At 36.4% G+C, this 576,716-nt stretch overlaps 3 protein-coding genes, 1 non-coding gene and 1 pseudogene across 9 annotated transcripts; 1 reads left to right on the top strand and 4 right to left on the bottom strand.

The window, feature by feature from the left end:
* Positions 1-96,058: 96,058 nt before the first annotated feature.
* POLR1F (RNA polymerase I subunit F) lies at positions 96,059-117,124 on the bottom strand. Its single transcript, XM_068550526.1, has 4 exons — positions 116,667-117,124; positions 111,945-112,086; positions 99,478-99,686; positions 96,059-98,183 (listed from the first exon to the last, which is right to left on the bottom strand). Exons 1-4 carry the CDS (start codon positions 116,918-116,920, stop codon positions 97,790-97,792), a joined length of 999 nt encoding a protein of 332 aa, XP_068406627.1. The 5' UTR covers positions 116,921-117,124; the 3' UTR covers positions 96,059-97,789.
* A 12,785-nt stretch (positions 117,125-129,909) lies between these two features.
* Positions 129,910-395,613, bottom strand: TMEM196 (transmembrane protein 196). Of its 6 annotated transcripts, none has more exons than XM_068550529.1 (8): positions 395,566-395,613; positions 355,689-355,802; positions 244,120-244,191; positions 232,088-232,172; positions 138,442-138,498; positions 134,161-134,415; positions 132,934-133,007; positions 130,031-130,108 (listed from the first exon to the last, which is right to left on the bottom strand). In XM_068550529.1, the coding sequence occupies exons 3-8, from the start codon at positions 244,143-244,145 to the stop codon at positions 130,102-130,104; spliced, it is 504 nt and encodes a 167-aa protein (XP_068406630.1). In that variant the 5' UTR covers positions 244,146-244,191; positions 355,689-355,802; positions 395,566-395,613; the 3' UTR covers positions 130,031-130,101. The 6 variants fall into 6 exon arrangements, with proteins under 6 accessions (XP_068406629.1, XP_068406630.1, XP_068406631.1 ...); XM_068550530.1 differs by lacking the exon at positions 395,566-395,613 and adding an exon at positions 356,194-356,223; XM_068550532.1 differs by lacking the exon at positions 395,566-395,613 and having other exon boundaries at positions 134,161-134,355; positions 355,689-355,893.
* Positions 196,870-197,643, top strand: LOC137768438 (ADP-ribosylation factor-like protein 6-interacting protein 1 pseudogene; annotated as a pseudogene).
* Positions 395,614-470,023: 74,410 nt separating the features above from the next.
* Positions 470,024-489,709, bottom strand: MACC1 (MET transcriptional regulator MACC1). The gene is given in 5 exon segments (XM_068550348.1): positions 470,024-470,236; positions 482,908-483,096; positions 486,093-487,692; positions 487,694-488,123; positions 489,595-489,709. Coding segments are annotated over 5 exon segments (2,547 nt in total).
* An 18,372-nt stretch (positions 489,710-508,081) lies between these two features.
* TRNAR-UCU (transfer RNA arginine (anticodon UCU)) lies at positions 508,082-508,154 on the bottom strand. Its single transcript has one exon. It is a non-coding gene; the product is annotated as a tRNA-Arg (tRNA).
* Between the last annotated feature and the right edge of the window lie 68,562 nt (positions 508,155-576,716).

The following is a 576,716-nucleotide window of genomic DNA, read 5'->3' as shown; positions in this document are numbered from 1 at the left end:
AACACCTCTTCTCTGATTCAGGGGTGTGCTGGAGCCAGCTGGTAAGAACCAGTTGTATGCATCTCTTCCCAGTTCTATATTCAGTGATATCACGCTGGTATCTTGAAATTGATCATGGTGGGAGTATTTACACCATGGAAATCGGCAAACTCCACAAACTGGTGATTGCCTCTTCCCCCTGCCCCCTAGAGAGCAGGACGTTTAACTTTACTAGCACACCACTGATTATCACAATGGTTTTGCTTGCTTGGTTTTTTTGTTTGTTTGTTTGTTTGTTTTTTCCCTGACTCTGTCACCAGGGTCAGAGCTGCTAAAAGATTGAGTTTGGATTTTATTCATCTTTGTATCCTATAGTGCCTTATGTATAGTAAGCAAAGAATGCTTTCTGAATTAATGAGAAACTGAATGAGTGTTGTGTCCATGGAAAAATAAAAACCTTTTCTGTAATCATTTCTGAATCCAAGGAATAATAACTTAAGTTGGTGGCCTGAAACTAATGTAAATCAGAGATGTTTGCTTAAAGTAACCATATTTCAGATCCTCAGTAAAAAATGAAGAATGAGAAAAAAGTGAGTAATATAAAGAGATTGACTAATAAGATAATAGAATTTTCCAGCTGAAGGCATTCCTAAAAATTATAAATTCCAGAATGCTGGTGGCATCCTGGAATAAGTCTTCCAGCCTTTTGATTCATGTCCCAGCCTATTTGTGCTACACTGGAAGCCAACAATTAGACCACATTTGTCAAAGGGGACCTCCATCTCCTGTGCCTATATTTTCTCCTTTCCTATGTTGACCTCCTCCACCTAATCTCTCCTTCCTTTCTTGAATTTTGGCTGGGGAAGAGGACTGTTGTAATATAAAAACTAGGAAACTAGATCCTATTGGTAGAAAACGGAAGATGAGTGGAGAAAGGAAGTAAGGAAAATATGTCTTGGTCAGAATTAAACATGGCAGGAATATAATAACCTAAGTTGACATTCTGGGACCTTATAACTTCAAAAATCTCACTTTTTCTGAGCAGTGTGATTTGACCAGTGAGGACTTGGTACAAAAATAACACACACATACCAAGATGCCTCCTATATTTCTCAGGGTGCTAGCTTCCTTTAGTTTATCTCTATGGCTTCTAATTATGAAAAATGAATATTTTTCAAAGGACAGAATGATTCCCTACATATCCTAGTCAACCCCTTTCTGGGACTTCTGGGACCCAGGTGACTCTTGAGTTCTCTGACTGTGAATGTAAGCTTAATTTAATCTAATTTCTTCTTCCTATTTCTCTCAAATTAAACTAAGAAAACATTTCATAGGTGTAATATAGTGCATGCACTTTAAAGTAGACAAAGCAAGGCATATGATATATACCCTAAGTCAGAAAAGTCTCAGTTATCTTTGGTCACAGAGGAGAACCTAAAGGGAAGAGGCTGTATTTCTACAAAGTAAAGATTCTTGCAGAGGCAATGGAAGAAATGAAACTGGAAATCATTGTTTCTCTGCCTAAACTCAGTATCTGAATCTTTCAAGAATGTTTCTCAATGGCTTTAATATATAGTTCTTTCTCACCCTATTTTGACAGCATTTGAAGTTCTTGTTTTGTGAAAATAATACATCTATCAAATATATATATATTTTGATGGCACACAGTTTGTTCCCCAGAAAGGCAGTCTCTCGTTCTCCCCACCAGAGATGCAAAAAATCAGTTGGTCTGTGGTGAGTAATCATTTTTCATTGCCCCATTGCATTCAGAATAATAATGCTGAATAGATAGACTATCTTTTTGTTTGCATGACTTACTCAACATTACAGAAAGCAGCTGGAATATGAATTGTTCGGGGTTAAACTACATTGCTTTCCAGTTTTAAATACTGAATCTTTTTCGCAGTCCCAATACCCATAAGTGCTACTAAAACTATTTCACACGTGCAGTCCCCAGATCTTCAGGCAGTTCAATAGTCCATGCTGTCTCAAAGCAAAAGACAGACAGTCCAAGTGATGGTGTTGCCAAAGCAAGAGGGTTGTATTTGGCTCCTGACTTGAAGGACAATCTAGCTACTGTGAAAATCCTGGGAATTTGACTTCTGTTATAATTGGATCAGATCTTTCCAGCAGCTCCTTCAAGGGGATATTAGTTTCATATGGAACCTGCAGTTCTTCCAATTTGAGCCTTTGATCGTACAAATAAATGTTGAAATGCTGATGCTGTCATGCTAATAGAATTGGTGACTGGATTTGTATTCAGCTGTGTGAAAGACACAAGGAAGTGGGCCATTCACTTAGGAGGCGCGGTGCTGGTCTAAAGATGATGAAAAGATTGTCTAAGTTTAAGATTTCCAGGAGAGAGAGATTGGTTCAAGATGGCGGAGTAGAAGGACATGCGCTCACTCCCTCTTGTGAGAGCACTGGAATCACCACTAACTGCTGAGCAGTCATTGACAGGAAGACACTGGAACTCACCAAAAAAAGATACCCCACATCCAAAGACAAAGGAGAAGCCGCAGTGAGATGGTAGGAGGGGCACAATCACAATAAAATCAAATCCCATAACCACTGGGTGGGTGACTCACAAACTGGAAAACAATTGTACCACAGAAGTCCACCCACTTGAGTGAAGGTCCTGAGCCCCACATCAGGCTTCCCAACCTGGGGTCTGGCAACAGGAGGAGTCATTCCCAGGGAATCAGACTTTGAAGGCTAGCGGGATTTGATTGCAGGACTTCGACAGGTCTAGAGGAAACAGAGACTCCACTCTTGGAGGGCACACACAAAGTAGTGTGTGCACCAGGATCCAGGGGGAAGTGACCCCATAGGAGACTGAATCAGACCTACCTGCTAGTGCTGGAGGGTCTCCTGCAGAGGCGGGAGGTGGCTGTGGCTCACCGTGGGGACAAGGACACAGGCAGCAGAAGTTCTGGGAAGCACTCCTTGGTGTGAGCCCTCCTGGAGTCCTCCATTAGCCCCACCAAAGGGCCTGTAGGATCCACTGCTGGCTTGCCTCAGGCCAAACAACCAACAGGGAGGGAACTCAGCCCCACCCATCAGCAGACAAGCGGATTAAAGTTTTACTGAGCTCTGCCCACCAGAGCAACACCCAGCTCTACCCACCACCAGTCCCTCCCATCAGGAAGCTTGCACAAGCCTCTTAGATAGCCTCATCCACCAGAGGGCAGACAGCAGAAGCAAGAACTACAATCCTGCAGCCTGTGGAACAAAAACCACACTCACAGAAAGACAGACAAGATGAAAAGGCAGAGGGCTATGTACCAGATGAAGGAACAAGATAAAACCCCAGAAAAACAACTAAATGAAGTGGAGATAGGCAACCTTCCAGAAAAAGAATTCAGAATAATGATAGTGAAGAAGATCCAGGAGCTCGGAAAAAGAATGGAGGCAAAGATCGAGAAGATGCAAGAACTGTTTAAAGAAGACCTAGAAGAATTAAAGAACAAACAAACAGAGATGAACAATACAATAACTGAAATGAAAAATACCCTAGAAGGAATCAATAGCAGAATAACTGAGGCAGAAGAACGGATAAGTGACCTGGAAGACAGAATGGTGGAATTCACTGCCACAGAACAGAATACAGAAAAAAGAATGAAAAGAAATGAAGACAGCCTAAGAGACCTCTGGGACAACATTAAACGCACCAACATTTGCATTATAGGGGTCCCAGAAGGAGAAGAGAGAAAGAAAGGACCCGAGAAAATATTTGAAGAGATTATAGTTGAAAACTTCCCTAACATGGGAAAGGAAATAGCCACCCAAGTCCAGGAAGTGCAGAGAGTCCCAAGCAGGATAAACCCAAGGAGAAACACGCTGAGACACATAGTAATCAAACTGACAAAAGTTAAAGACAAAGAAAAATTATTAAAAGCAACAAGTTAATGTTTTTCACCAGATTTGGGGGTCATTCCTTTTTTCACATAGTTTTTTATTCCCCTTTCTCTCTCAGCCTCTCTTCCTGTAAACCAATTACATATGTTTTAGAAAGACTGATATTGTCCCACAGATCTCTGAAGCATTACTCATTTTTTAAACGTTTTTCTGTCCTATTGCATTGAATAATGTCTGTTAGTCTACTTTCAGATTCACTGATTCTTCCTTCTGATAGTTCAGATCTATTGAGCCCATTGAATGAATTTTCCATTAATTTATTGTACTTTTCAGCTCTAAATTTTCCATTGGGCTGTTTTTAATACTTTCCATTTCTTAATGAAGATTCTCTATTTGTTGACTCATTGTTCCTTTAATACTTTGGATATATGTTCTTAATTCTATGAACATATTTATAATTCCTTTTTTGAAGTTTTTTTGTCTACTAAATCCAACATTGTGCCCACTCAAAGTCAACTTCTATTGATGGCTTTTTATTTTTTCTCCAAGTGTGAGTCACACCATACTGTTATTTACATGTCTGGTAATTTTGCTTGCAAATTGACATGATAAATAATATGTGGTAGTTACTGGATTCTGTTTTATTTTTCTGATGGTTATTGGGCTTTTATAAATAATAAATAGATTTCATTTTTAAGTACTGTTTTGGATTTACAGAAAAATTGAGTGGATAGTACAGAGAATTCCATACACCCAACCCCAATTCCTCAAAACAATCCCCACTCACAGTTTCCCTGATTATCAATATCTTGCATTAGTGTGGTCCATTGGTTATAATTAAGAGCAAATACTGACATATTATTATTAGCTAAAGTCCATAGTTTACTTTAAGATCTCTCTTCGTATTGTTAAGTTCTGTGGAGTTTGACAAATTCATAATAACGTATATTTGCCATTAGAGTTTTATACAGGTTAATTTAACCACTCTAAAAATCGCTTGTGCTTTACCTGTTCATCCCTATCCTCCCTCCCTGTGGACTGTTGACTGCCACTGATTTAAAAAAATCTGTAAAACTGGTCATGTTTTTTAAAAAAGACAGTAAAAACTGTCTATATAACTTAGTCTTTTCCAAAATATCATTTAATTGAAATCATACAGTATGTGGCATTTTTAGATTGGCTTCTTTCACTCAGCAGTATGCATTTGAAATTACTATGTATCTTTTCATTGCTTGATAGCTCACTTCTTTTTATTGCTAAGTAATATTCTATTTATGAATGCACTACAGTCTGTTTACCCATTCACCTATAGTAGAACATCTTGGTTGCTTTCAGTTTTGGGTAACTATGAATAAAATTGCTATAAACATTCATGTACAGGTGTTTGTGTGGACATAAATTTTCAACTCAACTGGCTAAATATGTAAGAGCACAATTGTTGGATCATATGGAAAGACTATGTTTAGCTTTGTAAGAAACTGCCAAAGTGTCTTCCAAAGTAGTTGTACCATTTTGCATTCCCACCAGCAATGAATGAGTGCTCCTGTTGCTCAGCGTCCTCACTAGCATTTGGTATTATAAGTGTTTTGGATTTTTACCATCCCAATAGATGTGTAGTAGTATCTCATTGTTATTTAAATTTGTAGGTTTTTAATGACATGTGCTGTGGAACATCTTTTCTTGCACTTATATGCCTTCTTTGCTGAAATGTCTTTGATATTTTGCCCACTTTTAACTGGGTTGGTTGTTTATATATTGTTGGGTTTTAAGAGTTCTTTATATTTTGGACACAAGTCCTGTATCTAACATATATTTTGCAAATGATTTCTCTCAGTCTGTGACTCGTCTCTTCACTTAACAGCGAGCAAAAGTTTTTAACTTTAAGAAAATCAAGTTATAAAAATTTTCTTCCATAGATTGTGCTTTTTGTGTTCTATCTAAAACTCATCACGAAACCCATGGTCACCTAGATTTTTGTCTTGTCTTATCTTCCAGAGGTTTTATACTTTGCATTTTATATTTCAGTTTAAGATCCATTTGAGTCAATTTTTTCAAAACATGTATGTTTCTAGATTTTTTTGTATGGATGTCCAACGGTTCCAGCACCATTTGTTGAAAAGACTATCTTTTCTTGGAATTGCCTTTGCTCCTTTGTCAAAGATGAGCTGACTATATTTGTATGTGTCTATTTCTGTGCTTTCTACCCTTCCCATTGATCTATTTGTCTAGTCTTTCCTAAATATGACATTGTCTTGTCTTCTGTAGCTTTATAATAGTATTGATTGATTGATTGGTATTTTTATTGAACTATAGTTGATTTACAATATTGTGTTAGTTTCAGGTGTACAGCAAAGTGATTCAGTTATATATATACACACACACACACACACACATACATACATACACACACACACACAGTATGTATATATGTATATGTATGTATGTATCTTTTTAGATTCTTTTCCCTTATAGGTTATTACAAAATACTGAGCGCAGTCCCCTGTGCTATACACTATATGGTTATCTTTTGGTTATCTTTTGGTTATCTTTTGGTTATCTTTTATCTTTATCCCCTGTGCTATACACTATATGGTTATCTTTTTTTTTTTTTTTTTCACACACACACACTGTATTTTATTTTTACAAGAGATAAATAGACTGACACCAAGCATTGTACATGGATGACCACAACAAAAGCAACAATGATTGCAATTACCAAATGTGAAACACACTCATACTATGTCATAATATTGACATTCAGTCCAGTAATCCTCCACTGTAACAGCTCCTTTACTTTGCAGTGAAAATTGATTTGTATATTCTTTGCCTCTGAGTCCTTGTGGGATTTTTTTTTTTTTAATTCAGACAGAAAGTCACAAAAATTATACGCATCCTCATCAGTTCACTCAGTCCCATGTAATTAATTTTTTTTTATCTTGATCTTCTGTTAGCACTTTTATGAGTTCATCAGTTTTTCATTAGAGTTCTGAAGATGCTTATTCATTCATTTCAGCAGTACAGTCAGTTACCTGAAACCTGTACTTGTCAGAGTCTTTTCCTTGAATTTCTTGAAGATGAAACCCTTCTATAGGAACATATTTGCAAAAGCCTCAGAGTACACCCAGAACTGTCTGTAAATGACAAAAGACTTAAAAATGACCACAGTTAAAGATTTGATGAAAGTTCATAATAATGCAGTTGACAAGAAAATTAGTTATTTCTGAGATATATACATTTTAAAGTAATAACTAGGATTATGACTTACAACATTATACCAGAACATATAAGATTTTTAGAAATTTCATGTGATGTATGAAACATTTATATTAACATATTTCCATACAAATAACCCAATGAAAGTTTAGTATTAGTTGTTTTGTTTGTTTTTTTATACTGCAGGTTCTTATTAGTCATCAATTTTATACACATCAGTGTATACATGTCAATCCCAATCGCCCAATTCAGCACACCACCATCCCCACCCCACTGCAGTTTTCCCCCCCTTGGTGTCCATATGTCCGTTCTCTACATCTGTGTCTCAACTTCTGCCCTGCAAACTGGCTCATCTGTACCATTTTTCAAGGTTCCACATACATGCATTAATATACAATATTTGTTTTTCTCTTTCTGACGTACTTCACTCTGTATGACAGTCTCTAGATCCATCCACGTCTCAACAAATGACTCAATTTCGTTCCTTTTTATGGCTGAGTAATATTCCATTGTATATATGTACCACATCTTCTTTATCCATTCGTCTGTTGATGGGCATTTAGGTTGCTTTCATGACCTGGCTATTGTAAATAGTGCTGCAATGAACATTCAGGTGCATGTGTCTTTTTGAATTACGGTTTTCTCTCGGTATATGCCCAGTAGTGGGATTGCTGGGTCATATGGTAATTCTATTTGTAGTTTTTTAAGGAACCGCCATACTGTTCTCCATAGTGGCTGTATCTATTTACATTCCCACCAACAGTACAAGAGGGTTCCCTTTTCTCCACACCCTCTCCAGCATTTGTTGTTTGTAGATTTTCTGATGATGCCCATTCTAACTGGTGTGAGGTGATACCTCATTGTAGTTTTGATTTGCATTTCTCTAATAATTAGTGATGTTGAGCAGCTTTTCATGTGCTTCGTGGCCGTCTGTATGTCTCCTTTGGAGAAATGTCTATTTAGGTCTTCTGCCCATTTTTGGATTGAGCTGTTTGTTTCTTTAATATTGAGCTGAATGAGCTGTTTATATATTTTGGAGGTTAATCCTTTGTCTGTTGATTCGTTTGCAAATATTTTCTCCCATTCTGAGGGTTGTCTTTTCATCTTGTTTATGGTTTCCTTTGCTGTGCAAAAGCTTTGAAGTTTCATTAGGTCCCATTTGTTTATTTTTGTTTTTATTTCCATTACTCTAGGAGGTGGATCCAAAAAGATCTTGCTGTGATTTATGTCAAAGAGTGTTCTTCCTATGTTTTCCTCTAAGAGTTTTATAGTGTCCGGTCTTACATTTAGGTCTCTAATCCATTTTGAGTTTATTTTTGTGTATGGTGTTAGGGAGTATTCTAATTTCATTCTTTTACATGTAGCTGTCCAGTTTTCCCAGCACCACTTATTGAAGAGACTGTCTTTTCTCCATTGTATATCTTTGCCTCCTTTGTCATAGATTAGTTGACCATAGGTGCGTGGGTTTATCTCTGGGCTTTCTATCTTGTTCCATTGATCTGTGTTTCTGTTTTTGTGCCAGTACCATATTGTCTTAATTACTGTAGCTTTGTAGTATAGTCTGAAGTCAGGGAGTCTGATTCCTCCAGCTCCATTTTTTTCCCTCAAGACTGCTTTGGCTATTCAGGGTCTTTTGTGTCTCCATACAAATTTTAAGATGATTTGTTCTAGCTCCGTAAAAAATGCCATTGGTAATTTGATAGGGATTGCATTGAATCTGTAGATTGCTTTGGGTAGTATAGTCATTTTCACAATGTTGATTCTTCCAATCCAAGAACATGGTATATCTCTCCATCTGTTGGTATCATCTTTAATTTCTTTCATCAGTGTCTTATAGTCTTCTGCATACAGGTCTTTTGTCTCCCTAGGTAGGTTTATTCCTAGGTATTTTATTCTTTTTGTTCCAATGGTAAATGGGAGTGTTTCCATAGTTTCTCTTTCAGATTTTTCATCATTAGTGTATAGGAATGCAACAGATTTCTGTGCAATAATTTTGTATCCTGCAACTTTACCATATTCATTATTTAGCTCTAGCAGTTTTCTGGTGTGGTTATCTATTTTATGTACAGTAGTGTGTTTATGTTAATCCCAAACTCCTAATTTATCTCTCCCTACTTTCCTATTTGGTAACCATAAGTTTGTTTTCTGTCTGTGGGTCTATTTCTGTTTTGTATATAAATTCATTTGTATCATTTTTTTAGATTCCACATATAAGCGGTATTATATGAAATTTGTCTTTGTCTGGCTTACTTAGGATGATAATCTCTAGGTCCATCCATGTTGCTGCAAATGGCATATTTCATTCTTTTTATGGCTGAGTAATATTCCATTGTATATATGTGCCACATCTTCTTTATCCATCCCTCTGTTGGTGGACATTTAGGTTGCTTCCATGTCTTGGCCGTTGTAAATAGTGCTGCAGTGAACATGGGGGTTTATGTATCTTTTTGAATATGGTTTTCTCTGGATATATGCCCAGGGGTGGGATTGCAGGATCATATGGTAGCTCTGTTTTGGGTTTTTTATATAATAGTTCTTGAAGTGGGTAGTGTCAGTCCTCTGACTTTGTTCTGCAATATTGCGTTAGCTATTCTGGGTCTGTTGCCTTTCCATATAAACTTTAAAATGAGTTTGTTGATAACCACAAAGTAACTGGTTGGGATTTTGATTGGGATTGCATTGAATCTATAGGTCAATCTGGGAAGAATTGGCGTCTTAACAGTGAGTCTATTCATAAATACATTAAGTCCCCTATGTACGAACCTTCAAGTTGTGAACTCTCAAAGATGCGAACATGCGTTCACATGTTGAATCACCTAAGTTAGTTCATGTGTCTGGCGTGCATTGTCACGTGTGTGCATTCTCTACAAGTGGTTGTGCTTTTGTGTACTTTACTGTACAGTACTGTATAGAGTACAGTAGTGCAGTATCTTTATTTCAAGCCCCGAATATCTGGAAGCAAATGTAAAAGCAGCAGTGATGTAGCTGGTACTACTATACCTTTCAAGGTTCTGTACTCTAAGATTTAAAATGTTTTCTTTATTTTTTGTGTTTGTTTTTTATGTATTATTTGTGTGAAAACTATTATACACCTATTACAGTATAGTACTGTGTAGCCAATTGTGTTAGTTGGGTACGTAGGCTAACTTTGTTGGACTTACGAACAAACTGGACTTACGAACGCGCTCTCGGAATGGAACTCGTTCATATGTAGGGGACTCACTGTATAGAATATTTCTCCATTTATTTAGATTTTCTTTGATTTTTTTCATCAGGTTTTCTAGTTTTTCTCATATAGATCCTGTATATAAGTTTTTAGATACATACATAAGTTCTTTTGGTGCTAATGTAAATGGAATTGTGTTTTTATTTCAAAGTCTAGTTGTTCATTGCCCATACTAGGGGAGCGCAGTTTTGTTTATTAACCTTTTATCCCTGCTCTTGAATGAGTCCACCAGTTTTTCCAGTAAAACTGATGATTTTTGTTGTCAACCTTGAACTGAATCAACCATCACTCATCACTCAAAGCTGCAAATATTACCACTCGAGCTGGAGTATTGGAGTGGGGTGAGATTGGAAGCATACCCAGGCAAAAGGCCAGATAATTGCCATTGGTTTTCCCCAGTGTAGTAGCAGTTTTTCAAGAGTATACACATCTCATTTTGTTGTATGTCTTTGGTCACTTTGAAATATCCTGAGATACTTGAAATAATTTTTTTTCTTTTGCTATTTTATCCAATTTTATACTTGCTTTCTGTGATGGAGAATGCTTGATCTCCACACACAGATATTATTGAAAGTCCACAACCTGAATTTAATTATTTAAACCCAAATATCCCCCTTCCTTAAATATGCTTGATGCCCAAGAATGGTGTTGGTTGACTGCTTCCAATATAAAGAACCAGTCTAATACCTCCATATTAAGCAAAAATATTTAAAGAAAATATGTTTCTTATCATACTTATACTCCATGATATTTCTTGTGTGAACAGAGGAGAACTCACGGCATTACGGACTTGGAACCAGATAAGATGTCGGGAAATTTGACACAAACCTAATCTATTCCATAGAATTACCAATTATATGATGGTAATCTTTTCCTTGATTTAATGAATTAGTACTAATGATCCTAGGAGACAAGTGAACTAGTATCTAGATCTTCATAATCTGCTTCTGGTAAAGTTTTAATGATTTTGGGATATGTGTCTTTATCCAAACGTACCCATCATGCTTTCTATCTAGTCCTGAGGAAGTTACAAGACCTGTTTGCACTCTGTCTGATGAATATAACTCATTAGATTTAGCTGTGTCAGTTAGGTAACCGACTTAGGGAAAGGCCTCATACAATGAAATGTTGAAGCCTGATTCTTCAACAAAATATAAAGCCTAATTCTTTCTGCCAAACAAACCCTGAAACTAGGAAAGCCTAATTTCCCATAGCATTTTCTTGGAAGCAGAGGATAAGGAGTTCTGATTAAATCCACATTTGATACAGCTGTCTAGAAGTAACATGTAAATCCTACAGAGCTGCCAAGGCAACGCATGCTGTCCTCATACATTTCTTTTTTTTTTTTTCCTTTATGATATACTTTATTTTTCTCACACATTTCAATTAATCACTAAATTAAGTTTACATATGAGAATGAAAGGACTAAATAATATTAGCAAAGAACCATTCACAAATTCAGAAATTATGTTCTATTTATACTTGATGACAATTTATTTCTGTAGGAAGTTCCTATTAAGTCCACTCATCACAACGAGTAAATGAAAATGAGCTTGAACTTTGCAAGTATATTTGATTTTACAGTTGCCTTCCATAATAATATCTAGGATCACCAATTTAGACACAGATATTACCAGAAACTTTATAAATATGCTTATTTGTATGCACATTTGTCAAAGCTAATCTTTGGTAATAGGCTCACATGCATTAATGATTATCAAATGAGTGTGTTGTTGATATTTTGGTTCTCCTCACTTCCCTGTTATAGCTCATCATTATAGACCCTCATTGGAAAATTTCCTCAGCTCACTGCCTTTTTCTCCCTCTGTCACACTTGACTATTCACAATCCAGTCCTAGATGAGCCCAAACATCCATATTCTGCTTTACTGAATGTGCATAGCTGGACAGTAATGGAAATGATCACACATGGGCAAGTTGGTATCACTTATCGATGCACAACCACAACCTCAAATGGGTACACAATCACAATGTTTTAGAGCAAGCCCACTCTCTTACTATCCTACCATGTATATATAGCACCTTTCCTTTAATTCTCCATCTCCTGTGTTTCTCATATATAACTGGTATCTTTTCCCCATATTGATGATCTTTCCTCAAAAATCATGTCCACTGAGAGCATCCTCATCTTACTTGAGGGAACTCCTTCTTACCAGTTTAACAGGCTAAACGATTTGGGGTCAATCTTGGCTCCCCTCATTCTTTCACACTCCACCTTTGCTCCATCAGCAAGTCCTCTTTATATTCAAGAGTTTCAGAATCTAATCACTTCTCACCTCTTCCACTGCTGCCAGTGTGATCTGACCTACAATCTTGATTATTGCAATACCCTCCTAACACGTCACCAACCTTTGCTGAATTGTCTTGGTTCTAATTGCCATCACTTAAAATAATGCCTGCCACTTATAGTTACTTAATAAATATTTGATAAATTAGGAAAGTTTGATTGAATGAATGAATTAGCATTCAAACGTAGTTTAAAATTCTTACTAAAAATAAACTCACTCTTTTCAACAAATGGTGTTAGGACTTAGTATTGTTAAGATGACAGTATTACCCAAAGCGATCTATGGATTCAATGCAGTCTGTGTCAAAATCCCAATGACATTTTTGGCAAAAATAGAAAACCCCATCCTAAAATTCCTATGGAATCTCAAGGGACCCCCAAATAATCAAAACAATTTTGTTCTGAAAAAGAATAAAGTTGGAAAAGTAAACTCAAAATAAAAATAACTCATAAGCCCTCTTATTCCATACCCTCTTCCAGTTAATGTTCTGTTTTCTACCAGTACTACTTTCCCCAATTCTTGTACCCACCAAATGCGCTTTTTTTAAATCACAAAAGTGTTGCCTACCCCTATAGTGTCTACCTTCTCACTTGACACTTGTCCATCATCTTCCTCTGGATTCTGCATTCATATCCCCCACTACTCCATGTTCAAATTCTAAGAGACACAACCTTAACTTAAATGATCTCTTGGTGGGATTTCACAATCTTATTTTCTTTGTCAACAGGTCTCCATATTTTCCTCATACCACTCTGTGTTCTCATTACTTTTCTACTTTTCAAGTTATTTCTTGAACCAGACTTTAAGTGTCAGAGATCCTGTAGACTCAGGACCAGGCCCCTTGTTTTCTCTTTCTATACTCTCTCATCCTTCCATCCAATACACCAACCCCTGTTCCTCATGGCAGACTCCTCATCCCTCAAGTATTTATGTAAATGTCATTCAAAGAGGGCTTCTCCTGATGACCCTAATTCTCCCTCTTCTCCTTCCATTTTCTGATTATTCTGCTTATCTTCCTATAAGTTATATTATTCATTTCACCATTCTTAAACTTCTTTCAAATCACACTTGGAATCAGTTTTGACGATTAAATCACACATTTGTATAATCTCTTAAATTTTCTCATAAAAATTTATTGAAAATTGCTATGGTATGGTAGAACACAGTCATTATTTAGGAACTTCCTTCTGGAAGCTTGGACAATATTCTTTTTCCCTTTGGCGTATGGTGAGTAAGTTGCCAATGACAGAGGAAAAGAAATGTTATTTTTTAAAGTGTATGTTTTTATTATTTCCCACTTGTTCCCCAAATTATATCTTACCAAGGAATTTTAAAATATTTATTCATAGAAATCTCAACCAACTTAAGTATAAACATATATTGTAGTTACCAACCACTATTATTTTATTTTTATGCCACAAATTTAATACAACATACATAGTAACTCATTGTTCTACATTTTTATGGAAAGTGCATGACAGGCTTGCCTTCTCTTATGCATTTCCCAATTAATTCCACACAGCACCAGCATGAGACCTTTAGAGCCACAGAACAGAGAAAAATAATCTGCCTCCAAAAGTCCTGTGGGATTCCCAGCTGCATTGGTAGTTTATGCCCAGTTTGAACAGAAAATGGCTGAGCCATAGTTAACACTGTAAGTTTGGTTCCAATAACATTTCGTCTATGTGAATTACAGAGATTAAAGGAGCGACCGGGGTGATTTGAGGAACTGTCACTCTATCCCCATTTTCTTTTAAATCAGATAAATTCTGTGATGAAATCGTGCAAAATATAAAAGGGAAAGAAGTGTAAAAAATTAATAAACAGAAACTTCAATTAAATAGAGTTGGGAGACCAGAAAGTGGGACTCTCATGCCGTGCCACGATAGCAGAGCCCAGTAGGAAAAAGAGACTCATCTTTTTTCCTGGCAAGGACTCAGCCAATGAAAAGCCATGGACTCTATGTTTACTATAGCCCTCCCAACTTCCTTTTTCCCTCTATAAAAGCATTCTCCTTCCCTTGCTGTAGGGGGACTTGCACGTGACTCACCTTGTGTTGCAAGACCCCAAAGTGCAATTCTCTTCTGATATCTAGTAAACCCGTCTTTGCTGAAGCAATATCTGGCAGTCTACTTATTTAAGGTCAACAGAAGCATAAATGAAAGTCACTAATTGTAAAAGATAGATAACACCTAAAACAGGAAGGAAAGACAAGTTTATCACAGAAAATAGTTTGGCAGGGTACCTATCATAGAATATGGTATATCCATATACTTGTAATTCAACACTACCTTTCTGCAGTATATTTAGTCATCAGGGTATGGAATACTCCAATGCATTATCAGATTGTAAACTGAGTGATCAGAATAATAGCTAAAATCATTTCTATTGGGTAATGTGGCAGGCTTCAAATATATTGAGTGTTAAAAAATGTTGTAATTAAATGCTTTATAAAAAACCCCTCTGAACTAAATTCATTAAAACAGAAGAAGCATGAGCTTGCAGACAGCCAGATTAAAATGTTGTAATAGCTACTCAGAGTATTATTAATTTTCTCAACTTCTTTGGTCTTCATTTTTGTATTGAAAAATGAGAAAAACAAGTTTAGCTCATAGAAATACTGTGAAAAACAAACTATATGACCTGTAAAACACTTGATTCAAGCAGCAATTTTAAAAAGACATTTTCCTAATTGAAATACATTGCTTTTAAGGTCTGTCATATACCTCAATTTCTGGATTATTCAATTATATTAACATTTCTCCCCACTGTCTGAAACATTAAGACAATGATGTGTGTGAAATTGCCCCTCAATTTTGGTAAATGTTAGCAATTAAGGTGATTGATGGTGTTTCAGTGCTCCATTATTCCTATCTCCTCAGTTCCCTGGAAGATGTTTTGGAATCCTTATAAAAGCCCCAGTGATCTGATAATTCCTTTAATTGTTTTCAAAGATATATTAAGTCCTCTGACTTCCTTAATTGACACTTTCTAATTGCTGTGCAGAGCTTGAGGTAAACTGAGGAGGAAAGAAATTGTAAAGGGGATACATACTGATTTAACCTTTTGAGTTAAAAAATAAGTGCTCTTTAGTTTGTAAAACACCAGTTCTGTAGCCACCATTATGAACAACAATAATGGGTATTTGAGCAGCATTTTTTTAAGTGTATAGTGATTGAGACTGGTGCTTTTAAAGTTCAGTGTGCCTGTAAACATCTGGGAGCTCGTTACAATGCAGATTCCAATTCAGTAGGTCTGGACTGGGAGCTGAGAATCCGTATTTCTAAGCTCCTGGGTCATGCCCATCCTGTGGGGCCTCAAACTACTACTACTCAATCCTTGAGTAGCAAGGATTTTGAAGCCTTTGCTTGTGTAAAGAAATTTGAGCAAAAAAGGAAATCATCCAGTTGAACTTCACTTACTGTTTAGAAATGGTTTGGGCTATGCAAGGAAATCTTCTCCAAGACACTTTTATATTTTCAGAAGGCAAAGCAAAGACTGAGTAAATACATATGGAATAAACTCATCCAGTATGTTGGAAATAGTGTGGGGTTTGGTGCCAGAGGTCTGGCTTTGAATTCATTTGGGCCACTCACTAATTGTGTAATCCTGGGCAAAACTACCTAAATAACCTTGATCCTCAGTTTGCTTATTCATAAAATAAGTTCAGTAACAACTACTTGTGAGATCGTTATAAGCACTAAATGAGAAAACATGTCATCAGCATGATGAGAAGTGAAAGTATTTTTTTCTCTTCTTCAGCATACATAGTTGTATTTTTATATGCTGTCTATACCTTGTACTGTATGTTACACTTTACACTAGCAGTATTTACAGTATGAATTTGTCAGGTTTTTTTCTATTTTAAATAAGTATTCAAAATGTTAATCATTTCATTGCGATTACTAAATATCAGTCATATTTAATGGTGAGTCTTTGACAGGAATCAAAAGATTTAATTATATAATTATTCCCATACCAATTAGTATCTAAGTTATCTTTACGTAACAATGACTGAAACACACTATCAAAAAAATTGTGAACTGTCTATTTCAGTTTTCTACATGTACACAAAGTCAGAGACCTGAATTCAAGCCTTAGCTTTGACAATAATTTATGTTTCCTTGGGAAAGACACTTAATTTCTGTGGACCTTGGCTTCCTACCCTGGAAAATCAGATTGGATTACAACTAAAATCTCTTCCATCTCAAAATTTCTAATCCCCACCCTATTAGGGCTCTTGCACCTCATTGGCTGAAAGTTTAACCACATGTATGCATATACCATGGCAGAATAGTGAGACTAGTCTTTGAACAGTCAAGTGTGAAATCAGCTGTGTAAATTCAACACTCACCACATGAGTATGTTCACACTCAGTTCACGTTTGATGTTGATAAAACCACTCATATAAATCTAAAATAATTATGATTGAACATTTGCTGGCTACTCTTCCACGTTTTATTTAAAAAATTAAGTCATTTAATCTTCATGATAATCCTATGAAAGTAAGTACTATTGGTATCTTCACTTTACAGTTGAGGAAAGAAAGGCACAGAGAGGTTAACATGCCTGTGGTCACTTAGGGTTTTGACCCCATGACTTGGCTCTGGAGGTCACATTCTTAACCACTATGATAAGCAAGTAGTTTCAGCATAAACATAAATGTTTCCTAACTCATAATTTATTTAGTCTGTGAGGTGGGAGCCCTGAATTGACTTTCTGTTAGTTGATTTATGTACATACGAGGCTCCCATAAAATCGTTCTTTGAACCGTGTTAAAGATTGCCCCCACAAGCACTTTGACCAGAACCTATTATTTTGTTTGAGTGTCCTTTGTAGACACACATTTAAGGACAGATTTTTTGATACCTGCTTTGCCCCACCACCCCTTACCCTCACTGTACCACCCTTCCCTCCGAAGAGAAAAACTTGCTTAAGGGACCCAAGAAATGAAAATCATCAGGAAGTCACTCATTCTCTTTTTGTTAGCACATTTGCAACTCTAAGGAGAAGGATTTTCTTCTTGATAGTATTGCAACACGTTACGCAACTTCTAGGGAAAATAGTTCACTGCGTTTCATTGGTTAACAAGTCGAGTAAACATAAATTCAAGTCCAGGTTAAGTAGTTATGCTTTTTGAAGATTTTATGTCTGTTGTAGTCTGCTCAGTGTCACCAAGTTTCCACAGCAATATAGCTGCTAACATGCCTTCTGAGAGAACTTGCATCAGGCACACTGGAGCAGATTTATGTCATCAACCCCGACAAGGTATTAATCATTCCCTGAGGTCACTTTCAACTATCAGAGTAAGTCCATTTGAAAAAATTGCCAAAACTGCCTTCAAACCAGGTCTCATGGTTAGCTTTCAGTGGTGGAAAAACAGAAGTTGAAAATTCACAAAACAAGTTTCTTGGCAGAGAAGACATGAAGACTGTGATTCAGAATGGGGGTGTTGCCATTCCTTAGCACACTTACAAAATGTCTGTGTTATGAAAACCAGGACACATTTGGGGGAAAGTAAACAGATTTATCAGCCTGGTTACAATTTTATGAGGTACAATGTTGAAAAGTTTCCACTGTCTGTGTGAAATCCTGACAAGATAATTTAGACATGGTGGGACTTATGTGTCCCTTCTGTCAGATGCTAGAAAAAACATTACGAGCCAGGTACACTTTTCTCATTTGAGACTGGGCCAGGTTCTAAAGATCTGTTTATATTTTCAAGATTTTATCTTTGTGGAAGTCAAACAACTAGCTTAAGTACCTGTTTGGGAGCTGGTTATTACCTCACTAAGTATCTGTAGTCAAATTGAGGAGAATGAGTACTAATATTTAGTCAGGAGTGTTCCATTGTCAAGTGCCTCAGACTTAGCTGGCAGAGGAATTGCATCTCCATGGGAAAGCTCAGAGACCTGAACTATATCTGAATCTGTGCTTAAAAGTATAGGGAGAAGAGGTAGATATTAAAAGGTCATCTAAGATATATAAAGATTACAATGAGTCTATGGCAAATAGACTCTCGTAAAGTCTTTTATTTGAGGTTTCTATTTGTGTGTGCATGTGGGTGGATGTTATATGTACATAATTTAATTAAAGAAATAGATACAGAACTTTTGAAAGGAAGGACCAACTGAAAGCATCTTTTCTGTCCTCCCAAACTATTCTTTCCAACGACTTTCTTCCCCACTCCCAAGTGAGATCTTTCAGCTTGAGTATTTTCTATGCACAACTGATTCGAAAACCCACATGTGAGAGGGAGAATGCTGGCATCCTTGGTGAAGATATTTACTTGCAATACTTCTTGGTTTCTATCTACATTTAAGATGGTTGAGGATGCAATTCAGCTATTTCAAGCAATTGTGTTTATGATGTTTCTCCTTTTCCACGCACGTGTAGTCATTTGAACAATAGGCTTTTTTCCCCCTACTCTAAAAATCTTTAAGGGTGGTTTATTCCACACTTCCTTGAAACACTTAAAGTCTGATCCAAATTCACCCCTATATTAAGAAGATTTCAGCCCAACTTTTTGAGATTTACCCAATTTATAAGGATAGTGTGATAGATCTCAAAAAAAAAAAAAAAAAAAGCAGGTTCAGGAAGTAAAAGAAGGAGTTCAGTGCTTTCAGGAACTGCAATTCTTTTTGAGTAGCAACAAATATTGACTAGATATTTTACAGTGAAGAGTGACTTTATGAATAATTTTCCAAGGCTGCTTGGGAGATCAAATGTCTTCTTCCTACTCCCCAACCAACCCCTTACCCATAGAACTTTTGTTCAAGAGTCCAGTGTATCATCTCACACTCTTTAGAAATGAGTATGCTTTATTCGTCCATTTTCTCCCATGCATATCAAAATCCAACTTAAGACTTTAATCAAAAAATATATAAATATATTTTTGTTGCACTTAGTCCAAATTAGGTACTGTACCCAGCAAAGGTTGGGTCAAATGGAAAATGATGTTATCTATTAAGTATAGACTTGGGCTTGGTTACTCCAACAGTGTTATTCCATGGGATTACACGGGGTAGCGAGAGAGTTCCAGATAGGAAGATAACTCAGCTTTAAGCAGCTATTTACTACTGACTCACTTTGTGTATATGAGCCCCTCAGAGAGGAAATTATAAAGGCTGAAAATTCACATACATAATGATGAACTTCAACCTATAAAAAGTAAGATATGAATCCCATACCCTCCCACCTTCCCACCTGTCCTTTCTGATTTCAATGTTGCTTCAATGGAGAAGCTGTCTAGTGGGCTATATAAGTGACTATCTCATACTATCTTAAATATTCTCTACAACTACCTTTATATCAGGGTAGAAGGGAAACATTTGGGATGGAACAACACAGCATAGTTTGAAGATATTTAACTCCTTAGACTTAGACTATGTGTGGTTCCAAACAGTAATTTGGCTCTCACTGACTGCTACAGACCAAATGCTTTCATGCCTCCAAGATTCATATGTTAAATTCAGATACCTAATGTGATGGTATTTGGCGGTGGGGTCTCTGGGAGGTGATTAGATCATGAGGGCAGAGCCCTCATGAATGAGATTAGTGCCCTTAAAAAAAGAGGCCTCAGAGAGCTCTCTTACCCTCTTTCACCACGTGAGGTTACAGAGAGAAGGCAGCCGTCTGTAAACCAGGAAGCCGGCCCTCACCAGACACCAAATCTGCCAGTGCTTTGATCTCAGACTTTCTAGCCTCCAGAAGTGTGAGAAATAAATTTTTCTTGTTTATGAGCCATCCAGTCTATGGTGTTCTTTTATAACAGCCCAAACGAACTAACACACTGGCCCAAGGCCTACTTTCATAATGTGAAGTGTTGGGTGGTAGCTGTCTTTGATGTTTGAAGAAGATGACATACTTCTTCATAATTGTGTGTGTGTGTGTTTTAGTTGAGAGTCTTCCAAATATAATCATGTAATAGCTACCATTTGATTTTCACTTGGTCTTTTTGGTTATAGATATGAGAGACAGAGTAATAAAAATCCACAGAAAATTAAACAATTTCATTTTTAGAGCAAATAATGTACTTTTTCAAATCGAGGATAGCATGAAAAAGCGTCACTGATTTACTAACACCTTTTCAAAAAAAAACTCACTACGAAGGTACACATCAGTTAATAAAATAAAAAAACTAATTGTAGAAATGTGAAAACAAGTGTGGCTTATAATTATGGAAATATGATAGTTTTTCTCTTTCTCTTTAATATCAAATTACTTTACTAGCCCTGTTATTAAATTACACTGATTCATAAATATTTGAATGCCACCATTTATACTATAACAATACTTTATTATTCTGGGTGGTCAGTCATACAGAAACTTAGAGAATAGAGTTCTAAAATGGAAAATCACTGTACTTTCCCTCTATCCAAACTTGTTCTTGGAACAATCTTGCCTTGAGAACTATAATAATGCTAAGGTTCATGAACCTTCTCTCCATCTCCTCAGAAACGTAACCAGATCAGCAATCAGCATTTCCCCATCTTTCATGGAATAAAAGGCGGGGATGTGGTCAGTTTTTCTGAGACATGTTGCCAAAATTTTAAGGTTATATCAACAGCAGAGTGGATATAAGAATGAACCATCCTTTCTATTAAAATGGGAGGAAAAGAGACCCAATTTCATTTTTTTCATTTAGAGATTTGCTTTGAACATTTTTCTCTGTATTCTGTAGTGACCTGAAGTTGCTTCCACCACCACACCCAGTCCCACAAGGGTTTTAATTGGCGTGCCTGATAATATTGTTTTAAATATAGCAGGGAAGGCCTCCCAGCACTAACTGTTTCTATAGAGCGTTACTGAACTCTTGGGGAATTTTTCCTCCAAAAAAAGCATGGAATTCCTCTCTGAAATATTTATTTCTCTAGGGCTGTAAATGGAAAGTGTCTGGAATAAAAAAGAGAATGAGAAGGAGACAGTGAGAGAGCCTGGGGAGGGGGAACAGAGAAGGAGGGGAGAGAGAGAGAGATTCTTGGTAAATAATTCTTCGCTTATAATTGCTTTTAATGACTCTAATTACCTGGAAAAGGAAAGGAAAGCGATTTTGACAGTTTTGAAATTTGCCACTTAAATTTCACACTTGCCTTGTGAAATTTCCACGCGCCCATGGGAAGCAAATCCTTTTTGGATTTTTGCACATTTGCATTCTGCTGAGAATATATTTGACTTTTGCCAAATGAGATTTGGAAGATGCTAACAAAAATCTTCCATGGTATGAATGAAAAGTCTACTGGTCGTTTCCTCTGTCTTTGGAAATACACTTCTTCTCAAATTACCCAATAGTAAAGAGGTAAATGACTAATTTATTTGCTGTTTGTTGCCTACAAAACAAACATCATTGAACCTAAAATCATCTTTTTTCTTGAACTTTTACATTGCATCTAAACTCCAGGCTGCAGTAATAGACAACTCACTATTTGTGGTTATGCCAAGATTTTTTTTCTGATAATAATTTCCCAGTAGTCCCTCAAACTCTAAGTTGTCTGTAATATTTGGGCCATGTCAGGATGAGATGTCCTCTGCCCTGTCATCTAGAAGGATGGCATACTACTTCCAAGTCTACCCTTATTAAAAGAAGCTAATCCACGCTTCTTTTAATTCCCTTGTTGTATGTAAAACTTCACTGTTGGATACCTTTAGGGACTATATAACCATGTTTGATTTCCTTCTTACCATAGTCTACAAATGATCCCTTTGACCCACATTCTTTCTTATGCATCCTACAGAGATAATCACCAAAGAGTGGGTGTTGGCTGACAGATACCGATGTCACCAAGACCAATTAAAATGAAGAGCCAGAGTCAAAATCCTGATTCCTTTCCCGCCATCACTTCCAAAGTAGCCTTTTTCATGCATCCAGGTAATGCTTGGGCTCTCAATCCAAGATTAAAAACATCTGCGAGAGGAATTGTCAGACAGTCTTGGAAGACTTAGTCGAATTCACAGGAACTCCATCTGGGACTGGTGATACTTACTTCTTTCATATCTTTAATTGCTTCTAGCACCTCCATAGATCAAAGTTCTCTCCATAATACTTTCTTTCCATCATGGCATATTTACCCATTTTATATCAAAATATATAATCTTTACCATCTGGTTTCATAGAGGAATATAAATCTTTATCAAAGTAGATTAACATTAAGTAACCTTTTTTTTTGGCTCTGTATGCCTGTATTTCTTTCTTAAGTGCAAATTTAAGAAAATCATCCTCTCTTCTATGGTAGATTTTAAATTTAGAAACAAGATTCCTGGGCTTTTCTAACTGTGGAGTATTTTTACATGTTGCCTGGGCTTGAATTTAGAAGTTCAAAAGAAATCAGTTATCATTCATCTTCTGTACTAGAATGATGTTTATTGCTCTTACAACATATATCACACAATCTTGATTATAGTTCTGCACATTTGCAAATATATGTCGTGTCACAGAACTACAAACATATAAAGACATAATTAGGTTTAAACAATTTTTAGTACTTGGCCCAGTTCATAGCAGATACTTAAATTATTATATTAATATCACAACAAATTATTATGTGATTATGTACTCAATAAGTATTATGTTTAAATGTTAAAAGGAAGATTTTTGTGTTAAAATGAAAATTGTGTATCAGCTAAATGTGGCAGAGCCTTAAGTAAAAGAAGGCCAAAATTACTGCATATATATACAGAAATATTAGGTAATAATATGATTTGCACAAATGAATGTATCACTCTAGTGGTTATAACTCGTAAGCTCCTATTTTCATACTATATTCCTATGACATTTTATATTTTCCTACTATTGCACATCCAGTGTACTCTTTTCTCTCAAACACAGTGCAGTAACTTATTGCTTCTATTCACCCCACTTTTTCTATCATGAACACAATTTGGGTCTTTAATATAGACAGTTCATTACTTATAAGAGGTAAAAGAATATGTTAAACCTTAAAATGTTTGTGTTGTAAATGTCTTTTCTATAGACAGATATTAGGGTTTTTAATCTCAAGTTTCTGATCGGCTGTCAGTGAGTCTCTCTTGGAAGCATAGACAGAATTCTCATTTATTATCCTTAATAAAATAAATTCACATTCTCTCTAATTTCGAACACTGAAAAGCAGACATGGACTGAAGAGACACTTTTAACTGAGGAGACCCTCCTGCAAAAAAATGTTTTGGAATTTGGTAGACTTAGTCTTTGCCTCCATTTTGGATAGTTACCAATTCTCTAATCCTGGTGTTAAGGATAACACCTCAGTAGTGTTCCTCTTATTCCAAGGCGAAGACCTCTTCCAAGGAGCATACCAAAAATTCTAAATATACCTCATCTTCTTCTATTATGACATATGCCATTGGGAACTATGAAAAACGAGCTACTTTTAAGGCACAGCTTTGAAAAGACAGCATTTCTTACAATGGCATATATCCTGTTAAACTTCAAACAGTGAAGTATTTTAGGAGCAAATGTCAAGGCAAGTGTTGGAAAAATTTGTAGGAGAAAGGAGAAGAAATATCTAACCATTAGGTCATGTGAATACACCAATTTTTATTGAAATTATAGCTCTAGAAACTTCAGAACTTTGCTATAATGTCATACTTACATTGATAAAGCGAAACATTTATGTTTGGACATTTAAATTTACAAATGCATAGTTGTCTAAAAATACAAAATGATTTTTAAATATTTAATATGGTATTCTTTCATTGCCTGAATTAATTGTGGCTGTACAAAGTACCTAGTAAAGGAGAAAAAACCTTGAAGTAGGAATCCAAAGACTTATGTTTTAATCCAATATCTAATGCTAACTAGAAATTATGATCATAGGCAATATATTTAATTTCTCTGGGCCTCATATATAAAATTAGAGCATTGGACTATATGATTTTTAAGGTTCCTTTAAACACTAAAATTCTGTGATCCAAGGCAGAAAACATTTAGATAATAGTCTTTTTACTCAAACCAAGCCCCACATAAAACTCTATAGTGTCACCCTAAACTTCAACCTGTACAAGCTGAGTGGGGAGCCTAGAATTTGCCTTCGTGATGTTCTAATGAGGCACCCCAACACCCCCACTGTGGTGATGTCAGGGAAAGCCAAGTAGGGAGCGGGGACTTTTATCCCTGCTGGCCAATAATAAGCCTCATTCTAAGCCTCCAGATTAGTGGAGACTGACTAGGGAGACTGGATTTCGTCTCCCTCCCAGAAGTAGTAAAGCATCCCTTCCCCTCCCTCGGGTGGAATCAGAGGATCCCTAGTGAAAAGTCAAGACTTTCAAAATAGCTAAGCCACCACCGCGCGCCCACCCCCCCACCAGTAATAATGAGGAGCTTCCCTCCTTGTGTCAGTGGAGGATAAGTGGGTAATGTAAGCTTCTACCACAACCTAACAATAATGATATAGTGCTTCCCCCTTCCCCTGCCAGAACAGTTTGAGAGAAAGCTAGCTAAGGCAGAAGTTTAAGATACAGGGTCTCAGAACATAAAACAAAAATGTCCTGGTTGCAACAGAAAGTCACTTATACTGAGAACCAGGAAGATCTCCTACTCAGTGAAAAGAGACAATCACCAAGATGACCTAGATGTTAGAATTATCTGACAAATATCTTAAAAGAGTCATCATAAAAATACTTCAGTGAGCAAATAAAAATGTACGTGAAAAAAATAAAAAATTAGTAAGTCTCAGCAAAGAGATGGATGATATAAAGAAGAACCAAATGGAAATTTTAGAACTGAAAAATACAGTAGCCAAAATTAAAGGCCCTAGGATGAGCTCAATGGTAGAATGGAGTGGACAAAGAAACAAATAGCTGCAATTGAAATTATTCAATCTGAGATTAAATAAACTAAACATAAATGAACAGAGCCTCAGGGACCAGGGAGATTATAACGAAAGAGCTAATATTCATGTCATTGGAGTCCTAGAAGGAGAGAAGGAAGGTAGGTCTGAAAAAATACTCAAAGAAATAATGGCTGAAAACTTCCCAAATTTGGCAAGAGACATAAACCTACTGAATTAGGACACTGAATGAGCCCCAAAGAAATCAATGCCAAAGCACATCAAAATTAAACTGAAAATTAAAGACAAATCTTGAAGACAGTCATAGAGATACAACATCTCATGTGTAGGAGAAAAATAATTAGAATGACAAGATTTCTTATCAGAATCCATGGAGACTTGAAGGAAGTGGCACAGTATTTTTCAGGTGCTATAGGAAAAGAATTGTCAGCTCAATCCTACAGCTAGTGAATCTGTGTTTCAGAAGTGAAGGAGACATGAAGAGGAAGGAAAACGAAAAGAATTTGTCCCAGGGGACCTACCCTAAAAGAATGGCTAAAGGAATTCTCTGAACAGAAAGGAAACTATATAAGAAGGAACCTTATTATATCAGGAAGGAAGGACATAATAAGCAAAAATATCAGTAAATACAGTAGGCCTATATTCTTCTCTTGAGTTTTCAAAATTATGTTTGATGGTTAAAGCAAAAATTATAAAACTGTTGCAGTTCTAAATATATGTAAAGAAAATATTTAAGATAATTATAAGTGGTAAGGGTAGTGAGAAGTAAAGGGAACTAATGTTTCTATCCTTCACTTGAGCTGGTAAAATGAGAACATCAGTAAACTGTGATGTTATATATACCTACCTATGTATATACCAGGGAATCTATACAAAGAGGCATATTCAAAATGCTATAGATAGATCAAAAGAGAATTATAAAATATGTTCAGGTAACCCACAGGAGGGCATGAAAAGAAAACAGAGAAATAAAAAACAGAAGGAGCAAAAAAAAACCCCCAAAAACGGCAAACTAAAGCCCTAACATATCAATAATAACACAAAATGTAAATAGTCTAAGTATGCCAGTTAAACAATGGAGATTGACATATTCGATTAAAAATATGACCCAACTATATGCTGATAACAATAAAATCACTTCGAATATAATGAGATAAGCAGGTAGCAAATAAAAGGATAGGAAAAGATATATCATGGAAATACTAAAAAAAAGAAAAGTAGGAGTGGCTATACTAATATCAGTACACTTCAGAGCAAAGAAATTTCCAGAGACAGAGAGGGATATTATATAATTATAAAAGGAACAATCCACAAAGACATAGCAATCTTAAATATGTATGTACTAGACAACAGAGTTGGAAAATATGGTAGGAATAACTCACAAAGCTGAAAGGAGAAAAAGACAAATCCAAAGTTATAGGACTTTCCAGTGAATTCTTAGACTTGACACAAAGAGCACAATTCATAAAAGGAAACACTGATAAATTGGACTTCATCAAAATTAAAAATATTTCTTCTGCGAAAGACCTTGTTTGAAACGTGAAAAGACAAGCTACAGGCTGTAAGTCCAAGATCAAGGAGCCAGCATGGTCATTTTCTGGTGAAGGCTTTATTCCTGGCTTGCAGACAGCTACCTTCTCACTGTGTCCTCACACACACACACACACACACACACACACACACACACACACACACACACACACACACACACACGCAAGCGCGAGAGAAAGAGGGGGGGAGAGGGAGAGAGGGATCTTCGTCTTCTTGTAAGGGCACTAATCCCATCATGTTGACTCCACCCTCATGGCCTCATAACCTCATCTAATCCCAATTACCTCCCAAGGGCCCCATCTCCAAATACCCTCACATTGGGGGTTAGGACTCCAACATGTGAATCTTGAGGGGGACACAACATTAAGTCCATAACAAAGGAAGAATATGAAAAATCCTAAAATTAGAAAATATGTAACTGAATACTTACTCATATAATTTTTATATCAACCTCCAGGATCTGTAAGAAGACCTACTGTTTTAGAGTTCAGTTGGAATTGGAAGGTTTAAAAGAATCACTGTAAGCCCTCTGGTCTTTTCCATGATAATCGACAACGTTGGTTGATTATGTTTGTATGGATGAATTTGTCTGTTCATGGATAATGTTAGGTCTCCTAGAATAAATGTCCTCTATGTAAATAGACCTGAAATTCATACCTTTCAAAACTGTCTCTTGGTTTATATTATTCTACATTGCACTTTTTGTATGATATTGAAACATGCTGATCCCTTTGCAGATCTGCAGTTGTAGCCACATATTAGATGAGTTTCCAATGAAGCTGTCTAGTGAGCTGGGCTCTAGATAAATAAATACAAAGAAAAAAATACTAGATAAGGTATTGAGAAAGAATACATTCACATTGATGTGTATGGAAATATGATTGCTATTTTTAGGGTTAATTCTCTTCTACTTTTTTTTTTCTTTTAGGAAAGAAACTTAAGAAAATAACTGGCATGGTGCCAGTTTCACATTGGATACAGATGGGAATTCCCAAGTAATGTGCTATAACTGCAAAAACTACAGACAATCCATCTCTAAAATTTTAAAGGGAATATTTAACCTATTTAAAGAATTTGGGGTTTGAAATAATTCCATAGTGAACTAAGTTTACAGTGAGCAGTCAGAAATAGTTCTGGTCAATGAAGCTGTAGGCATTGAGAAGAGGGGTAAGAAGAAAAAAATCGTGAGGAAATGAAGAATTTTTGTGGTAAATGAAAAAGAAGAAGTTGTAGTAAACATTTCAGAATTATGGGAGATGGGAGAATGCCTAGAGATCAGTATAAATATTGACAGAGTTTAAAATTAGTGAGGAATAGTTGATAAATGTGTTCTTTACTGCACTATCTGCTATTTTACAGGTATGTGTATATTTTATGTGACATGTCTATCTCCTAATATCACATTTGGGGTTAGGATTTAACATGAATTTTGGAGGGACACAGACATTCAGTCTATAGAACAGATACATAGAAAGAAAGAAATATGCATACACATGTATGGCCTTTTTTCTCACACAAAAGGTAGGGTATAATAAAAAAATTTTGGCCCTTGCTTTTTTTCATCTAATGCATATATCCTTGAAATCCCTCAATATCAGTTAATAGAGATATTCACTCCTTTTATAGCTTGATAGTCCTCCATTGTATGAAAGTACCCTAGTTTATTCAACCACTCTCATATGTGTGGGCATTTAGGTCATTTCCACTATTTTGATTTTACAAATAATGCTGCAGTGAATACCCTTGAGCATACATTTTTGTACTTTGAGGAATGTATGTTTAGGTTAGATTACTAAAATTGGGGTTGGTGGACAAAAATTTAATATGAGCATCTTTTCATGTTTAAGGGTCATTTGCACATCATACCCTGTAAATTGTCTATTCAGGTTCTCTGCACATTTTTCTAATGGATTTTGGTCTTTGTATCTTTTGATTTTTTAAGAGTTCTTTACCATTGATAGTGGTTCTACACACTGGTATATTGTAAAAAATGCCCAAGCAGCATTATATTGAAAATTAAGAACTGAAATTTGCAGGTGATTTCCTTCTTTTAAAAAAGAAAAGCAAATATAAGGTCATCCCTGTGATAATCATAATACTCTCTATTAATTGCTTTCCAATCTAGCATGTTGTGAAGAGGTGAAAAAAACAGGAGCTTACCAGCCATCAGAGAATTGCACCTAATCCTAGGTAAGCATACTGGCTTTGACTATCATCTTTCTTGTATGATGAGAAGCAAACATACAATTGACCAGTTAGGTTCAAAATAATCCATATGGAATTTTAAAATATGTCCATCCGTCATTTGGTGTATAAACTCCTTGTCAAAACGGTCCGACAATTGGTCCAGAACACTGCCACCGCAGAAACTTTCTATGGTACCTCATTATGGAACAGCTTGTCTTCCTTTACTTCCATATCATTCCTCAGAGCTTCTCTCTCTCATTTTCCCACTTTGTGGAATATATATACCTTGGGAATCTTTATTACTGTCAGCCTATTATTCTACCTCATAATTATCTTGATCCTTCTGTCCTTCCTTCCTTCCTTCTTTCCTTCCTTCCTTCCTTCCTTCCTTCCTTCCTTCCTTCCTTCCTTCCTTCCTCCCTCCCTCCCTCCCTCCCTCCCTCCCTCCCTTCCTTCCTTCCTTCCTTCCTTGCTTCTCCACAATATGTTATGGACCCGTGTCCTAGACTCAAGTTTGTTCCATATAAAGCCTTACCCCATCATAACTTCCTCACTTCAAAGATGTTTCAGCATAGGTAGGTAGACCCCATGTTGCAGCTTGAAGAATTAACAGAGGTCTGTAGAACTTGATAATAAGGTGCTACTGATTCTGTTTGACTCTGCTACGTATCTACATTCTTTGTCACCACATGTCAGAGGTTCAAGGTTAAAACCTGAATTTTTATGGAAATAAGGGTGTGTGTTTGCATGTGTTTTTCTTTTCATTTTGGAATTGGCTGGTACATGATTTACCGGTGAGAACTTTTTTTTTTTCACTATGAAAACGCTTTAATGGTGGTGTCTGTACAGCATGTGATGTCAAGACAAGAAGAAGAGCAAATACACACACAGTGAGACAAGGCTATTAGAGAACAGGTTGAAAACACCAACTTAGATAAAATAGAAATCAACCCAGCAGGGCCATATATCACAAGTTTGTAAACTGTGTTCACACTTCAGCAATTTATTACCCTTGCCTAAGTACTATTACACTATTCTGAAACCATTTAATCACTGCTGCTCCTATTTTCCCTTTTGCTACTATTCAGTTTCATCCCCATTCTGATTTATAATTAAATAAGTTTCTTCTTGACATGCATAATTACTCAACTCTGCAACCTGAGGCAGAATTTCTTTCAAAGGAATCAGATTTATCTCACCTAATGAGTCATTAAGTTTTATTTCTATTGCCAAGTGCACATTATCTTTTATTTGATATGATATACTGAATCCAGAAAGTTCCTTGAATGCCAAAATACCGTTTCCCTCTCTCCACACTCTTTCTCCAGGGATTTACACATTTCTGTTTTACTCACCTCAGCCCTGATCCACACGCCTGCTATTTCCATCCCAGACATCTCTGCGAGCTGCCAATCATACTGCACTTGGCCAGAAGGCTTGGGGCTTTTGAGTCTGTACAGCGAAATATCTAGAGACTGGGTTCACTCTACGCAACACTTTTGAATTTTGATTTTTGGCTTTATTTTTCATACAGACTTCCAGAAATTAAAAGTGGCTTTACCGTATCCCCATGCCACTTGACTCCATCCACTTATTTATATTTTGCATTTTTCCAGCTACAGTTCAGCAGCCACCTAAGAGGAGATAGCAGAGACCCTTGAGGGTGCATTGAGTTTCACAACGAATGCATGCTACCTGACTGCTGGCCAGGGGCCTTATTTACTAATAATTTTACAATTTTGTGTTTTCTTCCAAGCCACCTCAGCAAGAATTTGCTTTTGAATTTCAGTGGTGAGGGATGATAGAATGATGACGGGTTGGCATGATGCAGCTTGTACCAGTTGAATAGGAAGAAGCTTAAAGACTTTGGAGAAAATATCTAGGAATAGCTAGAGATCATAAGCATTGAAAACTCTGAGTAGTTCAGTTGAGTGACTGTAAACCACTACAGGTAGCCTGTTTGCTTTTCACAAGTGACATCGTTCTTATGTCTTCTCAAAATGTGACATGAAAAGTCTTTGGAATTAGCAAATTACTATGTTTAATTACCTCACATTTGATGATGCTTATTGTTAGGATATACAAATACCAGACAAAAGGGTTAAAATATCATTTTATCATAGACAATTTGTTGCTTGTGCCTCATGAAGTTTTTTAAAAAAATCATTTCATTTCATGAATCCATCCCCCTAATATGGAAGATTGATTATTAATTATTAATAAAACTATGTTGTCTTGCACCGAGAGGGTAGTTTTACTGCCATTCTTAATATCAGGTGTTTAAATCATCACAGATACCAAATGGGGACAGCCTTGTAACATCCTCCCCATACAAGCTGAGAAATCAGAATTACAGCACACTAACTCCCAGTGGCACAAATTTGACACAGTTTTTTTCATCTTCACGTGGACTGAAATACATCTGCATTTTTCTCTGTGAACACAGGAAGGTAAGGCTGCCGGCCATTTCGTGATGACACCCATGGGGCTTCTGAGTCTTGATGGAGTTGTCATAGTGGCCTAGTATTTGGCTCTCAGCTTTCTGTGTCCAAGATTTCAATATATCATTTCTATAGTGAGGTCTTGGGAAATTTGTGAGTTTGATTATATATGTATCTGAAATGCATTTATAAAGCAAATTTCAGATATATGTATTTATTTTAGAACACATCTTTGCAGTAATCAAAAGGTTCATTTCTATTATACAAGATACCCCACTCCCAATATCAAAGTACCTAGAAATGAAATTAGCAAGCAGAGATTGTGTGAGATCCTACAGAAGGACTGGAGTGGGATTGAAGGCTTCTTCACTAAGCCCTTTGAACACTGTTGCTCTACTGATTGCTTCTTTCTGAGGACCAGAATATGTTACTTGAATCTTTTATATGTTATCAACTTCTGTTACATCCTCTCTTGTTCTCTCTCTTTTTTTTCTCTCTTCCTTTCAAAAATTGTTCTGATTAACCACTAGTACATTTTTTTCTGGCAAGCTCTCTTTGTCTCATATTCCATTATAACTGCCTTTCATTTTCATTGCAGTAGCACCTTTCAATTCATCTTAACATACTTTCATACTATGTTACAATTCACGAGCACATAAATTTTTCTTAAAATTTCCCAGCAGAGTTACTATTCCCCATTTTAAAAAGGATTTGTCCTATCACTAAGCCATTTGCAAATACTTTTTTTTTTTTTGCCTTGAATAATTTTGGAGAAGGAATCCCATCCATCCATGGTGTACACGGTCTATATAGTTTCCCTCATAATTGGGGGGGGGGGGAATCCATTTATCTTTTAGACTTTAAGCCTTATGCATCCCCTAAACATATTTCCCCAAATGACAACAGTCATTGAAATCAGAAGTGCCATCTGCAGTGAAACTACATGGGAAAATAAACTAGCTTTGGCTCCCTTGGCCATAACCAACGATTACATCAAAGAAGGAATAGATTAGAGGGGCAATGGTGTGTACAGTTCAAAAATCGGGTTTTCTTGTCAGAGGTTAGGATTTGAACCACAGCCCCACTGTTACTTCAGCTGTAGAACCATTGGCCAGTTCCCTCTCTTGGCTTTGGTCTTCTTATCTATAAAATGTGGAAAATAAAACCCTCTCTCCCTCCTACTCTCTCCATCTCACACCAACACTGGGGTTGTTTTAGGGCTTCAGTGAGAAAACACATATGAAATACTGCGCACAGTGACTGACAGGAATGGGTCGTCAATAAACGTGGGCCAACATGCTAACATCTGAAACAGGGTAAGGATGCTGGGATGGATTGTCTGCTGCCAACTCAGCATCATAATCACACCCTTCTAAGGTCTGGGAAATTACATTCCCCAGACTCCCCTTCCCGATTTCATTCTGGGTAGAATTTCCCTTTGAGAGGAAGTTGCATGAGGTTTGGACAGCAGAAGAGAAGTTAAAGCTATTATTTTCTGGATGTGGTGACAGCCAGACTTTAGGTAAGCATGAAGAGTCATAGCAGCTTTTCAAGCAAGCATGTGAGAACCACCAACATCATTGCTGCAGATGGTAGAGGTCTTCAAAAACTTCCCTAACTTTCCAGCTTCAGTGTCCTTGGTTTTCCATGGCAACTCTCTGATCTTCCCTCCCCAGCTCTCCAACATCTGTGTAAAGCCTAATTTCTAAATGAAATTTAGAGACTATTTTGGGGACACAGTGGCTTAGTTTTCCTGACTGATACCAGGCTGATAGAGCTGGCTGTGGTCATGTTCAGAGAGCTGCTTGAGAGTGGAACTCACCTGGAACAGGGCAGCTGCTCCTATCCCCCTTTGGGAGGGCTTATTTGTAGATTATTTGAGTAATATTATTCTCCCCGACTAGACTGTGGCACCAGTGCAGTGCTGGGCACATTGCAGGAGCTCAGTAGATATTCACTGAAAACCAGCATGTGTGGCTGCTTCTGTTTGCCCCATCACTCATTACCCTTCTTCTCAGATGTGTTCTTTCTTCCTTTCCCACCACTGTGTGGTTGAACAAGAGCCACAATTGTCTTAGACCTTACTCTTCTGATCACATTTCATTGTTCCCGGTGTCATCTGGCTAATCAAAATCTTTCTAATGAGTTTTTAAAACGAAAGAAAATAGAAGAGCCTCTTGCTGTATTATAATAGCCCGGAAGCTAGCTGTAGCCATTGTTTCAACAGAGTGGAGGAAATCTGTCTGAAAGAATGAGATGAACATTGTGGAAATAGTAGGCCTGTGAGACGGTGAGAGAATCCTGCTGCAGTAGTCCCCAGTGAGTGGCATATTCCTCACCCTTACACTTTGGTTGTGAAGGACAGTACATTCACTTTTCTTGCCTAATCAAGTTTGAGTTTAGTTTCTGTCATTACACCAAAAGAGTACTGTCTGATATGTTTGCTTGTATCCCAATAGATTATCATGCCCCCATTCCTGCCTTCACCATTGGTTGTGCCCTTACCATCCACTTTCAGGAGGAGAGAACTGATAGAGGCAAAAGTTAAAGAGTTGAGTTAGAAAAGAAAATATGGGCACCTATACAGGGAAGGCAGGAAGAGTGCTCCTGAGTGGTCTTCAAAGGCTTAGATGTGAGAGAGCAAAATTAATATTAATTTTTAAAAAGTTTTTAAATGAATGCATCCTTTTCTGGGTAAAAGAACCAAGGTGTAGTGTTAGGACAACCATTCAATTTCCCAATGTGTTGGTTACCTTATCCTCATGATCTATTCTAACTTATAACTTGTTATATCTCAATTTATCTACCTTCTAGTCATTCTGCTTCATTAATCTGTACTCTACATAAAAGCAGAGATTGTATTTTATCCATCTTCACATGCACAAGATCTAATATATAGCTTACCCCACAGTAGGTGATTAATAATTTTATGTTGAATGAATGAAATGTGTTCACACAAAGTATATATATAACAAAGCAATATCTCTGTTTTGACATACTTTTTAAAAAAGCATCAAATGGCACAGTCATTTAAAGAAATATTGGAGACATTATAGTTTAAAGAAATAAGGAATTTAGACAGTTTCTTGACATTTTGATTATATGAGGGAAATATATATTTATGCATATATGTATGATATGTGTGTGTGTGTGTGTGTGTGTGTGTGTGTGTGTGTGTGTGTGTATGAGGTAATTCTTTGGTATCTCTTCCCTGTTTCCCTCCCTCCCTTTCTTCTTTCTGAGTACCAGGTCATATGCTAGTCTGGAGATAGTAAGATGTACAAGCTCTCAGTTCTTAAGACTGTTGATAAAATCTAGTGGTAGAGATAGACGCACTGACATCTATATATCTGTCTATCATGCTTAGAGTTATTAGAGATAAATATTATTTTATTACCAGATTACCAGTAAAAGATCCAATGAACTTATTTACAAAACAGAAATAGACTCACAGACATAAAAAACAAACTTATGGTTACCAGAGGGGGTAGAGGGGGGTGGACGGAGATAAATTAGGAATTTAGGATTAACATATACACACTACTGTGTATAAAATAGATAAACAACAAGGACTTACTGTATAGCACAGGGAACTATATTCAATGTCTTGTAATAACCTATAATGGAAAAGAATCTGAAAAAGAACATAGGTATGTATATATTTGTATACATACATATATATAACTGAATCACTTTGCTGTACACCTAAAGCTAATACAATATTGTCAAATAACCATACTTCAATTAAAAATGGTTAAAAATAAAAAATAAAGTTTTGCCTATTACATTAAAAAAAAAAAGATCGAGTAACAATAGTGAGTTTGTGTCTTATAGTAAAAATTGTCCAAGTTTTCAGTCCTCAAAATATTGAAAGATGGCTATAAAAATTTAACAACTTAAAAGTGGAGCAAATATATTGAAATGAGTACTCAGAGTGACTGCTTTGCGATAAGAGTAATAGTGATAAATAATAATGTCTAATATTTATAGTGCTTACCAAGTGCCACGAGCTCTGCTAATTACATGTGATGACTATACTAGTCTATACCTACAACAGTCATATGAGGTAGATATAAATTATTACGTATTTTGAAGGTGAAGAAAATTATGCTTAAAGGTGTTAAGTAGTTTCCCAAGGTCCTGTAGCTAATGTGGTGCAGCCAGCATTCAAACCCAAAGGTATCTATCTGCAGAGCCAGCATTCTTCCATAAAATAGAGAAGCAGTGTTCAAAAACCACACTTGACAAAGAGGAAAATCATACAGTTATCACTGATGGAAACATGGATGGAAAAATCATACTGTTAACCATAGAGTGTGGACCATAAGGGTCTCCCAGAAGCCTAGGGATGGGAACTATGCATTTAGGAGAGTTGCAAATGAAGTTTAAATATATTAGATATGATCTTAGCAGGTAAAGGCAAAGATTCACAGTGTCAGAGGTGGAAAAAAGGCTTCAATAAATATTTAGCTGAAATACAGAATAAATATGCTACTATAGAATGGATGATAATCTTCAACAGGTCTCATCTGAGAGCTTCCAAAGTTTAAATAGGAGAATATTCTTTTTTCCGCTTTGAAATGGGTACTCTACAAATGTCTAAGACTCTGGGACAATAAATTTAGAAATATACAGTTTAGCAACAAAGTTGCTCCATTTAAGCTATAAGGACTGAGAGTCTGGAAGATACAGTTTATTGAGGAAGATTGGAGTTTTCCTATCAAAGAAAGTGATGCTGGAAAGGACAAAATACAAGTAGATGTTTATTTCATGTAGCATTTGAAATACATGTCTTAATTTTGTCCAGAATATTTAGCTGGAGTGTTGAGTCTACAGGTACTCCTTGGGACCTTGCCTCTACTATTTTTTTCTTTCTACCTTGGGCTTTATGTGTGCTTTGTCACTACTGGCTTTAACCTCAGTCTTTTATATAGGAGATCAGTTGTTATGATGGGAGGAGTACCAGATTAAGAATCCTGAATTCCAGGCAAGACTAAATATTCTTTGATTTGGCTACAGTTCGTGAAACCTCAATTGAATTTGTTCTAAATCAAAGGAGATAGGACTCCAAGAACCCATTCAGTTCTAAAATTCTGTTACTCTTTGCTGGTCCTCATCCCTTAAATTGTAAAATCCCTTTCCTAAGGCACTCGTCTCCCAAATCATCCTGAGTTGGTGCTTCCTTTTCCTATACACACTGGCATTTGAACTCATGGTCTCTGCCAAATAGGTTTGATCATGGTTAGAATATTTTTTTATTTGAACATTAATATGTCAACTCGGCTCTGAATTATTTTTTAAGTGCTGTGAACATTGTATACTGTGACAGATACATATTAAAGGCTCAATACATAATTATTTAATTGATTAGAAACTGCGAAACCACTTCACTGTCTCTCATAATGAAAAATGAAAGTAATCTACCTCTAAGAATTGTTTTATCCTTAGAAATTAGTTAGTACAGTTTTATTTTACAGAGGAGTAAATTGAAATAAGGGAAAGTTTAAATTCTTGTCTAGGTCATACCTCATGTTTTCTGATTTTAAATCTATATTTCTTTGATATGTATCATGTCACTGTTTTCTAAAATTGTATGTTTGAAATTAACAGTCGAGCAAGTCTGATTTTTCTTCTAAGTGCCCATCCAATTTATTCATCTGTCATGTGTTTTGTACCTACTAAGTATCAGGCTCCATGCTTGGCAAAGGCAATAGAAAAAAAAAACAAAACAAGAATCCAGTGATGGCTTATGAGGTGGTGGTGGAGTGTATGAATGAACAAAATGGCACTAACGATATAATGGGAGAAGTAGAATGATGAGCCAAGATACAGTGTGGGCAATACAATGTAGGGGACCTGATTCAGATCCAATGGACAGGAAAGGTTTCTCTGGAGGTAGTGATAGCTAAGCAGAATCTGAAAGAGTAATAGAAATCAGCCATGCACAGAATGAAGGAATGACCATTTTAGGCAAGTGAAACTTCATACGCAAAAGCAAAGAGATGAAAATGACTCATACCTTTGGACGGTAGCAAATGGTCAGCTTGGCCAGGACCAGGGGCAATAAGAAGACTCTACATAAGAATTTTTCTTTTGTAAAATAATTAAATAGACTTACGCTTCAAAGGGACCTGCAATTAATCACAAAGTGAAAATGGTTTAAAGAAAAAAATAAAAGGAGGTGTGACAGTAATAAAAGGCCTGAAAGAACAGGATCAATCCCAGAAGGAAGGAAAATGAGGCAGAGAAGCATGAAAATAGCTTGACCTTTGGTTGCTGGGAAGCAGAAGAAGGTCTCTCTGTGGTCCCCTCAGCACAAATCAAGTCAGCGAAGGTGAAAGTCACCTGAAGAAACAGACGTAAGTCACTGTGTACATTTATTTTCGCTACCACAATCCAGAAGGAGGACCAAATCAAGTCAGAATCCCAGAATCTGTGGCTTTGCCTGCATGAGTGATAGCACGTTTTCAATGGGCCAAGTCCAGCACTGTATTTATTCAGCATTGAGATGTAATGAGAGAGCAGAAAATTGGTCCACTTCCAGAATTATGAAATAAAACATTTGGTCACAAAATTAACCAAATGAACAAATGTCTTTTGAGGTTTGTTGTGGTAGCTGTATTTTGTATCAAGCCTACTTTGGGATATATAACATTTTCATCTTATACTACATCAACTTGCCTCAGCCAATGAACATCATTGATGTCAGAATATATATGATATGGTATATTATGAAATCCCCAGTCTTCTTTCCCTGAAACCCAACAGAAATTGATACAGATCACTATTAAGGAGATTTGCTCTCAACACTGGCCATCTCACCAGGGAGATAAGTCTCTGATTTTTTTTTTTAATTCCCCAAAGCCAGTACTGACACACACACTGAAGTTCTGTTCACTTAAATTCTGTCAGTCTCCTTTGTCAGCTGAGGTTGAAATTGGCTACCCAACTAGACGTAATTAGGTTATATTCGCTTAGCTCTGGATTTTGTGCTGTTCAATAAATGCCTGATAAAATGGGATGGGCCCACCTACTCTATCAAAAGCTCCCAATTGGGAAGGAATACAATAAGTTATTTTCAGTATTCTTCGTATTCCATTGTGAATTACAAAGCATAATTCTAAAACACAATTTTGAATAAGAGCTAGCAATTACCACTTTGTAATAAGAGCTAAATATTACCATTTTGTAATAGCAATAGTAACTTCTTGTTTTAGTATAGTAGAAATATCACTGTGTTTAGGATCAGAAGACCTGTTTTTGTTTTTTTTTTTCCCCTAGATCAGGAACTAACTCTACCTTTTATATTGAATAAGTCAAACCTCCCTGTTTTTCAGATTCTTCCAGTGTAACACAAGGTGTATGGACTACGTGGCTTCTATGATTCTTTCCTTTGATTTGCTGAATGTCGAAAGCAAATTTAGTTTATTCCAGGCTTTATTTAAAGAGAAATCTAGAGACAAAATGTATCTTACCATGAAGTCACAACATCAAATCATTTTTGAATAGGCCTCATAATTGCTGTAATAATGATAGCCACACCTATCGTGATATAGCATTTATCAAATGTCTACATGCTGGGCTTCCCTGGTGGCGCCGTGGTTGAGAGTCTGCCTGCCAATGCAGGGGACACGGGTTCGAGCCCTGGTCTGGGAAGAAGATCCCACATGCCGCGGAGCAACTGGGCCCGTGAGCCACAATTACTGAGCCTGCGCGTCTGGAGCCTGTGCTCCGCAACAAGAGAGGCCGCGATGGTGAGAGGCCCTCGCACCGCGATGAAGAGTGGCCCCCGCTTGCCGCAACTAGAGAAAGCCCTCGCACAGAAACGAAGACCCAACACAGCCATAAATAAATAAGATTTTTAAAAAAATGTCTACATGCTCACGTCACCATGCTAGACACTAAAATAAATCAAATAAACTAAACAGATGCAGTTCTGGCTGGACTCCTAGGAGCACCGTAGATAAAAAGAGAAAATGATTTCCCACATGCAACAGCTCCCGCAAAGGAACTATTCTTCAGGCTTTTCCTTCAACGTGATTCATGATGTGTACTATTCTGTTCACTTTCAAGTTACAGAAGAATAACCAAGAACAGAACTGACAAATTAAGTCAGTCAGTGCCACCTGCAGTTGGAACGTTGACAATCCTTCCATTTTCTACAGGAAAACTTACTGAAAACTGTTCAGAAGAAAATCAATGAAGCCATCAAATATTGGGTACCTGTTAGATATAGTTTTCAGAAGGAGGGGGTGGGGAGTATAGGATGAAAATCAGTATCTTAGTGCATTTATACCCTGGCTAAGAAGACAGATGTATGATTTCAAATTAAAATTGATTCCAGAAATTAGTCATCTTTGTCTTATAACAGTTGCGGCTTATACTCATAGAGATATCAGTGAACACAAGACCTAATGATTGACATAAACAGAAAATTGTCTACAACTTGAGCAGAGAAGGACTGCTATGATCGTTCTGAAACTCATCTGTGCCTTGAATGAGGCAGGAACATGGGATATCTTTCCATTTATTGTGTCTTCAAATTCTTTCATCAGTGTCTTATAGTTTTTAGTGTACAGAACTTTCACCTCTTTAGTTAAATTTATTTCCAAGTGTTTTATTATTTTTCATGCTTTTATAAATGGGATTTTTTTTAACATCTTTATTAGAGTATAATTGCTTTACAATGGTGTGTTAGTTTCTGATTTATAACAAAATGAATCAGTTATACATATATCCCCATATCTCTTCTCTCTTGCGTCTTCCTCCCACCCTCCCCATCCCACCCCTCTAGGTGGTCACAAAGTACTGAGCTGATCTCCCTGTGCTATGTGGCTGCTTCCCACTAGCTATCTGTTTTACATTTGGTAGTGTATATATGTCCATGCCACTCTCTCACTTTGTCCCAGCTTACCCTTCCCCTCCCCATATCCTCAAGTCCTTTCTCTAGTAGGTCTGTGTCTTTATTCCCGTCTTGCCCCTAGGTTCTTCATGACCATTTCTTTTTTCTTAGATTCCATATATATGTGTTAGCAAACGGTATTTATTTTTCTCTTTCTGACTTACTTCACTCTGTATGACAGACTCTGGGTCCATCCACCTCACTACAAATAACTCAGTTTCATTTCTTTATATGGCTGAATAATATTCCATTGTATATATGGGCCAATCTTCTTTATCCATTCATCTGTCGATGGACACTTAGGTTGCTTCCATGTCCTGGCTATTGTATATAGAGCTGCAATGAACATTGTGGTACATGACTCTTTTTGAATTATGGTTTTCTCAGGATATACGCCCAGTAGTGGGATTGCTGGGTCGTATGGTAGTTCTATTTTTAGTTTGTTAAGGAACCTCCATACTGTTCTCCATAGTGGCTGTATCAATTTACATTCCCACTAACAGTGCAAGAGTGTTCCCTTTTCTCCACACCCTCTCCAGCATTTATTGTTTGTAGATTTTTAGATGATGGCCATTCTGACCGGTGTGAGATGATATCTCATTGTAGTTTTGATTTGCATTTCTCTAATGATTAATGATGTTGAACATTCTTTCATGTGTTTGTTGGCAATCTGTATATCTTCTTTGGAGAAATGTCTATTTAGGTCTTCTGCCCATTTTGGGATTGGGTTGTTTGTTTTTTTGATATTGAGCTGCATGAGCTGCTTGTAAATTTTGGAGATTGATCCTTTGTCAGTTGTTACATTTGCAAATATTTTCTCCAATTCTGGAGGTTGTCTTTTTGTCTTGTTTATGGTTTCCTTTGCTGTGCAAAAGCTTTTAAGTTTCATTAGGTCCCACTTGTTTATTTGTGTTCTTATTTCCATTTCTCTGGGAGCTGGGTCAAAAAGAATCTTGCTGTGATGTATGTCATAGAGTGTTCTGCCTATGTTTTCCTCTAAGAGTTTGATAGTGTCTGGCCTTACATTTAGGTCTTTAATCCATTTTGAGTTTATTTTTGTGCATGGTGTCAGGGAGTGTTCTAATTTCATACTTTTACATGTATCTGTCCAATTTTCCCAGCACCACTTATTGAAGAGGCTGTCTTTTCTCCACTGTATATTCTTGCCTCCTTTATCAAAGATAAGGTGACCATATGTGCGTGGGTTTATCTCTGGGCTTTCTATCCTGTTCCATTGGTCTATATTTCTGTTTTTGTGCCAGTACCATACTGTCTTGATTACTGTAGCTTTGTAGTATAGTCTGAAGTCAGGGAGCCTGATTCCTCCAGCTCCGTTTTTCTTTCTCAACATTGCTTTGGCTATTCGGGGTCTTTTGTGTTTCCAAACAAATTGTAAGATTTTTTGTTCTAGTTCTGTGAAAAACGCCAGTGGTAGTTTGATAGGGATTGCATTGAATCTGTAGATTGCTTTGGGTAGTAGAGTCGTTTTCACAATGTTGATTCTTCCAATCCAAGAACATGGTATATCTCTCCATCTATTTGTACCATCTTTAATTTCTTTCATCAGTGTCTTATAATTTTCTGCATACAGGTCTTTTGTCTCCTTAGGTAGGTTTATTCCTAGATATTTTATTCTCTTTGTTGCAATGGTAAATGGGAGTGCTTTCTTAATTTCACTTGCAGATTTTTCATCATTAGTGTATAGGAATGCAAAAGATTTCTGTGCATTCATTTTCTATCCTGCTACTTTACCAAGTTCATTGATTAGCTCTAGTAGTTTTCTGGTAGCACTTTTAGGATTCTCTATGTATAGTATCATGTCATCTGCAAACAGTGACAGCTTTACTTCTTCTTTTCCGATTTGGATTCCTTTTATTTCTTTTTCTTCTCTGATTGCTGTGGCTAAAACTTCCAAAACTATGTTGAATAATAGTGGTGAGAGTGGGCAACCTTGTCTTGTTCCTGTTCTTAGTGGAAATGGTTTCAGTTTTTCACCACTGAGGATGATGTTGGCTGTGGGTTTGTCATATATGGCCTTTATTATGTTGAGGTAAGTTCCCTCTATGCCTACTTTCTGGAGGGTTTTTTATCATAAATGGGTGTTGAATTTTGTCAAAAGCTTCCGCTGCATCTATTGAGATGATCATATGGCTTTTCTCCTGCAATTTGTTAATATGGTGTATCACATTGATTGATTTGCATATATTGAAGAATCCTTGCATTCCTGGGATAAACCCCACTTGATCATGGTGTTTGATCCTTTTAATGTGCTGTTGGATTCTGTTTGCCATTATTTTGTTGAGGACTTTTGCATCTGTGTTCATCAGTGATGTTGACCTGTAGTTTTCTTTCTCTGTGACATCTTTGTCTGGTTTTGGTATCAGGGTGATGGTGGCCTCTTAGAATGAGTTTGGGAGTGTTCCTCCCTCTGCTATATTTTGGAAGAGTTTGAGAAGGATACGTGTTAGCTCTTCTCTAAATGTTTGATAGAATTTGCCTGTGAAGCCATCTGGTCCTGGGCTTTTGTTTGTTGGAAGATTTTAAATCCCAGTTTCAATTTCGGTGTTTGTGATTGGTCTGTTCATATTTTCTATTTCTTCCTGGTTCGGTCTTGGCAGGTTGTGCATTTCTAAGAATTTGTCCATTTCTTCCAGGTTGTCCCTTTTATTGGCATATAGTTGCTTGTGGTAATCTCATGATCCTTTGTATTTCTTCAGTGTCAGTTTTTACTTCTCCTTTTTCATTTCTAATTCTATTGATCTGAGTCTGCTCCCTTTTTTTCTTCATGAGTCTGGCTAATGGTTTATGAATTTTATCTTCTCAAAGAACCAGCTTTTAGTTTTATTGATCTTGCTATCTTACCTTCATTTCTTTTTCATTTATTTCTGATCTGATCTTTATGATTTCTTTCCTTCTCCTAACTTTGGGGTTTTTTTTGTTCTTCTTTCTCTAATTGCTTTAGGTGTAAGGTTAGGTTGTTTATTTGATATGTTTCTTGCTTCTTAAGGTAAGATTGTATTGCTATAAACTTCCCTCTTAGAACTGCTTTTGCTGCATCCCATAGGTTTTGGGTCGTCATGTTTTCATTGTCATTTGTTTCTAGGTATTTTTTTATTTCCTCTGTGATTTCTTCAGTGATCTGTTGGTTATTAAGTAGTGTATTGTTTAGCCTCCATGTGTTTATATTTTTTACAGATTTTTTCCTGTAATTGATATCTAGTCTCATAGCATTGTGGTCGGAAAGATACTTGATAACGATTTCAGTTTTCTTAAATTTACCAAGATATGATCTATCCTGGAGAATGTTCCATGAGCACTTGAGAAGAAAGTGTATTCTGTTGTTTTTGGATGGAATGTCCTATAAATATCAATTAAGTCCATCTTGTTTAATGTATCATTTAAAGCTTGTGTTTCCTTATTTATTTTCATTTTGGATGATCTGTCCATTGGTGAAAGTGGGGTGTTAAAGTCCCCTACTATGATTGTATTACTGTCGATTTCCCCTTTTATGGCTGTTAGTATTTACCTTATGTACTGAGGTGCTCCTCTGTTGGGTGCATAAATACTTAGAATTGTTATATCTTCTTCTTTAATCGATCCCTTGATCATTATGTAGTGTCCTTCTTTGTGTCTTATAATACTCTTTGTTTTAAAGTCTATTTTGTCTGATATGGGAATTACTACTCCAGCTTTCTTTTGATTTCCATTTGCATGGAGTATCTTTTTCCATCCCCTCACTTTCAGTCTGTATGTGTCCCTAGGTCTGAAGTGGGTCTCTTGTAGACAGCATATATACGGGTCTTGTTTTTGTATCCGTTCAGCCTATGTCTTTTGGTGGGAGCATTTAATCCATTTACATTTAAGGTAATTTTCGATATGTATGTTCTTATTACCATTTTATTAATTGTTTTGGGTTTGTTATTGTAGGTCATTTCCTTCTCTTGTGTTTCCTGCCTAGAGAAGTTCCTTTAGCATTTGTTGTAAAGCTGGTTTGGTGGTGCTGAATTCTTTTAGCTTTTGCTTGTCTGTAAAGGTTTTAATTTCTCTGTCAAATCTGAATGAGATCCTTGCTGGGTAGAGTAATCTTGGTTGTAGGTTTTTCCCCTTCATCACTTTAAATATGTCCTGCCACTGCCTTCTGGCTTGGAGAGTTTCTGCTGAAAGATCAGCTGTTAACCTTATGGGGATTCCCTTGTGTGTTATTTGTTGTTTTTCCCTTGCTGCTTTTAACATTTTTTCCTTGTTTTTAATTTTTGATAGTTTGATTAATATGTGTCTTGACGCGTTTCTCCTTGGATTTATCCTGTATGGGACTCTCTGTGCTTCCTGGACTTGATTAACTATTTCCTTTCCCATTATCAGGGAAGTTTTCAACTATAATCTCTTCAGATATTTTCTCGATTGCTTTGTTTTTCTCTTCTTCTCCTCAGACCCCTATAATTCGAATGTTGGTGTATTTAATGTTTACCCAGAGGTCTCTGAGACTGTCCTCAATTCTTCTCAATTTTTTTTCTTTATTCTGCTCTGCAGTAGTTATTTCCACTATTTTATCTTCCAGGTCACTTATCCATTCTTCTGCCTCAGTTATTATGGTATTGATCCCTCCTAGAGAATTTTTAATTTCATTTATTGTGTTGTTCATCACTGTTTGTTTGCTCTTTAGTTCTTCTAGGTCCTTGTTAAACGTTTCTTGTATTCTCTCCATTCTATTTCCTAGATTTTGGATCCTCTTTATTATCATTATTCTGAATTCTTTTTCAGTTATACTGCCTATTTCCTCTTCATTTGTTAGTTCTGGTGGGTTTTTACCTTGCTCCTTCATCTGCTGTGTGTTTCTCTGTCTTCTCATTTTGCTTAACTTACTGTGTTTGCGGTCTCCTTTTCGCAGGCTGCAGGTTCGTAGTTCCCATTCTTTTTGGTGTCTGCCCCCAGTGGCTCAGGTTGGTTCAGTGGGTTGTGTAGGCTTCCTGGTGGAGGGGACTAGTGCCTGTGTTCTGGTGAATGAGGCTGGATCTTTTCTTTCTGGTGGGCAGGTCCACGCCCAGTGGTGTGTTTTGGGGTGTCTGTGGCCTTATTATGATCTTAGGCATCCTCTCTGCTAATGGGTGTGTTTGTGTTCATGTCTTGTTAGTTGTTTGGCATAGGGTGTCCAGCACTGTAGGTTGCTGGTCATTGAGCCGAGCTGGGTCTTGGCATTGAGATGGTGATCTCTGGGAGATTTTCGCCGTTTGGTATTACGTGGAGCTGGGAGGTCTCTTGTGGACCAATGTCCTGAACTCGGCTCTCCCACCTCAGAGGCAAAGCCCTGACGCCTGGCTGGAGCACCAAGAGCCTGTCATCCACATGGCTCAGAATAAAAGGGAGAAAAAAAAGGAAAGAAAGAAAGAAGAAGATAAAATAAAGTTATTAAAATAAAAAATAACTATTAAAAAGATTTTTTAAAGTATTAAAAATAAGAGAGCAACCAAACCAAAAAACAAATCCACCAATGATAACAAGTGCTTAAAAACTATCCTAAAACAAACAAGCAAACAAACAAAAACGGACAGACAGAACCCTAGGACAAATGGTAAAAGCGAAGCTATATAGACAAAATCACACACAGAAGCATACACATACACAGTCAGAAAAAAAGGAAAAGGAAAAAATATATATATATCATTGCTCCCAAAGTCCACCACCTCAATTTTGGGATGATTCGTTGTCTCTTCAGGTATTCCACAGATGCAGGGTACATCAAGTTGATTGTGGAGATTTAATCTGCTGATCCTGAGGCTGTTGGGAGAAATTTCCCTTTCTCTTCTTTGTTCGCACAGCTCCTGGGGTTCAGGTTTGGATTTGGCCCCGCCTCTGTGTGTAGGTCGCCTGAGGGCGTCTGTTCCCTGCCCAGACAGGACAGGGTTAAAGGAGCAGCTGCTTCGGGGGCTCTGGCTCACTCAGGCCGGGGGGAGGGAGGGGTACAGAGTTTGGGGCGAGCCTGCAGCGGCAGAGGCAGGCGTGATGTTGCATCAGCCTGAGGTGCGCCGTGCGTTCCCCCGGGGAAGTTGTCCCTGGATCACGGGACCCTGGCAGTGGCGGGCTGCACAGGCTCCCGGGAGGGGAGGTGTGGATAGTGACCTGTGCTTGCACACAGGTTTCTTGGTGGCTGCAGCAGCAGCCTTAGTGTCTCATGCCCATCTCTGGGGTCCACGCTGACAGCTGCGGCTTGTACCCGTCTCTGGAGCTCCTTTAAGCAGCGCTCTTAATCCCCTCTCCTCGTGCACCAGGAAACAAAGAGGCAAGAAAAAGTCTCTTGCCTCTTGGGCAGCTCCAGACTTTTTCCCGGACTCCCTCCCGGCTCGCTGTGGCGCACTCGCCCCCTTCAGGCTGTGTTCACGCCGCCAACCCCAGTCCTCTCCCTGCAATCCCACCGAAGCCCGAGCCTCAGCTCCCAGCCCCCACCCGCCCCGGCGGGTGAGCAGACAAGCCTCTCTGGCTGGTGAGTGCTGGTCGGCACCAATCCTCTGTGCGGGGATCTTTCCGCTTTGCCCTCCGCACCCCTGTGGCTGCGCTCTCCTCCGTAGCCCCGAAGCTTCCCCTTCCGCCACCCGCAGTCTCCTCCCGCGAAGGGGCTTCCTAGTGTGTGGAAACCTTTCCTCCTTCACAGCTCCCTCCCACTGGTGCAGGTCCCGTCCCTATTCTTTTGTCTCTGTTTTTTCTTTTTTCTTTTGCCCTACCCAGGTACGTGGGGAGTTTCTTGCCTTTTGGGAGGTCTGAGGTCTTCTGTCAGTGTTCAGTAAGTGTTCTGTAGGAGTTGTTCCACATGTAGATGTATTTCTGATGTATTTGTGGGGAGTAAGGTGATCTCCACGTATTACTCTTTCGCCATGTTGAAGCTCCTCTGAGATTGTTTTCTTAATTTCCTTTACAGATAGTTCTGGTAGTATTACTGGTAGTATTAATAATACTGGTAGTATTAACATATAGAAATGCAACTGAGTTTTGTATATTGATTTTGTATCCTGCAACATAAATGAATTTGTTTATTAGCTCTAATAGTCTTTGGTGAAGCATTTAGAATTTTCTGTGTACAATATCATATATCATATGCAAACAGAGACAGTTTTACTTTTTCCTTTCTGATTTGGATGTCTTTTATTTATTTTCTTGCCTAATTGCTCTAGCAGGAACTGTCAGTACTATCTTGAATAAAAGTGGTGAGAGTGGTCACTGTTGTCCTGTAACTGATCATAGAGGAAAAGCTTTCAGAATTTAACCATTGAGTATGATGTTAGCTGTGGGCTTGTCACAGATGGCCTTTATTATGCCATATGCGGCATAATATATGGTAAATTTCTTCTATACCCAGTTTGTTGAGAGTTTTTATTATCAAAGGATGTTGAATTTTGTCCGATGCTTTTTCTGTACCTATTTAGGTGATCATATGGTTTTTATGCTTCATTTTATTAATGTTGTATATTACATTTATTGATTTGATTTATGTTGAACCATTCTCTAAGCCCCAAAATAAATGCCACTTGATTGTTATATATGATCCTTTTAATTTGATGTAGAATTTTGTTTGCTAATATTTTGTTGAGGATTTTTGCATCTATGTTCATCAAGAATATTCACCTACAGTTTTCTTTTCTCATAGTGTCCTTGTCTGGCTTTGGTGTCAGAGTAATGCTACTCTCATAAAGTGAGTTTGGAAGTGTTCCCTCCACTTCGATTTTTTGGAATAGTTCAAGAAAGATTGGTATTAATTACTATTTAAATGTTTTATAAAATATGTTAGTAAAGCCATCTGGTTCTGGAATTTTCTTTGTTAGGAGATTTTTTTATTACTGATTAGATCTCTTAATAATAATTGGTCTGTTCCGATTTTCTATTTCTTCATTATTCAGCCTTGGTTGATTGTATATTCCTAGGAATTTATCCCTTTCTCCTACGTCATCAAATTTGTTGGAGTATTGTTATTCTTAGTAGCCTATTATGATCTCTTTGTACTGATATCAGCTGTAATGTTTCCTTTTCATTTATAATTTTGTTTGAGTACTCTTTTTTTCTTGTTTAGTATAGCTAAAGGTGTGTCAATTTTGCTTATCTTTTCCAAAAAAAAAAAACCATACTAGTTTCATTAATATTTTCCTGTTTTCTTTTTAGTCTCTAGTTCATTTATTTCAGCTCCAATCTTTATTATGTCCTCCCTTCTGCTAATTTTGGGTTTAGTTTGTTCTTTTCCTAATTCCTTAAGGTGTAAAGTTAGGTTGTCGAGATCTTTCTTTTTTCTTACACAGGTATTAATTGCTATAAACTCCCCTTTTAAAACTGCTTTTGCTGCATCCCATAGGGTTTGGTATGTTGTGTCTTTATTTTTGTTTGTCTTGAGATACTTTCTGATTTCCCTTTTGATATCTTCTTTGACTCACTGGTTGTTTAGTAGTGTGTTTGATTTCCACATATTTGTGATTTTTTCAGTTTTCCTCCTGTTACGGATTTCCAGTTTCATATCATTGTGATCAGAAAACATGCTTAGTATGATTTCAGTCTTCTGAAACTTGTTAAGACTTGCTTTGTGGCCTAAGAAGAATGTGTATTCTGCTGTGGTTGGACAGCATGTTCTATATGTGTCTGTTACATCCATTTAGTCTACGTTGTTATTCACGTTTGACGTTCCTTATTAGTTTTCTGTCTGACTGTTCAAGTGTTGAGAAAACTGGATATCCATATGCAAAAGAATGAAACTGGACCCTTGTCTGACACTAAATACACAGAAAAAACCTCAAACTAGATCAAGGACTTAAATATAAAACCTAAAACCATAAAACTGCTAGAAAAAAACAGGGAAAGATCTTCTTGATATTGGCCTTGGTAATAATTTCTTAGATATGAGACTAAAAGCACAGGAAACAAAAGCAAAAATAGAAAAGTTGGATGGTATCAAACTAAAAAGCTTCCCTTTACAGCAAAGGAAACAAAGAAGGAAATGAAAAGGAAACCTATGGAATGGGAGAAAATAATTGCAAATCATATATCTGGTGAGGTAAGTATTCAAAATATATAATGAACTCATACAAGTGAATAGCAAAAGAAAAAAAAACTTAAAAATGGACAAACGACCTGAATAGACATTTTTCCAAAGAAGACATACAAATGGTCAGCATATATATGAAAAGGTGCTCAATGTCACTAATCAACAAGGAAATGTAAATCAAAACCACAATGTGAAATTACCTCAAATCAGTTACAATGGCTGTTACGTGCCCCCCCAACCCCCGCTAAAAAAGATAGATGCTGGTGAGGATGTAGAGAAAAGTGAATCCTTGAACACTGTTGGTGGGCATGTAAATTGCTGCAGCCACTGTGGAAAACACTATGGAGGTTCCTCAAAAAATTAAAAGTAGAACTACCATAAGATCTAGCAATCCTTCTTCTAGGTGTATGTCCAAACGAATTGAAATCAGGATCTCAAAGCGATACCTGTACTCCCATGTTTATTGCAACATTATTCATAGCAGCCAAGACATGAAAGCAACATAAATGTCCATCAACAAAAGAATGGACAAAGAAAATGCAATATATACTTATAATGAAATATTATTCAACCTTAAAAAAGGAAGGAAATTCTGCCATTTGTGACAACATGGGTGAACCTTGAGGACACTATGCCAAGTGAAATAAGCCAGACACAGAAAGACAAACACTACATGATACCACTCATATGAGAAATCTAAAATAGTCAAACTCATAGAAGCAGAATTGAATGATGGATGCCAGGGGCTGGGGAGAGGGGGAAACAGGGAGCTAGTAGTCAAAGGGTACAAGGTTTCAGTTATGCAAAATGCATAAGTCCTAGAGTTCTACTGTACAGCATATTGCCTGTATTATATACTTAAAATTTTGCCAAGCAGGTATATCTTATATTAAGTGTTCTTATCACAGAAAATCTACATAGTGTATTATTCTGTAGGGTTAATGTATAAAAACAGAGACTAGATCAGTAATTGTGAAGAACTGGGTTGTGGAGAGGGCTATCTACCAAGGGCACAAGTGAATATTTAGGGTGGGAGGAGGGAACTGTTTTATATCTTGATTGTGGTGGTAGTTAACCTTACTGCATACATTTGTCAAAATTCATAGAATTGTACACCAAAAGGAGTGAATTTTACTGTATATGAATTACATCTCAATAAACCTGATTTAAATATATATACGGAAATGATGAGGGACTCAAAATGGTTTACTAGGAAAAAAAAATATATCAAACACAAAGAAGACAGTATTGGAGGAGATGAGAAACAAAGGAGATGTAAGACATATAGAAAAAAAATAGTAAAATGGCAGAAGTTAGCCTTTCATTATCAATAGTTATGTTAAATGTAAATCAATAAAACTTACCAGTTCAAGGACGGAGATTTCCAGAATGGAAAACAAAAGAAAAACAAAACATGATCCAGTGATATGCTACTTGCAATAGACTCAGGATAGATCCAAAGACACAAATAGGTTGGTGAAAGGATGGAAAAAAATATTCCATGGAAATAGTTACCAAAAGAGTACCTAGTATAGCTATACTAACATCAGACAAAATCGATTTAAAGTCAAAAATTGTTACAATTTATACATTGTTACAAATTATACATTACTAAAAGGGTTAATTTATCAGAAAGATATACAATTATAAACAAAAATACACACCAACAGAACCCCAAAATATATTAAGCAAGCATGAACAGAACTGAATAAAAAATAGGCAGTTCAGCAATTATAGTTGGAGACTCCAATAATCCAATCTCAATAATGGGTGGAACATTTACTAAGAAAATCAATAAAGAAATAGAGGGTTTGGACAATACTAAAAAACAACTAGACCTAACAGTCATATATGACCTAAGAGTCATATGCATGTATGACCTAAAATATGCATACATGACCTAATAGTCATATGCAAAACACTGCAGACAACAAAAGCAGAGTAGAGTACACATGGAACTTTCTCCACTTTAGAAGGTATGTTAGGCCATAAAACAATTCTTTATATATTTTAAATGCTTGAAATCATATTAAGCGTGTTTCCAACTACAATGAAATGAAGCTGGAAATCAGTAACAGAAGGAAAACTAAAAATTGCAAAGACATGGAAATTAAACAACACACTCTTAAACAATCAGTAAGACAAAGAAGAAATCATTAGGGAAATTAGAAAATACTTAGATATGAATGAAAATGAAAACTCAAATTACCAAACATGGGATGCAGCAAAAACAGTGCTCAAAGGGAAATTTGTGGCTATAAATGCCTAAAAGAAGAAGAAAGATTTAAATGCTGTTGAAATGGACAAATTTCTAGAAACACACAATTCACCAATACCAACTCGAGAAGAAATAGAAAATCTCAACATACCTATAACAAGTAAAGATATTGAATCAGTAAGTAAAAACCTTCCAACAAAGAAAAGTTCATAATAGATGACTTCACCAATGAATTCTACCAAACATTTAGAGAAAAATTAACATCTATACTACTCAAACTCCTCCAAAAATTTGAAAAGAAACACTTCCTAACACATTCTATGAAGCCAGCGTTACACTGATAACTAAAGCCAGACAAAGACACTACAAAACAAACAAAAAAACTGACAAGCAAAAAAGATCAATACCCTTTGTTAAAATAAATGCAAAAATCCTCACCAGAATACTGGCAAACCAAATCCAACAGCACATTAAAATGTTTGTACACCATGATCAAGTGAGATTTATCCCAGGAGTGAAATAATGGTTCAACATTAAAAAAAATCAATCAGTGAACTATACGACATTTATAGAACAAAGGAACAATAACAACAAAATGATCATCTCAATAGATACAGAAAAAACATTTGACAAAATCCAACAACTACTTTTCATGGCAGAAACACTCAGCAAACTAGGAATAGAAAGGAAATTCTGCAACATAATAAAGGGCATTTATGGTAGAACTCACAGCAAGCATCACACTCAATGGTGAATGACTAAAAACTTTCCCTCTTAGATCAGGAATAAGACAAGGATGCCTTCTTTCACCAGTGCTATTCATTATTGTATTGAAAGTCCTAGGAAGAGTAATTAGGTAAGAAAAAGAAATATAAAGTATCCAAATGGAAGGGAAGAAATAAAACTATTTTTATTTGCAAATGACAAGACTCAATATATAGAACATCCCAAAGAATCAAACAAACAAACAAAGCAAAACTCTACTGGAGCTAATAAATTCAGTGAAGTTGCAAGTTACAAAATGAACATGCAAAAATCAGTTATGTTTCTTAGACCAGCAATAAACAACATGAAATGAAATAAAACAATTCCATTTACAATAGCATCCAAAATAATAGAGCACCTGGGAATAAATTTAACCAAGGAGGTGAAAGACTTGCATACTGAAAACTATAAAATATTGCTGAAAGAAAGAAGACCTAAATAAATGCAAAGACATTCCATGTTCGTGGATTGGAAGGCTTAATATTGTTAAGATGGCAATATTTCTCAAAGTGATCTACAGATTCAATGCAATCCCTATAAAAATTCCTCTTGCCTTTTTTACAGAAATGTATACAAGCTGATACAAAAATTCACATTAAATTTCACGAGGTCCCAAAAAGCCAAACAACATTGAAAGAATGTTGAAGGATTCACATTTCCTGATCTCAAAACTTAGTACAAAGTTAGAGTATTTAAAAGAGTGTGGTACTGGCATAAGGATACAAACAAAAATGGAATAAAATTGAGAGCCCAGAAATAAGCCCAACATCAATGGACAGTTGATGTTGACTAGGGTGCCAAGATCATTCAATGGGGAAAGAATAGTATTTTAACATATGTGCTGGGACAACTGGGTAATCATATACAAAAGAATTAAGTTGGATTCCTACCTCACATACTGCAAAAATTAACTCAATGAATCAACAACCTAAATATAAGAGCTAAAACTATAAAAGTATTAGAAGAAAAAATAGGGGTAATTCTTGATGCTCTCATAATTGGCAATGGATTCTTAGATTTGACACTAAAAGTGCAAGGAACAACAACAACCAAGTAGATTTATTGGACTTCATAAACATTAAAAACCTTTGTGCATTAAAGGATATTAATCAGGAAAGTGAAAAGACAACCTACAGGATGGGAGAAAATATTTGCAAATTATGTATCTGCTAAGGTTTTAATATCCAGAATATATAAAGAACCCCTAAAACTTCACAACATAAAGACAGTCTAATCAATAGATGAACAAATGACTTAAATAGACATTTATCCAGTGAAGATATACAAATGGCCACTAGCATATGAAAGAGATTTTCAGCATCACTAGAAATTAGGAAAATGCAAATCAAAGCCACAGTGATACCACTTCACAACTACTAAGATGGCTATAATTTTTTAAAGATAAGTATTGACAAGGATGTAGAGAGATTGGGACCATCCTACATTGCTGGGGGAAGTGAAAAATGCTACACAGAACATTTTGGCAGTTCCTCAAAAAGCCAAATACAGCATTACACATGACCCAGTAATTCCATTTTTAGGTTTATACCTAAAAGAATTGAAAACAAGGGCTTAGATTCTTGTATGCTAATTTCCATTGCAACATTGTTTCCAGTAGCTAAAAGGTAGAAACAATTCAAGTGTATGTCAATGGATGTAATAAATAAAGGTGGTATATAAATACAATGGAATATTATTCAGCCATAAAAAGAGTGATATTTTTTTTTTCTGATACATGCTGCAATATGCATGAACCTTGAAAACATTATGCTAAGTAAAAGAAGCCAGACACAAAAGGTCACATACTGTACGATGCATATGAAATATGCATAATAGGCAAATCCATAGACATAGAAAGTAGATCAGTGATTTTTAAGGGACAGTGGGAGCAGAGAATGGGGAGTGATTACTTAATAGGTACAGGGTGTTCTGTGATAAAATTTTTGAAACTGAGAGAGATGGTAGTTGCACAACATTGTAAATGCATTAAGTGCCACTGAATTTAAAATGGGTAATTTATGTTACATGAATTACAACTCTATAACAGTAAATCTGTTGGACTAAACATAAAAATGTTTGGTTTCTTACCACTCTGCAATTATAAAAAGAAAAACAACTCGTCAGTTCTGAAATAACTGCTTTTAATATCGTCTTTCTCTTTGCAAATTTGAATTTGTCTTCCATTACTGTCTTAATCTTGGCCCCATATACATGCTGAGGATGAGGTGGGGAGCTAAGGAAAGTGTTTTTCTTTTTTATTTGCTTTATCCAATGCTCAAAAGTTGAAATATTTGAAAAGTATGGGTATGTCTCAGTGGGGGGTTCTGAAGTATTTCACAAGTGTTAAGTGTAAGTCACAAGCAGCGCTCATCATTTCAAGTTGTCTCCTGGAGGTCTGAGATGTGAGCCGCTGAATATTATTTAAGCATGCTTTCTTCATTTTCACGCACAAGTGTCATTTGTGTTTGTATTGTATCTATGTTGCCGCCCAGTCATAGCTCCTGCTATTAGTCGATTGAGTAAGAAACAAGGGGGATCAGGAAGAGAGATGTCCTAGAGATGTAATTTCATGACTGCCAAATCCATAAAGATTGCCTGAGTAGCCTATGTGCTTCCATTAGAGCCTTTGTGCTTGCTCTGAGTTAAAAGCAGCATTGAGTAATTGAAAGGAGACTACTTTGACTGTACCTCAGCTAGGAATTATTTAATGTCAATAAATTAACTTTGTTTTAGAAAGTTAAGACTCTAGCATAATGATTCTAAAGCAATTTAATAGGACAGCCATACTTTCAAAATAGTACAGTGTAATTCAGTAAATATTTTCAACACAAACTGTACATTATCACAATTAATACATAAATACAAAATATAAATTAATCAATCTTCACAAGAGTACACTATGCCATGACTCCTGCCTTTGAAGAAAAACATACAAAATTACATTAAAATTTAAATGTAAATACCATTGAAAATTAAATACCATTTCAAGACCCTATGTCATAAAATCTACACAGAATTAGATTGCTTTCTTCTGTTGGGGGCCATTGAATGTTTAATATTTCTTCATAATTATACCCGAGTAGTAAATCAAATGAGTCTGATAGTGTTCAAAATTCCGGAACCCCAATTTTGTCACCATTCACTAAAACCTTATTTCACAGTTTACATAACAGAATGAATCTAGTTAGGAATGCATGGTGTAACAAAGGTCCTATATTTAAAGCAATACTCCACCCTGTGGTAGAGTATGAAAAATGCATAGACAGTGTTTCAACAGCAAAGAAATGATTATAAATTCACTGACTCTGAAATAAGCCTTTTCTTTTTTCCCTTGGCTTTTTCTCTTTGAGAAAATGCCAGAAGATGTATAGGTATTTTTTAAAATGATCTCTCAAAAAATGTCACTCAAAAGCAGAATTTCCATTTAACTTTGAGAAAACAGACCTTAGAGAAGAAAACACTTAAGTGATATTATTGACTAATTTTAATACGCATATGTTGATAAAAAATACATTTAAATTTAAAATAGAAGTGCTAGGTTAGTTTTCTCTAATGGTGAAACAAGGCAGAGGATTTTTAAAATCTTAGAAGAGTCAAAATTAAAAACTAAAATTAATACCTGTATATATTCTATTCATTTATAACATAAATGATTTTATAAATCATGGTTACACCATAAGGAAACGCATACTCAATAACAAAAGCATTGTTTATGGTGAAAAGAAACCCAGTGTTTAAAGAACACTGCAAGAAAAAAAATTAACTTGAAATCTTTAAAGTCAATACAGTTTTTAATTTAAAATCTGATTGTAATCATTTTGACATTTAGCAGTAGAAGTATTTTGAGATTTTTAAGGGTGTATTTTTTTCAATATGGCAATTTCTTTGTTGTTTTTGCTTTTTAAGGAAGAAAATCTCTAAAGTATGTAAATACTTATTGCAAGAGCAAAGTTTTCTTTGATAATAGACCAAAGAACATATGTTAAGAGAGCCAAGTTCTCTTGGAAAAAAAAAAATGTAGGCAGCAGAAGTAATTGATGTTTCAAATAGTTGCCATTAATTGTGGCCAACCGTCGCCAACCAATGGACCGAGTCCTTTTCCTATAACATCCCTGCAAGACAAATCTTATATTCTCCATTTGAGAAATGAGGAAACAGAAGTTGAGTTAAGTAATCTATCCAAAGATTTGGACCTAATTCTGCCAGCGTTCAAGCCCTTACACTGCCCCAAATAGCCTTTCTGTTGCATGGCAAGGGCAAAGTGTTCATTTATGAAACAAAGAAAATTTCACAAATTATGTGAGGAAGGCTAACTTTTTTTTACAAACAAATGAAAAATAGAATTAAATTTATATAATATAAATGGTTATGAATATATTGCTATTGTCAAAGAAGTTTTAAAAAAACTTGGGCTATATTCATACGTATATAATGATATGTTAGAGGATGAATGAGTCTAACCTGAATGTATGTATAAGTTAACAATGCAAGAGTTAGAAGACAGATTTCACCTTTGGTCAGGATAAATTAGCCTTTTATTAAAATGTAAGGTCTGTTTTTAAGTATCATGATGACAACCAAGGGGAACAAATTGTGGGAGATCCAATAGGACTTATTCATGGACTGAAAATACTTTGTTATTACATCCTGAGTTAACTGACAGGTGCTTCTTGAAAGCACTTACTAGGTAAAGATGAAGGGTGGAGACATAACATTAGAAATGATAATATTAAGGAAGAGGCTAATAACATTTTTATCAAAACTGTGAAACATATCTAAAGTATTATATAGAGTAAAGAATATCTCCTTTGGGGAAAGCATCAGGATTCTTTGATTTCCCCAAAGTGGTTTCTTTTAGGAAAACCTAAAGAAAAGTGCTTTGGAGATGTTGTAAACAGTTTGTAAAAAGCCATCCAAATTTATGTGCCATCTCTGCTTTAAAGGAGCTTTTCCTGATAGAAAGAATCCTCTTATAAATGAGGAAGGTTACAGTCAGCAATCTTGGGGTCTTCTTGGTTCTCCCTCAAAGAGCTGGTGTCCTAACCCCTCTTATAATTAACAATGCATTTGTGTAGAATATAGTAGGAGTGGCATTTTATTAGGAAAATCATCCATACCCACAAGCCCCTTGGATTAATAGCATAAAAGTCAACCTTTAAAATTCAAAATGAAAGAAAATGTAAATGTCATTTTGTTAAGAGTTCAAATTAAACATAAGGAAAGAAATATTGATTGTTTTGAAAGTCTGTTAAAAAAATTTTTTTTTAACTCAAGAGTGACAGTTCTCCTAAATCTGGATAAATTTAATACTAGATTGTACTATTTAAGAAGTGATTTCAGGGCTTGGACCCGTAAAATTAGGTGGTAGATTTTAACCACATTTCTTTGAGTGCACAGTGGTGCAGAAGAGGGTCACAAGAATTGGGAGAAGTTACCAAATTTTATATATTGTATACACAAACAAACAATATGTTAGTTAATTAATTCTGTCACTGATAGAGAATTTGGATGTGTTAAAACACTGTGTATTTTCCTTATTTAAAATAGTGCATGCAAAAAGAGAAAGAGAATAAAACTTACAAGAATGATATATTGAATATTTTCCAACCATAGAATTTTTATGATCCTAATATTTTTAAATTAAATACCGGTAAATTGACTTTTTTGATGCACAGTTTTTAATTTTAATACATTCAGAGATTTGCATAAGTAATTCCACTATCAGAATACAGAACCATTCTGTAACCACCCCTCCCCCCAAATTTTTTCTTGCTGTCTATTTGTAGTCAAACTGTCTCCTCATGGCTCAGCCCTGGCAACCACTGATCTGTTTTTGTCTCTATTGTTTTACCTTTTCCAGAGTGTCATAAAAATGAAATCACACAGTATGTAACTGTTGAGACTGCCTTTTTTCACTGAGCACACCTTTGTCAACTGCCTTTGACATTCATCCATATTGTTGCACATTCTAATGATTCATTTCTTTTTATGCCCGAGTAGTATTCCATTGTATGAATGTACTGCATTTTGTTTGATTCACTTATTCATTGAGGTACCTCTGGACTATTCAGTCTCTGGTGATTATGGTAGAGCTGCTATACTTATTTTTTACCTAAGTTTTAATATCTCTAGGATAACTAACTAGGAATGGGATTACTGAGTCATATTGTAAGTACATTTTTAAGTTTATAGGAAACTGACACCCTGTTTTCCAGAGTAGCTGCATGCTTTTCATTTCCACCAGCAATATATGAGGTATTTAGTCGTCTACATTCTTCAGAGCATTTGGTATTGTCTGTTTAATTTTGTATTGTTTGTTTGTTTTAGCTGTTTAATAGGTGTGTTCTGGTAGCTCATTGTGCTTTTAATTGGCATTTCTCTAGTACTAATATAATATTGAGTGTCTTTTCATGTGCTCATTTGCCATTCCTGTGTCTCCTTTGACAAAATGTCTGTTCAAAGCTTTTGCCCCTCCCCTGCCCTCTTAATTAAAATTTTGATTTTTTGCTATTGAGTTTGAGAGTTCCTTCTATATTTGGGATATAAGTCTTTCCGTGGATATGTGATTTAAAAATACAATCAATCCTCATTATTTGCACATTTGCCTTCTTGATAAAACTTAATTTGTAACTCCCAAATCAATACAAGCCATCTTCCTATGGTCATTTACAGACATGCACAATGGTGAAAAATTTGAATTGCCTGACATGCACATTCTGAAATGAGGTCAAACAATGTCAGCTCTCATACTATAAAAATTGTCCTTTTCTCAGTCTATTAAGTGACACATTTTTTCATTTTTGCCTATTTTTTGGTAATTTCACTGTTTAAAACGGCCCCCAAGCATAGTGCTGAAGTGCCCAGAAATAGATGCACACCTATAGAGTCAACTAATTTTTGGCAAATGTGCAAAGCAATCCAAAAGGGAAAAGGTAAATTTTTTCAACAAATGGTGCTGAAAAAATTGAATGTCCATAAGCAAAAAATATATACCTAGATTATACCGTACACAAAACTAACTCAAAATGGATCATTGACAGAAAGATAAAACACAAAAGTATAAAACCTATAGAAAAAAAAACACAGAAGAAAACATTTGAGCTTCAATTTGGTGATGAGATTTTAGATGTATTACCAAAAGCATGATCGTGAAAAAGAAAAAATTGGACTTTATTAAAGCTAAAAATTTCTGCTCTGTGATAAGCACTTAAGACAATGAAAATGTAAGCCACAAATTGGGAGAAAATATTTGCAAAACACATATGTAATTGATGACAAATTGAAATTATAATGGAGTAACCGTAGTTCAACAGTGATAAGTCATGTTGACAGTATGTACCCTTGACATGATGATGAGAATGGCACTTTACTTTTTAGTCTTCTTAGAAAAACCCATGAGCCCTGGGCCAACTGTGAAAAAATCCCAATCCCAAGGGTAATTCCATAAACTTGTAGCCAGTACTCAAAACTGTCAAGGTCATCAAAAATAAGGAAAGTGAAAAACTCACAACCAAGAGGAGCATAAATGGACATGATCACTATCCTGAATGGAATCCTGGAACAGAAAAAGGATGTTACATAAAAACTAAGAAAATCTGAAGAAAGTATGGACTTTAGTTAACAATAATGTATGAATATTGGTTCATTAATTGTGACAAATATACCATAAGGTGTTACTAATAGAAACTGGCTGTGGGTATATTTCTCTTCCTTGCATTGTTATTGCACTGACTTGGACTTCCAGTACTGTATTGATTAGGAGTGGTCTGAGTAGACATCTTTTCTTTTTTTCCCAAGATTTGGAGAGAAGCATTCTGTCTTTCATCGTTATATAAGATGTTATCTATGGATATTTTGTAGGTTCCATTTATCAGGAAAAGGAAACTCCCTCTTGCTAGTTAGCTGAGCGATTTTTTTTGTTTTTAATCGTGAATGGATGTTGAATTTTTGTCAAATGATTTTCTGCATCAACGGATAGGATCGTGTGGCTTTTCTTAGTTAATACGATGAATTACATTGTTTACTTTTTGAATATTTAAATCACCTTACATTCCTGGTATTAACCCCACTTGATCATGGATTAAGACTTTTTATATATTGCTTGAGTCAATTTATATTTTGTTGAGGATTTTGTATCTATTTTCATGAGAAACGTTGATCCGTAGTTTCACTTTCTTGTACTTTCTCTAGTTTTGGTGTTAAAGTTAGCTTCATAAGATAAATTGGAACGTGTTGCCTCCTATTTTCTGGAAGAAACTGTGTAAAATAAAACAGTATTATTTCTTCTTTAAATGTTTGGTAGCATTTGTTAGATTCAAGCAGAAAGTCCCTACATGCCTTCCGTGGGCTGTAATTTCAACGTCAGTTCAGTTTCAAAGAGCTACCCAATAGCCAGTATGAGACCAGGGTGGTTGTCTAAACGCATAGTTCAGTTCTCCAATGCTTCTGTATGCTGTTTAGGGTTGGACCCACGCATTAGTAGTTCGAGGGTAAGTGAAAGAGCTAATACAAAACTTTAGGGTATTGCTTTCTTGATCTCCCTTCTCTCTGTATGCTCCCAACCGTTTCTGACTCTCAGAGCCCCCCACCCCCTTTTCTGGTCCGCTTTATAAAAAGCTGTGGCTTTAATTTCCCTACAGTGCCATGCATTCCTGAAAGTGTTTCTGCCTCCAGAGCTAAGTGGTGAGAGGGTATAGAGAAAAAATAAAGCAATGGGCATTCTCCCCATGCTGTTGAGACCACACTTCCTCTGGTCAAGGGAAAAAATTCCTCTCCCTTTGAGTTTTAGGCCCTCATCCAGTCATTGATGCTATTGCTGCCACTAGTACCACAGGCTTGCTTAGAAGTCAGAGCCAGAGGGAATTTGTTAAAAAAGGATTTACTTTACTATCTCACAGGGCCCCCTTTTCCTACTCTTTGGATGGACTAGAAATAGACATTTTCTCCTGGAACTCTTTCTATCAGCATCTAGTGCACAGTTCTTGGTTTCAGTGAAGATCAGGAGTGATCAGGGGAAAAGAAATGAGAAACTCACTACCGGTTCCATGATACATTACTTTCTGCTTTCCTTCCTCAATCCACCAACTGCCATTACTCTCCAAAGTCCTCAGATAGTTGCTCTATGCATTTTTTCCAAGGTGTTTAATTGAATTCAGACAGGGTGAATATTGCTTATTCAATCTTGACAGTAACCAGAACCACCTCTAAAATTTTTTTAATAAAATTATTTTTTAACGTGGCAGCTTTTGGTTAAGATATATTCCTGAACATCTAGAATGTGCTTCAAGAGCTGGGCTTTTTTTTTTTTTTTCTAATAATTCTAAGGAGAGGAAAGAATGAAACAGACAAAGTAGAAGTGATCATTTCTCAGCAAAATTACATTAAACTTCCACATGTATTAAGGACTTAGTAATGAAACATTAATAGTCTACGGCCATACCACCCTTAACCCCCCCATCTTGTCTGAAACATTAATAAACAAAGCCATGATAAGTTCATTCAGCTATTATTTGTAGGTGGAGAGACTCATCCAAACAAAATAATATCAAAAAATGAAGAAATGAATAACTGATTTGTCTTTCAGTTCTCCAAGTGACACCAGGAGAGGAAGGTAGAGCACTCTCATCAAATATATTATCATTTGTCTTTATTGACTTTCTTCCTTTATAAATATTTATTTTAATTTTTAATTTTTTAAAAGATTTTATTTTCCTAGAGAAGTTTTAGGTTCACAGCAAAATTTAGGGGAAGGTACAGAGATTTCCCGTATATTGCCCCCCCCCACATGCATAGTCTCCCCCATTATCTACATCTCCTACTAAAATGGTACATTTGTTAAAACTGATGAACGTACATTGACACATCATCATTACCCAGAGTCCATAGCTTACCTTAGAGTTCACTTTTGGTATTGTACATTCTGTGGTTTTGGACAAATGTATAATAACATGTATCCATCATCATAGTATCATACAAAGTATTTTCACTGCCCTAAAAATTCTTTCTGCTCTGCCTAGTCATCTCTCCTCCTCTGCTCCCATCTAAAACCCTGTCAACCACTGATCTTATTACTGTCTCCATAGTTTTTCCTTTTTCAAAATGTCATATAGCTGGAATCACAAAAAATGTGGACTTTTCATATTGGATTCTTTAACTTAGTAATATGCATTTAAGGTTCCTCTGTGTCTTTTCATGGTTTAATAGCTCATTTCTTTTTAGTACTGAATAATAAAGACATCTTGGTTTCCTCCATGTTTTGACAGTTATGAATAAAGCTACTATAAATATCCATGTGCAGGCTTTTGTGTGGGTATAACTTTCAGCTCCTTTGGGTAAGTACCATGGGGCATGAGTGCTATACCATATTGTAAGAGCATGTTTAGTTTAATAAGAAATCTTCTTTTCTAGTTTGTTCATTCCATGCTTTAAATTTCCCCTTAAGAATGCCTTTTACTGTATCACACAAATTTTGCTAAGTTGTGTTTTTGTTTTCATTTAGTTCAAAGTATTTTAAAATTTCTCTTGATATTTCTTCTTTGACCCATGTGTTATTTAGAAGGGTGTTGTTTAATCTCTGCATATTTGGGGATCTTCCAGTTATCTTTTCTGTTATTGATTTCTAGTTTAATTCCATTGTGGTCTGAGAGCAGACATTGTATGATTTGCATTCTTTTAAATTTGTTAACGTGTGTTTTATGGCCCAGAATGTGGTCTATCTTGGTGAATATTCTATGTGAGCCTGAGAAAAATGGGTATTTTGCTGTTGTTGTATGAAGTAGTCTATGGATGCCCGTTACATCCAGTTGATTAAAGGCATTGTTGAGTTCAACAATTACTAATTTTCTGCCTGCTGGTTTGTCCATTTCAAATAGAGGCACGTTGAAGTCCCCAACTACGATAGTGGAGTCATCTATTTCTCTTTGGAGTTCTGTCAGTTTTTGCCTCATGTATTTTGATGCTCTGTTGTTAGGCACATACACATTAAGTTATATCTTTTTGGAGGATTCACCCCTTTATCATAATATAATTCCCTTCTTTATTTATGATAAATTTACTAGCTTTGAAGTCAGCTCTGTCTGAAATTAATTTAGCAAATTCTACTTTTTTTGGTTAGTGTTAATAGCATGGTATATTTTTCTCCATCCATCTACTTTTAATTGTTATGTGTCTTTATATTTAAGTGGGTTTGTTATAAACAACATATAGTTAGGTCTTGTTTTTGATACATCCTAACAATCTCTGTCTTTTAATTGGTACTTTTTTAAAAATATTTATTTATTTATTTTTGGCTGTGTTGGGTCTTTGTTGCTGCACGCGGGCTTTCTCTAGTTGCGGTGAGCAGGGGCTACTCTTTGTTGTGGTGCACGGGTTTCTCATCACAGTGGCTCCTCTTGTTGCAGAGCACGGGCTCTAGGCGTGCGGGCTTCAGTAGTTGTGGCACGTGGGCTTAGTTGCTCCGCAGCATGTGGGATCTTCCTGGACCAGGGCTCGAACCTGTGTCCCCTGCATTGGCAGGTGGATTCTTAACCACTGTGCCACCAGGGAAGCCCCTTAATTGGTACTTTTAAACCATTGGCACTCAAAGTGATTGGTGATGTAGTTGGATTAATATCAACAATATTTGTTACTGTTTTCTGTTTATTGTCCTTGTTCTTTGTTCATATTTTTGTCTTCTACTCTTTTTATGCCTTTTGGGCCTGTAACTGAACATTTATATGATTTCATTTTCTCTTCTTTCTTAGATATCAGATAAACTTCTTTTTTCCCTTTCTTTTAGTGGCTACTCCAGAGTTACTCCAGCTACTCCAGTATACACTTACAACTAATTGAAGTCCATTTTCAAATAACACTGGACAGTCATATGGATAGGTGAGTACCTTATAATAACAAAATAATTCTAATTTCTACTTCCTATCTCTTGTATCAATGTTTTCATTCATTTTACTTGTATATAAGCATATGTGTGTATCTATATATATAAAATAATAGCAACAATGTATTTGATTAGGCATTCTTATGTATTATATATTATATGTAATACTTAAACATATATATGCTTATATTATATATAAATATAAATATATAAAATGCAATAAGGATACCTAATCAAATACATTGTTGCTATTATTATTTTGAACAAACTTATCTGTTAGATCAAATAAGTAAAATTAAAGTTCCATTTTACTTTCCCTTATTCCTTCTTCAGTGCTCTTCATTTATTCATGGATAGCTGAGTATCTGATATATATTATTTTCCTTTTCTCTGAAGAACTTCTTTTCACATTTCTTGTAAGGCAGGTCTACTGACAATAAATTTTCCAAATTTTTGCCTGAGAAAGTCATTATGTCTCCTTTACTTTTGAAAGATAATTCAACAGGGTACAGGTTCTAGGTTGGTGGGATTTGTCTCTCAACACTTCAAATATTTAACTCCATTCTCTTCTTACTTGCATGGTTTCTGAGGAGAAATTGAATGCAATTCTTATATTTGTTCCTCTATAGATAAGGTGTTTTTTTCCTCTGAATTCTTTCAGGATTCTTTCTTTTTTTTGATTTTCTGTAATTTTACAATGATAGGCATAGGTGTTGTTTTTTGGCACTTACCCTGCTTTGTGTTCTCTGGCCTTCCTGGATCTGTGGGTTGGTGTCTGGTATTAATTTGGGCAAATTATCAGTCATTATTGTTTCAAATATTTCTTTTCTTCCTTTCTTTTCTTCTTCTTCTGGTATTACCATTATGTGTATGGTACACTTTTGGTAGCTGTCCCACAAGTCCTTAGATACCGTGTTCTTTATTTTCAGTCTTTGTTCCGTTTGCTTTTCAGTTTTGGAAGTTTCTATTGTGAGATCCTCAAGTTCAGAGATTCTTTTTGCTTCCGTGCCTAGTCTCTAATAAGCCCATCAAAAGGCATTCTTCATTTTTGTTACAGTGTTTTTCATCTCCAGCACTTTTTTTTTTTTTTTTTTTTGGTTCTTTGGATTTCTGTCTCTCTGCTCACATTGCCCATAGGTTCTTGCATGCTATCTGCCTTATCCATTGAAACTCTTAGCATATTCATATAGTTGTTTTAAATCCCAATCAGATAATTCTAACATCCCTGCTATGTCTGGTTCTGATGCTTGCTCTGTCTCTCTAAATTGTATTTTGCCTTTTAGTATGCCTTGTAACTTTTTCTTGATAGCTAAACATGATGTATCAGGTGAAAAGAACTAAGTCAGTAGGCCTTTAGTTATGTGCTGATATGGGGGGAGGGGAACTATTATATAGTTTCATGATTAGGTCTCAGTTTTGGTCAGTCTATGCCTCTGTGAACTTTACAAGTTTCTCTCTCTCTCTGTCTCTCCCTCCCCACCCCACCCCGCCTTACATGGGACAGGATGGCTAGAATGGGCTGGAGTTGGGTATTTCCCTTTTCACACATGGAAGTCTACAGCTGACTACTGTTGGTTATTTTCCTTTTCCTGAGTCAGTTGGGCTCTGATTATACCCCAGCAGTTTAATTAGTTTCCCCTGAGGTCAGGCCTTGGTAAGAAGAACAAAGGTGCTCTGGCCTGTTTCAAAATGGCTCCTGCTTCCTTCCCCGTCAGAAGCGTAAGGAGATTTTTCTCCAATATTTTCTATGGGAACGTGGTCAAGCTCCTGAAGGTAAGTCTTACAATTTTATGGGGCACCCCTCCCCATGACTGGGTCCCCCTGGAGTTTTTAACTTTCAGACTTGTACACACTAAACTTCCAGTAATTTGTCAATTACAGTTTAGGTTTTCTTACTCTGGCACTAGTTCCCCTTCCCACTCTGGTAGTTTGCATTTGTGAGTTTAAGCTCTAGGAAGCTCTGTATTCCACTGTCTGTCTCTCCAGTCTTGGGGGCAACAGTTTGCCTGGTGTTCTACCCTCCCTTATGAATCCAAGAAAAGTCAGTGATTTCTCAGTGTTTTCAGCTTTTTAATTATTGTTAGCATGGAGTGGTGACTTCCAAGCTCCTCATATGTGGAACCAGAAACTGGAAGTCCTCCATGTGTTTATTGATTTTTAAGATTCTTTTGATTATTTAAGTTTCTCATAATTTTGGTACATTTATGAGAAGGAGAAAGTTAATGGGAGGGTAATATGAAAAAAATAATTATATTGTAGATTTAATAACTGGAGGGGATTTCAAGGGATAATCTGCTGTAGCAATAATTATTTCCAATATACAAAGATTCAAGTGAGGAGAAATGAAGGAAAATATTGGGAGGGGTGAAGAAGATGTTGATATGATAAAAGAGAGTATCAGTGGAAGGATATGAGAAAGAGGAGTTAAGAGACAAGAACAATGAGAAAGGTGTTATTATTTTATTCTGGGAACTGTGAAATTGGAGTGTTTATATATATTTTCTACCTAAGCAAAAAACTAAAGCAAAAATAACGGGATGCATTCTCTCAAGTGCAAATATGAGAAACTAAAGATCTTGATTAATGTTCTCTCATCTTCACTTACTGATATTGTTGGGAGGGCTCAAGATATACTTCTCTTTCCTTGGGCTCATTCTGTTCACAGAAAACCTGAGCTTATTAGGATTTGTTTCCTGGTTACCATCAAGAAAAATTAAATGATGTTTATTAAGTTTATTTCAGATCTTAAAAATGATAAAAATGCAATAGACTTTACATGAATAAAATCACTTCTGAAAGATGAGTATCAGTCTAGTTAAATTTATCATTATCTTTTTACCTAATGTTTCATTTAAGCTTCTTGTGCAAATTTATACTATTATAATCAATTTACTTCTGCCTTAATTTTTTCATGTTCAAGTTATTTTAGTGATTATTTTGCCATCACTTAACTGTAATTAATTACTATTTTTGAGTTATTATCTTAATCTTGTATAAATCTCTCTCATCCTTAATTACCTCTGTTCTTCTCAAAATAACGTTCAGTTTGTTAGCTGTGTCCAAATCTTTGATATGTAGCATATCATAATATGTATGGCTTTTTTTTGGACCCCATCCTGAGGAAGCATTTTTTTTTATTGAAGTATAGTTGATTTACAATGTTTTAGGTGTGTGCTATTGTTTAGCAAAGTGATTCATTTATATATGTGTGTATGTGTATGTATATATATATATATATATATATATACACATATTTCTCATATATATATATAAAAGAATATATATATTCTTTTTCAGATTATTTTCCATTATAGGTTATTACAACACATTGCATATAGTTCCGTGTGCTATAAAGTATAGTGTTTACCTCTTTTATATATATTAGTATTTATCTCTTAATCCCAAATTCCTAATTTACCGCCCCCCCCCCCCCCTTTCCCCTTTGGTAACTGGAAGTTTGTTTTCTATGTCTGTGAGTCTAGTTCTATTTTGTATATAAGTTCATTTGTATCATTTTTTTAAGATTCCACATAGAGTTGATATTATATATTTGTCTTTGCCTGGCTTACTTAGTATGATAATCTCTAGGTCCATCATGTGTGCAAGTGGCATTATTTCATTCTTTTTTATGGTTGAGTAATATTCCATTGTGTATATGTACCACATCTTCTTTATCCATCCCTCTGTCAGTGGATATTTAGGTTGCTTCCATGTCTTTTTATTTTTTTACCACCTTTATTAGAGTATAATTGCTTTACAATGCTGTGTTAGTTTCTGCTTTATAACAAAGTGAATCAGCTATACGTATACATATCCCGATATCTCCTCCCTCTTGTGTCTCCCTCCCACCCTCCCTATCCCACCCCTCTAGGTGGTCACAAAGCACCGAGATGATCTCCCTGTGCTATGCGGCTGCTTCCCACTAGCTATCTATTTTACATTTGGTAGTATATATAAGTCCATGCCACTCTCTCACTTCGTCCCAGCTTACCCTTCCCCCTCCCCGTGTCCTCAGTTCCATTCTCTACGTCTGCGTCTTTATTCCTGTCCTGCCCCTAGGTTCTTCAGAACCTTTTTTTTTTTTTTTTTTTACATTCCATATATATGTGTTAGCATATGGTATTTATTTTTCTCTTTTTGACTTACTTCACTCTGTATGACAGCCTCTAGGTCCATCCACCTCACTACAAATAACTCAATTTCGTTTCCTTTTATGGCTGAGTAATATTCCATTGTATATACGTGCCACATCTTCTTTATCCATTCATCTGTCGATGGACATTTAGGTTGCTTCCATGTCCTGGCTATTGTAAATATTGCTGCAGTGAACATTGTGGTACATGACTCTTCTTGAATTATGGTTTCTTCAGGGTATACGCCCAGTAGTGGGATTGCTGGGTCATATGGTAGTTCTATTTTTAGTTTTTTAAGGAACCTCCATACTGTTCTCCATAGTGGCTGTATCAATTTACATTCCCACCAACAGTGCAAGAGGGTTCCCTTTTCTCCACACCCTCTCCAGCATTTATTGTTTGTAGATTTTTAGATGATGGCCATTCTGACCAGTGTGAGGTGATACCTCATTGTAGTTTTGACTTGCATTTCTCTAATGATTAGTGATGTTGAGCATTCTTTCATGTGTTTGTTTGCAATCTGTATATCTTCTTTGGAGAAATGTCTATTTAGGACTTCTGCCCATTTTTGGATCGGGTTATTTGTTTTTTTGATATTGAGCTGCATGAGCTGCTTGTAAATTTTGGAGATTGATCCTTTGTCAGTTGCTACATTTGCAAATATTTTCTCCCATTCTGAGGGTTGTCTTTTTGTCTTTTTTATGGTTTCCTTTGCTGTGCAAAAGTTTTTAAGCTTCATTAGGTCCCATTTGTTTATTTTTGTTTTTATTTCCCTTTCTCTAGGAGGTGGGTCCACTAGGATCTTTTGTGAATTTTGTCATAGAGTGTTTTATGTGATTTATGTCATAGAGTGTTCTGCCTATGTTTTCCTCTAAGAGTTTTAGAGTGTCTGGCCTTACATTTAGGTCTTTAATCCATTTTGAGTTTATTTTTGTGTATAGTGTTAGGGAGTGTTCTAATTTCATTCTTTTACATGTAGCTGTCCAGTTTTCCTAGCACCACTTTGGCTGTCTTTTCTCCATTGTATATTCTTGCCTCCTTTATCAAAAATAAAGTGACCATATGTGTGTGGGTTTATCTCTGGGCTTTCTATCCTATTCCACTGATCTATATTTCTGTTTTTGTGCCAGTACCATACTGTCTTGATTACTGTAGCTTTGTAGTATAGTCTGATGTCCGGAAGCCTGATTCCTCCAGCTCCGTTTTTCTTTCTCATGATTGCTTTGCCTCTTCGGGGCTTTTTGCATTCCATACAAATTGTGAAATTTTTTGTTCTAGTTCTGTGAAAAATGCCATTGGTAGTTTGATAGGGATTGCATTGAATCTGTAGATTGCTTTGGGTAGTATAGTCATTTTCACAGTGTTGATTCTTCCAGTCCAAGAACATGGTATATCTCTCCATCTGTTTGTATCATCTTTAATTTCTTTCATCAGTGTCTTATAGTTTTCTGCCTACAGGTCTTTTGTCTCCCTAGATAGGTTTATTCCTAGGTACTTTATTCTTTTTGTTGCAGTGGTAAATGGGAGTGTTTCCTTAATTTCTCTTTCAGATTTTTCATTATTAGTGTACAGGAATGCAAGAGATTTCTGTGCATTAATTTTGTATCCTGCTACTTTACCAAATTTATTGATTAGCTCTAGTAGTTTTCTGGTAACATCTTTAGGATTCTCTATGTATAGTATCATGTCATCTGCAAGCAGTGACAGCTTTACTTCTTCTTTTCGGATTTGGATTCCTTTTATTTCTTTTTCTTCTCTGATTGCTGTGGCTAAAACTTCCAAATCTATATTGAATAATAGTGGTGAGAGTGGACAACTTTGTCTTGCTCCTGATCTTAGAGGAAATGGTTTCAGTTTTTCACCATTGAGAACGATGTTGGCTGTGGGTTTGTCATATATGGCGTTTATTATGTTGAAGTAAGTTCCCTCTATGCCTACTGTCTGGAGGGTTTTTATCATAAATGGGTGTTGAATTGCTTCCATGTCTTGGCTGTTGTAAATAGTGGTGCTTTGAACATTGGGGTGCATGTATATTTTCAAAATAGAGTTTTTGTCTTTTCCAGATATATGCCCAGGAGTGGGATTGCTGCATCATATGGTGACTGTTTCTAATTTTTTAAAGAATCTGCATACTGTTCTCCACAGTGGCTGCACCAATTTACATTCCCACCAACAGTGTAGGAGGGTTCTCTTTTCTCTTCACCCTCTCTAACATTTGTTATTTTAAATGATGTCCATTTTGACCAGTGTGAGGTGATACCTCATTGTAGTTTTGACTTGCATTTCTCTAATAATTAGCAGTGTTGAGCATCTTTTCACAGGCTTGTTGGCCATCTGTATGTCTTCTTTGGAGAAATGTCTATTTAGGTGTTCTGCCCATTTTTTGATTGGGTTGTTTGTTATTTTGATATTGAGTTGTGTAAGCTATTTGTGTCTTTTGGAAATTAAGCCTTTGTTGATCACATGGTTTGCAAATATCTTCTTTCATTCCGTAGGTTGTCTTTTCATTTTGTTTACGGTTTTCTTAGCTATGCAAAAGCTTTTCAGTTTAGTTAGATCCATTTGTTTATTTTTGTTTTTATTTCTATTACTCTAGGAGATGGATCCAAAAAGATATTGCTGCAATTTATGTCAGAGTGTTCTGCCTATGTTTTCCTCTTGGAGTTTTATAGTCTCTTTTCTTAAAGTTAGGTCTTTAATCCATTTTGAGTTTATTTTTGTATATGGTGTTAGAGAATTTATATTTTCATTCTTTTATATGTAGCTGCCCAGTTTTCCCAGCACAACTTATTGAAGAAACTGTCTTTTTCCATTGTATATCTTGCCTGCTTTGTTGTAGATTAATTGACCATAAGTGCATGGGTTTATTTCTGGGCTTTCTGCCCTGTTCCATTGATCAATGTGTCTGTTTTTGTGCCAGTGCCATACTGTTTTGATGACTCTAGCTTTGTAGTATAGTCTGAAGTCAGGGAGCTTGATTCCTCCAGCTCCATTCTTCTTTCTCAAGATTGTTTTGACTCTTTGGGGTTTTTTGTGTTTCCATACAAATTTTAAAAATATTTGTTCTAGTTCTGTGAAAAATGCCATTGGTAATTCTATAGGGATTGCATTGGATCTGTAGATTGCCTTGGGTAATACAGTCATGTTAACAATATTGACTCTTCCAATCCAAGAACATGGTATATCTTTCCATCTATTTGTGTCATCTTTAATTTCTTTCATCAGCATCTTACAGTTTTTGGTATACAAAAAGTTTTGCCTCCTTAGGCAGGTTTATTCCTAGGTACTTTATTCCTATAGATGTGATGGTTAATGGATTGTTTCCTTACATTTTCTTTCTGATATTTTGTTGTTAGTGTATGGAAATGCAACCAATTTCTGTATATTAATTTTGAATCCTGCAACTTTACCAAATTCATTGATTAGCTCTAGTAGTTTTCTGATGGCATATTTAGGATTTTCTATGTATAGTATTGTGTCATCTGCAAACAGTGACTGTTTAACTTCTTCCTTTGTAACTTGGATTTCTTTTATTTCTTTTTCTTTCTGATTGCTGTGGTTAGGACTTCCAAAACTATGCTGAATAAAACTGGTGAGAGTGGGCATCCTTGTCTTGTTCCTGATCTTAGAGGGAATGCTTTCAGCTTTTCACCATTGAGTATGATGTTAACTGTGGGTTTGTCTTATATGGCCTTTATTATGTTGGGTTATGTTCCCTCTGTTCCCAGTTTCTGGAGCTTTTTTACCATGAATGGATGTTGAATGTTATCAAAAGCTTTTTTACATCTATTGAGATGATCAAACGGTTTTTATTCTTCAGTTTGTTAATATGGTGTATCACATTGATTGATTTGTGGATCTTGAAAAATTCTTGCATCCCTGGGATAAATTCTACTTGATCATGGTGTATGATCCTTTTTAATATATTGTTGGATTTGGTTTGCTAGTATTTTGTTAAGGATTTTTGCATCTATGTTCATCAGTGATATTAGCCTATACTTTTGTTTTTTGTGATATCTTTGTCTGGTTTTGGCATCAGGTGTACATGCTGGTGGCTTCTTAGGATGACATTAGAAGTGTTCCTTCCTCTGCAATCTTTTGGAATAGTTTCAGAAGGATGGGTGTTAAGTTTTCTCTAAATGTTTGATAGAATTCACCTCTGAAGCCATCTGGTCCTGGGCTTTAGTTTGTTGGGATTTAAGATCCTTTTCATATTGACTTTTAAGGTTGGACATAGTTTATAATGGAAAAAAACAGTCATAGAAATATACAGTATGGCCCACTGGCTCCATCCAACTGTAACTTCATCCCCACAACCTGTCATTCTGTGATCCAGGCAGAACCTGTGGATCTGGAGGGCAGACTCTTCCATGCCATTTTATATACAGCACTTGAACATTCCCAGATTTTTCTATCTGCAGGGAAGCCTGGAGCTAGTCCCCTGCGTATTCCAGGGGCACTGCAATTGCCAAAATGTGGGTCAAAATGTCTTCCCCTCCCATGTTCATCTTATCATAGATTTGCAACCTGAGCAACAAAAATTTAGGACTGAAATTTAATAATGTTACAGGTAGTAAAAAGTGAGGGTAAATAGGACTGTAAACATTGTTTCATCTTACAAAGTAACTCATTTATCCTGCACTTCGGAAAACATAGTATTTCTGCAATATCATTTACTAATCCAGTAGTTGATTGATGTTTAAGAACATTGTTAATTCCCCCCCCCCCCCACCAACAAGCACATGTTTTATCTGTCTTTTTGGTTTTGTTCTCTAAAAGACTAACCTAAATCTTGCTGTTGGGTGAAGAGTTTCTCAAGTTCTTCAAGAAATTTATTAAATGTTTTATAAAAGTAATATTATGACTTTCGAATTTACCCCATACATCCTGCCCATTTTGTGAGAAAGGTGGCATAATTAGCTTTCTAAAGGTGGGTCGCCACCATAAGAGAATGTTAACTGATCTGCATTATTTGGCCATCGTAGTGAACAAAGTCTGAATTATAGTCACACAAACCAGAACATGGACCATTCCTTTTCAAAAGATTTTCTTTAGTTTAGAAGTACTTGGTAAGTGAAGAAACAATGTGGATACCACCAGTTAATCACATTTGTAGCCCTCTTTGTACTTAACATAAACCTGCAAATAGTAAGCTTTTAATACACTATTTTTAAAGTTTAAAAAATAAAATGTAGTACAAAGCTTCTTCTCTCATCAATGTTCTCCATAAACTTTGCTCTCTCTGTTATCATAGAATGGGAGGAAAGTGGAAAAAGGAGGTAGTTAGACGGCAAGTTCTTATATTTTCAAATTACTGAAGAAATGAAACCCATGCACATCCAGATGAGGGTAGTTACAAGTCTAGGTATTTCCCCTAAATAGTGAATGTACTACACACTCACAAGTGTAACTTTGCAGTGCCCAAATGTAGCAAGGTAGTCATTAAACTCAACTTTATTCAAATGAGGAAGGGGAAGAGAGATGCCTTACTTATTTCAGTTATGGATATCTATCAGAAATCTGAGGAGAAATCTGGAGGAGGTGTTTGTCCAGGTGCAAGCATTGAAGCAAAGGGTCCCAGGTCCCAGCCTGTCTCATTGGCCCCCGAGGGATTCTATACCCCTTATCCTTAAGGGGTAAGGAGCCGAAGGTTTCTTCTTCTGAAACTTCTTCCTGCTGGACAGGGGCCGCAGACTCTAGCCTACCCTAGAGGTATAGAAGCCCCTCACTGACTCTTCCAAGGACCCGTAGGGACCTGGGCCATCCTCCACTGGAATGGCCTGCATTCCTTGAACCATCCTGAGCCTTACTTCACACTGTTGGGGCATAGAAGACACACACTTGACCAGAGGGTTAAACAAACAAGGGCTAAAGCAGAAGAACAACAATAGCCATTAAAGGGCCTAGAAAGGGAAGGAACCAGGTTAACTTCGGAAGGGCTTCCTTAACTGTTGACCAGACAGGGGAGGTGATGTCGCCCCTGCCAAGAAGCCATTCTGCTTGGGTGTATATTTTTGTTAGTCTCAGGGTTAAAGTTTAACATGTTTCTCTATTTTTAGAACGGAAGGTCTGGACCTGTTGGTCCCAGGTCTCCTTTTTGGGCAGAAAAGTCCTCGTCACAGATTTACAACAGCAGGGAAAACAATGGAGCACTAGACGAAATGTAACATAAATCAGTATGACGGAAAAGATAAGGACTAGAAGAAAGAGAAATCTTCCTGCCAGAAAGTTTTTATACCTTTTGGGAATCCAAGAGAATAAACTAGAGAAGCAGTTTTCAATTTCCCCGCCCATATTGAATAACAAGGATTGGTGGTTAATTGTCTGCTGAAACCAGGTGGCTTGTGGTCGAATTTTCTCCATGTTGGTTTCTCCCTGGGAAGAGGTTTGATGTCTGTGCAACAAGAGGCACTGGTAATTGCACACAGCTCTCCCTATTTTGTCAGTAGATGATCAAGGGCCAGTCAGTTGTCAAGTAGCACCTTGGCCAGGGAATCTAGACTTGCTTTGATTTTTCAGCTGCTCCTATGAGGTGTAAAATCTCAGCCCCATATTTTACAGGGGAATTTTTTTGCATTTAAAAGTCCTCTTTCTTTCCAAACAGCTGTGTCGGCATGTAAAACAAGGAGAGAATATTTTGAGTCTGTGTACATATTTATAATTTTTCCTGCCCTTAAGGTTAAACTGGGGAGACCCAGAGCAAGGAGCTCTGGTGAAGGCCTGTTTGACATTATTAAAAGCCTTTTCTTGTTTCCCAGTCCAAAGTAATGGTTCTATATCTGGGCTTCATATAGAGGCTTAGCCATTAGTCTGAATCCTGGAAACTAAATTCTGCAAAATCCTGCCATGCCTAAGAAGGTACAAAGATGTTTCTTTGTCTTTGGGGCACTTAGCCCTAAAATAGCTTGTTTTCTATCCAGAGATAACTGTCTACTTCCAGATTTTACAGTATATCCCAAATATTTAACTTCTTGTTTTGAGATTTATGCCTTTTTCTGGGAGACCCTGTAGCCCTGGGCCCCAAGGAAATTAAGGACTTCAATGGTATGCTGATCTGAGGCCTCCATGGTGGGGCTACATATTAATATATCATCTACATACTGTAGAATAGCCCCTTATTTTAGGTGTATTTCCCTTAGTTCTTTTCCTAGGGCCTGGGCGAACAAGTATGGGCTTTCCCAAAACCCCTGAGGTGACACTGTCCAGGTATATTGTTGCATTTGGCTCAAGTGGGGGCTAGTCCAGTTGAAGGCAAACAGATCCTGTGATGAGGGATGAACTGGGATGCAAAAGAAGGCATCCTCGAGGTCAAGCACAGAAAACAATTTGGCATCACCAGGCACCTGAACTAATATATTATAAGGATTGGCCACAAGGAGAGGTATAGGGACCCCTGCATCATTTACTGCTCTAGGGCCTTTTACCATTCAATATTCCCCATTTGGCTTAACAACTGGCAGAATTAGGGGTATTGCACAGAGACTGACAGGTCACTAAGAGGCCATGTTTTAAGCATTTATCTATGAGGGGTTGCAAATCCTTTTTTGCTTCCAACTTTATGGGGTACTATCTCTTGTTAGGGCAAGTGGCTTCTGGCTTAAGGCTAATTTTTACAGGTCGGGCATTTATAGCCTTCCCAGGGATTCCTTTGTCCCAATTGCAGGGTTAACTGCGTGTAGAATACGGCTGGGAATGAGCCCTTGTTCTTCCAGCTGATTTGTCTTAGAGTCAAGAAAAGGGGTTGCTCAGGGCCTTCTAATGGTAATATGGCTTCAAGGGAGCCCAGAAGGTCTCTCCCCACTAGTGGGTGGGACACTCAGGCACAACTAAAGAGGCACGTGAGATCAAACGCTGTTCAGATAGGCAAGTGAGAGGCCCAGTGAAGTAATGGGTGTGAAGCTTTCTGTCGACACCAGTCACTGTACAGCTTTTGGAGGAAGGAGGCCCAGCGTGAAAGACCAGGACTGAGTTAGTGGCTCCCGTATCAGTTAAAAACTTGATTTTCTTACCTGCCACGTCAGGGACCACCTGGAGCTCCTTGATGGAGACAGGCATCTCGTGGTGGGGAGCTGCCAGAAGCCCCGGGCCGCCTCAGTCATCTAGCATGGCCATCTCAGGAGCGGGAGTCCCCCTTCCCCTTTGGGACTGGGGAGAGTTCTACTTACAATGATCTGTTTGTTTGCAGACTGGGCATGGACCGGGGGGCTCTTTCTGGCACTTTCGGCCCAGTGGCTGGTTGACTTACATTTGAAGCATTCCGCCTTGTTGGTTTTACCTCCAGTAGATGGTGCAGCTTCTTTGGCTCCCTTGGGTTGTCCTGAGGTTGCAAGGCCTGGCTGACAGCAATGACCATCAGTTTTGCATGAGCCCTGGCCTGCCCGCTTTCATTTTGGGTTCTCTCTTCCTCCTCAGCTTGATCTCGATTATTAAATACCCCAAAGGCCACCTCCAGGAGTTGGGTGGGGCACAGGGATTTGTGGGCCTAATTGTAACTTTTGGAGTTTCTGCCTGATATCAGCGTGGACTGCCTGATAGAATGTTGTCCCAGCAGGGGTTGACCCTCATGGCGAGAGGGATCAATGTTAGTAAATTCTCTCAAAGCCTCCACAAGCCATCCCTGAAAGAGGGCTGGGTTTTCTTTTTCTTCTTGGGTCTCTCCTTTAACCTTTTCATAGTTAACTGGCTTTCTGTTACACTTTCTCATCCTTTCTAATACATATTTGATCATGTGGTTCCTGGCTTCTGTTCCCTCCTGGGAATTATAATTCCAAGGAGCCTCTGGTCTGGGACTGTCTCCACCCATAACAGAACATTGGGTTTCATCCCTGGCAAGCTGGTCGCCATGCCCCTGGGTTGCTGCCCAAGTCCTCTGTCTTTCTCAGGGGTACAGCATGTAGATAGGACTATTTGGACATCCTTCCAAGTTAAATCAAAGGCCAGAGTTAGGGCCTGAAACCCTTCAGCAAACTTACTAGGGTCTTCAGAAAATCGGCCCAATCTCTGTTTGCATTGGGCTAAACCAGTTAAAGAGAAGGGCACGTGTACTCTAATTGTCCCTTCACTGTTTGCCACTTCCCTCAGAGGGCATATTTTCCCTGATCCTGGGTGATAGGAAGTTCACTATGAGTTACCCTAGAGGGACTAGTCTTTCCCTTCTGGGGCAACAGAGGATATAAAGGGACATGGGAGGCAGAGTTTGGTATCTGTCAGAGTCATCTGGAGAAATAGGTGCCTCCAGGGAAGTAGGTGGCTCTGGAGAGGTTGGTGGCTCCAGAGAAGCAGGGGAGGCTTGGTTTCCCTGCTGAGAGTTAGGGAAGGTTAAAAGGGGGTCATCTAAAATGTCGGGAGTGTTTTCTGATTCCCCAGGCTTTTTGATTACAGGCGCTGCATAAAGCAGGATTTTGGTAAAGGACTGTGAAGGCTTGAATACCGGGAACCTCAGTCCCTTTTCCCATCCTGCGACTGTAAAGATCCAATTGCAAGATGGTATTTAATTTAGAGACCCATTTTCAGGCCATTTTTCTCTATTCTCCAACTTATATAAAGGCCAGGAGGTGTTACAGTAGAGTTTAAGTTTTTCCTTTTTCAGCCCCTCTATTTTTAAAATTTTCCGGTATTTAAGGATACACTCCAGAGGTGTTTCTTTTGGCTTAGAAGGGGATCCTCCCATGTTGAGAAACCTGCAACCGAGAAAGAGCGCTCCTAGAAATGAAGTTCGGCCTTCCGGAGACGTTTGCCAGGAGGCTTTTGTCGGAAGGGGGTCGGAGTGTCCTCTGAATTCCCTTCTTACCTAATGGGATTTTGAGCATCCTCTACTTTCCCATCACCTAACCAGACGACTGTGATCGACCCAGTCCTTTGTGCAAGGGGTCCCCAGGTGGGACCCCTTTGTGCCAGTGCGTTGGCAGGACTCTCCTTGAGGGGGATCTGTTGTCTATAAAGCTTATGTCCTATAATAAGTTTCCCTATACTGGGGTGTATTCCTCAAGATTGAGCATCTTTAAAGCCTAGGATGTGGGCTGCTTGGAAGTGACCAGCCCAATAGGTAGTCTGGAACAATATATAAGCTGCCAAGGCCTGGCGTGAAGGGGGTCCTAGAAGTGCAGAAAGGAACTCCTGGAGGAATTGGAGTTGGGCACAAAGGAAAATGCCACGGCTTCAGGACCTGAGGGCCTAGAGGTGGGAGTATTTCCACAGGGGATTTTTGGACATAGAGTGAGGTGAGAGACTAGACAGTAGAAGAACCCAAACCCTTTCCCCCCATCTGTTTGGCGGCTATGATAAAACTGGGGAGAGCCTAATGATTCCACCTGACACAGGCAACAGCAAGTCTGGACAACGTTTCCCATGTAACTTAACATGCCAAATGAACCCAATTAGTTTAGGATCTCTCTTCGGGACGCTCCAGGGGCCCTCTGAAGCATCTCAAAGTTAGCTGGAGGTCAAAAGAATTTTAATCAGAATTTGATATTTGGGAAGTCTGTCAAAAATTTCAAAAAGTTTTAAAACACCTGATCAGATAGGATAATAGGTTGCTGTGAAACAATACTTATTCCTCAAGCTAAAGTGAAAAAAAGATTTCAAAAGTAAACACAGATCACTTAAAGGCCCAGAAACTCACACAATCTGTTATCAAAAGCAGCATGCCAGGAAAACTTTGTTTTCTCTTATGAGAGAGGGAAATCAAATCCAGTCTTTCATCAGCCTACTATTGATAAAATCCACTTACCTAATTAAATTTAATCTGACCTTAGAAAGTCCTGACCACATACAAAAACTCTTTTCCCAGTGTTCCTTTTCCACAGACCTTCTGCAACTTTCTGTAGCCATATTATTTTGCCCCAGTTTCTTTTCACATTCAGAAACAACCAGCTTTAGGGCAAAATTTCCCTTTTTCCTTTAACAAAATATATTTCCATTTCTCACACCTTTCCTGAAAACACACATCCTACTTCCCTTATGCAACCATGAACTATCTTTTACATTAGTATTCTCTGATTGGAATATACTGTAGCCTCTAGAAACATGTGTCTTCCCAAAGCACAATTTGTTTCCTTAACGTGGAGCAAGACATGTGTCTGATAAACCCAAACATCTTTAGTTTCCCTCTCATAAGAAGACAAAAGTAAGTACACTTACTGTCCTGTTTAGCAATTAATGTTCCCATATTTTATCTTGTTTGAAATGGCCTAGATACTCAGTGGATTCCTATCATTTGACTTAATTTAGTTTCAAGTCACCAAAATCTGGAGAGAGTATTTTAGATGGCCATTTCCAAAACATAATTATTCCTATAGAGTTTACCAAAAAGCTTTTATCTCAGTTATATTTACTTAAAAATTTAAACATATCAGGTGTTTTTCCCTGTTGACAGGTTTTATAACAGAAACAATATGCATTTATTGACTTCCAGTAACCCTAGGTATAATAAAAGTATTATACTTAATGTTGATGACTGTAAAGACAGGTCTGTATTAATTAAACCCACAAGCTCAAGTTAGCTCTAATACCAGATATTAATTCAATATTGAGTATTTCCCAGATCACATGAACCTGAAATGTATTCTGGCAAATTTTCTTTTATATTTCTGAGAATGTATATAAGTGCTCAGTTTCCTTTAAGCAAATTAAATACAGCTCATTTACAAGTTAATTTTTACTGAAGACAGACAGAACTAGAGATCTCATAGTTTTCCCACTTGAATTTAAAAAGGCCTCTTTTTTTTCCTCAGTCTGGGGAACTACAGATGGATCAAGTAGTTTCTGAGAGCACAGGCAGAATAGTTACATTGCAAAGGTGAAGAGGGCAGTGTAAGCTCCTCTTTTTTTTTTTTTTTTTTCCTTTAGAATCCCAGTAAGTAACCCAAGGCTGGAATCTCAGGCAATGTGGGCTGTGTTTGTATATTTCAAGTCTTAAGCATCCACCGTCCCCACAGTTTCGGCAGAGACTTGCAGGAGCAGTTGGACAGACAAAACTACATAAAACAAAGATTAGCCGTGACAAAAACTTAAAGACACGAACAAGAAGTTTTCAGGATAAAGGGGACGGGAGTACAGGTATAAGGACTGAGGGAGGGGGAGAGGGAGGAGGGACAGAAAAGCCTGAAAAAGAGAGAGACAGCAGGAAAATAAAGGTGAGAATACTGGGACGATAGGACTTCCAGCCACTACATGATATGAGGTGTGAACCTCTATCACTCGCATACATCTTCCATCAGGGAGAGCCCGCGGGACCAAGATCTGCGCGGTGTGAGGTGAGCCTCTCCCATCTCTGCCTGTCACCTGTCAAGGTGAGCCGTTGCTGGCCAGAGGGAGCAGGTCTCACAAGCTGAGAGGAGTGATGCTGTAGCTGCCCGACATCCACTCTCTTGGAAGGAGAGGACAGAAGTAGGAGAGGACAGAGAGAGGAGAAGCAGAGGGATTGCAGGAGAGGGAAAGGGACAAAGGGGAGGGGGAAAGCGTTGCCTGAATGAGGGTACTGAAGCCCTCAGTGGCCAGGAAGGCAGACTTACCAAACGTGGTGACGCTGAAACAGAGGTTCAGGTGGCCACTTGTCCCCCACAGGGAAGCTGCGTTCGGTGGTCCTGGAGGTGCCCAGATCCTCTCCTGAGAAGGGGACAACTGCCCCATGTTGGGTGCCATAAATCTGCTACCAACCAGGGTTCTTGGCCTTCCTTAATCAATAGAAATTGATAAGAGGCCAGACAAGAAGTTCAGGCAAAGCTTTACTGGGGCCCCTGCTGCAGCGGGGGTGGGCGCAAAAATAAGCAAGCAGGGAAATAAGCAATAGGTTCCCTTGCTGGCTCCCTGGGGGGCGGGGGAGGGTGCAAGCTGGTTCCGTATATGGGGTGAGGCTAGGGGTGTGTCCAGGGGGTGGGCTGGAGGGGTGACTTAGGTGGTCTGCCCACCCTTTTGATGGTGTTGTGTGTAGAGGGTGTGCGCAGCACCCTGCTTTTGCTCCCAGCACCCTGTTTTTTGCTCTTGGCTCTTCAGAAGTGGCAGTGGGTTTTTTTTTTTTTTTTGGTCTTTTTTTTATCTTGTCCATAATTTGCCGCAGCTGCACATGCATGTAGCTATTTTTAGTCCCTTATAGTTTCTTTGTATTTTGTTGCTTGATGAGACATTTGTCCAGGTGCAAGCACTGCAGCAAAGGGTCCCAGGTCCCAGCCTGTCTCACTATCATACTTAATATTTTAAAGGCCTGGTTAAACAATGCAACAAGCTTACTTAATTAACTTAAATTCAGTCCTTACAATAAGCAGACCCTAACAATAGTAAAGGCTCTTTGGTTGCAAGAAACAGAACCCCCTCAAAAGAGTTCAAATTAAAAGGATGTTTATCATAAAGAGAATATTCTCATGGAAAGCCAACAGCAGGAAATATAGCCAGGCCTTATGTGAAGTAGAAATTTGGCTGGCAGCCAGTCTCTTAAACTCTATCCTTTTGGGGACATACTATCTTCTTCTCACAGAAACCCAGCTCTCTTTGCAGGGTCCTAATTTTTGCTTGTCAGTAATTTTAGCTTGCACCAGAATCTAGCTGGTTATTTTCCTGACCTTATCTCTACTCTCCATGAATTTACAACTCCAATCTCCATATAATATGTTGATTCAGTCTCTGTTTCTCTATCCAAAGTTCTTCAGAAAGAGAACATGATTATTTCAGCTTGGATCACTGTTCATCCATTGTTAATGAAATTAACAAGGCTAGAAAAACTAGCTGTATGATTCAAAGGCTGCCCTTATTGGGACTATGGGCTAGACTTGATGGGGTTAAAGAGGGTGTACGTGGGAAGAGAGGAACTTCATTTCCGGTTATACCTGAAAGTGTATTTCTCGCAACACTTACTTGTGATGACAATATTAAATTACATACTTACTTCTTTAGGCTATTAAGTCATATGGGTACATTGCAATACTCTCTATCAGACAAGGTATTTTTACATATTTTTAGGTATTATATATGTCCAAACATATGAAGAAAGCATACCTGAATCAATAATTTAAACTTAGTGAAAGATAAAATAGCCAAAATTTGACATCTGGAAGCTACTACATCATTTGTTACACAGGAGTAAGGCTATTTGATCTAATTAAGATAAACAAATTGAAAACCCATGAATATATTTTTTTGTAATTTGAAATCAAAACATGTAAGATATATTTCATGTAACAACAGTTAAAATATTTTTTTCCAATTATAGGTCTTTAGTTATCTTTGATATAATGGATATTAGAATAATTATTAAGCAAACACCATTAATTCCTTCAAAGTAGTTTCTTTAAACTATTGGCCAAGGTAAAATGATGTCATAAATACAAAGACTTAAAATGAAAAATTATCTTTCTCTGAACTCATCACATCTCATTCTCTGCCTTGTTCACTTTGTGATAACCACACAGGCATCCTCGATTTGGAAATCTTTCAGAAATCTGAAACTCAAGACACTCATCCCATCTTTGGGCCTCTTCACTGACTATGCCCTAACTCTGAATTCTCTGCCTCCAGAATCCATCTCCATCAGTATTTGCTCTAATTTCACCGTGTAATGAGGCCTGTATTCACTATGCTATTTAAAATTGTCATTGTAATCCTCACCACACTGACATGTCTTTCTGCCTTATTTTTCTCCATAGTATTTATCATTATCTGAAATACTACCTATTTACCTGTCAATGGAGGACAACTAAAATATGTCCTCCATAGACAGGTAATTTTGTCTGCTTTGTTCTCTGATATAATTCCAGTGCCTACATCAGAGTCTGTCACATAGTAGGCATACACTAAATATTGGTTGCATGAATGAATGGCTCAGAGGAAAAAAACAAAAAAGCAAATATGATCTGAATATAACAAAGCAAATGGCCTTTTATGGTGAGAGTCTATTCACATTCAGCCTCATCAAATAACTTGGGGCCCCCAGAGACTACTAAGTCTAGGCCTTAAGGTACAACATCATGTGGTAAATAGGATATGCAGACTGAAATTAACAGAAAATAAAAATGTTAGTTTAAAAAATATATATTTACATGATAAGTTAAATGTAAAACTTCAATTTTATTGGGATTATAAATATACTTCTAAGAAAAATTGACAGAAACTCCTCTGTTGTGATTTGTAGAACCATACTGATCTCTGTTGGAGATTAGAGCTGTCACTTTTATGATTTGAACTTTTTTGGTCTATAAACTCTATTTGGAAAAAATTCGAAGTCTATTTTGGAATGTAGGTGGAGGAGTCTTACTTATTGCTCCAGTCTTCTTTCTTCTCTTTAAATCATAAGTGATGTTCTTATAGCCAGTGGAATAGATTGAGAAAGAAATATATGCATAGAAAATACATTTTAAAAATTTGTCTTGCTACATTTAAAAAAAAAAAAGGAGTCCAAAAATAAAGTTGGTCATAGTCTTTCTTTCTTGTCTTTCCTTTTTTTTTTTTTTTTTTTTTTTTTGAGCTTTAGTCATATCTAGTCCAAGTCTGCCTCTGAAGTGTTCTTTGGACATTTTGGCGACCAAGGAGAAGTTTTCACCATTTGCTTTTTAAATGTGTTGGCAGTACAGGTTTTCCATATTTTGAAATAAATCAAACTCGTAGAGACAGTTAACAAAGGAACACAGATCTAGGCTGTTGTGCACATAGTATTTCTCTCTCCCTGTCACATGCGGATTCGTAAAATATACAGTCTCCAACATTTGGCTGGATGAAAACAATACCTCTCTTGGCTTTTCTTTAATCTGCTGATACACACACAAAGGCACTTTGGCAGCCTTCTTATATGTTTTCATTTTTTTTCCTTGCACAGAGCAATAAACAGTGTGCCAGCATCGCAAACCACAGCCTCCAGGGCAATGAAGGCAGATTCAAACAGTTGAATGGGAAGATGAACAAACTGTTCTGCCCCAGAACTGGCTCTAACTAATGAGTGATTTTAAAAATAAATAGCTTCTTTCCCATTTTAAAATTTTTATTATTTTTGAAAGGAGGAAATGGATGAGCCGTGTATTTCATATAATAAAATACAAACTTCCAGTACTATAGCTTAATAAATTTATAAATGCCTCTCTTAATCCTCCCACCACTTATGACCCCTTGTGATGACACAGGCATATTACCTCTGGGTTATAAAAACAGCATACGTCTTCTCAAAGCTGTATGTTCCCAACTTGACTGATTCAGTTAGCAAGAGCCTGAGCCTGCAATTTTCTGGTAGACTCAGATGCTAATAATATATGGATTAGAATGATTCTCCATGACTCTATAATGTTGCTACTTCTATCTCATGTCTTTTTCACTGAAAAGAAGATGCAACTCTGTTAAGAACTTCATGGGGAAAGAAAAAATACAAAAAGAAAATTTCACCATTTCAAAATGCTTATTAAGATGAATATGTTTATTGGATGCCATGTGGGGTAGTCACCCTTTGGAGTATCTGCCAGATAATAATGATCCCCCTTTTGGGAGGGCTTGTTCTTAAAAGCCCTCATAAATCCCTACAAATTCTCACAAGTCTGGGAGCCAGGCAACCGTGTTAGTACTACCAGGAGTAGTAGGAGATCATCCCCAAAGTGGGCCAGATTCTTTCTTCTAAGAATTTGCCATTGGGACTGACAGCCAAGGAATCACTCTCCATATGGTTGGGACTGAAAAATGTAGGGAATGCCTACGAAAGATCAAGAGAAACTCTTGGTACTTTCCAGTAACTTCATCTAATCTTTCTTGAAGTCTTGCGGCATTCTTATCTTGGAATTTCAGTGGCACCCCTGAATTATTATAGCAGCTCTTGTTCATTCCCACTTTTCTTTAAGCTTATGTAAATTCTAGTAGTTTTCATTTGCTTGGGAAAAAAATAATTCTAAATTATAATATAGGATTATGGGGAGAGCAGTCAACATATTGTTTGTGAAATTCTTGTTTGCTCCAACAGAGCCTGTCAAGGTGGAAAATGCTAATTTAATGGGACAAGACAACGTGGCTCTAAAAAACAAAGCAAAACAAAAAAGTTGTTATTATTATGGGCATATAGCTCAAGAGAGTAAAGCCTGAAATATATAATATTAAAGTAGACTTAATAAGTGCTCTTCTTTCCTGAGGGTGGATTACTCAGACCCTTTTCTGCATTCAAAGTGGAATAGAACAAAGATTCTGCTCAGTGGATCTCCTGAACTAAAGTACACTTGGTTCCATGGCTGTCCACTGTATTTCCATAATAATCCAGCCTTAAAGTGGCTAGAGATTACAAAGAGAGAAATTAGAGTGTAATTTTTTCATTCATTCAACAAATATGTATTGGATTCCTACCAGGTGACCAGCAAAATACTAGTGCTCAGAATTCAGAGGCAATCTGGAACAACCATGTTTTTGCTCTCTTGGAGGGAGATAGGTAACGTTCTCTCATGGAAAAGGAGAGGGAGAGAAAGGAGAGGGAGGGGACTTCCTGGTTTATAGACGACATAAATCCAAGAAGACAGTTCTGGCTTCAGATTGACTGGTTGTAGGAACTGAAAGAACATTATCACTTCTCTCCATCTCTCTGGCTCTGTGTTTTCCTGATTCTCAATAGGCTTATTTCACATGACAGTCAAAATAGTCACCATCTCCTTTAGATCCTACTAACAGCTAGTGATCTAGTTAGGTCTTCCAAGAAAAAGACACCTAAACATGATTAAATATGCAAGGATTTTGTTAGGAAAAATGCCTGCGAGAGAAAATGAGGAGGGAACTGGGGAAGACAGGGTAAGCTGTCAGACTACAATGTAACTCTGAGCCAAAAGGAAAGAGAGAGGGACGCATGGTTAGGCAGAAGGGTTCTAGGTTGCTGTGTAATCTAAAGGGGGTTCAGGGAAGGGCCACCGGGTTGTTTTCAAGTCAAAGTTGGTTGTAGGAGAAGTCAATGTCTGCAAGGAATGAGTCTGCCTTCATATTCACGTCACAAGCTACCTTTAGCTGAGAGCAGCAGTAGAGAGCACAGCCTTGATGTATGTGTGATGGATTTGGATTTCACAGTGAAGCAGTGAGGGCACGTAGCTAATTAAGCTCCCTGTTTAGGAGGTCTGTGAGGTATATTGCCATGGAGGTTGAATGATCCCGGAGCTAAGAACACAAACTTCTCTCCTACAGGATCAAAATTAGTACTCCCAAATCTCCCCTGCTGTTTGCATAATCACATCATTATTTCAGAGCCCGTGATTCATGGGATGGGGTCAGCTGGGGCCCCAGCAGTACTGGGTCCCATGATTTCACAACCCTCTCTGAATCCATGTCGAGGTGAGGTGGTTTCTAAAAAAGGATGTAAGAAAAATTAGCATATATCCACTAGTATGTGTGAGTGCATGTATGTATAAATGTGTGTGTAATGCACCAAGATGTTAGCATTTTGACATGCATTAGTTTTAAAATAAGAAAAAAATACATTAAGAGTAAGCACCTGATGTTTTCTAAAGATAAATCCATTAAATAAAAAGAATCAGTGATTAGTTTCATATTAAAATTGAAACCGTGGATTCTATTATTGAGTATATAACATATATTTGCCTAAATTGTATCAATCTATAATGATATATAGTATATATTAAATTAGAAGATAATAATTGACCTTATCTTTTGGGATGAGCTGGTAGCAGAAGACAGTTTTCCACAAGTCTCTTGCATTTCTGCACATCTTGGGAACAAGTGGCACTCACAGCTTTTGCTCCAGACTAGCTTTTCAAGGATGTTTAAATAGCTAAAGCCTTAGAAAATAAAAACAGTGTCTCCCTCAACAGCAGAGGCCAGGTTTGTTTATCGTCCAGTGTAATAAAGATAACGTCTCCCACTGCAGCAAAAGTTGGGCAGGTTTGCTTGCAACCCTTAGAAATGACTAGTCACTAAGCATAGCATTTCTTAGCTGTGACACAAGCTTTCTTCACATACAGCATCCAAATAGGGCCCTCAGCACTGTCCCCAGGGGACTTGCTGGGCAAGGGGAACTGACACAAAGAAGAAGCTCATGCTTTTTTAAAAAATTTTATTCTTTTTATTGAAGTATAGTTGATTTACAATGTTGTGTCAATTTCCGCTGTACAGCAAAGTGATTCAGTTATACATATATACATATTCCTTTTTTATATATTCTTTTCTATTATGGTTTATCATAGGATACTGAATATAGTTCTCTGTGCTGTACAGTAGGACCTTGTCATTTATCCATTCCATATATAATATCATGCTTCTTGATGTGCCATGAGTAATAAAATCCCTGTGTCTCTGACCTAGGAGTCTGATGTCTTATGTCAGCATCCATGAAACTGTGGCAGACTAACTTGTTAGCTTGCAAATAGGTTAAAATCTCAGACTCTTTATAGTTCTTAACAGATGCAAGTAAGTAAATGAGATTTCAAGTACATAATAAACTATTTACAAAGACAGCATTATCAGTGTCATTCAGGACTTTATAACTGAAAGGAACCTATAGATCATCTAGCTCCCAATTCAGTGTTCTCATTTTACAGGTAAAAGACCACACCCTAGGGAAGTAAGTGAAATTGTTCAAAGTAACAAATAGATAAGAATCAGGAACTGCTTCAGGGTCAAGTTTGCTTTACTCAACCCTCATGAGGTTAAATCACTGTCATTTAATATGCAAAGGTTATTTAAAAGCAATGAATAAAAAGTGGGTATGAATATCTTAGAACATGAGGTATTGAAATATTTTTATATAATCATTCATTTTGGAGGATTAGTATTCTTTCAGGCTTCCTTGCACATATGCATGAATACTCACACAAAATATGTTTTTAGATATAAGAATCTTCCTTAACTGGTGATCTGGCCTACAGACAACCAAATCTGAAAGACATTAGACTGTAACAAAGTATGGTGGGATGTAGGATTAACAGGAACTTCTTTCATGTATTAGACACATTGTGTTTAAATTTCTTTCCTTTCCTGCTCATAATCTCATAAATTTGTAGATCATTATATTTACTAATATATTCTAATTTTAAATTCTAAATTATGGTCCTTTTTAATGGATGTATTACCTTGTATCTCTGTTTACTAAGGCAAGCACTGGCATTTCATTTGTTCCGGTTTCTCGAGTCAACAAGTACCAGAGCGTTTTCTAATTATGTCCAGTAAATGTGGAACTAATTACTTATAACTGCTGAGACAGCAGCTTATTTGCTATTGAAATCCTGGTTGCACATATATATTTTTTCTGATTTTGCTTCTATTCTTAATTACTGCATTTTATAATTTACTAAATTTTTGCCTTACAAAAACTTTCAAATAAGTTCAGGGCAAGTTACCAAATTAACATAAGTAGGAACAAGTTTATCAGTCTAATGTCTGAGGAAAGGCAACTGGCCTTTAAGATGATCCAGTGTACTAAATATTTATTTGAAAGAAGAAGACAAAACAATACCAAGAAGTTATTTACTGTTGCCAAGGCAAAGGTCTGAGAGAGAAAACAGTTTAGACCAACTATCTGAGCTTTTTTTTTTTTTTTTTTAGTGTTTGTTATTTTTATTTTATTTAAAAACATCTTAGAGATGAAATTCACATAACTAAATTCATCACTTAAAAAATAATAGTTAAGTTTTTCTGTATGTTCAGATTTTGTGTAACCATGACCTAGTCTAGAACATTTCTATCACCCCAAAAAGAAATTTTGCACCCGTTTGCTGTCAGTCCCAATTCTCTCCTCTTCCCACTCCCTGGCAACCGCTAAGTTGCTTTCTGTCTCTATGGATTTGCCTATTGGGAACATTTTGTGTAAATGGAATCATACAACATACAGTCTTTGGTGTCTGGCTTCTTTCTCTTAGCATGTTTTTAAGGTTCATCAAGGTTGTAGCATGAATCAGTACATCATTCCTTTCCATGGCTGAGTAATATTTCATTGTATGCATACACAACTCAACAGTCGATAGACGTTTGGGTGGTCTCCACTTTTTGGCTATTGTGAATATTGCTATTAGCATTCATGTACATTTTTTGTATGGACATATGTTTTCACTTTTCTTGGGCATATATTCAATATCTAAGAGTGGAATGGCTGGGACTTATGGTAACTATGTTTAACTTTTTGAGGAACTGTGGCTATACCATTTTACATTCCCATCAGTAAAATTTCTCCACATTCTGACCAACACTTACTTTTGCTAAAAATATTTTTAACTGAAGTATAGTTGATTTACAATGTTGGGTTAGCTTCTGGTGTACAGCAAAGTGATTCAGATATATATTCAGATAGATATATTCTTTTACATATTCTTTCCCATTATAGTTTATTATAAGATATTGAATATAGTTCCCTGTGCTATACAGAAGGACCTTGTTGTTTATTTAATATAGTAGGTTGTATCTGCTAATCCCAAACTCCTAATTTATCCCTCCCCTCCTTCCCCTTTGGTAACCATAAGTTTGTTTTCTATGTCTATAAGTCTGTTTCTGCTTTGTAAATAATTTCATTTTTATCATATTTTAGATTCCACATATAAGTGATATCTTATGATATGTGTTTTCCTCTGTCTGACTTACTTCACTTATGATAATCTCTAAGTCCTTCCATGTTGCTGCAAATGGCATTATTGCATTCTTTTTATTGCTGAGTAGTATTCCATTATGTATATGTACCACATCTTCTTTATCCATTCATGTATTGATGGACACTTAGGTTGCTTCCATGCCTTGGCTATTGTAAATAGTGCTTCAGTGAACACTGGGGTGCATGTATCTTTTTGAATTATGGTTTTCTCCAGATATATGCCCAAGAATGGGATTGCTGGATCGTATGGTAGTTCTATTTTTAGTTTTTTAAGGAACCTCGATACTGTTCTCCATAGTGGCTGTATCAATTTACATTCCCGCCAACAGTGTAGGAGGGTTCTCTTCTCTCCACATCCACTCCAGCATTTATTATTTGTAGACTTTTTAACAATGGCCATTCTGACCTATGTGAGGTGATACTTCACTGTGATTTTCATTTGCATTTCTCTAATAGTGATGTTGAGCATCTTTTCATGGGCCTGTTGGTCATCTGTATGTCTTCTTTGGAGAAATGTCTTTTAGGTCTTCTGCCCATTTTTTGACTGGGTTGTTTGTTTGTTTTAGTGATTAAGTTTATTTATTTTCAGCTGCATTGGGTCTTTGTTGCTGCTCGCGGGCTTTCTCTAGTTACAGCGTGTGGGCTTCTCATTGCAGTGGCTTCTCTTGTTGCAGAGCACAGGCTCTAGGCACTCAGGCTTCGGTAGTTGCAACACATGGGCTCAGCAGTTACGGCACATGGGCCCTAGAGCATGTGGGCTTAAGTAGTTGTGGCATGTGTGCTCAGTAGTTGTGGCACACGGGCTTAGTTGCTCCGAGGCATGTAGGATCTTCCTGGACCAGGATCGAACCTGTGTCCCCTGCATTGGCAGGCAGATTCTTAACCACTGTGCCACTGGGGAAGTCCCTGTTTGGGTTTTTTTTTATGTTGAGCTGTATGAGCTCTTTGTATAGATTGGAAATTAGTCCCTTGTCGGTCACATCATTTGCAAATATTTCCTCCCAGTCCGCCAGTTGTCTTTTCATTTTCTTTACGTTTTCCTTTGCTGTGCAAAAGCTTATAAGTTTGATTAGGTCCCATTTGTTTATTTTTGCTTTTATTTCTGTTGCCTTGGGATACTGACCTAAGAAAACATTGCTACAATTTATGTCAGAGAATGTTTTGCCAATGTTGTAATCTAGTGTCAAGTCTTATATTTGAGTCTTTAAACCATTTTGACTTTATTTTTGTGTAGGAGTGAGGGAGTATTTTAACTTCATTGATTGACATACAGCTGTCCAGCTTTCCCCAACACCACTTGCTGAAGAGACAGTCTTTTCTCCATTATATATTCTTGCCCCCTTTGTCTTAGATTAGGTGACCATAGGTGTGTGATTTTATTTCTGTGCTCTCTAATCTTCCCATTGATCCATATATGTTTCTGTGCCAGTATCCTGCTGTTTTGATTACTGTAGCTTTGTAGTATGTGTGAAGTTTGGAGGGTTATGCGTCCAGCTTGGTTCTTTTTCCTCAGGATTGCTTTGGCAATTCTGGGTCTTTTATGGGTCCATACAAATTTTAGGATTATTTGTTCTAGTTTTGTGAAAAATGTCATGGGTAATTTGATAAGGATCGCATTAAGTCTGTAGATTGGTTTGGGTAGCGTGGCCGTTTTAACAACATTAATTCTTCCAATCCAAGAGCATGAGATATCTTGCCGTTTGTTTAAATGACCTAAAATTTCCTTTATCAGTGTTTTATAGTTCTCAGCATATATGTCTTTCACCTCCTTGGTCAGGTTTGTTCTAAAGTTTTTTATTTTCTTGATGCAATTTTAAGAGGGATTTAAAAAAATTTTTTCCCCTTTCTGACATTTCATCATTAGTGTAAAAAAAATGCAACAGATATCTGTATGTTATTCTTGTATCCTGCTACTTTGCTGAATTTATCAGTTCTAGTAGTTTTTGTGTAGAGTCTTTAGAATTTTCTACAGTGTATCATTTCATCTGCATATAATGACAATTCTACCTCTTGCCTTCCTATTTGGATCCCTTTCATTTCTTTTCCTTGTCTGACTGCTGTAGCTAGGACTGCCAATACTATGCTGAAAAGTGGTGAGACTGGGCATCCTTGTCCTGTTCCAGATTTTAGTGGGATGGCTTTCAGCTTTTCACTGTTGTGCATTACGCTGGCTGTGGGTTTGTCATAAATAGGTTTTATGATGTTGAGATATGTTCCCTCTCTACCCACTTTGATGAGTTTTTATCACCAATGGATGTTGAATTTTATCGAACGCTTTTCTTGCATCTATTGATATGATCACATGGTTTTTGTCTTTTCTTTTCTTGATGTTCTTTTCTTTTGTATCACATTGATTGTGTATGTTGAACCATCCTTATGACCCTGGGATGAATACAACTTGACTGTGGTTTATGATGTTTTTTATGTGTTGTTGGATTTAGTCCGCTAATATATTGTTGAAGAATTTTACATCTATACTCATCAAAGATATTGGTCTTTAATTTTCTTTTCTGGTAATGGCTTTGTCTGGTTTTGGTATCAGGGTGATGGTGTCTTCCTAGAATGATTTTGGGAATGTTCCTTCCTCTTTAATCTTTTGGAAGAGTTTGAGAAGGATCAGTGTAAGTTCTTCTTTGAATGTTTGGTAGATTTCCCCAGTGAAGCCATCCAGTCCTAGACTTTTGTTTGTTGGGAGGTTTTATTTGCTTGTTTGCTTTGTTTTTTAAATTACAGATTCTACTTCACGTATCAGTTTGTTCAAATTATCTATTTCTTCTTGATTCAGTTTTTTGTGGGTTGAATGTTTCTAGAAACTTGTCCATTTCTTCCAGTTATCCAATTTTGTTAGCATATAATTTTATATAATATTCATAGTATTCTCTTGTAATTTTTTTTTTGTATTTCTGCAGTATCGGTGGTTATTTCTCCTCTTTCATTTCTTATTTTGTTTATTTGGGTCCTCTCTCTTTTCTTCCTGGTGAACCTAACCAGAGGTTTGATTTTGTTTACCCTTTCAAAAAACCAGCTCGTGGTTTTATTGACTTTTTCTATTGTTTTTTAAAAAAATACTTACTTCCTCTCTAATCTTTATTTCCTTCCTTTTGCTAACTTTAGGTTTTGTTTGCTCTTCTTTTTCTAATTCTTTTAGGTGGTAGGTTAGGTTGTTTATTTGAAATGTTTCTATTTTTTTGAGGAAGGCTTGTCTTACTATGAACAGCCCTCGTAGGCCTGCTTTCTACTGCATCCCATAGATTTTGTATGGTTGTGTTTCCATTGTCATTTGTCTCAAAGTATTTTTAAAATTTCCTCTTTGATTTCATTGTTGACCCATTGGTTTATTTAGTAGCATGTTGTTTAGTCTCCATATAATCATTTTTTCTCATTTCTCTTTCTGTAGTTGATTTCTAGTTTCATGCCATTGTGGTTAGAAGAGATGCTTGAAATAGTTTCTATCGTCTTAAATTTGTTGAGGCTTGTTTTCTTTCCTAGTATGTGGTCTATCCTAGAGAAGGTTCCATGTGCACTTGAAAAGAATGTACATTCTAGTTTTTATGGATATAATGTACTGAAAATATCAAGTCTGACTGTTCTGTCATTTAGGATCTCTGTTGCCTTATTTTCTGTCTGGACGATCTATTGATGCCAGTGGGGTATTAAAGTCTTCTACTATTGTATTCCCATCAATTTCTCTCTTTATGCCTGTTAGTATTTGTTTTATGTTATTTAGGTGCTCTTATAAATGCTAACAAGTGTAATATTCTCTTCTTGTATTGATCATTTTATCATTATATAGTGTCCTTTATCTTTCTTTGTAGCCTTTGTTTTATAGTCTATTTTGTCTGATATGATTATTGCTACCACTGCTTTCATTTCCATTTGCATGAAATATCTTTTTCCATCCCCTCACTTTCAGTTTGTGTGTGTCCTTCGCCCTAATGTGGGTCTCTTGTAGGCAGCATATTGTATGCTCTTGTTTTATCATCTAATCTGCCACTCTGTCTTTTGCTTGGAGCATTTACTCTATTGACATTTAAGGTAGCTATTTATAGACATGTATTTATTGCCGTTTTAAACCTAGTTTTCCAGTTGATTTTGTATTTCTTCTTTCTTCCTTTTTGTTTTTCCTTTTGTGGTTTGATGGTTTTCTTTTTTTATATTATGCCTGAGTTCTCTCGTTTTTGGTTTTTGTGAACCTATTGTATGTTTTTGATTTGTGGTTACCCAGCTTTTCAAGTATGTTAACCCATTACTACTATATCTACTTGCTTTAGACTTGTAATCATATAGGATCAAACACATTCTAAAAAAGAAAACTACATTTTCTTACTCCCCTTCCCCATATTTTATGATTTTTCTGTCCTCTTTTACATTTTCATGTTTATCCTTTTGCTGTTCATTGTATTTTCACTTTCACAAATTTTCTTGATGTTTAAAAAAATCTATGTACTGTCTTATTTAAGTAATTTACAATTGTGATTTCTTTCCTGTAGATTTTTGCTTCTTTTCTATTTAGAGAAGACCTTTCAATATTTCTTTCAGGATAAGTTTAGTGTTGCTTTACTTTTTAAAATTTACTTGTCTGAGAAATTCTCTCTCCTATTCTAAATTATAATCTTGCTGGGTAGAGTATCCTAGGTTGCAGGTTTTTCCTTTTCAGGACTTTGAATATATCTTGAGACTCGCTTCTGACCTGCAATGTTTCTTTAGAGAAACTAGCTGATAGCCTTAAGGTGGTTCCCTTTTAACTAGCTCTGTTTCTCTTGCTGCCTTTAGAATCCTCTCTTTAACTTTTGCCATTTTAATTATATGTCTTGGTGTAGGTCTGTTTGGGTTCATCTTGTTTGAAACCCTCTGTGCTTCCTGTACCTGGATATCTCTTTAATTTTGAGATGTTTTCAGCCGTAATTTCTTCAAATACATTTTCCATTCCTGTTTCTCTTCCTTCTCCTTCTGGCATCCCAATTATGTGTAGATTGGAAGACTTCATATTATCCCATAGGCCTCATATATTGCTTTCATTTTTTTTCATTTGTCTGCTGTTCTGATTTCCATTATTGTATCTTTCAGATCACATATTAATTCTTCTGCATTATCTAGTTTGCTATTCATTGCCTTTAGCTCAGCTTTCATCTTGGCAAATGAGTTTTCTAATTTTAATGGGCTCCTCTTTATAGTTTCTAGTTCTAGTGCATTTCTATTGATAGCCTTTAATTTCTTCAGTATTTTTATTACCTCCTTTTTAAATTCAGGATCTGGTAGACTGGAGAGGTCTGTTTATTATTTCTCTCCGGGGCTTTCTCTTGTTCTTTTATTGGGAGTGGCTCCTCTGCTTCTTCATTTTACTTATATTTCTCTGTGAATTTAGGAGAAACTTATCTACTGTGAAGGGCTGTTTTTATGTGGGAGCATCCCTGTGTAGCCTGTGTAAGTCTAATAATTTTGGAGGGCTGTTTTCAGTATGGATGCCTGCCACATTCTTCCTCAGTATGTGCTGGCCATTATCCCCTTGATAGAGGGTGTGATTGGTGGTGTGGTGACCAGAGCCCTGAAAACATTTCAAACTTCTGATTAATGATTAATAGGAACTGAAGAGAGGATAAGGGGTCTAGTCTAGGCTAGAGGATTTTAATGAGCAAATTCCAAGATAAAAAGGAAAAACCTACATTAGTGTAGCACGTGAGAAGTGTTTTGAAGGCTATATGGAAGATACCATCATCAGAGGTTTCTGTATCAGATGAAAACAACTGTCATTGTTACTTTATTCTAGGCAAGGCAAATGACCAGATCTGCCTTTTCAAAGCTACTGACATTGTGAAAAACCATGAATAAATCTAGTTTCAAGTTCAGCATACGTTTTTCTTCAAAGATGCAAATTATTTTAAAATACAACATTAACAGAAGCAGCAACTGAAGCAAAATACAATAAATATGCAGGAATTTACTTTGCTAAGCCACAAAGTATTTTTCCATGAATAGCATTAATTTAACAGCTTCCTTGGTATTTACCAGAAGGGATTTAGAATTGTTTCACTAAACATTAATTTTTCACATTAAGTCAGACATGATTATTTAAATTTAAAAATTTAAAGGAAGTATTTATAAGACATTTTCTGGGTATGGTACTACATTAAACTCTTGAGAATATGGTATAGCTTGTTTTAAATCTTTTTCAACTCATCCTTCCTTTAAACCAGTGCTGTCCGAAACAAAGGTAAGGTGGGCCCCTCAGATGCAATTTTTAGTCTTTAAAAAAAAAATGAAAAAAGCTGATTTAATTGTAACATTTTATTTACCCCAGTGTACCAAAATATTATAATCTCACCAATATACAAAATTGAGATATTTTACATTCTTTCTTTGTACATCTTCAAAATCTGATGTGTATTTTATACTGATACCTCATCTCTATTTGGACTAGCTACATTTTGAGGGCTAAATACCCACATGAACCTAATGATAAGGAAAGACACTGGCCTGCACATTTCCAGTCTGGCACATGTGCTTTTAGACAAACACTGTGAATGACTGCCACTCTCCAAATTCTATATTCTATCAATCATTACAGATTTGGATCTACTACTATGGGAACCCATACATTAACAAACATTAAACAATGTAAGACCAGTACTATGTCTCATACTAGATAAATGGCAATGACAGTGGCTGCCATGGATCACAACTAACAGTGAGTAGACAATCTTCTTTTTCTTTGTAGCACTTACCACAATTAGTAATTTTCTGTATTTTCTTACTTATATTGTGTATGTGCATCTGTTTTTCCTATGACATTCCATGAGGGAAGGAATTATTTCTACCTTGTTTGCCATTATACCCCTGGACCTTAGTAGAATGTGTTTTACACACAGATCATCAAACACCTGTTAAATTACGACCTTGCATTGATTATCAGGCTGAACCAGCTTGTCATTTCATTCTTCATTGTTTTCCAATAGTTAAGACATATTCCACATTTTCTCAGTGAAAGCAGTGAATGGCTGTTTTTCTCTTCCTAATAATTTCTAGTAGCTTAACTCAAATATTAAAAGTAGGGAAATTCCTCACTAGTCAGAATCACATTTTTCCTGTCTTCAGCAGACTCTCCTCCTCTCCCACACACAACAAAAGCAGAATGGTTGGGGCACAAATGAACAAGTGTCAGAAAACAGCCTCTCCCTCAACCTCTTAGACTGAGAGAAAAAGGAAAACAACATGCATGCACCTAGAAGAAGAGATAGTGAATATTGTTTCCTACCACACAGTCAGTAGTGGCAAGGTTCTTAAGAGCTCTGGAAACTTCAGAAACTCCTTTGGCAAACCATTCTAAGTTAAACAAACAGTAGAAATACTGTAGTAGCCATGATAAAAGAAATCCTAAAACTGGTAATTTAAACAAAGCAAAATAGCATGTCATGTAACATCATGACGAAATGTGAAACCTGTAACAACAACAACAAAAAAAACCAAAAACCAAGCTCAAAACTCATTCTGTGTGAAATAACATTGGATTTTAAAAGTCCTTTTGTGGACTGTAGAAATCATTTTATTTAGAATGTATACACTGGAAGAATGAAGGAGTTGAGATTGAGGGCAGCTCTTACCTTTCTATTCTGTATACAGTAAAATGGCACTTTAATAATACTGGCATTTCCCAAATTATCAGTTTTGTAATTTTAGCACCAAAAACTCAACTCCTAATCAAATGTTCCCTGTTTTGCAAAGTATTGGAATACAAAACATTTCATAGTCACCTGTTTTGCGTAAATCAATTTTTAAAAAACCAAATTGTATTTAAAAATGCACTAAAGAAAATTACTTTTCCCTTTTCTTTTTAGGTGCATGTTCCAAAAGTGGTGGTGTAAATTCAGCCTCCTCGCTGTGCTTTCTTTTCTTTTTTTTCTTTTTATGGTCACTTTGGTAACCACTAGAGTCACTGCCTTGGAAAACAGGGTCCTGGTGCTTTTTCTTCTTCTTCTTCTTTGGCTCTTCCTCCCAGAGGCCACTCACATTGTTATTAATCTGTAGATCTGTCTCTTCCTTCATGGTAACATCTGCAAAATCTGCTAGCTCTGTGGTACCACCTTCCACTTCATATGACTCTGGGTCTTTCTTCTTTTTCTTTTTCTTCTTTCGAGGTTTTTCAGTAGCTTCTTCCGTGCCAGTTTCTGTTACTTCTTCAGAAACTGCAGAGCACTTGGTTTGTAAACTATAAATTAACAATTTAAAAAATTTACAGAACATTAAGCAAAAATGAAAGAACAAAATAAGATCAAGAATATTCCCCACATGCTAAGGTTTTTCTAAATAATGACAGTAGTACAAGATAACATACCCAGGACACAAATTTCAAATATTCTATCCTATTATCTCCCAGCACATTGACATGTCTTGGAAATGTTAAATTTTTTGTTTCCCAAGTACTTTTCCCAGACTGTTTGTTTGTTTCACACATAAAAATGACAAACTTTTGTCAAAAACATGGCTTCTGAATTTTGGCTTGGTTCAGAAAACCAAACTGAACACTAAACATCACCATACCCAGCCTTATCAGCCAAACCAGTGACATGTGATAGGAAAAAAAGAAAAAAACTTCTTGCATCTATCAAAGTATTGGAGTTCCCCATCTACTACCTCAATCCTTGTTTCAAGTAATAGTTCATTGTTCTTCTTAACCTATGCTGAAGCAGTATGACTTCAAAGTTGTGAATGTTTTATAAAAACAAGGATCAATGAAGTAGCCCTCTCTCTATAGAACTGCTGTCCCATACAGTAGCACTAGCCACCTATAACTATTTAAATTTAAGAAATTTCAATAAGATAACTTAAAAAATTCACTTCCTCAAGAGTGAGGCTTGAGCAACAAGCTATATTGCACAAATATAGCCCATTTCTATCATCACAGAAAGTTCTTTTGGACAGCTGCTGTAGAACTTCTTTAACCCATACTCTTGTTACTTAGCAAGGCCTTATCAAGGCAGAATCTAGAAAAAGTTGCTAACACAGGATGCCAAGAGTTTTTTTTTCCCCCCCCTGCCATTAACTTGGCTCCCATGAACCCAGGCTCAGGATCAAAGTAATTCTTACAAGAATTCCAAACAAGAAAAATACAGAAATTAAATCATCTACCTGGTATAGTGACAATAATAAAATAAATTATTTCTGTTTCAACTGTGTAAAAACAAAAGGGTAATAGTTATGCAATATGATTAAGCTTCTAGTAGTCTCAAGTTCAGGGATCAACTTTTAAAAAGATTACCAACAAACCAGACAATAAAAAATTGAATTAATAAAATACAGACCAGTTAGAATGCAGAGCTTTAGAATATTCAATGCACTGTCACAGCACTTATGATTCATATTTACATTGACTTTATGGTTTGGAAGTACAAATATTCCAGTAAAAAAATTAACTTTTTAAAAGCAGGACTTATGTTCCCTAAATTCAGAATTAATAGAAACGATTAAGTATCAAAATGATAATAATGTGATTAGGAACTGACCTAGTGATATTTAGTTTTCCCCGAATGCAGAATACTCCAGCAGCATCTGAGTCTAAACGAAATACTTCAAATTCTAGTTCATCACCCACGTTTATCTCCAGAGTCTGCCACTGCTCGGCTGGCATCTGCTCAGGCTTAGGAATGGAGGCATTGAAGCACCCGTGTACTAAACAGCCAATGTGGCTGGAAGACACTTTATTAACTGTACCCTGAGAAGAAGGAAAAAAGAATATTACATCAAGAAGAGAGCCAAAGAGTTAAAAGGTGAAACAAACTTTACAATCTTCAAAGTGATCTTCAAATAGAAAATATCAAAATAATGGTATAATTCAATATCGAAAAAGTTGATCCTCATTTAAAACTTACCACGTTACACTAAAATACCACTTTAGGAACACTGTAGAGTTTTTAGAAAGCTCACCTTGAGCATGGCTATTTTAACTAAACCATAACATTACTAGAAGCTTTAAAACTAAATAACAATACTATATGATTTTAAGGTTAAAATGAAAATTTCCAAGAAACTTCGTTTTCTATTCCCCTAGGAATCAACATATATAATATGAATGAAAACCTGAAGCATTTTTTTAAAAATCACATATTTTGAATTATAAAACTATAAGAAATATTAACACATATACAGTGTTGTTCAATGGCAGTACCTCCTTCCACATGTGACAGAATGAAACTTACTTGTCTCCTTATAAGGAGTCTGGAGTCCAGAAATGGTACCTTCTGGATGGTCTGAAGAATCTGTGCTACATCTATACATTAGAATATTATTCAGCAATAAAAAGCAGTAAGCTATCAAGCGAAGAAAAAGACATGGAGGAACCTTAAACACATATCTGTACGTGAAAGAAGCCAATCTGAAAAGGTTACATACTCTGTGATTCCACTATATGACATTCTGGAAAAGGCAAAACTATGGAGACAGTTAAAAAAAAAAAAAGTAGTTGCCATGGTTTCCAAGGGAGGGAGGGAGCAATGAATAGGTAGAGCACAGAGGATTTTTAGAGGAGTGACCAATTATTCCATAGAATACTGTAATGTTGGATACATGTCATTATACCTTTGTCAAAACTCATAGAATGTACAATACAAAGAGTGAACTCTACTGTAAACTACTGACTTTAATAATGTATTGATATTGGCTCAACAGTTGTTAACAAATGTACCACATCTGTATGTATGTCAATAATAACTGAAGTAGTATGTTTATGTGAGTTTTTTTGGGGGGGGAGGGGTGTGGAGGAGGTGATGTATATATGAGAATGCTATACTTCCCATTCAATTTTTCTAAAACTGTTACAAAAGACAAAGTTTTCAATTAAAAAATACTCAATGAGCAAAGGAAAGTCTTTTCAGTGTATGGGTTGAGAACACTGAATATGGGCAAGAGAATGGAGCTCAAGGACCTAGGAAGTACTACACACAAAAAACCAAGATTGATCACAGACCTACACAGAAAAGCTAAAACTATAAAAATTCTAGAATCTTATAGAAGAATATTCTTGCAACTGAGGGGTAGCCAAGTTTCTTAGATAGGATCTAGAAAGTATGATAAATTAGACTGCATCAAAATTAAAAGCTTCTGCTCATCAAATGATACCATTAAAAGTTAATAAATAAGACACAGACTGGGAAAGAATACTCACAATACAGTTACCTGAAAAGGATTTGTATCAAAACCATGAAAAGAACAATACAAAAACCCCAGTTACGAAGGGGTAAAGTACTTGAACAGGCCCCTGTTACCGAAACACATGAAAAAGAGCTCATGAGGGAAATACAAATTAAAACCGTAAGGAAAAACTACCGTATGCCCACCAGTAACATCAAAAGACAACACCAATTGTTGGCAAGAATGCAGAGCAACTGGAAGTACTGAAGGGGAAATTAGTTCTCCATAAAGTTACACACGTTTACCCTGTGACCTAGCAATACTGCTTCAAGTTTCTACTTAGGAGAAATGAAAATACATGTTCACAATAGCTCTGTTCATAACAGGTCCAGACTGGAACCAACCCAAACGTCCATCAATGAGGATGGATAATCAAATTGATAATCAAAGTACATATATACTCATATAACTGAATACCATGGACGATTAGAAGACAGAATCCACCAATATACCCAATAGCATGGATATTACTCAAAAACATGACCAGAAGAAGCCAGACTGTGAGTGTATAACGAAAAATTCCACTAATTAGGAATTACGGAACAAGTGAAACTAATTTATGATAATGAAATCAGAATAGTGTTTGTATCTAGGATAAAGGGGGTTGACCAGGAAAGGGCATGAGAGTCACTTCTAAGGAGAGAGAATGGTATATGCACTTGTCAAAATTCACTGAGCTGCACAGGATGATCTATTGCACTTTACTGTATGTAAGTTAAACCTGATACATTATATTGTATGTAAACTATATCTCATATTATTAAATGGAAAAAAAATGGTCAAATGTATTTGAGGACTGGATCTTATTGTAGGGGATAGAGTAGAAGGGATAATGAAACTCCATTTCACTTTCTGTACAATTTGAATGTTATTTCCATACACATATTTACATTTATGATAATTTACAAAAAGCAGATGACAGTTTAATTTGGGAATTTTAAAGTACAAATCTACCACCAACTTTAGTAGTATGGAGGTTATAGGATCCCAGTTTGGAGGGCGAGGGTACTATTTCTAGCAGTTCAAATGACATTGAAAAACATTTTTAAATTAGAAAGGCCTTGCAATTTTGTTATAGTGAAATCTGACCTACATTTTAATTAACAGTATCAAGGGCTAGTTAATAGTTCTCATGGACTAAACAATTCCTATAGACATTTATTTTAGTTAAAGGAAAAAATACATATATATATACAAGTACATATGAACACAGAGAACTGCTGGTGGGAAAGGATCAAGTGATGTGGATAAATGTATACATTTCAGTAGATTTCACATCAATTTCTGCATTTTTCACCTTCTCTTAAAAAAAAAAAAACAAAAAAAAAAACAACTGAAAGACCTTCCCCACAGGCCCTTCATTTCCACAGCACAGTATGGATGCCCTGACCCCTATCATTCATTTCCATTACCTGCCTGGTCCCACAGCTATTGGGATTTGCAACTCCAGTTTTATATATTGCTATACCATCTGAATCCTATATAAACAAACTATACTTGTATATATTTGAGAAGTTATAAAATCATAAAAAAATTTTTTTAACCCTTTAAAATCACTCTGATGGTATACAGAGAATAAACTGGATGGGGCATATACTCTGTACATGCATGCCAGTTTTAGTAGCATGGAGTTTACAAACTTGCCTAGACTGCCACTGAACAGAAAAAAGAAAAAAGAATGAAAAGAAATGAGGACATTGTTTAAGACACCTCTAGGACAATATCAAGTGCAGTAAGATTCACATGATAGGAGACACAGAAGGTTAAGAGAGAAAGGGCCTGAGAAAATATTTGAAGAGATAATAGCTGAAAACTTCCCTAACCTGGGAAAGGAAAGAGGCACTCAAGTCCAGGAAGTGCAGAGTCCCATACAGGATGAACTCAAAGAACATGCCAAGACACACTGAAAAGCAACAGATAACCTACAAGGTAACTCCCATAAGGCTACCAGCTAATATTTCAGCAGAAACTCCACAAGCCAGAAGGGAGTAGCAAGATATATATATTTAAAGTGATGAAAGAGAAAAACCTACAACCAAGAATTAATACTCTACCCAGCAAGGGTCTCATAAGATTTGATGGAGAAGTTAAAACCTTCACAGATAAGCAACAGCTAAAAGAATTAAGCACCACAACATGAGCTTTACAACAAATGTTAAAAGAACTTCTCCAGGCAAAAAAGAAAATGCCACAACTAGAAACAAGGAAATTACCAAATGCAAAAACTCACCAGTAAAAGCAAACATAGTAAAGGTAGGAAATCACCCACATGCAAAGCTAGTAGGGAGGGGAAAACACTAAAGTGGTAAAAATCACCTACATCCACAGTAAGCAATTAAGGGAAACACAAAACAATTAGATGTAAAATATGGTATCAAAAATAGTAATCATGAGGGGAGAAGAGTACAAATTCAGGGCATTTAAAATGCATTTGAGATTAAGAGATTAACACCTTAAAAGCAATCACATATATATATATATGTGTTTTATATATATATATCTATATATCTATATATATAGATACAGATATAGATATAGATATATATATATATATATATATAGACTGCTCTACAAAAACCTCATGGTAACCACAAACCAAAAATCTATAATAGATATACACACACGAAAAACAAAAGGAGTCCAAACATAACACTAAAGATAATCACCCATTCACAAGAGAATAAAATTTAAAAAGGGGAAAAAAATAAGACCTACAAAAACAAGTCTAAAACAATTTTAAAAAACGGCAATAACAACATACATATTGGTAATTACCTTAAATGTAAATGGACTAAATGCTCCAACCAAAGTTCACAGACTGGCTGGAGGGGATCAGGATGGCAGAGGAGTATGACATGGAGTTCACCTTCTCCCACAAAAATATTAAAAATACATCTACTAGTGGAACGATTCACATAGAACATCTACTAAACGCCAAAAGAAGACCTCAGACTTCCGATCACAAGAAAACCTCCCCATAGCCGGGTAGGATAAAAGGAAAATGAAAAAGAATGAATCGCAATGGGTCCTGCACCCCAAAGAAGGAGCTGTGAAGGAGGAAAGGTTCCCACACCCTGGGAAGTCTCCTCACCAACAGGGAGATAAGAATGTATGGAGGGGTAGCTTCATAGCCTAAGAGGAGAGCGCAGCAACTGGTGTGCGGAAGGCAAAACAGAGAATAACATGCACGGAAGATCGGCACTGCCACACTGCATTCCCCAGCCTGAGACACTCCTCTGTTGGTGTGGGTGGGGGGTGGGTGCTGAAGCTCAGGCTTCAGAGCTCAGACCCAGGGAAAGGACTAGGACCACCACGAGTTTCTTTCCCCTGTGAGTGCTCCCAGACAACAGGACACCGCTACAGGAGCTCCAGCGGTGTGCTGAGTCACTGCCACCATGGCAGGCTCCTAAGGCTGACATGGACCGCCGCTAAAAGACCCGCAAGCAGGCGCCAGGCCCTGCCCTGTCCCAGTCCCAGGAGTGCGCAGATAGCACCAGCCCATACGAGACTCATGAACAGGCATCAAGCACAGCCCCCACTGTCCCAGGAAGGTGTGGAGAGTAGTCGCCCATAGAACACCCATGAGCAGGTGCTAGGCCCTGCCCCTGCTGTCCCAGGAGGGCGTGAGAACAGCCATCCATACGAGACCCACGAGCAGACAACACGCGCTGCCCCCGGTGTCCCAGGAGTGGAGAGCAGCCACCCACACAAGACCTTTCACCAGGTGCCATGTGCTGCCCCTACTGTCCGGGGAGCATGTAAGGAAGGCTGCACCTACGCACCCCATATCAAGGGGATAATGGCAAGCACACACTGAGGAAAGAGACAGCAAGCATCCAAACTAAAAGCAGCTTCTCAATTCCAGAAAACACGGCAGAGTAGAAGGACTTGAGCTAACCTCCTCTTGCAGAAACACCAAAATCACAACTAACTGCCGAACAATCATCGATAAAGAAGACTGGAACCCACCAAAAGAGATATTTTATATTCAAAGGCAAAGAAGAAAACAAAGTGAGACGGTAGGAGGGGCGTTTTCGTGACATAATCAAATCCCATACCCACCAGATGGGCAACCCACAAACTGGAAAATTAATTATATTGCAGAGGTTCTCCCACAAGAGTGAGCCCCATGTCAGGCTCCCCAGCCAGAGGGTCTGGCATCAGGAGAAGGAATCCCTAAAAGCACTTGGCTTTGAAAGCCAGTGGGGCTTGAGTGTAGGAGCGCCACAGGACTGGGGGAAACAGACTCCACTCATGGAGGGCGCACACAAGGCTTCACATACACTGGGACCCAGCATAATGCAGTAACTCCATAGGAGCTGGGGCCGTACTACCTATGGGTCTTGGAGGATTTCTGGTGGGGGTCAGCTGTGGCTCATGGCGGGGGCAAGAACACTGGTGGCAGAGGCCCCAGAGAATACTGATCAGTGTGAGCTCTCCTAAAGGTTGCCATTTTGGCATCAAGACCTGGCCCTACCCAACAGCCTGCAGGCTCCAGTGATGAAAAGCCTCAGGCCAAACAACCAGCAGGATAGGAAAACAGCCCCACCCATCAGCAGACAGGGTACTTAAAGCCACACTGAGCTCACAGCCACCTATAAACACACCCCTTGACATGGCCCTGCCCACCAGAGGGACAAGACCCAGCTCCACCCACCAGTGGGCAAGCACCAGTACCTTCCACCAAGAAGCCCGCACAAGCCTCAGGACCAGCGTCACCAACAGGAGGGCAGACACCAGAAGCAAGAGGAGCTATGATCCTCCAGCCAGCGGAAACGAGACCACAAACATAGAAAGTTACACGAAATGAGATGGCAAAGAAATACGTTCCAGATGAAGGAACAAGATAAAAACCTACAAGAACAACTAAATGAAGTGGAGATAGACAACTTACCTGAAAAAGAATTTAAAGTAATGATAGTAAAGATAATCTAAGATCTTGAGGGAAAAAATGGCAGCACAGACCAAGAAGTTGCATGAGGTGTTTTTAAAGAACAAACAGATGAACAATACAATAACTGGAATGAAAGATACAGTAGAAGAATCAATAGCAGAATAACTGAAGCAGAAGAACAAATAAGTTAGCTCAAAGACAGAATGGTGGAAATCACTGCCATGGAACAGACTAAAGAAAAAAGAATGAAAAGAAATGAGGACAGTCTCAGAGACCTCTGAGGCAACATTAAATGCACCACCATTTGCATTATATGGGTCCCAGAAGGAGAAGAGAGAGAAAGGGCCTGAGAAAATATGTGAAGAGATTATAGCCAAAAACTTCTCTAACGTGAGAAAGGAAACACTCAAGTCCAGGAAGCACAGAGTCCCATACAAGATAAACCCAAGGAGGAACACACCAAGACACATATTAACCAGACTGACAAAAATTAAAGACAAAGAAAAAATATTAAAACAAGGGAAAAGCAACAAATAACATATAAGGGAACCCCCATAAGTTTATCAGCTGATTTTTCAACAGAAACTCTGCAGACCAGAAGGGAGAGGTGCAATACATTTAAACTAATGACAGGGAAAAATTTAGAACAAGGAATACTCTACCCAGCAAGGCTCTTGTTCACATTTGACAGAGAAATCAAGTATTACAGACAAGCAAAAACTAAGAGATTTCAGCACCACCAAACCAGCATTATAACAAATCCTGAAGGAACTTCTCTAGGTGGAAAAGAAAAGGCCACAACTAGAATCAAGAAAATTACGAATGGGGAAGGTCACCAGTAAAGGCAAACATAAAGTAAAAGCAGGAAATCGTCCACACACAAACCAGCAATCATGAGAAGAGGAAAGTACAAATGCAGGATATTGGAAATTAAAAGATCAGCAACTTCAAACAGTCTTGTACATACATAGACTTCTATATCAAAACCTCATGGGAACCACAAACTAATAATCTATAATAGATACACAAAAAAAGCAATCCAAACACATCATTAAAGATAGACATCAAATCACCGGAGTAGAGAACAAAAGAGGAAGGGAAGAAAAAAGACCTTAAAAAACAAATCCAAAACAATTAACAAAATGGCAATAAAAACATTCGTATCGATAATTCCCTTAAATGTAAATAAACGCTCCTGACAAAAGACATAGACTTGCTCAATGGATACAAAAACAAGACCCGTATATATGCTGTCTACAAGAGATCTACTTCACATCTAGGGACACATACAGACTGAACGTGAGGGGATGGAGAAAGGTATTCCACGCAAATGGAAATCAAAAGAAAGCTGGAGTAGCAATACTTACGTCAAACAAAATAGACTTTAAAATAAAGAATGTTACAAGAGACAAAGAAAGAAACTACATAATGATCAAAGGAACAATCAAAGAAGAAGATATAACAATTGTAAATATATATGCACCCAACATAGGAGCACCTCAGTATATAAGGCAAATGCTAACAGACATAAAAAGAGAAACCAACATTAACACAGTAACAGTGGGGGACTTTAACACCCTACTTTCATCAATGGGCAGATCATCCAGACAGAAAATCAATACAGAAACACAGGCCTTAAATGACACAAAGATGGACTTAATTGCTATTTTTAGAACATTCCATCTGAAAGCACCAAAATACACTTTCTTCTCAAGTGCACATGGAACATTCTCCAGGATAGATCACATCTGGGGCCACAATACATACCTCAGTCAATTTAAGAAAACTGAAATCATATCAAGTATCTTTTCTGACCACAACGCTATGCGATTAAAAGTCAACCACAGGAAATAAACTGTAAAAAAACACAAACATGTGGAAGCTAAACAATATATTACTAAACCAATGGGACACTGAGGAAATCAAAGAGGAAATCAAAAAACACCTAGAGACAAATGACAATGAAAACACGATGGTCCAAAACCTTTGGGACGCAGCAAAAGCAGTTCTAAGAGGGAAGTTTACAGCAATACAATCTTACCTGAGGAAACAAGAACAATCCCAAATAAACAACCTAACCTTACACCTAAAACAATGAAAGAAAGAAGAACAAACAAAACAATGAAAGAAAGAAAAACAAACAAAAAAGTCAGTAGAAGGAAAGAAATCAAAAGATCAGAGCAGAAATAAATGAAATAAACAAAAAAAAACAATTGAAAAGATCAATGCAACTAAAAGTTATTTCTTTGAAAAGATAAAGAAAATTGATAAAAGTTTAGCCAGACTCATCAAGAAAAAAAAGGAGAGGACTCAAATCAATAAAGTTAGAAATGAAAGAGAAGTTGCAACTGACACCACAGAAATACAAAGGATAATAAAAGACTACAACAAAACAACTATATACCAATAAAATGGACAACCTAGAAGAAATGGAGAAATTCTTAGAAAGATACAACTGAACCAGGAAGAAAAGAAAATATGAACAGACTAATCAGAAGTACTGAAATTGAAACAGTGATTTAAAAACTTCCCCCAAACAAAAGTCCAGGACCAGATGGCTTCACAGGTGAATTCTATCAAACATTTAGAGAACAGTTAACACCCATCCTTCTGAAACTATTCTAAAACATTGCAGAGGAAGGAACACTCCCAAGCTCATTCTATAAGGCCACCATCACCCTGATACCAAAGCCAGACAAAGATACCAAAAAAGAAAAATTACAGGCCAATATCACTGATGAACATAGATGCAAAAATACTCAACAAAATACTAGCAAACAAAATCCAAAAATACATTAAAATGATCATACACCATGATCAAGTGGGATTTATCCCAGGGATGCAAGGATTCTTCAAAATACGCAAATCAATCAATGTGACATAACACATCAACAAAGTGAAGAGTAAAAATCATATGATCATCTCAATAGAAGCAGAAAAAGCTTTTGATAAAATTTAACATCTATTTACAGTAAAAATGCTCCAGAAAGGGGGCACAGAGGGAACATACGTCAACATAGTAAAGGCCATGTATGACAAACCAACAGCTAATATCAAGCTCAGTGGTGAAAAGCTGAAAGTATTCCCTCTAAGTTCAGGAACAAGGGAAAGCTGAGCACTTTCAGCACTTTTATTCAACATAGTTTTGGAAGTCTTATCACAGCAATCATAGAAGAAAAAGAAATAAAAGGAATCCAAATTGGAAAGGAAGAAGTAAAACCGTCACTGTTTGCGGATCATGATACTATACATAGAAAATCCTAAAGATGCCACCAAAAACCAAGTAGAGCTCATCAATGAATTTGGTAAAGTTGCAGGATTCAAAATTAATACAGTTAGTCACCTACATTTGAACGAGTTCCATTCTGAGAGCACATTTATAAGTCCAATTTGTTTGTAAGTCCAACAAAGTTAGCCTAGGTACCCAACTAACACAATCGGCTGTACACTACTGTACTGTAATAGGTATATAATACTTTTCACCCAAATAATACATAAAAAACAAACACAAAAAAATAAAACATTTTTAATCTTACAGTACAATACCTTAAAAAGTACAGTAGTACAGTACAACAGCTGGCATACCAGGGCTGGCATCAAGTGAAGAGGCAAGAAGAGTTACTGACTGGAGGAGGGAGAGGAGGTGGGAGATGGTAGAGCTGACGGATCGTCAGCAAGAGGAGACAGGAGGCAAGCTGTGATTTCACTCATGCCTGACGTTGATGGAATGCATGTTTCCAACTTTGAAAGTTCGCAACTTGAAGGTTCATGTGTAGGGGACTTACTGTATATAGAAATCGGTTGTATTTCTATACGCTAAAAACAAACTATCAGAGAGATTACGGAAACAATCCCATTAACCATCATGTCAAAAATAATTAAACACCTGCAAATAAACCTACCAAAGGGGGCAAAAGACCTGTACTCCAAAAACTGAAAAGAAATTGAAGACAACATAAACAGATGGAAAGATATACAGTGTTCTTGGATTGGAAAAATCAGTATTGTTAAAATAACCATACTACCCAAGGCAATCTACAGATTCAATGCAATCGCTATCAAATTACCGATGGCAGTTTCAGAGAACTAAAACAAATAATTTTAAAATTTGTATGGAAACACAAAAAACCCCAAATAGCCAAAACAATCTTGAGAAAGAATAAGGGAGCTGGAGTTAATTAAGCTCCCAGACTTCAGACTATACTACAAAGCTACAGTCATCAAAACAGCATGGTACCGGCACAAAAACGGACACATAGATGAGTGGAACAGGATAGAAAGCCCAGAAGTAAACTCATGCACGTAATGGTCAATTAATCTATGACAAAGGAGACAAGAATATTTAATGGAGAAAAGACAATCTCTTCAATAAGCGGTGCTGGGAAAACTGGACAGCTACATGTAAAAGAATGAAATTAGAACATTTTCTAACGCCACATACAAAAATAAACTAAAAATGGATTAAAAATCTAAATGTAAGACCAGATACTCTAAAACTCCTGGAGTAAAACATAGGCAGAACACTCTTTGACATAAATCACAGCAATATTTTTTTGAATCCATCTCCTAGAGTAATGGAAATAAAAGCAAAAATAAACAAATGGGATCTAATTAAACTTAAAAGGTTTTGCACAGCAAAGGAAACCGTAAACAAAATGAAAAGACAACCTATGGACCGGGAGAAAATATTTGCAAACAATGTGACTGACAAGGGATTAATTTCCAATATATACAAAGAACTCATAGAGCTCAGCATCAAAAAAACCAAACAACCCAATCAAAAAATGGGCAGAAGACCTAAACAGACATTTCCCCAAAGAAGACATACAGATGAAAAGATGCTCAACATCACTAATTACTAGAGAAATGCACATCAGAACCACAATGAGGTATCACCTCACCTTTCAGAACAGCCATCATCAAAAAGTCTACAAACAATAAATACTGGAGAGGGCGTGGAGAAAATGGAACCCTCCTACACTGTTGGTGGGAATGTAAACTGATGCAGCCACTATGGAGAACAGTATGGAGGTTCCTTAAAAAATTAAAAATAGAGTCACCATATTGTCCAGCATTTGCACTCCTGGGCATATATCCAGAAAAGACAAAAACTAATTCTAAAAGATACATGCTTCCAATGTTCACAGCTGCACTATTTACAATAGCCAAGACATGGAAGCAACCTAAGTTTCCATGGACAGAAGAATGGATAAAGAAGATGTGGTACACACACACACATGCACACACACTGGAGTATTACTCAGCCATAAAAAGGATGAAATAATGCCATTTGCAGCAACATGGATGGACCTAGAGATTATCATACTAAGTGAAGTAAGTCAGAGAAGGACAAGTATCATATGATACCACTTATACGTGGAATTTTAAAAAATGATACAAATAAACTTATTTACAGAACAGAAATAGATTCACAAACATAAAGGACAAACTTATGGTTACCAAAGGGGAAGGGGAAGGAGGATAAATTAGGAGGCTGGGTTAACAGATACACACTATTATATATAAAATAAACAACAAGAACCTACTGTATAGCACAGGGAACTTATTCAATGTCTTGTAATAACCTATAATGGAAAAGAGTCCGAAGAAGAACATATGTATGTATATATATCACTTGAATCACTTTGCTGTACACTTCAAACTAACAGAACACTGTAAATCAACTATACTTCAATAAAAATAAAAATTAAAAAAACTTACCTAGATTAAACTGATGGAAAATAATTTTTGTTTCCTTAAAAATGATTTTTAGTTACCTACAAAAGCAATCCTTGTGAATTCCAAGGTGTACAGTCTCTTAAAATTTTCCTAATTACATAACTAAATAACTATACAAAGAAAGATAGAAAAAAAAAAAAAGATACATACCCTAAGTTTTTGCCCTGGTTCAGGGCAGAAAATAACAAAATCTGCTTCAATGTTAAGATGAATGTGTCCTTGATCATCATAAATATCTCCTAATTCACCCACTACTTTGATGTTATCATAAGCAATGGGTACACCTAAAAGGCTGTAAAAAAAAAAAAAAAGAAGAAAAGAAAAACGATATTTGTTTATCCCCTTTTAATTGATTAGATATTCTGAGTCCAAAGAGCATACATCTCCTAATATAATCACCCATGGCAAAAGCACAATAGTATATGATTAGTCTGCAACAACTTTAGAAGTTCAATTTCGCCAAAGGGTTCCAAAATAATGGCTAAGTTAAAAATAGTTATTCAAGATAGGTAGCCAGAAACAAAATGTCCAATTATGCAAGAGCAATAAGTTGACACTTCTTCCCTATTTGCTATTCATTTGAATTCTAGTCATGCTAGAATGAGAGAAAAAAACAGGACTTAGCTAGAAAAATGTCTATTTCTGTGAATATTACTGAATCAAGGCAATTTTGGTGTTATCAACCATTACCGAATTTCTGTACTAGATGGCATATAGCAAGAGAAGTATTAGGGTCAAAGCTGAAGCTCCTGAATATTAAAGCCAATGACTTAATGGAGAAAAATCCCCAAACTGCAACTGTTGCTAGTGTAAGAAAATGTTAACAAATACAACTATTTCATTTTTTGAGAACTGATTCTGACACTTTAAACTGTATGTTGATTAAACATACAGGATTAGGGGACAACTACTATTTCCAAATGTCATTTCCAAGTTCTTAAAAAATTACAACGACTAAGGAGGCTGAGCTGGTGGCTTCACTGCCACAGCCACTGCCTACATGTTTCTGAAAACTTTCCTGACTCCCCCAGGCAAGGCTGAAGTCATGCTGCCTCTTACTCCTATAGGACTCTGAGCACTGTTCTTATTTCCCTCACCTCTTTGTTTACATGTTTGGATTCCAGACGGGAGTCTAAGGCCTTTGAGAGCAGAGAACGTTTTTGGTGAACTCAAACTTCTAGAATGGTTCACAGAGAATAAAAGTAAGAATTTATACCCAGTAGCAGTTGTTTAAAACAGCCAGGAGTCACTGGAACGGAACTTAATTAAATACCACATTAGGAAATCCATAAACTCAGATACTTACTCCAGAAAGCACCCTTTTGAATTACTAATTTCTGCATGTGGCTTTCCTAAGCAGGGACTATACCATCACAAAGAGAATATTAGGGGCCCAGAAAACAGAAAGGAGGGGTTAAAAAAAAAAGTAACCGCCACATGAGGAAGAAAAACAAAATTAACACTTTGTTTCCCCTAATCAACAATTAAAGAGTTTCAAGTGGGGAAAACTGTTGTCCCCTAAGGGGCATTTGGGAGTTTGTGGTACTAATCATAGTTGTCACACTGCAAAGGCCAGGGATGGGAACCCTTCTGCCATGTACAAAACAGTCCTACACAATGAAAACTGTCCCTAGCTCTACATGATTTAAATGAGCGGACAAACCTCATTTTATAAACATTTATAAATAGTCGGTCATAGTACCTAACTATATACATATATGCGTGTGTGTGTGTATGAACATAAAATCTTTGCATGGTTTCAATATAAATTAAAATTTCCAGGAATATAACTAATATATAAATTCAAGAGTAGATTGTTTTGCATGGAACTTTACTGAGAATGTACACATTATTTCAGAATAGCATTTTACCACTATAGACACTGTATGTTATGTGAGTTGTCAACTCAAGATCCCTGCACCAATCTACATTTGCAACTGATACATTCACAATGATTCAAGGTATAGGTTAAGGAGGCTTTATTCTTTCCAGGTAGTCATGCTTGAGCATTACCACACTGAAATACATTTTATTGTATTTGTATTAGAGCACTATATGAATGTTTTTTCAATTGTGTAGGTAGATTATACTATCTTTAAATTTCATTTCAGTACACTAAAGTGTGTTTCCAATGACAGTAAAGGTAGTACTGCAAAATATTTCTTATAAGAGGGCGTACTGAGTTCTGCAGGGTTCAGAACTGCTGACTAGGGAATGTGACCACAGAGCCTAAACCCAAAAGAATTTGTGTAAATCCAGCAAACCTTTTGGGAAGCAACTCACTGCATAAAATTTACTAGAAATCATCAGACAGAGACAGACACCTCAACACTATATCTTTCCCTCTTTTACCTTTGCTTTTCTGAAACCATCCTAAGTAGGTTTCAGGGCAGAGTGGTAGCCTCACTTGAGATATTTAGAAAACAATTAAATCAAGTGTAAGGGATGATTAGACTGCATGCACACTTAAGACTTTTCTGGAACTACTGGGAAGGAACATATTTGCCACCTTCAAATAACTCAAGAGCTGTCATATACAAAAGGGATAAGAATTTTTTTTTTCTTAATGACCTCTCAAAGATATAACTTAGAAATTGTAATGTGATTTTGGAAAACTACTCATTTTCTCTAAGCAGACTTTTCAAAACTGAAATGGTATTATCTTTAAAAAATTCTGTCACTGGGGAAAAAAAAGGTGGATAGTGTGTCACATAGGGGATGCTGTTGAGATAACTAATATGAGAGCCATTCTCAATTATCCCCTTTTCCTTATTTCTTAAACAAAGAGAAGCATGTCCTCCTGACCGTATCGGATGGCCCCAAAGTCTAGAAACATAAACTACATATGATAAGTGGTGGATCGATATTACAATTCTTGATATATTCAATGTTTTGTCCCTCATTATTAATGCACAGTTTAATGTATGGTGCCACTTTCGCACAGAATAAACTAGAGTTTTTAGCACACCCCAAAAATAATGGGGGTAGGGTGGGGAGTTCAGATCTGTTCAGAGTGCAACTTAGGCCACATGGTCACACTGTCCAATTCAGTTACAGAAATTATCATTATCCAGTCATTTCCTCATCTCTCTGGTGTAATGGCTCCTATTCCTCTAGCCTGTCAAAGTGGAGGCATTAATTAGTTACAGATCAAACATCTGTCTATGTTTCCAGATTTTATGACCACCTTACATATCCTCAAATCTCCCAAATGCATCCTCTCTAATCAATTTTCTCTTGGACAAGTATAACAAGCTCTTAATTTTTCTTCATATTTACTGTCTCACCCTCCTTAAACCATCACATAATGCTATCAAGTGGTTACTTAAACTGCAAATCTGCTTATGTCCCAGACATCACAGGTACCACTGTCTCAAGAGTGTGCCAAGTTTCAGAGTTGCAGGTTACTGAGAGGACAAAGTGGTAACCCTGCTTCCTGCTTAAGCAAACAGAAAAAACAAACAAAAAACACCTGGCAAAGGCAGGAAGGGAAGAGCAAAATGGCCATCCTTTCTGAATTATCCTCCACCCCATCTTTGAGCCACTGCCCTCCTCTCCAGCTGTACCCAATGTCTTTCCCCTGATATAAACTTTACTCCAGTTATAAAGTACTTACAATTATCTGGGCAAAGTATTCTACTTCACAACTACTATCCATTTGTTTATGCCACTCTTTTTGCCCAGAATGCTGCTATCTCAAAAGTACCCTCCTCCTATCAAGTTGTTCTCAAAGGTCCTAAGATCCAATTCACTTCTTCTTACTATAACTTAGATTTCTGTCAAATTTTAATATTTCATTGATTTATCTGGCTTACATCTGTATCTTTACTAGCGCTTAAAGCTCCTTGAAACAGGGATCTTGTTTTTGTTTTGTTTTGTTTTATATCCCAAGTCTCTAGTATACAAAATAGACACACAGGTGTGTGCTGGTGCTCGGAGGAAGCTGCAAATTCTAGATGCTTAACCTGTGTAGTGTTCAGGATCCCTTGAGAAAGTAGTGAAAACCTTGGATGCTTTACCCAAGAAAACTGACATAGGAAAACTGCAATTTCCATGGGTTCATTAAATTCCTGAAGGGTAATAACGAATCCCCAGGGAATCCACTCACTCTAGTTTTATAACCCTTACTTTCCAGCCAAGTGGTCTAGAGGAATATTAAGGTATATCTGCCCCCTCCCCTTGACCCTCCACGCTTGTAATTCTAAGAGTTTTCAAGTTATTTTCGAATATCTTACTTTAAATGCATCAAAAGGTTTTTTTCACCTTCAAGAGCAATAGGCTTTCCTTTTCCTACTCTTAAAAAGGAAACAAAGTAATAGTATTTCTCTCATCCCTGATCAGGTCCAAGAGAAAAGAACCCAGGGAAAGTACCAGGGCCAAAACAATAAAAACCGCCCTTCGTGGTTTATAAATAAACGACTAAACGAAGTATTAATGCTTCATGTATAACTTTCTATATAGTGAGAGAGAATCTTTTGAAGTACTGCATTCCACATTGTCAAATGAGAAGACATACAGAACTAACCGGTCTCCTGACCCCCGGGTCTATTCTTACCTCTACCTCTCGTGGAGCGACCTTCTTCACCCCTTCCGCCGACACAATTCATTTCACCTTAACGTTTTCTTCTTTGCCTATGAAAGGGACTCTGTACAGATCTTGACCAGGGAGGCACTAGCCTCTCGAGGTGGACTGCCACTTCAGAATGCCTCGGGGTAAGCTCGCCAAGGCCGGTGCGACCTCCCATTCGCCCCTTTTCTGCTGCGCCATTAGGACGTCCACCCGCTGCCCCCGTCCCGTGCCCCAAAGAAGGAGCAGTAAGCAACGTTATGATGTTGTCCGCTCTGGGAAAAAAAAGTGTAAGAGACTGGTACCTCTCGGAATAGCGCAGGAGCTCGGCATCGAGCTGTTCTCGGATACCGGTGCGTTTCCTGTTAAGGTAGCGCGGCGACAGTGCGATGTGTCTTCGGTGCGGCCCCGCCACCAGGCAGGAGTAGCGGCTATTCACGAGCGCACAAGCGGCCGCGTAGGTAGGCAATTCTAGGCAAGGCAAGACGCCGGCCGGTCCCACCACCGGCCCTTCTGAGGCCGCCTTCGGCCGCGGAGACGCTGAGCAACCGGCAGCCATGCGGCTGGTCAGGTTTTCCACGGCGCGCACTGCTTGCGCAGTCAATAACCGCCTCTCTCCGGACGCCGGGTTTCTACGTCATCCACCAGCTACCACGCCCCTAGGAAATTTCCTCTCCTGGCGCTGAAGTACTCAGTTCTGACCAGCAGGGGGCAACCGCTTCTTCGCACTTGGACGCCTGTGGAGCTAGGAGCCTGTGGTTAAGCATTGAGCATGCTCAAAGGCCAACCATCACTCCGTCGCTTAAGAGAGCGCAAACCCGTATTTTCGCTACGTCCTCATTGGATTTAGAATGTCGATTTATTAGGGGTTCACACTTTGATCATATCCAGTCGTAAGGTGGTTTGGTAGGTTTACAAGCTTGGACGGTACAATAAATAAAATTAAAAATATTTATGGAATAGATTCTGTGCAGAGAACCCAATCCTAAAAAACAGCCCAGATGCCTCAGATGCAACATTTCTGAAAACGAAACCATCATCCTTCTCCAGCCCGGCTTCTCTTCTCATTCTGTAATCACTAATTCAGGAAATCGTACCACCACTTTCCAAATGGCTCAGTCTGTCATCCCAAGGGCCTCTCTTGTACCCACAAACATCACATCAGCCCCAAGGCCTGTGGGACCCAAAGCCGAAACATCACTCTGTTCGGACCTGTCTTTCCGTCCTTGCTTCCGAAACTTCAGAATTGCCTGTGGAAGCTTAGTTTTATGGTGAAGAGCATACTCTGGAGCAGCCAGATCTCCATGAGCTTGCCCTGTTTAAAGCCTCACACAGGCACCCCATTTCCCTCAGGACGACACGGACTCCTTAATCCGGCTCTTAAATTACCAAACCATTTTATAATTTGCGCCCAGTATTTTCATTTACCACTCCTCACTTTACACTAGCTGCTAGCCCACTTTCAGCCCACCTTCTGCCCCTCCCCACTCCCTCTCCCCTCCCTTTCCCCCCCCACCACCCCCAATCTTCCTCTCTCTTTCTCTTCAGTCTTATGCTATTCCTTCTATCTGGGAATAGGGCAGCTTCTCTCACATGGGAAAATTCTACCCCTGTGTCAAATTTTAGCTCAGATTTATACTCTTTTCCTCTGAGTAGTGTACTACCACCCTACTTCTCTTCCCCACCTAATGATAAGGTAGTTCCCCCCATCTTTGTAAATTACCACCATCAAGCACTGGTTTTATATTAATTTTATGTTAATTGCCTGTTTGTCTCCCCTCCCCCGCCTCCTTACCTAAACTCCAAGGTCACTAAGGCTGGGACCATGATATCAGTCTAGTTCACCACTGCAACCGCCATATGACTCGAAAATAAAATAAAGATGAAATAAAATTCACATTTTATGGCAAGACAAGAAAAATTTAAACGTAAGAATTTTCTCTGCTGATTTGGGCCTCCTCCCTCCCCCTTAGTGTGTATTGTGCATCTGCAGTAACAAGACCTCCTTAGGAGATAACCTTCCTTCTTCATCCTGTAAGGGGTCATGATGACCACTACTCACTTCGTTAAGTGCATATCTGGATTGTATAAACTGTTGGTGCCTCATTTGATGTATAACCCTTTGTCTCAAAAACGTGTAGAAGCGTGCTTTGCCATCTAACGGGCAGAACAGTTCTCAAAGCTTTCTGAAAGGCTATCTCCCAGGTTATAAACCTCAGGTTGGCTCGAATAAAATTTTCCATTTCTTTCTTAGATTGACAATTGATTAAATTTTTTGTCAACACAGTGCATCTTAAATGAATGAATAAAATAACAGGTGATAAAGAGCTTACAGTCTAAGTGAGGAAATAGGACTAGACATAAACATGTAACATGTATTACACTGCATAAGTGCCAAGAGAAATGTATATCAATTAGTGGTATAAGTACTAACACCCTCCCACGTCCCCTAGGTACTGTGAAAAAACTCTCTCTATACCTGTTTTCCACTTGTAAAATAGGGATAATAATACTTGCCCTGCCTACTATAGAGATGATAAAAGGTTCAAATAAGGTAAGTAGAAAGCATTTTCTTTAGTATTCTTTAATTGACTTCAAATTTAGCAAGAGATGAGAATTGGAAGAAACCGCTCCCAAAGCCCAATGGTGAACACGTTAAGTCCATAAATGGGAAATGTAACAGACTTTACCTTGATTTTGTTGCAAAGCCCTGCAGCCGCCCTGTGCTGGACCCCTTTGTTCAGTGTTCTCAACCTTGGCTGAACATCCAAATCCCCTGAGGAGTTTTAACTTCTCCTGATGCATAGAGGGCACTCCAGACCAATTAAATCAAAACCTCTCCTTGGAGTCAAGATGCATCTAGGCTGTCTGCAGATGATAAAACATGCATGAAAACAATTTGTCCAAACACAATTTAGTAAAAAACAAGCTGGACATCAGGACAATTCAGTCAAAACAAAACTTACCTGAAATCAATTACTCCAGTAATGATTATACACAAATTTAAAATATGAAGTTTTGTAACTCTTTGGATGTTCAAAGGCAATTTGCTTGTTTGATTTTGAGAATGTTTTCTACTTTTTAATCTTTTAAATCTGGTTTGATTGTTAGCCACTATCCACACTCTGCATGATTTCAAAGAGTGAAAGGGTGATTCAGCCTGTGTGTAAATTTTCAACATTATGCAGTGACTTTCCCAAATTAACCTATTCCACCTACCACTCCAGGGAAGAAGAAAACAGAAGTACAATGAGATCCCTCCTACCTATCTCCCATCCCACACACATACGCAAAGTTTATTTCACTGTGACAGACCTATATTTGGTCTGCACCATTTTCCTTTTCTCTAAAATTTGATCAAATTGTAATAGGAAGTCAGGCAATGATGGTCCCTGTCTCATGAAAAGCCCTGTCAAGCCAAAGGCAAGTCTGTGCTAGGAAAATCCCCCTTTCTTCAAGAAGAGAGGAGGTTAGAAATGACTTTGACCTCATGTCCACTGACCCCAAAGAAAGAGAGAAAAGTGTTCCTGCAACTTGCTATACTTTTTTTTTAACCACTGATCCTTCCCTTTCCAACATGCACACACATACACTGTATTATGTTAGTCTGTTTCTATTTCTTTCAATCAAAGAATCCCTGGAGCAATATAAATATGCGATAATTGGTGGTTTGGCCAAAATAAATTACAAAGTAATTTGAGCTGTATGCTTTGATTTTTACAGGAAATATGCACACTTATGTGATTAGAAAAGAATATGGATATATAAATACTGTGTGTTAATACTATTTATCTCTTGAGGGTGGGTTGGTTTATGGCTTTTTTTCCTTTGAGCGAATTTTCATATATTATTATATTGAGCGTGCATTGTTTTACACTAAAAATAAAAAATCAGAAAATCAGCAAAAGGATTCCCGTTACTGAAGATTTTACAATTTCCTACTGACAAATTTGCAATTTCATTTGTCAGTAGGAAAAATTAAAATAGCTTCAATACAAACTAGCTGTTTGAAATAAACGTGTTCACTTTGGGAAACAGTTGTATCTTAGTTGTTCAATAAATTGTGAAATACAGTGCTTTTGGGGAAAATACATGTATAAAATTTACCTAATGGGTTTTGGAAATGAAGAAACAAAACACAAAAATCTGAACACAATATATACCAACCATGCAGACTACTTGTAATTCACAAATGTGTCAGCAGATGGCAAACATGAGCTTTAAATTTATAAAGTTTTGCTTTAGCCCAAAGTACTGTAGGAATGGCAAAAACCAAGGCAACTATTCATTGACAGCTGGTTTTTTTTTTTTTTTTTTTTTACCTATAATCCTTCAATAAAGGACATAGGATCAAGTTTTGACTCTGAAAGCCCTTTCTACTGGCTTCTTAGATTGTTGAACTAACAGATGTACACCGTGCTTGCACTGAAAAAAAAGAAATAATAAAGCACACTATATTACATTTTATTGGATGTAATAGATTTTATATTTTGCAAGCTATAGCTATTGCTGAAAATACATAGAAATGAAATTATTCAAATGTATCTGTCTATAAGTTAAGACCTGACTGCTTTAATGAGGTTACATTTTATTGGTGGTCCTCAAAGTCAGGTCCCTGGACCAGCAACAGCTGCATCACCTGGGAAGTAGTTATAAATGCAGATTCTTAGGCCCCACCCAGGCTTACTAAATCACACCTCTGGGATGGAGCCCAGCAATACATTTTACCAAGTGCTCTAGGTGATTATAAAACCCGCTGAAGTTTGAGAACCAGGGGCTGTAAAGAGGCTTGAAATACAGAAGAGAGGCTCTGAATTTATGATTTCTGTTCAGGTATAACTGATGTAAATACAGTGATAATCAACAATGTAGTTAACTACTTCTTTCATATGGTTTAGTGTTCAAACACTATAACGTCTGTAAAATAAGGAACATAAGATAGTACCCAATTTACATTGGCTCAGAAGGGTAGAAGCAATTACATAATTTCCATGCATTTCTTATACTGAAAGAAGAATTTCAGTTTACGTTCCCCTTTGCATTATATTGAAAGGGATAACATTATGGTAAATTTTGCATTACAACCTATCTATTGAAACAAATTCAAACTAAGTCAAAATAGGATTATTTCCAAGGAGTAGAGAATAATCGTCACGAAAGAAAACAGTCCTCTACAAAACACGTGTTATTCTTATTAACACACGTATATGTTCTGTTTTCTCTAAGGCATAGCCAAAACCTCCTGCAATTCTTCTGTCACTGAAATAAGAGGCACAGCCATTTTAAATTAACAACAAATACACCCGGACACACTTTCATTTGTAAAAAAGAGAAGGTGTACAAAAATTGTTTATCTAATGTGATAATTTTATCTTAAACACTACTATGCTTCAATTATCTTACTATTTGAATATTTTTATTAATTCAGAATTTCTCAAAGGATACATAAATTGCCGGTTCCCATGAAGAGTCAGTGTTCACTCAACTTCTTCAGTATAGAGGCAAACTTTTTTCTCATCTTTAATATATAAATACAGTTTCCACACAGTTTTAATAAATAGACTATCGGTAAATCACGTTAGGTGCTTATGAGGGTAATAACAAGGGCACAAATCTTAAGTATTCATTGTATTTTCACTCTCTAGATATGTAATTATTTGTGTCTGACTTCCGTGGTAACCAGCTATAATAGTGTTGAAACATCCTGATCTTTATGCTTTATCTTTATCTCCTGGCCATAGTTCAGATGTTCTGACTATTACCCAGGAATGTGTGTGTTAGAATTCTCTGTCTCTCCCTACATGTATATATATGTGTGTGTGTGTGTGTGTGTGTGTGTGTGTATTTGTTTAAACCTGAACTTTAAAATATGGACTTAGATAAAATCATAGAATCATATCAATGGGTTAACTTCACCCACCTGAGGTTGCAAGTATCTACCTAGGTATCTATCAGTCATTACCAGGAAGGCAACTTCGTAGCCCTTTTGGATGAAAGATTCTAGGTGAAAAGGATTGGCTTAAATAATAAATTTCATTTGGGGTGTGTGTTTGTGTATGTGGGTGTACACGTGCAGCTGTCTGCACTGCTGATGGTTGGAAAGAGGTTAAGAAGGTATCAGAAGGGTTGGGTTACTTTCTGAGGATCTGGTGCCATCTTTATATAACTTCCTGTCCTTTGATGAAAACTAGGGCCAGTATTTTTCCTAAGGCCCTCTATTCTTCTCAACTAGATGTCTCTGCAACAGAGTTTCAACACCCCTCTTTCAAGGTTTTCAAATCCGAGGAATCTGGCCAATAAAATTAAACATGGTGCTTGCAAGGGTGTCTATGGAAATTCTCATCTCCTTCCATCTGTCTTTAGCTCACTTCAGAACAAAAAGAGAAAACTGTTTCCTTTTCTATTTTTTGAGTATTATTTTAAAGCTGTAGTTTAATAAACCACTTGCTGGCTGCAGAGTTCGTGTAGGTGTGAACTCGCAGATCTTTGACATTAAATATATTCCAAAGAACATGGTATGGAAAGTTTGAGAGTGGAAAGCAGATAAACATGGAGTTTAGACATGGTGCATTTTGACCTAGAATTTACTCTCAAGTAATTACACAGAATGCATACTAATGGATCATATTCTCCATTTCCTTTTATGGCTACAAGATGCCCTTAATACTTTTATGCTTCGGAAATGATTGCAATAATGAATTTATCTTTATCCAGCGGCAAAATGGACTTTCTCACTTGTGAAAGAATGCAACAGTGTGCAGAATTTACAAGGGAAGACACTACATAAAAGGCACATTTGTCAGTCAAATAAAACTCTGGAGCTCCGAAATTCACACTGAAATGGGTATTTCTGGGTGAGGAGGACCAATGACTAAATGAAAGCAACTCTATCCCCTTGTGTCTCACTTTCCCATGACATTTCTTGGTGTGATTCCTGCTGTCATGCACCATATCGGCTTTAGAATGATACTTACTGACAGTGTTATCTCTGCTTGAATAAAACCTCTTCATCTGATGTTTTTTGGTGCAGGTGAGTAGGCTAAAGTAGAGATTTAAAAGAAGAAAAAGACAGATACTGCAAGAAATGAACAGATCTAACATATAAAAGCAGAATTTTGTTCATTATAAAATTAGTTTTCTTTATAGCTTACTGGTCCAATCCCCTTATGAAGCCCAAAGACACATGTACCCCAATGTTCATCGCAGCACTATTTACAATAGCCAGGACATGGAAGCAACCTAAATGTCCATCGACAGATGAATGGATAGAGAAGGTGTGGTACATATGTACAGTGGAATCTTACTCAGCCATAAAAAGAATGAAATTGGGTCATTTGTAGAGACGTGGATGGACCTAGAGTCTGTCATACAGAGTGAAGGAAGTCAGAAAGAGAAAAATAAATATTGTATATTAACGCATATATGTGGAATCTAGAAAAATAGTACAGATGAACCTATTTGCAGGGCAGGAATAGAGACGCAGAGAACGGACATGTGGACACGGGGCGGGGGGTGGATGGGGGATGGGATGAATTGGGAGATTGGGACTGATGTATTGTGCACCGCCATGTGTAAAACAGATAGCTGGTGGGAACCTGCTGTATAGCGCAGGGAGCTCAGCTTGGTGTCTGTGGTGACCTTGATGGATGGGATGGGGGTGGGGTGGGAGGGAGGTCCAAGAGGGAGGGGATATACGTATACCTGCAGCTGATTCACTCTGTTGTACAGCAGAAACTAACACAACATTGTAAAGCAACTATACCCCAACTTAAAAAAAGAAAGAAAAAAAGGAAAAATGATCTTGCCTTGGTTTCTTACTTACAGCTCCCTGGCTGTCTCCAATGACCCCCTAGATTTTTCAGTCTTTTTACATTAAAGGTATAGAGAGCTCAAGCTTTCCCTTTAGTCACCTGAGATCCTTCCTTTGAATTCCTGTTTTCAATTTGAGCAGATGCCTGTTTGCCAGGTAACTAATGTTGGTGAAGTCCTGTTGGCTTAGAGTGAAGCACGTGGCTATGGCAGTCAAAGACTGTCAACCAGAGAGATAAAGTTTCAGGTTCAAGTTCAGGGGCCAGAAACCAAAATCAAGGTAGCACCACAGAGCAGATTTTGGATCTGAAATCAGAAGAAGCAGAACAAGTCAAGGGCAGTGCTTCATATGCAGTGGAGTTGTGGTTTGGGTTTTAGACCTAAGTGTATATAAGTTGCATGATTTGGTTGAATGACTTTAAGAGTCACGGTTACAGCCAGAAATGACCTCACCTTTCGGATGAAATACTGATGTCTTGCCACCTTTTCTTTATTTCAAATAAAATGCTATTCATATGATAGAGGAATAGTCACATTTATAGACAATGTACATTATAATAGCACTTAACAAATGGTTGTCTTTTACCTGCTGCACCACCATAGGTTTTGCTGACAGATGGCAATAGGCTGATATTGCCTCTCTATCATGACTTGAAAACTTGATATTCTTTCCCGCAATTTGTTTTATTATCAAGGACACAGAGCCTTTATTGTATTTTGCTTAGATATTGATGTAAAAGTATTAATACACTTAGAAGACAGAAAAGACAGATATGTCCAAATCTTGAAAGACTTTCGGGATAGCAATGGGGCAATGGACATCTAGCAGCATAGGGCCCTTCAAGTCCATTTATGTGAAAAAGGTTGAGTGTTACCTCTTTCCTTGCTGATTCACAGTAAGGGACAGAGTGAAGGACAGTGTTGGCTTGTATAGCCACCCGCAAAGGGCTGTGGCTTTCTTGCCTGGGCAGTAAGCTTGGAGGGCCCAAGGGATTTCTTCTAGCCTCAGCCCCAGATGTTATGGAATGATGTTTGAGGTCCCCTGCCTTAGTGAGTAGGTGAGGACCAATATCTTGATTGATTAATAACAAGGAGCGATCACTGTAGTCAATAAAAGACAATACAAATTTGACAAGATTTTAGGTTTTTCTGTGAAGCTCCTAGAGTCTCTCTAGCAATTTTCAGTAACACAGTACATTTTGGCTTTGGGGGTAAGGCTTGCGAAGCCTTGTGTGGCTAAAGAAGTACAGCCTTTGGATGTTAAGGCAGGAAAAGCTTTGAAATCAGTAGTCTTTAGCTGACGTGAAGGAAAGTGAAGGTGCCCCTAGTTCTGCCTATAGTTAATTGATGTAGATGATACTGAACTGTTAAAATAGTGAAATAAATTATTTTAGATCTAGAATTTGACTTTTCACAATATATTTCTTGGGAAATACATTCCTAGTAAAAGATTTTGTATTCAGTAGATAATTTTCCTGACAAAAAGAGTTTTAAAAAATCCTTTTGTATAACTTTACTCGGCATCCACATTCCAGCAATTTCTGAATTGGTTTCCTCTGCTGTGAGTAACTGATGACGTGTGATTTATGGACTTGGAATAATTGCATTTCTTGGCTGTCATATACTTTGAGTAAGAAATATTACATATGTTTCCAGAAAAATGATTTAAGGGAGAAAAGCGTGAAGTGATGCCAAGTTCTGAAACTTTATTTGGAAACGGTGTTCTAACCAAATGGTACTTAAGATGCTCTCTGTAAGTTTCTGAAATGTATTTGCTAAATAATCTGAAAATGTAGTTCTAAACATGCCACTTTCAAGCTAAGTCAATGAAAAAAGTAGAGGGCAGCATACTGTTCTCACCTTCTCAAGCCCAAGAAATGCAGAATTTTCCATTGACACGTGGTGATAAGCTGAATAAATTTCTTCGAAAATAGGAGTTATACATCTCATTTTATCTGTCAAACATAAAATATTTAATAATTTAGTGGAATCTTTGCATGACCAGATTTTGTTTTTAAACATGAAATTTCTAAAGCAACTTAACTTTACTACGTGTTCGACCTACACTGTAGTTTTGCTAGTTTCGTTCAGTCCTTGGATTTAACTGGTTCACCAACTTCAAATTCCATGGAGTGTTTACCAACTCTTTTCACACATTCTGTTATAATGATAATTGGCTGACTGTGGAAGAAGTTTTATAAGTACTGAGGGTGAGGAACCATTCTCTTCGATGTGCTTTTGACTAGCATTGTCCAATAGGACTTTCTGAGATGATGCAAAATATTCTATAACTGTTGTCCATATGTGGCTGTTCAGCACTTGGACCGTGACTAGCTCAACTGAGAAACTGAATATTTGATTTTGTTTTAATTAATTTATATTTAAATTTAAATAATCACATGTGGATAGGATTGTGACTACTGTATCAGATAATATAGTAGACCTAAGAACAGTGAATTTATGACCCTGAGCAATTCACATCTACACTTGTGGGTAGCCCTAACATTGGTTGCTCTGGATCGTGTTCAAGGGTTTTCCTCAGTGGTTCTAAATTAGGGGGCAAAACTTCCCTGCCAAAGATATAGGTGCAAATTTGTTGGATAGTTTTTATTGTCACAACTGAAATGTCCTCCTGGCATTTAGTGGGTGGGGGCCAGAGAGGCTTAATGGCCTGAAATGCATAGTACAGTCTGCACAATGAATTACTGTCCACCCTAAATGCCAGTAGCAACCAATCTGACATATCCAAATAGGTCAGCAGAGTTCTCTAAATAGTTCAGGTAAAGATTTCATTTGTGAGATCTCCTATCTCCAGTTAATTCTATCTCCTATGATCTCTATCCTATTTCCTCCTGCCTCTTTAGGGATCTCACCTTCTTTTATCATGCTCATTTTATCCTGTATCTTCAACCACTTCCTGTCTACATTAGAGCATACTTTAATCTTTCCCATTTGCTCAAACAGGAAAGATTAAATGCCCTTTCTTACTCCCATGTCCTCTCCTCACTCACAGCATCCTGTCCCCTGCCAATCTCAGAACTGCACATCTATTCATCAACTAATTGGGGAAATTATTTTTTGTATCGTGATGGAAAGAAAGCTCACACCATATGTAGTTTCAAAACACACCATTTATTATATAGACATATCAATAGAGTCATCATACTATGTCCCACTTCTAAGCAACTCATATTATATATATGTATGTGTAGAGACACACACACATGTTGAAAATTTTTCAGGCAGAGTCCACTTTTATTGTTTTATGCTTATAATTACTGCACCTTTCTGTAGCTAGTCTCTACAGCACACCACCACATTAGTTTCACATATTTTTTTCTAATTTAGTATCACATTACTTTTTCCCAAGTGTGGGCTCATGCTAAAACTGTAATGTGGTCACTTAAAATATTCTAGTTCATAGTTCAATGTTTTATGAAAATTAAATTTTTAAGTACTTGAACAATGTCTTCCTAACTTCCCCTACTTATCTCAAAGAGAATCACTACACATCCCAAATAAATCACTCTAAATAACTGAGTCCTGAAACTACTAAGTTAAAATAATTACATTAAAGATATATCTATACTTGGTTAAATACACTGCAGACTACTGGAATAACTGTGATGATGGCATCTCTTCTTAACTCTATGTCTAAGCAGTGATACGCCTACTTTTGTCCTTTAATGGGTGATTTCATATATCATTTCAAAAGGAATTAAAACATCTTACTGATGTATTATAACTCTGTATTGTACAAACATGTCTACAAAGAAATGCCACCTAAAATTAGAGTCAGTGGTTATTCTTTCAGTTCAAAACTACATCCTTGCATAAAATCAGTAGAACCATATACACACAAAATACCTGCATTATATAGTATAGATTTTCAGTGACAAAGATCATGCCTATTTATGGCATCAAATAAACAGAAATGAAGTTGATCCATTATTTGAGGCTGCATTTGTGGGCCACTTCCGTAAATCTGCTGGCTAGTGAAGTTATTCATACGAGTTGGGAGACTTAAAAAACTACACCAGACAACCACAGTCCCGTCATTTCTTTTGAACAGATACAAACAGATTTTTTATAAGCTGATTTAAATAGGGTAGGTGATGATCAAGTTGTTATAAATCTAAAAGACCTTCAGATTTCCATTAACTGGCATTATTTTTATTTTGTTAGCACAACTAAAACCTATATTTTGCTTCTAAATTATAACATGTTCTCATACTGGATATTAAAGGTGTTAATTTACCTATCATTCAGTAAGTAACTCATAAAAAATGACTTGAAAACTGATTAGCTTTGGGGAATAATAAAAGTATACAATACAATGAGAGTTATATATTTTAAAATATATACTTTCTTTATCTGTTGCCACAAGTTATATTCTCATAAATATTTTCAAAGACCAAGCTATTTTCTCGCCTATATGTAGTGTCATAGGTTACTATTTTAACATTCCGTTATGGAAGAGAGGGTTGAATTTAGCTGTGTAAATATAAGCCTATCTTTTAATTTCCTTCTACAGAGAATTCTTTCAGGTTCTTTGGATATAGGCATTCTTAAAAAATGGTCTGTATTTTTCCATGTGAATTGTAAAACAAAACAAAAAAACCTAAATTAAATTCTAACAAAGCTAATTGTACCTGCATCTTTTGGGCGTACATCATCTGTCCTTTTATATAATTTAATTGGGCTGTAAAGTGTTTGAAATATAAATAACATGAATAATTGCAAGTCATTCTGTCTATATTTATAAATGTGAAAGTATTTGAATTAAAGTTGTTATGCTTATAGATCAATATTAATAATTGTTTTTACATAAATATCATAATAATAGTAAAATGGCCAGATAATTAAGCAATCTATCTTGATACTACACTATTCAGATCACTTAACTCCATAATATCAGCCACAATGATATTTACACACAGCAGACATAATAAAGAAATAAAACTGAAAAAATATAGTAGAAATTAAATGTGACTTTGTGGGCATAGAAAAGCCTCGAACAATCACTTTCCCATTTCTGTGGGAATAGAATCTTGACAATATCCCCACAACACCACAATTTCCCTTCTACTACTTATTTACATTCATGAATGCTATAAGTATGTCCCATATATATTTTTCTATATTTACAGTATACATACACACACACACACACATACTTTATTTTATTCTTAGGCTCATTCATAAACATGCCCATCAATCTACACAGTATAATCAAAACATATTCATTTATAACTTTTCGCTCTGTGGAAAAATGCAAAAATATCATACAGATTAATATTGTCTCTCTTAAAAAACCTCTTTTTTATGTTTTAGGTTTTTTGGTAATTTACAAATAAATTATGAAATATAGTTCATTCACAAATTGAAAATAATTACAATGTTTTTATAACAAGGCATTGCTGAGGTTTTAAATTGTGGCATTCTTTGAAGCCATTGTCTTTCAGAACAAAGACATCAATAAATTATTGTTATTTCTTGATATTTGCACTTTTTAATTACTTATATGAAATATGTCATTACAAATCTAACACTCATGCTAGTGAAATAGTGTTTGTGTAGAATGTGAATCTTTCTATTTTATCTATTCCTTTTTTTTTTCTCCTGAAAAGTCTTTTTTAGAACAATCTGGAAAGTTGGTTGAAATTACTGTACTAGAACATTTCTGGAAAGTTTTTCACCAGTAAAAAAAAAAAAGCTGAAGAAGTAAAGTGAGGCAAAATAGAGGAAGAATAATTTTAGTAAGTACTCAGGAGAGATAACAGCAAATTCAAGAACTGTTTTAACTTATCTCCTAGTCCTTTGGTATTTCTTTGCCTCATGCAAATCTTTAAAAATGTTCAGTTCTTTAAAATATTGATTATACTCTTCCATTGAATATCAGCTGTGGTCCTCCATTGCTCATGTTGTCTGTCATTTCCTGTTAGGAAAATAACATGAATTAATTAAAATTCACTTTCAGAGTAAGACATTAATTTGATTAATGGGTTTACAAAACAGAAATTTCAAGCCATTGAAAAACTTGCTGACTTTTGGGGGAGGACAAGGATTAGTGTTGTTGCTGAATTTGAGGAAATGAAATTTCATGGCATCTTGGAACCCATGAAACGCTGAAGTGACAGTCTGTTAGACCGAAGTCTTCTACCCACAGCAACAGTTCAATCTCTCCTCAGCCCCCTTAGATTCCCCTCTCAGCCCTCAACTCTGTTTTGGAAAGACCTCACCTAGAAAGAAGATGGTTAAATACTCAAGTTTTTTCAATGTAAAGCTTCCTCTGTTGAGCATGTCAACAAAATGCCAACAGATTCTAGGGGTTACCTTTGCTCTATAGAAAAATGTGTGGGCTTTTTGTGAAGAACTGAAGAATGTCCACCAGGGGATTGCCTATCTGTAACTGAAGATCACTAGTAATTCATAGTAGGACAGATTGCTTTTCACGACACTTCACTCATACAGTAAAAAACAAACCGTAAAAGCTGAAACTAACACACCATTGTAAAGCAATTATACTCCAATAAAGATGTTAAAAAAAAAACCACACACACACAAAATAAATTTTAAAAATAAAAATTAAAAAAAAAATTAAAATAAAGCTCTTAACATGTCTTTTTAAGAGATCAATTACTAAGTAGTTAATAAGGAAAACTACATGGGAAGGCAACAGAAATTTCGATATCAAGAATGAACTTACATAAAAAGTTTCACTTGCAATTTTAGAAAATATGTTAATTTAAGAAAAATTCAGATGCTTTGGAGTCATATGTTTTGTTAAACGTTAAACTCTTCCCTACACAGTAAAAGGTAATGAGGACATGTGAGGCCCATTCACATTTATAATGGTTAGTGCACCATATTATAAATAATATTTAGGCAAAACTATCTAAAAATAGATGAAAACATCTTTCCACACTTGAACAAGCCTATTTGCAAAAGAGCTGTAAAGAGGACTCCAATTGAAATAAATTATTTTCTCAATGATCTTAAGCCTATCAGGTATATCTAATTTCTGTCTGGCTGAATTAAAAGTAAAAAGTAATGTGTTTGCTTCTGTAAACTTTAGAAATTCTTCCAAATCTTTATTTCAAAAATGAAAAGATATCACATGCCTCATTTTTAGTATCTTCTCTTTGAAAACTCAATATAGGAGATGGAGTAAAATATAGATGCTTACTTCTTGGATTTGGTGGTTTTGAAAGTTGCTTAGGAGAATCAGTGAGGGGCTGGAACGTAGGAATTGGTCTGATTTTGGAACTTGGCTTTTGAAAACTTTGGTGTCTTTTAGAAGACGGGGTAGAGCTACAGTCAAGAAAATGCTGAGGAAGAAGACAATATGCTAGGAAGACTCTTCCTCTTCTCACATCAAGACCCATCTCTCCATGCAAAGTGCCTGGCCCCTTCCAGGCCATAAGGGTAGTCTTGTATGTGGGTATCCACTATACCTACCCTAATAAGGTGCTGAGGAATTGCCTAAGGCCTAAAAACTCAAACCAGTTTAGGGTAAAAGCTCTGACAAAAAGTGGAGAAGTTCTTTGGGCGCCAATAGCCTGCCTCTACTGTCTGGCAATGGTTCACTATAACTGAGAGGCTGTCTCTGCTAGACATATACTGTGAAAGTAGGTCTGATAATACATTGGGGTTATTGGGCTGAGGGTAAGTTTATTGATAAGATACCTGATTTGACGTTCATTTAAAAACTCACTACTGGTGGCAAGAAAAATAGAAATGATCTCTCCAAAACGGTCTTTAATAAAATTTACTCATCCATCTATTTCTATTCCTTCTAGTAGGACAAAAACAATTTTCTAAGGAATTTATAGAAGTAAGATTCATAGATGCCTTTTCTTCTCCTAAAATAATTTTGCATTCGAAAAGTAGCTTAAAAATAACCATAAAAAATTAAGGTATAAACTTTTATTGTGGGATTAAGAAAAAAATCCAGTTTTTAAAAACCTTACAAAAAGAAAGAATCTTCTTAACTAAAGTCACCCTAATATGGACACAGAAAAATCACTGGCAGGAAAAAAACAGTGAAAATTAGTTTTTAAGTGGTCAAGTATCTTCAGTTTATTTGCAGATAGGCATGTCCAATTTAGCAAAAGATTATACTTTAAATTTGGGGAGGACCAAATGTGACTGTTTGCAAATGGATATACTTTCTGCAATTGGGCCATAATATCTGTGTGACTCCCTGTATTTCTTATTATATTTTTTAACCAAAGCAAGAATGGTGACTATTTATTTTCAGAAATATAAAATATGGGAAATAAATTTGAAATGTATCATATCAGATAGGTTTACAAGAAGAAAGCTTTTATACAGAATTTTTACTGTATTAGTGTCAAACTTAAGTTATCTACTCATGCAGCTTTAGCATGAGAGCGATACAAAGTTTCCCTTTATCAGACACATGTATTATTAAAAACAGAACTCTGGTCTGTGAATGATATCGAGTCAGAATCATGATGTAGCAGCGAATAAAGGAGTCACAAATCATCCAAGCAGAAATGTGTTTGGATGCTTACAGGCAGGCTGAATATTCTAAATACTCAACCAACTTTCAAGCTGCAAGACTTTGCCATGTTGGTTTATGTCAGGTCCTCAAAGTAGTTCTCACAAAAGCAATACTTTGAGGAACAATATCACAGCATCAGTCCAGACTGATCTGCTGACATCATGGCTTCCTAGAAGAGGCAGTGCTTCCTGCAGTGACATTACAACATGGTAACTCCCTAGAAATCAGCGTACCTTGTAGGTAACTCTGGTGTCGGGGGCACCACCGGGCAGCTGGGCAAGTCGGTTATTTCAATAGCCCTCAATCTCTAATATAAATATAACAATCATACAATAAATATTGCACAAGCATATACACAGAAACCTAAATCACACTAGTACAAAAATAGAGCACAAAAGAGCCATTATCCAAATATATAATGATAACCTACTTTTAACAATCCATTTCTTTAAATTACCAGTCCTGCTATTTGTACTATTAACTCTTTTTTGAAGGATACGTGTAGATCTGTTTAAACTTGCTTTCTTGGAACAATTTAAGAGCATCTACTCTCCTTATTTGAGTGTATAGATTGTATATGAAAGGGAAACACATAAACTACAGAATATTTTTTCTCAAAATCACATTATAAAGAAGTATGCAGTTGTAACTCTTGCTACTCTTTCTTCTATTCTGTTGTTATGCAATTTTATTTCCATGATATCAAGTAAAATGTGATGTGGCCATTATCTTAGTGAGTTTATTTTACAAATGTTTTATCTTTTCCTTAACAGATCCAGTAGCAGGAGCTGAATTAAGAAATACGGACAAAATGTAGAAGATACACAGACAGCTCCCTATATCATTTGTCCTTTGATGCAATAAATGTAACTTCTTGTTTGAATGGGTATCATGAAACAATTATGCAAGGAACATTATTTAAAACACAGGCAAAGCTACCCAAATATGCAGGAAGCTTAGATGAGAATTAAATGAAGCTTTATGTGTATTGTAATATCTGCACGGATAGGCAGGGCTTTTTGTTGCCTTATTAAAAGGCCCCTTTATGCGTGAAAATCTAATTTACATAATCAAATGCATCTACTTACAAGCACAAGGGGTGAGCTAGAAAGGAGAATCCATCGGATTTCTAAAACTGACATTATTGAGTTGAGAGTGTTTTTTATGTTTTTCCTCAATACAATACGTAAAAAATCCATATTTATAAGACAGTCAATATTTTATTAGTTCTATTTTAGGAGCTGTGTTTTTGTATAGATAGAGAAAATTATGTCAAAAATAGGCGTGCCCAGAATTACAGGGAAAAAATAACTTTAAATTCCTATTCTTAGTCCAATAAGGCCACATTTTTATAAAATCCAATTCCTCAAATTCTCCTCTAAAGCTGCAAGTTGATTCACCTAGATTTGGCTGCAGTCTTCATCGTGTGACAGCAATGAGAGGTAGAGGGACAAACTCACTTTCTCAGCCATTTCATGAGAGTGATGCAGAGAGTGCTCCCTCTCGGAGAACATCCTCCTCTGTTCATAGCTGGCTAGTCGACAAGTGAGCCAGGAAGAGAGGGTGCAGCCCCCGATCCCAATGCACGCAAGAGACATGGACGCGAGATGCAGGGGATAGAGGGAAGAGGTCTTCTTTGTCACCGCCCGAAGGAACTGAAAATTCAAGATGCCCCCAATGAGTCCACAGATGCAGCAGGCAGAAAAGAGGATCATCTGATACGAAAAAGAGAGGGGGAGTTAAAGCTGACTGGAACACACGGCACCGTCCTGCTGCACGTCAAGGATGGCTGAGTTACAATAAAGAGAAGGTGCTTTTGGTGCTTCTTAGAGGACAGGGCCTCTCTTTTCACCAAGATTCTCTGCACTCTGACTCAATGGAGAGGGTGCAGACCACAGTGTTTCAGGAATTAATAGTTGACTATATAAAGGCCAGGGATACATCTTATGAAAACTCTGAAGTAAGCAAAATTTATCTTCTAGGTACTTCTAGGTAGATTCAGATTTAAATAATATCTAATGTCTATTGCATGCTGCTATGCATTTCAATTAACCCACCAAGCTATCCTCTGAGAGGTGATATACATTTGGAAAATGAATGATGATCAGTTAACACTCAAATTTAGGAATTGAATCCAGATTTTTTTGACTCAGATTACGGTTTCACTGTTAATTCCCACCCCCTCAGCCCCAATATTTAAATGTCTTCTCCCTGAACTGTCATTAGTTCCAGTGAGCTTCAAAACTCTGTACTTCTCTAGCTGTGTGAGCTTAGGGAATTTAGTCAACTCCTTTTTTTTTTTTTTTTTCATTTATAAGAATTTTCTTGTTTTAGTATCTATTTTCCCAACAGATAGTTTAGGGACCCTCTATGAACTGGTGCTTTATGTTACAAATCTTTTGTTACTCTGTGACACCACACAATAGATAGTCCAAAACCACTGTTTGGTTGACTGTTATGGAGAAACGCAGGATGTGGCTTTGCTTTTGATCCTACTCTTCGCTTGATCCGGGTCTCTGTTAATAGAGCTAGGGGTTTTTATTCAACCTAAATATCATAGGATCTCTGGCAGAACCAGGCACAATGCCTTTTGTGCGGTAAATGTTCTATGCATGTGTAATAAATTTAATTGAATATTCCAATAGCTTTAATAATTTTATTCTGTATTTGTATCTAGTCTAAATTCTCCCATGAGCTTTGATGATACTTTATAGTGTGATACTAATTTAATTATCCAACTCTATTTCCATTTTTCTCTGAAACACTGTCTCTACTCTAATCACCTCCCTTGTCCCTCAGTATAGCTTGTTCATTCCCATTTCAATGATATTTTCATTTCCTGGAAACTATTTTGCTTCTTTCTTGGCTCCCTAGATGGAAGACTGACTCAAATCTAGTCCTAACTTCCTCAGAAAGCATTCCTGGGCTTGACTGATCTCCTTTGGCATAAGTCCACAGGGCAAACAGCTACATAACTTACTTTAGCATTTAATTTTACTTTATTAGGTATTATTTTCTGTTGACAGTTAGTTGAATTTAGCAAACACTTAATGAGCACCTAGCATCTGTTAGGCCATGAGTGAGGCAGCGGTTGTCATTACAAAAAAAGAACAGCTGATAGTCATTCCCCTTGAGAACACTGCAGCCTTGTGTGAGAGAAGATCCAACGTTCCAACATGTTATGGCAAATATTAAGAAAGAAGGATGAAAGGTAGCCCTTGGAGTACGGAGGAGGGGAACGTAGCCCAACCAGGGGTTTCAGACAAGGCCTCCTTGACAACAGTTCGTCTAGGCTAAGTGCATGTAGTTCCCAGCAAAGGGTAAGGCCATGGATGTATGAAATAGAACAATGGGCAGAAAGAACTACAGGTAGTTTGTTTTGTTTCTCTAACTTAATTCAGCATTCCTGCTTGTGTCTGTCTTTCTGTACTTATCACCAAAACTGAAAATCCAGTGATGGATGAGTATAATCTTCTAATGGTTGATGAAATATAGCATTGAATGTCAATTACCAAATCAACGAATCATCCCAAGTGGGAAACTGTAGCTCCCAATTTCAAATAGAATCAATCAGTTATATTTCCTTTTAAAGTATATTCAAATGACATGCTGTTTCTTGGGAATATATTTTGGTGTTTACTCATTCCCAGAAAATACGGAAAGATATTACATTCTAGCCTTCAAATAATGAATTACTGTTAATTAATAAAATAAATAACAAATTTAATAGACTATTACAGGAAAACACTATCTCTCCTGATGTTATTGCCATTAATTCCTTAAAGGCATGATACTTCATTAACATGTGCAGACAGAACATTCTCACCCAGGAATTAAAACTTTAAAATCTGTACCAAGTTTATAACCATATACTATTTTTAAATCTTACCAGACTAGAGATTCTAGACTTTAGAGATATTTGGAGTGGAGAAATTTTCACACAATTTGGTTAAAGGGTAGAGAATCTTAGACAGTTAACGTCATCTATGGGAACCTCAGATGGTACAGGAGGATAAAGTGGATGCTAGTTTCTAAAAAGCTTAGATCTTATAATTTTTTTTTTATAACTTTTAAGAAAATTAGGAAAACAGAAAAGACACTAGTGGCCTTTAAAAAAATCCCTTCCCTTCCCTTCTTCTATGAACTGAATGTTTGTGTCCCTCCAAAATTCATATTTGAAGCCTAATCCCCAATATTATAGTATTTGGAGGCAGAATCTTTGGGAGATAATTAGGTCATGACAGTGGAGCCCTCATGAATGGGGTCCCTGTTTTTATAAGAGATTCTAGAGAGCCCGCTTCCCTCTTTTGCCACGAGAGAACACAGCCAGAAATTTGCAACCCAGAAGAGAGTCTTATTAGAACCCAACTATGCTGGCACCCTGATCTGGGACTTCCAGCCTCCAGAACTGTGAGAAATAAATTTCTGTTGTTTGTAAGCCACCCAGTCTATGGTACTTTGTTACAGCAGCCCAGACGGACTTAGATGTCTCCCCTCCCCGACCCGACCCTCCCCCTTCCTCCTTTCTCCCTTTCTCCCTCTCCTCTCCCTCCCTTTTCATTACTTCCCCTCCCTCCCTCCCTCCCCCTTTCTTTCCTTCCTTCCTTCTTTTGTTCCTTCTCTCCTTTATTCCTTTCCTTTTCTTTCATCCATGTTCCAAGAAATTGCTACTATATAGCCATGAAGAGTCTTGATAGAGGAAAAGTGTAGAAAGAAAGCAAGCAAACCATAGTAAAGAGTGATGGGAGAATTACAAATGCAAATTACAAGCCTCCAAAAAAATTTTTATCCAAAGGTTTCCCTTAATGTAATTTTTAAAAATTACATCTCACATATCTAAAGCAATGGGGGCTTCATCCTTTTTGTCACAATAAGTATTCTCACAAAGAAAACTGTGATTAGAAAAAGGAGTTGAACAAATGACTGCAATACTTCCCCTTCCCTGGTATCCTGGTCCCCTTCTCCTTTTTTCAGTCTCAAAGACCACTTTCTAGGGTCCATGTACAGTATTAATTTTGCCACCTTATAAAGGTCTGTGATATTTCCTATTGTCCTCAATAAAATAAACATGCTTTTTCCTACTTTCTAACTCTCAAAAAATGTCATGAAAGGCAGTAGGGAATCCACACTGCAGCACGCAGAAATCCTCCTCCAGCCAATATCAGAGTGAACTGGGAGTGTATTCCGCAACCCCCCAAACCCACAGCAGTACCATAAAACTTCTGAGAACGCTTACATTTGCATTCACAGTCATAAAATAAAATTAAATTAAAAAACTTTGGGAATTAACTACAACTGTAACAACACAGCTGTTTTGCTGCTTTGCAAAATTAACTTCACAGTCAAGGCTAGTAATCTTTAGGCCCAGCTCCATATCTAAACAGTTAAATTTCCCATGAACTCAAGCTCTGTCTTTTTCAGCTCAATGAAGGATTCCTGTGAGTGTCTGGGAATCTATAAACGAAAAGTGGAGACTGCCATCCACAGCAGTCATTAAGGGTTGCAGATTCATGTATTTAAAGAGTATATCAAAGCTTCTCCTTCTTTTACTTTTGTCACAGTCTATAATAATCTTGATGGTTTTCTTTGAAAAGAAAAAAGCCAGGATTTATTTGTCAGTCTTCTTTTTATCCTAAATGAGTAACATTCAGGGTATGAAAGTTGGCTAGTCATCATTTCCCTTTTCGAGTTCTTACATTTCAAACACTTCAATGCACAATACAAACAAGGCAAAAACTTACGACAAGTCCAGATTTTTTTTTGGCGCACAATATTCCACATATGCCACACAGAAGAAACTGAAAAGGAAAAGAATAACAATTATTTCATATCCAAAGATAAGAGAACTCCTAGTTTTTAGTTTATAGTTCACTCATGACACTTTCTCCAGGGAAGCTTGAAAATTTTACATTCCCATCAAAAGCTGAAAAGGAAAATACCTGATTCTAGAATAGTAAGGGATAAAAATGCAAACTCTAAAGAAAGTTTTGTGCAAAGTTGATATAGGTGATTGTGGAATTTAAGCAAAACTTGAATCTGTTTTACCGCCAGGCAAAATGATGAAGTAGATGAATTTAGAGTTTTGTTCCTCCTGTCTACTTTCACTGTCTTCTTATCCCTTCCTATTTTCTCAGGAGAAAAGTGGTATGGTACATTCACTGGTATGGCTGTACTGTACATTCATTCATACTCAATAATTAGAAATCAATGGGCTCTGCTACAGGAAGGGAATATAACACACATAAAAAGGGAAGGCATCAGACAGGGAGATGTTTTTTCCGTAGAGATATTCTTTGTACTTCTCAAACTGTGTCAGGTAAAATAGCTGCCTCCTCATTCTACCAGAAATGTCAGAAGAACACAACGGGATGAAGCTATCAGTGGTATGTAATTGCTTGTAAATAAGCACATTGGTGACATAATTGCTTTGCAAAAGCAGCTGCATGAAGTCATCTACCCGTTCCACACTATTACACATTTTGGTTATCAGAAAGGGATCAATTCTTTAATTTGGAGACAAACGTTTAGGGCCATTTGTGCATACTTTTGCTGGAAGTAAACCATATAAGTAAAATAATAAACTCATTAATAAGGACTTTCAGATTAGCAAAGAAAACCTGAATATGGTTAAGCTTGTTTTCATTTGATTTTTCTTTTAAATGTTGCTATCTCAAGTCAGAACTAATAATATAAGTGGTTTTAACTGAATATTATACACATGAATAGATTTTAAAATATACACATCAAAATACTCTAAGGATTATCTGAAATAAGTAATATGCTTGTGGGAAGCACCAACAAAATTTGATTAAAAATAATAGGTAAGAAAAATTTACCTTCGCAGGGAACTTTCCATACAGGGGAACAAAATGATTAGAAAGCAAGCAATGATGCAGCAAGACAGATAAGGGACCACAAAGATATATAAGAATTTGGTATATAATATAGATGACCTTTCAAATTCATGGGGAAAAGATCAGAACTATTTATTCAATAAATGTAATTGGGACAATTTGTTAATCTTCCCTAACATCATACACCAAATGCCTACAAAGCAGTTTGAACAGTTAAATGTATAAAAAAAAAATGGGGTAGGAGATGATAAAGTAAAAGATTTATATGATTTTAGAGACGTGGGAAGGATTTTCTAAACATAGCAGCAAAGTCACAGACCAAAATGGAAAATACTTACAAATACTAACACATACAATTATAATTTTGATAGTACAAAATATCATAACTCTCAAAGGCAAAAAATTAAATTGGGATTATATTCAGAAAGTATATAACAGACAAAGGGTCGACATACCATATAAATAGATCTAACAGAATAATTTTCATACCATAAAACCATGAGCAGATAGAAACTCAGAACTTTATAAAATGTGAATATGTGCAGAATTTTCAGAAGCCTTAAAAAGCAACTTCTGAGTGACTACTTCTCACCCCTCTCTGTGTTCTAAGTCTAGATGATCTTGTCCTCCTATGGACTCTTTCTTACTGATCCCATCTCAGACCTTTCAAGGTTATGCTCAAGTCATTCCAGTTTGGACCAGTTCCGTGCCTCTCAGTGCTTCCAAGCTCCAAATCAAAGCTTCAGCATGTCTTACTCCTGCTTCCCTGACTAACCCATTATTCACCCTGAAAGTCCATTCACCCAGAACTCATTATTGAAATAATTTGAAAGCAGTGCAGTTTTGTGTTCCTTGGATCTTTTTGAAATCTATAAACATTGCAATTATTTATTCACAACAAAGCCCAAGGGGACCTCAGGACCATAAGCAGAGCTCTCCAACCTAACTCTCCATTCACTTGGTTGGAAAAACTAAGCGCAATAAAATTGCTTCTTCCTATTGTACCTCTAAGAAATTTGGGGAGGGGGAAGGTAGAGTAGGAAGGGAATCCAACAATGTTTTTCCACTCTCAAGCAGGCCTGCAGTGTAAATACTTCTGACGGGTATCCAAAATCCACACTCCTTAGAGAAAACTGTAACCTGAAAAAAAGTAGACCCATGTAATGGGAAGTATACAAAATCATGCAATTCTGAGGCGGCTTTAAGGAATCCTGGCTTGAGTTTAGCCATCACAGTTTACAGAAAAGAGTAAAAGCACAAAAAAGCAGTAAATAATCTTTTATTTTACTGGTTAACTTTACCCCAAGTCATAGCACCACAAGGGATCTTAAAAGATGACTTAATTCAGCCCTTGCAGTTTGCACATGGGAAATGAGTGGTCCAGACAGGTTTAGTGACTTACTCAAGGTCACACACCAAGGTCACAAATCACACATAAAATCTCAGGCTTGATTAAGTGTCTAAGTTAATTTATTTCTAATTACATAATGGGAATGCTTTTCAAAAGGATTTTTCAGTGTTAGTGCAGACTGCATTATGCTAGCAGATCCGACCATAAGCATTCAATGACACTTCATCATCTATAATTGCACTCTTTACCCTTGCCATTTGTTAATTTTTGTTGTAATAAAAGTAATTATAAGATTAGTTGACTGTATCACAGTCTAAAATTAAGTGTACCTTACCATATAAGGAGTCTGTTATAGTATTTCAAGATACTATTTTTGTTCAACATAACTTTATCCAGGATGCAGAATACTGACCCACATTACAGAAATTATGAAACAAGTGAAAAACAAATTAGTTAAAAAAAAAAAAAGTAAAACTGATAGCTGGATATCTATATCTCTATCTCTATCCTGAATTAGATATACAATTTTACATGAGAAAATATAATTTTATTTCTGAGAAGGTAGGGAGAATTATTTGCTTAATTTTAATTTTAATCCAGGGAGAATTATTTGCTTTGCTCTTACTAGGAAGTTATATAAATGAAGCAATCTAATGATAGGGTATCAAGGGCAACTATGTAATAAAACTAGTTAAGTCCTCCAAGTGGAATTTGTTTGATTTCAATTTAGATTAAATTCAATAGATAACTAAGGCTGTGACTCATTGTAGAATGAAATGGGGCTGTTATGGAAATAGCATTCTATATTTTGAGTGGGTTTTCTTAATGAAAGGTCCATGGAGGCTTCTGCTGTTGCTTAGGACGTAGAAAGCCTAAAGCAATACCACCTTAACAGTAAGAAAAAGTGAATAAACTACAGACTGATAACTTTTCTAGAACTGAGCAGGGACAATGGAAAGCTGAGGGTGAGGCACTGACACTGAAAAAGTTCAGGTAACCACAGCCCTCCATTAATGGAATTTGAAGACTTGATGCACCAAAGATAATCAATGTAACAGTAAAATCAATTCCTCACAAGGATGACTCCACCTTTCACACTAACAGCCTAAAAGAAGATATTAAAATACAAGATTTTGAAAGAATAACTTGAATTTGTGCTGTACATTCAGCCAATCTCTCAATTACACAAGAGATTACAAAGAGATGTGCTCATTTGGGCAAAAGAACTGTGGTAGGCTGAATAATGGCTCCCAATATACACAAATCCTAATCCCCAGAATCCACGAATGTTACCTTATATGGCAAAAAAGCCTTGGGCAGATGTGATTAAATTAAGAAGCTCAAGAAGAGGAGATCATTGTGCTAAATGTAGGATCAGGTAGGTTGCTGAATGTAATCACAGGTCCCTTAAGAGGAACACAAGAAGGTCCAAAGAAAGTTACATGAAGACACAGAGACAAAGGTATTTGAAGAGGTTACACTGCTGGCTTTGAAGATGGGGGAAGAGAGCCATGAGGCAAACGACGTAGGTAGCCTCTGTAAACTGGAAAGGTAAGGAAATGGGATTCTCCCCTGGAGCCTCCAGAAAGAATGCAGCCCTGCAGACCCATTTTAGACTTCTGCCTCCCAGCACTGTGACAGAACAAATTTCTGTTATTTTAAGCCACTAAGTTTATGGTAATTTGTTCTAGCAGCAATAGGAAACTAATACAGGCTCCAAAACATTATTTCACATGACAGTGTCTAAAAGAATTAGAAGCTGTTAAAAGAACTAGAAGTTGTTCTTCAGGAAAACAAACAGGGGAAGACATGAGTTAAGAAAGAAATATAGTAGCAAGAGCACAAAATAAAGCAAAACAGGAAATATTTTAAATAGAAATGTATTGATTAGAAAAAATAATATCAGTTTAGAATGAATATCCCAGGTGATGGTGGCATGAGAGATGGTGGGTTAGAGGTAAAGACGATGTAAGTAAAATGTTCTAAGATTCTTGTATCATTTGGCAGAGTACTAGAGGCACTAACGTGCCAGATATTGATGGAAAAGTAGAAGTTTAAATTTGAGCATTAAAATATCAAAGACCAGAAAAATAAAAGTAAGGAGAAAAAAATACAACAACGACAATAAAGACTGAACCAACAGATGTCAGGAAAGTTTGAAAAATGAATGGAAATAAAGTGAAACTATAAAGTAAGTTGGTATAAATAATTTCAGTAATGTAAAGCAATCAGAACATATGTGAATGTATTCAATTTCTCTAATAATAGGGAGAATAGAGAGAGGGAGAGACACTCTGCTAGGTAAAGAGGAAAAGATTTGTTAAAACTTTCCTAAAATGAATGAAAACCTCTTTCCTTTCTGGTTTTCCCTTTCTCTCTCTCTCTCACTGGTTTTCCCTTTCTCTCAATCTCTCTCTCTTTCTCCTTCAGCCCTGACCTAGATGCTAGTTAATGACTTCCTTATTACTATTTCTTTCTGTCCAAGAAGCTTATCTTGCGAAAGGACTGAGAGAAAAAAGGCTATTGTAGAATTTCTATTTAAATTATGTAATCGAAAATTTGGGAACCATGGTTGCAATGGAAGCAGATAAAAGCAATGGTTCTATCAGCTGGCTAGGAGAACAAGCAAGTGCTGGGCAGATGGGAGTATGAAAGACAGTGGGCCAATCTTATTTTAACACAGCTTATTAAAATTTTTCTCACGTAACATTTAACCACCTCAGGTGAATTAATTTTCACTGAAATTCACTAGCCATTACAGAAGATATACACATTCAAAAATAGGAATGGTACTTTTCTCCCCTTCAAGATAATGAGATGAACCACAAATTGAACTTAATGCTTTGGTAACATTTACTGATTTATACAGTTTCATCAAAATTAATCAGTTTCTTTAAAACATATAGAAAAACTATTAGGAAAACACACAAAAAATAATAAGTGTTGAGAAATTGATTCAAAAGAAATCTCTCTGATTAAAATGGTATATTTCTCCTTGTACCTGGATTAAAAGTTTGATGATTTGTTTTGTTACCATCAGTTCTTGCACATTTTTACTCTACTTCAATCACGTGTTAAAGAATAATAACTGAAGTCTCTAACAGGATTATTTTGTAGTTTAGCTCACAAAATGCTAGTATGCCAACGTAGTTCATAGTCTCCCTGACACTGTGCTGATATGATTTTGACTTCTTATATGACACCTGGCTAGACTCCTAAGGATGTCCTCTCTGTCATGGGCTTCTTTTCTTTTGGGATCCCATTTCTCTAGTGACTCCAGTACCAGTATCAATTATATGTGTAAAATGAGGACAGTTTATCAAGTTGGAAAGCCTGTCCAAAAGCAGTGATTCTCAAACCTGGCTGCTTATTAGCTTTTAAAATTCCTGATTCCGTGGCCAATTAAGAATCAGGAAAAAAAAAAAAAAAAAAAAAAGAATCAGGATCTCCAGGCTGGGACTCAGGCATCAATATTTTAATCTTCGCAGGTGACTCCAATGTGCTCTCATGGTCTGGAATTGCACTCAATCTGTTCACCTGTGCTTTGCCAGCAGGCCTACTCATTTTGGAGCTCTTCATTGAAGCAGTGATATTCCCCTTAATTACTCTCAGTGAGATACCAACAAATACGAAGCCAAATAAAGTGCTCTTCAAGGGAGAAACACAAAGTCCTTGTTCATAACATAAGTTCAAAGTGTCAGGGCTGTTTGGTCTCTAATGGTTCACAGAAATAGAGATCACTATTTCATAATTTTTAAGCTTATTCTACCCAGTGTCTTTTGTCATTGCTAACAGATTTTTCTCTTAAGAGAAATCCTAATTGTCCCTAAATTTTCTGTGTTTTGTTTTAGTTAACTAGATCTAGAATTGAGCATGATACACTATTATCTGGAAGAATCTGACTAATTTTGGGTTGGGAATTAAGAAAATAGGCATAATAAAGACATTGATGCAAATCATCATTGGAAAAATATTGGAAGGAAATAGGTTGAAATAAAAACATGATCAACAATAAAAAACAAACAACTGAATTAACACTTGGGGAAAAGATCTTAACAGACATCTATCCAAAGAAGATCTAAGGATGGCACGTATGAAAAGATATTCAACATCATTTACTGTTAAAAAATCATGAATTTAAACAACAATGATATACCACTACACAGCTATTAGAATAGCTAAAATTTAAAATAAACTGGAAATACAAGTTGCTGGTAGTGTGGAACAATAGAAATTTTCATTCATTCCTTATAGGAGTGGAAAATGGTACAGCTACTTTGGAAGACGCCATGGCAGTCCTTACAAAGTCCTTACATAGTCTTTCCATATGTTCTAACAATTGTGCCTTTAGGTATTTACTCATCTAATTTGCCACGTTATAGCAGTTTTGTTCATCACTGACAAAAACTGGAAGCAACCAAGGTGTCCTTCAATAGGTGAATGGATAAACCAGGTATATCCATACAATGAAATACTATTCAGCGATAAAAAATAAATGAGGTATCAAGATACTCGAAGACATGTATGAAATTTAAATGTATATTGCTAAATGAAAAAAGCCAGTCTAAAAAGTCTGCATACCATATGATTCCAATTATATGACATCCTGAAAAAAGTAAACAAAAGAGACAGTGAAAAGCTCAGTAGTTTCCAGCGTTTGGGGGAAGGTAGAGGAAGTTGAATAGGTGACTAGGGGATATTTTTAAGGCAGTGAAATTCTTCTGTATTACATTGTAATTATGGTTACCTGACACTACACATTTGTCAAAACTCACAGAACTTCACAGCACAAAGAATAAACCTTAATGCACGCAAATTTAAAAAATCATTTCAAGGGTCATGGAATCACAGGATGGAATGCAGAACGTGACAAAGCAATCTACGGTATAAAAACGAATGTATGAAATGGTTTCCCTGAAGGAGGTGAGGGAGAAGATACTGACCTGAGTAAGTAAAGGCAAAAGAAACTGTATATAAGCACCATACTCTGTCGGACAAAGTTGTTTCCTACAGGGTTACTGATTAACAATTCTGATCCTACTATATATGTATACTAAAATTGAACAATTAAATTAAATGGATGATGGACAGTGGGAGACAGGTTTCTTAGTATTGGAGCGCGAGTTTATAGATAAGCATGGGGAACAGCCTAGAATGATCCATATGGTAACAGATTAGCATTGTAGATAGCAGTGTGAAGTAATTTTTAACTTAATATTTATAAATATAGCTACATATAGAACTATTTATAGGTCTGTGCATATACACATTAGTATACACACGTTTTCTTGCTGTCAGCTGAGAGGGCCTAGATGTAATGATACTAGTAGCAAAGAACACACCTATCACTCGGCTCTTGGTTTCTAAAACTGTCTTCCAGTAAAAGGAATCACAAATCCTTAAAGAAATGTCTGTTCCTTGGAATGCAGCAGAAAATATATGATACGGGCTAGGAGCATACTATAGTGTCAGAAAGTATGGAGATACTCAAAAGCAAACAAAAAACCCACACTGACTGAGGTTTGCCAGAGGGATAGAGAGGCCAATTGAAAGAGCTCCCAATGATTCAAGCTGGAACAATTTGAGCAACAAAATAAATAAAATAGTATTAGATTGTGACCAATGAGTACAATAAATATTCATGGGGCTGTACTGATATAAATAAATGATTGGATAAATAAATACATAAATAACTATGGAGAAGAGACAAATCTATGCAGAAAAATTCCAAATATTTTATGTAGATAACTCACTCTCACAGAGGCGTGGTCCACTCCCTAAGTGTGGTCCACACATAAAGACTTCCTTCCAAAGAGTATCATATGAAAAGGGGGGGAAAAAAGAGTAACTTAGAGGAGAGATCTAACAAACACTACCTCAGTCAGGTGACCATAGTCAACACCAGCAGCAATAAGTCACGTAGATAATCAGTATGCCCAGTATCACTACTTTTGTTGAATATTGGAATGGAGCTACTACACAACTAGATAATGCAATTGGGTAGTAGAACGAAATTAAAGGTATTAAAATTGGAAAAGAGGAGTTAAAAATATCATTGTTTGCAGACAGTATGATTAACACATGAAATTTCCAAGAGAATCAACTCTAACATTCACTACAAAAAATAAGATGATTTAGTAAGGTAGCAAGGCACAAATTAATATATGGAAACTAATAAATTAAGGTAAACAAACAACATCCTACTGGAGGCTGTAAGGGAAGAAATCCCATTTTCAATAAGAAATAATAAAATTCTTAAAAATACATTTATAATACAAGTTTTAATGAATAAAATAAACCCTAAAAACATTAAAAAATAAGGTAATAGAATATTTTTACAAATGGAAAAATACATGATCTTGGATAAAAAGCTTTAACATAAAAATTATGCTAGTACTTTCTAATCTAATTTGTTAATTTAACATAATTCAATAAAAACAACAAAAGGATCAATTTTTTAACTGGAAACATGATCCAAAAATTAATATAAAAGAATAAATACCTAAACTTTGTCAGTAAAACTCTGGCAAAGATGAGCAATGAGGGTGAATGTTAGCATCAGATATCAAAACATATTATAAACCCTCAATAATTAAAACAGAATGACATTGACACATGAACAGAAAAACTGAACAGAAGAATAGAATTATAAAGCCTAGAAATAGAATGTATATGAAATTTAGTATATAATAAAATGTCGTCTCTAAACATTTATGAAAAAACAATTTTGTAAGTGGTGTTTGGACATCCGTGTATTCATCTGGAAAAAGAAATGAAACTAGATATATACACTTTACACCATATGACAGGGTAATAGCCTAATGTACTAATGATTTAAATTTAAAACTAAATCCTAAAAATACTAGAAGAAAGAGGAATTCTTTTATTACTTTGAAGTTACAAAGACCTTTTAATTATGATTAAAGTCTATGAAATAAAAGACTGATTTGTTCAAAAATTAAAGCAAGAAAATAAGCAAAAATTTGCTACATGGCAGAAAATTATAAACAAGTTTAAAGTGACAAACTGGGAAAAATATTTGCAGTATATAAACAAAAGACTAATCTCCCTAAATTAAAGTGAACTCCTGGAAATCGGTAAGAAAAAGATTTAACAATCTGACAGAAAAACAGGCAAAGCATACGAAAAGATACTTCCCTAAAATGCAAATGACTGCTAAACGCGAAAATGCTCAACTTCATCTACGGTGAAAGAAATGTAATTTCAAATGAACTCAGATACATTTTTTTCAATCTATCAGATTGGTGAGAATCCTAAAGTTTGATAATCTTGGCAAAGATATGGGAAACCAGATTGTCATACATTGCTTGTGGAAAGATAAATTGATACAGACTCTACTGGGAGGAACTTGTCAACAATTATCAAAATAATATATATATATATGCATATATATTACACACATACACACACATATAGATATACAAGCATACCTGTATATCTCATTTGCCTCAGTAATCCTGCATTGGAGAACTTATCACATATAGCTGCAAGTGTGCAAAACGATCTATGTGTCAAATTATTTATTTTAGCATTGTTAGTAACAATACAAGAGGAGCAATCTCAATTGTCAATCAGTAGAGAGTTGATTAAATTCAATGGACTTCTCTGTGTCTATTAAAAACATGTGAGAATGTTCTCTATACACTGATATGGAAAGTTCCCTACCATATATAGTTAAATGAAAAAAGCAAGATGCAACATGGTGTATGTAATAAACTACTTTTACAAAAAGAAATATTAATAATCTATGTACATATTTGCCCTTACACACATAAGGTAATTCTGGAAAAACATGTAAGAAACATATAGTAGAGTAGCTGTGATTATGTGGCCTGGAGAACTGACGCCAGCTGGATAAACGGGACTAGACTTTTCGTTGAATAATTTTGGTTATTTATTTTTAAGCCATGTACAGGTGTTACCTACTCAAAGAGTTAAATGAGTAGCCCCCTATTTGCTCAAGGCCAAATTATTAGTGAGGTATTAGGAAAGAATAGCCCATGAAGATTCATCCTTACTAGAGAATGACTTCCGTCTTGTGGCTAAGCAGGCAAGATAAATAGATATATAGACTGGTGAATGACTCAAAGTTCCATGCCTCTTGTCAGTATTAAAAAAAAAAAAAACAAAAAACTAATAAAAACTCCCTAATCTACATTTTTTCAGAATGCATATTTGGAAAGGAGGATGGCAGCCCATATTCTGGAGTCAAGGAGCTGTGCTAGTCTCTCTTCAATCACAACACTAAGGCCATCATTTGCTTGCTTTTACGCAAGGCTGGTTTAGCCTGGTGAACTGAGTTTGGAACCTGCTATGGTCAGAGCTTTCAGGCACAAATCCAAAAGTGCCGCAGAATAATTTACAAGAATTGGGTTCAGTCCTTTTGAAATTAATGGAGCCAATCATGGATAATTGTGATTGAAGGCTGAATGTGGTTTTATTCTCAGTTAAGTATAACGAATCATAAACCACTACATATTAAAGTAGATGCAGCTTTACCTTCAACGACCATCATATTTCATCTTTATTTAGAAAAGGTTTTGTAGTTCTACACATTCATAATAGTAGCGGGAATAAACCTTTTATTTTGCAAAGCATTTTGATAGTCTCTCAACCCTCCAGAAGAAAAATGGATTGAAAAAAGGGAATTTTGCTCCGAGTTGGACAAGTAAATGAAGAAAAGAAATAATGGAACAAAAGAACAGTTTTGAACCTCATATTACTACAAAAATGGAATTCAATGTGTTACTTCATTTGCCATTACTGGGACTCTTAGGGTGAGAGATCATCTATTTTTATATCCAACTTTGCCATATCTCCTCAGACAAAGCTGTGCTGTTGAAATAAAGTTTCTAGATGACATAATGGAATTTCGAACTGAATGAATGAATTAGTAGGTGGATGCATTAATGTATTTACAGTATGCATGGGGAAGGGCAGAAATTAATGAAATTTAGCCAATTCCAAGACATATAACTGGGTGCAATTAGTCTTTTCACTGAATAAAATCGAATTAATTTTTGTTTTTATGAAACACTCATGATTGATCAGATTAGGTTAATTCTCTTATCAATGGTAGCATTTGAAAATAATTTCGATGTGTTGACCTTTTAAGTGTCACAATTGTAGCTTTGTGGGTTTCAAAAATTTCCTTCACAAACCTCAGATGCTCTTGAGATGTCAGCATAAGTAGACATTTCAACAACAACAAAACAAAACAAACAAAAACACTGAAAAAGATAGTACCTTGGCACTGAGTGATAATTGCCAGAAGTTTCTTTTTAAAGATGAGAAGTAGCCTCCCAAACTAGAAAACGTTGTGCTCTTTTTTTAAAAAATGTTGAACTTTTTTTACTGTGGTATAATTGACGTATAACATTACATGAGTTTGTGTTCTTAGTTCTGTGAGAGAGAAAATGATCTGGGAAAGTAACCAATGAGTATATATCCCAGGTGTTGATTCATTTTCTCTCAGAACCCCAAGCGTGGCTTCAGAATAGACCCAGAATAGTTTTTTCCCCTTTGGTGAAATTAGAAGTTGGGCAGTGTCTTAGTACTCTCATCTGAATGCTATTACCTACTATCTGCTGGTCTGATCTATAGTAAACTATTCTGAATGATAATAATGTAATCTCCCCTTTAATCACACTTTAACCTTGATGCACACTATTCCAATCCCATTCAGAAATTTGCTCCTGGAAAAAATCCAGACGCTTTTCATTCAGTCAAGATCAAATAATGTAAACACAATCAAAGGATATCACAAAAAGCTTCAGGACATCAAATTATGAGAATACAGTTTTTTTTTTTTAAATATAGGTCAATTGTTTTGTTACTCTGTGGTTCTTTTAAGTCTTCTTGTACTACACCTGGCAAGCTGAGCACGTCTGAAAACAGACATTCTAAAGCAAGGAGAGTACCTCATTTTCTGATTATAAGCAGTGGGATGTCCTGAAATGGCTATGACTAAATGGAGGTAATTATTATCTTCATGTGTTCCTTCTGGGGAAAAAGAAAATACTATGGCAGGCACAGTAGCATCCATAAAAACAGCTCCATCAAACCTTAGGGCTTACGCCACAATTAAAATAATCCTGACTTTATGTCCTCTACTTAAAATTCTTTGTTAAGATCTCTCTCAAAATAAAGGGAGCTCTCCCCATCTGAGGACATATGTTTCACATAATAGTCCCGTCTGAATATGTATCCAGCCAGTTTCAAGTAACAAGATTTCCCCCAACACTCTTCCGATTTAGGCAGTGTATAAAAGCTGCTCACGCTACATCCCTTTTTCTTCTCCAAGAACAGTTTTTGAGAATACGCTTTTGGTGGTCTTAACAATTGGACCCCCTGTAGCCGAAATGACTGAGTTACAAAGCACTGACTAGAATTTTTCCAAGAATAACAACCACAAACCATTTTTATCATAATGACATGGAGATAATTGTTATAAGCGCAGTCATGAGCCCCTCTTGAATCAAATGTTCGTGGTGTAGGGTTCAAGAATCTGCATCTTGGATAAATTCCAAAGTAACTGTTAATGCTTCCTATAATTTGAGAACCTTAGCTGTAGAATCAAAGGAATGATTTAACTTTCTAGTTTGGCTTAGATGAGCTGGCCCTACCAGGAACTGGCCACCTATGGAACCTAGCATAGGAGTAGTGGTCCCAAAGGGAGCAGGAATGGATGTCTAATATAAGACTCTGAAGACTCCCTAGGCTTTTATGGTCAACCAATCTTCTTCTCTTTCCTGACGGGTTTAAACTCTCATAGAAAACATGTCTGTTTCCATTCCCAGGTGTTAAGTCAGTTGTCAGAAGAACTCTAGCAGAAGTAAGAGTGTTTTATTCATACATATCATCAGCAATAGAGGAAAAGAAGTTGATGTTGCTTTCTCTGGATCCTATTGTAGATACTTTATGCCTTTGCTTATCTTTGGCAGATTCACTTCTCCCATCAAGAAATGGTGGTATATTGGGGCTTTTAAGGTCTTTTAACCTTTTTTTTTTTTTTCTCTGTTTCCCATGATGATGGATCATTTCTGGTGATCAGAACACCTAGACTGAAGCGAAGGTGGGGCTATCAGTATTCCACATAGAGCCTCTCAGAAATGAGAGAATTGCTTTTTTACAGGGCATTAACAAAAGGGAGGTTTTCTTGTCCAACTTTCTCTGTCTCCCTATCTCTTTTAATAGAGTCTGGAGCAGTTGATTAGTCTTGTGAAATAAACACAGAAAATTTTATTTTCACTCTGTGGTTCAGTATTATAATTTGTATTACTTAGCCAGGCTTTCTCTGTTTGCTACAGTTCTTATAATGAATATTTTGGATCAGGAAGGAAATTACAGTTTTCTTCCTGAATATATTTATGCCAGAGCTTGTCAGTATACATAATAGGACTATGAAAACCACAAGATTGGAAAGAGTGAACTAGAATAGGGTGTTTCTATAAACCATGGGTAACCAATGAGTTGCAGAGCACTATTTATAACTCGCCTGACATTTCTAAGGGTGAAGTGTCCCTTCTCTCCACATACCTATTTAATTAACTTTAAACTGGTTTTAAATGCCGGCAACCATCTTTCCTGTACCTGGTTCAGTTTGATTCGCAGAGAGCCCTAAAACCTTGATAAGGTAAACAGGGAGACTTGTATGTTAATTCTCAAAAGAGGTCATTAGAAAACATAAAATTGAAAATCGATTATAAATTTCTCATTGCCTAAAAAATTTTAAGTACGATCTTACAAGAACATAAATCAGGCTGTTAAAACTAGTGGATTCTAGGAAATGAATCTGGAGAGTGAGGTTTTTGAAGACCAAATTTTGGAAGGAATCATTGTAATCGAAGTGCAATAGTGGTGAAGAAGATTTATAAACTTAAGCTAATAAAAAACCCAGGGAAGATGCTGAGTTTCTGAATTGTTTCAGAATAGCTCTGAATGATGGTTTCTGAGCTTCATTGATTTATGCTATAAATGGGATGGCTTTCAGCTTTCTCTGGATAAGGAAGACCATCATAAAATAATTTTGAACACTTATTCCAGCCTTCCATTGATTCATTTCTTTATTACTCAGCAACTTTATTATGCCAGTAGTGGCACAGACACTTACACGTCTTTGTAGTATTATAAGATGATACGACTGTGAATAAAAAATAACTTAAACTCTCAACACAGCCAGACAATAAGTGTTGGCTCTTAAAGAAGCAGAAAAATTAAGCCTGACAGATTTTCTATTTCCTGGAGTTAAGGTGTGCTTTTACTGAAAACCCCACAAAGATTACAGGAAGAAATAATAATGTGGCAAAAAGAAATAATTGTGGAGCATAAAAAAACACTTGGGTTATAGGCTTTGGAGAAAATATTAAATGCTGCACTCTCCATCAATATTCTTCAGCTCAAAGACTATTTGCCTTACTGGAAGAAAGTTTACAAGATGTCTTAGCTGATGAACCTTTATCCTCATCATCCAGTCTCTTTATTTTGATTCCTGTTAAAGAACCCCAAATGGAAACAGTTTCTCAAGTATTCCGTTGGTATAAATTCTCAAATTTCCATAGTTTACTTTTTCAGAAGTTCGCAACACTTACTATTTGGGTTCTCTCTCCGAGTATTTCTGGCAAGGCTGAAAAAACTCCTTAATATTTCCATTTTGTGGATGGAGGAATTAAGATGTAAAAAAAAAAAAAAAAATCACATAGCAAGTCAGTGGCAGAAGTTCAATGAAAACTGAAAATTGGGGTTCCCATATCATTGCTTTTTGTGCATTCCACCCTGCTTCATGTTAGCTCTAAGTATATTAGAAGCACCTTGTCAAAAAGGTTCTTTTTAATAGACAAGTCATAAAATGTTCCCAGTGGAAAGCTTTTTTAGGAAAATCTCCCTGGTAGGAAGGACAGCTATATAAGTATGACTATCACCTTAGCTTTAACCTTCCCCTGGAAATTTTTTATCTTTTTCCTCAAAGCCACTATCATACTTAGCTTGAGGTTCCCAGCTACATCTGCAGCTCAGTTGTAAATAAAACCTAGCATAAAATAAGTTCCTTTCTATTATCCCCTCAACACAACTAAAATAAGCTGATGTTTTCAAAGGAACTTGATAAAAAAACAAAGGGATACAAAAGCAATATTAACAAAGCAATTGTAAGATGCATGGAAATGGTCCCCTTCCTGGTGCATTACTCATTTAATATGTAGGCTGCGTTCCATCCCACATCCTGTTTGAAGGACCCCATACTGATGATTCCAAAAGGATATCAAGTCTTAGGAGACAAGGGGCCAGAGGCCACTTCTGTGGTCATCTGCTCCCAACTGAAATCATTCTTTGGAGTATTCTGTGAATTGATTTAATAAAAATGGTGACTCTTTTGCATTTCATTCTGATTTCTATTCAGATTTTTAAAAACCAAATAACTCAGAGGATCTTTATTTTTATTTCTTTTAAAGTGCTGAGACCACTAAAATGTCTGTCCATGACACTGTATAATTGCTGAAAAATAAGCTATTTTTTTTAGCTTATTTGAACTTAAATGAACAGGTACATTTTGTGCTGCAGTACACACATATTCATAGGGTAAAGCTAGTATTATCCAAAATTCTGGTCTTTAGCCTATCTGGGAAATGGGCATAGCCTAAAATGTTGCCTATTATTTTTAGATTTAAATTCTAGAACCAAGAATAATGGATAGGAGTTAACATGAATGGAGATTTCCACTCATTACCAGAAAAATTTTTCCAATGAACAGACCTGTCCACAAAGTAGCTTAGGCTTCCTCATAAAATTAATGAGGTCCCTTTGGAAATGTTTGGGAGTGACTCAATGATCACCTCTTGGGATGCAGACGACAGGTTGTTACAGTTTTGACAAGGGGTTGAAGTAGGATCCTATGAAATATACTGACATTTTAGTTGAGAGTACTATACCACATGGCTAGATGATCAATTTTCAAAGAATTGGAATTCAGTGACAAACATGCGGCACCATGCTATCTATCTCTGATGAAAGAGAAGACATTTTAGCCTCCTCAGTGTCCTGAGCTACTTATTGTCATGACCATTAATTACCTCAGCAGGAAAGAATGACTGCCAGATCTAGATTTAGAATTTAGAGGGTTTCTTCTTCATTCCTGTGTTCTCAGCCTAGTTCTCTGTGGAGCTAGACAAATCATAGAATGTCCCTGTCATGCATGGTCGGCAAAGTTTGTTGTTGTAGGGATTTTACCTTCTTAGCTTGAAGCTCTTTAGGGTTGGGTTGAATGATATTAGTACTAATTGCTAGGACAATAAATATTTATTTAGGATTAGGGAAGGGAGATGTAGTATAATAGTCATAGTATTAAAAGAACGGGCTAACATTTATTGAGCACTTGCTGGATACCAGCCTCTAGGCTAAACATTTTACATCCATCATCTAATTGAATCCTCACAGTCAACTACGAAAGCTGATCCTATGACCAACTTTTTTTCTCCCACATCACACAGCTGGTATGTGGCAGAACTCAAACACCTATCTTTCTAACTCTAGAGACCGAACTACATTAGGATTTTCCAATCATGATTTTACCCCAACTCTGTCAGCATTCATTGCAGTTATATTTCTTTTTTCTTTCTGTATTGGAGAAAGCCCCTGGGACAGCCATCAAAATAAGCCTTAAGTTTTCTCTTTGGACAGCAAGATATTTTGGTAGTGTGGTAATAGAAATCAAAGACAGCTGGGCATTTAATGAAGATCAGATTTTGGGTGGTTATGATGCAATAGGAAGGGATGAAATAAATTCAGGTCCACGGGGAATTAGTAAATTGTGATAACGGAGCTTTCCCCCCTAAAGGCTATTGGATTCTTGTCTCTGAAGAAATATTTTTCTACCACTTGAGGGCAGTAGCTACCAATTAATTTACAGGGTTGTTTTTCAATTTACAACAGAAATACTGGTCTTTAGCTGGGAGTGATTTCTTAAAAATTTCTCCCTTCAAGTAATTAACCTTTTCATGTAATGCACTTACTTCTACCAGTTCTTCTCCCATGTAGCTTTATGATAATGATGATGATGTCTTGGATGTTATTTGGATGCCCTCCTGCCTCTCCTAAGTTAAAGTCCTTTGATTCCCTTTAGAGTAAAGACTATACGTAATTACTATAGAGAAGTTTCGTCTATACAGCCTTATGATTTTCAAGGTATTTATTGTGTAGCTGGCCAAAACAGGGTGATGACAGAGCTAGGTAAGAATGCATAGGAGGGCTTATCAAAACATAAGTGGAAGGAGACTTATAATCATTGACTTATTGAGGATTAACTTATCCACATTTAAAATAATCAAGAAACTTCAAGCATGTTGTTTCGATCCACAAAACCAGTCCATTTTACAGAAGAAGAAACTGAGGTTGAGAAAAATATAAGTGATCTTGTCCAAGATATGCTTGGATGGTATATAAAGTTATTGAATGGCAGCATCAGGATTCAAATCCAGAACTGGCTGCCTCTGCACATACTCTCCACTGTCTCATGCTGACTCTGATAATGGTATTATCATGTCCAAGGAAAGAAGCAGTTATGAAAGACTTCTAATTTTCAAGCTCAAAAGGGAATATCAAAATTCTAAGGACGCTCAACTCTCTGATGTAGAGATAAGAAGAAATCAGTTTATTGGATAAAGAAGACAATTTGAAGTCAGGTAGAAAGTTGGAGCGGTCTACTAAAGGCAAATCTATTTTACGAGGTATAGATAATATTAATCTTTAGTAACTGTATGAAACTATTGAAAAGCAGAGGACTGGACCAAAGAGCTAAAATTTAGTCTTTAAAATTGTGTTTATTTTGAACATGTTAGGTCATGATGAAATGCTTATAATACTATTTTAACAAAACAGTGGAATGCAAAACTTCATGCACTTTATATTGCAAAAATTATTATTTTCATACAAAGTTAAGGCAATATACCACAATATAAACACTGACTATCTCTGAGTGGTGGAATCATTGGTGATTTCAATGGCATTTTTGCTCTTTTGTATTTTCCCAATTCTCTACAGTAAACTTATGCAAAATGATAGGATATTTCACTTAGTATTTCCAGAACTTTGTTCTGATCACACCACATAAGGCTTAGCCTATGGCTTTAGCATTTAGAGGAGTTAATGAATATGAAAAAGATGGAAAATAAGACAGCAGAGGCAACCCTTCTTAAAAACAGAGAAGGATCTACTTATAAAGTACAATATGGAAAGAACTAATCAAAATACTTCCCTCCTTGGCTTTAAGTTCCCACCGCGTGAATGACATATTTGAATTAAGTTACAAAATCCCAAAGGGCATCCATTTAAATTCTAACTTACAACTTGGGTGGGTTTTACATGCAAAAATTAGTATCCATATGGGCAAAACACCATTTCCTTGTTTTATTTATATGTCAGAACCCTTGGTAATAATCCAGAGCAGTGTCATTCACATGGTGGGAACTTAAAGCCAAGGAGGGAAATATTTTGATTAGCTCTTTCCATATTATACTTTATAAGTAGAAACTTCTCTGTTTTTAAGAGAAGGACTTAACACCATTTTCTTGTTTTATGTATATGTCAGACCCTTGGTAATAAAACAGAGAGTTCTGGTTTTGGTGAAATGGAAGGTCACGGCTTTTTGTGAGTTAGCCTGTGTTCCTTAACAACTCCTCCAAATTCTTCTTTCATTTATCCTCCTGCTTCCAAGCAAACAACACTTACAAACAATTCTCCAACTTACTGGGGCTAAGCTCAGTCTGTTGCACTGAAAATTAGGATGTTAGTGAATCAGATAGTCATAACGTGCCCAACCAATATCACTCTACTACTTGCTTTCCTTGCTTGACAAGAGTGTTTACAGTTTTGGTTCAATCTGCTCCATCAAAAGAGTCAGCCTTCTTCATCTTTAAGTAACTCTGATTGTCAGAGAGTTCTTTCTTTCATTAAGCCTGAAGCCTTAATCCTGTGGTATCTACCCATCATCCACAATTTAGGACAAGGACACCATTAACCCTGTGTTTTCTCTAGGGCAAACATGCCCTGGTTTCTCAGCCATCTTCATGATCACTCTCTCCTGAATGCTCTGGTGTCCTCTGTCAGCAATGGAACTGCGTGAAAAGCAAATCAATAAATTGGCAGACCTTCTTTTAGCCAGGAGAAGATTTCTTTCTAGCAGATTTCCAGATCGTTGATGTCTCTAATCATTATTATGTCTGGTCCACCCTCCCTACAGATATTTCTGTCTCAGAAGAATTAACACATATCAGTCTTAAACTGGTGGAAATTTGCTGTTGGGTGATAGATACTTTCAAACAGTGCCCCTCTGGTGTTCTTTGTCTATTCCAGGCCATTCTCTACTTTCAAACAGGACAACAGAGATTAAAATATATGGGGTCTACAATGTTTAGAAGTCTATAAACAAACACGATCCATTACCTAGTTCTTTTCCTTTACGGATAGTTCTATACTTTACAGAACTCAATAAAAGTAACATCATTCCCTCAGAAATAAAGTGAGGCCTGCACAATTTATAGCCAAAATACAGTTTCAGAATCTCTGAAGGAGAACAAATTGTGTATTATGTTCTTTTTAAATATTTGTTATAGAGGTTATAATTTCCCAGTGCTCATTTCCTTGAATAGTGTTTTGTTTCCAAAGGTGTCTGTGAGAAGTAACTGTAATACTTGGGACAAATTGAGGGGGATGGTGAAAAATGGAATGCAATTTTAAGTTTGACCCTGATTTCTGGAGGAAAAAAATAACAAGAGCATCTAATTACAGGAAAAGGCTGTCGTGTTATTTTGTTTAAGTACAGAACTAGGAAGAAGCAGGTTGGCATGGTTTTTCTGTTAATCGACATGAAGAAGAAACACAAATACTGGAAGAGAAAATAACCTCTTTCCCCTGACAAGAGAGATAGCATGATGGCTGTGCATCAGCTAGAAGAATGGAATTACAAGTGGGAGAAAGGTATCTGCAATTTCTTTTCACACTGAGCTGCTGGGTACTCTGAACAATCAGAGAAGCCGTATTTATGCTCTAGGACATTTCTCACTCTGGGAAAAGATGAATCAATGGGCGCTGTTGACTAAGGTCTGGGTTATAGAACCAGAGCTACTCTTCACAGCCAGGGCTTGAAAAAATGGATGGAGTACAGCGTAATGGTTAAGAGTACAGACTTTGGAGTCAGGAAAACCTGGGCTTTAAATGTGGCTATGCCACATAGTAGCAGGACTTACAGCAGCTACTTAAACTCTCTGAACCTCAATTTCCTCATCTGTGAAATGGATACACTACTACAGGTATCCTAACACTTATCTTACAGTGCTATTAAAATGATTAATGAGATAATGCTTGTGATGTGCTCGGTATAATTTCTAATACCTAATGAACCATAAGCAAATGGAGCTATTCATAATAATTTTTAAAACTATTATATTTACAACTATTTAAAACTATTTAAAACTATTATATTAAATATTTAAAACTATTATAATATAATAATTTTTAAAACTAATATTTTTGAGTATCTGATGAGTATAGACCAGTGTCTGAATTCCTGACAGGAATTATAAAAATATTTTGTGCGTGCATTCTTTGTTATTTTGTTCTCATTCACGAAATCTTGTCTTACACCAAAACTGTGTAAATATTTGCTCCTTCGTGGATGTGGGTTGTCCCACATCAAAACAATATGTACTCAGGGATTTGGGCACTATTCGTCTCTCAAACTTCTAGCCCTGATATGCTGAGCTGCAATGAACACTTCAAGGTTTATAAGTGGACTACCTTCTAGAAAGTAATTATCAAATGTATTAATTTCTATTTGATGTACGGGAAGTCTTCTAAATGTTGCCAATAATATTTGCTTCTGAACGTGATGTTTCAAAGCAAAATGTTATGTCTAAAGTGGGCCCGTGTTCCAAGGGACCAGAGAATAACAAAGGATGTTGGTTGTCATGAAAGCTTCATCTATTTTTAACTCAGCCTACAATCATTCTGCAATTCAGGGTGCTCACAGCCAGATGCATGGAAGTCAAAGAAAGAGGCCCACTAGGGACACTCACAAAACGAGTCTCGGATCTACTTTCACTCATAACTTTACTATTTCTATCACTTTTTACTACTGTTCTTTCAAAACTCAGAGGCACTTTAGATTTTTCCCCCTTTCCATATCATTTTCATCAAATCAATGACTACGTGCTATTAATTCTACATCCACAATGAACCTCTTATTTCGTTCAGGCTCTCACCAGTCCTCCCCTGGATTATCTACGAGCTTTCTAGAGCATCTCTCTGCCTTCCGTTTCTCCAGTGTCATCCTAAGTTCTTTCTAAGCATGATTTTTAGTGCCTCATACAATTTTTTCCCCAATGGCTCAGCAAACTTCTTGGCTTGTCATCAGGGCCCAGATGGGTAGTTCCAACCTAATTTGCGAACTGGTCTCTTGCTGATATCCTACAGCCAAAGTGAACTTAATAATCCCTGTACACGCTCAGTTTATCATCTTTGCCTATATTCACTTCTCTGCTTACAAAATGTTATTCTTACCTATTCTCCAGGGTCCATCTCAAATCACACCAGGTGTGATCCCATATTTTTTTCTGAACTCTCATAGTATCTTAGGCGCCTGTTTTTAATGGTCATTATTATATTTCCCTTGTATTACAGTTATTCATGTGTTTATTATCTATATCATTAGACAGTAAGCTCTTTAGAAAGAGGCTCTTTTTTACTCTAGTTTTTATCCCCACCCAGAAAACTTAGCATGGTGCCTGGTTTATAGGGCACACTTTCTAAATTTTTGGAATGGAAGAGTAAGATTCTTGGTCACAGGACTTCACAGTCAGTAAGTTCTCAGTAATTATTTGTTGAGTAAATACAGTGATACACACAGTTTTTACTCCCACACTTCTCTAAAATTGCCCGTTCAAAGATTATCAGTGACACTGTACTGGCCATTCCTTTATTTTTGAAATAGTCTCCTCACTGGATTCCATGGCACTGAACTCCCCCGGCTGTCCTCCTACTCTTCTGCCCAGGCCTCCTCAGCCTCCATTGTTGGATTCTTTTTCCGTCTTATGCTATAGGCTGCTATTCCTGAAGTTTCAGTTCTCTTCTCACTCTGTGTTCTTGGTAGAAGAACTATTATTCTCTGCCAAAAACTTCTCATGTCTTGTACATCAAGTACTGACCGTTATCTAAACTCTGAAACAGAATGCCAACTGTCTTTTTCACAACGATGTCCTCCCCAAATTTCACACTATACATTTTTCCCTTTCTTTTATTCACTTCTATGGCATCGCTGATGACGTGTGGTGGTAGAAAGCTGTTTTTTGCTCTTCCGAATGTATTTATCTGGCAATTTGTACCTCATTTTTCTGCTAGAAAACCACCCATCCCTCACTCTCAGTCATGTGCTTCTCATCCCCCACAGACCTGTGAGCCAGCTATAATAAATTAGGATGTTCTGTCCCCTTGTCACAGTGATGGCTTCAGATGTGACCACAAGATACAGTTAAGGTCAAGCAAGGGAAAGAGAATATATTTTAGAAATTTTGTTTCATCAGCCAGGAAGCAGACTGTCTTTTCTACTGGCCTTGGTCCAGTGACGATATGACCTGAGAACTGCTGGGGGCCACAGTGTGAAAACTAAGAATGAAGCCAACTAGGGGGACCAGGCACCGAGGTGCCTCACAAAAATGCTTTACACTCAGAATGTCCTCATCTTCTACCCCTGAAAATATTGTGAGCGTATTCGCCTGAAAATAGTCATCTTCCCCCTGAAAATATTGTGCTCCTCCAGCATTTCTCACTTCCAGAAATAGCGCAGTCATGCAACCAGTTCTCATTCTTGACATCCGGAACGGCTTACTGACACCTCCTTCCTACCCTCATCTACCACAGGCAGTGAACCACACAGTGTTCTTCTTTTTGTCTCCAGAACATAGCTGAAATCTACCTGCTTCTGTTCACTTCCATTGTTTCCACGCTCTTCCAAACCGCTAACATCTCTCATCAGCATTACAGCAAAAGCTTTCAACTTGTTCTTACCACCCTTGCCTTCATCAAATCCACTCTTGTCTGAACTTGTTACTTCCACATTTTACATCTTTTAATGTTATCCCATTATCTTTAAGAAAAAAATCCAAAATCTTTACATGGTTTATAAACCGTTTCATGATCTGCCTTCTTCTACAACCTCAACATTCACCGATCTCTCTCTTAACTTCTTGGAATTCATCCCACTCAAGGAAAGGACTTGGAATATGCTGTTTCCTTAGCCTGAAATAGTCCTATTCTTCTCTGACTGGCTAAGTACTATCCCTGATCTAAATAGGATCTAAATATGACTGCCTAAATACTACTTCTTCATGGAAGAATTCCTTAACTTTCTGGATTGAGTTCCCATTTTAAGCTCTTATGGCATCCTGACTTTTTCCTTTGTAGCACTGTAATTAAATACTTATCTCTATACTTATTTGTTTAATGTTTGCCTCCCTACCATAGAGTGTAGTTGTCTTGAGGTCGGGACCTCATTGTCTTGTTCTTTATTGTATTCCCAGTATATAACACAAAGTCTGTTATAAATTGACGCATGAATATTTTGGGAATAAATGACTTAACAAAGCACAACTTGTCTAAACTTAATTTGTTTTCTTCTTGCCCTCCACACATGCCTCCATTTTTGTTTTCCTCATCTCTGTGAAACTCTCTCATTCTCCTTAACCCAGGCAGAAAGGCAGCCTTAATTTCCAATCTCTTCCACCCTCATTTTTCATAACCTGCTTCCCACCAAGTCTTGTTGAATCTATCTCCATAAAGTTGCTCACATATGCCCTTTTAATGTCCATTCCTACTGGAGTTACCTTCATTCTGATTCTAAATTTTAATGCGAAAGATATTCATAATGCCCCTGGCTCTAATTCTTCACACTGCTTCCTAGGTGATTATTCCTAAAATACACTGACTCTTGTTACTTATATCCTCAAAACCTTTAAAACGTTTTTAGTACCTGTCCATTTCTTAAAAAGTGTAAGTTCAAATCCCATAGTATAGTACTCAAGTTTCTAACAGTTAGCTCAACCCTACCTCTTCAGATTCTCTTCTTTCTTCATATTCTGTGCTCTGAAACCAATATCCTCTACCATTCTCAAGCTCTCCATGGATCATGTCTCCACCAACCTGAAATGCCTTTCTTTCCTCACCTCCCATCAAGCCCTCCCTACTTCATTTTTTTCCAGACTTGCCACTAAAACACATCCTTCATGAAGTCATCTGTCTCCCCCTTCACTTTCCTTTGCGCCATCTGTCTCCCTCTTCACTTTCCTTTCGCAGGATTTTCCTACTCTGCATTCTGTATTTAACTCTACTTATTTGGATTAGTAGGAGTCAATATATCAATAGTTTAGTGATTAAGAATGACTGCTCTAGAATCGAATTGGCTGAGTTTGAATCATGGCTCCATCATTTTCCAGCTGTGTGACTTTGAGAAAGTTACTTAAATAATTTGCTACAGTTTTCCCTTTAATTAAATACATAAGAGAACACACTTCATAGAATTGCTATAAATATTAGATAAAATAATAGGTGTAAAGCACTTAGAGGAATTCATGTTCAATATCTGTTATTGTTTACATGTATTTCCCCCACCAGCTATAAAACCCTTAAATCCAGAGTCCAGATAATTATCTGTCTTCAAACTCTCAGCAAAGCACTTCATTTAAAGACCAGTAATTATCTGTCAAATTGATTTATTGGGAAGCTCTAGCGTCCTGTGTATATCCTGAAGCTTTAGATTACCATAACTATCTCAACAAGATGGGTCTTGTTAAAGGAACACATATTTAGGAAAGCAAGGAAAGAGGAGGGAAAGTCATCAGAATTTCAAAACAGGAGAAATTATGTGAAAAATTAGCAATAATATTGTAATTGCAGCTCTAAATAGTGGAATACAGAAAGGAATCTTGTACAAATAAGCTGAAAGCTTGCAGTAAATGATAAGCAGTAAATAATGTGTTGTTACCAAAGTGCAGCTTGTGATAGAATTACTTTCTGTAGTCATGGACTTAACAAGTTGTGGCCATGCACTACTGAGAAAAAAAAAAAAAAGGCTCTCATTCAGCCTTCCTTTGTCATTTAATTATATTAGGTGAGTCAATTGAATTCTCTGGGCTTCATCTTTAAAAGGAGGGATATGAACTGGATGGGATTTGTGACGTTCTCCCTGCTCTGACATTCTCTGATCCGTAAACCAAGCAACCCTATTTTTTCTCCACTCATTTTCAGCAGACACTTCTCCAGTACTGACCATATGTACCAAATATTTCTCCAGTATCTACCATGACATATATCACAGCTCTCTGACACGTTCTATCATTTATAATAAAATGATATTCGCCATTCCTTTTATAAGAATGAGGAGACTAATACTAATATCACATGATTATGGAATTAAAAGAGACAACCCACGTGATAGTGCTTAGCCTTGACTGTGGGACATGGCAGGTGCCAATAAATGTTTATTTTCTCCCTCTATTTGGAAAATTATTTTTTAAGTATCAAGATCCATTATTTGTGAAGCCTTTTCAATCTCTCTATGTACTCCTAGTCAGAACCTAACAAAATATATTATATTCATGTCTATTATAACACTGATGCACTGATCATTTTTTTTTATGGTAATTATTCACTATATAGCTGTCATTCTAAAAGTTCTTGAACTCCTTCTTGTCAGGTGTTACGTATTTTAATCTTTAAAACTTTAGCACTAACACAGGACCTCACACATACAAAAAGTTCACTGAATATATGTTGATGAATGGATAAATGAATTAATTAATTTCAGGTTAGTAAAAGAAATGGGAAAAAGCTTCTCCTCTCCCAAAACACTTTTGATACTTGCCAAATAATATTTGAAATCCCTTTAACAAAAAGTCACACAGAGTCTTTGATTTCACCATTTAAAAAACAGAGGTTGAAAGGCTCGTGTCATGGGAGCAGGCTCCTTAGGTATCCGTTCTGGGAAATGCTGTACTGTAACACGTAGCTGCTTCTAGCGTCTCTACCGGCTGACTAAGCCAACACAGCCTTCCCAGCTCACAAAGAACTCCAATTGTCTAAAAGGCTTTCCTCATCTATAGTTCATGTCTTAGGTAAACAAAGCTTGACAATTTTCTGGACCAGCTGACTACTTTTTTTTGGTGAGAAAAACATATCTAGATGAGAGCTGTCTAATAGAAATTTAACCTAAGCCACAGATGTGAGCCACATGTATAACTTTGTATTTTCTGGTAGTCACATTAAAAAGAAAAAGGTGAAAATTTTAAGAATATATTTTATTTACCTCAATATATTCACACTATTATCATTTTTCCATGAAATCAACATTAAAAAACTTGAGGTACTATATGTCCTTTTTTCCTACTCAGTCCTTGAAATCCAGTGTGCATTTTACACTTATATCTTAACTCAGACTAGCCACATTTAAAGTGCTCAGGAGCCACATGTGGCTAGTGGCTACTCTATTTGTGCAAATCTAGAGAATACCTAACCCTAGTTATGGTCACAAGTCAAAGAAAAACAAGTGCCCCCCCCCAACCACCAAATATCACCCAAGAGATACAATGATTTCCTAAATTAGTTAATTTCAGTTACGTGAGAGCTCTAGATGTAACTTGTTCTCTATAGGCCTAAGTTTCCTGATAACCCACTGCATGATGTCTGCCAAACTTGCATCTTTTAACGCAGTAGATACTTTCAACTCGATATTTCACTAACTCCTCAAGTATCCCTCTAAGAGACTATTCTGAAGGTCTGAGAGCTGAAGATGTTTGATGATACCCCTTGGCTAGAGCTGAAAAGACATTAGCAAAAATTACAAGTTAAAGTTACACCTCTTTCGCCAAATGAACAGTTCCTTTGAGAAAATCCTGTCCTTCAACTACATGTAATTGGGGTACAAAGGTGGTGAAAATTGCTAACCTTTCATAATGATATTTTAATTTTGTAATGTCACACTAGAAAACTCAGCTCATCCCATCACTAGTAAGTACACTCTGCTATATTCATGGCCAAAGACACATTTATGGAAAAGAGCACCTTTTTTTTAGTGTGGCCCTTTAAAGAAACTTATCATTATAAAATATTTTGACAATTTTTACAACAGTGTTGGATAAGGGCATTTTACATACATACATATATATATAAGCATACGCATATTTGTTTCTAGCCACTTTAGACAAACTGTACTAAATCTGACTTAATTTTGATTTCTAGATGTTTAAATTAAAAAGAATAGCCTCAGACAGAAAATATTCAGAACTACAAGACTTTGACATTCCCTGTCCAAGCTCTACAAATGCATAAAGCTTGATAAATGAGCTTTGGAATTTGTTTTTAAAGCCTTCTTGAAGGCAATCTACTTACTTACCTAAATTGATCACTAGCTTTTGTGGGTTTGGAAACATTAGTAACTTTTAAAAATTAGCTTTGGGACTTCCCTGGTGGCGCAGTGGTTAAGAATCTGCTGGCCAATGCAGGGGATGCAGGTTCAATCCCTGGCCTAGGAATATCTCACATGCCGTGGAGCAACTAAGCCCGTGAGCCACAACCACTGAGCCTGCCCTCTACAGCCCACCAGCCACAACTACTGAGCCCGTGCGCTGCAACTACTGAAGCCCACGTGCCTAGAGCCAGTGCTCCTCAACAAGAGAAGCCACTGCAATGAGGAGCCCATGCACCGCAACAAAGAGAAGCCCCCGCTCGCCGCAACTAGAGAAAGCCCACGTACAGCAACGAAGACCCAATGTGGAAAAAAAGAAAAAATTAGCTTATCTCAGTCAGTTTGGAAAAGCACCATGGAGAACACGTCACAATTTCACAATTTCACAATTTCTTTGGAAAGCTGTTTCCCTGAAACTCCCAACTGGGAGGAAACCCCTGAAATCTGTTAAAATAATTATTACATCTCCATGATAGTTAGCAGTGCCAATAATTTGAGATCATTCCTGTTCAGTTTGGGGCATAGCCACATAATTTCATTATCCTTTTGGTTGAACACTTATTTTAAGAATATTTAATGTTTTGAGGCATCTTGGCAAATAGTGTTAGACCAAGAATTAGATGACTTGGACTCTGGTCCTGGTTCTGTAGTTAGCCACCAGTGCTAATTCTCTGGGTTTGTTTAGTTATCTGTAAAATGAAATTGGAATAAATTATTTTTATGTCTCTATCCTGTTCATATTGTATGACTTAATTATAATTCTCAGTCAAGAGGGAGAGAAGACATTTTAATCATGTTCTCAGAGTCAAACCAGACATTTGTTTCTTCTTTACCCTTAGCTATTGACATATATCAGATTAGACAGAAAACACAAAAGCTGTCAGAGAATCCTCTCTCTATTCACCATTAGATGTGACAAGCTCTGCATCTTAACTCATATTATCTTGCTTTATTACATGAAACAAAGATAAAACTTATCAACACGAAACCTCCATTTTAGCTCTAAATTCAATCACCCTTCACTTACTCAAAGACTTTCTTTCTCCCCCTTTATAACTCTCCCATTCTACTTTATTATTCACATCAGCATGCCAAAGTGTTCCAAAATCTCCCTGAAAAATGAAAGCCTTCCTTGACTCCAAATCTTTTTACATTGATTGTTCTTTCTCTCTACGCCATCTTCCCTTTACTGCCAAGCTTCTACACTTACTATTTCTGCATTCTTACTTCCCGTTCTCTCTCAGACTTCAGACTGCCTTCTACACCATGTTTTATTTCATCTTCTCTTGCTAAAGTAAGTAATGACTTCCACATTTCACTCCTCATCTTACAAGGAACCTCTCCCCTTTGGGCTTCTCTGATAACACACTCTCCTGGTCTTTAGCATATTTTTCTGGTCACAACTTCTCAGTCTCTTTTTTCTACTTCTGAGTATTATAGTAAATTCTGAATGTCCAGCTTCTGAATATAACAGTAACTGAAGGCATTGTTTTGGGTGGTTTCTACAAGTCATGTGGTTTTAAATACCTTTAAATATATTTAATGTATTTACAGTCTACTCCCATTTTTAGATTTCCAGCCCTGAACTCTAGGCCCATCTAATAGCCCACAGCATCTCTCCATTTGGATGTCTCACAGGCACCTCCAACTTAACAGATCACAAATAAATCCTTGATCTCTTCCCACCATACACAATTATCCCCTACACACACACACACACACACACACACACACAAGGAGTTTTTCCTTCTCTAATCCTCTAATCTCAAGAGTAAATAGGACCCTATCAGTTGCTCAGTCCTGAAATCTGAGACTCATTCTTAATACTTTACAATGGCATCTAATGAAACACAAAGTCTTGTCAACTCTGTATCTCAAATATCTGTTCTTCTTCTATTTTTATTTTATTCTTTAACTCTCATCCATGTAACTATTGCTTCATACACCCCAGCAGCCTCCTAACTAGACTTGTGACTTAATTTGTGACAAGTTAAGAACCTGTCTGACTCCAAAAAAAATTTTTTTAAATGCAGCCCCAAATGAGCTTCTTTAAACGCAGGTATAATCCTGTTAACTTTCCTGCTTAAAATCTTTTGGTGGCTCCTATTATAATTAGGAGAAAATAAAAACATTGTACCATATGTATAAAGCCTAAAGTGATTTTCATCCCTCCATTTGTCTCTTCACCTCACCCAGTGCCTTATATCTCCTCCTGCTCACTAGTCTTACTCCAGTTACCCTGGCCTTCTTTCAGTTTCTCAAACACATGGATCTTTTTCTATCTCAGAGTCTTTACACACGGTATTCCCTCTGGTTGGAACAATGCTTTTTTCCCTCTTTATCTGGGTAATGCCTCATCATCCTTCAGAAAATATTGCTTCCTTAGAGATGCATTTTCTGATTCTCCCATTATTGACAACTGTTATAGTCTTCATAAGCCTATACTTCTCCTATTTAACAGGTACAACCTTTAATTGTTAAGTTGTGCATTATTTGTTCATCGTCTATATTCCTTTTTAAATTAAGCTTCAGAAGACCAGGGATCATGATAATTTTATTCACTGCTAAATCCTCAGAACCTAACTCAGAGCATAGAATGTCGTAGCTGTGGAATCAATACTTGTTAACGAAATCTTATAAGAAAGTGAATTGAGGAGAATAGCATCTGGCTTATGAGAATGGGAACAGGAACTTGACTCTCCTCATTTTCCATAGCTCTTCCTCCATACCATGCTGTCATTCCTCTTCTTGACTCATCCCAACCCAGTGTAGACCATGTAGCTCAGGCTGATCAAGTGTCTTTGTCACTGACTTCAACGTTGATTTGGCCCCATTTTCATAAGCCTAACCCCTGGGGGGTTCCCAGGCCCTGACCATGCTATCTAACAACGCAGTTTTCTGGGCTTTTTCTGCCTTTATTAGATTTATAGATCTCCTCAATGGCCTCTGCTTTCCCCTCTCCCAATTATTCTGCATTTTCAGCAAAGCGTTCATTTTTAAAATAAGTCACTTTTCTACTTTCTTATTTATATTCCTTTCTTTTCTTAGTCTATGGCAGATCCTGCTAATATGCAGTGTTCTTTTTTTCCCTTAAGCTAGATCTAATTTCTTGTTTTCCATCCCAAAACAGAACACTGAAATAAAGTAAGGCATTCTATATACATTGATCCATATACTATGTTTCTTCCACTCCAGGAAAATTTGAAACTTAAAAAAATTTAAAAGTTCAACTGGGAAAGGGTAAATGTACATTTTTTATCAACAGAGCCATTACCTCTCACAAATATAATCACCTTCACAGGAAAATAAAATACCAAGAGGATAAAGTGTACAAGAGCTATGCTGATGTGATAAGCGAGCAGTCCTCCATTAGCACCAGGCCATCTTGGTAGCCTAGCAGACAGCATGGGGTAAGAGGCAACCAGAGCAAATAAAGAAATTAAACCAAAAGCACTCAAGGGAGAAATGGAAAGAAAAACCCCACAGTAGTAAATGGGGATGCACAGCAAGTAGTGAAAGAAACCTTTGCAGAGACTGCAAAGTAACTGAATGAAACTATCAACACGCAAGAATGAATTTCAGAAGAAAGCATCAAACATAGCATGAGGCTGGTCGGCAGGCCAAGCTCTTCTAAATGAACCCAAGTCCAAAAATCTCAGAAACTTCTTACTGGCCTGGGACCCAAATCCTTCAGTGTGGAATTCTTTCTTTCTTCAGAAAGAATCAGCCTTGATGCTCAGAATGCCATTCATTCTTTCACACCCCCACTCAGGGTTTAGGTAATGCAATCTTTCTTGTATTTAATGAATTATGCATTGTGTTCTGTTACAACTACTCTTTGTGATAGTTTTTCTTTGTAAAAAATAATCTGTTGAATATTTTGAGTATGCTAAGTAAATAAGGCTTTTTGATGTTCGAGCTATTTCTGCTCCAAAAGTAGCAAGGAAAATTTTAACTAAACTTGTAAATTTTCATCAAGAGGGACTTTGAATTTGCAGTATATTTAAGTGGCAATTGTCCAAGTAAATCTTAGGTATAGTCATTATTCATGTTCGTTATTAAAACAAAACAAAATAAAACTATTTCATAGATAGGAAAAAATCAGAAGAGTTTACCTCCTGAGTCCAAAGTTTTATTTTAGCAAATATAACATAAATGAATTTTAAAATTCAAACTTACTTAAAATTTTAAAAAATGATTAGTTCTGGAGGGAAGTAAAGGAAGATGCAATCAATATTCAACATCCAGATATAGATAATGCTGTCCATGACATTCTACTTATTAAAGTAGCATCAACTTTTTATATATATACATTTTACAGGAGCTCTATATATTTCATAATAACAACTTAATAAGTATTTTTATGTAAATTAAGGTAGTTTTACATTAATGTGGGCTATCTCAATTTGCAGTGTTTTCACTTGTATTTTTATGTTTACGATTCCTTCGTGTCATATAAATAATATTAACTTAAATACTATAATATATTTGGGCAACATTCAAATATCAAGCTTACGACTTGATACATGTGGAAGATCTAATAAAGTTAAAATTGTAGAAGATAGCTTTGGTGAAGAGGAAAGGAAAAGAGATACTTCCTTGGGTATATGCCAGCTTTGATTCTATGATTTGTGGCCTGTCCTCTCAGAGTTGAAAATATCCAGGGGCTACAGGAGACTGGAGGGTAGAAGTTATACTCTTCCTAAGAATTGTCAGCACCACGAATGAATGTCCATCCAACATGCCTGGCAGTTTCTGAAAGCCTGCCAGTTATGGAGATGAGAGGCAGCTGATAGAGGGTCACGACGTTGTGAACTTGCCCCCAAATCAGGGCACTAGCAGCCTAAATGCAGCTTATATTGTGTATCAGTGATAATTATTGACTTCCTCCTAGGAATTACTTGTCTCTCCATCTCCACTGTACATGTATGAGCACCTGCATGGGCGCATGCACACACACGCTGACACACATACATATACATTCTTTCTTCAGGTTATTTAGGTTTCTACCCTACACCTGTAACTGATTTTGCTTTTCGATCTTAAATCACTGAATCCTAAACCCTTTAGGTTCTCATCCCGTAAGTGAAGAAACTCACCTGCTAAGTGTTATAACAAAAGTAGGTGGAATTCTTAGGCAATGTAGTATATTATAAACATAAGCTGCCATTGCTGTTATGATTTATGTCGTCATTATTATCATTAATTATTATTTTAATTCTTCAGAGTAATCTATATAGGAGATTAATTGGCAGAAAACAAGTAGAGAAAGAACTAAAAATTCCAACAACCCAGCAAAATTAATGAGAAAATCAAGAACACATCTGTATTTGATAGAACAAACAAAAATTATACCACTTTATCTCAATATTGACCTAGAAAATATTCCTGGGACTCTGGGACAAGCACACTAAATCACCACTACTAATGCCCAAAATCGGTTATGACTAGTACATATTTTCTAAGAGAGGATATATGACCTAAATGTTGCTAAGTCTTGAGTCCAAGGTCAGTTTCGTCAACGGTCTTACAATAAGCTCCCCTTCAGAAATGTATAGAAATAAAATGTCTATAATGCACAATAGAAACCACACACAGAAAATGGATTTTTCCAGAAACATGGCAAAAGCGTGCAGTCATTGTTGTGGACCAGTCACAGTTACTGCATTTATCAAGCCCTTTATGGAAGTACTACATTTAATTTTTAGAAAACTCCATGAGATAGGTAGTAGGATTGCTATTTTGCCAATGAGTTAGCTGACTGCTCAGTGAGATAATTCAAATCATTCAAACTAAAAAACTAGAAAATACTAGAGCTAGAATGTGAACCCAAGTCTTAATACCTCCAAAACCTGTTTTCATTTCTGTGTGTCATGCCAATACTTCCAATTACACAAATGAACTCTTACTTTTGTATGTCAGGCAGCCGTAAGAATAACTGAACAAAAGGAACTTATGATCTTACAAATCCACCGTCAATAATAGGAAAGCCATTTGAAGTTGGAGTTAGGTTTGTGATGAAAGATTTTCACTTCCTTCAAGTCTCAAGATTTCCCTCAAGTCTTTCTCTTGATCCTGCATACACATCTTGGAACCAAGGGCTGGTGTTTTGCCTTGAAACTGAGCAGCAATGCCTGGCCCCACTGCCTTGGCCTCATGATCCCCAAGTTCTACTGAGCAGAACTCACCAAGCTTAGTTGGGAATCAAGAGCAGACTAGTCTTACCATTCTTTCAGGACCCTTTTGAAGCTGGACCCATCCTATTCAGGTGAGGTAGATCTTCACTTACCAGTTTTTCTGTGACCATGTCTTTGCTCTAACAAGTTTAGTCTCCTCAATCCTCCACAAACTCTCCATTTTATTATCCTTTCCATGACTTTACACATACTAATAACTGCTTAGCACATCATCTTCTTTCCTCTGCCCACTGGAAATCTGCCCGATCTCCAAGGCCTGGGTACAGTTCTCCCTCCATGAGGAAGAATACCCTTGATCCTTCATTGATACCTCTCCTTCTGAACATATTTAAACAAATATGTTATTTTGTGTCTTCCTGATTTGTCCTCATAATGTTTAATGATTATTTGAGATGCATAATTTAGCTTTATTTTTCAAGGCTAAAGCTTAAGTTTTACGGATAGGAACAATTTAATCTATTATCTCACACTCTTTTGAGAACATCGGGGTTGTGTTGTTGATCAGTTGACTATATCAGTCTCTTCCGGAAAATAGATACAAACAGTGATCGGGACCCGGCTTTTATGCCATCCTGCCTGACTCGTAGATACAGGGATGGGAGCAAATAATGAGGTCAGGCCTCAGTGAATGACTTTTTCATGAAAATATCCCATGTTCCACACAATGCAATCGAAGAAGTACAGATTTTGAAATAAGACTGCTCTGGCTTTAAATACTAACTCAGCTGATTAAATAATGGTGGACCCTAGGTAAGTTCTTTTTCCTACATAAATTTTATAAAACACTACATTGTTCACAAAGTTGTTAAAATTAGAAATAAAATGTATAAGAAAGCATATGGACCATAGTTAACCATTAATAAATCATGTCTAGTATTATTTCTATAGGATAAAAAGCTCAAGGCACCCTCTCCCCCAAGGTGATATACTTAACCACTAATATTTTATTTTTGCCTTAATTTTTTCCAATATTTAATAACAGATCATGAACTAAAGGAACTTTCAATTGCTTCTTGAGTTGTAATATTGGCGCTAAAAATCATGATCACTAATTAACATTATAAGAGTCATTGTTGGGCTTCCCTGGTGGCGCAGTGGTTGAGAATCTGCCTGCCAATGCAGGGGACACGGGTTCGAGCCCTGGTCTGGGAAGATCCCACATGCCACGGAGCAACTGGGCCAGTGAGCCACAATTACTGAGCCTGCGCGTCTGGAGCCTGTGCTCCGCAACAAGAGAGGCCGCGATGGTGAGAGGCCCGTGCACCGCGATGAAGAGTGGTCCCCACTTGCCGCAACTAGAGAAAGCCCTCGCACAGAAACGAAGACTCAACACAGTCATAAATAAATAAATAAATAAATAAAAGAACGTGAATTTCTAAAAAAAAAAAAAAAAAAAAAAAAGTAATCAGTATAAGAGTCATTGTTGAAATCTAGATATTTCATTGATGAATCTATTAATAGTATAACATGAAATCAACATTGCTTCAAAAGCTATTTGGGTAATTAGGGCAAAACCATACGAATTTCCAAGATATTGAGTATCTCTGTCAGAAGTATTAATTTGTACTTTTATTCTGACTTTATGACAGTAACATATAGTTTTATATGTGTTTCGAAGACTTTGTTTTATGGTATAAAAAGTAGTTACCATATCCCCCCTGTCTGACTTGCCTAACTTAGATAATGGTCTAACTTATCTGATTATCAAATATTTTTATCACAGGGTTTCTACCACCCTCTCCACCTCCAACAGAAAAACAAAGAGAGAGGTGTCTTACAGCAGCAGCTGTTTCCCCATTCGGTTTTAAGCTGAATATTTACATGACTTCTCTAATGTAGATATTTTGGTACATTTTTGTAGTTGTTCATGTATATACCTGGATTAAAACAAAAGTTAACTAGATACTATACATGAAAAGAAAAAACAAAAAACAAAAACAAAAATGATGAGTCAAACTAGAGTTGATTAAGGGTGTTGGACAAATGTTAAGAACCAGTGCACCACTAGTGGGTTAGTGGTCCCAGGCAGTCATGGAGCCGAACAGGGCAGTAGAAGAAAGGAGCAGCTAATGCTCACTGAGCGCTTACTTTGTGCCAGGCTCGTTACTGACAGCTTTATAAGCATTGTCTTAGCTTCACAGCAACCCGTAAAATAGGTACTCCTTGACTCAGTGAAGAAACATAAGTTATCCAGAGCTACAGTAATACTGAGTGAGATGTATGAATCCCATCTGTCATTCAATATGAGTAAAGTATATATAGATTAGATCTGCATTCATGACAAGGATTGCATGGCTTTATACATCACAGAGGAAAGTAGTCACATAGTGTCTTTTCTTTCTCTCTTTTTCTCCTAGAATGATGCTCAATGAGGGTCTTTATATACTATCCTCTAATTATTCTGCCGTTGTCCATGTATTTCAACATGGACACCTATCTGCAGAGTAACCACCTTGTAATTTGACTAAATTAGGACAATAAAGTTAAATATTTTGAACAACTCTGGGCTCATTTAGGTATAGAAATGCCATTTGAATGAATAGAATTATGTATCAATATATATATAATGCAGTAGTAGGATGAAATTTTGTTCACTTCGTAAGTGAATGAGCCAACATCATTTGAACAGAAAATTGTTGGGGTTTTTCCCCTTTGGTGGGTGTGTAAACACACACACACAACAAAATCTATTCTAATTTTTACTGAATTTTAAAGATAGGTTTGGATGAAGTTTGGAGGGCTGGGTTATGCCTCCCATCTACTAATAAAATTAAGTATTATCTGAGGGCTAAGTGAATATACAGGAAAGTTAAATTGCTTAGCCATATCCAAAGCACATATTGGATGATCTGGCTAATAATTAAGTCAATATAGAGAGCCAACTTGAACATTTTACGCAAAAACATCCAAATGAAAAGATGTGACTTTGTCTAGATCATGTTGTATGGAGCAAATTGTCAACAAATAGGTGACTGATGCTATTATTATCACTTATTCCCTAATGTTTCTATGGCAAATTCTTCAAGACCAGTTATACCCTTGAATAAGGGCCAAAATCCTGAAGCAGAATTTTTCATGGCCTCTGGATAGAAATTTCAACACATGTCACTTACATGTGGGTGAAATACAGACTAAAACAAAAAAATATCATCGGATAATGGCAAAACTCACCATTTTTCTTCCATCTTACCATTATCAATCAACACCAGAAATCGGCATTTTATTTTTTTTGACACAAGAGTATGATTCCTTGAATAATAACTACATTTTCCAACTGTTTAGCTTGTCTAACTTATCTAATTGCCAGTTATCTAATTGCCCTGACTTGAGTAGATAACAAGTAGGACTTGAGTATAAGAGTGTGACTCAGATAAGGAAGATATTCTCTACCTGGGCTCTAGAGAGAGTGCATGAAGGCGCTTTATTATATCCAGAAACTTGGTATTAAAATTAGTCTATATGTTCAAACAATACTATTTATGCATAAAGAAATATCTTGAGATTACACACTAAATTTATAATGGTGGCTAATCTTGATGAGGTGGTAGGGAAGAGAACTTCAGTTTTGATCTTTTTTTTAACCCTTTGAAGCAATATTTATGAATTACTTATATAATTAAAATTTAAAAATTGGATATAAATGTACATTTGTAATTTTTTCTGAGGATAGGGGCAGTGTTTTCATCTCATGACAAATTATATGCGTCCTTTATATTATATATTTTAACTTTAGAGAAAAATGATGTATTATCTGGCCAGAGACACGGTAGCTTCAAATTTTGTACAATTGAAGTAACTGTTTGAGGGGTTTCTTTCACTTTATTTTGTTTTTCCTTAAATGAACTGAACAGACTTAAATATAAGAAATAACATTTTTTAGCAAGTATCATTTATACACAGCACCTCATTTGTGGTGCTATGGTATGGGTCAGAATGTACAGTAGGTGAATTTCAACACAATCTTACCACTGGCTGAGTTGTTGCCATGGTGAATCAGGAGTCTATATACTAAGTATGTGACCTGATTATGCTATAAATTTCACTCACCTAAAGTACAGGATTTTTTAAGCAGATGAAGTTATGATGTACAAATCAAGTATGCTTCAGAAAAATAAGCAATAAAAATCACTCAAACTTTATATGATTTTGATCAGAAAAACTTTGAATATTTTAAAAGACTATTTTACATGTGGGGTAAGGAGCCTAAGAAAAGTTATTTTAATATAATTTATAGAATGAATATCAGATATAGATGGATGGAATTCAGCATGGTATGTATCAAATAAAACTCAGTATCAGATGCTTCTCTGGACACCACCATTTGAATCTTTAGATTTTTCAAGTACCAACTTAGAGCAACAAAATAAAATTCTCTTGGATCTGTGTACCACTAAATATAATCCACTTCCATTATAGATGATTCACTGGAAAAATGATGATTCACTGGAAAAATGAGACTGAGAAAAATGACTATCCCACAGCAGCTTGGAAACATAGCCCTGTCTATTTAACTCCCTGTCAATATACCTTACACATCAATTATATTTCACCATGCCTATCTCTTTTCTAAAGCAGTTTACTCAATGGTTCATTTATTGTTATCTAGTAATAATGTATTCTTTCATGCTCTCAATGAGGTGTCTATATAAACTGTAACAAAGAATCAGGAGGCAGCCAAAATCCTATAAGGCATTTATAGCTTTCTTTCACTATGAAATTATAGTTAAGTAATTGTTCCTTCTAATTGCCCACATCTTTTAGCCTGGTCCCAGGATGTACCCTTTGCCTGATTGTGAAATAGTGACCGGAGACAGTCTGTATAAGCATCCACCTTGTGGATTTTAAGCCCTTTTTCTTTTTTTAAGCCACTTAAAATATTTGGTCCAATAATTTTTCCAACAATCCAAAAATATCCAATAATAATTTAAGTCCAAATAATCAAATAGTTGCCTGAACTCTTAGTGCATTTGACCTAGAAAAAGCTTATGATGTTGAGGTCCATTATAATAAGTAATCCCTTCATAGTGCAGTTTTTATTTCCATTGGCTTCTAAAATTTAATTCAAAATCTGGCAATAACGATATTTATGCGTTGAATAAAACTTCATGGCACCAATCAAAACACACTCTGATTATACACTATGACCTGAAAGGTTAATTAATATAAAATCCCATCCACTGTTTATAAATAACACAGATTTTTAATTCACCAAATACCAAAGAGATTAGTAGTTTTCAATCTAGTTTTCTGCTGCATATTCCTGCAGTCTCTTTGGGAACTAAGAATTGGTGTTATTATTATTATTATTATTATTATTATTATTATTATATTAAAACTGTGAGGAAATAAATCTATTGCCTTAGACTGGCACACAGCCTCCCATGGTCTGGTCCCTTCCACTCTTTCCATCCTTATCTCTCCCTCACACACCTAAGCCCCAGAAAAATAGAAGAGCCTATTCTACCTGAAACACAACCCATCCTGTCCCAGTTTTTTGTCTTCATCCTTGCTGCCTAAAAGTTCTCTTTTTCATGCCCTTCACTGTTAGTCTATGCACCCAGTACTAGCTGTTTGCATTTATTCAGTGCTTAGTACATACCATGCATTTTACTAAGAGCATTATTTCATTTGCGACTTCTAGCAACCCTATTTTACAGAGTATGAGGAAACTTTGGCTAGTCATCCGGATAGTAAATGGCTAATGGCTGAGCTGGGATTTGTACCCAGGCAAACTCCAGATTTCATACTGTGACACATTACTTAACACTGTGATACATTAATTCCAAGTTTCAATAAACTTTAAAGATCAAGAGAAAAATAATAGTTCTCCCATGGGTATTTCCTCTCTCCCCTTTATCTACTCCTGTAACTCCCTGAAGTCAAACTAATTTCTCACTACTAATAGTTGGCGACATACCCATCTTGTTTCCTCTGCTAGGCATTCTGATTCACCTTAATAGGCTTTGTGTTAAATAGTAAAAAACACCTTGCGTATGGTAAGCCCTCTATAAATATTGGTTATATGAATTCATCATTGCCAGAATTAAGAGATAATTCAGACTGTATCACAAATGACCTCTGAAAAATTATTTCAAAAATCAATTTAGCATGCCTATAATGTGATAAACAAAGATCAAATTTGGATATTTATATCTTCACAAATTTGATTTTTTATGTTGAGTTTATAAAAGTGACCAACTCTTTGGGCACTCAAGTTTTAAATCCATTCATTCAATCATATGGATTTTTTTTTTTAAACTGAATCAGACAATAGAATTTGAAACTATTATTTGAGAATCCTAGGTGAATTTTGGTTACTCTAAGGAAACAAAATGTTAAAGCTGGAAATAATTCTTTATGATAATGACTGTATAATTATTTTATTTGCTTTTCACTGAGCTGCTTCAGAATTTTCATTTTCTGTACATACACATATGTCGACTCACCTAGATAATAGTAAATAGTTGGGAAAGAAAGAAAAAAATCATTTAATTATTTTTCTTACTTGACACTAAGCAAATGTAACCACTTTTTTTATTCTTGAAGGTAAACTGGATACTTTAATGCTACTTAGAGATAACCTACATTTATTTACTCAGTTTCTTGAATTTCATAGGGGAATTGATTTGAAGAGTATTTGAGGCTTCTTCCTCATAAGCCACCAAAAGATCACATTTTCCTCCCGAGATTTAAATGTTGACATTACAGTTAATTTTGACAGTTAATTTTGACAACTGTCTGATAGAAGTTTTAAAGTCTAACAGTTTCTATTTAAATAATAATAACAATAAATAATACTACAAATCTCAAAATAATCACTACTACATATAAGATGTAAAATTACTAGGTTGAAGATTTGCCTTTTAGTCTTTCATACTTAAATTTAAAATATACATTGATAAAATTACATAATAAAGAAAAAGGTAATTATTTGAGGTTAGTGGTAACTTATTGAATTCAGAACAAGGATTCCTAGAAAAATTCAATGTTAGAATTGAACAATACTTTTCTTTTTTTTTTTTAACTTCTGCAATTTAAAAACACTTCACTCTGAAAAGTTAAAATATAAAAACTAATTTTCTAAAGTACAAGTATGCCAGTTTTAAGAATGCTAGAACTTCTCTCAAAAATAAATTGCTTCAGAATTATTCTTGAACTCTAAATAATTTTTTCCTCAGTGACCTAGAGCATGACTAAGCCATGATTGTTAATTATACTCACTGATTATCTGTGACAGAATAACATCCTATTAAATTATCTGAGAAAAATAGAATCGAGCCAGAGACCCAGAAGGATATGGATATAGCAGCTATATAACTTAAAGGAGAAGAAAAGCTGGTTTTCACAATTAGGCTCACACTAGGAATAGTGTTGAGTTATTTTATTGATCCTTGGTGGAAGGAATGGGTCTCCAAAGCTTTCCTGGAGATTCACAAGATAAACAAGAAGCTCACTGGGTCTGCCCTCTGACCTAGAGAAAATTATGACATTTTCTCTGAGCATTAGGTACTCTTTAAGCTGAGTTATTCTTTAATTAGAGTGTTACATATCATAATCTGTTGTTTAACTTATTGCCTAGAACTTACAAAGGAGTTCTATAGACGCTAACAAGGGAAAGTTAAGAGCAGTGTTTTCTGGGATAAAATGCTCCTTTCACACTCACACCCCATTTCTCTCTTTGTGATACCGGTGTTGCCTTTAGTGTACTTTGGGCAGTGTTACCCAGAAATAAATGCACAATTCTATCCTTGCTTGTTCCTGGTATAAGAAAACGAAATGACACATTCCTTTGGATTTTCCTTGTAAAAGAAACTAAGCTAAGTGAGTCTGCCCTTGACAGGTGTAATGCCCCTAATCAGCACCACTCCGCAGGCTTTTGCAGATTCAGCCAGTGGAAACTGCCCTCCCCCCAACTTTAAACAAAGCCATTTAATTTGGTATCAAGTCAAGTTAAGAAAATAAAAAAAACAAAACACACTAATAAATAAAGGACAACATAAAGAAGTATAGCCTGCCAACATGAACCTACATGCAAGCCTAGAGGAGATTTATAATTTCCTTCCCCAGGGAGGGAGTGACTAACGCACGCACACTGACCGTCACCGTAAAGAGGTAAAGAGAGAGTGAAATGGCTCAACGTACACACACCCCGCTCCATACCGGGGACGAGTCTCCAAGCTGCGGCTTGTGCTCTCGGAGGGCCAGGCTGAAGCTGACCGCTCCTACGGCCACGCTGGACACCCCCAGCCCTATCTCCAGCACAGAGAGAACCAAGAGGCTCCCAATAATCTGGCCGCTGGTGCACATCCTTCCTCGGTCATCATTCCTTCCAGATCAGAGAGGGAAGCCAACCATCCACCTTCTTTCTTCCGCTATCCTCCTTACCCCTTCTGCCCCCTACCAGACCCCAAAACTTTTCTTTCTTCACCAGCGAAGCATTATCCACAAGGACTGGATTTCCAGAACTGGAGACCCTCTTCCCTGACCGGGTCAGAGGCAGAGTCGCTCCACCCCCTGGCACGTTCAGACAGGGATCGTAGAAGGATTTTCCCGGTTCGGTTCGGTGGTCGGAGTCCAGGAGAGGAGAGCACACCGGGAGAAAGGGCTTTCAATAAGGAGCTGGAACCCTGGGGGAGCCACGGAGCTCCGGAGCCCCGAGCCTGCAATCCGGCTCGGGAGGCGCTGTCCAGAGTTCTGCCGCGTCCCAAGTCTCCGCAGGGAAATCCCGTTCCCTCCTCAGCCTCCCAAACCCTTTCAGGCTCCCCTTTCTTTCCTTGCCAAGTAGATGAGCGTTGCTTCCCCAGATCCAAGGCGGAACTGCTCAGAGCTTCTCCCTCCCTCTCGTCTCCTTTCCTTTGTTTTCGTGGTAACACAAAGTGCTTCTACGAGTCCCTTGGTCCCCAGGCTGAGCGGGCAGATGATATTCAGCACCACACTCCTCACAGCTACTGTGTCGCCAGAAAAAGCGACCTTGTCTGATGGCCTTTTTCCGTCTGGGTTTCTTCTCCCTCGTCGTCGTCCTCTTCCTCCCCTTCTCTCTTGATCGGATTCTCTCTCATTGCAGTGACCTCATTGGGATTTAAGAGGGTGATGGAGGAGGGAAAAGCTTGATCTATTTGTGGGTCCAGAACCAATACTCTTGTCTGGCCCTTGATCGGCCCCGCCTCGGGACGCTTACCACAGGGATCCAAGCGATCCCTACCTCCGCATTCCCCCAACCCCCCTCTCGCTCCCTTCTGGGCTTCTGTCCAGATGGGAGGGGAGGTGATGCCTACGTCAACACGGGGCTCATTCTGTATAAAACTTTCTTCTGCGTGTACACGGGGTGATGTGGGAGCACAGCGTGTAAAGAAAGGCAGAGAGCGAGCACAGGGGATGGAGAAAATACAGACTCCTAAATTCACTAGGACTCCAAAGGACACTCATCAAGGAACTCCTCTCTCAAGAAGAGTTACACTCAAGCCTGCTTTAAGGAGTTGGCCACTCCCTGCTGTCACAACCTGTCACCTTCCATGTCCGAAGGTTGGGAAGATGCAATTGGCTGGGGCCTCACCCCTGCGGGGGAAGTGGCCGCGGTTCCTCCCCAGCTCTCTCCTAGCAGCGCAGCTACGCGTTCTGGGGTAGTAGCATCAGCAGACCACATGCCTGGGACTGCGTGTTCTCACTCATATTCAAGAGATGTGTATATTTAAGTACTACATTGGAAGGGGAATTATTAAACACAAAAATCTGGCTCACTGCACAACTGTTTATGACAGTTTGACCTCGTCAGAATCCTTAGAGCAAGGGCCAACTATGGCTCAGGTATTTTTGTGTTGTAGTCTGATGCACGTGGGACTCTAGAAGTCTGGGTATCACTGAGTCTGGGCCCAGTTTCACGTCCCTGATTTTACTTCATGAAAAATCCCAAGGTCTTCCACCACGAAGATCCAGGGAGTGGGGAGGATGAGAAGATGTTTATGGGTCACCTTTCTCAAAAACTGGTTTCTGGGGAACCTGGAGATGGATTGAAGGAAAATAGAAGAAAGGAGGATTGAGTTAGAACACATTGCACAAGACCAGGGCATCTTGACCTCTGAATGCATGCTGACTAGAGCAGGGCAGTTTCCTCTGATTAGAAGCTTCTTTTTTTTTTTTTTTTTTTTTTAAGGCCCCAGTGCTGAGAACACTAAAGTGGAATAATATACAATCTATATCATAAGTGCCCATTTTAGTTTTCTTAAGTTTCAGAGCTTCTTTCAGAGTTTAACTTCAAATGTACAGTATAATTTCTTTTCCTTTTGATGTATTTATATTCCACATTTTAGAAAAATTGAGTCTTCTTCCCTTAAAAAAAGGCAAGGAAGGAAGAATTATGAATTATTAGAGTCTTAATAAGTCTTAAAGAGTCTTCAGCTACTGAGATATTTGGAGAAAAACTCAAACATTTATTTTCAATAATTAGTGAATTCACCTTCCACTTCTTGAAAACTTAGTCCACCAAACAGCCAATCTTTAGAATCCTTCATATAGTTTTTGGCTTTAATAAAGGATAGTTCATTTTATTTAAATCTTGTAAAAGTCATTTAAATGATCCAATTTATATGTAGAAATAATGGAGTAACTATGTTGCCTAACTTTTTGTTTGTCTTTAGTCACTGTTTTCCTTTTTTTTTCTTTTTATATTCTTCCCCATTGGAAGAGAAAGTTATAGTAAGTGTTCAAGTAGACTGCTTAATGCAGCCGTATAAAAAGGAGTGTAACTTACAGGATGGAAAATTAATTTTTAGAGGTAGTGTTAACAATGGATGAATTTCCCAGAGAGAAAGAAATGAGTAAATTATGATTGAATTTTCATCTCTGAATGCAATGGCTAGAAATGTGTTTTCTTATAAACCCAAGGCCTAATCATATGCTTGACTATAACCAGTCTTCATTTTTTGAAAAACAAATATACATGTATGATATCACTGATATGTGGAATCTAACAAAAGGATACAAATGAACTTATCTCCAAAACAGAAATAGATTTACAGATGTAGAAAACAAACTTATGGTTACCAGGGGGTGGGGAGAGGGAGGGATAAATTGGAAGGTTGGGATTGACATATACACAATACTATATATAAAATAGATAACTAATAAGGACCTAATGTATAGCACAGGGAACTCTACTCAATACTAGAAGAATCTAAAAAAGAGTGAATACAGGTATACATATAACTGATTCACTTTGCTGTACACCTGAAACTGACAAAATGTTGTAAATCAACTATATTCCAATAAAAATTTAAAATATTAAGAAATTAAATCCATCCTCACTTATAAATGACTACCAATGAGTCACACCAAAACAGAAATATTTATAGGAATAAAATAAAAACAATCATTACCATGAACAAGTTACTGTTTGTATTTAACAACATGAAGATCAATGTTGTTAGGACTTTCAAAAATATCTTACATTACTTGTTCTGGGAGACAAAGTATATTTTCCATGCTCTTTTAAATGATGGAAAGATCCCCACTCCCAATTAAATACAGCAACACTAAATTTTATTCTTAATCATGGAAATCATGACAAAAAAAAGGGGGGGGGGCTCAATTGGCATCCTCTATCTCTCAAAATTATTTGTTAGAGAAAGAATTACAGGATAAAACAATAAATCAAGAGAAACACAAATAAAGTATTGATACATTGGTATCTAAACACCAGTGGCTCTACAATTAGAGGGTTTAATTTTTCTTATGTTACAGTACAACAAAAAAGCTATTCATAAGATCCATTGACAGATATATGGTTCAATACTTGTACTTCCTCAATAGGAGCAATAGTATAAAAAATCTCAAGTTTGCCACCTGCTGGCTTATGTAGGATACAGTGAATATGAATGTATAGGTAATCTCAAAATAATTTTTATTAAACTTACTAGCGAATCAGAAGAAAATCCTCTGTAATTGCTCTCTTTACGGACCTAAGTTCTGCCAATATGTATCTAAGGGTTCTGAGATCTTCATACATCCATTTACCCAAATAAGATCTATAGAATTTTTTTATTAAAGTATAGTCAACGTACAATATTATATTTGTTTCAGGTATACAACATAGTGATTTGATATTTATCTACATTATGAATTGATCACCACAATAAGTCTAGTAATCATCTTTCACCATACAAAGTTATTAAAATATTATTGACTATATTCCCTATGCCATATATAGAAATTTTAATACATGGAAAAAGGAAAATCCAGGAGCTGGTAAACAAATACCACCTGTCTCAATATAGTCAAGTAAGTTGGTGAAATAATCAATTCAGTCACTAATACAAGGTTAGTAAATGAAAAGGTCAAAATTTTAAACTGATTAATTTTGAGAATTGATTTAAATTGTTCAAGCTATTATAAACTAAATTTGTACGGTGATCTTAGGAACTGCACTGAATGACCAGTGTAGTATAGAAGATGAAGACAAATAAAAATCACAAAATTATTATAAATCATATAGCAGTTTTTAAGTGCTACAAGTCTATTTAATATTTCAATACTCTTGTCAGTGTGTCTAGAAATGATGATACCTAAGACTTAGCTAGGACTTTATAAAGTAATTCTGCTAAAAAAAGAAAAAAGGAAATAACATTGTGAGGACCTTTTTTTCCTTATTTAAAGCTTAAGAAGAAGAGATAATTAATCCTGAATTTATCTTTTGCCTTTTTTGTCTTCTAGTGATAATATAGCTTAGAAGTCATTATCTAATAGTAACATCAGTGCTTATGAAAATTAATTAGAATAAGTATAGTACTCAGTATTGTATTTATCACAATTTTCCATTTATGTCTGAAATATCTTTTGATTATTAATGACTTAAGCGTGTAAAAAACCCAAATTATGTATTTTATACTGACATCTATTTTTTAATAAAGAGTGTGATTATTTGCACTTCTAGCCTTTATGGAGTAATTGGGGCTGGATTTACTCTCCTACTATATACAATATATTCAAATAAACAGTGTTAGGATACCATACGACAGGCAGAGCAGAACTTTAATCCCTGCGAGAAGAGAAACAAGCAAGGTTTTCTCTCCTGGTCTTTTGACTATAGGCATCTAACAAGCTGTGTTACAAGAGGGGTACCAAGCAGAGCACAGTAGTCTTAACAGAATTCATGGGACAAACTGCAGAATTCTTGGAGGCTGAGGTACCCAGTATTTTCAGGACAGAGTACTAGAGAGGAGGGTGTTTAATAGAGAAAGAGATCCATAAATCTCCACAGGGCTCCCTTGAGTCTCTTGTTAAATCTAAGCCGCAAAATCAGGGGGTGCAACTACACAAGGCTAGAAATGGAATGACCAGAGAACTAACATCTGAAGCTTACAAGATGTCTGGGAAATTTTTCAGGTTCACAATAGCCAGTGAGAGTTCTTGTTGAATACTCAGCCTTTGGTGGAGAAAACAGGTAGAGCACACATAAGCAGTGGGGCTAAACTATGCATAAAGGCAACTCTATATCTGGCATAAAAATGCTTTAAAACAGGCTTCTAAAGTGTCAATCTGTTTGGTAAGTAACTTACAAAGTCTAACACATCTTAAATAAAATGACAAAAACTATCATTCAACAATGTAACACTCACAATCTATACTAATTAATACCTGAAATATGAACAACCAGGAAAATGTGATCCATAACCAGGATTTCAGAGATGATGGAATTTGTTAACACTTGAAGACTTCTATTATAAGTATTAGAAATACGTTCAAAGATGAAGAGAAAAAACATTAATGTAATAAAGACATAAACTGAAGTTGTAGCAAAAAACAAAATATAATTCCTATAGATGAAAAATTATATATCTGAAATGAAAAATAGTGCACTGATTTATTAGATTAGACACCAAAGAAGAAAAAATTAGTGAACATTGATACAACAACAGAAATTAAATTACACAGAGAAAAATCTCAATACAAATTAAATCACAGAGGAAAAAAAAAAGACTGAAAAAAAATTAAGAGAGACTCAATTACTGTAGAACAATTACGAAATGATATATGGACATAATATAAATTCTAGAAGAATAGGTATGTGAAAATATTTTAAGTAAAAATGACCAATTATTTCCCAGGTTTGGTGAAAATTACGAACCCACATATCCAAGAGGTTCAGTAAAATACAAACAGAATAAACACAACAAGGCATACCACAATCAAATTGCTGGAAAACAGTGATAAGGATTAAAAATTAAAAGCAGCCAGAGGAAAAAGGATGCATTATGTGTAGAGGAAAAGAGGCAAGAATTCCAAACTTCCCATCTAAAGTTATTCAATCCAGAGGACAAGTGAATGACAATTTAAATTACTGAAACTTAAAAAGAATCAGAAAAACCTATTAATCTAGAATTATATTCCCAGCAAAAATACCTTGAAAAATGTAAAGGAAACAGATCCATCAGACCAACAAAAGCTGAGACAATTTACTTAGTAAATTTACTAAGTGAAGACATGAGATCTTCACTTTAAGAAATATTAAAAGAAATATTCTTCAAACAGAATTAAAATATATCAGAGGGAAACTTGGATCTACACAAAGAAATTCTGAGCATCATAATGGTACATAGATGGGTAACTGTGAACAAAAGTTTTTTTCGGTTTTTGTCTCAAACAGACTAAAAATATGCACAGAAACCAGAGCTGCTGTGCAAGAAACAGAGTTTACAGTTCCAGCACAGCCCAAAAAATTAACAGCTGAAACAAAGGATATAATGCTTACTAAAGAAAAATAACAGAATCCAGACTCTTTACAACTTAATATTCCTAATATCCTAGATGTAATAAAAAATTATCCAACATATGAAGAACCAAAAAATAAAATACATTTTCTCTCATGAGAGAGAAAAAATCAAGCAAGTCTGACCAGAAAATAAATCAGATGTTGGAACTAACCGATTAGGATTTTAAGACGGTACTTACAATTATCCCCAATGATCTAAAAGAGAACATTTTTTTCAACAAATGAATATTTTAGTAGAGAAATGGGAAGTTTTAACAAAGATAAAATCAGTTTAAAATCGAAATTCTAGAAGTAAAAAATACAATTTTGAAATAAAACTGCAAGGACTTAGTTCAATGAACATGACAGCATAGGCTAATTTAAATATAGATAAATAATAATTATAGTAAACAATATAAATGTTTTTAAAATGAGTGGTGGTGCAGGAACATCTTAAATGATATCAAATGGTCAAAGATAGGTACAAGTGGAATAGAAGAAGAAAGGGAAAGAGGACTGGACAGAAAAATATTTCAGAATATAATGGCTAACATTTCACAAATCTATGAAAGGGAGAAATTCACATATTTGAGTTTCTAAATCAACACCAAGCAGAGAAAATATAAAGAGGCTAACAACAAAGCACAAGGCCAAGTCAAATTGTTGAAATCTAAAGATAAAGAGCATCTCTTAAAAGCAAAAAGAGAAAAGTGGCATATGTGTCATCACCAATGACTTCTCATCAGAAACCACGGAAACCAGAAGACAGTGGAATAACTTATTTTAAGTGCTTAAATAAGAAAAAACAACAAAAGAACAAAAACAGAATTCTATATACAGCTAAAATGTCCTTTAAAATAAAGGCAAAATAAAAATATTTTCAGATAAAAGAAGACTAAAAATCCATGTCCTTCAGCCCTGAAATGTAAGAAATCACAAGTTCTTCAAAGTGAGGAAAATGATACTCAGATCCTAAGAAAGGAATAAAGAACATCAGAAATAGTCAATATCTGGTTCAATACAAAGGTTACTTTTTTCTTTTTGACTTTTTCCTCTTTATATCTTTATAAGCCATTTAACTGTTTAAAGCAAAATCATAACATTGTCTTGTGGGGTTTATGATGTATGTAGATTGTTATATACAATAAATTATAATGAAAAGGGTGGGAACTATGATTCTTTATGTTTACAAGATTTTCATATTTAAATGAAGTAGTACATAATTGACTCTGAGTGTATTATGACAAGTTAAGGATGTATTGTAATTCTTGATGTAACCAAAAGGAAATGCAAAATATATAACTAAGCACAGAAATATAGCCAAGAAGTAAAATAGGAAACTTAAATTCAATTCTAAAAAATATTTTAGAATCCAAATAAAAGGCAGGAAAGGAGAAACACAGGAACAAACATAGAGGAGACAAGTAGAAATCAAAAAATAAAATGGCACAACAGTATTCAATGATATTAAAAAACTGTATTAAACATTAATGAAATAAAAATTACAACTAAAAGGCAGAGATTATCAGAAACAATAGAAGGAAAACAAAACAATCATATATTGTACACAAGATATACACTTTAAAGGAAAAAAAGTTAGATAGAAAGTGAATGGAAGGAAAAAGATATTCCATGCAAACAGTGGCTATATTAATAAAAGATAAAATATACTTCATAACAAAATTATTACCAGGGATAGGAATGGACATAATAAAAGGATAAAAATTTAAGTTAACAAATAAATTGTGGTAGTTATCTTATGACAATGTCTCACAATGATTTCTGCCTACTGGTACTCAAACCCTTGTATAATTCCCTCCCCTTGAATGTGGACTAGACCTAGTGACTTACTTCTAACTAACAGAATTTGATAAAAGTGATGGATGTCACCTCTGTAGCTAGGTTACAAAAGACTCTGACTACCATCTTATGGTCATCTCTATTGCCTTCTCTGATGGTAATATGCTAATATGTTAGGAGGCCCACAGACAAAGAATTGAGGGCAGCCTCAGAGCAATGGTCAATGAGGAATTAACACTCTTGGTCCAACAACAGGAGGAGGGACTGAATCCTGCCAACAACATGAGTGAGTTTGGAAGCAGATCCTTGACCATGGAAGCCTTGAGATGACTGAATACCTAGCCAACACCATGACTGCAAGAGAGGACCCACCTAAGATGCACTCAGATTTCCAACTTCCAGAACTGTGAGATAATAAATGTTGTTTCAAGCCACTAAATTCTGGCATAATTTTTTTTTACAGAGCAATAAACTAACTAATACAAAGGCATAACGATCATAAATGTAAAAAATCCCAAAAAGAAAATGTAAAAACATATGAGGCAAATTGATAGAATTTAAAAGAGAAATGGAAAATTCCACTCTATTTGGAGATTTTAAATACCCATCTGCTAGAACAACTAGAGAAAAAAATCAGCAAGTATGTAGAAGAAATAAACAAAACTATCCATCAACTGTCCTAATCAATAAACCAGGGATAATTTCTGCTGAGACTTGCTTTTTACCTTAAAAAGAACCAGCTGCTTGACTATTGAGGTTCAGTGAAATGCAGTGTTCTGCTCAGATTTTTGCTGCCAGAAAGAGACAGTTTTCACACCTATTTCTGATTTCTGATACTCTCTTAAACACTTTAAAAAATGAGTGCTAAGATATTTAATACTCATTTTGTTATGCATTTATTAACTGAGCAACTATTTATATAATTATTTTAGAAACAGATTAACTGATGAGAAAAAGCTATTAGGTTACATTAACAAATATGAAAAGTAGGTTAGCATAGAATGGTAGAGTTGATAGGGTCACGAAAATCCCTCTTGTTAGATTTCATCCTATATTTAAATCCTTTCTACCATATTCCTGACCTCTTCTTCAACTCTTCCAGTGACTAGGAACACAATGCGTTAAAAAAAAGTCTGAATATTAGACCAACATCTAGATTTTTTGTGAATTCCATCCACTGCACTCAGTTCTATCTTCTGGAGCAACAGAGAACAAGTAAAACCTATTTTTGTTATCACAGTCGTTCAAATAGTTTACAATTTTCATGCCTTGTGTCATGTTCAACATTTACAGGAGAAATTTCTGAGTCTCTTAAAGATCATTCAAAATGGTCCAAGTCATTGATAGTAGTGAGTCTTGACTTGCTCCTGTTTCTCTAAAGTAAAAACATTTATAGCTGTGTAAAGTGTAACAGGTGTGTTCTGATAAGGGCCAAGTACTGCAGCATAATTATCTCTGTAATTCTGTATTTTTGTAAATGTGCTCTATAATGATTGTGGCCATTTTTGGCTGCACTCTGAATGACAAATTCATATTGAGTTTTCAATCAATGAAAAACCCAGAGTATTTTTCCTGTAGACCGTCCTGTTTCCCCAATCTTGCACTTGTTCAGTTGATTTTTTTTTTAACGTAAGGACAGGTTGATTTATTTATCACTATCTAATTTCATCTTGTTAGCTTCGGCCCTTCATGCTTTCCTGTAGAGATCTTTTTGAATCTTCTTTTTGTCATCCCATGCTTTAGCTGTTCCTTCCAGAATTATGTATGTCATATTCCCCCCAAGCAGTGGGCCTATTCTGGCCTCATTCTTCTTGTTCTGAACATTTCTAAAAATGTCATTTTTACTGTCTTTGGCATTTTTAACAAGCCTCTGCTCATTTATGCCTCTTGCTTTTCTGCCTCTATATTTCCAGATTCCTGTCACTCAAAGGTTTATCATCATGTATATGCCCCCGCTTTTAGCTTTTCCTATTTCCCTCAAAATACACGGCTGAGTAGTTCCTGGGCAGGCACAAGACTTAATAGTTTTTATCTTTTTATTTTCCCCCAAATGAGGAATTTGTAGTTATAATCACAATTTTGGTTTTAAGAGAATCCTGTCCAGTCCAGCTATCTTACAACTAGTGTGTCTGGTCAGTGCCTCATCTTATGTATTCTAGAGATTTGGGTGTATATTTTACTATGTCAGTGCTTGTTTCCTGCTTTTTGAGTTGACACTAACTTGTAAACTTACTGAACAAATACTTAATAAATACTTGTTTAACAAATATGTGAAAAATTAAAGAAAAAAGAATTGATGAAAAACTGAGAGATAACGATGTTATTTTTCTAAGACTATCCACTTCAACTTCTTCAGCTAGTTATATTTAATCACAAAAAATCAGATCAGCATGGTGACTGCCTCTCCTTGCTTCCTTCACTGATTCATTTAGATAAAATTAAAATAAATACTTGGAAAAAATGTGAAACATTTATGATAAAGTTTTAGTCTTCACATATAAATAACTATTTCAAACAAAAAGAAAACAACCTGATTTAAAAGGTCACAGTGTATGAGTAGGCAATTTTCACACCCAAACAAAATATTACAAATGGCCAGTTAACACGTCAAAAAATGTTTAGACTCAGGAGCAAACAAAATGTGCAGCTGGTCGTTAACTCTCCTATTGGACTGGCAAAAAATTATTTTAAAGTAATAATTATTGTTACTGGAGTAAAGTTAAATGGTTATTCTCATAAATACTGTGGAAATATAAATGGGTACGATATTTTAAAAAGATATTTAGCAATACATATTGAGTATTGAAAACGCTTATACACTTTGACTCAGTAATAACCTTTGCACTTTACTCTAATAAAATACTCATTGATGATCAAAAGGATTTACATATAAGAATGTTAACAACAGTATTATTGTAGGAAAAAAGTTAAAATCAGCCCAATATTCCACATAAAGTCTAACAGTGAAATAAAGAATTGTAAAGTTATAAGATAGAATAATTCATAGTGTTAAAATTATATTAAAATCATATATTTTCTAGCTATAAATACGATTTGAAACTATACTTTAAAAATCATATAAATAAACAAAACAATCCTAGTTTTCTTTAAAAGTATGAATATAAAGAACACTGTAAGGAATTACACAATCATTTTATTAGTACTCTAATGTTTATTAGCTGTTTATTATTTTCTCCCTTATGCTTTTTGTACTTTTCAATTTGGGAACAAAAACGTGTATTAATTTTTAATCAGGAAAAGTCATACAATAAGAAACAGGAACTAAAAAGCACAGCAGTCTGGGGTCACTTAACATGGGTGGGAAAATGCATATGAATCTCAAAACCTCCAGAGAACATCGTTTTATGATACTTTAATTTAGAAATTAAAGTTAATAATGATAATGCTTGGAAATTGAAGTTATGTTAAATATTGTCAGCTTAAGAAGCCAGGGGAATAAATTACAAGTTTTAAACAGGTCTTTTTTTAAAATCAGAAATCTTTAAGCTGTAAAAAAGCATACTCCTCTGCCCTTAAGTAATGATAAGGGAATATGAAAAATCCAATAATATGAAAGGGTTGATAGGCCATAACTGTAGTAGATCATTATGCCGCAGGTGCTGAGTAAGCATAAAGTTTCTGAGATTTCAAAGGAAACCCTTTCTACTCAGTCAACACTATATTCTCTTAGCAAATATGCCAATTATTGGGAATAAACACGAAAGATCGAAAGTTCTGTTCCATTTTCAGGCCACGTAGACACCAATAAAATTACTATTTAATTTCACTTCCTGTTATCTTCAATCAGAAAAATCTCGAGTAATAAAAGTAGCTTTTACATTTCCTTGATAACTTATGAATGGTTCTTAGTTCAGAACTCTGTACATACCCAACAGTAACTAAAAATTATAGGTTTACTGATTGGCTGGACAGTCACAATGGCATTGTCTATAACAGAAGAAGATTTAAAGAAGTAGATCAAACTTTATTATGAGGGCCTTGAGTTAGGAAGAGAGATATTACATAATAATTTTTGAAGTTTGATTAAATTAATTTTCATTCTGAATTATTCTAATTAGTTTAACCTCACCCTCACACCAGATCTTGACTTGGGGCTCTAGGTATGGACTCAGACTCTGGAAACATTTTCTGGGCAAAAGGACAAGGTAATATTGATTCATGAGATAATATTGAAGATGAATAATGGCTAATATTTATGGAGTGCTTACTATATGCCAGACACTAGTTTAGCTACTGAAGATATCCCATAAACAAGACAGAATATCTGCCCTAAAACAGCTTACATCCCGTGGGGGATTCAAACAACAAACAAGTCAACAAATAATTATATGACATAATTTCAAATAGTGAAGTAAATTAAGTCAAGTTACGGGAATGAAGTGACAAAAGGGTAGTTTAGATAGTGTCCAGTACATGACACACGATCAGAGATACCTGAATAAAGTGAGCATGTGAACTCAAAGAAGAACTGGAGAAAAAGCATAGCAGACAAAGGGAAGAAGTGAGTATTAAGTGTTTTTAGAATGGCTAAACACCTAGTGAGTTAGGGGGAAAGTGGGTGGAAATGAAGTTGAAGGGGTAGCCAGGGACTAGATTATTTAGGCCTGCTTGACTGTGGTAATACTTTGTATTTAATTCTAAGTGGATAGATTGAGGGACTTTGAGAAAAGAAGTGACATGATATGATTTACATTTTAATAAAATCAATTTCCTAATCTGCTGACTCCAGATACAATCCACTGAGGGATGGAAGCAGTTGGAGTCTATTGCAATTGTAAATAAAAGCTTGAACTAGAAAGGTAGTGTTAGAGGTGGTGAGAAGTACATTTTGACAGTATCACACAAGGGAGAAATCTGAAGATTTTTAAAAAGTAGAACATTCAACTGCAATCTTATTTTATAGTGCTGGACTGAGAAATTGAAACAAGGCCAAGGAATCAAAGAGGAGACAATCAGGAAGAGTGAATCCTGTAAAATTGCCTGAGTCAGCGGTTGGTACTGGTATTTCACCACTTGGCAGCACGGTAAAATGTATTACATATGTGCCAAGAAATATCTGGCTTGTCAGGCTTTAGAGTGCTTGGTAGGGTGGGGTGTTGGGTGGATGGAACCCTTCCTCCTTACCCTCATCACTCCCCATACCCACTGCTGGATACTTCTCAGTGCTGGGTGAATCTGCAATCATTGCAGGCAGTAGACTATTCAGTACCATCCAGTACTTGCTGGTATGGTATGTGATAGTGAACATTGCCAAGGAGGTGCTCTATCTTTTGGACATCTGCTTAATTAGCCAGGTGCAAACATATTCCCTGGATAAAGTGGCTCACGGAGGAACCCTACTCCAGGTACCTAAGGATCAACGGAGTAGTACAAGGTGATAGAGTCAGTGAAAAGGAATGGTGGCCAAGTGGAAGCTTCTGAAAGGTGCAGCTTTAGGTAGCAGTGTCTTCATGTTTATTGGAAAATTCCTTTCGTGGCTCTTGTGTCCTTTTAGTTCTATGTAAGCCAGGTGCAAACAGTTTTACAATCACAGATGGTTATTAGGAAACACTTGATATAAAAAAATCTACTTGAATTTGAAGAGCATTCACACTACCATAAAAAATTTCAAAAGTACATTTGTAAATTACAGAAAAAAATTGCTGCTAGAATTTTTACATTTCAAATGTTATCATTGATGATGATTTATAGTAATGATTTAAAATTATTATCTGCTTTATTTTATATCTAGTAGCTTGTACCTCTTAATTCCCTTCCTCTACTTTTTCCCTCCTGCCACCCTCTCCCCTCCAGTAACTGCTAGTATGTTCTCTGTATCTGTGAGTCTGTTTCTGTTTTGTTATATTCATTTGTTTTATTTTTTGGATTTCACACATAAGTGAAAACAAACAGTATTTGTCTTTGACTGTCTGACGTATTTCAATAAGCATAATACCCTCTAGTTCCATCCATGCTGTTGCAAGTGGCAAAATTTCATTCTTTTTCTTATGGCTAATATTGCATTGTATATATATACCACATCTTCTTTATCCATTCATCTACTGATGACCACTTAGGTAGCTTCCATATCTTGGCTATTGTAAATAATGCTGCTATAAACATTGGGGAGCATATATCTTTTCAATATATAAGATACAGGGATGTAATGTATAGCATAGGGAATATAGCCAATATTTTATGATAACTTTATATGGAGTATAATCTGTAAAAATAGCAAATCACCAGGTTGTACACCGGAAACTAATATAATATTGTAAGTCAACTATACTTCAATAAAAAATGTATTAGAAGCATATAAAAAATAAAAACAAAATTAAAAAATTATTACCAACTACTGATCCAAAAAAAGTTTCTTGTCAAGAATTTGAATTTTAGCAAAATTTTGATCAGGGATTATGTATCCATTTCATGGAAAAAAAACTTGATATAATATTATTTTCCATAAAATTTTTGTTAGAGTATATCTAGAAATTTTATACAAATTCAAAATGTAATATTTTCCCTAATACTTTAAATGGTTTTTAATCAAAATTATGCTGTAAAAAGGAAATGAAATGATTTTTAAAAAATAAAATCCCATAGAGATGTCCCCAAATTCTCTCCATCTTTCTCCAACGGGCCATACATCCCCCATGATTTCCTCTCTGTGCCATGACTTGAAGAAGGTCGTGAAGCTTAAGAAATACTGCACCTCAGGGAGGAACAGTTAAGAGCATGAAGCCAGTTCAGATATTCATGTCTAAACAGACTAACTGAGAAATTATCTTGCTCTATTGCTTCTTAGCCTCTTCAAGAAAGAATAAGAGGTAATTTCTATTTCCTCTTTCAAAAGAGCAAGTTGATCTTAAGACTTCCTTTGCTCCAATAGAGAGCCAGGAGGCTTTGTTTTGATAGGGGGGAAGAACTGGAGAACTCTTGGAAGGGTTGAAGAGAGGTTGGGGAAGACTGGATTTATGAGGATTAAGAATAGTGAAGGAGGTAATTTCTCTCTGGGTTATGAAATCTGGTCCTCATGCTCATTAAGGGGCCTGGGAGGTGGAAAGAGATCTGATGGAACTGGTACACGTGATTGCTGGTACAGGGGCCTTGGAAATGTTAAACAGTCCCAGTGGCTGAGAGGAGATGAATGCATGTTGTAAGTAGTCAACGAATAGGCTTAAAACGGATCACATGGATTCAGACCACCCTTTCCCAACCAAGGTTCTACAAGAAAGTTAACCGGGAATGAATATTTCCTTAACAAGAAATGAATATTTTGTCAGTTCTCCCAGGGATGAATTATAGGTAGTCCCATTCTTGGAGCAAAAGAAAAAAGTTAATCATTATATACAATGAAATATTTAGGGCTTTGGACTTAACTTTTATGGAACTGTTGGTTGGGGAGGGGTTAATTTGGATAATGACCTTCTCAGGGTGGACCACGATAAATCAAGGACAAAATCATTTTTCAACTTTCTGAATTGTTTATGATCTCTTGAACTCTTATACAACAATTCTTGGGCAAAGCAAAAATGTCTCCCTGGGCCTCCATCGTAATGACTTTTATTAGAAACTCTGGAAATGGTGATTTAAGTCAAAGTATGTAAATTAAAACACAGTGTGGGCTAGGGTTGTCGTGAGTGCCTCTGAGGAAGGCCGGGTTTTGGGGGCGTCTTGCGCTCGCTGAGGGGGCACCTCGGGAACAATGGCGGAAGGAGATAATCGCAGCACTAACCTGCTGGCTGCAGAGGCCGCAAGTCTGGAAGAGCAGCTGCAAGGATGGGGAGAAGTGATGCTGATGGCAGATGAAGTCCTCCAATGGGGAAGAGCCTGGTTTCCACCTGCCATCATAGGTGTGGTTTCTTTGGTGTTTCTGACTATCTACTATCCAGATCCATCCATTCTGTCAGGTGTTTCCTGTTTTGTTATGTTTTTGTGCTTGGCTGACAACCTTGTTCCCATTCTAGCGCCTAGAATTTTTGGCTCCAATAAATGGACCACTGAGCAACAGCAGAGATTCCATGAAATTTGCAGCAATCTAGTAAAAACTCGACGCAGAGCTGTGGGCTGGTGGAAACGCCTCTTTACGCTAAAGGAAGAAAAGCCTAAAATGTACTTCATGACCATGATCATTTCTCTTGCTGCGGTTGCTTGGGTGGGACAGCAAGTCCACAACCTCCTTCTCACCTACCTGATAGTGACTTTCTTACTCTTGCTTCCTGGACTAAACCAACATGGAATCATTTCAAAGTACATTGGAATGGCCAAAAGAGAGATAAACAAGCTTCTCAAACAAAAAGAAAAGAAAAATGAATAATACATCTGCTTTATTCAGTGTGATTAATGGCGTATACGTTGTCCTTGGGGACAGTGTCTGTTATGCTGTCTGGATACTAAAATGTTACAGATGTAGCTCTTTGCTGTCCCTCATTCTGCCCTTAGTTAGTAGAAATTCCGACTTGCCAAGTAAGGCTTTATGCCCAGTGTCCTCAAGGGTGTGTTGTCATCAGCTGGCCTTATATGGACAACTCATTCATCATTACCACTTGTCTTGGTTTTTCTCACCCAGGGTTAATTGAACTCTTACTTTTAAAATAATATAGTGGTGAACTTCATCCTTTAGTACAGTTAACAGTGGCTTGGGATAACTGTTCAAGTTGATCTTTGCTTTAGCTGGATACAAGATAGTGGTCTGTGACTAAAGGATGCTGGTTCTACTGTCTGCTTCCACACTCTGCTTAAACAACTGCCTGGCTTCGTGAATACAGAAACCAAGTTTACCACTTCTGATGAAGAGACCAGTTAAGATTCATTCCTCATTCTGTTTCGATACTGTGGGAGAAGAATCCTCATGGAATACAATGAAAGTAACTCCATGGCCTAGTATGTGTTGGCTTCTCCCTTGTGCAGAATTTAGCAATTTGTTGGAAACATTGATCCTTCCTCCCAAATGGGGAATCTGACAGGCTTAGAACTCTTGTTCCCGTGCACTTAAACTTGAAGTTAGTACATCCTTAAGGGCTTTTTAGTAGCAGGCTTACGCAAGATGGTATTTAGGATTTTTAGCATACTTTTAATTTCAGATTTTCAGCTAACTGAAACTAAAGTACATAATAGGTTAAGAGTCATGTCTATGACCTTTACTCCAAGACCAGCCTATAAAGAACAAAACTCATCCTGTGTTTAGTCAAGATTCATTTCAGTAGAAACTCCTACTAGTTTTTCAAGACCAGAATAAGCCTTTAAAGGTAAGCCTCAAGATTCTTATTTTATGGTAACACTGTCTGCTTTTGGTTCCCATAGATGGAGTAGTTGAAATCTGTAGGAATGAACCTCTGAGGGCTGGAAATGTGACATATTTGGGAACATTCTTAAACTGATTAACTAGCTGTAATATAGTTTTGTGAATTTATTGCACTGATGCTGTAAAACCTGGACCTTGTGGTATATCTGTTCCTAAATAAGTGTTGTTTTCTCCCCTTCAATATTGCTGTAAACAGTGGCACCCATATAGCATGTTTGACTTTTCTTTTTTAATGTTTCGTATACAAACTACCATAATTTACATGTGTTTCCTCATTGTAAATAAGCTTGTCTTCCTAGATTTTTGTGTGTATGTGTGTTCTACCAATTAACTACTTTTGCAGTTTTAATCCCGTATTATTTCTTCTACTTTGTTTTGTGTAAAAGGGGAAAAATAAAAAAGCTGGAAGCCCAAAAAAAAAAAAAAAAAACACAGTCTGATATTTCTCATATATAAGTTTTGAGGAGAATGATTATACCTATCTTATGAATAGACACTTTATAAACCAGAAGACAGAAAAAGGGTGAACTAATGCTTCTTTTATGAGAATATAATTGTCCCATAAGGTATTAATTGGTCTTAGGGTCTTACCATGATACTTTGCATTATATGTATGACATCTGTTTACAGGAGATTTAGAAAAAACCTGGCAAAACATGTTTCCTCCGTGAGGTATCCCAGCAAAATAGTAACTTGTCCATTTCACCTAGTAGGGTTTTGTTTATTTTTCTATATAAACAATGATATTTACAAAAAGATTTGGTACGTAGAGCTTGCTAGAATCAGAAATTCTTATTATACTTTTACTTCTACATAGGAAATCTAATACTGTACTACTTTTTGAACTTCAAAGAGATTTAAGGAATAAGAAAAGATTAAATAATTGATTTCCAGATATATAAGGATTGAATTTATTCCATGGCACTTAAATGCCCAAACAAAATCTAGGATTCAATATGGTTCTGAAAATTGGATTTGGCAAGGCCTAATAATTTGTCCATTCTCTATTTAAATACTGAGCCTCATTTAGGTATGTGTATTTTCCACTATGTTCAATCTTTCATCATTTAGCCAAAAAATAATTAATGCCTGCCTACAAGGCACTGTTTTATGAGCTGAGAATAGAAGTGAAAGACCTGCATTTTTTGTTTTGTTCAAAACTTTAAAAATATCGTTAGCTTTAATGACACAACAGAGGTACATTAACATATTCCATAATACCGACCTTTTATCTTTCTTATCTACTCAGAGACAAACAATAGGTAACAAGACAAATTAAAGGCAAAAATAAATATATCCAAACTTAGGCATCTCTTAGTGTATACCCATACTTTCAGTCTGTATGTGTCCCTAGGTCTGAAGAAGGTCTCTTCTAGACAGCATATATATGGGTCTTGTTTTTGTATCCATTCAGCTAGTCTACATCTTTTGGTGGGAGCTTTAAATCCATTTACATTTAAGGCAATTATCGATATGTATGTTCCTATTACCATTTTCTTAGTTCTTTTGGGTTTGTTATTGTAGGTCTTTCAGATATTTTAACATCTTTATTGGAGTATAATTGCCTTACAATGTTGTGTTACTTTCTGCTGTATAACAAAGTGAATCAGCTATACGTATACATATATCCCCATATTCCCTCCCTCTTGTGTCTCCCTCCCACCCTCCCTATCCCACCCCTCTAGGTGGTCACAAAGGACAGAGCTGATCTCCCTATGCTATGCGGCTGCTTCCCACTAGCTATCTGTTTTACATTTCGAAGTGTATATGTGTCAATGCCACTCTCTCACTTCGTCCCAGCTTGCTGTTCCCCCTCCCCGTGTCCTCAAGTCCATTCTCTACTTCTGCCTCTTTATTCCTGTCCTGCTCCTACGTTCTTCAGAACCATTTTTTTTTAGATTCCATATATATGTGTTAGCATATGATATTTGGTTTTCTCTTTCTGACTAACTTTACTCTGTATGGCAGACTCTAGGTCCATCCACCTCATTACAAATAACTCAGTATCGTATATATGTGCCACATGTTCTTTATCCATTCATCTGTTGATGGACACTTAGGTTGCTTCCAGGTCCTGGCTATTGTAAATCGTGCTGCAGTGAACATTGTGGTACATGACTCTTTTTGAATTATGGTTTTCTCAGGGTATATGTCCAATAGTGGGATTGCTGGGTCATATGGTAATTCTATTTTTAGGTTTTTAAGGACCCTCCATACTGTTCTCCATAGTGGCTGTATCAATTTACATTCCCACCAACAGTGCAAGAGTGTTCCCTTTTCTCCACACCCTCTCCAGCATTTACTGTTTGTAGATTTTTTGATGATGGCCATTCTGACCGGTGTGAGGTGATACCTCATTGTAGCTTTGATTTGCATTTCTCTAATGATTAGTGATGTTGAGCATTGTTTCATGTGTTTGTTGGCAATCTGTATGTCTTCTTTGGAGAGATGTCTATTTAGGTCTTCTGCCCATTTTTGGACTGGGGTGTTTGTTTTTTTGATATTGAGCTGCATGAGCTGCTTGTATATTTTGGAGATTAAGCCTTTGTCCGTTGCTACATTTGCAAGTATTTTCTCCCATTATGAGGGTTGTCTTTTCGTCTTGTTTATGGTTTCCTTTGCTGTTCAAAAGCTTTTAAGTTTCATTATGTCCCATGTGTTTATTTCTGTTTTTATTTCCATTTCTCTAGGAGGTGGGTCCAAAAGGATCTTGCTGTGATTTATGTCACAGAGTGATCTGCCTATGTTTTCCTGTAAGAGTTTTAGAGTGTCTGGCCTTACATTTAGGTCTTTAATCCATTTGGAATTTATTTTTGTGTATGGTGTTAGGCAGTGTTCTAATTTCATTCTTTTACATGTAGCTGTCCAGTTTTCCCAGCACCACTTACTGAAGAGGTCGTCCTTTCTCCATTGTATATTCTTGCCTCCTTTATCAAAGACAAGGAGACCATAGAGCATGGGATTATCTCTGGCTTTCTATCCTGTTCCACTGATCTATATTTCTGTTTTTGTGCCAGTACCATACTGTCTTGATTACTGTAGCTTTGTAGTATAGTCTGAAGTCAAGGAGCCTGATTCCTCAAGCTCTGTTTTTCTTTCTCAAAAGTGCTTTGTCTATTCGGGGTCTTTTGTGTCTCCATACAAATTCTGAAATATTTTGTTCTAGTTCTGTGAAAAATGCCATTGGTAGTTTAATAAGGATGGCATTGCATCTGTAGATTGTTTTGAGTTTTACAATCATTTTCACAATGTTGATTCTTCCAATCCAAGAACATGGTATACCTCTCCATCTGTTGGTATCGCCTTTAATTATTTTCATCAGCGTCTTATAGTTTTCTGCATACAGGTCTTTTGCCTCCTTAGGTGGGTTTATTCCTAGGTATTTTATTCTTTTTGTTGCAGTGGTAAATGGGAGCGTTTCCTTAATTTCTCTTACAAATTTTTCATCATTAGTGTATAGGAATGCAAGAGATTTCTGTGCATTAATTTTGTATCCTGCTACTTTACCAAATTCATTGATTGGCTCTAGCAGTTTTCTGGTAGCATCTTTAGGATTCTCTATGTATGGTATCATGGCATCTGCAAACAGTGACATCTTTATTTCTTCTTTTCCGACTTGGATTCCTTTTATTTCTTTTTCTTCTATGATTGCCGTGGCTAAAACTTCAAGAACTATGTTGAATAAAGTGCTGAGAGTGGGCACCCTTGTCTTGTTCCTGATCTTAGTGGAAATCGTCTCAGTTTTTCACCATTGAGAACGAAGTTGGCTGTGGGTTTGTCATATATGGCCTTTATTATGTTGAGGTAAGTTCCCTGTATGCCCACTTTCTGGAGAGTTTTTATCATAAATGGGTGTTGAATTTTGTCAAAAACTTTTTCTGCATCTATTGAGATGATCATATGGTTTTTATCCTTCAGTTCATTAATACGGTATATCACATTGATTGATTTGTGTATACTGAAGAATCCTTGCTTTCCTGGGATAAACCCCACTTGATCATGGTGTATGATCCTTTTAATGTGCTGTTGGATCCTGTTTGCTAGTATTTTGTTGAGGATTTTTGCATCTATGTTCATCAGTGATATTGGCCTGTAGCTTTCTTTTTTCGTGACATCTTTGGTTTTGGTATCAGGGTGATGGTGGCCTTGTAGAATGAGTTTGGGAGTGTTCCTCCCTCTGCTATATTTTGGAAGAGTATGAGAAGGATGCGTGTTAGCCTTCTCTAACTGATAAAATTCGCCTGTGAAGCCATCTGGTCCTGGGCTTTTGTTTGCTGGAAGATTTCTAATCAGTTTCAATTTCAGTGGTTGTGATTGGTCTGTTTATATTTTCCATTTCTTCCTGGTTTAGTATCAGAAGGCCATGCTTTTCTAAGAATTTGTCCATTTCTTACAGGTTGTCCATTTTATTGGCATATAGTTGCTTGTAATAATCTCTTATGAGCCTTTGCATTTTTGCAGTGTCAGTTGTTACTTCTCCTTTTTCATTTCTAATTCTGTTGATTTGAGTCTTTTCCCTTTTTTTCTTCATGAGTCCTGCTAATGGTTTATCAATTTTGTTTATCTTCTCAAAGAAATAGCTTTTAGTTTTATTGATCTTTGGTACTGTTTTCTTCATTTCTTTTTCATGTATTTCTGATCTGATTTTATGATTTCTTTCCTTCTGCTAACTTGGGGTTTTTTTTGTTCTTCTTTCTCTAATTGCTTTAGGTGTAAGGTTAGGTTGTTTATTTGAGATGTTTCTTGTTTCTTGAGGTAGGATTGTATTGCTATACACTTCCCTCTTAGAACTGCTTTTGCTGCATCCCATAGGTTCTGGTCGTCGTGTTTTCATTGTCATTTGTTTCTAGGTATTTTTTGATTTCCACTTTGATTTCTTCAGTGATCTCTTGGTTATTTAGTAGCATATTGTTTAGCCTCCATGAGTTTGTATGTTTTACAGTTTTTTCCCTATAATTGATATCTAGTCTCATAGCATTGTGGTCAGAAAAGATACTTGATATGATTTCAATTTTCTTAAATTTACCAAGGCCTGATTTGTGACCCAAGATATGACCTATCCTGGAGAATGTTCCATGAGCACTTGAAAAGAAACTGTATTCTGTTTTTTTGGGATGGAATGTCCTATAAATATCCATTAAGTCCATCTTGTTAATGTGTCATTTAAAGCTTGTGTTTCCTTATTTATTTTCATTTTGGATGATCTGTCCATTGGTGAAAGTGGGGTGTTAAAGTCCCCTACTATGATTGTGTTACTGTCAATTTCCCCTTTTATGGCCGTTAGCATTTGTCTTATGTATTGAGGTACTCCTATGTTGGGTGCATAAATATTTACAATTGTTATATCTTCTTGGATTGATCCCTTGATCATTATGTAGCATACGTCTTTGTCTCTTGTAATAGTCTTTATTTTAAAGTCTATTTTATTTTATACAAGTACTGCTACTCCAGCTTTCTTTTGATTTCCATTTGCATGGAATAACTGTTTCCATACCCTCACTTTCAGTCTGTATGTGTCCCTAGGTCTGAAGAGGGTCTCTCTTAGACAGCATATATATGGGTCTTGTTTTTGTATCCATTCAGCTAGTCTACGTCTTTTGGTGGGAGCTTTAAATCCATTTACATTTAAGGTAATTATCAATATGTATGTTCCTATTACCATTTTCTTAGTTCTTTTGGGTTTGTTATTATAGGTCTTTTCGTTCTCTTGTGCTTCCTGCCTAGAGAACTTCCTTTAGCATTTGTTGTAAAGCTGGTTTAGTGGTGGTGAATTCTCTTAGCCTTTGCTTGTATGTAAATGTTTTAATTTCTCCGTCGAATCTGAATGAGATCTTTACTGGGTAGAATAATCTTGGTTGTAGGTTTATCCCTTTCATCACCTAAATATGTCCTGCCACGCCCTTTCGGCTTTCAGAGTTTCTGCTGAAAGGTAAGCTGTTAACCTTATGGTGATTCCCTTGCATGTTATTTGTTGCTTTTCCCTTGCTGCTTTTAATATTTTTTCTTTGTTTTTAATTTTTGATAGTTTCATTATTATATGTCTTGGCGTGTTTCTCCTTGGATTTATCCTGTATGGGACTCTCTGTGCTTCCTGGACTTGATTGACTCTTTCCTTTCCCATATTAGGGAAGTTTTCAACTGTAATCTCTTCAAATATTTTCTCAGTCCCTTTCTTTTTCTCTTCTTCTTTTGGGACCCCAATAATTCGAATGTTTGTGCATTTAATGTTGTCCCAGAAGTCTCTTAGACTGTCCTCCATTCCTGTCACTCTTTTTTCTTTATTCTGCTCTGCAGTAGTTATTTCCACTATTTTATCTTCCAGGTCACTTATCCGTTTTTCTCCCTCAGTTATTCTGCTATTGATTCCTTCTAGAGAATTTTAAATTTCATTTATTGTGTTGTTCATCACTGTTTGTTTGCTCTTTAATTCTTCTAGGTCCTTGTTAAACGTTTCTTGTATTTTCTCCATTCTATTTCCAAGATTTTGGATCATCTTTACTATCATTACTCTGAATTCTTTTCCAGGTAGACTGCCTACTTCCTCTTCATTTGTTTGGTCTGCTGGGTTTTTACTTTGCTCCTTCATCTGCTGTATATTTCTCTGTCTTCTCATTTTGCTTAACTTACTGTGTTTGGGGTCTCCTTTTTGCAGGCTCCCGGTTTGTAGTTCCCTTGTTTTTGGTGTCTGTCCCACAGTGGATAGGGTTGGTTCAGTGGGTTGTGTAGGCTTCCTGGTGGAGGTGACTGGTGCCTGTGTTCTGGTGGATGAGGCTGCACCTTGTCTTTCTGGTGGGTAGGACCGTGTCTGGTGGTCTGTTTCAGGATGTCTGTGAACTTATTATGATTTTAAGCAGCCTCTCTGCTAATGGGTGGGGTTGTGTTCCTGTCTTGCTAGTTGTTTAGCATGGGGTGTCCAGCACTGGAGCTTGCTGTTCGTTGAGTAGAGCTGGGTCTTAGCGTTGAGATGGAGATCTCTGGGAGAGCTTTTGCCGTTTGATATTACATGGGGGGTGGGAGGTCTCTGGTGGTCCAATGTCCTGAACTCGGCTCTTCCACCTCAGAGGCTCAGGTCTTACAGCTGGCTGGAGCACCAAGACCCTGTCAGCCACACAGCCAGGTACGTGGGGAGTTTCTTCCCTTTTGGGAAGTCTGAGGTCTTCTTCAAGTGTTCAGTAGATGTTCTGCAGGAGCTGTTCCACATGTAGATGTATTTTTGATGTATTTTTGGGGAGGAAGGTGATCTCCATGTCTTACTCCTCTGCCCTCTTGAAGGTCCTCTCTCTCTTAGTATATTTTTAAATGAGACCAATTTCAGTATTTAATATGCTAGACCCAAAATTATGATTACCAGAGGGTTAAGGGGGGCTGGGAGGGATAAACTGGGAGATTAGGATTGACATATACACACTACTGTATATAAAATAGATAACTAATAAGGACCTACTGTAGAGTACAGGGAACTATTCTCAATACTCTGTAATGACCTATACAGGAAAAGAATCTAAAAAAGAAGGGACAGGGGCTTCCCTGGTGGCACAGTGGTTAAGTATCTGCCTGCCAATGCAGGGGACGCGGGTTCGAGCCCTGGTCTGGGAAGATCCCACATGCCGCGGAGCAACTAGGCCCGTGAGCCACAACTACTGAGCCTGCACGTCTGGAGCCTGTGCTCCACAACGGGAGAGGCCCCGACAGTGAGTGTCCCGCACACTGCGATGAAGAGTGGCCCCCGCTCGCCTCAACTGGAGAAAGCCCTCGCACAGAAACGAAGACCCAACACAGCCAAAAATAAATAAATAAATTTATTTTAAAAAAAAAGAGTGATATATGTGTATGTATAACTGATTCACTTTGCTGTACACCTGAAACTAACACAACATTGTAAATCAACTATACTCCAATAAAATTTTTTTTAAAAATTAAAAAGATCTAAGTTCCATAATTTTTTTTTTTCCATTGGAGTATAGTTGCTTTACTCTGCTGTGTCAGTTTCTGCTGTACAGCAAAGTGAATCAGTTATACCTATACATATATCCCCTCTTTTTTGGATTTCCTTCCCATTTAGGTCACCACAGAGTACTGAGTAGAGTTCCCTGTGCTATACAGTAGGTTCTCATTGGTTATCCATTTTATACATAGTAGTGTATATATGTCAATCCCAATCTCCCAATTCATCCATAAATATTTTAATAAATAATCTTTTGATAAGGGGGGAAAAAAGATGCTAGACCAAACTAACCTCTCATCAGCAAAATATTACTCCCTGTAACTTATCGTCTGCCTGCTTAGCCTGCTTCTGTTTGAGCTGTCTTGAGAAACGGGGCTCACATTGCCTCTCTTAAATGAATGTTCCATAGTTGAATTGTTGTTACTCTGAGGAGACTTTTCTTTCTGATGTTTAACCTAAATTGTTCTTTAAAAAGAATTATGTCCTACCACTCATAGATATACCTTCTTATACTTGACTGTAATCATTTACCCTTATCTTATTTTAGAATTACACCTTTCCCATATTTATGAGCTATTATGTTCATTCTCACTGACAAAGCAAAACTATATGCATTTTAACCCATCATCTTTCTTTCTTTTTTTTCTTTTTCTTACAGGCATGGAAAGTTCCTAAGCTTCCCACCACTTGCTCTACGGCTGGAGGCTCCTGAGGTATCAAAAGAAAAAAATAGTTTTCAGGTGCAATCTTAATACAGTCATGTTGAAAGTGATAATAATCCTCTTACCATGACACACTGCCCAAAATAGCATTGGCATCCTTTGACACCATGAGATAGCAAATTTTATTTTATCTTATTTCATTTTATGTCCACTTGGGAGTAATGCCATGTGACACAAGCTCATAAAAACAGAACTCCCTTGATGACTGAGTTTGAGATAATCATTCTCTGGATAAAGAATACGGAAAGTAATTGAAAATGAATAATATACCACTCATTTCACCACATCACTGACACTGACAATTCAGCAGTCTGAAACCTATTACGTAGGTAGGCATGGTCAATACTGATTGAGTTTTTTGTGATGCTTTCACATACTTTAATTTTATTTAATCTTCACAATGACCCTGTAGTATATTGTAAATGGATAAATTCTGTTTCAGAAGTAGCTCAGGCTCTTACAGCTAGTTACTGACAGCTTCCATAAATGCAATGACCTTTATATGACATCACAGTGTCCTCTATGTTTTTAACATTTTTGTAGTGTAATATACAAAGAGAAAAGTGCACTTAAGTGTATAGGCCGATGGGGTTTTGCAAATTGAACACACATGTAACCAGTACCTAGATCAAGAGCCTCAGAAGCTCCCCTATGCCCATTTGTAGTAACTATTCACCCTACCAAACTCCAAAAGTAACCAGAACCCTGACTTCTAACAACACACATTTTTGCCTACTATTGTAGTTTACATCAGGGGAATCATACACTCTTTTATATTTGACTTCTCTAACTTAACATTATATTCATGATTCATCCATATTGTGGCAAGTAGCTCTATATCATTATTCTAATTGCTATATGCCACTCCATAAAATTTAAATATATCACAATTTATTTACCCACTCCACTGTTGATGGGAATTTGGGAGTTTCTAGTTTTGGACTATTACAAATAGCACTATTATGAACATTCTGGTATATGCCATTTGGTAAAATATGTACTCATTTCAGAGACACACCCATACACACACCTCCTAGGAATGGGATTGCTGAGGCATAGGTTGTACAAATATTCAGCTTTGATAGATGCTGCCCAATAGGTTTCTAAAATGGTTCTACAGGGCGTATCTTCCATTGTTATTATTAAATAATTACTGTCACTGATTATTTGTTCAATTATGAGTCCTACCATCACCACTATCATTCTCTGAGTAATGATTATGAGCCAGGCACTGTGCTAAGCATTATATATATTAAAAATTATAAATATATTACATATAAGTATATGATATTTATAACATATAGTTAATATGTATGGTACATATAAATATATTATACAAAAGCACTATATCATACACATATGTACATACTATGTTAAAATAGAAATAATATATAAGCACTATATTATATATGTATATACATATATATACATACATATATATTTGTATTATACATAGCAACTATAATACAGTTATACTCCTTGAGGTTGAAACAGATACTCATCCTTGAGGGTGGAGTATCTACATAAATTCTTTGAAATTATTCTGCATAAGAGATTTGTCTCTTCTCCCTATTTATTTATTCATTCAGTCATTCATTTATATCAATATAAACTTACGGATATTTATACTTTGCATTATAATACATTACTATTTATTTTGATGCTCAAATTGTTCTTGCTTTGGCTATTAGGATCTCCTTCAGTGGTTCCAGCCCGAGACCTAGAATCAGCTATTTATCCAAGGATTCTTGGTTCTTTCTTTGTAAGTATGGTGTTAGAAACCAAGTTCTGGATGCTTGGTGCGCTAGTTGCTACTGGGGTATCATTGCTTGTAAGTCCTCTCAGCTGACAGAACAAATAACTATGTGGTGTGCACACCAACTAACCTGTGTATATGTACATCTATAAATATGTCTATAACTGACTTTCAATACCTATATTAATTTAAACATGAGTTAATACTGATATTTAACTCTAATCCATTTCCACATGGACCATTATAGCCTCCTCCCCATCTTGATCCATAAACTCCTACAACTGAGGAAAAACATGACTCCCACCAAGCTCCATCCATTTACTTTATTATTCACTTCTAGTATATATGTATGTATAGCAGTATCAAAAAAGTTAATCCAGTACTTTTGTGGGAGTGAACTTTATCAACTAAAGTGCAGTACTTTTGCCTTTAGTCTTACAGAAAGAATCCACTCATTTTCAAAGTTATTTAGGTCAGCACCTTTCCCTCCACATCATTTAGTGAGGTTGTTTCATACATTTGTAATACAGTTACATTTTCTTGTGACAACTTGCATTCCTTCCTGGGATCCCCAGCCTCCTAAATGATTTTTTCTAAAGCTTACAAATGTTGTTAGCTCTTTTTGCTGTACAATTCTATGGGTTGACAAATTCATGTATCTACCATTGGAATATCACACAGAATAGCTTTACTGCTCCCAACAAAACCCCCATGTTTCACCTGTTCAACCCTTCCCCCAAACCTGTAGCTACCACTGATCTATTTACTATCTCTATAGTTTTGCCTCTTTCAGAATGTCGTATAATTGTAATTATGTAATTATACAGTCTTTCAGACTGGCTTCTTTCATTTAGCAACATGCATTCAAAATTCATCCATGTCTTGAGAGCTCATTTCTCTTATCAATGATTATTCCATATTATGGATGTACCGGTTTTTTTATCCATTCAGCTGTTAGTGGTTGCATCTATCTTCAAGCAATCATAAACAACACTGTTGTAAACATTTATGTGCAGGCTTTTGTGTGGAAGGATTTTGAATCAGTTGAATCTTCAAATCAGTTGAATCTTTCAGCCCATGATCATGGAATATCTTTTCATTTATTAGTATCTGTGATTTTTTTCATCAGAGTTGTACAGTTTTCTGCAGCTCTGGTCACAGGTAGATCTTGGAACTCAGCAATGACCTTGGGAAAATGTCTCTTTTTCCATTTTTGAATTCTATGTTCTTTTGCACTGGCTCTTTTCTCAGATTGGCTCTCTCCAAGAATGACCTTGGAATATCCACTTATTTTCAAGAAGTTTAGCAACATGGGGAGAAAGAGATGCTTTTTCTAATCAGTGAAAGTTTAGGGTGGGACTCCTGAGCCCAAGCTGTATCCTGTGCCCATTATGGACAAATCATAGTTACTCTGATCAGCCAATGAAGCTAGAGGATGAGGTCAGTCTCATTATGACCACATAGACTGAGAATGGAGAAGACTGGTTCTCCAAAGGAAAACTGAAGTTACCAGAAATGGGGTAGGGGATTATTGATGCTGGCCAGACAAGAGTCTACCAGAGTGGGGAAGTTTGACATCTAGTCAAAACCTAAACATGTATATTTGTTTTGTTTTGTTTCATTTTTTATAGTAAAGAGATTTGGATTATACCCATACAAAGAATAAATAAGTGGTTGAAAAGAGGGAAAATGTTACTGTGGTGGTTAATCTATAGGACAATAAACAAGTGGTTTGTCAGATTTCTATTCTTAATTGATCCAATTATCATTAAAAATATGATCTGAGATTTCTACCTGCATATGATTAATTTCTGATTCACAGCCCTGCCTTTTCTGACAATTTCCCTTTAGAAATTTTCCAAGAGAAATAAAAGCTTAACAAATGAGTATTAGCTAATGTGAAATATCTGGAGCTCAGATGAAGGAAATAGAGCTAATTTATATAATGAGGCTCTAATTTATTCAACTTTAAAAGACTATACAAAATTTGGGGTCTTGAATTTTTAAAGTATGGTTTAGACTTGGATTTGGTAGTAAATATCCATATTTACATTCATTATGTATAATTATTATTCCAGTAGAGTAGATGAGGTATGAGGGTTTTTTAATTGATATATAACTGGCATATAACATTATATTAGTTTTAGATGTGTGACATACTGATTTTATATATATTATATATATATATATATAATATATATATATATACTGCAAAATGATTACCACAATAAACTTAAACATTCTTCACTACACATTGTTACACATTATTTTTTCTTGTGATTAGAACTTTTAAGATCTACTCTCTTAGCAACTTTCAAATATACAATACAGTATTGTTAACTTCAGTCACCATGCTGTACATTACAACCCCATGACTTATTTATCTTAAAACTGAAGTTTTGTTACCTTTTGACCACCGTCACCCATTTTTCCCACCCCCTTTCCACAGCCTCTGTCTCTAGCAACCACCAATCTGTTTTCTGTATCTATGAGTTTGTGAGTTTGTTTAAGATTCCACATGTGAGATCATACAGTATTTGTCTTTCTATGTCTGACACATTTTGCTGTGCATGTTTTTTAAAACAAGCCTTACTTAAGCTATTAATCTTTGGAGGAAGCATGATGAGCATATTCCCTCCTTAATAAGCAATCATAAGTAAAGTTTCTAAGCATAGTAGAGGATAGAGTAGGCAACTAATATCTCATCAAAGTAGTGTTACTACACAGGAGCAGATACAAATGAATTAGAAATACTCTATCAAATGAATAAGTTCATTTTCAAAATATGAGTACAAATGTTTTTGGTGTGTGGCAGACTCCCTTGAACATAGACAAAGTCAAGAGAGAAGGAGGCACATGTTTAAAAAATAGCTCTCATAAAATGTGAATTAGTCAACAGATGAAATATCACATTATTTGAGCTGAAATTTGCATGGTAAACATTTCATTACTCATTCCATCCCCTTCTCTCTTACTGAGCTACTCCAGTATCCTTAGGAGGGAGAACACACTGAACGTGCTATTTTTATGACAAACCAGAAAGCAATAAGGTTACAGAACAGTTTACACATCAGCAGTGATCTGAAATGGAACACACATATTATTTTTTCCCTTGGCGTTATTTCAACTCTTTGTCCATACTGATACCTCATGTTTAAAAAGACAATAATAATATATCCTGTCAGGTGCAAAGAATGGAGAAGTAATTCTTTTATCTCATTAGCTATTCTTCCCCAGAGCCAGGTGTGAGCCTTATGCTTGGGCAAATAACAGTCCTACCCTGTTGTGACCACAAAGTAGTTTCTTTCCATTCTCTGGGAAGCCACGTTTCTAGGAAGCTATTATTGTGGGATATACAGAGGTCATGGCCTTGCTCTCAGTTACCTGATGACTATGATGCCTTTTAGGAATAAATCCAGAATACATCATAGGGGAGAGGTGCCATTAAAAATAACCTAGTTAAGGAAGTGTACGAATACTGAGAGGGAGTATTTCACTCTTTCCCAAACTAGGTGGGATTCAAGGCATATTTTAGCTCACAGTCCTTGACTCTTCCTCAGTGAAACACTGTGTCATTAAACCCTTGCTTTACCCCATTCATGAATACTTAAAAATACAGCAGGATGGATTATTAATAGCTTACAATTTACTTTTAGACACCTGAAGTGAAAAATTTGTGTATGTGTATCTCAAGGGAGATTATTTAGCATATCTGGTTATTTTTTCACTTCAGCATTTGTTCCATCTCACTTTTAATTCAATGAGCATTTCTTAATCATGGACTAAATCACGGACACTCTGCTAAGATGAATGACACATGGTTCCTTCATTTACAATCCAGAGGGAAAAAAATAGATGTACACAAAACAAACCACAACAAAAGGTAGAACAGAGTGCTGCACAATATTTACATATTTGTCTAGTCTGAGCCTCACAAAAATCATTAAGCGAGAAAAGATAGCTAAGAACAGATCCTTTGGGAACGATCCTTTAAGGGCTGGATATTACAAGAAAAGGTATTTCAAGAGAAATCCACTGCAAGTTTAGTTTTATAAGACAAAGGTTCCTGAGCCACTGTCTAAAGACATTTTGGCCCATTTTTTCCTCAAGGTTTTGGATATATAAGCATGATGAAAATCAGCCGCAATTACAAAGTTTAGACAAGAGCAAAAACCAGAATTTAGAATAAGGTGAATAAAAAAGAATTACAGAGAAAATATATTGCTCATCCGTTTATTTTGGAGCAGAGATTCTTTTTTCCCCTTTGGACCGTGTCTTTAGATCAGTCCATTTAAGAGGTAGAGGCTGGAGAAACAACAAGAGAAGAACCAGTGCAGGAACTACAAGGAGTGAAGGACAGCATCCAGGATTGTGCCTCTCTGCGTCAGCAGCTATGAGTCCCTAGACATACATTAATTTCATCCTTATAAACAACTGAAGAGTAGGTGTTGTGATCCCTGTTTCCACTGGTGAAAACGGACTATGACAGCTGAGGGATTACCCTTAAGACTTGTAGCTCTAAGCAGGGAGCATGAAGTGTAGCTCTCGCCAAAGTCCCTCCACTACTCCCTGAATGAATCTTTCAAGAGTCAGACTTTGTTAAGACAATTCAATACAATTGCATACATTCAATTGGGAATTTGTTTGGATGGCAATGCTGTTTATCAATTCCAGTGGAATATTGACAAGAGATATATTTCAGCTGGTCTGTATCAGCGCTGCCATTCTATTAGTTTATGCCTGAGCCTACTTGTTTGGTGGTCTGTTCTGACTGGTGGCTGCCATGCCTTATCAGTAAGTATTTTGAACATTTCCTCTGGGAATCATGAATATCGTGTAAGGTACTGAGTCTTAAGCAATCGATCTTGATAAAAGATGCATGTTATATGTAGAGAAGAAAGAGATAAGGAGAAATTTTGTCTAAGGTCTCTATTATGGAAATTCAGATGACGGAATTGATTGGAAGATGCAATCCAGACTAATAAAATTTACAGGCTTGTTATGAAAGAAAAACCAGAGGTTGAATTTACCGCATTTTCAATCACTGTCATAGTGGATAGACTATGCTTATTTTGCAGTCAAAGTATCCTGTGTGCAAATCTTATCTTTCTTAACATGCTAGTTTTAAGACAGTGAAAGAGTGATTTTGTCTCTCAGATCCTCAGTTTCACTATGTGTAAAATTAGTACAATAATACCATACTTGTAGTAGTCGTTATGAGAAATAAATGATATATTGTAATAGGCTAGTCATAGCATCTGAGATATTACAATGAATCACACTTTTAAAAATATTATTAATAGTTGAAATTATTTTTTTGAAAGGCAGAAATTTTGGCATGGGCATATAAACAAATTCCTCTTACAAGAGAAGAAATGCCAAATAATTGAAGGTGATACATTCTTCTTTTAGTAAACTAAGATAAATAGGAAATGAGAATAAAGGGTCGTGCAAATATTCCATGCCCTTTCTAAAGCTGGCTTGAGAAGCATTAATCTTTGGTGCTCCTCTGAAGAGAACTGCTACATATTTAAAAGAGAACTGGCCCTTATACTGATCTGAAGTATTATATTCTCATCTACCCTTAAGGGTATCTCTCAATGAAATACATTATATGATTCATATTTTAGCCACTGTTCCTGAATTACAGAACTACACTTACAATGCTATTCAAGGTCCTCTAAAGACTGGACCCAGTATGTATTTCCAAACATTATCTACTATTGCATTTCAATCATTCTATGCTCTAAATCAACTGAAGCGTGTGCTCTTTTTTATCTACATCCCACACTTTCCCACTTTTGTTCCTTTTCCTTTGCTCAAGTTGTTTCCTTTCCTGCTTATGAACCGTGATCCACAAAGACTTCCTACAAGCAGAAGTAATCCTCCTGCTCTAAATTAATCTAATATTTTGCCTTTATCCCTCTGATGACCTTTGCCACTTTATTAGATAATATTTAAGTATTTTTAGCTTCTCTGTGAGACATTAGCACCTTGAGGGGCAGAACTGTAGCTGATTCACTTTTGCACTCCTACAATGTTTAACATGGGGCCTGGATGCTATACGGTAAATAAATAAATAAGTGGAAGAAATAATTTATCTAGGTTTCATTGTATATGCTGTCTTGGACTTTGAGGTCACCTGTTTCCCTCAGGACATGTAATAAATGTGGACACGTTTTGGAGAGTTATTCAATTTCTATGTCATAGAATCTTAAAGAGGCATATTGACTTTTCAACTATCACCTGAATTAAACTGATACTGAGGGATTTTCAAGTCCTTGATTACTTTGGCTGAAATTTGGTTTCTCTTTTGTAATATTGGGAGTAAGACCTTTCTCAGTATTACGAGAAATAACCTACAGTTTTGAAAATGCTAAGTTTTCTTTAAAAACTTTTCTTTCAAAACGTGTTAATATTTCCTATATTGCTTTTTCTTCTTCGCACATTTCAGTATTTTTTGATAAAAAATCCTATGTTTGACTATGTTATAGATGTATTTAAAAAACAGTCCTTATGTGTTTCAAGGGGACTAGTGGCTCACTATCCCTCTAATGCAATCAAATTACACTTTTACATTTGATGCTTCAATCTGAAAATTTATGAGGAATATAAAAATATTCATACTAATATATGAATATTATCTTTATGTTGAAGAGCATGACATATTTTGACTTAGTCATCTCAAGTCTTATTTCAGACAGAATTACATTTGTTGCTATTTATACATTTAATGTGGAACCCATGTATTATTAGCAAATGAGAAGAGGCAGGTTTTATAAACTATAAACTGATTCTTAAAGTGAACTATTCCACTACACACCTTGTAGAATGGCCAAAGCCAGAACACTGACATACCAAACGTTGGCTACAAGGTGGAGCAATAGGAAGTCTCATTTATTGCTGGTGGGAATGCAAAATGGTACAGCCACTTTAGAAGGCACTTTGGCAGCTGCTTACAAAACTATTTATATTCTTGCCATACAAACGACCCAGCAATTGTGCTCCTTGATATTTACCCAAAGGAGATGAAAACTTAGGTCCACAGAAAACCTGCATATGAATGTTTATAGCAGCTTTATTCATAATTGCCAAAACTTGGAAGCCAGCCAAGATGTCCTCCAGTGAGTGAATGGATTCATAAACTGTAGTACATGCAGACAATGGAATGTTATTCATCACTAAAAATAAATGAGCAATCAAGCCATGGATGGACCTTGAAGGCATTTTTCTGAGAGAAATCAGTCGGACAGAGAAAGATAAATACTGCCTATTCTCACTCATGTATGTGTGGAATCTTTAAAAAAAGGAAAAAAGCCAAACTCACAGAAACAGACAGTACGGTGGTTACCAGGGACTAGGGATGGAGGAAATGGGGAGATGTTGATCAAAGCACACAAACTTCCAGTCACAAGATGAATAGGTTCTGGGGATCCAGTGTACAGCATGGTGACTATAGGTAACAATAGTGTATTATACACTTGAAAGTTTCTAAAAGAGTAGATCTTAAATATTCTCAGCACACACACAAAATATGATTATGTGAGGTGATAGATGTGTTAACTAACCATATTGTGTAATAATTTTGCAATATATACATGTATCAAATCATCATGTTGTACACAAACTTACACAATGTTATATGCCAATTATATCTCAATAAATCTGGAAAAATTTTTAAATAAACAAATAAAGAATGAACTAGGAAGTGATGATGCTCAAGGCCAGAGAATTAAGCAGAGGTGAGGTCATGGAGGTCCTTAGACCTCAGGACATATGCAAAGGTGGTTAAAGTGGCTCAAGAATGAGTGACAGGATGAGATTTCTATTTAGAGAGTTTTCTGGCAATGCAGTGTAATTCCGAGACATTATATTAGATGCAGGGAGCTTATTTAGCAGGATACTATGGAAACCCTTTGGAGAAATACTGGCTTCCTAAGACTAGGAGAGTATCTTTGAGAATGGAAAGGGGGAGTGGATTCCTATGTTTAGGTGTTAGAATCAATGTATTTTGGAAATGGCCGATGTGTGAGGTGAAGGGGAGGAAAGAATTAAATATAATGCCTATGTCAGTGCCTTGATCCCTGCAAACTAGAGGAGTACAGGGTTGGCTGGTTTGGGACATGTAGAGTTGGAGCTGCTATAGAGCACTCAAGTAAGTTGACGGATGGACAGATGGGTAGTCAGACCTATATTTGGGGTAGGAATTTTGATTTGGGAGTCACATAGATAGCAGTTGAAGACTCAGAAATGGATAAAACACCCAAGAGGTGAAGAGAAGAGGGCCCTGGACAGAAAGAACCCAGAGAATCACAGATATGTAATGAATTGGCAGAAGAAGCACTGACTACAATGAAGACTGAGTAGTAGTAACCGGAAATCCAAGGAAAGGAAAACCAGGACAACATGGGATTCTGTAATACAAGTTAAAATACACTTCAAGAAGGATGGAGTGGGCATCAGTTAATTATTGAGAGGCTAAATAAAATATGATCTGTAAGATATGTTATATTTGGTATCTTATTTATTAAAATCTACCACCAGTAAGAACATAGGTGATTATAATAATGGTAAATTCTTATCATTATTATTTTTATTATCAATACCATTATGTTACTATTAAGTTCTGACTAGAGATATCATTTTATTTTTAATTTTTATAATTTCAATTTTATAAACATTTTTATTCATTTAAACATTTTTGTCTCTTGAAGTAGAATGAACACTTTATAATTGAACTAAAGTAATCGTATATACTTCAAAATCCAAATAATAATATTCAGTAATTATCTGATAATAATCTGAAGATTTCTCTGGTGACACTTAAATTTTAAAATATCAAATAGCTGTTATTCTAGAATTTATATTTAATTAGCTGACGTTCTTAGAATGCGTTATATTGTTTGTATAGTGATTTACTTTAAAATGCTGCAGAATAAACAGTATGCTGTGTCTAATTTACTTTAATCTAAACCTGGGGAGTGGTTTTTAGAGTCTTAAATTCCTAATTAAGAGTCAATGCTCTGAAGGTGGCTCTATAACACTATAAAGATGATAATCAAAACTTATCAGGAGTATGTTAATTAGCATCAAAGACGCTAGAAATAATTCAACGTGTTGTTAGCTGTAAAACTCTATGAAATATAAAAGCTTTATTTTTAAATTAATGAAAAGAATAAGCTGATATTACCTTTTTTAATATACCAAAGTTGATATTCTAAAACACTTCTAGAAATAAAGTCTTATTCTCTGTGTAAACAAAATGCACAAATATTTTTAGAGGTAATTGACAATATTCTTTAGAGTGATGAATTAAAAATCAATTTCAGATTATGACTTTGTTGAATTCAGTGATGCTATAATTTAAATAAAATAAATGATAAATTATGTGTCCCCAAAATGTACATTAAGAAGCATAAACTTTTTCCAGTTTGAAGGTAGCACTGTATATATTTTAGAGCGTGCACTACACTGTTTTTAATCTTAAATATCAATGGGATGTCTGAAAAATTTTGGAGTTAAGAAACCACATTCTTCATTTCTTCCTTCTCCCGGATCCTTAACTCTCACTCTAAGGAACCCAAAGATATTTAGCCTTTATTGATAAGCAGAAGTCCAGGTTAATGGAATCATTCTCAGTTGGTAAAAAGAAATAAGAAGAAGAAAACATAACTCTCATAACTCTAACTTATCTCTGTGACTTCCAGTAGAATTTCATGTTAACCACCCTAGAGACTTCTGGAGAAAGCTATTACACATTCAGGGTTTTATGATCCTTAGTGCCAAAAGTTTTTCTACATCTAAAGCAAGTGCTTAACTGACAAAAATCATTAGAGCTACTTCCTCTTTTTCTATCTCCAGGCAACATGCTATACTCAGGAAGATGTTGTGTACTTAGTGATTATCATCTAGTTGCTCCCCTGCTTGTTATTCAGTGGATGGTGGTCATTGTTCATATATAGAGTCAGCATTAGTCTGACTCTAATGCTAGCTTGGAATCTCCAAATAAGGGGTCGGGGGGAGCTGGGGTGGAGGTAATCCATCACTCCTATGGAGCTGTGGAAGAAGGCCAGGCAGAGGGCAGGTAGCAAAAATCACAGAAGACAGTAGTTCATGTAGGGATGACAAGCTGGGTTCAGAAGTTTTCTGGCGGAGAGAAAAGAGGCAACCAGCAGGCTAGCCAGAAATAGCATACCACAGACTATAACATAAGTGACTACGCTGTGGATTTCTTAGAAAAATAAACTTGTAACAATTCATAGATCCAGGCAAATTTCGCCTTTGAAGGTTGTTAACAAGGGAGACCATGCACTTGTTGGAATGGTGTCATTGCCCAAAACCACCTGGGAATTTTTTTGGAAAAGTCTTCAGAACCTTTGGCATGATCATCTAGCTTTCCTTAATGGAAGCAGATTTCCATCCATTAATGTAATATTTACCAAAGTTCCCCATAAACTACCTCAGAATTATCTAAAATAGCTAGATGAATAGGAATTTCTGAGGTTAGGGCACAGGGATTTGCATTTTGTAGGCTTTTCAAGTTCTTAGTAAACTACTATATTAAATACAAGATGATTTGGTAAACAGAGAATGCGGCAGGGACAAATCAATGGCTCTGCAAAGTTATACAAAAATGGGTAATAGGTATATATGGCTATAAAGGAATGAGATGGATTTTCCTGTCTTGTGTATCAGTTACATTAGACTTTTCCAGATGAAAATTTGCAACTGTTTTGAGCAACATTGTAATGGTAACATTTAGGTCATAGTCCTTTGGAAACTTTGAAGGTCCTTGAAAATATGTAAAATGCGATATGTCTATTTTAAAAAGAGTGTTATTTAAAGAGTCATACCTTGCAGTAAATTATTTTAAAACTTTTTAAGCCCTTGGCTGCATATTATTATTATAATATAAAAATATCATGTTTTTCCCCCCCCCCAGGAGATTTTGATGTATTCCCTTGTGTAGGGCCTAGGGCATGTTTTGTGGAGTATTACTATGTGTTCACATTTAAAAGAGCAAGAGTTATTTTTTTCCAAATTTATAATAGTTTAATTTGAATGTACCTTATTGAACAAGCTATACTTGCTTCTCTTCAAGATTCTGATACTTTCCCTGGAGGGAGTAATTTTTCCTGATTGGAAACACTGTCATACAGACAATGTGGGAGGGAAACTGAAAAGTAAACACTAATTTATGTACCTGCTTTTTTTTTTTCCCCCTCCAGGCAAATGTTGTCAGTAAACTTAAAATACCCGTCAAGGACAATGTTCCTGCCCAACTCATTGGAGGTACTGTTTAGCTAGAAGTTTTCATGCCTACTGTGATCAAATTCATAAGATGATTATTTAATTTTCACTTTATTAAAGACTTCATTTATTAAAGACAATGGGAGAACGTACCTCCTCTTTCTGAATTAAAAGTGTTGTCACTTAAGCAGTGGCAACAGGCAGTGTTCTTTATTTCCTTATGTGAAAAGATAGTGGTATAAACTTAGAGAACAAAATTTCCAAAATTTACGTTTTCAGCAGTGTTGTCCCAGGTGCTTGCTAAATCTTGAGTGTCCAAATTCAGCTCAGGTTCCATCTTGGCATAAACAACAATATGAAATTTAATGACATCCAGGTGTGGAGCCGGTGGCTACTCTCCTGGGAGTTGGAGACCTGATTGGCAAGTCTGAAAACAGTTTCTGAATTCCATGTATTTGCATTCTCTTCTTTCTGTTCAGCACAAGGAAACTGTGCTAAGGAAACTTTGTTAACATCTAATTTAAGAAGAGCTGGTAAATGGCATTCACAGAATGGGCAAGATAAATTGAAATCTTAATGGGACAGCAGCCAGATCCCAGACAAAAAGATTCCAAGATTCTCCTTGGAATCTTTTTGCCAAAGATTCCAAGTTTGCTCCTTTGGACTTGGATGCTTGGGCTTGGACACTTGGGGAAAGCTCACACCATGAGCATGCTGCCTATGGAATCATGTGTGTCTCATCAGGATCTGGCTAGCTCAGCTGCATTTTGGGGCACATTACTGAGGGTTTTAGGATGTCAGTTTAGTCTCTGGCATTCAAGTTGTTTATATTGTCTGATTTTCAACTTTCTTTAGACACACTTCATAGTACTGTGTTCCTTGCAGCAGTTTCTAGTTAAGGTAATAATTCCTCATACATTAATTTGTGTTTGTCTTGGTGAGCTTAAGAATTAGATTAGATATTATGATAGAAAGCATCTAAATAATGAACGTAGTTCTTTTTTTGTTTTTTAGTTGTTTTAACAAAATAGAGCGCCTCCCCTCTACCCACCCCGCAAAAGAGAAATGTAAGCCACAAATGAAGGTGTCATAGCTGTCCATGAGGCTTCAGCTGTAAGTCAGAAAACCTGTTTCTAAATAAAGGCAGTGGCTAGTGTCATGGATTTGGTTTGTATTTCATAGGGAAAAAGCAGGGAATAGGAAATGAACATCAGCTACCTATTTTCTAGCTGTATTGCAGATTCCTTAACATCCCTCACATCTTAGCAGCAAAGTTCTTATTTTCTCAGATGGGGCAGTGAGGGTATGGAAATTACCACCTCATGAGTTCTAGAGGATAAGTCTGAACAGATACTGAGCAAAGACACTTTGCATTCCACCTTGTTTCTGATCATTTAAATGTAAAATTTTAAGAGGACTGAGGAGGAAGAATGACTGCCTTTGTTTAAGATGGTAAGAGGTCTAGGCTCCGTCCCTCCAGAGGTAATGCTTAACCCCTACACCCTGAGACTATTATATATCTAATGATTTGCCTCTGTGAGTGTGTGTGAGGGTGAGTCATGGCTCTTATTCCTTACACAGGCAAGGAATGGAGATAGTAAAGAAGGATCTCTGTCTTATTGGAGATGTATTTCTTCATACTAGTTTTGAGGCTCCCTAAATTATTCTTATCTCAGTTGTTTCTTGAGAATAGGAAAAGATTGAAATTTATTCGAGGCTTAAAGTGAGACTCTGAGCCTCTATGTTTTTCCCACTGAAGTATTTAAGATGATGCATTTCTGACTCATTATCATGATTTCCACTATCATAACATCGAAATGACTTCTCTTTGTATCATCTATCACCTGAAAAGACCACAATTCTGAATCAGCAGAAAAGGGCCTGTTCTCCTCCTCCAGGACCGATGGATCATAACATCCTTCCCCTACGGTGATACCTGACTTAGCTTGACCTGGAATTACTGTTCCCCATGCACTTGGTGGGATAATAACATTGTAGAAATGTTAAACAAACCACCAGGGGGCTGAGCAGCTGTTTCACTTGGGCCTTGGACCAGAGCTCTCATCCTTGGAAAAAATTACCTCCATAAAGTTATTGTCAACAAGTCCACTGAGATCTCAGTGCCGTTGCTTCTTGGCTGCTTCAAACTATTACAATCCTGGAAACTAGGAGGTTAACCATTTAAAAAAATATGTTATGAAAAGATAAACCAAAGACAGAGAACTGAATGTGTAATATGATATCAAAATATTTGCATATCATATATCTGATAAAGGACTTGTATCCAAAATATGCAAGGAATTCTTAAAATTCAACAATAAGGAAATAACTCAATTAAAGATATAAACAAAGATCTCCCCAAAGAAGATAGACAGATGGTAAATAACTATATGAAAAAATGCTCAAAATAATTTGTTTTTAAGGAAATGTAAAGTAAAACAACAATGAGATGCCACCACACACCTACTGGAATGGTTAAATGCAAAAAAATCGATACCAAGTGAAGTGAGGATTGCAGAGAGAGCTCATCCATTGCCGGTGGGAATGCAAAACTGTATAGCCACTTCAGAAGATAGTCTCTTAGGAAGCTGAACAAAGTCTCAGCATGCAATCCAGCAACTGTGCTCCTAGGTATTTACTCAAACGAGCTGAAAACTTATGTCCGCACAAAAACCTACACATGAGTGTTTATAGCAGCTTTATTCATAATTGCTAAAAGCTGGGAGCAACCAAGATGTTCTTCAATAGGTGAATGGATAAACAAATGAGTACATCCATACAATATAATATAAATACAAAAAGAAATGAGCTACTGTATTAGTAGTTAGGGTTTTCCAGATAAAAACAGGATATCAATAGGATGTATACATATATGTGTGTGTGTGTGTGTGTGTGTGTGTGTATATATATATATATATTCAGAAGAATATATAACAGAAGGTAGAATTGGTTCAAAGAATTATGAAGGCTCAGAGGTCCTTAGATTTGCAGTTGGCAAGCTCAAGAAAATCAAAGTTTAGGTCAAGTCTGAGTCCAAGGGCCTGAAACTAGGAGAACCAACGGTATAGGTTCCAGTCTGAAAGCCGGCAGACTTAAGATACAAGAAGAGCCCATGCAGTAAAAGGATGTGGTTCCTGCTGACTGCATTCTGGATTCCAGCAGGAAGCCTGCCCATAAGCTGTGGGGAAAATGTATTTTGTATGATACTGTAGTGATGGCTACATGACATTGTGCATTTGTCAAAACTCATAGAACTTTATAGCAGAAAAAGTGTACCTTGGTGGAAAAACTTTGTTTTAAACCAAAATCACTTAGGAAATCAGATCCCAGGACGGAATGCAGACTGTGATTTAAAACATCTCATTATATACAATATATGGCATAACCTCACTGAAGGGGTAGGAGAAAAGATGCTAACCTAAATAACTTTGGAAACGAGTGGAGGCTGGAAGACTTCATTTTATTATATCTATATAAACTGTATACAAGCACTGTTCTCTGGTTGATCAAGTTGTTACTCAGAGAGGGTATGGGTTAACAAATAAGAAACAATTCAGAAATAATCCATTCCCAAATATTTCAGTCTCCCTTACACCTGCTCTTCTTTATGTTTTTGTTTTCATCTTTTCTTTTCCCCCATAGTGTGCTTACAATCTTCTAAAAGAGTAGATTACCTATTTATTTATTTATTAGGTTAATTGTCCATCGTACCTCCTTACTCAGATTTGAGCTCTACAGAGTTAGGCATCTTGGGCCTAGATCATAGTAGGTTCTCAATAAATTCTGTTGAATCATTTTGAATTGAATTGAACATGCTTTGTTAAATATCAATATAATGTCCATTGGAGACACTACAGAAAAAAATGGTTAATGTGGAAACTCTAGAACCAGCTCACCTAGAAGTGAATCTTACCTCCAATAGTTACTTGCTCTATGACCCTAGGAAAGTAACTTAAAATTCAGCTAGGGAAACTGCCATGGCATACGGTTAAAAAGCAGGTTCAAATATCACGAAATATCCAATAATCCTCATGCCTATTTACTCAAATTTCATTTTCTTTGGGGAGTAAGACTAGAATTTTTTTTCCTCTACCAGTAATTTTAGTGCTATTAAAGCCAATATTGAAGCACAGAGGAAAAAATTCTACCACAAATGTGAAACATGCATCTCTATAGACTTTAAAAAGTCTATTTTATTTACAACGAAAAGTACATAGACAGCCTGGAGTCTTTGAGGGTGCAAGAAATAATGTTTTGTTTGACTTTACCTACATCAGAGTTCACACAGCAGTATTTCTGCAAGAGCAGTGCAATGAGTAGATCAGTCAGCAAGGTTATTTGTTGAGTAAGGTTCCAAATTAAAGTTTTTGTTTTTCTGATTTACTCTACAGAGAGGACACCAATAGTACTGTGGAAATAATGGGTTGTTCTCCAAATTGGGCCCCTCTGATAGTGATTATCATAGACTAGAATGGGGGAAATCAAATACCCAATTCTAATAAGTAAAGCATTAGCAGAAAATGATTGCTTTTCTACTAACCACTGAATTCTGAAGACTGAATGCCAAAGGTTTTATCTAATGTACTTAAACTAACTTACTCCTCTTAAAATAATTTTTAAAATGTATCTGGTAAGGAGACTGTATTTCGGAACGGTAAAGCTTGTTTTAAGTATTTTCTAAACATCTAAGACATTTAAACATATTAAGCACTAAGAGTAGCTAAATTTGCTGAATTTCAAAAAATAGAAATGATTGTTATCTATTAGCTGGGCCTGAAAGATAAGATAACCACAACCAAATGATATGGAGAAGAACTAAACCTATGAAAACGGGCTGAGTGATGAATTCTCTTTAATGAAGCTTGATAGAGAAGAATTTTAGTAAAATATTAATTCATAATTAACCTGTTCTATTTACTTGCAAAGGGGAGCTACTGTTGCTATCATTTACAGTAGCAAAATAGTCTTTACCTCATTATGCCACCACCTGTTTTTCTTCTAACTTTCCAAGACCCTTGCTCTTTGACTAGCCCAAACATAACAGTAGCTTAGTGCAAGATAGTCCCAATGGTCATCTAATGTAGATAATAATCCTGAGTGATTTTGGCTTCCATTAGGGTGACCCATGATGCCATCATCTCTTGGGAATTTGTTAACTAATAGTATCTCAGAAAGGAGCTATTCTACAATCCAGCTTCCTCAAATACTTCCTGAGTGGCCTGTACAACTATTCCCCAGACACTGAGACAGAAACTGGAGGTACAAGGTATGAAAATGAGAAATACATTCTATCTGTCCTTAGACTGCCCATAGTCTTGTAAATGACACAGGCATGTAAAAAAATAATAATGATACAGTGTGATATAAAACAATAGAATTGTGTACAGTGAATTTTACAGAGTGAAAATTGTACTTAACAAGTCAGGAGTCATGAAATCTTCAAAGAGAAACTTAAACATGTTTTAAATTGATAAGGGTTTTACAACCAACAGCCTGAGAATAGGCATTTCAGAGAATAAACAGCACTGACAAGGAATTGGAGGGGTATTCAGGGAACTACCAGTGTTTTGGTACTTCTAGAGCATAAGACCAGAGACAAGGCCAACACTCAAGATTCATATTTTTTTGGCACTCTAAAAAAACATTACCTGGTTGGAAATTAGTCACAGAAGGTATCTGAACCTGAGGGGAAGCAGAGAGGATTATGATCAGATCATCATTTCAGAGAACGCTCTGGCAGCAGTGGGGATGCTATGCCCTAGGGAAGTAAGGCTGAAAGCAGGTAAATGAGAGCCCACAGCAATGGTGTGGTATCAGATGACAAGTGAACTAATGGTGTGGTATCAGATGACAGATGAACTAAAGCAATGAAAGTGGAGATGTAGAGAAAGCAGAAAATTTGAAATAAATTTAAGAAATTAAAGTGACAGGACTTGGTGATTAACTGGTTGTTGGGGTGGATTACAGAGGAGAGAGAAATTCTAGAAGGACTCTTGGGAGCTCTGTGTACTGTGTTAGTAAGGAATCGCTTTCTACTGCTAGTAACAGATACCAGAAATAACAGTGGCTAAAATAAGCAGCAGTTTATTTCTCTCTGCAATGAGCAGAATGCGGGAAGCATTCTCGGCCTAGATGATAGCCTTGCAGTGTTAACAGAGACTCAGGCTCCTTCAACCTGCTGCTCCACCATCTGTGTTTCTTCTTCATTAGATTTCGCATCGTCCAGGGTGGTTGCTGCAGCTCAAGTACCATTTCCGTATACCACGTAGGGAGCAGAAAGTGAAAGAGCCAAAATGAGCACAGCACAGCCTTTTCTCTCCCTTTTAAAAGGCTCACAGAATACTCACCTAACAACTTCCACATTTATTTCTTTGGCCAGAACTTAGTAACATGGTCAAACCCAGTGGCAAGGGTGGCTGGGAAGTGTACTTTATCTGAACACTTTGCCACTCTGAATATATTTAATGTTGGGCTACCAAACAAGAAGGAGAAATGGGTATTAGAAGGACAATTACTTTCTTTACAAGTGTCTTGTAACCAACAAGAAAAAGTATATAGTGAAAGAATATTAGGTGTGGGATAGAGTGAGGGAGAGGAGGAGTTAATGTATTTACTTTTGGGTAAACTGAACATGGTACGCTGTTGGTCTTAGGGAATATACAATCGATATTGGTCAGGTGTACCGATGTCCAATGGAGAATTCAACTCTTGATTTAAAAGGAAAAGTACAGTTAGCTATATTGACTTGAGAGTCATCTCATAGTATGAAAATACAAAAGATAAGCCCAGTATTCCTGATCTCCTCAATAGTACTAAAGCTGAAGACAGGCATGAATTGCAATAATGGAGCCGGGTATAATAACCACATTTCAGTACATTTCTATACCTCCCTAGAGGGGTGGTTTTTATTGAATTTGAACTGTCATAAGGAATATATAGAATATTCTCAAATACAAACCAGGCTGAGGTCAGTAATGTCTTCTGCTCTTACAAAGGTAACATCACCATAACCTTGGGTGAAATAGGATGCCTCTTCCTCTTGTTTTTGTTTGTTTTTTTTTTTTAGGTTGTGTTATTCCTCCAGATTAATGAGAAATAGTCTTTCTACCTTTTTTTAAAATTTAAATAAATGTTTTAAAAGCACCTATTACCAAGCTCCAGGCACTGAAGAAAAGGAAAATCAAAACAGGATCTATGTTACTTGACAAATGTGACTCAACTCATAACCTTTTATCAATCAGTATGGAAATGAAATTAGTAGCCTATTCCCTTGACATCCACACTCTTGTCAGAAACTTTTCCAAATCTATGACATGTAACAACAAAGAAGAGTTACATCTCTGGCAGGTGTGGGAATTCCTGATTTTTTAATTTACTATCCCTCTATTTCAAAGAGTCAAAGCACTCTTGTTTTCCAAGTTGCATATTGGAGATAGATAAATATATATTGTATATTTATAGTTATATATTATGAAAGACCCAGCCTGTAGTTATAGAGATGATTTTCCAGTGGAAACTATAAGATATGAAGTTATAAACAGGTTTGGTTGAGTGTGCTCCTTATGAAACATGAAGCTTTGTATTATTTAAAAATTTTATAACAAAAATGCTTTTCATGTTAATTTTTTGATAAGCTGCTTCAATAGACTAAATACAGTTTTGTTCTCTTTATAATGTCCTAATTTTCAAGTACTTCCTTATTTTCTGTAAACAAGGCTGATATAACAACTTTCAGACATCAAAGGTCAAAACTTGTTTAGGCTTGTTCCTAGATTGAAATCATTAGTCTTTTAAAGACGTTTGGATTTATCTGAATAAGCTGAATTACTGAAGAATCCAAATTCCATCTTACTGGCTTATTAAATTTTGAAAATGCAAGGAATTTTAATTTAAAAGTATTATTTGGGGCTTCCCTGGTGACGCAGTGGTTGAGAGTCTGCCCGCCAATGCAGGGGACACGGGTTCGAGCCCTGGTCTGGGAGGATCCCGCATGCCGCGGAGCAACTGGGCCCGTAAGCCACAACTACTGAGCCTGCGCGTCTGGAGCCTGTGTTCCGCAACAAGAGAGGCCACCATAGTGAGAGGCCCACGCACCGCGATAAAGAGGGGCCCCCGCTCGCCGCAACTAGCGAAAGCCCTCACACAGAAACGAAGACCCAACACAGCCAAAAATAAATTTTAAAAAAAGTATTATTTTTTCCCTGGAAATGATTCCTCTCTATGCTTGGATTAAAATTCAACAGAGCTGAGTTATTGACACTATAACTAGTTTCTAATTTTCTGACATATTAATTAGTCTCTGTGAATGAGTTAATTAAAAGAATATGTGTGTGTAGGTGTGTGTGTAAGTTCTGTAATTCAAAATATAAAGATATTTTTCCAGCTGTACAAGATAAATGAATTCCTTTGCTTACTTTCTACTCTGTTTATTATTGACTTTAATAATATTGAACAACCTGGCTATCCTTTAAAACAACAGTGTCATTCTCGCATACTGGTAACTGGGTTTTACCAATCTTTTTAATAATATAATCACTTTGGTAACATCATACCCTAAGCTTTAATGCTGCAGTATTCAAGGAGGTAAATAGAATCCCTCTGTAAAATCCCTGATATAATTTGTAGCAGTAGTGTTCTTTAATCGCTATATAATTTCCCTCCTAAGTAAATTCTTTCTAATCCTCAGGACTACATTTCTAAATCCTTAGGACTATGCTTTTTGGAAAGGGATACTTTATTACTTATTAAATAGCTTTTCAAGAGCTTTTCCTCAAATAGATGATCAAACTAGATAAAATAGAAAAGGTCAAGGGAAAAATATTTCATTACACTCATCAGCTATGAGCTCATGTGTTTATCCTTTACATAATTTTGGTTGAAAAAATTTTCATATTCTCACATACATAGTTATCTTCATGTAATTTAACAAAAATAATCCTAAATGATAATAAAATAGGTCTCAAAGTCCAGCACCATTTTAAACTTCAGGTGAGTAGAGTGCTTAGTTTAATTTTGTTGATTAATTCCATACTACCCTTTGGTTTCAAACCTTGTGATTAAAATGATCTATCAGCTATTTTATTGCTTTCTTGTCATAGTAACAAAAATTAAATATTAAACATAATTAACTTTTATTAACTAATTGAGGACTTAGTGTCATGATGCTATAGTTTTATGTAGTTACTCTCATGTAACTCATAAAGGGCACAGGTAAACTTTCATTACACCTATAAATGCCCGTATTTAAAAAAAAAAAATTATTGTATTAATTTGTTTCTTTTACGTTTGTCCCTTTGACTTAAAATTAAAGCTAAAAACCATTTCAGTAAAGTTCCTTGGTCACTGAGTTTGAGTACATTGGCATATGTAACTGCAAACAAAATAATAGCATATAGTTTATATACCTACAGTTCTAGAATAATTACATACTTAGATTGAAGGGAAAATGTCTCTTCATCTGCTGAGTGTTATCTTAATGACTTTTCCTTTTGTTTACTAGGGTGGAGTATTAATGATATTTGTTGATCTATTTCTGCATTATTTTTGTCTCTATGGAGATTCATCAACCTTCAGATAGTTTTACCACTATTTCTCATATTTCAAGCTTGTTCTGAAGTTACCGGAAATGTAACAGCTAGACATTTGATTTTGAATGTCCGAAATCCTACCTTGTCATACAAAAAAGACTCAGGGAGAAATTAGCTGATCACATATAATAACATATTATACTGTGGAAGAGGGAAAATCAATATACATAAATGCAAGACCTTCACACAATAGATAGGTCCTGGAAGGACTAATTTGCTAAAAGAGAAAGCAACACAAGAATAGCCATCAGCTGAGTACAGCACTTGAATTTCATTGCAGTCTTTTCTTGATACTGTATCTGCTACTATAATTGGAAGTGAGAACTATCAGGGTTCAGAATTTTCCTTCTGACAGAAGCCTTTTTGACATTCATGTTCATTCTACCTGAACTACATGCTTCTGCTTCTGTTGCTGCAATGCTCACAAATAGCTTTCCAACAGCTCTTCGTTCACTGGGCCTCAAATACAATGCTTTAAAATATTTTGAGCAAAAAACAGCATTGTGTTTTGGTTTTATCTTCATTTAGAATGTAAAGTATCATTTTTGGAGTCATTTAGGGTAAATAGTTCCAGGAATATTTTTTACTTATTTTCCCCAACTCCCAATTCTTTTGAATCAATTACTCCTCCAATTATGCAGCACCCTCATTACAAGATCATCACAAGGGAAAACAATTTGATCCTATTAGAATCCACAGATTCAAAATAGGAAACGCTGTGTGGAGTAAATAAAAGATTATGTGTTGGGCTATTTTTCATGCATATAGGGAGTACACATTTTCAGCCTTTTACAAATGAAACCATAGACGTGAGAAGATGAAATCAGTTTCCTTTGAGTTGAGTCTTTTAGTAATCAAGCAGTTTTCATATTATTAAGTACATGCCTGAAGAAAAACAACAACGCCTTTAAAAAATTCTGTGCATTGGGCATACAGTGAGACTGTGCAGGCATTCTCTGAGAATCAACCAAAAGAGCGAATATAAGAGCTTCATAATATTAAAATATTGCCGGATTTTCTTCCAGGGCAGAGAAAGGAAAAAGTAAAGTCATCGTACAACAAATATTTGAAATTGGAGTTGATGAAAAAGTCAAGAATTGTGAGTGCTCTCTAGCATGTTTTTCAAGTTAGGATTTTAATTCCATTTGACATTGAACTTTCCTCCTTCCTAAATTCCCTTATATTTATCATATAAATGTGAAATAAAAGGATAACAATCACATTTGAAAGTGTAGAAGACTAACAATTAAAACTTTGAAGGCCTGAAATGATGAAGATAAAGTATTGATTATAAAGATGCTTACAATTAAAACATAACTGGAATGAATTAGCAAACATGTAAATGCAAGTACAAAATATAAATCCTTTGTGTGTATTTTTTTTTTTGCAAAGAACTGATCTAATTTGCCCTCGTGTTTTTAAGATGAATATTTGCTCTGAATGGCCCTACATTTGTTTAATGACTTTCCCTTATTGGAAACTAATAAACATTTTAGATTATTTCTGCTATCTCACTTATGCCTCAGAAGGTAACAGGAGTGGAGTTATAGATGTTTTATTAATGGCTTTCTGAAGGAACCCATCCCCTGGGATCTGTAGAATCAATATAATCCTAGGTCATCTCAAATATAATGCTGTGCTTGTACGCCAAGGATGGAGACTACAGAAGGACCAGATAAAAGGGAAGTTATACACCTTTGACCTTATTTAATGGAATCTCGTTGGACTGTAGTGTGATAGAAAGAGCCAACATTGAAATGATGCTGGAAAGTATTTTGTAATATCAAGGCTTTAAAAATCTTTTCTTGCCTTTCCCTCATGGAATGGAAATTACCATGTGATCAAGAAAAACCCTTAGAGTTTACTTGTCTGTATCTGGTTCATAATATCGTGGAACACCAAGCAGTCATTGCTACATGCACAGGTAGGAGAAAACAGTGAGGGGCAGAAACTGTGAGCAACTTTTGCAGGATGCGGGGGACACAGACAATCTTGACACGTAAGATTGTGGGGATTGCCCCAGTCCTGGAAGAATAATACCTGTCTGCCTCAGGTATACGACCTGCATAGTCAGGCAAGCCAATCAGAGATGGTGATTGGCTTCTTAGCTTGCTGCTTCTTAGCTGTCCTAACTATATACTCCCTCTCTGCACCACACAAGTAATACAAACTACCAAATAAAACTAGAGAAAGGAGAAATTTTCCTCTTTCCCTTTTGATAAGAACTATTCTTTAACAGAAACCCACATAACATCTAACAGGTACTTACATGACAATGACAAAATTTCAGACTTTTCTTCATGAGGATTAAGAAAGCAACGGGAAAAAAAGACCAAACCAATCATTTTAAACTGACCTGATCCAGCTGGCTATTCAACATTCGGTGGCCTTTGGAGATTAGAGTTGAGTGTATACTGCATGGCATCTGGTTATCAGGTGGTCTGTTAAAATAAAAGTAAGTTTAGACCAAATATGCCAATGAACCACATTTATTAACAGGAAGATACAAAACATCATACAAGTTCTTGCAAATGTGGGGATGTATCTTCTGTCCTCAGGCACACTGACAAGAATGCAAACACATGTGACAGCAGAATCAGCCTAGTTTTAGTTGAGTTTGACTACACAGTCCTCTTTGTAACAGAGACCTTGCACCATGCGTCTAGTATCATGTTTTACTCCAAAGATGTTCAGCACCTGGGATACTGGATAGTATCCTATTTGAAAAAACAGGATACTTACATATTGTTCATGCCAGAGATGTGTTGCCATTCCGATGACCTGCATATCTTGAGTGTCACTAAAATTCAGCAAACTAATTTCCAACAATCTTTACTGTGATGTTCCCTCTGGGGTACATTTAAATAATGTCATTTGAAACCCCTTGCTGGTGAAGCCGTGTGCTTAGTTGCTTCAAACCCTAACTACCTGGGCCTCCACACATGTACTCCACTGTTTTGCCACAGAACTTTGAAATAAATGACCAATATAATATTTATTATACAAAGATTACACAGTATAAAAGAGGAGAAATGTATTCTGAGTAATCAAATGAAATAAATCCAAAGAAGGGAGAAAATTAATAATAAACACTTTATAATATCGGGAGATCGAAGGGTAAATTAAATCTATCAAAGAGAATCATCCAAGATCAAAAAATAGAGCCTGTCAAAAAACCAAATTATCAAATTTAAATGTGCAATGGAGACCTTGAAGAACTGATAAGATACTATGGAAAATTAAGGCCATGAATTAGAAGGGCAGTTAGAGGAATTCTCCCAGAACACAGCAGAAAAGAAGAAAGAGAGAAACAAAAGGAAAAAAAGAGAAAAGACGAGAAATTCAATATACATGTAATATGAAGTCCAGAATATAAATATAATTTCTAATATTTAGGGAATCCAAAATTGCCAGTTCCATTATTTATTCAACAGTTATTCATGCTTATAATTAGACTAAAGTAATTTAATTTTAATGCAGGATTTGAATAATGGTTGTCACTCTAGATACATATTGTCCAATATGGTAGCCACATGCCATGATTAGCAACTGAGCACTTGAAATATGTCTAGTCTAAATTGATATGTGTGGTAAATGTAAAATCCACACTGATTTTGAAGACTGAGTATAAAACAAGAATATAAAATATCTACTTAATTTTTAAAACATTTATTACATGTTGAAATAATTGTTTGATATGTTGAGTTAAATAATAAAATGTATTACTAAAATTTATTCATCTGTTACTTTTTACTTTTTCAATGTATTAGAAAATATTTTTATTGGATTGTGCTGCTCTAGACAATACTAACTTCCCTTGGAAACAATTTGTTACTTTTATTTAGAATTACTTTCAAAACCTTGGGGCACATACCTAGGAAACTTTAGAAGCAAATCTCACTTGACTGTGGACTGGATCTTGGAAAATAGTCAAAAGGCATTTTGAACAGCCTGTTAAGTGAGGTGGTGATAAAATTGGACAACACACTGGCAGTCAAAAACAAGGTTCCACAACTAAATATTGGATCTTCTAATTTTGGGTGACTCATTAATTGGATTGTAGTATATCTCTTCAGGCTCCAATTCCCTTTTCTATAAAATGAGAAGTTTCTACTAGCATATTTTGAAGGCTCCTTCAGTTCTCTTTGTAATTTTGTTAATAATTTCACATTAGCCTTAATGGTATAAGATTGTGGAATTGGTTTTGGAACCTGCTGAAATACCTAAAGAATTATGTTCGCCATGTTCAAATCTATTAATGGCACTATTCTCCACTGAGAATAGAGACTTTAACCATCATAATACAAGCCCACTAAGGAAAACATTTCCTACTATTTCTTTCCTCTTGTGTGTTTGATTTCACTGGGCCCTTTCTTTGTAAATGAAATAAATGGATGTTTAAAGGTTTACTTATAATCAAACACTAAACTTAAATTCACCCCTATAATGACTCTTTAGGTTTCACAAAATAGTTCCTACAATTTTCCTTTTATTTTTTAACAATTTTGATTAATAAAAGGCATTTCGTTGCATTTGATTTATTGAGCCTATATAGTTATACTCCTCTTTGTCTTATATTTTGATAATTGTTTCTTTGATGACCTTATAAACACTTCAGTAAGAACTGAAAGTAATACAATCATTTCCACCGGTATTTAGAGAAAGTCTTTCAAAACTAGATGAATGGATTTTAAAGGTAATAAATCCTTTGGTCTTTTTCCATGTGGTTCTGGCAGAGTTTGTAATAGGAAAATAAATAAAATTCTTTCACTGCAAATATATCTGTTATGTCTCTGAGCAGGAATGTGCTTTTTAATGAAGTACTGAATGTATATATGCTGTTCTAGTCAAATAACCTAAGGGTAAAAATAGGTATTTGGTCATAACCTCAAATGCTCTGAAGTTTTCTCCTCCATTTTCAATGAAGTCTACTACAATCACATTTTTTCAAGAACTGTAGGGAAAATGCTGTTTTCTTTAGATACTCCGTGTGTGGTTTACGTGTTTTGGGCTGATGCAAGGTATTTTCATATGGCCTCCACTGGATAACATGAAGTCCGTCCACACTGAATAAAAATGATCAAAGCCATTTGTTAATTAATTAATTAATTAAACATTAAATCAGTTAATTGTGGATACAGTAATGGGTATTGTACCTGTGACCTACGATTCTCAAATCCTGAAGACCAATTTCAGTTCTATCTCTACGTGGTCATTAAGCAACTTGGGAAAACAATTCTTAGCACACAGTAAGGGCTCATACAATATTTCTTGAATGAATGAATCATTGAACCATGTTGTAATAACATAAATAACTAATGTTTATTAAGTGCCTGTTCTATGCCAGACAATGTGTTAGAACATGATGTAATTTAATACTCATAACAACTCTGTAAGTTATATATTACCCCAATTTGGTAAATGAGGAAAGGTGGCTCAGAGAAGTTGGGCAATTGACTAGGGCCACACAGCTAGTAAATTATGGTGCTGGGATTTGGACCTAGGTCCAAAGAACTACAAAGACTGTCCTACGACACTGTCATCCGAACAGCATTTTTGAACCTGTGGTGTTTTGTCAAGACACAGCCAGGTATGGTCCAGCTGGCTGTAAATCACACTGTAAGCATATAGGGTTGAGAATAAAATGTGATCACCAGAACGGGGCAGGCAGTGAAGAACGGACTCAGAGCAAGTTCAGTACCCCAGGCAGGCCATTTTATCCAATGTCAGTGATCATGAAATGATGACACTGATTTTACAGTTTACATAATTGAACATGCATAAGAAATATACTGTATCACTTTTCTATTGCTGCTCTAACAAAAGACCACAAACTTGGTGGCTTAAAACAACACAAATTTATTACCTTACAGTTCTTTGGGTTAGAGGTCCTAAAATCAAAGTGTCAGCTCCATTTCTTTGTGGAGGCTGTAGGCTCTGACTCTCCAGTTTCTAGAGGCTGCCCTGCATTCCTTGGTTTGTGATCCCCTTTCTCCATCTTAAATGCCAGCAGCAGTGGTTTGAGACCTTCTCATATTTATCATTCTGACCTTGTTTCCATTGTCACATATCTTTCTCTGATTTCTTCTGTCTCCTTTCTCCACTTTTAAAGCCCCTTGAGATTACATTGGGCCCCTCTGGATAATCCAGTATAATTTACCCATCTGGAGATCCTAATGATAATCACATCTCCAAAGTCCCTTTTGACATGTAAGGTAACATATTTACAGGTTCCAGGGGTTAGAGCATGGATATCTTTTGGGAGATCATTATTTTATCTAACATATCTACTAGATCAAGTATCAGAGTCCTTCACTATCAATATTCAATATCACTACCAGTACCAGTATTCACTATCACCATTCAGTAGCCTTGACTATTTATCTCACATTGCTTTAATTTATAAGCTGTTGAAACTTGGTTACCTGAAAAACAGACTGAGATTCTGAGATTTTGCTGGGAGCATTCCTAGGATCAACACCAGTCAGTGAGTGAAGATCATAGGATACATGTTGAACTGTGATACAATTACAGCCAAGGTCTTGGACGATCCCACAGGGAGCTGTGGAGGGCCTCCAGAGTTGTCTCACCCTGAGAAAGAAATCTTGGGCCTTGATGGCCCTGAGGGATGAAAATTTCCAGCACCTGAGGGAATGAGTGCCTCCATCCTGAAAGGGTGTTGTATAGCACCCACACACAAACTAAGTCAATTCAGGAGCAGAACACTGTGCCATGCTTTATGCCATTATTCTTCATTATTGGAAAATCCAGGGGACAATACTTTGAGTTAAATATATTCACCAAAGGGCAACAGAACCCAGCATCCACAGATTAAGTTTAACGTAGTTTGTTGTTCTGCCTTGGCATAATCTATCCCCACAGGCACAGTGTTTATCACTTTTTTCTCTTTTATTTTTCAAGCTGCAAAAGTGCCACTTGAAATAAAATGATGTCTCTTACCAGTGCTTATATGTATAATTAGATAAAGTATTTAATGATAGGCACTTTCCCAAAACAATAAGCACAACAAATATCACTTTCACTGTTGCAATTACTCACCTGTATTTAAATTATGAAAACGTGTTATCATCTTTCCTTCAGGATGGTTATTTGGATAATAAATGGAAAATATTCTTAATGCTATATTGCCTTGGATTCCTTATTTAATTCCACCAAATGTCCACCTTTCTATAGAGAAGTAGACAGTAATTTCCCTTCATACAGCTGACAGAGGAAAAACGATCCCACCCTCCTTTGCCTAGCTATATCTGTGTGGAAAGCTCCAGGAAACAGCAGGAAGACAAGAGGAATAGAGAGTGTTAATGAACTGACATCCATTTGACTCATTACCAAAAAAGGGGAAAATATACTTAACATTTTTATCACTTGGGAATCTGAGAAAAATTAGTTTGAGGGCTCAGTTTCTCAGAAGCGTAACAGTTCTGTAGCCCCCAGGGCAGTTTTAGGTCATTTTGCTATTTTCCATGCAGAGGAGGTAGTCCGGTAGAAAATGCACTAAGTAAACTGCATGTCAGGAAAAAAAACAAAACAAAACCCACAAAGACTTCTCATGCTTAACTTTCACAAAGCAGTTAAACATTCCTGACATCCTGTGTAATCAATGATTCACTGACAAAAAAAAACCCAAAAACCTTTTGGTGTGGGTAATGAAAAGATATGAATCATTTTAAATTCCTTTACTATTTATAAAGATAAGGAAAAACAGATATTCATCCATCTCCTTTCATCCTCTCATTGATAAGTATTATGCTAAATATCACAGCAATTTGACATTACAGCATACAAAAGTGTATTAGTTTCCTAGGTCTTTTGTAACAAAGTATTTCAGAATTAAATGGCTTAAAACTACAAAAATTTGTCACACAGCTCTGAAAGCCAGAAGTCCAAAACCAAGGTGTCAGCAGGGTTGGTTCCATCTGAGAACTCTGAGAATTTGTCCCACGCCTCTCAGCTTCTGGGGACAGCCAGAAATCCTTGGCATTCTCTGGTTTGTAGATGCATTACTCCAATCTCCCCATCAGTCTTCACATGATGTTCTCACTGCGAGATTTTGTGTCCAAATTTCCCTCTTCTTATTAGGGCACCAGTCGTGTGGATTACGGTGCACCCTAAAAACCTCATCGTAACGTGATTACATCTGCAAAGACCCTATTTCCATATACGGTCGCACTCACAGGTACCGGTAGTTAGGTCAGCAACAACTCTTTGGGGGGGCTGGGGGCGGGGTGGGGGGAGCGACACAATTCAGTCCATAACAAAAGACTTGACCAGAAGAGTTAAACATGTAGAGAAGACTAGAGGTTTCATATCCGGTGAGGGAAAGAGAATGCTCTAGTTACAGCCTTGCTCCTTATATATAGTGTGGTTTGCAGACCAGCAGCATGCGGGACACCTGAGAACTTATTAGAAATGCAGAATCTCAGGCTTTACCCCAGACCTACCAAATCAGAATGTGATTTTAACAAAATCCTTCATTTATTCAAATGCACAGATTTGGTTTGAGATGCATGCTCTAAGTCCCACAACCTAGAACTTTATTTCATATATAGCGGTATTAAACAATGCCTCTAGCACACCGTTTATGATTTTTCATCTATCTTTTTAGCTGCAAAATGACACTTGAAGTAAAATAATGTCTCTTACCAGTGCGTTCAAGTAGGTAAAATATTTAATTATAGGTAGACAATTTACCAAAATGACACAACAAATATCACTTTTAACCCTGCACAAACATACAAAAAAATGTATAGTGTCTCAAAATAGAAGTTTACAGCTCACTCACACAAGTTCTGAGATATTCCTGGTCTCAGAGCAACTTTCCTCTAAGTGATAATTCAGAGATCCAGGATCCTTCCGTCTTGGGCTCTACCATCTTCATCATGTGGTTTCCACACTCAACCTGATCATCTTCTGTGAGCCAGTGGACAGGGAAAGAGCAAGGGTGACTGTGAGGGAGATTTTATGGCTTAGAGAGGCACCCATCACCTCAATTCTCATTCGACTTATTACAGTTCTGACTTATGGCCCTGTCTTCCTGGGAGCAGGATGAGAAGATATTACCTAGCCGTGTGCTTAGGAAGAAGAGAAAATAGGTTTGTTGTCCAACAAACCAACTCTACCTCAGGCATTTATGTGTGAGGTAATAGATTATCTCAGACACCAATTTGTGAGATCCTGTGCCACAAAAGTCTTCACCCTTAATATTGTAATTGTTCATTCTCTAATGGAGATGTAAGGAATTGCATGGCTATCTTTCAATCCAATCTACGACAGACTCCAAACTACTCCAGGGTAATGTTGTGAGAAATAAGCAAAAGGAGGGAATTAAAGAGATAAAAATTAATTGCCAAAGCCTGACTTTTCACACATTTTTTCTTCCAGTTTTATTGAGATAGAATTGATATACAGCACTGTATAAGTTTAAGGTGTTGAAAAAAATAATTTATAAAAAGCATATAAAATTTGACCAAACAAGAATGTCAAAATATAGTATAGCCATCCTTTGGTATCTGTGAGGGATTGGTTCCAGGACCCCCCTCAGATACTGAAATCTGAGAGTACTCAAGTCCCTTATATAAAATGGGCAGTATTTGTATATAATCTACATACGTCTTCCTGTATATTTTAAATCATCTCTAGATTACTTGCAAAACATAATGCAATGAAAATGCTATGTAAATAGTTGCCAGCACATTCAAATTTTGCTTTTTGGAACTTTCTGGAATTTTTTTTTTTATTATTTTCCTTCCATGGTTGGTTGAATCCATGGATGCATAACCTGTGAATATGAAGGGCCAGCTGTACCTGTTTGGGAAGTTGGGAAAAAAGCTTTTCTGAATCTCTTCATTGTAAACTGTGATACTTATGCCACAGGCCTGTTTTATCCTATGTGCTTCCCATATGCACTATGGGCATGATCCAAAGGCGCTGCACTCAGGCTTCTGCACAGCTTTGTGTGCTTGGAGGTAACAGCCAAAACTAGACTCTGCTAAGCAGGGTTGAAGTCTCTGCCTCTCCTTTGAATAGGGTGCTCCTTTTGGAATAGAATTAAAATAAATTTGAGGGAGTATAGTGGGTAAACTTAGAAAAGTAAAGCTGCAATTTACTACAATCTTAAAAATCAAACCAGCCTGCATAACTTTTTCTACTCACTGGCAAAGTATTCCTATTTCTCCTAATATTAGCATTAGAAATATATTAAGTGCCTGCCATGTACCAGGCACAGTGCAAGAGGCCTCACACGATCCCTAATACTCGCAAAAATAGGTGTTATCACACTTATTTTAAAAATGAAGATGGTGGGGGCTTCCCTGGTGGCGCAGTGGTTAAGAATCTGCCTGCCAATGCAGGGGACACGGGTTCGAGCCCTGGTCTGGGAAGATCCCACATGCTGCGGAGCAACTAAGCCCGTGAGCCACAACTACTGAGCCTGCGCGTCTGGAGCCTGTGCTCCACAACGGGAGAGGCCGCGACAGTGAGAGGCCCGCGCACCGCGATGAAGAGTGGCCCCCGCTTGCCACAACTAGAGAAAGCCCTCACACAGAAACGAAGACCCAACACAGCCAAAAATAAATAAATAAATTTAAAAAAAAATGAAGATGGTGAATGTCAGAGAGGTTAATTAATATTTTCTTTGTCATGCATAGAGCAATATTTTATGCTGGCTATTTGTGATCCCAAAGTTTGTGATCCTTCCATTACCTTTGCTTCATGATATCCTGCACTATCAGGAGAACCCTGTTTTGATAGTTGGCATGACTAAGAACAAAATTTTATGGGTGCTTTGTTTATGACTAAGAATTTTTATACTTCTTTCTGGAAATTATTGTAGGGGCATCAAAAATTAATTATTTCTCATTGTCACAGATTATATAAATACTCTATTTCACATATAAATCTTTTATTCAGATGTAGTCTACTTGAAAATATAAAGTTCCATTATCTTGTTTCATTGATTCTAGGATACACTCTCCCTCCCTCCTTTTTAGCATCTCTGAAATCTATCTGTGAAACAGTTTAAGGCATCTTAAAATTGCTGTCATGCATTTTTCACAGAACTAGAACAAATAATCCTAAAATTTGTATGGAACCACAAAAGACCAGAAATCCCAAAGCAATAAAAAAAGAACAAAGCTTGAGGCATAACCCTTCCAGACTTCAGACAATACTACAAAGCTACAGTCATCAAAACAGTGTGGTATAGGCACAAAAAACAGACATATAGATCAATGGAACAGGATAGAGAGCCCAGAAATAAATCCGCACACCTATGGCCAATTAATCTACAACAAATGAGGCAAGAATATACAATGGAGAAAAGACAGTCTCTTCAGCAAGTGGTGTGAAAAGCTGGACAGCTACATGTAAAGCAATGTAATTAGAACACTCCCTCATACCGTATACAAAAATAAACTCAAAATGGTTTAAAGACCTAAATATAAGACATGATACCTAGAAGAAAACAAAGGCAAAACATTCCTGTACATAAATTGCACGAATATTTTCTTAGATCACTCTCCCAAGGCAAAAGAAATAAAAGCAAAAATAAACAAATGGGACCTAACCCAACATAAATGCTTTTGCACAACAAAGAAAACCATCAACAAAACGAAAAGACAACCTACTGAATAGGAGAAAATATTTGCAAATGATGCAACCAACAAGGGGTTAATATCCAAAATATACAAACAGCTCATACAACTCAATATCAAAACAAAAAAACAAACAAAAAAACCCAATCAAAAAATGAGCAGAAGACCTAATAGACATTTCTCCAAAGAAGACATACAGATGGCCAACCAGCCCATGAAAAGATGCTCAACATCACTAATTATTAGAGAAATGCAAATCAAAAGTACAATGAGGTATCACCTCACAGTGGTCAGAATGGCTATCATCAAAAGTCTACAAATAGTAAATGTTGGAGACAGTGTGGAGAAAAGGGAACCCTCGTACACTGTGGTGGGAATGTAAACTGGTGCAGTCACTTTGGAGAACAGTATGGAGGTTCCTTAAAAAAGCTAAAAATAGAGGTACCATATGATCCAGCAATCCCACTCCTGGACGTATATCTGGAAAGGATGAAAACTCTAATTTGAAAAGATACATGCACCCCAATGTTCATAGCAACACTATTTACAATAGCCAAGACTGGAAACAACCCAAGTGCCCATCAACAGAAGACTGGCTTAAGAAGATGTGTCATATCTATATATTGAATACAATGGAATATTACTCAGCCATAAAGAAAAGTGAAATATTGCCATTTGCAGCAACGTGGATGGACCTAGAGAATGTCATACTAAGTGAAGTGAGACAGAGAAAGACAAATATTATATGGCATCACTTATAATACAGAAATCTAAAAAATAATACAAATGAATCTACATACCAAACAGAAACAGATTCACAAACATAGAAAACAAACTTAGGGCTACCAAAGGGGAAAGGGAAGGGGGGAGGGATAAATTAGGCATATGGAATTCACAGATACAAACTACTATACATAAAATGGATAGGCAACAGGGATTTACTGTATAGCACAAGGAGCTATAGTCAGTATCTTGTAATAACCTATAATGGAAAATAATCTGAAAAAATATACACATATAACTGAATCACTTTGCTGTATACCAGAAACTAACATGATATTATAAATCCACTACACTTTAATAAAAAAAATTGCTGTCATGGCCTGCACATACATGAATGTGGTCAAAGCCATTCATATTGATGAAATTTTACAATAATTATTGACACCATCAGTACTACATATATTGAATTTAATTAACATCTTAAATGTCATTAAAATGATTATACACAATCTTTGGTCACTGAAACAGAAAGTTATTACATACTCATTCAATTACAGAAATAGAACAACAGGGTGCTAGCATCAGTGAAGCAGATATGAACTGTAGAAGTAATTACAATTCCATAATTTTTTGCAAAGACGAAGTACTTTGTAGGGCCTAATACAGCAAGATACCAGCAACATGTTGGAAAAAAAATTTGTTAACACATTTTGCAAGACAAGGAAGCGCTACCATTAATATTGGTACAATGTGTGATGTTTGGCTTAGAATAAATTCCATTATTTTAAGAGATGCTGCATCACCATTGCTCTTCATTTCAAGAAGATGATATTGGGAGAAAAATCTGGACGTTAATGATTCTGAGTTAAAAAGTGATTCCGAAGCATCAAATACTTCTGATTGAGAAAAATTTTAGAAATACTATAAACAACTTATTTTGCTTATATTTATCTCTTCATATACTCATAAGAGTGACAGGTGATTAAAAATTCATGTCTAAATACATCCAAAATAGTTTTTTTAAAGATAATATAAAACGCTAAGAGATAACAGAATTATAGCTGAAGCAGCAGTGCTTTTTTTTTTAGTAGTATATAAAATAATAATTTGTCTACAGTCAATAATATCTTAGATTTGATAAAATAGAGTATTACCAAATGTATAATTGAGATCTGTTCAAATATCATACCACTGATAATAAAAATGTTATTTCATATGAACAAAACTGTATAATTATAAGATATAAATTGTACCAATTGTCATAGTAAATATATCAAGGCTGTATGGAAGACGGACTCTATCCTTACAAAAGCAAAATTATTAAGAAAATTTAGAGGCTAGGTTAATGTCATCCTAATGTTAACGTTAGATTAAGCTGTTTTCGGATCAAGGTTAAAAAAAAAAAAAAAAAAGGAATCTAGAAAATCTTCACATCAGTCCTTAAAATATTTTTTTCTTTCTAGCTGCCTGCTAGAGGCTTTGCCTTTATAGACACAGGAGTTATTTTAGGTGCCTGGGGATACAAGCTTAACTAATCATCCATAATTGTTTCCTGTTGAGAATACTGAACACCAAGAATTGACAGCAAAGGGAAATAAAAGTGGTAATGTGTTCAAAGGGCCATTATTCAGCTACAGCTTGCAAATGTGTGCAGCATCTCAGGAGGATTTAATGCATTTGTGGAGCAAACCTTTTCCATTAATATTTAATTTCCAGAAGTTGAAATTAGGGGCTTGGTTCATTACAGATTTACATATGTTACATACTTTGGCATATTTGAAAGACATTTAATTATTAATCAGAACTTTGCTTTTTAAGGCGTAATTTGCTGGTAAAAACATGAATTAGGTAAAACGTTATGTTTCTAACATTCCTATTGCTTTTTTAAATGTTCAGATCCAGGCATAACACTGCAACCATTTATGCTTTCCCCTTACCTTCCCCAATGTGTCAATTAAAGACTAAAATGTTCCCCTTACAAAGAATTTTTATTAGAGATTCTTAAAGACAGAAAATCCCTTACACCCAGCTGAGAGTTTAGAAGTGGACCAACCTGAATTTCACTCCTAGATGTAGCATCAATTAGTTGTATGGTCTTGGATACGTTTCTTAACCCTCTAAGTACCTGTAAAATGGAAATAATAACTATCTTGTAGAATAATAAAATATGTATATCTTATATAGCTGGATATAATGCCGGATTTTCAAAAAATAGTAGCTATTTTTATTACTGCTTAAATTACAAAAAATTATGCCTTACAGTACATATACATATAATTTTATGTAAAATGTAAGATATGACAGTCTCTATAAATATGACAGAAAAAAATGACATAGTCTCTATAAAGGTAGAGACTATGTCATTTTTTTCTCTCATATTTATGTCCTCAACATCTGGCACGTGGTATATACATGATCAACCTTTTTGAATGGATGAATGAGGATTTAGACCTAATGAAATGCGTATCTGATGGAAGTCGAACAGGTAACAAGAGCAATTTCTGACACTCCAGTGAGCACACGACTTAAATGAACATCTTCATCTTTTCTTTAGTTTTCCTGTTTATACAGAGATCTGTGCCCCAGAAAATTCTTATGATTTGGTTCAGTGACTGAGTGAGCAAGCTTTTCTTCAGTGTTGGAAGGTATAGTATGAATATTAAATAGCAGCATGACGCTGGGATAGTCACATCCCTGTGATTTTAAGTATCTCAGTCTGTAAAATGACAGATTTGAACTAAATCATTGGTGCTAAAATATTTTCTTAGAAGAAGTATTCTCAAAAATTATCTTATGGAACTCCACTAGAAAAAACTGATAAAACCAGAACAGGTGCATGAAATGGGCTTACGTGTCTATGTGTGTATGGGAGTGGGCGTTTGTGCCCCCAAGAGAGGCAGAGAATACAGTCTGTCAAGCATCCTTTGAGTCACACCTCCCACCTCCTACTCCCACCCACCTTGACCATGAACACAAACCTATTAGCCTGTGAGACAACCCTGAGAGAATGCTAGAAATCCACTCACCAAAGTTTGGAAATGGATAGGATGAACACCAGAGTTCCACTCTTGCCTTAATATTCTATGATATTGTGATTTTGAGATTCAAAAGACCCTACATTCCTATCTTCACCCATCACTTTTTGAAAGCTGAGACAAATAAATGAAAAGAATAGGATTAAAGAGTCCCTTCTCAGCTTCAGAGCATTGTGGTGGAGGTAAACCGGGAAAGACTGAAACAGGACAATGAACAAGAGGTTGAAACTGGAAGCCCTGGGCTAACAGGTCTGTGCTCCTAACTGGCTCAAGCTCAGACTGAGTCAGACTGTTTATATCTATTCTGTGTTATCACTTTTACAGTAACCAATCAATAGAGTTAGAACAGACATCTTTTCAGCTTACGGTGTGACTGAATTGACCAGCTCTTTCTAGGATAATGTGGACACAGCCTGAGAGTTCGTGAAAGGTGACAGAACTTTGCTTTTCCTTGTCCAGAGATAGAAAAAGCAAAAGAAGCAGGAGGCACGGAAAATGCAAGAGAATGATGGGTAGAGGAAGAATCAGCAGGAGAGCAATCAGTAGCCTACATAGGAGCCCCAGATATAATACTTGATTTCAAGGGAAATTCTCTCTATTTTAAAAGTTATTTTAAAATGAAGAAACTTTGAACAGAGATGATATGAGGCAGATAGAAGGAGAGGCTAATTTAAGACTAAAACATGAAAACTATAGCAATTAATATATTATTCATCACTAACAGTAAGATAATCTTACCTATCACTATGTAAAATTAATTTTGATTCTGTGAAGTTTCATGTATATATCAGTACTAACTTTTAACATAAAGCAGAAAGAAAGCTGAATTGTTGGAAAATGTGCTAATATCACACATACCCACACCCACACACACACACATGTGTAAATATGCAGTCTATTCCAAAGCCAAGGAAAATTTCTTTATGGCGTTCTTTTAGCACTGATATCTGACCATTTATATTCATGCATCAGTCAGTCCTGGTAACTTTGGAAGTAGTTGTTTCTACTTAGTTTGTTGTTGTTGTTGTTGTTAAGTAATAACGATCTTGGGGGAGATACTTTGAGACTACCCCATAAAGATTTAAATTGGATTTATATGAAACCTATATGTTGAATTAGAAAGTGTTATATTTTACTTAGTTTTACTAGTTAGGAGCATGGTCTATTTTTCTATTTACCTGTTTTTCTTTAGAAAAACAAATAAGATGATTTTGTTCCGTACTTACAATGGAACAAAGTGGAATTTAAAACCAAGTAGAGTGTGGAGGACAGGCTCTACTTGGTTTTAAATTCCACTTTGTTCCATTGTAAGCACGGAACAAGATCATCTTATTTGTTTTTCTAAAAAGGCAGACTTTTTTTTTAGCACAGTAAGAAATGTAGATTCAAGCATGGGAATTTTATTCAAGGAATACTGATGAATATTCATGCATGGATTGAAGAATATAAAATATGAAATATCAACTTTCCTAAAAGTCATGGGATAAAAATTTTTGTGGAAGGCAATTATATTACTCAAAAAGAAAAAAAAAACAAAAACCTATAAAAACCCTAACACCACAGAAGCGAATGATATATTTGTCACTGGTAAATTAGGATTCTTTTAGATGAACATAAAGAAGGAAATGGCAAGCTACTTTGAATTATTATCGGTTAAGATGTATTTATAAAGTGATAGTGAGAGTAAGAAAAAAGTAGAAGAAACATTAAAACATATTCTAAAATATCCTTCTCTACTTTGTTTTCCTCCATAGCATTTATATCCTTATACTTTATTATTGCTAAGATCATTTACACTTTTTTGTTTATTTTTCTCTCTTCTCACTATAAAACAGGTCTCCTATTATAATTTTGTTGTTTTGTTCACTGCTGTATCCCCAACAATTTTTTTAATAGCTGGCACATAGTAGGTGATAAATATTGGCAGAATGAATGAACTGGTATGTGGCAGTATGTGCGAGAGATACCAAGTCACCCTCCTTGAGTATCAAGAGAGAATCCTTTTGAAGTCAAGGCAAAAAGACAAAGTTAAGTATGATAGGGGACAAAAATTAACCTGGATTCAAATTCAAAGGAACTTTCAATGTTGGAAGGCAATGGAGAGATGCCTTTGGAAAGAAAAATGAGTTCAGACGGTGGTAAAGATAAGTAGCTTATATGAGGGTAACTCTCCTACAAATAATTATTAAAAAATAATTTATAAACCAAGTTGAAGGCACTTTTAGAATGTCCAAAGGCAGGCTGTGGTAAAGATAAGTAGCTTATATAAGGGTAACTCTCCTACAAATAATTATTAAAAAATAATTTATAAACCAAGTTGAAGGCACTTTTAGAACGTCCAAAGGCAGGCAGCAATCATGGAATATTTCAACTTTTGAAAGAATAAATGGCCACCGAGTCAGATCCACACTTACTTGACTTTTCCCCGAAGGCAATTCCCACTTCATATAGCATAGGGGAGCTATAATTCAAGCAGAAATCTGCTGTTTTATCAGGTTGGGGTGTCAGAGAACAGAGTTTGGTCTACCAGAGGAGCTATAAATAGAAGGGGGAAATCCTGAGAAGGAAAGCACCAGAGGGAAAGAGTTACCAACTCAGCATACACACTTTCCTCAAATCCTTGGTTGATCTTTGAATGAACGCACAAGGAAAATTCCAAGAAGTCTAGTGGAAAACAACAGCTGGAAATGTGAAAAAGCTGAGCAGATATCTTAGCTCCAGTCAACTGTAGAAGAGATAGAATATATCATCTGAGTCTGAATATCTACCCATTGATGAAGGAATCCGCTTTGCCTTTCATGCCTTCCACTGTAAGCACAGCTCCTCTATCCAAGAGCTAGATTCTTTGTCTTGGTCATTTGTGAATTCAGACCAGGGTGAAGCCTTCAGATCTAATCCGAATTCAGCAAAGCAATCTCAACAGTAGCAATCTCATGATGCAAGTCTTAGACACGTGAAGGATTGGATTTGTCTCATCCTAAGATGTCCCCTTTACATTTTAATATGGGTATTCTGCTGAGCCACTTCTTTTGTTATCTTGCTATTTGGCCTACTGTATGACTGGCACTTGAGTTCTAAAATTAACAGAGGTAGAGCCAGTTAAGAACTCAGTGGTTATTTAGGCATTATGAATGACTGGTGCCAATTTTTCTAACAGAGAGTACCAAGCTATTATGTCAATCACTTTTTTTACTTCAAAAAACCAATTGATCGACATAGTTCAAGCCTGAATCCTAATGGTTGCAGCTGTGAAGACCAGGATCCATTCTTTTTTAAGGTTACTTCCTTTAATTTAAAGTCATTATACTTTGGTGTAAGGATCAGAGGCATAGAAAAACTATAACATATGCTTGACTCTCTGCAATATTCTTTCATCCCTTTTTATGCATTTAAAATGTTGGGATTTTCTTATTATCTTATATAAGGATTCCCAAGTAAGAATTTATTCTTACAACAACAAATAGATGGCACAACTTCAAGTTCCTTTTTATCTTTTAGAATAGCCATTTACATTGTTTTCTGCTTAATGGATGAGGATATTTTTCCTTTCTTGAATAATCAAATTATTCTTAAGAAATGTATTGAGATTCCTGCCTATTGTACCTTTTCTCATGCTAATGACCATTCCCCACTTTGCAAATACTATGTTTCCCATGATCATGATAATTACATGTAGTACATTATTGTAAGTAAAAATTACTTGTAAACATTACTAACATTTTTGTTTTAAAGGAATTCCTTTATTTTTATTTATATATTTATTTATTTATTTTTGGCTGTGTTGGGTCTTCGTTTCTGTGCAAGGGCTTTCTCTAGTTGCGGCAAGTGGGGGCCACTCTTCATCGCGGTGCGCGGGCCTCTCACTATCGCGGCCTCTCTTGTTGCGGAGCACAAGCTCCAGACGCGCAGGCTCAGCAGCTGTGGCTCACGGGCCTAGTTGCTCCGCGGCATGTGGGATCTTCCCAGACCAGGACTCGAACCCGTGTCCCCTGCATTGGCAGGCAGACTCTCAACCGCTGCGCCACCAGGGAAGCCCATTACTAACATTTTATCAACATAAGTTATGTACTGAGTTATTAATAACCGCAGCTCAATCTAGTAAAGATATTAAATGCTCCTTTTTATTATAGATTCTTCCAACCTTTCTCTGCTGTGCTCATGAGGTTTTTCCTGATGACTAAATTCACCTATGATTATGATTAGTGGACATCGTGTATCTATTGATTCTATATATTTTGGGATTTATTTAAAATGGTTAGTGTGTTTATATACAAATGATCACTACAGTAGAGTTGCAATTGCCCCTGACATGACTATAACCTGGTGACTGCCAGGTGGTTTTCCATCTGAAATCCTAATTATTTTTATTCTGAGGAATACTCATCTTCTTCCTCCTCCTCCTAATCATCATCATCATCATCATTATTTGTCTAAAACCTCCTTTATTTTTTTGCCCAGTGTTGCTCTGGATACAGTATTTTTAGTTGGGTGTGGTCTTTCTGTTTCACTCTCCTCTTTCTAATCATTTTTATTTCTTTATCATTTTCTATGTTTAATTTTCCATAATGACTAATAATTCTGGAATTGTTGGTGATGGTAGACCATCTAGTTTATCTTTGGATACAATTTTTGTCATTTATTATTTCTGGATCAATATATCTGATCCACGATCATTTTTTTCTTTGCTTCAAAACTGTATTGTTTATTTTAGACAATCTATATTATCATTCTTAGAATTTTTTTTTAAATAGTCATTGTATTACTACTGTAGCTATGCCCAGTGGTCAGAAAATTTTTCTCTAAGAACCAAATGGCAAATATTTATGTCTTTGGGGCCCAAGAAGCAAAATTAAGCAACTGTTATTGCCAAAGAGCTAATAGTCCTTTTACACTTTACATTTTAATAGGTTAAAAAAAATTCTTCATTTACAGGCCATACAAAAATAGGTAGAATATCAGATTTAGTCCATGGGCTATATTTTCCAGCCTTCCTCTTTAGCACACCTTTATCAGGTGAGGGGGTGACTTTCATTAGAATCTTTTAACTTCTTGACCCTCATCTCCATTAGTCCCACTTGATACTTCCTTATGTATTTAAACATATACCTACTCTATGATTCAGTAATTCTCTCCTAGGTATTTACTCCAAAAAGGAAGCAATTTATCCATGGAAGACTTACACAAAAATGCTTGTCACCTGTATTTCCAGTATTGCCAAACTGGAAACAATAAAAATGTCCATCAGGATAAAAGATTTAAAAAGCATTGTAATATATTCACTCAATAAAATACTACTCAGCAATAAAAATGAATGAACCACTGATGTATGCAACAACATAGATGAATCTCAAAAACCATGTGTTGGACAAAAGAAGTCAGGTACATAAGAGTGCTCTTTATCTCTATGAAGATCAAGAAAAGGCAAAACACATTTAGCTTAATAGAAATTGATTATGACAGGCTAATCTATGGGGGGTAGGGACTGGTTGTATAGGGGGCATAAGTAAATGTTATGGAATTAAAGAAATGGTCTATGTCTTTACTGGAGTGTAGGCTACATGGGTATAATCATATATCAAAACATTTAATTGTTGTCTAAATCTGTGCACTTCACCATATGTAAAGTTTACTTCAATAAAACCACAAAAAGGCATTTAAAAATATGAACAGATACCCCTCAATATAAACAAATACAATATTTACTTAAATATATACTTGACAAAATATTACCATATCAAATTCAACAATACATGAAAGGGATTATAAACTCAAATTGTGTTTATTCCAGGAATGCAAGGTTGACTTACCCTTTGAAAATCAAAAATTTAATTCACAAAATTAACAGGAAAAAGGATAAATCCCATATGATAATTTTAATGGATGCATAAAAATGTTTAGCAATACATGATAAATAAAGAATAGTAGAGAGTATTCTCAATCTGATAAATTGCCTCTAACAAAAAACCTAAAGCTAATATTAAACTTACTCATGAAAGACTGAATTATTCACCTCCCCACACTAGGATCAAGAAAAAGACAATAATGCCTACTTCTACAACTTCTAGTCAATATTGTATTGGAGGTTTTAGCCATTGTTAGTAAGTCAAGAAAATGAAATAAAGCACATAAAAATCAGGAAGAAAAAAACTAAAGCTCAACAAACTTATTAAATTATACAGTAAAATAGACACATTTGTGTATAGTTCTATAAATATTAACACAAAAGTCAACTTTGAGTCCTACTTGCAATGAATCAATCAAATCAACCCTTACCTCTCATACCACTCTCCTGACCCAAGGGTTGGACACTATGCTTTACTCTTTGATCAACTTATATCATTTCAATACTTAATATCTGAGATTATAGCTGCTAATATCACTGTCAACAACGCTGAAGGATGATTAGTATAAAAAATGGGCAAGGGAGGGCAAGAATGACACTGAAAGCCTCAGAAAATTATATTACATATCCTGCATGAAGGAGACAATTGTTCTACCTTTTTGGTTAATTCATATTCTATAGGATATATTGGTTATGTGAAACACATCTGCTTGAATGATCAACATAATTGCATAGAAAATTTCATATTCTATTTGGGTAATACCTTAAATGCCAATAGTAAGTGAAATCATGCATTTACTGATTAATCAATGTAGGAGACACCTGCCTTTGGAAAAACAATATCTTACTTATGAGCTGAATTATCACATAGTTCTCAGATTACAGGGTCAGTTGGTTGCTGATTGCCCTGGCAGCAACTCCATCTAATTAACTTCTTTGCTATTCTAATTTCATAGTGAAGGAATAAAACGGTGGGTTTGAAATTGCCTTCAACTTTTGATGATATGCCCCTTAATATTCTTCTTGTTTTATGTACAGTTGGATTACATTCATCCCTTTGATGTTTGTGGGGTGCACATTCCCATGTCCAAGTAATTTTTATAAAACAGGATTGAGCTACCATGAGATACATCATTTAGTAGAACTGGATATTAGACTAAGCAAGAGACTTTAGCCTATGGCTATGAGACATGGTCAGGAGCTGGCAACCAACAGATGAAAGCACGAAGTAAAGAAAACCTTGCCTCCAACCCAATTTTTCCACCTCAGAATTTATTGTTGGAAAACAACTTACCCCTCTCCTGGTTTATGAGAGACTGGGATGCAAGCCTTGAAGCTCTGGCCATGACATAATGGAAATCTCGCTTCCAGCCCTATTTTGGCACTCAGGATTTATGAATGGAGAAGATCAGACCTTCCTCCAGCATGATAGAAATAATGAGGTCTGATTCTATAGATAGCAACTGGATGGCACAGGGGACGAGCAGCCTCTGTTTCTGATCCACCACTTCCACACTTCACCAGGATTGCTCATCTTACCTATTTAATTGGTACTTGTTTCCATGGAGTTTCTAGAGGTCTAGTACCTTTCTGAGAGGGAAGCCTGTACATAATGGTCCTCAAAGTACAGACCCTGCACCAGCTGCATAAGCATCACCTGGGAAATTGTTAGGAGTTCAAATCTAATGTATACTGAGAATTTCCTTGATTTCAGTATTTTGTGCAGTTCCCCAACTCACTTAGCCACAGAAACTTTTCTTTTTTACATGGGCATCTCTTCAGGCTTATGTTCTATGAAATACTCTCAATAAAACAGAGCTTTAGAGAATGCTGTTTGAACTGGGATGCAGTTCAAAATTATACCTAATGATATTTCCTTTCCTTTAGCCAAACAAAAAGGCATACAATTAAAAAGCACATGAAGAAATAAGGCCATTACTTTAAAAAATAAATGCATTCAATGTTCATTGCAGCTCTATTTACAATAGCCAGGACATGGAAGCAACCTAAGTGTCCATCGACAGATGAATGGATAAAGACAATGTGGCACATATATACAATGGAATATTACTCAGCCATAAAAAGAAATGAAACTGAGTTATTTGCAGTGAGGTGGATGGACCTAGAGTTTGTCATACAGAGTGAAGTAAGTCAGAAAGAGAAAAACAAATACCGTATGGTAACACATATATATGGAATCTAAAAAAAAAAAACATGGTTCTGAAGAACCTAGGGGAAGGACAGGAATAAAGACACAGATGTAGCGAATGGACTTGAGGACACGGGGAGGGGGAAGGGTAAGATGGGACGAAGTGAGAGAGTGGCATGGACATATATACACTACCACATGTAAAACAGATAGCTATTGGGAAGCAGCCGCATAGCACAGGGAGATCAGCTCAGTGCATTGTGACCTCCAAGAGGGGTGGGATAGGGAGAGTGGGAGGGAGACACAAGAGGGAGGGGATATGGGGACATATGTATACATATAGCTGATTCACTTTGTTATAAAGCAGAAACGTAATACACCATTGTAAAGCAATTATACTCCAATAAAGATGTTAAAAAATAAATAAAGACATTTATATTAAATGGATGAATTAATTCTTTGACGTAACTAATGTTGAAATCTAGTTTTTCAAAAAAATTTATCTTGTGGTTAAATAATTTAAAATTTCTAACATGTGCCAACATATGCTGACTTGTCCTCTTTTATTATATTCCTCATTTTGTAAAATACTTGGCAAATATGGCTATAATCAAGACAAATGAGATTTTCAATTAAAGAAGTAAGGATAGAACAGTTAACTGAAATCCCCAGTTAATCCAAAGCTTTATTTTAACCAATAGATTCAACTAAGCATATGGCTGCATTGTATTCATGGCTAAATCATTAGGAATCTAGAAAATGAGAAGCAGATTTACTGTTACTGTGCATGTTCCCACAGTTTCAATGCCTATGAGACCCAATCTGCTGGAGTTTGTCAGTGTTCCAGGTTTTAAATAAGAAGATGTCTGCATACTTGCTCTAAATGGTATTCCAGGAAGCTCTTAAATTGATTTTAACTGCTATGTCACTTAATTTGAGCTGAGAACTCAATAAGTTCCTACCCAAAATCAGTTCTGAAACTAATGTGTCTTTGTACCGTCACTGGTGGCCCCTTTTCCATATTTCATGAGCTATGAAAATTCACAGTTCTACCTCCATGTGAAGCTGGTTTACCGCGTGAATAATTAGGACCAAATGGAGATGGTAATTCAAACGAGAAATGTGCTTAAATGTTAGTCATCTATCCAGGGGAAAAAAAATGAAGACAATTGATCATTTCACTTTTCAAGTAGAAAAGTTGGCAACTAATAATCATCATCATCACAACTTCCAGTTATTAATTGCTTAAGTATTCCAAAAATCATGCTCAGCAGGTTAAATTAATTATTAATTAATTTAGAGTAAGCTCCCTTTCTCGGAATTTATCTGTTGATATATTTCCACCTATGTTAAACAATATACTTAATAGCAAAAGGTTGGAAAAACCTAAATGATCACCAATAGAACCTTGTTTAAATAAAAATTAGCATATGTTTACAATGAAATCCCATTGTGGAAACAGATCATTGTATGCTCATGCTTGATTAGAAATTTTAAATGAAGCCACAAGCTTCAAACTTCAGCCTTGTGCCAAAGACCTTAAAGGAATGCAAAATTATCAATACAAGGGTTTCAGGAGTGTTTCTCAGACATTTTCCATGAAGGCACAAAACATGTAGACATTAAAACAAAAGAACTTTTAGAAGTATTGATTTCAGTGAGTAGGTACTGTTTTAGTGATTGTGGGACATGCCTTAATTAGAAGAGCACTTGTTTGAAGAAGCCCTGCCTTCTGGTCTCAGTGTTGCCATGATTTTGGACAAGTCCCTGAATTTCTTTGAGTGACATGGTCCTCATTGGAAAAATCATGCAGCTAGGTCAGATAATCTTTCAGAACTTATTGCTATCAAAAATTGTATAACTTCTTGTATCATTGCACTTAAATTGTTCTCATTAATATCTTTGGGAGATCATGTCTTCAGCAAGCTGAGAAAGATTCACAAAGAATTCCTTCAGAATCAAATACTATACAGCAGTATGTTCTTACTCCCAAATCCTGTGAGCGTTGGGGAGGTTCCATATTTATTAGGGAGACTGTACTGCACATAGTGGGTCATTCCCATGCATAGGCCCAATAGCCAATCCTAAGTATTCTTAAATATCAAGCTTAGCTAGATATATCAACTGATAACAGGAAGGACAGGAGATGTAGTAAGAATAGAAGATTTTAAAAAGATTTTTGGCCTAGAAAGGACTTTAGGCTGGCTCAAGCTCCTTCTTTATTCTTTTTTATGTAATACTGTGTCTGTCTTTTGAAAATGTGGTTATAAAACTGACTCAAGTGTGGTGGGTAATTGATAAATATTGGATAAATAAGTGTTAACCCAGTGGGTGGCGATTATATTTTAAATTGAAAAATGCCAAATAACTGGTGAAACCAGAAAATTATATACAATCTCCCACATAATTGTTAAGGGATCTGACCTTATGACATCACATGCAGAAGAGGCTCCAGGCAGAGGTGGGAAGATTTCTAATGACCACTGGTGATTTAAACAGTGTTGATCAGATCACATTCCTGGCAGATTAGATATTCTCTTCTGGAAATCTTTGAAAGCAGCATTTCTAACTCATGATTTATTAGAAGTATAATAAAAAAAATAAACCCTTTGGATTAGGAGCTCTTCCTGAGTAATAGCAACAAAGGCATTAAAATATTTATATAAATGTTTTAAGAGATTCTTTAATAAGAACTACAAGCCTCATGCAGTTATGATGTTACTACTTTCAAATAATCTCATTCACTTTAAATGAAAGAGCAACAATAAATAATATCATTCTCTTGTAATGCTACCTAATACCTACACAAAAGCTACCAGAAAAATAACTAGTGGGCATAAGCAAACTTTTCAGAAGACTCCAGGTATGAAATCTATATTAAATTATCTTTCTAGTTTCTTCATGGTTTTATGAGTGCAACACCTTTCCTCCCAGTAGCTCAACCCCATTTCATTGATTAATTCATCTGACTACCATGATCACTTTTACTCAACTCAGAGATGGAGCTAAGTACCTATATACACACTGAATGAACTAGGAGATACAGGGCTGGCAAATGGTCTCATTAAACTACACATTACAGATGTGCTCCTAGAGAGTCTAAGGAGATATCAGTCTATATTCATTGATAGTCTGTTACACTGGTAGATACTAGGATTAGCCAATAAAAATTGGAGATTTAGACAATAAAAATTCAGGGTATGCGGTTAAATGTTAATTTCAGATTAACAAGGAATAATGTTTCGGAATAGGTGTTCTACATATTGCGTGGAAGAACATACTCGTGCTAAAACAATTTCTGTTGTTTATCCGAAATCCAAAGTTAACTAAGTGTCTTGTATTTTACCTGGTAATGCCCACAGCGGTCCCTCACGAAACACATCTCCTCAAATCCCCGCGCTTGTATAGACCTCATCCCTTACATCTGGGCTGGGCCTGTGGCTTGCTAAAACTAAAAGAGTACGGTAGAAGTGATAATTGCCAGTTTCAGGCCTAAGCCTTGAAGAGACCTGGAAGTTTCTGCTTTTGTGGTTTGTGGGTACTAAGCCATCATATAAGAACTCCACCCACCCTGATGAGTCTGCATAGAAGTCAGCTCAGCTGACACCAAGAACTGAGACCCCTAGATATATGACCCCAATTGAAATGCTGCAGTCAGCCCTAAAGCATCTGAGCCATCTTAGTGGAGGCACCAGATATGTGAGCTAAGAAGCCATTTTGGGTTTTAGGGCCCGGTAGACATTGTGTGGAGCAAAGGCTTATCAAGCCTGCAGTGTCCTGTTTGATTCCTGACCCAGAATCATGAGAAATAAAAAAAAGACTGCTGTTTTAAGTGCTAAGTTTTGCATTAGCTGTCACGTAGCAATAGATGACCAAGACAGGCAAGTCCCAGCCCTGACTCTGCTAGCTCCTCCAAGGAAGCTGTCTGACCTCTCCAGACCCTTTGAAAGTAAGAGGAGAATATTTGCCTACTTCATAGGCATAGGAAGAGAGTTAATAAATTCCCTTGTCTAATGTGTTTGAGAATACTAAAAGCTGTACAAATGTTAAACAGATATATGTAAAGGTTTTGTAAAATCAAGGTAAATATTTAAAGGGAGCAAATTCAATGTTAAAGGAGTAAGTCTGAACATCAGAGGTGGAATACTCAGAGGAATTTTTCTTTTTTTAAACTTACTCCTTTCTATTGCTTCTTTCTTTTTTTGATTAGCTTCCCAGAGCTTAAATTTGAATGTGACTGCAGTTGAATCTATTATTTTAACTTTGCTACAAATAATTTCTGAGAGGAGAGTTTAACTTTTGTCTCAAACACAAGAGTGAAAACTATAGAAGCAATAAGTCACACAGCACTTTTTCACATCAGGAAGAGGGAAATAATTCTCCATAGATGTTACAAAAGAAACAAAGTCGTACATTGTAATCTTGATGAAAAGTTGTACAGATTAGCCTGAAAATTGATTTTTATATAAAACTTCACTTAAGCTAGATAAACCCAAAGATATCCATAATATCAATTAGGATGGTATTTGGCTGCAACTAACCTAAGAAAATTCCTGAGGTGCACAGAGGGAGTAGTGCGGCAGTTCCACAAAGCGTTACCCTTATCTGACTTCTCACAGTTTACATGTGTTACCCCATGATCGATAACACCTGCTTGAGCTCTAGTCATCACATTCACACTCCAGGCAGGAGGAAGAAGGAAGGGACAGAGAAGGGCATGCCCCCTTCTTTTAAGAAAACTTCCTAGAATTTTCACAAGAAAACTTTTGCTTAATTTCTTTTGGCCAGAACTTAATCACATGGTCATGAGGTTGGGAAAAGTAGTCTCTATTCTGAATGGCCAGATTTCCATTTTAAAGGAAGACTATCTAAGGATGACTATTCCTATTTTTTTTTCTACACTGTTTTAAAAATTAAGTTATAGTTGATGTAGAATGTAGTGATTCACAATTTTAAAAGGTTATATTCATTTATAGTTGATATAAAATATTGGCTATATTCCCTGTGTTGTACAATAGATCCTTGTAGCATATTCTATACATAAAAGTTTGTACCTCTTAATCCCCTACCCCTATATATTGCCCCCCCCTTCCCTCTCCCCACTGGTAACCACTAGTTTGTTCTCTATATCTGTGAGTCTGCTTCTTTTTGTTATGTTCACTAGTTTGTTGTATTATTTAGATTCCACCTAAAAGTGGTATCACATAGTATTTGTCTTTCTTTGACTCATTTTACTTAGCATAATACCCTCCAAATCCATCCATGTTGCTGCAAATGGCAATATTTCATTCTTTTTTATGGCTGAGTAGTATTCCATTTTGTGTGTGTATATTTTTGTATCACATCTTCTTTGTCCATTCATCTGTTGATGGACACTTAGGTTGACACTTCCATATCTTGGCAATTGTAAATAATGCTGCTATGAACACTGGGGTGCATGTATCTTTTCAAATTAGTGTATTTCTTTTTTTTTTTGGAAATATACCCAGGATTGGAATTGCTGAGTCATATGGTAGTTCTATTTTTGGTTTTTTGCCACAGTGGCTGTACCAGTTTACATTCCCACCAACAGTATATGAGGTTCCCTTTTCTCCAGATCCATGTCAACATTTGTTATTTGTGTTCTTTTTGATGATAGACATTCTGATGGGTGTGAGGTGATATCTCATTGTGGATTTGATTGGCATTTCCCTGATGGTTAGCGATGTTGAGCATCTTTTCATGTGCCTGTTGGCCATATGCATTTCCTCTTTGGAAAAATGTCTATTCGGTTCTTCTGCCCATTTTTTAATCGGGTTGTTTTTTTGATATTGAGTTGCACGAGCTTTTTGTATATGTTGGATATTAACTCCTTATCAGTTTTACCACTTGCAAATATTGTCTCCCATTCAGTAGGTAGTCTTCTCGTTTTGTTAATGGTTTCCTTTTCTGTGCAAATCTTTTAAGTTTAATTAGGGACTGATACTTGTTAATAACTGACTCTGCATATATCCTAAAATTGTGTATATGTGTGCTTTCACCTAAAATTCGTAAGGAATTATTGAGTACCTATTGCAGTGTAAGGAACTCTGTTAAGCGCTGTGAGGGATATAAAGGTGAATAAGCTAGTTTTGACATCAAGAAGCATACATCTATTTAAGAATTCTATAAAATATAATATATGATTGAAGAATCCTAATACAATATTTGATTAATAAAAGAAGTCCCAACAAAATGTTGAGATACTACCAGGTAAGGAAAGATGACAACTGGTAGAGATACTAAGCAAAATGGCATGGGAAAAATCTACTCCCACCAAAAAAGAATTAGTGAGAATGTATGTTTGTGCTGATTTCCCTTCCAATCCTTTATGCCTCAGGCATCCTCATACCATTACAAAAACTGGCAAAACAATTTAACAATAAAAATAAAAACTTTATTCTCAGCCTCTTTACTCCTTCCATTTCCTTGCCTTGTTCAAACCTGGCTCTTCCTCCAGCCTAGGGCCCTCTCAGAGCCCACTCATTTCCTACAGAGCCCAGACGTTGTATCAAGTCTTCTGGTTCCCATTCCTTTTTGTTAGCACTTCCGGCTCAATAATCTTTCTCCCTCATACAAAACCCTTCCTCTTTGAGAGACTAATCCCCTAAGCAATACCACTCTCTCTCTCTACTCTTCCTTACCATTGCCATTTATAGATATCTCACGCTCCCTAATCCCCAAGGACTTGGGTATCTGCCCTACATTCTTTCTCCCCATTCTTCCATAAGCTGTCTTGAGCAACTTCAACATCCATGCACTTGACCCATCTGAAACCTTAGCCTCAAAGCTTCTTAACCTCCTGGATTCCCACTATTTTTACCTTTATGGAATTTAAGCCACTCTCATAATAGCAACATCTTCATCCTTTATATCATTATGAACTGAGATACTTCTAATGTTTTCTACTTTAGTGCCTAATATTTACTACCTGTCTTATAGCTTTTCAACATTAACTATGCCTTCAATTTCTTCTCTCTTCCTTCATTTGTTACTATTATTCACTTACTTCCATTTTGAACTTAGTGTCTATGGGGTATGGGTACCACTTCAACCATAAATAATACTTTCAATCTTCCATTCCCAAACAATGTCAGCTGGGCACTCGTGGCAAATAATAGATCAATAGACAGACATACGGGAAGGCAGATAAATAGATTCTTCTCTTATTGCCTATAATGGGTATGAAACATACATAAACTCCAATTCGATACTCAATTCCTCTCCTCTCTCATTAGTTTATTGGGTGACCTTATTTTTCTTCCCTAAAATTTGAGGTGCTTATGTTTGAACTTACTTAACTTCTTTTCAAATTCTTACAAATTTATGTGTCTGCCCTCGTTCCTACTTTCCTTTCTTCGTTCTTGGGAAAGGAGTCTCCCTTCTCCATTTCAAGCCTAGGTCCTCCCCTGTCCTCTCTGTGCCATCCTTCCCTCTGCCGCAGGGTCCTTAGCACTGTCATTATCCTCTTAATTCTCCCATACCTCCCCCCATGTTTTAAGATGCTCACTCCTCATGCTTACACTCTCTTCCAGTGTCTGCTCACTTATTTCCCTTCTAGTCACAGCCAAGACACCAAAGACAGCATAGTTCATATTCACTGCTTCAGCTTTGTTCAATCCTCTGAGATTGAGCTGCAATCCCACCTCCCTTTACTCAGCTACTGTGTCATTGTCCTTCTTTTCCAAGACACCACACCACTTACCTCTTGGTTGCTAATTTCAGCGGACACGGTTTAGTTCTCATTAGTCTTCTCTGTAGTACTGTATACAATTCACCACACTTGGCTATAAGAAACTTCCTTCATTGTATTTTCCTGACACACCTCTCTTAGGGATTTCCTTCCACCTCTCTGGCTGCCCCTTCCCTGCCTCTGAAGAGAGCACCTTAGGTGGGTTAACTTTCCATATTTCTGGTTTTTGCTCCCTTCTTCTCAATCTACAAAATCTCACTTGATATCTCATCTACTCCCATCATTTCAATTGATATCAGTATGCTCATAGGTCTCAAATTTCTGTTTCCAGACTTGACAACAGGAATGGAAATAAAGGAGAATATAATGTTTGTTCTTTTTACCCAGGTAGTTTATAAATTTCCAGTGCAGGAACTCTACACAGTGCTTGATACAATGCTTTGCAGACTGAGGCCAATAAGACAATGATTACAGTGGCAGAAAAGTATATTTTATTTATTTTTATTTTTTTAAATTTTACTTTATATTTTGTACAGCAGTTTCTTATTAGTTTTCCATTTTATACATATTAGTGTATACATGTCAATACCAATCGCCCAATTCATCCCACCACCACCTCCACCCCCCACCGCATTCCCCCCTTGGTGTCCATACATTTGTTCTCTGCATCTGTGTCTCTATTTCTGCCTTGCAAACGGGTTCATCTGTACCATTTTTCTATATTCCACATATATGCGCTAATATACGATATTTGTTTTTCTCTTCCTGACCTACTTCACTCTGTATGACAGACTCTAAGTCCATCCACATCTCTGCAAATGACCCAATTTCGTTCCTTTTTATGGCTTAGTAATATTCCATTGTACATATGTACCACATCTTTTTTATCCATTTGTCTGTCAATGGGCATTTAGGTTGCTTTCACGACCTGGCTATTGTAAATTATGCTGCAATGAACGTTGGGGTGCATGCGTCTTTTTGAATTATGGTTTTCTCTGGGTATATGCCCAGTAGTGGGATTGCTAGGTCGTATGGTTGTTCTATTTTTAGTTTTTTAAGGAACCTCCATACTGTTCTCCATAGTGGCTGAATCAATTTATACTCCCACCAACAGTGCAAGAGGGTTCCCTTTTCTCCACACGCCCTCCAGCATTTGCTGTTTGTAGATTTTCTGATGATGCCCATTCTAACCAGTATGAGGTGATACCTCATTGCAGTTTTGATTTGAAGTTCTCTAATAATTAGTGATGTTGAGCAGTTCTTCATGTGCCTCTTGGCCATCTGTATGTCTTCTTTGGAGAAATGTCTATTTAGGACTTTTGCTCGTTTTTTGATTGGGTTGTTTCTTTTTTAAATATTGAGCTGCATGAGCTGTTTATATATTTTGGAGATTAATCCTTCATCCATTGATTTGTTTGCAAATATTTCTCCCATTCTGAGGGTTGTCTTTTCGTCTTGTTTATAGTTTCCTTTACTGGGCAAAAGTTTTTAAGTTTCATTAGGTCCCATTTATTTATTTTTGTTTTTATTTCCATTACTCTAGGAGGTGGGTCAGAAAAGATCTTGCTGTGATTTATGTCAAAGAGTGTTCTTCCTATGTTTTCCTCTAAGAGTTTTATAGTGTCCAGTCTTACATTTAGGTCTTTAACCCATTCTGAGTTGATTTTTGTGTATGGTGTTAGGGAGTGTTCTAATATCATTCTTTTACATGTATCTGTCCAGTTTTCCCAGCACCACTATTGAAAAGACTGTCTATTCTCCATTGCATATCCTTGCTTCCTTTGTCATAGATTAGTTGACCATAGATGCATGGGTTTACCTCTGGGCTTTCTATCCTGCTCCATTAATCTATATTTCTGTTTTTTGTGCCAGTACCATATTGCCTTGATTACTGTAGCTTTGTAGTATAGTTTGAAGCCAGGAAGTCTGATTCCTCCAGCACTGCTTCTTTCCCTCAAGACTGCTTTGGCTATTTGGAGTCTTTTTTGTCTCCATACAAATTTTAAGATTTTTTGTTCTAGTTCTGTAAAACATGCCATTGGTAATTTGATAGGGATTGCATTGAATCTGTAGATTGTTTTGGGTAGTATAGTCATTTTCACAATATTGATTCTTCCAATCCAAGAACATGGTATATCTCTCCATCTGTTTGTGTCATCATTGATTTCTTTCATCAGTGTCTTATAGTTTTCTGCATACAGGTCTTTTGTCTCCTTAGGTAGGTTTATTCCTAGGTATTTTATTCTTTTTGTTGCAATAGTGAATGGGAGTGTTTCCTTAATTTCTCTTTCGGATCTTTTGCTGTTAGTGTATAGGAATGCAAGAGATTTCTGTGCATTAATTTTGTATCCTGCAACTTTACCAAATTCATTGATTAGTGCTAGTAGTTTTCTGGTGGCATCTTTAGGATTATCTACATATAGTATCATGTCATCTGCAAACAGTGACAGTTTTACTTCTTCTTTTCCAATTTGTATTCCTTTTATTTCTTTTTCTTCTCTGATTGCCGTGGCTAGGACTTCCAAAGCTATGCTGAATACGAGTGGTGAGAGCGGACATCCTTGTCTTGTTCCTGATCTTAGAGGGAATGATTTCAGTTTTTCACCATTGAGAACGATGTTGACTGTGGGTTTGTCGTATACTGCCTTTATTATGTTGAGGTAGGTTCCCTCTATGCCCACTCTCTGGAGAATTTTTATCATAAATGGGTGTTGAATTTTGTCAAAAGCTTTTTCTGCATCTTCTAAGATGATCATATGGCTTTTATTCTTCCATTTGTTAATATGATGTATCACATTGATTGATTTGTGTATATTGAAGAATCCTTGCATCCCTGAGATAAGTCCCACTTGATCATGGTGTATGATCCTTTTAATGTGTGGTTGGATTCTGTTTGCTAGTATTTTGTTGAAGATTTTTGCATCTACATTCATCAGTGATACTGGTCTGTAATTCTCTTTTTTTGTAGTATCTTTGGTTTTCGTATCAGGGTGAAGGTGGCCTCGTAGAATGAGTTTGGGAGTGTTCCTTCCTCTACAATTTTTTGGATGAGTTTGAGAAGGATGGGTGTTAGCTCTTTTTTAAATGTTTGATAGAATTCACCTGTGAAGTCATCTGGTCCTGGACTTTTGTTTGTTGGAAGATTCTTAATCACAGTTTCAATTTCATTACTTGTGATTGGTCTGTTCATATTTTCTATTTCTTCCTGGTTCAGTCTTGGAAGGTTATACCTTTCTAAGAATTTGTCCATTTCTTCCAGATTGTCCATTTATTGGCACAGAGTTGCTGGTAGTAGTCTCTTAGGATACTTTGTATTTCTGCAGTGTCTGTTGTAACTTCTCCTTTTTCATTTCTAGTTTTATTGATTTCAGTCCTCTCCCTCTTTTTCTTGATGATTCTGGCTAAACGTTTATCAATTTTGTTTATGTTCTCAAAGAACCTGCTTTTAGTTTTATTGATCTTTGCTACTGTTTTCTTTGTTTCTATTTCATTTATTTCTGCTCTGATCTTTTTGATTTCTTTCCATCTACTAGCTTTGGGTTTTGTTTGTTCTTCTTTCTCTAGTTCCTTTAGGTGTAAGGTTAGGTTGTTTATTTGAGATTTTTCTTGTTTCTTGAGGTAGGATTGTATTGCTATAAACTTCCCTCTTAGAACTGCTTTCGCTGCATCCCATAGGTTTTGGATCATCATGTTTTCATTGCTATTTGTTACTAGGTATTTTTTTATTTCTTCCTTGATTTATTCAGTGATCTCTTGGTTATTTAGTACCGTACTGTTTAGCCTCCATGTGTTTGTGTTTTTTATGTTTTCTTCCCTGTAATTTACTTTTAATCTCATAGCTTTGTGGTCAGAAAATATGCTTGATATGATTTCAATTTTCTTAAATTTACTGAGGCTTGATGTTTGAACCAAGATGTGATCTATCCTGGAGAATGTTCCATGCGCACTTGAGAAGAACGTGTAATCTGTTGTTTTCGGATGGAATGTCCTATATATATCAATTAAATCTATCTGGTCTATTGTGTCATTTAAAGCTTGGTTTCCTTATTTATTTTCATTTTGGATGATCTGTCCACTGGTGTAAGTGAAGTGTTAAAGTCCCCCGCTATCATTGTGTTACTGTCGATTTCCTCTTTTATAGCTGTTAGCAGTTGCCTTAGGTATTGAGGTGCTCCTATGTTGGGTGCATATATATTTATAATTGTTATATCTTCTTCTTGGATTGATCCCTGGATCATTATGTAGTGCCCTTCCTTGTCTCTTGTAACATTCTTTATTTTAAAGTCTATTTTATCTGATATGAGTATTGCTACTCCAGCTTTCTTTTGATTTCCATTTGCATGGAATATCTTTTTCTATCGCCCCACTTTCAGCCTATATGTATCCCTAGGTCTGAGGTGGGTCTCTTGTAGACAGCATATATATGGGTCTTGTTTTTGTATCCATTCAGTGAGCCTGTGTCTTCTGGTCGGAGCATTTAATCCATTCACATTTAAAGTAATTATCGATATGTATGTTCCTATTACCATTTTCTTAATTGTTTTGGGTTTGTTTTTGTAGGTCCTTTTCTTCTCTTTTGTTTCCTACTTAGAGAAGTTCCTTTAGCATTTGCTATAGAGCTGGTTTGGTGGTGCTGAATTCTCTTAGCTTTTGCTTGTCTGTAAAGCTTTTGATTTCTCCATCGAATCTGAATGCGATCCTTGCCGGGTAGAGTAATCTTGGTTGTAGGTTCTTCCCTTTCATCACTTTAAGTATATCGTGCCACTCCCTTCTGGCTTGTAGAATTTCTGCTGAGAAATCAGCTGCTAACCTTATGGGAGTTCCCTTGTATGTTATTTGTCATTTTTCCCTCGTTGCTTTCAATAATTTTTCTTTGTCTTTGATTTTTGTCAGTTTGATTACTATGTGTCTCCGTGTGTTTCTCCTTTGTTTATCCTGCCTGGGACTCCCTGCGCTTCCTGGACTCGGGTGGCTATTTCCTTTCCCACGTTAGGGACGTTTTCCACCATAATCTCTTCAAATATTTTCTCAGGTCCTTTCTCTCTCTCTTCTCCTTCTGGGACCCCTATAACGTGAATGTTGGTGTGTTTAATGTTGTCCCAGAGGTCTCTTAGGCTGTCTTCATTTCTTTTCATTATTTTCTCTTTATTCTTTCCATGGCAGTGAATTCCACCATTCTGTCCTCCAGGTCACTTATCCGTTCTTCTGCCTCAGTTATTCTGTTATTGATTCCTTCTAGTGTATTTTTCATTTCAGTTATTGTATTGTTCATCACTGTTTGTTAGTTTTTTAATTCTTCTAGTTGTCTGTTCTTTAATTTTTCTAGGTCTTTGTTAAGCATTTCTTACATCTTCTCGATCTTTGCCTCCATTGTTTTTCTGAGGTCCTGGATCATCTTCACTATCATTATTCTGATTTTTTTTCCTGGAAGGTTGCCTATCTCCACTTCATTTAGTTGTTTTTCTGGGGTTTTATCTTGTTCCTTCATCTGGTGCATAGTCCTCTGCCTTTTCATTTTGTCTATCTTTCTGTGAATGTGGTTTTTGTTCCACAGGCTGCAGGACTGTAGTTCTTCTTACTTCTGTTGTCTGCCCTCTGGTGGATGAGGCTATCTAAGAGGCTTGTGCAAGCTTCCTGATGGGAGAGACTGGTGGTGGGTAGAGCTGGGTGTTGCTCTGGTGGGCAGAGCTCAGTAAAACTTTAATCCACTTGTTTGTTGATGGGTGGGACTGAGTTCCCTCCCTGTTGGTTGTTTGGCCTGAGGCAACCCAACACTAGAGGCTACAGGCCCTTTTGGTTGGGGTAATGGCAGACTCTGGGAGGGCTCACGCCAAGGAGTACTTCCCAGAACTTCTGTTGTCAGTGTCCTTGTCCCCATGGTGAGACACAGCCACCCCCCACCTCTGCAGGAGACCCTCCAACACTAGCAGGTAGGTCTGGTTCAGTCTCCTATGGGGTCACTGCTCCTTCCCCATGGGTCCTGATGTGCACAGTACTTTGTGTGTGCCCTCCAAGAGTGGAGTTTCTGTTTCCCCCAGTCCTCTTGAAGTCCTGCAGTCAAGTCCCGCTAGGCTTCAAAGTCAGATCCTCTGGGAATTCCTCCTCCCATTGCCGGACCCCCAGGTTGGGAAGCCTGATGTGGGGCTCAGAACCTTCACTCCAATGGGTGGACTTCTGTGGTATAACTGTTCTCCAGTTTGTGAGTCACCCACCCAGCAGTTATGGGATTTGATTTTATTGTGATTGCGCCCCTCCTACCGCCTCATTGCGGCTTCTCGTTTGTCTTTGGATGTGGGGTATCTTTTCTGGTGAGTTCCAGTGTCTACCTGTCAATGATTGTTCAGCAGTTAGTTGTGATTCTGGTGCTCTCGCAAGAGGGAGTGAATGCACCTCCTTCTACCCCACCATCTTGAACCAATCTAGAAAACTATATTTTAATTATTTTGTGTTTGGGTAAGGGGGTAGAGAAGCAGCAACAGTATGTTTAGAAAAGTGCTATTTTTTAAATTGAGATAGCAAGATTTAGAAACAATTTCTCTTCTACAACTATAAAACAATTCCAAAAGTATAGTCTACAGTGCCATATAAACCATGGTCTGTCATTTTATACTTCTATCCGAAAAATAAAAATTCAAATGCAAACACCTACAGATGAATGGATTCATGTTAGATTATTTTCATTTTTGGACTGCGCCTTACTTCTACAAGAGATGAACTGAAATCTGTACTTCTTATATTTCATCACCTCATAACGGAATTTATTCCATTTACTAGAGGAATCTGCTTGAATTCCATACTGCTTAATGATCTATCTCTCAGTAATTATGACTCACACATGATTCCTCAACATTTATATTACTAGGCTGTGCTGAATATGGGCTTTCTCCAATGCCATTATTGATCTACTCTCCTCTCATCTACCCTCCCCCTTTCTTTTCTCTCTTTCTCTCTTTTCACTTTTTTTTATTCCTGTCATTCATCTGTCACACACACACACACTCAGATGTGCACAGATACTTACATCTGGACAGACAGAATTTCCCAACTTTCCAATTCTTGGTTTGTTAGTTTGTTATAACTTATCTTCAAAAAACTTATTGATATGTATGGGGCATTATCCATGTATGGAACATCATAACATGTAGTGGACATTATTGCTTTCCTACCTTCCTTCTTCTGAGAAATGATCCTGCTAACAATACTGTTCAGGAGTGTGTGGTCCCATTTTCAGACCCTGCAGCTATGGCCACAATTGATTGATCGAGGTATGGGTACCTGTTTGAAGTAGGATTAATCAGATCCTTTCCTCGGTATTTTTAAACTTGGGAACATTTAAAGTGAGTTTAGTCATTCTCTGTGAAGCATATATGAACCTGGAGTTGTTGGTGGCTGTTCCAACAATGTGAGAAAAACTGAAGAAAGTAGAAGCAACCCACAAAGAGAATCAGAAATTAAAGGCTGCAGAGAGAATCATTCTGGATTCTAGGCCCTGGTACTGACTGACCTTGAGGTTAGCTGTAGCCAGCAATTCCTGCAGTTTGCTTGCAAGAAGCAATACATTTTCCTATTTCTCTGATTTAGTTTAAGTTAACTTTCTGTCAATTGCAACCACAGTCCTGACTAAAAGTATATCTGTAAGCCTAAAGTTGGATTTGCTCATTTGTTTTTATGTACTTTTTATGTTTCTCGTACAGGGAAATAAGTATTCTATTTAATTAGCTAAGAGTATTAAAATTGGGGCATACAAATTGATTAGTTTTATTCTGTGGCAAAGGAGGGAATTGTTCTCCTAGGAAACCCTTGTATCTCCTTGCTTCCTTACTCATCCCTGATATCCCAAAATTAAAGTTTGTTCCTTCAGCTTGTGTGTCTATAATGAGGAACCACTTAGAAGTAAATAGCTTAAGGAACAGTTTGCCAGGTGGAATGTTTGCCTGGACTGCCCATTCTGGATACCAGCACTTTGATAGCATTAGTAAACTGGGGCATACTCAACTGAAAAACAATGACAAAAGCAAAAAACAAAACAAAATAAGACTATCAATAACAGTACCTAAAGTTTCCACAACTTGGGATTTTGTAAAATAATGAAAAGATTCATTTAGTCTGCTTGTCCCTCTAAATCTAATAGATTTAGAATTTCATAGATTATCACACTGTAAATATAACATTATATACAAGAACAATAAAATGGACATTTAGAAGAGCTTTGATGCAAATGTTTAATTCTTCTTGTCCACGAATTGGTTAAAAATTAGCCAGGTAGAATAAGGACATATTCATAGATGGCTCAGTCCAAAGTTTTCATCTCTTTTGCTCCCCATCTTGGTGCCCCTTGCAGGTTCTGACCTGTCCTGGTCTTTAATGGAATGTTTGCATGTTAAAAACTATAGGGTATCATCATTCTTGGCTGGTCCTATACCTCCACCCCAAATACAGAGAAATTATTAAATGATGGCTGAGGAGGCCATGGTCCACTAATGCTGCTCCTTTATTCACTGGAAAGGAAGAATTTCTACGGAAGGATTCCTTGTTCCATCACTCAATCCTATGTCCCTTTTAATATCCTCAGTTGTTTCTTTTTTTCTGCCACACGTCAAAATAGCAGGTAAATTTACTACTTCGAATGTTGGCAACTTCTAAACCAAGTTTGAGCTCAAAAGGAGCCACCTCTGTCCACAAGCAGGTATAAGTCACTTCCCTTGAAAGTTATCAAAGTGCAGAAGCTTAGAATGTCTCCTTTAACTATTTCACAATTACACAATAGGAGGGCAGCAAACTAGGCAAAGACCACTGAATCAGAAATTCTTGAAATCTAGGAAGAAGTAAGAACTAACATTATCAGTCATTCACTTCTTGGCATAATAGGTCCATATTGTTTTGGGGAAATAGGTTTTATGAAAAGGAGAATGAAGCAACACTTAAGACATTAGCCTTTCAGGGCAATAGGTAAGGGCTCTAAAAACATCACAAGAAGTGGGAAGAGAAAAGTGAGGGTTTCCTCTTCACAGTTTTCCTATGATAGTTCTCAATATACAGTTGAAGAAAAGTAATTAATGTGTGTAGTGGGCCATACTCTTTTTGCCTCTCTGCTGAATCCACAGAATTTTACTAAACTAAATGCAGGGTTTGCTGGCTATTCTAACAAACCTAAAACTGACACTCTTGGGTTTAAAACAATAGTAAGAAGGAAAATAGGGAAATTTTGATTATATATATGGATCCCATGAGTGTACCTGTACACCATTTTACGCAAGGCCATGTCTTCAAGTATTATCGAAAAACTTGCCTTTTCATACCTTTATCTAGTACCTCTTCCAAGGCAGTGGGACTCCCTAGAAGCTCTGGGTCTTCTGAATCAGCTGACAGATGATTAAGGGTCTGTAGCCATGGCATATTCAGATGGGAACAGACAAATGTTACCATGGAAACTCTCAGTGGTTCTACGCTGTAATATTTTGGTACTGAGCTATAGAAAGTGGTCTAGCAAAAGTCTCATAGGGAATTGGGCAACAGTGTTTGTCCCATTAAGCTAAAGTTCAGCAGAGGCATTATATTAAAAAAAGAAAAGAAAAGAAAAAAAAAAGAAGCACATGGATACCTAGGAGTTTGATTTATAGATCTGATTAACAATAGGATTTTCTTAGACACACATCTTTTGTATAATATTGGAGACTACCACCACAGAGCTATTTTCTGGTTCCTGTCTTATAGCTCTTTTCCCGAATGTTCTCTGTAAGCTATAAGAACAGATTTTTCATGGTCCGTGTACTCTAAAACATATAATGTTATATGATGTGAATATATAATCTTAGATACCAGTATCTTAGTCAAAGCTTCCTTATCATCTTCTTTAAGGATCTAGTTAATATAATTATTTATTATTTTTACACAAATCTACCCATAATATTCTCCCTTATAATTTCTATACTGAAGCTGGCTCTTTTTAAAAAAATACCAGATATTATAATCTCTTGTGTTTTCTCTTTGTGCTATATGAAAATTTTGAATAACCTCCTTATTCTCTTTCTAATTATCAACAAGTCCATGATTGCTGCTAAGCTGTCTTCAACTCTATTTTTAAAAGAAAAAAGAGTAAAGGACTACTCTTTTGTGACTTGTAATATTTCACAAATCAATTCCATGTTTCTTTTCTGTAATGTTATCTTTGAATTCGAGAAAAAAAGTAAATACCACGAAAGCACATTTTTTTTTCACAAATATGAATGAGTCTGTAGGTATCAGGCCCTTTTACACATTCTCTTCTCCATTGAGAGTATATTAAGCAAAGCAGGATACATGTTTCCTTTTTGCTTATGGCACTGATCATTTTGCTAGATTTTTGGTATTTTGATTTCCTAAAACTTAGTTCCAGTAATTAGTTTGGTTTCAAAACCCACAATGAAATTAATACCAATAAGAGAGCTAGGAACTACAGAGAACACAGTAACAGCTATAACCGCTATTGACAATGATCATATATGATGTTTCATGTGTGTGTGGCTTCTTAGTAATAACCTCTTGTTTAGTGTTCACGTTATATAGAACCCAGAAAAATATCCATGAAGATAGTTCTAAATTATTTGGGGGTACCTTATAGAGTATATGCGTTTAAATCACAATGTATTTAAATTTCTAGAAGTGAGCCAAATTGTAATTTTGTTATTTTCATTTTTAAAAGTTTCAGTATTTAAATGCACTGCAAAAATTGTTTGGGTTGCATGTGTGTGTGATTTTACTTTTTGTTTTTGCCAAGCATAAACTAGGAACTATAAACAGTCTGCCTATCCATAATGTTTTGCCTTTAAAATGTGTTTCTCCATCATTGAAACCTTTTAGGTAATTTGGAATTGAGTTAACATATGTGACGAAAGCAATTAGGGACTCTTACTAAACCTGAACTATATATATATATGACAGAGACTAAAATAGGATGTAAAAATCACTTGGAGCATTATCTGGAGAAATCATCCTTATATAGCCCATAAGACTTTCAACTGATAAAAATAAAATAAAACTGTACTGGATTTATCTGCTATACTATTAATTCTTTCTTGAAATATATATATCATGGCAAAAGCATGTGTTGAAAGTTAAGTCATTACTCCCCCAACCTATGTATGTGGAGATCCTAAAGGGCAAAGTTTAAAACCAAGGGGCTCAAAAGTCGATTAATTTGTGACAAAGGAGCCAAGTATATACAATGAGAAAAGCACAGTCTCTTCAATAAATGGTTCTGGGGAAACTGGACAGCCACATGCAAAGAATGAAACTAGACCCCTATCTTATACCATACACAAAAATTACTTCAAAGTGGATTAAAGACTTGAATGTAAGACCTGAAACTTTAAAATGCCTAGAAAAAAAAGTAGGGAAGAAGCTCCTTGACATTGATCTTGGCAATGACTTTTTTTGGATTTGACACCAAAAGCAAAGGCAATGAGCAAATTAAAAAAAAAAAAAAAAGTGGGACAGTACAGCTTCAGTACAGAAAATGAACCACCAACAAAATGAAAAGGCAACCTATGGAATGGGAGAAAATATTTCCAAATTGTACGTCTGATAAGGGGTTAATATACAAAACATATAAAGAACTCATACAACTCAATAGCAAAAAAACAAACAAACAAAATCAGACTATCTAATTAAATAATGGGAAGAGTAACTGAATAAACATTTTTCCAAAGAACACAAACAAATGACCAACAAGGACATGAAAAGGTGTTTACAATCACTAATCATCACAGAAACGCAAATCCAAACCACAATGAGATACCACTCATACCTGTTAGAATGGCTATCATCAAAAAGACAAGAGATAGGGACTTCCCTGGACGTCCAGTGGTTAAGATTCTGAGCTTCCACTGCAGTAGGTATGGGTTCGATCCCTGGTCAGGGAACTAAGATCCCACATGCCGTACAGTGTGGCCAACAAAAAAAAAAAAAAGACAAGATAACAAATGTTGGCAAGGATCTGGAGAAAAGGGAACCCCTGTGCACTGATGGTGGGAATGTAAATTGATACAGCCACCATGTAAGACAGTATGGAGGTTCCTCAAAAAATTAAAAATAGAACTACCATATGATTCAGCAATCCCACTTTCACACTTATATCCAAAGGAAATGAAAACAGGATATGGAAGAGATATCTGGACTCCTATGCTTATTGCAGCACTATTCACAATAGCTAAGATGTGAAAACAACGTGTCTATGAACACATAAATGGATCAAGAAGATGTGGTATATATATATATATATATATATATATATATATATATATATATATATATATATATATATATATATATATATATATATACACACACACACACACACACATACATACACACACACACACACACACACAATGGGATATTATTCAGCCCATTGAGAAAGAAGGAAATCTTTCCATTTGCAACAACACAGATGAAACTTAAGGCATTAGGCTAAGTGACATAAACCAGACAGAGAAGGACAAATGCTGTATGGTATCACTTATATGTGAAATCTAAGAAACAAAACAACAAAAACAGTCAAACTCATAGAACAGAGGAGAAAAGTGTTTGCAGGGGCTGGAGGGTAGGAGAAATAGTAAGAGATTGGTACAAGCATAGAGACTTTCACCTGTAAGATGAATAAGGTCTGAGGATCTAGAAAAAAAGTACTTCTTTGTCCTCCCAACTCCTTCTCATACTGACATCCATCCCGCCCCGAATTCCCAGGTATTCCAAGCACAGGTAAAACATTTATGAACAAGAAACCTTAATTAAATAGGATTGGGAAACCAGAAGAGGGAGCTCTCATGCCCTGCGATGATACCAGAGTCCAACAGGAAGAAGAGAGGCTACTTTTCTGGCAACAACTCAACCAATGAACAGCCAAGACTCTGTTTAATATATCTGCCACCCGCAACTTCCTTTTCCCCTCTATAAGAGACTTCCCTTGCCTGCGAGGACTTGCACCTGACTTGCTATGGTTGCAGACCCCAGAGTGCAATTCTTTGCTGATCTCAAACAAACCTTTTTCTTTTTTCTTTCTGTGGAAATAACTAGCAGTCTATTTGTTTTATTTTGTCTCAGTGAAGTACAGCTCATCATGAATATCCTGCCTTTGCACATGATATTCCCCTTCCCAGAATGCCATTCCTTATTTTTCTGAAGAGGGCTCCTACTTAAATTTCTAAGATGCAGTTCAAGTATTACGTCCTCCAAAGTAGATTAATTGCTATTTTTTGAGTCCTCCCAGTACTCTACTCATATTTCTTGTATTTAAATGAAATCATTAAACATTTGAGTTCCTATCGTGTGAATGAAAATATATGCACAAATATAGACAGGGGATCTGTTCTTAAAGTCCTATCACATGACATTATGTTTGCTCTATGCCTCAGTAGCTTAAAAAACATCACCATTTCTTATTCATGTCTATTTTCCCACTTTCTAACACTGTTTGCACATAGAAGTTACAAAAAAGAGTTAATTCAGTGATATATGCAAGAAATATATACAAAAATGTAAGGCAACTGTTCCAGTTTCCTAACAAAAAACATCCTAGCAAAATAATACTGGCTAATATAGATATAAAAATCATTAGAAATTCAAATGAAATACTCAAACATTGATTTGTAATATTTAATTAGTTCATACATATACATATTTTAAAACATATTAATTATATAAAATAACATATGACTCTATAACTCCTTATCTGTCTATCCAAATTCTATAAGGATATGAGAATGAAGATTTTTATAACTCATTTGATATGAATATTCATAAATTTATTTCCATAAGCATTGATTATTAGACTAGTGTTTTTCCCAGACCTGCTGCAATATATATAATATCATATTATAATATAATTATATAATATGTATTATAATTACATTATATTATATATTATATTATAACATAATATAAAGTATATGCACTTTCTAAAGTCTGAATTTCAAAATATTACTCATCTCAAAGATTTGAGATAAGGGATTGGAAACATTCATTTATTAATTAATTTAATTAATTAAAATATCAATTTTCTACCCTTTACATTCATAAATCAATTTTATTTCAAACTTTCTTACGCATCTTCAACTCTGGAATATTAATGATCAGTGAAGCCATTTCTGAATTCATTGAACACATTTCTAAAGAGCCTATCATGCTCATTCTAAGTTGTTTGAAATTCAGACGCTCTTAAGTTCATACTTGATACTTTCACTGGATATTTTATATTACAAGTACCCAACTACACCACCACCACCATCATCATCATCATCTTTGTTTACTTCATGGTCTACAGCTAAAGGTTGCATTCAGAATATTGGTATTTTCATGCTCTGTAAGGATAGAAATGACCACAGTGCTGAAGTAGAGTTCTGGACCCTGCCCCCTCCATGCCAACCCCGTGCCAGGCACCATCCTTTCCTTTGTTTCTGGGTCATGTGGTGGTCCGTGGGGTTCTAGGGGAGGAACCAGGGCAGGACTGGGGCTCTGAGCAATAGGTATTTATGAACCACAGAATTTTTTGCCATATTTTGACCACTGCTTCATCTGTAGTGGTGCATGTAGGTAAAAAGTCAGCTGGGCCTGTAGCTAGATTGTTTATGCTCTCCATAATCAAAGTATGTCTTTTATTGCTTTTGAAAACGATCTTTAAAAGGCTAGTTTACAGGAACATTGAAACATGCAATTGTGAGGTTATCCTTCATGAAGAATTATCCAATCTTTGTTAAAACCCCCTCTTCCACACCTATTTTTTTTTTTAAGATTAAAAAAACGCAAGTTTTGTTTGGTGAACTCTGTGACAGCAAAATTAGCATTAATCCAGTCAGGCTCAGAATTCAAGTTAGCATTGTGTCCAAATCGAACTTTGCTGTTCAAACTAAATTCAGTGAAAGGGCAAGACTTCAAAATGACTTAAATATAAGGTAAGTCTAACCCAGGAGGCATATTTTTGAAAATATATATAAAACACATTTTATATTAAGGTGTATACAATATGTATGACTTCTCATGCTTCAAGCACGTTAAAAATAAAATAAATTCTACGTAAAAATTTTCCACAAAGGGGAAAAATGTGAAGTCTTCTTTTCTATTGTCTTAAGACATCCCACTAAATGAACTTAAGATCTGATCCTATCACCATTAGGTTTCCTATCTTTTGAATTTTCTTCTAAGTCCTGCAACCTGTTCTAACTTAATTGGTTATACCCAAAATATCTTGACTTCTATCACATATTATGTGTATGAAAAAGTTGGTCTTTTTCTTTTTTGAAAGTTATGTAGCAGAGCGTTTTAAGGACACGAAGAGTATCCCCTTTTGCTATGGCCATTACTGCATTGTGGAAACTGGGAAATTATTAACTGAGGGGGCCAGGAGGTACAGATCATTGGTTATCGGCTAGGAAATGCAGCCTTTACTATAATGACATGAGGAAAATTGGGTACCAGATTATTTATTTTCAGACTCTCAATAATTAAGTTTGGCTTTTATTCCAAACTTACTTGAGTCTGATAACAAATCACAGAATGCTTATGTAAGCCAAACTATGTTTTGGGAAAGCAAGTCAGGGACAAAGTGGAAATTGGTGCTGACACATTGTATGACCTCTACTTTGTTCTGTAATTTAGGATTGCAGAGGCTTACAAAAATGCAGCCTTGTAGTTAATGATTGTCAGCTGGTTTTTTCTCAATCCTTGTTTTTCTGAGTCTCCCTCAAGAAAAGAATGGCTTGATGGAAATTTGACAAATTTCTGACTCAATGATATGGTCTTAAAGAGGGAACAAACCTACTAACAAATCATTCAGTTTCATTTTAAAGTAACCCTGAGAAAACCATAGTTCAAAAAGAGTCATGTACCAAAATGTTCATTGCAGCTCTATTTACAATAGCCAGGACATGGAAGTAACCTAAGTGTCCATCATCAGATGAATGGATAAAGAAGATGTGGCACATATATACAATGGAATATTACTCAGCCATAAAAAGAAATGAAATGGAGTTATTTGTAGTGAGGTTGATGGAGTTAGAGTCTGTCATACAGAGTGAAGTAAGTCAGAAAGAGAAAAACAAATACAGTATGCTAACACATATATATGGAATCCAAGGGGAAAAAAAAAGGTCATGAAGAACCTAGTGGCAAGACGGGAATAAAGACACAGACCTACCAGAGAATGGACTTGAGGATATGGGGAGGGGGAAGGGTAAGCTGGGACAAAGTGAGAGAGTGGCATGGACATATATACACTACCAAACGTAAAATAGATAGCTAGTGGGAAGCAGCCGCATAGCACAGGGAGATCAGCTCGGTGCTTTGTGACCACCTAGAGGGGTGGGAGAGGGAGGGTGGGAGGGACGGAGATGCAAGAGGGAAGAGATATGGGAACATAGGTATATGTATAACTGATTCACTTTGTTATAAAGCAGAAACTAACACACCATTGTAAAGCAATTATACTCCAATAAAGATGTTAAAAAAATAAAATAAAAAATAAAGTAACTCATGGATTCCAGTTTGGGGACATTACGATTTACCTTTTAAAAAATCTCTTTTGTTACAATCATCTTCTAATTTTGTTCTAATAAACCTTCTTCTCTCAAGAGAATAAAAATCATCCAGACCTTGCTATGTCTTCTGCCAAGGGGGTGTAAATTGAATCTTTGAGTCTGAATACATCCTTGGGGGCATGTAGAAACTATAAAAGGTAACGTTACAGTGAGCAATTTATACTGTCCTTCTTCAGATACCCTCCTTTGGAACAGAAAAGATTTACTCAGAAACAGCAAATAGTGTTAGGATTAGTCACACAGCAGAACAGCTGCTCTTATTCTGTCTTAAAGTGTCCTTTCCCAGAAGGGGACAGCAATTTAAAAAAAAACAAACAAAAAACAAACCTGGTTTTGAATTTTCCAGTGGGATAAAACACACGAGGAGGGATTTGGTCAAAACCCAGCTGTGGCTTTAACACTATATTAAGCAAGATGCCTGAACATTTTTGGATTAGAATCATTTCGAAGAAATCTAAATGTCTTTAATCCTGCCATATGCCCCCATAGGCCATATGATATTGGACTTCAAAAAACTATTTCAGAATCCCTAGAGGCATAGAAAGAGATCATTTAAGCCAATGGACATTTTTTTTTTTTTTTGACAGATAAGGAAACTGAAGCCCAGAGAAGATGAATGGCTTCTCAAAGCAAGTCATGAGCAACTCTTGAACAAAGACCAAGAGTTTTGACTTTCAGCTCTGCTCTTTTTGCTTTGCTCCTGGTGACCTCTCAAGACTGGGAATCCTGAGAAGTAGGAGTAAGCTACCTTAAAAGTCCCACAGGAGGAAGAGGGGGTAGATGGTTAGTTTGGAGTACTGACCTTTCACTAGTCCTTGGTCCAAAACATATGGCTGCCATGGCAATCATATCCTGAGTCACTAGCTTGCCCACTTAGTTCACTAAAACATAGACACTATTTGAATCGAACAGTGGAAATAACGAAGAAAACATATAGAGGAGAAAGTCAGGATCTCTGAGTCAGGGACTCCTAAGATCAGTCGGAGCTGAGTGACTGGACACTATATGTAGTGTCCGCATCTTCTCTTTGGTTAATCTGTATAGTGACTAAGGCACTTCATAATTTCTGATACAGTATTGCTTCCTGGTTCTTAATTTATTTTCAAGGGGCTTCATAGTTGAGAGTTTAAAAAATTTTTACTAGCTCATTGCACACTGAAATGGTTATAAGTCAGTGATGGGATTACTTAGGCCTTCATGGGATCTTCAAGATGATGACCATTTCACTAGTAGGTCAAAGCCCTTTGACCTTAAAAATTTCTGTTTTTTCAATGAAATATGGTTTGAAGAATATAAAAAACATGAAAAAACTGAAATAATAGAAGTGTACATCTGTGTATTCACCAGCTGAGTGAAGAAATAGAGTATTCCTATAAGCTAAGTCCCCTTGGGTTCTTCCTTCGTTTACCTCTTCCTCTCTCTTCACCAACCAGTGACTCTCCAGAAGTTTTACTAATCTTTCCTGTGTTTTTTTGAAAAAATGTATAGTTTCACTACTGATGTATGTTTCCTTAGGCAATATATTGCTTTATTTTGATTGCTTGTTCATTTTCTATAAATGGAATCAGACTTTATTATTCCACTGAGAGTTACTTCTTTGGCACAATATTAAGCTTTTTTAGTTCCATACATTTTGAGGTGGGAAATTGAAGTTTATTTCACCACTATATAGTATTTTGTTGTATCAGTATACTATTATTTACCTAGTAGTGATAATTAGGGTGGTTGCATTGATTTAGACTTCTACTAGCCAGTATACGGGAACTCCTATTACTTGATATTGTGGTCAACTCACTATATAGACAGACTTAAATTTTTACTAATCTAGTGCGTGTAAACAACTCACTGTTGTTTAAACATGCAATCCGTTGGTTATTAATGAGGTTGAGCATCTTTTCATATGGATATTGGCCACTGTGTTTCCCTTTCCCATTCAAGTCTTTGCTCAATTTTCTATTGCAAATTTGCCCTTTAATGATTTGTAGCAATTCTTCATAGATTCTGGATACTTACCAACTTTGTTTGTATATGTGTAACAAATATTTGCTCCCACTTTATAGCTTGTTTTTAATTCTCTATATGGTGGATATTGAGGAAGAAAAATTATTCATTTTATTGTAGTCAAATTTATCAATCTTTTTCATTTACATTAGTTTAAACCCCAAATTATATTTTCGGTTTTTAAGAACCACAGATTTTCATTTTTCTTGTCCAAAAACTATTGAATGTCTACAACTTCATGTAGTTCAACATAATAATTTACAGATTTTTGCATCCTGTTTAAGATATCCTTTATATCTGACATTATAATGTATTATATTTTCTCTAAAAATTTAATAATTTTACCTTTCATATTTAGTTCTTTAAAGTAATTATATTAATATTGCGAGTTAAGGGCTCAGTTGTATTTCTCTGCATGTGGTTAGGGAGTTGTCCAAGAATCATTTATTTCCCTTTGCTGGGAGACAGTTCATAGGCCTGTTTCTGCACATATTCTGAAAGACCTGGTGCACACTATCTTTTCAAGGATTTTTGTATAGTGAACAGCCTTAGAAAATGGAAATAGTATATCTTTTCAATTTGCACACTCACACACACACAGACACAAAAATTATTGAAAAGAACTGGCAACTTTAAACTATTGAGCTGTCACAATACATGAACATTATACTTCTCTGTATTTGTTTTTATCTTTAATGTGTTAAATAAAGTCCTATACTTTTCTCCCTTAAGGTCCTACTCACAAAACTGCACTTTACATTTTTGATGCTTTTTTTGTAAAAGTTATACCTTTTGAAATATTTTAATATTTAATAAAATATTATTTTATAACCTGTTGAAGTACAGAAATTGAATTAATTTTTAATACTGATTTTCATCTAGAAAAGTTGCTAAACCCTTTTAGTAAATCTAATAATATTTAAAATATAATTATGTCATTATGAATAATAGTTTTGTCTCTTTTTTTCCATCATTTAGACTTCTTATTTTTTTTTTTTAATCCTACTTTGTTAGCTACAATCTCCAATGTTGAAGAGAAATAATGATAAATAGTACCTTAAATTGTTCCTTAAAGAAAATGATTTGTAATTTTACCATTTACTGTAATGTTTATCATAGAGTTTTTGCAAATACGTTTTTTAAAGGCATTTACTGATGTTGAATTATAGCAAATGCTTTTTCATCACTTTATCAAGACAATCATATAATTTTTCTCTTTAATCTATTAATGTCTTGTATTAGTTATTTTAGTGTTAAAACAACCTTGAATTTCTGTGATAACTCACCTTGATCTATTATTTTCTTCTATTTTTCTTAGGTTTACATCTTTTTTTTTTTTTTTTTTTTAGGTTTACATCTTTTTGAACTTTAAGATAGATACTGAGCTCACTAATAATTAAATGATCTTATTAAAAACATTTACATTTGTACATTTCATCAAAGAAATGTTTTTATTGTTTTCACAGTTTTGGCACATGTTATTTGCATTATCTCTCAATTCAGAATAATTTCTAGCTTAATTTCATTATAGTAGAGGAAATGTTTTCTAGGACATCAGTCCTTTAAAGCTGTTGAAATTTTCTTCAAGCCTTAGAATAAACTGAGGATTTTTTCTGTGTGTGTGAAAATTTGGTGGGGGATTTACAAGTACGGTTACCAAAGCGGAAACGGCAGGGGGTGGGGGAGGGATAAATTAGGAGTTTGGGATTAGCAGATACAAACTATTATATATAAAATAGATAAACAACACAGACCTACTGTATAGCACAAGGAACTCTATTCAGTACTTTGTAATAACCTATAATTGAAAAGAAGCTGAAAAGGAATATATGTATATAATACATATATATTATACATATATTATATATATATAACTGAATCACTTTGCTGTACAGCTGAAACTAACACAACACTGTATGTCAACTGTACTTCAATAAAAAAGATTTTTTATAAAGTATGTATATACTTTATTGTTTATTGTTGTTTGCTGCGTTCTAAATAGTCTTTCAGGCCCAAGGAAGATCTGAGGGGAGTTTCTAGATGAAAGAAGCCTGGTTACCTGAATGTCTATGTGGAGTCAAGCACTTGCCACCAAAAACTCACATTAGACTGTAAAATAAGCAAGAAATAAAATTTGATTTTATTAGGATTTGGGGGGTGGGGTTAGAAGGCCATGGATTGAGTCCCAATCTTTTATTACTGCCCTTGAGAAGTTGAGTAAGTTTCACAATTTCTCTGAGATCTTGTTTCTTATCTATATGCTATGTCTAATAATGAGTATACAATAGAGTTTTAGATGGATTAAATTTGGTTCCTGGTTTACAGATGGTGCTCAGTGAGAGGATATATTAACTAAGGTAACTAATGATAAGTATTCATTGCAACATTCTATTTACCACTATTTTTATTCAGAATATGTCCATGACTATGCCAGTTCAATGGCTCCTGTTTTTCATGGAGTTAATAAACTAAAATGAAATATTTTACATAGGCATATCTGTTTTTAAAATGCATAGGCCATGGGACTTCCCTGGTGGCAGAGTGGTTAAGAATCCACCTGCCAATGCAGGGGACACAGGTTCGAGCCCTGGTCTGGGAAGATCCCACATGCCGCAGAGCAACTAAGCCTGTGCGCCACAACTACTGAGCCTGCGCTCTAGAGCCCGTGAGCCACAACTACTGAGCCCGTGTGCCGCAACTACTGAAGCCCGCATGCCTGGAGCCCACACGCCTGGAGCCCGTGCTCCGCAACAAGAGGCCACCGCAATGAGAAGCCCACACACCACAACGAAGAGTAGCCCCCACTCGCCACAACTAGAGAGAACCTGTGCGCAGCAACAAAGACTCAGTGCAGCCAAAAATAAATAAATAAATAAATAAAATATAAAAATTAAAAAAAATTTTTAAATAAAATGGCATAGGCCATTGAACAATTAATACAAAAATCAAATATAGAAAACTCCAAGGTTTATTTAGTACTGAAAAAATGAAATAATCTAACAAAAACCTATTTCTGATATACAGGAGAGAGCGAACTGATGAACACTGATTAATAGGTCTTGCTGGCAACACATCCTGGACAAGACGGCATTGTCAACAGAAGGTATTTGAGGAGACTTGTTGCTAGGCATTGTCAACAAGTTGGTCCCTTACGAGCAGCTACATTCACAAAAGGCTCTTGTCAGACAGTCTGTGCTGAGATGCCAGGAACAATTCATGGAAGCTCTTTTTGATTACCTTAAATACCTTCCTATACACTATAACTCAAGATAAATCTCTATTTGTTAGCATACGTGTCCTACTATCTCTGTTAAATAATGATTTTTGTTTTCTGTCAGTTTGCTTAACATTCTTCTCTATGGTACTGTTTTTTCAGCATTCCCTGTACCCTTTTAAAAATATAAATGTATTTCTACCATGATCCTGAAAAGTTAAAGACAGTTTGTTATTGTTATGTCTGTGAAGTTAGCTTTACACAGTTGCAATCAGAACATCTACTTATTGGCAATAGCTAAAATATTATTTTAAATATTTATATAAATATACACATGTAATCTCCTCTAGCTTTTATTAGTGGGTATCTGATTACCAGTTCATACGGATCTCTTTTGTCACTTCCCCTCCATTCTCTTGCCCAAACTAGCATAATCACAGATATCAATAATTTCAGAGATAAGCGTTTGGTTGGGCCAAAAGCTCCAACCCTCCAAATAATCTTATATTTTTTTACACAATAATGTTCTTCCTTTTCATAATCCTCTTTCCTATGCTCCCCTAACAAGCACTAACTCTAATGTTGACACATTTAACTCAATCTGCAAATCGATTTTTTTTCCTTCCAGTTTTGAGATACAAGTGACATACTGTATATGTCATCACTGCATAAGTTTAAGGGGTACAGCATAATGATGTGACTTACATCCATCATGAAACGATTACCAAATAAGTTTAGTGAGCATCCATCATCTCATATAAATATAAAATTAAAGACATAGGAAAAAAAGGTTTTTTTCTTTGTGAAGAGTAAGTACTCAGGATTTACTCTCAACAACTTTCATATGTAACATACAGCAGGGTTAATCATCTTATAATGTTGAATATTACACCCCTAGTACTTATGTATCTTATAACTGGAAGTTTGTACCTTTTGACAGCCTTCATGCAGTTCCTTCTCCCCCACCCCCAGCCTCTGGCAACCAGAATCTGATCTTTTTTCTATGAGTTTGGTTGGTTGGTTGGTTGGTTGGTTGGTTGGTTGGTTGGTTGGTTGGTTTTGAAGTATAACTGACCTACAACCCTACATTAGTTCCTATTATACAACATAGTGATTCAATATTTCTATGTGTTTCAAAATGCTCACCACAATAAGTCTAGTTACCATATGTCACCATACAAATATATTACATAATTATTGACTATATTCCCCACACTATACATTTCATACCAATGACTCATTTATTTTGTAGCTGGAAGTCTGTACCTCTTAATCTCCCTTGCCTATTTCTCTCCTCCCTTTACCACTCTCCCCTCTGGCAACCACCTCTTTGTTCTCTATATTTATGGTTCTGTTTTGTTTGTTCATTTATTTTGTTTTTCAAATTCCACATATAAGTGAAATCATACAGTATTTATCTTTCTCTGTCTGAATTATTTCACTTAACATGATATCCTCTAGTCCATCCATGTTTTTGCAAATGGCATTACTTCATTCTTTTTTATCGCTGAGTGTTATTCCATTGTGTGTGTGTGTGTGTGTGTATACACACAATATCTTCTTTTTTTTCTTTTTTTTTTTTTTTTTACACAATATCTTCTTTATCCATTCATCTATGATGGACACTTAGGTTGCTTCCATATCTTGGCTATTGTAAGTAATGCTACAATAAACATAAGTTTGCATACCTTTTTGAATTGGTGTTTTCATTTTCTTCAGATAAATATCCATGAGTGGAATTGCTGGATCATATGGTACTTCTATTTTTAGTTTTTTAGGAATTTCCATACTGTTTTCTATAGTGGCAGCACTAACAGCGCTTGAGGGTTCCCTTTTCTCTACATCCTTACCAACATTTTGTACTTGTTGTCTGTTTGATATTAGCCATTCTGACAAGTGAGAGGTGATATTTCATTGTGGTTTTGATTTGTGTTTCTCTGATGATTAGTGATGTTGAGCATCTTTTATGTGCCTGTTGGCCATCTGTAGGTCTTCTTTGGGAAAATATCTACTCACGTTTTCTGCCCATTTTTAAAATCTGGTTGTTGGTTTTCTTGATGTTCAGTTGTATTAGTTCTTTGTATATTTTAGATATTAACCCCTTAACAGGTATATTATTTGCGAATATCTTCTCCCATTCAGTAAGGGGCTTTTTCATTTATTGATAGTTTTCTTCACTGTGCAAAAGCTTTTTAGTTTGATGTGGTCCCATTTATTTATTTTTGCTTTTGTCTCCCTTCCCTGAGGAGACATATTCAAAAAATATTGCTAAGACTGATGTCAAAGAATGTATTGCTTATATTTTCTTCTTGAAGTTTTATGGTTTCAGGTCTTACATTTAAGTCTTTAATCCACTTTGAGTTTATTTTTGTATATGGTGTGAGAAAGTAGTCTGGTTTGATTCTTTTGCTTGTAGCTGTCCAGTTTTCCCAGCACCATTTATTGAAGAGGTTATCTTTTTCCCATTTTATAGTCTTGCCTCCTTTGTCATAGATTAATTGACCGTATAAGGGTGGGTTCACTTCTGGGCTCTCTATTCTGTTCCACTTATATATGTGTCTATTTTTCTGCCAGTACCATATTATTTTGATTACTGTACCTTAGTAGTATAGCTTTAAATAAAGAGTCATGGCTGTCACACCTTTGCAATTCTGTGTGCTCTTATTGTGCACCAGTTAGCAAACAACTGTCAGGTTTATTAAGCGTGAGGTATTATTCCAAAATGTGTGGGAGACACAAAAAAAGCATAAAATGGCTCTTGCCCTCCTGCCCACAGGACCTCAATTTAGTTGAGAAGAGAGACACATATACCTTAGTTGGGGGGAAAGCTCAACCATGGGTAATTTTACATGCTATTTCTTCCTCTGCCTGGGATGCTCTCCTTATCCTTCCACCAGCCTCTTCCTCTCTGACTCCTTTCCTTTCAGGTTCTACCTTAAACTTTAATTTCTTCCAGGAGGCCTTTCTGATCCCACAGACTACCTTGGAACCTCCTGACCAGCCAGTCAACAGCACCCTGCTCTTTCCCTTTTACCATCACCCTTTACTTCAATAAGCTGCTTTTTGTCTGCCTTCTCCACTAGACTATAAGCAGTGTGAAGGCAGGGGGCTTGTTTGTTTGATTCACTACTATAGCTTCCAAATTTAGAAGAAAACTGATAAATATGTGTTGACCAAGTGAATAATATTTCATAAACTTTTGAAGAAGGGTAAAAAGAATTTTTAAAGTGCCATTGGCATTTCCAGAAGGAAAGAGATGACTTCAGGTGGTCAGGAAAGAAGACTTCATCCAATAGGGTTGAGTCTGGGGTTTTTATTAGAACTAAAAACCAAAGTGGAAAATAGAATCTGTCCGTGGTGATTAAAAAACAAACAAACAAACAACAAACCTATGATTGAAAGTGTGGTTGACACTGAAGGAAAAGTAGAAATTGCCATTCAACTCTGCCCTGTGGTTCATTTCTAGAATCAAACTCAACCTGGCTGACATATCACACTATGTACACAGCTAACAGCTCTAATTGATGGGCTCTGGCCGCAGAGCGTCAAATGATTTGACATTGCCAGATAAGAATGAAAAAGCTTTTTAAAAAGGTAACAGCTAATGGTAGAAACAACTTTCAGTTTTATTACTTTCAAGTGGCTTGATTATGAAAGCAGTGGGTATAAAAACATCAAAGGATTATGAAAAACCACGATTTCTGCAGTTTTTAGATGGGCAAAAGATACTTACAGATTGGATGATGGGAACTATTTTTTATGGGATTTTTGATCAACTGTGTTAAATTTTCTTCTTAAGAAAAGTTATAGGACTAAGAATTTTTAATATCCCAAGAAATAATCTTGGGTTTCTAAATCTAATATTACTTCATTATTTTTTTGCTTCTCTATTCAGCAGATCTTATTCTTCCCTGTTATATACTTTCAATGGCAATTTGCATTACTTTCATTTACCAGAGAACCATGAAAGAACTGACTGTGCTGAACAGATGGCAGTGCCCATTACAAAATAAGCTAGAACAAGAACACTTTCATGAAATTTTTATCTTTAGAGTTACATTACCAGAGATGACTGAAATGTAATTTTAGAAGTCTCTCCTTTTATTCTGTGAAATATACAAAATTTCTTGCTGTTTTTTTGAATTGCTGTTTATTTTTTGCTCTGCTATTGTCTGTTAAATAGCAGAGAAAGAAATTTTTTTTTAAACCTCTTTATTGGAGTGTAATTGCTTTACAATGGTGTGTTAGTTTCTGCTTTATAACAAAGTGAATCAGCTATACATATACATATATCCCCATATCTCCTCCCTCTTGTGTCTCCCTCCCACCCTCCCTATCCCACCCCTCTAGGTGGTCACAAAGCACCATCTCCCTGTGCTACACAGCTGCTTCCCACTAGCTATCTATTTTACATTTGGTAGTGTATATATGTCCATGCCACTCTCTCACTTCGTCCCAGCTTACCCTTCCCCCTCCCCATGTCCTCAAGTCCATTCTCTATGTCTGTGTCTTTATTCCTGTCTTGCCCCTATGTTCTTCATAACCTTTTTTTTTTTTTTTTGATTCCATATATATGTGTTAGCATACGGTATTTATTTTTCTCTTTCTTACTTACTTCACTCTGTATGACAGACTCTAACTCCATCAACCTCACTACAAATAACTCCATTTCATTTCTTTTTATGGCTGAGTAATATTCCATTGTATATATGTGCCACATCTTCTTTATCCATTCAATTGTCAATGGACACTTAGGTTACTTCCAGGTCTTGGCTCTTGTAAACAGAGCTGCAATGAACTTTGTGGTGCATGACTCTTTTTGAATTATGGTTTTCTCAGGGTATATGCCCAGTAGTGGGATTGCTGGGTCATATGGTAGTTGTATTTTCAGTTTCTTAAGGAACCTCCATACTGTTCTCCATAGTGGCTGTATCAATTCACATTTCCACCAACAGTGCAAGAGGGTTCCCTTTTCTGCACACCCTCTCCAGCATTTATTGTTTGTAGATTTTTTGATGATGGCCATTCTGACTGGTGTGAGGTGATACCTCATTGTAGTTTTGATTTGCATTTCTCTAATGATTAGTGACGTTGAGCATTCTTTCATGTGTTTGTTGGCAATCTGTATACCTTCTTTGGAGAAATGTCTATTTAGGTCCTCTGCCCATTTTTGGATTGGGTTGTTTGCTTTTTTGATATTGAGCTGCATGAGCTGCTTGTAAATTTTGGAGATTAATCCTTTGTCAGTTGCTTCATTTGCAAATATTTTCTCCCATTCTGAGGGTTGTCTTTTCAACTTCTTTATGGTTTCCTTTGCTGTGCAAAAGCTTTTAAGTTTCATAAAGTCCCATGTGTTTATTTTTGTTTTTATTTCCATTTCTCTAGGAGTTGGGTCAAAAAGGATCTTGCTATGATTTATGTCATAGAGTGTTCTGCCTATGTTTTCCTCTAAGAGTTTTATACCGTTTGTCCTTACATTTAGGTCTTTAACCTATTTTGAGTTTATTTTTGTGTATGGCGTTAGGGCGTGTTCTAATTTCATTCTTTTACATGTAGCTGTCCAGTTTTCCCAGCACCACTTATTGAAGAGGCTGTCTTTTCTCCACTGTATATTCTTGCTTCCTTTATCAAAGACAAGGTGACCATATGTGTGTTCCATTGATCTATATATCTGTTTTTGTGCCAGTACCATACTGTCTTGATTACTGTAGCTTTGTAGTATAGTCTGAAGTCAGGGAGCCTGATTCCTCCAGCTCCGTTTTGCTTTCTCAAGATGGCTTTGGCTATTCGGGGCCTTTTGCGTTTCCATACCAATTGTGAAATTTTTTGTTCTAGTTCTGTGAAAAATGCCGTTGATAGTTTGATAGGGATTGCATTGAATCTGTAGATTGCTTTGGGTAGTATAGCCATTTTCGAAAGAATTATTTTCTAATATGATTACAGTATTGCTTAGTACTTGAATCTCAAATTGACTAAATTGAGACTGTCATAAAACTCAAAAAAGCAAACAAATAAAGGGGTAAGTTCTCATAAATAATGAGATTTTCAAGTGATGATCTCTATCTAATAAACATAGTTCTTCAGACTTCCATCTGTCAGTACTCACTGTTAACATCTGATTTGGAGAATTCATAACTGTTTTGGCTAGTGTCTAGGTAAAAAGACTCCAGGGTCTGCTAATAATATACTTCATCACAGGGTTGTTCAGTGGTATGTATTTCCTAAGCTAACATGAGACTTGCAAGAATCAGCTCAATTTTAAATAACAGTTCCTTAATTCTGTATTTCTACTACTTTCAAAAGTTAATTAAGGCCATGGGTTAACAAAAATTGAGATGATGGCACTTGAAACATACTCTCAGTCAAAGTGCCTCTTTGAAATCTCTCTTTCCACAGTCAGACATTTTATTAAAACCCAAGAGTCATTAATTTATTTCTCTCCTTTTATTGGTTGGTAAACATCTCAGAAGAGTACAGTTCATTCTTTAGTCCAGCACAATATGGCTTGTGATCCTTCCACTCTTCCAAATAATTTTTATTATAATCATTAATAACCAAAGATAATTTCCCATCCTATTTTATTTTATCGTCCAGTGGCATGAAACTCTCTCTCATTTACTTCTGTGACCTGAATTATCATTTATAATTCAATAGCTCCTATTACTCTATTTCCAGACCAGATTTTTCTACCGAGGTTCTAGCTCATATTCCAAATGCCTACTGGATGCCTCCATTTGGATGTCTTATAGAACCTTAAGCCCTAAAAGTGCAAAACTAAGTATATTCTACACCTCAGTTCATTTATGTATAAAATTTGGATAGTAAAAAAGGTCCTAATTCATAGGATGTGTGGTGATAATTCAGTAACTTAGCACAGTGCCTAGCATAGATAAAGCAGTCAGTAATATTAGCTATTATGATTATTAATGTTGTCAATACTATTATTCCTAGTTGCTTATTTGATTCCAACCCATACTTCATCTCTTGAATATCTTGTTTTTCTGATACAGTGCAATTCACTCTTTGCTCTCAACCCTTCAGCCTAAGCAGTGACCCACCAAGTCATATTCTTAGTCATATTAATTACATTCTAAGCCAATATGATACAGTCAGTCTTAAAACAGCATCTCTGACAAACTATTCCTGCCCAAACCACTAATGATTAATGGATTATCCTGAGAAGAATGCTTTTATACAATTAGTTTGTGACTCAAAACTCATAAAAAGATGCAATATCTATGCAAACTTTGCAATTGCTTCCCTTTGAAAAATTAGCCATATTACATTCTGTTTGAAAGTTTAGCATCCTTTAACTCTCTGGGTACCCTATGTTTCATATTTCCTTAATCTCTCCTCACTTATTTCACTTTTTCTTACTATATGAATCAAATGTAATTTTATTAAATGCTGGAAAAATAGGCCTCTATGATGAAAAATAGGTCAAAATTGTTTTTAGGATACCCAAGAACAAATAGATAAATTTAAGCATATATTACCAGAAAATGTGTGAAATGACTAAGAGAAGCGAACATAACAAGAAAAGTCATCCATTTCCAGGATCTCTAGTGGTGTAGAGATCCTGAAATACCTTGTAAACAAGGTATCTGTTTTGACCACGAGTAAGGGAATATTATTTATACTCATGCATTATTTTTGTCCCTTAAATATACAAGTTCTATTTTTAAGGAAATCCTCAAGGTATTCCCTATTTCCAAACAAGAAAATTAACAGACCAGCAGATAGCTTGTTTCTTTTGTTATTCCATTGCCAGTTTTACAATAGTTCTCCTCACATAATCCTCAAGTCAACATAATTTGGAGTTATTGCTTTTCAAAACCCTTTAGTAATTGCTTGCAGCTGGGTCCCACCACCTCATTCCATGGGGTCCACTAATACTTAAGTAACCAGGCAGGGGTCTATAGCAACCCAGGGATGGATATGCTATGAAATGTGTTTTCAAACATATAGGGCTATAGCCTAATGTTATCTTTGGAGAAGTAGAGAAGGAGTCCAGAGGGAGAGCTTAGTAATTTAAAACAACTGACACCCTATAGCTATCCTTAGAACAGTCATGTCCTTTTGGACAAATGCCAGAATGTCCTCTGAAGTGCTTTTTATAAAGCCTCCAAACTCCTAGTTCCTAAAAAGCTCTGTTCACTAGTTATCGTAGATAGATCATTTCCCCCAAACAGTGCTGTTCCCTCCAGGTTACTTAAGCATATGCTGATTTATGGCTCTGCTACAAGCAAAATAACATCCTTTATTTTTTGAGTTCAAAACTCTAATATAAAATTATTTTTTTAAAAAACGGTATAGTCACATTATGCACTTGTCTAGTTATAAATACACAGTTACACAGTTTCCTAAGCCATTGGCAGTTTGTTGGCTCTATACTTATAATAAATTACAGAATATGCAAGAGGGACCAAAAATATATAGGAAAGTTCTTTTGAAACAAAAAGAGCTGAATGTGATGGCTTGTACGTTCTCTTAGGTAAATCACTGAGACTTAACTCAGACATTAAGATAATACTGAAATTATGAACTAAAAATAGAATTACTATATGATCCAGCAATCCCACTCCTGGGCATATACCTGGACAAAACTGTAATTCAAAAAGATACATGCACCCCTATGTTCATAGCAACACTATTCACAATAGTCAAGACATGGAAACAACCTAAATATCCACTGACAGATGAATGGATAAAGAAGATGTGGTACATACATATAATGGAATACTACTCAGCCATAAAAAGGATGAAATAATGCCATTTGCAGCAACATGGTTGGACTTAGAGATTATCACAGTAAGCCAAGTAAGTCAGAAAGAGAAAAACAAATGCCATATGATATCACTTATATGCAGAATCTAAATTATGACACAAATGAACCGATCTATGAAACAGGAACAGAATCATGGACATAGAGAACAGACTGGTGGTTGCCAAGGGGGAGGGGGGTGGGGGAGGAATGGAATGGGAGTTTGGAGTTAGCAGATTTACACTTTTATATATAGAATGGATAAACAACAAGGTCCTTCTGTATAGCACAGAGAACTATATTCAATCTCCTATGATAAACTATAATGGAAAAGAATATAAAAAGAAAAGAATGTATATACTGGTATAACTGAATCACTTTTCTGTACAGCAGAAGTTAACACAACATTGTAAATCAACTATACTTCAATTAAAAGATATTGAAATTCTGGCCAAGTCAGCTATTGCTGGAATTTATAGAACAGATTTGAAATTACCAATTTAAACTTCATAGTTGACTGAGAATCCAGCTGTGTTGGCTCAGCCAGAGTGTAATAGAAGGTTAGACATGTGACATCATCTGACACCATGCAAGAAGGGGGTCTAGAGAGTAGGGAGGGGAACCTTTAACAGAGAATGATTCCTCTGCAGACAGTGATCGGCAGAGAAGGCGCGATCTTTTTTGCATTGGAAATGGACTATTTATTGACATGAAAGGAAAACAATTTTAGTGTCAATTGTAGAAATAATTGCCATAGTCTCTAATTTGTGTGGTTTGAGGCAGCCAGCAGAGATCCATAACCCCCATGTCACAGAGGTGTGAAAAGCTGTCTGCTTTGTACAGTGAGCCAAACGGCCAATTAAAGTGAATGTGAAGAGGCATGATGCCAAATACTAACACATTTTCTGTGGTGGCTATTTTTAACTATGTGCAATATCTTTTGATCTATTTCCCCTTGCTTGGTTATCTTCAATGTTCACATTCCTCAGAATGAGTCATCTGAATACTATGCAGATATTTTCTTCATTACCAAGTTGGGTAAAAGAAGGTGGCTAATGACCCTGAAATAAAGGCTTAGCCTCTTGGCAAGCTCAGACATGGCTTGTGGAGTTTACTTTTCCTGCTGTGCTAGTGGTGTCTCTTGACTGGAGAAGTCTAGTCCTGCTTCATATGCGCAGTGGTTCTAGAAGGCACTTCTCAAACATCATTCACAGGGAAAGGGGCCCTTAAATGCAAGTCACCTTCTCTTCGTCCTTTTTTATAAAATCAAGGATGTGTTCTAGGAATGCTTGATCTTCCGGTTCTGCATTCCCCAAATGCCTAAAGGAATCTTGATTCTGAGTGTGTCCATATATAAATGCACACAGAAGCACACACACACATCGTGCACAGGGGTCTAGTGGAGCTGCTTTAAAGGTTAGGGGTAAGAATGTGGTGACTCCCTCAAGTCAAATATATCAATATTATGTCCGCTTAGAAAGCCACCACAGAACCACATGTTGGAATATACCCCATGATGCCTCTACCAAGCATTCCTCATGTTATACCCCATGACCATGAGAGGAAATGGGAGTGTTCCTCCATTTTTTAGGAGCTGAGGGAGTTAAGAAGACAGCAGAGAGAGGTCTGCAGTCCTTTAAAATCCAGTACCGAGTATGGAGCTCACACTTCTCTAGGAGAGCTATGTGGACACCCAAAATATTTTTCTCCCTGAGGCAGTCTACAAACCCCATTTGACCTTGGTACTTGGGTTGATAAGCTGAACTTTGCCAGTCGAGTTTGGTGCTGCCAAGGCAGTAAAAGAGAAACCCCCCACCATTACCATTCCATAAAATTCCAGCACACTGTTATAATGTGAGAAAAGACGGGAGCAAGCTCATGTTCACTTTAAAATGTGTACTGATAGCGCAGTATGTTTGAGAGCTACCAGTCTTCATCTATCTTTACCTTGCTGTAAGCTTCCATGGAGTAAGGAAGCTTACTGCCGTTACCCTCAGTTATATTTGCAGAAAAAGGTTTTTTATTTTTCCAAACCATTTTAATATTGGTTATTTTATTTAGACTTTGCAAACCTTTGAGGCAATTGGAATCAAAATCAGTGTTTCCATTTTGAAGATAAGTGTTGATAAACTGAGGCCCAAGGAACTTACATAACTAATATAAAGTGATACAGAAACAAGGCAATAACCAGCTGAAACTAGAACTGAGGTCACCAGCAATTAGATCAGTTTTCTCCCAGAGGGTTATATAATCTGCCTTTGACATCTCAAGCAGATCCGTTAGAGACACAAATCAGGAAAGCCAACCCTGAGGATAGGTCCTGCAAATGTTAAGTGTTGGTTAAATCTTGAGGTAGAGGTGTTTGGGGCAGCAACATCTGTAGGCAAGTCCAAAATTGCATCTAAGAGAATGCCAAGGTCAAATAATTAAAGGAAAAGATGTTTTCAGGTCCAAGAGAATAACATGGGGTTGAGAGCAGATGAAGCTTAAAAGGTCAAGACCCAGGTAAAGACAGGAAAAGAGTAGGCTTTGATGCCCTAGACTGTCTTCTTCTTCACTGGTTCTCAACCTGGGATGATTTTGACCCCTGGGGGACATTTGGCAATATCTGGAGACACTTTTGGTAATCACACTGGGCGTTAGAGGGTGGCTCCTCTTCGCATCTGTTAGGTAGAGGCTAGTGACACTGCTAGACATTCTACCATGCACGGGACAGCCTCCCACAACAAAGAATTATCCCACACAAATTGTCAAAAGCGCTGAGGTTGAGAAACCCAGCTTAATGTAGGGTAGTCATCTGGTAAACGGTAGATCAGTTTGATTTAAAGGGAGAAAGTTAGGATGTTTGACATTTATTCCACCAATCTGGGACAGCCTCTGATCTGTTTCCTCAGAAGGCAGATCAGGCTGTAGGAGGTTGGATGGAGGAGAGGACTTAAAGAGAAGCATGTGTCTTTTCTCTACCCTGTGTTCACTCTATATGAAAGTAAGTTACATAGATATCCGCTTCTCCTTTTCCATTGTACATGTTTTTAATACTGTTTTTTAATTTATTTCTTATTAGGGGAAGGACTGGAACTATTTCTGTTATAACGATTAGCCCCTTTAGCTGTAAGGATCATATATTTTAAATTATATTGTGTCAAACTTTGGCAACCATGTACTACTGTAAGGGAGACGTTAAATAAATATTCATTTTTGTATATCCTTTTCTAACCAGGAATGCTCAGTAAATGCATGTATATCCACAGATTCAAACCAGCACTGGCTGCAGAGGAAGAAAGCAATGTATAATTAAGTGGGAATCTACAAAAGCCCATGGCTCTGCTGACTGGCTCTACTGAAAGCAATTGTGCCCTGTGTTTTCTTGCCTAATCCGTATTTGCAAGGGAGCCTTCTGCCAGCATCATCTTTCTCATGCTGGGGGAACTGGCCTTGTGCTCTGAGCACATTTAAAAAGACTTATGTTTTATTTTCTCCTTTTGTATTGCTAGTATGAGCTAAGCACACACAAGCTGCAAAGAATAAGACAATGGAACCAGGAAATTTAGGTTCATTTAACATTGACTGAAAAAGACCCAGCTCAAGGTTGTCTGAGGCAGGCAATCACTTGCTTTCTATGATCTGGACCTGTGCTGTCCAATTTGGTAGTCAAATATGGTTATTTAAATTTAAATTTGAAAAATTTAAATTAATTAAAAATTCTATTCTTCAGTTGCACTAGCCACATTTCAAGTGCTAAAACAGTTGCTGGTGGCTACTAAAATGGGTCGTACAGAACATTTCCATTATCACAGCAAGTTTCTTTAGACTGTGCTCTTCTAGGTAGGTGGATTCAACAGTCGATCACAATGTGAGGACTCTGCTAAAGGCCAGAGGGCACTTTCCTCAGCATGAAAAGCACCTCTGCATGGTCACTTGAAGGCTCTACCTAGCAGACAATAATTGTAGTGTTCTCACTGCATTTTTGGCATTTAAGTCATTCAACAATTACTTATTCAATATCTACTATAGGTCAGGTACAATTCTTGGCATTGGGAACAGAAATGAACAAAACTGATAATGTCCTTGCCTTCAATGAGGTTAAATTCTAGTATGGAAGTCCAATAACATACCTACATATATACATATACAAATATACATAAAATATACCAGGAAATGACCATTGTTAAGAAGAAATATAAGGGGATGTGAGGGGATGAAGTGATGGGGTGGTAGATGTTATTTCAAATAGTTTCAAGGAAGACTCTTCTGAGGAGGTGATACTTGAGTACATACCGAAAGGCAGTGAGGAATGAGCCATGATAATACCTGAGGCAATGCATTCTAGACATAGGAAATAGAAAAAGCAAAGTCTCTCAGGTGGGAACCTTCTTGACAGATTCAAGAAAGCCCAAGGAGGGCCACATGGCTAGAATAGAATAAGAAAGAGGAAGATTAGTAAGAAATGAGGTTGGTTATGGGCAATGTCCAGTGTGTGTGTATTAAAAGCATGGTAAATTTGAATTTTGTTCTAAGAAATATTGGAAGCCTTTTTAGGGTTTGAGTAATGAAATGACATGGTCCAATTTATATTTTTTAAAATTTCGTCTGGGGGGCTTCCCTGGTGGCACAGTGGTTAAGAATCCGCCTGCCAATGCAGGGGACACGGGTTCGAGCCCTGGTCCCAGAAGATCCCACATGCCGCGGAGCAGCTGGGCCCGTGAGCCACAACTACTAAGCCTGCGCGTCTGGAGCCTGTGCTCCGCAACAAGAGAGGCTGCGATAGTGAGAGGCCCGCGCACCGCGATGAAGAGTGGCCCCCACTTGCCACAACTAGAGGAAGCCCTCGCACAGAAACGAAGACCCAACACAGTCATAAATAAATAAATAAATAAAATTAAAAAAAAAAAAAATTTTCGTCTGGCTGCTGTATGGAGAATCAGTGGGCATGAATGGAAGCCCTGTGACCGGTTAACAAGCCATTGTAAACTGGGTAGGAAATGATGGTGGTTTAGAGTATTCACATTGAAGGAAATGAGAAGTTATTCAATTCCAAAAATATACTGGAGCCAAAGAACTAACAAGGATTAACTGATTACTCGAATGTATACTCTAAAATAAAAGCAGGGGTCGAGAGTGATTTCAAGATTCTGTTTCAATAACTAAGTAAATGGCAGTGTGACATTTATTTGAGATTAGGGAGTCTGAGACATCGGCAGATTTGAGGTGAGTGTGGTAATCAAGAGTTCACTGTAGGAAATATTTAATATGAGATATTTGTTGAACATCTAAGAAGAAATTTTTAGTAAGTAATTTAATATAAAAAGCCTGAAGGTCATAAAAGAGGTTGGAGCTTATAGTAGAAATTTGAGTATTATCAACACACATATGGTATTCACAACCGAATAGTTAATGGAGATCACAAAGGAAGTATAGACAGGAAAGAGATACCCAAGGACTGAATCTTGGGACATTTCAGTTTGTAGAAGTTGGGAAGGGAAGGAGAAGCAAGTGCAGAAGACGAAGAAATAACCGTTAAAGTAGGAGAAAATTGGCATAATGGTGTCTCAGAGGCCAAGGGAAGAATTCATGTTAAAAAGGGGAATGGTCAGTTGTGTCAAGTAATAATAAGCTGATTGAGAACTGAAAATTTGCCATGTGTGAAATGAATACAATTTTCCTCATTAATCTTTGCTTTTTATAGGGATAAATTTTTAATATTAAGTCTTATTTTTAAAAAATCATTCTACCAGAGGCCATCTACAAAACTTTGTATGGAAGACCTACAGCACATTAAGACAGATGTTCTTCGACAGTAGAGGCAGTTTTCTAACAGCACTTCCTGAACTTCTCAGCATATTCCTTCTATATCCACTCTGCTGTTGCTGTTAGAAGACAATCTTTAAATATATAAATTCGTTAGAAACATTCTAAAGACACAAACTATGGGACTTCACTAACTCCAGACATAAACATTCTCTCATTTAGGATTGATTCATGTCCTCATTGTTTAAAAAAAAAAAAAAAAAAAATCACAAATGCGACTACAGACCAATGCAGGCACCACATGGTCCTGATTCACTTCAGGTAAGTATCAAAATATCAAAATAAAACCTTAAATAGAAATCACATTGCCATCTTTACTGGCGACTGATTAGACTGATAATACACACCAGTTATAATTAAGAATAATATGACTGTTAGAATTAAGAATGAAGGAAGAGGTGAAAGAGGTTACAATGTGTTTTTTCTTTGTTAACTAAGAATAGTGATTATGCAAACAACTATGGTGTACATCAGGTGTACATTTATTATAGAAATATTCACACCCTCTAGATTGCATTGCAGCCAAGAAAAGCTGTCCCTATCTCCTAGGAGTTATGAAATGGTATCGTCAGGGCATGGATAAAAATACAAATCTTGTAAGTGAAAAGATACGAAGTCCACAGCAGCTATTACTCCTACACTAAACTAATTTCCAATAGAATATAAGCAATAAAAAAGCTAAAGGTGAGATAACCTTGGTGAACACAACCAGAGTGAAGTCATATTACCACAGCTTGCAAAGGGTCAGGAGTAAAACAATTGCAAGGAAAGGGAGTCCCGGGGATCTCCTGCTTGATACGTTTCAGTTAAATGAGATTTTGTTACATCTGCTTAGGATAAATTATGTGGCTTTGATTTAAATCAGGAACAGAACCATGAGTTATTGGTTTGCTTTAGTTTTGAAGTTGATATTGTCCACTACCTAGATTTAGATATCTGTGATTGTTAAGCATATGTCCTCAAAGGCCTCCCAAGCACACGCAGTTAAAATTCAACCAATAAACACTGCTAAATGTTTTGAGGGCCTCACCGTCCAGCTGAGGTGAGAATTTACCATCTGCTTTAAAACCATATGAGCAGACAAAACCGCTTGTAGCTAATTTACATAATTATTGCAAAGAGAAAAGAAGCCTTAGGCCTCTAAATGTCAAAGAAGCTTATTTCTCAGCATAGTTGAGTGCAGAGTCAGCAGTGCTGCAATGGAGGTTTGAAGGTGAATAACCACATAGGTCTGGAGCCAAGAGTCTGGGCAAGAGACAATGATTAAAAAAAAATTATATCTATCATTGGTTAAAACCAAACCCTCAGGAGGACAGTGGTTTCCTTCCTAAATTAGCTTTGCTCATACCTACAAGGTACAAAAAGACAGTGACAATGTACTGATGATTTTGAAATGTCACTTAAATTTTTGTAAGCAGAAAATGGGATGGTGAAAAAGAATTCAAAGACAATTGCCATTGCTTCCCACATTTAAACAAAGAAATCATCATAAACAAATGTCCAAATGCTTTGTAACCTTATGGCTTCATTTGACAATTCTTCCTTTTGTTCAAAAATTAAGTTATTCACCAGAATTCTCCACCAGTGTTTTAAATTGTCCTTTCCTTGTTAATTGATTACTGATACCCTTTGTATCAGGAATATTTTTAGCTTGTTCATAGAGTCCACAAATACACATTGAACACCTACTATTTGCCAGACACTTCACTAAGCACTAAAAACAAAACTGAACTGGTACTTAATAATTCTTTTTCCACCCCACAAAACAGAAATGAAATTCTTACAAAAATTAATGCTGGTATCTATGAATGTCCAAGTTGAGAGAATTTGGCAACTCATTATTAACTACTGAAGCTTCACTTCTAACTAATGTTTTCTTTAAGATAAATTGTTATAGTGTGCTTCTGCTGAGAGCAACAGACACAGACTCTGACTGAAATGGAAAGTATTACAAGGATGTGGCTGGATATGGGGAGCTTCACAGAACAAAAGAGACTGGAGAACAAGACTCAGAGCAGGCAAATATCAAGCAGCTCTAAGAGGTCTCAGTAGCTCTGCAGTCTTATCCAGGCAACACCACTGTCCTTACACCAGAAGTCAATTTCTACTATTCTAGAGCTGAGGTGGACATGGTTGCTTCATTAATTTTTATTCTCAAACTACTTATTGGCACAGTTTAATCTCTTTAAGACCTGTAATATTTCTGGGTATCTTTGCTTAAATCAAAATGTTTAATTTACACACAATAAAATTTACCAATCTTCAAGTATACATTCAGTTGATTTTTAACAAATTTATACACCACTTCAACCTCAACCTAACGAGGATAAACAATTTTTCCGTCACTGCATAGGCTTCCTTTCATAATACTAATACCCTGGAAGAGTTGGAAACTGCTGAGAAAGAACCAACTTAAAAAATAAAGTTGGAAGATGAATAAGACCATTTAGATACATAAGAGGAAGGTACACTCAAGAGAAAGTTTGCTTTATAGTGGCTTGATCAAATCAGAGCCTCTAAGAACATTGGCCATAGAAGATTCAAGGAAGGAAGCTATAGCTCTAAATCTATTAGAAAAAAAATCACAATGCAAAAACCACTTCAGAATTTGTTACTGACTGTTACATTAAGTGAGCTAATTTCAATTCTACAAATGTGTTTGAAAATTAGATATTTCAAGTGCTTTAGTGTTTTAGAGAAAACCTCTAGAGCACTAGTGCAATTGGAATATCCACCTCTTTCTATATATTAGAGATAAAATATATGAGAGAGATCCCCTAAGCATATATATATATATATATGCTTGAGAGAGAACAGGCACATGGATAAACTCAAGACAAGATGACTTCTCTTTAAAACTCTTCATCTGATAGAACTCTTGGGACACTGTCTTTAAAAATATTAGATCAACATAATAAAGGCCATATATTTACAAACCCACAGCTAACATCATTCTCAATGGTGAAAAACTGAAAGGATTTCCTCTAAGATCAGGAACAAGACAAGGAAGTCCACTCTCTGCTCAATATTCTGCAATAACCTATATGGGAAAAGAATCTGAAAAGCTATATATCTATAACTGATTCACTTTGCTGTATACCCGAAACTAACACAACATTGTAAATCAACTATACTCCAATAAAAATTTTTAAAAGAAGACCAAAGATAAATCTGAAATCAAATTTTGCATATAAACACTCCCTAAATGTCTTGCTAATCCCTGACCCATGCATATATGGAACAGAAGCCAAATAAAGGAAAAGGATCTGAAATGAGATCTGAGCTGCCATTTAAGAGCCAGATTTTGTTATTTGAGTCCAATCAAAAGAAACCTGCTTGAGTCCAAATCCTGCTTGAAAAATAACCAGTACTCTTCAAAGAAGTATAAGAAAATCTGACCTCGACCCAATATGCCAACATGTTGCTCTACAGCACAGCAATCAAACGCACAGTATGTATTCTGCCTATTTATTATACGGGTGGCAAATACCTTAGACTGTAATTCAAAAGTACTTGCCATACAAAGAATGTGGACAATGTGATCCATTCTCAAGAGAAAAGACAATTAATAGAGACAACCTCAAAGGTGACCCAGGTTGATAGCCTCAAAATTTAAATGTAGAGATACAATATGACCAAGCAATTCCACTCCTAGCTGTACACCTAAGGGAATTAAAAACATACATTCACACAAAAACTTCTATATAAATGTTTAAAGCAGTATTATTTATAATCACCTAAAAGTCAAAACACCCAAATACCCATCAACTGATAAGCTAGAATATTATTTTGCCATAAAATGGAATGAAGTACTGCTATATCTTATAATATGCATGAACCTGGAAAACATGTTAAAGAAGCCAGGCACAAAAGAGCATGTATTCTGTGATTCCATTATATGGAATGTCAAGAAATACATAGAGGAATAAATACGGAGAGGCAGAACGTAGATAAGTAGATTTACTTTCAGAGATTAAGGTGTGGGTGGAATGGGGAGTGTGACCACTACGGCATATAGGGTTTCTTTTGAGGGTGATGGAAATAGTTCAAAATTAAATAGAAGTGATGGTTGTACAACTCTGAATATAGTAAAAGAACACTAAATGGTATACATTAAAAGAGTGAATTTTATGAATGCATAGCTTACATTTCAATAAAGCTATTATTTTAAAACATTAGTAGTGTTGAAAAAAATTTTTTACAATTCTTATTTTTAAAACAAATATGAGTTTAAACGTTGATCCCATTTACTTTCCTCATCTCCCCATTCCAACAGTCCTTATTCTCCTGCTTTTCAGGAAGGAGGAGCACCCTAGGTCTAGAGCAGGGTCTCTTAGGCCAGGTTTTTGGAGAAGTCTCAGGGAGTTTGTGCATCACCCAGTACTTTACACAAAGTTTTTTAATTTAATTTTGTTGTGGTTTGTTTGGGGAGACTGCCAGTCAATATGTTTCAATTTTAAGAGGTTTTAGGTGAGATAATAAAAAGGAGGGATTGTTCCTTTGCAAATGCATGCCTTACTCCTTCCATCCACATAGTGCTTCCATTCGTGAATTCCTAATGTTCCAACTTCCAACCACAGAACGGAGATCTAGGCTTGCTTGTTGTAGGGGATGTCAATAGTATGATATGAGACCTGAAGTCCAATATCGTCTTAAGGATTTTATTTCCATAGGCTTTGTATCTACAGGAAGCAAGCATTCTTCTGTTCTGTTTTCACCAGCACCCTGTGACTTTTTCAGGCTGAGGTTATGACAAGTTATATAGGTGTGTGTGAGTGGACAGATGCAGAAGAATCCCTTCTGACTGATTCTAGGGTTAACTTGGGTCTGCCTAAGGATCCTTTCTCCTTCTCCACCTGCTGTGGCACTTGGGAGTTCGACTTACGCACTTATATTGGCACTGGGAAATCACCAGCAATTTTGTTCATATAAAATCATCTCAATGCTTGCTGAGGATGAAAAGGCAGAGAAGAAGATAAATCCACAATTTGTCTAAGAATTTATTCCATGATTTCCTGAAGTAAGACTGAAGAGTCCTCTGAGTTGGCCTCATTCTGCCCTAATTTTATTTCTTCAGGAGCCCTAATCCGTCAGCTTCTTGTGGTCATGACTGTTTTTTCTTGTCCCACTATTGTATCCCCAAGGCCTGCAACATAAGAGGTGCTCAGCATAGATTTGTTGTGGTGGTACTGGTGTTTTTGGTGTAATTTTCAGTAACCTTCTTATTCACCTGACTTACTGCAGAAATTGCATAAAAGCTGCACATGAGATTACTTTGGCTGGCTCCATGAGATAAACAGAGGCTCTGCCAAACAATTCCCTCCACACTAACATAAAACCAGCAGGGAAAGAAAAATGATATGTTTCATTAAGTCATGGCAGCCTGATTCTGTATTCATTAATTTATGTTTTTCTAAAAATATCTGTTGGCCAATGTGTAGGGATGGTCATAATAAATGTTAATGGCTTCTAGCAGTTTATCTTTCACATCACATTCTTCCCTTTGCACTCATTCCAATTTCAATTAAGATACACAGATGTAGAGTTTATTGGGATGAGACAGGCTGGGGATTTATACTCAATATACCTCCCACCAATTAAGAGGAATTACCCAAATAACACTCTTATCCACATTGCTTAAAATCTAGGCATATTTGACCTGAAAGTAAAAATTCTTTATAAAATAAAAACACAATTACACTTTTTTCTTTAAGATCAAAGTAGTATCTTGCATTTTTAATCAGAAAGTAATGCTGGTGAATAAATTACTCTGCTTCTTCCCATTGACCAGTGGTGCCCTAGGAATCAGACATTTCACTGTCAATTTATTGGCAGACGACACCTGAAAATCATATAAGAAAAAAATAGATACATTTCTTAAAGGCTAAGTACAGCCTTAGAGTGTAACATTTATTTATAAATGGTTGGTAGGAATGTAGATGAATGCCTTTTACACTGATTTAAGCTGAGCCTTACAAGTTCAGGAAAAAAACACGTTATTAATAACTTAAAGGAAAATAGATAGGTTTGGTAGTAGTTAAAACATCCTACCCTTCTTCTAGTGCCAGCACCCTAATTTTTTTTCTGAAAACGATTTCTCTGTTTCTCCTAATTCATGTGGTGTTACTGAAGCATATGGTCTGCCTTGGCCAATCAGAGTAACACACCTGACTAAAGTAATTAGTTCCTGCTTGGTTATTACCCAGTCATAACTCAATGAGACTCATTTCCAGGACTCTTCTGAACCTCTTAGTTGAGGAAAGCAGAACTGCTGAGAATAGATAACAATTTTGGGGTAAATAGCAGACATATTGCAATAAAGTAGGGACAATATGAAAATGAATTAAAACAAAGAAGAGTAGAGCTGAGAATGAGAGACTAGTAATTAGGATTTTTATTAAATCCCTGAATGCAGCCATGCTCTAAATTAATATTCTAAGACTTAACAAAAAAAATTTTGTTTTTAAAGTTAAAAAAATTTTACAATATATACATATATTCTCCTAAAATATTCAAGTAATACAGATAAAGTAGAATTTCTAGAGATATTCCTATCTGTCCCTCTTTCCAAATCCTAGCCTGCCAAATAGTCAGTGAAGACAGCTGAGAAGTCTAATAAAATGACTGACTTGTTTTCTTTGAATTTAGCAATTTAGCAAACGTCTGTGGTGACTGTGAGATAAGCAGTATTAATATACTAGTGGGGGCTAAAACTTGATTAGAATAGATTTAATAACAGTTGAGAAGAAAGAAACTGAGAGAGAGATTAAGTAGCTTTGTTTGTTCATTTGTTTGTTTTTTGAGAAGGTTTGCTGCAAGGGAAGCAAACAAATGGGGTGACTGTTGGCAGGAGAAATGGAGTTGATAGCAATCACTCTCTAAAGGATTCCAACCACATATGACTGAAATTATACTATCTACCTGGCCATGGTTGATTGCCCCAGAATGAGTCACTCAGGAATAAAGATGCAGATGTAGAGAATGGACTTGAGGACACGTGGAGGGGGAAGGGTAAGCTGGGACGAAGTGAGAGAGTGGCCTGGACATATATACACTACCAAATGTAAAATAGATAGCTAATGGGAAGCAGCCGCATAGCACAGGGAGATCAGCTCAGTGCTTTGTGTCCATCTAGAGGGGTGGTATAGGGGAGGGTGGGAGGGAGATGCAAGAGGGAGGAGATATGGGGATAAATGTATATGTATAGCTCACTCACTTTGTTATACAGCAGAAACTAACACACCACTGTAAAACAATTATACTCCAATAAAGATGTTAAAAAAAAAAAAAAAAAGAATGAGCCACTGACCCAAGGTTAGACAATATATAGACTTACCAATATAGCAAATAATGATCTGACAGAAAAAGAACTGACTTATAGAGATAGTGGTAAATAATTGGGCCAACATTGCAGTTTTTCTAGAAGGATTTGAATCAGAAGGAACTGAGAAGAAGAGAAGAAGCTCAAGAACACACTGATTCAAGCAGAGCCAGATGATGTAACTTAGTGACTTTAATTGCTCACACTGACTGGAAGGACCATCAGAATGCTCTTACGCCAGCAGACTCGGAGCTACTGCAGTCACCTCAGCAACGGTGGGCTCTGAAGGGATTTCAAGTCTTCTGAGGCCTAACTTCAAATCCTTTTTTTAAAAATTCAGAATTGACTTTTTAAAAGTCAATGCATTCATGTGGCACAAAATTCCAAAGGTACAAAAGTGTTTATAGTAAAAAAAAAAAAATCTCCCTCCCACACCAGTCCCTGAGTACCCAGTTTTTACACAGAGGCAACAACTATGAATCACTTGTCCACATCTGGTTCTAGAGTAATTTCGTGTGTACAGTATATGAATAAATGTATATGTGAGCGTGCATGTATGTGTACACACACACTTTTATCACTATATCATGGAAACTAATTTATGTCAGTACATAAAGAACTTCCTTATTCTTTCTTATGGCAGCAGATACAACCTAGTATATTTAGCCAGTCCCATCCTGAGGCACATTGGGTTATTTCCCATTTTTGGATTTTACATGCAAAACTGCAATAAGTAACCTTGTACCCAAGTCACCTTGCATACACAAAGTTTATATACTTAATATTTTTCAGAAGTGCAATTCTGGGTCAAAGGACACATGTGTTTGTAATTCTCATAGATATTGCCTAATGGCTTGCCACAGAAGTTGTAACAAGTTACATTTCCATGAGAATTCATATTTCCCCACGTCCTGGAAAAAAACCAATTCATGATCCAACATGCTTTAAAATATTTTCAAAGAGTAGAATGGTACTTCAATATAGTTTTAAATTGTAATTCTCTTATTATGAGTGAGGTTGGTCAAGTTTCTACATGCTTATAAGCCACTCCCATTTTATTTTCTATAAAATGTGTTCTTTTCTCCATTGGGTTTGTTGGTCTTTTTCTTATCAATTATTGGAACTCTTATTTTTAATCAAGAAATTAGCCTTTTGTCTAGTATTAGTTATAAATACTTTTTACTGGTTTTGCCTGTGTTTTTCTTTCTTCATAGTATATTTTTCAATGAATGAGGGTGTGTGTGTGTGTGTGTGAGTATGAGTGTGTGTGTTTGTGTTTGGTAGTTGAATTTGTCAAAATATTTCTTTTTTTATGGCATCTGGGTTACATGCCATATTTAGAAAGGTTTTTCTCATTTAAAATTATAAAGAATTCTTTCATGGTTTCTTCAAATACTTTTATGGTTTCTTTATTATTATTTTTTAGTCAAGGATAGTTACAATATATTAGTAACTAATAGTATAGTAATATCTATTAGTATTAGATTTACAATATATTAGTTTCAGCTGTGTAACATAGAGATTCAATATTTTTATAGATTATATTCCATTTAAAGTTATTATAAAATATTGACTATACTCCCTGTGCTGTATAATACATCCTATATCTTATTTATTTCATACCAAATAGTTTGTACCTCTTAATACCCTTCCCTTATCTTGCCCTTCACTTTCTTTTTCCTTGATGAATGCCCAGTTTTCCTAATACTTATTAAATTTAATCTTTTCACCCTGATTTGAAGTATTTCCTTTAACATATACTAAATTCTGATATATTTAGGACTGCCTCTGGAGTTTCTACTTGATTCCATTGATCTGTTCATTCATAAATAATAAACTGTTTTAATTGGTGTAACTAATTACTATACACCAATTAATGAATTTTATAGTGTATTACAAATGCATATCTTCATATATATAATGTATAGTCCTCTCATTACTTTTCTTTTTGTATGGCTTTTATTTTCTTTTTTAACATATTAAATTTAGAATTTCAGCTGCACAATATTAATCAGTCTATTTCCTAAGCAAAGGCTAAAAGTTTGATTATGATAAACCTCTGAGAGAAAACTTCCTAAACATGCATGCCTGACTCACTCTCTTCCTCGCTCACGTGCTTTGAGAAATAATGAGCTCTCTCCTTTTCCTGGCTCCAAAGGGGTGACGTTCTTCAAAATAAATGATGAGAGAACACAAGGGTAGTGGGGTTTGGTGTCAAGAGGACTTGTGTTCAAATCCTACCATTACATGTTACTAGCAAACTAAGTAACTTAACCCCTCTAAGGGAGTTTACTCTTACACAAATTAGGGTTGTAGTGAGAAACAAATGTTAGGAAGAGTGTGGAGGTAAATTTTAACCTGTAAACCACTGTACGTGTAAGTCAGTTTTATGAGCAATGACCAAAAGGAATTAGTCAGAAAGATACAGTGCATAGTACACATAGTTAGGACATCTCCTCACAAGGCATGTTAATTTTTTTTTAATAGACCTTTATTGGAGTATAATTGCTTCACAATACTGTGTTACTTTCTGTTGTACAACAAAGTAAATCAGCCATACGCATACATATGTCCCCATATCCCCTCCCTCTTGAGCCTCCCTCCCATCCTCCCTATCCCACCCCTCTAGGTCATCGCAAAGCACCGAGCTGATCTCCCTGTGCTATGTGGCTGCTTCCCACTAGCTATCTGTTTTACATTTGGTAGTGTATATATGTCGATGCTACTCTCACTTCATCCCAGCTTACCCTTCCCCCTCCCCGTGTCCTCAAGTCCATTCTCTATGTCTACCTCTTTATTCCTGTCCTGCCACTAGGTTCAACAGTACTATATTTTTTATTTTTATTTTTTTAGATTCCATATATATGTGTTACCATACGGTATTTGTTTTTCTCTGACTTAACTTCACTCTGTATGACAGTCTTTAAGTCCATCCACCTCACTACAAATAACTCAATTTCGTTTCTTTTTATGGCTGAGCAATATATTCCATTGTATATACGTGCCACATCTACTTTATCCATTCATCTGTTGATGGACATTTAGGTTGGTTCCATGTCCTGGCTATTGTAAATACTGCTGCAATGAACATTGTGCTACATTGTGGTCACTTTATGAATTATGGTTTTCTCAGGGTATATGCCCAGTAGTGGGATTGCTGGATCATACGGTAGTTCTTTCTTTAGTTTTTTAAGGAAGCTTTTCTATTTTTTAGTTTTTTAAGGAACCTCCATACTGTTTTCCATAGTGGTTGTATCAATTTACATTCCCACCAACAGTGCAGGAGGGTTCCTTTTTCACCACACCCTTTCCAGCTTTTATTGTTTCTAGATTTTTTTGATAATGGCCATTCTGACCAGCATGAGGTGATATCTCATTGTAGTTTTGAGTTGCATTTCTCTAATAATTAGTGATGGTGAGCATCTTTTCATGTGCCTCTTGGCCATCTGTATGTCTTCCTTGATGAAATGTCTGTTTAGGTCTTCTGCCCATTTTTTAACTGGACTGTTATTTTCTTGATATTGAGCTCCATGAGCTATTTGTATATTTTGGAGATTAATCCTTTGTCTGTTGTTTCATTTGCAAATATTTTCTCCCATTGTGAGGGTAGTCTTTTTGTCTTGTTTATGGTTTCCTTTGTTGTGCAAAAGCTTTTAAGTTTAATTAAGTTCCATTTGGTTATTTATTTATTTATTTATTTATTTATTTATTTTATTTTATTTTTTTTCATTTGGTTATTTTTGTTTTTATTTCCATTACTCTAGTAGGTGGGTCAAAAAAGATCTTGCTGTGGTTTATGTCAAAGAGTGTTTTTCCCTATGCTTTCCCCTAAGAGTTTTATAGTGTCTCGTATTACATTTAAGTCTTTAATTCATTTGGAGTTTATATTTGTGTATGGTGTTAGGGAATGTTCTAATTTCATTCTTTTACATGTAGCTGTCCAGTTTTCCCAGCACCACTTATTGAAGAGGCTGTCTTTTCTCCACTGTTTGTTCTTGCCTCCTTTGTCATAAATTAGGTGACCATGTGTACGTGGGTTTATCTCTGGGCATTCTGTCTTGTACCATTGATCTATATTTCTGTTTTTGTGCCAGTACCATACTGTCTTGATTACTGTAGCTTTGTGGTATAGTTTGAAGTCGGGGTGACTGATTCCTCCAACTCCATTTTTCTTTCTCAAGATTGCTTTGGCTACTCAGGTCTTTTTGGTTTCCATACGAATTGTAAAATTTTTTGTTCTAATTCTGTGAAGAATGCCATTGGTAGTTTGATAGGGATTGCATTGAATCTGTAGATTGCTTTGGGTAGTATAGTCATTTTCACAGTATTGATTCTTCCAATCCAAGAACATGGTATATCTCTCCATCTGTTGGTATCATCTTTGATTTCTTTCATCAATGTTTTATAGTTTTCTGAGTACAGGTCTTTTACATCCTTAGGCAGGTTTATTCCTAGGTATTTTATTCTTTTTGTTGCAGTGGTAAATGGGAGTGTTTCCTTAATTTCTCTTTCTGATTTTTCGTTTTTGGTGTATAGGAATGCCAGAGATTTCTGTGCATTAATTTTGTATCCTGCAGCCTTACCAAATTCATTGATTAGTTCTAGTAGTTTTTTGGTGGCATCTTTAGGATTTTCTATGTATAGTATCATATCATTGGCAAACAGTGACAGTTTTATTTCTTTTTCAATTTGTATTCCTTTGATTTCTTTTTCTTCTCTGATTGCTGTAGCTAGGACTTCCTAAACTCTGTTGAATAAGAGTGGTGAGAGTGGACATCCTTGTCCTGTTTCTGATCTTAGAGGAAATGCTTTCAGTTTTTCACCATTGAGTATGATGCTTGCTGTGGGTTCGTCATATATGGCCTTTATCATGTTGAGGTAGGTTCCTTCTATGCCCATTTTCTGGAGAGTTTTTATCATAAATGGGTGTTGAATTTTGCCAGAAGCTTTTTCTGCATCTACTGAGATGATCACATGATTTTTATTCCTTAATTTGTTAATGTGGTGTATCACATTGATTGATTTGCGTATATTGAAGGATCATTGCATCCCTGGGATAAACCCCACTTGATCATGGTGTATCCTTTTAATGTGCTGTTGGATTCTGTTTGCTAGTATTTTGTTGAGAATTTTTGCATCTATGTTCATCAGTGATATTGGTCTATAATTTTCTTTTTTTGTGATATCTTTTTCTGGTTTTGGTATCAGGGTGATGTTGGCTTCATAGAATGAATTTGGGAGTGTTTCTCCCTCTGCAATTTTTTGGAAGAGTTTGAGAAGGATCAGTGTTAGCTCTTCTCTAAACGTTTGATAGAATTCACCTGTGAAGCCATCTGGTCCTGGACTTTTGTTTGTTGGAAGATTTTTAATTACGGTTTCAATTTCATTACTTGTGATACGTCTGTTTATATTTTCTTATTCTTCCTGGTTCAGTCTTGGAAAATTGTACCTTTCCAAGATTTGTCCATTTCTTCGTGGTTGTCCATTTTATTGACATATAGTTGTTTGTAGTAGTCTCTTATGATCATTTGTATTTCTGCAGTGTCAGTTGTGATTTCTCTTTTTTCATTTCTAATTTTATTGATTTGCGTCCTCTTCCGTTTTTCTTGATGAGTCTGGCTAAGGGTTTATCAATTTTGTTTATCTTTTCAAAGAACCAGCTTTTAGTTTTATTGATCTTTGCTGTTGTTTTCTTTGTTCCAGTTTCATTTATTTCTGCTCTGATCTTTATGATTTCTTTCCTTCTACTGACTTTGGGTTTTCCTTGTTCTTCTTTCTCTAGTTGTTTTAAGCCTAGGGTTAGATTGAGATTTTTCTTGTTTCTTGAGGTGAGATTGAATTTCTATAAACTTCCCTCTTAGAACTGCTTTTGCTGCATCCAATAGGTTTTGGGTCGTTATGTTTTTGTTGTCATTTGTTTCTAGGTATTTTTTTATATCTTCTGTGATTTCTTCAGTGATCTCTTGGTTATTTAGTAGCACACTGTTTAGCCTCCATGTATTTCTGTTTTTTACACTATTTTTCCTGTCTTTGATTTCCAGTCTCATAGCGTTATGGTCAGAAAATATGCCTGATACGATTTCAATTTTCTTAAATTTTCCGAGGCTTGATTTGTGACCCAAGATGTGACCAATCCTGGAGAATGTTCCACGTGCGCTTGAGAAGAAAGTGTATTCTGTCACTTTTCGGTGGAATGTTTTATAAATATCAATTAAATCTATCTGGTCTATTGTGTCATTTAAAGCTTGTGTTTCCTTATTTATCTTCTGTTTGGATGATCTGTCCATTGGTGTAAGTGGGGTGTTAAAGTCCCCTACTATTACTGTGCTACTGTAGATTTCTCCTTTCATGGTTGTTAGCATTTGCTTTATGTATTGAGGTGCTCCTATGTTGGGTGAAGGCTCTCAAAAATTATTCTGTTTCCTTTCCCAGCCTTGCCTTCTACTCCTCCACCATTGGTGCTCTAAAAGTAGGTACACTAAAGACCTCAAAGGATCTCACATGCTCTTTCACTGTTGACAGACTAGAGTTTTAAAATAATTGTCTTTAAGCAAATCTACACCACCCATGCATTCTTCATTTATTACTAACATTAAAACACAACATATTAAAACCCTACAGTGAAAAGTTTTAGTCTAATATAAAGGGCAATTTTTTAGAAAAATAGCGATTGGTAAAGAGTAATGCTATTCCAGTAGAGTTTATCTTTGGGAGCACTTTATTCCTAGATTTGGCCATTTTGTGTATACTCACATCTGGTTAGTGCTATTATAGAAAGAATTCCATACTGCTTTTCCCTTTGTCATTTAAAAGAAACCAAAACCTTTAAATAGTTTTTCAGATTTTTCTTTCAAATTTTATATACGTTTGCTTTCCATCACCCACAGGAATGTGTGTGTGTGTGTGTGTGTGTGTGTGTGTATGTATGTGTGTGTGAGATAGAGACAGAAATCCATCACCTGATCCATTAGACCCCATCTTCAGTGTAATGAACCTTCAGTAAAATTGGAAACGCCTGTGTGTTTTTGTTTTCATAGATACATCCCTGAGAAAATGAATCAGACTAAAGAAAGAAGCTGGGCCAATGAAAGAGGTCCAGAAAGATACTAGCCCAATGTGCCAAAAAGATGTATGAACAAAAACACCTTTAAAAATCCTTGTATATTTGTTGTAATCATGCTGTCTCTGTCACTCTTCATGATGCTTGGAAGAAATGTCATCTCAAATTTTGTAATTTCCTTAAGGTGCATATACAGCGAGCTACAGAGACAGTCTGAATTATGGAACCATTAAAGCACTTAGTCATCAAAATTAGTAATCCTGAGAACTGCGCACATTGCTCTCCACTAGCTTAGGTTCAGAATGAGTCAGATGAGATAATTCTACGTGAAGTGTGACTCAGGGCCATAAAATCTAAGTCTATTCTTGGGCCAACCACCAAAGACTAAGCCTTTCACCATGTAAAAACCAGGAATATTTACCCCGTTATAGCAATGCTTAACCAGGGGCCATCTCCCTTCCCCCTGGCCCAGGCTGGGGGACAAATGGCAGTCTCTGGAGACATTTTTTGGTTGTCACAACTGAACAGATGCTGCTACCGGCATCTAGTGGGTAGAGCCTGGAGATGCGGCTAAAACTCCTACCATCATAGGACAGCCCACACAACAAAAAATGACCCACTCTTAAATGTCAATAATTCCATGGTGGAGAAACCTTGCTTTACAGGAACTCTATTGGGCGATACTGCTACTAACTGAAAAGGTATTTTTGCTGCTCTGATTTTAACTGGAAAACTCACATTTTTAGTTGGGTTATAACCATGTTGAAATATTAACTACTTGGTGACATAATAAAAATGACATTATACATAATTTTTATGAATGGTTAATCACTAAGAGTTTAGGAAGTTACCAAAATCCTTACAGCTGTTATTTACTATTTCGTGCCTCAGTTTGCTAATGCTACAACATAACTTCTGGTGAAATTCTAATTATGATGCAACTTCACAATAAAATTGGAATGGAGCTTTTCACTTTTAGTATCTTCCCGTATTAAGCCTATTTTAAAATATGAATTATTAATTGTAAATTAACTGAGTGATAGTTAATTAGGCCCTCCCTTTTGTTGGAAACAACTAAAGATTTACAGAGAGTCTCTCATTATTGTTATTATAAAATATTGTTATTATAAAATTTAAGCTGCTCAGCATTTCAAGTGAATATAAACCCAAAGAATTCCTTCTAAGAAAACCAAAGTGTACACTTTTCAGTTTTAAGGCCTTTCCTCATCTGATTGTCACATCCTTAATTACCTGCTAAAGAGAACTGAAGTTCCACATCTCTAACTTTTTGCTTATCTGAAAAAAACAGCAATAGTCATGAAATGTGATATTATGATGGTTTCCCGATGGTCATCAGGTTATTTTTATATGTGAAACATTAATAAACCAACCATACCAATAAGGGCCCTTGTTATCTTTTAGGCACCATTCTGCACCTAGAGGATCTCATTCTGTCTGTCCTATTCCTGGACTGCCACGGGATTCTAATGGGACACCCCAGGGTCACGCCCCTACCCTTCTCCTCTGCCTCCATTTCCAAACTTAGAAATACTATACCCCATTCCCTAGTTCCCTTCTCTCTGATTCTCTCTTGTGAAGGAGAAATTTCCTGTGCTTAGGAGTTACTATCTCCTACTTTCCAGGGAACATATTCACACTGCAATCTTGACCCTCACACATTGGTAATTTCAGACTCTAGCAATTGACTGGCTTTGAGAAAGACAGAGGAAATTTAAGAAACTCATGATTTATAATATCATCTAGGCACCTGCCAACTTTTACTATGATTGTATCTGATGTGGAAGGTGTCTACCTTATGGGTCTGCCCCTTAATACAAATATTTTGAGACTTCTCACATTCAAATAGCTTAGCTTTTATTAAACCTCTCTCAGTAAAATTGATGTTCATATTTATACTGTATTTTTAGGCTTAAAAACATAGGATCCTTTAACTCTCTGGTGTCTCTTCTTATAAGGGCACTGATCTCTTTATGAAGGCTCCACCCTCATGACCTCATATAAACTTAACTACCTCTCTCTCTCTCTCTCTCCACCCCCCTCTGCCACGTGAGGACACAGCAAGAAGGCAGCCATCTGCAAGCCAGGAAGAGAGCCTTCACTGAAGAACTAAATCAGCCTGTAACTTGATCTTGGACTTCCTGGCTTCCAGAACCGTAGAAAATAAATTCATGTTGTTTAAGCCACACAGTCAATGGTATTTTGTTATGGCAACCCTGAGCTGACTAACATACAAACAAATAAATAGAAAAAGACAGACAGAATTAACTGACCTCCTTTATTGTCATTATAGATATTAGAAAATGGCACTATTTCTTGTTGAAAAATTATATTGTACAAATGACATCATTGCAGTGTCAGAAATAAATTATAAAAATTGGCCATAGACCAGAGCCTCCCATCAAGCCTCTTAGATAGCCTCAACCACCAGAGGGCAGACAGCAGAAGCAAGAAAAACTACACTCCTGCAGCCTGTGGACCAAAAACCACAGTTACAGAAAGATAGAGAAGATGAAAAGGCAGAGGGCTATGTACCAGATGAAGGAACAAGAAAAAACCCCAGAAAAACAACTAAATGAAGTGGAGATAGGCAACCTTCCAGAAAAAGAATTCAGAATAATGATAGTGACGATGATCCAGGACCTCGGAATAAGAATGGAGGCAAAGATTGAGAAGACGCAAGAAATGATTAACAAAGACCTAGAAGAATTAAAGAACAAACAAACAGAGATGACCAATACAATAACTGAAATGAAAACTACACTAGAAGGAATCAATAGCAGAATAACTGAGGCAGAAGAACGGATAAGTGACCTGGAAGACAGAATGGTGGAATTCACTGCTGCGGAACAGACTAAAGAAAAAAGAATGAAAAGAAATGAAGACAGCCTAAGAGACCTCTGGGACAACATTAAACGCAACAACATTCGCATTATAGGGGTCCCAGAAGGAGAAGAGAGAGAGAAAGGACCTGAGAAAATATTTGAAGAGATTATAGTCGAAAACTTCCCTAACACGGGAAAGGAAATAGCCACCCAAGTCCAGGAAGCGCAGAGAGTCCCATACAGAATAAACCCAAGGAGAAACACGCCGAGACACATAGTAGTCAAAGTGGCAAAAATTAAAGACAAAGAAAAATTATTGAAAGCAGCAAGGGAAAAATGACAAATAACATACAAGGGAAATCCCATAAGGTTAACAGCTGATTTCTCAGCAGAAACTCTGCAAGCCAGAAGGGAGTGGCATGATATACTTAAAGTGATGAAAGGGAAGAACCTACAACCAAGATTACTCTACCCAGCAAGGATCTCATTTAGATTTGATGGAGAAATCAAAAGCTTTACAGACAAGCAAAAGCTAAGAGAATTCAGCACCACCAAACCAGCTCTACAACAAATGCTAAAGGAACTTCTCTAAGTGGGAAACACAAGAGAAGAAAAGGACCTACAAAAACAAACCCAAAACAATTAAGAAAATGGTCATAGGAACATACATATCGATAATTACCTTAAACGTGAATGGATTAAATGCCCCAACCAAAAGACATAGACTGGCTGCATGGATACAAAAACAAGACCCATATATATGCTGTCTACAAGAGACCCACCTCAGACCTAGGGATACATATAGGCTGAAAGTGAGGCGATAGAAAAAGATATCCCATGCAAATGGAAATCAAAAGAAAGCTGGAGTAGCAATACTCATATCAGATAAAATAGACTTTAAAATAAAGAATGTTACAAGAGACAAGGAAGGACACTACATAATGATCCAGGGATCAATCCAAGAAGAAGATATAACAATTATAAATATATATGCACCCAACATAGGAGCACCTCAATACATAAGGCAACTGCTAACAGCTATAAAAGAGGAAATCGACAGTAACACAGTAATAGTGGGGGACTTTAACACCTCACTTACACCAATGGAAAGATCATCCAAAATGAAAATAAATAAGGAAACAGAAGCTTTAAATGACACAATAGACCAGATAGATTTAATTGATATATATAGGACATTCCATCCAAAAACAGCAGATTACACGTTCTTCTCAAGTGCGCACGGAACATTCTCCAGGATAGATCACATCTTGGGTCACAAATCAAGCCTCAGTAAATTTAAGAAAATTGAAATCATATCAAGCATCTTTTCTGACCACAACGCTATGAGATTAGAAATGAATTACAGAGAAAAAAACGTAAAAAAGACAAACACATGGAGGCTAAACAATACGTTACTAAATAACCAAGAGATCACTGAAGAAATCAAAGAGGAAATCAAAAAATACCTAGAGACAAATGACAATGAAAACACGACGACCCAAAACCTATGGGATGCAGCAAAAGCAGTTCTAAGAGGGAAGTTTATAGCTATACAAGCCTACCTAAAGAAACAAGAAAAATCTCAAGTAAACAATCTAACCTTACACCTAAAGAAACTAGAGAAAGAAGAACAAACAAAACCCAAAGTTAGCAGAAGGAAAGAAATCATAAAGATCAGAGCAGAAATAAATGAAATAGAAACAAAGAAAACAATAGCAAAGATCAATAAAACTAAAAGTTGGTTCTTTGAGAAGATAAACAAAATTGATAAGCCATTAGCCACACTCATCAAGAAAAAGAGGGAGAGGACTCAAATCAATAAAATCCGAAATGAAAAAGGAGAAGTTACAACAGACACCGCAGAAATACAAAGCATCCTAAGAGACTACTACAAGCAACTTTATGCCAATAAAATGGACAACCTGGAAGAAATGGACAAATTCTTAGAAAGGTATAACCTTCCAAGACTGAACCAGGAAGAAACAGAAAATATGAACAGACCAATCACAAGTAATGAAATTGAAACTGTGATTAAAAATCTTCCAACAAACAAAAGTCCAGGACCAGATGGCTTCACAGGTGAATTCTATCAAACATTTAGAGAAGAGCTAACACCCATCCTTCTCAAACTCTTCCAAAAAATTGCAGAGGAAGGAACACTCCCAAACTCATTCTATGAGGCCACCATCACCCTGATACCGAAACCAGACAAAGACACTACAAAAAAAGAAAATTACAGACCAATATCACTGATGAATATAGATGCAAAAATCCTCAACAAAATACTAGCAAACAGAATCCAACAACACATTAAAAGGATCATACACCACGATCAAGTGGGATTTATCCCAGGGATGCAAGGATTCTTCAATATATGCAAATCAATCAATGTGATACACCATATTAACAAACTGAAGAATAAAAACCATATGATCATCTCAATAGATGCAGAAAAAGCTTTTGACAAAATTCAACACCCATTTCTGATAAAAACTCTCCAGAAAGTGGGCATAGAGGGAACCTACCTCAACATAATAAAGGCCATATATGACAAACCCACAGCAAACATCATTCTCAATGGTGAAAAACTGAAAGCATTTCCTCTAAGATCAGGAACGAGACAAGGATGTCCACTCTCACCACTATTATTCAACATAGTTCTGGAAGTCCTAGCCATGGCAATCAGAGAAGAAAAAGAAATAAAAGGAATACAAATTGGAAAAGAAGAAGTAAAACTGTCACTGTTTGCGGATGACATGATACTATACATAGAGAATCCTAAAACTGCCACCAGAAAACTGCTAGAGCTAATCAATGAATATGGTAAAGTTGCAGGATACAAAATTAATGCACAGAAATCTCTTACATTCCTATACACTAATGATGAAAAATCTGAAAGAGAAATTAAGGAAACACTCCCATTTACCATTGCAACAAAAAGAATAAAATACCTAGGAATAAACCTACCTAGGGAGACAAAAGACCTGTATGCAGAAAACTATAAGACACTGATGAAAGAAATTAAAGATGATACCAACAGATGGAGAGATATACCATGTTCTTGGATTGGAAGTATCAACATTGTGAAAATGAGTATACTACCCAAAGCAATCTACAGATTCAATGCAATCCCTATCAAATTACCAATGGCATTTTTTACGGAGCTAGAACAAATCATCTTAAAATTTGTATGGAGACACAAAAGACCCCGAATAGCCAAAGCAGTCTTGAGGCAAAAAAATGGAGCTGGAGGAATCAGACTCCCTGACTTCAGACTCTACTACAAAGCTACAGTAATCAAGACAATATGGTACTGGCACAAAAACAGAAACATAGATCAATGGAACAAGATAGAAAGCCCAGAGATTAACCCATGCACCTATGGTCAACTAATCTATGACAAAGGAGGCAAAGATATACAATGGAGAAAAGACAGTCTCTTCAATAAGTGGTGCTGGGAAAACTGGACAGCTACAGGTAAAAGAATGAAATTAGAATACTCCCTAACACCATACACAAAAATAAACTCAAAATGGATTAGAGACCTAAATATAAGACTGGACACTATAAAACTCTTAGAGGAAAACATAGGAAGAACACTCTTTGACATAAATCACAGCAAGATCTTTTTTGATCCACCTCCTAGAGTAATGGAAATAAAAACAAAAATAAACAAGTGGGACCTAATGAAACTTCAAAGCTTTTGCACAGCAAAGGAAACCATAAACAAGACGAAAAGACAACCCTCAGAATGGGAGAAAATATTTGCAAATGAATCAACGGACAAAGGATTAATCTCCAAAATATATAAACAGCTCATTCAGCTCAATATTAAAGAAACAAACACCCCAATCCAAAAATGGGCAGAAGACCTAAATAGACATTTCTCCAAAGAAGACATCCAGACGGCCACGAAGCACATGAAAAGATGCTCAACATCACTAATTATTAGAGAAATGCAAATCAAAACTACAATGAGGTATCACCTCACCCCTGTTAGAATGGGCATCATCAGAAAATCTACAAACAACCAATGCTGGAGAGGGTGTGGAGAAAAGGGAACCCTCTTGCACTGTTGGTGGGAATGTAAATTGATACAGCCACTATGGAGAACAATATGGAGGTTCCTTAAAAAACTAAAAATAGAATTACCATATGACCCAGCAATCCCACTACTGGGCATATACCCAGAGAAAACCGTAATTCAAAAAGACACATGCACCCGAATGTTCACTGCGGCACTATTTACAATAGCCAGGTCATGGAAGCAACCTAAATGCCCATCAACAGGCGAATGGATAAAGAAGATGTGGTACATATATACAATGGAATATTACTCAGCCATAAAAAGGAACGAAATTGAGTCATTTGTTGAGACGTGGATGGATCTAGAGACTGTCATACAGAGTGAAGTAAGTCAGAAAGAGAAAAACAAATATCGTATATTAATGCATGTATGTGGAACCTAGAAAAATGGTACAGATGAGCCAGTTTGCAGGGCAGAAGTTGAGACACAGATGTAGAGAATGGACATATGGACACCAAGGGGGGAAAACTGCGGTGGGGTGGGGATGGTGGTGTGCTGAATTGGGCGATTGGGATTGACATGTATGCACTGATGTGTATAAAATTGGTGCCTAATAAAAAAAAAAAAAAAAAATTGGCCGTAAGTACACCATTCAAACAAACAAGCTCTTTTCTTTCAGAGTATTCTTTAGCAAATTAGGTTCTTCGTGGATTAGTCTAAAGTCTTTCCCCAAGGGGTCTGAAAATGTTAGCTACGAGACGAGTTCTTGTAACCAATTGAGCAACCTTGCTCAATATATATTACCTCTCTGGCTATAGCTCACACGTCTCTGAAATGGAGGCTCTAATATTGATACACCACAGAGAGTTGTAGTAAGCAATCTAGTAAACATCACCATGACCATGAGCAACATAAGAATGCTGCAGTAAGCTCTATGTAAATCCTGAGATGTGTACACATGTTTATTTAATGGGATGCATTCTGAGTAGAAAAAAATCACCAATCAAAGGCATCCTGCCAACTAAGATAGAAGTGATAGAAAGAAAAAAAACATTAAAGCAACAAAAACACTAATGGCTAGCATGTGGTAACCCCCTCCTACACTCTATGACTGTTCCAAGTGCTTTGTAATAACTCAATCATCAAATGAATGTTGTACACTACTTGTGTATATTATTTTAATCTCCTGGTTTAAAGATGTAGCAAATGAGACACAGAGAGCTTAAACAACTTTCCCAGGGCACTTGAAGAGATAATAGCAGAGAGAGATTTGAACCCAACCCAAGTTTGGCTCCTGACTATTCATTTTTAAGCATGAGATACAGCCTCTCAACTAAACCCTGACCAGCTAGCTGTAGCAAAGGAGGAAATATGCCCTAACTGCAGCATAGAGGCTAAAGAAAACAAGAAAATCCCAAGGTAAGGCATAGTCTTGTGGCCTACTTTGCAGTCATTGTATGGTCAGAGATTTTAAGAAATCCTGAGCCTGACACACCCATCACCATAGTAACGATGTGCATGCAGACATAAAGAAGCATTATATCCAAGAAGTAAGAATTTGTTGAGCTGAATGAGAAGTCACTGAAAAGTTTGACTCTAGACATGGTTCATAATCCTTCAGTACATTATTCTTGATTCTGCTGATAATTAAAATTACCTCAGTTGTCCACACAAACTCCAGGATTTGGAGATTTTTACTTCCAGCTGTGTAAGAATTACCCTTGAATCTAGTGTGCCAAAGTCAGGCTGTATATGAAATAGCCACAGATCATTAGAAAACCAAATTATTACTGTGTAACAAGGCCAAGCATTAAACCATCACATAATCTTGGGGGCATTTTGCAGCCTATCTAAACAGCTAATCAAATGAGATCATGCTTGCTTCTGGAAAGCAAGGTTGGCTAATCCTGGCTGATTCTCATCAACTGACTTCCTTGTGAAATTTAGGGAAGGCCCTTAGGTTTTTCCCTAGGGATTGAGGTCATTTACAAGGCATCCCCATTTCAGATTCATGCTGCTATACTACAGGAGGAAACAAGTGTTCTTTTAAAGCCATACAGATCATTTCTTTGATGGCTTAGGTTTTTGGACTTCCTAATTCCTCCAAATCTACTTCAAAATACTAAACATAATTTTCATTTAAATACCAACATAAGCTTTAGAAATATTACTGACAAAATAAAAATGTAAAATTAAAAGGATATACACAAGATAAAACATCCAAACAAAAGAAGAGAAAAAAGAGATAATGAGAATGAACAAAAGAGAAAATACACATGAGGGAAAAATTGCAGCCACTGGATATGGAAAGAGTACAAACAGATTTCAATTCATTCTTGCATTTCTCATGAAGCTGATGAAGATAGTCCCAAATGCTTAGTTAGTCTGAGGCTGGAGAATCTGGACCTCTATGGGAACAGAAGAAGCTTACTGCCATAGTAATATACGTTCTAAACAAGAGTTTCAGCAACAGCTTTCTTTTCCTATTCAGAATATTTATTTGTGTTCTTAGTCTCAATTATTGCACCCCAGAGAGCTATAAGTAACAAGTTTGCACCCTTAACTCCTTGTTTCTTCCTGTCTTTTGAATTAAGATGTGTATTCTTTCCAACTGTTTGTCTGTTTTTCTTCCCTGCAGTTTATCAGGCTGTTTCCTTTCCCACATCATTCATGTAAACACTCAGCGCAGTGTGCATATTATGTCTAATACATGGTGTTGCAGAGACTCAGACGGTTACCTTGTCATTGGTGTTGGCCCGACCACCCAACTCTTGCCAGTGGTGTTTACTGCCTCATCAGAAGCACACTGCCTGCATTCATCCTTTGTTCTCATCAGCCTCTGAAGACCGATAAACAAATCAACACCATCCACTGACTAAAGACAAATGAGACCTCGTAGAGTGCAAATTCTTTCTGTTGCCTATGTAGACATTCTAATATATCTTGCTTTTTCATTATGAGACTACTGTTGCTAATTTTTCAGCTTTATCTGGCTAGTAAGACAGGCTTGACACTTTATTTTGCAGGTGTATTAAGGTCCTCAGATATTCAGTTATCTTTTCATGCTTGGAAAAGTTTATTAATGAAGAGACAATGGAGTGAGCATCTACTTTTTACAGTAATGTTTCTGCAAATGGTATCTGTGGACCACCTGCCTCAAAATAACTTCTGTGGTTATTAAAAATAATTCTTTATCAATAGAAGGATTTTAAAATAAATTGGAGCACATTCACACAATAGAAATCTACTTAGCAATAAAAAGAACAAACAACTGATACACTTAACAACAAAGATAAATTTCACAAATGTACTGAGAGAAAGAAGTTGATGCAAAAAAGTACATAGTATGTGATACACTTATATGGCTTTGTAGACTAGGAAAAGCTAAGTGGTGTTTATAGATACCAGATCAGTGGTTGCTTCTGGGAGGGAGATACTGACTGGGAAGGGGCATGGGAAGATTTCTTGGGTGATAGAGATGCTCTATATCTTGATATGCATTCATAAAAACTGATTAAATGGAAGAAGAACTTAGCATTTCACTGCATGTAAACTATACTTCGATTTTTTTTAAAAGGTGTGTTCTTGTGTCTTACCACCCAAGCATCTGCATTTATCAAAATAAACTTTTAATTTCAGAATTGTTTTAGATTTATAGAAAAGTTCTAAAGTAATACATAGAGTCCCTGTATTCTCCGTACCTAATCTCCTCCATTGTCAATATATTACACTACTGTGGTACATTTGTCATAACTAGTAAACCAATATTAACATATTATTATTAACTGAACCTCATAATTTATTGAGATTTCTTTAGTCCCCCCTCAACCCAATGTCATTTTCTGTTTCAGCATACCACATTGTATTTAATCATCAGGTCTCCTCTGGCTCCTCTTGGCTGTGACAGTTCCTCAGGTTTTCCTTATTTTTGATGACCCTGACAATTTTGAAGAACGCTGATCAGGTATTTTGTAGTATGTTCCTCAATTGGAGTTTGTGTGACATTTTTCTTATCACTGTAACGTGGTTATGGGTTTGGGGGAGGAAGACCACTGAAGTGAAGTGCCACGCTCATCATGTCATAGGTAGCAATGGTACACATGATCAACAAGACATCACTTATGGTGTTAAAGTTGATCACCTGACTGAGTATCTATCTGCGTTTTAAAGCAAGTTCTTGGATGTTTCTTATATCCACTAATTTTCAAAGTACCATATCAAATTTTAACATTTCACAGAACACTGAATAAATACACATAATGAACTGTAAAACAAGTCCCTGCTGAAAGCCATCTATTGCCCATCTGAAGAGATACTGCCAATATCTTTTCATATGTCTTACATCACTGTCACTGAACATAGGGTATCCTCCTTCCTACTCATTGCTTTTTCATTTGACGACCCCTCCCTTCTTCCTAAAACTCCCCATTTCTATGAATGTGATGCTGTCCAACACATTTAACACCCAGTAATTCTCTTTGACTCAGCCATCTACAGGCCTCTGAATTGCTTGTCATAATTCTCTGGAGATTTTAGTTCCCCGTTATCTATTCTCCATGACTCTTCCTCTCATACTTCTTATTGATTTCAATAGCCACAAATTTATTACTCCAATACACGGCCTCACCATCCAGTGCTATTGCCTCTATCCCACCTCAGCTATGGTCATACCTAAATCTCATCATTAACATAATTTTCTCTCCTAAAACTTCCACCACCTTCTCCCCCTACCACATTTTCAACTAATGAGTGTGCTGATGATTTCATTGAGGAAGTAGAAGCAATTAGAAGATTCCCAGATGCCCATACCACCATGTCTACCAACATCAAGACCCATATACTCTGCCTGAAAGTCAAGGAAAAAATTACCCTTTTTTTTTCTATCTAAGGCCAACCCATTCACTTAAGTACTAGAACCCATCCACTTCAGTATACCCAAGGTCACTGCTCTCGCTATGGCCTATTTTCTATTTTATTTATTTCATGGTTTATTTCTATTAGTATACAAATACATACCATCTTAAAGAAATCTTCCTTGATTCTATATTCCTTAAAAGTTTCTGTCCCGTTTCTCTGCTATTTTTAAGCAACATTTCTCAAAAAGAGTTTTTGAGGGCAGTTTCTCCTTCCTCTCCTCCCATGCCCTCTTGTTCTCATTCAGACTTGTATACTTGCCACTCCACTGAGGCTGCTCTTGCCAAGGGCATAAAAGACCTCTGTATTATACAATCAAGTGGTCATTTATCAGTTATCCAATTGGGTCAATCAGAATTGTTCGATACAGTTGATCATTGTTACTTGGATCGATTTCTGTACTTGACCTTTGGAGTACAAACTAGCTGTCCCTTCTCAGTTTCCTTTGGTTAATCCTTTCCATATCCCATATCTCTAAATACTGGAATATTGCAGAACTCCATCCTCTAACCCAAGTGATCTGCCTCTGTCTCACAGATTTAAATATGATTGCTACCCTGAAAGTTTCTAAATTTATATTTCTGTCCTGAACCGCTCCCTGGAACTCCAGACTTATATGCCTTCATATATTGATATCTTGATTTAGATATCTAATAAACATATATAAAAGAAAAATCACATTAGACCAGTTAGACAAGGAAGACTTCATTCAAGACTATTGCAATAGGGGAGAGAGACTGAACTCATTTCTGCTGAAACAAAAGCAAGAGTAGGTAAGGACTGGGGTGAGGTTGGTCAAGGTGACTAGGCCATCAGTTTTGGTAATTCGTGCTTATTGTAGATAGGCTCCAAACTTCCCACAGAAACTGTGAGATAAGGTTGCTTCCTTGATTATTTCAAAGAGATTTCTCCCAGGTCCTTGAGAAAGACTTCTGGATTGTAGAAGATTTGCATCTCAAAGGGGCAGAGGAAGTTTTCTCTTGCATACTTCTAAAATAAATGCTCTTTAAAAAGGGATGTCAGGGGCCTACAGTCAGGAAGAAATCTGCCTAAAGCTTAGTCAATCTGAGGGGAATTTTAAGGTTGTCTTGGTCACATCTCATACTTAACCTGACCAAAAATGAATCACTGATTTTTCTTCACCCTCTAACCTGCCCATCACCCAGTATTCTCCAGTCCAGTGGCAATTTATTTGGGCTAAAAACCTTAGAGTCAACAGTAACCACTCCCCGCCCCCTACATCCAATTCTTCAGTAATATGTATCCAGTTTCCAACCACTTCTCATCATATTCACCAGGCCACCAGAGCCCAAGCAACCAAAACTGGCCAACAGGTATTAAATTGCTTTCCTAATAATTTCCCCTAGTCTCACCCTTCCCCTCCCTACAGTTTATTAATTAGACTGCCAACTTTCCATTTCACCCACAGTAAAATCCAAAGTCACTACTTTGGCTTATAAAGCCCAACACACTCTTCCTCTGGATTCTCCCTTACTTCTGCCTCTGCCTCCACACCTAAGCATCCTGTACATGAGTCACATTTGCCTCTTTGCTGTTAGTCATATGTTCCAATCATGTTTCTGCCCCCAGGTTTTTGTATTTGCTTTCTTATTTGTCTGAACCACCCTTCCTGAAGATATCCATCTGACTTTCTTTCATCAGGTCTCACACCTCTAGTGTCAAATGTTATCTCCTATTTGAGTTCTTCCCTAAGCTTATATATCACAGTATAATAACCCTGCTTTATTTTTCTTCATATGCCTTACCACCACCTGACATTACTTTGTTTGCTCATTTATTTATTTTCTGTCTTTCCAACTAGAATGTGTATTATATGAGAGCAGGGACTTTGTACTGATATAGTTTTTTTCACTACTGAAGCATGCCAGGCACAAAGTAGGCAATAAGTATTTGTGCAATAATGCCCTGCCCTAGCCCAGTGTTCACAAATAGCCATTGACCTCCATGAAAGCATTTCACTATCTTCAATGAATTCAGTGCCAGGCTCTTCATTTTCCTTTCAACTCTGGCTTCTGTTACCTTCGATGATTTAAATAGCAACACATCTGCTTACCTTAGCCACACAGGTTCCATTATCTTCAGTGTCTCAAACTATTTAATGAAAAAGCTGTACTTAAAACTCCTCCCAGCTCTGCAATTCCCTTTTCTGAATACAACTCCTTGCATTCTCACTTGTCCCCATCCTTTTAACCAACTGCACTTGTCACTATCTTGATTATGATTCCTGGTTACTTAACCTTAACCTGGTCTCCCAGGCTATTATTCCATTTCTTACCCTTCCTTCCCATTCAGCCCCTTCTCTCACAGAATGGGTTCTACAATGATTTTGATAATGACTGCCCATATTACTGCCCCTGGTTTATTCATCCTTTAGCAGACCTTTAGGTTTCTAACCTTTCCAACCACTAGCACCAGGAAATCTCCAATACTTATTTCATCTGTTCTAATTTATTGGCCAGTTATGTTTTCTATTCTAATAATTCTACAATTTTCCACTACATAATTAAAATTCTCAAGTTGGCTCCTCATTACTACTTAGTATTCCTTTTTTTTTTTTTTTTAAACATGTCATGGATTTTGTTGTTCATGTTTCCATTGTCTGCGGATTCCACTGTGCTCTGTTTAAAATCATTTCTATGTTTCTCTAAACATCAATTTCCTTTTCCATTGTGTTCAGTAGACAACTTCATAATTTATTTTATTATGATCATTTGATGTGAAATTTTCAAAATTCCTCCTTAACATTGAAAACTCACCCCCTTCATCTCTTCCTTAACTCCAATATTCAAGGAAGAAGCATATTGTTGCCTTGCTACCCTACATCTCTAAACTCTATGCTTATTCACATTCTATCACACCTTATTTGGGACATTCTCCCCATACACATATAAATTACTTTTCCCCAGCAGACTTAATCAACCCTGTCTCTCTGTTCATAACCATTTACAATCCTCAGAATCTCAGTTTTTTAGTTTGTCTACCTTGATTAGTTGGAAATTTCTAAGGACAAAGATGAAGTCAAACTATTCCCAGTGTTTTCCATATTGTAGAGCTGTCATTTTATAAATATTGAACGAATAAATGAATGAATATTTATTGTTTAAGGCTTTGAAAAGAGCCTGTAGTGGGGGTGGAAGGGAATAGAATGTTAGATGTTTTTCTTCACTCACCACACTCCAGAATTATCATCAGAATAATGGTCCATCATTTCAAATTTGTGATGACGGTGATGGTATGCTATTTAGTTAATATATTTCATATTTCATAGCAGTCACTTTAAAACATTCCGAAGTCTAAGACTGAATGCTGCTAAGTCTTAGACCTCAGTTCCTTTACCCTGAATTCAGAGCCCAGCTGGATGATTAATGGCATCCTTACTCCACTTGCACTATATTTTTGAATGCTCTACTGAATCCGCATTGAATCCAACCTTGTCCATCAGTCATGTTGTCTGGAAAAGTCACAGGAAATCACTTTCAGGAGTTCTAGATCCCTCCATTTAACCTTGGAGAGAAATTGATCTTGAAATTATACTCTGCAACCAGAGTTTCCATTTATTATTCTTTCTTACTTACTGTGAAAATGGCCTATAAATATATTTTCTACCCTCATGAGTTTCAGATCTGCTAGCAAAGATGGCAAAAAAATCTCATTTAAGATTTTTTTTTAAATACTTTTTTGACTTAGATACTTGATGGGCTGTCTACACAGCTTCCTCTGCAAGATTGGGTTTTAGAATGCTACTTTAAAATATTCTGTGATATAGCTAAAGGAGGAATTTAATTTTTACCACCCCCCCACATTTGTGCCTTTTTTCAGAAATAGATAGTTTGGGGTGGAAAGAGAAGTAGAATGGAGCCAAGAAGCTCTGTTTTACTTCTCATTCTGTCGCTAGGACTCCACGGAATTTTTAAAGAACAAAGTGCTTCTCCCTAAAGAGTTATTGAATTATAAAACTGGACCTTGTCAACCAAGTGGTGATAGTAGGTCAAAAAATGGCCTCCTGAAAAATATCCACATCCTAATTCCAAGAACCTCTGTTACCTTTTATGAAATGTCTTCACAGATCTGGTTATGTTAAGGATCTTCAGATTGGAGGATCCAGTTATCTGGGTGAGCCCTAAGTTCCCTATATATCTTTATAAAAAGGACATAGAGTAAGAGTCCATACCACACACACACACACACACACACACACACACACAAGAAGTCAATGTGAAGACACAGGCAGAGATTGGAGTCATGTAGCCATAAGCCAAGGAATGCTAAAAGCCACCAGAAGCTGAAGAGACAAGAATAGATTCTCCCCTATAGCCTGCAGAGGGAGTGTGGCTCTGTTAACTTAATTTTTTTTTTTTTTGTCATTACCAATATTTTATTTATTTATTTATTTTTTAACATCTTTATTGGAGTATAATTGCTTTACAATGGTGTGTTACTTTCTGCTTTAATTTTGACCCAGTAAAACTGATCTCAGACTTGCGGCCTTCAGAACTATGAGAGACTGAAGTTCTGTAATTATAAGCCACCAGTGGTATTTGTTATGGAAGCCATAGGAAACAAATACATAGTATGAAGTCTGTTTATCTAGAGAAGGAAACCGAAGTTCATGAAGGTGATATAACTCATATAAAATTGCATAGTTAGTAGAAAAACTAGGGCTAAAAACCAAGTTTCTGCACTGCCAATTTAAGAATATTTCATTCACTATATCATCACTTCTTTTTCACATTTCATTTGGGCACAAATAGAGGCACCCATGACCTTTTCCATTGAAACTCCTAGAACTAATATTCTCCTTCACCAGCAATCTATTCTCACTTAAATAGTTTTATGTTGAATGGGATGTAGTATTCATCTAGCTCCTACCAAAGAGCTGGGGATGTTTGAAGCCAATGATCCAATATATTTCCCATTGTTTCCTTTTAAAATCAATTCAGGAACCAGGAACAGAAGGCATACCCAAGCTACTCAAGACTGGGAGATTTTTAATTGTCAACCTACCTGGCTCATCCGTTGAGAAGAATAATTGGGGTGGCTGCCTTGGGGCTCTTGCTTGGGATCTTACCATGGAATGTTGGACTTTACGTCTATTTCTGAATATCATAAAGGTTAAATTTTGAAATCTCTCTCTTTAATGTTATTCCTTTGGACCCATGGAAGTGGCCGGCAGTGCAGCCACCTTTTAAGTGGCTGCAATAGTTGAGTTGTCTTGGCCTAGTTCTTTTCTAGGATAGCCTGGCAAACTTATTACTTCATCTCCCTTGCTCCTCTCAACTTTCCCATACTTCACGCTCTGAATTATATTCATGTGGGCTTTAGGTGGGATGTGTTGTTGATTCTAGCATAAACATTTCTACAGACTGACAAAAGCCCACTCCTCGTATTTCATTTTCTCCTCCTCTGGTTGTATAAACATATATACTTTTTTAATATATTGAAAATAATATTGCTACATCCATTTTGTTACACTAGAGTCTCTATAAAATAAAATGATTGGAAGAGAAGCCTTAAAATCAGTGTAGCTCCTTAATACTATCCATTAGGTTAAATAAAACTCGAAGAAGTTAAATAATTTGCTCAAGGTCACATTCCTAAATTGTGGCAGAGGCATGACTTTCAGATTCCATGAAAGTCAAATTTATTAAGTGCTCAGTCTCTGCCAAGGTTTCACACGTGTTTCTCAGTTAATTTTCACTATAATACAAAAAGAGAGAATTAAGTGACTTGTCCAATGTCTCAGATATAAATAGTCGAGTTACGTCTTATTTTTGTAACTTTTATTTACTTGTTATTATAGAATAGTCATTGCAGAAAAATTAGAAAATATAGATAGTTAAAAATAGAGTAAAAAAGAAGGCTGCAATCTTATACTAAATCAATCATGATTTACAATATTGTATATATTCGTCCCCCCTTATCTGCTGTTTTGCTTTCCTTGGTTTTAGTTACACATGGTCAACCAAGTCTGAAATATTAAATGGAAAATTCCAGAAATAAAAAATTCATAAGTTCTAAATGGTGGGCCATTCTGAATAGTGTTATGAAATCTCACACCATCCTACTCTTTCCCGCCTGGAACGTGAATCATCCCTTTGTCCCATGTATCCACACTGTATATGCTACCCCTCATTAGTATAGGAAAAAACAGTAGATATAGGGTTCTACACTATCTGCAGTTTCAGGCAGATACATCTTGGAATGTATCCCCCACTGGTAAGGGGTGACTACTGTGTTTCATTCAGATTTTGTCTACATATTCAAATATGCAAACATATGTCCTTGTTAAACATGACTTTATATCTTACATATTTGGAAACATACTTTTTTCACTTAATAGATCGTGAACATTTTTCCTGTCAATGACTATTTGTTTATTATTTCTAAAGGCTAGCAAATCTTTCATTACACAGATGTATAATTATTTATTTAACTCTTTCCTGATTGTACATTTGAGTGATTTTCTTTAAGAAAAAAAATGCTGGTTGTAATAAGCCATATTATGAAAACATTCTTCTCTCTAGGTCTTTGAGCATTTTTCCATTTCCCCTCCATAGGAAAATACTTTAAGTAGAAGGAGATGCACATTAAGATTTTCCAACTGTATAAGGCCCCTGGAAATTCATGAGTGTCTTCACTGTCCCAACCTCTCCCAACATAAAATATTAATATTTTTAATCTTTAAAAATTGAATAGCGGAAAAACACATTTGATTTATTACTAGACCCATATCTTCTGACTCCAGAGGCTCCTCTAGGACCTTGTATTTCCATAATATAATATTTTCAGTGACTTATTATGAATTAATCTTTTAGGGTCACAACAAACAAAAAAGTTTTCCATGGCTTCAGTGAAACATTTTTATTAACCAAAGAAGGCTGTGCTTTCTATTGACTACAAAGCCATTTTTAAAATCTGTGATCTGTAAATACCTATTCTCTGAAGCTCACATGGACCCTATTTTCTTCAAACATTTTATTTTAAAAAGCAGGATTTATGTGTGATGGCCTTATTGGTGGTGAACAAAACATATTTCCAAGTAGATAATTTAGCCTTAATGGTATTTTGAGTTTCTGTTGGGGTCATACTGAGTGGATTAAATTCTTTCCATTTTCTATTTTTACTTTACCTTCAGTTAAAAAGAAGGAGGAAAAGCCATTAATCTCATATTAGCTTGAGGGCCGCACTTCAATACTACTTTGTCTAAATATAGCTGCATTCATTCCTCTTTAAAATGTTTGTTTATAGCAGCAAAGCTAATGGTTTAACTATGAAATATAGACACCAAGATAGTTTCTTTTTAATTTAGACTACATAATAGAGACAAAATGACATATTAAGTCTATTTTAAGAAAAATTCAAATATGACAAAATACTATCTCTTTAGCCACCTGCATTTTTCAATTTTTACTTCAGCAAAATCTCATACAAAGCATAATAAGGGGACCCTTTCTAGGCTGTGGTAATTACATATTCTCACCACTAAAGTTGAAGCTATTTCCTTCAGTCAGTATATGAATAATAAAGTGAACATGTATGTCATGCAAAATAAGTTTATTTAAGTTGGAAGTTTGTATTCTATAGACAGTCTTACTAAAAGCAAAGTATATCATTTTATTAATATTTATGGCTCTGGAAATTTTTTATGCCATTGATTTTATTAAAATTATAATGCCTATAAAATAAAAAAGCAATACTGAAAGTAAAAAATTCCATCCTCCAAAAAAATGACCATTTGGTGAACACTATTCCAGGCCTCCTTCTATGCATCTGAACAAACTCTACATGTGCTATGAAGCAAAGGTACGTGGTAGTGTTAAAGGGTAAACTATGGTGATGCCATATTTTAGGTTTCTCCAAAAGCTTACCCTGAAATAAAAACTCAATGCAGGTGGTTTATTTGGGAATTAACCACAGAAGCACAAGTGAGGTAGTAGAGAAAGTGATGTAGGGAAGGAAAAAAATTAATAAAGAGTGCTTTCATGAATGAGCTACCTCTGTGGACAACTGAGACTCATTTCTGTTAGAGATGCTTTAAAGGGTTAAAAGACTCTGGAACACAAGTCAGAAGTACCCCACTAATATATGGGGGAGATGGGGTATTTATCAACAAACTATTGTTCCTCACTGGATGAGGTTTGCCTCTAGGGACATTAAATTCTAGGCAACTTCAGCGTTTTGCCAGTGGCATCCAAGCAAGCCCTTGAGCAGAGAAACAAAGATGCAAACACCTGAGATGGGAGAAGATCAGTGTGCACAGAAACTGTACATCACAGGTACAGGTGAACTCGGAGGAGGCTGGGATCATGAGTTAACAATACATGAGATAGGGAATTTGATCTAGTCAGGAAAGCCAAGGAAGGATTTGCCAAGGGAGAAACATTGAAAGTAACAATGAGAACACTCATTTTTATACCAAAAACAATGTAAAATATTAAAATGTTTTCAACAATACGTGAAATGAAGAGATATGTATCTTGAAAACATTAATCAGGCTGCAGATTAGAAATCCAATTAGAAATCCAATTGGAGCTGGAGCCAATGATGGTATGTCCCATAAAAGATTATTGCATGTTAAGGCTAAAGGTAACTGGGTTCTTGGAATCAGAGAGTGCCATGTTTAAACACACGGATTCTAGCTCCAAACTGCTCAGGTTTGCACATGGCTTTACTCCTTTCCAGCAACTTACATAAACTCCTTATGTCAAGATTCCTTATCTGTAAAATGGAAATAATGACAGAATCTCCTTCACAGAGTGTTTGAGATGATTAATTGCGTTAATAAATAAAAAGCTCTTAGAAGAGTGCTGGTACACAGGAAGTGCTCTGTTAACTTGAGCTATTTCTTTTAAGGAGTAGAGGTGGGGATGCAATGGAAAATCAGCGTATATTTAGGATGAGTAAGAAAGACTACTTGCTAGATTGGCTTTTAGGCTTAAGGGTAAACTTTCAAGAAAGATTTCTGGATTGTGCCTTGCATAATGGGATAGAGAGAGGCATCAGTCACAGGAATACAGGAAGACAATCAGATTTGAGAGGAAAAGATCATGTGTATATATGGGACATGTTGGATCTGAAATGAGTTTGAGATATTCAAGAAGAAATACCAAGTAAGCATTTGCATATAGAGGCTTGGAGAACAGATGAAAGATGTTGGCTAGAAATACAAAACTGTGAGTTATCTTGATAGAGGTGGGAATTAAAATGGAGGGTATGGATGGAAAGAGTTTTGAACAGAATGAGAGTGAGAACAGAATGTTGTACATAACAAAGAAGTGTTAACAGTACATAGTGTTAAATTTAGGCTAAACTGAGAAGTAAGCAAAATTTTCAACTTTCTACCCTAACCTCTCCATCTTTCTCCAATGTCCTCCCCTTATCTTGACAGCCCTTACAATTTGTTCAATGAATTAATATTGCTCCTATCTGCCTTATTAAACAAGGATTTATTTTTTATTTTTGGTAGCACTGCGTGGCTTGTGGGATCTTACTTCCCCACCAGGGACTGAACCCAGGCCATGACAGTGAAATCACTGAGGTCTAACCACTGGACCACCAGGGAATTCCCAAGCAAGGATTTACTGACCAACTTCTGTAACTAGAGACTATTCTGTATGCTAAACAACCAGCAGTGAATAAGATAGACATATTCTCTGCTTTAATAAGACTACATATCATATAGTGAAAAAGCTAAGCAGCTAACTAAAACAGGTGACATGATAGGGTGAGATCAAATGATTACCTTGGTTTGGGTGGTAAAGGATGGCCTCATTGAAGACATAACTTTTAAACTGAGATTTTAAGGATAAAAGGGAGGTTGCCATTGAGTCATCATGCAGAAGAATATTTCATACAAATTTCACCACCCTACAGAGACAAGCCTGTGAACTCAAGTAGCAGAGAGAAGGGCTCTGTGAAGAGTGGAGGGAGAAAAATTTAAAGGGGGTAGTTGAAGACCTAAATATGAAAGGCTTTGTAAGCCAGAGGAAGAAGTATGGTAATAAATAGGTACAACAGTAAGACATTGGAGAGTTTTAAGCAAGAGATTGACAAGATCCAATTTGTGTTTTAAAAATATCACTCTGGTTGTTCTATGCGTAGTATATTACAGCAAAGATAGAACAGAAGCAGTAAGACCAATTAAAAAGTTAGTGCTATAATACAGATAGAAAGGATGATAACTTGTACAATATCAGGAGTATATAGTGTAAACAGAGAGAACTTAAGAGTTTTTCACATAATATGGAGGTAGAGCTAAAAGAATAAACTGAAGAATTAGATGAAGAAAAGAGAGAAATAAAAGATGACTCTCAGATTTTGGACCTAAGTTAGCATGAGTGATGCGATAGGCTGAGATATGGAATACTGAGGGAAAAGCAGATTTACGGTTGAGAAATCAAGAGTTCTTGAAAAAACTTACAAACAATTACAAAAAAGAATTACGTTTTTTTTTTTTTCTTTTTTTTTTTTTTTTTCCGATCACTACATACTCATGTAGAAAATACAGTCTGGTGTTTTTTTAGAAAGTCAGAGATGGAGATAGAGGTTTTGTTGTCAGGGCACAAAGACAGAACTGAAAAGTATGGGACATGATGACGTAGAATGTATGAATCCAGAACAGAAAATGGTATGGGTACAGAGAAAGAGCATGGGAAGAAAACTGAAATTGGGCAACTGATGATATTAGAGGAAACTGGGGAAGTGTGGTATTGCAGAAGCCACAAGAGGAAAAGTTCTTAAAACGAAGAGAGTGGTCATCTATGCCCAATGTTGCACAAGTGAATAAAGGTAATAACAAGAGGTACCTGGTGGTGACAACCTTGTCTCTACCTTTCCCACAAATACTTCATATTCTAGTTACTTGGTGATACAGCTTTCACTGAATTCACCTGATTTGTGTAATATTCTCTCAAAGTCTCCCATTTTGACTAGTTACCTAGTCCACTAAATTAAGCTATGCAACATGAAAATCGGAATAATAAAATAAGAACAATTCGAGATTTAACAAACATTCTTGTTTTTCAAGCAATATCGTCCCTTCGTCCTGACCTCTGGACTGCTTTCAATGTGAAAGATCCCTCATTAAATAAACAACGAAAAAAAAGATTTCAAAAATTCTTCAAGTGTCATTTTAGTTCTTAAATTTAGTACGACCCCAAGGGCTTTCCCTGATATTTCAAGGTTGTTACGCAGTTAAAATTTTCAAGTTTCAGAGATACTCATCATCCTCCATCAATCAGTACTCTCCTCAAGAGTAAGAGGTAAAATTAATGAGGTTGTAATCCATGCTTGTGGCTATAGAATATGACCCCTTTCTGATTCAGAAAATTTCCTCTTTTCATAGCCATTAACAAAAAATTCACTCAAACAAATAAAAATAAATATAGGAGAAACAAAAGACCTGTTATTGTTTTGTGGATACTCCCAAGAGCCCTCCATATTTCTTCAGATTTCAAGCAAAGATGATTAGGTTCCTAACATTTACAGGCTGTGTTGTGATTGATATAGTTCATCACTTAATTGCATTTTATTTGAACTCTTACATGTATAAAGTATTTTTTATTATCATTTGCAACAAATATCACAATAAAAAGTCATGGCATGCTATAGTTGGGAAATTCTCTTTCTTTTGACTGATCCTGGCCAAACATCAAGTTGATAGTCATTATTTCTGGGCGCCAGTAGCAGCCCTTGGTTACTCATCTTACGAGGCATGAAGGGGGAACCTGATCCAACCATTCTGCTCAGGTTCAATGTTTAGTTCTCTGAGAGAAATAGAATGTAGCACTTTCTTTCGTAAAGATATTTGTTCATACATGTATCATTTTTCAATATTAAAATATTATTCATATTTTTCAACTTGCCTTTTTTATCAAAAACAGCACCTCTTCATGTTTTCATTTGTATGTCATTAGCTAGTATAGTTTCAAATGTTTTCACAGTATGTGTATTATAACTTTTTTTTTTAAACTTGAGCTTTAAGGACTTCTTGTTTCACGTCTAACATGAAAAGAATTTATAAGCTCCCATACTTACAAACAGAAAACACTAGACAAACTGATAATCAATGACTTTTCTTGGATTCAACAGAACACAGAGTTTGCAGGGCAAATTGCTACCCTGAAATCAGTAAAGAAAGGTATATCTAGAGAGACAAAGACCTGGAGCAGATACCACTGGAGTAAAAAACTAGTAGGCATTCTTACATGGTAATTTTGATATATCATGGGAGGCTGAGTGTGAACTAGCTTGAGTGTGAGAAGCTCCTGGGGCTCAGTCTTAGAAGGGTTCCAAATTTTTGTAGGATTTGCCTCCAGGACCTCACCAGATTGTCATGGTGATGATACAGGAAAGATACCCTCATGGGTCTTGTACAGAATGGGGGTTAGGAAAAAGGAAAGAAGGTAATCATCGTAAAATTCATCCAGAAACTTCTACATAAAAAATGCCTAGTCTAGTATATAAGGAAAAACACTTTGCCAGAGCTAATTCTCACCTACGGGGAACACAACATGAAACAAAATATAATGAACAAGAATCAGGGCTTCAAGGAAATGGATTGGAAATTTTGCAACTGGGAAAGGAACATGAGGCAGAGAGGAAAGCTATATTACTGGAGAAACACTCATGAAGGTTGCATCCATGAGACATAATACTACTAACAGATAGTGATTTAATCATAAGACAATTATGAGTCAAACCTTGTTTCATACTGTACCACCCAATAACACGTTTCCAGTATAATCACAGTGAATTATAGCTGAAAGAGCTGCAAGACATACACTCTCTTTGAGGAAGAGTATTTGGGGACTCCTAACATCCAGAGGAGGAAAAAACAAGGACAATAGAGGTATTTCAAGTCTCTGGAACCTATAGTTTCAGAAAAATTTAAACACAGCCCAACTCCTAGACAGATTAACATAAATCCTTGTATTAAAAGCCTACTTACCAGTTTCTACTATTCAACATGGCATGTACTGCTTTCAACCCAAAATTACAAGATATGTTAGAAGGCAATGAAATAAACCAATCATCAAAGCCAGACTCAGATACAACACAGACTTTGGAATTATTAGACAAGGAATTTAAAATAACTGTGATTAATATATTAAGAGGTTTAATGTAAAAAGTAGACAACATGAAAGAATAGATGGATAATTTTAGTAAAGAGATGGAAACACTAAGAAATGATCAAAATGAAATGTTAGACAATTTTTAAAAACTGTAACAAAAATAAACAATGCTTTCAATGGGCTCATCAGTATATATGACATGGCTGAGAAAAGAATCAGTGAAGCCTGAAGATAAGTCAATAGAAATTTCTTAAACTGGAACGTGAGGACAAAATATAAAGAAATAAACATAACAGATGATGCAAGAACTGTGGGACAATATTAAAGGTGTAACATACACGTAATTTGAATATACAAAATTAGAATGAGAAGAAATTGTAGATGGAGCAGAAGAAATATTGGAAGTTATAATGGTCAATAACTCTCCAAAATTAATCATAGATGCCAAACTACATACCTAAGAGCTCAAAGAGCAGCAAGCAGGATAAATACTAAATAACCACACAACTGCATGTCAGATTAAAACTGCAAGAAAACAAATACAAAGAGAAAGGTAATACAGAAAACAAAAGCCGCATTATCTATAGAAGAACATGGACAAGAATAACAGCTACTTATCATAAGAAACTATGTAAACAGGATGAGAGTAAAGTGAAATATTTTAAGTGTTGAAGGAAAAGAAAAACATCAATGTGGAATTCTATATTAGTAAAATTGCCCTTCACAAGTGCACCCACCCAAAAATGAAATTCATCACAAACAGACCATCCTTGCAAGAAACATTAAAAGAAGTAATATAGGCAGAAGGAAAAGGATATGGGTTAGAAAATCAGATCTACATAAAGAAAGGCAGGACATCAGAGAAAGAATAAAGAAAGCTAAAACAAAATGTTATACTTTTCTTATTTATAATTGATCTAAAAGATAACTATTGGTTAAAGCAAAAATATTAAGTATTGGGTGATTATAGAACACAGATAAATTAAATGAATGACACAGTGTCATAATGGTGGGAAGAAGGAGTTGGAAATACTCCGTAATAAGGTAACTGCAAAGCATGTAAATTGGTATAGTATTTGAAAATAGATTAGTTAAAAACATATATTGTATACTGTAGGACAACTTTTTAAAAATTTTAAAGAAGTGTAACTGATACACTAAAAGAAGAGATAAAACGGAATCATATTAAAGTCTCACTTGAAACAAGGGAAGGTGTAAAAATAGCAAGGCGGGAGGGAAACAAGTAACAAATGCAACAAATAGAAAACCATTTACAAACATGCAAATCTATCAATAGTCACTTTAAATGTGAATGATCTAACTACATCAACACAAAGACAGAGATTGTCAGAGTGGATTAAAACAAAAACATGACTCACTCATATATTATCTACAATTTCTCACTTTAAATGTAAATACTCAGATAGGTTAACAATAAAGTAATGGAGAAAGAAATACTATATGTTTTAACACTAATCAAAAGCTAGCTGAAGTAGCCATATTAATTTCAGACAAGATGGTAATAAGGGTGCCCATTTGCCAAGCAGACATAATAACCCTAACTTCGTATTCATCTAAGAGTGTAAGTGCCAAAATACATGAGGCTATAACTGATAGAATTGAAAACAGAAATAGATAAATCCATGATTAAAGTTACTTCAAAGCCCTTCTGTCAATAGTTGATATATCAAGCAGGCAGAAAATCAGTAAGGATATAGATGATCTGAACAGCACTATCAATCAACTCTATATAATTGACATTTATGGAATACGCCATTAAACAACAGCAGAATATACATTTGTTTCAAGTGAACATGGAGTATTCACTAAAATAGACCACATTTGGGGTCATAAAACATACCTTAACAAATTTTACAAAATAGATATAATACAAAGTTTGTTTTCAGATGATAATAAAATGGAAATTCATAATAGAAAGATAGCTGGAAGAACCCTAACTTGGAGTTTAAATAGCACATGTCTAAATAACATGAGTCAAAGAAGAAGCCTCATGAGCAATTTAAAACATATTTTTAATTAATTGAAAACAAAAAACAACTTATCAAAAATGGTAGGATGCAGCAAACGTAGTACTTAGAAGGAAATTTATAACATTAAAAGTATAACTGTAAAAGAATAAAGATCTAAAATTTTAAAAATCTATACTCTTCCTTAGGAAACTAGAGAAGAAAAGCAGATTAAAAATAAAGAAAGCAGAAGAAAATTAATATTAAAAATTAGAGCGGAAACCAATGGAATTGAATACAGGAAAACAATGAAGAAAAGCAATGAATACAAAAACTGGTTTTTGCAAATACCAAAAAAATTGAAAAACCTTTAGCTAGACTAACCAAGAAAAAAACAGAGAAGACAATTTAACAATAATGGAGCTCTGAGCTTCAAGATGGCAGAAGAGTAAGACGTGAAGGTCACCTTCCTTCCCACAGATACATCAGAAATACATCTACACGTGGAACTGCTCCTACAGAACACCTACTGAACGCTGGCAGAAGACGTCAGACCTCCCAAAAGGCAAGAAAATCCCCCGTACTTGGGTAGGGCAAAAGAAAAAAGAAATAACAGAGACAAAAGAATAGGGACGGGACCTGCACCAGTGGGAGGGAGCTGTGAAGGAGGAAAGGTTTCCACACACTAGGAAGCCCCTTCGTGGGCAGAGACTGCGGGTGGCAGAGGGGGGAAGCTTCAGAGCCACGGAGGAGAGTGCAGCCACAGGGGTGCGGAGGGCAAAGCGGAGAGATTCCCGCACGGAGGATCGGCACTGAGCAGCACTCACCAGCCCGAGAGGCTTGTCTGCTCAGCCACCGGAGCGGGCGGGGGCTGGGAGATGAGGCTCGGGCTTCGGTGCTAGCCGGGAGGGAGTCCGGGAAAAAGTCTGCAGCTGCCAAAGAGGCAAGAGACTTTTTCTTGCCTCTTTGTTTCACGGCGCGCAAGGAGAGGGGATTCAGAGCGCCACCTAAACGAACTCCAGAGACGGGCGCGAGCCGCGGCTATCAGCATGGACCCCAGAGATGGGCAGGAGACGCTAAGGCTGCTGCTGCCGCCACCAAGAAGCCTGTGTGCGAGCACAGGTCATTCTCCACACCGCCCCTCCCGGGAGCCAGTGCAGCCCGCCACTGCCAGGCTCCGGTGACCCGGGGACAACTTCCCCGGGAGAACACACAGTGCGCCTCAGGCTGCTGCAACGTCACGCCGGCCTCTGCCGCCGCAGGCTCGCCCCGCCTCCTCCGTACCGCTCCCTCCCACCATCCTGAGTGAGCCAGAGCCCCTGAAGCAGCTGCTCCTTTAACCCCGTTCTGTCTGGGTGGGGAACAGACGCCCTCAGGCGATCTACATGCAGAGGCGGGTCCAAATCCAAAGCTGAACACTGGGAGCTGTATGAACAAAGAGGAGAAAGGGAAATCTCTCCCAGCAGCCTCAGAAGCAGTGCATTAAAGCTCCACAAACAACTTGATGTGCCTGATTCTGTTGAACACCTGAATAGACAACGAATCATCCCAAATTCAGGAGGTGGACTTTGGGAGCAGGATATATTAATTTTTCCCCTTTTCCTTTTTTTGTGAGTGTATATGTGTATGCTTCTGGGTGAGATTTTGTCTGTATAGCTTTGCTTTCACCATTAGTCCTAGGGTTAGGTCTGTCCGTTTTTTTTTTTTTTTCTTTTTTTACTTAAAAAATTTTTTTTTCCTAATAAATGTATTCTTAATAATTTTTCCTTATTTCCTATTTTTAGAAAATAAAAAAAATTTTTAATAAGTTTTTTCATATTTTTTATTTTTAAAAATTAAAAATTTTTTTCTTAATAAATTTTTTCCTAATTTTTTCTTATTTTTTATTATAAAAAATTAATAAATCTATTTTTAAAAATTAAAAAAAAAATTTTTTCTTAATAAATTTATTCTTAATTTTTTTCTTATTTTTTATTATAATAGTTTTATTTTATTTTATTTTATCCTCTTTCTTTCTTTCCATTTTTTTCTCCCTTTTATTCTGAGCTGTGTGGATGAAAGGCTCTTGGTGCTCCAGCCAGGCATCGGGGCTGTGCCTCTGAGGTGGGAGAGCCAACTTCAGAACACTGGTCCACAAGAGACCTCCCAGCTCCACGTAATACCAAACGGCAAAAATCTCTCAAAGATCTCCATCTCAACATCAAGACCCAGCTTCATTCAATGACCAGCAAGCTACAGTGCTGGACACCCTATGCCAAACAACTAGCAAGACAGGAACACAGCCCCATCCATTAGCAGAGAGGCTGCCTAAAATCATAATAAGGCCACAGACACCCCAAAACACACCACCAGACGTGGACGTGCCCACCAGAAAGACAAGATCCAGCCTCATCCACCAGAGCTCAGGCACTAGTTCCCTACACCAGGAAGCCTACACAACCCACTGAACCAACCTTAGCCACTGGGGACAGATACCAAAAACAACGGGAACTACGAACCTGCAGTCTGTGTAAAGGAGACCCCAAACACAGTAAGATAAGCAAAATGAGAAGACAAAAAAACACACAGCAGATGAAGGAGCAGGGTCAAAACACACCAGACCTAACAAATGAAGAGGAAATAGGCAGTCTACCTGAAAAAGAATTCAGAATAATGATAGTAAAGATGATCCAAAATCTTGGAAATAGAATAGACACAATGCAAGAAACAATTAACAAGGACGTAGAAGAACTAAAGAGGAACCAAGCAACGATGAAAAACACAATAATCGAAATTAAAAATATTCTAGATGGGATCAATAGCAGAATAACTGAGGCAGAAGAAAGGATAAGTGACCTGGAAGATAAAATAGTGGAAATAACTACTGCGGAGCAGAATAAAGAAAAAAGAATGAAAAGAACTGAGGACAGTCTCAGAGACCTCTGGGACAACATTAAACGCACCAACATTCAAATTATAGGGGTCCCAGAAGAAGAGAAAAAGAAAGGGACTGAGAAAATATTTGAAGAGATTATAGTTGAAAACTTCCCTAATATGGGAACGGAAATAGTTAATCAAGTCCTGGAAGCACAGAGAGTCCCATACAGGATAAATCCAAGGAGAAACACGCCAAGACACATATTAATCAAACTGTCAAAAATTAAATATAAAGAAAACATATTAAAAGCAGCAAGGGAAAAACAACAAATAACACACAAGGGAATCCCCATAAGGTTAACAGCTGATCTTTCAGCAGAAACTCTGCAAACCAGAAGGGAGTGGCAGGATATACTTAAAGAGATGAAGGAGAAAAAGCTACAATCAAGATTACTCTACCCAGCAAGGACCTCATTCAGATTTGATGGAGAAATTAAAACCTTTATAGACAAGCAAAAGCTGAGAGTTCAGCACCACCACACCAGCTCTAAAACAAATGCTAAAGGAACTTCTCTAGGCAAGAAACACAAGAGAAGGAAAACACCTACAATAACAAACCCAAAACATTTAAGAAAATGGTAATAGGAACATACATATTGACAACTACCTTAAATGTAAATGGATTAAATGCTCCACCCAAAAGACACAGACTGGCTGAATGGATACAAAAACAAGACCCATATATATGCTGTCTACAAGAGACCCACTTCAGATCTAGAGACACATACAGACTGAAAGTGAGGGGATGGAAAAAGATATTCCATGCAAATGGAAATCAAAAGAAAGCTGGAGTAGCAATTCTCATATCAGACAAAATAGACTTTAAAATAAAGACTATTACAAGAGACAAAGAAGGACACTATATAACGATCAAGGGATCGATCCAAGAGGAAGGTATAACAATTGTAAATATTTATGCACCCAACATAGGAGCACCTCAATACATAAGGCAAATACTAACAGCCATAAAAGGGGAAATCGACAGCAACACAATCATAGTAGGGGACTTTAACACCCCACTTTCACCAATGGACAGATCATCCAAAATGAAAATAAATAAGGAAACACAAGCTTCAAATGATACATTAAACAAGATGGACTTAATTGATATTTATAGGACATTCTACCCAAAAACAACAGAATACACATTTTTCTCAAGTGCTCATGGAACATTCTCCAGGATAGATCATATCTTGGGTCACAAATCAAGCCTTGGTAAATTTAAGAAAATTGAAATCGTATCAAGTATCTTTTCCGACCACAACGCTATGAGACTAGATATCAATTACAAGAAAAGATCTGTAAAAAATACAAACACATGGAGGCTACACAATACACTACTTAATAACGAGGTGATCACTGAAGAAATCAAAGGGGAAATCAAAAAATACCTAAAAACAAATGACAATGGAGACACGACGACCCAAAACCGAAGGGATGCAGCAAAAGCAGTTCTAAGAGGGAAGTTTATAGCAATACAAGCCTACATCAAGAAACAGGAAACATCTCGAATAAACAACCTAACCTTACACCTAAAGCAATTAGAGAAAGAAGAGCAAAAAAACCCCAAAGCTAGCAGAAGGAAAGAAATCATAAAGATCAGATCAGAAATAAATGAAAAAGAAATGAAGGAAACAATAGCAAAAATCAATGAAACTAAAAGCTGGTTCTTTGAGAAGATAAACAAAATTGATAAACTGTTAGCCAGACTCATCAAGAGAAAAAGGGAGAAGACTCAGATCAATAGAATTAGAAATGAAAAAGGAGAAGTAACCACTGACACTGCAGAAATACAAACGATCATGAGAGATTACTACAAGCAACTCTATGCCTATAAAATGGACAACCTGGAAGAAATGGACAAATTCTTAGAAATGCACAACCTGCCGAGACTGAACCAGGAAGAAATAGAAAATATGAACAGACCAATCACAAGCACTGAAATTGAAACTGTGATGAAAAATCCTCCAACAAACAAAAGCCCAGGAACAGAGGGCTTCACAGGCGAATTCTATCAAACATTTAGAGAAGAGCTAACACCTATCCTTCTCAAACTCTTCCAAAATATTGCAGAGGGAGGAACACTCCCAAACTCATTCTACGAGTCCACCATCACCCTGATACCAAAACCAGACAAAGATGTCACAAAGACAGAAAACTACAGGCCAATATCACTGATGAACACAGATGCAAAAATCCTCAACAAAATACTAGCAAACAGAATCCAACAGCACATTAAAAGGATTATACACCATGATCAAGCGGGGTTTATTCCAGGAATGCAAGGTTTCTTCAATGTACGCAAATCAATCAATGTGATACACCATATAAACAAATTGAAGGAGAAAAACCATATGATCATCTCAATAGATGCAGAAAAAGCTTTCGACAACATTCAACACCCATTTATGACAAAAACCCTCCAGAAAGTAGGCATAGAGGGAACTTTCCTCAACATAATAAAGGCCATATATGACAAACCCACAGCCAACATCGTCCTCAATGGTGAAAAACTGAAACCATTTCCACTAAGATCAGGAACAAGACAAGGTTACCCACTCTCACCACTGTTATTCAACATAGTTTTGGAAGTGTTAGCCACAGCAATCAGAGAAGAAAAAGAAATAAAAGGAATCCAAATCAGAAAAGAAGAAGTAAAGCTGTCACTGTTTGCAGATGACATGATACTATACATAGAGAATCCTAAACATGTTACCAGAAAACTACTAGAGTTAATCAATGAATTTGGTAAAGTAGCAGGATACAAAATTAATGCACAGAAATCTCTTGCATTCCCATACACTAATGAAGAAAAATCTGAAAGTGAAATTAAGAAAACACTCCCGTTTACCATTGCAACAAAAAGAATAAAATATCTAGGAATAAACCTACCTAAGGAGACAAAAGACCTGTGTGCAGAAAATTATAAGACACTGATGAAAGAAATTAAAGATGATACAAATAGATGGAGAGATATACCATGTTCTTGGATTGGAAGAATCAACATTGTGAAAATGACTCTACTACCCAAAGCAATCTACAGATTCAATGCAATCCCTATCAAACTACCACTGGCATTTTTCACAGAACTAGAACAAAAAATTTCACAATTTGTATGGAGACACAAAAGACCCCGAATAGCCAAAGCAATCTTGAGAAAGCAAAACGGAGCTGGAGGAATCAGTCTCCCTGACTTCAGACTATACTACAAAGCTACAGTCATCAAGACAGTATGGTACTGGCACAAAAACAGAAATATGGATCAACGGAACAGGATAGAAAGGCCAGAGTTAAACCCACGCACATATGCTCACCTTATCTTTGATAAAGGAGGCAAGACTATACAGTGGAGAAAAGACAGCCTCTTCAATAAGTGGTGCTGGGAAAATTGGACAGGTACATGTAAAAGTATGAAATTAGAACACTCCCTGACACCATACACAAAAATAAACTCAAAATGGATTAAAGACCTAAATATAAGACCAGACACTATAAAACTCTTAGAGGAAAACATAGGCAGAACTCTCCATGACATAAGTCACAGCAAGATCCTTTTTGACCCACCTCCTAGAGAAATGGAAATAAAAACAATAATAAACAAATGGGACCTAATGAAACTTAAAAGCTTTTGCACAGCAAAGGAAACCATAAATAAGACCAAAAGACAACCCTCAGAATGGGAGAAAATATTTGCTAATGAAGCAACTGACAAAGGATTAATCTCCAAGATTTACAAGCAGCTCATGCAGCTCAATAACAAAAAAACAAACAACCCAATCCAAAAATGGGCAGAAGACCTAAATAGACATTTCTCCAAAGAAGACATACAGATCCCAACAGACACATGAAAGAATGCTCAACATCATTAATCATTAGAGAAATGCAAATCAAAACTACAATGAGGTATTATCTCACACCGGTCAGAATGGCCATCATCAAAAAATCTAGAAACAATAAATGCTGGAGAGGGTGTGGAGAAAAGGGAACCGTCTTGCACTGTTGGTGGGAATGTAAATTGATACAGCCACTATGGAGAACAGTATGGAGGTTCCTTAAAAAACTAAAAATAGAACTACCATATGACTCAGCAATCCCACTACTGGGCATATACCCTGAGAAAACCATAATTCAAAAAGAGTCATGTACCAAAATGTTCATTGCAGCTCTATTTACAATAGTCAGGACATGGAAGCAACCTAAGTGTCCATCATCGGATGAATGGATAAAGAAGATATGGCACATATATACAATGGAATATTACTCAGCCATAAAAAGAAATGAAATGGAGGTATTTGTAATGAGGTGGATGGAGTTAGAGTCTGTCATACAGAGTGAAGTAAGTCAGAAAGAGAAAAACTAATACAGTATGCTAACACATATATATTGAATCTAAGGAAAAAGAAAAAAAAGGTCATGCAGAACCTACTGGCAAGACGGGAATAAAGACACAGACCTACTAGGGAATGGACTTGAGGATATGGGGAGGGCGAGGGGTGAGATGTGACAGGGTGAGAGAGTGTCATGGACATATATACACTATCAAGTGTAAAATGGATAGCTGGTGGGAAGCAGCCGCATAGCACAGGGAGATGGGCTCGGTGCTTTGTGACCACCTAGAGGGGTGGGATAGGGAGGGTGGGAGGGAGGGAGATGCAAGAAGGAAGAGATATGGGAACATATGTATATGTATAACTGATTCACTTTGTTATAAAGCAGAGACTAACACACCATTGTAAAGCAATTATATTCCAATAAAGATGTTTAAAAAAAAAAAAAAAAGCAGCAAGGGAAAAACAACAAGTAACATACAAGGGAATCCCCATAAGGTTAACAACTGATCTTTCAGCAGAAACTTTCCAAGCCAGAAGAGAGTGGCAGGACATATTTAAAGTGATGAAGGGGAAAAACCTACAACCAAGATTACTCTACCCAGCAAGGATCTCAGATTTGATGGAGAAATTAAAACTTTTACAAACAAGCAAAAGCTAAGAGAATTCAGCACCACCAAACCAGCTTTACAACAAATACTGAAGAAACTTCTCTAGGCAGGAAACACCAGAGAAGGAAAAGACCTACAATAACAAACCCAAAACAATTAAGAAAATGGTAATAGGAACATACATACCAATAATTACCTAAAATGAAATGGATTAAATGCTCCAACCAAAAGACATAGACTGGCTGAAAGGATACAAAAACAAGACCCATATATATGCTGTCTACAAGAGACCCACTTCAGACCTAGGGACACATACAGACTGAAAGTGAGGGGATGGAAAAAGATATTCCATGCAAATGGAAATCAAAAGAAAGCTGGGGTAGCAATTCTCATATCAGAAAAAATCAACATTAAAGACTATCATAAGAGACAAAGAAGGACTCTACATAATGATCAAGGGATCAATCCAAGAAGAAGATATAACAATTGTAAATATTTATGCACCCAACATAGGAGCATCTCAATACATAAGGCAAATACTAACAGCCATAACAGGGGAAATGGACAGTAACACAATCATAGTAGGGGACTTTAACACCTCACTTTCACCAATGGACAGATCATCCAAAATGAAAATAAATAAGGAAACACAAGCTTTAAATGATACATTAACAAGACGGACTTAATTGATATTGGTAGGACATTCCATCTAAAAACAACAGAATACACTTTCTTCTCAAATGCTCATGGAACATTCTCCAGGATAGATCATATCTTGGGTCACAAATCAAGCCTTAGTAAATTTAAGAAAGTTGAAATCCTATCAAGTATCTTTTCTGACTACAACTCTATGAGACTAGATATCAATTACAGGAAAAGATCTGTAAAAAATACAAACACATGCAGGTTAAACAATACACTACTTAATAACCAAGAGATCACTGAAGAAATCAAAGAGGAAATCAAATAAGACCTAGAAACAAATGACAATGAAAACACGACGACCCAAAACCTATGGGATGCAGCAAAAGCAGTTCTAAGAGGGAAGTTTATAGCAATAAAATCTTACCTTAAGAAACAAGAAACATCTCAAATAAACAACCTAACCTTATACCTAAAGCAATTAAAGAAAGAAGAACAAAAAAACCCCAAAGTTAGCAGAAGGAAAGAAATCATAATGATCAGATCAGAAATAAATGAAAAAGAAATGAAGAAAACGATAGAAAAGATCAATAAAACTAAAAGCTGGTTCTTTGAGAAGATAAACACAAAGTATAAACCATTAGCCAGACTCATGTAGAAAAACAGGGAGAAGACTCAAATCAATAGAATCAGAAATGAAAAAGGAGAAGTAACAAGTGACACTGCAGAAATACAAAGGATCATGAGAGATTACTACAAGCAACTATATGACAATAAAACGGACAACCTGGAAGAAATGGACAAACTCTTAGAAATGCACAATGTTCCGAGACTGAACCAGGAAGAAATAGAAAATATGAACAGACCAATCACAATCACTGAAATTGAAACTGTGATTAAAAATCTTCCAATAAACAAAAGCCCAGGACCAGATGGCTTCACAGGCGAATACTATCAAACATTTAGAGAAGAGCTAACACCTACCCTTCTCAAACTCTTCCAAAATATAGCAGCGGGAGGAACACTCCCAAACTCATTCTAAGAGGCCACCATTACCCTGATACCAAAACCAGACAAAGATGTCACAAAGAAAGAAAGGTACAGGCCAATATCACTGATGAACCTAGATGCAAAAATCCTCAACAAAATACCAGCAAACAGAATCCAACAGCACATTAAAAGGATCATACACCATCATCAAGTGGGGTTTATCCCAGGAATGCAAGGATTCTTCAATATACGCAAATCAATCAATGTGATACACCATATTAACAAATTGAAGGAGAAAAACCATATGATCATCTCAATAGATGCAGAGGAAGCTTTCGACAAAATTCAACAACCATTTATGACAAAAACCCTCCAGAAAGTAGGCATAGAGGGAACTTTCCTCAACATAATAAAGGCCATATATGACAAACCCACAGCCAACATCGTCCTCAATGGTGAAAAACTGAAACCATTTCCTCTAAGATCAGGAACAAGACAAGGTTGCCCACTCTCACCACTATTATTCAACATAGTTTTGGAAGTATTAGCCACAGCAATCAGAGAAGAAAAAGAAATAAAAGGAATCCAAATCAGAAAAGAAGAAGTAAAGCTGTCACTGTTTGCAGATGACATGATACTATACATAGAGAATCCTAAAGATGCTACCAGAAAACTACTAGAGCTAATCAATGAATTTGGTAAAGTAGCAGGATACAAAATTAATGCACAGAAATCTCTTGCATTCCCATACACTAATGAAGAAAAATCTGAAAGTGAAATTAAGAAAACACTCCCGTTTACCATTGCAACAAAAAGAATAAAATATCTAGGAATAAACCTACCTAAGGAGACAGAAGACCTGTATGCAGAAAATTATGAGACACTGATGAAAGAAATTAGAGATGATACAAATAGTTGGAGAGATATACCATGTTCATGGATTGGAAGACTCAACATTGTGAAAATGACTCTACTACCCAAAGCAATCTACAGATTCAATGCAATCCCTATCAAACTACCACTGGCATTTTTCACAGAACTAGAACAAAAAATTTCACAATTTGTATGGAGACACAAAAGACCCCGAATAGCCAAAGCAATCTTGAGAAAGCAAAACGGAGCTGGAGGAATCAGTCTCCCTGACTTCAGACTATACTACAAAGCTACAGTCATCAAGACAGTATGGTACTGGCACAAAAACAGAAATATGGATCAATGGTACAGGATAGAAAGCCCAGAGTTAAACCCATGCACATACGCTCACCTTATCTTTGATAAAGGAGGCAAGACTATACAGTGGAGAAAAGACAGCCTCTTCAATAAGTGGTGCTGGGAATACTGGACAGCTACTTGTAAAAGAATGAAATTAGAACACTCCCTAACACCATACACAAAAATAAACTCAAAATGGATTAGAGACCTAAATGTAAGGGCAGATACCATCAAACTCTTACAGGAAAACATAGGCAGAACACTCTATGACATAAATCACAGCAAGATCCTTTTTGACCCACCTCCTAGAGAAATGGAAATAAAAACAAAACTAAACAAATGGGACCTAATGAAACTTAAAAGCTTTTGCACAGCAAAGGAAACCATAAGACAAAAAGACAACCCTCAGAATGGGAGAAAATATTTGCAAATGAAGCAACTAACAAAGGATTAATCTCCAAAATTTACAAGCAGCTCATGCATCTCAATATCAAAAAAACAAACAACCCAATCCAAAAATGGGCAGAAGACCTAAATAGACATTTCTCCAAAGAAGATATACAGATTGCCAACAAACACATGAAAGAATGCTCAACATCATTAATCATTAGAGAAATGCAAATCAAAACTACAATGAGGTATCATCTCACACTGGTCAGAATGGCCACCATCAAAAAATCTACAAACAATAAATGCTGGAGAGGGTGTGGAGAAAAGGGAACCGTCTTGCACTGTTGGTGGGAACGTAAATTGATACAGCCACTATGGAGAACAGTATGGAGGTTCCTTAAGAAACTAAAAATAGAACTACCATATGACCCAGCAATCCCACTACTGGGCATATACCCTGAGAAAACGATAATCCAAAAAAGTCATGTAGCACAATGTTCACTGCAGCTCTATTTCCAATAGCCCGGACATGGAAGCAACCTAAGTGTCCATCAACAGATGAATGTGGCACATATATACAATGGAATATTACTCAGTCATAAACAGAAATGAAATTGAGTTATTTGTAGTGAGGTGGATGGACTTAGAGTCTGTCACACAGAGTGAAGGAAGTCAGAAAGAGAAAAACAAATACCATATGCTAACACATATATATGGAATCTAAGAAAAAAAAAAAAAAAGGTCATGAAGAACCTAGGGGCAAGACGGGAATAAAGACGCAGACCTACTGGAGAATGGACTTGAGGATATGGGGAGGGGGAAGGGTAAGCTGGGACAAAGTGAGAGAGTGGCATGGACATATATACACTACCAAATATAAAATAGATAGCTAGTGGGAAGCAGACGCATAGCACAGGGAGATCAGCTCGGTGCTTTGTGACCACCTAGAGGGGTGGGATAGGGAGGGTGGGAGGGAGGGAGACACAAGAGGGAAGAGATATGGGGATATATGTATATGTGTAGCTGATTCACTTTGTTATAAAGCAGAAACTAACACACCATTGTAAAGCAATTATACTCCAATAACGATGTCAACTTGAAAAAGAATTTCTACAAAAAATCTATAGGTAACATGATATTTAATAATGGGAAACTGGATGCTTAACCCCCTTCATATCAGGAAAAAGGCAAAAATATCCCCACTCACCAATGCCATTCAACATTGCAATGGAAGTCCTAGTGTAAAATGAGTACACAGTTGGCCCTCTGAATTCTTGGATTCCACATCCTCGGATTCAACCAACCACCAATCAAAAATATTGGGAAAAAAATTCCAGAAAATTTCAAAAGGCAAAACTTGAATTTGACACACACCACCAACTATTTGCATAGCATTTACATTGTATTAGGTATTATAATAATCTAGAGATGATTTAAAGTATACGGAATGTGCATAGGCTACATGCAAATACTATGCCCTTTTATATAAGGAACTTGAACATCCTTGGATTTTGGTATCAAAGGGGTTTCCTGGAAAGAATCTCACAAAGATACTGAGGGATGACTGTAACTCCATTTTGTTAGTTTAAATTTTATTTTTTTATTGAGGTGAAATCAGGTAACATAAAATTGTTTTAAAATGAACAATTCAGTGACATTTAGTACATCCACAATGTTGTGCAACCACTACCTTTATCTAGTGCCAAAATATTTCCATTACTCCAAAATAAAACCTTATACACATTAAGCAATTATTCCCCATTTGACCCTTCTCCCCCATTTCAGACCTTGGCAACCACCAATCTGCTCACTGTTTATACAGATTTATCTCTTCTGGACATTTCATATAAGTGGAATCTTACAATATGTGACATTTTGTGTCTCGATTCTTCCACTTAGCATAAAGTTTTCTAGGTATATCCACATTTTACAATGTATCAGTACTTCATTTTTATTTTTACAACTGAATAATATTCCATTGTGTATTGATATATAGATATACACCACAATTTTTTTTCCATTTATCCATTGATGGACATTTGGGTTGTTTCCAACATTTTGGCTATTGTGAATGGTACATGAACATTCATGTTCAAAAACCTGTTTGCGTATATGTTTTTAATTCTTTTGGACATATATCGAGAAGTGGAATATGCTGGATTACATGGTTATTCTGTATTTAACTTGCTGAGGAACCACAAAACTGTTTTCCACGGATGAACCACTTTGCATTCCCAACACCAACGTACAGGGTTCCAATTTCTCCACATCCTTGTCAACACTTGTTATTTCTCTTGTATACTTATTGTAGCCATCCTTGTGGATGTGAAGTTGTATCTCATTATAGTTTTGATTTGCATTTCTTTAATGACTAATGATGCTGAGAATCTTTTCATGTGCTTATTGGGCATCTATATCTTCTTTGTATAGACGTCTATTTAAGTTCTTTTCCCATTTTTAAATTGGGTGGTTTAATTTTTTGTTGTGCTGTAGGAAGTCTTTATATATTTTGGATTCCTGACCATTATCAGATATATGGCTCACAAATATTTTATCTCATTCTGTAGGTTGTGTTTGTACTTTCTTTTTTTCCCAAAACAAACAACATTTTATTCAAGTATAGTTTATTCACAATGTTGTGTTAGCTTGTGTTCTCATTTTCTTGATAGTGCCCTTGATGCACAAAAGTTTTTAATTTTGATAAAATCCAATATATTTTTACTTTTGTTGTCACAGCTAAGAATTCATTACCAGATGCAAGGCCATGGAGATTTACCCCTATGTTTTCGTATAAGAGTTTTATAATTTTATCACTTATATTTAGCTTACTCAACTTTTTTGAGTTAATTTTTTATACGGTGTGAGGTAAGGACCTAACTTCATTGTTTTGTATGTGGATATACAGTTGTCCCAGCATCACATGTTGAAGAAACTTTTTTAACTGCTCATGATCTTGGCACTTGTCAAAAATCAGTTAAGCACATATGTATACGTTTACTTCTTTCTCTCCAACTCTACATCCTTTTTTTCATTTCTTATGTATAGAAACACAACTGACTTTTGTGTGTTGACTGCATATTTTACAACCTTGCAGAACTGATTCAAGGTTCAGAAAGGATTTCATGAATCTGTTTCCAGTTATTTTAAAGATGTCAAATTTACGTAATTCTCTGGTTGGATTTTCCAATGATCTATAAATAATCTGAATTACTTTCTAATATCTATAAACTAATTCTCAAGTTTAGATGGAGAGGCCAGAATAGCCAACACAATACTGAAGGAGAAGAAGAAAATTGGAGGACTGATACTACCTGATTTCAAGACTTACTTAAAAACTATGGTATTCAAGACAGTGTGGTATTGATGAAAGAACAGACAAATCAATGAAACAGAATAGAGAGCCCCAAAATAGACCTACATAAATATAGTCTACTGGTCCTTGACAAAACACCAAAGGCAACACAATGGAGCAAAGAAAATCTCTTCAACAAGTGGTATTGGAACAACTGGAAATCCACCTGCAAAAAAATAAATCTAGACACAGACCTTAAACCCTTCACAAAAATTAACTCGAAGTGGATCATAGACCTAACTGTAAAACACAAAAATGTTAAACTCCTAGAAGACAACATAATAGAAAACCTAGATGACCTTGGCTATGGTGATGTCTTTTTAGATAAAACACCAAATATACAACGCATGAAAGAAATAATTGGTAATTTGGACTTCATTAAAATGTAAAACTTCTGCTCTGTGAGAGAATATTAAGAGAATGAAAAGACAAGTCACAGATTGGGAGAAAATACTTTCAAAAGACACATCTGATTAAAAAACTGTTATCCAACATATATAAAGAAATCTTAAAATTCAACAATATGAAAACAAACAACCCACTTAAAAAATGGGCCATGCTAAAGGAAAAAAAAAAAATGGGCCAAAGACCTTAACAAACTCTTCACCAAAAAAAGATACCCAGATGGCAAATAAGCATATAAATAGGTGCTCCATATCATAAGTCACCAGAGAAATGAAAATTAAAACAACAATGAAATAACAATGAGATACAACTACTAGCATGGGCATATCCAGAACACTGACAACACCAAATGCTGACAAGGATGTGGAGCAACAGGAGCTCTCATATAATGTTGGTGGGAATGCAAAATGGTACAGCCGTTTCAGAAGACACTTGGAAGTTGCTTACAAAAGTAAATATATTCTTACCATATGATTCAGCAATTGTGCTCTGGTATTTACTCAAAGGAACTGAAAACTTTTGTCCACACAAAAACCTGCACACAGATGTTTATAGAAGCTTCACTTATAATTGTCTAAACTCGGAAGCAACCAAATCCTTCAGTACCTGAATGGATGAATAAACTGTGATACAGCTAAACAATGGAATATTATTCAACACTAAAAAGAAATGACCTATCAAGCTATGAAATGACATGAAAGAAACATAAATACGTATTACTAAGTGAAAGAGGCCAATCTTAAAAAGCTACATACTGTATGTTTCCAATTATATAAGATTCTGGAAAAGTAAGAATTGTGGAGGTAATAAAAAGATTAGTGTTTGCCAGTGGGGGATTGGGGGAGGGTGGAGGGACACAGTGGAGATGAACAATCAGAGCACAGAGAATATTTTGGGCAGTGAAAATGCTTTGTATGATATATGATTATGGATATATGTCATTGTACATTTGCCCAAAGAATGTAGGACACCAAGAGTGAACTTAAAGGTAAACTATGCACTGAGTGATTATGATTTGTCAATGTGGGATCATCCTTGGTAAAAAATGTACCATTCTGGTGAGTGATATTGATAAGGGGGGAGGATTTTTATGTCTATAAGCAGGGAATGAGAAATCCTGTACCTTTCTCTCAACTTTATTGTAAACCTAAACTGCTCTAAAAAGTAGTGTTTTTTTAAAAAAAAGAACTCTTCAAGAAATCTTTCTAAATCACTTGCTGAAGCCTAGATACGTCATGCTTAATATATTTACTGACCATCTGTTTAGTAATCCTATCAAGGAAAGAAATAAACTATACCCATCATGACTTGTTCTAAATGAATACATGCTGATACTTCATGATTGTTTCTTCCCTGGGTGCTCAAAAACTATTCGTTTAAAATGTACTCTAGAATCTTGCTGAGATAAAGTTATTAGTCTATAGTTTGTGAGATATGCTGTCTTTTTCCTTTTGAGAATAAGAACTTCTTTCTAGCTAATAGCCATAGTCAGGGAGAAGATGAAGAGAATTAAGAAGTGTTTAATAAGATTTATTGCAGAAAATGAAAAATTTTAAATACAGTGCATAGAATTATATTGGAAAGGAAGGATGAAGTTATATGACTCTGAGAAGGAGGAAGGGAACTTAAACTTTCACCAAGAGAATAAAGGATAGAGAATGATGACAGGAAAAGGAGAAAGAAAAGAATGTAACAATAAGTATAAGAGATTGATCCCATAGAAGGAGAAGACACATTCTGGAAAGAAAAAGAAAAAGAAAGAAACAAAGAGCATGCTCACCAAATACTGGCAAGCTCCAAAAGAAAGTGAGAACTTGAAGCATTTGACAGCATTCTGAGGTGTTACATAAAAGTTTAAAGTATTCTCAACAAACTGAATTAGAATGAAAGATCCAAGTTAAGAGACTTACAAAACTACAGTTCAGGACCCACCGATGACAATTCACGTGTGTCTAATGAAACCAGGGATGGCACATGGAGGCCAAGATGGTGGAGTAAGATAAGTTAATTGTGATTCATTCCAATTCCCCCACCCTATAAACTCTACTAAAACTGATAGTGATCCCTTACATAGCACATAATGCCATGCTCTTGAGTCTTCAGATGGATTACTTTCTTTAATACTCACAACAATTAAGTTCTACTGCTATACTCATTTTGTCAATAGATAAATTGAAATTAAGAGAGATTAAGTAATTTGGCCCAAATCACACAGCTAGCACGTGGTGGAAATGGCATATTAATTTCAATTCTGTTACTTCACAGCCTAATTTCTTAACCAGTAAGTTTGTAACCCAGGGTTATCCCACTTGATTTTTCATGATTGCTCCTCTTAAAAGTTAGATATAGCCAAATATAAGTTTGAAAAAAAATGTTTTTTTCTGAATATACAGAACTAAAAAATGTGCTTAAAGTAATTCACGGCTGAATTATCAGGAGATGAAATTGTCACACTTACCTTCTGTTCAACAGGATGATGCAGTGCAGTGCCCGGGCTGATACTCAGAAGCCAAAAGCTAATTCCTTTATGATTTAGGCACACCAGTATCTCAGGCTCAAAGGGTTCTTCTTCCTGTATGTAAAATGATACACATGGTTAGTCTAAGCTCCTGTGTTTTTGCATTGTTCTCATCCCTAAGTGTAATAGAACATAAAATATTTTGTTAATAGCAGCTATGTTTCATTCAATCCAATTCTGAACTGAGTCAGCAAAATTATTCCAAGCCTGACGTGTTTAATGCTGTTACAGTTGTATTCCAGGGGGAATTTGGCTACACTGGAAGGTACCCAAACGGGGAGGCCAGAGCAGGGTAGTGTTGTCTGATGCTCCCAATTGAGCCAGGGACTCAAGCAGCCAATGAACTATAAAAAGAAGATGGAAGCAGAGAAGCTAGTAGGACAAATCTAATCTAGATTCCTTAAAGTAGATATGAGAAGAGATAGAAGCCCAAACGAGCAGATACCAAAGTCCATTCCTTCATGATGTTCTGACATAAAACTGGTTTACTGCAACATTCTTTAGAAAAGTGACTCAACCTCATAAAAACATTTAGTGTTAGCCATTTGGAATGAAAGTATGCATATATTTCACCAGTCAGCTCTCTGGGTTTAACTGATGATGATCAAACCCTAGTAGATTTGCTTTCATTCTGACATACAAAGTTTGGATATTAACCTGAAGCTCAAAATCCCTTTCTAGACTGGACCTACAAAATTGGACTGGATCATTTTCAACAGCTATTTGTTTTTTTCTGGCTAGACTCATGGTCCAACATGTTTTTTGTTGGTCAGGAAATACCAAAAGTACAGACTTTCCTGAGGAATTTGGCCATTTAGCTTCCGATTCTTTGCCAGAATTTAAGCATGTTAAAGATAGGGATAAACGGGATGCAAAAAGTGAAAAAAAGAAATAGCAGAAATTTTTAAAACTAGGAAAGGGACGATTGAATTCTTTTGGTGTATCAAGTGAAGACCTTAAAAAGACAACAGCAAGAAAATAAAAGTTTTGTAAGCAATATGTTTTACAAAATTTATATGCTTTAATTTAGGTTACTGATTTAAATTGACGATTAAAAACAATATGAGAGCAAATATTCCCTGAAATTGAACAGTGAAATATGACACTAGTGTATGTTTGACATGTTGGATCAATTTTCTTGCTTCTCTTTGATGAGCAAGATGGTCATTATAAGATTCTTCAAAATGGAACAAAAATGACAACTGGATAAGACTGATTAAATATTACTGCCAGATTGATATTAGACAAGAAAAGCCAAAAGCAGAACCGTGAACATTTCCTGAGCATGTGCCATACCTATTGCTTTATCTCATCTCTACCTGGAAGAGGTAGTGAGTTAGTGTAAAATTGTTCCTAAACCAGTATAAAGAGGGCAGATCGGTCTGGCAGCACCACAAGGAAAAGGAACCTGGGAATGCCTGGATAAGGTAATGGGCTCTGGTCTACACTGTTAAACTCAATTTGGCAGTACTGTACCGTATTTGACTTGAGACTTAGTTAAAATGCTGCAGTGGGTGGTTCTGAAAATAAAAATCCAGTTAAACCATCTGGCTCTTCAGTTACGCAAAATATAAAACAATTTGCCTAGATTCCCCTCTTTCCATCACTCCCTGTTGACTTTCATTGCTAGATTCTATTTTGGGCATTTTTATTATTCAGAAAAATATTTGAGCATGCTGACTCCCCCTCCACCAATTGACTTTGACAGCAAAGCTTTTCAAAGCATTAACTGTCACGGATAAATTATCTTTGGAAAAATAAAAACACAGTCATTAGACCAAATGATATTTTATATACTTCATTTTACTATCACATAGTCTTATTTTTTGAAATGAGGTTATATATATAGATGTAATTTACTTAGTGCTTCAGTGGCTGGTTTCTAAAGTTTTGTAAGCTATCAAACCATTATCTGACCTACTCAAATACTAAACCTTCTAAAATGGAAAACAGCCAATCATGAAGTGACAACAATACAGAGCAACAAAATGTATTCAGGTACAAATTCATATTTAATGGATATAAACCTCAATGGTTTTGGAATTGAATGCTAAATATAGTTAATCTAATTTACTAGCAATCTCCTTTAAAGCAATCTATACCTTCTCAGAAAATTAAATACACTATTACATATATTATTTTTGGAATGCAGATTTTTTCTTTGGGAAATATATCTAGAAAAATACACATATAAGGTTAATCAATATACGAAAAAAAGAAATGTGTAGTTTATGAAATCAGCCTTTTACTTTTGGCAAGTGTGTCTTGGCTTATAAACACTAAAATATCTAATATTAGTAATATTCAAAGAATTATACAGCTATACAACGATACCTCCTAAAATAATCAACTTGAAAAAATTACAAAGAGTTTCAATTACTCAGTATTACCGAGGCAACTGAAATATATGCATATCTATACACTGTTGCTAAGAGCGTAAAACAGTAGGAAATTTCTGGAGTGTTATTTGATAATAAATATAAAAACACTTAAAAATAGACTTACTCTTTGACCTAGAAATTTTCATGTCTAATAGTTTATTCTAAGGACATAATTGGAATAGTGTACAAATGTTATATATATATATATATGTATATATATACACACACACACATATACATATATATATACACATATACATATATATCTTGCATATATATATGCAGAAAGGTAAGTGCTTTATTATGTGTGTATATGTATATAATATATATATTGTGTGTGTACATATATATGTGTATATATCGAGGCAGCATTTTTTTTTTTAAGACTGGGAACAAACTAAGCATAAATAAATGTGGTTATTCATGATATATCCAAAGACTACAGGGTTATGAAGCTAGAAAAAAATAATCATTTAAATTTATTTTTATTAACATGGCAATTTATTGACGATTACAGTATTAAGAAAAAGGGCATTTATGACATTTGAGTGGCATGACAGGCTTTTCTGTTTCTGTGTGTGTGAACGTATTAAAATGTGGGAGGGGACAGAAGAACAAGAATGGTGGCATGCTGAAGCTGAGTGATGGGTTCATGACAGTGCATCACACTCATCCTTCTACTTTTGTGCGTTTGAAAAGTTTTCAGAGCATTTTTTTTTTTTAAACACACAAAATTTCATGCTACTTTTTAACAGTAATATCTTTGAGTGGTGGTATTGTGACATTTCTTCACTCTTTTTTGCTTATCAGTGAACACATATTACTCAGTAAATATTTAAAAAATAAAAATGAACAAAAATTAAATCTACAGAACAACACGCTTTGCTTGCTGTTTCCTCAATTCTGTACTCCATCCTAGTGTTGTTGACAGTGCCACCTTCTCTCTCAAACCTACTTGCCCGCCAAAGCCAATTGTTACCTGGGGCTAAATGGGTACAGTATGTTGTACCTCAGAAAACCTTTGGTTCTGCATCAGTCTCTTTGTTGCTGCTGGACCCGTACACCTATCGCCAGTCTCCTGCTGTTCTCGTTCTTGCTATCACCCTGAACCGATACTTAAGTCCCAGCAAACTTCCTGGGCTGAGCTCTTTCTTTCTCTCATTATTCTGATTTGCATTTATGTGTACATGGACCTACATGTTTGCCTGCTCCTCCTGACCACAGTCAATCTTCGTCCTCACAAATCTATCCTCACACCTGTCCTCTGGCCTTCTGTTCTGGCTTTTGCCCTTTGCCTCCCTAGATTCATGGCATCATTTGGTTTTTCTCTTGTTAATTATCTTTACACATCTGGTTTCCATGGCATATTGTTCACATCAGTTCTGTACCCTGCCCAAACTAACCACCTCCATGCACTGCACAGCTCTGGTGCTACCTAAGTAGGAAATGAAACACATCTCAGCAGAGAAAATTAGGTGTATCGGTTATCAATGAGTTGATCTTGAATTGTTGACATTTCTATATTGTCAGAGATGAGATACATGACTGTAGGGAAAGCTGGACTCTGGAGCTAGACCACCTGGACTTAAACCCAGCATCTGCAACTCAGTAGCTATGGAAACTTATACAAATTAAGTCCTTCAGTGTTACCATCTGTAAAATGGGAGTAATATTCGTTGGCTGAGAGGATTAAATGAGTGAATATATATAAACCCTTTAGAACAACATGACACACAGAAATATTAATTTAGCATTTGTTCTTATTACTAACTCTAATATTTATTTTTAGTTCCTCTGAACATTGTAATTACTAAACAAATACTTGTGGGAGGAATTTAGAATGAATATTAAATAACAAAAGAATAACAAAAGCACAAAATTATGTCTTGTATGAATGTGTGAATATATTCACTCCTTTAGTAAATACTGATTGAACTTCTATGATGAGGCAGCCACTGTGCTAGATACCGGGCAAAAGACCGAGAATAAGACAAATGAAGCCTTTGTCTTTATGGCACTTACAGTATAACGGAGGTTAAATTTGAATTGATGAATGAATTTATCAATGGCTATGTGGATGCCAAAGAATGTGACTGTAACCTCCTTTCTGAAGTAGCTTTTTCTTTGTCAAATAAGTAAAACCATCACTAGGTATGCAACTACTTTAAAAATTTTGTTTCTGTTCTTTTTGACCTTGAAAGGTGATTGATGACTGTATTTGTTAATCAAGTTAAAGGTTGCTTACTCATTTTATAAGATTAGATCCAGTTTTAATTATACAAAGGGCCGAACAGAATTAAACTTACTGCACATCAACATAGCAAAAATAGGCCTGATAAAATATTCACCTTTTTTGGTTTTTTCCTTATTTTTCCACAAGGAAAAATGGATTTATTATTTTTATTTTATGTTTTTACAATGCATGTCTGTTGCCAAGCTTTCAACAATACATAAAAGGATAAAGTAAAACATAAAGGAAATCCAGTGCCCTGAGATAACCACCATTAATATTTTGTGATAGTCTTTTCATGAATCTCTTCATGCATTCACATGAATCTACATTAATGGGACCATATTATAAATGATGTTTGCATCATCACAACATTTCCTTCCTCCTTCTCTTCTTCCTTCAATTTTTGCCTCTATAAACAAAGTTGAAGTAACATTACATATGAATATTGCATACTGGTGCTTTCATTTCTGTAGGTTAAATTCTAAAAGTAGGATTTCGAAGCCAATGTGTCCATATAGTTCTAATTTTTACAGATACTGCCCAACTGCTTTCCAGAACAGTCATATCAACTTAGAGTCTGCCAGCAGTTTGAGGGTTCTCATCACTCCTGTCTTACCAACATTTGGTATGTTCAGGCTTTTACATTTTGTAACAGCTTGGTAGGTATAATAATATCTCATTTTAATTTAGATTTCCATTTCACTGATTTGTTCTTCTCTGGATTGCCTTTTCATATTTAGGGATTCATTGGACATTCTAAATATAAGTGCCTTTGTCTTTCATAAATTCTATAAAATTTCACTATTTTTCTCTTCTAATGCTGCTTCTCTTTTTTCTCCTTATTCTCTCTGTTTAAAATACTATTAGAGGTAAATTAAAGAAAATTGAAATCGTATCAAGTATCTTTTCCGACGACAATGCTTTGAGACTAGATATCAATTACAGGAAAAAATCTGTAAGAAATACAAACACATGGAGGCTAAACAACGCACTACTTAATAACCAAGAGATCACCGAAGAAATCAAAGAGGAAATCAAAAAAGACCTAGAAACAAATGACAATGAAAACACAACGACCCAAAACCTATGGGATGCAGCAAAAGCAGTTCTAAGAGGGAAGTTTATAGCTGTACAAGCCTACCTTAAGAAACAAGAAACATCTCAAATAAACAACCTAACCGTACACGTAAAGCAATTAGAGAAAAAAGAACAAAAAACCCCAAAGTTAGCAGAAGGAAAGAAATCATAAAGATCAGATCAGAAATAAATGAAAAAGAAATGAAGAAAACGATAGAAAAGATCAATAAAACTAAAAGCTGGTTCCTTGAAAAGATAAACAAAATTGATAAACCATTAGCCATACTTACCAAGAAAAAAAGGGAGAAGACTCAAACTAATAGAATTAGAAATGAAAAAGGAGAAGTAACAAATGACATTGCAGAAATACAAAGGATCATGAGAGATTACTACAAGCAACTATATGCCAATAAAATGGACAACCTGGAAGAAATGGACAAATTCTTAGAAATGCACAATGTTCCGAGACTGAACCAGGAAGAAATAGAAAATATGAACAGACCAATCACAAGCACTGAAATTGAAACTGTGATGAAAAATCTTCCAACAAACAAAAGCCCAGGACCAGATGGCTTCACAGGTGAATTCTATCAAACATTTAGAGAAGAGCTAACACCTATCCTTCTCAAACTCTTCCAAAATACAGCAGAGGGAGGAACACTCCCAAATTCATTCTATGAGGCCACCATCACTCTGATACCAAAACCAGACAAAGATGTCACAAAGAAAGAAAGGTACAGGCCAATATCACTGATGAACCTAGATGCAAAAATCCTCAACAAAATACTAGCAAACAGAATCCAACAGCACATTAAAAGGATCATACACTATGATCAAGCGGGGTTTATCCCAGGAATGCAAGGATTCTTCAGTATATGCAAATCAATCTACGTGATACACCGTATTAACAAATTGAAGGAGAAAAACCATATGATCATCTCAATAGATGCAGAGGAAGCTTTCGACAAAATTCAACAGCCATTTATGACAAAAACCCTCCAGAAAGTAGGCATAGAGGGAACTTTCATCAACATAATAAAGGCCATATATGACAAACCCACAGCCAACATCGTCCTCAATGGTGAAAAACTGAAACCATTTCCACTAAGATCAGGAACACGACAAGGTTGCCCACTCTCACCACTATTATTCAACATAGTTTTGGAAGTTTTAGCCACAGCAATCAGAGAAGAAAAAGAAATAAAAGGAATCCAAGTCAGAAAAGAAGAAGTAAAGCTGTCACTGTTTGCAGATGACATGATACTATACATAGAGAATCCTAATGATGCTACCAGAAAACTACTAGAGCTAAGCAATGAATTTGGTAAAGTAGCAGGATACAAAATTAATGCACAGAAATCTCCTGCATTCTTATACACTAATGATGAAAAATCTGAAAGTGAAATTAAGAAAACACTCCCATTTACCACTGCAACAAAAAGAATAAAGTATCTAGGAAAAAACCTACCTAAGGAGATAAAAGACCTGTATGCAGAAAATTATGAGACACTGATGAAAGAAATTAAAGATGACACAAACAGATGGAGTGATATACCATGTTCTTGGATTGGAAGAATCAACACTGTGAAAATGAATCTAGTACTCAAAGCAACCTACAGATTCAGTGCAATTCTTATCAAACTACCAATGGCATTTTTCACAGAACTAGAACAAAAAATTTCACGATTTGTATGGAAACACAAAAGACCCTGAATAGCCAAAGCAATCTTGAGAAAGCAAAACGGAGCTGGAGGAATCAGGCTCCCTGACTTCAGACTATACTACAAAGCTACAGTCATCAAGACAGTATGGTACTGGCACAAAAACAGAAATATGGATCAATCAAACAGGATAGAAAGCCCAGAGATAAACCCACGCACATATGCTCACCTTATCTTTGATAAAGGAGGCAAGAATATACAGTGGAGGAAAGACAGCCTCTTCAATAAGTGGTGCTGGGAAAACTGGACAGCTACTTGTAAAAGAATGAAATTAGAATACTCCCTAACATCATACACAAAAATAAACTCAAAAAGGATTAAAGACCTAAATGTAAGGCCAGATATCAACAAACTCCTAGAGGAAAACATAGGCAGAACACTCTATGACATAAAGCACAGCAAGATCCTTTTTGACCCACCTCCTAGAGAAATGGAAATAGAAACACAAATAAACAAATGGGGCCTAATGAAAGTTAAAAGCTCTTGCACAGCAAAGGAAACCATAAACAAGACGAAAGGACAACCCTCAGAATGGGAAAAAATATTTGCAAATGAAGCAACTGACAAAGGATTAATCTCCAAAATTTACAAGCAGCTCATGCATCTCAATATCAAAAAAAACAAACACCCCAATCCAAAAATGGGCAGAAGACCTAAATAGACATTTCTCCAAAGAGGATATACAGATTGCCAACAAACACATGAAAGAATGCGCAACATCATTAATCATTAGAGAAATGCAAATCAAAACTACGAGATACCATCTCACACCGGTCAGAATGTCCATCATCAAAAAATCTACAAACAATAAATCCTGGAGAGGGTGTGGAGAAAAGGGAACCGTCTTGCACTGTTGGTGGGAACGTAAATTGATACAGCCACTATGGAGAACAGTATGGAGGTTCCTTAAAAAAGTAAAAACAGAACTACCATACGACCCAGCAATCCCACTACTGGGCATATACCCTGAGAAAACCATAATTCAAAAAGAGACATGTACCAAAATGTTAATTGCAGCTCTCTTTACAATAGCCAGGACATGGAAGCAACCTAAATGTCCATCGACAGATGAATGGATAAAGACAATGTGGCACATATATACAATGGAATATTACTCAGCCATAAAAAGAAACGAAATTGAGTTATTTGTAGTGAGGTGGATGGACCTAGAGTCTGTCACACAGAGTGAAGGAAGTCAGAAAGAGAAAAACAAATACAGTATGCTAACACATATATATGGAATCTAAGGAAAAAAAAAAAGGTCATGAAGAATCTAGCGGCAAGACGGGAATAAAGACACAGAACTACTAGAGAATGGACTTGAGGATATGGGGAGGGGGAAGGGTAAGCTGTGACAAAGTGAGAGAGTGGCATGGACATATATACACTATCAAACGTAAAATAGATAGCTAGTGGGAAGCAGCCGCATAGCACAGGGAGATCAGCTTGGTGCTTTGTGACCACCTAGAGGGATGGGATAGGGAGGGTGGGAGGGAGGGAGATGCAAGAGGGAAGAGATATGGGGACATATGTATATATATAACTGATTCACTTTGTTATAAAGCAGAAACTAACACACTACTGTAAAGCAATTATACTCCAATAAAGATGTTAAAAAAAAAAAAAAGAAGATGTGGCACATATATACAATGGAATATTACTCAGCCATAAAAAGGAACGAAACTGAATTATTTGTAGTGAGGTGGATGGACCTAGAGACTGTCATACAGAGTGAAGGAAGTCAGAAAGAGAAAAACAAATACCGTATGCTAACACATATATATGGAATTAAAAAAAAAAAAGAAAGAAAATGGTCAGAAGAACCTAAGGGCAAGATGGGAATAAAGATGCAGAACTACTAGAGAATGGACTTGAGGATACAGGGAGGGGGAAGGGTAAGCTGGGACAAAGTGAGAGAGTGGCATGGACATATATATATACACTACCAAACGTAAAATAGATAGCTAGTGGGAAGCAGCCGCATAGCACAGGGAGATTAGCTCAGTGCTCTGTTACCACCTAGAGGGGTAGGATAGGGAGGGTGGGAGGGAGGGAGACACAAGAGGGAAGAGATATGGGGATATATGTATATGTATAGCTGATTCACTTTGTTATAAAGCAGAAACTGACACATCACTGTAAAGCAATTATCCTCTAATAAAGATGTTAAAAAAAATACTATTAGAGACAGAGCTTTTCACTCAATCCTTTCTGTCACCTAACCTCTCTTTCGATTTTCAGTCTTATTGGTCTCTCTGTGATACTTCTGTGTAATCTCTTCAGATAAGCAGTTCACTAATTTCTTCACTTACTCCTAAGCAAGAATACCACCTCAACTAAGTTTCTAGTTTCAATCTCGTACTCCTTTCTAGTAGAGTTACTTGATTTTTTTTTTCAGATCAGCTAGTTGATTTTGATAGACTTTTGTTTTTTTCTTATTACTTTTATAATAATACCCACTCTGATTCCATCAACCTTATTGGGTGTACTTAATTTATTTTATAGTCTGTATATCTGATCATTCAAAATTGGCAGTCTATGTCTATCTGATTTTGCAGAGTTCTTTTTGTTTGTAGCTGTAGTATTTTGTTATTATTATCTACAAGAGTGGAATCTTAAATATTCTAGGTATATGGTCATAACATTAGTGTATAGAGATAATTTTTATTTTTTCCAATATTTATACCAGTTATTTCATATTTCTTGCCTAACTACATTAACTAATAGTTCCAAAACAATGTTGAATGTTACTGAAAATTGTAGCATTCCTGTCTTAGTTCTGATAGTTTTTCTATTTAATTATGTCTACCTCCTCCATTACAAATGCTGAATGCTAACAAACTTGGTACATAAACAGCCAAAGTTCATCAAAAACTCAAAACACACAAAATGCAAACAAAAATGTACATTTATTATCCAACAATCATTTTCAACGTATTATATGCACAAGGTATTATTTGGACACCTCTAAAAAAAACAAAGAAAACTTACTGAAAAGTACATAGCGGATTAAAAAGGTGTTAAGTATTTCTCTTACCCAAACTCCCACAAAAAGGATAAGAAAGATTTAAAGGACATAGTGCACAAGGATAAAGACAATATGAGAAGGAAGTGACTACAACATGGTTTTGGAAACTAGGAAGCAGGTGGATGGCTAGTGTGTTTGTTTCCTATGACTGCTTTGAACAATTACAACAAACTTGATGGCTTAAAACAACACACACTTATTCTCAGGTACCTTGACAATGGGGCTATTTGGTGGGGTGGAAATCAAGAGAATTGGTTAGCCATGGGAGAAATCATGAGTTTCCTCAGATCATCTTCCCAAACATTGGCAGTCAGATCACAGCCCCTCCTCTAATGTGGTGGGCTCAGGGACACTGAACATTGCTAAGGAAATGATACTACATGGAAAATAAAGAGTATTCATTAATTATCATTGAAACCCAGAAAACTTTTCCCAGTTGGCTCTAAAAACACTTATTCACAGGTTGATACATCCCAAGCAGGAGGATGAATGAATATTCTCTGAAGAAATATACAAGAATAGAACAGCAGATATTGACAAACGTGGATCTTCCAGTAAAACCAAATTAAGTACTACACAGTCAATTCTACCATTAGATAAGACCCACATATGCATACATACCTTCAATCAATTTTTAATATATATTTCTTAAACCTGAATGTAAAGTCATATAAAACCAGGCATTTGAAGAAAGCCTCTAACATAAAGAATAAAGACGGAAGTAAACAAAAGTAACAACTGGTATATTTAAAATGGATAACCAACAAGAACCTACTGTATAGCATAGGGAACTCTGCTCAATATTATGTAACAACCTAAATGGGAAAAGAATTTGAAAAAGAATAGATACATGTATATGTATAACTGATTCACTTTGCTGTACCCCTGAAACTAACACAACATTGTTAATCAACTATACTCCAATATAAAATAAAGAGTTAAAAACAAACAAAACAAAAACAAAAGGATCTCAGCAAAGAAGCAGAAGAGCAGAAGACTTTTTTTTTTTAAACTGGCACTTGAGATCTTCAGATAGGTTAGGGTTATTGTACACAGAAAATGAGAACATGAGGTAATTTTTTAAAATGTCATGCACAGAAAAACTAAAATCTTGGAAAGTAAAATTATGAAAGTATAAGAAAGTCCAATAGAAAGGTTAGAGACAAAGTTGAAGAAACCTCTCAGAAAGCAGGGGACAAAAAGGAATAGAAAAGACTAGAATATAATTCCAGGACTTAAAACATTGTACATTTAGAAGTCCAGAAAGAAAAACGAAACAAGATGAAGAAAAGAAATTTATCAGAGAAAATGTTTAAAAAATTTTCCAAGTTGAACCATATGAATTTCCACATTGAGAGGGCTCATCAAGTGCTCAGCACAAGGTTACATAAGAACTACACAAAAGCATATCACTGTGAAATTTCAGAACACATGGGGACAAAGAGAAGATTCTAGAACCTTTCCAAGAGGAGTAAAAAGAGCCTACATTCAGGAATCAGAATGATATCAGGTTTCTCAATAGAAATGCTGGAAGCTGGAACACAGTGGAGGAATGCCTTCAAAATTCTCAGAGAATTTTCAACTAAGAATTGTATATCCAGTCAAGATATTAAATGAAGTAGACTATCCCAAGTTAAAGACATGCACATTTGCAGTAATCTTACCACCCACCCATGCATTCTATCTCAGAAAGGTGCAGGAGAATATAATCAACTAAGATGAAGAGGTTAACTAAGAAAGAAGAAAGGAGGGGATCCAAAAAACAAAAGATCTATAAAAAAGATTCCCTACAAAACAAAAATGAAAAGAATTCCCCCAAATATGGTGATGGGACATCTAGGACAGTTTTTCTCAACTGAGAGTGATTTTGTCTCCCAGGGGACATTTGACAATGCTTGGAGACAATGTAATATAACAAGTGGGGCAGTGGGCAGAGTGCTACTGTCATCTAGTGGATAGAGGCCAGAGATGCTGCTAAACATTTTACAGTGTACAGGACAGCTACCTACAACAAATAACCATCCAGCTCAAAATATCAGGAGTGCCAAGGAAGTTAAGAAACCCAGTCCTAGGATAACAGCTGTGAAGCAGGGTGAAACAGGAACAAGGGCAACTTAAGCAAAGATTTTGAATTCATTCTGTGGTCAATTTAGAACCACTGACATATTAGAGCTAAGCCTTAGAAAGTAATGTTTGACATATAAAATTATGATATAATGTGAGTAATGTAGTTATAGAGGTGGGCAGGAAGTACTTGGGGACACGAGCCATTTTCCTTGACTCTGTCTGATCGTCACATTACTAATTTTTTGGCTAATATAAAAGACTCTTCATGATCTTGCCACAAACTACCCTTGCAACTTTATATCCTGTTAGCTTCTTCCACTTTACAATTTGTGATTTTTTGAACACTCGTCACTTTAATTCTCTGTTTGTTGCACATACTGTTCTTTCCTCTTGAACTTCTCTACCTTGTCCTCACAAGGAATTAATGACTAATTTCCAAAACCAAGCTCCAAAATTCAATAAAGCAGGAAACAATTAAAAATGAATAAAATGGCCCCTAAATATCAGTCCATTCTTACTAAATTTTGAATAATATATATTCATCATATAAACAACTGATAAATGTATTAGTTAAGGTAAGGCCAGGTACTGTAATCAACAACCCCCCAAATGTACAATAGCACAAGCACAGCACAAGTTTCTTGTTCACTCACATAAAACCCAAATACCAGATTAGTAAGAACTCCCCCTTCCCAGTAGTGATTTAGAGTTCCAGGCACCTTCTATTTTATACTTCTGCCTTCTTGGCTTCTAATTTCAGTGTGTTCATCAGCATTAAATGGGTGGATGGGTAAAAGCGTGCAGAATAATATATAGGAGGTTTTGATGATCTAGGCCTCTACATGGCATGCATCACTCACTTTGCATTGGACAAAACTCAGCCATATGGCCATACAGTAAAGGAGGCTGGAAAATATCGTCTACCTGCATGCCCAAGAAGAGGAAATGGCTGCTGAATAGACAGCCCATCTCCGCTATTGTGTGGTTCTGAAAAAGTTCTAATATTCATAAACAAACAAAAAAACAAAATACAAGATTTGGTTATTTATAAGGTACATATGTATTAATTGATTATCATATAGCTATTGAAATCACAGAGCAGAATGACAGTGAGTAGAAACATTAAGATAGAAACATGAAAGAGTATACGCAAGGTCTTTGAATTTCACGGTGTTAAAATAAAGGAAGGTCAGAGGAGCAAATCCTGTCAGTTTCATAGCAGGGGCTGTTGTAAAGAGAGGGTAGAGAGTCCTGGGCTAAACATTGCCACAGGCAGCAAAGAAGACACTGTTCTTTTCCCTGTGAGTCAGAAGAGTTAGAAGAGCTCTTATCAAAAGAGAAAACAAAGAAAAACTGGAGAGCTAGTTTTGTCAAAGAGGTGAAAAAGATGCGAAGATGGCTTGGAAAATATAGAAATGCTGAAGGGAAATTTTTCTTAATATATGAGATTTCTTGATGCAGCGTTGAGTGGGTTAGTTGAACTGTATGAAAAATGACTGCAGAATGGGGTAGGAGAGGATTCTGTGTGAGGCTTTTATTAAGGCGATCATTTGCTTCACTGGGTTGGAGGCAATGATGGAAAAGAAGGCAAGAGTAATTTACCTTTATCTTACTATTTAATCACATGACCTTTTATTGTGACTTTTGGGCTAGGTATTTTGCTAATAACTGAACCCTTACAACAGCACACTGAGATGGGTGCTACTATCTCATTTTTTTTGCAGGAAGAAAATGAGTTGCCACGTGTCACATAGGTAGATAAGAGGTTAAGTTAAAATTCAAATCTTGGTCAGATTAACTACAGAGTCCCTTCAACACTTCCTCAAACTCACAGCTATCTTTCTTGTTGTTGCTTATCTGTTGATCTGCATTTTTTTTATCAAGTCTATCAATTAATTTATAGTAAACATTATACTTAAATGTTTACATTTAAGTAAATGTGGTTGCAATGTTTAAATAAAATACCATAAAATTTATATACTATGAAATTATTTTTCAGTGTTCACTAAAATGATGACTTTCAATCCAATGACTTAAATGTGGGCTTTAGTGGTAATTTTTAAAAAGAAAACAGGAATGATCAAGTAGAAAATAAATGGTTTCTTGTAGTTTTTTCTGGCTCTAGCATCCTAGGTTTAAACTTAAGATTTTTAAGTGAAAATATGTCTTTAAAATTCTCTCGGCAAATTTAATTTGGGATACAATAGTGGTCACACACAATTTAAATTGTAAATTTTAAAAACTCCACTAAAAATAGATACTATTACCAACCTCAACTGTGTAAAGAGTCCTGAGAATTGTCATTAGAACATATTCATTTTAAGAAATATTTTTATGAAGCAATTAATTTGGGAAGGTGTCACAACTAACATTTAATTGCTACTACGTATTTAGGAAATTTCACTCTTTCCTTCCTTTTACAGATCATGTTAGCAAAATGTCAGTAGATAAATATGTGTTAAGAAACTCTACACTCTAATTAAGGAAAACTGGAATTTAAAGTGGGTCTCCTAAGCCTCTCATATTTGGAATATCCTTTCACCTGAAGAACTACAGAAACAAGGACAGAGTTATTTGCAATGCCTGAAATACACTCTTACCACACCCATTTCTCAGCTAACAAACTTCTTTCAGATTGAAATTTGAATGTTAGTACAGTGAAACCCTTCCTGACCTCCCAGATGGTGTCAGGTACACACTGCCAGGACCTTAAGAAAGATTCAGAAGAAAGGATATCAAGACTGATTATCAGTGTCTTCTGTGAATATAACTAAAAGAATTGTTTATATGCCATAACTAACAGAGATTGTTAGGGGGAAAGAGATACTCCTAATATACCTGTAATAGCAATACTTTTCTGTCCATGCCAAGATGTACTTAATAGTTTTCACTCAGATTACAATTTCTTTTTGTTTGGGCAGGGGAGGCATATATAGGCTTTGAATATATATCCTCTTCATATTCACGCAAGTTTCCTCTCCTTCAAAACTCAAAACTACTCTGCAGATTCCAGAGATTTCAGTATATCATCCCAATTTAAACAATTAAGCACAAGTCAACCCTATCTAGCCTGGCTGCCTATCAAGTTTACAGTGGCCCTTTCTTGCTTTCTTCTCCAACTGAAATTTCCAACTCAAATTGTCCTATCACTTGACACTTCTTATACATTTCTGCTAAAATTTTACTATATGATTATGTATTTGATTGCTTTTGCTAAATCATAACTTAGATAAGGCTGTTTTCACAGGAGGTTACCAAAAAGTCATCTTAATATGTGTACCTGATTTTATCAGGTGTATGGCATCATTGAAGTATAGGTTTTGATTGTGGGTAAGGAGAAATGGCTGAGGTCCTATTGTATGATAGGTCTTCCAGTTCTCAGGGGAAATACCCTTAGATTACAAGTTCCTTAACAACACGAAGGGCATTTACCTCTTGGGCTTGCCTGGAGCCTAGCACATAACAAACAATCTGAAGGTATTTGTAGCATGAATAGATTGATAGATAACACTTATAATTCCTAAGGCATGGTATTCTTTTCCTTGCTGTTGTTATCACAATATATTGCTTTTATTTAGCAAACCACAAAATACTTTCAAATGAGATTTTCCATTTTACTTATTCATTTTGCACAACATTGTAAATAAGACATAACTTTACTTCACTTTCCACTCCAAAAGTCAATATTGTAGTAGAAAAGAAGCTGAACATTTCAAAATCTCAGAGAAGGGCTTACTTTTGTTTGAATTAATGCAAAGACCATGAGAATCTGACATCTTGATCCATCTGGTCAGACATAAACGTCCCTATAATGATACTCTGGAAAGTTACTTTTGAAATCCCATTTGGTTAGACTATGTAATGAGAGTGGCACCAAGAGCTGCAGAGTTTGTATCACATCCCCATTTCCCAGAGATGGATAATCTTTTGAAGCATTTGAAAACTTAAAAATAGACCCATAAAATGAAGTCCCATTACCCTATCTCATGTCTTTTACCAAAGGGTGGAATTTGCTGAGGTTGGAAATTTTGTGGAAGTCTTTTAATCTGATTTGTGTGTAATAAATTGAGAAGCGAAGAGCCTCTGTAGATGTTAAGGAAAACACTACCCACTCAATAGCTAGAACTCAAACCAAATCTTCCTTCCACTGGACAGATATTTACTTCCTTGAAACCAAGCATGATTCACTGCTATTTTCAGCTATAAAATACCAGTGAAGTAACTGAGTATGAAACATTAATATCTTTTGCTATTTCTATTCAGCACTTGAGCCCATGTTCAAGGAGAAAGCATGGAAGGGAGGGAAGGAGAGACAGAAGCTGCTCCCCTTACCACCCTCTTGAGCTGTGCTGTCTCTACAGCTAAAGACTTCAGTTTATTTCCCCTGCAAATCAATCTGACGCCGCTGAAGTCTGGTGCATTCACTTGCCTATTCAGTTATTTCTTTAGAAACCAAACTCAAAGATAAGCACTTTTCGAGAAAACAGCTAAACAAATCCATCGTCTGCATCATATCAAGCTCTTTCAGACAGAAAATGCAGTCAACAGAGATCATCCTACTGAGCTGCAGATGTTGAAAATGTCACTTCTACTACACATTTCCCTCAGGAGGGATTTTATTTTTCCAGAGAGGAAAATGCTTTCCCAAATACCTTCCTTGGCCTTAGCAGTCTACAGGCATTTTAAATCAAAGATAATGTCTGTGCTAAAGGGGGCAACGGTGGCTCCCTCTTCTTAAGGGAACGTGGAGAACCATAAGCAACTCTAACAAATGGGAGGTCCAGCTAGGAGCCTTGGGCTGGAATGACTTTTATTCTCTGCTGTGTCAGCCAAAGACTGTGTTGCTTCACTGAGCTCTATTTTTGGAATCAGAGAGCCGATGCTACAAATCATCAAGTGGTTATCTTACCAACTGTACTAAAATTTCCATTTCGTATATCATTCAGGAGCTGATTGCCCTTAAAATATAGCAGGGATAGTTGTTTGGCAAAGGACAACAAAACTACGGTTATTAAAAAGAACTCTTTTGCAAACAAAGGAATATGTTGAAAAATATCAGGGAACTGGTAAATTTTTTTGTTGTTTTGTCTTTTGAGTTACGATTAGGGCACAAACCAGAGTTTAAAGTCTGCCTGCCTGATATGTGATCGAAGGAGTTCTCTGCTTAACATTTTTGGGCTTCAATGTCTTTATGATAAGATGGGGATAATATATCACTTCAAGAGGTTTCTGCAAAGATGAAATGAGGCAATGCATGCAATGCATTTGCAGGGTATCTGACAAACATAAAGCACTAAAAAAAACACACTAGGTCTCATCCCTTCCTCCTTTGTTGAGAAATTGTGGCTCATATTCACAAGAGCTCCTTTCGGGACAGGAGATTTCTGAAGACACTGATCATTTTTAATGGTGCTGCATAGTGTTTGTCTCTTGTGTTTTCTTCTCAGTTTTCCTATTGTGCAGCTCCGGTAGATGGAATAACAGGATGCTTAGACTATTATTCTTACTTTGACATTTTGATACAGTTCTGACCAAATGTTTAAAATAAAGAGAGGTTCATGAGAAATAATGTGTGAGGATCATGAGAAATGATGTGTGAGTTTGATTTCAAGAAACTTTCATTTCTAAATTAACCATTAAAACACTATACTGAAAACTGGACAGCCCATCTAGCTCACTGTGTGCAATGTTTTAGAATTTATAAGTCTTTTCACAGAGAGTTGTTTTCTCATTTGATTCATAATAACACTATGAGGTTATGCAAGGATTTTTTTTTTCCCTCCTAAAGTAAGTAAACTGAGGATTCATGTGATAAAGTCACTTGTTTAAGAACAAACACTAAATTATAAAGACAAGACTAGAAACTCCAGTCTCCTAAACTGAAATAAAAATTTTTGGTGTTCTCTTGTAGCACACAATCTGTCTTTCTACCTACCTGGGTCACCTTGAGCAGGTCACACAATCTTTCTGTACCTCAAGGGGGATAATTATACCTGACTGTTTCACTATAGTATTAAGAGGATAAGTGAAGATAATGTATATGAAAGATTTCAAAAAACATAAAATTATCATTATTATTCAGGAGGGACTGTCAATATATCTCCCTATGACCTCTTTCCAACACTCTGGAAGCTGATATATATTTTACAGATATTTATCATATATATATATATATACACATATGACAAAGAAGAACAGATCAGCTGTATTCTAAAACAAAATTCCAAATTGTAGAAGAGAGTACAGCTATATATTCTCCCTATGAATTACACTTGTGATAATGAAGGAAACATATTCTAGAGAAACACTCATATTTCATATCCCTAGACTGTGAATTTATATCAGATATCTATTGGTGCTTAACAACCATGTGAGTCAGGGTTCTCCAGAGAAACAGAACTAACAGGAGGTATACATCTAGATGTAAGAGGAGAGAATACCAGTGTTTAATAATTTATCCGAAATCTGTAAAACCCCTATTTTTCTTTCTCCCTCTCTTTTCTATCGGCTCTTGTGAATTGTACATTTACTGCATTTCTCACACTGTCGCATTTTACTTCCAATCAGTTGCAAGTAGTATAAATGAAGACACGTTCTTAACATTTTTCATTGCCTAGAGTAAAAACATAGAGATATATACATGTTTAAAGACACTGAAAATTTTGGCATTTCTTGCTCAAGTTTTGAGGCTTGGGGTGAGGGGAGTGAGGGTGATGAGTGGAAAGAATACCTGCAAACATCCTCAGATGGTACCCACCTCAAAGGGCTGTGTTTAAACTTATGCTCCATATTTTATTAGGAGGGCTACACTGGAAATTTCACTTTTATCTTTCCTTAATTATAGTTTTCTTACACGGGCAACATTAAGGTTGCTAATTAGTCATGTTTTATGAGTTATAATATCAATTTCCATGCATGTACATATATTTATATATGTTAATTTATGTATGTATATTAAATTATTATATATGCATAAACACTTACATTACACTCATACTGTTTAAACACAAAGTTTTTAGAGTACAGTATGTCAGGCACTTTGGTTACATGTTAAAATATATCTCAATATGAATTAACTTACTGTTTTCCCAAATAGGAAAGCCTTCGAAAAATGTAAGTGAATAATTGAATAGTTCCCAAAATTTAAAATTGCAGAGGAGTGTCTTGAGTGCTATATTGGGAGTGTTGGTGAATAAAGGATGCAATGGTAATGGTATATGACAGTTTTCATGTAATTTCCTCACATAGTTTTTTATTTTTTTCCCCTGAGGCAGGCTAAGAGCTTGTGATCTAACATATCATTCTAAATCTAATTATTTTTAAAAGCAGTCAGCAGCTTCCACTTAGATTTGCCTTAACTCTGCTTCCCTAATGAGCATTAGATGCATGCCAAGTTTAAAGTTTTTTTTAAACCTTTTAAAAAACATTTTCCTGTAGCTCATAAAGTGAGACTCTTTAGGAAAGTGTGATTTATTTTACTCTTTATAACTCAAAAATACACATATCCATTTGTCTAAGATTCAAAAACCTCTTACCTCAAACTAAGCTTAGGCAGTTCGATTCCTAAAGAAATTTTGGGGGAAAAATAATTACAGGAGAGAGATGATTATTACAGTTGGGTAGAAAATAAAGAATGAGTGTCTGTTCAATACATTCTTTTTGTGGTCTCAAATTTCTAAAAGGCTAATATCACTCTGAACTGTTGAAATTATCTTACTTATGAGAATAAATTATTTTGTTCTTTTTTATGGCTGAGTAATATTCCACTGTATATATGTACCACATCTTCTTTATCTATTCCTCTGTTGATGGACATTTAGGTTGCTTCCATGTCCTGGCTATAGTAAGCAGTGCTGCAATGAACATTGGGGTGAATGTATCTTTTTGAATTATGGTTTTCTCTGAGTGAAGTCAGGCACAGAAAGACAAATATCATATGATATTACTTATATGTGGAATCTAAAAAAAGGTACAAATGAATTATTTACAAAACAGAAGTAGAGTCAGGAATGTAGAAAACAAACTTATGGTCATCAGGGGATAAGGAGGGGGAGGGATAAATTGGGAGATTGTGATTGACATATACACACTACAGTATATAAAATAGATAACTAATAAGAACCTGCTGTATAACACAGGGAACTCTACTCAATACTCTAATCATGTATATGGGAACGAAATCTAAAAAATAAGGAGTGGAAATATGTATATGTATAACTGATTCACTTTGCTGTACACCTGAAACTAACACAACATTATATATCAAAACTATACTCCAATAAAAATTTTTTAAAAAGATAATACTGTAAACAACAGAAAAAAATTATGAGAATAAATTAAAAAAAAAAAAAGCTCTTGGTAACAAAGAAAAAGCCTGGAGAGCGTAGACTTCCATGGGAGTTGGAGGAGACAGAGCTGGTGAACGGTCCTAGTCACTCCCAGGGGTGGAATCTCTGATAAGTAAACCCCAGCCCCAGTGCATCACTCCAGGGAGGATTCTGAAACATCATACAGAAATACATGGAAAGGAGACGAATGCAGTGGTTCAAAAGGAAGCAGTTTGGTAAATTCTATGTAAGGAAAGAAATGTTGCAAACAGACTGGATAAAAAAGGTATTAAGAGACTTCCTTAAGTACTCAAGAAAAGTTACTCAAACTGGAGGGTGTAGAGCTGCTACAAGGCATCTTACAAGCAGAGGATAGTAAGACTGATAAGGGGCCCCCAAATGAAGCAAGTCCCACTCTATCAACTACTTAGGGCCCTCTCGTCAAGTGCTGGAACAACAATTGTTTCTGCACAAACTATCATTTAGGACATGCAAATTATCATCATCATTCTAGACATTGGAAAATTGACATCATTCTTGACATTGCCTTTCTATTTTGAATAGAAATTTTTTGTTTGTGTAAGTTTTAGCCTTATAGCAAGCATTCAGGTAAATGAGTAAGGATCTGGGTTGTATAGGATATTCAGTGTATTTTTAATAATTCATTGTTTTTTAGTACCTTAGTGAAATATGAGAGTAAATGTTCAAGGGATTTGATGAAAAATGGGTTTCTCAGGGTGTTTTATTAAAAGATTCTAACAAATAGAGACTTGAAAAGTGATCTAGCTGCCCCGTTAGAGAAATCACTATTTGAAGGTACTCCAAAATGAGAAAACCCAGAAAAGATGTGTGTTGGGATGAATTAATGTGAATCAAATGGTAAAAAATAGACAAGAATAAGAAAGAAGGCTGAATAAGCACGGAGATTAATGTGCAGATGGCAGAGCAATTTCCTGAGGCCTTAAGGACAAAAGAAAAGGAAATAACATTTATTGAGCTTATTCTATGTGCCAGGCATTCTATTAACTATTTTACATATGTTCTTATTTAATCATTCTTTTGAGAAACATTTCTTTTGAATGCTATATATGTGCTTTTTAAAAATAGACTTTATTTTTTAGAACAGTTTAAGGTTTTCAGAAAAATTGGAAAGTATAGAGACTTTCCATACACTCTGCACCCCATTTCCCCTATTATTAACCTCTTACATTAGTCTGATACATTTGTTACAGATAAAAATGCTTTCAAAACTCTTTAAAACCCTAAAATTGTGTCATTATTTCTACAGATGAGAAACTGAGGCTTAGAGAAATTGTTCCCCCAAATATGTGGCTAAGTATTTTGTCCACAGTTCTACACTGCAACAGATCTTTTAATGCTCCAATAACATCTGAAGTACATATCTAGTCAAAGACCTAACAAAATGTCTCTGTCTTGTGCACTTTTACTTTTTTTTTTTTTAACTATTTTTTAATGTTTGTGAGGTATGTAATGTTGTTCCTTTTCCTTTGTTTTTTAAATTAAAAAAATTTTTTAAATTAATTTTTATTGGAGTATAGTTGTTTTACAATGTTGTGTTAGTTTCTACTGTACAGCAAAGCGAATCAGCTATACATATACATATATCCCCTCTTTTTTTTGGATTTCCTTCTCATTTAGGTCACCACAGAGCATTAAGTAGAGTTCCCCATGCTATACAGTAGGTTCTCATTAGTTATCTATTTTATACACAATATCAGTAGTGTATATATGTCAATCCCAATCTCTCAATTCCTTCCACCCCCTTCCCCCCTTGGTATCCATACATTTGTTCTCTACGTCTGTGTCTCTACTTCTGCTTTGCAAATAAGATCATCTATACCATTTTTTTAGACTCCACATACACGTGTTAATATACAATATTTATTTTTCTCTTTCTGACTTCACTCTATATGACAGTCTCTAGGTCCTAATTAAACATAAAAGTTTTGCACAGCAAAGGAAACCATAAATAAGACGAAAAGACAACCCTCAGAATGGGAGAAAATATTTGCAAATGAAGCAATTGACAAAGGATTAATCTCCCAAATATACAAACAGCTCATGCAGCTCAGTATCAAAAAAAAACAAACAACCCAATCCAAAAATGGGAGGAAGACCTAAATAGACATTCCTCCAAAGAAGACATACAGATGACCAAACACATGAAAAGATGCGCAACATAACTGATTATTAGAGAAATGAAAATCAAAACTACGAGCTATCACCTCACACCAGTCAGAATGGGCATCATCAGAAAATCTACAAACAACAAATGCTGAAGAGGGTGTGGAGAAAAGGGAACCCTCTTGCACTGTTGGTGGGAATGTAAATTGATACTATGGAGAACACTATGGAGGTTCCTTAGAAAACTAAAAATAGAACTACCATATGACCCAGCGCTTGTACTTATTGTAATATCTTCTATATGTATTGCCATTATCCCTTAAGAATTTTAATGTGTGATGTCATTTCCTTTTTCAACCAGGCTTATGGATAAATATAAAGAAAATTAACAGCAGATTCAAAAGTTTGGTCAGTTGGGACTGTGCCACAATTTGTGTCCAGTAGGGTGCCCACATGATGAGGCTTAGTTTTATTTTGACATTTTATCTAATATTGAATCAGGGACAGCACTGATACCAAAAACCTGAAAAAGACAAATTGGTTTTTCTTTCCTCATCCATGGAACCTACTTTTTTGTCACACCTGGCAATTACACTATAGAACTGTACCTTCTGCTTAGTGCCCCATATCAATTCACTACTACTTTTTCTTAAAAACTCCAAACCAACTCCTTTTGTTCATTAGAGTATTTCCTAATGCTTTATCCTTATATCTATCATTTTCCATCATTTGGTTCATATGTCATAGGGAGTGCCCCCTCAGTCTTCTTGTCTTCAAATTACTCACTTTTATGTCATCCCTGCTTTAGTGACACTTTTCAAACAGTGATTGCACACTTACACTTTTACCATGTACAGGTAATAATCTCCCATTAAAACGAGTACTGGGAATAAGATCTTACTTTCTAAAATCTTTGTTACCAGAAAGCCTGAAATGATACTTCCATATCTCCCTTTTTTTAATCACACTGCCTCAATTTTTACTCTGGTAGTTTTTGTCCTAACTCCAAAGCTGTTCAGTATATCTTTTGTCAGAAGTTTCACATCTTACCTAAAAATGCGTCTTCAGAAGAAAAAAATAAAATAAAGTAAAAGGTAAATTATCAAATAGCACATAAATGTAATTTGGAAATTAAAATAGTCCAATGGGCTTATATTGAAAAATAGCAGTTTCCCCTCCCAACTTCTGATGAAATCCTTTTCTTCAGAGGCAGCAATATTCAAATGTCTTAGCTGTTTTGGGGGATATCTTGTGATTTTCAAATTTATGTCCATATATTGTGCTTTAATTATCCAGTTTTAAATATTATTTATTTTCTGTCTACAATGCAATATGTTATCCTCCTGTCTACTACAGAAAATAAATACACTTCCCTCATCAGCATTCACCAAATAAGCAACTTGTAAAAACTCAATATTCAGTTTTAATATTATTGTAACTCTGTAGATAATGTTCACAGGTGAGCCACATGCTGGACAAGGATTCCATTTAATTCTTTAAGAGCTTTTTATTTTTTTGAAGTTAATAAGTTACTGCTTTTGTTTTGCCTACCAGAGGAAAAAGAGAGGAATTTTCAGACTAATAAAAGGCTAGAATTCTCTGCCAGCACATATACCCTATGAGAAGCACTGAAATAAAGTCTTTATACTGAAGGAAAATGATCCCACATAGAAGCAGAGAACCATAAGAAAGAAAGAAGAGAGCCAGAAAGGGTAAAATATAGGTAAATATAAATAAATACTGACTGCTTAAAACACCAATAGTAGTAATAATAGTACCTTGTGGAGTTTATAAGATATGTAGAAAGAAAATATGTGGACAAAAATTGTGAAAAAGGTGAAGTAGGGGTAAGTAGGGTTATACTTCTAGGGTCCTCAAATGTGCCCTAAAGGTGCTAACTTAAGGTTACATTGGTAGTAAATCGTAGATGCATATTATAATATCTAGGGTAACCACTAAAAGAATAACAGTGTTTATGACTAAAAAGGTAAGCAAGGAGATAAAATAATAAATCATGCTTGATTAATAAAAAGAAGGCAGGCAAGGAGAAGTAAGGGGACAAATAATAGATTAGATTATTAAAGCACAAATAGCAAAGTGGTTTATTTAAAACCAACTATATAAATGGTAATATTAAATATAAATTGACTAAATAGTCTAATTAAAAGACAAAAATTAGTAGACTGGATTAAAAACAAGCATAAAATCTAATTCTATTCTATTTACTAGAGACACACTTTAATAATATGTCAATACACTAATACTGCCATTAGTTTTCCCTTGTTCCTTTAACAACTATTACAAATTTAGTGGCACAAAACAACACAAATTTATAACTTGCAAGCTCTCAAGTCCAGAATGATTTTCCAAGGCTAAAATCAAGGTGTCAGCAGGGCGATATTCCTCCTGAGGGCTCTAGGGGATAATTCATTTCCTTGCCTTTTTCAGCTTCTAGAGGCTGCCTGGATTCCTTGCCTGGTGGCCCTGTGCATCTTCAAAACCAGCGGCATAGCATCTTCAACTCTCTTTCTGATCTGATTCTCCTGCTTCCCTCTTTCACTTATAAGAATCTGTGATCATATTGAGCACATCCAAATAATCCAGGAAAATCTTCCTTTATCAAGATGCTTAACTAATCAAATCTGAAAACTTCCTTCTGCCATGTTAAAGAAACATACTCATTGGTTCCCAGATTAGCTGGAGGGTAGCTACCCAGGAAAGTCACTTAAATCAACAGAAGACTATGTGAATAAGAAATACACTATGTTGTGTTAATTGACTGAGATTTCAAGGATGCGTACCAGAGCATAGTTAAGTTCTCCTAATTCATCTATTTAAGTAGAACTTTGATATAAAACCAGTTATTCCATCACTTGTTAATATACCTTCTTAAACATGTGCATCAGCAAAAATAGACATCAAAAAATCAGATCCAAATGATGTCATGTATTAAACTTATAAGCATATATTTAAAAACTACATTTACCACATAAAGAAAGTGTATCATTAAATGTGGTGAACATAGTTGACTTGAAAATATCTGCAGGGAAGAAAAAATTATAAAAAGTGACTTGGGAGATTTAAAGAACCATCAAGCAGATTTTCTAGAAATAAATATACAATAACCAAAGTAAAGACAGTAATGGAGATATTTAGCAGCAGTTTAAACACAAAAAGAAAAGAGACTTATGAACTGGTAGATACAAAGAAGTATGACACATGATAAATCAAAAGAACAGGAGGAAGGGGATAAGAGTGGGTAAAAGACATGGAAGATAACCACAGACAGAAACATTATAATGAAACTCAAAACACCAAGAGAAAGAGAAAATATTAAAGATGATTAGAAACAGGCACATTGCCTTCAAAATAATGCTGTATCTGATCTCTTATAAGCACAATGAAAGCCAGAAGTCAGGGAGAAAAAAGAAAAATTAGAGGCCAACTTCACCATTTTTTTGTTTTGTTTTGTTTTAAGTATAGTTGATTTACAATATTGTGTTAGTTTCAGGGTACAGCAGAGTGATTCAGTTATATATATATGTAATATATATATATTTTATATATGTATATATACTTCAGACTATTTTCCACTATAGATTATTACAAGATATTGAATATAGTTCCCTGTGCTATAGAGTAAATCCTTGTTGCTTATCTATTTTATGTATAGTAGTTTGTATCTCTTTAATCCCATACTCTTAATTTGTCCATCCCCACCTTCTTTTCCCCTTTGGTAACTATAAGTTTGTTTTCTATGCCTGTGAGTCTGTTTCTGTTTTGTATACAGATTCATTTGTATTATTTTTTAGATTCCACATATAAGTGATATCATGTAATATTTGTTTTTGTCTGACTTACTTCACTAAGTATAATATTCTCTGGGTCCATTCATGTTGCTGCAAATGGCAATATTTCATTCTTTTTTTTATGGCTGATAAAACTCATAAACCAAGAATCCAGTAATATGCAGAAAGGATAAAATGTCATGAAAAAATTTTGTTTATCCCAAAGAAGCATAAATTTAACATTAAAAACATTAGATTGGTATTAGAAAATAATTGAATGTATTTTGCCACATAAACAGGTTAAAGGAGAAAAAAATCATAGAGTTGTCTCAACAGATGTTGAAAAAGTTTTGAAAAGATTAACTTTCATATTCACTATGCTTAGAAACTAGAGGAAAAGAAAGAAAATTTCCTTTATCTGTTAAAGGGTATCTGCAATATAATTTAGAGCAATGCTCATACTTTTTCAAACACTGAAGGCCTGCCCTTCAAGACAGGGACCAAGACAAGAACGCCCACTATCTCCTGTGAAATACTGTTCTGGAGGTGCTACACAGAGGAAGCAGTAAATTAAACAAGCAATGAAATAAAACTTCCATTATTTGTAGGTTACATTATTGTGTACAAAGAAAATCCAAAGGAATCTATAGTTATGTGATTAGGCATAATAAAAATTTAGCAATGTTGCTGGATTCAAAAATAAACAAACAAAAACAAATTAATATACAAATATCCCCCAGGAACAAACACTTAGAAACTACATTTGCAGTAGTATCAAAAATATCCTACAGAGAAACGGGAACATATTGTATATGTATAACTGATTCACTTTGTTATAAAGCAGAAGCTAACACACCATTGTAAGGCAATTATACTTCAATAAAGATGTTTAAAAAAAAAAAGTATCCTACAAAAATAGGCAAGACCTATATGGCAAAAATAATAAAACTTTTAAAGAAATTAAAGAAAATCTAAATAAATGGAAAATTCATAAATGGATGGACTGGGGAACACATTTTTGTAAAAATGGTAGTTTTCTTAGGTTGATTTATAGATTCAACCCCTATGAAAATTCCAACAGGGATTTTTGTGGAACAAACCAAGTATAAAAAGTATAATGAAATGCAAAGAGTCAATTGTATCAACAACCATCTTGAAGAAGAATCGGGTGAGAAGACATGCTTTAGTAGGTAATTTTTTAAAGTTATTTAAAAATAAATTCGTCATGTTATTGTTGCATGTAGAGGAAAGACCTAGGAAAAAATAAAATTAATTAAAATAAAGTGTAATTTAAAAAGGCTAGAAACAAAGCCACTGCTTATACATGGGCAATCAACTTATGAGAATAATTGGGAAACACAAGCTTTTTGAAAAATGATATTGACATAGGAATATTAAAAAAAAATTATATCTAGTTTGGCCCCTAACTCACGTCATGCACAAAATCAATTCTAGGTGGACTGAAGATTTTAATATGAAAATTAAGCTTTACAGCTTCAGAAATATTAACAAATATCTTCATGATCTTATCTAGAGGAAGATTTCTTAAAGAGGGCACAGAAAGTGTTAATATGAAAGGGGAAAATGAACACATTTGACAATATTGAAATTAAGAATTTCTATTCCTAAAAAAAAGGAGAAAAAAAGAAAAAGAATTTCTAGCCTTTAAAAAAATACCCTAAGAACTAGACGGTAAGTCGTAAAATAGAAGATATACAACACATATCAAACAAGGGTTAGTATCAAAAACACTATATGTAAAAACACCTACAAATCAATTTGAAAAGGAATATAATTCAATTTAAAAAACGAGAGCAAGATTTGAACAGGTACTTCAATGTAGAATTAATGTGTTATTGCCTAGGACAGTCCTAATGTACGTCACTTATCATGGTTTAATAGTTAATAATGTACTCTTTTACTCTCAAGAGCATCCTAATATGTTCACTTATATGTTCACCATATCCTTCAATCTTTCTGTTCTCAGACCTATCTTTTATCCCTAATTTCTGAGCTGTCTAAAGCCTCTAATTGGAGGGCCTCACTGTAGTTGTGCAGAATTAATCTTTTTGCTTCTGCTGGGCTTTTCTGTCTGCAGCTTTCAGTTTTGTGTTTTTGAGTTTTCTATTTCACAAAATGTTATCATCCATTTCCTTTGCTCTTTGTCCTTGTGAGTTTATAATACCTTATTTCTTTACAACCATCTCAAAGAAAATGGAGAAGAATCCAAAATAAGTGATTATACCAAAGTGCCATACTTTACCCAGAGTACTTATTTAACACTCTCCGTTCATCATTTAAATGCCTAGTTGAAATCATATCCACTTTAGAAATCCTTCACAGCGAAATAGGAGATGGTACTATCTTCTTGAAAAACACGCCTTGTTCTTCATCTTGATAAATGCGCTTTCCCTTTTGCATATTTGATCCTATATATTTGATGTTTTCAGAGGAAAATTTTTTCAGAGTTGTATTGATTCGCTGTGTCTATGTGTGACATTTATACACTGAATGGCAATTAATGCCCATAAAATAGGAACCTGTACTGCATTAACAAAATTGTTAGAGTTTTTGTTTACGAGTCTGGTGTATAAACTGAAGTCTCCTTAGTTTGTTACAGTTTCTATAGTCAGAGATTTGTCGGAGATTCACAAAAATGTGCTATTTGCATAGTCTTTCTTTTCTCCTGATTTTTATTCACATTAACATTAAAGACAGGAATCTAATTAATTTATTAACAGCTACTTCTTCGTTAAGGATATCAGTCCAGATTCTGGGAACACAAAATAATAATTTCCTGAAATTATTTTGATTGTTAACTGATAGAGGACAGGAGCCATGTTTTAATCATTTTTGAATTTCTGGCACCAAAGGAGGGCTCAATAAATGTTTGCGCTTGAAGGGAAATTTAAAGTGACTGTTTTTGGTACCTGCATCGAATAAAAATGCATTTGCCATTTTAACTGAGGGTGAGGTAATGATGCTGTTCTACTTCATCCCTCCAAGTTTTTATACCTTGGCAACAGAGGCAAACACAGGAGATAACTCGCCTGAAAAGCAATGTAGTTGTGTCAGCATTTTACTTAGGTTTGAGCCAGTGTATCTGTCCTAAGAAAAAGTTTTATGCGCTGATAAGCTTCTTTAGAAGATGACTCTTTCAAAATAGATCCTTCTTCTTGAGAAAAAGGTAGAAAAATAAAACATTTACAATTGCTGGATACTTCACTTCTATTTTTACTAGCATAATAAAAGGACCACAGGGAAGTGTCCTTGTGAGGGAAACAGACAATTGCTTTCTAACTACCAACATTATGCTCTGAGGTTCAAACACAGTCCTGAGCCTTAAACTGCAGTAGTTGAGCTCACAAGACAAAAATACGTCTGTCTCTCAATTTCACAGCAGTCTGTATCCATGAGAAAATTTTCTCAGAGTCTCTGAGGCAGGCCAGGAGTAGGATGAGATTACTTGCAATCTGCTGAAACTGAGAACAAGGGAATTTAAATAACATGACTAAAATTGTTTTGCCCATGGTGGGGCTAAAATTAGAATGTAGGTCTCTCAATTTAAGGTTGGACTAACCCCGCTGGGCCTGGAAGGAATCCAAGTGCAGTGACAGAAAATAGCTCTTGCCAACTTCACAGTACCTCTGACTGCTAGGTGTGCAAAGAACCCAGCCCTTCATTGTGCTTCCCTGAGAGGAACAGGACTTGGAGTATAATCTCTACTTTTCCTTGGATAATTTCTATTTCTATAGAGTGACCAAATGGCAGCGACCTATAAGGATCCTAGTAGTGTGGGGCTAGGGGCAGAAGATGAGAACACTGGGTGAGTTTGTATCTGAATGGAAGTGATGGAACATGTCAGGAAGGCTAGTCTAGCCAAATACTCTGAGTCTTACACTAACTGCATGCACTTAAAATAAAAATGTAATGAATGTGTATTATGCTTGTAAGTTCACAAATTAGTTTTTGTGTACATCTATTATTTGATCTAATCGTCAAAACATTCCTTTGTGGCATGTATCGCCATTTCTCATCCTATAAATGAATAAATGGACTCAGAGTAGCTAAAAACTTGCTCATGACCATCTAGCCAAGAGTAGTGAAGAAAGTAAGAGCAACAGACTTAATAAAGATCTTAAATTTGCATCTTTTCTTTCCTTTACTTTTTGCAAAAGAGAAGGGCAAATAAGGGAGTACTGGCAGTAATTGTGGTTTAGAGCAATGTGGGTAACTTCAAGTAAAATATTATAGCCTCAATATGTTTTCAAGGGTAAGAGGAAATTGTGCTTAATATCAAGCCAGGTTGGGTGTCACCATTAAAAAAAATCTAATAGAAAATAGAATCCATCCTTCGGACCATTTATAGTCAAATAAGAGAGTATAGAAAACTTAGTGTCATGTATACCACTCCAGACAGATGCTAGATCATCCCAGTATGTATATATTTATAAGCATCTTCATTACCAGTTGCTCTGATGGGCCCCAAGTGTAGAAGTTTTATCGAAAACTTGCTTAGTAATTACTTCATCTTTGAGATTTGGCACACCTTAATTGTGTGATGTGCTTTTTAAAAGATGAAAATAAAGACTTCAAAGAAGAAGAAACTTGTGAGAGCATGTGAGAGAGAAGGGTTGCTGTAGATACGTCACAACTGTCTAGATAACACCGGCAAAGAAAAGTATGCCAGCAGGCAGGAGACCATCAAAACTGCTGTTGAAGCAACAGAACTAAATCATACTGGTGGCTCTTCAATGAACACTTACTGACAAATAAATACTTACATCAGAGAGGCATCATATTCATGAACTAAACTTTTAGGATTATGTACTGAAATAATATCTACAATTTTTTGTAGGGAAAAATCTGTTGAATATATCTGGGCCTTATAAACCTTTAAGTGTTGAAGGATTTTACCAATTTTACCTTCTATTTCAAAATTTGTAAATGTCTGCTTTTCCTGACCCTTGTTACACATTATTATTTTTTTCTAGTGTTTGCTCTCTCTAAATAATACTATTAATAGCTACTATATGTCAAGCTCTGGGCATTTTCTGGATAGCTTTAGACAATTTCTCATTTAATCATCACACTAATTCAGCAAGCTATTATTCTCATTTTACAGACAAGAACTCTGAATCTCAAAAAAGGTTAAGTAACTTGCTCCATGTAACATGATAATAAAAGCAGATCTGGGATTTTAATCCAGAATTTAAATCATTAAAGGTAAGGCAGTATCTTTTGTGTATCTTCCACATCTGAAGTTCCTATATAAGTATGTGCAGTGCAATCACCTGAAAAACTTAAAAACATAGTTTCCCACTTTGGACCTCTGGAGATTCTGATTCAGTTGGTTTAGGATAGAACATCAATCTAGATTTCTAACAAATCCCTTGACATGATTCTTACACAGCCAGTTTTAGGGCCACCAAACCAATGTCTTCCATATAGTAGGGAATAAATATATATTTTTAAAAATTTGAAGTAAACTCCAGATATCAAGCTGATGCTTCTTTGAATTTTATAAGATTTAAAGATTCTTTTGATGGTAGGACACAACACGCTGACACATGAATAGATGAAAGGCAGAACTCTTTGTTACTTATAGCTCCAGAACAAAGACAAGGCCATACAAATGGTTGTAGGGAAAGGGTAAGAGCAAACTGGAGCTGTAGAGGCAGCTTATGTATAGCAAATGGGATGGAATGGCTAGGTTTCCAGGGCTCCCTGTAGATTGGCTAATTTGAATAATTTTGTAGGCCCTGGAGCATAGGGGCCATCTCTGGTTGTGTGGAACTTGGCCATGGCGCATTAAGAAGAGCGCTTGGTAACCTCAAGTGTAAGAGCCAGATAAGGAAAGTGGTTGAGGTGTGGGCTTAACTGCTGCCCAGAAAGGGAAACTGACCTGTCTCTAGCCGGAGCCTCAAAACTGAGTCAAGACAGCACAATTTAAAAAACATAAAACAACTACTATAATATACCCTGTTTCTTAGGATTATTCAAGATTGGTTCAAACCTTCAATTCACAATTTATACCTTAGTTACATCCTCACCAATATACCTCTAGCTTCCAAATACAAGAAGATGGAGGAAGAGATTTACACCTTCTAGCCATTTCTGGCTCCCACTTATAACCCTATTGAATCTTATTCTCCATGCTAAGGTTTGAATTTTTTGTCATCTGTCTTGGAGTTAACCTCAGCACTTTACCTTGTTTCGCACATTTAAAAAATCATAAACACATTCAGACACTGAGACACAACATACAAAAGTACTTACAGAAGGCATTGTACGTGTAGCACACTTTGATGAAGGCTTAGACTTTGAATTAAAAGGTGTTTAAATTGGCTCTTTTTTCATAACTTTCTGCTCCCTGTGTCTGTGCATTTCTAATGCAGTGGGGCTTAACTATCTCTTTTATTTCCTGGGCTTCCTCCTAACCCCCTTCTCATGGTCTCATATTCCACTCCATGTAACTTATCTGGGTATTTTCCTAAAGAGAGAATGTTTCCATTGGTTCCAGCTATTAAATTAACATTTATATTCACTCTGCTACTGAAGATATTTTCCTTCTCATGGGAAATCTTCATTTCACTAAAAGATGTCACCTGAGGTCCTTTACTTAAATTATCCCCTTAAGTAGATTTTGATTATATTGTTTTCCATTAATTGTAAAATAATTACCTTGATTTCTATTCAGCCTCAGGGAATAAAACAGCCTGGCCAGAGTATGACTATTGTCCTATCCACTTTCACCAGTAAATTCCTTGTACACTGGAGAACATAATGGCTTAAAGTCGATTTCACTGAATCCTATCTCACAATTACAGGGCCAGAAGTAAATAATGACTCAAAAAAAAAGAGCAAAGTATGCAATAAGAAGTTCTAATTAGTATGAACTAACCGGTAAAGGGAGGGTAGAGGGTAAAAAAATTAAGCAACACACAATGTTGTTTCATTTTGCAAGAGTTAAAAAATACAGACTCCCTTCCTTAAGCTTCTCTTCTGAACCTCACACTTTTGGAACGTGCCAGTGCTCAGTTCTCAGCTTTACTCTGCTGTGCCTATACTCACTCCCTAGATGACCTCATCCAGGCCTATATGCTGATGCTTCCAAAAGAAATCTCAGCCTCATTCCTCCCCTGAACTCTGCCCATGCCATGTTTCCCTGGGGGTGCATAGCAAGCACTTCAAACAACATGGCCAAGGCAGAACTCTTCATTTTCCCTTCCAGCTCCCCAGTCTTCCCCAAATCAATGTGTGGCTGCCATTCACTATACGAATCCAATTCTTTGCTTTTGATTGTATTCTTCTAACACATCAGCAAGTTGTATTGGCTCTGTCTCCAAGATGCCTCCCAAGTTCTAGCATGTCTCACTATATCTGCTACTAGTCTAGGCTGCCATCATCTCTTGCCTCAACTATTACAATAGATCCCTAATGGTCCACTTGTTTTTTCCGTTCTTGTCCCTCTACAACCTGCTACTTAGCTGTCAGAGTAAACATTTTAAAAATATGTCAGATCCAAACATTCCCCTGTTTAAACCCTCTAATACCTTCTTTTTCCCATTTTGAAAAATGTAGAAATGTTTTGTCATGGCTTATAGCTCTACATAATTTAGCCCCTGATTTCTTCTTTGACTCATCTTTGACCTCTCATCTCCTGAAAATCCTTAGCTCCAGCCTCACTAAACTTCATTTCATTTCTTGAATATTCTAACTTGTTCCTACTTGAGACTTTATGATTCTTGAACCCTGGACCTGCCGTAAACATCCCAAATCATTTCTTTTCATTAAAAGAAGCATCGACATTTGCATTCATCATTCCTTTTTCCTTTCCTCCTTTCTTCCTTCTTTCCCTCTTTCTTCCTCCACCCGCTCTCTCCCTTTTTCCCTTCTCACATGTAATTTATTGTATTTCTTCCACTAAACTGCACATGTCGTGACGGCATGGACTTTGTGTATAATCTTATGTTATAAACCCAGTGTCTAGAAAAATGCCTAGCACATACCAAATAATGAATAAATCTATTTGCCAAATCTGAAATAGTAGAGAAAATCAGAGATGTTGAGAAATAAGTGTATAGATAATTAATTCCTAAAACAACAGTTCTATATTGTCAGCTACTATAATGTAACCATAACAAGCAATATTTATTGAGTATTTAGTATCCTTCCAGGCACTGAGCTAAGTACTTCATGAACATCATCATTTATTTCTCAAGACAACCCTCTGAAGGAGTGCTCTTAGTTTTCCTGTATTATGAATGCATACTCTGAAGTTCACAGAGTTTAAGTGACTCATGGTCACACAACTTTTAAACGATAGATTTGGGTCTTTAATTGATTCGTACTCCAAAGCCCATGCTTGCAATAATTGTATTATACAAAAATAACACAGTAACTTTTTTAAAGATAGACTATCTGAACTCATGTCTATATTAGTGGAGGTACTGATAACCCAATAATTCTATGAAAGAATCTAAAGAGTCTGCGGAAGAATGCGTGAATGCACTGTCAACAGCATAAAGAAAAGTAGTAGGAATGGAGCGAGTACTACATTAGGGATCAGAAGTACTGGGTTCCAGTTTTATGTAGGCTGCTCCCCAGTATTATAAACTGGACCTCAATCTCCTTTTCCATAAAAGAGGGAAATTAGACTAAAATTAAAGCATTAAAACTGAACAGCACTTGAACAAAATTCAGTTCTCAGGTATATTTTCTTAGGTCCTTACTTTTTTTTTTTTTTTTTTAATCTTTTTTGGTAGAGAATTTGGGAATTCAGTTCACTCCCAGACTGTCCCAAAGAGTTCCTATTGTCCTTCATCCAGCCCACTAAACTCTTCACTATTTTTTACTCTGGTCCTTGGGGAACATGTGATCTTTTGGCATCTAAGCTAGAATTCATGGTATCTGATCCCTTTTCAAGTCCAAGAATACTGTCCACAAGGAGCTACCCATGGAATAAATACAAAAATATTTTAATGGCTGTATCATGACTTTTGTCAGTCAAAGCATAAATTAATTCTTAAGTTAATGATATTAATATCTTACACAGTTGTAAAATAACAAAAGCTACTAAATGTACACTTAGAATAAATCTCTTTAAAAGTTTATTGCCAAACATTATTTTATCTGTGGCTTGAATGATACATGGAAGATATATAATTTGTTTCACTGCTGTCATTTTAACATCGATCCTATTTTAAAGAATCATGACCAGAAATGAACATTTCACATAAACAGACAAGAGAATATGTCTGTGGTAGTAAAACATCCAGATGTAAAGAGGAAAAGTCAGTCATGTGACAGTTTCTTTACAGAGAGCCAAACATCTGGAGGTTTGGAGAGAACTTCACAATTACCTAAATACTTCATTTCTTATCTGGATATTTATTTTCATGTAGCTGCAATCTAATTTGGTGCAGTATCAGTAAGTAAGGGCAGGGTGAGGGGAGTGTTGGCTTCTAAAGAAAAGGTTGTTTTTTTCCCAAAGAACTATTTACGATATTATTTTTAATATTTTAAGAAGAGTTTTGGTCTTCTCAAAGGCCTTTTTCTAATATAGTGAGAAGTATAGTGCACAGAGAACCGAATATCTATAATTGTGTAATAAATCTTTTAATCTTGTTAAACTTGCATTAATTAACCATTAATCTAATTACAATAGTGTATGCAGAATATGTATATTAAAAATACTGGGAGTTAATAAACTCAACATAACTGTTTCATTAGAATATTTAGCATTTGAGACTGTTTTCTCCTTTTCTATTTATTTTCAGAAAAAAGCCCTCATCTTTTCAAAATAATATTCCAGCTTGGATACCTGATCAACACGGTTTCTATGAAGAGTATCCATCCCTCTGGAATTCTGAGCAAGTGGGAGCCTGCTAGTATTTAAAGTGCACTGACTGGGACTTCCCTGCTGGCACAGTGGTTAAGAATCCGCCTGCCAATGCAGGGGACATGGGTTTGAGCCCTGGTCCGGGAATATCCCACACGCCGCAGAGCAATTAAGCCCGTGCGCCACACCTACTGAGCCCGTGCTCTAGAGCCCACGAGCCACAACTACTGAGCCCGTGTGCCACAACTACTGAAGCCTGTGCACCTAGAGCCTGTGCTCCTCAACAAGAGAAGCCACTGCGATGAGAAGCCCGTGCACCACAACAAAGAGTAGCCCCCTCTCCCCGCAATGAGAGAAAGCCCACAAGCAGCAAAGACCCAATGCAGCCAAAAATAAATTAATTTATTTTTAAAAAATATATAAATTTATTTAAAAAAAATAAATAAATAAAATACTAAAGTGCATTGACTGATATTTTACCAGGTAAACAGCGTAATACAGTTTTGCTCACTAATGAACAGAGACAGGTATCTTCAGGAGGACCAGAGTTTCAAAATACTATGTGGACTAGTTACTCAGGAATTTTATGTTAGAAGACACTCTTAAGAAAATTAAAGACTTGCCATGAGTAGCTGCAGTTGAACAATCACTTAGCTTGTGGTACTTAAAAGAATTTCCATGAGACCAGTCTTGACTGTCTACTTCTCTCATAAAAATGAATTGTGGTTCAAAATGTATTGGGAAGAAACAAATAAAAATATTAGAAACAACTGAAAAAGACCTACCAGAAATCAGATACCTAAACAATCAAATCAAATTTACAAACATTATTGACAGAATTGTCTATCTTGTTTTATCCAGTACTTCTTAAGCCAAAAGCTATTAGTCATTCACTATAATAAGTAATTTCTTAGCAAAATATGCCTTGTTTGGGGGAGTGGCCAAGATGGCAGAGAAGGAAGACCCTCAGCCCACCTCCTCCACAGGCACACCAAAACTGCAGCTATTTACAGAGCAACAATCCATGACAGCGACCTGAAGACTAGCAGAAAAGATCTTCTACAGCTAAAAATATAAAGAAGGAACCAAAATAAGATGGGTAGGAGGGGCAAATATCTGGTACGGTCAAGCCCCATACTCCCAGGTGTGTGACCCACAAATGGGAGGATAATTACAACTGCAGAGGTTCTCCCCTAAAACTGCAGGGTCTGAGCCCCACATCAGGCTCCCCAGCCCAGGGGTTCTATACTGGGAAGACAAGCTCCCAGAACATTTGGCTTTGAAGGCCAGTGGGGCTTACTTTCAGGAGAACCAGATGTGAGAAATACAAGCTCCACCCTTAAAGGCACACACAAAATCTCACACACTACAAGACCCAGGGCAGAAGCAATAGCTTGAAAGAAGCCTGGGTCAGACCCACTTGATGAACTTGCAGAGCATCCCAGAGAGGCAGGAGGCAAATGAAACCCACCTTGGGGACACAGATGCTGGCAGCAGCCATGCTGCCATGAGGACACTGGTGCTGGTAAGCACCATTTTGGAGTCCTCGCTCTCGTTTCTTAGTGTCAGGACACAGCCCCAGCACCCAGCTGGTCAGCACCAGTCCTGAGATGTGCCAGGCTAGGCAGCTAACTGGGCAGGGACACGGCCCCACCCACCAGCAGGTCAGCTACCTTAGGACCCACTAAGCCCCCAGCCACCGATGACCTGGCCCCACCTACCAGAGGGCTTAGGACTAGGCCTCACCCGCCACTGAGTAGGCTCTAGCCCCAGGATTTCTAGGGACCCATCAGCTAGCTATCAGACATGGCCTTACCCACATTGGAATGGCACTACTCCTGGGACCTGGCCTTACCCACCAGGAGATGGGAGTTATCCTTGGGATCCCCTGGGCCCTGGACCTGCCCACTTGAGCATGACACTAACTCTGGGACTTCCAGGGCCCTGTAGTCAGAGACCCTGGAACTCAGTGCCACCCACCACTGGGCTAGCACTAGCCCTGGGACCCCTCCAGAGATCTCATGCAGTTGCCTCATGACCCAACCCCACCCACCTGCAGGCCAGTATCAGGACTGGAACTCCTCTGTCTTGCAGCCAGCTGTGCCAGGACACAGTCCCACCCACGAGCAGCCAGCAGCCTCCACATAAGGCAAGGCCTGGCAACCAACTGGGCTGGGAGCCAACCAAGCCTAGAAGCACATTCACAGTAGTCAGCCTGCCACAACAGAAGGACCCACACAGTTCACAGAGAGGGCACCCCTAAAGCATATAGCTCTGGTGACCAGAGAGGAGTCCGCTGCTGGGTCCCATAGGACACTTCCCACATAGGTCACTTCTGCAAGATGAGGAAATGTAAAAACCTACCAAATACATAGAAATAAATACAGTGAATTAGTCAAAATGAGGCAACAGAGAAATGGGTTCCAAATGAAACAACAAGGTAAAACCCCAGAGGAACTAAGTGAAGTGGAGATAAGCAATCTACCAATAAAGACTTTAACACTTTGTTAAAAACTGCTAACTTCTCACTCTATTCATTTTTCCCCCAAGTTCAGGAGCATCTTTATGATCATTACCTTAATGTCTGTATATAAACCTCATGGTAACCACAAACCAAAAATCTCTAGTAAGTACACACACGCAAAAGAGAAAGGAATTCAAACATAGCACTAACAATAGTCATCAAATCACAAGGAAAGAGAGAAAAAGAAGAAAGGAACACAAGTAACAACAAAAACAACCCGAAGACAATTAACAAAATGGCAATAAGTACATACCTATCAATAATTACATTAAATGTAAATGGACTAAATGTGCCCATCAAAAGACAGAGTGACTGAATGGATAAAAAAACAACACCCATACATATACTGCCTATAAGAGACTAATTTCAGATCTAAAGACACACCAAGACGGAAAGTGAGGGGATGGAAAAATGTATTTGATGTAAATGGAAATGAAAAGAAAGCTGGGGTAGCAATACTTACATCAGACAAAATAGACTTCAGAGCAAAGACTGTGACAATAGACAAACGAGGGCATTACATAATGATAAAGGGATTGATCCAACAAGAAGATATAACAACCGTAAATATATATGCATCCAACATAGGAGCACCTGAATTCAGAAAGCAAATATTAGCAGAAATAAAGAGAGAAATTGACAGAAACACAATAACAATAGTGGACTTTAACACCCCACTTACATCAATGGAGAGACCATCCAGGCAGAAAATCAAGAAGGAAACACTGGCCTTAAATGACACATTAGACCAAATGAACTTAATAGATATATAAAAAAATTCCATCCCCAAACAGCAGAATACATTCTTTTCAACTGCATACGTAACATTCTCCAGGATAGATCACATGCTATGTTACAAAACAAGTCTCAGTAATTTTAAGAAGAATTACATCATACTAAGCATCTTTTCCAACCACAAACATATGAGACTAGAAATCAAGACAAAACTGCAAAAAAAAAAAACCATACAAACAAAAGGAGGCTAAACAATATGCTACCATATGAATGGGTCACTGAAGAAATCAAAGAGGAAATCAAAGAATATCTGGAGAAAAACGAATATGAAAACATAATAACCCAAAATCTATGGGATGCAGTACAAGCAGTGTTAAGAGGGGAGTTTATAGTGACACAAGCCTACCTCAGGAAACAAGAGGTTGTCTCAAATAAACAACCTAACCTTATACCTAAGGAACTAGAAAAAGAAAAACAACACAGAAAAACCTCCTAACTTAGTAGAAGGAAAGAAATCATAAAGATCAGAGCAGAAATAAGTTAGAGACTGAAAAGATAAAAAAGATCAATGAAACTAAGAGCTGGTTCTTTGAAAAGATAAACCAAATTCATTAAACTTTAGCCAGACTTACCAAGAAAAAAAGAGAGGGCCCAAATCAGTAAAATCAGAAATGAAAAAGAAGTTAAAACTGACACCACAGAAATTCAAAGGATAATAAGAGATTACTACAATTATACACCAAAAAAATGGACAACCTACAAGAAATGAACAAATCCCTAGAAATGTACAGTCTTCCAAGACTGAACCAGAAAGAATTAGAAAATGTGAACAGACCAATTATGGGTAATAAAATTGAATCAGTAATTTAAAAACTCAACAAACAAAAGCCCAGGACCAGGTAGCACCTGAATTCTACCAAACATTTAGATAAGAGTTAACACACATCATCTCGAACTGCAGAGGAGGAAACATTTCTTAGTCATTTTATGAGGCCAGCATCAACCAGATACTAAAATAAGACAAAGATATCACAAAAAAGAAAACTACAGGCCAATATCACTGATGAACATAGATGCAAAAATCCTCAACAAAATATTAGCCAACAAAATTGAACAATATATTTAAAGAATCATACACCATGATCAAGTGGGATTTATCCCAGGGATGCAAGGATTTTTTAATATCCACAAATCAATCAATGTGATATACTACACTAACAAATTGAAGAATAAAAATCATACGATCATCTCAATAGATGCAGAAAAAGCTTTTGAAAGAATTCAACATTGATTTATGATAAAAACTCTCAACAAACTGGGTATAGAGGGAACACACCTCAACATAATAAAGGCCTTATATGATATACCCCACAGTTTCATACTCAGTGGTGAAAAGCTGAAGGCATTTCATCTAAGACCAAGAAAAAGACAAGGATGCCCACCCTTGCCACTTTTATTCAACATAGTATTGGAAGTCCTACTCATAGCAATCAGACAAGTATTGATAAAAGAAGTAACAAGAATCCAAATTGGAAAGGAAGGAGTAAATCTGTTACTGTCGGCAGATGACATGATACTACACATAGAAAATCCTAAAGATGCCACCTAAACTATTGGAGCTCATCAATGAATTCAGTAAAGTTCTAAGATATAAAATTGTCATACAGAAATCTGTTGTTTCTGTACACTAACAACAAACTATGAAAAAGAGAAATTAAGGAAACAATCCCATTCACAATCTCATCAAAAAGAATAAAATACCTGAGAATAAATCTAAGGAGGTAGACAACCTGTACTGGGAAAACTGTAAGACACTGATGAACGGAATTTAAGATGATATCAACAGATGAAAGATATACCATGGTTATGGATTGGAAGAATTAATCTTGTTAAAATGACCATACTACCTGAGGCAACCTATAGATTCAATGAGATCTCTATCAAAATATCAATGGCATTTTTCACAGAACTAGAATAAAATTAAAATTTGTATCAAAACACAAAAGACAATGAATAGGCAAACAATTTTAAGAAAGAAAGACAAAATAAGAGGTATCAAGCTCTCTGATTTCATACTACACTATAAAGCTACAGTAATCAAAACAATATGGCACAAAAACAGATACATAGGTCAATGGAATGGAATAGAGAGCCCAGAAAGGAGCCCACACTTATATGGTCAATTAATCTATGACAAAGGAGGCAAGAACATAAAATGGAGAAAGACAGTGGTCTTTATAAGTTTAAGTGGTGCTTAGAAAAGTGGACAGCTACATCTAAAAGCATGAAATTAGAACATTCCCTAACACCATATACAAAAAAAAAAACTCAAAATGGATTAAAGACCTAAATATATGACCAGAAATCATAAAATTCCTAGAAGAAATCATAGGCAGAACATTTTCTGACATAAACCATAGCAATCGTTTTTTTGGATCTGTCTCCTAAAGCAAAGGAAATAAAAGCAAAAATAAACAAATGGAACCTAAACTTAAAAGCATAGCAAAGGAAACCATCAATGAAATGCAAAGATAACCTACTAAATGGGAGAAAATATTTGCAAATGATACAACCAATAAGGAGTTAATATCCAAAATATATTCGGATGGCCAGCAGCCACATGAAAAGATGCTCAGCATCATTTATAATCAGAGAAATGCAAATGAAAACCACAATGCGGTATCACCTCATACCTGACAGAAAGGCTATCATCAAAAAGAACACAAATAACAAATGTGGGCAAGGACGTGGAGAAAAGGGGACCCTCATACACTGTTGGTGGAAATGTAAATTGATGCAGCCACTGTGGAAAGTTTCTCAAAAAACTAAAAATAGAACTATTTACAATACAACCTAGGAATTCTACTCCTGGGTTTTTATTTTTAAAAAATGAAAATACTAATTTAAAAAGATACATGCACCCCAATGCTCACAGCAGCATTGTATACAATTGCCAAGATATGGAAGTAACCTACATGTCCATCGACAGATGAATGGATAAAGAAGATGCAGCATGGTTAAAGAAGATGTGGTATGTGTGTATATATACATATAAAGTGGAATACTACTCAATCATAAAAAAGAATGAAATTTTGCCATTTTCCACAACATGGATGGACTGGGAGGATATTATGCTAAATGAAAGAAGTCAAACAGAGAAAGACAAATACTGTATGATATCACTTGTATGTGGAACCTAAAAAATAAAACAAACTAGTGAATATAACAAAAAAGAAACAGAATTACAGATATAGAAAACAAACCAGTGGTTACCCTTGGGGAGAGGGAAAGGGGGAGGGCAAGATAGGGGTATGAGATTAACAGGTACTAACTACTATGTATAAAATAAATAAGCTACAACATAGGGACTATAGCCAATATGTTATAATAACCATAAAAGGAGTACAACCTTTAAAAATTGTGAATCACTATGATGTACACCTGAAACTTATATAATATTGTACATCACCTATACCTCAGTAAAACAAGAAAGAAACAGTTGACTGGCATTGAATTATAACCCAATGTAGAAAGTAAATATACAAGAGTCCATACTGATATAAATAAATGATTGACTAAATAAGTAAAAGAGGGAAATAGGCAAATTTCTCATATAGAAGAATTCCAAATAATTTATGTACATATTGCCCCCTCAAAGAGATGGAACATAACTCCACAACCGTAAGTGTAGGTTGTCTTAGTGACTTCTATGTGCAGTCTGAAACAGAGGAAAAAAGAGTAACTTCACAGTGGAGAAACCTGACAAACACAACCTCATCCAGGTGATAGGTGCTGATAACATTCACCTTTGATATGATGGAATGAGAATGGTACTTTACCTCTGAGGCTTTCCTCCCCCAAACCCATAATCTTAATCTCATCATGAGGAAAACCATCAAACAATCCCAATTAAGGCACATTTTACAAAATACATTTCTAACACTCCTCCAAACAGTCAAGTTCATCACAAACAAGGCGAGTCTGAGAAACTGTCACAGCCAAGAAAAGGAACCTAAGGAGACATGACAACTGAATGTCACATTCTTTTACCCTGGATAGGATCCTGGGACAGGAAAAGAACGTTAGGTAAAAATTAAAGAAATCAGGATGAAGTATGGACTTTAGGTAATAATAATGTATCAATGTTGGTTTACTAGGTGTGACAAATCTATCATACTAATGTAAGATCTTAACAACAGAGGAAACTGAGTACTGAGCACCTGAGAACACTATTATCTTGGTAACTTTTCTACAAATCTAAAACTATTATAAAAGTTTACTTTTCTAATGTCTTGTTTTAAGAAGGATTGCATATTTGCACACTCTGGGAAGAGATGTCATTTAATAAACTGCTGAATGAATTGCAGTTTGATGGTCCTGTGGTAATAATAACAATCACTCAGCAGTAAATCAATGAGAAAACACCAGGATCATCAGAATGGGCTACCTGTAAACGAATCCTAAATCTGCCAGAGTAATCAGCACATTCACTGCATGCAGCAGATTAAACAATCATATAACAAGGAAAGCTATAGGAAATGTGATTAGATTTGGCTTGTATATTTGTCTACTGGAGCGGCCATGACAAAATACCACAGACTGGGTGGCTTAAAAAACAGAAATTTATTTTTTCACAGTTTGGGAGGCTGGAAGTACAAGAACAGGATGCCAGAGTGATCTATTTTGGTGAGAGCTCTCCTCTTGGCTTGTAGATAGCCACCTTCTATCTGTGTGCACACAGGGACTTTCCTCAGTGTATGTACTTGGAGAGAGAGAGTAAGAGATCTCTCTCTTCTTTTTCCTATAAGACCATCAGTCCTATTGGATTAGGGCCCCACCCTTATGACCTCATTTAACCTTAATTAACCTCCAAAAGACCACTTCTTCACATACAGTCACACTGGGGCTTACAGCTTCAGTATTTGAATATGGACACAATTTAGTCCATAGCAGCCTGTTTTGTGTGTGTGTGTGTGTGTGTGTGTGTGTGTGTGTGTGTGTGTGTGTGTGTGTGTGTTGGGGGAAGGAGATCTGAGAAAGTATTTAATATTGCCAAAATATTTATAGTAGGACTTTCTAGAATAGGTGAAAACGTTAAAACTTTACTAAGATATTTACAAGGCCAACTGGAAAGATTTTCGATCAATTAGTAGACTCATGTAAAGGGATAACTCATGGTATAAATAGTACGGTTTGAGCCATCTGTGTGTGGTCAATAGCAAGCTTAGGTCCAAAGCCAAGGAATGGTCTTTTTCTTGAAGCTGTCTTTCTTTTCACAGAAATTCTCTTCACCTCTGAGCTTAAATTTCCTTAAAACATTTAAGAATATTTAAAACTTTTCCTTCATAAACTTCAATGGGAATAAATAAATGGGTAAAATATGAATGAGTGAATATAACAATGATTCACAGATTGTCTCAAAGACAATGAGCTTTTTTGTAATTTTCCCTTGCAAAATATATTACAAATGACAGCCCAAATACTGGTAATGAGTTCTCTAATGTTTCAGAAAATAATATGCCTTGTCAAGCAGGCAACACTAATTTATGTTATACTAGCAATGAATAATAAGAACTCGAATTCAAAAATATCATTTACAGTGGCATCAAAATATAAAACACTTAGGAATACGTTTTATAAAAGATGTATAAGACCTAAACACTGAAAACTACAAAAATTTGCTGCAATAAATTAAAGATTTCAACAAATGGAGAAACATATTGAGTATGCGGATCAGAAGACTAATATTGTTAAGATGTATATTCTCCCCCAAATTGATCTACAGATTCAGTACAATCCCAGACAGCATTTATTTTAAAGAAATTAACAAGCTGGTGCTAAAATTTTAAAGAAAATGCACAGGACCTCAAACAGTTAAAACAGCTTTGTAAAAGAAAACAGTTAATATGTGTACTGACAAATTAGACCACCTGGGTTTGAATCCTGCCTCTGCTACTTGTTTTCCTGTGTGGCCTTGAATGTTGAACTTCACTCTCAAGGAAGCACGGTACCTGGTTTCAAAAATTATTGTAAAGCTAGAGTAATTAAGATATTGTTTTTTTTAGTGTAAAGATAGACAAATAGATAATGGAACAGAATAGAAAGTCCAGAAATAAACCAACACCACATATGGTCATTTGCCTTTTGACAAAGAGACCAAGGCAATTTAATGGGAGAAAAGTCTGGTAGTGCGGTTGGATAACTTCACACCAATAAAACAAAACAAACAAAAAAACTTGACTCTATCTCACCATAAACAAAAAACAATCAAAATTTTATCATAGACCCTAAATCTAGTTTTTACTAGAAATTAAAAACACTTGCTCTTCAAAAGATACTGTTACAGGAATGAAAGGGCAAGCCATAGATTGGAGGAAAACTTCTCCAAAACGGATTTCCAACTAAGAGCTTGTATCCAAGATAGAGAATGAACTTTCATGTATCAATAATAAGAAAATGAACAACCCAATTTAAAAAGGGAAGAATATTTGAACAGATAGTTCACCAAAGAAGATGTACAGATGACAAATAAGCACATGAAAGGATGCTGTTAAGAAAATGCAAATTAAAACCTCAATACAATGTCACTAACCATATCAAGTGTTGGTTAGGATATGGAACATCTGGAATTCTATATACTACTGGTGGGAATGCATACTGGTCCACTCACTTTTGAAAACAGTTTGGCAGTTTCTGAAAAATTTAAACAAACACCCACCGTATGACCCAGCCATATTACTCCTAAGTATTCACAGGAGGATATGAAAACCTATGCACAAAAACTTGTACACAAGCATTCAGAGAAGCCTTATCTGTAATGCCCCCAAACAATCTAAACGGTCATCAACAGGTGAATAGGTAAGCAAATTGTGATATATCCATACAATGAAATACTACTAAGCAATAAAAAGGAACAAACTAATGCACAAAACAAAATGAAAGAATCTCAAAATAGTCATGCATAGTGAAATAAACCCCCTCAAAAATAGGGTACATATGTATGATTCCATTTATATAAAATTCTAGAATATGCAAACTAATCTAGAGTGACAGAAAGCACATCAGTGGTTGCTTGAGGATGGAAAATTACAAAGGTCAGAAGGAAAATTGGGAGGATGGTAGATATATTCATTATCTTGATTGTGTGTGACACATATTAAAATTCATAAAAATACACTTTAAATATATGCAGTTTAGTAGATATCAATTATACCTCAATGAAGCTGTAAACAAAAAAACAAACAAAAAATATCAAACCCGTGCAGGAGAAGTCCACGTAGTGGTTACCCTTGGTGAGTGTGGGTGTTAATGGAAGCAGGAGAGGTTTCTGGGTTTCCAGTGATGCTCTGTTTTGATCTGGATGCTGATGGCACACATGTGTTCACTTTCTGAAATTAATTTAGCTGACACATATGATATGTATACTTTTCTAAATGTATGTTTTTCTTCTTTAAACATTTTACATTAAAATAAATATATAAAGTTTTGCCTTCTCCGTGTAGACAGGACCAACATGAAACATACCTTTCAAAAAGACAAGATGAATTACAGATGGGAACAGAGGCAGAGAGAAATAAAAAGCCCAGTCAGCTAATATTTAAATCATGCTTTACTGAAACATAACACGGAAACTTCTCTCAAATTCCTGATCTGTAAAAATCTTTCTCATTTTATCACTGAATCTTTCAGAGACTTTTTTTTTTTATATTCCTTATCGCAAGACATTAATTCCCAAGGTGGATTTTTCAAAATTCTTTTTTAGCAGTATATTAAAGTACTATGTAGTGAAAGGTGTTTTGTAGGCAAAAATGATTAGGAAAGTTGTGTTATACAAAGTTAAACTGTTTTCCTCCATGCAGTATTTATATATAAGCTTTTACCATGTAAAAATGTGCCATGAATCCCATATAGGGCATATGCGATGTTTCTCAAACACAGTCACAGAACCTCCTTTTTCAAACAGCATTCTAAAGCACTAATATTTCAATGACTATACATGGTAGTTCTAGAAATGCAATACCAACTGTGGTTGTTTACTATTATAGTTAAAATGTGTGTTGTCAACTTAGCATATCTGGGCTTGAATCCTGACTCTGCTACTTTTTTTCCTGTGTGAATATGAATGCTGAGAAGTATACATGTCATTTCTGTCAGATAAATTAATTTCAGAAAAATGAATATATGTGTACCATTAACATCCAGATCAAAACACAGAGCATTACTGGAAGCCCAGAAGCCTCTTCTGATTCCAGTGACTACCCACGCTCACCAAGGGTATCTTTCAAAAGGAGATGATAAAAATATGGTTGTTGTGGGTATAAAATGACTAATAACCATACATAGGACAGTCCCTGCTACATAGTAAGTGTTCAAAAGTGTTAACTACTAATATTAAGAAAAGTTGCCTAAGCAAGAACCACAAGGTAGAGATCATGTTCCATTATTAGTCTTGACTGGAACTTAGGGGCCATCTTACTGTCCATCAACCCACCAAAAATCTGGCAATAGAATTACATGAGATGTACACGTTCTCACCATAACAACAACAACAAAGTGGATAATATGTGAAGAATGTGTTAAGTAATCTTATTGTGGCAATCAATTCTCAATATATGTGTGTATCAAATCATCACATTGTATACCTTAAACTTACATGATGTTACATGTCAATTATATCTCAATAAAGCTGGGGAAAAAAATAACAATTACTATCATATACACTCATCAAGGAGACTGAATGACAATATAAATAAAGTGTCTAGTCTTAAACCTCTAAAAATCAAACGAATTACATGAGATGCTGTTATTCATAACCACATTCAGCATACATGGTAAGATTACAAATTCCTTGAGAGCAGAGACCACATTTGTCCATCATCCTCCTTTTCTAGGGTTTAGAGTTGAGCTTAACCAGTCTAAGCATCTTAGAAGCTCTGGGATGTCCAGCAGTTGTATTAGCATGAGGGAATCCAGGCACTTCGGAGTAATTGTGAAGGGGATTTTGAGTCAGCTCCCTGAATCAACAGGACAAAGATGTGTCAGCAAAAGACGGTAGAAGACTGTTGTTAACAGGATTTACTTGGATGACGTTGATGGCATCTTTAAATCAGGATTATTTCACTAGACCTTCACATTAGAAGACAGTTAAACTAAACAGGGTGAGGAGATCAGGGACATTAAAATCGCATTAGCAAAACTGAAGATTGGAATCAAATGCTTCTCTGGTTGTTACTTTAATGATTTGATTTTCCTGAGGCTGATGTGATAAGAGAATAAGGGCTATGTTTATCCTCCACAGTGCCTAGCACATACTTGCACATAATAGGTGTTAATGAATATGTTCTTTTGAGTATGTGGTGTGATGAGAGAGTGGAGTGACAGTTGTAGAACGGACACTCCCATTTTCCAATTCCAGCTATGGAAAAAGGAGAAAACAAGAAATGGTAAATGCAGAAAACATAGAGAAAGGAAGAATTGTCAATTAGGCAAAGCAGAGTTTATTTACAAAGAGAAATGTGATTTATAACTCCGAGGACTAAAGCACAAGAGGGGATAACATAGTATTCACCTTCCAGGACTTCTTTAAGGGTTAATTCATGTAAGGAAAGTGCTCTGAAACCAAGGTCATAAGAACCACTTAAATGAAGTCTCACCATGGCCGGCTGCTGCATTGTGTAGCTACTATTTTTAGCCTACATTCATGCTGCTTTGGGTCAGGATGGGGGACATCTGTGGTGAGAGGAATAAATTGCTTGCAGCAAGACAAGTTTTGATGAATAATTACTTTGTTATAACGTGCAGTCAGGGCCAGCTCCATTCCACAGACTGAAAAATAAGACTTCCTGGAAGTAATCATGGGTAGGTCCTCGGTGGCTGTTTATGGCTTCCAACACTAATGATACTTGGCAGTGCTGCCAGGATGATCAAGGACTAATTGATTTGTTGTGAATCCTACTAGAGGTTAGCACCACGGCTGATGTTATACAATTCAGTTACATCTTCAAAGCACTTCATAATCATTATTTTTTAGTCACAGTGTTTCAGGGAAGTAAGTAAAAAATATTTTTCCTTGTAATTCTAATGCTATCTTTTCAACTTTCTATCTCTAAACCCTAGATGTTCTACTAAGTGCAAAGGCTCTTTCACAAATTTCATGTTTCAAGAGCTGGAGTAAGTAAAACTTCTCCTCTTTTATTTACTTAAATTTTTTTTTAATAAAACAGGCACCAGGTTTCTTCCTTCTTTTACTTTCCTATAGCCCAATGGTGCCAGCACCTGCTCAGCCTTAACCATCAGTTACTTCACCTTTGAATCTGGATCCAGTTTTAGGGAAGTCAGAGTCACAACTGTCCAATTTTCAAAAAGAATATAGAGAAAATATGAAGTATTCAGTACTTCCTGGACTAATAAAAAACTGTTCCTCTCCAGACAGCAAAAGACTCAAAGAAATGGCCTCAGAGCAAGGATCAAAGCAAGAGCACTACCAGTAAAACCTGGCTTCAGGATAAAGTTCGTATCTAACGTGTGACTGTGAGACTCTCTGTTGAGACAACAGAAATACTTAAGGCGCCTTACAGACCTTCTCAACTACTCAGAACAGCTTCTAAAAATCTTAAGGATGCTGTCCCACGATACCTTGATTCTCAGCCTAAAGTAGAGAGGCTTCTTTCAAAGAATGCCTTTGTCTTATGGATTTAACCTCAATGGGATTCATAGGAAACCCACAATGTTTACAAAAAATGACATCACTAGAAACACTGTGGGCATGGACTAAAAGGGACACAGACAGTTCAAAATTAAAACACATCTTGGAGAGCCCAACCTCACAGGGTAAGAAAGAGCTACCCTAGTTAAGTGCAAACATGTACCAGTTCTTATGGAAAAGGAAGAATGACTCAGAGGATGGAGCTTTGAGAGCATAGGTAAGAACGAGCATAGGTAAGAGCATCAAAGAATCATTACCAAGTAGGAGTACTGGGTGCTAATAAAGGGCCTGACAAGTGTCCATCTGTATTTCAGAACTGCTATGAAATAGTGACCGCTATATATGCATATATCTATAAAAATATCTTGATACATACATATATAGGATCCATAATAACATCTGAGTCATTAGCAAATCAAGTAATTAGCATAGGCAAATTAATTAACCTCTCTTCACTTCACTTAATTCATCTGTAAAATGAGAATGCTCTGATTTAGTGGTAAGTAAGCACTAGCCCATTGTGCACAGGCCATAAATGCTCTGCTCAATTTAACAGTAGGACCTGGAATCTCATTTCAGGTTGGAAGATTAGACAGCTATCTCCATGTGACCACTTCTCAAAAGCATGTAGAAATTAACATTTTATTCACTAAAGTACAACAAATTTGCAAAGGCTACTCTTCTATTCAGTAAAGTAGACTACCTGTTATGTAAGAAAATAAAATCCTCCACCACCACTGCCTTGCTACCATGGAACTCAATAAAACAATTTTCATTTGGGAAAGCTTTTCAATTAAAAAAAAAAAGTTTCTCATTTCATTCACCATGATCTATACAGTTTCCAACTTTTGTTCTATTCTACTATAGGAATGGCAATTCATGACACTCCTCTGACCCTTTTTCTCTCCCATATCTCTGGCAGATGTCACTAACTGACCATAGTACTATTTTCTACTACTCCAAACATAGCCTCATGATCTTTCTCAACACAGCATTCCAGGCAGTTTTTGCCTAACAATCAGTTGTCACACACACTGACATTTATTTACCATTATTTTTCTATGATGTGTGTGTTGTTTGATCTCTGTGATCCACATAAGTTAAGATCCCAGAGAGCGGAAAAAAGTATAGACAGACTCTGAAATCTCAGTTCCACTACTGAGAGAGACAGTAAACCATAGTTTTTGAGATCATGATCCCTGGAGCAGATGATGTTGACTTTTATCATCATTCTGCCACTTAGTAGCTGTGTGACATTGGGCTATTAATCTTTGTATCTCAGAGTCCTCATCTATAAAATAGGGATAATAACATTATCTACTCTGAAGATTAACTATAATTGTTAATTGAAAAAATATATAATGAAGATTAATAAAATATATGTAAAGTACTTAAAATAATGACTGGTACCAAGTTGCGTACAAATGTTAGTTATTATTCCATCTTCATTATTTTTATCTTTACTACTCCTAGCTCCATGACTTTGGCAAATTTCATAACCCTACTCTATGTTTGTGGGTTAGAAGTTATTTGTCTAGCATACATGTCAACATTTAACTACTTATACACGTGCAATTTAACACGACACTTGGGAGTTTAAAATAATTTTTATTGAAATAGAATATATAGAAAAATCTGAAGTATGCTACATATTTCACTATCTTGTGAACAGTTTATGCCAAACATTTCAAATTTTCTTTATCTGTCAAGGTCAACAATTAGTGTGCTATAATCAAATATTTTAGGGAATATTAGCTTGCTTTTTCACTAAATGATCCACAGGACGTAGCAGCATTTCATTTTCTCTGTGTTTTTGGTGTTGACTTGGTACTTCTCTCAAGGGCTGGCAAGGTGTATTGAACTATTTATTCAATTCTGTAGCCCAATGCTACGTTTTTCTTACCTCCCTCTTCTAACCAGATTTCTTTTTGCTATCACTGGTTCTCTGTTTTTAATCTCCCTCTTTCCAATTTTCTCTTAACTTTTCTGAACTTTTGCTCTACTCTCTTACACTTCGTGCCATTCACCAGAATGGAACTCAGCACTGCTCCTTCCCTTCAGGTTAGACTTATAAATCAGACAATGGGAATTATTATGGTTGCCTATTTTCCACATTCCTCACAGACTGATGAATCTTCATTTGTTGTGCACCTCTTGATTTATTCCAGATTACTGATTTTGCCAAAAATCTCTTCTCCCAATAAATTAGTCACGTTATTTATAATATGTAACATATGTTATAACTAAAGAATAAACTTAGGTTAAGATTTTTAAAGATACAATGCTGTTCACTACAAACAGAAACTCATAAGAGGGATTTCCACTTGGATTCTATTCAAAAGTGTTTATTATAGAGATGCTAAAGTAAATCCCTCTTTCAATAGCATAATAAATAATCTTAGGATAAAAACACACTAATATCACACTGTTCCAATATAGTTGTTCTCAAAGTGTGGTTCCAGGATCCTATAGAAATGCAAATTCTCAGGTCCTATCCTAACCTTCTGAAGTTCTGGGGATGAGGCCCACCAATATCTGTTTTGACAAACTCTTCAGATGACACTGATCCACACTTAAGTTTAAGAATCATTATTATGATGTTTGAGCAAATTTGTTAATTAGGGTCCTACTTGCATCTTGCTATCAAGTTTAATTGTTTTCTTGTTTGAATGACAATTTATTACAGGTTTTAATACTTATCATTTCTAAAAACACAAGTTTTGTGGGTTCTTTTTTTTCAACCATAACCTCTTCTCAAGGATCCACATTCTCCTGAAAATGTCACATAGTAGCTACCATAATCAAGACCTAGGTCTCATATTAATGAATTTTTCTAGTTCTTAACAGAAGTACAGCAAACAGCTGAGAGCTACCAATAAAAGGAATTAAAAGAGAGTTCTGAATAACTGATGGACTGATTCTTCTTCCATTTGTAATTACTTTTCCTCATATGTGGTTTGGAGAAATTATTTGGGATGATTTAACTTACTTGTTATCTGGTGTTTGCATAGTTGGAGAGATGAAACAGAGATGTCATTTGCAACAGCAAGCTTGTCACCGTACACAGGTGGTCCTTACAGGCTGTGTTTTCTTGGTGGAGTAACCAAGTTATAATTCCCAGCTTTGCAATATAAGAAGTAGGAATTTGTCCGTATACTTTGGGTTTATCAGTCTCTTGGGGATTGACCAGCTCTAATGAAACCCACAAGAGAACTTGTATTAAATAGAATAGCAAATTATTCATTAATATTGAAGAGATTTCTAAATTCAATCACCACAATATTCAAGTTTGCTCTACAAAGCACAGTCCCTCTGATAGCATATCTCTTAGAAACAAAAATACTGATAAAAAAAATAATCTCCCTTGTCTTCTTTCTTGGATGGACTGATTCTTAAATGACTTCTGTTCATTGTTAACTAATCTCATCAGCTATGTGCTGATTTTACAAAGACGAGTCTTCACCAAAAATCTTTAGAATATCTTACTTTAAAATAAAATTTTAAAAAATAACAATGGGAAAGCACACGGTCTCCTGTAAAATCTCAGTGACCATGTTAGAAATGATGCCATGTATCAAAATGCCTCATTTCTTACACTTCATAATAAGTCTGGATCAAGAATAGTTCTGAACACAATGAATTAAAAAAAAAAAAACTTACTTCGTCAAAAAAAACGCTGCTGTTTTCTTAAATAAATAAATCTAGAAACTGACAAAATACATAATAAGCTTTACATAAAGAAACCCTACTTGCTTTGTGCTTTGGAAGTAGTATAAAAGTAACTAAATTTGTTAGCATTAATAGAGACACATCCTTGTCAGCTTTTTCTCCAATGGACAAGGAAGTCAGTTACAGAAGTGCTTTAACACATCTAATTTCTTGCTGGGGAGCCAGATTCTATTGATTGCTTCCATAGCAATTTAAATCAAGACATATGGTTTCACTTTCCTCAAAAACTAACGAGGTATTTCTGAGACTTTTAGGTTACTAAGTTGAGTATTTGTTGAGTACTTACTGTCTGCAGAATAAAATAAAATATTTTTTCAATAAAATAGTTATCAATAAAAGCTCTTGAGAGACATAAAGACCAGACCTCTGTCACCAAGGAGATAACAAAAACACAGGAGTTCCTTGGACACAGTACCATATTTCAACCAGCTTTGTCCAGAAAGACTAATAGTATTTAAATATCTAGAGTTTGTGAGCTATTGCAGGTAGCCGACCCAGACTATCTTGCACATACCCATGCACTTAGAATGCTAATGAAGTCCAAAGACCACGTGCAAAAAAAGCAAGATTAGAAAGAAGAAGAAGTGTCAGGTAGGGTTTAGGGTGTATAGAAGATTAAAGGTATCAATAAAAGGAAGGAAAACAATGTATTACTGGGGAAGAAAATCTCCATAGTCCTGGAGAGAAGAGAAATACGTGATACTTTTAAGTTTTACTGTTTTAGTGCCACGAACAGAAAAAAAAATTTTTGTATGGCTTAGTTGTATTACCTTTAACTGTAGAAAAACAGGTATCGCTATCCTCCTTTTATTTATCCTTTTATTAGTATTCAAATATGTGACTTCCATTGAATTTAGGAAAATACCCCACTAAGTTAAACTCTGTCCAGATTATACCCCTGAATAAAAGTTCTAGTTGTAGCTAATGAAAGAAATTTAAAATGGTTAAAGTGTTATAAAGAAACAAAACTGTATGGAATATTTTGTTTTTGGACATTGCAAATTACATATACAATTAGAGAAAGATATGCACAGAAACTTCTGATCCAATTATTTTGATCTAATACCTACATAGTGGTGAAAGGAAAAGGTACAAAACAAAATTTAAGAGCAGGGAAAGTTAGACGAGCTGAAAAGAATTATTGGTTTTACCAAACTTGCTTGAATGTTCAACTTTCAGAGTCTCATTGTGTGTAGCTCTGAGATGTTGGTTGGCAAATATTAACTCAATGAAACAAAGGTATTGGAAAAACTAATAACATTGAACAAGCACTGTCAAGTGTTGCCCCTTACAGGGACGGCTTTAGCCTTGAGGGTATTATGCTAAGTGAGATAAGCCAGACAGAGAAAGATAAATTCTGTATTATTTTACTCTGTAAATATAATTCTGTATTACGGAAGCTTAAAAAAAAAAAAGAACGAACAAAATAAAATAAAAACAAACTCTAAATACAGAGAATAGATTAGTGGTTACTATACAGGAGGGTATTTGGGGGGGGAATGGGAGAAGGCCATCAAACATATGGTAACAGATGGTAACTAGACTTGTGGTAATTGATCTGCAGTATGTACAGATGTCAAATTATAACGCTGGATACCTCACACATAACAAAATATAAAATAAAGCGCACTATTTTTTAAAAACAATGGCTTTACTATTATTTTATATGATGCATAGTGTATACTCCAGTAATGGCTTCCAGTAACAGAGGAACACTTTCTCCTCCACAAAAGGCAAAGTAGTTAGATCACACTGGCAACACACAGGGAGACGGCAGTAACCACCCACTCTTCCCTGTGCATTTGTATTAAATATTAATTGGGATTGCATCTATATTTTATTCAGGTTCACGAAAACCTATAGGAGCAGAATAAACACTTTGAGTTCAGAGACTGAACGATATTCAAATAGAAGTGTTCTCACCAAGAGTCTTTCATACGATGTACTATAGGAGCACTAACTTAGGCTTTGGAGTCAGATCAGGTTATTGCAGTCTCCACTAATCATCCGGCTAACTTTGGAAAATTATCTAACTGCAGAGCTTTGGCTGAAAAGTGAGGACTGTCCAATAAATCAGGGGTCCCCAACCCCAGGGCCGCAGCCTGTTAGGCACTGGGCCGCACAGCAGGAGGCAAGTGAGTGAAGCTTCATCTGCCACTCCCCATAGCTCACATTACCCCCTGAACCACACCCACCCCCTGTCTGGGGAAAACTTGTCTTCCGTGAAACCAGTCCCTGGTGCCAGAAAGATTGGGGACCGCTGCAATAAATCCCTGGTGTTGAGACGACCTGTGTAGAGTGCCTAGAAAATGTGTTGTGTATGATATCACAAAGTAAACAGTAGTAATTATGATATTGAAAGGTATTATTTTATTACTATTGTATCTCAGGATATTAAGGCAAATATTAAACCAATTAAAATATTTATGTAGCTCAAATAGTCACCTATGATTAGCCCTATAAATCTCTTGCTTTGCAATATGAGCAAAAGAAAGTACATGTACAAGAAGACTATCTGCTTGGATTTTAGGATTAGAATACCTAAAAGAAAAAAAAAGGTTTTATGGATTTGATACTTCTGAAGCAGTTCATGGAAATGAAAAGGATTTTCAAAACGTACTACCATTTATTAGAAGATGAAAATTAAGAGAAATGAAGCAAGCTGTAGTTAAGATGTTTAATTCTGGTTCTATTCATCCATCTTTTTTCCTAGCAATGACCTGAAATCACTAGTCAGATTTTATATATGTGTTTTGGATTTCTCTTGTTTTATATACTTCATAAGGCCAAGGTATTAGTATTGGGGCTTAAGTCCTAACTCTGCTCAACTGCTAAATAATTCTTAGACATTGGGAAGGGTATTTAATCTCTATGAATTTCATTTCCTCATTTCCACCAAAAAAGAGTAATAGTAACTACCTGCATTAGTGGTTGTGGGGATTAAATAAAATAATGTTTGTAAAGTGCCCAACTCATAGTGAGGGCTGAGAAATGTATTTCCCTTCCCTTCTACTCAACCAGGGGAGGAATATTTATGAACTCAAGGGACCAGGAATGGTTGACTTTTGAAGTTTTTTTTTTTTTTTTTTTACTAAAATGGTCCCATACGATTGTATAGAAGGGATACTTAAGAATGAAATTGATTTAATCATTTAAATAATATTTCTTGAGTGGGATTTTGGATGGGAATGGGGATAGAACTGCAAACTAATTTATACAACTTCAAATATTATTTACTATTTGATACTCATATAAAACTAAGGAAAGAAAACCTGTTTCAAGAATTTTAGCAATCTTACGAAGAACAAGTAAGTGAAGGTTATAAAAAGACAACCTACTCTTTCTTGAATTATAAATAATGATTTCTACTTTTAAGAACCACCCGTAGCTTTAGAAAAATCCTTTGTTCCTGGTGCTGTGTTGGATGCAGCTATTAACAGCAAGATGAGGGATATCTCTTCCCTTGTCTTCAGTTCTTCCATAGACTTTTGATGTCAAGAAGTGTTCATTTGGTTTGCCGTTCATTCTCAAGGGAACATTAGCATACCTAAGGCTAGACCATCCAACAAAGGCAATCTGACATTGGTCTAAGGACCTGCGGATTAACGTGTATTTTCCAGGGTTTCAGGGTGTGGAAGAGTCCTCCTGAATACTCTGCTATGTGGAAATCACAGTTTTTTCTGACTTTGGGCAACATAGTGTTCTAAGTTGACAGGAAATGAATCCCCTCTTGCTAAAAATACTAGAAATGCTGGACAACGTGCAACAATAAAATTAAATTAATATCTGAACTGGAAAAAAAAGAAAATATATGCCCGTGTACCAGGAATATGTTGGGAATTCAACTGAGAGAGGTGGGTTGAATCTGGCAGTGCATTGTCCCTTCAATGTATTCAATTGAAAAGACACAGGTTATAGAGGCTGGGGCTAGGATTTTAATTCCATTGAAGGTGAAATGAAACTTGTGATACTGGGTGCTAGAAAACTTACTGCCTCTTCCCGGAAAACTCTACCCACTGGCCCCAAAAAACAATGAAAAGTTTTTCTTTTACTCAAGGCTGTAGTTTAAAGGATAAAGTCATTTAAGGTAAATCAAGACCCCCAAGCTTTTATCATATACATGGGTAGAATTGCTTATATGGATGGTGTATAAAACCTAAATTGAGAAATTAGTATAAAAACCAGTTCTGGTCTAGTGAGCCCCTATGCCCCTTTTGTCCTGGCAAAAAATGTTGTATAGGTACAATTTCATGGCCTAAGGCACATGGAACAGAGGTAGGAAAAATATCCCCTACACAGGGGGAGTTCACAATCGCAAAAGCAGAAGGAGGAAGAAGAGGAGGAGGAGGGGGAGAGGGAGGAGGAGGAGGAGATCATACTAAGGGCAAGATGGAAGCGTGGGAGAACTGAAAGAACTGGAGAGCACAGAAGAAGCTCAAAGAGAACTATAAATTAGTATTTTAAATGAATTAGAGAGTAAAAGAGAAAATGCAAACCATAATGAATAAAAGGATACAATAAGGGGAAAAAGGAATAAGCAGATTTACAAAAACCAAGTTGAACTTTCAAAAAGTAACTGATTAGAGCCAGCTAAAGAAATGTATAAATTGAAAAATAAAGTACTTAAAATCATAAAAATCTGTTCAAAGATTCAAGATGTTTAAGAGCATGGAGAATAGGAAGTTAAGATCCATATATGCAGCAGGAATTTTAGAAAGAGAAAAGAGCAAGAATGGCTGTCTTTCAAAAAAAATGTTCCAAGATTGCAAAAAAACACAAAAGGTATTATAGAATAAACAGGATAATCTGAGCAGGGTAAATAAAAGCAGATCTGTACCTATGCCCATCATTGTTAAAGTTAGTATATCAAAGACAAATAAAAAAATTTAAAACCAGTCATTAAAATAGAAAGACTTGGCAGCCGGTTTTTCATCAGCAACTGGCTCTTTCCCAAGTTTCCTCTAGCTCATTAAGTGGTTGCCAAAATTTCCTAAGATGTTTAGGCCCCAAACCTCTGAGTCATGCTTCAGTCCCCTATTTACGATGTATCCATATTCAATAATCAGAATAAGCCTGCTTGTCTACAACTTCTAAATGTCTCCTGAATCTGAACACTTCTGACCACATCCAGTGCACTTTCCCTAACCCAGGACCTCATCGTATTTCATCTAAAGGATTGAAATCAACTTACAACTGATCTCCCAGTGCCTAGCCTAGCCCCTATGATTAAATCATACCACGTACCTGCTCAAAGCATTCCGTGGCTTCCATCTCATTCAAAGTCAAGTCCAGGTGCTTTTCCACACCTTGCACCTTTATCTCTGACTCCTCCCAATTTCCCTCTTGATTAATCATTTCTAGCCATACATTCCAAGCTCAATCTCACCCTCAGGGCGATTGTCGTGGTTGTCCTCTCTGCCTGGAATGATACTCATCCACATCATAACATAGCCTGCTCTTTCATTGTACTTAGATTTATTCTCAAAAATCTCTTCAGAGAAGACTTAACTGACCACTTTCCTTAACACTTCTTTACGCTAAATGCCTTTAGCATTTAACACGATGTGACATAATATTATATGTTTATTTATTTGTTTGCCTATCCCTAAACTAGAAAAAAGGTTCCATGAGTACTTCTATGACACTATACTTCCCAGTGCCTGAAACAGTGCCTGGCATATAGTAGTTCTTCAATAAGATATTTCTTAAATAAACTTGTTTCCAGCAAAGAGAAATAGTACACATTGTTTTCAAACACTTGTGGAATATTTACAAGAATTTGCCTGACAATCAGGCACAAAGGAAATTCAACCAATTCACAATTTATCTCACATTCATCATGAAGAAGCAATGTACATGCCCACTTAAACCTTTAAGTTACAAAAGCAACAAAATTTCTCTTATAAAACAAATGTCTTCTCTCTAACCAAACAGAATCTAGTATAAATCTAACTGCCAAAAAAAAAAATAATCTGAGACTCAGCATGTCACTCATTCAGGAAAGAATTATTCAGCATCTACTATTTGCCTGGAGGGAATTTTTTTTTAAAAAAAAGAATTTGTCTAAAGTGACTGAAATTGAGTAAGGGGAATTATATAAAAATATTGCACGTAAGATCAAATTTAGTGTTGCAAAGTTTGTAAAGTCAGAAGACTAGTTTGGCTGAAGAAGTGACTCTTGATCTGGGACTTAATCGATGGATAAAATTTAGAAGGGCAAGGAGAAGAAATTCCAGATGGAGAGGTTGGCAAGTGCTAATCTATGAAATCAGGGAAGTGTACATTTTTGGAGAAATAGCAAGTCATCCAACTTGGTGGAAATATAGACTATAAGTGGTAAAGCTATACTGAAGGCAAATTCTGGGAGCATTAGAAGCCAAGCTAATGAATACAGACCTTAATGGATGGGTGATAAGGAGAAAATAAAACAAATATAAATCATACTTTAGAAAATTTTATTTGGCTGAAGATATTTCTATGCTCAGAACGGGGCCCATAGAGTTCATGGAACACAGATGGGCAAGTTTTTCTAAAGGAGAAGAGTGAGCACGTGATGTAATGGGCTACTATAGGAGGACATCAGCTTTAGTTTGTGTGAGGGAGCTGGCCACTCTAGAGGTGGGCATAGGTAATGTCACTTATTGGTTGCAGGCAGAGAAAGTGGTCACTGAAGCATTCTCTAACCTGAAAAATAAAGTAAAATTAGAAAGAGACAGAGAGAAGGAGGGAGGGAGGGAGGGAGGGAAGGAGAGAGTATATGAGAGAATTGTCTCATACAGGTCTTCTGTCTAAAATACATTCCTAAATTCTGATAAAGATAATCCATGTTATGCATTCCTGCCTACATCTCTGCGGCAAAGAGAAAGAAAGTTCAGAGTTCCTTGTGATTGTACTAATTTCCAACCCATTAGAAGATCTGGAGTGTGGTAACTCTTAGCTTAAGAGTAAATAGCTCCTGGCTTCCATCATTGAGAAGAAAAAAAACTGTTTTCACCGCCGAATGGGAGGTCACTAAGTGAGATGAATAAGGCTCTGCAATTACTGAGACATGCAGGGCATGCTGAGTAATATATTGATGTGCAATTTTCACAACTCCTTAATTAGTTTTAAATATCAAGCTTATCCTAGCTGACATCTAAGCTTTAATATTATCTGATTCAAGCCAAGTATGTGGTTTTGAAATTGCTTTGCAAATAGTATGTTCTTCAGGGTTGCTTATGCAGCAATATTCTGATCACAGTTGCCACATGATCTGTCTTAAGAGTTCTCACCAGATAATTCTACTTAGCCACAGAGGTGGAATATAAATCTCTGAATAATGACTCCAGAATATTCTATTTATCTGACTTTTACAATTTCTAAATACCATTTCTGGGTTATGATGGCAGGTCAAATAAATATATGTAATTTATCTTCCGCCAGAAAACACACACACTCATTTAAGCTTTTGCAAAGGAAAGTTTAAAAAAAAAAAAAAATTCACAAGGATGAGGTAAAAACAGCAGGTGGGCCTGTGCTGACAATGGCCACTGTGTATGACAGAGGCTGGGATGAGGGCCAGTGGGATGTAAAATCCAGCTCTTCACTCTATGCTCACCCAGGGAGACCTGTGTATTTTGGAGAAACTTTTCTCTAATTCACAAGAATAACTGGCTTAGCACACCCAAGAAGGCCGAAATTCAAGTTGGCAGTAGGGAAAACAAAGAACCGACACAATTTGTATTTCAAGAAGCACAATGGCAGCAGCACTCAGTGTGAAAGTGGGTAATAACTTAAGAGACTACAGTGAACACTGTTTGAGAAGTTGGGTCCCTCTCTCATACCACACCTCAGGGGAATTGAACAGAAGTTCACCATCCCCAACAGAAGTCTGGAGGTTTAGTCTCTGGCCCAAAGGAAAAAGAGGGTCTCTGTATTGGGAGCTCCAGGTGGATCTTGGAGGATGTATTTCTGCAACAGGAGGATTAAGTGACCACTGACATTCCAAACACTGAAGGCAAAAACATCCCCACAGCGCCCCCTTCAGTTGGCTGCCAAAACTTCGGAACTCAGAACCCTGAACAATCTCACTGTTCCAACATATTGACCCTAGAGTTTCCTCAGAAACAACCCACTCAGAAAAGCTTAGAGAGCAACTTAAGTCATATAGGAATTCCGGTCAATTTTTTGTCTCCCACTCTTATCCATGAGCACAATGCCAAGTCTTGACTGACCTTTGAGAGAAGAGATGCCTTTAAAGTGGCCTATGGTGCTGTAAGCAATCAAAAAGGGGACAAACACAAACTGGAAGAAACAGACTATGGCGGGGACAAGAAAACAATGATGTCATTCATTTATGCACAGATATGAGAAGATATTGCTTAAATCGCTTCAGGTTGATTTTATAAAATAGACAAGTAAGAATGCTTAGGAAAGTACAGCAAAAAGACAAAGAAGTTGTAAGAAAAAAATTAAGAAAATTAGAAGACCAGACCAGGCAGTCTGACATCCTACAGCCTTTTCACATCCTCTTTCCTATTTCTACCATATTTTACTGCTGACAGGAAATGACATGTATTCTCTTTTGAAGAATCCTTGAGTAACATATGTTGTTTTGGATAGCAATAATCAAAGTTTGGAAGACCATCAGCCCAGTGAGTTCTTCATTAAGGCCAATGCTAGTCTTCACATACACCCTAAATTATTATACACACACTACATCCATTAAAGAAACAAAACCATCCACACTGCAAACCGTCACCTAATCACATATATGAACCTCCCTTCTTCATAAGCAGATTATCTGCTGCCAGAGAGCAGAGGCCATATCTCTGATTCACTGCTGTGTTCCTACATACAAGCTTGTATCTACTGGCATACAGTGAACACCTACTAAAATTTTATTGGATAAATGTTGAGTGAATTCCATAAACTTTTATCTAGTAAAGGGTCATGTTTTTCTCTAATATATATAGAGATTGCAGGTGACTCAACTTTGGCAGCTGCAGTTAATTAAATAATTTTTCCCCTCACTTAATGTCTCTGGTGAGGCCATGGCAATATAGTCACAAAAATAAACAAACAGCAACCATCTTTTATAGAATAAAATTGGGCAACTGTCAAGTTGCTCTATGATGAGTGCATTCAGTGTTAAAGAACGTGAAAATGTCACACTGGTCAGTCTCTAATGTGAAACTGCCCCTGGCATTGATGAGGCCTGGAAACTCCTTCGATTACTTAGTTACTGTGTGTTAAAATAATCAAGAGAATCCTGAGGTCTGCAACAAGTTCTTATGTTGACACTAGGAATAAAGTATTATTGAAATACGTTAGCCCCAGAAGGGACAGCAATTCATCCTTAATGGAGTTGACACCTGTTCTGGATACGACTTTTCCTTCCCGGCTTCTAGTGACTCTAACAACATCAATATGGAAAGCTTACAGAATGCTTGGTTTACTAGTATGAGTTCACACATAACATTGCCTCAAAATAAGGGACCCATTTTATAGTAGAGAAGTTGAAAAACTGGACACATGACCGAAGATTTTACCACTGTTTTACTCCGGCAATTTCTAAATAATCAATTGCAAGCAGGTGTTATTTGATGGTATCTCACCTCAACTGTACCTCAAGTTGCTCAGTTGCCCTCCTGCTTCTCTGCTACCACCACATGGAGGCATGCAAGAACTTGCTGAGCTATTCTGACGCACACACGTCAGGAAATTTATACCCTATGAGGGAACACTTGACTGATAGTGGGTGAGAGTGAGTGAATAAACAGTTCTTTATCCCTTAGGCAGTTAATTTTGAGGTGCATTATACACAGGACCTTAAAAGGCCTGTAGGGTGGTGGATTTTCAGTTGTTCACAGTTATGATCAGCTCAGTAACACGCTCTTGGAATGGCTTTTCCTCCTCTCCTCTTTCACTCTTTCCACTCATCCCCTCCAGTTCCTTGGAATCTTTGAGCAAAACAAACTACCTTCATGCAAGCCTTTTTCTCTTGCTATGCTTTCTGGGGGCATAAATTAAGACTTAGGACTCCCTGATATATATAACAATTAACCATAAACCTAAATCGTTCCAGATAATTACAGTTCTTTAAAAAGGAAAAATATATTCTCTTTAGAAACAATAAATTCAAAATAAAGGGAGAGTCTATTACCTGATTTGTTCTATCAGTGGTCCTACAGATAATTTTTAGAAGAAAAATAAATTGTCATCTTTTGCAAGTAAATTATTAACTGATGGTGGGGTCTAGACTATTTCTTGGGCTAACTTAAACATATTAATAACACATGTTTCTAAACATTTTAACTGGTTTTTATTTCAATACAAATTCTAATCACTTTTTAATTAGTATTATAAATGCTAAATTCCAGAGAAACAATATTGCTGACAGAAATACCTAAAATTTAATAAGTAAACGAACGTGAACAGAAGTAATGGTAAAAATGTTGCAACAATTAAGAATGCTAAATATTAAAAAAAATTTTCTCATATACACTATTCATCTAATGGGATAATGTCTGTTTTTCTACATGTCTAAAAATGAAATTTTAAACTTCTAGTTTATGTCCCTCCTTATGACTGGTAAATGTAAATAATTTTGCCATTCTTAAATATTCTACAGCAAAATAAGATAACTATGACCATAAGTAATAAGCTCCCATAGGATATTTTTTTCTGTCTAAATTGCATGGGTACCAATCATTAAAAAGATTGTTATTTATACATGGAGTAAAAAGGAAAAAAATGTGTCTTCAATTGTGAATTATTAGAATGATAAAAGGGGAAAGAAGTACAATATAATCACATCACACATATTCAGTTTGATTTTTCCACATGATACAACGGTCATTTGCTATGAAAACAATATTAATATGATGTTTAACCTGAATCTGATTGTGGTAGGCAAGTTCTGAGGTAGCACCCAAGATTGTCACCCCTAAGTGTGCTCCCAGTGTAACACCCCAGTCCTCGAGTGTGGGAGGCACTGCATATGATGCAATTCACTCCCATGGTTGACAATATATACAACAAATCAATCATACTAAATCACAAAGGTGAAGGGATTTTTCCGATCAGGTAGGGTCCCAAATTAGTTACTTTGAGGCGATCAAAAAGGAGACTACCTTGGGTGGGCTTGACATAAGCAGGTAAGACTTTAAAAGAGACCCTGCCTTTTCTGAAGGAAGAAATTCAGAGTGAGAAAGATTTTCATGCTGGCCTCCAAGAAGCCAGCTTCCATGCTGAGAGAGGATGGGACCATACAGCAAGGACTGAGGGCAGTCTCTAGTTGCTGAGAAAAGTTCCATGGCGAAACGAGCAAGGGAGAGCTTCAGCATATACTTGCAAGGAAATAAAATCTGACAATAATATGAATGAGCTTGGAATAGGACTCCAAGCTCCAGATAAGAAGGCAGCCTGGCTGAGACCTTGAATGCAATTCTGTGCGACTACAGCAGAGAACTCAGCTACTCTGTGCCCAGACTCCCAATGTTCAAAAACTGTGAGAAAATAAATGCATGTTGTTTTAAGCTACTAAATTTCTGATAATTTGTTACACAACAATAGAAAACTAATACACTGATAAACTAGAATGAAATATGTCCTTTTATTTCCAGTTAAATTTCAGCAATGTAGGCTCTAAAATAATAAAACAAACACTACTGTCTTGAGTCTGAAAAAAATTGAACATAATTTCAGTCTTTGTATTCTCTTAAAACTAAACAATCTAAAACAAATTGATTTGAATCATTTTATGAAAATAGGAGGCAAGATGAAAAATGTTGCAATGTCAGTTTGAAAATTTCTTTAAAACAAATATATGAAATGATGTGGAGGGGTGAGTTTGTTTTCCCTATTTCAGGAATAAATTTTCTTGTGCATGATTTTGATTTTAAAAATGCTACAGTGGTGTTAGCCTTGGGTGTCAGACATTCAATACCCACTATTGCAAAAGAAAAAATTGAGAATGATGAGTAAATAAATGTAATCAGTTAAAAAATAATTCTAAATACAACCAGGGAAAATAAAGGAAGTAACATTTTTGAGCACTTGTTGTATGCTTGCCACCACGCCACTTGCTTTACATATACTGTCATCTATACCTTACAAAAATTCTAAAAAAAAATGATATTTTAGATATTCAAGACCTTGAAACACAAAAATTCAAGTAATTTATGCAATGTCATATAGCTCGTAGGTGGCTCAGCTAAAATTCTAATCTTTGTCATTCTGACTGGAAAGGTTCCTATCACACTTAGTTTAAATCCAAGTTCCTTGTTTTTATTCATCCACAAGGTTGAAATCGTCACATACTATGGACTACAACTTCCAGATACCTAGTATTTTATGGGCGAACTGGAGAGCAAAGGCAGTATTTTGAAAGATATAGAAGCATGGAACATCAAGGTAAAGACATGTTTATTGACTTATGAGTCCCCTTAGAGTGCAGATTCCCTTTTCAGATAGTTCTCAAATGTATGAAGGAACCCATTGCTCTGACTTGTTAATAAGTGCCTGAGAAAATTCTCAAAATTTGATGAACTTTGAAGATAATCTTAGAGTTTGAGAAATATGGTCTAAAATAACCAGAGCACACATCCCATCTGTGAATCTTCATTGCACAAAAGTTAGTGTAAACCACGTTTTATGTAGTTGATTGCTCTGTCCCATAGTGGACACTGTCAGCTGAGATCCCCCACCTTCTCCTTCCTAAGCAGGTGAGATCACTCCTGAGTCCTGTGTTGCTTATTATACTCGATGATCGTTTTTTCCTTTCAAAGACCTCATTTAAATTATCAGGCACAAAAAGACATTTCTGAGAGAGAAATAGGACCTTTTTCATAATTTTACTGGAATTATCTCAAGCAAACTGGAACAAAAGACAACTCTTCTTTCTGGTCTTTTTACTCTCTCACTCCTATTGAGCATGTTCTCCACTACCATTAACTACACCTGTTCCTTACTTGTTTTCCTAGCTTAATTTCTTTAATGCTTTTCTCGTCTCCCTATTCAGCCTGCACCCCTATGACCAACTAAATCAACCAAACTTTCATGAACACTCTATGACATTTTAACTTCTTCACCTACGCCAGTCAATCCCCCAAATTGAGATAATCTGTAAGTTATTTTGTTTTGTATTATGTGCAAAATTCTCAGTCCAAAGTTTTTGGCTGCTAATGAGCAAAAGACATTAGTAAATTGAGAACATTTTAAGGTTCATCCCATCCACTTTCACCCTAGTCTTTTCTCCTTTCAAAATCAATTTAGTATCCCACTGCTGTTATTTCAGATTGCCCCCATTTTACTCACATGCAGAAATCCATCCTTTTTGCCTTGTTAGTCAGCAATCTTTCTACCCACTTGTATGACAAGATGGGTAACAGGTGATTCCCATAACTACTCTCCCAGTACTTGTAGAAGGTTATTCATATGGTTACATGTTACTTACAGCAAAAGAAAAATTACAAAGACATCACAAAAGATAAAACCTTCCTCTTGTTCCATATTTCCTATTCCATTTTCCTGAAGTCACCAATGTTAGTAGCCGTCAAACTTCCAGGACTTCTTCCACATCTTCTTACCAAGAAAAAAAAAATTACTATATACATTTGGAGATTTTTATTTTAACTAAACAGAATCACATTTAGCAATCTGAACAGCACTCTGAACCTAATTTTCTCTTAAGACCTCTTTCTCTCAAAAGTATTATATGAATACTGTTGGGCTACACCCCCGCAGGCCTGCAAGCCCTGTAGTCGGCCAGCCTCAAGACGAAGAATACCTGAAGTGAGCAACAGAGACATTAACGGTTTAATGGATGGGGGATCTTACTCGTCTGAAGCAAGGTCCTGGAGGGGCACCTCAATGTGCACCGTGGACGGAGAGGAAATGGAGACAGACTTCAATCGCACCAGGGAGGAAGGGGAGGTTACCACTTATAGGGGGAATTGACGTCGGGTTGGCTTATTGGTTACGAGGGAAACAAGCAGAGGGTCCCGCCCCTCACAGCCCCTTTGATAAGCTATCAGGTGGAGATGTTCTGAACTCAAGGTTAGAGCAATCATTAGCTGGGGCTGAGGCAAGTATGTAGGAATATCAGTCAGGTGAGCAGGGTGGAGGTGAAGCAGGCACTATTCCAGCAGGGGATGTACAGAGAGCAAGAGAATGGGCATCTTGGGTGGCCTGATCATACAAATACACACATACTAATACACACAACAGTAGTTTATAAAGGCAATCATATAAGATGCTGGGAGATTTTAGGGAAGTACGTTATTTGTTCAACTTTTTCTTGAATGTCCTTCCATCTTTCACTTTTCTCATTCCTCTCCCTGAATCATACCCCCACCCTCACCTGATTCATAGTAACCTATGTAAACAACCTAGCAACCTTATATCAAATTTCATTAACTGTATATAAATACATGTATATAAAAATGAAATATATATTATATATATATACACAAATGTATATTAAAAGATGTTAAACAAAGTTTCCTGTGGGATACCATAATACAATGGATATAAAATTTCAAGTTTAAGGGCATATCTTCTGAGGAAATTTCAAAAAGTTGAGAACTAGTAATATGACCCTGAAAATTCACCACAAAGAGGCTATAAAAAATGAAGAGTGTGGAAATAGGGAGAGGGTTTTTTAATAAATTTCTTCCCTAGAAGAATGGGATGCGGTGACAGAAGACCATTTCATAACCTTGGGTCTGTCAAGAGAGGCTAAAACACTGCCATATGGGGAGCATAATGTGTTCTCTGAAGTTAAGCAATGAAAGAACTGGTGTGTGACTCACCTCAAAGAAAACTAAAAGTAGCCTGGGGCAGCAGATAGGGCTGCTTCCGAGAAGACATGGAATCCCCTCCAATGGTGAAAAGGGCATGGGGTACATGTGAAAGCTACCAAGGAGATGGTAGACTTGGAGTTATTTTGGCTACTGTCAGAGAGTACAGCTTAAAAAGGCAGTGTTCCCAATATTACCCAGAAAACCAATATAAAACTTGAGGCTAGGAAGACTGCCTCTCCCTTGAAAAATAAGTTGTAGTCTGAGGAACCCCTGAAGAGCCCATGAAAGTGCCCTAGAAAGAACCAGATTCACACATGGACAGGCTGAGAGAGCACAAAGCTGCATTTGACAGCACCTGTCAGGTGAGAACTTTTTTCTATCCTTCCCTTCACCATCCCCCTTGGTGTTACAACCCTGAACAAATCAGTAAGAACAGCAAGCTAGTGGGAATAAAGCAAGCCAGCACATAAGAAGCAACCAGCCACAAATGAAGGCTCTGTCCTACAGCTCATTCCTGCTGAGGGAAGTATTTATTACAAATTTAATTCCCTTCTAGCTGCTGTGAGCCCAGGATTGGCCTCTCTCCACCAGCCACTGCCCAGGAGCACTAGCTCCTTGAGAACAGGTCAGCAGCCAGCCTGAGCCCCAAGCCCATCCACCTTGCCCCACCGCAGAGTATTTTTTGAAATGGTTAAATTGCAGAGATGGGTATCTGGAGGGCTGGAGGGGTGGTGGGAAGTGGTGGTGGAGATGGGAAGAAGGTGAAGAAGATTCACCCTCTGTCACTTGTCTGCCTGGCTGTCACCCCATATCTCAGCAGAAAAATCAATGATGGCCATTCGGTCTTATAAAGCAGGTTTTGGTTTCTACAAAAAAAGTGTCTTTTAATTGTTTTCTAGAATTAAATATTTATTGTTGAGTTGTTCCTGACACAAATCCAAGGTAATCATGATGTGAATTTAGAGGCAAATAATGGTAATTATGTCACAAAATTATTAAACATGTTCCTTTATCTTCAGTTTGTTCTTCCTGAGCACCAAGCTTTTTTTGGGGGGTGGGGGGGGGGTGGTTGCCTGATCCAACAAAGCCATAGGTCTGAGGTAGTCAGTGGGATGGATGATCCACGGGTTTCTCTTTCTGGATTTCAGGTGCATTCATTAAATAATGGCATCCTGGTACCAAAAGCATGAACAGAATTTATCTTCGAAAATGACTAATTTGATCCTAAAAGAACATATTCCAACATGGATTAAGTAGTCATTGTCAAGACTATCCTAAAAATTTTTGCATTAAAGTGATCTTATGGGCAGGAATGAGTTTTCATGCAGGGGCAGAGGATGGGGTTCCTAGAATTAATTAATTTTAAGGAGATATTAAGAGATTAAAATAAAATTGGGTTCTGATTATATCCCACGAGTCATTCTTCTTCATGGTACTTAGATACAATATATATTTAATTAATTAATTTAATGAATATTTATTGACTCATTTAGTACCAGATGCTGTTCTAAGCTATTGGGCTAAATAAATTAGTGAAACCAAATTAAGATCCCTGGCCTTAAGACAGCAAATTCTAATGGGACGAGAAACATAATAAACATAACAAAATTATAAATTATATAATATTTTATATGGTGGTATTTTACATGGTGATAAGTACTGTGAAAATAGTGTAGGGTAAGGGGGACTGGAAATGTTCTGATGTGAGGGTGGGGATCATTTTTAAATAGGGTCTTCAGGGTGGGCCTCATTTAAAAGAAGGAATTTGAGCAAAGTCTATAAACTAATAATGGAGATAGCCTTGTAGATATCTGAGGGGAGAGTGGTCCTGGTAGAGGAAATGGTCAGGCAAAAGACCCTAAGAAAACATGAATAACAAATCTGAGGAACCGTCAGGAGCCAGTGTCATTGAGAAAACTGAGCAAGGGGAAGAGAAAGAAGAAATGAAGTCAAATGGGTTTTTGGCAAGAGCAACTGAAAGGATGAATTGACATTAAATCAGGTGGGGAAGGCTACACATAGAAACAAGAAGATCACTAGTTTTGTACATATTGATTTGTGATGTGTATTACACACCGAAGTGGAAGTGTTAAGTGGGCATTTGGATATCAAGTCTAGATTTGGCCAGAGATAAAAATTGGGGAATCAGTAGTGATTAGATGGGATGAGATCACCAAGACTGTGCATATAGCTGGAGAAGAGGTGGAAGAACTGGACCTGGGGGCAATTCAGGATAAAGTTGTTGGGGAAAGCATAAGGACCCAGCAAATGAGACTGTTAAAGAGTAGGGAAGGAGGAGAAGAGTAAGGGAGGAGGAAAACTATATGGTGTCCTAGAAGGCAAGCGAAGAAAGATTATCAAGTGAAGAGGGGGATTGCCTGTGTTAAGTGTGACTGAAAGACTGAGTAAAATGTGGCTGAGAATCGAATGTTAGATTTAGTGACATGGAAATTTGACCAAAACTACTGGTGCCCTGGTGGAGTGCAGAAAGTTTGATTCAGTTAGTTTAGAAGAGAATTTCAGAGTATATAAACAAGACTACAACTCACAGGGGAAGTGAAATGAAGATATTTTTAAATATGGAAAAAAATAATAGCATGTTTGGATACTGATGTGAGTGATCCAGTAGATAGTGAAATAGTGGTAATATAGGAGAGGAAGGGAAATTTCTGGAAATATATCATTGAAGAGATAGAGGGGATGTGCCCCAGTGCACAAGGAGAGAGTGCACTTTTAGATATTCAATACATCATCTACAGTAAGAGGTAGGAAGGGAAGTTATGGGACTGCAAATACCCTTTTACTTAGGTTTTGCTCTTTTAGACAAAGTACTCTTTATTTCCATTTTTATGGGTTATATATTATTTTTCCATGCTATTCATGATTACCTTTCCATTGTTGATGCTTATTTAAAAATACCCTATCAATATGTATGAAAACATCTACCAACTATTTCCTCCACCAAAATTCTGTATTCCCCTGCGATATCCCACCCATAAAAGATGAAAACTTTAGAATACTCTTCTCCTTTTCCCGCCCTCCCTCCCCTGCCACCCCCTGTTTTTTTCTTTGACTCCTGGGGAAACTTTTGGAATCCTTTTACTTCTCTTTTCTCATCATGAGTCTAACCCAACTTTTGAGTTTTACTGAAGAAACCTGAGACTTTCAATTCCAAACTATTATTAGGATCTCCCCACACAATTTGTCCCTTCTATTTCAAGAACCTTTATTAAGGTCTCTTGTAAACTAGCAGGCTTTCAATCACTACTTCTATCATTGTGCATTCAGATGTAAACAGGCATTGTATGGCTCCTGGCTTACCACTCTTCCTATACTCTTTGTCTTTCTCCATCTTGACTATACTCATTTATCTGCTCTTTGGGTAGATAGCTTCTCTTTTCCTGAGATTAGGTAAACAGTGATATATTTTCTAAAAACATATATATCTGCAAATTTTATCATTGCTTCGCCTTGGCACACAAATAGGAAATAGGACTGGCTGGGCATAGGATTGGCAGGGCATAGGATTGGCTGGACATAGGATTTTTAGATTGCATTCCTTTTTCTCCCAGTAGCCTATAGATCAGATGGCAATGCTAGCTATTTATTAGAAACACCTGGGGAGCTAAAATACCAATTCCTTGTTCCACCCCCAGATATTCTGATTTAATTCATCTGGGATGGAGCCTGGTATCAGCATTTTCTGAAGCTCCCCAGCTGATTCTGAAGTGCAGCCAGGGTTGCAATCTTGTGGATGTTATTCTACTGCGATTGTTTTATGCGGTTGACAGTATTGCACTGTGGTCTAGCGTGGGAGATGAGAAGCCCAATTCCATTCTGACATGCCTGTCTTTGTAATTTACCTGTTCTTTCTATTTGGAAGTCTTAATAGGTTCTCTCCATGCCCCAAATTTGGGGATTTTTACCTTGTTTTCTTATAAATTCTGACTAGAACCTGGAAAGTCCTTTTAATTGGGCTTCCTTTAACTCAGGGAAGTTTTTCTGTTATTTAATTAACGTTTTAACATAATCTCCCCTTTTTTTCTTCTTCTGGAATTCCTGTTTTTTGACAGTTTCCTTAATGTCACTTAACTCTTCCCTTACAATTTTTATCCCAGTGCATTTTACTCAGTGATATTTCCTGCACTTTTTCTTCTAAGCTACTAATTCAGTAGTCACTAGTAAATATCTTCTCTCTCTATTGACATGCTGAACCTCTAAACTTGAAGATGGTGTTATTGAAGCTCCACTAAGTTGTTTTGGATTGTACTTAAATTTTCTTAAATGCTTTTATCATTTCTATATTGAATGTCCAGCAGGTGTGCCATATCAGGAACCTGATTGGAGGGTTGATCTGTTCTTTTCTCCCTCTATTTGATGGGCCCCTGTAGGTGGGTTGTAATTTTCTGGGTTCTGCTCATTGCAGCTAAAATCCAGCTGCTGGGGAATACTAAATGACAGTAGTCCCACAGGAGGTAGACTCTGTACATGTGGGCTGGCCGTGTTGCAGGTGCCAGGTTGTCCTCCCTTGCAGCAGGAAGTCTTTCTGTTCCCTGGTGTCCACAGGCCTCTAATCTTCAGGGGTAGAAAATACAACCTACCACTCCAACTACTTCTCCACTTGTGAAAACCCAAAGACACGAAGCACACTCAGGTGGACTCATCTTGGTCTCTTTATCCTCACTCTCACACATACACCCTCATCAAAACAGGATCATGTTAAGCTAAGCAAAGGAATTGCAGCCTTCAGATATTCACCATGGGTTCTCTCACTCTGACTTCTGCCTTTTTTCCCAACTTGGAGCTGCATCTGTCATGGCTCTGAGAGCCTTCGGCTCCCACTTTTCAGTCTCCACCTGTCCACTGGTTGCTGAGGCAGCTTGGATGGGTTGGAGTTAGAAGTAGAGGAACCAAGATGCACGAAGTCAGTATATTACCAAGAACGTTGCTCTTTGGGTTCTAAACTTTTAAGAAATTGGCATTTGTTTGGCCTCGTCCCAGGATACTCTGCACCATGGTTCTCAGTTAAGGAGCTGTTGACTGACACAGGACCTGTTTACTGATTTCCTGTAATGCCACAGTAAGTAGGAGACCTTCTAAGCAATAATTTGCCATAGCTTTCAGGATATAAATTCATTTATATACATCATCAGATATAATTAGTCTGTGGTTTGGCCTGTGCATTGATATGGTTTTCACAGCTCCCCATGTGGTTCTGATATATAGTCAGGTTTGAGAACCACTGATATAAATGGTGGTTAGACCTTTTAAAACTGTTTATAGTAGTGTTTACCAAAGTGAGGTTTGAAAACTGTGGAAATCAGAACACCTAGGGTGGGCTATTTAAATCAAATCCCTTAGACTCACATAAATCTAATGAATTCTTGGGTAGACAGCTTAAAATTGGCATTTTTACCAACTATTACGATGAATCTTATGCATACCAAAATTTGAGAGCCACAATAAAAGATGTGGTTGAATTCCCTGTGAGGATAGATACCAAGAACATAGGCGGTACTTGTTAGTTACAAGTGAAAAGCTCCTACTCTTTTAAATTTTCCTCAAGGCCAGGTGGTCCAGATCGCTCTCTAATACTTTTTTTTTTTAATAAACATTTTGAATGTCATTTGGTTTTCTTATTATTCTTTTATTTTTTTTTTATTTTTGGCTGTGTTGGGTCTTCGTTTCTGTGCGAGGGCTTTCTCCAGTTGCGGCAAGTGGGGGCCGCTCTTCATCACGGTGCGCGAGCCTCTCACTATCGCAGCCTCTCTTGTTGCGGAGCACAGGCTCCAGACGCGCAGGCTCGGTAGTTGTGGCTCATGGGCCTAGTTGCTCCACGGCATGTGGGATCTTCCCAGACCAGGGCTCGAACCCGTGTCCCCTGCATTGGCAGGTGGATTCTCAACGACTGCGCCACCAGGGAAGCCCCCACCCTCTAATACGTAACTGACGTGGCATAGAGAAGTGAGATATTGCCACTAAATAGTTAACCTGGAAGCTCTCTTGTTCCTCACTTACTAATTTGTATTTTGGGAAGGAAGGGAGAGAATGGAAGACTCAAGGGAAGAGAAGAAGAAGGCAGTGTGCTCCAGAGTGCTTTTAGACATGGTCTTGCCTGCCGACGGCTCATTCATGCATTGGACAGCATAAGCTATGTTACGTACAAGTAGCAAATTACCCTCAAGATCTCAGGAGCTTCACAAAATCAGTTGGCATTTCTGGCTCATGGTATATATCCAACATGGGTAGGAGGATGGTTATTCTCTACATATTAGTCAAGAACCCAGAAATAACAGAAGCTCTGCTATCTTTCCACACAACCATATCAACACAAGTTTTCAGCATTTGCTAGAGAAGGGGAAATACTGTGGACAATTTACATCTGATCTACCTGCCTCTACCCTGAAGCTATGTATGCTACTTCCTCTCAAAGTCCGCTGGCCAAAATTAACCATATGAACCCAACCTAATTGTGTGGGAAGTTGGATGTTTTCTCATGAGTACAGGAAGGAAAGAAGAATTGGATATGATGAGCTCTAGCGATCTCTGCCACACAAATATTTACTGTGCACATACTATGTGCTAACTACTGGGCCAGAAAATAGGAATTAGCTTTCAGATAAAACAGTTGTCTTCCTGCTTTCATGGAGCTCATAAGACAATGAGGAGGAAATACAGATATTCCACTTATATAATAACAAAAGGCAGAGTTGTAACTCACATGAAATACAAATTTTACCCAGCACCAAACTTTTCAAATTATTAGAAAGGAATATCAACAAAATATGCTACAGCAAGATCTGGCAGACCTAAACCCATCAGATGCAGCCTCTTGTTTTCTGCACTATGATGAGTTTTGGTTTTGGAGTGAAGGGTACTTACTTTGCATGGCTTGAATTAGCAAAGGGAAGCTTCTTAGGGTTTGTGGTCTCACAGCTTATACATCTCATCATCTCACAGTCCAGTTCTAGCCATGTGATTAATTTGTATTCATCAGCACAGCTGCTGTTAATAAATCCATAAATTACAGATACATTTACAACAAACAGGCCAGACAGATCAGGTGCATTTTGTTAAAAGCATTCCTAGCTCAGTAGTCAGGAGCTAGTAAATTTCATCAGTTAATATTTGCAAGAAGGTGTGGTTGGGGTTAAAAGAAAAAACTATCTCAGGCATTTCCAAGGCAGAAGGAATGTGTCACAGACCCACTGTTAACCTTTTCCTTTTCGGCACATGATCAAACAAGCACATAAAGTAAACCTACCCCAGTGGTGAGCACCCCAAGGGAATGTGCATGCTGCTATAAAGGGGGAAATGACACGTCAGGGAAGTCAGAGGTTGACATGAAAAAGTGGTGTTTGAACTGAGAATTGAAGGCAGAGTAAGGGTTAACTAGGTGACAGAGGGAGAGAGAGAATTCTCCAGGCAGAGGTAATAGCATGTGGGTTGGGAAGGAGCAGGCTTGCTTGAGAAACTGAAACAGGTTGGTGAGACCGGATTATGAGGAACAAGATAGAAAACAGGGGGAAAATTATTCCAGAGAGATCTGAAGGGGTCACACCATGGGCAGGGCAAGATAGATAAGTTATCTTTATTTCAAAAGCAGAGAGAAGCATTGCAGTAGTTTTAATGGGGGGGGGGGGGTGCACAGAGAAAGACAGGAGCATTAGAGGTGAGGAGAGTGCAGAAATAAGGGGGTGGGTTAGATAACTACTGGAGACATCTTAGCAGAGAGGTGATGGCATGAATTAGGAATGTGTCCTGGAAATAATGGAAAGTGGTTTGATTCAAGAGGTGGTTAGGAGGAAAAGTAACCTGAATTGGTGATCGATTGGATATGGTGATCTCATTCAACAGTAATGGGGGATGTAAGATGCATTTGTTTTATTTAATTAGATGGGTCCTTTAATAATCAATCACAAAGAAAGTAATAGCTAAGGGAATAAGGAAGAGTAGGAAGGTTTTCCCATGTACTTGTCAAAGCTTTGCCATACCCTCAGTTCTAGTTCCTCAGCTGCCATCTAATAGCTCTGTGATTTGGGGCAAGTTGCTTATTTAATATATGCCTCCATTTTTTCACCTTTAGAATTAATAATAGTCCCCTACTCACATTAAATAAAATGGTGTATGAAGGTATTTTTTACACTGTAAAGCAGGTTTATATTTATATATATAGTAATTATATATACCATATAATTATAATATAATATTATATTATTACTGTTAAATATAATTATTAAATCTCATTTTTCTGAGCCAAGGCCCTGAAGAAGCTGAGGGAATGAATAGTGATGAGGCTCCAGTAGTAAACAGAGAAGGGTAAATTAACGGTGGGAAATCTACATAAGGACAAGTAAGGTAAAGTCAAGACTGACGGTTTATGTTTTGGAAGGTTTTACTGGAAGTGTATGTGCGGAAAAACTCAACTTTCAAGCAAATAACAATAATCATATAATTCTCTTGCCAAGAATAAAATCTTAGAGGAGGGGACTTCCAAGTTTTTCCTTCTTTCCCAATTGTAGTTTTTGTTTTTTTTTTTTAAGGTGTAAAGCCTGGGACAGCATTCAATTTCCCATAAATTGTGCAGAGCAAGTGTGTGATGACCTTTTTCTCTCTAAGAGTTTGATCTAGTGGATATTCCCATGGAGTCTGCAGTAATAAAGACATCTACAGCTGATCCTGAGAGTCATGGAAGACGTTAGAGAAAGAGAGATGACTGTGTCTTGAATGTGTGATATAGGTCTTCTAGAAAGGGTGGGGGAAGGGAACTTATGCATGTTCACTCTCATTCCTAAGATGCAAGATTTTTCATTTTTTAATAGTTCTGAAATTGGGATGCAATTTATGACTATTTAGTGCAGTATTTATTACACACATACACCTCTGCCAATAAAATCTGTTGTTCAATTCTTGCTACATCTGGCACTGAAGACATATTTTTGCAAGGAAATACAATATGTTAACTTAGAGTGGTCACAATTTTTAAACAATCTTGCCAGTAAAAAACAAAACAACAAATAACGCTTTTGTAGAAATTGTATCGTTTTAGAGGGGATTATTCGATCTTCATTCATTCATTCATTCATTCAAACAACTTTAGTAAATGCCTACTATGTGCTGACCCTATCTCAGAAAAACAAGTCCCTAGATTCTGAGAGGAGAAGGTGAGAAAACCATCTTATGCAGAAAGGCCACTGCTCCCAGGTAGCCCTGGATTGCCTCTGTCATGTTCCTCTGCCCAGGAATTTGCCCAGGAGGTACCTCTTTCCATTCCCTTTTATTTTCTCCTCTAGGCCTTTAATTTTTCAGACTTGGCTCATTTTAACACCAGCTACTGAAGATCCTGAAATCTCTTGGAGGAAACTCTTGACCCATTCTTGCCCAAGGTGAGATGGAGGTCAGTGATTCTGACCCTCCACTCAGGAATCATGCCCATTAGAGGCTGTCCTTCTGTAGGAATAACAATCTGCTTTCCAGAGGATCCCAAACCAACTACGTAGTCATCAGTTGACCCCAATACGGTTAGGATTAAGTATTCAAGAATGAAATCCATAAAAATTTCTTCAGATATAAGGAATAAAGTTTGGTTTCTTCATCATGGCATTCAGAACTCTAAGAACATAGCATGAAACAATATTCTCAACTCTTCCTCCCATTTGCCTACTATCCAGTCTAGTCAAACTGGTTTAATGGTGATGAATTGGGAGATTGGGATTGACATATATACACTAATATGTATAAAATGGATAACTAATAAGGACCTGCTGTATAAAAAAAACAAAAACAAACTGGTTTAATGTCTGGTTATTTGCTTATTACTGCCTAAGGCCTTTAATCATCATATCTTCTAATTTTTAAAAATGAAGAATAAAGTAAATACAGTTCAGTGCACAAACTACTCAGTTTTTATCTAATGTATGTAAATGCATGTACTTACCATGCATACCAAGGTACAAAATATTTTCAACACCCCATAAGGCTACCTCATCTGCCTTTCCAGTTATCACCATCCTCAGCGAGAATTATTTTCTGAGGTGTATTACCATAAGTTAGTTTCCTGTATTACAGTTTGACTTAATTATCTAACAAGAGTGAGACAATGAAAGGGAAGCATATATTAGTTCTTTCTGACTGGTTCCCTCTTTCACTAGCCACTCCACCACATACCAAGAACCATGAGTTGAGCCTGGGTTACCACTTAGCTATTTTAATGTCCCAAATTAATAAATATTGAATCCATAGTTTCACTGTTATCTTCATGTCTTCCATTATTTTCCCAGCAGTGTCTGCAAAATAGGCTGGCCAACATGTGACCCAGAAAAGAAAAGAAGTATCACACTGACTTAGAAAGTATCTTATAAAATGATCTATTTTGTTTCACATGAAGATATGAAGATATAAAAGAATTTTCTATTTCAATAATATATTCTGTGTGCTTTTAAATGATGATACAAACAAGTCTCTAGAATGCTGTTCTGATTTGTGTAACTCCAATAGAGAAGTTCCAGAATGGCGTCTTCAATTGAGCCAGTGATCAAGAGACTGAGAATCTAATTGTTCAGTGAGCTATAAATCTACCTAACTATGCTATCACTGAGCTCATGTTTCTTTTATTATATTTAAGGATATGACATGACAATTCATTAAAACCAGATGTATTATATCTATGACATCCTCTGACTGCCCCATATAGTAATCCACAAAAAAAAAAAAAACAACGAAATGAGGTGAGTTTGAAAAAAACAATGTTCTCACCAATTTCCTACCAAACTTACCTCGTGTCTTTTGACAATACCATTTGGTGACAGCTATGTGTAGGGAACCACACTAAACAAGAAATAGAAAACAATTCCATTCTAAAGTCAATTACAATCTTCGGTAGGGAAGATAAAAATATGAAAATGACTAGAGTCATGTCAAGATGAAGACATATTTCTCTATGAAGAGAGACTGCAAGTGGAGAGAGTGAAAGTTTAGGACAATTGTGCTGGCGGCCCTCAACAAGAGAAATAGGATGTAAGGCCATAAGTTGGAAGTGTGAGAGGCCAAAGAGAGTCATTTTGGCAAAGGTACCAGGGAGCTCTAGGTATCCTCAAAACCAAATATCTAGAACTGAAAAGTGTCCAAACCCTTCTATATCTACCATCAAATCTATTATCACTGAAGATCAGAGAAAACAAGAGGTAATAGCCAATAAACGCTGTCAGAGCCCTGTGTAGAAATACAAGGAGTCTGATCTCTAGGGTCAACAGACATAGCAGGAAATAATATTCCAAATGTTACAAGACCTCTTTTCCCTTTGACCAGGAAAGAATGTTACAAACAACACAAGTCCTCTTTTCCCTATGGTTGATAGGAAGAAACTTAGAAGTCATCCAAACTCAGTTAATATCAAATCAATCCTTATTAATAGAAAAATCCAACTCAGCATTTCATTTTCATTGGCCTGAAAAATGATGCCCAGCACAATCTGGCTAAAATTCGAGTTCAGCTTCTTTGCTTGTCTCTAGGTTGAACAAATGTTAGTCTTGTGATGTCAAGCAAAATTATAATTAAACACTGAAGAGGTTAATCTACACCTACCCCTGATGTCTTAAATGCACATTTTAAATATATTTTGTAAGTATTTGTCAAAGAAATCTGCATATATATCCACACATCTCATTTCATCTACTGCACGATAGAATAGTTTGTATTTGCTCAGATGGTTCTTAATTCATAATGGAAGGGGGAAAAAAGATTTGCCAGTTTTTTTAACCTATATTTTTATATATTTTGTGGATATATAACATTTCTAAATGATTCAGACAAAGAAATGGTATTTTTTGCTCATTTTCCTATCTTAGCTGATCATTTTATTTTTGATGTTTGAGCCAGTCATCTTACTTAATCTTAGTCAGTGGAATGGAACTCTCTTGCCTTAACTATTTATTTTACAAGGCACTCCATTTGAATTTTGAGCCACTCATTGTTAGAAGTTTACTGTTATGAAGCCCAAACCAAGAAACAAATCACTGGTCCTAATCTGACAACTGAACCTGAACAGAATTAGTTAAAATGCCCCTTCCATATACAAATTATATTCAAATATATAATTGTTTAGGAAACCTAAATGAGATGCTTGCTTTTTGTTGTTGTTGTTAGTTTGTTTTGGTTTGATAACAAAAATGTCCAGGGAAAACAGTGTTTTCTTTGTAGAGACAGAAATGCCAATCCTCTTCTAGTTTTCCACTGAATGATAATGATAATTTTTTGACTCAAATTTCCCATTTGAACATCTATGTCCTCCCAACTCTAGTCTTTACAAATAAATACAAGACAGGATGATTACATTTTAAAAAGTCAATTTAGTTCATCGCTTCTCTAGCAATAAAAGTAGTTCACATATTAGAAAACTGGAAATATCTGATCAGCCAGGAAGAAAAGATGTGTGACTCTACACGATTTTTGAGCATTTTGTAAAAATTAAGGAAAAAGGGCACTTTTCTTTAAATATCTAACTTAAATTTCATGTCCTCTGTGAATCTTTCCCCTCCCTCAGTTTTCTTCAACCTTCAGTCATCATCTATTTCCCTTTAATGCTTTGCTTGTGTCATGGTCATAGCCCACATTTGTATTTTGGTTCAGGGTGTACAAATCTGTCTCCCAGCTAGATGGTGGGCTACTGGAGGAGAAGACAATTAACCATTTATTGTATCCCTTGGGCCTGGAAAACTGTGAGAGGTCCATAGATATTAATTGACTTGAATTAGAAGTTGAATTAATGCCACTTCCCAAAGACAAGCTGAATAGATTCTATTGATTTGTTCCAAGGTCACAGATGTTGATGGTTTAGAATGAAGCTGATTCAGCTTTCCTTGTCTCATTTAGACAGGTTGATTCGGTACACACAATTCATGCATTTCATGAAAATGTGTTCCTAAGAATATCTATCAAGCTTTCATACCCACAATATGTATAATATTTGTATTTTACAACTTATAATATGGAACACACTACGTCTTGAATAAGGGGATGTTTTCTATGAAAATTGCTCTCAGATGCATACAATGGATGGCCACACATTATCTCTATGAGTCATTTTCAGCAGAATCCTAGACACAATTATTCATACAACTTTTAGATTCATATAATCTTTAGATTCATACAATTTTTAGTCATACTTTTTGATTGACTGAATATTTTCTCAGGATTTTTCCTTGTTAGGCAAAGAGACCACTATAAGCTAATTGAAATAAAGCAAGCTGATTCTATCGTACTAGAATGGTTTTATAATAAATCAAAACTCTCATTCTAGGTTGAAAATGAGCAGACTAATAAAAAAAATATCCAAAGAGCAAAAGTAGGTATTCCTGGGTTAGATTATACACCAAGCTCACAAAATCTAAAACCTAGAACAAATTCAGAAGATGGCAGTGTGGGAAGATGGGGAGTTAGCGTCTCCCCACAACTAGGGTTCCTGCCGGCCTCTGGTGCGGGGCTCTGATGCCCAAGGAGGCGGGAGGAACCCCAAAGTGAACTGGTAGGACATAGGGGGACTGAGGGGGGAGGAGAAGTGGAGGCCAGACAGGATCGATGGCCTGTGGCTCCCCTGAGGCTGGGGAGATCAGGAGTAGCAGGCAGGAGGAGCTGTCCAGGAGGAGCGGGAGAGGAGCAGAGGGTGATTGCCCCACCCACTCAGGCAGGGGAGCCTGCTGAGCTCCCAGACCAGTCCTCTGCCCTCCAGAGATCCCTCCAGGCCACAAAGGTCCTTGGGGGCATAGGAGGGAGGCCGGGGAGATCAGCAGAGGCAGAGTGGAGGGGCCCTCCCAGACCAGAGCAGCAGGAGAGGAGAGGAGGGCATTTGCCCCACCCATTGGAGCCCAGGAAGTTTGCTGGGCTCCCAGGTGAGGTCCCCTGCCCCCTGAGACCAGGGGTGGAAGGCACACCTGGGCCCCGTCTGTTCCTTGAGCCTAAGCCCCACTCCCCACATCCCCCAGGGCCTTTTCCAGCCCTGTGGGTCCTGAGCATTGGCCCCACCTACCACCCAAACATCACGCTCCACAGCCAAGACCATTCCCCCCCTTTTACTTTTTTTCTTTTCCCTCCCCCTCTTTTTTACTATTGTGGTACTGATGTACCTTCCGGTTGTTGATTCATCTATATTTTTATTTTTGTATTCTTCCTAAGATATCTGTTAGTTTTCTAGTCTAAGTTTATTTTTCACTTTTTTTCTTTTTTTGTCACCACAGGCGGCTTGTGGGGTCTTTGTTCATGAACCTGGGATTGGGCTGAAGCTCCTGATGTGGTAATTCTGAGTCTGAACCACTGGACTAACAGAGAACCTCAGAATAACCCAGGGAATATTCATTGGAGTGAGGTCTCATGGAGGTCCTCATCTCAGCACCAAGACCCAGCTCTACCCAATAGCCTACGAACTCCAGTGTTGGAAGCCTCAGGCCAAACAACCAGTAAGACAGGAACACAATCCCACGCCTAAAAAAAAAAAAAAAAAAAAAAGAGAAGGCAAAAAAATATCTCACAGATGAAGAAGCAAGGTAAAAACCTATAAGACCAAACAAATGAACAGGAAATAGGCAATCTACCTGAAAAAGAATTCAGAATAATGATAGTAAAGATGATGCAGAATCTTGGAAATAGAATGGAGGCATGGATTGAGAAAATACAAGAAATGTTTAACAAAGATCTAGAAGAACTAAAGAACAAACAAATGGAGATGAACAACACAATAATTGAAATGAAAAATACACTAGAAGGAATCAATAACAGAATATCTGAGACAGAAGAATGAACAAGTGAGCTGGAAGACAGAATGGTGGAAATAACTTCTGAGGACCAGAATAAAGAAAAAAGAATGAAAAGAATTGAAGACAATCTCAGAGACCTCTGGGACAACACTAAATGCACCAACATTCGAATTATAGTGATCCCAGAAGAAGAAGAGAAAAAAGAAAGGGTCTGAGAAAATATTTGAAGAGATTATAGTGGAAAACTTCCCTAACATGGGAAAGTAAATAGTCACCCAAGTCCAGGAAGCACAGAGAGTCCCATACAGGATAAACCCTAGGAAAAACACACCAAGACACATATTAATCAAACTAACAAAAATTAAATCAAAAAAATTATTAAAAAAAATTATTAAAAGCAGCAAGGGAAAAACAAAAAATAACAAACAAAGGAATCCCCATAATGTTATCAGCTTATTTTTCAGTGGAAACTCTGCAGGCCAGAAGGGAGTGGCAGGACATACTTAAAGTGATGAAAGAGAAAAACCTACAACCAAGATTACTCTGCCCAGCAAGGATCTCATTCAGAATCAACAGAGAAGTCAAAAGTTTTTCACACAAGCAAAAGCTAAGAGAGTTCGGCACCACCAAACCAGCTTTACAACAAATGCTAAAGAAACTTCTCTAAGTGGGAAACACAAGAGAAGAAAAAGACCCACAAAAACAAAACTAAAATAATTAAGAAAATGGTAATAGGAACATACATATCAATAAGAACCTTGAATGTAAATGGATTAAATGCCCCAACCAAAAGACACAGACTGGCTGAATGGATACAAAAACAAGACCCATATATATGCTGTCTACAAGAGACCCACATCAAACCTAGGGACACATACAGACTGAAAGTGAAGGGATGAAAAATGATATTCCATGAAAATGGAAATCAAAAGAAAGCTGGAGTAGCAATACTCATATCAGATAAAGTAGATTTTAAAATAAAGACTGTTACAAGACATAAGGAGGGATACTATATAATGATCAAAGGATCAATCCAAGAAGAAGATATAACAATTATAAATGTTTATGCACCCAACATAGGAACACCTCAATACATATGGCAACTGCTAACAACCATGAAAGGAGAACTCGAAAGTAACACAATAATAGTAGAGGACTTTAACACCCCACTTACACCAATGGACAGATCATCCAAACAGAAAATAGATAAAGAAACACAAGCTTTAAATGACACAATAGACCAGATAGATTTAATCAATATTTATAGAACATTCCACCCAAAAGTGGCAGAATACACTTTCTTCTCAAGAGCACATGGAACATTCTCCAGGATAGATCACATCCTGGGTCACAAATCAAGCCTCAGAAAATTTAAGAAAACTGAAATCATATCAAGCATCTTTTCTTACCACAACACTATGAGACTGGAAATCAATTACAGGAAAAAAACTGTACAAAACACAAATACATGGAGGCTAAACAGTGTGCTACTAAATAACCAAGAGATCACTGAAGAAATCAAAGAAGAAATAAAAAAAATACATAGAAACAAATGACAGCAAAAACACGACAACCCAAAACCTATAGGATGCAGCAAAAGCAGTTCTAAGAGGGAAGTTTATACGAATACAATCCTACCTCAAGAAACAAGAAACATCTCAAACAATCTTAGCCCTACACTTAAAACAACTACAGAAAGAAGAACAAAGAAAACCCAAAGTCGGTAGAAGGAAAGAAAGCATAAAGATCAGAGCAGAAATATATGAAATAGAAACGAAGAAAACAATAGCAAAGATCAATAAAACTAAAAGCTGGTTCTTTGAGAAGATAAACAAAATTGATAAACCCTTAACCAGACTCATCAAGAAAAACAGGGAGAGGATGCAAATCAATAAAATTAGAAATGAAAAATGAGAAATCACAACAGACACTGCAGAAATACAAAGGATAATAAGACAGTACTATGAACAACTATATGCCAATAAAATGGACAACCACGAAGAAATGGACAAATTCTTAGAAAGGTACAATTTTCCAAGACTGAACCAGGAAGAATTAGAAAATATAAACTGACCTATCACAAGTAATGAAATTGAAACCATAATTAAAAATCTTCCAACAAACAAAAGTCCAGGACCAGATGGCTTCACGGGTGAATTCTATCAAACATTTAGATAAGAGCTAACATCAATTCTTCTCAAACTCTTCCAAAAAATTGCACATGGAGAAACACTACCAAATTCATTTTATAAAGCCACCATTACCCTGATACCGAAACCAGAAAAAGATATCACAAAAAAAGAAAATTATACACCAACATCACTGATGAACATAGATGCAAAAGTCCTGAAAATAAATACTACCAAACAGAATCCAACAGCACATTAAAAGGATCATACACCATGATCAAGTGGGATTTATCTCAGGAATGCAAGGATTCTTCAATATATGCAAATCAATCAATGTGATATACCACATTAACAAATTAAGGAATAAAAACCGTATGATCATCTCAATAGATGCAGAAAAGCTTCTGACAAATTCAACACCCATTTATGATAAAAACTCTCCAGAAAATGGGCATAGAGGGAAACTACCCTAACATAATAAAGGCCATATATGACAAACCCACAGCAAGCATCATACTCAATGGTGAAAAACTGAAAGCATTTCCTCTAAGATCAGGAACAGGACAAGGATGTCCACTCTCACCACTCTTATTCAACAGAGTTTAGGAAGTCCTAGCTACAGCAATCAGAGAAGAAAAAGAAATCAAAGGAATACAAATTGAAAAAGAAGAAGTAAAACTGTCACTGTTTGCTGATGATATGATACTATACATAGAAAATCCTAAAGATGCCACCAGAAAACTACTAGAACTAATCAATGAGTTTGGTAAGGTTGCAGGATACAAAATTAATACACAGAAATCTCTGGCATTCCTATACACCAACAACAAAAAATCAGAAAGAGAAATTAAGGAAACACTCCCATTTACCACTGCAACAAAAAGAATAAAATACCTAGGAATAAACCTGCCTAAGAAGGTAAAAGACCTGTACTCAGAAAACTATAAAACATTGATGAAAGAAATCAAAGGTGATATAAACAGATGGAGAAATATACCATATTCTTGGATTGGAAGAATCAATACTGTGTAAATGACTATACTACCCAAAGCAATCTACAGATTCAATGCAATCCCTATCAAACTACCAATGGCATTCTTCACAGAATTAGAACCAAAAATTTTACAATTCGTATGGAAACGAAAAAGACCCTGAATAGCCAAAGCAGTCTTGAGGAAGAAAAATGCAGTTGGAGGAATCAGTCACCCTGACTTCAAACTATACCACAAAGCTACAGTAATCAAGACAGTATGGTACTGGCACAAAAACAGAAATATAGATCAATGATACAGGATAGAAAGCCCAGAGATAAACCCACGTACACATGGTCACCTAATTTATGACAAAAGAGGCAAGAACATACAGTGGAGAAAAGACAGCCTCTTCAATAAGTGGTGCTGGGGAAAGTGGACAGCTACATGTAAAAGAATGAAATTAGAACATTCCCTAACACCATACACAAAAATAAACTCCAAATGAATTAAAGACTTAAATGTAAGACGAGACACTATAAAACTCTTAGAGGCAAACATAGGAAAAACACTCTTTGACATAAACCACAGCAAGATCTTTTTTGACCCACCTACTAGAGTAACGGAAATAAAAATAACCAAATGGAACTTAATTAAACTTAAAAGCTTTTGCACAACAAAGGAAACCATAAACAAGACAAAAAGACAACCCTCACAATGGGAGAAAATACTTGCAAATGAAACAACAGACAAAGGATTAATCTCCAAAATATACAAACAGCTCATGGAGCTCAATATCAAAAAAAGAAAACAGTCCAGTTAAAAAATGGGCAGAAGACCTAAATAGACATTTCACCAAGGAAGACATATAGATGGCCAAGAAGCACATGAAAAGATGCTCAACATCACTAATTATTAGAGAAATTCAACTCAAAACTACAATGAGATATCACCTCATGCTGGTCAGAATGGCCATTATCAAAAAATTTGGAAACAATAAAGCTGGAAAGGGTGTGGTGAAAAGGGAACCCTCCTGCACTGTTGGTGGGAATGTAAATGGATACAACCACTATGGAAAACAGTATGGAGTTTCCTTAAAAAACTAAAAAATAGAAAAGCTTCCTTAAAAAACTGAGAAAAGAACTACCGTATGATCCAGCAATCCCACTACTGGGCATATACCCTGAGAAAACCATAATTCCTAAAGAAACATGCACCACAGTGTTCACTGCAGCAGTATTTACAATAGTCAGGGCATGGAACCAACCTAAATGTCCATCAAGAGATGAATGGATAAAGAAGATGTGGCACATATATACAATGGAATATTACTCAGCCCTAAAAAGGAACGAAATTGAGTTATTTGTTGTGAGGTGGATGGACCTAGGGTCTGTCATACAGAGTGAAGTTAAGTCAGAAAGGGAAAAACAAATACTGTATGCTAACACATATATATGGAATGTAAAAAAAAAAATGGTACTGATGAACCTAGTTGCAGGGCAGGAATAAAGAGGTAGACATAGAAAATGGACTTGAGGACACAGGGTGGGAGGACGAAGCTGGGGCAAAGTGAGAGTAGCATCGACATGTATACACTAGCGAATGTAAAATAGTTGGCTGGTGAGAAGCAGCAGCATAGCACAGGGAGATCAGCTCGGTGCTTTGTGACCACCTAGAGGGGTGGGATAGGGAGGGGGGGAGGGAGAATCAAGAGGGAGGGGATATGGGGACATGTATATGCACATGGCTGATTTGCTTTGTTGTGCAACAGAAACTAACACAGTATTGTGAAGTAATTATACTCCAATAAAGATCTATTAAATAAATAAATAAATAAATAAAATAAAACCTGGAACCTTGCCACAAGACACTGGTACCATTAGGTGATCAAACATATAGCATTTGACTAGCAAAATTCTGAAGTCATCTAAAGAAACACATAAGCAAAAAGATATGAGGCATAGACCTGTAGGTCTTGGGCATTTAATCTATGCCTTTCATCCCTCTGTTGATTAGCGGATTCCCACATTCCCTTCCCTTCTGCAGAGAAGTGATATATGCCTCAGGATGTCCATATAGCTACTAAGTAGACTCAAGGAAACAATCAATGTAGGAATAGATTCCAGTGGTGTTAAACCGTTTCTATCTTATCGCCCCTCACTATTCCTATTGATTTAAGGACTGAGTCCCAAAAGACCAGTTATTTTAAGGGACATTAAATACATGAGAACATGTACTGCACTCTGAAGTATATAAAGCAGGATGCTTTGAAACTCTGTGTCCAACTAAGCAGCCTTTTATATCTTCTGAGCTTCAGATTCCTATCAGCAAAATTAAAGGATGGAATTCAATGATCTCATCTAGCTCTTTAAATAATAAGCGGATTGGAATCAACTTCATCTATTTAGCTCCTCCTATACTTTTCAAAGGATTTTTCCATACCTGAAAACAAAGGGACACAGCTACCAGCGAGTGAAACTAAATAATCATCATCCTTATCTCCATCACCATCATCATCATTGTTATTATTGTTACCATGTTCATGACAACATAGTTGAAGGTTTCTCTGAGTTCCATTCTCAGTTTCTTAGAGCAGGCAATTTGGCATACCTGTGGGTTACTGTCTTTGACCAGTACAAAGGAAAAAATTCATCCTTATGACCAAATGCTTACATAACTTTAGGTGAAGACTTACTTGTATATTTATCTTTGCTGTATACTTCTTAAGCAAGCCACCTTCTTAACACCTCTTTTATCACTTAAAACTTAAGATAATGATTACTACATATGTATGGTAATAATGATATTTATGATGAAAAAGTTTAATAATTGGTAATTGGCTTTTCATGATATTCCACTCAACTCAACATTCTACATTTTTTTGCATTCTTTTTCAATTAGAATGCTTTACATGAAGAAGGGCACTCTAGACCTTTCTCCAGACTTTACTGATACATGCGAGATGCCAAAAAACACCAGAGTACTCTGGAACTCTCTAAAGAGGCCATATAGAATATTAGTGATTCTTTTCTCTGTATTCCTTACAGGAGGTAATCTATCATTTTCACATTTGAGTTTTAACTCAGGTTTTCATAGTTGTATTATATTTTAGATATGAATATGAGGTCATATTATAAAGAAGGGTTAAACACAACCCTCTACCATTATTCCAGCTATTGAATCAAATGCTGCCAACTAATGTAATACCTAATACAAATGTGATTTCCTTAGTCATTTACATCAACATTTTCACAGTGACACAAAAGTAATCTTTCTAAAATGCAAATCTGATCGTGATGCTGCCTTCTCTAAAATACTTCAGAGGCATCTTACACTTCAGTGTTGAAGTTAAAACTCCTTAGCGTGAAATATAAGAACCTCTGTTATTTTGCCCCTGCTTATTGCTTCATTCCTTGTCCCTTATTGCCACACCCCACCTTCTTTCTCTCTGTCTTACAGTGGAGGTTGCAGCCTTCCTAAACTGCTTGCAGTTTTCAAAACATACCATACTCCCAATACCCATTCTTGCCTCTATTCATGTTGCTTGGGCTGCCTAAATGCCCCACCTCCACCTCTTCACTTCCCTAACTGAATCAGAGGTTTCACATCTGGAAATGTCAACCATCCAGAATACTGGGACTAGCATCTGCGATGAAATTTAATAGGTCCCCAAATAAGCTAAAATCAATGTTACAAAGACCAAAGAGAGACCTAACTTAGAGCCTGTTAACTCTAACTTCAGACAAGAACTATTATCTGGTTTCTATGACTATAACAGATTAGAAATAGCAATTTTGAAAAAAGAAGTAAGCTGACAGATAAGGCCTGGTTATCAGCAAGAGTTGAAATATGAAAAGTTGGGCAACAGAAAATGAAGAGACCAGGAGAGTTTTTAAACTTTTATAAAAGGTTAGAATATAGAGCAACCTACATCATTCAGAAACAGTTAAATTAAGTTTAGAGTTTACTTAGTATACATTGGCAGGAAATGTTATAAAATATTTTAGAAAGAATGTGATAAGATGTTTAAAAACCATGAAAGGAATGGTCTATAAAGAATGAGACTTTATTATCTAAACAGATTAAACTTATGTAGAATTGCATAATTCTAGATAAGTATAATATTACTTAATTTGGAAGTCTTGACATAAAAAAAATAAGTTGTTCTATAGTGGAAGATCTTAGTGGAAGATTCCAAATCCCCAAGGACCATATATTTCTTTCTTAATTGTACTGAATTTTGACAATACCTTTTCAAAGGAAAAATAATATATATGACATTAATAACTTTTATCCTCAGCTATACCAATTCATAATATTTGTATTTAAAGAGAGGCATAGGGTCAGGTATCTATATATGATAACAGTTCTGGTTTGCTTAAGCTATATTCTAAAATCTGTAAATACCTGTAAGGCTACTGAGGCAAGAAAATCAGGAAAATAGTGACTTCCTAGGTGCTCTGGTAAATTGGAATCCATGCAGTTGTAAGAATGAATGATAATTAAATTGACTGAAGGAAATGGTGGCTCAGAAGAACAGTCCATGCCCCATCATAGTTCCCACAAAAGATTTGAGAAAAGGGACGTTTGTTTTCATTAATGCACATTTCTGTTAAAAAAGGATCCACAGAATGTCTTGCATTGTGTCACAAGAAAAGGAGAAAACGTACTCAGTAATGAAGGGTCACTTTCTCTCTTAGCATTAACTATGATATCACTACTCATTTCCTTCCAAGCTATAACTGGAAAAGCCCTTTTATTTCACTGCCTAATACCTAGTAGGGGGGAAAAGTAAGTTTCCTCTAAATAATTCTGATTCACACTCCCCTTTTTGATTTCTCCATTGTGACCTGCTTACATATAACACATTTCTGTGATTTAAGGTTCTTCTTTAGTTCTTTTTTTAGCATCCCCCCCAAAAAACACCATTTTGTCTACCTTTTATATACATGATGAAATATACACATTGAAAGAGAGTGAAAATACATATTCTTTGTAGCAACTTACTATTTCTCTTCCTAATATAATGAATCTTTAAAAAAATTAATTGGGCATTAACATAGCAAACATATCTAGTACATGACTAGAGAATTTACAATAAGTCAGAAAATAATCTGCTTATAATAAGTCCTCAATCAATAACTTAATATCATGTGTCTTTTCTACTAATCCCTACAACAATCTGATGTTGAAAGAGAGTTGGGAGCCTCATTGCATACGAGAAACACTGAAGTAACTGTAGCTGAGGCAAGGCTGTCGAAAATGGAGCCTGAACCTGGGTGGGGAGTCCCTTTTTCAAAACTATCTTATTCACACAATCCAAACAACATCTGGGAGCAAGAGCATCCTTGGACAAATTTCAGCCTTTCGTAAGAACACTCTCCAAATGTGGTTCTGCTTGAGTGAGAATCCAAAGACTCAAGTTTGATTCCAAGGTCTGCCACTTTAATTTTACAAGCTGTGTGACCACGAGCTGTTTACTTAACTTCTCTGTTTCAGTGTCCTTATTGGTAAAGCACATATGATAATAGCACCTGCACCTCATTGGTAGGTACTATGCACATTAAGACACTTCATTTAGTAGAAATGCCTGGCATACAGTTACTGCTTGAAAAACTTTCATTATTGAAACATTTCAATCACTAAGGTAAAAAAAAGAAGGCATTGGTAAAATTGAAAATCCCTTGTGAAATCTATTTCATTACCGTTAAATGATAACCTTAGAGAGTACACAATTATATCCTTACTCTCCTTAGCCATATATGGTTTCATCAGGATCATTTCAGGAAGAGGTCTGGATATTTTTTATTTTTTTAGGCCAAGGATAACAAAAGAAAATACTTGAGTTCCAGAAATGCTGTCACTGATGGCAGGCTATCAGATGCTTGGGGCCACTCTCTAGCCATTACTCTTCTGAGACCAATGCCACACTAAGAATACAGACAGAACCATGATGTAAAAACAGAAGTCAGTTATCAGTTCTGTGTAGTTTCCTTTCACTCAAAAATAGTACTGTTTGTTTGTTCTTCCTTGTAAAAGGCAGCACAAAAGAGGGGATGGAAGCTTTTCAAAGATTTGATTAGTTTTGTGGATTAGTGAGCCAGCTAAGTGAATAAAATGATTGGTATGGGACTAAAAAGGAACCACTAACTCAGTTTGGATTCTAAATCAGATTTCTGAGATCACCTGACTCAGCTCAGTGAAAACCCTCTTCATTCAAAATCCTTTTACACCAAATAACATGAGAAATTTGAGTAACTATAAAACAAAACAAAACAAAAACTTAGATGTTGGAAGGATGTGTTCACAGGTGTTAGCAAAGGGAAGTTGTGATCATCACACAAACAAAATGTTAATAAATGTGGACAACGGCATGGGCTGGGGAAACACCATACATACCTCTTTAAATTGGCTGGGCTGAATAAAAGAACTGTGTGTGAATCTGTTCTGCTCAAAGCAGTCCTCTCTCTCGGCCAGCTAAAGTCTTGGGTTTTTATTTCAATTATTTGAGATCTGAATTTCCTCTTTATATTTTCTAGAGAATAATAGTAAAATATTAAATATCACTATTTTGAAATGCTGCTGTTTATTTTATCAAAAGAGAGGAAAGGGCAAGGTGATGGGAATATGGATATCTTTAATTCTGTGTGCCACACACATAGATGACCCTTTTTGATTATTTTGCTAAGTACTTTACATGAATTATCTTGTTAATCCATACAATAATGCACTGAGGTAGATCTATTTTTTCCTATTTTACAAATAAGAAAATAGTCTTAGAGAAGTTAAGTAACATGCCAAAATAAACTCAGTAGCTTATAGGAGGCAGAGGCCAACTGAGATCCACCTGCCTGTGAACCTTTGCTTATTGCAGTTTACCACATTGCACAGTCAGCTAGAGAGACCCTGGATAAACTCCTCTGGGGTCTCATTCCTACAAGGACCTAATGGCTAGCCTTCCAATAGATGCTGCCTTCCTTCTAGAGGGGACGGCATTGACCATTCTAGACAACAATGGTAGGCAGTAAGCCTCTGCTCCAGGCTTACTTCCTCCTTTTGTGAGGGTTGAATGATTCCTCTGGTTCAACCTAAGAAGCATAAGACCATTGCCTCACTGAGCAGGAGATCGGTAATGAGTATGCAGAAAGATTCCTGGCAGAGAGGATTAAAAAGTAAATAGCATGTTTGGAAAGAGTGTTTGAGCTTTAGAACAGAATGGAATTCATACTTTTAAGTGGAGGAATGTAAAATTTTGGCACATAAACTTCTTGCTTAAGAAAGAAGTTATCAATCCATGCCCCAAGTTGTAAATAATTAAGCCAGATTCTTCCCAGAACCCACAGCCTTCCATGTTGGTGATGAAAGCACTCAGGACTTTGTTATTCCAGTCTGTTAACTAGCACTGACAATGGCTGGGAAAAGACTAAGATAACAAAGGACACCGGGACTTAGCTAAGTTCCCATGTTGTTCATTGAATCATTTTTGTTCCAGCTCAAGCTCCAACGCTGCTGTGTCTCATCCCCCATCTCCTAGATTAGTTATAAAACTCACCACCTAGCTCTTCATCGACAGAGCTTTTTGTGAATTAGTAATTATCTTATGTACTTTGTTTTTATATCTCAACAGCATTCTTAACTCTTCAAGGCCCAGGACCAAGAGCCCAGGTCTCTACTATCCCGGGATGCAATGAAATAGTGTGAAAGTACTTTATATGCAATAAACCAAAATAAAGCATTTGGTATCATAAGCTTTCACAAGCCTACCATGGTTCTGGGCAAATTGAATCAGAGCATTTCATCACAGCAAAAAAAGAGCTGAGCCATCTCACATTTTCAAAGCACTGTTCTAAGGGCTATGCTTGTATTATTTTATTCAGTCCTCACAAGCACCCTGTAAGGAAGGGATGAGAGTCTGCCCCACTCTGACCTCAGAACCTACTTCCTAAACATTCTGCTGCTTTGCCTCCTATTGAGAGGACCCAGAGCTAGGAAGAATTTCAAGTCTTCAATTTACAGATGAAGAGGTAAGATGCAGAGAAGGTAACTAACTGTCTTGCTTATGGTCAAACTACTATTAAATGGTAGAACTGAGCTAGAACCTAGTTTTCTGGTCCTAAGCTCAGACTTCTTTCACTACAGCATACCTCCCTGTATGGGAGGCAATCCATATACTATGTAATTTGTATGCAATTTTAATATTTTCGAGGAAAACTGTAGTGATCTTGAAGTTTCTCAGTCCCTGGTATATTCAGTTTATGGCTTATGAGTTATCCTTTATAAAATAGTAATACATAACAACCAATTGTTTTAAAGGTAGCATCCTTATCACTGTATGTTGATTGAATGAAAGCGTATTTTTCAACTCCCAAGTGGAGAGGGTAACCAAGAGTGGTGAGTGATTTGAGATTCTGCTTAGTGAGGCACTTTAAGCAAGATTCTGCTTGATGAGGAATTGTGCTAGGATTTTTCCTAGCAGAAAAATAGGAGCTTAGGCTTTCCTTTGTTTTTGTTTTAATTTTAAATTTATTTTTACCTATCAAGTATTTCAAACACAGAGTACATAATATATTGTTCGTGCAAGCATCTATATGCAGAACTAGATTAAACACATGTTAATATGTTGCTACATATGGTTCAAAGCTCCATTTAGAAAAAATTAAAATGTAATAGAAACAGCCAATGACCCACTATTCATCTGTTTCTTCCTTTCTCTAAATGTGATCACTCTTCTGAATTTGTACTTTTACTACATATGTACACATGTAATCATAAATAATATATCATAATTTTATATATTTAGAATGTATATGAAGGGCTACATACTTTATGAATCCTTTTTTGACTTACATTCTTTTCTCTCTCAACATTATGTTTTTGTTTTAGCTTTTAGTTAGAAAGCATTTTTTTTAGTTAGAAAGGATTGTCCTTAGGTATATAAATTACATCCTTAGGTGTTCAGGCATATGAGAAGTGTGAGCATAAGATATGACTATAAATTTTTTAAAAAATATTTAAATAGCAGATCCCCATAAGGCAAAGTCTATTGTATATCTTAAATTATATATTTTGTAATCTTTAATGCAGGTGGTATACTTCTAAAATAAAAGATGAGAAATTAACATAATAAAATTGGAGTGGAGATGTAACAGTAGCATTATGCAGAGAATCAAGCTGTAAAACATCATTAGAGAATCTAGGATAAGGGGGAACCACCAAGAAGTGTAGAAAATTCCAAGTGCTCTCAGATCCCAGTCCTGCTCAGCCCTTAGGCTTATCACCCATTCACTGCCTGTGCCTCTCCATTACTCCTGTTCCCACCTGCCTTCATCTTCTGTGCTTACAAAGCCTCTTTATCTTCCCTTGGCACAGTTCTGAGTTTTAGCCCTGGCAGGAGATGCCAGTGGAAACTCCTTCTCTTCCTTTCCCTTGAAACCTTGCCACCCAACGAAACCTCCTAACAAGTCCCCCACCTGCCTCAAGAGCTCTCCTGCAAACATCCTCCCTTTAATGACAAATTATTTTAAACTTCTTACTTGTTGCCTTATTCATGTATTTGGTCTGACAAACTCCTGAAAACACTTTATTCTTTAGGAATGACCTGCCTTGCTGGGTGATAAGCTTTTCAATACTTACACTGTTGAAATAAAATCTGATGATCAAATAGTGGGCTTCTTTCAATTGTAAGTTTTCTGATCCATGCTTCCAATGAGTTATGATATATTTTCTGGGTCAAGTGGTTCTAATAATTATGCCCAATATGAATGTGACTGATATTCACACAAATTGCTCTACCAGTGAATTTATCCAACCCTCTTGGAAATCATGGCATTGATCCAGCACCAGACAAGAAGCATAAAGAGAGAAATTTCAATCTATCATTACTACAAAAAGGAAGACATAATGACAATAACAAGACTTCAAAGTAGGTATTCTATTAGATTTTTTTCATAAAGTGCTATAAACAATAAAAAGTATGTTTTTGTATGGAAAATAAAATTGTTTATATAAATAGCCTATTAAAAACATCAAAAATCTATTGTACTACAGATTTCCATTTAAAACTTGCTATAGTATGTAGACAGATTGGAATGGGCTGTCCTATAGTATAATCCGATATAATGTATAATTTTAGATAATCAATTCATAGATATGCTTTGATAGTCTACAATTTTATTTGTTAGAGTGCTTTAGGGAGACGTATTACATTGACCCTTCTTGCTCCAGAGATTCTTTCCAAATACCTTATCCAATGTCCCAGAAAGTATTTTTTATATCCCAATCATTAAAATGTTTATTTTTTTTCTAAAGAGAGGAAAAATTGTCAAAGTCACACCTTATTATAACTGGGCCTTTCTCAAGGTCTTTTCCTGTACGAAGTACTTAGTTACAGAATTATTTCTACTTGAGCACTGTTTAGGCAGGGTTACAGTTTTTCTAAGACATTTTTAAACACTGGAATATTTTGGAAATACAATCTCCCTTATTAATGTAAGAGCCCTGCCCGTAAACTTGAGTTAATTCTGTTGAGTCAGGACTTACTGATAGATTCCTGAATTTACCCAGAGCTTTAAATGTTGTGTTCCAAGTGCCCTTTGCTCCCAAGGAATCAAGGAGTGCATTAATGTAGTTGTCACTGTAATATTTAATAAGGAACCTTGTGTAAGATTTTAGAAACTTTCCATTTGAAGGTGTTTTTTTTGCTTCTAAATAATACAGACACTATCAATATACAATGGGGCTGAGAAGGCAGGAAAGCTGGTCGATTGTACTTATTCAGCAGTCTCAGCACATAGAAAAATGGAATTTAAGAAGTAGGTAGTCCAAAGAGAAGAAAAGTCTTCCAAGTCTGCTGTTTTTACTATGTGCAACAGTTGAAATTAACTGTCAAATGAGCTTTGAATCTAACTAAGTATAAATATAAAAAAGAACAACTTATGGTTAACACAAGCATATCTGTTATTATGCCACAAACCACAGGAGGAGCAACAGGAATGAACTGCAGTAATGATGGCAAGTGGTCTCACTACTTTTCATGTTAGTATGTTGTGTAAATACTTTAAGATAGTAAACATTCATTCAAGGCCTTTCTACATGTCAATTGAAGTGTTGACCAATTGTTTTTTTCTGCTATGTCTATAATTATTTGCTTGCATGTCTAGTCCTCCACTAGACAGAAAATGATGTCAGAATACAAAGATTTTCTCTGTTTGTGTTCCATGCCCTGCATAGTACTTTAGACATGATAGACAAGCAATGAACATTGTTTCCTCAGAAGTAGATACTTCATATATTGTTCTAAGAATAATAGGTCTACTTCTTTTTGACAATGAGAAAAAAAGAATAAGAGGAGAAGGAGGAGAAGGAGGAGGAAGAGAATGAAAAATAAGCAGAGGAGACTGATCCTGACAAGACAGTCATAATAAAACAATAAATTCCCATTTAAATTTATTTGGATCATTTCTCACTCATATGGTGCTTGACTTAGCACAAATTAGTGTTTCTTGAATGCTAATTAATAGTGTGGTTGATAACTGTAACCATATGAAGTCATGGTCATGTTCTAGGTAATCTTAGAAGGATTTCCAAAAACCGTTTGCAAAGATCACAAAGTTAGACGCAAAAGCTTTTCAAACCTTCTTCATGTTTTAAACTTAATGTGCAGAAGAAATCAATCAAGATGGCAGAGTAGGAGGACATGGAACTCACCTCTCCCCATGAACACATCAAAAAAGCATCTGCATGTGGAACAATGCTCACTGAAAACTAACTGAAGAATGCAGAAAGACTTCTGCACAACCAAGACTGTAAGAAAGATACACACAGAATCAGGTAGGAAGGGAAGAGAAGTGATCAGGTCAGGACCTGTGCCCCTGGGAGGGGGCTCAGAGGAAAAGGGAGGTTACATGGGCAGAGATCCTCCCTGGGGGGTGAGCAGTTTGAGCCACTTATCGGGTGCCCCAGCCCTGGGGTCCTACACAGGGAAGATGAGCCCCCTACGCTGGTTGGCTGGGACTAACAGGAGGGCTATCAGAAGGCTGGGCTTTGCTTGTGAGGAGCATGTGCGTGCTGTCTTGCTCCTGAGGCAGGACGGAGAGGGCAGATTGAAGGCAGCTCCAGTGGCTGCTTGGTTTCCAGTGACTGCCCTGGCACATGCCCGAGCCTGAGCAGAATGAACGGTCAAGCCCCATCACTCCATGTCCCAGCCCTGCACTGTACCTAGGCTGCCAACACCAGAGAGAGAGCTCGGCTGTGGGATGCAGAGGCGACTTGGACCCAAAACAGTGTCTGGGTGGGGTGGAGTTGGCAACTGCTGGCACATACTTAGGCAGTGCATCAGAAGCAGCCTGGAATTCTGATGGTGGCTGGTCCACCATAACCTGCTCCCTGATAAATACTGAGACCATGTGGGCCCCACCTGCACTGTGGTGAGACTTCACAACAGGGCAGGGATGGTGGAGATTGGAGGGATTGATCAGCTGTGTGGAATAAAGGGGACTCAGATGTGAGGCTGAGTCTAAACCAGGTGAGGGCAACAATTGCTCATGCCTACACAGGTGGCACATTGCAGGCAGCTTGGACCACTGCAGCTGACACACCATAGCCCATGCCCTATCATGAGAGCACTTGCATGGGCCCCTCTTGCTTCAGCACTTCTCCCCTCTGAGCTAAGAGTCCCAGTATTTAGAGAGGAGATAGCACATACTTAAAGGGAACAGAGCTAGCTCAGACCCGACCCTCAGGGCTTCTTCTCCAGCAACTTGGGATCTGCCCTGCCCCCAATAGGATGGTTACAGCCACTGAGCAGAGGGGAAGCCCTGCCTCAAAATCAGTTCCAACTCTAGCCACTCTATCTCCAGCCCCACCACCTACCAAGGTGATGGGTGCAGGCATAATCTGAGGAAAGACATGACTTGCATCCACATCAAATCTAGCTTTCCAACCAAAGAGACTGGGCACAAGCAGTCTCTATAGGGACACTCCTACATAAGAACACCCTTTCAAGTCTGCAATGGGTAACCGTTTAACCTAAATACATAGAGACAGAGAAAGTTAAGCAAAATGAGAAGGCAGAGGGACTGGTCTCAATTGAAAGAGAAAGAGAAAACTCTTGAAAAAAGAAATAATAAAACAGAAATAAACAATTTAACAGATAAATAATTCAAAACACTAATAATAAGAATGCTAACTGAATTAGGGAAAAGAATTTATGAACAAAGTGAGAATTTAATAAGGAACTAGAAAATATAAAAAAGACCCAATCAGAAATGAAGAATTCAGTAACTAAAATAAAAAACATATTAGCAGGAATGAATAGCAGACTAAGTGATACAGAAGAATGCATAAGTGATCTGGAATAATGCAAATCACCAATCAGAAGAGAAAAAGAAAAAAATTTACATGAAAACAGTTTAAGAGATTTTGGGGATAACATCAAGCAAAGCAATATTTGCATTATAGGGGTCCCAGAAGAAGAGACAAAATTGGTGATTGAAAATGTATTTGATGAAATTATGGCTGAAAACTTCTCAAACTTGAAGAAGGAAACAGATATCCAGGTACAGGAAGCACAGAGGGTCCTAAATAAGATGAACCTAAACAGACCCATGCCAAGACAAATCATAATTAACATGGCAAAAGTTAAAGATAAAGGGAGAATTCTAAAGGTATCAAGAGAAAATCACAGAGTCATATGAAAGGGAACCCCCCATAAGGATATCAGCTGATTTTTCTGCAGAATATTTGCAGGCCAGAAGGGAATGTCATGATATATTCAAAGTACTGAAAGGGAAAAAACCTGCTACCTAGGATAATCTACACAGCAAGACTATCATTTAGAATAGAAGGAGAGAGAAAGAATTTCTCAGACAAGCAAAAACTAAAAGAGTTCATCAATACTAAACCTACCCTAAAAGAAATGTTAAAAGATCTTCTCTAAGTGGAAAAGAAGTAAGAATCTATAAGAAAGGGAAAATCCCACTAGGAAAGGCAAGTATAGAGTAAGGGCTGAGGATCAACCATTTAAATAAGCTAGTATGAAGATTAAAAAACAAAAAATTGTAAAAGTAACTATAATTATAATAAACAGTTAAGGGATAAGCATGAAGATGTACAATATGACATCAAAAACACAAAACATGGGAGAGCAGAGTAAACAATGTAGCTCTTTTAGCATATGTTTGAACTTAAATGACTACCAATATAAAACAAGTAGATATAGTTATAGGTCAACACATATGACTCTCATGGTAACCAGTAATCAAAAACCTACAACAGATACACAAAAACTAAAAAGAAATGAACACAAGCATACTACTAAAGAAAATCATCAAACCACAAGGGAAGAAACAAACAAAAAAAATAACAGAGAAGAACTACGAAAACAACTGGAAAACATGCAGTAAAATGGTGTAAGTACATACCTATCAATAGTTAATTTAGATGTCAATGAAATAAATGGTCCAATCAGAAGACATAGGGTGGCTGATTGGATACAAAAACATGACAAGACCCATCTATATACTGCCTACAAGAGACTCACTCCAGAGCTAAAGACACACATAGACTGAAAGTGAGATGATGGAAAAAGATATTTTATTCAAACGGAAACAACAAGAAAACAGGAGTGGAAATATTCATATAGACAAAATGGATATTAAAATAAAGGCTATAACAAAAGACAAAGAAGGGCATTATATATTGGTTAAGGGACCAATACAAGAAGGGAATATTACACTCATTAACATGTATGCACCTAATACAGGAGCACCTAAATATATAAAGCAAATATTAACAGAAATAAAGGGAGAAATTGACAATAATATAATAATAGTAAAGAATTTTAACACCGCACTTACATCAATGGACAGATCATTCAGAGAGAAAATCAAAAAGGCAACAGTGGTCTCAAATGCCACAATAGGCCAGTTGGACTTAATGGATATCTATAGGACATTCCATCCAAAATCAGCAGAATACACATTCTTTTCAAATGCACATGGAAAGTGCTCCAGGATAGATCACATGCTAGAACACAAAACAAGTCTTGAAAAATTTAAGAAAATAGAAATTATATCAAGCATTTTTTCCCCAATCACAACAGTATGAAACTAAAAATCATGAAGGCTAAACAACATGCTACTAAAAAAACCAATGGGTCAGTGAAGAAATCAAAGAAAAATCAGAAAATACCTTAAGAAAAATGAAAATGAAAACAACTTTCCAAAATCTATGGGATTCAGGAAAAGCATATCTAAGAGGGAAGTTTATAGCAATACAGACCTTCCTCAAGAAAGAAGAAAAATCTCACATAAACAATCTAACCTACCACCTAAAGGAATTACAAAAAGAAGAACTAACAAAGCCCAAAGTCAGCAGAAGGAAGGAAATGATAAAGATCAGAGTGGAAATAAATAAAATAGAGACCAAAAAACAATGGAAAATATCAATGAAACCAAGAGCTGGTTTTTTACAAGAAAAACAAAATTGATACATCTTTAGCCAGGCTCATCAAGAAGAAAAGTGAGAAGACCCAAATAAACAAAATTAGAAACAAAAAAGGAGAAGTTACAACCAATATCACAGAGATACAAGAGATCATAAGAGACTATTACAAACAGTTACATGCCAACAAATTGGACAACCTCAAAGAAAAGGACAGATTTCTAGAAACATACAACCTGCCAAGACTGAATCAAGAAGAAATAGAAAATTCGAACAGACAGATCACTAGTAGTGAAATTAAATTTGTAATTAAAAAACTCCCAGCAAACAGAAGTCCAGGACCGAATGGCTTCACAGGGGAATTCTACCAAACATATAAAGAATAGCTAATACCAATCCTTGTTAAACTACTGCAAAATATTGAAGAGGACAGAACACTCCCAAATTCATTCTCCACCATTACCCTGATACCAAACCCAGACAAAGATCACACACACAAAAAAGAAAATTACAGGCCAATATCTGTGATGAATATAGATGCAAAAATCCTTAACAAAATACTAGTAAACTGTATCTAATAATATATAAAAAGGATCATATATCATGATTAAGTGGGATTTATTCCAGGGTTGCAAGGATGGTTCAATATTCACAAATAATCAATGTGATACAACACATTAACAAAAGGAAGGATAAAAATCACACAATCATCACTTTAGTCACAGAAAAAGCATCTGACAAAATTCAACATCCATGAAAAGATGCTCAACATCACTAATTATTAGAGAAATGCAAATCAAAACAACAATATCAACTCACACCTTTCAGGATGACTATCATCAAAATGTCTACAAATATCAAATGCTGGAGAGGGTGTGGAGAAAAGGGAACACTTGTACACTGTTGGTAGGAATGTAAATTGATACAGCCACTATGGAGAACAGTATGGGGGTTCCTCAAGAAACTAAAAATAGAACTATCATAGGATCCAGCAATCCCACTCCTGTGTATATATCTGAAAGAAAAAAAATGAAAACACTAATTCAAAAAGGTACGTGCACTCCAATGTTCATAGCAGCACTACTTACAATGGCCAAGATATGGAAGCAATCCAAGTGTCTATCAACAGACAAATGGATAAAGAAGATGTGGCAATATGTATGCAATGGAATATTACTCAGCCATAAAAAGAATGAAATTCTGCCATTTGCAACAATGTGGATGGACTTATAGAGTATTATTCTTGGTGAAATATGTCTGACAGAGAAAGACAAATACTGTATGTTATCACTTAACGTGGAATCTAAGAAATAAAACAAATGAATGCATATAGCAAAACAGAAACAGACTCACAGATATATAAAACAAACTAGTGGATGCTGGTGGGGAGAAGGAAGGTGGGATGGGCAAGATAGGGGTATGGGATTAAGAGATACAAACTACTATGTATGAAATAGGTAAGCAACAAGGATATATCGTATAGCACAGGGAATTATAGCCATTCTTTTGTAATAATTTTAAATGGATTATAATCTATAGAAATACAGAATCACTACGCTGTACACCTGAAACTAATATAATATTGTAAATCAACTATAGTTCAATTAATTAGTTAATTAAATGTGCAAATGATTATGCCTAATACTGGTCTTTATAAACTAAAATAACCACTTTGACAAATACCCTTCCCATAAACTGCTCAGTAAAGTCGCAAATTTTTTTGACCATTGTATCTTTTTGACTGAACTGAGTTAATAATTGGTGTGCTTTGTAGTCAGAGAAACTGATAATTAAGTAACACACTTATAGATAATCATTTCAAAGATTACCCACATCAAAGTGGCATGAGTTTTATCAGGTCTGGTCCTCAGCCAAAACTGTAATTAGCAAGGTTTGCATTCATTATCTCTCCCTATCAGCTTCTGCACTTGTACTTACTTTAAGTTTTGCCCTTTTCTCAAGACAGTCTGTCCCCAAGTCAGTGACACATTTTTGGTACTCTCCATGTCTCCCTTCACCTATAAAAATATCCCATGTCCTTCGCTAACAAAGGTTTAACTATTGTGATTATTTGAGCTATGGTGCAAAATGCCTGATAATGACTGAAAGCGTTATCCTTCCCAGCTGCCGCTTTTATTTTTAGCACTGTCTTTCAGTGTTTTATACCTGGGGTGACCAACTGTTTCAGTTTGCCTGGGACTTTCCTGGTTTCAGCAATGGAAATTCCAAGTCTCAGGAAACCCCTCAGTTCCAAGCTTATTTACCCTAGCTGCCCTGAAAGGACTGTAAAAAATGACAGCTGGGGAAGACTTTTTAGCCTTCTCTCTCAAATGCAGTTCCCAGTTGGAGATTTTTCTGCTGCTTCTCTCAGATCTCTCTTCAGGATGATGTACTTGACCCCCTCAGGATACCTTTTCTTTCCTCCCCACCACACTCTTCAAGACAGATTTCCCAGATTTGCTCCTCGTGCTTTCTGGGTGGTCTAAGCCTTCCATTATTTTAGTTTGCTCAATAAAAGACATTTGCCTTCCTAGGCATCTCAGTGTTCACAAAAAAAGGGTCCAGATACATGTCATAATCCTTACCCACAACACTCTGTTCTTTGTCTTCACGTTGCCCACCTGCAGAAAGAGCATTCTTTATCTGAAGCACTCAGATCCTATAATAACAACAAAGAAAACCCAAGGGAAATCATCTATGAGTATGTTTATCTACACCAATATTTTTCATTAGTTCTAATAAGCAGAATTTGATGATATGTCTTGCCTGAAGTAAAAGGACAATGTAGTGAAAAGGTTCCAGCTGTCTAGGTTTGCCATCTCAATACAATTCTATTCATTCTGTGGCTCTGGAACATCCATCATTTCTCAGGCGTCTATGATTTGCCTGTGATAGAGAAGCAAGGAAGAAAAATTTTTAAAAGGCTCATTGTGGGATTGTTTAAAATGCATTCAAACAAAGTAGCTGATTTCACTAAATTAAAAAAAATTTGACCATATCATTTCTGTTATGGATTTATGGCTGGATTGTGTCCCCGAAAATTCATATGTTGAACTCCTAACCCCCCGTGCTTAAGAATGTGATTGGATTTGGTGATAGGGTCTTGCAAAAGGTTATTAAGTTAAAATGAAGTCACTAGGGTAAGCCTTAATCCAATATGAGAAGAGATTAGGACATAGACACAGGTACCGAGATAAAACCACGTAAAGACACAGAGAAGATAACCATCTACAAACCAGGAGACAGGCCTAGAACAGATCCTTCCCTCATGGCCCTCAGAAGAAACCAACCCTGCCAAAGCTTTGATCTTGGACTTCTAGCCTCCAGAACTGGGAGAAAATAAATTTTTGTTGTTTAAGCCACCCATTCTATGGTACTTTGTTATGGCGGCACTAGCAAACTAATAAAATTTTCTGGTGGATAAATACAGAAATACTAAGTGGTCAAAATGAGCTCTCATTAAATACAGATTTAGAACCTTGCTCAAGGCAAGAACCCAGGGCATATGGATTAATTACTTGCATGGGTTTTCAGCTCTCACATCAGAACTTGGACTGTTATCCCTAGGCACACAGTAAACTTCTCAGCAATCCAAATGGAAATAAATAGAAAGGTTCTCTAAGAGTATGGGTTTTTTTCTTCCAACCTATCAGTGAAACCTCTTGAAAATAGCTTTAGGAATGTAACATCAAGCGCTGTCTCATCTTCTCACGGATAACCTTGATCAATCATCTTTTACTTCACCACAACCCACAGCATTCCACTCCACCCGAAAAACAACAGTGTGATAGTCTTTCCTGAAGAGCATTTCTCCACTCAGAGTAAATCATAAGTATAACTGAACACATATTAAACACATATTATACAGGAACTATGTATTAAGAAAGAAAATGTTTATAGGTTCTTAAAAATGGACAGGATGAATTGTATAATATGAGCTTTATCTTAATAAAGTTGTTCTGTATATAGAACAAGCAAATAAATACACCACCTTTGTCAGGGTATCCCTTTTGTATCATTTTGTCCTATTTTTCACTGATGTCTTAGAATCATCTAATTTACTTTGCTGTTCTACTTTCCCCTTGGGCAGCATTTAGAGGTTATTACTGATTCAAAAGTGGAGACAAAGGTCTCCAATGAAAAGTCAGATGGCTGAGAAAGATAGAAATACCCCTGACCTTGGACTTCCTTTCATAATTTCATTCAGAGAATGTTCAAAGGATTGTGCCGTGATGTTTTTCACGGACGGGTGATACTTGCCACTCAATCTTTACAATTTTCTCAGTCAGGCACTCTGGGAACTCCTCCTCTATCCCTCTCTCCCAGTCAGTTTCTTTCTGGCAGCAGTTGGGGTGCACTGACTAGGTTACAGGTCCTGCTTGAGAATGAACAATTAGGAGTAATAGGAGATCTACCACTGGACCTCCTGGGTCAGGTGAACTCACAGTCTTGATGGGGTTTTTAGATGGCTCTGTCATGCCATCAGCAATTTATAAATTGGTATGTAAAGGGTAGATTGCCGGTGAGGTTTCACTTACTTAGCGTTTGATTTAGTGCAGAAGTTTATAGAAGCAGGCCCACTGCCCAGTCTCGTGAGAAGGACTCAGATGACTAAATTCTTGAATTACACTTGAGGGAAAAAGTTTTCCTGGTACAGGAAAAATAGTTCTGAGGTTATCTCACATCACATTTTTAATGGAAAATTGCTGTTGACGTCCCCAACACCAGCCTCCTCCCAATTCCAGGAACAGATCTCAATTTCACCTGGTGACCAGTGACTCCCAAACCCAGTGGTTTGAATGAGGGGGGAGGTTGTCAAGGAAGGAGCTTGTGACCCAGGTCTGACCAGTCAAAGGATTGCTGGTTACAGCCCTTAGTGACTGGCTGAGGGAGAAGCACAAAACCTGAATTGGTCTAATCAGAGGCACTCTTCTTCTGGGGTTATAGGGAAATACTCAGTATTGCCCTACCTATCAATCAAAGTTTACTCAGAAAAGCAGGACCCTCAGCAATGATATACAATAAGGATTTATTGCAGTGATTTGACCTGACACATATGTGAGAGCTGGTCAAAGTCTTGGCCTGGCGCTTTCTTCTGTCTCTGGTGTGGAGCCAGAAGTCATAGGTCAGGATGAGGGAAAGAAAAGATGAACACCTGACTGAGGAAGAGCAGGGACAACTGGAATCTGCATTTGTCAGTTACTCGCACCCTTGTTGGTCCCTCCCTGTCTCCAAGCCTGCAACCTTGCTGCTGTGGATAACCCTCAGGACAAGTGGTGCTCTGGCTGCAGACGCCCACAAACAAGCTGAGTCAGAAGCGGCAAGGGAGCCTAACCTACATCCACCTTCCAAGAGTCACAGTGGCTATTGCTCCACAATGACATTCCAACTCTTCCACAGATTTCTCTTGTAGCTAACCCTACCCAGAAATATTCAGTGAAGAGAATTCTGGGAAACATAGTTTAGTTTAGCCAAGTCGACACATTACAAAGCCACCACAGCCTGAAACTGGAACATGGAGAAATATGAGGTGGGAGCTGCTGCAGCCATCTTGCCCCAGGGAGAGCCCAGGGCTGCTGGGCTGCTTTGTGGAGCCCAAGGATTAAACTAACATAATCAAAGTCAGAGAAGAGTGAAAAACAAATGAGCAATTTGATCACACCCTTCAAGCCCTGAATCCTGGAATGCCTGAAACTACCACTGTAGTTTTCAGTCGTGAGAGACAATAAATTCTTTGTGCTTAAGCCAGTTTGAAATAGGTTTTCTGACACTAGCTCCCGAAAGACTGCTAAATGACAATCTTAACACAGGGCTGCTGTGTTTGCTCTTGCTGAAGTTTCTTAATAGTTTTAAGGAACAGTCTTTAGTAGCATTAAATCCATCCTGGAGGAAGCCAAGCAACAGTTAATTTGTATCTTATTATTAATCAGATAAGGAGAATCAATGAAAGATATTTTCCATTTTTAAAAAGACCAGCAAAAAGAGAGAAAGTTTCCATTGTTCCTTTCATTAGACCACAATCAAACTTTTTCCTATCTCTCCTCCACACTTTCCTTGCTTTCCACCATGATGTAAGGGGACTGAGTGAGCGCTGAGTACATATTTTCTGGAGTAAAAGAGTACATTTTCCTCTTATAATGGATTTTTCTACTATACTAAGAAAGAGTGTGGTAGATAATTCTATTATGCCATTTAACATAATAAGTGGAAGGTCAACATTATACCAAACTTGTCAACCCCAAATTCTGCTTAAATGACTGACTTTGGCAGAACCAGTTTAAGTAAAATGGGTAATATCATCATGGCTAAGTTTGATTTTCAACTACTAATCATATTTATATAAATACGTTAAATGTCTCAGCACATTCCAGGGGTTTAAGTGTCAACTTATATATTAGGAACATTTAAAATCTGCTTCCAAGCCCAAAAGGAGAGTCTCAAATGTATCTAAGAAGGAAAAAGTAAGTCATAGATCCTCCTAGTCACCCAAAGAAGAACAATTAAAAAAAAAATTGGGGCAGAGGATGAGATACGACACATTAATGTCAAAGTGAGGTTGCTCACCTCATCACCCCTGTCAGAGTCACCATCCCTTTAAATGTGGAATTCCTCATTGGAAAGAGAACATCTATCTACCTTATTAACAAGTGCCTGTGATCACTCTGTAATTCTACAAAGAAGGCGAGGCATAGAGATAGTTGTACTGACCACATTAGAAACATTTTTTGTTTCCAATGGGGAAAAATTAATTCAACAAGACATTTAACAAGTGATGGGCCAGTAAAAACAAGGCTTTCTCCAAAAATATTTTATAGAAACAGTGCATATATTTTGCAAAATCATCTTAACACACATTAAATGTCTCAAGTTATTAACCTATTTTTATTCAAATGTGTTTACATTTTAAACGAGATGTAGAGATATTAATTATTTTAATAAGTTTTATAATAAAAATTATTTTTCAAGCTTTTAGGAAGTCATTATGAAAAAGTTCACTTTATATATATAAATGGAGCCATTATATAAACTGATTTGCAAGGGATTTTTTGTTTTACAATTTAAAAACTATTTTTTTGATGGAATGACATAAAAATTTGTTACCTAGAAGTAAGGTTTTCTGGTTTAGCAAAGATTCCTTTATTCTTACAGAGATGAAGGAAATTAATGCTGTGGTTCTCAAAGTATAGTCCCTGGACCAGCAGCATCTCTATTACCTGAGAACTTGTCAGAAATGCAAATTCTCAGGCACCACCCCAGACCTGCTGAATCAGAATTCTGGGGTGGAGCCCAGAAGTCTGTGTTCCAACAAGCCCTCTAGATGATTCTGCTGCTGCTAAAATTGAAGAACCTCTGTAGTAGAGGTTGCTTGGTCTCAGGCCTTTGCAACGAGACGGGAGCATGTTTGACAATGTGCTTTGGGTAGCTCCTAGTAAAACCATTGCTGACCTTCTAACTCAGTCCTCATACTCATATTCGAGTTTGTTTTGAATAGTTAGTGGTTTTTCAACTATTCAAAATTGTGCATATTGCGTAACCAGTTTCAGTAGGCTACGTGAGTAATAAATGAGATAGTATCTGTAAAGTGATTAGTGTGCTTATGTGTGCATGCTATGTGTGCTATGCCTCACACAGAGGAGACCTTATTTTAATGTAAATAATTGATATTCAAACTATTAGTCTTAGTTCACATTCTTTTCCCTCATAGGAAAATAAATATACAAAACCCACAAAATATCCTACTCATTATACATTCATAGACATTTAAGCCTAAGAGGAATTTCAAGATTACCCAGTTCAAGCCCCTCGTTTTACAGATGAAAAAACTGAAGCCCAGGGAGGCTGAATGACAGGTCAAAAGTCTCTTAGGAAGTAATGGGCAAAGATTAGAAGCCACAGCTTCAACTCCTGGACTAGTATCTTACAGAAGAAGCCATTCATGTTGTACTCACTGCTACAACAGCAGTGCTTACTCTGGAATTTTCTCCTTTGCCCTTACTAATTATTATCCAGTACTAATCTCTCTTTCTGCACTCCCTCATGTATAAACTGACACTATTATTCAGAATTGCAAAGCTATTAGATTTAAAGCTTTCTGGCCTACATAAGCCTAGATATACATAAAAACAAAAGGTAAAATATGCATGCAAAAGCCACAAATTTCCATAACATTTAGTGAAATAATGAAATATTGTAGTGTATACATAGTCACTTTTTATTTTGTATTGTGGACTAGTAAATAAGCATGCAAGAAACCAACTTTCAACAATTATGTTATTTTGAAGAATGTCTTTGGGTTAACCCCACCTCTTTAGAACTTTGGAACTCACTAAATTATACAGCAGCAGATGAAGGAAACTTCATACAGAAGAGGCGGGAAGAAGTATGTACATATAAAAAGAAAAAAAAATCTATTTTAATTAGAAAAGCCTTCAGAGACATACTTTTTATTATTCTCCTTTTCCTTTATAGTGCCTTAAATATTCCTTGGACATTAAAAAATTACGGAAAATATAATTTACAGTAGCACAGTATGAAAATTCGTTCTGAAACTTCTAATTATGTATAGCATCGTACGATTTTGAATGTATTTTCTTTATTGTATTTCCTCTTTCTTGCTTGCTTTCTGTTTTTGTTTATTTTTGGCTGTGTGCACGCGGGCTTTCTCTAGTTGCAGCGAGCGGGGGCTACACTTTGTTGCAGTGTGCCGGCTTCTCATTGCGGTGGCTTCTCTTGTTGCAGAGCATGGGCTCTAGCCACGCGGGCTTCAGTAGTTGTGGCACGCGGGCTTCATTAGTTGTGGCTTGCGGGCTTCATTAGTTGTGGCTCGTGGGCTCTAGAGCGCAGGGTCAGTAGTTGCGGCGCATGGGCTTTGTTGCTCCGTGGCATGTGGGATCTTCCCGGACCAGGGCTCAAACTCGTGTCCCCTGCATTGACAGGTGGATTCTCAGCCACTGCACCACCAGGGAAGCCCCTGTATTTTCACATAACATATTCAAAGCTATTTAGTAGCAGCAAAATTTCTTAGACCAACACCATCCATTAATGTAATGCATTCTGTTCCTTCCAGAGACCTGGTCATCCCCAAGTTCAAAACTTAATATGGTATTTTCTACATTACAGGACATGAAAGTGTGCTGTATTCATGACTGGCATGAACAGTTAATGACTCACTATTGCTTGCACCTCATTAATTGGCTTCCATATTAAGGCTTTAACAGAAGGAAGTGGAGGATCTGTGGCTTACACAGAAAAATTACTACACTGTAAGCTGAGCACTGAAAAAACTCTCATCCTAATGCATCATTAGGGGAAGAGCCTGAAGAACTGAAAGAACCATCTATGCTTTTTCCAGTTTCGAAATGTTTAAAGAAGTTTTATATTAATGGCTTTTGATGCTTTTAATGACGTCAAGGATGGGATTTAAGTGCCTTATTAATTCCCTTGATTTGCCACCAAATCTTAAAGGCAATTCGTGATTACTGAGCTAATCTTTTCTGATTATGAAAATCCATTATAGGAAGAAAAATATAAAATTCAGAAAAGTGGAAATGATTTATAAAAATGTTAGAATATGTTTAAAAGAACGAATGTTTGGACATGGGTTTAAAATTCCTCTGAAAGGATTTGTTACAAGATTATAAAATATCTTTGTGTATATTAATATTTAAACCGTTGTTTCATCCTTAAATTACAGAGATCACGCTATTCATTTTTTAAACTCTTCTTAAACTTCCCAACCACAATCACAACAGATGATGCGATAAACCTGAAGTGATTTATTAAATCTTACTACCCTAATCAGCTAGCAAAATCTCTGTCATCTCAGATCTCAGAGCCCGGAAAAACCCAGTTATTAATTCTTTATTATCCTTTCCCGAAATTCTCTGGTTTGCTGACGTGCTAATAAGATTCCAAGAATGTTCTAAAAAAAGAAAAATCACCACTAAAAATGATTGTGTTCTGAAGTTACAAATTGTTTTTTTCTTCTCCCTGAATTCATTTTCAACTAAAATAAATTCTGTCCTTGAATGTGTGTACAAAACTCCTTGGGCAGGCTATATTCTCTTATCATCAAATATAAATATTAAAAGCCTTAAAGATCTTAAACCCTAATTCAAATTACCTTTGCCAGCATACCAAATACCCCAGGGTGGGTGTATTAAAAGCTCTAAAAAGATTCTGCTTTTACTTTTTAGCCAAATGGACATGTTTTATTCAGGATCCCTAAATAAAATCCTTATTCAGCTCATCCACATTACCTTTGAGGATATGGCTTTCCTTCCTTCACTCCTTCACCCTTTCCAGCCCTTCATCCTGGCTCCCTGCATCTCCTGAGCTCTCCTCCTGCCTGAGGGCTTCAGTGCATTGAGGAACTGCCTCTTCCAACCTCCCCAGACCAGAAGCAGTGTCTAATCTTCCTTCAGGCTCATCATTTCTTTACCAGGGAAAACTTATCTGATCTCCCTGATCTATATGATGTCCCCCAATATCTATATCTCTTAGCTTCCCAGCCTTTCCATTGCAGCTGGTATTGCAGATGCCATTTTAGATTTAACTGTGTATTTTTTTATTATTGTCTCTATCACTTCAGCAGAATTGAAGTCAACGATCATGCTGTTTTTTCCCCATTATTAACCTCAAACATCTATGTGTCTGCCACAGAGTAGGTACACACACTCCATCTGTCAACTGAATGCCAATAAATGAATGACTATCTAAAACACATAAACATTGGCACGCGGCAGAGGATTGAACATAGGAGTAAGCACAGACCATCTCTTTATCAACTCTCCAACAGTTAGCATTTATACTGGCCTGAATTTCTATATCATCTTTGTCTTCCAAAAGCTTTAGAAGACATTCTGGTGCACACAAACACACACACACGTGTTTACATGAACACATGAGCATGCACATACACAGATATCAGTGGTTTTGGTGGTTAAGACTACTGCACTCAGCAGTGATAAATCAGGTTTTTAAAAAATAACCCTTGTTTTTAAAAATCTTTGAGAGTTAAAGAACTACTCTGCACTATGATCCTGAAGAAAAAGTCCAAAAGTTAGGCAGGATTAGCTAGGTCTCAAGATGCTGGCAGAAGGTGGTGAAAACGCCAGTTGGTGGGTACAGACAACAGATTTCTGATAAATCATATGTTCCTTCTGGCAGTCTTTCAAGAGATGGTACAAAAGAGCAGTGAGCTCCAATGAAAATGAAATCATTACCATTTCCCTATAAGTTTTAATATGCATTTTGATTTTTTTAAACTGTATTCCTATGTCTTATGTTTTCTTAAAAATCTAGAACCAAGTTCTGCAAACAGAAAACCTCCTTCACACTGGCTGTAGAGCCCTGAGCATTCTCTCCAGTCCTTAGTTTCTTCACATGAAAAACAACATGTTGTTCATGCTTCAATGCTGGCAAACACCACTGAGAAATAAAAGCGATCAGGCATAGAAAGCCTGTAGCCCTGTCCCTGGCCACAGAGTATTGTTTGCTTCTCCTCTCTCCCTACCTGTCTGCTGGCAAAACTCCAGTGTTCACACTGAGAGTCTCTAGATTATCTGGGTATCTGTGTGATGTAACTATGCTAGCCGTCATTTGTTTTAACTAAAAGAAATTAAAAGTAACTTTGAAAGGGAGAGAGGGCTTTTCTTTCCCTTCTCAGCAACAAAGCAGCTTAATGTTTGCATTTGAAACATATATAAAAATGCATATTTGATTATAAAACCCATCCTTGGATTTTGTGTTAGGCTGTGCTTTCACCAGGAAAAAATATTTTTTCAAACATGAAAAAAAGTAATACTTTTCGGAGTTTCTTTCTCTTTCACACACACACACACCCCTTTATTTTCCTTTCTCCCCCTACTCCCTCCTCCAAAACATACCCTTCAATTCTATACTTCCTCAGAAGTGGAGAATGCAGTTGCTCTCAAAACCTCTAAAGAATTTACTAGTATTAGAGCTCCAGTTAAGTCTCGCCATTGTTTGGTCACAGGGTTTTTCATTCTGTCCAAAGCTGATTGAAGGTCTTGTAACACATCTCTGTAACTGTTTCCATAGTGAGCACTCCAAGTATAGAGAAAATCACAGGCAGGTTTCCACATCATCTATAAAGAAAAAAAAATTAAACTGGAGTAGTTTGGAAATAAATCAGAGAGGAAAATAGATGCTTTAAAAAAAGGTTTAAAAGCCTCTTAAAACTTAAAAAGAAAATGGAATACCAATTACATATATACTTATTTAATGTCACAGAAAACATGTTTTAATAACTATCACTCCTCTGTTATATTCCTGTGTTTCTAAACCTCAAGATTTAAAAAATAATGACCAGAAGTAGGGCTTTTTATTTTCTTGATTCATGATCTAAACATTGTTCATTGTCTTCATAGGAATACAAAATTCCTTGTGCAATTTTTTGATTGTAACAGATGTTATTGCGATAAACTTTTTGCTCTCTGACAGACTTTTAAGGTTAAAATAATAACTCTTTTATTGTTATGTGTCTGTGGTGATCTTTACCATACCACATATAACAAGAAGGAACTATACAGTATATCTAATGATTTAAGTCATTTTATTTGAGCGAGTCTATAAACAAGGAAAAATGTAGCTTCATGATCAAGTCAAAAGGAAAGCAAAAATATAATTCTCTAATTAAAAATAATTTAATGATACATTTTAATGACCAAAAGAAAGATGGATATTCAATACTTATTATGCTTTCCCTAAGCACCTACCCATACCAATGACCTCATTGTTTCCATAGAAATAAATGTACGCCAAAGAGGAACCTCACATACAAGGGTGTATGTAATGGTAACCAAGGCAACCAGGCTCAGAGAGAATAGAGACAAAGGCCGACCAAATAAGACAAATTGTGGAATACACACACACACAGACACACACCCAGGTTAAAATACATTTTCTCTAGGAAAACAACAAAATGATCTCTGCTCTTGTAATTGGAATATTTGGAATATAAACTTTGTTACTTGCTACTTATTTGGGTTCCCTAAACTAATTCATTTGTGATTTTATCACTTTCAAAGTGAAGGAACACAGATCGTTAGCTACATATTATACAGAGTTGCCCTCTTAAAACAGAGCCTCAATTAACAGTAATATCACATGATAAAGGGTCTTGGGATATAATCCTTCACCTTCCACTGATATCCCCATATACCCTACAATTGAAGTTAAAAGAATGAAAGACCTAAATAAGGAGTTCTGTTATGTTTCAATTCAATCTATATGAAAGGCTATGCATCAGGCTCAAAGGATAATTTGATGTTATTTATCCAATTAGCATTCCTGGGGAGCCATGAACACCCATATTTTCACCTCTCTAGACAACGCTCGAGTCTTCAAGGTATTGAATGGAAGATAATTATCAAAGTTAAACCCTATCTATGTGGTCATAATGCAGCAACAGAAATCATCCCATATTTCTGTATATAAGCTTTATACTCACCAAGCTGATTTATAAAGAACTGTGAATGAGGTGTTCTCTCATCTATTTTTCTGAATATTCACATTGAAACCAAACCTTCCAAAGAGTAAGTCCCACTAATACTCTGCAATGGAAGATGAGTTGAGACATATTAATAGAGCCTTTTTGGCAGATTCAATCTTGCCTATCACTGCTAAGATGCAAAAAAGCACTAAATGAGTAGATTATTCTGTAGTGGGAATAATCCTGTGACCCACTGTAAAAGCTTTGAGACCTGTATTCTATGTTGCATTCATTTAAAATTCCCTGATGTTCAACTAGCTGTTACATTATTTTTCAACTTGTTATATATTGTTTAAAATAATAGTGTTTATAGCTAAAGTCTTCTAAGACTTTATTCTAAGCCCCTTACTGACTGAGTCTGATAAAAAGATGTATTTGAAGATATTTTATGATAAACAGCAACTGAGAGCATTTCAGTACCAAGATAATGCCACAGTATCACAGAAAACAGATGTCTCTTAAGAATTGCAAATGGGTAATTTACAGGTTGTGCACTACAGTGCAGATTCAAAGTACACACCTTCACTAACTTTTCTGGGTAGAAAAGCTCTGCATCACATATCTTGCTGCAGCACAGTGCATAGCTATGTATAGAAAAGGCCTGAGGCATACTCAGTCAGGAAGCAGCCCCTTGCTGCTGTCAGAAGCAGGAAATACACCAAGGTGATATGGGAATTAGAAACTACAGATTCAGAAGTCCAATGATACATTTACCCACTTACTTAGGCAGAGGGCCACATAATCTCCTCAAGTTTGGCAATTTGTACTGATAGCAGAACAGTATGGTCAGCTCTTGCAATTCAGAGAAATGTGGAAAGATTGCTGAGTCCTGGACCCTAATTAGGACCTCTGAAAGTGTAAAAAGACTTTCCAGGAGTCCTCTGTATTAGTCAGAAATACAAGGAGGCATATTGCCCTACACTCATTGGAGATCCCCTGGAGTCTAAACCATAAGCTACCTAGAAATAGGTACAGTGGCTTTGGGCTAAAAATACTATGGCAATGGTAAACTGCATGATTTATACTAAAATATGAGCACATTTTGCATCCCATTTTTGCTCCTCTTTGCAGCAAATTTAGCCTGAATATTCCTTCAGCGCAAAATTTGTTCTGCTATATATAACATCATTGGTGGCTCTCAATACAGATGACAGAGAAACACCACTGTAGTACACATACAGTGAAAATATTTGAAATACGTTGTTGTTCATTAATTAATTATTTCACTTATTAAATCAAAATTACTGAGTTACTGCTATAAGGAATGTTGTTACAAAAAGGAATAAAACGTTGATATATAGCAGGGCTCTTGTTTTTAGAAACTTTAAAGCATGGAAGGGAGATAGATACTTGCACAAACACTGGCCCAGTGTATGAATAGACAGGGTTTGATAGTCAATAATGATTAAGAAAAACTCAAAAATTACTTGCACATTCTAATTCAGTGTAAGAAAAAAAAGGATAGTTCCATCAACTGAGAAGCACTATGGTGTAACAGAAAGAAAGATGAGTTTTGATTTCAGAATCCTGGGTTCACATCTGATTTCCATTGGGTATTGGATGGGTCAGAGTAAATTTATCAACTTATCTGAGCTTTGAATTTTTTAATCTATAAAAGATGGATAATAATCTCCATGTCTGTGTCCAAAGTACCTCATGAAGTGTCTGGCATATTGTTTGCATTTAATGCTTTTCAATAGGATATGGTGGAAAGTGGATACTTTTTGGGTGAGGGAAAGATAAGCAGTCGGATTTTAGCCTTACTGAGTTTGAAGTAAAAAGGGGCTCTCTCTTATTTCCAATAAGAAATTGAAATAGAGAGATGATCTCCAGGGAGCAGGCAAGGGTTTAGCGTCCCTCGTGCTAAAATGATGGTGAAAAGCATGAGAGTAGAGGAAAATGCCAAGGAGGAAAAAAAAGGGATGAAAAATTTAACCTTTAATTAAGTCTACAGTTAGGGACCACAACTAAGAAAGAGAAGCAATAAAAGGATGGAGAGAAGCTGGTGTCAGAGTAATAGAAAATGAAGCAGATTGCTTCATGTTGCGAAAGTTAAGGGCTGATAGTATCCCCCAAAGGACATTCAGTGGTTTGCTGGAGCTGGCTCACACCAGCCTATTGTTCATATAGCCTCCCAATTCCATGTTCAGTGACATCACATTGTAAGATTAAAATCATCCATGTTGGGAGTTTTTACACCAAGGAAATGGGCAAAAGCTATAAGTTAGGGCTTTTCCTCCCTTGAAGAACTTGTAAAACATCTACCAGCATGGCACTCACTGAGGACATCTCTTTTCTGTTACTTCTTCTGCTACCTCGAACATCAAGTGATGTGGAAACATGAAAGAAAACTGAGAAAATTCAGGATTTGGGCAATTGATAGGACTTTGGTAACCTTGGAGGAGGCAGTTTCAAGAGAGTGGTGGAAGGCAGACTGCAGGTATGAGCAGGTGCCAAGGAACTGGAAGCCACAGAACAAATGGGTCATGTCTGGAATTTGGAAGTTAAAGGAAGAGAGACAAAGCTAGAAGTAGAAGCAGTGGAAAATGAAAGTATGTTTAAAAGGAAAAAGTCTGTATAAAGTAATATTAATTGAAAGGAGAGTTTGGTTTGAATCCTAACTTAGCCAGATGGAGAATTTAGGGTTGTTGAGGACTAGAGAGGTAGCAAACGTAACATACTCAAGGAGAAAAGTTAACTTTCTTTAGACAGAAAATACATAAACACAGACAAACATTGAAATATTTATGGAGTTGGGGCATGTAACTAAGGGGGCAAGTATCAAGAAAAATAGAGAAGGAAAGGGTTCAAAAGCGTATGTTGTAGTTATGCGCTTGATACACTGATGAAAAATATTAAGAACTATGTTTTCCCTCAATAAGCAAATCTCTGCCAGGCAGAGTAAATACAACTTTTTCTATACTGAGATTGCCTTAACAAAGCCTGATAGAAGTCCAGCTTTCATCAATGCAACAGTCTAATCAGTTGTTTGTCATCCTTTGTGGTATAGATATATGACATCTGGACTCAAGTTCTGAAATACTTACATTTTTCTTCAGCATTTTTTTATTTTCTAAGATCATTCTATTTTCGTACTCAGCAAGTGAACATATGTTATCACAGGCAAAGGCACAAAAGGTAACTTCCATACATTAATTAACTACAGACTTTATGAAATTATGTCCAAATATACATACACATTAAGGCCACAAAGGATTCTAAACTTTGTAATAAATTAAAGAGAAAATGAAATCGTTTTCTCCGGAAAAGTTTGAATGAGTAAAATAAACAATTTTCTTTCCGGAATGATCTAAGTTAAGTTCTCTAAAACTGGAAATGAGTTGTGGACTGCCAAGATCTCTTCCAGGTTTACGTTATTTTATACCTATTCAGTGGTCTAAAAATAGTTCTTCCTCTCTTGCTCAGTGTTATGCTTTAATGGAAGATACGCAGAAACGCTGCACTAATGCTTTGACTAATCAAAAGGAAAGCATGCTCTTCAGGGTTTGTTTTTCTTGAATTACTCCTGATCACAAAACAACTTCCATCAGCCTTCTTATCTTTATCACAAATATTTGACACACAGGCATCATTCTTGCCCATTTACTCTTAGCTTTTTGATGTTAAGTTCATGGTGTTTATGGGTTCATCTTTGAATAAGAAGCATGAGGCTAATAAAAGCGGAGAGTTATTAATTTCTCATCTATGTGCTTTGATCTCTTTATATAAAGGGCAGCAGCGTCAGTAGGCATTTAATCTACCAAAGCTGAGCAGTTTCTAAGCTCCCAGAATTTGTGTAGTAGGAATATGTCTTTGGTTTATCTTCCAGATACTAGAGGACAAATAAGAAGGTAAAGGAGCAATGAAAAAGTAATAAGTGGGATGCCAAAAGAAATGAAATGGAATAGAGATTTAAAAAAAAAAAGTTTTCCAAATTTAGAGTGCTTGTTTCCAAAAGCCAATCAGACTCACTAGATAACGAAATGCAACATGAACAAAAGCAACTCAGATTTGAGCAAAGCATTCTATGTCTTTTTTTAGCTCATAAAATATGAATAGTATAAAGAATGCAAGTGGCTTTAACTACCTTTGGATAATTACATTTTGCCACATTAAAGGATTAATAATCCACCTAGTTTCCTCATAAAACTATTGGAGCAACGTTTTATTTTAAGTACAATTATCTGAAGAAGTATCAAGGCAAATTTGTCTCATTAATGATTATTATATGCATTTTATCTTCAGTGCATCATTTACAATATCGAGGTGGGCCTTCCATCACCTGTAATTGGTAACTACATAAACATTATTGAAATGAGGTTGCCGTTATCTTTAGAAAAGAAGGGAAACTAACATATCTGGGGTCCTTACTTCCTTAGAAAGGAGACGGTACTTGAACTTGGTTAAAACTTGACCTAAGATTTTCTTGGAAAAGTCTCTTTGGGCACAGCCAGCTGTGTTTGCTCTAGAAATAACCACTCGAAACTTCAGGGGTTAAGCATGAGCCACAGGAAGACAGAGGACCCATTCCTTACTACTGCATCAAAATAGTCTAACATCTTAGGAGAACCAGCTGGCTAAGCTATTCCAACCAATTCTTAATTAGGAAGAGAATACAGGTCACCTGGTTATAAATCCGAGGCCATCTCACTATTGTATTGCAACAAATTTATTTCAGTAGTAAACAGTTTTAATAAATGCTAATTTAAGTCTTATAATTAGCTGTGCTTTGGTTTTCTGAAATTTCCTATTGTTTGTGATCCCTAACAATAAACCTTAATAAAGAAAAATCTAAAATCGAATTCAAATATTAGTGTCTCTAAATACATTTTTAAATACCTTTGTAATATTTAACCTAATATGATTATTACTTCTGTTTGATTTTCAGTGTGGTAATCAGATATATAATGCAGAATTAAACCAAAGATCATAGGAATACAATGTGTTACCCCATGTATTACACTGTGATATCTTTTTTTCTTTATTCCATCATCTCAAAAAATGGAGTATGTTTTCGGAATTAAAGATTATAGCACAAAGCATTACAGTACTGTACAAAATAAACAATGATAATCTAAATATTATGTCACTGTGCCAGATCTTTAATATAAACAATGAAGATTTGAGAAATTATTCTATACATTTTACCAATGGTAGATGAATTTCCATGTAATACTCTCCCCTTTTTTAAGAAATTATAAATATACTTCTTACTGTAAAAGAACAGCAAATCATAGATTTAAGTACTAAGGCTAGAACTGAGCCAGGCCCAGATACAGAACCAGACAATGCCACATCCCTGTAAGCAGAATCCAGGCATTGCAGTGTGAGTCGGAAAATCAGAAAACCATAAGACTTGAAGGACATTCCTTTTACCTTTTGCAAGAGATATTTTCCAAGGAAAATTAAATGTTGTTAAGCCAGTAAGAAAAAGCTGGTCAGCCAGGATTTTTTTTCTCGTTTTTTCCATGCATTACCATTCTGCCAGTTTCTCAGAAGAGAAGGCTTAAAATCACTGCTGACTTTCCCCTTACCTACATTCTTTCTATAGTTACTCTCCACTATATTACTAAAAAATTAGTATGCTTTACTCCCTTTTCCAAAATCACTCAGTGTCACACAGTTGTCAAATTCACCTCTTCCTCTTAGACAAAATAAATAATAATAACATATATTTAGCTATTACAATGTGCAAAGCATTTTCCCAAATATTTCACATATATTATCTCACTTAATCCTCCAAACATCTGATGAATACGATAGTATTATTACTATCATTTTGCAAAAAAAATGATTTTTTTACAAAAGAAAAAAAAGATTCCTAAAAAAAGTCAAATGACTTGTCCAAGGTCTTAGGGCTAATAGATGGTAGAGCTGGAACAGAAATCCAGACAAGGAATCTTAACCTCTGCTCGGGCAGTCATTCAAGACTCTCCAAAATACATATATCCAACCATGTCTCCCCATAATTAATAAGATGCACTCTCTCCTCAAGCCCACATATTCTCCTCAGTGGTCTCTAGAAGTCATTGTATCCAGAAGCACTGAAATCCCCTTCTAGTCCTCTCCAATTATTCAAATGTTACCCATCCTTCAGGACTAGGATGTGCCCTCTGACAGCTCCTGCCTCTTTGATCTTCTTTCATTTAGTTAACTCTGAAAGGATTTATCATCAGCAGAGCAAGAGAATAACTGTGTGTAAAACAAACCTGGATTTAAATCCTAGTTCTGTCACTTAACAACCATGTAATTCTGAATAGCTTACACAAATGCATTCACTCTCAGTTTGCATATCTGTAAAAAGAGGATGGTTCTAACGTCTTGCTTACAAACTTTGTTAAAGTAAATGAGATATTGCAAAGAAAATGATCATAATGATTAGATGACACACAGTAAATATGCAATAAATTGCAACAACTATTATCCTCATTATTAGTTATATTTACTTATTTCAGCATCTAATCATATACTTCTTTAAAATATAACAATTCAAATATTAACAGTTTATCCCAATTCCCATGCCAAATGAAACTTGGCTTTAGAGAAAAAAAATCATATTTTTCATTCTGTTTGTGTTTGTTGTAGCTCCTAGGGATGCTGAGAACTGATAATGCTGAGAACTGATAATCCCAGAAAACATGTTAATTGTATGGATTAATTTAATACTGAAAGCAAGGATACAGAGGCAAGATTCTAAAAAAGTAGGAAGAACTCCATATAGAATTTTTATTCACCTATAAAAGTACTAATAAAATTAGCTGTTTGAGGATTACCTACTTTCCCATTTTTAATCTAGACTTAGAATAAAGTGCTCTGAACACTACAGCTGTCAGTTATAGAGAATGAGGAGGGAAAAGATTGTAGCTAGAAGATAGAACAGAGAATTAGATCCTCACTGATTAAGTACAGATGGCAAGAAGACATAAATATATCTTGCTGGTTACAGCTGTCCATAGGTGAGCGGTTTCTGAGATGAAAAAATATTACAATTAGGAATGTCCACTTCATTGGGCTTTCATAGGGAAGATGGCCCATTCTGATAAGTCAAATAAGAAATCAGCCTCAACAGGTTTATTGGAGCCCAGTGGGCATTGGTAGTAGGTAATTTAAAAGGGGAAGTGAAACTTTAGTGTCCTTAGTGAATAAATGTCCATATTGAATAAGAGGGAAAGAGCATAATCTTTATCGTTAGGCAGGGAACCAAGGTGAGAGAGTTGTTAGGGAAGTTATTATCATATATGGTAATAATCTCCAGAAGGTTAAGTAAAGAGTACCTAATTTAGGACTGTGAATATCTTGGTCCTGAAATCCCCAGCATTTCCACTTGTAAAATACAACTGTTTTTAAAATGGGCTATTTTTCTAATATTTTATTGATATCTATTTTTTTAAAATTAAAGCTCAGAAAAATTCCAATGAATTTTTACTAACTTTCACAGGAAAATCTTGGCAAGAGTTAAACATCTTTGTATAAGCATAAATAGATTTTTTTCCCAAAAGAAATACTCTGAAAAACATGTTTTGCTTATAATCATATTCCAAGTTTTATAATTTTGCTTTCACGTAGGAATTACAATGCCATCAGAAAAGCTGAGTAAGTTTTCTTAAAATTTTACTTAGGGAGACGGTTAATTTAAAAGCGTCTCAGAAGTCTCCAGAGAGAGGCTTTTTTTCATCTTAGAAAAGAATAAGGGAAAGTGGCGGGGGGTGGTGGTGGTGGTGGTGTGATGAATTGGGCGATTGGGATTGACATGTATACACTGATGTGTATAAAATTGATGACTAATAAGGACCTGCTGTATAAAAAAATAAATAAAATAAAATTCAAAAATTTTTTTAAAAAAAGAAAAGAATAAGAAGTGGTCAAAAGTACTGAAGAAAAATCTGACATACTACTAATAATCCATTCTTTAATTGGCTGAGGCTTGATGAAGATGTTGAGGCCAATTTTGATAGTACCCTATCATAGCTTGAAAAAAGAAAAAAGAAAAAGTGAAATGAGTTGCTTAAACTCCCCATCCTAACCGTAACTCCCAGCTCTGCCACTCAGCCACTATATTGGATTTGGACTGGATGGTCAGAGTATAATGGTTAAAGTGCAAGGACCCCAAAGTCAAGGTTTGTGCTCCAAACCTGGTTCCATGACCTCCTAGCTATGCATGGTTGAGCAAGTTACTTAGCCTCCCTACAGCTTAGATATCATGAGTATCTGCCCCACAAGTTTTTGTTGAAAGGATTAAATAAGTTAATTTTTGAAATGTTACTGGAATAGTGCCTGGCACAGAGTAAGTGCCAGATAACTATTAGAAAAAATAAAAATAGAACAAAGGAAAAAGGGAGAAGTTGAAAAGCAAGGAAAGTGAGTGAAAAGAACCTGACTGTAGACATTGGCACACATAGGAGGAAATTCTCTAAATGTGTGCCCACTGAGGAAGTGAGATAAAGGAAATAAAAGCAGCATGGGAACCACAAGAACTTGTTATCTCCCTGCCCCAATTTCAATTCCCTCCCTCTGTACACCCTACCCAGAACTAATATAAGTATGTTTTGAAATCAACTGCTTAACTTGTAAATTGATCATATTTAAGAATCATCTCCTTCCTAGGAGAAAAATACTGTACAACTATTTTTTTTTCAGAGAGATGGAAATCAGTATACATTTACCCTTTACTTTACATGGCCTAAAAGGTAAAGATTCTCATAGATTATTTGGAATAGCTTCAGGCCAATATGCCATGAATTATTTTCTAAACATTTAACAATATGCATCAAAGTGATGATTGTTAGTGTTAATCCCAATAAATTGAACAATAGCCCCTAGAAAGACACATAGGGGCTTTCCTTTCTGCTTCTGAGTGTTTATCAGCCTCAGGCGTAGACTTAGTCATTTGTGATTTGGGCTGTGCAAAAGTAAATAAAGGAAAAGTAGCATGTTTGTTGGCCTCCGTGAAGACTTGGGGGAGGACAAACTGTAAACAACCACAATCAGAGAGAAGTTGGATACTTAACAAAAAACTCTTTGATAAATAACACTTCGATAAACAACTCTAAATAAAACCTTTTTAAAAACAGAGCTTATTAAGAAAAAAATAAGTCCTGATTTCAATTAGACAACGTTTTTTAAAAGATTTTTTTTTAGAGCCATTTTAGGTTCACAGCAAAATTGAGAGGAAGGTATAGAGATTTCCCGTTTATGCCCTGCCCCCCACATGCACAGCCTCCCCATTATCAACATCCTTCACCATAGTGGTATATTTGGTACAACTGATGAATCTACACTAATATATCATAATCACTCAAAGTCCATAGTTTACTTTAGGGTTGACTCCCAGTGTTATACATTCTATGGGTTTAAACAAATATAAAATGTTATGTATCCATCATTATGGTATCATATTGAGTATTTTCAGTGCCCTAAAAATGCTCTGTGCTCTGCTTATTTATCCTTCCCTCCCAACCCCTGACAACTGCTGATCTTTTCACTGTCTCCATAGTTTTGACTTTTCCAGAAGGTCATATATTTGGACTCGTACAGTATATAGCCTTTTCAGATTGGGTTCTTTTGCTTAGTAATGTGCTCTTAAGGTTCCTCCATGTCTTTTCATGGCTTCATAGCTCATTTCTTTTTAGTGCTGAATAATATTCCATTGTCACACAATATTCCATTGTACCACAGCTTATTTATCCATTCACCTACTGAAGGACCTCTTGGTTTCTTCCAGGTTTAGTAATTACGAATAAAGTTGCTATAAACATTCATGTGCAGGTTTTTGTGTGGACAAAAGTTTTTAATTCCTTTGGATAAATACCAAGGAGCATGACTGATGGATCATATACCAAGAGTATGTTTCATTTGCCAGAAACAGCCAAGGTGCTCCAAAGTGATTGTATATTCCCACCAGTGATGAGTGAGGGTTCCTGTTACTCCATATCCTCAACAGTATTTGGTGTGGTCAGTGTTCTGGATTTTGGCCACTCTAATAGGTATGTAGTGGTATCTCAATTACACAATTTTCTAGTCAGTTAACTAAAATATCAGAGTAGCATATCACGCACAGTACTGTTCCTTTTTTATTTCTTAAAGATTTCTCATTTTTAGCTCACTCAGTAAAAACTGATCTGTAGGTTGTAACGCCCTTCTTAGTATATAGAGATAAATGTAACCTATGCAGAGGAAATATGGCTTCAGCCTTTGGCTAGTTGTGGCTAAAGAATCTTGTTTAGAGAGTCAGGTTTCAGGAAACCAGAAGCCAGCCTGCTGAGACTTCCACTGTAGCTGCTAGAATTCAAATCAAGTCAAACTTGATTTGACTCTTGACCCTTCATGGAAAAGGTTGTCTTGTCCTGCACACCCAGCTGACATAGTTATTTCAAAGTAAGAAAATTTTCTCAAGAAATTAATACCCAGTTCTATGCTCAAAAAGGAAGTAGATAATACAGCTTTTGCCTCCTATCAAGTCATCATCTAACTAGAGAGATAATCTTTCCTTAACTGAAATATCTTGAAAATGTTTACACTCATGTGAGAGAAAGATACAGAACATTTTATATGCGCTCATCCCTGGAATATTTTTATTTAAGTCAATAAAAACTGACTCACATTTCTTTATGGTATTAAATAGAGAAAATATTTATCTAACTTACACCTAATAGTATACCTTTGTTTTAATATTAATAAAAAATTTGCATTTTAAATATTTACTTTGTTCTACATGCTGTCATTCTGTATTTGATGTCTATAGTTATTGTATGCAAAATTGTAAAGGAGATAATGCTCGTAGATATCTCTAGCTATCATTACCAATGAACCCCACACCACCTACTCTCTTAATGCTTTTTGTCACCAAACATTATTTACCACTAATGACTAAGTCTGTGCCTGAGGCTGATAAATACTAATTATTATGTCCTTTTTCCTTGTCATGACTGGGCTCCAACTCTTCCCTTCAAAGTTCATCTGTTCTCTGCCTCAAGTTACTATAGCCCTACATACTAACTGCCTATTTAATTTGGTCAATTTATTTGACAAAAGGCCATGGAGATATGCAATCCAATAGGAGAAACATCAGTATATCTTAAAGGTTCTTAATACCTTTAAAGAGTGATGTGTGTATATTTCAGATAATATCAATGGTTATAGGGGCAGTGACTTCAGCTAGTGGATCCTCTAGGACACTCAATCAATCCACGTATGCAGGGCACTCTTGATTGCATTTGATTTACCTGGTCTGCAGTTTTTTACTATTTAGACAAATAGAAATCTTACCTCTACAGCAACATCTCCAGCTTTTCCTTGGTGAGGAATTTCATATGCCTCCATTTGTTGCTTTGTGAGTCGTACTAACTTTTCAGCTAGTTTCCTCCAGCCTTTTCCAAGCCTGACAGCTGAAGTCAGAATAGCAGCCTCTTGGACGAGATGTGCTACTAACCCCTGGCAATCAATCTTCAGCAGAGCCTGCAGCAACAATTGCATGTCATAATTAAAAGCAACTAATTTGAGCTTTTTTCTATAAATTAAATTTGTCATTACATATTCTGGAAACTGGCATCCTTTTTCTCACCACACATATATTTGAATTTTCTAAAATTCAAAGAGTTGATTTACTTTTTAAGCAAATCCAACAAGCAAAGTACAGAGACCACAACTAGACCAGAATTAGGGGAGATTTAGGACTAACTCATTAACTAATTATAGGAGCTTGGGTAAACCACTGAACTAATATATTTCTTAATATCCTTAATTACAAAACGAAGAAGTTGAATTAGCCACTTCCAAAGATACCCTGAGGTTCTAGCAGTCAATAATTTATCAACCCAGGGATGATTATTTACTATACAAACAGTAATTACTTTCCTTACCAGAGGACTGGCTACAGGATTTCTATAGAGTGAGCACACAGTTGCTGGTAAACATTATTCCATTTTTTTTTATCCAAATGTGATTTAAAACTTCCCAGAATCATGTGTATTGCATAAAAATGAAACACTCCGACAACCTTGAACAAAGCTATTAATATTTATGACTTAAAAAAAATTTACTCTCTCCCTTCACCACCAGTGTAGTTTTGCTAAATTTAAATCTCAAGGTATCAAATATAAAACACTGAGGTTTCAACAATGCACAGTGGAAAACCTTCAGACTCTTTCTTCCTTAATTAAGCATCTGAGCTTTGTCAGTCACCATGCATGTTTTAAAACAAGTCTATGAGTTTCTCTTTCTCCTTGAATATATTTTTAAAGTATGAGATTAGATTTATCTATCTCTTTTCTGTTCAAATAAAAATGTTCGGGGGCTTCCCTGGTGGCGCAGTGGTTGAGAGCCTGCCTGCCAATGCAGGGGACGCGGGTTCGAGCCCTGGTCTGGGAGGATCCCACATGCCGCGGAGCGGCTGGGCCCGTGAGCCACAATGACTGAGCCTGCGCGTATGGAGCCTGTGCTCCGTCCGCAACAGGAGAGGCCGTGACGGTGAGAGGCCCGCGCACCATGATGAGGAGTGGCCCCCACTTGCCGCAATTAGAGAAAGCTCTCGCATAGAAACGAAGACCCAACACAGCCATAAATAAATAAATTAAAAAAAAAAAAAAAAAAGTTCGGTAGCCCTTTATCATTTAATGGCACTTAAAAGCTTTATCATCATAAAACAATAAGTAAAAATGAATTACCAAGTAAGTACACTTACTATGCAAATAAAGTTTCAAGGGGTAGCCTCTATACAATATGTTTCATTGTCTTCTGGTCAGATAGCCAGGCCTTAGCTCTTTCCATTCAGAAATTCTGAAGCCTCCACTAAGGCACAGTATAAAATTTTAGGAACTACTCCCTTGAATGAGCTCTCCACCAGCACTGTCTAGTTAGTCACCAAAGCTACTCAATTATCACACACCAACATACAGCAGGTGTAACCAGGTTTAAACTTTCAGATCGTTTGGCCAATATACCCTTTTTTGCCACTAAGAGAAGCAAGAAAGCAATTTTCAATTCAGACTTTCACGGCTCCATGCTGAACATGAGCTATGAGAGGTAATGATCTATTGCAAAATGCATGTGCAGCTTCAACCAGGTAGATCAGCCAATGACTGTAAATGGCCTGGGTTAAGTGAGAATGCAGCACACCATCATAAAACCACCTATTTAACAATCAGATATTGGGCTTTAAAAATTCACCCCTCACAGTATCACTGTAGAAACATAAAAATAACAGAAGGAGAGGGATTGTTTTATATATATAGTTCTTTATTATATAAATTATTGTTAACATCACAGAATAAATTTCTCTCCAAAAATTTCTCTCCTCCTTTTGCACTTTGGTTAAAACTTTGCTCCTCTACATGAACCTGCCTCATCTATGTGAAGATCTACATCTCTTACAGAGCACCAGCTTTGCACAGTTATAGTGATATTTACTACACACCAACATACGTACTCAAACAAATATTTTTACACACATACATGCATTGTTAATACCTTTGTTTCAGGAAGACATAGTGGTTTTACGTGTGGCTTTGGAACCAAAAAGGTTTCAAATCCCATCTCTGATACTAACCAACTGTCAGAACTTGGGCAAGTTGCCCAACCACCCAAGACTCGGTTTCCTCTATTTGAAGATGAAGATACTAACCAGACTTACCCCGTAGAGTGGTTAAAATGGTTAAATGAGAGAGCATGTATAGAATGTTGGGGACAGTGCCAAACACATAGAGAACCCTAGAGAAGTGGTATATATCATTATTATTATTTATACAGTCACATTTTAACCATTTTTAGAAATAATGCTCTTGATTTTTTTTTTTTTACTTTTATAAAATATTGAATTTCTACATTTAAGGCAAAATAGTTCTTCATCTTTTTTATAGATCTCTGCTGAGCCTTATACTGGGGTGAACGCTATGTTGAAAAAAAAAAAGAATCCTAAGAGTCCTATTAAAACATGAAGATTAAGAAGGGAATTAGCAATATAATTTTTGGATTGTGATGCATTGCATACAGAGAATGAATATTAAATTTCTAAAGTTAAAGACATTAGTGATATATCTAAAAAACACTAAAAAGTGAACCTATACCAATGGCCAAGTTAACTAGTTTTGTTTCAGTTTGCTCTTATTTACTTTCATGTAATTGGAGCTTCTCTGATATTTTAAGAGCTATCTAAATATTTGAAAAACGAAAAGAAGGGATCTCTTAACTGTTATGCTCTAGCACAAACAGAATCTTTAATCTTCCATTAAAGGATGATCCTTGGGGGCCCAGTTTCTGGGAAAATCACAATTGAATGTCAAATCTAAGAAACCAGTTATATGATCTTGTAGGCAAAGCTCTATATTTGCTGTAAAGTGACTTCAATTTACTTGAGACTGCTGAGAATTTTTTAACTACTCTCATATGTTTACTTATAAATATTGCCAATAAAGTTCTCTATGGTAAATAAATTACTGTGATCAAGCAATACTCACCACAGTAAGTTCATAAAGAAATTTCCTGGTATTTCTATCTGCATGACAATCTTCCTTTAACTTATTTACAACATAAGAAACTTTTTCTGATTCTTTGTCTGCTTGTATTCGATCAAAATCTTCCACTGCCAGATGTGAGTAACCTAGGACATCAGCTAAAACTTTCCAATCATAAACTTTTTCTGACACCAAGGTCAATACAACTGAGTAGATGTAAGTCAGTTTTTTAAGAGGCAGGGTAACTTGTTCAAGAAGATTCCTGGTTGTGAAGACATTCTCTGACATAGACATTACTTGTTCCTTTGCAATCACCTTGACATTTTTGCAATGTAAAAGTCCAATCCTACCTCTCAGGACTCCCACATACCATTCTTTCACTTTGGACTGTCCAATGGCTTTTACTTTACCTTCTCCAAGAAGAGCTATTGTGTCCCCTTTGAAATATTCAAGTAAGTAGTCAATCTTGCTTTGTCTTAGCACTGTCTTCAGGGTTACCCCATAGTTGGCAAAGTTCAAATTCTTGTTTTGAAATGTAGGATATTTAACATGCACTGTTGGTAATAAAGGAGCAGACTTGATTTCCTTCTCCTTCTGCAAATCACCTGGCAGATTTGAGAGGCTTTTTAGGTTTGGGGCTGGATCAGGTGTAGTAATAAAGAACTGTGTAACTGGTCTACCATTGGGAGGCTCCACCTGAACATGGAAAACTAACAAGTGCATTTCTCTGGAGTCAACTAAAGAGAATAAAAATTGTTGATGAACTACTTGACCTGATTGCAACTGCTTTTGTTTAATTCCTTTCCCTTTTCCTTCTACCTTTACTTCAAAATTAGGATCACATGAAAAGACAGAAATACTTAAATCTTGTGGCTTTTCAAGTAAGAAGGAATGCTTCCTCCAGAGCTGAAACACAACTGGAGATGTGTTGTGTTTCCCACCCTTCTTAATATCAGAGATTATAAGCCTTCCTGGCATATAACTATGTCCACAAACTGTGAAAATAACAGTGAAACTGGGATGGATATATTTGGGCCCATAAATTCCAACTGAGGTGGTTTTGTGGATATAATCCCAAATGGTGGCAGCTGGTGACTGAGTACCTTTAGTTTGTGCAGCAACCACTAGATACATCGCCTGACTCAATTCTACTAGCTTGACTTGGATGGTGTCTTTATAAATGTAGCAATTGTTTAATACTTTGAAAGGGCCTTCTTTACCCAGGCTGTGAAAACACACCACTTCTGTCATGACTTGGCTGAAAGGATCCTCTTTCACTTCAGCTCCAATTTTCATCTCTAGCAAAATGGCTTCCATGGTGTTATGGTTACCTAACATGATTTCTGACAGTGGGCTTACAGTGCATGAAAGATCATGGTTAAGCATCTGCGGAGGATCTAGAAAAGCCCTTAGAGATACCTCTTGGTATTCTCCCACAGCTACATGGCCTTGGGGCACATGAACAGTGATATCTGATTCAGGTAATTGTACTGACCCTCCCTGGTAGTTTAATTTGCAAACTATTGTAGTCTCTGCAACTTGTGTTTGGGCCCATCCAGGACTCTGATTAATTGTATTCAAATCGAGGCAGGAGCGGGCCAGGTTGACTTAACCAAGCCATTTTATAAGCCTCTCGATCATTTTGAAGCCATTCTAAGTCTTGTTCTAAGATCTGGTCAGAGTTATGTATATTCTGATGGGCATGTGCTGTGTCATCTAAAATGTCCAAAAGTTCTGAAACACTTTTAGATCTTTCAGATTTCCTTGAGGAAGACTGCCTAAGCAACTGATGCACGTCAAGTTCATCACCGGAGGAACCAAAAGAATTTCCAGTTTCTATTTCTCTAAAAAAAAGAAAAGGATCTTCCTTCAAGATGGAAATATTATCTCTCTTCTGGTTATTTCTTAGCTGAATTATGTCATCCAAAAATGGGTTAGATGCAGACAGTTCATTCCAGAATGGATTCGTAGCATTGGAAGCACAATTGCCATGAAGTGTGAAATCATCGGGCCAACTGAGAGGCAAACCTGGGTCTGGTTGTTATTTAAACAAAAACAAAGAAAAACAAAGATGAAGTGGCATTCTGAGATATAACCAAGATTAATTTTTATTATAGCTTAAAAATGCAAGAGTTTTTATTTGCTTTTTGATCTCCAGTCTAATAAATACTATAAAATTAATGTTAAATTTGGTCAAATTTTCATGTTGTGAGGAAAGAGAAATTGTTTTACCAGATTATTTGAGCATATGTTAATATTACTTTATCTTAAGACATTATGATTTATAAACAAATAAATATTTAGCAATTTAGATAATAATCATTTAACACATCTTCTTGAAAATGATCCAGACTACATACATTTATGCCTTGTTTTATATTTCATTTTCATGAAAGAATACCTCTGAACAAACAGAATAATTGGTCAATTATCCAGATTTTTCTAAACATTGAATGGTTGGTCTCATTACATCTAAATTATTCATTTAATGTTTTTCTTTTCTGATAATAGTCAATATGTAAAAAATATCAAATACGTCTGTGAACAGCTAAAATAATTTGTTAAAAAATAATATGCTGAACTAGACAATCATGCATTTCTTAGATTATTTTCTGATAACTTCGTATTGATAAATTTTAATAACATTGAATTTTTTCATGAAAAACGAACATTTCATGAAAATAAACATTGAAAAAATAGACCACCATTAGATTTACTACTTGAAGGAATTCACTGAGCTTTCTCAAGTTTAAAATGGCAAAGAACAGGCTTATTACCACTGCAAAATGGAAACACATTACTTTGGAAAGTGGGTATTTTAAGGATCAGCAACACATTAAAATACTTATATATCAACTATAATGAATTTCTATATATCTCAAAAATCTTGAATTTTTTTATGTTTAGAGCAACTTATACTTGGTCATTTTGCAATAAATATTGATAATGATTCTGTGGACTTTGTAAAGCTGGTGCTGCTTTAGAGAAAATGAAAGCTAAAAAAGAAAAATGAGTTCAAGTAAGCTTTCAGACTTTTTTGTTTAGTATATATAGAACTATACATTGATTGAAATGAGCTTTAAGTGTCATATATTAAAAATCAGAAGACGTGTTTTGAAAAATAAATGTTGCATTTATTTTTACACTTTTCTTCAAACCCAGTTCCATCGAACTCTCCTAAAACTTACTTTTTCTCTGAGAATCTATTCAATTCTTTTATACTGTATTTATTAGCCCACTCCAACATACAGAGATCTCTTTAACCCCAAAATTCATTATATTTACTGCAAAATACCACTCATTTAATAGTTTTTGTCTCCTCATAATATTTATTATATGTTGTTTGACTATTTTATTTTCCTCATCTTTTTAATGATAGTTTAAGTATTTCCATGATAAAGTTTAGATTTTACCATTCTTTTAATCTTCTGTAGCACTTTTCAGAGGTAGTTCTCCAATAATTAGTGGTGGTGGAAAAAATTACAATAATTATAAATTCTTGTACCTGTAATATTGCAATTTTTTGAGGATTTTTGGGCTTCCACGTCAAACAAATTTCCTTCAGACGTATTTTGTGAAATTCCTCCTGACCAAAAATGGGCTTTTTCACTGGTTAACATTATTCCACCTACAAAGTAAATATAATATATATGTGTGCATATATGTGTATATATATATATATATATATTTCTTGTAAGAATACATAAACAGGCTGGCATAGAAACCAAACTCAAAGTAATCCACATATTTAAATAGAAAATTGCATATAAAAACACTCTGCATAGGTCCTCTACTTCTGATAGGATGCTGGACTAGATATCCTGAAATAGGTATTATTACTCCATTGAAAAACCCTCAGATCCTGGATTAATACCAACAAGCAAACCTAGAAATACATTAGTGATCCTATAAAAAAAAGTAATAATGAAAATCCCAAGGATAACAAAAAGAATAGTAAGTTGAAACTTCAATAAATAGGCATTCCTTGTTTGGTGATTGGAAGTCTAAAAATCACAAAACTGGAAATTCTCCTCAAATCCTTCTATACATTTAATGCAGTTCAAGAAAAATCACATATTATGTATATGTGTTTGTAACTTAGGCTTTTTAAAAATTATGTAGAAAAGCAAAGGGCTATTCAAGACAAACCAGAAGAAGAACACGATAGAAGTTATGTGTGCCGCCAGGTATCAGTATTTATTATAATTTGTGCTAAGTAAGACAATGTGGATTTGGAACAGAAATAGACTAAGGACACACAATACCCCTAGAAATAGACCCACCCTCACATGAAAACTGAATATATGGCAGAGGTAGCCAGGCAGAGCAGTGTGGAAATAGATTATTCAATAAACAGTGATGGTACAATTGGTTGTCCATGCTGAAAAACTTACATTGATCATACACAGAAATCTGTTCTAAGAGATTTAAAGACTGAAAAACAAAACTTCAAAACTTAAAAATAGAGTCTAAGGAATTATCTTTATGCTTTCTGGAAATAGAGAATTTCTTAAGCAAAGCACAAACACAAAATGCAAGCCATAAAAAAAAAAAGAGAAATCCTACATATCAAAGGACATTGTTTACAAAAGGTAAAAACACAAGCCAAAAGCTGGGAGAAGATATTTGCGTTACATACGACTGAAGAAGAAAAAAGGATTGGATCCTAAAATACATCGAAGACTCCTACAAATTAATAAGCAAAATAAAAACAACATTACAGAAAAATCTGAAAAGAGATCTGAATAAGCATTTCTTATAAAAAGTAAACACAAATGATCCCTAAGTATATTAAAATATGCTAAATTTATCAGTAATCAGGGAAATGCTAAATGATACCACATGAGATACAATTACCAACCATCAAATTTGCAAAAGTTTTAAAATCTGGCAACACTAATTATTGGCAAAGATGAGGAGCAAAGGGAGCTTTTATATACTCCTAGTGGAAGTGTCAGTAAGTACAACCACTTAGAAATCAATCTGGTATTATCTAGGAAAGGTGCTTACAGCCCAGTACCCAGCAATTTCAATTCCAGTTATTTGTTCTAGTAAAACCTTCCATATGTGCATCAGAAGATATATACAAGAATGTTCATTACATATTTTTAAAAAATGGGAATCAATCAAGATATCCTTTGCCATATGAATGGATAAACTGTGGTGTTTTAATACACTGGAGTACCATGCAACTATGAAAACAGATGGATTACCAGTAAAAGTATCCATATGTACTAACTGTAGATATGGCATTGCTGAGCTTCAGCCTTCTTTACATATATGCTTTCTCCGAGCCCTATGACAACACTGAAAAATGGGTATGTTAAATCAGATTTCATAGAGTACAAAAATGAATCTCAACAATATGACGTAAGTAACGTACAAGGTCAAATAGCTGGTGAGTGACTGACCAGCCATAATTACTCATGCACATTACAGCTACACCATATAGCCCATAACTCAGGTTGCCATATACCCCTTCTCAGACTCAAAGTTCCCAACAGTACATTCTGAGACTATCCCACCTTCCATTTCCAGTTTCCAGTCATGCTAAACCTTATTTCTTGTCGTCCTTCATCTGTTAATCACACCTCCTTCACCTTTGACTTGTCTTCTTTGCCATACATTTCTTTCAAGTTCTTGACATTTTATTTCAAAAAAGTTTATTTTTTTTAGAGAAATTAAAAGCCTTTTCTGGTATAAAAAAAAAGAAAGAACAAATTGAAGAGGAGAGGGGAGGAGAAGGGAGGAAGGAAAAGAAAAAGAAAGGGAAAGAAAGGAAAGGAAAAAGGGGTAATGTTTTCCAAACATGGTGGATAAACAAATGCAAAAATTATCTCATAAAAAAAATCAAATACTGCAAGAGCAATTTTTTTCTCTGATAGGCGAAACTACATGGAAAGTTCGAATGAAAAGTAGAACTTTGCACTATGCATTTTACACTGAACCTCAAGTTTCCTGGCAGATCCTCAAAATTATGTGGTTGATTTTACCATATGTAATGTCCAAAACTAAAGTCTTTAGCACACAGTAGGTAGCCAAAACTTTGAAATAGGAAAACTAAGTTCATATCCTTCTGCAAAATTAAGCAGATTCAATTAAAAGGAGAAAAAATATTTAAATAAAAAAGCATTTTTCAAAAAGATAAAGTACACTTTAAATGGAAAACCAATTTAGACAGAAGTCTACCTAAACGCTTTAATTTCTTGTGGAGAAAAGAGCAGAAAAGAACAATTTATACCCAGGATTCTTTTGAGGCAAATAACCCTTAATGTAAAAAATAATTATTACCCAGTGGAATACAGTGAGAATGTCTCAACCACATAAGAACCAGGAATGATGCCTTATGAAGTTATGCTCCTGGAGGATTATAACATTTCAGAAAGAAAGGGACAAGGCGGTTGTTAGCTGGAATTCTTTATGGAGTAGTCCTCTTCTCCAGTCACCCAAGCAGATCTTCACTGCCATTTAAGCCAGTAGTTCTAAAATTCAGCCCTACCAGAATGACCTGGAGGGTTTGAACAAACACCAAACAAAACAGTTTGCTGGAACCACCCCAGTGTTTCAGATCTAGAAGGTCTGGGGTTGCACCAGAGAATCTGCATTTCTAAGAAAGTGGCAAAGTGATGTGATGCAGTGGTTCTGAGGGGTACATTTTGAGAATCACATTCTAAAAACCACCATGCTAATTTCTTTCCCAAATAGATTTCTCCCTATTCTCTGGCTCTTCCCACTATCCCCCAATGAATCTTTCTTCTCCCAATCTTTTTGTGTACACACACACACACATACACACACACACACACACACCCCTCACTGGACTTTATCCTAAATCTGGAATTTTTTTTTTCTGTGAATACAGGGAAAGGTGGTATAAGAGAAAATCCCTTGATTGGAAGGACCGTGATTCTGACATACAGAGGGCGGTGCATGTTTACACAGGTGCAAATAGCACTAGGCACATTTATCTTTTCCTTGTGTTTTCTTCCAATTAAACTTTATACTCAATTGCAATTGCTGTCTGAAACGGGAATTTTTTAAACCTCATCTAAAGAAGCATGAGTCAGTCTTTGTTGGAATGACTAAGCAGGAAAAGAGCAGTTTACTACCCACTTAACTGGGGACATGTTCTTGCCTTTTAGAACACAATTATTCTGATTCTACATGATCCACTATTTTTTTTCTTAAAGAACCAATGAATAAAGTTTTGATCTTCATTTATTTTACTGTTTAAACTAGGCCTTAAGTGACTGGGAATATTTACCAACTGTATAACTTAGCAAAAGATCCCAGATTCTTTTTGAAGGGGGGTGGTGCTTGCAAGAGTAACCAGGCAAGCAATACCATTTTAAAGAATTATCCCCTTAAAATGTGTTCATTTGAAGTCATTATGGTAGTCATTATACAGTGAAGATTGCTATTTTTAGCCACCCAGTAGGTTCAAAGTATTTTCCAACTAGTCCTTGAATACCTCAGGTCTCCGTTATGTTTCCATGATCTGTACTGCATTTAATTCTTGACCTATGTGATATTAAAAATGCTTCCAGAACTTCCCTGGTGGTGCAGTGGTTAAGAATACGCCTGCCAATGCAGGGGACACGGGTTCGAGCCCTGGTCCGGGAAGATCCCACATGCCGCGGAGCAACTAAGCCCATGAGCCACCACTACTGAGCTGTGCTCTGGAGCCTGCGAGCCACAACTACTGAGCCTGTGTGCCACAACTACTGAAGCCCGTGCACCTAGAGCCTGTGCTGTGCAACAAGAGAAGCCACCGCAATGAGAAGCCCGCGCACCACAACGAAGATTAGCCCCCACTCGCCGCAACTAGAGAAAGCCCACGCGCAGCAACGAATACCCAATGCAGCCAAAAATAAATAAATAAATTTTTAAAATTAAAAAAATAAAAATGCTTCATATAGACTATAACTCTTACAGGTGACAGCAAATGCTAAAATGTTAGAAGAGCAATTATTGGACTGGTGGACTTCACCTCCAAAAGGCCAAACTTACCTAAATAACTATGCCTTCCCTAGAAAATGCAACTGGTATAAAAGGCCTGAGTGGAACACAAAGGAACTATAATCAACAGATGATGCTCACCTACTGTGATTTTACTGGACATTTTCATGGCGTGTATGGCCTCACTGGATGTTAGCCCCCGGGTACCTTCTGATGGGACATTGGCACTCACTGATTGGTAGTGTATATATCCTTATGACTAGTCACTAAATCATTTGAGTGTTACCTCTGGTCATTATGATCAAAGATTTAAAAGACCTGACAGGAGGGGAAAGGGTAAGCTGGGAAGAAGTGAGAGAGTGGCATGGACATATATACACTACCAAATGTAAAATAGATAGCTAGTGGGAAGCAGCTGCATAGCACAGGGAGATCAGCTCGGTGCTTTGTGACCACCTAGAGGGGTGGGATAGGGAGGGTGGGAGGGAGATGCAAGAGGGAGAGGATATGAGGATATATGTATACATATAGCTGATTCACTTTGTTATAAAGCAGAAACTAACAAACCATTGTAAAGCAATTATACTCTAATAAAGATGTTAAAAAAGTTTTTAAAAATAAAAAAATAAAACGCCTGACAGGGAAAATATCAGTGGTCACTTTTCCTAAGAAAAAATGGCTTTATAATATTCTCTAGGGAGGGCAGCAGGGACCCTGGTGCATTAAGCAGTATTAGTAATTAGTATTAGTAATAATCTCTATGATGCCCCCAATTGTAGTGACTCAAAACATTCTATCAATACATCATCTTGTTAATATCACCATGTCAAGATTTCCATCATGTCCTTTTTATCCTATCACCCTTCCATCACTGGCAGAGCTGAAGTTTGGGAAAATTACAATAATTGTGCAGGATAACATCATATTAGCAAGCACAAATCAGAAACAGAAACAGCAGACTGGAAATTGTTTTATGTTCAGCTTAATGATGTAGCCAGGAAACCTTCCCAGAAACCTTAGTCTGGAAGGGAAAGTGTAAAGGACTCTAAAGAAATACACAAAAGGAATATTTCAGGCCTGAAAAATAATAAAACATATCCATCATAAGAGCTATTGCTACATTCCTAGTGCCATGCATGTATTTCTCATTTATAACTTGCAACAACGCTAGAAAGTTGGCTCTAAAGGGAAGGAAACCAGGCTTAGGGAGTTTATTTGCCCAAGATTATATAGGTACTAAACAGCAGAGCCATTATTTGAACTTAGGGATAAACAATTCTAGAGAACAAGATTTTGAACCCTAAACTATGCTTCCTAACCATGGGTCAGACCTTCCCTTCCAAAGAAAGTGAGGTTTGAGACTATGCCCGGCCTTGTTGCTAGAGAGTAGCATCAAGCCACAATCTTGACCTCAACAGATCGTCACCAAGTTCTCAGCAGGGCCCACAAGAAGAGTGTATGACCCATGTAGTCACACAGTGCCCCATTCTCAGCAGGGCCTCAGGCTTGGTCTAATGCTCTGCTGTTGCCATCTTGAAATACTTACTACGTTTTTACAAGGGGTCACATATTTTCATTTTGCACTGGGCACTGCAAATTATGTAGCAGTCTTGGCGCATGGAGTTGGCAACCCTTAGCCTTCAGACCTAAGGGAAGTGACTGCAATTACAAGTGACCATGAAGAAAAGAGGAAAGCATTGTTTTAGAAGAAGAATGCTCATTTTGCAGATGGTAAAACTGAGCTGCGGAGAGGTTAAATGAGTTGCCCAAGGTAGTAGGTTCATCACTGGCAGGTGCAAGAATCAAACTCTCATCTCCTGATTTGAACTCCATAAGAAACAGGGTATGAGAATAGTTCTAGCCATTTCCATGAATTCTGTAAGAACAACAAATGAAATCTTTAAAATTCTGATGGTATATAATGTCAAAAGTAACAATGGCTTAGATTTTAAGACTTTGAAGGAAAAATGATAAAAAGTTTAACTCAATGAGAGTGAAATAAAGTGGTCCCCAGCCTCACACACCATACCCCCTCCAAACAAGGACTTTTTAGATGGACATTTGGCCAAGGCAAGAGAAAATCAAGTCCTCGGCAAGGTTGGTTCTACTCATCCTGACCTTACCTCATTCTTGCAACATCTTGCCTTTCACCTCAGAGAGCAGAACTATGTAATCAACATTCAAAAAATGGTAAGAAATCTTTCAAAAGTTCAGAGGCTATTCCATGGAGATAGAAGTGTTTAAGAGAATATTATAGACTTCGGATAAATATTCATTGTAAATCATCAATCTTTTAATATTGACCTAAGCATATATAACTGATGATCAAGACATTTGTTTTATTAATTTGAAGTCCCTTCAGTATGTTCATTTTAAAGATGGATTTCTTTTGTGTGTGGATGCATACAAACACACACACACATAAACTCTTCTTTGGTTTAAAAAAGAATTTGAAAATGCTTACAAATACTCAAACTATGCATTTAACCAACAAGTAAGAGTATGTTATTCTTCAGTAAAAAGTAAAACAAAACAAATACGTAAATAAGTTAGGGTGATACTTGCAGAAAGTTGGTAGGAAAATAAAAATAAATGATTTTACAAATATCATGCTGTAAGTTCCAGTATATTACTAGCAATAGACCAAAAATTTGGCTCTCCACTTTCTCAGAGACCACAATAAGGAAAACATTACTAGTTACAAGCTACACAGTGAGCATATGATACAAACAAACCACTTAACAGAAGCACCAACATCACCCGGAGTGATGACGAGCTTTCAACTGCTGGGAAGGACATCCTTACCCCACCCTTTATCATATGTTCAACAGTGAGTCTCTGTCACAGAACTCTTTCTTAATATGTGCTGATGGCATCTCAACCAGAGGCAATTCTATCAAATTGGATAGAGAGCAGTGGGTCCAGCTAAGCAGCTGTTTCCCTATCCTAATAGAAGAAAACACGTTAGGTTACAAAAGGACAGCATAGATCATCAGGTCCAGTAAAGCCCACCCTACTTAGTTTCTCTCAACTGAGTTTCTGTTTCCACATTTCAACCCACGTGGATTTATATGTTCTAGCTTTTGATGAGGATCCAAAGAATCACTTTCTCTTGATCCAAACGATCAGCTAAGCTAAAGATGGGAGTCACTCTTTCTTGGGAAATTAAGAGGAGTAGCTAAATCGTAGACCTGAACAGAAGATCACTTTACCTCTGCATGTTGCAGTTAGGACATGGGCTGAAATTTTCCTGAGATCACAGTGGTATTAATGCTTCCACATAAAAGCATATAGGTACTAACCTTCTAAGCCATACAGCAAGGTTAGTACTTTCACTGTGGAAAACGTTTAATGAAGGTGTTATCAAATGCCTGCTGTTGCCACGGTATATTCCTAGTGATATGTCTCTCAAGTTTAACTTTAAGCAATATATGTTCCTAGCAAACCTTGGAAGATGAATTAGCTACAAAACTTTTTTTAATGTGCACACACACACACATACACACACACACATTCCTTGGTTTACAAAGAATTTGAGAATGCTTACAAATACTCAAACAACACAATGCACTTAAACAGCAAGTAAGTGTACATCATTCTTCGGTAAAAAAGTTAAAACACAAAACAAGTAAGTGAATAAATTAGGGTGACACTTGCAGAGAGCTGGTAGGTAACTGAACAAGTTTAATTATTGCACGAGTTGCTGGATATGACTTTGGCTGTATAATAGTGACCTTAAGCCATTTTTTTTTTTGCGTTGTTAAATGCAAGAGAAGTCTCTTGGCTTGTATTTTTCAAAAGGTACAGAGGTCAAGTACTGATTCAGAAGGGGTGGAGCCAGAGTCAGATTTACAATGTGACTAAGGAAGCTGAACCTGTAGGTCTCTGACTTGCATGGCCCTTTCCAGGGCCCTGAGACTAATTCTGTACTTGTTTTCTTATAAGATTTATACCCTGCAAAACTCCATCACTTTATAGCATACGTGACATCATGAGATCTCACTGGTTTTCCACTATCAGCAGTGTTCGCGTGTTTGTTTTTTCTTATGTGTAAATGCATTTTGGCAAAGTACAAAGAAATTAGGCTTTGGAGTTAGAATTCTCTTGTTTCGGACCCCTGGGTATGAACTTGGGAAAGTTACTAAACATTCTGTGATTCCGCTTATCATCTGTAAAAAATTAATAATAATAATAACTATTATTATTGTTGCTGTTGTTGGTGTCATTGCTCTTAATGAGCCCGCATTCTTCATAGTGCTGCTTTAACAGTCAAATGAAGTACTGTATAAAAAGTGGCAGGACCAGGTGATTCCCTTTCTCTTCCTCTTGGCCCTCCTTCCTATTATTCCTGTGCATACAGAAATAATTTCTCCAACTGGGCCCATTCCAGAAGCTTCTCCTATCACTCAGATGGCTTGAGACTCCGACCTCACTCCCTAAGGGAAAAAATGATTGCTGACCAGTTGTGTCTTGGGACCCTATCTCCTATGCATCATTCGTCATAGAATATTTTAACAGGTATCTGTATTACTCCTGCCAAAAAGAGTGGTGGGTTTGTGACAACAGAGGAGCTGGGGTGCAGTAGAAAGAATGCAGGCCTCGAAATTAGACAGCTATGTGTTCCTAGCAAAGCTTACAAATGAATTCACTGATCTGAGCATCACTTTCTCAACAATAGAGTATAAAAATATTTATTTTAAATAGTTGTTTCAATGGTATGTGAATTATAATATCAATAAAGCTGTTTTTTTAAACAAAAAGTTGTTGTAAAGATTAAATTAAATACCACAAATCCCCAATTAACACCAATCACTGCTGAAAATGAGAGTTCTTGTTTGTTTTATTTTTTCACATCTGTGCCAGTCCTGTTGGTTTTAGCATGAGTAATGAGTGGCTACTGACAAAGATACTTAAGGAATATCGGAAAAGAGGAAGCAGAAAAAGTTCTGTGGAAGTTTAATTGCTATTTTAACATGATTGATTATTCAACCTGATAATGCTCTTTTTACTCTCTAAGGAGGGTAATCGAAAATTACTGTATTTTTTTCTAACTAGATTGTATCAGTCCCTTTGCAACAAAATCTAATATTTTTCAGCCAACACTTACCCCACTGCTAACTGGATTAATTATAAGATTCCCCATAGTCTTTGCCAGGAGAAAAATACCCTCTGACAAACATTTTGTGTACCCCTTGGGTTTGACCTTAGAATGCTGGTGTAAATCATTTACATATCTAAGTCTACCTTCTTCACAGAGAGTCAATATGAATGCTCAGTTGCTCTTAAATGATAACCATGTTCATGCACTAATAACTGCTGTGAGAAGAAGCACGTGGATGAAGTTTGGTAGAATTGATAAAATTAAAGAAAGGAGCCCTCATTATGCCACATCATGTAGTATGTAAAGCAGGAGTTTCCCTTAAATTCTCAACAATTTATCATGTCTAATTTTTAATGTTTCAGGGAATCACAGTGTTTTTATTCATCAATTCTATAAACTGAGAATTGTGTGCAAAGTATGAACTGTTTATTAAAACACAAACTTGAAAAAAACTAATATGAGTACATACGTGACTATATATAGTCAGATTGGTAGGTAGATGGATGGTTAGATAGATAGATAAAGCAGATAGATAAAGTAGATAGATACAGTCATATATACATATAGTCATATGTATATATACATATACTATTTAGTGGAACAAGAAATATGTTTGTTATTAGTAATGCTTCACTCTTCTCCGAATACTGGAAACTAGATCGTTTCCTTTCTGAGAGACAATGAAATCTTCAAACTTTCACTTAGTTGAAGATAGCATCAAGTAATCATGGAGTATGAAAGAAGTCTAAAGAAAGAACCTAAGAGAGATCAAAATTTTTCTGTGTGAGAAAGGAAACCAACTCACAGGGCTGGGGGTTTGGGACTGCAAGTGACTGCAGCCTAAAAGGAAGAAGGGAAATGAGAAGATGCAACTAATCAGAATATTTTCAGTGAAACACTGAGGGCTATGCATTGTCAACCCTACTTCTAGTTCTCCCATACACTTTTTTTCTTTTGGCTGCGCCTCAAGGCTTGCAGGATGTTAGGTCCCCGACTAGGGATTGAACTTCCCCCGCTACCCCCCAGGCAGTGAAAGTGCGGAGTCCTAACCACTGGACCCCCAGGGAATTCCCTCCCATACGCTCTTCAGAAATAGCCATATTACTTACTGATATAAAATAAGCTTATAGGGAATCACTAATAAGAGGTGTTAAGTCCTACTTAAAGGCATGAATAACAGGAAAACACAGGTGCCCAAACGAACATATGGGTTATAAGTAGGGAGACCAACTGTCTAACTGGGTTTGCCCAGGACTGTCCTGTTTTAAAACTAAAACCTCTCAGCCCAGCGAAACCAGGATGGTTGCCACTGTAATTACACATATTAGGGTATAAATACATGGTTCCACCTGGAGGATGTGAAATAGTCAATATAAATTCCTTCTATTATTAAAATTTTTAAAAATATTTAAAACCATCATGAGGAAAAAAGCAAACATATCTATAACTGAGTCATACAGGAATGACTAATTTTAATGTTTAAATTATGTTTTGTTCTATTTTCATGTGTTAAATTATAATAGAAATATCAAATTAAATACAAAGGAAAATATCCAGAATGAGATGAATAGAATTGGCCATCACTGTCCTTTTTACTTCATTAAATCAGCCTGAAAAATTGAACGCTCTCACTTCGCCCAAAAGAACTTCGAACCTTTCCAGAAGGAACTCTTCCTTTCCCTTCCTCTCCATCTCCCCTTTCATTCAAAGCAGGTGGAATACTCAAGGTAGAAGTTTGTGTTTCCCTCTACTGAGACCCTCACTGCTCTGTGGGAGCTGGAGGGTTCCTTGTGCTCAGCTGGGGAAACGGGAAGGAGGCTCCGTGTTGTGCCCACAGCACCACCTGGTGCCAGGTCGGGGTCCTCCTGGACTGCTGCTCTGGAGTTTTGTGCTGGTCTTGCTTCCAGCCCCCTGACTGGTTGCCCTAGCTAGTTTAATATAGGGTAGTGGTTCTCAACTGTTCTTCTGCATCATCAGTCATGGAACTTTAAAAACTGATGTCTAGAACATATCCCAAGAGCCTGAGGTCAATAAAAATGTCCCAGGAGATTCTGACGCACAACAAACATTGAGAGCCACTGAGTCATAATTAAAGGTGATGAGAATATATTTGTTTCACTTTATTTTGTTTTAGACAAACATATTACTGGACATCATAAAATATAGGCAGCTCAAGATGCCTATCCCTACAAGGCAACTCTTCTGGGGCAAAAACATTTATTGGGACATTGTGAGAGACATGGGATTTCAGGGTGATAAAGGAGAAATGTAGGACTCTCTCTTCCCTGTGAGTGGCGTGGCACTTCCTGGTATAGCCCAGGGATCACTTCTAAGGCCAGTTCTGCTTTAGGAGTTAAGGACAAATACTCTCTCCCTCAGCATGCTTTGTTGGGGTTTATATATTCCTCTTTTCTTTCCCTTAGAATTATAAGATCACCACACAATTTTAATGCCAAAGTAAATTAATATAAATATCCTGTAATGTAGATAAAACTGAACGGATTATGAAACATCCTGTCATTAGAAAATTATGCAGTCATTAAAGATAATCTTGATGGAGGTCTGTAACAGCATGAAGTATGCTTATAAGACTATGTTGAAATGAAAAAACGTAAACATGGTACAAAATCATGAAAAATCATGAAGAGAAACAAGACTAGGACACTCAAAGACTGACATACTCAAAAATACTACCAGTACATGTGTTTAAGTGGTAAGACTCTGGAGACTGATTTTCATTTTCCTTTTCTATATTTTTAAAATTTCAATGAGTATATATTATTTGATTATGAAAATATTATTTTACATAGAGAGGACAATAGTGATTAAATCATAGCTAATTTCTGAAGAGGGACATGTTTAAGGATAAAACAGGATGAAGAGGAAACCACAATGGGAACAAAGAAAAAATCTTAAAATTGATATGAACTCGAATATGAATTAATACTTCATGGCAATCCCTTGATTCCAACAATCCTTTCACCCTATAGGACTGGCAACCTACCAATTTTATCACTTTTTCACTGCCTCTCACCTGTCTCCCCTTCAAATCTCTCTTCCTCTATTCACAGTTTAAATGACAAGAACGGTCATTACAACTGCCTTCTTGCCTGCCCCCTTAACTCTCCAAATATTCTACAAGTTTCTTCCACTAACTAGTGGAACCATACCTTGGGACCATACCATACTCCACCTACTAATCATAATGCAGAAAGCTGCTTGTAGCTGAAGAAAAGCATACGAACTAATCCCAGGTGGTTAGTTCTTAATGTTGCCAGGCAATCTTACTTAATGCCCCTGGCACATACACGCCCCTCTCCTTTCTTGCTGAATCTCCAACATCCTTCTCGGTTTTCGTTTTTAGCTGATAATGTTGCTTCGTATTTTACTGAGGATAAAAAAAAAAGCAATCAGAGAGAACTTCCACCTGTTCCTACTAACACATCTTTTGAACTTCCTGTATTTGGACCCCTGTACTTGGGTTTCTTTCCTGTTACTGTGGATGAGCTGTGGGTGGTGCCAGCCAAATCTCCCCCGCTCCGCAGGTATGCAGGTCCCAGTCCTACTCACCTACTCAGAGAAATGCATCAAAAACTCTCTTCCATCTTTCCTGCATCACAAGTGTATTCCCCTCTATTGCATGTTTCCCATAAGCATAAAAACATGCTGATACTTTGGACACCTCAAAAAAAAAAAAGCCAGCCAAACCTGTCTTGACCTTCCTTCACCCTCTAGATTCCACCACATTTTCCCCCTTCCCTTTACAGCAAAAACGGACACACAAAAAAATACCTTGTCTCCTTATCCACAATTATTTTTTCCTAACTCTCATGCCTTCCCATCATTTTCACCCATTCCCCACTCCACCAGAAATGCTCTTGTCAAGGTCACCTATGACCTCCCATTGCCAAATTCATGGTAAATTCTCATTCCTTGTCTTAGTTGATTCATCAACATCGTGCAATGTAGCTTATCACTCTCCCCTCCTTGAAACAGTCAGATCATTTCACTCAGGTCATATCATTCATCTGTTCAAAACCTTGCAATGGCTTCCTTTCTCAACCAAGTAAAAGCCAAAGTCATATGACCTATATGGCCCTAGTCCAAAACACCTGACCCCATAACCTGTCTGAGGTCATCTTCTATACCCTCTCCTTCCTCACGTGAGTCCACCCACACTGGCCTTACTTGTTGCTCTTCAAACACACGAGGTACATTCCTTCCTCACGGCCTTTATGCTTGTTGTTTTCTCTACCTAAAACGCTCTTCCCCCCAGATAACTGTGGCGACTTCCTCAGCATCTTTAGATATTTACTAAAATATCACCTCATAAATAATGCCTTCCCTGGTCTCCCTACTTAAAATTAGTAATTCAACACACATTCCTTGTTGCCTGTGTCTACCTTCTTTTTCTCCACACCGCCTATAACCTCTAATATGCAATATATACGACTAATTTATTTTGTTATGTCCTATTTTCCCTACACTAGAATATAAGCACCACAGAATGAAGATTTATTTCTTTGCCTATTTTGTTCACTGTTGTTTCCTTAGAATCTAGATCAGTTTCTAGTACATAGTAGATATTCAGTAAAATATGCAGTGAAATGAAATGGATGAATGAATTTCCACTTGAGAGCTGAGAAAGTAAAAAGCTGGATTAACAGACCAAAAGTTATTTGCAACAAATCAGTGGAAGTCTGTGAGGGTTTTCTAGGTGGTTTGCAAATCTGGCATATAGGTAGCTTACATGAATAGTTTTCTTGAAAGAAATGCCCACCGCAGTGTGAAAGCTGTGGGAAGACTAACCAAGAAATGGCATAAATTCCACTATCTATTAGTTCTAGGCCAAGGTGAGAGAGGCTGCCTACTAACATGAGATGGGGGAAAGAGACAGAGACAAATACTCAGACACACACACAAACACAAACAGAGATAGAAATAGAGAAAGAGAGAGAGAGAGAGAAAGAGAGATCCAGGAAAGTATATGAGACTCCAGTTTCTAAACTTCTACCTTCTAATCTGTTACTATCTATGCTACATGTGAGGATTAAAGTGCCTCATTGTAAATGAGTAGACCAGACAATCACAAATATTTTCAGTCTCCTAAATTATCTTCAGATTTGTACATTTGACAGCTAGTAAACATCTGGATTCTTTTTAGTCTTTACACCCATCCTAAGACCTCATTCTGTGAAGATCTGAATAGCTATTCTTGACCTAGCCTGGTTATCAATTTCAAGCATTCGTTCTCCAAGCTCACAAAAATAGTCACATGAAATGATATTCTAAGTAAGCCCCAAGTGGCTTTAATAAATAAACTGTTAGCTTGACTGAGGCCAGTCTTTTGTATTCCAAAGTAACTTAATTCTAAAAGAAGAACATCTGTGATATGGAATAACTATAAATACGTGGTACTCTAAAGATAGAAAGATAATTATCCAATTTGACATTTGATAACCACAGTACCAGGCTTAAGGTGGTAAAAAATAAATCAGGACTATTTTATAGTCCTGATTTGTTCAAATATATGTATACCACATCATTTTTGTCTTCTGAACATCAAAGATAATTACATTCATGCCAAATTAAATGTTTAATTGTAAACAGTTTTCCACTTAGCTTTCTTTATTCAAAACATTTTGATTCTACTACTTTAATTATTATTTAATATTTGTATAATATTTAAGGCCATAGATTAACTAATAAATTGTTACTGGATCTTGACATTATACAAAAATTTTTTTCTTAATACAAATTTTTCAGAACTGACAAATGAACATAAGAATCAAGGCATAACAAATAAACATTCCTCATTGTTGATTCTTTTTTTCGAAAAGGAATTGGCAGTGCCTTTTTCCATTCCCACAGCCTGCACAGATAATTCTAAACATGAAAAATCTGGAGCAGTTCACAGCTTCAAAACAGCAACAAAGCCAAAATCTGTACTTTTTATCAAACTAAGAAAAATGGAAATATTTTCAATGCAAGCATTTTTCTAATAATAACCCACTCTTTCATTTTTGAGAGGCTGCCTGTGAACTGTTAGTGATAGAACAATCAGTGGACCTATTCCTGTGACTTCTACTGTTGCAAAATTCAATTTGACACTGACAAAAATGAGTATTACTCCCAATAATGTTTGCTTTCTGTTTTGTGAAAAGACAGTATTTCCTTGCAAAATACAACTGGTACTGTGACACAAAGCCCATAAACAAGGGAGGGTATTAAAAACTTGGAAAACAAAGCACCAATATTTTATGAATGGTTTGCTCACCGCACCAGCTGCACTGATCTGAACATTCTCCCTTAGTAGATATTTTATCCATATCTGCAAATGACTAGCAGTAACACAGCTCCTCCTGTATCACTCAGGGTCCAGTAAGGAAAATAGAAACTATATGAGGTCTTTCAAGCAGAGGGGAGTACAAGTCGGAAGGAGCAAAAACGCGGAACGTGAACTAATCTAAACATTGACACCTGCAGGAAGAAGCTACTATCCCCAGGGCCAAGGAAACAAAAGGGAGGATGAGGTGGTGGAAGCCAGGTGTCCACTTGCTAATGCACTTGTGTGGTGCCTCAAGAGATCTTGGAAACATCAAGCAGGGACCCCTGTGTCAGTACTTGGACCACAAATAAGGTGCTGGAGAGAGGTGGGTGGCTGGAAATGTAACTGGGCCCTGTGTAAGTGGTGCTGGAACTGCTGAGGAGGTACCACTCAGCTGGAGCCAAGGTTACCAAGGGTCTCTGTTGCACGTCCTGGTGCTGGTATAGCCAAGGAGTGAGCCAAAGGCGAGCGTTGCAATCAAGGAAGAATTCTGTACTATGGTACTGAAACGGCCAGAGGATGCTTGGAGTTCATAGCTTTTTGTTGCTGCAGATGGAGGCCTAAAAGCTGAAAACAGGAAGTGAGTCACTTTCCCCCTCTTTCATTTCTCAGTTTCTTGCCGGGACCTCTCATTGGCAAGACCTAACTGGAATCTTGCTGGCAATAAAAACCTGCAAAGGCAATCTGTGGGGTATCAGAAACCTACAATACATAGAAGAGCAGAGAAGGACAGAAACGGAGGCCTATATTCCATCCTATATTCTATGCCAATTTTTCTGTAGTATTTATTTAACATGACTATACCTAAATTTGCTAATGACAATCTGGCATTTATTTTTATCATCTTACTAAAGGAATAAAATAAATAAATAAGAAAGAAAGAAATGGAAGACAAGGATATAATATATATAAAACATGTAATATATAACTGTAAACTAGTGACCTTATTTAAGCCGGCTATTGAAATAATTCTGAGTTTTCAACTTTATTAAAGGCACATTTAATAGATTTAGCAAATTACAAAATATCTCTTTCCTGACTGTCATAAAGCCATGTTAATGTTCTACTTAAACCTTCATAATTCTGTTGACATTCCAATATATGATGTTATTAAGCAGGTAATTTATACAAGAACACAATCAATAAAAATTTATTACCCTGTGGTAGATTAAAGATGATCTCCAATTCAATTATTTGCTATCCTCTCACTGAGATTCCACTTGAGTCCAGACAGGGCTTAGTGATTTGCTTGACTAATAGAGTGTGGGAAAAGCAATGTTGTGAGATTTCCAAGATCATAAAAAGTCTTGGAGGCTCTGTCCAATTCTCTTTGAAAACTTGCTCTGGGTGAAACCAGCTGCCATGTCAGAGGTCTGACTGCCCTGAGGCCATGATGCCGGAGAGATTACATATAGGTGCTCTGGTCAACAGTCCCAGCTGAGCCCCAACTTCTACTCATATCTGCAAAGTATCAGACGAGAATATGAAGCCATCGTGAACCCTCCAGACCATCCCACCTGCAAGCCTAGAGCCACAACCTATACTATGAAGGGTAGAAAAGACTGCCCAGCCAATCCTACCTAAATGTCTCAGCTACCAAATTGTAAAATATAACAAAACGCATGTTTTGAGCCACTGAGTTTTGGGGTAGTTTGTTATACAGCAAGAGATGATGAAACACGGTCTTTCTAATAAGCAAAACGATGTACACTAAAGCAAATTATCCATGTTAAATGTAGCCAGGTTATTAAAGTACTAAAGTAATTAAATTACAAAACACAGTACTCATGAAGTTTCAGGGATGAAGTATTTCACATATTACTGATGAAATTGAAATTATTACAGTATTTGAGGGAACCACTTTGATAATGTTAAGCTGTTACAAGTTGAGCTGATGGCCCCTCACTGTAATGAGTCCCTTCACGGCACTGGGAGGGACCCTAACAACTTATGTTTGTAATTCTGTATTCTTTTTCTCAAAGATCCCCTTTCCCCAAGTTATATAGATATCAGGCCCCATAAAATAGAGTCTGTCTTTGGGGAAGACACATCAATAATCCTTCTAATAGTTCTTCTAAGTAATTTGTATTTTCCCCAAGCAAATAATTCAAAAGGAAGATGGACAGCTATGTTTATAAAACTCTCTTTCACAGCATTATATATAATAGAAAAATAAACTGAAAATAACCCAAATATTCTTTAACAGATGAATAATTGAATACATTATAAGCTATCAACTTAGAGCACGATGTCCTCTTTTAATAAAATAGTTGCAGAGTCTCTAACAACATGAGAAATTGTTTATAGTATAAGTGAAAAAGCTGATCTTGAAAGTTTATATGAATTACGGTTGCAAGTATTAAAAATGTATATATTACAGATAAAAACTGGAAAGAAATTTGGAGAAGTGAAAAACCAGTTATGTTGAGGTAATGGTCATAAGATGCAACTTTGTCTTCAATTTCTTTTTTTTTAAATATTTATTTATTTAAAAAAAATTATTTATTTATTTATTTGGCTGCGCCAGGTCTTAGCTGCAGCACGCGGGATCTTTTTTAGTCGCTGCACGGGGAATCTTTTTTAGTTGTGGCATGCAGGAACTAGTTCCCTGACCAGGGATCGAACCCGGGCCCCCTGCATTAGAAGCACAGAGTCTTAGCCACCGGACCACCAGGGAAGTCCATATCTTCAGTTTCTTTTTTTGCCATTTATCTTCTAAGTTGCATCCCATCACAGTCATTGGTAAGTGATGCAAGCGCTCTCAGAAATCAGCTTCTGAGGTTTTATGAGATATCTTGTAAAATATGCAGCTAAACTAAGGGAATTACTGTAATGCCCAAAGCTAGGGAAAGCAGGCCAGGTTGTGGAGGGTCACTTCTCACTTCTTTGCAAAATGTGATGTGGAAAAATAAACATGTCATTAAGAAGGTAAACTCAGACTCTTGGGGAAGTTTGACTTCTTTCTATTCCCTTTTCCCCTCATGAACGGCAAAGTAAAACCATCAGGAGACAGAAATCAAAAAGCCAGCACTGTTCTCCATCCCTGTATCTGCCATCTTTACACAAAGAGGGATGCGCCTTCATACAAAATATATATAGAAACACATATACACACACACCCCTTCAAGTAGATATATTTAAAGAAAACATTGGCTATTGTAATAATTTTTTGGATATTGTGGAGTGGTAGAACAGAAAGAGCAAGATCTGGAGGCCAGGTCTGGGTTTGTGACCAGTTGGTGCTATGACCTGCAGTGACTCCTTGCTTGCTGAGAGTCTCATGTCTCCGTCTGCAAAATGAGGGGATCCTCATGATGTGATCATCAAGATCTCATCTCCTGTCACCATCATCTGACTCTGTTCACAAATGAAATTGGATCCATTTTAAAACCAGGGAACTTGTGAAGCCATGCTGCTCTGAGGGGTTCTATCTCTTTTTTATAACATAATTTTAGATCATAGAATTTTAGACGATACAATTTTAGGTGATGGAAAGAAATAAAAAGGAAGCCAGGTTCTGACACACAGCTCAGTGGTGACAGAGGCAAGGAACCCAGCTTTTCTTCTCTTCTCCAAACTTAGAAAACAGCACAGTCAAGTGATGGCCCCCTTCCAAGTTCTTTCTTTTCAGTTTTCATTAGAGATAAACACAAGGAGAAACATTTTAATCTGGCCCCAGTGGCAGAGGTATAAAGAGCCTCTTAAGTAGTCCTCACTCCTTTTACTATACCCTTAGAAGCTCACACCTGAGTTACTCAGGTGCTGGCTGAAAGCCAGCTCAACCTGTGTGGTCCTGTGGCTGAGGTCCAGCAGACAACTATAAAAGCAAGATCATGTCAGGAACTTTACTTCCACACAAAACATCATTTTGCTGTATTCACAAACAATAAGGAAAGTCTGCCTTTTGGATATGGTCTCACAATGTGAATTTAAAATGGCCTACCATGTAGTTTCTATCAAAAGCCATGCCAATCCTAGAAGAGGGTATATGAACTATTCACAGCACACAATTCTTCTAGGCTTATCCCTAGATCAATTCCAATCAGAAGGCAGCTTTAAAAGTAAAGCATATTATTCCAGCCTGTTATCAAAATAGTCTTTACAGAGTGATGGCTTAGCACTACTTCCTTGGTTTTTACTCCTGGTAAAGATGAGGTGTGACCATATATGAAATTTCTCTATATTTTTGTGAAACTGTAATCAGGGAACTTTCCCAGTATGTTTCATATAAGGCCATGTGTGACAAACTATTCTCAGATTTGGGGGATAGGAAACGTTTCTTCCTTCAAATTTTAATCTTTTCTCTTAAAGACTACTATCCCCTCATGCTTTGGGTTTTACCTGGGCTACTGGGGAAAGTTAGACTGGGTTTTTGTGCATTTAAAATAGCTTCCCATATCCCTGGTTTTTGTTTGTTTGTTTGTTTAATATAATTAATCTCTTCACCCAACCCACTATACCTTGTCATTATTATATGAGGCTTAGCTTTTATTGTCAATGGTTTTCAATTTTATTATATATGTATTTTTTGTGATTAGGTTGGGGAAAGGTAGTATATAAATATATAACAATGTGTGTTGGTATATGTATATGTGTGCTGTATATAATATATATTAAAATTAATTGTCATAGAAAACGCATCTTTAGAAATGAAGGACCTTAGCAATAATTTAATTGAATGGTCTCAAACATAATTCTCTCATGCACGGAGGACCAATTTCTTCAAATGAAATAGTGTGCAAAACTTAAAGAAATATAGTTGGAAAGTAAATAATGAAAGCAAAGTTCATCTGGTTGAAACGTAAGGGGAGAATAGCCCACCACCCTCACTTGCTAGCCACCACTTTCAGTGCAGTGGGGGGCTCTGGAGTCACTCCACAGAACTTACAGTTTCCCATGGTACATATCTGAAAACTCTCAATCAAATTCAATTGTCTCCTTATATAAATATGGAAACCGAAGCTTTGAAATCGTGATTTATCTAAAAACACTTACCAAGGTGGTGATCAGGTCAACATCAGTTCTCAGGTTAGGTTCCCTGATTGCCAGATGTTTATTTTTGTTACAACAGAAAGGTCAATCCCAATATGCGCTCAACATTAAAATTGTGTTATTTGAAAAGGATTGAGTAGTTTTGAATTTTGTTAAAAATTAAAGAGAGTCTAAGATTTTCTTAAACTCAACAAGGCAGCAAACATTATTTTCTTTCTTTTTTCCTCCTCCTAGGCCCACCCAGGGGGGGATAGGCCTCTCTTCTTTTCAGGTTTGCTTTCAACTGGTTCTGTGCGTTGCCTGTTCCCTATGCGAAACTAACAGATCTAAATTTTTTGACCCTCTGAGTAAAAATCATCTGGCTCTGCATTTTTTCTGTATTAAATAAACATAGCTAAGATAAAGATTCTGTGGAATCTTAGTGACAACTTATTTTTCTTTCTCGGACATTTTAAAATGTTGACCTGATTCTGATTTTTTCACATAATACATATCAAATTCTTTTGTCTGTTAGTAAAATCTGTCCATGTCCTTGTGTAACCACTATCAATAAACTGAAGACTCAATAAACTTGGGAGCATGGTTTATTTTACAAATGCCTCCAGACAAAAACTAAGAAAATAGAATGTAACTGCATGATGTACAAAGATTTTGGACAAACTTTAAATAAATCATGTAAAGTTTTGAAAAGCCATATTTGAGCTACAAAGTTCAAAGTCATTATTCTTCACACTCAACTTCAGATGGAACAGAAAAGTTTGAATCAAATTTTGATCATCTAATAGTAGACTTAACATTATGGCTTTTAGGAGAAATGCTTCCAAAGCTATCATTTATTGTTTGTTTTCATTTTTATTCCTTACTGTATACAGGCTTACTTTGTCCACTAGAATATATGGGTGAGTTCATTTATAGAAATATTTATTTAATAAAAACCATTTCAACATAAACAATTTCAAGGATCATAGGAAGAAAATACCACTCTCTAGTGGTGAAACCCTGAAACACCAAAGTCAGGAGGGCAGACTGCCTTCCAGTTACTGCACTGACTCATCCAGGTAGAGAAGGAAATAATAGGAAGTTCTGAAGTCTGGGTATTAGCAAAGAAACCTCAAGAAGACTACATGCATCTAGATGTCCTGGAGAGCACAGGATACCTGGGGCATGGAGGAAAGTGGTGGAAAGAGAAGCAAGCCATTGCCAAAAAGATATAGATCAAAGCAATGCCTGATCTCCTTTTATGAGTGATGGGAAAAACCTGGCACTAATTAAACTAGTGCCTGGGTAAAGTCCCAGGGACTTTTCTGAACCAGAATTAAGCACTGGATCCAAAGGCAGCATGGGAGATCAAGAGGGATAAAGAGCCAAGTGTATCCTGCTAGTTCAGGGTATAAACAATGAACAAAGCTGGGCAGCCAAGGAATCAGTTTAATGGATGTTGGTCTCCTATTGGGCCAGAGGGGATGAAAGGGAATCAACTGGCCAAGGTAAACATTTAAGGCTTAACCAGACAAGTGAACATTTGTCCAGGCTCCACCCTTTGATTATTCAATCATGACTTGATAAGCTCCTGAAGTCTGTCCCTGGTCCAATCCTCCATTCTGGAGTTCTCCATTCAGATCTCAGCCTCATTTTTAGTCTCTCCAGTTCCTTTCTAATGAAGCAATATTTTTATAAGGGTTGCCAATTTATAAGTCAAATTACATTTGTATTATCCAAATTATTCAATCAGAGGAATAAATCCCATACACCCCAAGCAGCCTTGACATAGAACAAATCCTTCAAGTGAGAGACAAAATAGGATTCAAAAAATAATTATCTGAATTGGCAAAACAATGAAGAGTTCATGAAAAAGATCTACAGAAATCCTTTGTCCATAGACGCATGATGCTGAGACTGTGCAGGGAGAGGCTCTTCTAAATTATTAAAGATTATAAAATATTGTAAAAACTACAAAGCCCTTTACAAATACTAGATCCTGTGTGAGCTAATATTCTGGTGGCAGTAAAAAGGGAGGATGGTAAGAATAGTAATTTGAATTTATGGAGGGCCTATCATCTTAGACACTTGTGCATTTGAAAGTCAGTTCATTAATCCTCAGGACTATCTTAGCAGAAAAGTAGCCAATGTTATTAGCTCCTTTTGCAGATAAGAAATTGAGACACAGACAGATTATGTGGCTTATACAATGCTTGTGCAAGGAGGCTGGGAGTAGACAGGAAAAACATTAGCTACAAAGGTGGGAATGTGGTCCACAGATAAAGAGTTGGCAGATTTAACTTTCTCCTGTTCAGGCACATAAAAAAAAAAAAAAAAAAAAAAAAAAAAGACACCATCCCAGCCAAAGCTATCGGGACAAAAGGGAATTACACAGAGAAGGGACCTGGGAGCATGGGGCAGAGGGCTGGAGGCAGCAGTTCAACCCAGGACATACCAGTGAAGTTACCGGTGAAGCGCTTGGCCTCCCTTGCTCAGCACAACGGACACCCTGGCATCCTCTTCGCCTGTGCTCTAGCACCATCCTCCCCCATCACACCCTCCCACAACAGGAAGATCATCGTGCAAACATGAGGAAACAATTACTTCAGAACCATACTCTGAAATAAGAATTAGCATGAAGGAATAAGTACAATTGCTCAAATTAAATGAGGCACACAGCAACAACAAAGAACTTATTAACATGAGAATTAAACACCAAAAATAAATGAAGAGGAACTCACAGAGGTGAGTCAAGAGTACATAAAGTGTCATTCAAAAATAATACTAAGGAATCCACTTTCAATTCTCACCACCTTCTTTTAATAAAAAATAGACTATTTTTATTTTAAAATAATTTTAATTTATTTTTAAATTAAAAATGATTTAAATAAATAGAAAAATAAATAAACCTAAATGTTCTATAAAATTAATCAGTAAGAAAATTGTGAATTAAACATATTTTCATAGAGGAAAAAAGGCCTTGCAAATAGTTTTAAAGCAGCTGTGAGTTAACTATATCCTACAATTATTAGCATGATAGAGAATAAAGGAAAATAAGTGGCTATATAATTTTATATGCATACACACACACTCATTTAAAAGATTACTAGAAACACAGAGCTACAGATAAACATAAAAATGTCTCTTCCAGTAACAAACACTAATTTATATTTCAAAATAATAATAATAAACACTGAAGAAAATCATGACATCCAAGAAGAAAACAGGTTACTGAGAGAACTCTGGTATCAACATTCTCAACCAACTTACTGATCATAACAACAAATCCTGGAAGAGAAAGTAAATTGCTGTCAAATTGCAACAGGCAAGAGTGCATAGGTTAATTATAGGGAATTTCAACTTCAGAAAACAGCCAAACTCAACTCAAGACATGAGAGATCAAGCAATGTATCAGTAATTACATAAGAGGGGAGCCGAAGCAATGCTCTCAACCATCAGTACCTAATTTCCTTTTTGCTTGAACCAAGGGAAATATCCTCATAGTTAGGCTCCTAAGACATCCCTTGCCATCCTAGACTAGAAACATGGGTGTTACCCAATAATGGAAGTTTATAAAAGCCAGGCAATATTTTCATGCCTATCCACTGCTTCCAGGCAGAGTGGATATTCAGTGAGAACACCAGGTACTATAGGCTGACCAGCATCCATTCTGATAGGTCAGTGTCCATGCCGTGTCCATTGTTGAGTATTTTTCACATTACTCTGCATCTAGGAAAGTGTCAACCTAAGTCTACGCAGGTAGTTGTTCATCTCTCTTTTTTAAAGTCTTCAAAGATGACTGGGTATTATTTGGCAGGATGAATTTCTACTTTTATGTTTCTTTATTAAAACATATACCTTGTAAAGGGAAAGAAGTGACACTATATCATCTGAATTGATGACTCAAATATAAAGACAACCTTAATGGGTGCTGGTGAGACCCAGAGGAAGGTGGACGCAGTCTGCAGTTATAACAACAGAGAGGGCAGAGAGGGATGAAAGTAACAGCTGGGATCATGAAATACAAGAGGACAGGAGAAGTCCTTCATCCTGTGTGCCCCATGGTATCATGCAGTGTTTATGAAATGGGTTCTGGAGGCTGAGCTATCTGGGTTCACAAGCCAGCTCCACACTGGAGTTTGTAGGGAGAAGAAGGGTAAAGAAAGAGTGCTTCAGGTAAAAGGAATATGATACACAGGACGTGGAAACAAGAGTGAGCATGGCTCATTCAGGAAGCAACAAGTAGTTCAGGAAGGCTGGGCTGTAGCAGTGGGGTAGGGACAGAGGTAGGAAGACTGGGGAAGTGGCAAGAGGAAAGGATGCAGAGACCTGCCTGGTCCTGAATGGCCTTGTGAGACATCCTGAGGAACTTGAACTTTAGCCTAAAAGAAAGAAGACACAGAGGAATTTAAAATAAGGGAATGATGTGATCCAATTTATGATTTACATTTTAGAGAGGTAGAATGCAAAAGGTGGAGCAGAATTAGAGACAAGAAGAGGTGGCAGTGGCCTGAACTAGGAAAGCAGTCTGGTCATGAGAATGGAGAGAAGTGGACAGAGCCCAACTCATTCCTTGTCTTCCATTCCTGAGCTACCTAAGGATTCCAAGTCATCCCTTGAGTTTTTGCACTCAGGACCTCCTTCTATTCCAGTTTTGGGCTTCAGCCTCTGAGGATGCAAGACTTGGAGGAAACCCCTTAGTCCATGTTCCAGTTGGACCTCTCTGGCCTCCTATAATGGAAGGGGGGGGTGTGTTCATACCTCACGTACTGCTAATTATCTTTTTTTTTCAATTTGCTCCTGTATTTTCTTTCTCCAATAAAACAGTTATACCCACACACCATTAGATATTTAGTGTGAAGCAACAGTTTTATTATGAATTTCATATACCTTATTTGTAAAAACAATAGAAAGTAAATCTGGTCTTAAAACAATCTATGCATAACCAAGTCACTGAGTAGTTTCTTAGAGAACCATACAAAAGCGAAGGGAAAATATAGATAAGTGCAGTTATTTAGTACTTTGCTATTGCTACTAAAACCTTTCTCATTCATTAAAACAGTCTTTTAGTTGAATCTACATCTGTGAATAAATTCATGGATTGTAAAATAGAAGCAAGAAACAAGACTGTGTTTCCCACCAATCCAGTAATGATATAGAGATGAGCAAAGCTTCCTTCCCTTAGGGATTTCTAGATTTTAGAATATTCCCCGTTGTATTTTGAAAGTAGAGTGAAGCCGATTTTATATTTTCTTGCCTTGAGGGTCAACCAATGTGGTTTAGAGGAAAGAACATGGGACCTGGAATCAAAGAACTTGATCAAGATTCTAAACCTCTCTGATCTTGGATTTTCATATCTGTTAAGTGTGAATAGTAACTATACCTTTTCCCCCATGTTTTGTGAGAATCAAATGATTTAATGTCTGTGACAGGGACCAAATATTCTGTGATTTGGGGGATGTTCTATATCTGCTTTGTCAAATCAGGTAGTCAGTAGTTACATGTAGCTACTGAACACTTGAAATAAGGCTAGTGCAACTGAGAGACTAAATCTTTCCATTTTACCTAATTTTAATTAATTTAAATTTTGAAAGACACCAGATTACCATACTGGATTACCATACTGGAAATGTTTCAGTTATTCTTACTGCAAGTTAATTAACTCTGCTCTGCTCTGGAAATTCATAGATATATTGTCCTTGTTTAAGAATGAGAGTTTCCCTTATAGGCAAAGATATATATGTAACCACTTTAAACAATTTGTGAGATGAATCAGAATGCAATTGTATTTTTGTCTACCACTTTCCTTTTAAAAATGTATTCATTGGGGGGAGTTTTTCCCAATACCACTGATGAAAATTCCCCAGTTGGCCCCATGTACCTTCTGGTCACTCTTAGATTTAAAGAAAATTCTGTGGTTATTTAAAGTTGCAAAATGCAGTTCTGATTCGTGAGTTAGAATGCCCCATCCAATATTTCCATCAGCACACCAACGTTCCAGTGTAAGACAGATCTCCCCGCCCTCGTGCCCTACATGTTTACAGCCTTCTGGGAACGGGGTGCTGTGCATGTCTTCTCTTTTTCTGCCTCACCTCCTCTATCACCCAGTTTGCAAGCTCCTGTTACTGAAGCCTCCAAAATTGGAGAAGAGGGAAGAAAAGGGAGAAATAAGACAACATTTTTACTCTACTGGTATGACTGAAAGCTGGCTTTGCCTCTGCAATGTTATTACTGATACTGTGTATGTCGGGGTGTGCACATGTACATGGGTGAGCTTCAGGGAATCCTCAGAAGCTTATGACGGCACCGCCTGTGAAGTGAGCAATGCAAACAATTCTTCTGTTAGCTATGCCTCCCTCAGCTCTGGTTTTCTAGCAGGAAAACACATCAAGCTTTCCAAGAGTACACAACAAAGCCACTTCCTCTAAGTTTGAGGTAAAAAAGGATGATCCCTCATGTCTACCTCTCTACACTGGGTTAGCTCTTCAAAATTCATTCTCACAAAATCCTCTCAGTGTTTTTTCTCCCTGTATTTTTCTTTATAACCTGGAGGTGGGTGAGGAGTCAAGAATTGTGAAAATATTCCTAATTTGGGATTTTAGTCAGATATCTCTTTTTGATATCTGAAACCAGTTATCTTAGAGTCCTGGCCAACTCTTCTAATTTAACATCCTTGATCACTGCAGCTGTGGTAATAGTAGCCAAAGACTAGAAATTATATAAAAATCATCAATAATAGACCAATAAAAATCTTTGGCTTACCCGTAACCATTGTTGTAAAAAAATAATGTGGTCTCTTCATATGCAATGATCCGGGTCAATCACTGAAATACATTAAATAAAAAAAGGAAGGGCACTAGACATTCCATGTTTAGTATATTTCTTACTGGAAAGAAGTCAGAAGAAACTGAAAGCTGTCATACTGTACTTCCGAGGAGAGGATTTGCAGACCAAAAATCTGAAACCTGGAGTTTCAGCTTACTTTACATTCTGTATGATTTTATATTATTTGAATTTTTTATTGTGGTAAAACTTACTGTACATTTTTTCTTTAATATCTTTGTAAATATATTTGGATACATATTAAGGCCTCTATTCATTGTTTAATTTTTTAAACATTATTTTCAAGTCTTTCTATTTGGCACAAAGTCTCCAACATCTTTTATTTCAGCCCTGACATCCTGACATGGTTGTGTGTCTATATCCAAGTGAAATGCCCTTCCCAAATAATTGACCAGGTCATTTATAACATTTGGAAACTTGAATGAAACACCACAGACAGTATAAATGAGTCTATAAATAGGTGAGCTATAACAAACATGCTTTCTTTTTTTTCCCATGAGAATACAGAAAAATAGGCTGGATTACAGGCATAACATAAAAATACATTCATACTGTAAGTTTGTAATCTACATGTAAATCCTGAGGAATTAACCTTTACAACTGGAAAATGATGTTTAATTCTTGATATTCAAAAACAAGTAATATTTTACTGAATATTCAGTTTATTAAAATCATCCAAAAAAGAGAATGGCCTAGTAAGCAGAGACTGTTCACTCTGCTTGAGACTTGCTATTTTTCAAGTAGCAAAGGATAAAGAGGCTCCTCTTAGCACCCTAGTCTGAGGGTCTAGAATTATATTTATGCTAAAGGTATCAAGGAGAAAGTTTCAGAAAAAAAAGTTTGATATATGAAGTGATATGTAAATTAACAAAATTTATTTTCTTTTGAATGGCAAAAAGTGGGAAGGGAAACCCATCTAAAGTTTTATTCTGATAAATTTTCATGAGGTCAAACTGGCTAGTTTCTAGTAATGTTAAGTTTTGTCATAAAATATTTCCTGTAACTTCAGTCAGGAAGAGAAATTGAAAGCTATGATATAGAATTAAACAAAGGTAGGTATTTAGCTCCATACAAAAGAAAAAAGAAATTAAGAAGGAAAAAAAATCTAGAGGACAACATATACCACAGTATAAAATGTTATTTTATAAAAGACTAAACTCCGTTGTAAAATTTCTTCAAGCAGTTTCCTTTATCCCCAAAACCATTTAAAGAATCTCCCACCATGGTCCCCCTCTTCTCACCACTCTCTCCAGCCTGGGTTAGGCTTCTCTATCTTGTGTAACCCCCTGTCTTATTTCTCACATAGTATTATCAATTTTATATACATACTTGTCACTCCCTCTATCCCTATATCCCTAGCACTAAGCAAAGGACAGGTAGAATTAATGTTTACTGAATAAATAAAAGAATAATGCCACTCATCTCACAGTGACTCACACTGATTCCTCACTGCCTTCAGAATAAAGTACACAATCCTTAGGCTGATATTTGAAAATACTTCATAATTAGAGGTAACCTATCTTTCCAATCTTATTCCCTTCATATTTTCTCCCCAATTCCCCAAATACTACATCATCAAGCACACCCATCTATGGGGAGAGATCGTGTCTTTCTTGTTGACTGCTGTGTCCCACAATTTAGCTCACAGTGCCTCACATATAACAGATATTCAGAAATTATTTGTTGAGTTAATGACTGGATAAAGTAACTTTACCAAATCTATCTTGTACTTTCCACTTCCTTATATTTTCTAAACAGCCACTCCCTTTATTTTTGCTGCTTTAACTTCCTTTCTCTCATCTCCAAGGCTCAGTAAAGTTTGATCACCTATGAGAATCATTTCCAATTTTCCTAGGCAAAATTAAATTCTCCCCAATACAAATATGGACTTATGCTCTTTTGATGTTATTTAAATATTAACTAGATTTTAAACTTTTGGAAGTTAAGGACTATGATACTTTGATGTCTCTTTTCCCAGTCTGTTCCCAGCTACCCTTTATGACTTGTCTTAGCTGAAATAGACTGATTAGATATGAATTCCACCATCTATACTTACTGTTGACATGCTATTTCTGTGAATCAGTTTCTTCATCTCTAAAATTGGCATAATCTCATTATCTTACCCCAAAATTAATTAAATAAGATATTTTAATTAAAGGGCTTAGGACAGTACTTGGTACATGGTAAGCATTCAATTGGTGTTAACAGGTGTTATCAATACCATTATCACTATTATTATTAATACAAAAGTAATGTCTGTTAAATGGAAAAGTTAGTCAATCTCTCGCACCATAGGTTGAGAAACAAGGAAGTTGATTTGAGATCAAATTTTGCACTATATTTTACAGATTACAGTGCTACAAACATATCTGAGTCTGCAAGATGCCACAAGTGTCTGGTTTTCAGTTACATCTGGAAAGATTATTTCATTAGAACATTTAAGATAAACAAGTGTCTTGAGATTAGGGAGAAACAGGAACTCCCAACCATTTTGTCTATGAATAAAATATGGCATAAATATTTTAGAAGACAATTTTTCAGTATCTCATAAATTTGAAGATACATATGCCTATGGCTCAGCAAATCTATGAAATATTCACTAGAATAATTCTTACATTTGTATACAAGTGGCATGTATAAGAATACTATTTATAATGCTACTTATAAATAATGTAAGTAGCATTATACCATACAGCTATGAAAACTAATAAGTTGCGCTACAATAATCAACATGGATTAATCTCAGAAGTACAAGGCTGAAAGAAAAGAGCAAGTTGCAGATGAACACCGTAACTCTAATGTTTATATAACATTTTTAAACATTGAAACAAGGTTACATAGTATTTATGGATATGTTCACATAGCAGTAGAAAGAATAAAATATAAAAATAAAAGCAGAAAAAAGAATAAAAGCATACAGTGGAGAGAAAATCTACAAAGACAGGAAGGTAGTGACTGCTGAGGTGGGAAAGGGAGAAACAGAATCAGGTAGAGCACTTCATTTTTTAAAATTTCTAAAATTATATGTGTTAAGCTGAAAGGTGAGTGTGCAAGTCTTTGTGATATCTATCTTTAAATAGAAATCTACTATGTATTGTATTTTTTAAGAAAACTTCCAAATTAAGTGCTCTTCCCAATGGAAATAGAAGACACACAAAACTCCCCTCTACCATTCCTGGAAAGTAAAACCTAGTGGCCATTCTCCTGGCTAGAGATGAAGATGTTTTTGTTTATTCCCAGGGAGGACCCTACAAAGAAGTGTCATCTCTGAGCAAGGTGGCAGCTATAGTAATCAAGAGAGAACACCCAGGACAAAATAAAATATTGAAAGCGAACAGTCAACTCTTCCTTCCCCTTCCATCCCTAGATAGTTGGAGATTCCCGTTCTTCAGCATTCCTCTGTGAGTGAGGCAGGAGGAAGAACAGAACTAAGTTTCATTTTACTGAGAGAGGTGCTTGCTTGCTGTCTCTATTTCTCTGGCCAACTCTGAGGGCTCTCCAGAATTCCAATTCCACGTGATTAGCAACGCAGTTTCCCTTTCCACTGGAAGGTCAACTCAGCTCAATTTCAAATTGCCTGAAGTACAAAGGATCATTCCCCCACCCCCAACAAGAACTAGCTCTCTCTCTTCTACCCCAGTGTTACTGTTATTCTCTCAGGCCACCAAGCTTAAAAACTCAAAAGCATCATGTCTGTCATCATTTATTATTATTATTATTTTCTTTTTTATTGAATGACTTCCCCATCCCTCTCTTCCATTTTCTTTCCCAGCACCTGTTATTTATTCATGCTCAGATCATTAAAACCTATTTCCAAAGTGCTCTCTTTGCATTCATGTTCCCTGTGCTCCAACCTACCCATATGCCATTCCTTGTATGATCTTCCTAAGCACAGATTTCAACATGTTGTCCCTGGGTCAGGACTCTTGTGGAACTCCACCATCTAGAAGCTGATGTGCAAATCCCTTCAAATCTTCCACAATCAAACTTATTCCAGCATCATCACACAAAGCCTCTTAAGTTACCCTCCATCGAATGCTCAATATCCCTCCTTTCCAGCTATACATAAAACCAGCCTATTCAGTTTCACTTCCTGATTTTTTTGAACCATTTTGGTTTTTTGTTTGTTTGTTTTTTGTTTTATTTATTTATTTATTTATTTAATTTATTTATTTTTGGCTGTGTTGGGTCTTCGTTTCTATGCGAGGGCTTTCTCCAGTTGCGGCAAGCGGGGGCCACTCTTCATCGCGGTGCGCGGGCCTCTCACTATCGCGGCCTCTCTTGTTGCGGAGCACAGGCTCCAGACGCGCAGGCTCAGTAATTGTGGCTCACGGGCCTAGATGCTCCGCGGCATGCGGGATCCTCCCAGACCAGGGCTCGAACCCGTGTTCCCTGCATTGGCAGGCAGATTCTCAACCACTGCGCCACCAGGGAAGCCCTCACTTCCTGATTTTTTTGTATGTGGCATTGCCTGTACTTCAGTGTTTCGCAAACTTCAGGCATTCTGGTACCTCTTCATGATTTTTCCATTACCAAGTACCATCTGAACTATTTTTTAATATTTTCTTTAAATCCACTCTCATTTTAGTTCAGATAAGTCTTTTAAAAGCACATTTCTATCAGTACCGTAAGTGAAAAAAAGCAGTATCTGTTGGAATAAATAGGCAATAGCTATAAAAATAAATGTTATCCTAAAAGTTATTAAGTTATAACTAAATGTTTTTTGCCTGCTAAAATCATTGAACCTGTTACTTACTCTATTGTTGTTATAAAGGAGGATTAAACAAGTGTTAAAAGAATTTTAAAGTCATATCTACAACAATAAAACTTTGTCCTTGAAGAATTGAAAGTAATTTTAAAAATATAGTAACTTTCTCACTGTGTAACCCAATGTTGTTGACTGCCCAGTCCACATATTGCCTAGAATCATATTATCCATATAAAGTGTGGGAAATGCTGCTGTAGATGAGATATTTTCTTCAACTTTTTCTGGTGATTTCAACTCTGTACATCCTTCCAGGTCTGGCTAAAAATAAAGCTCTACCACTTCCCAGAGTACCCACTTGGTATTCAGTACACTATGACCTCTCCTTCCTCTGGCATTCTGGGTATGCGTTTCTTCCAAGTTTTGGGAAGTCACTCCACTTTGCTTTTGACTGACTCACATACAAGTTTTCAAATTTATTTTTTTCAGGTCTCCAATGATTACAGTTCAAGCAAAAATTTATGGAAGCTTCTTTAACCTCATGATACTGGGCATCATATACTCTAAGCAGTAGGAATTAACCAACAGTGAGGCCAGGAATGACTTGAGTGATTGATGAATTAGCACTTTCTCCCTTTAGCTATTTATGAGTACATATCTCCTCTAGTAGACAAGGATCCCTTCAAGGGCTATGCCTCAGTCACTCTTTAACCCCAAAGCCCAACCCAGTGGGAGAACATTGTAGGATTGCTAGAAGTAATTGTTAAGTGAATAAATGACACTTCCTAGAGAGAGTAGACTATAGATGGCATTCAACAGCAAAAACAATGCTGCCCTTTTAGATAGTATACTATATTTATCAACTGCTTCTGTAGCTTTCCTTCTCCTTTGTTTTCATTCTAATGCTACCCTGGACTTCCTGACACAGTTCCTGAGAGGGTTTACATTTAAATGGTATATCACACGCAAAACTTTGCACACTTGTCACAAATACTAGTTGCTATCACCAAATATCACAGGGGACACAGTTTTAATAGACAGCTAGGCATTTGTGTGGTCTTTCAAGAAAAGATTTTCCAAAAATTCAACAATGACATGCTTTCAAGTTTAAAATCAATTTAATTCCAAATTGTCTTTTGTCCTCCAAATTAGCTAATGTATTTTAAGATAGGATAGTGTTTAACAGATCCTGTCTTAATAGTCTTTATTATCTCTAAGACAGACACATAAAATTATCTGTTTATAAATTAGCTCCAGGGAAGGTGAGAACACCAAAATAAATAATACATTTAAGCTGTATCTAAAGTTTTCAAGTAAGTTATAACCGAATTATCACTTCACAATTCCTATATTCTGTATGGTAACTATGAAATCATATTAAAAATCACTATTATGAATTAGAGATAATCGCATAATTAAGTCATGGAGGGTATGCAAGGATCTCCACAAAAGTGGAGATAACTTTAAGGATATACCAAAAATTGGACTTCCCTGGTGGCTCAGTGGTTAAGAATCCACCCACCAATGCAGGGGACATGGGTTTGAGCCCTGGTCCGGGAAGATTCCACATGCCACGGAGTAATTGAGTCCGTGCGCCACAACTACTGAGCCTGCGTTCTAGAGCCTATGAGCCACAACTACTGAAGCCTGCGTGCCACAACTACTGAAGCCCGTGTGCCACAGCTACTGAAGCCCGCATGCCTAGAGCCCGTGCTCTGCAACAAGAGAAGCCACCGCAATGGGAAGCCCGCGCACCACAAAGAAGAGTAGCCCCTGCAAGCCACAAATAGAGAAAGCATGCGCGCAGCAAGGAAGACCCAATGCAGCCAAAAAAATCAATCAATAAATAAATTTATAAAAGAAAAGAATATACCAAAAATGCATTATCCTCTCCACTAATTATTATGTAAGAACCAGATACTAACATAGGTGACCCAATATCGATCCTAAAATTAGACCCACTGAAAATGGAATTAGACATCTTTTAAGGAGTCAGAGACACCTTAATAAATGTGAGGCATCAGAATTTTCACTACATGCTCTTTGATCTGTTTTTTTTAATTGTGGTAAAAACACATAATGTAAAATTTACCATCTTAACCATTTGTAAATGTACGGTAGTAAGTATATTTACATTGTTGTACAACCAATCTTTAGAACATTTTCAAATTGCAAAACTGAAACTCTTTACCCACTAAACATTTCCTATTTCCCCCTTTTCCCAGCCCCTGGCAACCACCATTCTACTTTCTGTTTCTATGAATTTGACTACTCTTAATACCTCATATAAGGGGAATCCTACAACAAATTATCTCTTTAATCTGTTTTTGAAGCTTAATTGAAACTTAATCAGGAAGAAGCCAAGTTCATCCTCCAGCAGCTATTGTCTAAGCATCTATTTAGTATTATGCATTATGCTAATTTCATTCTACTAATCCAGTGAAGTAGGTTTTATACCCACTTTATAAGTGTAGAAACAGGGGCTTGACAAGGTGAACTATTTTGCCCAAGTCCACACGTCTAATAAGAAGTGGAGCCACTGAATCCAACTTTATCTGACTTCAATGCCCACACTCTTTTCAACACACCTGCTGCCTTTTGAAATATTTAAAAATTTCAGAGGATTTCAACCGTCTACATATTTGAAGCAAGTCAAAGTGGGGTTCTGTTGTTGTTTACATTTGACTTAGAATGTTTCATGTCTTACTCTCCTTTTTATACATCATTTCATTCTATGCCATCTCTCAAGGTATTAGTCTATCCTATGTGTTAAAATTTATTCTAAACCATGTCCCACAAACCCACAGGATATCAATTACCTTCCCTTTTTCCTTCCCAAGGAGGGCTTGGGAAGGGAGAAGCATTTAGTTTGGTCAATTATTCTGGAAATGACACAATTTCCTATTTGTACCATATATCAACAGTGAAAAGGATATTAATTTTTAAAAACAACACTTACAGTTTGAACCCCAGTCTCTTCAGCTCAGGAACATTATTTGGTAGAAAGAATCGAAGTCATTCTACCAAAACCAAGGACTCTGCAAACGTGCCTTGCTCTGAATGTGGCGCCTGAACTACTGCTTACCGAGCCACCTGGGACTAGGAGTCCTCCTGGTGTGGCTCCCGGCTGCCTAACCGGAAACCCTAAAAGGCAGAAGAACTACAATACCCACAATTCAAATTCCTCACCTGAAACCAGGAGAAGAGGGTGGATGGCTGCAGTTTCACCCTAGGAAGATGGAAAAGCAAAGCAAAAAGTAAACATGTATGTATCAGGTGCGTTTATCTAAGAACAATTTGTAAATATGAAACTATTTTTATAAAAGGAAACAAAAAAGTTTTGATGTTTGCCAAGGAGTAAGAAGGCGCTCTCAGTGTTGCCAAGAACTAAAAAATCTTTATGCAAACAGATTCTCATGCAGCCGTGGAACCTGTACCACCAGTTTCTCTTTCAGTGATTCAGAGCTGAGGATGCCTCACTACCTGGTGGAACAGGTGAATGAGGACTTCCCAGGTGAGGCCTGAAAGCCTCTAGTTCCTCCTGCATCAGCATTGGGATTGTCATTCACAGGTGTTAAGGATATAATGGAGACATTTTACCCTTCATTTTCCAAACGGCCTGGATTTCTTTAAATATGCTTTTTAAAATGTGAGCAAGATGAAACTTTTGTTGATATTTTCTCCCATTTTCCTTTCCATTCCCTGATTTTGTGTTTTCCTTCTGTACATTCCAGCATTACTTCTGACTGCTCAAAATTCAAGAACAAAAAAATTGGAAGGAAAAATAGAAAAAAGAAATTTTAAAACGGGTAAAATTAAAGGTGCTATTGTTTCGCTTCTTTGCAACATTGGGAACAGAAAGTGTTAAATACAAACAAAAACTAAGAAATGTGTATTCTCCATTTGTTCATACAGCATCTATCTGTTTTATTTCTCATTAGAAACAACCCATAAAATGGATATAGACAAGTCCTGGTCTGAACCCAAGAACATACTGTAAGGATTCAGCTAAAGTAAGCAGATGGCAGAATGGTGACAAAAGAGAAATTTCTTTTCCATTTTCTGCACTTTCTCTCCCTCCTCCCTAAATGCTGCCCCCCCCTAAGGAACACGGGCTTCATGTGGCCCAACCTACTTGATCTACCCAGAGCTCTTTTGAAGTTCCCCCTTGGGTCATTCCACAATTGAAACTGAGTCATTCTATTTTTCTTTGTCACAGGTACCACAGTCTCCTGGCCAGAACCTAACCTGCCCTTATGCCATTTATATTACTTCCAAAACAAACCGCTTGCCATTTCCCTAAACCCTACATATTTTGTTCTCCATGCTGTTTCTTCTCTCTGAAATATTATTTGCCCACCTTTAAAAGTTCATATCCTTCCTTTCTTTCAAAGCCCAATGAAAAAACATTCTTCTCCAAGAAGCCCTCCCCGGTCTGCCCTAATCTGAATTATTCTCTCTCTCCTAACAAATTCCATATATTATCTAGTCCTCTCATAACAGAATTTATACTTTGTTTCATTGGTGTGTGTGTGTGTGTGTGTGTGTGTGTGTGTGTGTGTACATGGTTTAACCTTCTAATGTGAAGGCAAGACCTTATTTTATTCCCACTCACTAACTCAGTAATTTACATGTAAATGTTTCTGATAAACAACCAATGAACGAAATAACTGAGATATTAACTCTAAACTGGATGTTAATACTATCTTCATGTCTCCCAGAAATATTTGCATTTAAAGAACTCTCTAAATACCTAGAAAGAATACTGTTATCAGAATGCTCCTGTGGTCCAGTCTGGTGTAGCTTCCACAACCTTTATTTGCAGAATGGTAAGGTACTAAGTCTATCAATTTAACCCCTGTCAATACCTGAAATGAATGCTTTCCTAGATCAGAACTAATTGTTTTACCAGCTCTGCCTCATGCTGCGCACTTGGCTTGCTAACAGCTTCCCAAAGACTGGCCCCAGTCCTATGACTGCATCTTGGAGACCTGGTCCTGCCGCCATCTACAATTTTTGATCATCATCTCCAGCACTTCTGGCTCCCTTCCCCTACAATCTAATCTCCTGTTTCTGAAGTGAAACTCTGACCTTTAGACTTCTTTGCGTAATTCTTAATCACTGATCTCTCCCACCCAGGAAGGGAATTCTCTCAGTAGTTGTTAGTTCCTCACATGTCTGCTTCTATGGGATTCTCCCAGTCCTCACACACTCTGCTATGTCATCTAGCTGTCAGCCACTGTGGAGGAAGTGAACCTTCTAGATACTGCTGACACACAATGAGATTTCTGTGGATCATCAGACGCAAAGGCAGGCTAATGAAGGTGACTGTTGTCAGGGAAGTCTTCCCAACTCTCCTCTAACATATCGTAAGGACAGCTAGCCCCTTATCCTGCCTGTGTGCATACAATCTAAGCTATCTAACACTGGGCAGGGAGTTCATCCTCAACACACAGTTCAGGGTTGCTTCCTTAAGAAAGTCTTTTCTGACCCCTCTACCCCATCCTTAACCCCTTACATGTTTCTTGTACTGATTTACACAAATGTCTGTCTGGGTTGATATTCTGTTCACGCTAAACCAAGATGTTTTCATATCTCCCCTGAAATCATGATCACTTGCAGCCATGAGATTTATTGTACGTAAAAAATAAGTAGAACATGGACATCCGTTATTTCCTGACAGATAGCAAAAGGGTATGGAAAGCCAGCCCTTCCTACCCCAGTGTGTGGGAAGAAGAAACCCACAGGGTGAGTGGAAGTCTAAGGGGGCTTCAGTTGAAACATACTAGTAGGTACTGAAAAGTGAAATATATCAGGTGCAGGGCCTCCATGTTCAATCACACAACTGACACCATTGTATTATTTGCCCAGTTAGGAGAGCTAATCAGGGACTAACTATTTTCACATTCTTCATGTGGGAATGTGAAGGTGTCAAGGGGGCAAGTGGACCTGCAGATGCTAGGGATTCGGACAAAGAGGTGATATTATGCTTTTGTGACTCGAGAAAAATGGTAAGAATCATACATCAATGGATGTAATGCTTGTACAACATCCACAAAAGACCTGTTGGTCAAGCACCAGAGTCAAAGCAAACTCCTCCATAGCAGGTGACTAGCTAGGACCCAGATAGCATCACATGGCTTCAGACTCCCTTCTTTTCCCCATACCATAATATTATGTCTGTCCTCCTATGTACACTTAGGTACCATCTTAAAAACTGGAGAAGGAGGAGGAGAAACTGAAAGACTGAGAATAAAAAGAGAGTCACCCAAAAGATTATTTAAGCTAAAAGAGACTGTGATGTACTAAACTGTGAGTTTAAAATCTACTGTGCTCCATCCATACTCTAATGGTGACAACCAACATGGAAGCTAAAATGCCAGGGACTCACTGTCCCAGCCAGCCCGGTAGATAAGGGAGAAGCAAAGCACTTAGAGTGGCTAATCAGATACAGTTATCTGGGACCTGGAATTAGGAACTGGTGACACAAAGCAGCAGAGACAGAGGAGAATCCACTCTTGAAGTGAACAGAGGCAGCTGTGCAAACAATGTCTTGCTTTGGATGTGTCTGCTGGAGCTGTGGAGAGTAGAGCCGAGGACTCTTGGTAATGGTCCTGCAAACTGTGGTTTCTAGGACTTAGCAGAAACAACTAATTTATCCAGCAGCATTATCGTGGCTGCTCCTTTGGCTTCACAAGCCATGTGCCTGATTCTCTAGCCCTCTCAGCAATTGTGGGACTGGAGTTTGGTGTGTTGCTCTTCAATTTAGATCAGCCAAAGTCATTTGCTAATACTTGGAACTAAGAACACTGACTGATATATACATCTAATGCAGTTCTTACCTCACTGTAACAGATATCACCTCTGCCTACCCCACTTTATTTAGACTCCATCCGATCAAGGACTGGATCTTATTTAATCCCTAAATATCCAAAAGCTCCACAGTGCCTGGCAATGGTACATATTTGTTGACCTAAATTGAACTGACCAGTAAAATGAGGAAGGCTTGCTTAAAGTTCTTCTAACTTAAAATTTTTCTGACCACGTGGAAGCTGTCAATTGCTCATTAATGCAGAGGTAATTTTTTTCTCCTAATGCTACATCTGATTTACAATTTAGACCTTACTCCCTCTCTTTATCTGGTAGGGAGCAGAGCTGGTGACTCCCTGCACCCACAGGGGGAAATCGAACACAAAAAGTGGTTTGAATATGCCCAGGGTGTTGCTTAATAATTAAAAGGGGACTTTCTTGGTATCCTTTAATGACCTATGTTAAATGTCACTCATGTTTGGTCTGGTATAGTACAAATATACCAGAAAGACTGATAGGAAGCCGCCATATTCCCCACATGATCAGATTTTTCCCCATGTGAGGCTATCTTGGAAAGAGAAAGGCCACATTTGCAAGCTTATAAGAAAGTTCCCCCTGGAGTTTTTTCTCTGTCCTGTTTCAGTATGCATTCATTCTTAGACCCCTGGGCTGCCTGTGACATCTGTTTTCTGGGTCGCTTTGTCCCTGAGTCATGATCATACTGTAACTTTCTAAAAACAGTTAATACTGTGCCATTTACCAGTTAATTTCGGTGAGTATCTCAAGTCAGAGTGTTAATTCATCTGTTAATTTAGGTTAGATTGATCCTAAATTCCCTAGATTAAGAAAGTGAGCCAAGTTGTTCTTACAATTTCATATTTTCCTTCATTAGATCTTTTTCGTTCCTTACTCAACCATAAGATGAATCATCCATAAATTGACCCCCGCCAAGATGTAGTTTAGAATTTCATTGCTGTTTTCTTTCACTTGCTGCTTTCAGAATAGCACATAAGGGAATATGTGCCAACTCGCCTGTTCATAAGATGTTTCCATGCTGCCCTTTTGCTACTAATCAACAACAAAGAACCCTCTGTTTAGTTTTTGCTGGAATGTCTATGGATTACTTGCCTCAGAACAGTAACCTAAAGAGTTGTCCATTTGTTGACTCCTCTGTATTTTTATTGGTACAATTGCCATTTTCATACCAAGATCACTCTGGAAAAATCTTCAGCTATCTTTACATCAACTTCCCTGGAACTTACATGATTTTCCAGAAAATTTCCAAGGTATATATTTGTCATTAAGTCCTAGAAAAGTGTAGAATTTTGTGTCCCTTGATTAAAATAGTGATTTTTTCATTCCATTAACAGATGTCTTTATGTGTATGTGTGCGTGTGTGTGTGTGTATGTCTGTGTGTGTGTGTACAAGCATACAGATTACCTCACCCACTTTAGGGGAAAAGAAGAGTTTACTCTGAGTCCCTGATATACCAGAATGTAAGTAATTTGAGAGTAAAATATCAACTTTTAATTGTATTCTATAAAGTTCACAATCTATAAGCCAAGACAAAGGGGAATGGCAAATATTCCTAATTCATCTGCCAATATAGTTTAGATAATATGCTTCACTATATATATATATGTTTCTTGAACATTTTAAAATTTTTGCACAAGAAGACACAAATATTTTTTAATGTTAACATCCATTCAGAGACTGCTATGTGCTGTGGACACCATTACTGGAATTTTTCAGGAGTAATTTTTCTGTCAATTTGAATCTCTATAAGAAAGTAGCAGTATTTATCCTGCCTCTTATTTTGTACATTCCTGATACATTTTCAACCACAGCAAGCTCTATTCTCTAACTTGAGATTAAGAGAGTGAACTCCTTAAAGACAGATAGGTTTACCTACAAAATACAAAATCCCGGTGTTCTCTTGCATAGAAGAAAAGGAGTGCCTTATGTCACCCATCCACTACCCTGTAAGGATCCCCTTTGGGATATCAGAACCTATATGAGTTGGCTGCTTTTATTTCCACACATTCTCCTGGTACTGACAAATTCATTCTGAGTGTATTCATTTTCAATTGCTGTTGTAACAAAGTACCCACAAATGTAGTGGCTTAAACCACAAAAATTTATTATCGTACAGTTCTGGAAGTCAAGAAGCTGACATGGGTCTCACTGGGCTAAAACCAAGGTATCAGTAGAAGCACATGCCTTTTGGGACACTCTGGGGAGAGTCCTGCCTTTTTCAACTTTTAAAGGCCATCCACATTCCTTACCTCAGATCCCCTTCCTCCATCTTCAAAGTCAGCAACAGCAGGTGGAATCCTCTGAAGTCACATCTTTCTGATCCTGTCATCACATCTTGCCCTTCAATCCCTGCCACCGCCTGCCTCTCTCCCTGTCTCACTCACACACACACAATAGCTGGGAAGGCCTCTCCACAAAGGACTATGGATTACACTGGGACCACCTAGGCAACCCAGGATAATCTACCCCCATCTCAAAGTAAAGGCCCTTAACCACATATGCACAGCCCTCTTTACCATGTCAGGTAACATATTCACAAATTCCAGTAATTAGGGTGTGAACATCTTGGAGGGGCCATTATTCTGGCTTCCACACCATATAACCACCTGAGGAAATTCTCTATGTAGTATTGGAGGGATAGAATTAGGTCCTGTACAAGCTTCCCATTGGAGTTGAGACAAAATCTTTTTATTTGCACACAGATCCAGTGTTAGGAGAAGATGTGTGATTGAAGAGGCATATAAAAAGGCCCTGGTTTTCCCAAACATCACCTGCTTCTGCATTGTCACCCATTATTTCATTACAAGAGACCCATGATTCAGTTTTAAAAGTGGTTTGCTCTCAAGAGTGATTAAATTACGTTAACTAAATATGACCATACTAAAATGAAAATACACCCTAGAGGGGTTCTCATTGCAAAGATTCATCAACAAACATTTTAGTAGTGGTTAGTTTATGAAATGGGCAGAGTGGAGGAAGGATAAGGGCAGCACTAGAGTAGGAGTTGGCCTGTATCAGAGAGACCATATGAAGTACCTCTCACACCCACATGAAAAAGGAGTGCCCCTCCCTTCTCATGAAAGAACATAGCCACAGATATAATTTTTCATGCCTTGTAACATATGACTCTACTGCCGTGGCTGACCACAGATGATTGACCCCAGATTGGATTAAAAACTGATGTCCAAACAAAAGTTGGCCATATGCAACCTAGACCAGGTTTTTTCATACTATGTGTTTGACCTGTTTGTGGGCCATGAATAAACTCATCAACATTTTTAACTGAAATAGAATAAATGGAGATGGAACAGAACAGAATGGATGGAATGGAATGAATAAAATAAGATAGACTACACTAGAATATAATGTATCAGAGTACATTGAAAGGGTCGGTTCTGTTTCATGAAGTATTCATTTCAGTGTGTATGTGAATGTGTGTATGCGTGTTTGTTGTCTGTGTTTATGTTCAAGTGTTAGGTCAAATGGAAAATGTTTTCCTTTATGTGGGCAAATTTGAAAGCTACAGAGTTAAATAGTGGTCTTATGAGGTGTTCTGACATGAGAGCTATGCCCTATCAGGTTTTTTAAACATATATATTGAGTAGTAAATAACTAACAAATCAAGTCATCTCTCTTATGGTATGAAAATGAAAAACTTCAAATAGGGTTACAGGCTCTGGAGTGTTGCAAAACCAAGATAAACACCTTGACAAGATGGAAAATAGAAACCACAAGTTATTAGTCAAAAGCTTGAGTAATATGCAGAGACCGTGGGAGTAAGAGAGCAGCAGGGTGGAGGGCTGGTGATTGGCAGTGACGGTAGAAACAGACAGAGAAAGAAGCAGAGTAAGATAAAGGCAGGAATGGCAGAATCTGAGTTCAGAAGTATTAGCCATTCATAAGGGCAAGGCAAGCTGTTAGTCATCCTCACATTCAACAAATACTTACTGAGTGCTTACTATGCACCATGGACTATTCTAAGACCTGGCGATACTGATAAGGTCTACTGAGAGAAGAAAATAAACACAAATCCATGCCTTCACAGACCCTACATTCTAGTGGATATGTACTAAGAGTTACATCTTAAACCATGTTTGAGTTCTTCCTGATTGTACAAATGTCACAGTGACTTCCTGTGCTTCTTCACTTTATTCTCTATCCTTTCAGCACACCCTCTTCATTGTATTTTTTGCAACATGAAAGAGCTTAATTGATATGGCCTGAATTAAAAGTTGATTACTTAGAGTTTTGCTTAGGACTGGTTCTAAATGTACACAAGTCTCATTCCAAAGGGGTGAGGTAAGAGCTGTCTCTTCTTGGGGGAGGGGGGGGGTGGGGTGGTGGTGTGATGAATTGGGAGATTGAGATTGACATATACACACTAATATGTATAAAATAGATAACTAATAAGAACCTGCTGTATAAAAAATAAATAAAATAAAATTCAAAAAAAAAAGAGCTGTCTCTTCTTGCAGATAACATTGGGACCAGAAAAGAATGAGGTAAATTAAATATAAAGGTTTCATCATTGTTTCTTGTTTACTCATTACAGAATTATTTATGTATTTATTCATTCATTCATTCATTCATTTTTGTTCCAATAAATGATTCTTTTTGTAAAGAGCCAAGAATTACTTGTTAGTCAAAATTTGCCTAACTCTGTTAGTAGTTTCAAGGCACTTCCCTCCTATCTTTTCAAGAAATTTTCAACATCAATCACCTCTTATTTTCTTTTGTATTTTCTTTCATATTCTACCTCTTTCTCTCATCAGAATCCTTCCTATCCATATATCTCTCAAATCTCCCCCATTTTATAAAAACAACAAATTTTTACATCTCTCTCAAGGACCCATGATAACCTTTCCTTCCCATCACTGATATGCTTTCAACAATCTCTCTGTATAAACTTACTGTCAATTTCCTTATCTTCTCAGTCCTCAACCCTTTGTAATTTGACTTCTGCTTCCATTAAGCTCCGCTTATGGCCATTTTTCTAAATCCAATGGATTTTTTTAACTCTTCAAGTTTCTTGATCTTTCAGCAGATTTTAACACTCATATCATTCAGAATGGTCTATGTGATGCCGCAGTAAAAAAACAACTCTAATCCCTCAGGCTCACCATAACAAAGATCTCTTTCTTGCTCACTCTGCCTGTCCATTGAGGGTTAGCTGGAGGGCTTTGCTCAACTGAATTACTCAGGGACTTAGACCCTCAGGGCAGTCTCTAATTTGAACACTGCCTGTTGTCCTGGTAGAGGGAGACCTCTGGTGAACTTCATACAGGCAATTATAGACTGTGCTCAGAATCAACACACATTCTTTTTGCTCACAACTCTTCAGCCAAAGCTAAATGCATAGCCACACCCACCCACAATTGAGCCAGGAAGGAGAGCCATCTACCATGTGCCCGTAGACAGAGAGCTGGAAAAATTTGATGAGTTGGATACAATTCCTACTGTGAGGTTCACTGATCCCTCCTTGCAACTTACTCTCCCTTGGCATCTGACAGACTGAACTCTTTTGATGGTTTTCCTTTCTCTCTAGCTGCTCTTTTTCTGTCTCTGCAGACTCATTCTCCTCTACTCAGCTTGTCCTAGCAGCTTATCTCTTTCCCCAGGCAATCTCATCTTTGCCACTGTTTTTATTACCTTCTATACATTAACGGTTTTAAATTTATATCAGTGTTCCCCTCTGAGCCCTAAACCCAGATATCCAGCTCTTCATTCTTCTTCATTTCTACCCATACATTTCAATCCAAAACAAAAGCATAAATTTGCCCCCAAATGGTTTCTTTGCCTGTGTTTCCTACCTCAAGAAGCGGCACCATGAGCAGTCCAATTTTGAAGGCCAAAATCCCAAGACAGATCCCCTGTTTCATTCGCTCCATATCTAATTCATCAGCAGCCCTTCTCAGGTGTACCTCCTAAAGGTAATTCATCCCATATACCTCTTTCCATGTTCATTGTCACTACCCTACTCCAACCTACCTACTTCCCTTGTCTAGAATACAATAGCCTAATTGGCCTCTTTTAATCCACCTTTGATGTTCTTCAATCCATTCTTCATATTGAAAATGGAATTGTTTTTCCAAAATGTAAATACAATGCTCCCACCTTAAAATTAGATAGCTTTCCCTTCCTCTCAGGGTAAAGCTAAAATCCCTATTTGGCCAGTAAGGCCCTCTCCATGGTCTCTTAAGTCCCTTCATATCTGTCCACTCTCACAATATATTACTCTTTAATGATTTGCTCTGCTCCAAAGGAGATTTCTTTTAATTCCTAGATTTTCCAAGTTTTCTTCCATCAAACGGTCTTGCACATTTCCTCTAACTGGAATACTCTCCTCCCTCTTTCCCTTTAGATCTTGGCTATCCACAGGAGAGCCTTCCTTTGAGCATTTATATAAAGTTTTAAATTCCATGACAATTTTTGTAAATAATTCTTGTCCATTGTTCAGATAACCTCCATGAGGACAAGGCCTGTGTTTTTGTTTCTTCACCATTATTTTCCCAGCTGCTAGCATGGTGTCTGGGATATAGATGTTTGCTAAACATAGTTTGAATGTATAACTGAATGGCAAATTTTATATTCCTTTTGTATACTAGAATTTAGTGGAAACAAAATTTGTACCTTTGTTTAAAGTTGTTCCAAAAAAAGAAAGAGAGTGAGTTAGGTCCTTATCACTAGGGAAACTTATACAGAAATATTTTTTAGAACTGGATGGGGATTTTGCTAAAATGTACTGGTTTACAAGATTATTAGTGATAACCTCATTAACAAAAGAAGCACAGTTGCCCATCTTTTCCCAATTATATCGCATGGACATTCTTCTAACATGATACTTAGGGTAGAGACTACATACATATCCAGATGGCATTGCTAAAAAAGAACAACTAACTGGAACACTGTTACAGTGATTTCCCCTCTTTTCATTTCAGCAGAAATTTATAAATTTCCAAAGCCAGAGTTTAAAGTCATGGATGCCATATTAAATAAATACAGGCCTACAGATTTCACTGAATTTCTGGGAAATGAAATTAGCCCCCCACACAAGTGATTAAGGCAATGTGTCACCCTAAATTCCAAGCTGATAATTTTAGGGAGCTATCCTAAGTACTAATGTTGTCAGTAAGAAGGAAATCATTTATCTCAGTTTGGACAAACACTAACTCTTTTAAGTTACTAAGGTTCCTCTGGTGGAATTTTAAATGCTGTTCAACAAATATGTTGTGTCTCACCCAAAGGGTATAATTTGCATTTGAAATAAGTAAGGAACTTCTCAGTAATAGACTAGGCACCAGAAATTTTACATTTTTAAGATTCAAATCCATATTTAAAGTCCATGTGTAATCAATAGACATTTTAAAATGAGCATGATTAAAAGAATATCAGTATATGTAAGAAAAACGAATATCAAGTATGTTTGAGACTAAAATCAGAGGGCTATTATTTACATTAATTACTGTGTGCAATTAAATTATTCTGAACTTACCTTAGCACTTAGAGCATTAATTTCTTGGAGATACCTAATTAGTGAATTTTGGTGCTATTATAAGAACATTATCTGCTTCTATTATCTATACCTATAAAATAGATATTATCTAAATTTATAAAATAGATTTGCTCCTATTCCATTTATCTTTGTAGAAGAATAATAGTTTACTAATTACCTGGGAAAGGCCTGCTGAACAAGATTTTAATGATGCTTAAGTCATTCATGGGTATAATGAAAGTTATTCGAAAGACAGGAGGGTAGAGTCTAAAAAGAGATTCTTACCATCGAAGAGTTACTTAGAATTTTTCAAGTTCAAGACTACCTTTATTTTGAAAATTCATGCAACATTATATATTCATACAACACACAACAATGTATCAGGCACTACAACAAACTGAGAATCAAAAGATTTAAGGGAATCCTCTTAGTGGATGAACCAGGATGGACCCTGGGTCTCTGAGCTCTTTATTCAGTGTTCTTTCCACTTTACCAAGATGACATTTAAGATAAACATTCTTTCTGGAATCATCAATGTTCCAACGCTCTGGAAACCGTAATACTGCATATTTTTAAATAAATATCTTGTATAAGTGGTTGAAAGTAACCATTTCTTAAAAGGGAAAGAATGATTTTCAAAAAAGTATTTGAGGATCAAAAATACTTTAGGAAAATGCTTTAGGATTCCAAAGAAGAAATTAAACAGAGGAAAGTCCCTTTCATATCCACTGATGAATAGATGAATGTAAAAGTTCTGAAATATGAAAGAGCTCTGGGATTCATTTACATACATTTGCTTGTATTTCCAAAAGGTAAACCACATAATATAAAAGAATGTTTCTGGCCAATTTAACAGGCTTAGGAGGATAGTTTCTGGTGACACCACACAACTTCCTTTTATATTCATGCTGCTGATATTGATTTGCCTATCGGTCTCTCTCCCGGCCAACTTTTCCAACATCTTTGAGAATGTAAGAGTATCAGAGAAATATAGATTTGAAAGTGATTTCCAAAGAATCTTTCTACACATAATCTCTTTTTTGGAAGGTATAGGGGTGGCACTGGGGAGTTGACAGATCACTGCCTGCATACACGAAAAGTCTTGCTATTTTTTAACAATTAAAAACTGTAGAGAATATGACTATTATCTCACACAAAAGTCAGAGACATCTATGCTAATTCTGTCATGAGATTGTTCCAGGAGAATGAAAATGAAGACCTTCCCTGATTAAAGAATGGCCCGTTGGGTGATGGAGTGATCCTTCTCTATAATCACTCTCCATCTTTCCTTTCCCAACTGAACACTGATCCCAGGGCTTTCACATTGCCCTAGAAAGGTAACTCTCCTTATGTAAAACCAGAGAAATTAACACATCATTAGTAGCTAGGGGCTTCCTTTAACATTGTATTTCCATGCCCCTAAATGTCAAGGAGGCATGGAACTATTTTGAACATTGCTTCTTTGAGAAGCTGCATTCCATTTCAAAAAATTGACTCACGGGACTTCCCTGGTGGTCCAGTGGTTAAGACTTTGCATTCCCAATGCAGGCGGCCCGAGTTCGATCCCTGGTCAGGGAACTAGATCCCACATGCATGCTGCAACTAAGAGTTTGCATGCTGCAACTAAGAGTTCGCATGCTGCAACTAAGAAGTCTGCATGCTGCAACTAAAAGATCCCTCATGCCACAACTAAAGATCCCACATGCCGCAATGAAGATCCAATGTGCCGCAACCAAGACCTGGTACAGGCAAAATAAATGAATGAATGAATAAATAAATAAATAGATAAATATTTTTAAAAAATCGATTCACATATAGCTGATATGGATTTTTTAAGTGTACATGACTTAAGCCCTAGAATGATGTAAATAATAACAATGAAGTACGAGGGTGATTTGAGGGACTAAGTAGCATTTCCAACCATTCTTCAAAAGGTTGTGGGATTTTGCAATTCTGTTACACTAGATAAAACACTGACATGGGAATCTTAAAAACCTACATTCATGTCCCATCTCTTCCATTTACTATGTTATATGACTTTGATCCAAGACACTTAACCTGAGTCACATTTTCTCAGCTGGAAATGGGTGTAATTTCTGTTCCACCACATCTCAGGGTTGTGAGGCAGCAAAGAGCAGTTGCATGACATGGACTTCAAAGTAAGACAAATGTTGGTTTGGATTTTACCTCTACCACTTACCCTGTTAGAAAATTTCTCTGAGACTCAGTTTCTTACCTTTCAGGATTTGGGGGAGGATTCAAAATAACACGTGCCTAATAAATTCTGGGCCAATGAATAATTGCAATGATCATAAGAGATGTGGAAGGTGCTTGGAAACTATGGAGTGTTGTCTAATATAAAGTATTATATTGTTAAACATATGACTACGTATAGCTGTTATGCAACTTAGATCACAACTTGAAATCATAATGTATACGGAACTTGATGCTTGTCATCTGTCTTCCTGACTAGAATGATTGAATACAGGCCATGTCAAGTTAGGGGTTTTGTCTAACCTAATTATGACTTTATTCCCAGTCCCTGAAATAGTGTCTGGCACATAGCAGGCACTCAGTAATATACTAACACTAATGTAGCACCCATGTGTCAGGCATCTCATATTCATAGCAACCATGTGATCTAGATACTATTATTAACCATAAATTACAGATAAGGGAACTGTGGCATTGATCACTCTCATAGCCTCTTTCCCAAGGACCACCAGAACCCAAGGAAGCCGCTGGAGCTACTGCCAAATCTAGGAATTAAAAATCACACTTCATAGGTTGTATTTTGGCTTCACCATGCTATGGGTTCACTCACCTTTGGATTTTTTATTTTCTCTACTCAGATAGCCTTGATAGTCTCTGCCCTCAAAGTCAGTTTATGACTAGAAGAGCTGTGAAACAGCTGTGTAGCCTTATAGAATACCAACCTTCTCAGTCCCAATTTCCTTAATAATTAATACTCGTCTTTTCTAATTTATAGGTCTGTTTTGTGTCAGTATGAAATAATGCATGAAGAACTATCAATTGCTATGCAAATGTTAAGCACTGTCTTTGCTCTTCTGATACAACTAGGGAGTTGACATGGCATAGTGGTTAAAGGCGGAGTGCTGGCACAGCATGGTCTGGTTTGAATCCTGGCTCATGACCCATGTGATCTATGAGCTTCCTGTGCCCTCATCTCAAAAGTGATGGCAATAGTACCTGTATCATTAGGATTTTGCAAGGGTTAACTTTAACACATGTAAACTTCCTACAACAATGTCTGACATATGATAACAATATCTTAACGTCAGTCATTATTATTTCTGAAAATTGACAATTTAGATTATTGAAATATAAATATATGCAAGGTTTTCTTCCCTCCCTAATAAATCTTTTCATTCTGAAAACTCCTCCTGGTCCATTTTGCCTTTATTCATCACCTGAGTATGAATGTCTTTTACACGTACAAATAACTCTTAATAGTCCCAATTTTGAATATTCATGGAGGACTCTAATGGGTCTCAAAGACATAATGATATGTCATTTCTCTGAGTCCTGTATCTGGCTCCTGTGTTCTATAAAGCACCCAGAGGCTCAGGTGAGAGTGAATCTAAAGGCCTAGTGAGTTTTCATCTCAATCCAGTTCTTTGTTTTCCGCCACTCTTCACACAACTTATCATCCTCATTCAAACGTAATAAAGCTTTCCACTGCAGGTTAATGTATTTGGTGTGTGTGGCAGAGTGGGGGAAGGATAGAGACTTGGATTACATGTTAAATTGTTATTTTTAAATTTGATTTTTCTAAAAAGCCTTGGAGTCTGTTACCAGTGAGTGTCAGCAGTCAACTTTAGAGTGACAACATATTTTAGGTCTAGATTTGTATTTCCAACTACTTCTAGGAATTTTACCTAGATGTTTATTGGGAAATGTAGCAACATTATTATAAACTTAACTTTTTCCTCAAAAACGTGTCCTCCTTTCTATCTTCCATCCTGGTAAATGATATCATCATTCGCTCTGCTCTGTGGCTACCATCTGAGCATCAACATCAACTCCTCTTCTCACCCCACATGCAAAGTGTTTCCAGTCCTCTTGATTCTGTCCCCAAAATATATCTGCTATTTATCCTTCACTTTCCAGTCTCTCTCTTACTTAGATTAGGTTCTTATGGCCACATGTGGATTGTTGCAATTAGTCACCTAAGCAGGTTACCTGCCTCCAACATCCTACGATCTGATTATATCACCTCCCTGCTCAGACCCTTTGAAAGCTCCCTTCATCCTAGAGTATAATACCAAAGTTCCTTCTTAGCATGGCATCCAGGGACCTTCACAGTCTGAATCAGCGTATACTTCCAGCTCATCTATACCGTCCCCTCCACGCATTTCCCACTCCAGTCATGTGGGACCCTTTATTCCTTGAATGCAAGTTTGCATTTGTCCATATACCTTTGCCTACTCTTAATTTGTTCTTTCTTGTCCATCTTTATTCATCCTTCAAAAAATCTATCTGTCCTTCAAAAAATCTCCTTCTCAGGAAGCCTGCCTGACATTTCTTTCTTTCCTTTTTAAGGACTACATTCCTGGATCTTCTGTGTTTCCATGGCAATAGAAGAAGCATTACTACATTGTTTTAAAGTTGCTGATAAAATATTTATATTTATTAAGCTAAATTATCAGCTTATTATGAAAAAAATGGTATTTCTTGCCTCTAGTCCCTAGATCCCTAGAAAACAGTACCTAAGCCAACGCTAACCTACTAACATTTTATTGGGGAATATAATCCCAGGAAAGCAAGAGAGGAGAAGAAAGTGAAGTGATGTAGGAAAAGAGTGAAGCAAATGCTAGGTGATTTGCTGCTGAACTGACCACATGGAACCACAGTACCTCAGACCAGGCCAAATAGAAAAGAAAAGTGAGCAACTTATCTATTTATATTCCCCTTCTTCTCTCTTTGATTAACCAAGTGTCACCCCACAGGGAATTAACTCCTATATCTCCAAAGTGTGTTGCCCAGCCCCTTTGGGCAGCCACTAGACAAAACTGAGCCTCCATGGGACCAGTAAGATTGGATCTAGGTACTGGAGATGAGCTATAGTAGTTCACTTCAGTCCAGTTCTTCTCTCATCTCAAGAGAGGCAGAGATAACTCATGTTGATCAGAAATGAGGTGATGGCTGTGATGGCCTTGATGACTATAGTAAAGGTGTAAGCCATAAGAAGACAGGTGATGCCAAGCAAATCTAGGTGGTGGAGACGCATAAACTGGGTTCAGTGCACTTCCCTTTGTGTCCTGGTGCATAGCATGGTTAATGTGTAACGTGTTTCCTGTATGGGAAATAGCATGGTCATCATCTTCACCATTATCAAAGGTAACTTGAGGCAAAGCCAGCTTTCTTACATTTCACTTGGGAGTACAACAGCAAGGCAGTAACATGTACTGGATGCCACTAAGTGCCAAATACCACGTGAAGCCCTTCACCTTCTTCATGTGAATCTGTTATTTTGATCCTCCCAATATCTTATAAGACAGGTATTTCTTACATCTTTATTTTATAGGTGAAGAAACTGAGCCAGTGAATTTCTCATCCAAGGTCACACAACTAGTAAGTTATAGAGTCAAGATTCTATCCTAGGTAGCCTAACTCCAGAGTCTCAGCTTTCCCACATGTGCTGCACAGCTTCCCCAAATATCCCCTAGGATCCCTGTGCAAGTCTGTTTTGAAGAAGAAAGGCAGAACTAAAGTTGAAGATGAGCATAGCCTCCGTCATTGTTTACTTCAAAAATACACAATTACCAGGACTTCCCTGGCAGTCCAGTGGTTAAGACACCGCGCTTCCACGGCAGGGGGCACAGGTTCGATCCCTGGTAGGGGAACTAAGATCCCACATGCCACAAGGCGCTGCCAAAAATTAAAACACACACACGCACACACACAATTACCCTAGCAACCTCCTCTACGATGCCTACAGCAATGCAGAACTTCACAACCACCCTCAAATCCATTGTGGTGCATACATGCTGAGACATTTACAGTCACAAGAATTCACCACTACAGAGTTCAGCTATTCTTCACTCTCAGAGTAAGAGGGGACAAACAGCTGATCAAAGCTACTTCTTCAGAAATCAAAAGTTCTGGACTGTCTGTGGGTTGACTCGCTGTTGAAGTCACAATTGGCTGTTTACCTCTTCCTGAGAAGGAGGGTGGAATCTACTCTGCTTGTGAGTTGGTTTGTCACTTATAATTTCTACAGTGATCACGTATCGCCTAACTGCCTTTCTCCTCACAGGATGGCCACTGTGATGCCCCAACATAAGCCCCTGAGCTGTCTGCAGGGGAGGAAAATATGAAGTTGCTCACTAAGTATTTACTCAGCCAAGGAACATGATTGCTGTCACATTTTAGGGGAAGCACATTTAATCTCAAAAACATTGTCTCGAAGAAGCCATTTGGTATATCTGAAACCTGATTATAGCATTGTTTGATTTACAAAATGTACCTCTCTTAGCAGTCTTAGTGAATTCCAATTTCCACCCCTTAAATTACATAGTAAAAAAACTTGCCAAGCCACTATATGAGTCCTGATCTTGCCCTTTCCAGTAGTACAGATATTTCAGTGTATGTAAGAAACACAAAGTGTTGTAGATGGATTCAGGAATAAAATTTTTAAAATACATAGTTGCTTGTTTCTGGAACAAAACAAGAGAGTAAAAGGCTGCATACAAATCCCAGTTATTAAATGACTGCATATATTTAAGACCTATTGCATTCCTGGCTTCCCTTGAAAGATAGCCACAGAATGATAAATTCAGGAGGCACAGAATTTTCATAAAATGCTTAATGTTTAAGCCACATCCTATGTGTCCTCCTGGACTATTGGTTGAATGCTGAATCAGACAGATGTGAGTTAGAATCCAGACTTCAGCCTTGACTGGTGGTAGCTGCGAGCAAATTCACAATCTCTCTAAGCCTCATTTGACCCATCTGTAAAATGGAAGTAATAAACTTCCCTACTTTATAGGACCTTTGTGAAGGTTAAATGACTAGTACTTATAAAGCACTTAGCATGTCTGACTCAAAGCTATTTGACAATTGTCACACATATAGATATCAGGGATTCCTTGAAAATACACATTGACTTTGATTTTTATGCCTACTACAATATCTCTGTATTTTTCTTCTCTCAGTAATATTTAAGATCTTAATGACAGGAACTGAATATCAACTGAATGAATATGAATAAAGAATTTTTAAAGAAAACACTAACATCTTGTTGAAAATAAAAATTTTAAAATCAACACAGAAATGGTTGTTGAAGTTCTGAAAATTCAAGGGATCTCTGAACTAGAAAGCTGTTAAGTCTTCTGCCCTAGAAAACCCTAAAGACTTGATGGGGAGAAGAAAGGGAAAGAAAAGCCCACTAAGAAGAAAAATAAGGAAGTCGCAGAGTTTTTGAAAAGAATTAGGAGACAGTGGCATGGGGATTTGAAGAGATGAGAGATTTTCAAAAGAAAGTTTCCTTCATCCATTTAGATAGATATTCATTGAGTGTGTAATAGATGCAAGGCTCTAGAAAAACAAACTGATAAAACATGCCTCTGCTGTTAAGTGAAGCTCAATACCATAACAGGTTATTATAGTAGAAATTCATGCAAGGAAAGGGGAGTATGAGGAGAGAGCGCCTCCATCTGCTTGGTAAGGAGATAGCAGTCAAAGCAGCCTCAACAAAGGAGGTAGGTAACAGGCTCTTGGTGGCTGCTTCTATTTTCACCTCTGGCTCCATCCAGCACCACCAGGGGATTCTCACAGAATTGTGTGAACACATAGCCCATAGGAGCAAGCTTTGTCCACACCCTTCAAAGAAATCTTCCCCTGGTCACCACCTACACCAAGTACAGACATCAGCAGCAGCAAAATGCACTTTAGGAGACAGCTCAGGAAGTGCACAAGCACCCTTCTTTCTGCACAAGCCCTAGAAGCAGGCTTGGGGTCAACTGGACAAGGAATTCCAGAGTCCTGGGTTCCTGGATAAGGGGGTGTCATGGGTTCTACCTGGTCCATCCCTATGGCCTTGGAGATTCTATGGCCAGTAGGATGAAGCATGGCTGGAAGAGGACCAGAACATGGGGGCCAGGGCAGAAGACACTTCTACCTGAGTCTAAAGGCAGGATGGATTGCAGGAGGAACTCCAGAATTTATATCTTGTCATCTTGAAACCCTATAGAAATAAAAGTAAGAAATCTCCCTCCCCATTAACTCATTGTGGACAAAAATCACCTTAGCCAGGAGGAATGTGATCTACTATTTAACTTAATCTGGTTGTATGCTGCATCCTGGAGGAGGGGTGTGAACCCCACAGTCTGAGAATGGAGGAGTGGAGGATGAAAGGCGAAAGGATGATGAGAGGCAATGACTCTTACATGTGTACTACAGATGGACATGAAGCCAGGTTCCAGAGTGTTATGGAGGGGAAAGCAAGAAGGCATTGGAATATATGAAGCAGCACATGGAAGTCTGGCCATGAGAGAAATGAAAAATATAACTATAGCAAAGAAACAGGGGTAAGGTCTAATGATAGCTTTTCCAGACAAGGAAAACCTGTGCATGTGTGAATGTAGAAGAGAGCTTCAAACTTTAATGTACATAAAAGGCTTGCTGTTAAAATGCATGTTCTGATTCAGCAGATCTGGGGGTGAGGCTTGAAATTCTGCCTTTCAAACAAGCTTCCCCATGATGCTGCAAGTGTGTGGACTTCACCTTGAGAAGCAAAAATACAGAGAATTAGGCATCAGGAAAAGAATGAGGTTAAGGGTGTGGCAAAAAAAGAAAAAATGAAAACTAGAGATTCCCAGACATTGCTCCTCTTTGGCCCCCTATATTAAGCCATGTTCCCAGCAGAGAGGCACAAGGCAGTATTGTGGAGTAATCTGGGGACATTCCAACGATCTTTTAAGAATACTTGAAGAATATTCTAACCAGAGGCTCATCTAGTGTAAGAATGAAGCAGGAAAGTCGAGTCTGTTACCCTCTTGTCCTTCCTACGCCCGCTCAATAAAAACATAGCATTCATGTGTATGTGTGTGTGTGTGTGTGTGTGTGTGTGTGTGTGTATATGCATGCGTGTGTGTGTGCATGCGGGCATGTGTGTTCACATTGTGTGTGTGTATGTTGGATTCTTTTGACAACCTAGCCACTGACCACAAAGTTTCAGTCACATTGTTAGTAGTTCCTTCCTGACTTAATTTTTCATCAGTCATATAAATAATGAAACTTAGTCAATTAGGGCTTCACAATGTCTTCTTTCTATAACTCAGAGATCTGGAAAACATATAAATTTGCCAAGTAATGAGGTGTCAGCCCCTTAGGGTGACAATACTAAAAAGTACCTCGTTAAAACAAGGAAGTAATCATTAGTGAAAATTTAATTCTTCAATTTTTGACCTCAAACAAAAATTGTCACTTTTTTCCATAGATACTCATCTCAGCAATGACTAAACATCAAGTGGGGTGTTGTCATGACAAACAGTTTCAATAAAGGCTTTTAATTAAAGTTTTAAAATGCTTTTTTATAACAATCTACCACCCTCATTGTCTCAATTTACTGTTGGAAAATAACATATTTTTGCAAGTATAGAATGTGTATCCTAGGATTTTACCTTGATATATTATTCTTTGGAGAGTTGTTAATTCTCTGGAAATATAATTTGTCCCTTAATATCTTGAAGACCTGCTAAAATTTCAGCAGAATTTTTTTCCTTTGGCCTCCTCATGGCTCTTTAGTCCATTTAATGCTCATCTCACTGTATTAGAAACAGGAAAGTATAGCAGAAATCATAAGAATAAGTCTGAAAAACTGGTTTTCTTGGCTCTGCAAGTAACAAGGTTTTTCTTAATCTATATTAAGTCACTAAATTCCCCTCCTCCTATTTCTCCTACTTCCCATATTAAGTCTTTCATTTCCTTGCCTGGACTTCTTTCTGACTGGCTTTTTCCATGATTGTCTCCACCTCAACTTTCCATCCCAGTTTATACATCACCTCTTTGCAGAGGTTTTCTTAGTCTCCCCTCCATAAAGTAGGACATTCTATTATTTCTCTCTCACAGCACCCTGCTTAATCCCTTTATAGCAGTAATCATAATTTGTCTGTATTTGTTTACTTGATTATTTTCTGTCTCCCCTTTAGAATACCTAGTGCTTAAGCTCTGGTAGATATTCTCCCTTGTTTTGGATTGTAAGTCAGAACCAAGCAGTATATTGCATAGTTTACTCTCATAATTTGTATTAAATGATTATAGGAAAGAAAGAAGGAACAGTCCATAAGTTCTTTTAAAGCAGGAATTCTCTCTTTAATTTCCATAAATCTCAACCTCATAGCTCCATGCTTGACGTAGAATAGGTGCTCCACAAATACTGGTTAAGCGAACACTGGTGCTCAGAGAAGTGTCTGCAAAAGTGAATAATTTCACTCTTAGCAACCACAGGAGACAGAAGAAGCAGCAGGGACCAGAAAGTCACGCTATAAAGCCTGTGTAGCCACCAACCACAAGTACCCTTTTGATTCTGGTTGATATTTGTAAGGCTTTTCCCTGGTCTTTCCAAACTTACCCTACAAATGCCTCACCAAGAGTACTTGGCTAAAAAACTTCTACAGTGAAAAAATTATCTAATTTTCTCCAAGGTTTCTATTTGGATCAACATGTGCTATTATGCTCAACAACTTCCCTGTTGTGCTCATGGGGATCACCCTCAGGAAGAGTAGACAGATACTTAGAAAAACCATGATCTTTCACCACACTGGATTACTTTCCTTCTGATTGTGACCAATGACCACCCTCAGACATTTTGTGCCTCATGCCATGTAACTCATTTTTTTCCACTTTTCACTTAGAACCTGATCCATGTGTTTATTTATCAGACTAAAAGACTCACACAGATGGCTTGTGTTTTAGACTTGAGACCATAAGTCCAATTGTTAGGGTCCCTGTCTGACTCCCCTGATAACATGTGTGACCTTGAGTAAGATGTTTAACCTCTTGTGAACTCCTACCCATAACATGAACGTAATAATGCTTAACTCATGGGTTATTTCTTTTCAATAATGAAATAATTCATGTAAAGTGCTTTGTATATGTACTGTACCAGGAATGTATTAGTGACTAGTACATTTTAGTGCCTGGAATATACTAAGGGCTTGATTTTAGCTGGATATTAGCTATTATCTTTATCAACTTGATATTTGTTTTTCAATTGTAGAGGAAACCTCTCAGATATTTGAAAAGAGTAGAGAGGGGAAACAAATTTGCCACTTGCCTCACGACCACTCAAGAGTTATAAATACCATCATAACTCTTTCCTGATAAAATAGGGTGAGATGGAGCCTAAGACCTTTCTTTGCCACAACATACTGGAATTCTCCAGGAATGGGAAAAGCTTCCTCATAGAAGTACTGAGGACAGACCAGTGTGTTTTCTGTTTTGTGAAGTCATTCTATTGTATTTATTTCTATCTCTCTTGTTCTTTCAAATTTTGCATAACATTTCGATATGTTAACACTGTTAGATGACATTGTCATTGAAATAAATTGGAGTAACTGACAATGGCAACACAATGAAAAGAGATGAGTCTGAATTTAAAATAGCATTTTAACAATTTTTCATCAGAAAAGCCATTGTTGTGTGAATCTTACTAACACACTGTGTGTGTGTGTTCATGAATGTGTGACTATAATAAATAAAGTCCAAAAGCCAAGATGGATAAAAGCATACTTTCCGTTAATATCTCCCCCAAAATGTCTCAATTCCATCTTCACTTGAAAAAATAATATAGCCACACAATGTATTTATGAAGTTACTTCCAAAATACTCTATCTCTGTACCCTGATTTGAATATCTATTATTATATTATAGATCTGTCAGTTTATTTATTGCCTATCTCCCTTACTAGAATTTAAGCCCTGAGGAAGGCATGGAATTTGTCTATCTCATTCATAGCTATATCTCTAGCACATAGTAGTTGCTCAATAAATATTTGTGGAATGAATGACTATCCCTTAAATTCTGCAAATATTGAGGCAATATATTTATATGCACAGCACAGACTCTAGACAAATCACTGGTTGAACTCAGTATAAGCAACAGTATGGTGTGGTATAAATATTAGCCTGGAAATTTAGATGTTTACACTTGGTTCTGCCACCAAATGTGAGAATTCAGGCAAAGAGAGTATGGCTTTCACATATGCCAAACGACATAGATGAGAAGGGAAGCCTCTTCTCTGCTGTGCTTGGTTCAGTTCACTAAACATTATGTCTTCTTAATGCCTCTTAACAGACTCAGAGAGTTTATTTGGGCGGGTAGGGTTATGGGGGAATAGGATGGTGATGGCTAGTAGGGGAAGACAGTATCTTCAGATGAATCTTTACATTCAGCAAGTTATAGTGACTAGCAGAGAGAACAGGATAAGCACTGATGTAATTTTGTTATCCTATTACTACCTACAATATGAGTTTCCTCTTTTGATTCTCTGTTCTGCAAAATAAAACATAAGAATTCAAAGCAAAATCTAATTGAAATTGTAGAACATAATAAAGTTGTTTATAGTACAAGTATTTCAAATATTCAGTTACTAATTTATAGTTTGAAGTATTGCTAATTTAAGCTTTTTATTAAAGCTTATGGAAACATAAAAGTAAGCACATTAAAATATAGCCTTAATTCCTCCCATTCTTTATTCCATTAATTCAGATTACAATTTGTTTTAATAATGGGCTTCCTTTACTTTCCTGAAAGTGCAATGAAAAGCACAAGCTGCATTTGTCTTATTCTTTGCTTGCCTAAGAAAATTTGTGGCCATCTTACTCCCATGACAGATGCGCAGTATTATAGTAAGTTTGTGAATAAGTACTAATGAAGTATATTTTGTTGTACGTGAGTATTTGGAAATCCAACCTTATTTAATATGATCCAGAAAGCAATAGTGGAAATCAGGGTAACAGACATATCTTTTAAAATTTTTACACAGTATTCCACTGTTGAAATGCCAATTACAATGTATTTTAATGTTTTGAAATAAAATTATAATATAAAGTTCCCAATTCAGTAAAAAACTATTAAACTTCACATCAGTTCCAGGTCTGAACATATTCTGCTCTAGAACTGACTTCCCTTATAGCAATCTCATATTTGGACAGCAAATCTCTTTCCATGATATACAAAAACTGAATTACAATGTACTATATCAATGCAAAAGAATGTGAGATTTCTGAAAGCCTTAGTAACAACACAGCAAAGGAAACCATAAACAAGACCAAAAGACAACCCTCAGAATGGGAGAAAATATTTGCAAATGAAGCAACTGACAAAGGATTAATCTCCAAGATTTACAAGCAGCTCATGCAGCTCAATAACAAAAAAACGAACAACCCAATCCAAAAATGGGCAGAAGACCTAAATAGACATTTCTCCAAAGAAGATATACAGATGGCCAACAGACACATGAAAGAATGCGCAACATCATTAATCATTAGAGAAATGCAAATCAAAACTACAATGAGATATCATCTCACACCAGTCAGAATGGCCATCATCAAAAAATCTAGAAACAATAAATGCTGGAGAGGGTGTGGAGGAAAGGGAACACTCTTGCACTGTTGGTGGGAATGTAAATTGATACAGCCACTATGGAGAACAGTATGGAGGTTCCTTAAAAAACTACAAATAGAACTACCATACGACCCAGCAATCCCACTACTGGGCATATACCCTGAGAAAACCATAGTTCAAAAAGAGTCATGTACCACAATGTTCATTGCAGCTCTATTTACAATAGCCAGGACATGGAAGCAACCTAAATGTCCATCGACAGATGAATGGATAAAGAAGATGTGGCACATATATACAATGGAATATTACTCAGCCATAAAAAGAAATGAAATGGAGGTATTTGTAATGAGGTGGATGGAGTTAGAGTCTGTCATACAGAGTGAAGTAAGTCAGAAAGAGAAAAACAAATACAGTATGCTAACACATATATACGGAATCTAAGGAAAAAAGGAAAAAAAAGCCATGAAGAACCTAGTGGCAAGACGGGAATAAAGACACAGACCTACTAGAGAATGGACTTGAGGATATGGGGAGGGGGTGGGGTGAGATGTGACAGGGTAAGAGAGTGTCATGGACATATATACACTACCAAATGTAAAATAGATAGCTAGTGGGAAGCAGCCACATAGCACAGGGAGATCAGCTCGGTGCTTTGTGACCACCTAGAGGGGTGGGATGGGGAGGGTGGGAGGGAGGGAGATGCAAGAGGGAAGAGATATGGGAACATATTGTATGTGTATAACTGATTCACTTTGTTATAAAGCAGAAGCTAACACACCATTGTAAGGCAATTATACTTCAATAAAGATGTTTTAAAAAAAAAAAACACATAATAATTTAAAAGAACGCAAAATCGGAAGGATAAGTTTGTGTCAGGGTCAATTAAGGCAGAAAAAGGGATTGTTCATTCCATATCCCTTTTATACAATAAGAAAAGCACATGTTTGTTATAATGACAGCCAAAATAATTTTTTAAGTTGTAATTTCTTGTTAGTAGACCTATAGGTCCTGTACTTTACATTATGAAAACAACTCTAACAAGCTTCACAGCCTTAGGAAAGAATTAGAAAGAGCTATAGATAGTGAAAAGTGAATCACAGTTACATACAGATAGAATGTGCCAATGAGACAAATAGCAACAGGAAGGTCAGGCCTGAAGTGTTATCATCTTAAAATGATATATTTTAGCCCATTTCCTTGGTTAATATTATTCATTCCTGGCCTTGAACAGTTGTGACTAAGGTAACATTGCATAAAGAAAGAATATGGATAAACACTGGAGTGCCAAGTTCTAAATTAGACTCTGCCAATTTCTAGTGAGCAATCTGAGACAGATTACTTCACTTCCCTTGAGATCCATTCTCCACATTAGCAAAAATAGAAGTAATACCTCTTGCTCCAAGGTTTGCTGGGAGGATTAAAGACAAAACATCTGGCACCATCCTAGTACATAATTGACATTCAATAACCATTAGTTTCCCTTTTTCCTTTACTAAAAATACAGAGCAGTCCAAGGAAAGCCAAGTGTTTTCCATGTTTACTGAATAAAAATTTGAACATTTTAAGCAATAAATAGCTTGAGTTTGGCAGCCATGAGTGATCTTTAATCAGAGGGTTTAAAAAAAAAATCAACTCAGCACTTTTTACATAAATAATGATAATAATCACTTTTTAATTCCTCGTTTAATGACCTTCAGCCACATAAACTACCCCATCAAAATAGATAATAATGATTTTGTTTATATACATAAATAACATATATGAAATACTGAAATCCAAAGGAACCCTCACAGCTACCTTAATATGAAGAAGACATCATAGAATTTTTAGATGTAAAATGAATTCTGGCTTTGGTTTTGTATCATGTGAGTATAGTCTTCTGAAGTGTTATGGACTTCAATATAGTCGACACATTTAAAAGTAAAAGCAGGATGGAAATCAATATAGTGGAGTAAGAAGATGTGGAGCTCACCTTTCCCCCCTAACACATCAAAAATACATCTACATGTGGAACAATTCTCACTGAAAACTAACTGGAAACTGGCAGAAGGACTCTTGTACAAACAATGTGGTAAGAAAGCTACACATGTAATAGGGTAAGAAGGGAAGAAAAGTGGTAGGGACAGGACTTGTGCCCCTGGGAGGGGACTCAGAGGAAAGGGAGATTACATGAGTGGATACCCACCCTGAGGAGGGAGAGGGTCAAGCCACACACTGGGCATCCCAGTCCTGGGGTCCTACATTGGAAGAGAGAATCCCCTTTGGCTGGTTGGAGAACTGCTGGGTGAGGCAGAAAGGCTGGAGAAGCCTAGACTCTGGTCATGGAGAGTGCACACAACAGGGTGGAGACAGGTCTGCCCTAGAGGTGCTGGGCCCCTGTGATTACCTTGCCGCAAGCCTGAGCCCAGAAAATCAATATGACAGACTGAAAATCAATAAGGCAACAGTGGTCTTAAATGATACAATAGGCCAATTAAACTTAATTGATATGGATAGGACATTACATCCCAAAACGGCAGAATAAACGTTCTTTACAAGTGTACATGGATTGTTCTCCATGATAGATCACATGCTAGGCCACAAAACGAGTCTCCACAAATTTAAGTGGACAGAATTTATATCAAGCATTTTTTCCAATCACAACAGTATGAAACTAGAAATCAACTACAGAAAGAAAAACACGTGGATACTAAACAACATGCTACTAAAAAACCAATGGTCAATGAAGAAATCAAAGAGCAAATCAGAAAGTATCTTGAGACAAATAAAAATGGGAACACAACACTCCAAAATCTATGGGATGCACCAAAAGCAGTTCTAAGAGGGAAGTTTACAGAGATATGGGCCTTCCTCAAAAACAAGAAAAATGTCAAGTAAACAACCTAACCTACCACCTAGAGGAGTTAGAAAAAGAAGAACAAACACAGCACAAAGTTGGCAGAAGGAAGGAAATAGTAAAAATCAGGGTGGAAATAATAAAATACAGACCAAAAAACAATAAAAAAAATCAATGTTACCAAAAGATGCTTTTTTGAAAAGATAAAAGAATTGATAAACCTTTAGCCAGGCTCACAAAGAAGAAAAGAGAGAGGACTCAAATAAACAAAATAAGAAATGAAAGAGGAGAAAAAACAACCAATACCACAGAGACACAAAAAATCCTAAGAGAATACTATGAATAGTTATATGAAAATGACTTGGACAACCTAGAAGAAATAGACAAATTTCTAGAAAAATACAACTTGCTAAAACTGAATCAAGAAGAAACCGAAAAAATTTGAACAGACTGATCACTAGTAGTGAAATTGAATCTGTCATTTAAAAAAACCAAAACAAAAAACTCCCATCAAACAAAAGTCCAGGACTGGAAGCCTTCACAGGGGAATTCTACCAAACATATAAAGAAGAAATAATACCTATCCTTCTCAAACTATTCCAAAAAATTGAAGAGGATGGAACACTCCCAGATTCATTCTATAAGGCCACCATTACCCTAATAACAAAACCAGACAAAGACACTACAAAAAAAGAAAATTACAGACCAATATCTCTGATGAATATAGATGCAAAAATCCTCAACAAAAATTTAGCAAACCAAATCCAACAATATATAAAGAGAATTACACACCATGATCAAGTCAGATTTATTCCAGGATTGCTTCAATCCTGGAATAAATCCTGAACACAAGATTGGTTCAATATTCACAAATCAATCAATATCATACACCATATTAACAAAAGGAAGGATAAAAATCACATGATCACCTCAACAGAGGCAGAAAAAGCATTTGACTAAATTCAATTTCCATTCATGATAAAAACTCTCATCAAAGTGGGTATAGAAGGAACAAATGACAAATCCACAGCTAACATCATACTCAACAGTGAAAAGCTGAAGCCTTTCCTCTAAATTCAGGAACAAAGACAAAGATGCCCACTCTCACCACTTCTACTTAACATATTGGAAGTCCTAACCACAGCAATCAGACGAGAAAAAGAAATAAAACACATCCAAATTGGAAGGGAAGAAGTAAAACTGTCACTATTTGCAGATGACATGATACTTAATACAAAAAACCTTAAGGTCTCCACCAAAATATTTTTAGAACTAATTAAATGAATCCTGCAAACTTGAAGGATACAAGATTAATATACAGAAATCTGTTGCTTTTCTATACACTAATAACAAACTATCAGAAAAAAAAAAGGCACAAATTCCATTTAAAATCTCATCAGAAAGAACAAAATACCTAGAAATAAACTTAACCAAAGAGGTGAAAGAACTATATTCTGAAAACTACAAAACACTGATGAAAGAAACTGAAGACAACAAAACAGTTGGAAAGATATACCATGTTCTTGGATTGGAAGAATCAAAATTGTTAAAATGACCACACTACCCAAGACAATCTATAGATTTAATGTAATCCTTATCAAAATGCCCATGACATTTTTCACAAAACTGGAATCAATAATCCTAAAATCCAAATGGAACCAAAAATAACCCCAAATTGCCAATGCTGTTTTGAGAAAAAAGGAACAAAGCCAGAGGTATCACACCCTGTGAATTCAGACTATACTACAAAGCTACAGTAATCAATACAGCATGGTCCTGACACAAAAACAGACATATAGATCAATGGAACAGAATAAAGAGCCCAGAAATAAACCCACACACCTATGGTCAATTAATCTAAGACAAAGGAGGCAAGAATATACAATGGACAAAAGACAGTCTCTTCAATAAGTGGTGCTCAGAAAAGTGGACAGCTAAATGTAAAACAATGAAATTAGAACATTTCCTCACACTATATACAAAAATAAACTCAAAATGGATTAAAGACCTAAATGTAAGACCAGAAACCATAAAACTCTTAGAAGGAAACATAGGCAAAACAGTCTTTGACATAAATCATAGCAATATTTTTTGAATTGTCACCTAAGGCAAAAGCAACAGAAGGAAAAATAAACATATGGGACCTAATTAAACTTAAAAGCTCTTGCACAGCAAAGGAAACCATCAATAAAACAAAAAGACAACCTGGATTGAGAGAAAATATTTGCAAATTATATGATCTACAAGGGGTTAATATCCAAAATATAAAAAGAGCTTATACAACTCAATATAAAAAAATGAACAATGAACAACCCAAACAAAAAATGAGCAGAACACCTGAATAGACATTTTTCCAAAGAAGACATATAGATGGCTAGCAGGCAAATGAAAAGATGTTCAACGTCGCCAATTATTAGAGAATTTCAAATCAAAACAACAATGCGATATCACCTCACAGCTGTCAGAATGGCTGTCATCAAAAAGTGTACAAATAACAAATGCTGGAGAGGATGTGGAGAAAAGAGAACCCTCCTTGGCGCAGCCACTATGGAAAACAATATGGAGGTTCCTCAACTAAAAATAGAACTATCATATGATCCAATGATTCCACTCCTGGGTATATATCCAGAAAAAAATGAAAACACTAATTCAAAAAAATACACGCACCCCAGTGTTCATAGCAGCACTATTGCAATAGCTGAGATGTGGAAGCAACCCAAGTGCCTATCAACAGATGAATGGATAAAGAAGATGTGGTACATGTATACAATGGAATATTACTCAACCTTTAAAAAGAATGAAATTATGCCATTTGCAACAATGTGGATGGATCTAAAGAATATTATGCTTAGTGAAGTAAGTCAAATAGAGAAATAAATACTGCGTGATATCACTCAGATGTTGAATCTAAAAAATAAATACAAATGAATGTATATGCAAAACAGATACAGACTTACAGATATAGAAAACAAACTAGTGGTTACCGTTGGGGGGAGGGAAGGGAGGGAGGGGCAAATTAGGGGCATAGGATTAAGAGATACAAATTATTATGTGTAAAATAGATAGCTATTGATATATTGTACAGCATAGGGAATTATAGCCATTATCTTATAATAACTTTAAATGGAGTATAATCTGTAAAAATACTGAATCACTATGCTGTACCCCTGAAAATAATATAATATTGTAAATCAACTATACTTCAGTTTAAACAAAGTAAAAGCAGAATTTTGAAAACTTTATTCTCCCTTTCTTGAATTTCACTATCCATTCTAAGGGTTAGTGTATTAAACACCAAATTTAGTTTCTCTCTAAAGGATCCATAATGTGTTAAGTTTGAAAGCTATCACCATGGACAGCAAAACATAACACAGGGAGATGAATATCCCTGCTTCTCTCTCTCTCCCCACTTCTCTCTACTTCTCTATGCCCAGTACACTATAGGTTCGCAATAAATCCTTGTTGGATGGATTAACAAATGGATGGATGATCTAAAAATAAAACTCCAAAATATTAATGAGAATCTATGAAAGTGAATTATTTGGTTTGTACTTATTGATATCATAACTAAAGAAACTATAGTAGAATACTGAAGAACTGTGCGAAAGTGGATAAGTGCATCTATGTTTTTGAGGAAGAGAATCAGATGTTGTAAATAATGTATCCAGATAAAGGAATATTACCTAAAATCATTGTCAAAGGTACCAGATGCTGAACTTGATTAAAACATTCTCCTAGAGGTTGGGAATAGAAAGATGAATATGGCACTTATTTTCAAGAAGTTCAAAATATAATGGGAGAAATTAACATAAACAAACTGAAGTAAATGCATGTATAAAATAAATGTGTATTTATAACATACACAAATATATGCGTAGAAAAATACTACACTGCTCAGAAGCAGGAATAATCAATGTTGTCTGGGGAGCAGAATGTAGGCAGGAAAGGGGAGCATTGAGATAGGCCTCTGAGGGGACAGTTTAATTGGGTCTCAAAGATGAGCCACATGTTATGAATCATACAAGGTAAGGAAGAACATTCAGGCAGCCCGTAGATAATGTGGAACAGTAGAGATGCCCAAAACAAAAGTGGCCAGTTTATGGAAATTCAGGGAGATCAATGTGGTGGAGAGCAGGTTGAAAGGGGATGGGAGGGTGGGGGGAAGTATAATAAGGAGGGCCTTGTTTGCGATATGGAAGAATTTCGATTTTATATTGCAGGCCAGTGGTTTTCAAATTATAGAATCCCCTCAGAGCCTGCTGGGGAATAAAAGCTTCCAAGCTTATATCTGTTCAGTCTTCCACTTAAGTTTTCCTTTATGAAGAAAAGTTTCAAAACGTCTGTTATAGGCAATGAGCCTGTGAAAGGTATTTTTTGTTTTTGTTTTGAGAGTAATGAGGCAGAGTTATATTTTAAGAAGTCAATGACTGGGTCTTCAGTGGAGGTGAAAGGAGCCTGAGGTCAGATCCTAAGAATAATTAGATTGCCAAGGTGAAAGATCTGGAGAGCCTATTCCAAAATGGCAGCAGGTGGGATGGAAAGCAGGCCACTGGAACAGAAAGTTAGTGGTCTCTAAAACTATTTTTCATCTCCCTTGAGTAAATGATTGGACTCAAGATTAAGAAGAAGCAGATCAGGATTAGTCCCAGGTTTTGGCTTGGGTTTTTGCATATATAAAGGTATTCTTCACCAGGATAAGAAATAAAAGAGGATGATCAGGCTTGAGTGCAAAACTATGAATTGAATTTGAAGCACTGTAGTCTACATAAATGAGTATGTATATTCAAGGGTTGGGCATAAAAGTGTGGGGCAAGAAAGAAAAATCAAGACTGAAGATATAGCTTTGAGAACTAGTGGCATAGCAGTATGCCTTTAGCTATAAGTGTATAGTAGATCACTCAGGGAAGAGGTGAATACATGAAAGGTCCAAAAATAAAATGTGATTTACTTTATTTAAAAGATAGGCAGAGGAAGAAAAATCTGTGAAACAAACAAAGAAAAGAAGGAGACACTAGGGGACTGTAGTGTCAATCAAGGTAACAGAAGTGTCAAAGAGAGGGTCAACGAGTAAGATCAAGATCAAGTAAGAAAAGGACTGAGGAGACTCTACTGAATTTGTCAATGTGCGTCTCCATAGAGACCTCAGCTAAAGGGGATGTATTGGTGGTATGGTGAAAGCAGAAGTTGTGCTACAGTTGAGAAAGTCAGGAATTCACTGAATAGAAAGAAAGTACTGGGGTTCCATACAGGGGTTACTTCATGAGTAAAAATACTGATTTCTGTGTGCAGTTTGTTAGGGGTATCAAGAAAGTCAACATGGCTGTAGGGAAATAACAAAGTAAGTATACAATTTCTCCTTATGAGACCAGTACCATGTTATAGGGAAGAGGTATTGGTTGTAAGGACTGATATTTAAAGGAGATTAAGAAGCAGTTTTGCAGTGAAAAAAATAAATTGATAGACTTCAAGTTGCCTATCCACTCTGGATTTACTTATTATGTTGCTATGACTGTAAAAAATTAGATAAAACTAAAGAGATATTCCAAAGTCAAAATGCCACATAATGACCATAACCAAGAGAGCTGGTGCCAGGAATCAGGAAATCTCTGTGTTCTTCCGTCTTGAAAGTAGAAGAAACACTGAAGCATTCTGAAGCCAATAAAGCAGGACAAAGAACATGTAAACAGGTCTTTCCCAGCTATGAAGTAGATGAAGAACACCATGTCCATTCTAGCATTAACAATGTAAAATTTTTGTGTAAACTTCAAGGGCTAACATATTTAGTTAATTTGGTGAGGAAAGCAATGACCTGCTTTCTATAACTATGCTCATTAAGAGAACAAGTGAACCTTACTTTTCAAGGGCTCTTTTTTTCCAAGAAGAAAAATGCTTATTCATAAAACACTTAGGTTTTCTTTAATGAAGAATATAATTTAAGGATTTTTATTTCCTTTAATTTTGATGAAAAGTCTACGCTCTTTATGAACTAACACATTTCTAATTATAAGCTTTTAAAAAGTTGAATTCTTGTAACTCTGTTTTATTTAACAGGTCACAGTGTATCCTATCCCAAATCTACAGTCCTATTACTGGTTTGTTGAGAGTTGATTGATATGGGCAGAGAAAGTCTATAAGTTCCTTGAAGGAAGATGGCTGTATCCTCAGGACTACATAGATGTTCAATAAATTCTTACTAAACTAAATAGAGTCATATACAAAATAATATTGGCCCAAAATTCCCTTATTCCTATCATAATATCATCCTATTTTTAAAAAATATTCCCCAACACTTTAAAAAAAAAAACATTAAATAACTCAATAACTATTAATCTTGAAAATAAATTTTGTTTGGATCCACTTGATTGGTTGACAAACTTATCATTATTTATATAGACAGGAACACTTGAGTCCAGATATCAAGAAATCAATGCCAAGAGGGTCAAGGAGATAATATAAAAGGGGGAAAATGTGTGAGTATAAGGTACTAGAGATAGATGTGCCTAAAAAGGGACAGGCAGCACTACACTAATCCAGGATGTTATGCTGCATGGGCATCTGGTCCCAGATCACCTGATCTTTCAAGAGATCTCAGAAATATGTATTTTGAGGCTGTCTCCTAATTAAAAATTTTAAACTCAATTGCTTTTTAAAATATCATGTGATTGACTCCCTCCGCTCTAGGTAGATACTTGGCAGTTAAGGTCTTTAAACATCAAATCCATTAAAAGAGGTGAACAATTACAATGAACGGATTATGTGTTCAGCCTGTACCATCGGAATTACAAAAAAAACTTTCTTAATAATGAGGGTATAAAATACACTCTGTGCAGCTATAGGAATTATTGTCAAAATCTCTTTTCTCCTTCCAGCTTCGGCAGTCTGTAATGTTACCACAATCTGAAAGTTGAACATTAAAATGATTAAGAAGAAAAAATACTTAGAGACTTCTGCATAATTCATCATCGCAGCTGAGAGTGAAAGACAAGTTGTCTTGTAGCACAAATACATTACGAACTACAACACACAATGAAAATTTAGTTAAATACACTTAAGTGAAAAGATTAAAAATGTAATTCCTTTCATTATTAAAAACACCAGAAAAACAGTTCATTCCTGCTAACATAAATGAACAAGTCACTATGTTTTAGATATATTTTATGGAGTAACATTGTTTGATTGGGGGCGGACATATTTGTGCAATTCACCCGTGACATATTCATTCCACATGGCTGGATCATAGGTATTATTATTGTTCCACCACATGGAAAAACATCAGGGCCCATTCTTCGGCTAAAGCACCCTGCAGTAGAAACACCACATGTGGTGCCAACTTCTGTCACACTTCAGTGGAGGGATTTAGAATAGTTTGCTTTAGCTGTGGATCTTTCCCTAACAAAGACTGGTAGTCTGTACCACGCAATACTTTAAAGACTAGATTTTAATAGCTATGTGTTTAGGTGGGAGGGAGAGATAGTGTTTCTCAGAACAGCACAAAACAAATGCCCCATAGGCAGATAGAGCTGGATTTGAATCCTAAATCTGCCACTCATTAGCTTTGTAAACTTGGACTAATCACCGGAGCTCTACTGAGCAGCTTCCATGTTCCACACACTATGCTAAGCTCTGGGTATAAAAGAGTGAACAAGATATAGCCCATGCCCAGAGCAACTTAAAGTTTAACAGGAGAATCAGAAAAGAATTGGCAATTGCAACAGAGAATCTTAAGGGCTACAGTAAATGTAAGCAGAATGTATTAGGGGGAGCAGGTAGAATTAACATCTTTCCCAACCTTAAACTGTAAGGTTTCCTGAAGGAAGTGATATCTGAGCTGATATCTGGAGGAAGGATAGGAGATAGGTAAGTGAAAAGTGAGGCAAAGAATGTTTTAGAAGGAGGAAATAACATATCCACAGCCAGAAATTGAAAGACAGCCTAGAACTTCCGAGGACCTGCTCACAGTTGTACAAGTGTACACAACGGAATATCAGCTGGACGATCCCCTATATCATAGCCAAAAAGAGTTTGAAGGAAGAGTCAAAATGCAAAAAAAAATGTTGAAGGAAGAGTAAAAATATTACCTTAGTACTATTCATTCATTTATTCCTCCTCTTTGTAAGTGGTTATTTCAATGTATTATGTTTAAGAAACTATAGGTCACCCCAGCTTTGACTTCTTCTTACCTACCACCATTCCAGTGATGTAGTCAGGCAGAACGAGAAAGAGCAAGTATGTGAAATGCTTCAGGGTGGAAGTTGCTAAGGCTGTTCTTTTTATGCTTCAAGAAAATGCAGTCTTTAACTGCAGAGAAAGAGACCATCCTGGAAAAGGGGGAGAGGAGGGAGAATACAGGTGCAGTAGTACCTGAAGAAATAAGCTCCAGGCAGGTGAGATGATAAACTGGATCCTGTTATTCCATCTTGGCCAGAGTGAAAACTAAATCTTTATCTTTTAAAAGTGGAATTGATATTCAGAAACAGCCCAAGGAAAGGTGTTCCTTAACAAACAAACTTAAAGACTCTTCTGGATGGCCTCTAAGGAACTCCCTCCCTCTCCTACCAACTTCTGATTTTGATAATATATACTTCCAGACTCTTTCTGCAGAGGTCCTATTGCTCAAAGCTGGAAGCCATCTTGGGATAGAGTATTTTAGAAGGTTCATGAATGGAAAGTGATGTCAGCAACATGGTGATATAAGAATTTCTAGTGTTTGTCCCCTCCCAGAAACATCAATCTGAACAACTATACAAGCATGAAAATATCACCACAAGAGCTAAGGATTTCAGGTGAGGAATTACAGCACCTGGACAAAGCACAGATATAAGATGAATTTGAGCAAGTATGAAAGACAGTTTCACCTTGCCCTTGTCACCCTTCTCCTAGGCCCAAGCAGCCCAGTGAAGAGAGAGATATCCTTCTGTGGGGGAGAGAGAATGAAATGAGCACCTGACTTCACCAAAGACCACAGCACCCACCTGCACCAGTGCCAGGCTGACTCCTCCAACCCCAGGCAGGTTCCCTGCAGCCCAGACTCCTTGCTGACCCCAATGCTAGGCCAGCTACACTGGTCCTTGACTCCTAGCCCACCCAGTGCCAAGCATGCGCCCATAGAACCAGATTGGATCCCAAGATCCAGGTCCCCAGCCCACCCCAGTGCTAGGGAAACTCCTACAGTCCCAGGATCTCAGGCCACCTAAGTGCCAGACAGGCTCCCATAGCCCAAGCCTCCATGATGGCCCCTGAAGCCTCAAGCTATAGGCCAATTCCCATGGCCCCAGGCTCCAGACTGGGGCAGGCTCTGCAGACATAGGCACCAGGATCACCTCTAGTCAGCTCCTGCACCTAGTCAGCCTCTGAAGACCCAGGATCCAGGCTGCCCCTATGGACCTAGGACCTTGGACCGGAGCCATGAACCCAAGCACCAGATCTGCCCACCTGCTGACCCAGGCTCAGACCTACCTGCCCAAAGACTCCAGCAGCAAGTCTGCCCACAGAAAACACAAGGCAGCCCACCCAGAACTTCTGGATGGGCTGACTCATAAAAGGACTTCCCTCCCTAAGCCAATCTATACAGACTGGAAGAGGTGCCTACTTCCTCAATGCCCAGACACCAACACAAAGCCACAGTGTTATGAATAATAAAGGAAACATTAATCCATCAAAGGATATAAATAAAGCTCCAATGACTGACCTTAAATAAATGGAGATCTATGAATGATTTGACAAAGAATTCAGAATAATCCTCTTAAAGAATTTCAGTGAACTATAAGGAAATGCAGATGACTAAAGGAAATTAGGAAAACATTGCATTAACAAAATGAGAGTTTAACTAAGAAATAGAAACCATTAAATAAAGAAACAAAAATACTAGAGTTGAGGAATGCAATGGCTTCCCTGAAGAATTCAATAGAGAGTTTCAACAAGACATTCAACCAAGTAGAAAAAAGAATTAATGAACTAGAAGATAAGTCATTTAAAATCATCTAGTCAGAGGAGTAAAAAGAAAAAAGAAAAAGAATGAGAAAGAGTGAATTACAGGATACCATTAATAAAAACAGATGGTTTCCCTGATGAATTTTGCCAAATATTTAAACAATAGCTAATGCCAACCTTCTCAAACGCTTCTAAAATATTGAAGAGGATGAAACACTTCCCAATTCATTTTATGAGGCCAGCCTTACCCTGATATCAAAGCCAAATAAGGAAAACTACAAGAAAACTACAAGAAAACTGCTGGCCAATACACCCAAGGAATATAAATGCAAAAATTCTCAACTGTTACAACTCAAATGAATTCAGTAAAGTTACAGGATAGAAAATCAACATACAAAAATTAGTTGTGTGTTTATACATTAACAATGAACTATCTTAAAGAGAGATAAAGAAAACAATCCCATTTACAGTAGCATCAAAAACTACAAAATACTTAGGAATAAGATCAAGCAAGGAGGTGAAAGATCTGTACATTGAAAACTATAACACATTGTTGAAAGAAATTGAAGAAGACACAAATAAATGGAAAAAAATTCCATGTTCATAGATTGGAAAAATTAATATTGTTAAAATATACATACTACCCAAAGCCATCTATTTATTCAAAGCAATCCCTATCAAAACTCCAAAGGCATTTTTTACATAAATAGAAAAAATAATCCTAATGTTTATATGGAAGCACAAAAGATCCTGAAGAGCAAAAGCAGTCTTGAGAAAGAATAACAAAGCCAGAGGTGTCCTATGTCCTGATTTCAAACTATACTACAAATCTATACTAATAAAACAGTATGGTACTAGAAAAAGACACATAGGCCAATGGAACACAGTTGAGAGCCCAGAAGTAAACCCATGCGTATATGGTCAACTAATATTTTACAAGATGCCCAAAAATCCTCAGTGGGGAAAAGATAGTCTCTTCAAAAAAGTGGTGCCGGGAAAACTGGATATTGACATGCAAAAGAATGGACTGGACCTCTATTGTACAACACTCATAAAAATTAACTCACAATGGATTAAGGACTTAAATATAAGATCTAAAACCTTAAAACTCCCAGAAAAAACATAGGAAAAAGTCTTGGCTTTTGACCTTACAATGATTTTTTGGATATCATACCAAAACTGCAAGCAACAAAAGCAAAAGTTAATAAGTGAGAGTACATAAAACTTAAAATGCTCCTACACAGCAAAAGAAACACTCAACAAAATGAAATATAATGAAAAGGCAATATATGGAATGGGAGAAAGTATTTGCAAATACTATATCTGATAAGGGGTTAATATCCAAAATAGATAATAAACTCATACAACTCAATAGCAAAAACTCCAAATAATCTTATTTTAAAAATGGTCAAAGGACCCAAATAGACATTTTTCCAAAGAAGACATATAAATTGCCAAAAATACATGAAAAGTTTTCAACATCACTGATCATCAGGGAATGTGAATCAACACCATAATGAGATATCATTTCACATCTATTAAAATGGCTATTATGAAAACGACAAATTTACAAGCGTTGATGAGGATGTGAAGAAAAGGGAATCCTTGTGCACAGTTGGTGGAAATGTAAATTGGTACAGCCACTATGGAAAACAGAATGGAGTTTCCTCAAAAAATTAAAAATAGGGGAGGCCTTCAAGATGGCGGAGGAGTAAGACGTGGAGATCAACTTCCTCCCCACAGATAAATCAAAAATACATCTACATGTGCAACAACTCCTGCAGAACACCTACTGAATGCTGGCAGAAGACCTCAACTTCCCAAAAGCTTTGCTTTTACTATTTGTCCTACAGTTCTGTCTGTCTGTTTTTTTTGTTTTGTTTTGTTTTTTTAATAGTTTTTAGTGCTTGTTACCATTTTTGGTTTGGTTGGTCTCTTCTTTCTTTCTTTCTTTTTTAATTACATTTTTATTTTTTTATTTTTAATAATATTTTTTAATTTTTTATTTTAAGAACTTTATTATATTTTATTTTTTTCTGTCTTTCTTTTTTTTCCCCTCCCTTTTTCTCTGAGCCATGGGGCTGACAGGGTCTTGGTGCTCCGGCTGGGTATCAAGCCTCAGCCTCTGAGGTGGGAGAGCCAAGTTCAGGACATTGGTCCACCAGAGACCTCCCAGCCCCATATAATATCAATCAGAGAGAACTCTCCCAGGGATCTCCGTCTCAATGCTAAGACCCAGCTCCACTCAACGACCAACCAACAAGCTCCAGTGATGTAAAACCCATGCCAAACAACTAGCAAGACAGGAACACAACCCCACCCATTAGCAGAGAGGCTGCCTAAAACCATAATAAGTTCACAGACTCCCCAAAACACACCACCAGACGTGGTCCTGCCCACCAGAAAGACAAGATTCAGCCTCATCCACAAAAACACAGGCACCAATCCCCTCCACCAGGAAGGCTACACAACCCACTGAACCAACCTTACCCACTGGTGGCAGACACCAAAAACAACAGGAACTACAAACATGCAGCCTGTGAAAAGGAGACCCCAAACACAGTAAGTTAAGCAAAATGAGAAGACAGAGAAATACACAGCAGATGAAGGAGCAAGGTGAAAACCCACCAGGCCAAACAAATGAGGAAGAAATAGGCAGTTTACCTGAAAAAGAATTCAGAGTAATGAGCATAAAGATGATCCAAAATCTTGGAAATAGAATGGAGAAAATAGAAGAAACGTTGAACAAGGACCTAGAAGAACTAAAGAGCAAACAAACAAGGACGAACAACACAATAAATGAAATTAAAAATTCTTTAGAAGGAATCAATAGCAGAATAACTGAGGCAGAAGAACGGATAAGTGACCTGGAAGATAAAACAGTAGAAATAATTACCGCAGAGGGGAATAAAGAAAAAAGGATGAAAACAATTGAAGACAGTCGCAGAGACTTCTGGGACAACATTAAACGAACCAACACTCGAATTACAGGGGTCCAAGAAGAAGAAGAGAAAAAGAAAGGGACTGAGAAAATATCTGAACAAATTACAGTTGAAAACTTCCCTAGTATGGGAAAGGAAATAGTCAATCAAGTGCAGGAAGCACAGAGTGTCCCATATAGGATAAATCCAAGGAGAAACACACCAAGACACATATTAATCAAACTATCAAAAATTAAAGACAAAGAAAAATATTAAAAGCGGCAAGGGAAAAGCAACAAATAACATACAAGGGAATCCCCATAAGGTTAACAGCTGATCTTTCAGCAGAAACTCTGAAAGCCAGAAGGGAGTGCAGGACATAGTTAAAGTGATGAAAGAGAAAAATCTACAAGCAAGATTACTCTACCCAGCAATGAACTCATTCAGATTCAAGGGAGAAATTAAAACCTTTGCAGACAAGCAAAAGTTAAGAGAATTCAGCACCACCAAACCAGCTTTACAACAAATGCTAAAGGAACTTCTCTAGGCAGGAAACACAAGAGAAGGAAAACACCTACAATAACAAACCCAAAACAATTAAGAAAATGGTAACAGGAACATACATATCAATAATTACCTTAAATGTAAATGGATTAAATGCTCCAACCAAAAGACATAGACAAGCTGAATGGATACAAAAACAAGACCCGTATTTATGCTGTCTACAAGAGACCCTCTTCAGGCCTAGGGACACATACAGACTGAAAGTGAGGGGATGGAAAAAGATATTACATGCAAATGGAAATCAAAAGAAAGCTGGAGTAGCAATTCTCATATCAGACAAAATAGATTTTAAAATAAAGACTATTACAAGAGACAAGGAAGGACACTACATAATGATCAAGGGATCAATCCAAGAAGAAGATATAACAATTGTAAATATTTATGCACCCAACATAGGAGCACCTCAGTACATAAGGCAAATGCTAACAGCCATAAAAGGGGAAATCGACAGTAACACAATCATAGTATGGGACTTTAACACCCCACTTTCACCAATGGACAGATTACCCAAAATGAAAATAAATAAGGAAACACAAGCTTTAAATGACATATAAAGCAAGATGGATTTAATGGATATTTATAGGACATTCCTTCCAAAAACAACAGAATACACTTTCTTCTCAAGTGCACATGGAACATTCTCCAGAATAGATCATATCTTGGGTCACAAATCAAGCCTTGGTAAATTTAAGAAAATTGAAATCGTATCAAGTATCTCTTCCGACCACAACACTTTGAGACTAGACATCAATTACAGGAAAAAAATCTGGAAGAAATACAAACACATGGAGGCTAAACAATACACTACAAAATAACAAAGAGATCACTGAAGATATCAAATAGGACATCAAAAAATACCTAAAAACAAATGACAACGAAAACATGATGAGCCAAAACCTATGGGATGCAGCAAAAGCAGTTCTAAGAGGGAAGTTTATAGCAATACAATCCTACCTCAAGAAACAAGAAACATCTCAAGTAAACTGTACACCTAAAGCAATTAGAGAAAGAAGAACAAAAAACCCCAAAGTTAGCAGAAGGAAAGAATTCATAAAGATCAGATCAGAAATAAATGAAAAAGAAATGGAGGAAATGATAGCAAAGAGCAATAAAAATAAAAGCTGGTTCTTTGAGAAGATAAACAAAATTGATAAACCGTTAGCCAGAATCACCAAGAAAAAAAGGGAGAAGACTCAAATCAATAGAATTAGAAATGAAAAAGGAGAAGTAACAACTGACACTGCAGAAATACAAAGGATCATGTGAGATTACTGCAAGCAACGATATGCCAATAAAATGGACAACCTGGAAGAAACAGACAAATTATTAGAAAAGCACAACCTTCCGAGACTGAACCAGGAAGGAATAGAAAATATAAACAGACCAATCACAAGCACTGAAATTGAAACTGTGATTAAAAATCTTCCAACAAACAAAACCCCAGCACCAGATGGCTTCACAGGTGAATTCTATCAAACATTTAGAGAAGCGCTAACACCTATCCTTCTCAAAGTCTTCCAAAATATACCAGAGGGAGGAACACTCCCAAACTCATTCTACGAGGCCACCATCACCCTGATACCAAAATCAGACAAAGATGTCACAAAGAAAGAAAACTACAGGCCAATATCACTGATGAACATAGATGCTAAAATCCTCAACAAAATACTAGCAAACAGAATCCAACAACACATTAAAAGGATCATACCCCATGATCGAGTGGGGTTTATCCTAGGAATGCAAGGATTCTTCAATATACACAAATCAATCAATGGGATTCACCATATTAACAAATTGAAGAATAAAAACCATATGACCATGTCAATAGATGCAGAAAAAACTTTCGCCAAAATTCAACACCCATTTATGATAAAAACCCTCCAGAAAGTAGGCACTGAGGGAAGTTACCTCAACATAATAAAGGCCGTATTTGACAAAGCCACAGCCAACATCATTCTCAATGGTGAAAAACTGAAACCATTTCCACTAAGATCAGGAACAAGACAAGGTTGCCCACTCTCACCACTATTATTCAACATAGATTGGGAAGTTTTAGCCACAGCAATCAGAGAAGACAAAGAAATAAAAGGAATACAAATCGGTAAAGAAGAAGTAAAACTGTCACTGCAGATGACATGATACTATACATAGAGAATCCTAAAGATGCTACCAGAAAACTACTAGAGCTAATCAATGAATTTGGTAAAGTAGCAGGATACAAAATTAATGCACAGAAACCTCTTGCATTCCTATACACTAATAATGGAAAATCTGAAAGAGAAATTAAGGAAACACTTCCATTTACCACTGCAACAAATAAAAATAAAATACGTAGGAATAAACCTACCTAAGGAGACAAAAGACCTGTATGCAGAAAACTATAAAACACCGATGAAAGAAATTAAAGATGATACAAACAGCTGGAGAGATATACCATGTTCTTGGGTTGGAAGAATCAACATTGTGAAAATGAGTATGTTACCCAAAGCAATCTACAGATTCAACGCAATCCCTATCAAACTACCAATGGCATTTTTCACAGAACTAGAACAAAATATTTCACAATTTGTATGGAAACACAAAAGACCCCAATAGCCAAAGCAATCTTGAGAAAGAAAAACGGAGCTGGAGGAATCAGGCTCCCTGACTTCAGGCTATACTACAAAGCTACAGTAATCAAGACAGTATAGTACTGGCAGAAAAACAGAAATATAGATCAATGGAACAGGATAGAAAGCCCAGAGATAAACCCACACACATATGGTCACCTTATCTTTGAAAAGGAGACAAGAATATACAATGGAGAAAAGACAGCCTCTTCAATAAGTGGTGCTGGGAAAACTGAACAGCTACAGGTAAAAGAATGAAACTAGAACACTCCCTAACACCATACACAAAAATAAACTCAAAATGGATTAAAGACTTAAATTTAAGGCCAGACACTATAAAACTCTTAGAGGAAAACATAGGCAGAACACTCTATGACATAAATCACAGCAAGATCTTTTTGGACCCACCTCCTAGAGAAAAGGAAATAAAAACAAAAATAAATATATGGGACCTAATGAAACCTCACATCTTTTGCACAGCAAAGGAAACCATAAACAAGACGAAAAGACTACCTTCAGAATGGGTGAAAATATTTGCCAACGAAGCAACTGACAAAGGATTAATCTCCAAAATACACAAGCAGCTCATGCTGCTCAATATCAAGAAAACAACCCAATCCAAAAATGGGCAGAAGACCTAAATAGACATTTCTCCAAAGAAGATATACAGATTGCCAACAAACGCATGAAAATATGTTCAACATCAGTAATCATTAGAGAAATGCAAATCAAATCTACAATGAGGTATCACCTCACACGAGTCAGAATGGCCATCATCAAGAAATCTACAAACAATAAATGTTGGAGAGGGTGTGGAGAAAAGGAGGCATTCCCACTGTTGGTAGGAATGTAAATTGATACGGCCACTATGGAGAACAGTATGGAGGTTCCTTAAAAAACTAAAAATAGAACTACCATACGACCCAGCAGTCCCACTACTGGGCATGTACCCTGAGAAAACCATAATTCAAAAAGAGACATGTACCACAATGTTCTTTGCAGCTCTATTTATAATAGCCAGGACATGGAAGCAACCTAAGTGTCCATTGACAGATGAATGGATAAAGAAGATGCGACACAGATATACAATGCAATATTACTCAGCCATAAAAAAAAATGAAATTGAGTTATCTGTAGTGAAGTGGATGGACCTAGAGACTGTCATACAGAGTAAAGTAAGTCAGAAAAAGAAAAATAAATACCATATGCTAACACATATATATGGAATCTCAAAAAAAAAATGCTTCTGAAGAGCCTAGGGGCAGGACAGGAATAAAGACACAGACGTAGAGAATGGACTTGAGGACACGGGGAGGGGGAAGGGTAAGCTGGGATAAAGTGAGAGAGTGGCATGGACATATATACACTACCAAATGTAAAATAGATAGCTAGTGAGAAGCAGCCGCAGAGCACAGGGAGATCAGCTCAGTGCTTTGTGACTACCTAGAGGGGAGGGATAGGGAGGGTGTGAGGGAGACAAAAGAGGGAGGAGATATGGGGATATATGTATGTGTATAGCCGATTCACTTTGTTATACAGCAGAAACTAACAGGCCATTGTAAAGCAATTATACTCCAATAAAGATGTTAAAAAATATTAAAAGTAGAACTATCATATTATCCAGCCATCCCGCTTCTGAATATATATGTCTGAAAGAAATAAAATCACTTTCTTGAGAAGATATCTGCACACTCATGTTCATTCCAATATTATTCATGTTCATGTGGTATATAGATACAATGGAATATTATTTGGTATATACATACAAAGGAAATTGTGATATATATATATATAGAGAGAGAATAATGTATATATTTTTACACACACAATGGAATAATATTCAATGCAATATTATTCAGAAGACAGTTCTGCCTTTTGGGACAACATTCTTTTGAATGTCCATGAGGGCATTACGCTAAGTGAAATAATTCAGACAGAAAAATACAAATACTGAAGGATCTCACTTATATGTGGAGTCTAAAAAAAGTCAAACTCACAGAAACAGAAAGTAGTATGGTGATTGCTGGGGCTGGGGGTTGGGGGAAACAGGGCGATGTTGATGAAAGTGTACAAACTTCCAGTTATAAGATGAATAAGTTCTGAGGAACTAATGTACAGCACGGTGACTATAGTTAATACTGTATTATATACTTGAAAGTTGCTAAGAGAGTACATCTTAAATGTTTTCACAGCACACACAAAAAGGTAATTATGTGAGGCAATGAAGGCGTTAACTAAACTTACTGCAGTGATCATTTCGTAATATACACATATATCAAAACATCACACTGTACACCTTAAACTTACACAATGTTATATGTCAATTATATCTCAACAAAGCTGGAGAGAAAAAGAAAAATGACATACAGTCATTGCTTTCATACAAAGTCTTAATTTTCACATTAACAACTATGGTAATACTCCTGACATTATTTGAAATGGAAACAGTTAGTTCATTTTAACAAAGAAAATGCTCATTTCTAGATCAGCAACTACCTTCATAATTGTTCTCTAGAACACTCGTGTTAAGAAACTCCATGAGAAGGAAAAAAATAGTCAGTGATCAAATAATTTGGGGAAATGGCTACATACTATCCCTATTGAATACCGATTATTTTTATTAGCATATTTAATATTCTGAGAAGTCCCAAAGTAAACAGACCAATCAACAAGCAAACTGTAACCCAGGATTAGATGAGGGTTAATTAGCATAGATTCAGTCACGGGAGTAGAGTCACCATTCACTGGGCATGGGCTCAGCACCCATGAAGTTGTCAAGGAAATCCTTGAGAAAATCATTTAAAAGGACCTAATATCAAAAGGACCTTACAACATCACATAAAAAGTATTCTTTCCATCAAAGAAAACTAATGAGATTGACCACCATGACTGCTATATATTGTTCTTAAACAATGTCAAAAATCATGATCCTTCCTAGAAATAGCCTATATATCTAATGAGGAAGAAGAACATAGCACACCACAAATTCTTTGTTAAAGTAAGTTTTGTTTTGCCTGGCAGTCATTCTTGCTTCTTTGCCTTTTTATGTCACTTTCATAGAATAGGGAGAGACTTGCTTATCAGTATCCAAAATTCATTAAAAGTAGGTTGTGACAATTTTTTTGGTCACCAAGACAAAAATGTCTTCCCTGAGAAGAGTAATAAAAGAGGTCAGAATGCTTTTCCTTTCTTGGTAAGCTTGCCTGCTTGTGCTTTCAGCACACCATGGGCAACCTTTTTTCATCAATCCTCATGTCCAAATGAGCCATGGCACTCCTCAAGGTCCAGGGCTTCCCAGATATTTGGAAAAGGACTTATTAGGCAAAGGGCAGGAGCAGTGCCAGTGACAGAGGTGCTACTTGGTACTGACTCTGATAAGGGATAAAACATCTTACTTTTTAAAGAGAGGATTCCTAAGTATCATTTCTTAACCTGATGATAATGTAAATGGTGTTATGCAGTTTCTACCTCATTGTCTGGAACATAATAACTATAATACGGTCTTGCCTAGAAAATAGAAGCATCCATAATTTTGGTAGACCTTAGAATACCTTTCTACCTTTTTTTTTTAACATCTTTATTGGAGTATAATTGCTTTACAATGGTGTGTTAGTTTCTGCTGTATAACAAAGTGAATCAGCTATATGTATACATATATCCTCATATCCTCTCCCTCTTGCGTCTCCCTCCCACCCTCCCTATCCCACCCCTCTAGGTGGTCACAAAGCACCGAGCTGATCTCCCTGTGCTATGCGGCTGCTTCCCACTAGCTATCTATTTTACATTTGGTAGTATATATAAGTCCATGCCACTCTCTCACTTCGTCCCAGCTTACCCTTCCCCCTCCCCGTGTCCTCAGTTCCATTCTCTACATCTGCGTCTTTATTCCTGTCCTGCCCCTAGGTTCTTCAGAACCATTTTTTTTTTTTCAGATTCCATATATATGTGTTAGCATACTGTATTTGTTTTTCTCTTTCTGACTTGCTTCACTCTGTATGACAGACCCTAGGTCCATCCACCTCACTACAAATAACTCAATTTCGTTTCTTTTCATGGCTGAGTAATATTCCATTGTATATATGTGCCACATCTTCTTTATCCATTCATCTATCGATGGACACTTAGGTTGCTTCCATGTCCTGGCTATTGTAAACAGTGCTGCAATGAACATTGTGGTACACGTCTCTTTGAATTATGGTTTTCTCAGGGTATATGCCCAGCAGTGGGATTGCTGGGTCATATGGTAGTTCTATTTTTAGTTTTTTAAGGAACCTCCATACTGGCTGTATCTCTTTCTACCTTTTCTATATTAACTTTATAATAAAATTTAGAAGTATCTATAAGAAGGGCACTCATGTCAGACATGACTCCTGCATCCCTTGCACTTAGCACAGTGTCTGGCATAGAGTGAACCATCATAAGTATTTATGGTGAGAGAGTGGAAAGGAAAGGAGGAAAGGCTTAGAAATCAAACATAAAGGCCACCACTTTTAAAGGAGCAAATTTCTATAGGTATTTTGAAGAAGAAATTTAAAATATGTTCTAAAAAAGTTCTGTGCCCTTTAGGGGAACATAATGCTTTTGTACTATTTGATTCAAAGAGTAGGCAACCAACTTTCAGAAAAAAGTCATATGCTTTTAATTGTAAATAATATTCATTTGACTTGATTGATCCTTAATTTATATAATTTGAGTATTCTCTACTTCACCTGCTACTCTCAAAGAAAATCCTCCTATTTTTCTTTGTATAACACTGAACTGGCATACTACCATAGGTATTCATATTTCTGGTTTACCAGAAGGTATACTTGAATGAATGTCACTGTTATCACACAGCAACATATTTAAGGCCCTGATACATTCTTGAGGTTCAACATACACTTTCATGAATTTTTCAGGGTTATTAACTTTGAACTCAGTCATGTTGGAGGACTAAAGTTACTATCATCCATCCACACATTGTATTGATTAGTACATTTTCAGTTACAAGTAGCAGAAACTCAAATCAGACAGGCTTATGCAATCCATCCATCAATCAAAATATTGGCTTACTTCACTAAAGTGCAAAAGTAAAGCTGGCTACCACTGGTGTGAAGAATTATTATTAGGAATCTATATCACTCCATTTCTTAGCTTCCGTTTTCTCTGTGTTGACTTCATCAAGCTCTCTCCATCTGGTAGCAAGATGGCCCCAACAGCTTCAGGCTAGGTTTCTTCCACTTTAACAAGCCCAAAATGAGAAAGAGCTCTTCATTCCTAAGAACACCTAGAGGATTTTGACTGACCAGGCCTGGAGTGCCCATCTCTAGAGCCTAGACTAACTGTAAGGAGGGGCGGCTCTCCAGAAGAAAGTCAAGATGCTGTTACGTCAGAAGAAAGGGACATGGATACCAGATAGGCAAAAACGCAATGGCTGTATGTGCTATGCCCATATTTTACATTCTTGTGGAATTAGTCAGAAGTCAGAGTACTTAAATTATATTTGGATTGTTCACAGGCAATTCATTACGTTTTTAAGAAAATACTATTAAAAGTTCTTTTTTAACCTAGAAAATAGTTGGGTGATTTCAGTTCATAAAAATTTGCCATTAAAATGAAATGCACAGAGAAACAGGAAGTTAAGCCTTTCACACCTTTGTGTGATACTTCATTGTGGTTACTTAATTTACTGATACAGCTCCATTATTCAAATATTAACAGTGACCCAAAGATCAGACGTTCTCATTTAAGGCACAAACACAGGAAAAGGTAGGTTTGTTAAATATGAATATTTATGAGTATGAGCAATAAACTGCTGGCTAGACAATAAATTTGAACCCAGGCCCCCACCAAAATTACTTGATGAACTTAAATTTTCAAGATCATTTCAGAAGTTGAATAATCCTTTGGTTAAATAAGTTATCCTGGTTCTGTGTGATTTTGACTTTATCCAAAACAGCAAAACGATCAATAAATACAAAGTCAGAATATTTTGGTTTCAATAAGAACCTTACCATACTAAAGCCATGCAATTCCGGGCAAGTAACTTCTTCCAAAAAGCTGCACAATAGTCAAAAGGATATTATGTGAAAAGTAGTTCTAAAACTTATAGACCTCAACGTAGATTTGTAAAACAAAGGGTTTTCTCCATATAATACATTTATAATTCTGCTCCTCATATGGTAATTCTTATTTAGCTAGTGTTCCTTTGTTATTATTCAGTTACTTTGTCCTGATGACTTTATTTCTGTTTATGGCTTATAAGCCCTTTACAACTATTTTATTATGTGACCTATACATAACCAAAGTAGAAAATGCCCTGTATATTGTGCTGTGGTTTGACCTTTTTGACAGTGCAAAAAGAATGAGAGCTGGCAGAAATAGGCATGATGAGCGAAGCTCTTACTTGTGTAAATTATTTAGAAAATAACTATATGTGAGGTTTAATATATTATCTAAGCTACATTTGATTGAATCAACCTATATTATTTTAAATACCAGTGGTTATACTTCTATCATTTTATATGAAATAAACCCAATTTTTCAGACAAGATTTAAAAATGATGCAAGATAATTCCTTAATTAAATGTGAAAAATAAGTTCTTGGGAATTAAAAGGTCTCACATGCATATGCCTATTCAACTAAAAATGACAGTGCCCACACATCTTGACATCCAACCATATATTGATTCCCAAATCAGAATAATTATACCTGCAGGTAGGCAGATAGAGTTTATGCAGAAATGTACCTCTTTTGTTGCATCTTCTTGGCTTTGTGCCCTGACATGTCAGACACAAATAAATAAGCCAAGCAATACATTGTTTTCTAATTCAGAGTTTGGAAGATACCCTGCTATCTACACTTTTACAAGACAATGTGTTAATATTTCTATGTTCACCTTTTACTTTTAGAATATATGGCCTTATTACTATGCTTTATTTTCTGAAGAGTATACTTTCTTGTTTTCAAACAAGATTTATTTGTTTATGTATTAATGTCTATACATTTTAACTGTTATTTATTACATCTCTTCATTTATTATCTCTGATATTAAATATCCTATTGGAAATAGGCACTCCCAGCAGAGGAATAAATCATAACATTATTTCCATCATAAAAAATCTCATTTTAATTTGTATTTTGAATAATTTTATAAAGCTGGAGTCCCTGGAGCTTCAAGTCTATTTTGACATCTGCTTAATAACCAAGTTATGATGAAACAGTTGTGCTGTCAAAAGAAATGATCAGTGTTGTACTATTCTTGGTTGCATTGCCTTCTGTTTCCCACCTTCTAGACTTTCATAGAAATCTAATAAAGGACGCAAACAAGCATTTGAACTACAGGATCATAAAATGCCTCCTGCATTATCTGGCCACTTATTTAGCTGTATCTTTAAAGTGTCAAAGATTTCGATACAATGAAGAAAGTTTGGTCTATGATCTCCGTGCTTCTTTTCTCTTAAGCTAAGTTTGTGCAACACCTATCTTTAGGTACACTTGGTGAATGCAATACTATCATTAATTTATTTAATAGAGTTATTATACATTTTATGGGAGAGTTTCAATAAAAATTGGATTTCAAAGCAACTAACATTTATGGGGTCATACTCTGTACCAGGTATTCTATATACTTCAATTTATAAAGTCTCAATTAAAGCTCATAATAAACGAATGTAGTTGTTATTATAACCATTTTACAAAATGGTCAATAAAAAATCAAAGAGGTCTAGAAGCTTGCCTCAGGCACCAAGCTGGTGAATTAAGTATAGGGAATTAACCCTAAGATTCCAACTTTAAAACTAGCATTCTTTTTACTATACTACATTTAATAACAATAAATAATAGCAATCATGGATATTAGATATTAGCATCCATTATATGCCATGCACTTTTCCTATTAGTCATGACCCAGTGAGATTATTTCTATTTTTCAGATATGTAAATTGAT

The sequence above is a fragment of the Eschrichtius robustus genome, chromosome 8 (genome assembly GCF_028021215.1).
Source record: "Eschrichtius robustus isolate mEscRob2 chromosome 8, mEscRob2.pri, whole genome shotgun sequence".
NCBI lineage: Eukaryota > Metazoa > Chordata > Mammalia > Artiodactyla > Eschrichtiidae > Eschrichtius > Eschrichtius robustus.
The sequence above is the reverse complement of the archived record's forward strand: the minus strand, read 5'-3'. Positions and strand labels throughout refer to the sequence as shown.

Bases quoted from the DNA above. Each gene is read 5' to 3' on its own strand.
- POLR1F (XM_068550526.1), bottom strand. From the start codon at position 116,920: ATGGCTGCCGGTTGCTCAGCGTCTCCGCGGCCGAAGGCGGCCTCAGAA. The intron at 99,687-111,944 runs GTATGTATCTTT...CCTTCTTCTCAG, and splicing joins AACCAGGGCAAAAACTTAGG to GGTACAGTTAATAAAGTGTC. The intron at 98,184-99,477 runs GTCAGTTCCTAA...GTTAATTTATAG, and splicing joins GGAAAACTAAATATCACTAG to TTTACAAACCAAGTGCTCTG.
- TMEM196 (XM_068550527.1), bottom strand. From the start codon at position 180,931: ATGTGCACCAGCGGCCAGATTATTGGGAGCCTCTTGGTTCTCTCTGTG. The intron at 134,416-138,441 runs GTAAGTTTTTGC...TTTTCGTATCAG, and splicing joins AAAAAAAATCTGGACTTGTC to ATGATCCTCTTTTCTGCCTG. The intron at 133,008-134,160 runs GTGAGTTTGTCC...TATTTATATTAG, and splicing joins CTCATGAAATGGCTGAGAAA to AGATTGAGGGCTATTGAAAT.